Source organism: Lissotriton helveticus, chromosome 5_1, assembly GCF_964261635.1.
Source record: "Lissotriton helveticus chromosome 5_1, aLisHel1.1, whole genome shotgun sequence".
NCBI lineage: Eukaryota > Metazoa > Chordata > Amphibia > Caudata > Salamandridae > Lissotriton > Lissotriton helveticus.
In genome coordinates this window covers 53,308,050-53,877,412 of record NC_136065.1, presented here as the reverse complement: position 1 = coordinate 53,877,412, position 569,363 = coordinate 53,308,050, and the positions used below count along the sequence as shown (strand labels likewise).

At 50.1% G+C, this 569,363-nt stretch overlaps 2 protein-coding genes across 2 annotated transcripts; one reads left to right on the top strand and one right to left on the bottom strand.

Annotated features, from left to right (window-relative positions):
* Positions 1 to 17,675: 17,675 nt before the first annotated feature.
* On the bottom strand, positions 17,676 to 194,009 carry GNL1 (G protein nucleolar 1 (putative)). Its single transcript, XM_078641705.1, has 12 exons — positions 193,815 to 194,009; positions 138,873 to 139,041; positions 129,863 to 129,999; positions 122,345 to 122,496; positions 118,327 to 118,398; positions 93,749 to 93,956; positions 89,620 to 89,715; positions 78,880 to 79,065; positions 70,716 to 70,894; positions 58,321 to 58,495; positions 51,667 to 51,807; positions 17,676 to 18,171 (listed from the first exon to the last, which is right to left on the bottom strand). The coding sequence occupies exons 1-12, from the start codon at positions 193,885 to 193,887 to the stop codon at positions 17,894 to 17,896; spliced, it is 1,866 nt and encodes a 621-aa protein (XP_078497831.1). The 5' UTR covers positions 193,888 to 194,009; the 3' UTR covers positions 17,676 to 17,893.
* A 46,566-nt stretch (positions 194,010 to 240,575) lies between these two features.
* ABCF1 (ATP binding cassette subfamily F member 1) lies at positions 240,576 to 495,563 on the top strand. Its single transcript, XM_078641704.1, has 29 exons — positions 240,576 to 240,895; positions 269,460 to 269,506; positions 269,681 to 269,761; positions 269,859 to 269,970; positions 280,151 to 280,188; positions 287,296 to 287,403; positions 329,581 to 329,667; positions 329,933 to 329,989; positions 330,335 to 330,409; positions 331,218 to 331,313; positions 338,494 to 338,583; positions 356,025 to 356,120; positions 360,016 to 360,111; positions 361,762 to 361,884; positions 362,018 to 362,118; positions 362,700 to 362,785; positions 369,663 to 369,802; positions 388,970 to 389,118; positions 410,118 to 410,201; positions 410,283 to 410,407; positions 414,208 to 414,320; positions 423,650 to 423,821; positions 425,881 to 425,955; positions 454,590 to 454,660; positions 456,981 to 457,013; positions 461,921 to 462,089; positions 470,739 to 470,803; positions 492,074 to 492,146; positions 494,952 to 495,563. The coding sequence occupies exons 1-29, from the start codon at positions 240,796 to 240,798 to the stop codon at positions 495,116 to 495,118; spliced, it is 2,829 nt and encodes a 942-aa protein (XP_078497830.1). The 5' UTR covers positions 240,576 to 240,795; the 3' UTR covers positions 495,119 to 495,563.
* The last annotated feature ends 73,800 nt before the right edge of the window (positions 495,564 to 569,363 follow it).

Sequence of the window (569,363 nt, the reverse complement as noted above, 5' to 3'; positions counted from 1 at the left end):
CGTAAATGCACCGCTAGTGACATTCGTGGCGAGCAGAGGAGTAAAAAGATTTGGGCCACAGGAATCAGCGGGCAACTTTTAACAGTGAGACTCTTAGAGTGAATATAAAGGAACTTAAGAAAAAAGTGAATTTAATGGAAAATTGAAATGGGAGCTGAAAGTGAAATTAAAAGAAAGAATAATTCTTTAAAGTTAACACAGTGCAGTGACAATGAGTGGAATTGCATTCTTATAGTTGTTTAACATGGCAACGGGCAACATATACAATTTACCACCCCCACAATAATTTCTAACAGGTAAAGGGGAACCACAAATAAAGTGGGAGGAATGGCGAGAATTCTTTAATAATTATATAACAACATTTGAAAAGCCAGAAGAACCTTTACCAGCAAAGGAAAAGAAGATACTGCTGCACTGCTTAGGTGCTGGTGGACTGAAAGTGTACAATAGCATTACCAAGAAAGCACGAGGGGAAGAAGAGGGAGATGTGTTTGCTAATGCAATGGTAGACTTAGACAATTATTATAATCCCACTGTGTGTGTAGCGGTTAACAGGTATAAATTTTATAGGCGCAAGCAGGCAAAGGAAGAAAGTATAGAGGACTACGTCTCTGCTTTAAAAATTTGGCGCTGACGTGCACATTTGAAAACATGCATGATGACTTAATAAGGGACCAGATAGTAATGTGTGCAGCAAACCCCAACATTCAGGACACATTATGGGCCAAGGGGGAGAAACCACTCCAAGAAGTGATTGAAATTGTAAAGAAAAAAGAAATGACTGGTTGGTGCGCAAAAGCGGTGTTAAAAGAGGATAAGAATATACAGGAGGAACCTGGTGTGGTAGCTAAAATAGGCAGCAGAAAAAAAGAAGCACATGGTAAAAAAAAATAGAATTGAGGAAGAAAAAGAACACAAAGGTGGAACAAGGAATTACAATGATCTAAAATGTTTCCATTGTGGTAGCAACAGACATTTGGCAGATAACTGGAAATGTCAGGCAAGGAACAGTAAATGTACCCAATGTGGTCTGGTGGGTCATTTTCAAAAAGGTGTGTTACAGAAAAGCTAAGGGTAAAGTGAAATATGTAGAAGAAAGCGAAGAAAAAGAATCAGAATCATCGGATGAGTCAGAGTACAACCTATGTGTGCTCAACATAACGGATGGAGAAACCAAAGAAGAAGCGGGAGAAAATGAAAAGAAAAAACCTGAGTATCACCATTGGAGGAGTAAGCATAGATATAGTAGCTGATTCAGGGTCACCCTGTACTATTGTTAATAAGAAAGTATGGAAGAGAAAATTTGTAGAAAAACTTGGAAAAGAGTTGAATGAAGCTGACATTACACTAAAAACATACACTGGAGAAATCATTGTTTTGGTCGGTTGTAGAGAGCTGGAATTTGATTTCAAGGACAGAAGTACCAGGAGTAAATTATACGTATCAGCTAAAGGTCCTTCTGTACTAGGATGAAAAGACGAGGGAAAATTAGGTATTACTCTCAATCCCAACAGTTCAGAACCTGTAATGGTAATACAAATGGAAAAAAATACGATGTATCCAGAAAGTTTCCCTAAGGTGTTCAGTGGAACAATAGGAAAGTTGAAAGGATTCCAACATAAAATAAAACTGAAAGAGAACGCAATTCCTTGCATACACAAGGTGAGACACATTCCTATGTCTCTACGAGAAGAAGTGAAAAGACAGAATAATGATTTACAGGAAGCAGACATAATAGAACCCACGGAATCATCTGAGTGGGTTGCACCCATGGTCGTGGCACGAAAATCCAATGGCCAACTGAGGTTGTGCATGGACTTGCGCGACCTTAACAAAAATACCTTGGTTGATCAATACCCACTACCAAAAATAATCGAAATGTTGTCACTCACAAAAGGTATGAGGGTTTTCTCTACAATTGACCTGGCAGCCGCATACCACCAGGTACCCTTGCACCCGGACGGACAGTAGACATCTCACTAACTTCATTTCGCCTTTTGGGTGTTACTAATTCAAAAGAGTACCTTTTTGATTGGCGTCGGCTGCTGCGCTATTTCAGAGGCTCATGCATGAAGTGTTTAAAGGAATAAAAAAAGTACTCATATTTCAAGATGACATTCTTGTGATGGGAAAAGACCTAGAAGACCACGATCTCAAATTGGTGCGTGTACTTAACATACCGGAAAAGCTTGGGTTGACAGCAGAACTGAAGAAGTGCAAGTTTGCAGAGAAAAAAAGTGACACACCTGGGACATGAAATTACTCCAGAGGGAATAAAACCGAAGGAAGAATTACTCAAGGCAATTAAAGAAGCACCAATACCCAGTGATAAAGATGAACTCAAAGCATTTTTGGGATTGGTAGAGTTCTATTCAAAGTTTGTAAGGAACTTTTCGACTAAAACCTACAACATAAGACAACTGTTAAAATCAAAGAACAAATTTGAATGGTCTTTTGAATGTGAGGAAAGTTTCAACACACTCAAACTGGAGATATGCGAGGCTCTACCCCTACAAGGTTTCGATACAAGCCTTGACAGCAATGTTACAACTGATGCAAGTGGAAGAGGGATCGGAGCGGTACTCACACAGATTGATAAGGATGGAAAAGAAGAAACTATAACCTTTGCATCACGCTCACTTACTCCACCGGAGGAGAGGTACTCTGTTATTGAGAGCGAGGCATTGGCTTGTGTGTGGGGACTAGAACACTTTCTCCCACACACAGGGGCCCCCTCCCTCCCACACACAGGGGCCCCCTCCCTCCCACACACAGGGGCCCCCTCCCTCCCACACACAGGGGCCCCCTCCCTCCCACACACAAGGGCCCCCTCCCTCCCACACACAGGGGCCCCCTCCCTCCCACACACAGGGGCCCCCTCCCTCCCACACACAGGGGCCCCCTCCCTCCCACACACAGGGGCACACAAGGGCCCCCTCCCTCCCACACACAAGGGCCCCCTCCCTCCCACACACAGGGGCCCCCTCCCTCCCACACACAGGGGCCCCCTCCCTCCCACACACAGGGACCCCCTCCCTCCCACACACACGGGCCCCCTCCCTCCCACACACATGGGGCCCCCTCCCTCCCACACACATGGGGCCCCCTCCCTCCCACACGCAGGGGCCCCCTCCCTCCCACACGCAGGGGCCCCCTCCCTCCCACACACAGGGGCCCCCTCCCTCCCACACACAGGGGCCCCCTCCCTCCCACACACAAGGGCCCCCTCCCTCCCACACACAGGGACCCCCTCCCTCCCACACACAGGGGCCCCCTCCCTCCCACACACATGGGGCCCCCTCCCTCCCACACACATGGGGCCCCCTCCCTCCCACACGCAGGGGCCCCCTCCCTCCCACACGCAGGGGCCCCCTCCCTCCCACATTTTTATTTATTTATTTATTTATTTCATGCGTTTTTTATCTCGCGCGGACTTTACCCGAAGACGTCAGAGCACTTCACAGAAGGAACGGAAATGAAACATCATGAGAAAATTACACGTGAACAGATTACGAAAGCAAACGCTAAGTTACATGAGGCAAAAGAATACACTGGGAGGGCACTTCCATAGTCATGGAGAATAGAGGTTTCAGTGATGGGAGGTCTTCCTTCAGATAATAGAGAGGCCGTGAATTACTTTAGGAAGTGTCTCTGGAGGAGAACTTTGAGGTCCCTTTTGAAGGCCTGGGAGGAGGCGGTGGTCCGGAGCTGAGGCGGAAGTGAGTTCCAGATTCTCACCGCGTTGCCTGAAAAGGATTGGGCCATCGTTCTCTCCTTGAAAGTGGGAGGTTCAAGCAGTAGATTTTCCGCATTACCTGATGGTCTAGAGCTTTCAGAGAGTTTCAGTTTATTCACCAGGTAGCGGGGAGAGGAGGAGTGCAAGGCGTTGTGGGTGATACAGGCAGTCTTGTAGATAGCTCTAGCCTCGATGGGAAGCCAGCGGAGGGTGGATAACATCGGTGTGATGTGGTCGCTTCTTTTGGCCCCATAAATGAAACAAGCTGCTGAATGGAGAACTGACTTAAGGGGGGACAGGTGGGATTTGGGGAGGCCAGTAAGAAGAGAATTGCAGTAGTCCAGTCTGGAGAAGACCAGCGATTGGCCCAGGGTTTTAAGGTCATGCTCCGGGAAAAAGCGATGGATTCCCCAAAGAAGGCGCAGATGGTATCGAGCAGACTTTGCAATGGAATTGATGTGGGAAATTAGATTGAGTTTTGTAGAGTATGACACCAAGGGATTTTGCACTGTCGACAATGATGGGTTTATTGTTTAGTAGATTCATCTGATCCATCCATGATTGAACCGGGGGAGGAGAGATTGAAGAGGAAAAATTCGGTTTTGGAGGGATTCAGAATCAATTGATGAGTAAACATCCAGTTATGAATGGAGTCGAGAGTAGAGCTTAGGATAGAGAGATCGTGAGTGGAGGCGACCTTGAGGTAGATTTGAGTATCGTCAGCATAGAGATGATAGTGGATCCCGGATTTACTTAGGAGATTTCCCAGTAGTTCTCAATAGAGATTGAACAATGTGAGTGCAAGAATAGAGCCTCGAGGAACACCTTGACCCACCGCCGAAGGAGATGAAAGACTGTTCTCTATGTTGATCATTTGGGATCTATCGGAGAGAAAGGAAGCAAACCATTTAAGCACAGTGCCCTCCATGCCCATTATCTCTGTTGAGGCGGGTGTTGTGATTGACAGTGTCAAAGGCTGCAGAAAGGTCAAGGAGAATTAGAAGACAGGACCCCCCCGAATCGAGTATCCGCAGCGCATCATCAATCACTTGCAGTAGGGCTGTTTCAGTGCTGCAGTTTTGGATGAATCCGGACTGAAGATTGTCAAGAAGATCATTGTCCTTGATATGACGAGAGAGTTGTTTCGCAACACATCTTTCTGTGATCTTCGCAAGAAAGGGTAGGTTAGTGATGGGGCGGAAGTTGTTGAGGTTATTCGCATCCGCAGTGGGTTTTTTAAGCAGAGGGGTGACCTGCCCAATTTTGAAGGAGACAGGAAAGGAGCCTTGACAGAGGGAGAGGTTGACCAGAGTGGTCCAATAGGAGAGAGAACGGGTATAGAAGTCAAAGGCAATGGCACTGGGGATAGGGTCAAGAGAATGGTTGGAGGGCTTTGTTTCGCGGATGCATTTGAGAAGGGTATCTTCAGACATGAGGTCAAAGTTCTGCCAATTGGCTAAGGATTTGCGCTCCTCTGGAGGGGTAGGATGAGCGACCTGATCCACAAGTGATTTCACTTTTTCGTCAAAGAATACCGCAAAATCCGCTGCTTTCTTTGTAGAATCCTCCAACTTGGAGGTTGGGGGGAGAGCAGTTAGTATTCTTGATGAGATCAAATAGTTTTTTGGGTCTATTTTTGGTTGAGTCAAGGAGGGTTCTGAAGTGCGACGCTTTCCCAAGGAAGATGTGCTTGTGGTACTTGGATCTTGCTGAACAAAGCGTGGCCAAATTATCGGTGGTGGGCGCTAGCCTCCATCGTTTCTCCAGGAGTCTTAGGTACTTCCTTTCTTCATATAGGGATTTGCTGAACCAGGGTGCTGAGGGAATGGGCCTTTTCTTTTTGCTTTGGAGTGGAGCGACATTATTGATTTCGACTGCAAGGACTGGGAGGCATTGGGAGGTGAGTTCGTCAACATCTAGGTTCGGGTCTAGCCTTGGAAGTGATAACAAAGCTGATTCACAGAGGGAACCAACGTCAATATTTTTAGTGTCACGGAACCAGGAGGTAGCCCTCTTAGGTTGGCCAAGAGTTATAGAGTGTGAAAGGTGAAGAAAGAATGGGAGGAGGAGGTGGTCAGACCAGTGTACATGAATGGGGGTAGCGATAGAAAGCATGCCTGCTTTAGAAATAACAAGGTACAGGATTGAGCCCTTAGTGTGTGTTGATTCTGTGCAGTGCAGATCATAAACAAACACCCAGTGACCACTGGTGATCACTGTACTTAGCATAAGCCTGTAACAAAAACCTAATTCGGCACCAACCGCATTGTATGCCCATAATCTCAACAGAATGATATTGGACCCTAACCTCCTGAGAATCACTAACGTTAGGGGCATAAAGCACAGGGTGGAACAAAATCTCACTAGCATAACCAGAATACGCAAGACAAGCTCATCATCATAAAACCACCTTTAGAGGTACTCCGAACAGGGTGCATAATTCATACTATATGAAAAAAATGTCTGGGTGTTAAAGCTGTCGTGGATGTCTGCTATCTTGCGGTGGAAGAAGGTGGCGAGGGAGTCGCACAGGGCTTGCGACGGCAGGACGTAGCTGGTGTTGGAGCTGGGGTTGGAGAGTTCCTTCACGATGTTGAAGAGCTCCTTGCTATTGTGTGCACTGTTGTCGAGGCGGTCTTTGAAGGAGGTCCTCTTGGCCGCCCTGATGAGGTGGTGGTGATTGCGGATGACGTCCTTGTGTGTTGCGTGGCTGTCCGGAGTTTGTTCACTGTGCCATTTCTTCTCTAGTTTCCGGCAGGCTTGCTTGGAGGCTAGGAGTTCTGGGGTGAACCAGCAGGCCCTCTTCCTGGTGTCTATGTGAGGGGGGTTTCTTCAGCGGGCGACGGTGTTAGCGCAGTCTTGATTCAGCGTCTGAGGCTGTGGGCAGCATCGTCTGTGTTGGAGAGTTCGGTGGGTGGGCTGAGAGCGAGGTTTTCGTGTAGTTGGTCTTCTGTGATTTTGCTCTAGCAGCAGCGGGGGATCTGTTGGGTGCGGTGGTGGGTTTCTGGACGGTGGAGTGGATGGAGAGGTGGTCGGTCCAGAGGAGTTCGGTGAAGTGGCTGACAGACGTGCGGGCTTGAGGAGAAGACGGGGTTGAGCGTGTGGCCAGGGGAGTGGGTGGGCGTTGTGAAGAGTTGCTTCAGTCCGAGGTTGGCGAGGTTATCGATCAGGGTTGTGGAGTTGTTGTCGTTGTTGTTCTCAAGGGGAAAGTTCAGGTCTCCGAGGAGGATGCAGTCGGTGGAGGTCAGGGCGTGCGTGCTGATCAAGTCGGCGATGGAGTCGCTGAACTGGGGGCGGAGTCCGGGGTGTCGGTAGACGAGGGTGCCTCTGAGGGTGGAATTAGGGTCTGTGTGGATCTGGAAATGCATGTGTTCGGCGGTGCTGAGCGCATCGGCGGTGCTGAGCGCATCCTCGGTGCTAGTCGAGACCCTGATGCTGTTCTTGTGGACGATGGCAATTCCACCTCCGACTCCGTTGGTGCGGTCTCTGCGGGTGATCTTGTAGCCGTCTGGGATGGCGATGTCGGTTGCGGAGGAGTCGTTAAACCAGGTCTCTGTCAGGAAGGCGGCGTCCGGGGATGTTGTGTCGAGCAGGTCCCAGAGCTCGCGGCATGCTTGCGTGCGGAGCGGGTCTTCAGTCGTATACATCGAAGGTGGTTGGGGTCTTCATTGGCGGGTGGTTCGTCGGCTCTGAGGCTGGTGTAGCTGCAGTGCTGGCAGGTGAAGGGGCCGTGTGTGCGTTTCGGGCGGCCTCGAAGCAGGTGTGGCTCCGTCTGGAGTTGAGAGCGTGCAGAGTGCTGGCGTCGTAGTGGCGGCGGTCGTCACTGCGGGTGCGGGGGCCAGGGGTTCTGGTGCGGGGGCCAGGTGTTCTGGCGCTGGGCGCGGTCCAGGCGTGGACGGGTGCAGACGGGCCTGCCTTGGGCGCGCGCGGCCGCGCAGTGGCCGCCATATATGGGGAGGTAGGAGGGAGGAGCAGCTGGGAGGCAGGAGGCGGGGCAGCGAGTGGGTAGTCAGGGGGGGCAGGGCGGCAGGGGATGCAGAGGCGAGGGCAATGAGGGACAACAAAGGTAACAGAAGAAAAAAGGGGCACAGAAACAAGGGGAAAAAGAGTGGCACAGAGGGCGGAAGGGCACAAAAAAACGAGTGGAACAGAAGGCAAAAGGGGCACAAAAATGAGGGGGAAACGAGTGGCGCAGAAGGGCACAAAAAACAAGTGGAACAGAGGGCAGAAGGCCACAAAAAACGAGTGGAACAGAAGGCAAAAGGGGCACAAAAACGAGGGAAAAACGAGTGGCACAGAAGGCAGACGGGCACAAAAAACGAGTGGAACAGAAGGCAAAAGGGGCACAAAAACAAGGGAAAAACAAGTGCCTCAGAAGGCAAAAAGGGCACAGAAATACCGGAAAAACGATGGCACAGAGGCAAAATGCAGAATACAGAAATACAGGGGCAGCTAAGAACAGAAGGCAGAACGGGCAGAGAGGCACGGGGCAGCGAGGGGAACAGAAGGGAAAACCGGGCAGAGACACGGGGCAGCAAGGGTTACAGAAGGAAAGACCGGGCAGAGAGCACGGGGACAGGGAGGGGAACAGAGGGAAGAAAAAGGGGCACGGACCACGTACTGGCAGCAATGAAAATACAGGCAATAAAATAAAAGCAATAAAGCGGAGGAAGAACAAACCTACCTACGGCCTACCACTGGCCAGCAGGGATGAGGCGCAGGTGGTAGCCTGCGGGTGGTGGAGGGCCTCAAACTTCCTCAGCAGCGGCAGCTGGGGCAGGGAGACACAGGCGGAGCTGTGCGGAGAGGGAGCGACATACCTGGCGGGGTCAAGGGTCGCTCCTGGTCACAGAACAGAATCATCAGGTTCAGCCAGTAATACAGAATTCAGAATGTAGCACAAGGATAAACAGGGCGCATGCCAGGGTTTGACAAGCTGGGAAAGAGAGTATTAGAGATAGAAGAAAGTAGAAAGAAATATGCAAGAGCAACAAAAGAAATTTAACAACCTCTATTCATTTGAATATCAATCACGCCTCATCCATGGCCTCGATTTGGTCAATAAGCATCCGGAGTGAGCCGGCTGCTCAAATACCATTGTCCGAGGCCCAATTAATTCAATAGTAATCAGGTGAGGGACCAGAGATGTGGGACACGTTTCTAACTATACTAGACCGCTATATAGATCACATACGGGGGAAATATAGCCGCCATATTGGAAGGACAGACTTAATCGAAAAACAAACTATTAAGCCAAATCAAGCTAGTTAGGCAAGTCTTGGCATAGAAAAAATAATAAAAGAATAAATAAGAAGGTAAATCAGGGGGAGAGCTAATAAATGGAGCAGCATAAGCCATGAAAATATAAACAAGCACTGTGTCAAGTGAGGCGAGGATAGAAACGTATGACACAAATACATGGAGAAGAGTGCCATTTAGTGGTCAGAGATAGAAAAGCAGACCATTCATTCACAGAATAAGACGGCAGGAACTACAAACATACGTTCGCCTGAAGGGCACCAATGGGTAAAGGAGTTGACCCCGAAGGATTTTGAATTAAGTTCAAAAAGGGGGATAATTATGTTATGGCATTATCCCATGTAAGGAGTTCATGAGGCCAGAGGTAGCTGATTGCAAGGTAAAAATCCAAACGAATGATTTTCTTCCTCAGGCCATCAATGTTACTGTCTTTAAGATATCTGATCTTTTCCAAAATGATCCATTTAGGATCTTTCTCAGTATGTCTTTTCTGACACCAGTGTTCCACTAAGAGGGCTCCAACTAATTGTTTTTAACCTGGGTCTGGTGTCTCTGTGGACTAAAGCAGCCACTGCGGGGCCTGTGTCCGACCCCATGGTTACAGGTTCAAATCCCGGCGGGTCCACTCAGCCTTTCATCCATTTGAGGTCGATAAAATGAGTACCATTGAATTGGGTAACAATAAGCATCTGTTATTCAGCGCCAGGACACCTTCGGGTAATCGTGTGCTTTACAAATGCACCTGTTATGTTAATAGCAGATTTATGCTCACTAAATCTAACTCTAAGTGCTCAACTGGTTTCCCCCACATAGCCAAGGTTTCAAGGGCATTGAATCAAATATACAACGTCGGCTGTCCTGCAGTTGGGCATCTCTGTAAGTTTAAATTTCCTCTGTCCCCAAACCAGAATATTGGTAGTAAGGGCATGGTTACACGCATGGCAATTACCGCACTTATGATTACCCGTGATGGGAGATCCTGTGATAGATTTCTGAATTTACTCCCTCTCTTCTTTGTAAGTCGCTTTTACTAAGGACTTTCTAAGGTTCCCGTTAAGTCTAAAGGCAAAGACTGGTCTAGGGAGTTTGATGGATTCTTCTCTGGCATTAATGATGTGCCATTGAGACCCAATGATTTGTCTGATTTTATTATTGAGGTTTGAGTGCTGTGTAACACAAACCAACTTGTAGTCATAATTCTTGGATTTGTCTTGGAAAAGGGTATCCCTATTAAAATATTTGGCTCTTTTATGGGAGTCTTTTAGGATATCCTCTGGCAAGGAACTTATGATTGAGTTGTTAAGCGTGATAGTCGTAATCCTGGATATTTTAGAGCAGGTTCTGCGCAACCGTAGAAACAGACTAAATGGAATGCCGTCTCTCTGACACCTAGGGTGATAGCCGTCATAATGTAAGGTGTTCCTCGCTGTGGGTTTAGAATACAGGGATACTTGTATGGTATTATTTTCATTGATAATCCAGATATCTAGGAATCCGACATTGTCTTTACTAGTTTTGGGAATAAAATTCATGTGTGGATCGCACAGACGGACCCAAAGAAAAAGATTCTGGAAGTTGTTCTTACTCTCCTTTCCATATAAAAAAAAAAATATCATCAATGTATCTTTGCCATTGGTGACTGTTTTTAGCAAAAGGGGCTATTTCATTAAAAATGAATAGAAGTTTGCTACATTGGGGGCACATGCCGCCCCCATGCGAACTCCTTGAATCTGTTAGTAAATTGAGTTGTTGAATTCAAAGTAGTTCTCTTTGAGAACAATGGCCAGCCATTGTAGGATGAACATATGGTTGTCTTGAGTCTCAATTCTTTCTAGGGTCGCTTTGACTGCTTCAAATGCTTCTAGCTGGGGAATATTGGCGTATAAAGCCTCAATGTCAGTCGTGACCAGGATATCCACATTGCAGTTTAAGGATATTCCTTCTATTTTAGATATCATATGTCCTGTGTCTTTGACATAGGCTAGGAGGGCAGACACCAATGGTTTTAAGAAATTATCTAGATATTTAGAAAAAGGTTCTGTTGTGGATCCTATGGTAGACACAATGGGTATAAGGCAGGACTGATGGGATCTTTGTGGGTTTTAGAAACTCCGTATAACACAGGGGTTTTTGTGAAAGGTCTATTGAGAAACTCAAATTCCTGTTTACAAGTCGTGCCTCTGTTGAGGGCACTTTCTGTGATATGGAGAATTTTATTTTTGAACCTTTGTTCAGGAAAGGTGCTCATTTTAGAATAATGCTCAGGAATATTTAGCATCTTTTGAATCGGATTCTTATAGTCTTTGGTATCTAGAACAACAATACCCCCCCCCCCCACCTTTGTCACATGGTTTGATAGTAATGTTATGATTTTTACGCAGATGATTGAGGGCATTGTACTCATCAAGATTCAGATTATAAGGAGGATTAAGTAAACATTTTAGCATGGTTTGGTTTTTGGTAAAGACTGTTTTTTCAAAGATATTAACTTCTGGGCCTGACTCGTCAAGCGTTGTAGTAAAAGAAGATGGAAGCTTGGGTCCTGATCTGTTGTCTATGGTGGGCACATAGGAGTCTGAAGAACTTTAAGTATAATTTCGCAACATAATTCAAACTTATCAACATTAGAACTGGGAACAACCAATAGTCCTTTTGTAAGAAGCCTTAGCGAGTGCTCATCCAGTTCTACTTTTGACAAGTTGAACATAGGTACAGGGTTGATACGTGATGGGGAGTTTAGTCCCTCCAATATTGATTGCGTCTGGTTCGAAGAAATTGTGGGGGCTTGTCTGTATGTTGATGTCGTCCCCTCGTTTAATTTCTGAACCTCACTTTTGGTGTGCCCTGGTGGTTCCCTAAAAAACGGCTGTTCTTATTGGGTCCTTCAGGAGGTATTTTTCTATGTATCAAACACGTTGGAACCACCTTCTCACTCTTGATTCAGATGTATCTGAGTAAGTTCGAATTTTTTTTATTTGACCAGTGTTGGTAGTCAGACTGACTAACGTTATCTATGGGGATATTGTAATATTGAACTCCCAGATATAGATATACTCTTTCCTCAGAAAAATAGCAAATATCTTTTTTGAGATTAACTTCTTCTAGTCTCTTTTTAGCTTCATTTACTCTACCACTTCTCTTGCTGTTTCTATAATCAGGATCATAAGGTCTCTAGAACATCAATTTGCGTTGATAGACCACTTTTCCAGGAATTTTCTAATCTCTACAGAGAGTCCTTGAATGTTCCGAATTCTTAACCCGTTGGGTACGACTCCTGGCTTCAGGTATTCCAACATAAATTCAGCATGAGACTCTGATTTTGGCTTTCTTTACTAGGCTTAATAGTTTAAAACATTCATCATTGCTCCCTTTACTAATGGAGAAAGGTTTATTGGTAATGGTAGTCTGTCCTAGCAGTTTAGAGAATTCCTCAGCACTAAAGCCAAAGGTTTTTTTGCTTTCCATAGGATAACTGAATTGGCTGCCCATAGGAGAAACAGTTAGAAAGGGATGAAGGGGGAAATGAACAAAACAAAGGAAAGATAATGGTGCTAATGTGAAAGTTAACTTGCTAAAGAAAGAAAAATATATATAAAATAACACGGATATGCCTGAAAGAAGAGTAGAAAGACCATCTACAGAGAGACACTTAAGACACGTTTAACTGTGAAATAACCACCCGTACTCCTTGGTTAAAGAATGTTAAAAGTCGCTCAAATTACTTAACCAAGGAATCTGTGGGCTACACCTGACAAAGTTACCAAAGGTGAGAAGTTGCTATTAAATAAAAATTACTGGGAACATGACTTAACGAGAATCTGGGCTAAGCAAATGGAGAGGTCACTAACAGGGCAACTTCTACTTCTTAAATGCTCGCCTACCTTTGAGTTCTGTATGGATAGGATATATCCAGCAGGGGCCAAGCGAGTGTACACCCAGCTCAGTTTTGGTATCCCCCCCTAGGAAGCCTTACCTCGAGAGGGTGCAAAATGGACAGTGATTGGAGAGTTGCCCCTTCTGCCAGTTACTAAAGGAACGGGAGGTACATTTCCTGCTATTTTGTCCCAGATATTCCATCGTACGGAAAGAATGGATCATAGCATGGTGCAAACTTAAGGTTGTACGGCACGACTAGGAGGCAATGCAGATTTTGAAAAGAGACACAAAGGAGCCTTTAGTATTTGCGGGTGACATGTTTTATAAGGGGCCTGGGCAATACGCATGAAAAGTCAATTATCTGTGAACCTGTAATTATTACTGCTGCTATGTGTGTATATATAAGCATTGTTCTTTTTTTTCTTCACAAGCACATTATTACTAGTCCAACTCGTTTTTATGAATTGCTTTTAAGCGCGTCTTTTTCTGTTGGTTATTTTTATTACTTTTTGATATTTTTTTTATTTGTAGAATAGGTTATTTACAGTTGATGATAGTAAGAGTGGAACAGTTATGTTGATAGCGAATATGGTTTCCCCTGATGTCCCTCACAAGGCCCATCCCATGGATCATATCCTATTATAATGTTTCTATGCATTTTTTCATGTCATGATCTTTATTATGCGTTTTATTTTCATCATTATGATGTATTTGTTGTAAATGCACTTTCAGGTCTCTGTACCTAAATAAAGTATTTACTACTAATGGGAGACTAAGATATCACCTTCATGGTACCTGGCAACTCTCAAGGTGTTCCCAAAGAGAAGTAAATTCCACCTACCAGGTTCTTATCAAACAATAGTACTACTCTGTGCAGACACCAAAATATATGCTTGATTAATTGCCCATCATTTAGCCTCGGATTTCTATCTTAGTGAACAACACTATAGTATTAAGAAGGGCAGGGATGCCACACACCATGCCCGCTTTATATTTGCACTGATCCACTGGGTAGACACACATCAACAACCCACTACTATCATTGCGTCAGATGCAGAAAAGGCATTCGATTGGGTGGAATGGCCTTTTCTTTGATCCATTTTATCTCATCATGGATTCCCGGCCAGTTTATTGGGTGGTTCTAAGCCCTTTAACCAATCTATTCGGCTGGCAGTTTAGATCATTGGCCATTTCTCTGCCACATTTCTAATCTCTTAGGGCAAGGCTGCCCTCTCACTTTTCCTTCATTTTTATTTATTTGAGTTTTATATAGCGCTGGCTAGACCCGGAGGTATCGGAGCGCTTTACACGAGGATCTACAAAATTACATCAGTTACAAGTTACATCAGTTCCAAGAAAACATTTCAAGAGCATCAGAAGGCGAAGTAAAAGGAGCTTAAAAGGGTAAGTCGCACTCTCCACTGAGCCTTTTCAGACTCTTGTATCAGAGCAATGCCTTTCCCCATTCGACCAGCTAATGGGAAAAGTAAAGCTTTAGCACACGCAGGCGACACCCTCTTCAATCCATTCCTGTTGTAGACGGAGGAGCAGCTGCTTCAAAGAGCCACTGTGGGTATAAATGAAATATCGAGGAAACTCACCTGTTTAAAATCAGAGGAGCGCAAGGACATGAACAACGCTCAGTTGCCAAACTGAAAAACCCAATAGGACACCTGCCTTGAACTCTGTCAGGCTTTGCAAATATACATAAGATGGTGATCTTGTTAAAGCAATACAAAAAACAAAAAAGTTTTGTGCACTCCCAGTCCATGCCCACCAATCATTTGTTTGTCACTTAGATTCTGTTATATCTTTCTTGACATGGAATCAGAAAAGGCATGGACGTGCGTTCTGATTTCATCGTCTCGCAGTAGTGGTGTTAGGACTGGACAGCTCAAGGGATTCGGCAGGATAAACGGGTTGATGCTGTAAGTGAAGTACCATTAATGATAAACATGTCTTTTTTGCCTGCCCCGCATACTCAGCCCCCCCGGAGTAAATGGTTAAAACCTATCTGTAATAATATGAGAACATGGGTGGGGTTGGAGGCCTTACGGATTATGAGGGTTGACACAACAGATCTGGTGGTCATAGCCGTAGCAAAGTTTTTGGGTTGGACGTGGATAATTAGAGCTAAGCACCCAATAGATAGCTGATTAATTGTTTTAAATCTGCTTTTATATATACCTTAGAACGTCTCTAATTTTATTCATGTCTTACTTGTTGTAATATAATCCTACATGTATGATACTTTTTGTAGCTTTTCACAGATGTAAATCGTGTTGTAGGTTTTATTTTAAGTTAAATTTTTCATGTTTAATACTAATGTTATGCTGACTGATTTTAATAGAAATGGCAATTAGTGCTAAAGTATGTAGACTGAGCTATTTTTACGATTGTCTTTTATGATGAAATATTTCAAAATAAAGACGTATGAAATGAAATGATAAACTTATATTTCAAAATCGTATCTTCTTTTTTAGGTCTCGCCTGACACAGCCCATATGCCATCGCTTGCAAGATCTTTTGTTAAAAAGAAATCAAAAGAAGGCTCAGGGCACACCCATTACTTACCATTTGGGTCATTTTTCTTAAGGTCTCACTTGAGATCGCATACGTGCAATCGCTTGCGAGGATTTTATGTTACCTAAAAAAAAAAAGTGCTTTAGGACCATACATGACTTCCTACTGATTTGCATCAGTGTCACTCTTATTTTTTGCTTCTCATTGGTGAGCGTGTCCTCTTCAGTTTGTCTTGTGTTTGTCTCTTCCCTGGAGCATGGACCAACTACTGTCTGACTTCGTCTTCTGTGCTGCTTGCTCTGGGACTGTGGTACCTTTTGTTTGTGTTTTGCAAGGCAGCTTGCTTGCGGGCTGGTGGGAACTTATTAGGGTGCAAATTACTTAATATTGTAAAGCTATTTTTGCAAGTGTGCTGACAAGTAATAAATCACTTTAAGATAAATTATTTTTCATACTAAGATGTTGTCTCGGAGGCTTAAGCATTAAAACATAAACCTTCTGAAAACACTGCATGTCTGATTAAGAAGGGTGCGGAGCCAAAACAGTGTGTACTTAATTTGAAGAGATAGCGAGAAGTTTATTTCTCTGAATCTTCGTGGGACATAGGGGATTGTGTCTCAGGCTATCAGCACCTTCTTTGTACATCTCAGAAATAGTGTAGGAGATGTTAGATTAGTGCGGGAATTAGTGCTTTGATCCCCTTTCTCTTTTTTTGGTTATGTCTGATTATGAATAAAATACTTTCTAATAATAGCAGGTAATCCACAAACACCACATTTTGGCCACCTGATGCATTCACCTTGAAGCTATAAACATACTGCCTTCCTGTAAGACTGTTGCCGGACAGTATGTGTTTTATTAATCAACATTTGCCCATGTGGCACATTTACCTATTTATTGGTTACCTGTTTTGTAGTTTAGAGGATGCTTATTTCATCAAACATGATGTGTTTTCAAAAGGGCTATGTTTCACCCTTATCTGCATTTACCTCTACCCTCCTATGGACCCTAAAAACACCCTTACCTCTATCATCCCTCAACCCTAAAATGACCCTAAACGACCTTTAGCCCCTTTTGAACCCCAAGAACTACCTCAACGACCAGGGGACTCAAGAGTATCATGAGAGGAATACGGAGGCTTCCCAACTGGAACGCAGCGGCTTATAGGATTGGCAGAGGAATCTGCCTTCGCCTCTAGGGCCCTCATTAGGAGTGGCCTCTTCATTTCTGTGGGGCTGGTGATAGGAGGTACAGACCCCACAGGGATTATAGATCTTCTGTGGTTCTGTTTGAGCAGGTCCTCGTGCCAGCTCTCCTGTGCAGGTTGTACGCAGTCCTTACGCTCTGCTGCCCTCTGTTGTGCCCCCTCTACTCGTTTCTTGCCCCGTCTTGCTCATTTTTTACCCTGTTTTGCCTTCCTGCTTGTTTTTCTCCTCTGTTTTGCAGTTTCTGCCCATTTTTCTGCCCTGTTTTGCCTTTTCTGCCTTCTTTTGCCTTTCCTTCTCGTTCTTCTGTCCCGTTTTGACTTTTCTGCTCGCTCATTTTTCTGCCCTCTGTTTTGTCTTTTCCTGCTAGTTTCTTCCCTCTTCCCGCCGTTTCCTCAAGATCTGTCTCAGGGGGAGCTAGCACGACAAAGACCCCACATTCCGGAGCCCAGATACCCCCAGGGGTGGCAGTGCTGTACTTGACAAATGCGGATTGATTGTTTATTTTCACAAGGAGATTTCAGTTAAATACTAATCTTTACTGGGTGAATCAGATCCAGGATTACAGATTCCTCGAGTAAACCCCCCATTTATAAGAGGATTCTCTGGATCCAGCCTGTAAATAACTGGATGTTCTTCACTCCCCAGAGTTACCGATACCTCTGGTCCCAGAAATCCATGGGGTTGAGAAAATCCAGCACATTTTCCTGCCCACTTGTGATGAGGGCCTACCCGCGAATGGCTCGGAGATTAGACAGATATAGAGCTTCCCCTTCTAGAAGGCCACGCTTTAGATGTCAGAATAAGGGGGACAGAGAAACACCTACGGACCCGCAGTGCGAATCCATAGGAATGGGGAATAAGAAGGTGACATCATAACACCTACCACTTAAGGGGGTTCAGGGGCAGGGCTTGAGAACTAGGCACTCAATGGACAGGTTTGGAAGCAGCTGAGATGTGACCTCTCAGTGGACACCTTCGAAGGTGGGTGAAGATACAGCCACAGAGCAAAGGATACTGACTAAGGTCACGTTTGTGAAGACCGTTTTGATAAACAGCATGGAGTGGAGACCAGGTAAATAAAGCAGTCTTTATTCCTATACAGCACATACAGTCTAGAATGACATGGAATGGGTTCGACAATGCCGCCACGGCTCCACAGGTCCTACCCGATGCCCATGCAACGCATCGAACCTTCAGGCTGCGCCAGCAGCTTCAGCTCTGGTCCCAGGACCCTTCAAGTTCACCACAAAAGCCCCCCGCTCCCTCAGTTGTAGGGCAGGGGGAGCAGGAATTAGCACTCGTCCTCCCCCAGAAGCTCAAACAAGTTCTTGTGGGACAACTTGGCCTTCATGGGCTTCTTGGACGGACCAGCGTCTGACACCTCTGTGGTCGGACCATCTTCATCGGCCTCTTCTTCCTCATCAGCATCCCGGTCCTTCTCCTCATCTTCCTCTTCCCCAGAGCTGGAGATCTCTTCATCTTCCTCTTCTTCAGAGTCCGAGCTGTCCCTAAGCCGGCACATCTGCAGGGCCGCAATGTCTGCCGTCTCAGGGTGGTTTTCCCAATTCTCTGATGGCGGAAAGAAAAGAAAATATTAGAGGTAGGTCTAACCTTTGCAACATTTAGAAATCCATCTGAGCACGATTCTAGGTTATTAAACCGTATCCTGTTTTAGGTTTAAACCTATAACTGATAAAACACCACCAAAAGTGAAATAGCCCTCACCAGTTTAAACATATATACACACACACACTGAAAAAACACCTGCACAACCACAAACTAAATGCCATTCAAAGAAAGGAAAAGGAGAGTAAAAGAACAATTTGTTCCTTTAGGCACCAAGAAAATGTAGCTTTGTTATACAAGGTAGCAGCAAGAAAGACCAGGCTAACATTCTGTAGGAGTTTTGTTGTTTAGGGATATCGCTAAAATATTGCTTCTTTTTCTCCTTCATTTTGCTTTTGCAGTTTTGTGGCCTTTGGTATAAAAATACAGGGTTTAAAAGCGGGTTTTAGGTCTGATTTAATTATTTTATAAACTGTAGAGAATCAGGAAATATCAAAATCCTATTTGATATTTTGGCTACGTTTGATTATTTCACTGGTATGTAAAATGGTTGGTTTCATAAGAATCTTTCCCAATATTTACAATCACATTTACCCACAGAGAGTGGATGAAACCTCTGAATTTATCGGGGAGAAGAAATTGAGAAAACTTGAGTCCCGGTTTATAATTGAATGGAAATACGAGTTACTTACCTTCGGTAACGGTGTATCTGGTAGAGACAATTCTAGCCGCAGATTCCTTAACATAGTATTATCCCCTGGTGTGAGACTGGATCCGGAATTGTTTTGGCCACAGCATCCAGCGACTCCGCCCAGGCATAGCCCGCCTACGTGACATTAGCGAGGTCACATAAGTGCCACCCCGGCGCATCTACGTCAGTTTTCTTCGGAGAACTTTTCTGCGCCACAACGCGGAGCCACCAGACAAAACTGTGGGAGTATGGGAACAGTGTGCGAAAGAACAGGAAGAAGGAATGGTGATGAATAACACCAGAAAGAACAGTGCCAAGCACCGCAGTACCCAAAGGCAAGGAAAAAGAGAAAGAACAGAGCATAGCCCTGAGCAGCAACCCTGCCAGTACGGAGATAGCCCCCCTGGAGACAGGGAACGTATATACAACAAGCATTTGCAATGCAATAGGTCTCGCATTTACACGAGTTTGAGCTATTGACATTGTAAATGACAATGCCTTTTATTTTTGTTTTTAAAACATAAATAAAAGGCATTGTAATTTACAATGCTAATAGTGTAAACTTACGTAAATGCGAGACCTATTGCATTGCAAATGCTTGTTTTCAAAGTTGATGCCTGAGCAATTGCATAGTCACAATGAAAACATGAACAATCATCCACCAAAGCACATACTCAGGTCAGCTGTCAGATACTTCAGTCAGAGGCGTACAAAAAAAATGTTGGCAGGGTTTGCTAGTAGCAAGAGAGCAGAAATGCTTCGCTCACGTATCACTAAAGGGCTCACTCACTAAACATTTCTTGATTTGTGAACAATCTTCTCAGCAGACCTCGTTAAAACCTCAATGAACCAATCAGGGGTGAGTTCCCACACTTATTGTTTTTACCCTCGCGCTTCACACAAAGGTCAGCCGATGCCAGGGCTCTCTATTACAAGTTGGAATCTGGCACAGGGGAGAAACGCACACAGTACTCAGGTGCCTGGCCTGTCGTCGTCTCGACTGAGGGGCAAAACCAGCTTCTAGCTTTCCTTTTCAAAAACAAACATGAACCGAACGAGCAACGGGCCAGTCTTATATATAGCGCGGACTTTACCTGGGCTCCGACGTGCTGGTATCCGGGAGGCCGTCTCCCCCTGCGCTTAGCAATGCCTCCGCGGCCGACGACGCTCGGCTCCTCTCCACCGGCCACACGTAAAACGAAACTGAGCTGTATACGGTAGAAGCTCACACGCGCGACCCAAGGCGCATGGCAGAGTCGGATTCCGACGCGCGCGACCCAATCCCAAGCCGCACGTCGGAATCCGACTCTGCCATGCTTCTTAATGTGCGCGTGGCCATCTTCTGTTTCCAGTCATGGTCAGCTGAAGCGACATCTATAGGCTCTCAGCGAGAGCACGCTTTTCGCAGCGAGACCTAGAAAGGGCATGACAACATGAAGCAGGACTACAACCCCAACCAATAACAATGAAAGGGAACCAGTCCGGGACAACCAAGGAACGACCCCCCTCCAAGACAGTGGCATCACACAATGTGACAACCCCCATAAGGATCAAAGGGCAGAGGCACAGCCAAAGACCGCAACCTAGAGGATAGCAGAGGGGCCAGAACCCCGCAGTAAGAAGGGGAAGTGGTAGGGAAGGGGGCAAGGTTCAAGGCAGGCCAAATCTGGAACAACCAGCACAGAAGCACTTACAAACCCATCCTCCAATGTGTAAAAAGGGGAGGAATCGAGCAAAGAAACAGGACGAACATCCTGACAGAAAGAGCGATAGAACGCACTCACTGAAGACAGAGCCATCCACAGGAAGGCAAATGCAGAAGACCAAGCCAAAAGTCCTCCTAGAACGGGGAGGAAGGGAGGGCTGTTTAGGAATCTGCAGCTAGAATCGTCTCTACCAGAAACACCGTTACCGAAGGAAAGTAACTCGTACATCTGATAGATATTGCTAGCTGCAGATTCCTAAACATAGAATAGATACCCTAGCCATACCCAAGGGGAATGAGGGCCTGCAAGAGGACCCCACCAACCTGGACACAACAGAGGGTCCCAGACAGGGAGAAGAGCCCTGTCCCCCCAGGCAAGGGGAACCCTTACAGCCGGAAACCACCGTCCCCAAAGGGGACGCGGAAGAATAAAAGAAGAAGTAGCACGCTAACACCCAGCAGAGAAAACAAGGGCAAGCAAGAGGAGACCAAAGCACCCCATGCCCATACAGGGCAACAGAACCTCCATCCAAGGCCAAGGCGAGGAAGAAGATCAACCTAGAGACTCCAAGGAGACACGGTAGAAAGAAAGCAAGTCAACACACCCCATGAAGAGGGCAGGTGAGCCTACCATAGCTAGAAGGCAATAGACCAGACAGAACGGTGCCAACAGCAACAAAGCAGGCGGAGGTAGAAAGAGGAACCCGGGGCACCCAGGAAGAACTGTGCAGGCTACACCCGAAAGAGGAAGGACATAATCCATCTCAACCCTCAGGAAGGAGAGGCAGAGAGCAACACAGGACAATTCACTCAGGCAAGCCAGATGCCAACAGAGAGCAGGAAGGCGAAGAAGGACCCTGACCCGTGTCAGGGAGGAGGCCACACATGGGTCCCACAAAGAAGCGGAACCAGTGTCAAGACGTCGGCCCGCAGACATCAGGTCAGACCAGGCGAACAGCACAGCGACCCCAGTAAGGAACACAACGGGAAGCAACCCAAGGCATTCCAAGCAAACAATAAGAGAATTGCACCTGCAACGTACTGTAACTCCATGGAGAGCAGAGGGCCGAGGGCCACCACAGCTCCCAAGCAGAGAACACGCTATATAACAGCTACCATTACCCCACATAGGGTAAGTTAAGTCCCAAGATATGGGAACCCTCTTAGGAAGAAACTTCCGCTGCAGAGGACAACAGAAAGGGCCATGGGAAAAAACCAGCAGAAGGCTTGTCAAGCAGCCAAAGAGAAACCAGAAGGCCTAATCTCAGGGCCAACCTGGTGCATAAACTCAAGGCAAAAACACACAGCAAAGAAGGGCCGGCCAGCAGCCAACAGAACTCCAGTCCCCCTAAAGAGGACTCAAATGCGCATGAGCACACAAGTGGGGGCGACCCGCCCCAATGAAAGAACAACTCCTGAAAACCAGATCAACTTCACAGGTCACTGAGGGGGAGGAGGGGGAGGAGGAGGTGGAGGTGGCTGAAGCCCCGCCAAGAACCTCTGGAAGGCCTTGTCAGCAGGGCTGTGGAAAAAGGAAGTGCCATCGAAGGGAAGGTCTACCAGCCATTCCTGAACATTCTCTGGGAACACAAAGCCAAGCATGGCGGCGAAGGGCAACAGAAGAAGCCATGGCATCACCAACCACCTCCGAGATCAGAGCGAAGAATAAACGCCGCCAGGTCCCGGCCATCTAACGCATGGTGCCGCAAATCAACATCTACACCCTCCTGAAAGGCGTCAGACCCAAGGGACTCCGCTGAGTCCCACAAGCAAGAAGGGGCCCTAGCCAAGACACAGTGTTAAGGGCTCGCAGAGCTGCACTGGTCGAGGCCAACATATTGCGCCCCCAAGAGTCCAACCAGCGGGCCTCCCGTGACGGGGTAGACAACAGCAGTGGCAGGGTGGGAAAGTCAGTCTGCAAAAGGGGGCTTCTGGCAGAGGGGTGGAGGGAAAGACACACCGGGTCATGCGGTGCTGGCAGGTGACAGTGCAGAAGGTGTTGGGGCACCAGGTCCCCAGAGGCGGGACGACCCAAAGTCCCCAACAGAGAGGAATGGAGCGAACCCTCGAAGGGAAGCAACAGCTACCAACCACCAGAGCCCTGGTGGAGAACTTCCAGCAGATGATCTGCATGAAAATGGGCAGCTGGATCACCCATGTGCAGAATTCCCACAGCCGTGGAAACCTCGCGAACGAAGGCCTGCAAACGCCTCCATAGGACCCCGGAGTGGAGAAAGCAGCTCCTCGGTATGCGACGGCTGCAAAGTAAGACGGCCGTCCCCAAGCCAACCGGAGCGGGGAAGGGCCAGGTCAGGAAAGGAAGAAGAGGGAGTGGGGGACCTGTGGATCCACCGGCGAAGAACGGTGCAACGGCGAAGAGCAGTCTTTTGATGACGTCGGTGAAAAAGCCACGACACAGCAGCCCGTCTTCAGCGAGGACGACACCAGCAGGCGCCGAACCACCGGGGAAGAGGAGGTGTCCGAAGAAGAGTCCACGACCTGACATGTCTGGTGCCGTAGAGTCAGCAATCTGAGGCAGGACGTCGTAGTCATCCAGCGCCAGAGGAGACGCCGGACTGACCGCCACAGCACGCGGCGCAGGGGCCCGGGGTGGGGCTGTAGTCGGAACGGCGCCGATTCGACCTCCGACAAGGCAGCCGCCTGCGTGGAAGGACGAGGGGGACCCGGGGAGTGACAAGGAGTCCCCCACCAGCTGCGGCCCATGAGAGGATGAGAGGCCCGCCGACCCCCACGGCGGCGCCAGGGACGACTTGACCTCCATCGAAGCAGTCGCCTGCGTGGAGAGACGAGGAGTCCCCCGCCAGAGTCGACCCATGATGAGACGAGAGGGGTCCGCTGACCCCTATGGCGCTGCCCTGGCCAGCAGGTGCCGGCGCCATCTGGGCCAGCAGGTGCCGGCGCCGTGACGGTGTCACCTCGGCCTCAGACAAGATCGCCGCCTGTCCGAAGGGCAGAGAGAGGCTCGGGGATGCGACCTGAGCCCCGGCGACCTCCTGCGACACGACAGGGACTCCTGCAGGAGTTTGCGGCGAAGCAGAGGCGCTGTGGTCCGAAGGAGGGAACCCCGAAGGGCCGCACCCCAACAGCACCACATCCTCCTAGCCTGGATCCGAACAAGTTGGCGCTGGGGCCGGATCTGCTGGCAATGCGGAGGGCCCGCACAACGCAAGGGATCCACAGACGTCCCAGGGGAGGGAGGAGGAGAAGTCAAAGAAGCCTACAAAGCCGCCACATATGTCTCCATCTGGGCTCTCGACGCCCCCACACCGGGAAACGGTGGTGTCAGAGATTCTTGCTTGAAGTATCCAGAAAACTCAACAGGAACAGAATGATGAACTTTCCCCCAATGCCCTCTCGAGTTTCCCTCTACGCGCCAAATGTTAACCTAGCTGCGTGAAAGAACCCCCGCGGGGGAAGGGGATGGGACAGAGAAGAGACTGCTGGTCTTCTATCAGAAGTCTTCACAACTACCCTCTAGATCTTCTTGAGCGCTGTTCACACTGAAAAGACACAAACAGAATTAACTAACACCGCCCTAAGAACTTGCTCTTCTAACACCACTCCCTCACTCTCCCTAGGAAGTTATTACCTACCCAATGCTAGACCAGTTTTAGCCACGCCTCTATTTTGGATATAGTTGTTATATGTAGAAGTTTTCATGTTGAATATTAAGTAGTTCTATATCCTGTAATTAAATGCAATTATCATTAGGATTTGTAACTGTTCTAATATTTTTTCTAAAACTGCTTCTTTTATTAATACTGAGAAAAGTTACTTATTAACCTTTGTCTTTTCTTCTTTTGCTATTTTCTACAGGAAAAGAATTTTAGGACAGACTCATACAATGAGGCAAGTATAAGTCTTCGACTTAAAACTTTTATCACCATCCAAGAATCTTTCAGAGTCGGAAATAATTAGTAATTACTGTTTCTTCTTTTTTAACAGGAAAGAACAGATGCAGGTTTTTTCAGGAAGCCAGCAAGGTAATTAATCATTGCATTCTTAGACATTTAAATCCACTTTGAACTGACAAAATGGAGGTTTAACCAAACTTATTTTAAATGACTTCTTTTTGCTCTCTAGGTACTTGATTGACCAGAAAATGAGGAGAAACCGGAGCGGAGAAGACTGGTCAAAAAGACGCCTTAATGGACTTCTCACAGGAGCTTTCCTTTCAAGGAACCAACGCGTAGAGAGAAACTCACTACCGTCTGTAAGGATTCCACGTAATACGCCTGACTACACTCGAACACTACACGAACGCAGGTTGAAGTCTTCCGACCTCCATAACGGTCTTGGTGAAATGCGCGGGATCCAGAGCCAGCGTGAACCCTCAGCTGTGCTCGAGTCACACGCAAGTAACTAGAAGACTGCAGCGCTGCACCGCCACCTTGGACAGATATTTTCTGACCAAGGCAGACCAGCTCCCATGCCCTGGGGACAGGGGAAAAACTGTAGCCCCAACGGATTGTCCTCGCGGAGAATACATTTTCCTGGAAGTACCCCTCCGCAAGGGGTTTTCCCCAAGCCTTGCTTTGTGAGGGTTTTGATCATGAAAGGCTTTCACCAATCGGGGAGCATGGACATTAGAAGAGGGCTCCCATGATCTCTCTTCAGGACCATAACCCTTCCAATTGGCCAACTAGTATAGAGTCTTTTTCCTCCATTTAGAATCCAGGATTCTTTTAACTTCGAATTCTTCTCCATCTACTGTTTCGATTGGTTTTGGAATGATTCGAGACTCGCAAGTGTATGGGGAGTTTCAATCTATATGTCACTGGGCTTATTTTATTTTCTACTTCAAATGGACCTATGAATCGAGGCTGAAACTTCCGAGTCCCTTTTAGTCTCAAATTTCTGGTACTGAGCCAAACCTTGCTACCAATTGGATAATCCTCTCCTTTCCTTCTTTTTGTATTTGCTTTGCGCTTGTAAAGTTCCTTTGACTTCTCTAATTAATTTTTCTTTTGCTATCTCTTGGGTGTCTTAAGGACTGTACAAATTCTTGGGCTGCTGGAACTGAAACCTCACTACCATGTGTCATTAGATTTAGATGTCGACCTTATATTAAATAAAAAGGTGAATGACCTGTAGAACTGCTTTGGGAATTTTTATGTGCAAACTCTGTTTCCCAAAGAAGGTCTGACCAATCTCCCTCTTGATCTAGTAAGTACAAACGGAGGTATTGCTCTAGCTCTTGATTTGCCCTTTCGGTCTGTCCATCAGTCTCAGGATGATAGCTTGTGGAGAATCTGGTCTCAATGTGCAACCCTGTGGTGAAGGCCTTCCAAAAACGGGACAAAAATTGTGTACCACGGTCTGAGACCAGAATCTTGGGAATTCCATGTAACCTTACCACATGCCAAACAAACTGTGTAGCCAATTCTCTAGCACTAGGAGTGTCCTTTAAAGGGACGAAGTGAGCCATCTTGGTCAATGCATCTACAAATACCAGGACAAAGGTATAGCCCTTACTAACAGGTAGATCAACAATCAGATCCATGGTCACTGAATGCCACGGGCAGGGAGGTGTAGGCCTGAGTTGTAACAACCCTTGAGGTAATTGTCGTGTTGGTTTTCCCTGAGCACAGATCCCACACCCTAGCACATATTCTTTGATGTCTTTGGTCATCTTGGGCCACCAAAAATGCCTTTTGATTAGTTCCTAATTCTTATGTACTCCTTTATGACCAGCTAAAGGATGATCAAGGCAATCATAAAGGACTTGTTCTTGTATTTCCAAAGTGGGTATGTACAAGGCTCCATCATGATAGGACAATCCTTTCCGATTTTCACGAGATGGATCCATCAAAATCCACTGTTGAAGCTCTTCTTGCGTGACGCATTCCTGTACCTTCTCTTCTAGAGTTTCACTCAATACTGCTCCCACTATTTTTGATTCTAGAATGATCTTTTGGTCGTCTATTACCAGTTTTTGATCTTCGGCATCCAATCGGGACAAGGCATCCGCCTTGCCATTCTTGCTTCCTGGACAATCGGTAATCACGAAGTTGTAATCTGCAAAGTATAGAGACCATCTGATTTGACGCGGAGTTACACTTCTGGCAGACTTCAAGAATTTCAGGTTTTTATGATCTGTAAATACTGTAATAGTATGTTGCGCTCCCTTCAGATAGTGTCTCCATTCTTTAAGGCATCTTTTATAGCCAGGAGCTCTTTTTCTGTGATGGTGTAATTGATTTCAGCTGGAAGGAGTTTGCAGGAGTGATAGGCAACTGGATGCAATTGAACAGTTTCCTTGTGCCTCTGGGAAAGAACTCCGCCAATGGCTTGGTCCAAAGCATCAGTTTCCACGTAGAATAGCTCCGTGGGATTCGTATGAAGGACGATAGGTGCAGAAGTGAAACTCTCTTTTAAGGATTGGAAGGCCTCTTCTGCTTCTTTTGACAAGGAAAAAGGAGAATTTTTCCTTTACAGATGAGTTATTGAAACCATTCTCTGGGAAAAAACATGGATAAATCTTCTATAGAAATTTGTGAATCCAAGGAATCGTCGGATCTCCTTCAGTGTGGTAGGAGATGGCCAACCCAGTACTGCTCTAATCTTCTTGGGATCCATGGTAATTCCTTCAGGAGACAGAATGAAGCCTAGGAAATCCACTGAGTGGACATGGAACACACATTTTTCAAGTTTGACATAGAGACTGTTTTCTCGTAACTTTTCCAAGATTCCTTTGACATGTTCTTGGTGTTCTTCCTCAGACGCTGAGTAAATCAAAATATCGTCTATATATACTATAGCACATTTGTCTATATAGAAACTCAACACGTCATTAATAAAATACTGGAAGGCTGCTGGTGCATTACATAGGCCATAAGGCATAACCTGATATTCATATAGGCCGAACTTAGTCAGGAATGCAGTCTTCCATTCATCGCCTTCTCTGATCCGGATTAAATGGTAAGCTCCCCAAAGATCGAGTTTGGTGTAAATCTGAGCTCCCTTAACCTGATCCAGAAGCACCGAGATCAAAGGTAGTGGATACCTGTTCTGGACTGTGATCTTGTTCAGGGCGCGGTAGTCTATGCAAGATCGAAGTTCGCCTTCTTCCTTCTTAGGGACGAAAAATAACGGCGAAAAGACCAGTGACTGAGATGGTCGGATGAAACCATTGCTCAAGTAGGTCTGGATATATTCTTTTAAATGAGCATCCTCCTTTTCAGTCAAAGCGTAGATTGTTCTGCATGGAAGATTTGCGCCTGGTTCCAGCTCGATCTTACTATCATACGGTCTGTGAGGTGGTAACTTCTCTGCATTTGCTTCACTGAACACATCTTTATAGTCCCGATACATTTCAGGAATTTCTTCTGTACGAATTATGCACACCGTTGCTCCATTTCCACACAAACTAACAGCCAAGTTGGGCTCCTTCTCTTGCTCTTTGTCGTGAAAGCAGGACCCCAAACAGTATTCAGAATTCATCTTAATCGACCTCTTCTCCCAGTCAATTTGTGGATTGTGTTCCGTTAACCATGGGAGTCCAAGAATCAATTGAAATTGAGGTGCATCAATCAAGTTAAACTGTATGTGTTCTTGATGACCATCCGTTAGCACCAACTCCACCTCTTCGGTGTGACTAACAATTGGACAGGAACAGAGGTTAGTTTCGTCTACCGCTCTTACTGCTTCACTCTTGGTCTTCCGTATTGCTTGCAAACTTATACTGGAAGCGAACTTGATGTCACAGAGGTTTCCGGTAGCCCCGGAGTCAACCATTACTGAAATGCCCTTTTGAATTGAAGTTCTGTATTTCAGGGTCACCGATAAGTTTAAATGCGGAGTAGAAGACTGAAGTGTGTTAGCCAGCGAATGGGATTCTGGAGTTGTGTTTTCTTTAGCATCCACCAGCCCAACTCCTTCTACTGGTGGTGCCACAAGTTTTCCTTCGATGAAGTCTTTGGTTTCTTCGGTCATCCCTTAACGAAATGGCCGCATTTTGCACAATACATGCAAAGGTTATTAGCTCTCCTTTTTTCCTTTTCTTCTTTTGAAAGGGGTCCTCTTATGGCTCCAATCTGCATTGGCTCTGCCATCAGGATACTCTCTGTTTATCTAGCTCCTTCAGATCTGGCTCGATCAAACCGAGGTACATTCGAACGAAAATCTCTTATTTTTTCACCTTTCCGCTCTGACTGCCTATAATCCAATTCTAGGACTAAGACGATGAGGGCAGAAACCTCTGTGGGTCAATTAGGAATCTGGGACAGCCCGTCCTTCAATTCGTCTTTTAAACCTCGGTAAAAAAGAGCCACCCTTTTATTCTCTGGCCAATCAGTTTCCACAATTCGTTTATTAAATTGAGCCAGGTAGGCTACCAGTTATTTGTTTCCTTGTCTTGACTCTAATAACTCGATGTCCGTAGCTTGGGACACTCTTCTTCGATCAAAGATCCGCAAGAATTCCTTTTTAAATTCATCAAAATCGTATAAGACAGCAGAATCTTTTGTGACCAGTGGCAAGGACCATGCAGCTGCGTCACCACTTAAGTATGAAAGAACAAAGGCTACTTTGGACTGTGCGTCAGGGAAAATGGTGGGCTGACATGAAATGTAGGGAGCACTGCGTGAGTAAAATCTGTGCCGTTTGAGGGTCTCCACTGAATCGCTCTGGAGGAGCAAGCGGTATAACAGGGGACAAGGAATTAATGACTTGTGTAGTACTTTTGGGGTGTAGGAATGGGTAGGCATTACTAGCTTGAGTGTCTTGAGATAGAGTTCAAAAACTGGAGCTTGCGAAATACCCATCCATCCTACACGCTAAGTCTATGGTTTCTCTCCTGGAGGCTAATAAATCTCGTCTTAGCGCCTTGTTCTCTTCTCGAACTAATAATTATTTTTGTATAGCGTCTAGAACCCCTCCTAAACTCTTTAAGTCAATTCCTTCGGCCAATCTGCTCGGGGGAGTAACATTTTCGTGGGCACTTCACTCTGTCAGAGAGTCTTACTTGAAGTATCAAGAAAACTCCACAGGAACAGAATGACTAACTTTCCCCAATGCCCTCTTGAGTTTCCCTCCACGCGCCAAATGTTAACCTAGCTGCGTAAAAGAAACACCGCGGCGGAAAGGGGATGGAACAGAGAAGAGACTGCTGATTTTCTATCAGATGTCTACACAGCTACCCTCTATATCTTCTTGAGCGCTGTTCACACTGAAATGACACAAACAGAATTAACTAACACCGCCCTAAGAACTTGCTCTTCTAACACCACTCTCTCACTCTCTCTAGGAAGTTATTACCTACCCACTGCTAGACCAGTTTTAGCCACTCCTCTATTTTGGATATAGTTATTATATGTAAAAGTTTTCTTGTTGAATATTAAGTAGTTCTATATCATGTAATTAAATGCAATTATCATTAGGACTTGTAACTGTTCTAATTTTTTCTAAAACTGTTCTTTTATTAATACTGAGAAAAGTTACTTATTAACCTTTGTCTTTTCTGCTTTTGCTTTTTTCTACAGGAAAATAATTTTAGGGCAGACTCATACAATGAGGTAAGTATAAGTCTTGAACTTAATCACTTTTCACCAACCAAGAATCTTTCAGAGTTGGAAATAATTAGTAATTCTTCTTTTTTAACAGGAAAGAACAGATGCAGTTTTTTTCAGGAAGCCAGCAAGGTGATTAATCATTGCATTCTTAGACATTTAAATCTACTTTGAACTGAAAAAAATACAGATTTAACCAACCGTTTTTTAAAGGACTTCTTTTTGCCCTCTAGGTACTTGCGTGACCAGAAAATGCTAAGAAATCGGAGTGGAGAAGACTGCGGTCGAAAAGTCGCCTTAATGGACTTCTCACAGGAGCTTTTCTTTCAAGGAACCGACGCGTAGAGAAAAACGCACTACCATCGGTAAGGATTCCACGTAATACGCCTGACTACACTCGAACACTACAAGAACGAAGGCTGAAGTCTTCTGACCTCCATAATGGGCTTGGTGAAGTGCGCGGGACCCAGAGCCAGTGCGAGCCTCAGCTGTGCTCTTGAGTCACGCGCAAGTCACTAGAAGATTGCAGCGCTGACCTAGTGCTGCGCTGCCACCTTGAACAGATATTTTCTGACCAAGGCAGACCAGCTCCCATGCCCTGGGGACAGGGGAAAATCTGTAGCCCCAATGGATTGTCCTCGGGGAGAATTAATTTTCCTGACAGGTGGATAAGGGGATGAGACGCAGGGCCGCATCACCTGCGGAGAGCCCACGCCCCCAACAGGCTGCAAACCAGCCCTCTGGGACACACTGCGACACTTACAGACAGGTGAGCACCGCTCTTGCGGCTTAGGAGAAAGACAAGGTCGACGACGGCGGCGGCTTCGAAGACCTTCCGCAGAAGCTGATCCAGGTGATGAAGCCGATCTGGACAAGCGAGCCAAGAGAAGTTTCATCCGGCGCCAACTGCTGGCACGCCTCGCAAACAGTGGAGTTGTGATGTTCCCCCAAGCACCACATGCAAATGAGGTGAGGGTCCGGAGCCGACATCAGGCGCCCATCAGACTAGCACGTCTTAAAGCCTGAAGGCATCCGCACACTGTTCCCACAAACACACGCAATAGCGAAGGGAAAAAGCCTAAACCGGCCCGGAGCAAGAACCGGATCCGCGTTGCACGTGGAACAGGAAAAAACTGACGTACGCGCGCCGGGATGGGACTTGTGTGACCTCGCTGACGTCAGGTACGTGGACTACGCCTGGGCGGAGTCGCATGATGCCATCTCCCCCCCACCCCCGGCGCAGGGATGCTGTAGAACATTTTTTGCCGGATCCAGTCTCACGCCTGGGGATAATTCTACGTTAAGGAATCTGCGGCTAGTAGTCTCTACCAGATTTCAAGATACCTAGAAGGTGTGAACGCAGAAGATCTGTACACTCCTTTGGAGATATTAGAACAGTATATATGTTTTCTTGTAATATAGGCTGCAGAATGTAAAGATAAGGTTTTTAAATTCACGTAGGATAATTAAGTTATTCAGCCCCCTTTTCTAGTGAGTCAGTATTGATTGTAGGTGGATTGCCAAACACCCAGGCTTTAACCATTCAATGCAAGGTGTAATGACAGATGTATGTGTCACCAAGCACCTGGGATAGTGGTGATACATGTAACCAAGATTTTGGAAAACATGGAACGCAGTGTCATGAGGAATGCTGCTGCAAAAAGTTCTTACCAATTTAAACAAAGATCAGAAGTGATATTGTTTGTATGTGCAGTGATTCAGCTACGTTTATATAAATGTTGTGTGATGACTTGTCAACATAGATACTTGAGCTGAAGTGCTTCCCTTTAAGAGATCCTTGCCACTTGTTAGATGGTATGCTGAAAGCATCTTTGCAATCTTCAGAGTTAATGAAGAATGCTATTGAATTTTAGTCCATTCTGGTGCAGTGTTTTGTTATGCATTGGAACAAAAACAGAAATACTTCTCATTTTGTGCTCTGTGTGACATCAAAGAAAGAGTCATCCTAACTGTGTCATTTAGCTGGTGGTTCTCAGTCCTAGAGGCCGTGAATGCTATATTATCCACGTGGCAACCCTTTCCAGAATTTTTGCTGAAGTGATGATGCCAAAGGCAAGAAATTTGAGTATCTTCGGTTGCATATTGAAATTAATGTGAAAAAAGTACACTGTACTGCAATCTTAGATTCTTACAGGAAAACATGACTGCTGAAGTGGAAGTAATCAAAAAAGCTAGAGTCTGAAAACACGCTTGTCTACCAAGTGTTCAGTGTAATTGGTGTAGATTTGAAACATCTACTTGAGAGTAGGCTGGGAGACACTTTGAGCGACTTTGGCCCTGCAACATGTTCCATGTTAGACTGCGTGCCACTTGGTAAGCAAAGAATGATGAGGGGCAATTCAGTAAATGTTATTTTGCATTGTATGAGAATGGCTTGCAATGATGCATAGAAATGCCCCTTCACCAACCACGGCATTTGAAGTCAATGAAGCCTCGCTGTGGTACTCTGCACAATGTCTAGATCCCTTCCATATAGGGGAATTTTCAAAAGTGCTGCTTCATTTTTGAACGCTTCAATAACTCAGGAGGGCATATGCGCCCATTTCAACGCATTTGTTGCAGAATCTGTCCCAGAGAATTGCAATCTTCAGGTGCACCAGTATTGGCATGGAAAGCTACGTCAGTGGCCAGAGTTAGCAGATTCTGTCCTGGTTGTTTTGGCGTTGCCCGTCTCAAGTGCCAATGCTGAGAGGGCCTCATCACAGATATAATTTAACATGGGAAGGAAACTCACAGAAGAAGTTTGGTATGGGGTACTATAATAAATTTGATTTGTAAAAATGTATTTGGACCTCATATACACTCTACATATATGGTCTATATACCATGCAGAAAGCAATAATAAAAGCAAAACGTTCCATAAAAACCAGAAAAACACTGTTTTTAATTGTACGAAAATGTGTAACCACTGTTTTTTTAAGGTATTGAAATCACTTGAAAACACTGAAAAAATCCCACCAGAATTTCCCAAAAATAGAAACTGAAAACAGGAAAGCCTATCCATTCCCTTTCAGACATGGGTTTGTGACATGGTCTGGATTTCATATGCACTTCAAGAAAGACCACTCAAGGCAACTGGAACACCGTCAAGAGAACAGAGCAAGAGCTAGGAGGACTTTAGGGTCATGGGGTCATCCTAGAGGAATGGATCAAGAACTATTGTGTACTGAGGCGCTTAGACCGGCAAGGAGCCTCCTGCTGTGGTACCCAAGAGTCCCACTCCACAGAAAAAGGAGTGGGCTCCCCTCATATGGGACAGATTCAGTCTCTGAGAACCAAAAGATGGCAGTGCAGACTGCCCGGCAACTACCTCTGAAGGTTATCTTCCAATACCCTGAGCTTTTCATAAACGTGCTTAGTTACATAAACCATATATTAATTGTAAATAAGTCACAGTGGGGCGTGGCCAAGAGTGTTAAGATGGCGGTCGCACTCTAAGAGAGCTCCGGACCCCTCCGTCATCTGCTTGTGATCAGCCAACTCTCTGGCAGCGAGCCGCATAACAGTCAGACCGGGAGAAATAGGGCAACTTGTTCGGACCCTGGCGGTAGGAGCAGGAGACTCACTATACCTCTGTGACGACTGCTGAGACAGACCCGAACGGCACAGAGAGAAGATGACGGCACACTGACGAGACTCGCCCAGAAGACGCGATGACCCCTCGGCGAGTTTCCTCGAAGATCCGGAATGGTCGGATTAGTGGAGCGGTGTCCTGTGTTGCTGGCTCGAGGAGGGAAGGCAGCCTCTCGGCCCACGCATCGGCGGGGCGGCAGGCAGGCAGGTCCCCCCCACCCATAGGCCCGATCTGGTTGGCTGTACTCCCACTGCTGCGGAGCACGCCCGAGCCGGCTTGCATGGCGGTCTGTGACCACAGGGGTGACGGGCCTGGAGAGACCCACTGAGTCCTGCATGAGCCGGCGAGCGCAGGAGGGCCTGCGGTGCATCCAGCGTGTGCAAAATAGCTCTCCCTCTGCCGACGGCCTGGGCCCAGCAGCTAAGTTCAGGAGCCCTCCGGACAGGCTGAAAGGAGACAGCCCCACACACTGAACAGGAGTGGCCAGGTTAGTGGACTTGTAACCTGGATTGTTGGAGGGGGAGGGAAGAGGGCCACTCGGCCCACGTATCAGCGGGCGTGGTGCCCCCTGCAGAACTAGTCTGAGCAGCAGGGCTCACCCTGCCACAGGTCACATCTGACCTGGCCTACACTGCTGCCTGCGGGCCGGGGGAAAGACCGCGGATCCCCAGTGAAGTTTGCACAAGTCGGGGTATGGGGTCAGGCATGCAGAGCACCTGGCCTGTTCATAACATCGCTCCCTCCTCTAAGGGGCTGAGCCCGCTGGCTAAGTTGAAGAGCCATCAAACAAGTGGAAGAGAGGTGCCCCCGCCTGGAAATGGAGTAACCAGATCGGTGGAGCTGTCCCCTGACCTGGTGGCTGGGTAGGAGGGGGCACACTCGGCCCACGGATCGGTGGTGGGACACACGAGGCAACCCTGTGAAATCGGACTGATCTGTTGAACTCCCGTTGCCATACGCCACATCTGATCCGGCCTTCACTGCTGCCTCCATTCCGGTGGGGTGGAAAGGCTTAGAGAGGTCCACTGAAGGTTGCATGAACCGGGAATTTGGGAAGGCCTGTGGCACATCTGGAACGTTAATAGTATCTCCCCCTCCTCTATCAGGCTGGACCTATTGGTTCATTTGTAGGGGCCCCCATACCAGTGGAGGTGAGGCAGTCACAGGCCTTCAGCCCTTGCATTGCTACTATTGGAGGCGGCTCTCCCTCAGGCAGGCTGGAGGCGCAGTTGAACCAGACGCCGTACAGCGCCACCCTGTCCATCCTAGGGCCCTGAAGGATGAGAAAAGGCCAGGAGAGAATGAGGGAGGAGGTGTCCTTGACATCCTAACACTAGGCCTTGAGAAAGTCTCCAGGAAAGGTTCCCTCGGAGTAGCTGAGTTACCCTACCCCTGACACGGAGCACCCCCAGCTTCTACCTGATATGGGTAAGGCTAAATGGGCGAACCGCCCCAAACTCAAACCCGTATGGAACAGTATACCACTAGCAGAACCAGTGCCGGTGAGGACGCCCTAGTCGGGGCCCCCTCCTTGAAGGAGATCTTGCCACGAATCTGGAAGCTATACGATCTTTACAAGACTCTGTGGAGAATAAAATAGGGAAGTGCGAGTCGACATGGCCCTTATACGACAAAACCTCGGCAATGCTACAGCTGCATAATAGAAGCCAAATCCAGTCTTTCTACAGTGGAAGATGATGTACTCCACCTGAAAGAATAGGTCACATGACTCCTGGTTCACACGAAGGAACTACACAGATGCACTGAGGATGCAGAGAATCGTTCACATTGTAATAACCTCCGATTAGTAGGCATCCCTGAAGGACCGGAACCCACACAAGTAGCAGCCTTCGTGGAGACCTGGATCAGATCCTGGATGCCAGTTGACTGCCTCTCAGCATGGTTTGTCGTGGAGCGGACCATCAAGCTCTTGCACTCAAACCACCACCTGGAGCCCCACACAGGTCGATTATCGCCAACATTCGCAATATCAAGGATAGAGATACTATCCAGCAGGCAGCCCACTCCCAAGCAAACTTGACTTATCAGGGCAACAAAGTCCCAGACTATACCAGGGAAGTCCAGCTGCAGCAGAGATCATACATCGCGGTCAAGCAGACGCTGCGAGCCCTCAACCTTCAATACAGACTTATTTCTGGCTCGTCTCAGCGTGGTCTTGCAAAATAAAAATCACTTCTTTGACACCCCGGAAGCGGCATGGACTTGGGTGACCGAGGAGCGGCCTCTCTGTCCTTGCATGGCTGCCTCTCCTCCCGCACCCCACCCGGTATCTACAATAACAAAAGGTTCTAGACCCGATAGTCAGTGCACCAGCTCCCGCAGAAGACAACACCCCCTGGGTGGTATCCTCCTCACCCAATGACACCACACAAAGCTCCAACGGCCTGTCCAAGCTCCTCGAATCCTCGAGCCATTTGCAAGACTTAAACACTGAGGCTACATCATCTGGCAGGCAATCCCGCACGCCTCCGGTTATGGGGGTCTGAGGATACTGACCTCTCTTGGAGCCTGGCGATTTAATGAAGACTCGGTTGGTTGGGGGGGGGGGGGGTGTTGCAAACTCAAGTTCCTATCGTTGTTTAAGTTCTTACACTTAATTGCACCACTTGGCACGATACGTTTGGGTCCCACACAAGTCACCCCTTTGATACCATGATGCGCTCCCAGACATCCCCATGTCCTGGGAATCCCAGGCAGCTAACAAACACACATCTCACCTACACCCGACCAACATGTCTATATCATATGATGACGGGGAGCCCCTACGAGTCCTTTCCTGGAATGCCAATGGGCTCCTAGATAAGATTAAGCATGCAGCGGTCCTAAAATATTCACAAAAATCCACCCCAGATGTCCTCTTGCTCCATGAGAAACATGTCCTGGGAGACCACTGTACCTTTCTCGAGCGCCAGGGATATGACAGGCCACTTTATGTACTGTCCTCTCCTGGCCGGCTTAGTCTACCGTCCGTGCGGTGTTCCCTGCAGTCATTCCAAGCTCTGGGGCTGCTCCCCCTGCCATCCTCCCCCCCACCCAAGTTTTGCAAACACCAGCCAGGCTCGGCTGCTGCCCGTACCTTAACTGTGACCGGCTGGTGTGTCATCGGATCCCCTCGCTCCACTATCAGTGCTTGACCCCATTGGGGGTGCACAAGAGGTGAGATTCGAGGGGAGGTCCTGACCCCCAGTCCAGTCTCGTTTGGCCCAGGCTCAGTGGAGTGGCTTCCTGTAGGCAAACAGCGGTGGTCGGAGATAAGGTTCAGTGCAGGGGGGTGCCTGAACCCAGCTCGCCTCGTTCTAGCCAAAGACGAGGTAGTGCGCAAAAAGTGCTAGGAAAAGAGCCAAAAAGCTTTAAAACTGCACCCCCTTCAGCTAACCTCCAATTGACACCCCCTGGTCGACAGTGCAGTCAGCCATCGGCCTGACACCGGCTAACTAGCTTCCAACGCCAGAAGCAGCTAAGCGTCTAGCTTTCAGACCCCGGATAAGTCAGAGCCTGCAGACCCATTAGATCCACTAGAGATCTAATACATCACCACATTTTCAGATCTTCAACCTGCAAACAGCTCCGGCGGCGGCGTCTCTTTAGCCGCTTTAGTTACAACTCTCACTACAGCTCAAAATCGGTTCTAACAACCGTCCAAGCAATGAGATCCGGGAAAATACGAAAGTCTTTAACGGCACCTAAACGGCGGAAATCAAAACAGCAGGGTCTAAAAGACGAGCCCCTTCAGGGTAACCACAAGTCCGTCTTGGCCCATCAGGAAACAGCGATTAAAGCCTTGCCAGATGGTAGCTGTAACCTCAGCCCCAATAGCAAGAGTATGGACACGCCAACAGGCTTAAAACCCTCGAGTCTATTGGCCTATTTCAAAAAAATTCCATCAACGACCAATGGATTCTTAAAATCCCAGTTGCAGGAGTTAATTAACCCCGTATCCTCAGATCAGCTTGCCGAGATAAGTATGCATCCCCTGCAGCCGCTTTCTCCACTACAGTGGTCAATGAGAAATAAAGAGTTAGCGCAACCACCGGGAGTTTACATCTTTGGAGCAATAACGAACGACCTATCCCCGGTCTGGCAGGGGAGCCCAGATCCCAAACAAAACCTAACCATTCATCATTCAGAGCAGCCACCTGGACAACAATGCCCACGCACAGGAGCGACCAACCAAGGAGTACCCCCGCAGCAATCTCCTCCGGGGAGTTTACAACACCCTCCAGGCCTTCTGACAAATCATGCTCAGAAACCAGAATTAACAATAACCTCTACTCAACAAGTCCTAGATATGACAACAGAATCCACAATGATTCCCCATCGCCAACTAACCGTAGCACAAATACATGCGCAAAACTCGTTCGCGCATAACAATATTCTACAACTATCCCACTCACCTCCAAGTATAAGCTCACCAAAGGAGCATTTTGTTGCGTTGAGTCCTCGGCATACAGCTCTTTTATCACCGGTATCCTTATCGATCCCCCCCACAAAAATCGCCCAAAAACTCTGATCCAAACGACCAACTTTTAGCTGACCTCTCATTCTTCTTTAAAAATAACCAAAATCCAACCAACCCCACGCCAATCTTGAAGTCCAACCAAGAAGAGTCTACAGCTATAGGGGTTTGGCCGCAACTTCTTCAGACGATGCAACAAATAGTCAATGCGCTGAACTTTCATTCGGACAAACTGGATGTGCAGGTCGATCTTCTGAATACTCTGGCACTATTCACGGCGGGGATCGACAGCAAACTTGACAAACTGAACAATCTAATAATAGGAGCGCAAGCTTCAACTAAGCTCATACAGTCAGTCTGCTGCTGCTCCCCAATTATTGACTCACTCTCATCACTTCCAGGCTTTTTAACCAGTGTAATAAATGAAGTTAAGCTGCTGAAGGGAGGCAATCCCCACACAACTTCCTGTCAGCAACCACAAAGTATAGAAGATCTAGACAACCCATGGTCTATTGCAAACAAAGGCATTAAGTCAAGCTGGGGAACCACTCTCAGGCCAAACCTGCTCAGCGAACAGCTAAAAACCGGCAAATCCAACGCTTCACCAACGGGTCCTGCACCGTCCCAAACGATGACCGATAACACTGGGGCCCTCAGCGAGTGTACCATCCGTCCGGACCACCAAGTGACAGGGCAAACGGCCTGCTCAACGTCTTCAGACCTTATTAAAGTGGAAGGAGCATCAGCCCCCCTTCCACCCTGCAGTAAGAGAGAGCGTAAACGTTTGCGCAAACAGAGAAACAAAATAAGGGCAAAAGCAACAGACGCCCACCCAAAATTCTTTCCCCTTTTCGAAATGGTGGCCAACAAAAAAACCCTAAGTGAGACAGCTCCACCATCACCCCCAGCAAACCCTAGTGCCAACAATACTAAAGCAGCTCCACTAAAACCTACAATTCAATTAACTGAGGGGAACGCTCACGACCCAACCAAATCAGCTGTGATAACAGCAACTGTCGAGTCCAGCACAGCGATAGAACAACAAAGGACGATCACTGACGACCCATCTTTACCCGAGCCCATAGTGCCTCAAGAAAAATCTAAATTAGCAACAGGCACGACACAGCCCAGTGTAAACCCTAAAACAATGACAATGAATTTTACAAAAACTATTCATAATCAAAAAACAACTGCATCTAAAAACAATCAGCCTTTATGGAAGGCCCCTTTTCAGGCCACCACAACAGGATCAAGAATTGCACGCAGACCCCGCTCTGAATAACTTCAATAAGATGGCTCAGAGTGAAAATAATAAGGAGAACAACAACGACTCATCACACTCCCACATCCTATTGGTACCAGAATACAAATCAAAGGGACGGCAAGACATTCTCAACAGGTCGACTATAATAAAGTTAGCGGTTGGTATCCCGGGGCTCACAGGACTGGTATCAAAGGACATCGAAGCTATCGAATTCCTTCCACCAAGAGGCGCCCAACCTTCGGAAGCTACTTTGGTGTCTTTTAAATCAGCTTGCTGGGTCGGAGCATTTCTGGATCATAAGGACATCCTGCGGGACTGGGGCATCCGAGTGTATCCATACTCCATCCCAGGCTATCCTCCCGCTTTATTAAACCAGCCAATTACCTCTCGGAAAACAGGACCCATCAAATTGGAGGGTCACCCAAGACCCTACTCAATTTTAAAAAACGCATCGGGCCCAGACGATCAATACAAAAGCCCTCCAAGACTGGTCACCTACGCCGACACAACTCAAGATTGGGAGTGGCTTCCAGCCATTTTGTCAACTAAAAGTTCAGTATGACCGTCTGAAGTAGAGAGCAGGGGCCCCAAGCCAAAAACCCCGGCAAAGCCAATACCCTCAGTAACCCCACCAGCAACTGTGCCTAACTCACAAGCAGACTCCACTTTTTCAATATGTTCTTGGAACATAAGTGGCCTTCACCAGAAAACTGCGAATTCGGAAACACTTTCCTTTCTATGTGAGCATGCCGTAATAGCTATACAGGAATCCTGGGCACAACAAGGATGCCCCATTATTGGTTACACAGAAGTATGGAAACCAGCACTCAGAGCTAGCCGCTATGGCCACCCCAAAGGGGGCCTGTCAATATACATATCCAACAACCTAAAAGGCCCCCACTCACGATTACCTATAGATGAAGAATGGCTCCTCAGGGTCAAAATCAACTCTTGGCTGAATCAGCGCTCACTTTTCCTTTTAAACGCGTACATTAACCCAAGTACGCGAACAAAAAGAGATCACCTGGCACGTTTATCGGAAATTATGAGCGACATAGCTGCGGAACACCCCAACACTGACTGTATCGTCACAGGTGATTTTAATACCAACTTATTCCAATGTATCCCAGTAGACAACGAAGGGCCTTTCTTACCTTTGATCAACGAGCCTGTTACACAATCAACACCGCCCAATCAAGCCCATTGCGTACTGGGAGAACTCTGCGTGACACGATTCTATAGCGCTGGCTACCTGGTAATCAACGGAAGATCGGAGGGCGACATCCCCCCTAAATGGTCTTGGACAAATGGTAGCAAGCGCTCTTATTTGGACTACACTATCTGCAATACATCCTTGCTCCATTTTTTGGCAAGCTTCCACATCTATCCGCGAACCGAAAGTGATCATAGACCTCAGGTCATATCATTTAATATAAAACCAGCAACTCACAAACCTGCCTCCTCTACTTGCCGTGGAATATACACAGAGAACCTAAAGCGCCTCAGGTGGAGTGAAGACCTCAGCCAGAACATCTTGCGAGAAAGCATGAATGCAATAAGAGGCGGAATCAAACAAGAAGCCTCGCCGACAGCGACATGGTCAATGCTCTGCTCACAGCTGATTAACCTCTTTCCACCCAAACAGCAGTTCCACAGGCCATCCCAGCATTGCAAGTTCACAATGTCAACTCAGACAAAGTCACTTAAGAAAGCGAGAAACAACGCTTTGCGGTCACTCGCAAAATCTCCAGGGAACAGTGATTGTCTAATACATTATCAAGCTGTACAGAAGTCTTTCAGGCTGGCGATGACCAAAGACAAACAGCTGCATGAAACCCAATTCTGGTGTAAATTGGTGTGGGAGAGTAAGAGTAAAAACTCAAGAAAATTCTGGGCCTTAATTAACAATGTTAACCAGAGCACATTGAGCTTCGGAACAGCAAATATACAAGAATCGGACTGGGCAACATTTCTAACTGACCACTTTGGATCCTCTGAACATTCAGGACCAACAGGTCCCCATTCTCCAAGAGAGATCAATGGAGTACACTCTGCCAATGAGGTCTTGGAGGTGACTCAAGAAAAGGTGGCTATAGCAGTGACAAAAGCTAGATCAGACGGAGCACCCGGCCCAAACGGCCTGCCACAGAGCCTGTTCAAATCTGACCCACCCTTTTGGTCAGGAATTTTAACAAACCTCTTTAACTATGCCCTGAACACTGCAACAATCCCTGACTTGTGGCGGGGCGCCATAATCCACCCAATTTACAAATCAGGATCCCGCTCTCGCCGAATAATTACAGACTTATCGCCCTATTGGACATTGAGGCCAAGCATTACGCAGGCCTCCTCTTGCAGGACCTGAGGTTATGGGCAACAGAATGTAACTTGATCCCGCTGAACCAGACAGGGTTTGTGGCCAACTCAGGGACCATGACTAATTTATTAGCTGTATCAACCATAGTCGACAAGGCACTTTTAACATCTAGGCAAGTGTATTGTTGCTTTGTCGACTTCAAAGCAGCATTCGACAGGGTCCCCAGGGCAGATCTATGGGAAAAACTAAGAAAATGGGGGATACCAGACAAACTTTTGGAAGCAATCACCCAACTCCACTCCCGCACTTGGGTTAGGGTGAAATTGGGGTCCGGCACACACCTCTCGCGGAAAATTATGACAAACAGAGGCGTGAAGCAGGGATGTGTGCTGGCCCCTCTTCTTTTTAAATCAGATCTGTCAAGTATCCTGGACGACACAAACAGTCACCCCCCAAAGGTGGGAGGCATGGCCATAAACAACCTATTGTACGCCGATGACCTGGTTCTCTTTAGCTTTACCAGGGTCGGGCTGCAAAGGCTACACGATAAACTGTTCAGCTACACAATTTCTAATCATTTAGAGGTCAACCTTAAGAAAACACAAGTTGTCCCTTTTGGCAAAAAACGACACGCCGGGGGTGGGTGGCTATTTGACAAGACAAACATCGCTATAGGTCAGTCATATAAATACCTAGATGTCCACTTAGACTCCAGAGGTAACCATTTAAAACAACGCAATGAGATCGCAGCTAAAGCCACCTCCCTGGCAGTGTCACTAAGTAAGCTCTCCAAAAACCTATCAGGCCCAACACTGGCACCTCTCTTGGAAGTCATGAGAGCGAAAATTGGCCCCACTGTTTCTTACGGCATTGAGATACTCAGGGGAAAACTGAACACTGCCTTAAACCGGCACACAACTAGAATTTATAAAAGAGTTCTCCGTCTGCCAAAGACTGCATCCCCAGCGCAGATAAGACTGGAGATGGGGCTTTTGAACTATGAGGCTTTAAACGTGGGCACTTACCTAAAGCTTTGCCATAAATTAAGACAGGCGGACCCATGTACACTAGAAGCCTTAGTCTGGCTAGAAATCACTCAGATCAACCCATGTGGAACGTATGGTCGCCTCCTTAACCGCATGCGTGCGGGCGTAATTCCGCCTGTACGCTGAGATTTACTTATTCGCACTTTACATGACGAGCTGGGCTCGTCATGAGCGTGCGAGGAGGCTACCTCATGACGAGCCCAGCTCGTCATCAGCGTCGAAGGGGTTAAGGACGCCATTGATCAAATGTCAGTGAGTGATCTATGGGTCCTGAACCCCAGTCAGTCAGCTTTTAAAATTGCTATTAAAAAATGTGTCAGAATGAGATCACTAAATATGGACAAAGCATTTTTTGCAAAACGTAGCCACTCCTGGGCACTTATAAACTCATACAGACGGCTAGCCCCCGCAACGTATTTGTCGTGTACATACTCTCTGTATCTTAAACGTAGTCTTATAGCTATCAGAATGGGTGACTGGCGTTTCTTGCAAGACCAGCCCTCCTGGCAACGTACGGTGGAAGATACAACCTGCAGAGGATGTGGCAAAACGGGGGAAACTTTGCTGCATGTGGTCTGCCTCTGCCCTTTTTACAATTCTCAACGTAGGTGCAAACTAAAAGCTGAATGGAACAGGTTGGGTTCCCGGACCTGTAGGCAAGCCATCATTATGGCCTTGAACCCAGAAAACACAGTTTTAAATATAAGGCTAGCCATTTTTATACAGCAAGCATACCGTAATTTTAACCAATTGAGTCCACACTGAGTCTTGCCTAGATCTTTTCAACTACTAATATACCATACAACATCTATTAACTTCTAAGGAAGTAAAAATGAAACTATCATAAAATGTATTGTAAGAGCATTGGTCTGTTTTTATACATAAGATACTACTGGTTGTGTTCAGCTTATAATGTTATTTAATAAGAAGGATCAAGCTGTGGATAATTTCCACTTTTTATACGACCGTCAAATAATTAACCGCGTCTTTTTACTCTTTTTCAATACTTGAATTATAATGTGAATTTTGTATTCTTCTTTTAAAGATATCTGTGTTATATCTAAATAAAGACATTTGATTTGATTTGACAGGGTCTGTCACTCCGAGGCTCCCAATGGGAGGCGATTCTCCTGCGCCGCTCCTCCCTTCACAATTGCCTGTGAGATTAGAGACCCTCAAGCCTCACTTTATCTGCCTCCGGAAAAACTCAAGTACACCCTCTGAGACGTTGGAGACCTCTTGTCTTCCCTTCCACCGGGTCAGACTGTGCTTGGGGGTGACTTCAATGCGGTCCTCAATCCCACCACCGATGCAACCGGGATACAGACTGGGTGCTAAACGCCTTACAGACTGGAGATCCCGCCTAGGACTATTTGAGGGATGGCGAATATGGAATCCCAGAACGCTCCAGTACACCAACATCTCTGCCGCACATCACACACATTCCCGCTTTGACTTAATATTTATGCCTGCCCCTGACTGTCGCATAGTCACTGCTATTCAAATCCTTGCTCAGGGTATATTCGACCACTCTCCCCATCCACTTGGTATAGGAGGCCATACAGGCATTGCACACCATATTGCCTGGTTTCTCTAGGACACGGACTATAAACAGGCTGAAGAGGAAACACTCGAGCAATATTTCCAGTGCACTATGGGCGGCAGGCAAGGCGACGATAAGGGGCTACGCCAAATCCTACCATAAGCGCAAACGTATGAAACAAGAACAGCACCTTTCCCAATCTCCTTGAGAGTAGGCTGGGAGACACTTTGAGCGACTTTGGCCCTGCAACTCAAAGCTCTTCGCCTGGAGCAGAGGGCAGTCCTGGCGAACGACGAAGCTGACGGTCGTCATCTCGAACAACTACGAGAAGAAATAGGACACCTTTCACTGGGGAGAGGGGTTGGCCTAACGGCTAAGGCGCTCGACCTCGGGAACTTGGTTCGAGTCTCGGTAACGACGCCAAAAACCCCCTGTGATTCTGGGCAAATCACTTAATCTCCCCGTGCCTAAAATGAAAGTGTGTCCTCATGTAACGTAACTGGTGCTATGTAAAGCGCTCTGATAACTGATTCGGTTCGGTTCTAGTTCGCGCTATATAAAACTCTGCAAAAAAAAAAAAAAAAAAAAAAACAACTTGAGTCGGCTAATCAGATGTGAAGGTCCTCTATTGTGCTGGTCTCTGGGTTGGGCGCTAAGAATGGGAAGCTGCTTCACTGGTTGGCGTCTCGCCCTCTCGCTAATAGAATTGCCCCAGAGATTCTTGACATGGAAGGGCACACATATCGCACTGCGCAGCTATCACACAGGCCTTCGCTGGCTATTACACATCCCTTTATTCATTAGATCAACGACCGGACCTAGAATCCATGCACCAATTCCTACAAGACATTCCCCTTCTGCGACTGACTGATCCGGAGACACGCTGACAGGACAGGCAGTCACCTTACAGGAGGTTGCGGAGGCAGTCTCATCTATAGAGTTTGGAAAGACGGCAGGCCCAGACGGCTTCTCAGCGCAATATTAAACAGCATTTAGGGAGACTTTAGTGCTACGTCTCCATGCTGAGGAAGTGGTGGAGACAGGCACCTTCCCACCCGAAACAGATATGGCCACGGTAGTGGTCATCCCCAAAACACCCCCCCCCCTTCTGCATCATGTTCAGACTATCGTCCTATCTCTCTGATCACCACTGAAGTCAAAATCTACGCTACTATCCTAGCCGCACGCCTCAAACCAACACTCGCCAGTTTAATGCACCCCGACCAGCGTGGCTTCATGCCCCGCCGCAGCAAGAGGCATTGCTTGCGACGCTACATGTGGCCCTGGCCCATCACCACCTCCACTCCCCTTTATTGATCGATTTTGAAAAAGCCTTCAATACAGTTGATTGGCAGTACCTGGGGAGCGTGCTGAATGTAGCGGGATGTGGCCCATATTTCCAAAAACTGGTGCGAGTACTTTACTCCAACCATTCGGCTCGGGTCCTGATAAATGGTGCAGTCTCAGATGTTTTTCCGATTCGTCGGCGAATGAGACAGGGCTGCCCATTGTCTCCCCTCCCCTTTGCCCTGGCAATAGAACTGCTCGCCCGGCTCATCAAATGCGACGCACAACTGCAGGGCTGGCACTGGCAGGGATCATACGAGAACCGCATCGTATTATATGCAGACAACATCCTGCTTTTCCTTGCAGATCCGGTCCTGGTTGCCTCCAGATTCTGCAATTATATAGGGCGGCATCTGGCCTGCACCTAAATCCTGCCAAATGAACGCTAATACCCCTTCATGCATCACAAGACTGTGTGGACTGGCAAACAGATATCCCCATATGACGCCTCGCCTTTAAATACCTAGGAATCTGGGCGGTGCTCCCCCCAGAACTTATCTGGTCACTCAATCTCACCCCTCTGATCAAGAGAATGAAGGAAGACCTTCGCAGGTGGCACCCCCTACCCCTGAATCCTTTGGGGAAAATTGCCCTGTTCAAAATGATGGTGCTTCCTCAATTCATTTACATACTCCAAAACCCCCTGCTTCATTTCCCACGATGATGGGTCCAAGAGTTAGATACAATGACCACAGCTTTTCTTTGGGGAAACTCCAGACCACGTATGGCTCTTACAGACTGCCAACAAGCCCCATACGACAGAGAGATGGAGAGGACAAATCTCTTCTTGTATTACATTGCCACCCGTCTCCTGGTGATACATTGCTGGTTTCCTGGTGGTGGACCGACCCAGCTTACCGATTGGAGCTTGGAGAATTGGGGTTCTCACAGATCCAGGAGATGCTTTACGGTTCCCCAGTCCCTTCCGGAGGTGACTCGGGCGGTTCTGCTCGCGTGACGCACAGCACTACGTTTTACACAGTGGGATGCAAACCTTACACTGAAGACACCCCTGTGGCATTGCACCTGACTGGGAGAGGCGATGGGACTGGAACGGTTTTAAAGATGGGACCCGATTGGGATCAGACACTTGGGGGATGTGTGGTCGAGGGGACACCTACACGCGTTTCAGGACCTGGAGCACATTTACTCTCTGCGTCCCATTCAATTTAACAGGTATCTGTAACTTCATCACGCATCACCATCCATGTCCCCGCAGGCACCAGACCTCCAGAGTTCAGCCCAAATGGAAGCCAAAGCCTTATGGGTAATCTAGGGAAGGGAGGGATATCCCAAACCTATGGCTCCTTGGTGAATAACTCCCCCGCTGATGGGGGGAGCCCGAGGGACCTGTGGGGGCAGTGGCTAGTTCTCCTGGAGGAAGAGGATTGGAGAGGTGCCCTCATGGCCCCTCGAGTGATCACTATCTCTGCGAACAAATGGATGGTGGCAGTGGATAATTCGAACAGCCAGCACCTCCGTTCTGTTTGCATTACGGTTTAGATAATAACTCTCTCCTTCAAAGCGTGCTCTATGTCTTTATATACCGTGCCACCCACAGTACCACACAATATATGCAGAATTCTCCGCATAAATAACTGAAATTTAGAACATAGACCGAGCACAGCAAAAATAAGTAAACAGCTGACTTTCCACAATCAGCAAAAGTATATAATACAAAAAATCATGTAGGTAATTTGTTCAGCAAACGATCTTCATCACAGTTGTTCAGTTGTTACAACATTTGATACAGCTACAGCCGACGCGTGTTTCGTCGCCATTCGCGACTTATTCAAGGCTCCAGTGGCAAGTATAGTCAAAAAACGAACATCGCGTATGTTCAAGCAGATCAAATCGCACGAGGTCTGGATGAAGTTTGTCCAGATCAATCTAAAAGTCTTTCAAGTGTAGACTGGTACTGGAAAAACCAAATATGCGCGTTGGTTTTCTTCGTACTCCTACCATTGTGGTCATACTTCCGTGGCAGAACTGTGCACATGAAGCCTGGGTCAGCTTTTGTGTGGCAGCTCTTTTGAATGAGCAAGCCGTCCCAGATACTGTACGAGATGGAAACATCCAGTGAGGTTGCTTCAAGGAGTCGCAGAGAAAACAGACACCTTTTTCATTGGATTCTAATGACGCTTTGATGAGATATTGAGCATTGTGTCAACTGACCCTTACTAAACGGAAAGAGACTAAGGTAGCGCATAGATACCACATGGCTGTCACCTTCCTCGTCAGCGGGATGTTCCTCCTCAAAGAGTTCCCCTCCTCCCCACACGTCGTCCTCTTAGTCCAGGTGAAAGGGAGACCTAGCTGCATGCCAGCTCACCAGCTTTGATTTTACCAGTTGGAATTTTCAAATGTAAGCATGTTAACTAGTATTTAACGTAAGCATGTTAACTAGTATTCAACCCAGGCGTGTTAACCAGTATTCAACTAAAGCATGTTAACTAGTATTCAGAGTTACTGCCTGTGTGTCCGAGTGCAAGTAATGAGGTGGCAGAAACCCCACCGGGAGCAGCATCTCAGCCCGGGCACTCCACCGGACATTCACTGCACTTGACCTGGTCATCTGTACTCTGGAGACCGATGTCTTTACTGCTGGACAGACGGCTGGCTGGTGAGACGTCCTTGACCTGGTCAGCTGTACTCTGGAGAGCGGTGGCTCTTGCTTGGCTAGCATTCAGTAGTCAAAGATTTGGGAGATACTGGATTCAGACTTGCTGGACAAGGACATTTTTTACGGTAAAAGATCATAAGTGGACTTTCACACCCAAGTGACTCCACACTACAAACCACTCAGTGAAAAGGATTTCAGGATTGGCAGAGAAAGTGATAATGAGGACGTAAGAACACACAGTAGGGACTTTACTTCAGTGAAGGCTCCTCCTCTTCGAGGTTAAGGGACAATTCATTACTTTTCCTGAAGTTTAGAGGCACAGCCCCTGGAGTGCTCCTCACCAGGCGATGCCCCCACCGAGAGTAAAAGACAGACCATAGTTGGATGCTGCTAGGGAATCTGGCCGCCTGCCAAGGGACTGGAGACACGCTGAGATAGTGGTCTTCTGCAAACCGGGGAGACCCCCGGACCGCCATGAATCCTATCGCCCTATCTCGCTTCTGAATATCGAGGCTAAGATACTGGCCAAGGCCCTCGCTAACCGCCTCCTCCCATTAATTACCACCCTGGTCCATCCAGACCAGGCTGGCTTTATGCCACACAGAGCTACCAGGCATAATATTAGGTGGGCCCAAGCTGCTTTGGAAATGATGAGCGGTCGGAACCCAAGCGGCTCTTTTACTGGCAGATATAGATCGAGCATTTGACTCACTTGAGCTGGGTCTATCTGCAAGCGCTCCTGTCTCGCCTAAATCTTGGACCCCATTTTCTCTCCTACATTCGGCTGCTATATACCGACTTGACGGCATCGGTGCGGGTGGCGGGCGCGACCTCGGAGGCCTTCCCTATTGGGCGGGGCACCCGCCAGGGATGTTCCCTCTCGCCATATCTATTTGCTCTCGCCATGGAACCTCTGGCGGCGTGGGTAAGCATAGATGCGCAGATGAAGGGATTTGAGTGGGACTCTGGGCCGTCCGATAGGATTGCTCTCTACGCAGACGACGTGCTGTTCTTCCTCACCGACCTTAATAGGTCAGGCCCAAGAGTTCTTGAAATCCTGAGGGTATTTGGTGAAGTCTCTGGACTTCATCTCAATGTACAAAAATCTACTCTATGGACCCTGGGGTGGTGTGGCGCTGGGTGACTGGGCGTCGGCCCTACAGCAGGAGGTGGGGGGCCTTAAATACCTCGGAGTATTCTTGTCGGATATACCGGGAGTCTCGTGGGAACGTAACATCGTTCCGGTATGGGACAGGGTTCGGTCTGACATGAAGACATGGTTCCGCATGCCCCTCAATCTATATGGCCGCTCGGCCATATTTAAGATGGTGGCCCTCCCTCGTCTGCTCTATCAGTTACAAAACCACCCTTACCCTATCTCACCGCAGTGGTTTCGCCAGGTCAATTCGGCGCTGGGCCGCTTCTTCTGGGCTGGGGGTGCTGTCCGAGTAGCGCTTCGCACCTGCTTCCTAGCCACGTATTGTGGCGGCCTGGCGTCATCAGATATTTTATCTTACTACCAGGCTTCCCACCTGCTGGTTTTAAACGAGTGGTGGTGTGGTGATCGTAGCGACCCGGCCTATGCCCTGGAACGCTATTTGATGGAACCCAATACATTACATGAGCTACTGTACTCAGCAGGAAAGAGGAAGTAACTCCCAATGGTTACACAGGTGGTATTCCAAGTATGGTGTTGAGCGCTAGGCCGCATGGGATGGTGGAATACGCTGACGCAGGAGACCCCGCTGTGGCACAATGGCCGCTTACCGGCTCTGGCGGCCCTGCAGGGGTTTTGCGGCTGGGATGCGATAGGGATCTCAGCTCTGGGTCATGTCATGAAGGGGACAACCCTTAAATCGTTCCAGGCACTGAGGGACGAATATGACATGCCGAAAACCCAATTCTTGAAATATCTGCAGTTTAGACACGCTATCTCCCCCGCCCTTGCCGGAGTTCAGCCCTCTGGAAGCTAAGTTGTTTATGGGGGAACTAGAGGATAAGAAAATATCCCGCATCTATCAATCACTCGTGACCCACTGCTCCCCCTCCCTGGATAACTTACGATCTACTTGGCAGAGAGATGTAGGAGAATTTGATGAGGAGAGCTGGAGAGAGGCCCTAGCGGCCCCGAGGGAGACGGCCATCGTTGTGCGACTGCGTTTCATCCAATTTAAATACCTTCACAGGGCCTATTATACGAGAGAGAGATTGCATAGGGCTGGTCTGATTGCCTCCCCTGACTGTCTGAGATGTGGCCGAGAGGTGGGCGCGTTTGTACATACGGTGTACCTGCGGGGCATTGGAAAGATACTGGAAGCGAGTTTGGGATTGCTTAGATGAGGTGCTGGGTTGGACACTCCCCCGTACATCACAGCTGGGTCTTTTACATGTTCTGGAGCAAGTGGGGGGCAACATCTATAAAAGACACTTACTACTCCTGGGCCTAGTGGTGGCTAAACGGGATATGGCCCGTGCCTTGAAAAGCCCTCGAGCTCCCCCGATAGAGGCCTGGAAACAGGGCCTGGACTACTATATGGGTTGAGAACGTCCGGTGTTTGAGGCCCGGGGTTGCCCCAAAAAGCACTTAAAAATTTGGAAGAGGTGGGTGGACTATAGAGGGCTGTGGCTGGAGCCGCCGACGCAACATGATGTCACTAGTGAGCAAATGTTTGGTGAACCAGGGCGTGGGTAAGAGTGTATTGCCTTTTTCATACGGACTACTTTATCTGAGGTGGATGGACATCGTGAACGGGATTAGGTGGGACCCGGGAGGGGGGTAGTTCCTATTGGGTGGGGGGCTAGGGGTTATTCGACAATGTTGATTGGTCCTGATTTCTATTTGATTGCTTCTCTCTGTATTTTGATCTAATGCTCACGGCTCCTCCGGTGTTCGGAGTACCGTGGATTTTTTGCAATCTTCCCTAAGACAACAATAAAATTTGTTCTGAAAAAAAAAGACAGACCATGAACGTGTCCTCGGGGTGCAGTAAGATTAATGGCAACAGAAGCTGCCCACAAACATCTGCAAAGTACAGTCATTTTGCAATCCCGGCGTTCTCGAATAAGAGGCCCCTTCATTATCCAGTCTGGACATTTACCTTCACAAAGGGGACAACAGGAATGTAAGTCCTCAGAAGGCCTGACTGCTTGCAACCTGAGCGAGTGAGGAAATACAAACCAACCAGCCACAGCCTTGGCAACCCTCTAGTGTCAAACCTAGGCAGATATTCAATTAGACGTCTGAGGACCGGGCGGACACTTCCCATGTTTATAAGTCACATATCCTGCACCTACTGTTGGACCTGCGCTACAAGGAAAAGAACAGAGCCCCACACAGGGAAAGCTGCCAAGTGACCTTACCTTTCTGTGCCGTGTACCCCGGCGGCCTCATGCAGAGGCAGAGCCGTCCATCCACTGCCAGCCGGAGGATGCTGTTGGCCGCTCTATACACGTCATTTCTCGCAGCCTTCGCAGTCTTGTAACCTCTCTTTTCAGCCCAGGCTGCAACAATAACACAAAATAGAAACTGGAGTCAGAAAACGTCATTTCACTGGCACCCGCACGCAGGCACCCGCCAGAGGCCCCGCAGGCAGGCACACGCCAGAGGCCCCGCAGGCAGACACCCCTTAGAGGCCCCGCAGGCAGGCACACGCCAGAGGCCCCGCAGGCAGGCACACGCCAGAGGCCCCGCAGGCAGGCACACGCCAGAGGCCCCGCAGGCACCCGCCAGAGGCCCCGCAGGCAGGCACACGCCAGAGGCCCCGCAGGCAGGCACACGCCAGAGGCCCCGCAGGCAGGCACACGCCAGAGGCCCCGCAGGCAGGCACACGCCAGAGGCCCCGCAGGCAGGCACACGCCAGAGGCCCCGCAGGCAGGCACACGCCAGAGGCCCCGCAGGCACCCGCCAGAGGCCCCGCAGGCAGGCACACGCCAGAGGCCCCGCAGGCAGACACCCCTTAGAGGCCCCGCAGGCAGGCACACGCCAGAGGCCCCGCAGGCAGGCACACGCCAGAGGCCCCGCAGGCAGGCACACGCCAGAGGCCCCGCAGGCACCCGCCAGAGGCCCCGCAGGCAGGCACACGCCAGAGGCCCCGCAGGCACCCGCCAGAGGCCCCGCAGGCAGACACCCCTTAGAGGCCCCGCAGGCAGGCACACGCCAGAGGCCCCGCAGGCAGGCACACGCCAGAGGCCCCGCAGGCAGGCACACGCCAGAGGCCCCGCAGGCAGGCACACGCCAGAGGCCCCGCAGGCAGGCACACGCCAGAGGCCCCGCAGGCAGGCACACGCCAGAGGCCCCGCAGGCACCCGCCAGAGGCCCCGCAGGCAGGCACACGCCAGAGGCCCCGCAGGCAGACACCCCTTAGAGGCCCCGCAGGCAGGCACACGCCAGAGGCCCCGCAGGCAGGCACACGCCAGAGGCCCCGCAGGCAGGCACACGCCAGAGGCCCCGCAGGCAGGCACACGCCAGAGGCCCCGCAGGCAGGCACACGCCAGAGGCCCCGCAGGCAGGCACACGCCAGAGGCCCCGCAGGCAGGCACACGCCAGAGGCCCCGCAGGCAGACACCCCTTAGAGGCCCCGCAGGCAGGCACACGCCAGAGGCCCCGCAGGCAGGCACACGCCAGAGGCCCCGCAGGCAGGCACACGCCAGAGGCCCCGCAGGCACCCGCCAGAGGCCCCGCAGGCAGGCACACGCCAGAGGCCCCGCAGGCACCCGCCAGAGGCCCCGCAGGCAGACACCCCTTAGAGGCCCCGCAGGCAGGCACACGCCAGAGGCCCCGCAGGCAGGCACACGCCAGAGGCCCCGCAGGCAGGCACACGCCAGAGGCCCCGCAGGCAGGCACACGCCAGAGGCCCCGCAGGCAGGCACCCGCCAGAGGCCCCGCAGGCAGGCACACGCCAGAGGCCCCGCAGGCAGACACCCCTTAGAGGCCCCGCAGGCAGGCACACGCCAGAGGCCCCGCAGGCAGGCACACGCCAGAGGCCCCGCAGGCAGGCACACGCCAGAGGCCCCGCAGGCACACGCTAGAGGCCCCGCAGGCAGGCACACGCCAGAGGCCCCGCACTCAGGCACACGCCAGAGGCCCCGCAGGCAGGCACACGCCAGAGGCCCCGCAGGCACACGCTAGAGGCCCCGCAGGCAGGCACACGCCAGAGGCCCCGCACTCAGGCACACGCCAGAGGCCCCGCAGGCAGGCACACGCCAGAGGCCCCGCAGGCAGACACCCCTTAGAGGCCCCGCAGGCAGGCACACGCCAGAGGCCCCGCAGGCAGGCACACGCCAGAGGCCCCGCAGGCAGGCACACGCCAGAGGCCCCGCAGGCAGGCACACGCCAGAGGCCCCGCACTCAGGCACCCGCCAGAGGCCCCGCACTCAGGCACCCGCCAGAGGCCCCGCACTCAGGCACCCGCCAGAGGCCCTGCACTCAGGCACCCGCCAGAGGCCCTGCACTCAGGCACCCGCCAGAGGCCCTGCACTCAGGCACACGCCAGAGGCCCTGCACTCAGGCACACGCCAGAGGCCCTGCACTCAGGCACACGCCAGAGGCCCTGCACTCAGGCACACGCCAGAGGCCCTGCACTCAGGCACACGCCAGAGGCCCTGCACTCAGGCACACGCCAGAGGCCCTGCACTCAGGCACACGCCAGAGGCCCTGCACTCAGGCACACGCCAGAGGCCCTGCACTCAGGCACACGCCAGAGGCCCTGCACTCAGGCACCCTGCAACCTACAGGGTAACAGAGCTCACCTGGACATCAACACATACAATCCCCAGCCTGGAGTACTACCAGTGGATTTGTAAGGGTTTTGTCCAAGTGGATTGTGGGAATTGAAGTCTCACACTGTCAAGGACCCTTTTGGAGATTCAAGAACCTTGGGTTGACAGTTGGACACTTTGGGACCCGCAAGAAGTATTTCAGGAAAGCGGTCTGACAGGACCCCGCCTGCTGGAGGAGGCTGCACAAGGCTGGAGAGAGATTCTCCAGAACAATTGCTAAAGGTGAACGTGTCCCTGTCAGAGGCAGCGAAATGACCAAAAGGGGCACTGTTGGTTTCTAAGCACTAGAAAGTGACTCATCTTTAAACAATCATATCTCTGGTTCCCTACAGTGGACCTTTTTCGTTTTGGTGTCATTTAAAAGATAAACATATTCCCTATTTTTATAAATTGGTGTTGGATTTTTATTTTGTATTGTGTCTTAATTATTTACTGAATTGGTGTTTTTAAATGCTTTACATACCTGTCTTTGAAGTTAAGCCGGTCTGCTCGCAGCCACGCTACCAAGGGGTGAGCATGGGAATACTTTTCTAAGACATATTCTGAGCCCTATACTGTGCTAGTGGCCTAATTGCCAGTGGCAGATATAGATTTGCCCCTACGAATAATCCACTTTCCAACATACACCCACTCACATATCCACTCACACACATACATACAGTCACATGCTCACTCAGACACTGAGGCACTCACTCACATACCCATTCAGGTACCGATGCACCCACATACAGACTGACTCGGAGAGTGATGCATCTATGTACAGACCCACTCAGACTCACGCACCCACTTACATACCACTCACAGATCCACTGGGACACTCATCCACCCACTCACAGATCCACTGGGACACTCATCCACCCACTCACAGATCCACTGGGACACTCATCCACCCACTCACAGATCCACTGGGACACTCATCCACCCACTCACAGATCCACTGGGACACTCATCCACCCACTCACAGATCCACTGGGACACTCATCCACCCACTCACAGATCCACTGGGACACTCATCCACCCACTCACAGATCCACTGGGACACTCATCCACCCACTCACAGATCCACTGGGACACTCATCCACCCACTCACAGATCCACTGGGACACTCATCCACCCACTCACAGATCCACTGGGACACTCATCCACCCACTCACAGATCCACTGGGACACTCATCCACCCACTCACAGATGCACTGGGACACTCATCCACCACTCACAGATCCACTGGGACACTCATCCACCCACTCACAGATCCACTGGGACACTCATCCACCCACTCACAGATGCACTGGGACACTCATCCACCCACTCACAGATCCACTGGGACACTCATCCACCCACTCACAGATCCACTGGGACACTCATCCACCACTCACAGATCCACTGGGACACTCATCCACCCACTCACAGATCCACTGGGACACTCATCCACCCACTCACAGATCCACTGGGACACTCATCCACCCACTCACAGATGCACTGGGACACTCATCCACCACTCACAGATCCACTGGGACACTCATCCACCCACTCACAGATCCACTGGGACACTCATCCACCCACTCACAGATCCACTGGGACACTCATCCACCCACTCACAGATGCACTGGGACACTCATCCACCCACTCACAGATCCACTGGGACACTCATCCACCCACTCACAGATCCACTGGGACACTCATCCACCCACTCACAGATCCACTGGGACACTCATCCACCACTCACAGATCCACTGGGGCACTCATCCACCCACTCACAGATCCACTGGGGCACTCATCCACCCACTCACAGATCCACTGGGGCACTCATCCACCCACTCACAGATCCACTGGGGCACTCATCCACCCACTCACAGATCCACTGGGGCACTCATCCACCCACTCACAGACCCACTGAGACACTCATCCACCCACTCACAGACCCACTGAGACACTCATCCACCCACTCACAGACCCACTGGGGCACTCATCCACCACTCACAGATCCACTGGGACACTCATCCACCCACTCACAGATCCACTGGGACACTCATCCACCCACTCACAGATCCACTGGGACACTCATCCACCCACTCACAGATCCACTGGGACACTCATCCACCCACTCACAGATCCACTGGGACACTCATCCACCCACTCACAGATCCAGTCAAATAGTCATACTTACTTACAAACGTACAAAGGCACAAAGAAGTACGCAGCCAATCACAGACCCACTGTGACACTGATGCATACACTCAGACGCACTGAGCCAGTCACACATTTAGTTACAGAAGTATTGATAAGACTGATCATCATCTCACAGATCGTGTCAAACACTTATACATTGAACGAGACTTCGCGATACAGTGATGCACGCAGCCACAGATTACACTGAAAGCGTTATGCACGGTTTTATATGGATATTAAGGGAGCTGTGCATGCCGTTATACATTCACTTAACAGTAAAGCTCCCACCAAGCCACCGCAAACCGATATGCTTCGGGGACCAGCAACCCGGGACATAGCAGGAGCCGACCCTGTGGGATGGCAGTTCCCAGGGCCATCTATATTCTAGGGGGGGGGAATCTGCACGACCCCCCTCTTTTCTTGTTTGCACGGCCTTCCCAGGAGAGGTGATGGTCCCAGAGGCAGTCCACGAGCCCCCCCAATTACAAATTGATGATGGCCCCCGGGGATGTGGTGGTCCCCTGTGCCCAGTCCGAGAGCCCCTCCCAACAAAAAAAGGCATAAGCCCCGGGGAGGTGGTGGTCCCAGGGGAATGCATAAGCTGCAGGAGAGGGGGCCAGTGCCCTGCCTCTTTTGGCAAATGCCCTTGGGACCTGGCCCACCTATCGACTGATAAGTATACAAGCGCAGAAGCCCACTGCTCCCACCAAAATATATATTTTTTTTAGGTAACAGTTTTTTGCCCTGGGGTTTTCCTCAAGGCCCCCCCCCCCCCTCCCCCCATACCCCTCCCCAAGAGGCCTAGGGGTCAGAGTTTTCCTACCCGGCCCTCCTACTTTTTTTAAAACATTTTTTCAGGGACTCGGCTCAGAGTCCTAAGATGGCTGCCAACAATTCCTGGTTTGAAGTGATGGCAGCCAATCATATCTTGGCACGAGATTGGGAGGGTTAGCGGAGCCTTTGTGTCCCTCTATATATGCAATTTTGCATTGTACTTAATATTTCAAAAACTACTGAACAAATTTACGCCAATTTTAACAAAAAAGTCACTTTCTAGAGCACAAGCTAACTTTGTACCAAATTTTGTGAAATTTCGTTCAGCAGTTCGGGCTGTACTCATGTCTTAAATCTCTATAGGGATTAACATGAGGAAAAAGGCGTTTTGGGACCCCCTTTTTCTCGGCCCCTGCTTGATGGATACCCCGAAACGTTCAATAGAGCAGCTGGAGTGAGTGTTATACTAGTTTTGAAAAATTTGCGAGGATTCGTCAAACTACGGCAAAGTTATTGACAAATGAAATAACGATCTGCCTACGGAAGCTACATCTTAACTAAAACTACTGTGACCGCCAGTAGGATGGAGATATATATATATATATATATATATATATATATATATATATATATATATATATATATATATATATACGCGCACACACACACACACACACACACACACACACACTTAAACTTGTATGCGTGGTAGAGGCATATACGTTGTACAAACAATTGTAAAAAACCCGTAGTAAAGACTGTTTCTCGTCCGCGTCAGTCACCGACATTATGACGGTAAAGGATCGGTCACATGGAAGCTGGTAGAAAACCAATCCCACCCACCCTCCAAAAAAAGTGGGTGAAGGTAAAATGTCCCCCATCAGCCATTGTCTTTCTGGCTGGGTAGAGTGGACAGAAGTCGCCCTCAAAGGAAGGGGTGCTTCCTTGAGGTCAGAATGGATCTCTTCTGGTGCCTGGTATCAGGTGTACAACTGTCGCGCTCTGTGACGGAAATGCACACAGAACGGTCTGGAACATGCAGGAGGACACCGCAACACCGGTTTACAAAGCCAAACAGAGGACGTTTATCCCACATACCCATACCCAAGACTTTTCTATACCTCACACTATTCCAGAGAGAAATTCCAAACACCCCACTCATCCCTCATCCTCAAAGGCCTACATAATGCCAGAACCTGGGGTCGTCCTCGACAGAATGAGGAAAACAATACTATGGGAACTGATCTTGCAGCACCATCTCCCCTCAGCTCACTCTGCATCAGGGCTTCGTACCTTCACAGACATCCCAGGCGCACCACTGTGTCCTCTTCGGGCCCTCGGAGGTGCTCTCTTCCGCGTACGGATGCTTCAGCTTTAAGAGGGAGGGCACTGGTATCCGGACGGACAGGTAACCGACCGAGGAGTAAGGCTCTTGTATTTGGGCGATAGGATAGATTCCGGAAAGGATCTGCAAGAGAAACAGAAATTATATCAGAGGACCCATTGGTAACCAAACATGGTCTGAGAATCTCACTGCACCCCAATAAACCCCAACACAGAGGAATGTGAAATCCCCTGAACCCCAGCTCTGTTAGAGGGCCCCCCATGGAATCTCTGAACAGGAACATTAACAAAAAGTCCGATCACAGCCCCCCTAAACCCTAAACTACTAGATAACGTCCAGTAAACCCACTGAATACTAACATGAACAGTGTGTTGCAAACAACTCCGCTCCTCAGTCCTATCCACTGAAAGAGGGTCCCAAACCACTCTGCTCCTCAGTCTTAGCCACTATTAGAGGCTCCCAGACAACTCAGCTCCTCAGTCCTATCCTCTGTCAGTGGGCCCCAGAAGAACAAGTTACTTACCTCCGGTAAAAATGCATCCGGTAGAGACTCAGTCTAGCTGCAGATTCCTTAACTTGGGAATTCTCCCCACGGACAGACTAGTTCCGGAAACTTCTCAGCATTACCTCTGCGCGCCGGGGGAACGGCGCCGGATGGCTCCGCGCGACGTTGTCTCTGGATAGGTCGTCAACTGAACCATAAAAGTCCCCTCCGGCACGTCGACGTCGGCTTCTTCTGTGAAGCTTTGCACACAGAACACAGACGCATAGAAACCAGCTGTAGAAACAGTGCGAAAAAGAGGAAAGAACTTAAACAAAAATGGGAAAAGCATGGTATGATAATACCAGAGAAGACCCTCGAGGCAAAGGCCACAAAGTTGATGAAGCCCAAGTCACTTAGAACTGTGTGCAGAGGCGCGTGACACAGTACAGTACACCTCCTACTTCCAAAACCCTATTCCAGGAGGAAAGGGTGCAACTCTGACCATATACCAAGAGGAATGGGTGGAAGAGAACTCCATATAAGGTTAAAGAGACCAGACCAGCGGATCTGGCAAACTCCACCTAGACGTAAGCAGAATACGGAAAAAGGGAGGACCACTCCCACGCCAACCGTCAGTCAACCAGGGAGCGAGAGACTGAAGACCCCAAGACCAGACCTTAAAGTCAATCGCAGAGTGGGGAGGATGGGCGAGGCGTTCAGGAATCTGCGGCTAGACGATGTCTCTACCAGATGCATCATTATCCGAATAGAAGTAACTTGTTCATCTGATAGAAATATGTAGCCACAGATTCCCTAACTTGTGAATTAGATACCATAGCCATAAACTCTTGGGAGGAGGGTCTGCGAACCAATCCCACAAGAGGTCCAGGAAGACCAGTTGACCGAGAAACTCGGTCACAACTCAGTGGGAAAGGATAAGGAAGAGGGGACCTTTTCTAAAGGTGGTAAAGACCACAAAAACAACGCAAACACGGAATATGCACGAAGAGCAAGGAGCATGCTTCCTTAGGCATAGAAGAACCGACGTACAATGCCAGTGGTAACCCAACTCCAAGGAAAATAGACATGGAGCCAATTAAACTAAAGGCTACTTGGCCCCACCATAAAGTAGGTGGAAGACCACTGGGAGGGGCAGAGAACTCTCCAATGTGTATAATAAAGGACTGAGCCAACAGGTCGGCTAACCGGAGGATGGCATTCATCTTGAAAATGGCCACTAAAGGACCTAAAACAGGTCGTTAAGGGGAAAGAAGAGCCAAGGTATGAAGAAAACGTGCAATAGAATCCATCCAAGCACAAGAAAATTAATTAACTCTCCATCGCCAGGTGGGAAAAAAGATACATTGATACAGCGACACTGCCTTTGAGCACCGCGCCTGGTGCCAAGAAAAGAATCCGGAAAATCCGGCAAGGTAAAACCGAGCCTGGGGGGGAAAAAAGGGGGAGGGGGGTACAAAATTCCACACAAATCACCTGATGACAGTCAGGGTGCCAAATGTGAACCCCAAGTACACGAACGGGGACAGTCAACACCATAAGGCTCCTGCCTTGATGAGAGCAATTAGAAACCATAAGGCTCCTTCCCGGATAAGATCAATAGGAGGAGGCCCACCATACACTAACCCCCTTAACTCGAGTATGGTAAGGCCCTTGAACAACGAGACAGACATCAAACAAAGAAGACTACGAACATGGAGAACGTTTTATTCTCTATCCTCCTCCCCATTCTCCTACTTACTTGCTTAGTAGGTTAATTTTTTATTTTTAAAACAGAACGGATGGACATGACGTGGCTGAAAGCCTATGAAACACTAGACACTGGCTAAGTAGTACACCTATTCAGGTGATGCATGCCGCAGAGGCAACGCTCAAGGCACATTGACAACACCCCGACTGCCAATCATTGAAAGAGACAGGGGGGATTGGGGGGAGAGGTAGATCCTTCGTGAACAGAATAGGCCGGAGTGCAAGGCAACAATGCGTGCTGGAAGAATGTCCACAGGCATGTACTTACCAAGGGGAAAAACACGAAAGAATGCGCTTGTCCAAAGCACTTACCAATATTTAGACCGAGACAACAGGAATTATGTCAGCATATTCCTCCATCACCAAACAATACCCAAAAGAAAGACTCCCTCAAGACAGAGGAGAGGGAAATCCCAATAAGAAGGGCAACCATGAAATTGAAAGTACATATAGAACAGAAGTTCATACAAGGATCGATCAAAAGCCGTAAGGCAAGGGGAGCCCCCCTCACAACGGCCAAGAGGCAAGAACAACCGGTCCCACAATAACGTGTGGGAGAAAAGGTAGGTCACGGAATAGCCGTGGGGTTGGGCGGGAGGGAAAACAGGAAAAACTATCAGTTCTACAATCAAAACACCAACGCGACCGACCCCGCTGAGCGTCTGCTGGAGTGGGGACGGTCAATACCTGGGGATCCCGGATATTCCCCAACATCAGAGGAAGTCAAGTCCCCGGCTAGGGGAGCTGTGTACCCCCGAGGTTGGAGAGACAACCCCCTGACACTCTGCTACCGGTGGTGGGATTTGATGCCGTGCATGGGAGGGGCCAGCCACACTACAGGCCCATGACCACAAGGCGGCGCTTCCAAAACACAAGCTTCGGGAAAACAAGGTTCTGTGAAAGTCGCCCATCTTACCTACAGCTAAGAGAGATGGCGTAGCGCAACACAAGCGTGTGCGACGAAATCCACAAGGTGGATACAGCAACCAGGGGAAGTAAATGATACAACGTTGGTAATGCGTAAAAATTCCTTTGCAGAAAAAACATGCCGCCTTTGACACAATCGACGGACAGAAGGAGACAACTCCAATAGAGTGTAGAGCAAAGACTGCGCACCATGGATATGTGATAGAAACCCCAAGGGGGGAAAAAAAGGGGATGCGACCAAGTAACTGAACAAGGAACGCAATAAAAAGGGGCAATATCACACAATGCCAAAGGAAATTGCTTGATAAGGGATTTATGTAACGGAGGCATCCAAGGAACCCACCGTCCAGTGGAGTAGGGCCTTCGACATGGTCACAAACTAGAACCAAGGATCAGTAACACAATGATCTGGCGACCAACGCCACAGCGCTTATATGGCGTTGCAACAACAAGTAAGAATCGGAAAGGGGTAAGCTACAGGTCTGGCCCTCCTCGACTAGCCCGAAATCTACATAAGGCCGTATCTGCTTGGGCTCTAAAAAGATGGACCCCATCAAACGGCAATTCAAGCAAGACTGGCTGGACAGCGTCTAAAAACCCAGATGCCCAAAGCCAGGCATGGTGGCGCAATGCCACAGCGGACGCCATGGCTCGACCAATGGAATTGGTGGAGTCCACCCAACACCTGATGAGCAGTTCACTTGCCTGATGACCATCTGGCTTCCGAGGCAAGCTCAGGAGGCGATAACAGATGAAGCAGGGAGTGAATCTAGCCCGCTGGCTTCATCCAGCTCAGCAATCCAGCTGTCCAACATAGGAGGAGCCACAAGTATTTGCTGCTCCAAGGGGGTATTCTCACATTCTTTCCCCAATTGGTCTTGAGAACCCTCATAGAAACCATCAGCATCGGCATCGAAAATTCCTCCGTATCCGGAGTCAGACGGCGCCGTCCTGGCACCGTACCAACATACGCCTTTGAAGGGAGAAAACATTGGTGGATGTCGACTCCGATGTAAGAAGCTGATGCGAAGTCGACTCCACAAAGCGCATCATGCGTTCATGAACCGACTCCGGCTTGGAGACTTCCAGGGCCGTGGAAATCAGCACCGGTGAGGCAACCGACATCACGTCAGAGATGACAAACGTCCCTGGTGGTGGTCCTGAAAGACCATGCACCGACGTCTGTGTGCCAGAGACTGGAACTGCCACAGAGGGCAAACCCGTCGGCGATGGCGCAGTTACTGCACCTACGATCAGAGGGAGATGAGGGTGCAAAGACAAGATGAAGAGCCTGATAGTTCTATTGCATCGGATTCCAGGTCTTCCCGGCTCCAGAAAAGGGCGGGAGTGGCGCCGGAGAAGTAAGAGAATGACAGACCCCGTGAGTAAAATAAGTCACAGAGGCCCGGGACTTCGATTTCTTACAACAACACTTACCATGAGCAGTAGTCTGAGACTAGCAGCGCTGCAGTTGACCGCTTACCATGAGCAGTAGTCTGAGACTGGGACACCTGCCATTGACCACTGAAGAGCGGGGCTCACAGGAACAACCCCTGGATCGGGAGGACGATCGATGCCGCGAGGAGGTAGAGGTCCACACCAGACGCACCATCAGAAGTTTCATGCGCCGCTCCTGCAAGGCCTCCAGTTTCACCTACTGGCAGGAGTCACACTTTTCAGCGTTGTGACGCTCACCCAAGCTCCACATACAGATAGGATGTGGGTCCATACTCGACATATGGCGAGCACAGGACGCACAAGATTTAAACCCAGAGGGCATAAAGATTTTAGCAGATTGTCTTAGACAAGAAACAGCAGGCCGAAAACGGCTAGAGATAGGCTACTTCAGATCCGCGTACAGCGTGGAAAAAGATGCGGTCCGACGGGGAAGCAGAGTAGGTGTTCTGACGCGGCGTCCCCCAGTCCGAACAGTTTTTCGAAGGGAGACACCGCCCCACCCAGAGACCATGAAGTGCTAATTGGCACTTTTACAAATACACTGCGAAGAATAGAAATCGTAGGTATTTTCACGCATGCTTTTATTAGTAGCAGCGTCCATCTATCCTTTAAATATTGTTTTTTTCCTATTTAGGATTATAACAGGAGTGGCATACACAGGGCTGGTCCCTGTGTGGTCCTGAAGAAAAGCTAGGGGAAGCTTGAAACATTATTATTATTAACCGGGTTTTATAAAGCGCAAACAACCCGGAGGCCTCGTAGCGCTAAGTACCGTCATACTAAAGAGGGAGGAGGAGAATTAGATGAACAGATAAGTTTTCAGATTCTTCCGAAATTTTAAAAGGTTCGGTTCACTGCGAAGGAGAGTGGGCAAAGAATTCCATTCCCTAGCAGCATTCCAGGAAAAGGAGCGTCCACCCCATCTAGTACGTCGGATCTTATTGACAGTAGCTAGAAAGGCAGTGCTTGAACGCAGAGATCTGTGAGGGAGGTAGGGTTCCGCTAGAGAGCAGATCATAGTGGGGGCGGTCTTCCGCATGGCTTTGTGCATGAAACACAGGGATTTAAACAATACTCTGGCTTTTATAGGAAGCCAGTGCAGTTTCCTCAGGGCCATGGTACCTGATTGCCGTTTGTTGAGGCCTAATAGAAGGCGGGCTGCAGCATTTTGAGTCACCTGCAGCTTCCTTATTGTGGAGGTAGGAGCCCCTAAGTATAGGGAGTTCCCGTAGTCCAGGCGGGACAGAATAATGGATTGCACCATTATTCTGCGGGCTTCGAAAGGGAGAAGTGGTAACACCTTTCTCAGCATACGCATGAGCCCAAAGCATATGGCGGACAGGGTAGTAGCTTGCTGCAGGAAGTTAAGGTTAGTGTCCAGCCAAATGCCTAGGCTCTTTATATGGGGCTTGGGTTGTGGCGGGGGCCCCATACACAGGGGCCAATCCGTGAGAGGGCTGGGAATGGCTGAATTGCCTAACATCAGGAGCTCCGTTTTCTCGCCATTTAATTTTAAATGCGAGATAGCCATCCACTGAGCAACCGCTACTAGACAGTTGCTTAAGTTTGAGGAAGAGGAGTCCGCCTGATTCATAGATACGACTAATTGCGTATCATCGGCGTATGTCACTATGTTAAGGCCGAACGAATGCACTATATCAGCCAAAGGCTGCATATAAATATTAAAAAGTGTTGGGCTCAAGGCAGAGCCCTGGGGCACACCTTGATCCAAGGGCCAGCATTTTGAATGGGTAGTGCCCTCGACAACCTTAAATGAGCGGTTCTCCAGAAAAGACTGGAGCCAGTCCATGGCCTTCCCTGAGATTCCCATTTTATAGAGGCGGTGAAGGAGAATGCTGGTGTTGACAGTGTCGAAAGCGGCACTAAGGTCGAGCAGCATGATTGCTGTAGTGCCGCCTTGATCCATTTGTTTCCTGGCCAATTCAGTTACCGCCAAAAGAGCCGCCTCAGTTCCCAATTTGGGACGAAAGCCGGCTTGGGAGTCATGGAGAAGATGATAATCTTCTAAAAATTGGGTGATAGACGTGTTAATATGTCTTTCTAAAAGTTTACTGACCCACGGAAGGAGAGAAATAGGCCGGTAGTTAGCCATGTCCTCAGAGTCTAGGGTGGGCTTTTTCAGTAAAGCCTTAACTTGGGCACATTTCCACGCTGTGGGCACTAGGCCTGTGGTAATGGAAGCATTTAAAATATTGAGGCTAACTGGTTTGATGGTATTTTCAATTGTTATTAATTGGCAGGGGGGAGCAGGATCCGCAGGAGATCCGGATTTTATTTTTGACATGACCCCAAGTGAGTTAGTATCCAACAGTGGAAACTCTTCTAATTTTGGAGTGCTGGTGTTAGGTGAGTTGGTTCCTATGTCCTGACATAAGTTAGGTGGTTCAAAAGCAGAGGCAATTTTCTGTATTTTGCTGTGAAAGTATTCAGCTTGACTATCACAGCGAGCCTGAGCTTTACTAGGGTCAGGAGGGGTCAAAGGGGTATCCATCAGAAATTTAGCTATCCGAAAAATTTCTCTAGAAGAGTTGGAGGCGATTTTAATTTTTTCCTCAAAATATGATGTTTTAGTGCATCTAATTTCTGCTTTGTATTGTTTGATAGCTTCAAGATGCGTGGTTTTGTCTATATTGCTATGGGAGATCCTCCAATTTCTTTCAAGTTTCCTGCACACTCTCTTTAGTTCTTTAAGTTGGGGAGTATACCAAGGCGAATCCTTGGATTTAGTCTTTCCTCTGAGGGCTTTGATAGGTGCAATAGAGTCCAGGGCTGTACACAGCCAGTTGTTGTAGTTCTCATATTGCAATGCAGGGTCTGTCTCATTTGGAGGGGGAGCAGAGGAGAGCAAGTTGGCCCATTGATCAGAGGAAATTTTGGACCAGTCCCTCCCTTGTAGGATAGTACGGGGCGAGGGCTGAAATGGCATAGCTGGTGTCCACTGTATAGGTATTAGATAGTGGTCTGTCCATGTAAGAGGCAGCGGACTCCCTACTTCCAGTCTATGGTCATTGCTAAGTATCCCATCAAGGAGATGGCCCTTTTCATGAGTGGGTTCAAAGCCCTTCTGTATGATCTGAAGAGCTGCCAGATTGTCCAGAAATGCCCTGGCCGTAGAGTTGTTAGGGTCATCTAAATGAATATTTATGTCCCCTAATATCGAGAAATAGGGTCTACTAACCACTAAGTCGGCTATCTTAGATTGGAGTGAGTCAATAAATTCACCTATTTGGTTGGGGGGACGGTAAATAAGGGCACCAGAGAATGAGACAGTGGGTGAAAAGTCCAAAGTAAAGAACATACTTTCACAATTAGATATAGCGGCCGATGAAGTCCTACAGAGGTAGTGGTTTTTTAAAAGAATGGCTAAGCCACCTCCTCTGCCTTCTGGTCTATCTTGCCTTTGCAACGTGTATCCCATTTGTAAAATAGAGGTAATATCCATGTCAGAGGCATCTTTCAACCATGTCTCTGTTAAAAACATTACATCAGGATCATTCTCCTCTAACAGAAGGGACATTTGCAGGGCATGTTTGGTTAATGAGCGGCAATTTAAAAGAAACATTTTGTAGGTTTTAGCAGGGTGGAGTTGACCCTCCTGACTAGAAAGTGTAAATTTACAGTGGGAACAGATTCCCGTGGTGGAATTAGGATGAATGGAATGCCGGCAGGCATCACTAATGGGCCACATAAGACTTTTTAATGTGGCTGTATCATACCGTATCGGTTGACTGCCCTCAGGTCCACGCTGCACAGGGGGGGTGGCCCCTGGTCCCGTCCGGTCGCGGACGGGCGCAGACGGGCTTGCCTTTGGTGCGCCTTTCGCGCGCCCGCTGCGCCCGCCCGCTGCGCGGACGGGCGTGTCTGGTGTTTATATCCACTGTAAGGGGCGGGAGGAGGGTGGGATTGACGATCATCTAGACCGCGATCCTTCCCCTACCCAAGATGGCGCCAACATGTAGACCAAAACACTGATTCCATCTCCATTATAGGCTGGCATACAGTGTTCTACCCCATTTTTAAACCATACCAACCTAGGAGCAAGAATAAAATTGTTTAGGCCCACTAGCACGGTATTTTTAAATCACCTACACCCACTCCACCACACTTCGCACCACACATAGTGCTTCACAAATAAAAGTGCTCCTACGTAGTTGGCAAGTCGTAGAACGCCCCAGTTCTTAGAGAACTGGGATTTCCCCAATGATTAAGCATGTCACCGTGGGGCAACCCCGGTGACTGAGGGGACTCAAGAAAGAAAGGTCTCTTTTTCTTTGGGCTGCACCTGACCACATTGGCCGTGAGCCTTGTCACAAGCTAGGTCTCAGAACCAAACATCTTGGGCTCAGTTTTTCATAAAGATTTTAGCACATTGTCTCAGACAAGAAACAGCAGGCCGAAAACGGCTAGAGATAGGCTACTTCAGATCCCCGTACAGCGTGGAAAAAGATGAAACTAACGTCGGCATGTCAGAAGGGACTTTTAAGGTTCCGTTGAGCGCTGAACCATGCGGCATCGCCACCCCGGCAAGCAGAGGTACTGCTGAGAAAAGTTTCCGGATCCAGTCTGATGCCTGGGGAGAATTCACAAATTAAGGAATCTGCGGCTAGATGTCTATCGGATAACTCCACTCCTCAGTCCTATGCACTGTTACGGGTCCCAGACAATTCTGATCCTCAGTCCTATCTATTGTTAGCGGGTCCTAGAGAAGTCGGCTCCTCAGTACTATCCACTGTCAGAGGGTCTCTCATCACCACATGAAGACTGTGCCAGTGCCCCGTGCCAACACCCCGGTTACAACCCACCATCAACGAGCACCCAATGCTTCCTTTTCTATTATTAGGACTCAAGTTTATTAAGTCAAAAGGAGTTTTGTCTGGATTCCTGGACATCCTGTGTGTGCTTTTCATACTCACCACATCACTACTGTTGACGAATGATTGGTGAGTGCTGCAAAGTTAGAACCTGTCCCTGAGCATCAGAATACCATGACAAGATCCCGGCAACAGAGACTCCACAGGGAGAAGAAAGAACCCCAGAACCTGGAGACTCCTACCACCCACCGGCCAGGAGGAGACACTAAGAACAAAGACCACAGATTGAAGGTTATCAGGGACACCGAGCGGACGCGATGAATCCTGGGATGAATTGTGGTGAGCCCATACTAGCCCTGCCTGCTCATCCTCTTCCTCTCCAAGAGGAACCGTGGGGGTCTCACACCTTCACTTCCTTGGCCTGATCATTGCCACATCCTTTCCAAGAGGAACCGTGGGGGTCTCACACCTTCACTTCCTTGGCCTGATCGTTGCCTCATCCTTTCCAAGAGGAACCGTGGACGTCTCACAACTTCACTCCCCGGCCTGCTCTTTGCCCTCATCCTCTCCAACAGAAACCATGGGGGTCTCATATTACCACTCAATAGTTGTGTGGTCGCTTGGATTGCAGTACTTGCTGTTCCAGAAAGACTTTGTTTAAAGACATAGTTGGTCCCTATTCCCAGAGCTCAGTTCCAATATGAATATGGCAAAGATTTTTGGTCCAATCAGTAACCTCAACCTTGCGCCATGGTAAAGTCTTAGCCGTGGCCAGAGTTTCCTAGGTACAGGTATCTAGTTTGATATCCCTGCAGTTCGTGCTGACCTGCAGTTATACCGCTCCCCTGCAAGAATTAAAGGGAACTAAGGCAACTTCCAAGACTCCAGTAAGCCCTGCCTACCGGACTTTGGCCTACTAAATCACCCCTTCAATTCTTTTTGTGGCTTTTTTGGACTTTGGACTCATGCATCCATTCAGCAGAGGTCTACGAGTAAACTATCTTGTTTTCTGTTTAAACCTATAATAGCTGATAAAACCCCACCGAAAGGGAAATACCCAAACCATTGTAAACACAAAGACTGAGAAAAAACCTGCACAACCACAAACTAAATGCCATTCAAAGAAAGGACAAAGAGTGAAAGAGTAACGTTTATTTCTTCCTGAAGGGGCCAATACAATGTAACTTTGTTATACAAGGTAAGGGTAAGAAAGACTGGGCTGCCATTATCCTGCTTGAGTTTTATTATTTAGGGATGTTGCAACTAAAATATTGTTTCTTCTTCCTTTTGCTTTTTTCAGTTTGATGGTCTCTGGTCTAAAGATAAAGGGTGTAAAAGTATGTTTTAGGTCTTATTTAAAATATTTTATAAACTGAGGAGAACCAGGAAATATCAAAATCCTATTTGACATTTGATATTTTGGCTACGTTTGATTCTTTCACTGATAGGTGAAATGGCTGGTTTCATAAGAATCTTTCCCAATATGTCCCATCACACCTACAGACAGAGTGGGTGAAACCATTTGATACATCAGCCCCTTTTCTAGCACGTCAGTATTGACAGAAGGTGAACTGTCTAACACCCCAGATTTTAAAAGTCAATGTAAGGTGTAGTGATGGGTATGTGTGAAAAGAGTGCTGTCACCAAGCATCTGTGATAGTGGTAAAAACAAGACACCAAACATTTGGGAAAAATGGAACGCAGTGTCACTTGGAATGCTGCTGCAAAAACTTCTTACAAATGTCAACAAAGATTGGAATGATATTGTTTGTATTTGCAGTGGTTCAGCAGCGTATGTGAAAAAGTTGTGTCAAACTCAATACCTGAGCTGAAGAGCTTCCATGTAAGATATCTTTGTAACTTGCTGTATGGTATGCTGACAGCATTTTTACAATCTTCGGAGTTAATGAAGAATGCTATTGACTTTTTAGTCCATTCTTAGTTCCTGCGTTAAGCGCAGGAACTACAATGCAAACACGTCTCCTTTTGCGCTTTTTGTAACATCAAAGAAAGGGTATTCCCAACTGTGTCATTTAGCCGGTGCTTCTCCGGCCTAAAGGTTGTGAATTCCATATTATCCAGGTGGCGACCATCTACAGGATTTTTTATTAGTTATGATGCTAAAAGCAAGAAATGTAAAGCTCTTCGCTCACCTATTGATGGTGCTGTAAAAACAAGTATACTCTACTGCATTTTTAGATTAGCCCTCAGCCACCTCCCCTCTGGCTCTCAGTTAATGCCCCTTCACCCCCTCCCCTCCCCTCGGGCTCTCGGTTAATGTACTCAACCTCCTTCTCTCCCCTCTGGTTGTCAGCTTAATGTCACTCAGCTCCTTCCCCATGGGCCCTCAGCTTAGTGCCCCTCATCCCCCTCCCCTCGCGTTCTCGGCTTAATGCCCCTCAGTCCCCTCCTGCTCTCAGCTTAATACCCCTCAGCCTCCTCCCCTTGGATTCTCAGCTTAGTGCCCGTCATGCTCTCAGCTGAACGCCGCTCAGCCCCATCCTCTCCCCATGGGCACTCAGCTTAATGCCCTTCAGCCTCATCCCCTTAAGCTCTTATCTTAATGCCCCTCAGAGCTCCCCTTGTGTTCTCAGATTAATGCCCCTCAGCCCCATCTCTCCCCTCGGGCTCTCAGTTAATGCCCCTTAGCCCCTCCCCTCTGGCTCTCACCTAATGCCCCTCAGCCCCCTGCCCTCAGGCTCCCAGCTTAATGCCCTTCAGCCTCATCCCCTTAAGCTCTTATCTTAAGGCCCCTCAGACCTCCCCTTGTATTCTCAGATTAATGCCCCTTCGCCCCCTCCCCTCGGGCTCTCACCTAATGCCCCTCACCCCCTCCCTCTGCTTGGGTCTCCCTCAGTGCTCCCCTCCTCAGTACCTGCTGCTGTCGATCCACTAGGGAGGGGAAGATGAGTCCAGGGCAGTCGCACAGCTTGACTGTGGGCGTCAAGAAGTAAGTCTGGAAGTATTTGGTGTGTCCGGGGGTGCGAGACACGCTCACCACCTTCCTGCCCACCAGCCCATTGATCAGAGAGGACTTGCCCACATTTGGAAAACCTGCAGGTGAGAAATGGAGAGGTTGAAATGGCAAGAAGGGTTCAAATAGAAGCAAATCAGATAAGTGGAGCAAACACTGAGCGGTTACTACTGGCCCACCCTACTTCAACTCCTTAAAAAGCCCCCCAAGACTTCTCAGGGGTCATTTGTAGTGCGATGGACAGAGAGCTGCAGAAGCATCTGGTGGGTGGCTGACATCCCCAAAGACTGCAGTCAAGGGGCTGCTCACACAGACCCTCTGCCCGGCTAGGACTCATCGCCTCATAAGCACCTCGGTCTTCAGAGCATCTCAAAATCACTTACAAATCCCTTTCCCATGATCCAAACACCTCTGCGAGCAGGGACCTCTGCTTCCTCTCTGCTTCCTCTCTGAGAAGGGGTCTCCTCGGTCTTTAGTTCATACAACATAGGCTCTTGCCTCATCTGCGCTTTGATGGACCTGGTTAGTTACTTGTAATAATTCACCACAAGGACTTTAATTTCACAAGCTTTGCACTACTCCACCATCTAATGGTTGGGTCTGGAAATCTAGATTTAGTGAAAGCTTTCAGGTTTGACTTGAGAGCACAGCCGTCCCCAGATCATGTGATCTGCACAAAATGAGCTTCATGAAGCGCCACCGAGCTGGACTCTGGCGCAAATGTTGAATGTCTCGAGTACATATTTTGATTGGGCAGAAGCGCTGTTTCACTAAAAGCCAAGTACCTGTATTTCACTTTCTCCCCTGTGTGAAAGCTTATGCCCAATACAGCAGCACGGAGTTAGTTTTGGAGACAAGTCACTGGTCGGGTTTAAGGCCTCATCTGTTTATTATTAAATGTTACAAAGGCAGAAGGCCAGTCTTACCTGTTGTGGAAACCATGTTAATGCCCCTTTCCTTTAAAAGCGGATTACCATTAGTAAAGCTAGTAGACTGGTATTTAGCTGCATAGAATCTCACGATTAGGGTAGTAGTGACGGGTTGGTTTTGGTTACCCAGTCCCATACCTTCGTGGTGGAAGATCTGCACTTTGAGAATCCTTTCTATGCCGCTTTAGAAAGGGCTGAATATTGTTTTACCAACTACAACTAGGTACATACGTGTAATTCTAAGACTGTATACTGAGAGTTGCCTCGAGAGGAATCTTATGTGGTATCCAGTAGGCTTGAGTTAGGGATGGCGTCAAGCCAGTGATAAAAGCGATAGCCTTGATTGGTTCATAGGAACAGGTTATGTCCGAGGTCATAGGTGCAAACTTTCTATTAAGAAAATTTAAGATACAGTAGTTCTGACCTATTTATTGTGAAGATCATATGTTAAAGCCGGTAGTCCTTTCAGAGTGTATTGTTATTACACTGTGTTAAAACCCGTTGTCCTATCAGCGTGTATTGTTATTACATTGTGTCAAAGCCCGTTGTCCTTCCATGTTATTACATTATGAAGCTTGTCAACGGGTCTTGTGTTACACAGATTTACATAGATTACTGTAGTAGCCCCGGCTTGTAGTGTTGTGCTTCTTTCTCCGATAAGCCCTGCGAGTAGAAGATCTGCTCTACGACAATCCTGGTTAGACCTCTCAGGAGGGGATGAATATTGTTTTAACAACTGTAATTTTGTGTACATTTCTTATCTCACTTCACGCTTCAGGGCGGCCTTGAGGGAAATCTTCGGCAGAATTCAGTCGGGTGTGTTGGTTACGGTGACAAGCCAATGATAAAGGACACTGCTCTGATTGGTTCACGGGGAACATATGTCAGATGCAAGAGGTGTGATCTGTTCGTTATTGCAATTGAAGACAAAGGCAGTAGGCCTGACTTATGTTTTGTGGAAAGCATATACTAAAGCCAATAAGCCGCTAAGAGTGGATTGTCAATAAGTGAATTAAAGTCTGTAGATGGATATTTTGTTACGTTGGATTTCATAGATTACCGTAGTACGCAAGGGCTCTTGCGTTAGTTACTTTGCCTGACAATCACCTAGAGTTGATGGTTTACAAGGTGACACTTCTAATTATGTCCTTTCAGGGGGTGGGGTACTGTTTAGACAACTGTACTAGGTATGTTTTTATGATTTTATGGCTGGGTGCCGGATGCCTGCCAGTTATAGAAGACCTCGGATGGTTGTGGTGATACGACAATGATGGAAGTTATGGGCATGATTGTTTCAAGGGAAATGTTAGGCCTGGTATGTTTATTATGAGAAGTTACCACCGCAGCAGGCCAGACTGGTTTATTGTGAGAAGTGTTTGTTGATGCCGACAGCCCGTGAACGGTGGATTGTTATTACACTGTGTTGAAGGCCGTAAACTGGTCAAGTGGTACATGGAAGACACTTGTGTTGGTTGCCCCAGAGATAAACCATTAGTGTAGATGTCTTGCAGTTAGTATTAAAATATAAAATATCAATACATATATATATATGGAGCATAAGCTGCACTGCAATAACCCTTGGCTAGACCCTTTTAGGAGAGCATCAAATGTGAACACACATAGTCGGACATCTTTTTCTTCCCTTCTGTCCCCTTCACCAGGAATGAGAGGTGTAGGATGTGAATCTAGAAGAGCTCCAAGCTGCAAAACTACTGTTCTAGGAAAGTGTCCAGGCGCTTATGCAGCATGCACCCCTAATGGATTCACGGCTGCGTGCCTACATAGCTGTGTCCCTTCTACAGAAGTCTGTGTGATGGATGCAAAGTAATTACCAGAATGTCCCACTTGTGCTTCTTTTCGTGCTTGAATGTCTGCATCATAGTCTGTCCTAGAGCCCTTTCTGCTGGAGTTTAGCTTTTTAGAAAAACACAAACAGCTGGATGGTTCGATTAACGTGATTTATGTGCTGTATAATGTTTTCGGTGTTCTCCTGATTCCTTCTCTCCAAGTCTCTCTTGTGACACCACAGCCTGTGTGTGATGCATCTGTTGTAGCACAGAGAAGAGTTCTTTCAAGATGCTTTCGTTTTACATCATTTGAGCTCTCTTTGATCCTGGCTCATAAGAAGCACTAGATCACCACACTTCCCCTTGTCTTGTCCGAGCGGTCTCCTCAGCCTCTTCTGTAGCGTTTCGTAACCGAGCGTTTCTAGGGCTCTTTTCTCTAAATGCCCTTGGGCTTCCTTTGTGCGCGAGTCACTTTGAAGTTTTGTCTCTTCGGTGTGCAAGGTCTTGGCGCCATACAATATTCATGTTTGACAATATTTAATACCGATTCTCTCCAATGTTAAGGGAAATTTTGACATCCGCCCCTAACTGTCGTCATAGGTTGAGGAGGAAACCTAATGAAGCCACTCTGTCCATGCGTTTCCTCTGGTGGACGGACGTCTTCCTCTCAATCTGCCTCGAAAAGAGTGGCTTGCTTGCACTGCGAGGGCAGCTTAAAAGGTGCCTTGTAACTGTACTGACTGTTTGCGTGAAGAAGGGTCTATTGTTCCCATCTCCCTTCCAGCGAGTGTAAGTTGCTTTTGTTAGTAACTCCGGTGTCTGTTACCTTTGTCTTCTCTAATGCCTCATTGATGTTGCTAAAGGAGTTGTTAATTATTGGTGTTTATACCTTTGGCTTAGACCTAAAACTTCTCATCCATGCATGCTTACTTAGTGAAATGCTTGCCGACAGACGTGTACTGCTCTTTTCTGCGGACTCCAAAGGTGGTTTGAGGCATGGGTCCGTCGTGGTTTTACCCAAAGGTGGTTTGAGGCATGGGTCTGTGATGGTTTTACCCAAAGGTGGCTTGAGGCATGGGTCTGTGATGGTTTTACCCAAAGGTGGTTTGAGGCATGGGTCTGCGATGGTTTTACCCAAAGGTGGTTTGACGCATGGGTCTGCGATGGTTTTACCCTCTGCAGTTATTCTTTTTTGGAATTATCCAGGGAGACGTTGGATGATCTTTTGTATTTCGTCCTCTGTTCCTCCCACTGTACATCCCCGTATCTTGAGGAGTGCACTGGAGTTTGTATCAACTCTCCAACTTTCTACCCTCTTGGTAGTCCTTAACTGTCCTGTTGTGACGATACGGGAGTCCTGTTCTGAGCGCACTTTGGTCTATCTAGAATTCTTTTTCACACTGTGTTTGTGCCTGGTATGGGGCGGATACCTTTAAGTGCCTCTTTCTTTCCCCTTGGCAAGACTCTCTGAAGCATCAGGAGGTCGTGGCTCTACATTAGTTTACTAGTGTAGCGTCTCTAAGAGGAAGCATGATTCCCCTATCTGCAGCTCTTCATTACCACGTGACAGATGGATAAATCATCCAGTGGAGCTGGTCTATTTGAACCGGTCTCTACCTCTTCTTGTGGTTATTCTCCTATCAGAACCAAGAGGTTACAGTTCGACTCTTGTGTCTTCTTGATATAGGGCGTCTGTCTTCCTTTACATGCAGATGAAAATCTCATTCATGATTTTGTGGAATATCAATTTCTTCCTCCTCTACACCGGTCATGTGAAGAACGAGATGGCACATAACGATATGTGCCTGACAGCCTGTCTCCAACACACGTCTCAGCTGGGTGACTGCTACATGTTATGTATTCGCTCTTGGCGGCCACAAACACAGACAGGACCGGTGTGCCGGAGCACCCACCTACATACATCTGCAATCTGATGGCCTTGCCTGGGCAGGACGGAGGGGAGGGGCTAGCACTTCACTCGAATAGGTAGTGTCCAAACCCCACACAAAGGGCTGATTCATTGGGAAGAAAGGGGGAGCTGTGAAATCACCCCCACTTCAAAGGCACTTTGCGTAGAAGTACTGGATCTCTGACCCCCTAAAATCAGACACTTCTGGACTTGCAACTAAAGCTTTGCCAGAAGAACTGCTGTGCTGCTAAAAGGACTTAACTGTGCTGCTGATCTGGCTTTGTTTTGTTGCCCTGCTGCTTGCTGCCGCCTGCCTGCTGAAGGAGATATGGACTCTGCCTTCACTCCAAGTGATCTCCAAGGACTTGTCTCCAGTTATTCGAGACTCCAGTAAATCAAAGTCTCTACCCCTGCTCTTGTGCCTGGTTCCTTGGAAGTGTGCCCAGATACTAGCATTGCTAAATCAACGCATCTCCTGTCTGCTGGAAGCAGAACGGACGCATGGACTCTGTTGCAGGAGCAGCAATCAGTAGATCTCACTTGGGGCCCGAGCAGCACCACCGAGACCGCCGCATCGACAGGCGCTTTACCACCACCACAAGCGAATCCTTGCATCCCTTCAACAGGGTGGAGAAATTGGTGCTCCGATCAATGCACTGCCGAAATCACGACACTGCCGCCTCAGCAGTCTACGGAGATCAACGTATCCCTTGACTGCGTGGAGAAACCCGGTGCAATGACAGTATCCCAGCAGCTTCAACGCTGGTCTTTGGAAACAAACACATCGCCATCAAAGCATGTAAATCATACACGCATCCCTCAACGAATGGACTTCCACCAACGTCTCTACTGACATATCGACCGCCGCATCTCGCTGTTGCGACCAGAAAAGCACCTTTGTTCACCAGGACCCGTTCAGTCCTGTAGTCAGCCTGCACTCCCTCGAGGTTGCCCAAACTTTGATTTTGCCTCAGTCCAGCACGACCAGAAGTAACCTCAATATCAAGTTCTACACATTGGATGTTTGTTCTTTTGGTCTTGTGCTCAGAATATAATAACCTATTTTTCTAAACCTGTGTGGAGTCTTTTTCTGGTGTATTCATTGTGTTAATGTGTGAGTGTGTGTGTTGCACAAATACTTTATACATTGCCTCTTTAGGCTAGCCGGACTGCTCTGTCCCACGCTACCAGAGGGTGAGCACAGGCCATCTTTTAGTGTGTAACAGCCTGACTGCTCTGTGCCACGCTACCAGAGGGTGAGCACGGGCCATCTTTTAGTGTGTACCAGCCTGACTGCTCTGTGCCACGCTACTAGAGGGTGAGCACGGGCCATCTTTTAGTGTGTACCAGCCTGACTGCTCTGTGCCACGCTACCAGAGGGTGAGCACGGGCCATCTTTTAGTGTGTACCAGCCTGACTGCTCTGTGCCACGCTACCAAAGGGTGAGCCCAGGCCATCTTTTAGTATGTACCAGCCTGACTGCTCTGTGCCACGCTACCAGAGGGTGAGCCCAGGCCATCTTTTAGTGTGTACCAGCCTGACTGCTCTGTGCCACGCTACCAGAGGGTGAGCACGGGCCATCTTTTAGTGTGTACCAGCCTGACTGCTCTATGCCACGCTACCAGAGGGTGAGCACGGGCCATCTTTTAGTGTGTACCAGCCTACCATGGCTAAAGTGTCACTTCCTGTCTGGCCTGGGTGCATACCGCAACCAACCAGGAATTACATTTTTAACACCTGTTCAAAAAAACATTTGCCGAACCCAACAAACTCACAAACTACCACCCCATCCCACCCAAGTCCTCTGAAAGGGCATCACCCGCCAACTCAGACACCACCTGCGGACAACATTCTTCTAAATACCTCTCAATTTGGATTCCGCAACAACTACAGCATTGAAACCACCTTGATTGCAGTCACAGACGACATCCGATTTCTCCTTGCCTAGGGAAAATCAGCAGCCCTGATCATTCTCAACCTCTCAGCAGCATTCGATAAGGGATCCCACTATATACTCCTCAAATGGCTTCACCTCATTTTAATCCAAAGAGACGCCCTCAAATGGAAAACCTCCATCACTGAAAGAACCCACAGAATCTGCCTACCTCCCTCCACCTTGGAACATGTTGAATCCCTCAAGGTTCGGCCCTCAGCCCTACTCTATTCAACACTCACAGGAATCCCTTGGCCAACATCATCCGAGCACAAGGACTAAAACATCACGTCCTACGCCGACACCCAGCTCATCCTCTCGCTATCAGGCGACCCGCTCCAACGCGCTGACCAACGTCCACAGGTGCATGATGAGCATTGCCAAATGCATGAGACACAACTTCCTAAAACTCAACAAATATAAGGCAGAAAAGCTGATCTTCGGAACAACATGACCCAGTGGAATGACTCCTGGTGGCCTCCCAAACTAGGACCCTCACCCACTCCGACAAACCACGCCCACAACCTTGGCATCATCCTGGACAGCAAGCTCACCCTGAAAAGACAGATTAACAGTCTCATCCGCCTGCTTCCTCACCCTACGCATATCCTGTAAGATCTTCAAATGGCTCCCCATCGACACCAGACAGACCATCACCCAAGCTCTTGTCACCAGCCGACTGGACTACGGCCACGCACTCTACGTAGGAATCGCCTTGCATTTCCTCAAGAGACTGAAGACCATACAGAATTCAGCCGCCACTCATCCTAGACCTCCCAAAGCGGACCCACATCACCCCCACCTCAAGAGGCTCCACTGGCGCCCCATTCAGAAGAGATGGCCGTTCAAGACGTTGAGATACATCTTCACAGCCATTCACCATCCCTGGCCGCTCCGTGGACTAATGTGTCCACCATAGGGCCTATGTTCGACCTCATGGTCACAGGTTAAAATCATGGCAAGCCCACTCTGCCTTTCATCCTTCGGAGGTCAATAACATGAGTACCATTGAGTTGGGTAACCATAAACATCTGTTATTCAGCACCAGATACCCTTCTGGATGTGCGCGCGCGTACAAATACACGTTATGTTACCACCAAAGACCAGCATACATCAACCACCGCTAATATTTCCACCTACCCTCTAGAAGTGTTGTGGGCTTGGTGGAATCGGGGAGTGCTAAAAGATATTTCCCATAACGAGCCTTAAGCAGACGTTAATGATTTCAATAACAGTTTCAAATAAGACTCTTTTCAAGAGCGTGAATTTACGTACTTTCACCCTCCATCCTTAGCAGGTTTCCTAAGTGCAACTCCGATGTACACAGTCGGTGCTTTGGTCTCCAACTAATATGTGTTCGTTTTTAAACCCTTCATCAGGAGAAACACACGCAGACCAGACGCTTTCAGTGCATGCAATCCATGATGGACGCATCACCCAACAGGATGCTACACCGTTATAAGATCATCCACTGCACATACGCAACTACATCGACATATACACATACCCACGCAGCCTATTGTTAATATGCCGTCCTTGTACAGCTCTTCGCAGACGGCTCCTAACTCCATGGCCACATCGGTTTGGTGTTCCACCAAAACAGCCTCGTCCTCTTCCTCCTCATCAGAGACATCAGCCAGCTGTGCAGAAGTTGTGTCACGCTCAATCTTCTCTCTCCAGCTGTTGAGATCCACTACCCATCAATAGAATCCAGGGACGAAGCACGAGTAAACCAAGAGAGGAGAAAAACAAGGGTTAGACGGTAGACCTGTCACAATCTTATCTTCGAACGCTTATCACCAACCCATTCTGGAGACACCAGGAACGCAAGGCATTATAGCACTTGAATAAGGACAGTTACCAAATCCACAGACTCTTTTCAACCTTTGGAATCTTTGACACACTGGGAAAGGGTGGGAAAGTGCTTCATAAAACCTTTAAATAAGGTCACGTTAGAGCAATACCAGTACACAAACAAACATTGGTAGAACTCACAGATCTTCCAAGGAGAGGTTCCCTGCATGGAATATTAATGACAGATACCAAAAGCTATCCAGGGGTTTTATCGCCTAGGAAGTCAACTCACCAGTTTAATTAGTTTTCAGTGCAATACATTGTTCTAAAAAGGTATCTGTAGAAAGCATTCAGATGCTGAAGGCAGTACAATAATGACAGCATTTGGTAAGGGCAAAAAGAACAATTGATGGACAGAATGCAGAACAATGTCATACATTCACCCCAGTACAGAGATCTGGGCCTAAATCCATTGTTTTCTTGCTCACCATGCCATTCCAGTTTTTACCCAGCCATATGCAAATCAGTCTTGTCCCTGCGCCCCATGGTAACAGTCCAGCCCGAACTGCCAAGCCAGGACCTCCCTGGACTGGAAACAAGCATCCAAGGACCGGTTTCGGGCTTTCAGCCCTCATCAGCCAGGATAACTTGTTTCCGCAACTGCAAGTTTTGGAGCTATTGGCATTGTTAATGGCAATGCCTTTTAAAACAAGTTTAAGCTATTGGCCATGTAAATGAGAATACCTTTATGGTTTAAAAAAGAAAAACAAAAATAAAAGGCATTGTTATTTGCAATGTCAATAGCTCAAACTTGCGTAAATGCGAGACATATTGCATTGGAAATGCTTGTTAAAGGTTAGCAGTCATCATTAGAATTCCGCTTCTGAATAGTTCTTCCAGCAGGTTGGGTCAACCTACACAATGTTATGTGTCTCGCATTATTTGAGCGAGGTTTGAAGCGCAGGAATCCAGACCTGCAAAGCCTGCTATTCTGTTGTTAAAGTTTGACAAAGTAAAGCTGTAATGCGTCTCATTCCCACAGTGTGCGCCTCCTGCTCTTTCAGTACAGAGACCCCCAAACCGCTCTGCCTGTCACGATCGCGATCCGAAGGAACTACGATTCCCGGCACGCCCTGGGCCGAAAACTACCGTTCCCCTGATCCTTCGCGTTACAACGTGATCACACGAGTACTCATTTAAGACAGCCGGCGGCTGATGGCGGTGTCGGGAATTCTTCCAGAGTGATTATCGAGGCGTTGTGGAGTATTTGGAGTGTCTGGTGCGGTAAGGGTACCTGGCACCACAGCGCTATGCAGCGGGATCGCTGAGTACTTTGTTTGGTGTTCGTTCTGTTCGACTCGGTAACAGCTGTTACCGTGATTAGGTTTTGTGACCATTTGTGACTTTGGAATTGGCCCGGTTGGTATTGTCGGCCAACGGAGATTACCCTGAAGGGGTTTTGGGTGTGCAGGGCGCACATGAACTGCGGTGATCACTTACCCTCTCATACTTTGGATTATACCCTTGAACCCATCTAAGAGGCATTATTTGGGCTAGTAATTGAACTGAATTACCAAGGGTCTTCGCATGTTTCTTTTTAATTGAAATGGATAATACAAAAGGTGGCAGTGTGTAATTCATTGTGTATAGGTGCTAACTGTTGTATTTACCTCTTCCACTTTACAGGGGTATACTAGAGGTGTATGGTTACACTCTTCCCCTGTGATGCACTGTTAGAGGTATACTTAGTTACACCGCAACAATTCCTACTCTACCAGAAGTCTCTACACATCTAGAAGAGTTATATTTTCCTTTACAGATCTCCCTCCCTGCTGTCCCCTTCCTTTCCTTCCCTGATTCTTGCATCTTTTTTCCCCTTGCTTGATCCGCTCAATGCTCTGTGCCATTACGGCTATTCAGGCGTTGACTCGATCTAGAGGTGACAGACACTCTGTTCATCACCACCCCCTTTTCTGAATCGTTTTTGGCCACTATAGGTGTGGCAGGGTATACTCAGACATGAGTCCCTTTCTCACTGCTCCATCAGGATTCAAGCAAGCCGGGCCGAAGAGGCTGAAATGCCAGAAACCGGTCCCCGGTAGCTTGTCTCCTTTCTGGTGAAGAATTGGCTTGGTAGTTTGGTCTGCCCTGTTCCCATGATGCACTGGGCCAGGGACAGACTAATTTGCATATAGCCAGGTTCTGAGCTGGGATGGGGCAGTGAGATAAATAACGGTGATGGATCAAGCCCTGATCTTTGGACTGGGTAAGAGTGGTCTGCTTAATTCAGACACTCTGTTCATCACCACCCCCTTTTCTGAATCGTTTTTGGCCACTATAGGTGTGGCAGGGTATACTCAGACATGAGTCCCTTTCTCACTGCTCCATCAGGATTCAAGCAAGCCGGGCCGAAGAGGCTGAAATGCCAGAAACCGGTCCCCGGTAGCTTGTCTCCTTTCTGGTGAAGAATTGGCTTGGTAGTTTGGTCTGCCCTGTTCCCATGATGCACTGGGCCAGGGACAGACTAATTTGCATATAGCCAGGTTCTGAGCTGGGATGGGGCAGTGAGATAAATAACGGTGATGGATCAAGCCCTGATCTTTGGACTGGGTAAGAGTGGTCTGCTTAATTCAGACACTCTGTTCATCACCACCCCCTTTTCTGAATCGTTTTTGGCCACTATAGGTGTGGCAGGGTATACTCAGACATGAGTCCCTTTCTCACTGCTCCATCAGGATTCAAGCAAGCCGGGCCGAAGAGGCTGAAATGCCAGAAACCGGTCCCCGGTAGCTTGTCTCCTTTCTGGTGAAGAATTGGCTTGGTAGTTTGGTCTGCCCTGTTCCCATGATGCACTGGGCCAGGGACAGACTAATTTGCATATAGCCAGGTTCTGAGCTGGGATGGGGCAGTGAGATAAATAACGGTGATGGATCAAGCCCTGATCTTTGGACTGGGTAAGAGTGGTCTGCTTAATTCAGACACTCTGTTCATCACCACCCCCTTTTCTGAATCGTTTTTGGCCACTATAGGTGTGGCAGGGTATACTCAGACATGAGTCCCTTTCTCACTGCTCCATCAGGATTCAAGCAAGCCGGGCCGAAGAGGCTGAAATGCCAGAAACCGGTCCCCGGTAGCTTGTCTCCTTTCTGGTGAAGAATTGGCTTGGTAGTTTGGTCTGCCCTGTTCCCATGATGCACTGGGCCAGGGACAGACTAATTTGCATATAGCCAGGTTCTGAGCTGGGATGGGGCAGTGAGATAAATAACGGTGATGGATCAAGCCCTGATCTTTGGACTGGGTAAGAGTGGTCTGCTTAATTCAGACACTCTGTTCATCACCACCCCCTTTTCTGAATCGTTTTTGGCCACTATAGGTGTGGCAGGGTATACTCAGACATGAGTCCCTTTCTCACTGCTCCATCAGGATTCAAGCAAGCCGGGCCGAAGAGGCTGAAATGCCAGAAACCGGTCCCCGGTAGCTTGTCTCCTTTCTGGTGAAGAATTGGCTTGGTAGTTTGGTCTGCCCTGTTCCCATGATGCACTGGGCCAGGGACAGACTAATTTGCATATAGCCAGGTTCTGAGCTGGGATGGGGCAGTGAGATAAATAACGGTGATGGATCAAGCCCTGATCTTTGGACTGGGTAAGAGTGGTCTGCTTAATTCAGACACTCTGTTCATCACCACCCCCTTTTCTGAATCGTTTTTGGCCACTATAGGTGTGGCAGGGTATACTCAGACATGAGTCCCTTTCTCACTGCTCCATCAGGATTCAAGCAAGCCGGGCCGAAGAGGCTGAAATGCCAGAAACCGGTCCCCGGTAGCTTGTCTCCTTTCTGGTGAAGAATTGGCTTGGTAGTTTGGTCTGCCCTGTTCCCATGATGCACTGGGCCAGGGACAGACTAATTTGCATATAGCCAGGTTCTGAGCTGGGATGGGGCAGTGAGATAAATAACGGTGATGGATCAAGCCCTGATCTTTGGACTGGGTAAGAGTGGTCTGCTTAATTCAGACACTCTGTTCATCACCACCCCCTTTTCTGAATCGTTTTTGGCCACTATAGGTGTGGCAGGGTATACTCAGACATGAGTCCCTTTCTCACTGCTCCATCAGGATTCAAGCAAGCCGGGCCGAAGAGGCTGAAATGCCAGAAACCGGTCCCCGGTAGCTTGTCTCCTTTCTGGTGAAGAATTGGCTTGGTAGTTTGGTCTGCCCTGTTCCCATGATGCACTGGGCCAGGGACAGACTAATTTGCATATAGCCAGGTTCTGAGCTGGGATGGGGCAGTGAGATAAATAACGGTGATGGATCAAGCCCTGATCTTTGGACTGGGTAAGAGTGGTCTGCTTAATTCAGACACTCTGTTCATCACCACCCCCTTTTCTGAATCGTTTTTGGCCACTATAGGTGTGGCAGGGTATACTCAGACATGAGTCCCTTTCTCACTGCTCCATCAGGATTCAAGCAAGCCGGGCCGAAGAGGCTGAAATGCCAGAAACCGGTCCCCGGTAGCTTGTCTCCTTTCTGGTGAAGAATTGGCTTGGTAGTTTGGTCTGCCCTGTTCCCATGATGCACTGGGCCAGGGACAGACTAATTTGCATATAGCCAGGTTCTGAGCTGGGATGGGGCAGTGAGATAAATAACGGTGATGGATCAAGCCCTGATCTTTGGACTGGGTAAGAGTGGTCTGCTTAATTCAGACACTCTGTTCATCACCACCCCCTTTTCTGAATCGATCTAGAGGTGGGCATACTATTCCACAAACCGATCCTGAGGACGTTAGCATAACACTGCCATGGAGCCTCAGTAGTGCTCAGAAGCAGCTTCCGATGTTCCAGTACTGAGACCACACTGAGCGCTGCCCTCGCACCCAACGCTGTCCATTACACTATGACTTGACAGGCACCAGATCGCTCTCAATGCACCTCTATCCTAAACTTCAATCTTCAGCCTTGCCCGCCTCTCCTCTGTAGCTTCTGAGACAACATTGATTTACTGTGTACACTAAACAAACGCGCAGTCGTCCCTTCTTTCCGATCCCTTTAGCTCCAGACTTCAAATCCCTGTGTCCCCTTCCGCGAGCCCCATGCCCCCACCTCGTCGCGGCTGGCACCAGACCTTTTCTTTTACTGCTGCTGAATGCATTTGTTCAGCGAGGTTTGTTCACTGCCCATTGTTGTGGCATTTTAATGTTAAATAGGCAGTTTGGGAGGAAGCAGTGGGGGTAGATAAACCCACAATGCACTGCAGCCCGAGGCAGAGTGGAACGAGAGATTAGGAGTAGGGTCCTGTGGTGGGGGAGAAGAGACACCCTGGCCTGTCCCAGATAAAGTATATGGCAGCGCCTAGAAGCAGCACTTACTGGCCGTACATGGTAAAAGCGATCTTTCATAAGAGTGAAGAGATTTGTACATAGTAAATCATAAAGCCTCAGAATTAGGGCTTTTACGAGAAAGTTATAAAAACACGCCATTCAAGACCACAGGATGTTGAGGGGGTTTACCGAAACTATAACCCGGCCCACCGCTTTAGCCGTTAGGCCATATCCTATTGCTGTGGGTAGGCCCAGCAGGACACGTTAATCACAAGAGCTCATGCTGTATGTATCCATCCTAAACCACAACAAGGTCTTTGTAATCTATAAACTATAGCACTACGAAGCTGCGATGGGCATCTGGTGCTTTTACAAGGTCTCGGTAAAACATTTTCCAGTGGAATCCGCAGTAAGAAGCACCGTGTTAAAAACCTGCCCCATTCTTCCCCGCTTGGTGTGCAGCCAGCAAAGCGCCCAAAGGCTGCCCTCTTGGCGATTCTCACAGCCGCACAAGCTTTGCTCTTAATGCAGATGGAGGGTGCGGAGAGGGTGTGCATGACTCCGTGTGACTTTACCAGTGAATTCTACATTAAAATTTCCAAATGAGACTGGGGACGATGCAAATAAGTAATGTCACTGGTGTTTATTAATTATTTTTTGGGAGTTTTTTTATATAGCACGGATTTGACCAAAAGCATCTGAGCCCTTTACATGAGCACCAGTGGTGTTACAGACGGAACATTGATTTTGTTAGGCACAGGGAGATTAACTAGGAGCAATAACACATGCTCAAAGGTAAAGACAGCCCCACAGTCTGCTGGAATACCCCTGTCCTCCCCGTGACCCCTTACGCCCCTGAGCTCTGTGCCTGCCTGCCTCCAACCAATCACAGAGCCGACTGGTGCATGCTCTAGGCATGAAGGCAGCGTGGTTGCTGGAAGCCCGGAGCTGTCGTGAAGACTTTTCGTATCCACTTGTTAAATAAACAAGCAGATAAGAAAAGTCCTCACAACAGCCGTGAAGCAGGCGAGCCAGTCCGGGTGGGCCGGACAAAAAAGCGAAAAGTTGGCAATCCAGAAAGCTCATTTCGAATGGCAGGCCACCGTTTAGCATAAACGGTGACGCCAGCCAATGGACATAAGGGGCGGGGCTTCAAACTATTTTCTAAAACTCCTCATTAGAAATAAATCTCGCCGAGCGAGCTGCTCAAGTGCGCAGCGAAACTAGGCAAGACCTAAAAAAGCGAGAATTTTTCTGCACGTTTCTACTACACATTCCGAGCTACTGCAACTTTTTAAATAAAAAAGGACCTTTAATGAACGATTTCTAATACATTTTTGCAACAAATATCTAAAAGGTGTTTAATGCATTGAATATAGCACTGGAGGGTTTATTTTAATTTTTCATGTTTGCAAACATACTCTCTTTCATATGAAACAGCTACACACCAAGGGTTTAGTGGATTGAGGGAAGGGATATAGTGTGACCATGTATTATATGGGTTAAAGTACAGCAAGTCACCCCGGAGAGAAAGGCAGACAGTATCTTCAATGAAAATAGGCAGTTTTTGTGTATACTCAGTGTTAAAACGTTATCCACTCTGTCTCAGCTTTAACCAACTGACCCCTACGCCAGACACAATCTAAGGGGTGAAGTGCTTGTTCCATTTAGATTAGTTTTCTGTCCAACCAATTATTTTGCAATATTGATTGTTCATATTTCGCTTAGGTTGGAGACAAGCCATGTCCTTTACAATCTTAGTTCGCTGTTCATTATGGTGGTTTACCAACAGCGCAGGGTCTCCTGGCTCCGTTCACGTGTGTTCATGACAGCAGATAAACATTGCCTCAAGATTCCTCAAGTTACGGAGACGGTTTCAGACGGCTGCCTGGCAGAGAACCTCCTACCACTGTGAAAGATATCGGTCGTCGGTCTACGTAGCAGCACTCAGAGCACTCATTCTCCTAACACACAATATCAAGTGTACGCCTTTCTTTACAAGCAGGTACACAAACTGATAGGCTAGCATTGAAAGGAGTGCCGAGGATTAGTGTCGGGAACTGTTTGTTAAAATCATCCACAATTACTTTTTTCACTTTATTGGGCAGTAAATTGCTCAAATGCTCTGATAGGAGCGCACACACTGTCTTGGGGTAACCATGGCCGGGAGGGCCGGGGGGGGGGGGGGGGGGGCGGCGATAGCACAAATGTAAATTCCATTTTTCATGAGGTTTAACTGCAAACTCTATCTGGAGCGTTTCAAAGGAAGCCTGCATATCCATGTTTAATTTAAGACCTTTGAGAGACTGTTTAAAGATAACACATCAGCTACTTCCTCCCTTATCACCCTCTAAATGTGTTTACCAAGGGGAACCAGAGTGTTTAGCACGGATCTTCAATGCTCTTTAATCCAGGTTTTTTTTACACAGCTTAGATCTAGCTTCCCATCAACTAGCAAACTATAATTATGACGGCTGCTTCTTCACTGTTGAACTGGTATTAATCAAAACACGCAAGTGAAGAGTGGATGCTTGAATGAAGGTACGCCACTGTTAACTACTTCGGGCCACATTCCATTCCATTGCTATTCTGTCAACCAGTCCACCTCAGCCATGTGCCAATGAGTCTTGTCCCTGTGCCAATAGGAACAGCCGAGCCCCAACTCCAAGGCCAGCCCCCTCTGAATGGGAACACAACCATCCCAGAACCGGTCATGCCTATCTGATCCTCTTCAGTAGTGTGTACATGATACCAATGGCACAGCGAGCACTGGACCAACGCGTGGGCAAAGACCATGTACTTGGGGCATCTCGCTGAGAAAAACATGAAAGTGATGGACCTGGCAAGGATTAGAATCATTCTTAGCTGACTCGTTCGGTGCTAGGTCATTCAGTTGCAACGATTCGCATTACTGTAAGCGGACTTGTTTAGTGCTAGGGTGTTTAGTTACTTTTAAGTTATATCTGTCTTGTTGATTTTCTGGCAGCACCAGTTATGAGGCAAGGCACAGGTATCTTCTCGTAAAGCAGATGTGCAAGCGGGTAGTTTGCAGGGAGGGATGAACAATTCTCCCTGTGGCCCCTGTAGGATTATCCTGCAAGAGGGGGAAATGGAAGAAGGGCACGGTGACCGGATAGGGGAGGCAGGATTGCCTCTGATTTACTGAAGGAAAAGCTGGATATGGGAACGTGTAGAAAAAGAGGCCAGTAACATCTGAGGAGCGAAGGCAGGAGCTCATGGAGTTGGATGTGTGTACACGAGTTCCAAGCAAAAGTCCTCGATCCTTCGGAATCCTGACATTACAGCACCTGCTTTTGGTCCCTCGAACATGGGATCATGCAGGCATCCGTCTTGAGGGCTCAATCTGCAAAATTAAGTCATATGGGACCAGAAATGCGGTGGCGATAGAAGAACACTCATCACCTAGAATGAAGGTGCTTAAGTCCATTAACAAAAAATAAAGCAACATGGGTTTAAATGTCCTTAACCCATGGCCCATCTACAAAGTATTGTGGCGGGGTGCCCGAGATGACCACAGAGGACCATACGGCTCTTCAAAAGCAAACATCACGAGCTACAACGGAGAGTGGCTGCGTCACTGGAGGTCCCACAGCTTGAGATTGAGGGTACGTGACCACTGACTGCACGCTGCGAGCCACGCTCTGAGTGGAGCGAGGAGAAACAGTGGGGATCTGGAGATGTTCATTAAAAAGAGGATGGCTTATAATGGGGAGGCCCTTAAAACTCTTGAATTACCATTCTTATTACACCTCATACAGGTCGGAGGTCAGCACCAGCACCAAGAAAACTCTGAAAATAGCTTAATCCAAGCCGAAGAAAACAAGTGCATGAAACAAAAGGTACAGGGGTTGGTAGGGTTGGGGGTTTGAAGTCCATAGCGGTAGCTACCTTGACCCCATGCTCGCTTACAACCTCCAGGAACTGAGAATGCAGATACATTGGATGCGATGTAAGATGCTGTCAGACATATCAGAGACGCTGGAACACATAAAAGATACTCGATCTGCAGGTCTGAACCTCCTGCAGGACGACCACAAGACAACATCAGACTGAACCAGAAGATGAAGCCGGGTTCAATTGGGAGAGCTAATGAAGGGGATTCGATTTTGTGTATATAGAGAGCGGAGGGGCTCAGAAGGCCACTCGAGAAAACATACAGATATATCCCTCTGTAATTCGCCCACCTTATCCAAATTTTTAAGTGTTTCTGAGGGGCACCCCTTGCTTTGAAAACTGAGATGTCTACGCCCATACAAAAGTCTAAGCCCTTCCTCCATACACCAATCAGCGGCGGGGATTCATCCTTCCAGACCCGGGCAAAGTCTCTTTTCGCCAAAGTGAGGCCAAGAAACAAGAGGACGGTTGTACCTGTTCCCACCAGATCCTCCCTAATATGTAGCATGGCTAATTTCGAGGAGGATGAAACGTCCCATCCAAGAACCTCAGATAGACGTGTTAACACCTCGACAGTGTAGGTCAGGCCCACACTGTGTGCAGGAAAGTACCCTGTATAAACCCACATCGTAAACAATGTGGGATGCGATTAAACCAGCATGCCACAGTCTGTGCCTGGTGTAATAGGCTCTATGTAGATACTTAAACTGGATAAGGCGCTGGCAGGCCGCCATTATTGCACTACACGGGGATTCCAGAGCCTCTACCCAGGCACTCGCAGAAGTTTGAGACCGAATGACAAATGCTAGATTTGTTCCCTAGATCTCCTGATAAAGTAGGGATTATGCCTGCTTCTGCCTAAAATAAAGCAGAGGAAATGTGGTGGGGGCGGGGGGATGGAAGTTAAGAGGGCTGTGGTTGGCCTGGATGTTCAGTAAACCAGCAGATCAGAGTCATACGCTGCAGGTCGGACGTTGCTTCTCATCACGCAACTGTTATTTCCATGGCTCGCAAATGAAGATTCTAAGTATCTGTTACACTTTACATTGCAAAATGAACATTTAAGCATTCTGTTGAACGGACTATCATTCCTTTCCTTGATGAAAGCACAAGCCTGGCGCTCGAGGGCGTGAATCTCAGACTTTGAACAATATCGGATAAAGAGGCCCCTCCAGCCAAGCTTACTCGGACGCTGTCCGCATGTCCCACAGATGCCCCTCACATACCTTTTCCAGCTGTGATGACCTCACATGCCTGCAACAGCTGTTTGGGTCCCAAGGCTGTACAAAAGCCCTTCCTCCGCTTTCGCCTTTTCTTGAACACTGAAATGAAAAGGACCAACAGTGAAATATAGGTCCTAGATGATGGCACAGCGAGGTCAAGATCAAATCAATGCACAAAACGGTAGATTTCATCATAACGAAACATATGAAGCCAAGCGCACTCAATGTAAAGCAAACAAAAACACAAGCGGATTACAAACCATCATTCAGAGAGCAAAAATGACAATTTATTTATTTTGAAAGTTTTATATAGCGCGAACAAGATCCTTGCAGATATCAGAGCGCTTTACACAAACATGGGATCAGAAAAACAAGAGTGATTAACAAAGGTTTTGTGCAAAGAGGAGCAGAAGGTTATCAGTGGAGAGCAAAGTAAGGTAACACGGTACATAGTAGATCAGTCCAGACATGTAGTGAAAGGAAAGATGGAGAGTCTCGCGAGTTCCATAGCTTATATTCAGGTGAATTTAGCCATGAGGATCGATTTTACTTCTTTTTTGAAAGATGCCGTGGAGGAGATATGTCTGGTTTCTGGAGGGAGGGCATTCCAGATCCTGGGTACCATCCCTGAGAAGGAGCGTTTATACATTTTTTCCTTGTGGAATCTTTGTGGTTTCAGAAGAAGATTTTGTGTGCTTCTTGTGGCTCTTGAACCGCCTGAGATTGTCAATTTCTGAGTGAGGTAGCTGGGCGAGTTGTGGTGTACAGCCTTGTGTGTCATGCAAGCGATTTTCAGATGGATTCTAGCTTCATAAGGCAGCCAGTTCAGGGATTTTTAGTCAGGGGAAATGTGCGAGTGCTTTTTTGATCCAGTGATAAGTCTCGCTGCGGCGTTCATAGAGGCTCTTAGTGGTGCGGTTGTTGATACGGGGAGACCACAGAGGGCGACACTTCCATAGTATATCCGAGGAATAACTAGGGCTTGTACTGCGGTTTGGAAGTCCTTGGCTGGGAGGACGGGGTTTAAGATTCCTCAAAGTATTGATTTGGAAATTAGCTCCCTTAGTTGTCTTGCTGATATGATGTTGCATATTGAGATTGGCGTCAAGGGTTATGCCTAAAGATTTCGCTGAGTCCACGAGGGTAGGTTGGACGTTGAGTGCAATTAGGTGTTTAAGCCAGGACTGAGTGATGGGGATTTTAGTGGGAGGTGCTATTAGAAGGAATTCAGTTTTTAGAGTGTTAAGTTTGAGATGATTTTCGGCCAGCCATGTCTGTGTGTTCCTGAGCGTTGTGTTGAGTAGTTTGAGGTCTTCAGGGGATTGTATTTTGAGGTTGAGTTGGGTGTCGTCTGCGTACATGTGAAATTGTACTTCAGAAGCTTGCAGCAGTGCAGTGAGTGGCTCCATGACTAGATTGAACAATGTTGGGGATAGGGAGGATCCTTGAGGGACACCTAGTGTTACAGGAACGGGAGAGGACATCGTGTTGTTGATCTTGAATTTCTGGGTCCGGTTATGCAGAAAGGAGGTAAACCACTTAAGTACAGTCCCTGATAGACCCATTCTGATATTCAACAGCTCGAGTAAGTTCTCGTGTTTGACGGTGTCAAAGGCTGATGAGAGGTCGAGTAGAATGAGGAGGCAGGTATCGTTCTGTTCTAAGATTTGAAGTGCGTCATCAATTATGTGTGCCATGGCTGATTCCATGCTGTGTCCTGCTCGGAAGCATGATTGGTGTGAGTGGAGGAGGTCAAACTGATCGATGTGTTTTGTCAATTGGAGGTGTACACATTTTTCCAGCAATTTGGCCAGGGTAAGAATATTAGCTATAGGACGGTAGTTGTTTAGGTCCGTAGGGTCTGCTATGGGTTTCTTAAGTATGGGCGAAACTTGTCCCACTTTGAGGGAGTCGGGGATTAGTCCTTGGTGAAGTGAGCTGTTAATAATTTTGGTCCAAAGCGGGAGAAGCAGTGGGATGAAGTCCTTTACAGCGTTTGCAGGTAGGGGGTCCATGAGGTGATTAGAGGGTTTCAGGGTACTGAGCATTTTGACTATCGCTTCTTCTGTGTAGGTGTCAAAGGACGACCATGTAGCATTGTTTTTTGATTCAATGGGTGTTATGCTGAGGGGGCTGGAGTAAAGGCTTAGATCATTGAGCAGATCGTTCCTGATGTTATCTGTCTTTAGGTTAAAGAAAGTAGAGAATTCTTCACATGACGGCAGAGTGCTAGTCGTGTTATGTGATTGTTGAGGTTGTTCCTTGGATTGTGTTTTGATTAACTCAAACGTTTTTTTTGCCCGTTTTTTTGCTTGGTCAAGCTGGTGGCTAAAGAAATCTGCTTTCGTGCGTTTGATTTTCATAAAGTAGGCGTTTCTCTTTTTCTTAAGTGTTTTAAGGTGCAGAACCGAGGGGCTGATCTCCAATTGCGTTCTGCCAGTCTCTTGGCTCGCCTATCTTCGTTGAGTCTACCATCGTACCACGGTTTTAAGTTCTTAGCGGAGACTCTCTTAAGTTGCAGGGAGGCGACCTCATTGATTATTGAGGTCATTGAGTTGAGGTAGTGGTCGGTGAGAGCCTGAACGTCTGAGCCACCGGTAGGGGGTGGGAGAAGATTGTAGCTGGGGGAAGGTAATGAGTTGGGGTTGAGTTTCTTCAGGTCTCTTTTCCAGACCTTAAGTTTGGTGAATTGAACCGGGTTGAGTTTAACATTTTCGTTGATTAAGAATGTGATAATGTGGTGGTCAGACCAATCACAGGGTTGGATTCACCCAAGTTGGGTAGATTCCTCTTTGGAGATGAAGAGATCAAGGATAGAGCCTTCGTCATGAGTGGGGCTGTTGCAGATTTGGGGGAGGTCTAGAGCGTTGAGGAAGTTTTTGAGACTATTTACCATCGCGTCATTGTGATCATTCCAGTGGAGGTTGAAATCACCCAGGAATATTTGAGTGTTTTGACAACCGGCGTTAGTTGTGATCATGTCCATGAGTTGTTGTCCCCTGGTGGGTGGTAAATGGTATGTAGAATGCATACTGGTTTGCCCTCGCTAAAGACGTCGAGGCAAATGTGTTCACAAGAGGAGAATATATGAGAAGTGGCTCTAGTAACTGAGAGGTTGCTCCGATAAATGCATGCGATTCCACCACCGGTCTTGCCAGTCCTATCCAATCTGATGATGTGGTAGTTAGGGGGTTACTAGAATGTGAACGAGTGGCGATGAGGATTCTGTTAACCAGGTTTCAGTGAGAATGCTCAGGTCAAGTTCCAGTGTGTTGATGAGGTCAGCTATGTCAGAAGCATGTCTAGGGGCAGATCTGCAGTTGAGTAGTGTGCACTTGAGCCGCGAGGTGACGAGGGAGGAGGAGGGGGTCTGGAGTGAGGGAGACTTTTTTAAGGTTATTGGGGACGGTACCTCTATTGTTATGTGTGGGGGACCTATGTGGGTTGGAGTGGATAGTGGGGATGGGAAAGTGTGTGGTGGCTATTTGGGTTAGGAGACCGGGATCATAAGAGCGTAGGAGGGAGCGAATGTCGTACCCCGAGAGTGGATTGATGGTTCGTCGCAGGCGGGTGGCGGAATTACGGGCAGGGATTGAGGTCCAGTATGGGAGTTTTGTTTGAGAGGGTGTGTAGGATGGGTGGGGGACTTGTTCGGTGACCGGGTACTGGTGGGTGAGGGGTGTCTGGGTTGATTAGAGAACAACTCTATGAAAGTTTGAAAGTTCCTCTTTGATTTGGAGAAGGGTGGACATAATCTTGTCCAAAGTGGTGCTAGGAACGGTGGTGTTGGGGATGGGAGCATAGAGGGGTTGGCTGGAATCGGGGGGGGGGGGGGGGGGGGATTTTTGGAGATAAATGAAAAAAATAGTCCAATATTAATGGAGTCCTTGGTATAAAGTTGTTGATTTTATCCGGCCTGTATTCTTAAAAATCATCTCAATCTGCTTGAATTACAGTGAATTACTAATAAGCTGATCAGTAGACGCTCATGAAGTAATCAATGAAACGCTGACACTGGAGCCGCAATATGAACATGCAGCCTGCAGATGTAGGGGCAGCTGACCCCCTCCCCCCCCCTCTACCTGAACTCAGACAGGACAGGTGGCAGCAGACACTTCAAACGACCACTTACCTGTGCTGGGGTCGGCATCCTGCGTGCCTTGCTGGGGGAAGGAGGTGAAGCAGGCGATGTGCACCTCCGGGAACTTGAGCTGGAAGTAGTGCTTCCAGGCGACCACGAGAGCCGGCGGCGCCAGGTCGATCTTGTTCAGCACCAGAACGATGTTCTTCTTCATGTCGCGGGTCACAAAGTCATACAGCGCCGGCGAGAAGTGGATCACCTGGGGAGAAGGGTGGAAGTCAGACAGATGCACGACTCCGCACAGCTTCATTTACACCACTCTGGACTCCATCAGGGAACCCGGCCATACGTATTCAGTGGGGTCTGGGAAATACCAGGATACTCACCTTGGACAGAAACACGTGCACTCTTCATCAGCAAGGAATACGGACTCCTGATGAGCAGGCAGGTAAACCAGAGCCACAGGTGAGCGAGGAATACCACCACCTCGTGAGCAGGCACGTACACTGCGCCACAGGTGAGTGAGGAATACCACCACCTCGTGAGCAGGCACGTAAACCAGTGCCACAGTTGAGTGAGGAATACCACCACCTGATGAGCAGGCACGTACACTGCGCCACAGGTGAGCGAGGAATACCACCACCTCGTGAGCAGGCACGTACACTGCGCCACAGGTGAGCGAGGAATACCACCACCTCGTGAGCAGGCACGTACACTGCGCCACAGGTGAGCGAGGAATACCACCACCTCGTGAGCAGGCACGTACACTGCACCATAGGTGAGCGAGGAATACCACCACCTTGTGAGCAGGCATGTACACTGCGCCACAGGTGAGCGAAGAATACCACCACCTTGTGAGCAGGCATTTAAACTGTGCCACAGGTGAGCGAGGAATACCACCACCTTGTGAGCAGGCAGGTAAACCAGTGCCACAGGTGAGCGAGGAATACCACCACCTGATGAGCAGGCACGTACACTGCGCCACAGGTGAGGGAGGAATACCACCACCTCGGGAGCAGGCACGTGAACCTGTGCCACAGGTGAGGGAGGAATACCACCACCTCGTGAGCAGGCACGTACACTGCGCCACAGGTGAGCGAGGAATACCGCCACCTGATGAGCAGGCACGTACACTGCGCCACAGGTGAGGGAGGAATACCACCACCTCGGGAGCAGGCACGTGAACCTGTGCCACAGGTGAGGGAGGAATACCACCACCTCGTGAGCAGGCACGTACACTGCGCCACAGGTGAGTGAGGAATACCACCACCTGATGAGCAGGCAGGTACACTGCGCCACAGGTGAGCGAGGAATACCGCCACCTTGTGAGCAGGCACGTACACTGCGCCACAGGTGAGTGAGGAATACCACCACCTCGGGAGCAGGCACGTGAACCTGTGCCACAGGTGAGGGAGGAATATCAATCAATCAATCATAGCATTTGTATAGCGCACTACTCACCCGGAGGGTCTCAAGGCGCTGGAATACCGCCACCTGATGAGCAGGCACGTACACTGCGACACAGGTGAGGGAGGAATACCACCACCTCGGGAGCAGGCACGTGAACCTGTGCCACAGGTGAGGGAGGAATACCACCACCTCGGGAGCAGGCACGTGAACCTGTGCCACAGGTGAGGGAGGAATACCACCACCTCGTGAGCAGGCACGTACACTGCGCCACAGGTGAGTGAGGAATACCACCACCTGATGAGCAGGCAGGTACACTGCGCCACAGGTGAGCGAGGAATACCGCCACCTTGTGAGCAGGCACGTACACTGCGCCACAGGTGAGTGAGGAATACCACCACCTCGTGAGCAGGCACGTACACTGCGCCACAGGTGAGCGAGGAATACCACCACCTCGTGAGCAGGCACGTACACTGCGCCACAGGTGAGCGAGGAATACCACCACCTTGTGAGCAGGCATGTACACTGCGCCACAGGTGAGCGAGGAATACCACCACCTCGTGAGCAGGCAGGTAAACCAGAGCCACAGGTGAGCGAGGAATACCACCACCTCGTGAGCAGGCACGTACACTGCGCCACAGGTGAGCGAGGAATACCACCACCTTGGGAGCAGGCACGTACACTGCGCCACAGGTGAGTGAGGAATACCACCACCTCGTGAGCAGGCATGTACACTGCGCCACAGGTGAGCGAGGAATACCACCACCTCGTGAGCAGGCACGTACACTGCGCCACAGGTGAGTGAGGAATACCACCACCTCGTGAGCAGGCACGTACACTGCGCCACAGGTGAGTGAGGAATACCACCACCTCGTGAGCAGGCATGTACACTGCGCCACAGGTGAGCGAGGAATACCGCCACCTCGTGAGCAGGCATGTACACTGCGCCACAGGTGAGCGAGGAATACCGCCACCTCGTGAGCAGGCACGTACACTGCGCCACAGGTGAGTGAGGAATACCACCACCTCGTGAGCAGGCATGTACACTGCGCCACAGGTGAGCGAGGAATACCGCCACCTCGTGAGCAGGCATGTACACTGCGCCACAGGTGAGCGAGGAATACCGCCACCTCGTGAGCAGGCATGTACACTGTGCCACAGGTGACGAAGGAATGCAGTAGTTATCACCCTAAGAGTGAGGCAGAAAGTATACCTATGGGCCAATTTGTACGTCTGAGACGTAATTGTACCAGCCTCAAAGACTACTACTTTAGAGCAGTGGCTATGAAAGCCAAATTTATTAAATCAAGGCTATCAGAGAAGACTAGTCCAGGAAGTATATAAAAGGGCCAGTTTTTATGACAGGGACCATCTGTTGCAGACCACTTGCCCTGCAGAAAACTCCAAATTGGTCTGTGTCACAAGACATTCTGCCTTCAATGAGCAGATATGCCACTGGGTGTTTATAATTTGGCGTATCATCAATGTTAGTAGTGAACAAAGTGACATTTTACCTCATCCTATGTTTGCACATGGGACGTAACAAAAACCTAAAAGATCTCGTTGTACACACCAGAATGAAAACTAGTACTCCCTTTGTGCAAAAAAAACTAATGCAGCTATGGGTAATCATAAATGTTCCTATTGAAAAGCCTGTGATGGGGACATTGTCACTTATATCAGTAGCTGCAGTGTGTGCCACCTAACACCCCCAACCAAAAAAGTGGTCTTCAATAACATGACATGGGAACTGCGTAAATTTACGTATTGTAACACCTCAGGGGTCCTTTATATGATCACCTGCACTTGACACCTCCACTAGGTATGACCACTAGGAGGGTTAGTACCAGAAGAGTGAAACACCGTAGTAATATCAGGTGTAAGCGGGACACTACAAAAATGACGACACCTTTCACTGAGAATCAACACACCCCCAATGATCTCAGATGGGTAGTGTTGGAACACATCAAACATCCTGACAACCTGGAACACAGTCTGCTGGAAAAGGAACAACGCTGGGCTTTTAAGTTACGCACAGACACCCAAGGTCTGAATGATAACATCCCCTGGGGTCTAGGATAACAAACTTGATGAAGGCATGACAGGTGTACCTCTGTAGGCATTTCCTACCACAACTACCATACTATCATACGCATCAACCCTGACCTGCTGTTACAAATTCTACACATCACGAGAATTGTTTTTTCCAATATTATGTGCCTGGCCACTTCCATTCCTAAATGATCAGAATGCCATTGTTAAATACATTTAATATGCATGTGCATCGTCTCTCATACCCAAGTAACAACATATATAGAGACTGACATACATGTGGATTACGTGTTTGTCATTTGGCAAATTACATCCGCAGTTCCTCCTAACTATATATATTTTTTCTAATCTGACCATTCCTAATCTGGATTTGCCCCGTTTAATACTAACACAGTATCAAACACGCTAAAAATCATACACACAATATGGCCACCGATATTGCCATCTACCGGCGGCCATCTTAGTTCTGTACCGCTCCAGTCAACACAGCAATGGCTGGGCGGATGCATATTAGCTAGCACCCGAGGAGCGACGCGTTAATATGCGGTCTCCAGGGGAGCGAGTAGGTGTATTACCGGTGAGGCGCGCTCTGACAAAGTAGGTTCCTGCAACCTTTCCCTTTACAGCAGAGCTGCAACCGAGTGGTTTGGTGGCCACAAAGAGGCACTGGGCAAGCCCCGTTTTTAGGTCTCGTGGGCGTGGCAGGGCAGAGCCCTGCTCCGCCTCTGTGAGAGATCTTGTAAATACAAGATATGTAAAAGGGACTCTAAGCCCGCCCCTCTTTTCCATTGGGTAGCGTCAGCCTTTATGGTAAACGCTGGCTTCCCAATGGAAAGGAGTGTTTTTGGGTGCCACCCTGTCTTTTTGGGACAGCCCCTCCGGACACCATGGCCTGGTTTGTGGCTGTCGTAACTAACTTTCTTATCAGTGGAAGCGTGTTTAATTACTGCGTTTACTACTCCGGCCAGGCACGGAGCTCACAGGCGCAGGGGGGCACAAGGAGGACAGAAGGATCCCGGCAGAGTCTGTAGTCTTAAGAGAAGCAGAATTCCCTCCCTCCCCTCGCTACTCTACCTCCACCCCACTCTGCTGTTCCCCCCCTCCCTCGAGTGCTCTGTGGAGCGTGCTTGCATCTCAGACAGGTTTTAATTGAAACGGAATTCAACGTGTGTTTGGGCGCTACGGTGCCAAGCATGTGGAGGCGCAATAATGTGTCTTTGGATGAGCCAAGAATTAATGCTGCTCAAAAAGTGCGTGTTCAAGGCGCGCTGCGCAGGGAGGCGCCCAACACTTCCCTCAAGGCGTCGCCAGGTGCGGCCAGGCCAGTGCCAAGGGCGGCGTTGCCTCCTCCTCGCAAAGTCAGTCTGCACAGCGAGGTGAGCGCGGAGCCGGAAGCTGCAGCTTGTGCTGTGACGCGTGTTCATTTTTTTACATCACTTAAAGTTAACCCGCACGCTACCGTGCTTACTTCCCCCAGCTTCTTTGTTGCGCTTCATATGCCATATTCCAGGTGCTCTGCAAGCAAACAGCCAAACCGCGTACACTGCACATTTAGCAGGCACAGAGCTGAAAGGTGCAAGGGTTATACAGAGGACAGGGGGATTCTAGCAGACTGTGTGGTTTCTTGGAGCAGCGTGTTCATTTTTTTACATCACTTAAAGTTAAACCGCATGCTGCCGTGCTTACTCTCCCAGCTTCTTTGTTGTGCTTCATATGCCATATTCCAGGTGCTCGGCAAGCAAACAGCCAAACTGCGTATGCAAATTCTATCATAAACAGCGTGCATCATAGTAACAAACGCACAACACAATCGCCACAGTAAAATGCACAGTTTAGTGATCCTATTTTTCTTAAATAACATGGGCGCTTTTTACATATGCACAGGCACAGCCCTGCCAATGCTGTTCCTCGGCCCTCGCCCGCAGCTGCTCTGTAGGCAAAAAGGCATACGTACTACAAAGTAATACACATAGTACAAACACAGTACAATGCATACAAAATACCACACCATTCATCTGGTCGCACTACCCACCCCTCTTACTCGGTCACCCATCTACGCACAGTACCAACCCTCTTCACTTTATGGCAACGCGCTACTAAAAATACAAACCACTCACTACGCTATTCCTCTGCTGGCTGATATTATTAACCCCTATTCACTGAATGCTATTTTTCTACTCACTCTACCAACCCTTCACTGTAGACTATCACTTACAGTTAAGCCGCACGCTACCGTGCTTACTCTCCCAGATCCTTTGTTGTGCTTCATGTGTCATATTCCAGGTGCTCTGCAAGCAAACAGCCAAACTGCGTACACTGCACATTCTTAATAAATGCACATAACTACGCTGCAGCTTGCCGTCTCACAACGCACTGAACATATCAGAAGGTACACGTGAAAGCAAGAAAACGTGCTGCATACAATATAAATAAACAACCTGCAGCCACTCACTTATTAATCAATAAACACTGCAATATGTTCCTGGTATACAAAAATTACACTAGTTTGTCCTACTAAATATAGAACATAATAAGGAAACCATGAGAGCGGCATTGGCAATGCTGTTCCTCTGTTCCCTCCCCCAGTTGCGTTGCAGGGACAGGGGCACACTCGCATATATAGTACACAGCAGACTGGAGGCAGGCGGTTTAGGTAGAGGCTGGTCCGAGTCCTGAAACCCATTGAACATGTGATGTTACATGTGGACGGGGTGGGGGCAGTCCTGCTCTCTCCCTGGTGCATAAGTTATGCACTGTATCCACTACTATTTTTTCTCGTTTACCCTTCTTCGCAGGTTCTCTGCTAATATTCTCTCCCTCCTGCCTTCAACCCTCACACTGACGTTCCTTCTCTTATACCCGTCTCTGACGGAATGTCTAGTACTTTTGTGCGCTGACTCTTCTGCACTACCTCATGGTCTTTTAAACACTCCCCTACACGCTAGATCTGATTTTCTTTTGTACTTCTCACTGTTTATCCTCTGTTGCCGTCACACGCTCTCCTTTTCTTTCTCACACCTTCGGGTCTGCAATCTACTTGGAGGTTTTTTTATTCTCTTGACTTAATTCTCTTACACTCTTTCTCTCTCGCTCCAGCCTATAATTTCCCCTCTTGAATTTTCTCTATTTCACTCTCTTGTGGTCTTTCTTTCCTTTCTGTATTTTTGTTTCTTCCCCTCTTATCGTTCCTTCTTAGGTCTCATCTTTCTTCTTTCTTATTTTCTTTCTTCCCCGATGCTTCTTTCGTTCTCTTTCTTGTTCCTTCTTTCCTCTCTGCCTCACTATTGCTCTCTCTTTCTCTCTCTCTCCCACTCTTCCTCTCTCTCTCTCCCTCTCTCTCCCCCCCTCTCTCTCCCTCTCTCTCCCTCTCTCTCCCTCCCCCTCTCTCTCTCTCTCTCTCTCCCCCTCTCTCTCTCCCTTCATCTTTCTCTCTCTTTCCTCTATTCCTCTATATCATTTCCATATCTCCTTTCCTCTATAAGCACATACACGTTCAGGATAGTTACTCCATGACGGAGGGACACTATCTAAAAGGATAAATGAAGCAGCTCAAGGCTGTTAAGACACTCGTGTGTTCTTAATTTAAATGACAAAAGTGTTCCTTCTTTGGGGCTTCGCCAGACCCCTTGATATGTCGGCTTCCTTCCTTATCCTCACACCCCTTGAATTACTCTTTCTGGAGCCCAGTGAGTTTTGGTTGCTGTAAGTGGAGATCAGGATTGTGCTCCCACCAGAGTCTAATGATTTGGGGTCTTGAGAACATGTGGTTTACATCCAAAAGTACAAACGGTGCCAGTGCGTGGTCTCTGCCTAATATTTCGATGTATCTTTATTTCACCTTCGACCTTATTTTACAAGATCAAATGGCAGTAAAAAAAGAACGTCAGGCTTCAGCCAGGTTTGAACGGGGCCATCCAGACCCACAGCTTCGGTGCACCTGTGACTCAGTGTGCCTGCGTGTGAGATCACGTGCTTCGGTGCACCTGTGACTCAGTGTGCCCGCGTGTGTGATCACGTGCTTCGGTGCACCTGTGACTCAGTGTGCCCGCGTGTGTGATCACGTGCTTCGGTGCACCTGTGACTCACTGTGCCCGCGTGTGTGATCACGTGCTTCGGTGCACCTGTGACTCAGTGTGCCCGCGTGTGTGATCACGTGCTTCGGTGGCCTGTGACTCACTGTGCCTGCGTGTGTGATCACGTGCTTCGGTGCGCCTGTGACTCAGTGTGCCCGCGTGTGTGATCACGTGCTTCGGTGGCCTGTGACTCAGTGTGCCCGCGTGTGTGATCACGTGCTTCGGTGCACCTGTGACTCAGTGTGCCCGCGTGTGTGATCACGTGCTTCGGTGGCCTGTGACTCACTGTGCCCGCGTGTGTGATCACGTGCTTCGGTGGCCTGTGACTCAGTGCGCCTGCATGTGTGATCACGTGCTTCGGTGCGCCTGCGTGTGTGATCACGTGCTTCGGTGCGCCTGCGTGTGTGATCACGTGCTTCGGTGCACCTGTGTGCCTCTATGTATTAGTATGTGTCTCACAGGGTGCGTGTGTTTCTCAGTGCGTGCATGCATGCATGTGTGTCCGTTTGTAGTGCCGTTGCTATGTGTATCTGTTTGCGGGGGGTCAACCGGGTGTAAAAGACATTGTCATTTACGACGCCATTACTTGATTAATGCTTCACAAAGGGGGGAAAAAACTATACAATTTTCAATGCCAATAGCTCAAAACAATGTCATTGCGAGACCTATTGCGTTGTCAATGCTTGTTACAACATTTTCACAGCGTTTCCTTACAGGGCTAATATTAACCACACTCTGTTACCATTATTATTGCAGAGTTTGACTATGAGCCCCTCGACCCCTCCAGACCACGGGGCACATTTGAGCCTCATATAAGGTATGTGACTATATGTTCATGTTTGTTTTAGGTGTTGTATGTCGCGTGGTGTCTATGTTTATGTTAAATAGCACTATAATCACAATCTCCACTGGAGACATTGACCATATGTTGTTCCTCCTGCAAAGCAAGACAGAACACACGGTAGTTGACAAACTACATACACCACAGAGGAGCATAGATAGGAATCAGAATGACGCATAGATTTAGGATGCCTGCCAGGTGCTTGTTACTCTAACAATGTTCTGTTTTATCTCCTACAGATACTATGTACCAATGAGTAAAATTGTATGCATTAAACCAATAGTGCACGCACACTAGGTGTGGCACTTTAGATTTCACTAATTCTTCATTTACCTCACTTTTAGGTCACCTAGGAGTGGTACGCACAGGGCTGGCTCCTGTGTGGTCCTGAGGAAGAGCTTTGGGGAGGCTCGAAACATGTGGACTAATACTAGAGACGTCTAACTCAATACGGTGATGCTGTTTTCGTAATTACCCATTTTTAGGTCTCACCTGTCGATGCGCATGCGCATCGAGCAAGGCGAGAGTATTGGGACTTATCCGCTCTTTATCCACACTGCAAGGAATCGTGGCGATTCCTTGCAGTGCCCGTGACTTTTAAGCTCAATGCGCATGTGCATTGAGCTTAAAAGCGCGTGCACGTCCGTCTTTGTTTACCCGCTCCGCCCCCTCCCCGCCGTCTCGCATTTCCCCTGTCGCACTTCTCCTCCCCCCTCCCCTCTCTTCCCTCCGTCTTGTTTATCTTGTTTTCCTCTCCCCGCCTGTCTCTGCAGTCGCATGTATTCTTGTTTTCCTCTCCCCGCCGCCTCACTTTCTCCTCGCTCTCAACTCCGACACACACTCCCAGGATGATGCTGAATTTGAAAGTCCGGTTTTTATCTTGTTTTCCTCTCCCCGCCTGTCTCTGCAGTCGCATGTATTCTTGTTTTCCTCTCCCCGCCGCCTCACTTTCTCCTCGCTCTCAACTCCGACACACACTCCCAGGATGATGCTGAATTTGAAAGTCCGGTTTTTATCTTGTTTTCCTCTCCCCGCCTGTCTCTGCAGTCGCATGTATTCTTGTTTTCCTCTCCCCGCCGCCTCACTTTCTCCTCGCTCTCAACTCCGACACACACTCCCAGGATGATGCTGAATTTGAAAGACCGGTTTCTAGATGACACCCAGAAGATTGTTGCCAGCCTCGTTTAACCCATCACAATTTATTTGTGTTTAATACGTTTCTTCGGAACTTGGTTAGCTCATGCTTTATCAAAATGAATAGCGCTATCAGATTGTCTTATTTTATCATGCTCCATTACATAGCGCTTCATAGTGATTCATATAGCGCTTCCTATTAATGGCGAGGCGCCGAAGCGCGTTCGGAGGGCGAATAGCTTGATCAGATTGCCTTATTTGATCATCTTCAGTTACATAGCGCTTCGTAGTGCTTCATACAACTCTTCGCATCGAGGCACTGTAGCGCCTTCCATGGGCTGCTCCTCTTTTGAAATACACAATTGACTTTGCACATGCGAGGGATTACGTTGGGCGGCGGAAACATATTTAAGTGTCCCATCACAATTTATTTGTGTTTAATACGTTTCTTCGGAACTTGGTTAGCTCATGCTTTATCAAAATGAATAGCGCTATCAGATTGTCTTTTTTTAACATGCTCCATTACATAGCGCTTTACAGTGATTCATATAGAGCTTCCTATTACTGGCGAGGCGCCGAAGCGCGTTCGGAGGGCGAAGCGCGAAGCGCGTTTGGAGGGCGAATAGCTTGATCAGATTGCCTTATTTGATCATCTTCAGTTACATAGCGCTTCGTAGTGCTTCATACAACTCTTCGCATCGAGGCACTGTAGCGTCTTCCATGGGCTGCTCCTCTTTTGAAATACACTATTGACTTTGCACATGCGAGGGATTACGTTGGGCGGCGGAAACATATTTAAGTGTGCCTTCATCACTCTTGCCCTAATGCACTGCAGATGATTATGAAACAGAAGTACTCCTTACAGCGAAGCCATTCTTAATGCTTCTTCACAACATCGAGCCTCGAGCCCTCACTTTTGTGTCTAAATGCGAAATATTCCAGAGCGCAGAGAGCCTAGAAGAGCTCAGATGCTCTTTTTAATTGAGAGTTACAACAAGGAGGTCCTCACCTCACTCTGCATTTGCTGCACTTTCTCGTAGTGCATTTACGGGATTGTAGCATGTTTAGACATATTTGATTGTGTGTGGTGAAAACACTGCTTTTCACCCATTAAAAGTTGCATGGAATGGCCCACGCATTCTTTTTGCAGCTATATAAGTTGGTCAAACACACTGTCCCGGCATTAGTGCTCTCTCCTCCCCCCCCCCTCTCTGTTGGTGTCTCCTTGAATCTGTGTGCCACACCATTTGTTGTCTGAGCCTCGGCATCAAAGGGTCCGCTCCCCCGCCCCATCAGGACCCACCCCCCTCCCTCGGTGTCACCTCTCATTTGCAATGCAATCGCGGGCCGCGGCACTCGTGCTTTAGCTGTAAACATCTCAAGTTACAGCTCGGTGCCGCGATTGCATTCAAATGCTTGTTTCATGTACTTCCTTTCATGTTCCTATTCTTTTTCCCCTTCAGGCAACTTTTCCCTTTCTTCTTTCTTCACCTCTCGTCATCATCTTCCTTCCCTCGTAGTTCATTCCTTTTCTCCCCTTTCCTTCCCTTCTGAGTTGTCGCTTCTTCTCCCATCCTTTCCCTCTGCTTATGAATATCTAAGCTCTTCTTTCCCTCTCTCTCATTTTCCTGTTCCCCTGTGACCTTTCTCTTCGTCCTTCTTCTTCAAGATCATTTCTCCTTTCTTTTCCCCTTAATTCTGCTGTCCTTCTGAACCCCTTCGTCTTTCCACTCGCTCTCTTCCTATTGTCTTTCCTTTAGCTCTTTTCTCTTTCCTGTCTCTCTCTCGCTCCTTTCATCGCTCTTTCTTTTCTATACTCAGCAGCATTCCACCGGGGGCTGCTGCATCCCCCACATCTCTGCTGAGAATGCCAAGCAGACAAAGCTCGCCGTGTCTCTAAATATTAAACCACAAAATGTTTACCACACATTTTGGACCAGAAACAAAATACCTCTTTCTAAATATCTCTAGTTTTTTTTTTCAGACCGGGCTCCCATCCCTGTAATGCCAGTCACGGATTGGCTCTGGGTTACCCCGACCCTACATGCCTTCGGCGCTGCCCTCTTTTAAGCCTTGTTTTTTTCATGGCGTGTGATTTATTTTACAACTTGGCAGGGAATGTTTGCATCTGTACACTGCTTAAATCACATGTAATACATTTTTGCTAACACGAGCAATTGAAATTCGCATGCGGTTATAGAGTGTTATTTTTGTTGCTAACATGAACAATTAAAATTTCCATGCGGTTATACAGTGTAATTTTTGTTTGAAAAGTAGGGTACATATTTTTGTTTAGTTGATTGTGTGTGGTGAAAACGCAGCTTTTCACCCATTAAAAGTTGCGTGGAATGGCCCACGCGTTCTTCTCGCAGCTATATAAGTCGGTCAAACACAAACCCTGAGCACACCAACAAGAAAACAATGTACTTTAACACTAGAATGTTTGTTGAGCGGATGATTTTCCTTCATAAATTGTCATATGCAAAACCATGAGTTAACACAACTGTATAACTTAATAGGAAAACTATAACTCGGATTTCAAACTCATTTGCTCCTTTTGCCAGGGGTGTAGCTTGGTCTGTAAAAATTGGGGAGAGTGGGAGGGGATCAGCTTCACATTTCCCAACAATCACATTGGCATGCCTTTCTCCTTATTGCCGTTGCGCGTCGTTATTTTCCTTGCACCTTGCTTCTTTCAATTTTTATGTTTTTTTTTTAAACAAGCACGGCACAATTTCATTTTAGCAGCCGCGCACCTTCAGTTTCTTTTTTTCCAGCATTGCAGCTTGCTCCTCATTGTGTCCCGTGTCATTCCGCTCCAGCATCCATGCTTGTGGTTCCCTGATCTTTTGTGTGTCTCACTGTTTCTTGGGTCACTTTATATCACTGTCACAGCATTATTGCTCTCTCTTCCCCCCCCCCCCCTCTCTCTGTTGGTGTCTACTTGAATCTGTGTGTCTGAGTCTTAGTGTATGTGTCTTCCTGTGTGTTGGACAGGCCACATGAAGGGCCGCTCTCCCCCGGCCCAACCAGGCCCGAGCCCAGCCACGCAAGTACCACACACCACCATTGCACGTCCACCGTCCCCGCAGGGACCCCTACACTCGAACCTGTTGACCGCGTAGGCCGACCCACTACCGGCCTGCGCGCCCATCCTGGGCGCCATCTTGGACACTCCACCACGAGGCCGCCTGGCCCCCGATCGACCTCAACCCTGGGCCTGGCCAGGCCTCAGACATTCCGGCACCAACATCCACCCAGGAGGTGAGCGGGCTACTTGGTCAGTCAATGGGAGCAAGAGGTGTCGATGGCTCTCCCCCGCCAAGTGCCGCTCGCCCATCGCCTCCCCGGGCGCTGGCTCCACCCCCCTGCTGGGTGTCTGGACTCCCTCATCCCGGACCTCCCGACCTCCAAGTGCGAGGGTCCGGACATCAAAGCACACCAGCCCTATAACTGGGGCAGCTCCAGAGCAGGACGGGAGTTGTATCTTGGAGTCGAGAGACGCAAAGAAGAACTCATCCTTGACGGACTACTGGCGCTGCCGTAGCTCTGTCTTGTGCACCCTCGTCTTGCCTGCTGGCGCTGCCGCGGCTTTGGGAACCACCCTATCCTTCATTGTCGTCGGGACCTGCTGGCGTGGCCGCGGACCGTTTGTAACCACCACCTTCATCGGGACCTGCTGGCTCTGCCGCGGACCGTCGTCTTCCTTCATCCATCTCGGGACCTGCTGGCTCAGCCGCGGCCCGTTCATCTACACCACCGAGCTCGAGGATTGAGAGCTATTTCCATCTTTTTGGTAACAAGACTGTCCCGCTACCCTTTTCCCAAACAGAGACCAGAATAGAGGGGACCCCTGAGTCCAGACCTCCTTGTACCATTCTACCGTACTTGAAGAATTGCCTATAAAGTATCGTTGAACTTTATCCTTGTGTGGTGTCCGTCTGTGGGGGGGGGAAGTTACTTGTCTGTACGATTCACTGGAGACGGATCTCCCCGGAGACCTCTCCCCTTATCCTCGGCCGACCCTCCCGGTCCGTCTAACATTGGTGGCCAGCGGCGCGATCCGAATCACCGCATAAACCGTACAGAGAGTAGCTCACCCCACGGCGAATCACGATGTCAACTAAAGACAGCGGATCAACGGAGAAATTCCAGATGGAGAAATTGGATGAGTACAGCCATCGTGAACTTAAACAGTTCTGTATCGAATTAGGTATCGCTACCACCGGACTAAATACCAAAGATGACTTTAAGCAGGCCCTAGAATCTTGGGCAGAAACCGGGGCTGCCGGAACCCCCGATCAAAACATCGCAGCACAAACCCCCATGGCCCCTGAAGAGCGAAGAACGGGTCTCTCGCCAGACGAGATCCAGGAACGAGAAAGAACCCGACTACACGAGCTGGAAATGGCCCGGCTCAAAATGGACGTTGAACTGAAGTTGGCCGAACAGAAAATCAACTTAGAGCACCTGCGTCTCCGAGAAGAAAGAGAGGAGAAACAGAGACAAAGGGAGCTCGAGGAAAAGAAACTGGCATATGAACATGAGCGGAAACTAGCTGAAATCGACCTACGCAAACAGAATAAAGAAGCAGGGGTGTCCGAGCAACCCCACACTCCAGGGGCAACAGAGAAGAAGGTACACATCCCCAAGGATGTCGTTCGAGAATACTTCCGAGAGGACGACATCCAGCAATGGTTTAAGGCCTATGAAATCGCTATGACTGCACACCGGATCGATAGAAGCGATTGGGGGGCCGGTCTGTGGGGGAGATTCCTCAATGAGGGCCGCGACGCCCTGCTGCAACTCCCGGACCACCAGATGACCTCCTATGACCATATGAAAGCTGCACTCCTCACCCGCTATGGCCTCACACCCGAGATGTACCGTCAGAGGTTCCGAGACTGCACCCGCATCCCGGGTACAACTTGGGTGGACTATGTCAATTACTTTAGCCGAGCCTTCGAGGGCTGGATCAAAGGAAGCAAGGTCACAACCTACGAACAACTGTTCAATCTTATGGTATGGGAGCATCTGTCGAACAATTGCTTCATTGAACTTCGCCAGCACCTCCTCGACAGCAAGTTAACGGATCCCCGGCAGCTCGCAGCCGAAGCTGACCGGTGGGAGATCACCAGAGTGGGTCGAAATGGGTCCTACGAACAGAACCGGAACAACAATGGTCAGCACCGTCCCCGAGGAGGAGGCCAAGGACGCGGAAGAAGCAACGCTCCGGTCACCCCCACTACCAGCACCACCCCCCCGGCCAACCGGGGCAGCACCCCAGCGCGACCGGGATATCGAGCCAATGGTACCTGCCATCGATGCCAACGAGTCGGACACTATGCAAACGACCCAAACTGCCCCCAGTACTAGAGCCCAAGACCCCGCCAAGTAGCCGCTGCTGCTCTGGGGGAGGGACAGATCTCAGAGGAACAAGAAGAATATGAACAGGAACACCAAGAATGGGAGCCAGCCGCCATGGCTCTCGCCTGCCTAGGGGGGAGAGACATGGTCCCGCGGGTCCCCCTACCCGCTAATACCCAGAAGTACAGCCAATGGGTGGGCATCAATGGACGCCGGGCTGAAGCCCTTCGTGACACTGGGGCCAGTGTAACAGCCGTCCGCTGTCACCTGGTGACCCCCGAACAATACTTACCCAACATTCTCTGCCCTGTACGTTCAGCCGATAACTCAGAAAGTCTGTGTCGGATGGCCTGCGTCCCCTTCGAATGGGGAGGGGTCTCCGGCATGTTGAAGGTGACGGTCCGAGATGATGCCCCCGTAGACTGCCTCCTGGGTAATGACCTGGAAAGCTCTCCATGGGCAGCAGTCGAACGAAAAGAGCACCTGGGGATGTTGGGCGTCCCGGACTGGGCGTGCGTCACCACCCGGTCCATGACCGCCCGTGCCAACCCCCGCCCAGAGGAACCCGAATGGCCGGCGCCACCGCCTCCGGTCGCCCCCGCCGAAACCACCGACCGTGACGTCCCCCCCGAACCAGCTCAACCTCCAGACCTCGCTAACCCCGACCAGTGGCCTCAAGAGGGGGGGCCCACGCAAGAACAATTTCGCCAAGAACAAAAGACCTGTCCCTCCCTCGAGGGACTCCGCCAGCAAGCGCTAGCCCAAAGCGCAGGGGATACCTCCGGAACTCACTGGGTCTACTGGGACAATGATCTGCTGTACAGTGAGCAAAGAATCGCGGAGCTGGGGGCCAGCCGAGTCCTAGTGGTACCCCTCCGTTTTAGAGACTTTCTGCTAAACCTGGCCCACGATGTCCCCCTGGCAGGACACCTGGGTCAAGACAAAACCTATAGCCGCCTGGTGACCCACTTCTTCTGGCCCAAAATGAGGGACAATGTACACCAGCATTGCCGATCTTGCCCCACGTGCCAAGCCAGTGGAAAGAGCGGCCGCAAACTGAAAGCCCCCCTGCAACCTTTTCCCGTGGTCACCACCCCGTTCGAGAGGGTCGGAATCGATATCGTAGGGCCCCTGGACCCGCGCACAAAACAAGGCCATCGATTCATCCTGGTGCTAGTGGACCACGCCACCCGCTACCCGGAGGCTGTTCCCCTGCGGACTGTGACAGCCCCGGTAGTCGGCCGGGCTCTGATGGGGATCTTCTCCCGGGTGGGCTTCCCCCGGGAGGTCGTCAGTGACAGAGGCACGAACTTTATTTCGAAATATATGAAGTCTCTCTGGCAACAGTGCGGGGTTACCTACCGGTTCACGACCCCCTATCACCCTCAAGGAAACGGACTCGTTGAGCGGTTCAACCGCACGCTCAAAGGGATGATCGGGGGGTTGGAAGAGCCCCTCCGTCGCCAGTGGGATGTGCTGCTGCCGTGCCTCCTCTTCGCCTATCGAGAGGTTCCCCAGAAGTCCCTGGGCTTCAGCCCATTTGAACTGCTATATGGACACCCCGTGCGGGGGCCGCTCAGCCTAGTCAAGGAAGGCTGGGAGATGCCCCCTCTAAAGAACCCACCAGATGTTTTCCGCTACCTCCTAACCCTCCGCAACCAGACCCGGCGATTCCGAGAACTAGCAAAAGCCCACCTAGAGGCCAGTCAAGAGGACATGAAAAGGTGGTATGACCGGAATGCCTCCTCCATCGAATTTGAACCTGGGCAACAGGTATGGGTGATGTCCCCCACCGAACCCTGCGCCCTACAAGACAAGTGGACAGGGCCCTTCAAAGTGGTCGAGCGCAAGGGTCCGGCTACCTATCTCATCGACTTGGAATCTTCCCGGAACCCCCTCCGGGTCCTCCACGCTAACAGACTGAAACCGCACTTTGTACGGACAGAACTCAGCCTCCTGATGGCCACAGACAATGGGGCTGAAGAGGACTCCGAGCCCCTCCCTGACCTTCTACGAACTCGGGAGAAAGACGGCTCCGTAGATGGGGTCCGACTCTCAGAGGCCCTCACCCGAGAGCAACGCCAGGAGTGCCGAGTTCTCCTGTCACAATTCGCCAGCCTGTTCTCCCTCACCCCAGGTGTCACTTCCTGGTGTACGCACGATGTGGACACGGGGGACAGCCCCCCTATCCGCCACCGGGCCTACCGCGTGCCAGATCGGGTACGGGCCTGCATCCAGGAAGAAGTAGCCAAAATGCTCACGCTCGGGGTCATCGAGCCCTCAGACAGCCCCTGGGCCAGCCCTGTAGTACAGGTCCCCAAAGCAGCTGCCCCCGGCACCCCACCAGAACTCCGGTTCTGCGTCGACTACCGGGGCTTGAATGCGGTCACCAGGACAGACGCACATCCCATCCCCCGGGCAGATGAACTAATCGACCGCATGGGAGCTGCCCGCTACCTCAGTATCTTCGACCTGACGGCGGGCTACTGGCAAATCGGCCTCACACCCCGGGCACAAGAACGTTCTGCCTTTTCCACTCCCGATGGCCATTACCATTTCACAGTCATGCCCTTCGGCATGAAGAATGCCCCAGCAACATTCCAACGGCTCGTCAATCAGGTCCTGGCGGGGCTCGAAGGATTCAGCGCCGCCTACCTAGACGACATCGCTGTATACAGCAACCATTGGTCCGAGCACCTCCACCACCTCCGAGCAGTGCTGCAAGCCCTTCAGCGAGCTGGCCTCACGATCAAGGCCAGCAAGTGTCAAATTGGGCAAGGGTCTGTAACCTACCTCGGGCACCAGGTGGGAAGCGGCCTGGTGGCCCCTCTGCAGCTAAAAATTGCCGCCATCCAGTCCTGGCAGCCCCCCATCACCCAGACCGAGGTACGAGCCTTCCTGGGCCTCACGGGCTATTACCGAAGGTTCGTGAAAGACTATGGTACTATCGTGAGGCCCCTCACAGAACTCACGTCAAAAAATCAGCCCCAGAAAGTCAACTGGACCCCAGAGTGTCAAGCTGCATTTGAACAATTGAAAGCCGCCATGTGCTCCGCCCCTGTGCTCCAGGCCCCCGACTACAGCCGGGAGTTCATCGTCCAGACGGATGCCTCCGACCATGGCATTGGGGCAGTCCTGTCTCAAGTGAACACCGAAGGCCGTGATCAACCGGTGGCCTTCATCAGCCGGCGACTCCTACCACGGGAACAACGCTGGAGCACCATAGAGAGGGAGGCCTTCGCGGTGGTGTGGGCCCTCAAGAAGCTCCGGCCCTACCTTTTTGGCACACACTTTCGGGTACAGACCGACCACCGACCCCTGCAGTGGCTGATGCAGATGCGGGGGGAAAACCCGAAGTTACTACGCTGGTCCATCTCCCTACAAGGGATGGACTTCACAGTTGAACACCGGCCTGGGTCAGATCACGCCAACGCAGATGGCCTGTCCCGGTTCTTCCGCCTCGACGAGAAGAGTCCCCAAGAGGATGGGTAACTCTCCCCGCCTTCAGCTGGGGGGGACGCATGTTGGACAGGCCACATGAAGGGCCGCTCTCCCCGGGCCCAACCAGGCCCGAGCCCAGCCACGCAAGTACCACACACCACCATTGCACGTCCACCGTCCCCGCAGGGACCCCTACACTCGAACCTGTTGACCGCGTAGGCCGACCCACTACCGGCCTGCGCGCCCATCCTGGGCGCCATCTTGGACACTCCACCACGAGGCCGCCTGGCCCCCGATCGACCTCAACCCTGGGTTGGCCAGGCCTCAGACATTCCGGCACCAACATCCACCCAGGAGGTGAGCGGGCTACTTGGTCAGTCAATGGGAGCAAGAGGTGTCGATGGCTCTCCCCCGCCAAGTGCCGCTCGCCCATCGCCTCCCCGGGCGCTGGCTCCACCCCCCTGCTGGGTGTCTGGACTCCCTCATCCCGGACCTCCCGACCTCCAAGTGCGAGGGTCCGGACATCAAAGCACACCAGCCCTATAACTGGGGCAGCTCCAGAGCAGGACGGGAGTTGTATCTTGGAGTCGAGAGACGCAAAGAAGAACTCATCCTTGACGGACTACTGGCGCTGCCGTAGCTCTGTCTTGTGCACCCTCGTCTTGCCTGCTGGCGCTGCCGCGGCTTTGGGAACCACCCTATCCTTCATTGTCGTCGGGACCTGCTGGCGTGGCCGCGGACCGTTTGTAACCACCACCTTCATCGGGACCTGCTGGCTCTGCCGCGGACCGTCGTCTTCCTTCATCCATCTCGGGACCTGCTGGCTCAGCCGCGGCCCGTTCATCTACACCACCGAGCTCGAGGATTGAGAGCTATTTCCATCTTTTTGGTAACAAGACTGTCCCGCTACCCTTTTCCCAAACAGAGACCAGAATAGAGGGGACCCCTGAGTCCAGACCTCCTTGTACCATTCTACCGTACTTGAAGAATTGCCTATAAAGTATCGTTGAACTTTATCCTTGTGTGGTGTCCGTCTGTGGGGGGGGGGAAGTTACTTGTCTGTACGATTCACTGGAGACGGATCTCCCCGGAGACCTCTCCCCTTATCCTCGGCCGACCCTCCCGGTCCGTCTAACACTGTGCCAATGGCTCCCTGTCTCACTGTTGGTGTCTCAGTATTAATGTGTCCTACTCCATGTTGATATCGCCTACTCTGTGTCTCCCTATCTTCATATCAGTGTCTCCCTCTCCTATTACAGTTGGTGTCTTCCTATCTTAGTGTGTCCCTGTCTTCTTGTCTCAGTGTCCATATGTCCTTGTCTAGGTCTCCCTGCTCCAATGTCTGCTCTCGGTATCTCATCGTCTCAGAGTCTGTACCTTCCCTCTCTTTGCCAGTGTCTCCTTATCTCAATTTTTCCCTGTCTCAGCGTTGTTTTCTCCGTCTCAATGTTTTCTCCCTATCTCTATGTTGGTGTCTCCCTCTCTGTGCTGTTTTTCCCTGCCTCAGTGTCCGTGTCTCCCTGTCTTAATGTTGGTGTCTCCTTCTCTGTGTATTAGCGTCTCTCTGTCTCAATGTCAATGTCACCCTCAGTGTCTGTCTCCTTCGCTCTGTCAGTGTGTCTCTCTCTGTTTTCCCTTTGTGTTATTTTCTCCCTCTCTTTCTCAATGTCTCCCTGTTTCAGTGTTTGTGTCTCAGTGTCCGTGTCTCCCTGGCTCACTCAGCGCAACCACAGCATCACTCAGCGCAACCACAGCATCACTCAGCGCAACCACAGCATCACTCAGCGCAACCACAGCATCACTCAGCGCAAGCACAGCATCACTCAGCGCAAGCACTGCATCACTCAACGCAACCACAGCATCACTCAACGCAACCACAGCATCACTCAGCGCAACCACAGTATCACTCCGCACCACCACAGCATCACTGGTTCAAATATGTTCTTTCAATCTTTCAAGCTGTTTTCAAGCTTTCAAGCTTTATTACAAATCACAAAAAGATGTTAATATTTCACTTCTGTTCTTGGATTTTCGTCACAATAAAAAACACTGAACATAATCTTCACAAAAGTTATTTACAAAAGTTTAAGCTATTGACATTACAAATTAAATAAATTATTTAAGTATTAATTATGTAAAAAATTAAAAGCCATTGTATTTGTAATATCAATACATCTAAGTCACGTAAATACAAAACATGTAGCATTACAAATGCTATAGGTGTCACATTTGCGAAAGTTATAACTATTGGCATTGTAAATGATAAAGCTATTAATTTAGCTATTTTAAAAAACAACATAAAATAAAAAAAAATGTAATTTATAAGACCAATAGCTCAAACTTTCCTAATGCGAGACCTATTGCATTTCCAATGCTTGTTAAACATACCGACTAGGAGCCAGAATAAAATATTTTGCCCACTAGTTAGGTATTTTAAAAAAAATATTTTCCCACTCCACAACACTGCGCTATACATTTTCTCACATAAGTGCTGCTACGTAATTTTGCAAGTCGCAGCAGGCCTCAATCGCAGCGGATTGAGAGGACCCTATGATGAAGCAGGTCACCGAGGGGAAACCCTGGCGAGTGAGGGGACTCAAGGAAGCAATTCTTCTTTCTTGATCTGTAGACTTTCCCACTCCACTTGAGCGGGAAGTCTCATCACCCATAGCTAGGTTCTAATTCCGTTTTTTGTGTTCTCATTACTGAGTAAGTAGGGTGAACCTAGACTATAAACGTCTCCCCCCCCCCTCTTTTTTTGAGTGTCACGGTGACTAGGGACCATGCCCCGGGCTAATCTCCACCACGCATGACTGCAGTCCATGCACGGTGGTTTATGTACACATGGAGCTGGCAATGCACAAAAACTTCAGCTACAGAAACAAGCTGTGCTATAGGCCCCCGCTGCATATAATGTACCAGTCCACAAATTTAAACCGCCCATCACCAACTGGTAGGCATGGCATAACTGCAGAGACGTGCCAGACACCGCTGGCCACCGTAGGACTTTAGTTTAGTCCACTGTGGGTCCCAACAAGCTAAAGACTATGACCGGTCCGTGACATCTCACAATGACAATTAGATATGTGATGATATGAACAAAGGGCTTCCCAGCAGAGTTCCCGACGTCTCTGTCCAAGGTATGCCTGCTCAGGACCATAAACGTTTGAACAAAGTACACAACAGAGCCTTGTCCTGTCTGGTACTTACTGACAGTCTGGTCTGCCTGTTGTGATGCAGGGCCTGAAGCACTTCCTGGAGGTGGACATGGTGATCCTCCCAGGTGGAGCGGAGTACAGCTGTCATCGAGATAAGCTGCACTGACCTCTGGAAGGTGGCGTGGGCACTCTTCAACCCAAAGGGCATCACCTTAAACTGAAAGTGGCCATCAGACCTAGAAAACAGACCACTCCTTGACTCCTGGTGTGAGGGATATCGGCCAATAACCTGATGTCAGGTCAAAGGTCCTCCGATATTTGGCTGTCCCAAACTTATCAATGAGCTCATCAGCTCTTGGTATGAGGTGGGCATCAGTCTTCATGACTCCATGGATACTGAACCTCATCTCAGATCCCCCCCCCTCCCCCGTCTAAGGCTCGGGCACCAGTACCACTGGGCTGGTCCATGGACTACTGGAGGGGTCAACCACCCCCAACTCCAGCTTCTTAGCAACCTCAGCTTTGATGCTGGCCTTTACCTGGTCAGACAACCCACATATCTTGCTTTGACAGGTGAGCTGTCTCCGGTGACCACATCATGGTACTCCATGTTACACCATGTTGTCAGAACTGGGGTCAAAGTCCAGGAAACTGCCTCAGCACGGACGGCAGTCCCTTGGTTGATGCTCTGTTTGGGTGGAGGCGAGCAGTACTCTTTCCACACTTCCATCCTGGGCATTAGAGGTTAAGAGGTCAGGGAGAGGTTCGCTCTCTTTTCCCGTCCCTGCATTCAATTCATTTTTTGACATTTATTGTGTACCCAGCTATCTAGAAGGGGGCGTCCCGGCGCCGTCACCATCTGCATGGTGAGATCTACCCTGTCATGGTGCAACTTGAGCATTTCACATGGATGACCCTTTGAGGAGTCCTGGGGGTACCCAAGTCCACCAAGTACAGGACTTCCCCCTTTTTTTCTATGATGGGATATGGCCCAGTCCACTTGTCATGCAGTGCCCTGGGTGCCACAGGCTCCAAAGCCCACACCAACTGTCCTGGCCGGCATTCAACCACAGAGGACGTCTGCTCATCCCGGTGCTTCAGAAGCGCCTGACTGGCCTCTAAATCCTGAATCTCCTTCTGCATGTCCTCAGCCATCCTGGAGCGTAGGCCAAGCACGTGTCCTGCTTGGAATCCTTGAGGAGTCTCTTCCAAACCTCCTTATCCAAGCTTAGTGGACATCATACAGGGCGTCAAACAACAACTCAAAGGGACCAACGTCAACTCTTTTTTGGAGAACCTCCCTGTAAGCGAATAACCATCATGGGAGAAGGGCCTCCGATCCCCCTCCCGCGTTTCTCAGTCACCCCAGGATCATGCCCTTCAAGGTCTCATCTCACGTGGTTTGCAGACAGACAGACATGGAATGTTTGCCTCCATCAGAGCACCTCCGTAGAGAGCCGGACCCTGGTGAACACTCCAAGGAGGGCTCTAGCCACTGAGGGGGCAGGGACGGTCAAAGGGGAATAGCTCCAGGGTATCTGGTGGCATGGTCCACTACCACCAAGATCTATTCCCAACGCTGGGTCTAGGGGGCGAACAGTGTCACTCCCACTCGCTCAAAGGGAGCCCCCGCCACAGGTCGTGCTATCAGGGGAGTCTTTGGTTCTCCCTTCCTAGCCACTGGCTTGGAAGGTCACACAGGAGCAATAAAACTAAGACAACTGGGGCCACAACATATTGAAGCCTCACTTCTCTCTCTCTCTTCCTACCTCCTGCCCCCTTCATTCACCACGACATATTGAAGCAGCCCCTCTTCTCTTTTCCATCCCATCCCACTGCCCCCCCAGTTTCAGCCCACCTTCTCCTTTTATTCACCACAACACTCTGAAGCAGCCTCTTAGAAGTCCGTAGCTATTTACACATCACCAATGGATACCGGGCTGAGTCAACAGCAGCAGCAGACCGAGGGCAAAATGTCTTGTGGGACAACCCCTAAGAAACTATCAGTGACCTGCAGGATGTGGGAGACATGCAGTGTGGAGGCCACGCCCACGTGGACAACCCAACGAATCTACCAGTGACGTCCGCAGTGTGACCAAACACTCAACTAGAGCATGGACCCTCGGAGAGGGGCACTGAGCACAGACCTCCACTGACACATGGAGGCCACCTCCTCGTGTGGACACCCCAAAGAAACTACCAGTGACCTCCGCAGTGTGACCAAACACTCAACTAGAGCATGGACCCTCGGAGAGGGGCATTCAGCACAGACCTCCACGGTTTGTTCACTCGCCAGCTTTAGGGATAAAACAGGGAGGGGCAGCCTTTGGGCGTGATATCCTGCGCACATTTGGGAACAAGGGATAACAAGGTTGCAGAACAGTCGCAAGAAATAATACAGATATTTAGACAGGGGGGGGGCCTTAGAACGAGGGGCTGGGAGACAGCAGCTTCCCTATATTCCTTGTGAGATTGAGAACAACCTTTTAATACTGGCCACAACTAAATATATCCAGTACAAAAGTCAACTCCAAGGTCTCTGAAAAACCAAAAACTTCCAGAGCTGGAGAAAATAAAATAAAATAAAAAATACCTTCACTGCCTTCAATGAAGCCTACACTTGACAGGAGCAGCGATTCTTGTTCTAAGGGCTCAGACACAGGACCTGTACCCCACACAGGACCTGTACCCCACACAGGACCTGTACCCCACACAGGACCTGTACCCCACACAGGACCTGTACCCCACACAGGACCTGTACCCCACACAGGACCTGTACCCCACACAGGCCGGCGCCTCCACAGCATGAACCCCGGTCAACAGGCCCACATTGAACACTTGGTGCGCCCATGTCAATAATATGCGATTACTGAGCCGCTTGGCATACGAGGCCCACATACCCCCCTGCCCCCATAGCAGCCGATGCCACCACTGTGCCCCTTGGACGCTTCACTTGCAGCAGAACATCCCCCAGGTCCCTAGGACAGGACGGACCCCGCTCGCTCCCGGTCCTGAGCCGACATGCATCTCAGAACAGTCCTAGGATATTACGGACCACAATCTCCTGGCGTGTCTGGCATACATAAGCCCCAAGATATGATATGTCTGGCAGATCCCAAGATAGGACGTTACCCCTCAGCCCTGCGCCCGGCCTACCGGATGTCGGATGTCGGTGATGAGGAGAACAATGTCGGACATCTCGAGCACCCTCCAGAGCTGGCGCCATGTCTGCATCGGATAAAGAGGGGGCGGGAAAGAAAAACACAAACAGAGGTTAAATCTTACCGCCGACTGGATTCAACAAAACTGCAATCAGTACAAAAAAACAGCTACTACAGATACTAGTGTGCGCGCAGGACGTGTGAGCGTGCAGGACGTGTGAGCGTGCAGGCCGTGCGAGCGCACGAAGGATGTCCGTGCAGGACACCCGTGCAGGACGTGTGTGTGGGCAGGACGTGTGTGTGCGCAGGACGTGTGTGTGTGTGCGCAGGACGTGTGTGTGTGTGCGCAGGACGTGTGTGCGCGCAGGACGTGTGAGCGCGCAGGACGTGTGAGCGTGCAGGACGTGTGAGCGTGCAGGCCGTGCGAGCGCACGAAGGATGTCCGTGCAGGACACCCATGCAGGACGTGTGTGTGGGCAGGACGTGTGTGTGCGCAGGACGTGTGTGTGCGCGCAGGACGTGTGTGTGCGCAGGACGTGTGTGTGCGCAGGACGTGTGAGCGCGCAGGATGTGTGTGTGCGCAGGACGTGTGAGCGTGCAGGCCGTGCGAGCGCACGAAGGATGTCCGTGCAGGACACCCGTGCAGGACGTGTGTGTGGGCAGGACGTGTGTGTGCGCAGGACGTGTGTGTGTGCGCAGGACGTGTGTGTGTGTGCGCAGGACGTGTGTGTGTGCGCAGGACGTGTGTGTGTGCGCAGGACGTGTGAGCGCGCAGGATGTGTGTGTGCGCAGGACGTGTGAGCGTGCAGGATGTGTGTGCGCGCAGGACGTGTGAGCGTGCAGGACGTGTGAGCGTGCAGGATGTGCGAGCGCACGAATGATGTCCGTGCAGGACGTGTGAGCGTGCAGGACGTGTGAGTACGCAGGACGTGTGTGCGCGCAGGACGTGTGTGCGCGCAGGACGTGTGAGCGCGCAGGACGTGTGAGCGCGCAGGACGTGTGAGCGAGCAGGATGTGCGAGCGCACGAAGGATGTCCGTGCAGGACACCCGTGCAGGACGTGTGTGTGGGCAGGACGTGTGTGTGCGCAGGACGTGTGTGTGTGCGCAGGACGTGTGTGTGTGTGCGCAGGACGTGTGTGTGTGCGCAGGACGTGTGAGCGCGCAGGATGTGTGTGTGCGCAGGACGTGTGAGCGTGCAGGATGTGTGTGCGCGCAGGACGTGTGAGCGTGCAGGACGTGTGAGCGTGCAGGATGTGCGAGCGCACGAATGATGTCCGTGCAGGACGTGTGAGCGTGCAGGACGTGTGAGTACGCAGGATGTGTGTGCGCGCAGGACGTGTGTGCGCGCAGGACGTGTGTGCGCGCAGGACGTGTGAGCGCGCAGGACGTGTGAGCGCGCAGGACGTGTGAGCGAGCAGGATGTGCGAGCGCACGAAGGATGTCCGTGCAGGACACCCGTGCAGGACGTGTGTGTGGGCAGGACGTGTGTGCGCGCAGGACGTGTGTGTGTGCGCAGGACGTGTGTGTGGGCAGGCAGGCTCCACTAGAAAGCGTGCCGAGCACTCGAGCAGGGTAGAGCTCCTGCCTGTCCAGGTCCCGTGCAGCTGACGCGGCTCCAATTCAACTTTCGCACAAAGCACGGTCATAACTCACCTGTGAGCAACCCACACTTGGCGCCAATATCCTGTAAATCATACATGCTTCTACCCAACAGGATACTTTACCCACTGAACTGAAGCAAGCTGTAACAAGTCTCCTTAAGAAGAAAAGGAGCAGACCCATCTCCAACCTACTCTGGATTAAATCGAACTTAGAAAGCAAAGGTCGCTGGCCAAATTTAAGATTTTATCTAGTCCAGGAACCTGTTAAATGACTGACTCAGGAAGGTCACAGAATCCATCATCTCAGACTTCAGGAAAAACACTCGTCTTTCTCAATGTGGCACCCGCTGAAACTCTGATCCTACTCAACTTGCCAGTGACATACAACACATCGGATCCTTCTTCAATGACTAAGCATCGCGCCTTTCAATCCAACACCTGCAAATCAAATGGGCTCGTTGTCCTCGACCACAGGAAGCTACAGGGTACTCAACATTCTCCCCTACATTCGACTGCTTAACTTCGACACTAAACACTTGGCACAATCAGCTGAAATGAAATGAAAATGATTTTTGTAAAGCGCACGTAGCTGCCCTGAGGCGTCCAAGCGCTGAGATTAAAAGCGAGAGTGCAGTTGCCAAGGGTGATATAACCAGTAAAAATTCTATTTATTAAACAAGAACGTTTTCAGCTGCTTACGAAAGGAAGCGAGTTCTGGATTGGACCTTCGATATTGGGGGAGGGCATTCCACATCTTGGCCACATTAAAGGAGATCTCTTTATTTTGGGTACTGTGGCCAGAGTGGCATGGGTTGCGCGCAGCTGTCTGACAGGGTGGTACGGGGTGATAAGGGAGAGGTGGATTGCTGGACCCGTGGCCCAGAAGGCCTGGTGAGCGATACATAGGGATTTAAAACGGATTCTCTCCCTAACGGGGAGCCAGTGTAGGCTTTTTAGCCCAGACTTGACAGACGACCTGCGAGGGATTTGCAGTAGCGTCCGGGCAGCACAGTTTTGTATTATTTGTAATTTTCGCAGGGTAAAGTCAGGTGTACGACATAAATCCATCTCAAACTAAAACATGTCAGAGGATCCAAACTCAAGCAGTCAGAATCTGCCTCCGCTTAAACAAAATCGGACCACATCACTCAAGCTGTGAAACATCTCCACTGGCTCCCATTGGCACAGAGAATCACATTCAAGCTCCTGCACCCAGTTTCCAAACACAGAAAGGAAATACTTACAAAACCTTACCTTAACTTACACACCTACTCGGGTCCTTAAATCAAGCAACGAAACTGGTTTAAAGCAGAATCTCCTGGAAATACCAGGGTGGGCGCAGTGTACAAACTCTAGGGCCGTGGCTGGTAGACCAACGAAGCCCAGATCTCACATACCAGCCTAACCAGACACCCTTAGACAAAAACTAAAAACCAGTCTCTTCAAAGATGGCAACATGCTGACGGCTCACACATCCCTCTATTTCGAGGTCAGGGTACCTTGAAAAGCCTTCTGGTCAGCAGATGCTGCAATTACACTCAATTCTGAAGCTTAAACGCACTCCACCAACTGACACTACTGTTGAAGGTCACCCAACACGAAAGAGCCAGCGCTACGAAGTGATGACACGACGAGGCAGCGCTCTACATTTGAATAAAATAAATACTAATGGAGAGCGCGGTCTTGACTTCTGAGTAACTGAGTGGACTTGTGCATGCTACATATTACACAAGATGCTGTACGGTGCCGTGCAGGAAACACCCCTCACCTAATGCCCTCCTCCTGCGTGGGGACCGCTGCACACAACCATGTCCACGTGCTGTGGGAAAGAGGGGTGTGCACAACTTCTGCGGTCACCTACGTTGTGTGTACATGTATGTGTGCACATGTATGTGTGCCAAAGGACAAGGGTGCATTCACCTTTTCATGAACTTTCGTCTGGCCACAGGGTTTACACACTGTGTGGAAACACAGGCATGTGCATCTTTTATTGTCACCCACGTCCATATGTCCACCAACGAGTGTGCTCTGTGTGAAAGGACAGTCACATATTTGCACTTGCGTTCGTCTCTCTATTCAGGCGTGCACGGTGTAAGAGATTTGTCCTTGGCACCAACGCTTACTGGACGACCATTGGGTGTTACATGTGTAGAAAGACGCGTGTGTGCTTCCCTGACTGTCGCCTCATCTGTATGAATGCCAGCATGCGTGCTCTGTGTCGAAGGAACGGTGTCCAGTGATACATTCCCACGCCCTCCAGTTTGTCCCACTCCACCATCGGTCCCACTCCACCTGCACTGTGTGGGGGACAAGAATGCCAACCTCCTCCTGTCACCTGCATCTTCATCTTTCACCTGCGTCTGTGCCCCCCCTGGACAATCGCTATATATTTCGAGGAAGACGACACTCACCTCCAAGTTGTGATCGAAATAGCTGAGCTGTGTGGGGTTGAAGGTGCTGTAGATGTTCTCCAGATAGGCCAGGAAACTCTTCTCCTCCCGGGCCAGCAGGAGCTCTTTGGCCATTTGGTAGTTCCACGGTGGACGCTTGGGGAAGTCCAACACTAGCCAAAGAAGAAATGCATTTATCAACCAGATGCTACGGAAATATCCTACCAATCAGAGAAGAGGGAGGCAACAAAAGTATCCTACCAATCAGAGAGAAGCAACAAAAGTAACCTACCAATGAGAAGAGAGAGGCAACAAAAGTAACCTACCAATCACAGTGTGAGAAGTTGGCCTGGCATATGCTGTCCACTATTCTAGCGGGCACCTTGCACCAGTCTAATTGACCCTTATTGATGGTAGGTCAAAGACAACCTTTATTGAAAGCTATCCGAGTGGTAGCGGTGGAGAGCAGCCTTCAGGCTAAGTCTTGAAGGAATGTAAGTATATATATATATATAGGGGGTTTTACCCAAAATTAGTCACTGGGACCTGGGTTGAATAAGTACTGAGAGAGAGGGGTCCCAGTGTGAAAGCAGCAATGATTGTACAACATTCAAATAAAGATATTTACAAAAACACCAAATGAGTCCACATTGTTTTAATTCACAATGAGGATGAGTATAACAAATATACAGAGTATCGTAGGTTGTACGGTGCCCAAGGGGGGAAGGGGGAAGTGATTGAGTGAGGATGGTGTGGTATGGGAATTGTGACAGTAAAATCAACCTGAATAACAGAATTTCATTTGTATATTAATTCAAATACAAAAATAGGACCAATGGTTCAATGCGGCGATATATACATATGTCATACTCCAGAGGTACAAATAATGTCAAATTAGGTAGGGAGTTGACAAATGTCAGGACAGTTGTCGACGTTTCGACATAGACACGAGCGGGATTACATGGCTGATTCATTCGGCGCTTGATACCACGAAGTGAGACACCTTCCGTACTGATTGATGAGATACCGCATTACTTAGATACCTTGAAGTGATCCCCATCAGACTACCTTTGCCAAGCTACCGCGTTCTCTAGATTCTTCCAACCACGGACCGGTCTAGACCTCCATCGCTCTTTCTAAATCACAAATAACCAACATGACCTACGGCGACAAATGCCCCTCATAAGAAGAGCAATAACTATAACGGTTGCCTGCCCAGTTCCTCGTCCTGATGAAGACCCTGCTGTAAGGGCTGCACTAATCCCTGCGTTACTCCATCCTCACTCAATCACTTCCCCCTTCCCCCCCTTGGGCACCGTACAACCTACGATACTCTGTATATTTGTTATACTCATCCTCATTGTGAATTAAAACAATGTGGACTCATTTGGTGTTTTTGTAAATATCTTTATTTGAATGTTGTAAAATCATTGCTGCTTTCACACTGGGACCCCTCTCTCTCAGTACTTGAAGGAATGTAAAGCAGCTTGTTTTACCAGTCTATAATCTCGTGAATGACCAAATGAAAGGAGAACCACACCAGGTATATATAAAATATATATGTATTTATTCTAAACACATCCCTCTAGTCTCTTTATGAGGCTAGAGGCAAAAGTACAAACAGTAAACTTAAATAGCACACAGTAAATTAGCACAGTATACGTTTTGCCCTAGGGGCCTCACAAACCATATACTAAGAAAGTGGTATAAGTACCGCTGTGAACATATAGACAAGGCCTAGGGCCTGTAGAACCGCTGGGGCAACCAGGAACCACCCAAGGTAGGGACACAGGAGACCCACGGGGGACGCGTGCAGTGTCTAAACACAGCCGCGAATCACTATTGACTTCTATGGAGAAAGTTAATGTTAGATTTTTAAAGAATAAGGACACTTAGGAGTGGACTGCGAACAAACCCCTTCAGTACTGGACACTTCGAGAGTCAAGACCCACGGGAGCACCGAAGTACTCGTGTTACCTCACCCAGGGAAGCCGGGTGCATAACTGTCTTTTCGTGTCGGGTTTCGTCGTCGTTTCCTATGGAGAGCTGCAAAGAAGTGCTGCAGGCGACCAGGAGAAAAGTGTACGGATGGATCCAAGGGTGGATCAGAGATCTGAAGAACCTGAAAGCAGAGGGGACAGAGTCTGGTCACTAGCCAGTGTCCAGGGAGGCAACCAGAAGATGCCAGCAGATGTCGGTTGATTTCAGCTGACGGAGGTGAAGCTGGACTCTGCAGCCACGAGGACCAGGAGGCGTCGACGACGACCAGGAGCTGGATTTGAGCTGTCCCACGTCGGATGTCGAGTCCTGCGGTATCGGTATCCGGATTGGACCCAACAAGCCTTGGCAACAGCAACCCACGCAGAATGGAAAGATTGGCTTCGGTGCAGACTAGCAAGGTCTGAGGGGTTCACCCTTTGGCAGGGAGTCAGGGCACGTCTGGAGCAACCAGGAAAGCCCAAGAAACACCCCACAACAGACCCACCAGTCGACGGACAAGGGATGGAAAAAGAGCCTCGAGCTGGAATGCTAAAAGCGGGCCCACGGAACACGCGTGGAGCGTAGGCCCACAATCTTCAGTGCAAAAGGTGCTCATGGCTTGGGCGACAAATAGCCCAATGCACAACTTCGGGAAAGCTCGGGAAGTAGGTTCACTTGCAAATATGCAGTGTCCAGGAGTTCCGGTCCCACGTATCACGTGATGGCTGCGGGTCTCAGCTTTGCTGTGATCTCGTGTCGGCCTCAGATATCTGGAAGTACCAGTGTCCTTTCTTCGGGATCTGGCGGGAGCCTTGAAAATGCAGACCAATGCTTTTTTGGTGCCTGTTTGACCAGGGGAGTCACTCCTTGACCGCAAGGGAGATTTCTTCAGTCTTCTAGTTAAAGTAGAATGTCGAAGGTCCAAGATGTATGTTGCAGAATTTCGTCCAGGGTAATATAAAGTCCTAGGGACTGGGTTCCTATACTTATACAAAGTTTAGGGGATGGACTAACTCTAGGGTCCCTCCTATGGGAGGACCTGGGGAGAGGGTGGTTACACCCCTTCCTCTTTGTCCAGTTTCGCACCAGAGCTGGGGCTGAGAGCCCCAGCAACCGGTTTGAACTGCGGTATGCACAGGGACACCTTGTGTGCCCCAGGCAGTGTCTGGAAAACATTCACTGAATGCACCCACCCTGCCCCAATACACAAAAGCCTGTCTGGGGAGGTGCTGGCACCTTCCTGGACAGGAAACCTATTGTCCAGGCCTCCCCTGCCGGAGTTTACTCCAGCAACAGGAGGTCAAACTCGTGTCTGTGGCAGCAGCATCCATTTTGTGATGCTGGGGCTCTTTTAAACTCATACCGGTTAGACTAGTGTGTACATGCCTTCTCCCTCTAGAAGGGTGGAATGCTACCCCCGCCGCAAGGACTGGCGGGGGTAGTATTCCAAAGTGTTTGACACCTTACACGACATGTTTTGATGCAGCCATTCCAAAGTTGGCATTAACCGCGAAGATATAATGCACTTAAGAGTATATGGTATGGCTGTATCACAGAACAGCTACAGTGAAGTGATTCCGAAAGCTGCAGAGGGGCTCAGCTCATGTTTGGGCACCCTCTCACACAAAACCAAGCACTCTGCCTTCAGGATTGTCAAGGCCTGCTATAGGAGTGACTTATAGGTTTAGATGTGTCGGTTTTAAAAAGGTAGATATAGGTATTCTATATCTCAGTAAGAAGTGCTTACACCACCTTGCCCAGGAAGCAGTAGCAGAACTGTGGTGCCATTTTGGAAGGCTTCTCAGGGGTGGCATAACACATGCTTCAGTCCCTGGTAGGCCTCCGGGGTACCTATGCCATATACTAGGGACTCACAAGGGTAACCCAGTAACCAATCTGGAGTTTACCTAATGTATATGCATTCAATTTAGAGAGGAAGCAGCTAGGCTGGGGTCCTGAATAGCAGGATCCCAGCCAAACTAAGTAAAAAAACCATCAAAACACCAGGCAAAAAGTGGGGGTAACCATGCAGTCGGATTCTACCTTGTTACACAGAGAGACAACAAAAGTGTCCTATGAATCAGAGACGAGAGAGATAACAAAATGAACCTACCAATCAGAGAAGAGAGAGGCAACGAAAGTAACCTGCCAATCAGAGAAGAGGGAACAAAAGTAATTTACCAATCAGAGAAGGAGGCAACAAAAATAACCTGTGAAAAAGGGTGGAGGTCACAAGCACACCTGTTAGTCAGTTTCTCAAAATCACCTTCTAATGGAGGTATTTTAATCTATCTATTGCGTGCTTCTAGGTGTCAAAGGGCTGCCTGTCCCGAGGATGTCATAAACTGAAACAACCAGTTCAAGACAAACTGTCTAGAATCGACCAAGAACACAGCAGGGTTTGACTTTGTCAGACTAAAACAAAACATTGCCAGACGTTAAACTGATTAATACAAAGAAACACAAATACAACTACACATTCATTTGCTCAACAATACTTCATTGTTCAGAGCATCATCTGTAGTTGAACAATTTTCGGATTTATTCCATTAACCCAAGTCATTACTTCCGGACTCTATAAGTGCATCATTTTGTTGTTCATCAATACAATGTACAAAGCATCCCAGTGTTCATTGACGGGGATTGATGAAGATCAGCCCGATGCATTTCGGGACTATCAGTCCCTTCCTCAGGGGCCACTGTACGTCTATTGGAGCCCGACGCGGAAAAGACCACGCGGAGGCAAAAAAACGACAAAGTGATCTGAAAACTCAAGAATTGTACTCGCTAGTTGTAAGAATAAAGTTATCTGGGTAAGAAGGAGTCAAAACTGTATACCGGTGAATGCACTCTGACTGCCTCGCTAAACGTAAAATAACCTACCAATCAGAGAAAAAGGGAACGAAAGTAACCTATCAATCAGAGAAGAGAGGCAACAAAAGTAACCTACCAACCAGAGAAGAGAGGCAACGACAAATAACCAACCAGAGAAGAGATTTTCAACGAAAGTAACCTACCAATCAGAGAAGAGATTTTCAACAAAAGTAACCTACCAATCGGAGGAGGAGGCAACAAAAGTAGCCTACCAACTGAGAAGAGAGCGGGAACGAAAGTAACCTACCAATCAGAGGAGGAGGCAACAAGCTATTTAATTAGAGGACAATGAATTCAGCAACTATAAAAGAGCAATCAACCTATGCCATTTAAGCCAAATTACAAATGTATTTATTGTTTAAGCTTCCTAATGTAAGCCATACAATATTAAATTCATATTACAAAATTAATATCAATGCAAATTTTGTTACCTATCACATTTAATAAGAGTTTAATATTTTTCTTAAATGTATAAAAACAACTGAGAAATATAATAAAGGTCATCTAAGCTGGAAATAAAACCAACCATGAGAATTGCAAAACGTATCATTCAAGGAAAGAGAAAAACCAGACCACCATTCACCGAGGGCCAAGGTTGTTGACAGTTCAAGCAGGCGACAGACGTCATTCTCAGCAGAAACTCTCCCTTCCTGGACCCAGAGGCGCAGAAGGCCCATCCAACCCACTCCGCCTGCCCCACCCTTTCAACACCTAGTTGGATGGAAGTGGCAGGTTGGTAATTTTCAGAGCAGACTTGCTCTTGACCAAACATGTCAAACATCAGAGGGGGGAGCGGGGGTGACTGGAACGGGCGGCAGAGCCTCCAAATCAGGTCAAAGTGGAGGGGACATTTACAGCTAAAATACAAAGAGAAATTAGAGCGAATGTCTGAACGATCACAGAGTCCAGAAACAATCCTGTTGAAAGTAATTATTTTTTATTGTTTTTCATCCAATCTGTTTTTTTACCATCCTTAACCTGAACGGACGCTGAATCCCTACAGCTTCAACCCGCTCTTACCTCAGCCGGACCCTTACACTCTACAAGTGACTGCAGCCTCGTCCTTGGTACAAACCACTGTCAAACCCCTTTGATATTCAGCTTTATATTGTGCGATCTTGTTCCTGGTGCACTAGCGTCCTTTACAACAGAACCAGACAACATCACGCTTTTATTTTCCTTAAGGCACCTGGAGATTATTTGTTTATGTTAGGATGAGTTAACATAACCAATGAGTTATTATGCACTTGACTTAAAATTACCAAAACTCTTTCCAACTTGGCTGGAAGTCTGCAGGAGGGATACTACCAGGAGCCCTGCCTTACCTACATTCACTTGCATGATTAAGTAGTACTTTCATATAGGACACAAGAAGCCCAGGTATCCTGTTGTAGCGATTTCCTGGCGCATTAGGAAACATCATCTCTGTCGTCCTGAGAAAAGCGCAATCTGTAGAAAAAAATGTACAAAACTACATGTCCCAGCATCCTTAGGGTTGACATTAGTGAAGGAAGAAGGCGGTGCATTCTTAAGGGCCGCCCAGAGAACAGGAAAGTGCTTGTCAATTTTCCCTCGAGGTGTTGGAATGGCGGATGGTGCTCCCCGCCGGAGTTCAGCTTGAAGAAAGAAGAAAAGCTGTATTTCACTGTATGAATTCATCGAACTTTGTTTCCTGAAGGACTGCGGAAAAGACTCTGTTTTTGGTCAGGTATTCTTGTCAGTGGAAGCCTCACGAGGATAATTATCTTGTGCGAATATTTATTCACTTTGAACAAGCCCCCGAGTAGCAGCTGTACTTTTAAAGCATAGGCGCGTTTAAAAGGACATGCAAGATATTTGTGAAAGTGTTTATTTTAGAGGCGCGCCTGAAGCAAAGACGCCTTCTGTTCTAAAGCTTTCCTAGTGACAAGTTCTGTGAAGAAAAAAGAAAGACTGTTTTTCCCCGTGGCTGGCCTTTTTGGTTTATCTTCATCAGACTGTACCTGATAAAGACAAAGTTCGTGTCAGAAAAAAGCTTCAGCAACGCCGAGATTTGCTTAGTGTGGTATGAAGAAATACCATTGAAGAAGAAAAAAGTGCTGTTAGCTTCATGCACAGATGAAGGACTGTTAATGGTTGGAAATCATTAGAAGGGTTATGTTTCTGAAGGGATTGGATTCCGTGGACTCATCCTGCTCCTGAATACTTATATAAAGCAGAGAGTGTTATTACAGAGACAGCCTGTGGGCTCAGGGTGAGTAGGGAGATGAGCATAGAAGATATGTCAGTCTAGTTATTCTCTATGCATTATTGACACACATTCTTTGTCGTCCTCCTGTAGTGTGCACATCTTTTGGGGTCTGCGCTGGCGGCTGGCCGGGACCACGAGTGATACACCGAAGCCACAGCTACTTTATTATTTTTTCCCTTTCCCTTTTTTTCCCTGGGGGCACGGATTCACGCAGAGGTATTGATCTAGCCTCTGTGGGGGTTCGTGTTTCAGGGGACTAGGGGGGCTAACATCACACATCGTCCCCGTTTGGCGTCTGGAAGAGGTTAGTGGCTATTTTACTATTCTTGAGCTACAGCCAATCCTGATACCTGTCCACCGAGGCCAGCATGCGAGGGAGGTCTCGGGATGAGTACTCATCGCTGGGAAGGGAGGGAGTCAAGAGAGCGCTGGTGCCCACGTGACTTTAGACTCACCTGACCCCGGCTTGTAGATGTCGTCGATATCCACCTCCAGCTCCGTCTCCAGCACTGGTTCCAGGATCTTCTCCCGTGCAAGCTTCTTTCGCCGCTCAATCTCTTCCCGGCTCTCCTTTTCAAAGTGCAGCCGGTACCTGGGGGGATGAGAGGAGAGGGATCAGCAGCACGCAAGAGGCAGCTTCAGTCTAATTGATAGGTAATGACTTGACAGGACCTCTAACGTTCCATCCGTGACTGCGCCCCCAACACTGGCCCTCCCGACCGCGCACAGACACGGGCCCTCCCGACCGCGCCCCAACACGGGCCCTCCCGACCGCGCCCCAACACGGGCCCTCCCGAGCGCACCCCAAACACTGACCCTCCCGACCGCTCCCCGACACGGGCCCTCCCGACCGCGCCCCGACACGGGCCCTCCCGACCGCGCCCCAACACGGGCCCTCCCGACCGCGCCCCCAACACGGGCCCTCCCGACCGCGCCCCCAACACGGGCCCTCCCGACCGCGCCCCAACACGGGCCCTCCCGAGCGCGCACAGACACGGGCCCTCCCGACCGCGCCCCAACACGGGCCCTCCCGAGCGCACCCCAAACACTGACCCTCCCGACCGCTCCCCGACACGGGCCCTCCCGACCGCGCCCCCAACACGGGCCCTCCCGACCGCGCACAGACACGGGCCCTCCCGACCGCGCCCCAACACGGGCCCTCCCGACCGCGCCCCAACACGGGCCCTCCCGACCGCGCCCCAACACGGGCCCTCCCGAGCGCACCCCGACACTGACCCTCCCGACCGCGCCCCAACACGGGCCCTCCCGACCGCGCCCCCAACACGGGCCCTCCAGACCGCGCTCCAACACTGGCCCTCCCGAGCGCGCCCCGACACGGGCCTTCCCGAGCGCGCCCCGACACGGGCCCTCCCGAGCGCACCCCAAACACTGACCCTCCCGACCACGCCCCGACACGGGCCCTCCCGACCGCGCCCCAACACGGGCCCTCCCGACCGCGCCCCCAACACGGGCCCTCCCGACCGCGCCCCCAACACGGGCCCTCCCGACCGCGCCCCCAACACGGGCCCTCCCGACCGCGCCCCAACACGGGCCCTCCCGACCGCGCCCCAACACGGGCCCTCCCGACCGCGCCCCCAACACTGGCCCTCCCGACCGCGACCCCAACACGGGCCCTCCCGACCGCGCCCCCAACACGGGCCCTCCCGACCGCGCCCCAACACGGGCCCTCCCGACCGCGCCCCAACACGGGCCCTCCCGACCGCGCCCAGACACTGGCCCTCCAGACCGCGCCCAGACACTGGCCCTCCAGACCGCGCTCCAACACTGGCCCTCCTGACCCAGCCCCCAACACTGGCCCTCCTGACCCAGCCCCCAACACTGGCCCTCCTGACCCAGCCCCCAACACTGGCCCTCCTGACCCAGCCCCCAACACTGGCCCTCCCGACCGCGCCCCCAACACGGGCCCTCCCGACCGCGCCCCAACACGGGCCCTCCCGACCGCGCCCCAACACGGGCCCTCCCGACCGCGCCCAGACACTGGCCCTCCAGACCGCGCCCAGACACTGGCCCTCCAGACCGCGCTCCAACACTGGCCCTCCTGACCCAGCCCCCAACACTGGCCCTCCTGACCCAGCCCCCAACACTGGCCCTCCTGACCCAGCCCCCAACACTGGCCCTCCCGACCGCGCCCCCAACACGAGCCCTCCCGACCGCGCCCCAACACTGACCCTCCCGAGCGCGCCCCAACACGGGCCCTCCCGACCGCGCCCCAACACGGGCCCTCCCGACCGCGCCCCCAACACGGGCCCTCCCGACCGCGCCCCCAACACGGGCCCTCCCGACCGCGCCCCCAACACGGGCCCTCCCGACCGCGCCCCCAACACAGGCCCTCCCGACCGCGCCCCAACACGGGCCCTCCCGACCGCGCCCCAACACTGGCCCTCCCGACCGCGCCCAGACACTGGCCCTCCCGACCGCGCCCAGACACTGGCCCTCCAGACCGCGCCCAGACACTGGCCCTCCAGACCGCGCTCCAACACTGGCCCTCCTGACCCAGCCCCCAACACTGGCCCTCCTGACCCAGCCCCCAACACTGGCTCTCCTGACCCAGCCCCCAACACTGGCCCTCCTGACCCAGCCCCCAACACTGGCCCTCCTGACCCAGCCCCCAACAGTGGCCCTCCTGACCCGGCCCCCAACACTGGCCCTCCTGACCCGGCCCCCAACACTGGCCCTCCCGACCCGGCCCTCCTGACCCAGCCCCCCCAACACTGGCCCTCCTGACCCGGCCCCCAACACTGGCCCTCCTGACCCGGCCCCCAACACTGGCCCTCCAGACCCAGGCCCCAACACTGGCCCTCCTGACCCGGCCCTCCTGACCCGGCCCTCCTGACCCGGCCCCCCCAACACTGGCCCTCCTGACCCGGCCCTCCCGACCCGGCCCTCCTGACCCAGCCCCCCCAACACTGGCCCTCCTGACCCGGCCCCCAACACTGGCCCTCCTGACCCGGCCCCCAACACTGGCCCTCCAGACCCAGGCCCCAACACTGGCCCTCCTGACCCGGCCCTCCTGACCCGGCCCTCCTGACCCGACCGCGCCCCAACACGGGCCCTCCCGACCGCGCCCCAACACGGGCCCTCCCGACCGCGCCCCCAACACGGGCCCTCCCGACCGCGCCCCCAACACGGGCCCTCCCGACCGCGCCCCCAACACGGGCCCTCCCGACCGCGCCCCCAACACGGGCCCTCCCGACCGCGCCCCAACACGGGCCCTCCCGACCGTGCCCCAACACGGGCCCTCCCGACCGCGCCCCCAACACTGGCCCTCCCGACCGCGACCCCAACACGGGCCCTCCCGACCGCGCCCCCAACACGGGCCCTCCCGACCGCGCCCCAACACGGGCCCTCCCGACCGCGCCCCAACACGGGCCCTCCCGACCGCGCCCAGACACTGGCCTTCCAGACCGCGCCCAGACACTGGCCCTCCAGACCGCGCTCCAACACTGGCCCTCCTGACCCAGCCCCCAACACTGGCCCTCCTGACCCAGCCCCCAACACTGGCCCTCCTGACCCAGCCCCCAACACTGGCCCTCCTGACCCAGCCCCCAACACTGGCCCTCCCGACCGCGCCCCCAACACGGGCCCTCCCGACCGCGCCCCAACACGGGCCCTCCCGACCGCGCCCCAACACGGGCCCTCCCGACCGCGCCCAGACACTGGCCCTCCAGACCGCGCCCAGACACTGGCCCTCCAGACCGCGCTCCAACACTGGCCCTCCTGACCCAGCCCCCAACACTGGCCCTCCTGACCCAGCCCCCAACACTGGCCCTCCTGACCCAGCCCCCAACACTGGCCCTCCCGACCGCGCCCCCAACACGAGCCCTCCCGACCGCGCCCCAACACTGACCCTCCCGAGCGCGCCCCAACACGGGCCCTCCCGACCGCGCCCCAACACGGGCCCTCCCGACCGCGCCCCCAACACGGGCCCTCCCGACCGCGCCCCCAACACGGGCCCTCCCGACCGCGCCCCCAACACGGGCCCTCCCGACCGCGCCCCCAACACAGGCCCTCCCGACCGCGCCCCAACACGGGCCCTCCCGACCGCGCCCCAACACTGGCCCTCCCGACCGCGCCCAGACACTGGCCCTCCCGACCGCGCCCAGACACTGGCCCTCCAGACCGCGCCCAGACACTGGCCCTCCAGACCGCGCTCCAACACTGGCCCTCCTGACCCAGCCCCCAACACTGGCCCTCCTGACCCAGCCCCCAACACTGGCTCTCCTGACCCAGCCCCCAACACTGGCCCTCCTGACCCAGCCCCCAACACTGGCCCTCCTGACCCAGCCCCCAACAGTGGCCCTCCTGACCCGGCCCCCAACACTGGCCCTCCTGACCCGGCCCCCAACACTGGCCCTCCCGACCCGGCCCTCCTGACCCAGCCCCCCCAACACTGGCCCTCCTGACCCGGCCCCCAACACTGGCCCTCCTGACCCGGCCCCCAACACTGGCCCTCCAGACCCAGGCCCCAACACTGGCCCTCCTGACCCGGCCCTCCTGACCCGGCCCTCCTGACCCGGCCCCCCCAACACTGGCCCTCCTGACCATGCCCCCAACACTGGCCCTCCTGACCCAGCCCCCAACACTGGTCCTCCTGACCATGCCCCCAACACTGGCCCTCCTGACCCGGCCCCCAACACTGGCCCTCCCGACCCGGCCCGCCTGACCCAGCCCCCCCAACACTGGCCCTCCTGACCCAGCCCCCCCCGACACTGGACCTCCTGACCCAGCCCCCCCAACACTGGCCCTCCTGACCCAGCCCCCTCCGACACTGGCCCTCCTGACCGCGCCCCCACACTGGCATCCCTCACCGCGTCCAAACACTCGCCCTCCTGACCGCGCCCCACCATACACCCATCCAGACCGTGCCCCAACACTCGCCCTCCTGACCGCGCCCCAACACTCGCCCTCCTGACCGCGCCCCAACACTCGCCCTCCTGACCGCGCCCCAACACTCGCCCTCCTGACCGCGCCCCAACACTCGCCCTCCTGACCGTGCCCCAACACTGGCCCTCCTGACCGCGCCCCAACACTGGCCCTCCTGATCGCGCCCCAACACTGGCCCTCCTGATCACGCCCCAACACTCGCCCTCCTGACCGCGCCCCAACACTGGCCCTCCTGATCGCGCCCCAACACTGGCCCTCCTGACCGCGCCCCAACACTGGCCCTCCTGACCGCGCCCCAACACTGGCCCTCCTGACCGCGCCCCAACACTGGCCCTCCTGACCCAGCCCCCAACACTGGCCCTCCTGACCCAGCCCCCAACACTGGCTCTCCTGACCCAGCCCCCAACACTGGCCCTCCTGACCCAGCCCCCAACACTGGCCCTCCTGACCCAGCCCACAACACTGGCCCTCCTGACCCAGCCCACAACACTGGCCCTCCTGACCCAGCCCACAACACTGGCCCTCCTGACCCAGCCCCCAACAGTGGCCCTCCCGACCGCGCCCCAACAGTGGCCCTCCCGACCGCGCCCCAACACGGGCCCTCCCGACCGCGCCCCAACACTGGCCCTCCTGACCGCGCCCCAACACTGGCCCTCCTGACCGCGCCCCAACACTGGCCCTCCTGACCGCGCCCCAACACTCGCCCTCCTGACGGCGCCTGCCAGGCAATAGAAACTCCACAGTCTAACACCATCAGGCCATTGGATATTAAGACCTCACACAATCTGGCAAAGACATCTAAATCTCTGGTCAGGAGACAACGGACTGTGTTATGGATTCAGTGAAGGTAATTCTGTGTTTGTGTCTATTTGTAGAGAATGAACCTAGTCACGCATAAGAGAGCACTTTAGAAGGGCACAGACCAAGGACTTGATGCAGGATTTATTATACAGTGGATTGAGTGAGTGTTTTGGGAGGAGAGAGATGCCGCTGAACCGGTAAGGCAGCAGCCAGAATCGTAGCCCGCCCCTCGGCACATCTTAAAATCATTACCCGCCACCGCTCAGTCTCCTTCCCCCCCCTTATTTTTTGGAATTGCAGCCCTCCCCGGTGAGGCTTCAGTACCTGTTGGAATCGTAGCCCTTCTCCCCACTCAGGCTTCAGTACCTGTTGGAATCGCAGCCCTTCTCCCCACTCAGGCTTCAGTACCTGTTGGAATTGCAGCCCTCCCCACTCAGGCTTCAGTACCTGTTGGAATTGCAGCCCTCCCCACTCAGGCTTCAGTACCTGTTGGAATTGCAGCCCTCCCCGGTGAGGCTTCAGTACCTATTGGAATCGTAGCCCTTCTCCCCACTCAGGCTTCAGTACCTGTTGGAATTGCAGCTCTCCCCGGTGAGGCTTCAGTACCTGTTGGAATCGTAGCCCTTCTCCCCACTCAGGCTTCAGTACCTGTTGGAATCGTAGCCCTCCCCGGTGAGGCTTCAGTACCTGTTGGAATCGTAGCCCTCCCCGGTGAGGCTTCAGTACCTGTTGGAATCGTAGCCCTCCCCGGTGAGGCTTCAGTACCTGTTGGAATCGTAGCCCTCCCCGGTGAGGCTTCAGTACCTTTTGGAATCGTAGCCCTTCTCCCCACTCAGGCTTCAGTACCTGTTGGAATCGCAGCCCTTCTCCCTACTCAGGCTTCAGTACCTGTTGGAATCGCAGCCCTTCTCCCCACTCAGGCTTCAGTACCTGTTGGAATCGTAGCCCTCCCCGGTGAGGCTTCAGTACCTGTTGGAATCATAGCCCTCCCCGGTGAGGCTTCAGTACCTGTTGGAATCGTAGCCCTCCCCGGTGAGGCTTCAGTACCTATTGGAATCGTAGCCCTTCTCCCCACTCAGGCTTCAGTACCTGTTGGAATCGCAGCCCTTCTCCCCACTCAGGCTTCAGTACCTGTTGGAATCGCAGCCCTTCTCCCCACACATGCTTCAGTACCTGTTGGAATCGCAGCCCTCCCCACTCAGGCTTCAGTACCTATTGGAATCGTAGCCCTTCTCCCCACTCAGGCTTCAGTACCTGTTGGAATCGCAGCCCTTCTCCCCACTCAGGCTTCAGTACCTGTTGGAATCGCAGCCCTCCCCACTCAGGCTTCAGTACCTATTGGAATCGTAGCCCTTCTCCCCACTCAGGCTTCAGTACCTGTTGGAATCGCAGCCCTTCTCCCCACTCAGGCTTCAGTACCTGTTGGAATCGCAGCCCTTCTCCCCACACAGGCTTCAGTACCTGTTGGAATCGCAGCCCTCCCCACTCAGGCTTCAGTACCTATTGGAATCGTAGCCCTTCTGCCCACTCATGCTTCAGTACCTGTTGGAATCGCAGCCCTTCTCCCCACTCAGGCTTCAGTACCTGTTGGAATCGCAGCCCTCCCCACTCAGGCTTCAGTACCTATTGGAATCGTAGCCCTTCTCCCCACTCAGGTTTCAGTACCTGTTGGAATCGCAGCCCTTCTCCCCACTCAGGCTTCAGTACCTGTTGGAATCGTAGCCCTCCCCACTCAGGCTTCAGTACCTGTTGGAATTGCAGCCCTCCCCGGTGAGGCTTCAGTACCTGTTGGAATCGTAGCCCTCCCCGGTGAGGCTTCAGTACCTGTTGGAATCGTAGCCCTCCCCGGTGAGGCTTCAGTACCTGTTGGAATCGTAGCCCTCCCCACTCAGGCTTCAGTACCTGTTGGAATCGTAGCCCTCCCCGGTGAGGCTTCAGTACCTGTTGGAATCGTAGCCCTCCCCGGTGAGGCTTCAGTACCTATTGGAATCGTAGCCCTTCTCCCCACTCAGGCTTCAGTACCTGTTGGAATCGCAGCCCTTCTCCCCACTCAGGCTTCAGTACATGTTGGAATCGCAGCCCTTCTCCCCACACAGGCTTCAGTACCTGTTGGAATCGCAGCCCTCCCCACTCAGGCTTCAGTACCTATTGGAATCGTAGCCCTTCTCCCCACTCAGGCTTCAGTACCTGTTGGAATCGCAGCCCTTCTCCCCACTCAGGCTTCAGTACCTGTTGGAATCGCAGCCCTCCCCACTCAGGCTTCAGTACCTATTGGAATCGTAGCCATTCTCCCCACTCAGGTTTCAGTACCTGTTGGAATCGCAGCCCTTCTCCCCACTCAGGCTTCAGTACCTGTTGGAATCGTAGCCCTCCCCACTCAGGCTTCAGTACCTGTTGGAATTGCAGCCCTCCCCGGTGAGGCTTCAGTACCTGTTGGAATCGTAGCCCTCCCCGGTGAGGCTTCAGTACCTGTTGGAATCGTAGCCCTCCCCGGTGAGGCTTCAGTACCTGTTGGAATCGTAGCCCTCCCCGGTGAGGCTTCAGTACCTTTTGGAATCGTAGCCCTTCTCCCCACTCAGGCTTCAGTACCTGTTGGAATCGCAGCCCTTCTCCCCACTCAGGCTTCAGTACCTGTTGGAATCGCAGCCCTTCTCCCCACTCAGGCTTCAGTACCTGTTGGAATCGCAGCCCTTCTCCCCACTCAGGCTTCAGTACCTATTGGAATCGTAGCCCTTCTCCCCACTCAGGCTTCAGTACCTGTTGGAATCGTAGCCCTCCCCACTCAGGCTTCAGTACCTGTTGGAATTGCAGCCCTCCCCGGTGAGGCTTCAGTACCTGTTGGAATCGTAGCCCTCCCCGGTGAGGCTTCACTACCTATTGGAATCGTAGCCCTTCTCCCCACTCAGGCTTCAGTACCTATTGGAATCGTAGCCCTTCTCCCCACTCAGGCTTCAGTACCTGTTGGAATCGCAGCCCTTCTCCCCACTCAGGCTTCAGTACCTGTTGGAATCGCAGCCCTTCTCCCCACTCAGGCTTCAGTACCTGTTGGAATCGCAGCCCTCCCCACTCAGGCTTCAGTACCTATTGGAATCGTAGCCCTTCTCCCCACTCAGGCTTCAGTACCTGTTGGAATCGCAGCCCTCCCCACTCAGGCTTCAGTACCTGTTGGAATTGCAGCCCTCCCCACTCAGGCTTCAGTACCTGTTGGAATCGTAGCCCTCCCCGGTGAGGCTTCAGTACCTGTTGGAATCGTAGCCCTCCCCGGTGAGGCTTCAGTACCTGTTGGAATCGTAGCCCTCCCCGGTGAGGCTTCAGTACCTGTTGGAATCGTAGCCCTCCCCGGTGAGGCTTCAGTACCTATTGGAATCGTAGCCCTTCTCCCCACTCAGGCTTCAGTACCTGTTGGAATCGTAGCCCTCCCCGGTGAGGCTTCAGTACCTATTGGAATCGTAGCCCTTCTCCCCACTCAGGCTTCAGTACCTGTTGGAATCGCAGCCCTTCTCCCCACTCAGGCTTCAGTACCTGTTGGAATTGCAGCCCTCCCCGGTGAGGCTTCAGTACCTGTTGGAATCGTAGCCCTTCTCCCCACTCAGGCTTCAGTACTTGTTGGAATCGTAGCCCTCCCCACTCAGGCTTCAGTACCTGTTGGAATCGTAGCCCTCCCCGGTGAGGCTTCAGTACCTGTTGGAATCGTAGCCCTCCCCGGTGAGGCTTCAGTACCTGTTGGAATCGTAGCCCTCCCCGGTGAGGCTTCAGTACCTGTTGGAATCGTAGCCCTTCTCCCCAGGCCGGCGGATCTGCGGCTGCTGGTTGATCCTGCGCACCTGCATGGATAGGGACTCGCTGTCGGAGGTGTCCGTATGATCCTGCCGCCTGTCATGGCTTCCACTGCGGCTATTTGAGCTTGATCGCATGCCCTCGGGAACACCTAGCATAATCGAGAGGGAAGCCAATGGAAAGGGAGATGTTACAGCAGGGTAAAGAAGGGTGGAGAGAAGCACAATGGGTGGAAGGGGCAAGGCAGGTGGGGGGTAGGAAGCTGGCTCTTTATAAAGTGGGCCAAAGAGGTACACTGTGTAAAGAATCCAGGCAAACCCCAATTGGTTTACAGAAGCACAAATGATATTCCGCTCATTTCTGGTGGTGTGGGCAAGCAGTATCAGAGGGCGGTGCTAAGCATTTGTTGTACTCAGAGGCAATAAATGAGACACACAAGAATAAACGCAAAAACATTTTAGCAAAATAAGCCGGATTTTTATGTACATTTTGATACCAAGAACGCAAGTATTTTTTAAAATATGGATTTTAACAGATAAGTAAATTGTTCACTTGAATGCGTCTTTACACAGCAATGCTTCCCAATGGGAGAAAAGGAATATGCTGCAGACAGTTCTTTGCAATTGGTTTCTGGGGGTCTCCTGAGGGTTGTAGGAGCCAAGGCCCAAAGAACCATCAGCAGTTACTCATAACCTGCCCTGGGGCGCAGGGTGCAGAAGTGCTGGTCGGGTTGGTAGCTGTGCGAGCTACGCTAGTAGAAAGGGGGGCCCCACCTGAAAACAGGCTGCAGAGGGAGACTTGGAGATAAGTCTGGGAGTTCCCAACAGGGGGCTTGGATCACAAGGGAGCAGAGTTGGTTTGTTGGTACCTGGGCTGGGGTGCAGAGTGAAAAGGTCGGCTGGGCTCTGTGCGTCCTGTGGGTCTTGCGGGTGTCGGTCTTCGCCAATTAAGGACAGCTGGGACACTCCAAAAGTGGGTCTCTGCAGTGCAGACTTCTCTCAATGGCTGCTCGGTCTCATTGGAGTCTGGACTGGACTCTCACTGTCTTTGTTTGCTGCAATGGGTCAAGTACCCTGAATGTTGGGCCTGTGAAGCTCTCCGCACACTTGGTGGGGGGGGTGGGACAGATCTAACCTTCGGGAGAACAGGTACCGCATTCTGGGGGGGCTGAGGTGCTGGCCAGTGGGCGGCAAATCAGTGAACTGGACTTACTCTTCTGTACCTTCTGAGGGGAGTAACTCCGTTACTCGAAGGGAGATTGCTGGAAATGTGCAAAGGCTGGCAGTCTACCGGGGTTCTAGGAAGCTGTTCAGCTGGAAAACTAGTCACTGGTCATGACTGTTGAGACTTGGTGCAATCCGGCTGGGTTTTGCAAAAAAAAGTCCACATCAGACTTCAGTCCTCACTTTTCTTGCAGCTCTTCGTTGTCCTCTTCTTCTTGATCAGTCGAATCTGAGTTCATGGCATGAGGGGTTCCTCCTAAATACTAAATTTAGTGGCGTTATGTGGAGTGACAGGTAGTAGCCATTGGGCTACTTACCTTTATGATAACTACACCATTTATATGACCGCTTCCTGTGGGAAGGGGCATAACCCTGAACCCGAAAGCCTAATTCCACCACAACCAAGATGGAGGAATTCTACATTTCATATCACAGATCACAGGGGCATATCTGCTCATGAAGATATGACCACACACGTGGCTTGGTGCACCCTGCCTTAGGGCTATAAGGCATGCAGTAGGTGTGGCTTACCTATACTGCATGCAGTGTATGCAGGCATGGCACACAAGAGGCTTGGCACACAAGAGGCGGTCTTGTGCCTTCAGTTTTCTCTGGACCAAGACACGCAGCCTGCAATGGCAGATTGCATGATGGTGCCGAGGGGTCCCTTAGGGTGGCACAATGCGTGCTGTAGACCTTAGGGACCCTCTTTAGCCTCCTCGCCCTAGGTACCAGGGGTACCGTTTACTAGGGACTTACAGGGGTCTAATAGTATTGCCAATTGGGGAGCAATTGTACAGTTTAGATCGGACCCTGGGGACCTGGATAGCACAACCCAATGCCCTTCTGTCAAAATGTATGAAAAAAGAAGGACCCGGTCACTGTTTTGATCTGCCACTTTTTTATTTTAAGCAGAAATAAAAAAGTGGCAGATCAAAACAGTGACCGGGTCCTTCTTTTTTCATAAATTTAGACGTTGTCCTACCCGGCCACAGTGCAGGACACAACCCCTTTTTCAGTGAAACTTCGGTCAAAATGGCATCAGTTACCAGGCAAAAAGTGGGGGTGACCAAGTCAACCAGCATTTGCAATGCAAAACGTCTCGCATTTACGCGAGTTTGAGCTATTGGCTACATAAATGACAATGCCTTTGAATTATGTTTTGGTTTTTAAAACACAAATAAACAAGCATTGGCATAGCCAATTGGTCTCGCTTTTGGGACCTTCCAAGTATTTAGTTATGCAGCACAATGTCCTTGGTGCAACAACATCAACTGTTGCGTGGCTAAACAAATGATTGTTTTATACATGGTGCAGTGCAACCGGCAAAAAGCCATTCAGTAGGAGCCACACAGAACAAAAGGCAGCATACCTGGTTAACCAATGTTCCAGGCTAAAACCACACCGGAAGCAATCATCCAATGCATGTGGTTCTAGAGACCTCTGCAGACATCTAAAGAACGAAATCTTTTTTTACTTTCACAAAAACATCAGTAATTCAAAACTGAAAGTACTACTATATTACACCTTTGTAATAGAATAGTTTTGCAGGCGAGATCATCCCGCTGGCAGATGCGTGCTGCAGATAACGAGCACAAGAACCTGTCAGATAATTGTCCCTGCATGAGCCCTGAGCTCATAATCCCCGCATAAATCAGCAGAAGGAACACGCATTACCGTTTTGTTTAACCAGGTCAGATGAAGATGGCTAAATAATACAGTATCAGACTCTGCATAATCAATCAACAGCAAAACAAGATGATCAACGACCTCCCCAAGAATAGGGAAATGCATTGCGAGAGGCAGGCGGGCGAAGCAAAACCATTTATAAATGGAAGGATTGATGCCAGCTCACTGCAAATGACAGACGATAATTTAGATAGACTTCAGAATATTTGCATTCATGAGCTTGAAGGGTTGCCATCATTAGAAAATGCAAAAAGTACGAAATCTGGTCAACTCAAATTAGCAAATAATAGTACGGTGACAACTATAGAAATCGGTGACAGGGGTGTGCAGATTCTGAAAGTTCAATGAGTTGTGAAGTGGCAAATAACACAAACTCTGCCACTTTTTAGGGGAATTGAAAAGAACGTGGTTGGTAGAACTGAGAACTTGGTAATGGGAAAAAATTTGCAAGTAATGGAAACCAAATGTACAGAGGAAAGACGGGGGTCACTTACTGCAGGCATGCATCAACCTTTTAGCTATATGTGCTGTTTATAGTCACTACTTTGGTCCTAAAAATCCCTGTATGTGTGTGGTCGTGTCAATCACCCTTCTTACATCATATTCCCTCTATGTGCCCTTCTATCTGGAAAAAAGGGGGAGGGGGGTTGGCAATGCCTCACGGGAGTAACACCCAGGGGAGGATCTGACAGACTGGTACTCGCCTGAATCCTCACTTATCATCATCAGCTACTGCCAACCATGAAAGAAAAGGGGAATAAAACTTGTGCAGTGTGAACAAAAATGTGCAGTTGCTATTAAGTGACCCTTTATAGGTGTAATAGAACCTGTGAATTCCAGTTCTATACTACCTAGTGGTTTAAAAAGAACAGAGCAAAACTGGCATTTTCGTGTTTATTCTGTGCTGTTTGCTCATTCTGTTAAAAACAACAACCAACATGTTTCATCACCTATCTATATATTACCGGTGATTTCGTCAGGGTTTTCCGGGTCAGCGTGAGTTTTGCACTGCTGAATTCTCCCTTTATTGTACCTGTGGTGAAAACAGGGCGAAAAACACACACACACACATACAATGCTTTCATTATGTCTCGGTTAGATATATTCCAAGTTAAAAACACAGTTTTACTCAAGCCCCAAATGTCTCCACTCATATGGCAAATGCGAGTATTTAGTTCTTTATACATTACCAGGTGGCCTTTGTTTGTTGAGCCTACCCGGCCCCCGTGGAAGAATCTGGTATACACCACAGTGCTGTTGGCGTACTCCGGTATCCGCCTACTGGTCAGATTTCTATAACAGCAATATGCAGAGAACTGAGCAGACTGTTTTAGACTATTGCGGTGTCATCATTTTCCCAATAGTCCTATCCCTTCTGGCTATTCACATATCTCTGTGACCGGTTTGGTCTACCGTTCTGCCTTCTCGCTGTTGCTCGGGCGTTGCCTTCTCTGCCGCGCCCCCTGCGTATAGGGGCTTGAGGTGACACACCACGAATTTTCCCACCCCCTTCAATTACCGTCAAAACTGCTTTTCAGCCTTCCTAATCTAGTTAGCAAGGTCCCGGCGGGACCCGTTGGCATTCAGTTTAACGATTTCTTACCGGTCTTGGGCTATAATGTGGCTTCCGCTCACCCCGTTGCACCTACGCGTTGCTCTCGCTGTTCCTTATGACTCGAAATAGTTCCGGTCACGTGGTGCGCGTTCATGCGCCTACGTGGACCCTACGTGCACGCCCTCCCCTTGATGTTCATGGCGGCCATCTTTGAATGGGTTATCCCGCTATAGGAGGTGGTGGGGCATCCTAGCTAGATGTCAGTTTTCTTATTCTATTGGACATTTGGGCAGGAGACAGGGCATTATTCTCCAACACAGTTTGTTATTCAGTATAATGCCTAAAAGACCTGTCCTCCCAGCGCAAGATATCTTGGTTGCTGATTATAAATTACTTTTTATGTTGTTGATATCCTATTCCATTCAATGGAATCGTTAAGGCCCGTGTGGTCTGTGCCCTCCTCAAATATCCAACGTGCCTCTCTCTTATGTAACCTGATGTTCATGTTATGTACATCGCCTTTTACTGTTTCAACCACTACCCAGCGTAGATCTCGGGGTTTATGTTGAAATTCTCTAAAGTGTTGAACCAGTTTAGTGGTTAATTTCGCTGCTTTTAGTGTACTCAGATGTTCTTGTATTCTTATTTTTATTTTTCTGCTTGTTAGTCCAATGTAGTGCATCCCACATGGACATGTCAATCTGTAGATGACATTACACGTGTTGCAGTTACTGAAACTGTTCAGGTACCAGATCTTGCCATTTGTGCGATGAACATGCTTAGTTTTGGTGGTAAGTGCACAGATTGTACACCCCCCGCAGGGGTAGTGGCCCGGGGGAATGTTAGAGGCATCCTCCCTTGTTTGAGGACGTGAATGAACAAGTCGATCCCTTAGACTGGATGATCGCTTAAAAGCGAAACGTGGTTGTGGCATGGTCATCGTATTTGTGTTCAGAATATGCCAATGTTTACGTATTATCTGGCGAATCTTTGTTGAGTGTGGTCCAAAAGTAGTTACCACCGGGATACATTCCTGTTGCTCTTTGCTCCTTTGTTCTAGCAGAGCTTCCCTTGGGGTATTTAAAGCTCGCTTCCTTGCCTGTCTGACAATCTTACGTGGGTATGCTCTGGCAACCAATTTATTGGATAGCTCTTCTGTTTGCTCCATATAGCTGGATGTTGATGAGCAATTCCTGCGATACCTCATGAATTGCCCCACCGGCAGGTTGTCCCGCAGAGCCCTGGGATGGAATGACTCGTAATGTAGCAGCGAGTTCTTATCTGTCGGTTTTTGGTGGACCGTTGTTGTAAGTTTGCCACCCTCAGCTTGTATGTCTAGGTCCAAATATGTCGCTTTGTGCCGATCTACAGTCCATGTAAACTTCAGGCAAGGGTCCAGGTTGTTCAACCATTCAAGAAATTGGTCCAATGTCTCTGTGGGCCCCTTCCAAATGCATAGAATGTCATCTATGTATCTCTTCCAGAGGACAATGTTCCTCTGGAAGAGATTCGATGCATGGTAGATGTAGTTTGCCTCGAACTGGCCGACATAGATGCATGCCAGGCTTGGGGCAAATGTTGCCCCCATCGATGTCCCAGATGTTTGGAGGTAAAGTTGTTCTTTATAGGCAAAAAAATTACGTGTCAGTGCAATTTCAATGCACTGCAGTACAAAGGTCAATGCAGTGTCATAAAACCACTCACATTCCCCCAGGGAGCGAGCTGCTGCCACCAGCGTTGCTTCCTGGGGTATGTTTGTGTACAGTGACTCAATATCTATAGTCACTAAACACTGTTCACCTGGGTCATATTCCACTGTCTGCAGGTGTTTCAGGATATCCGTAGTGTCTTGCACAAAGGAAGGCTGTGTGACAACACATTCACGCAAGAAAAAGTCAGCGAATTGAGAGAGTGGCTCTAAAATAGAGTTAATGCCCGAGACTATCGGCCTTCCAGGAGGGGGCCGTTGTGTCTTGTGTATCTTGGGCACAATATAGAATGCTGGCACTCTAGGAGATGGATTTATCAAAAACTCGGCTTCTTTTGCTGTTAACCATTTCTTTTCGCGTGCTGTGGCTACCATGCTTTGTATAGTGGTTTGCAATTCTTCTGTTGGGTCCCTAGCCAGTCGCTGATAATGTTCCCTGACCCCTAGGAGTCTGTGTATTTCAGCCTCGTAGTCGCTGGTGTTCATCACCACCACCGCCCCGCCCTTGTCGGCCGGTTTGATGGTGATCGATCCGTTCTCTTGTAGGGATTTCACAGCCGCCCAGTCGGTTTTTGACATATTGTTGTTTCTCCGTGGTTGGTCTTTTTCCAGTTTACCGATGTCTAGCAAGACTTTTTGTTCAAACACCGCCACTTCTGGGCCCACTTGTTGGTTTAGTGGAGTGAAAGTGGAAGGGCGTCGTAGGTCTGTGCTAAACATCTTGTCTGTGGATGTTTGCTCTTTACCCGCGAAAAATTTACATAGTTTAATTTTCCTCATGACACCGTTGAGTTCCCCTCTTAACTGGAAACTGTCATGCTTGGGAGTGGGGACATACCCTAATCCCTTATTCAACACCGCTTCTTCGCTAATCGTGAGTGGGTAATCTGAGAGATTAACCACGATATTGTCATTGCCGTTTATATTTGCGTTCGACCCCTGCTGCGGGTTATTCTGGGGGAGTATGACTGTTGGTTTGGGTGGGAGAACTGACGTGCTCGTCCCCTGCCCCTCCCTCTCGTGTTCGCCCCTCTTTGGTCCGATTGATGTTGACCTAAAAAAGCCCGGAACAGAGCCCCTAGATCTTGGTCAGAGCTTCCCTGGGTATTGAACCTAACTCTGGTATTTCCCTGTGGGTGTTGTGCAGTAGGTTCTTCATCCTCACTACTGGTGTTCTCAAACGCCCAGTTATTCGGAGTTCTCCTAGCTGGTTGTCTTCCTCCCCTCCCTCGTGTGGGTGCCTGGTTGGTGTTACCCGGTTGTTGGTAATATTGGTCCTCTGTATAGGGAAATGCCCATGCATGGCTAAATCTATCCAGGTTACGTTTTAGGCCCTTGATCTTTTGATTTACCATGTAGGCTTGATATTCACCCAGGTCAATTTGGATTTTGGATAACTGTTCTTTGGTGTCCATTATGGTGGTATCGTTTTTTATACTGGTTTCCAATTCTAGTATTTCTGTGAGTAACTCCTCACTTAGTCGTTTGGCGGTGTTAATAATGAGGATCAACCAGTCCCGGGTGCACTTGTTCGCTATGTAGCTCCAGTCCACCCGGAACTGCTTGTCCTCCAAAAAGATCTTTGGTTCCAATCTTACCAGTAGACTGGCTGGTGCCGCCCCCGCTCGGAGGTACTCAGTCATTAGTGCTCCATGTAGGGCTATTCTGATTTGTCGTTTTTTAAGTGTGGATAGTTTTTCCCACTCATCCCGGGTCGTGTTCGTATTGCCTAATGGTGTATCTGGCAATAGCGATGGACCAGCTAGAATAGACGATATATGCTCGTCGGTGAACGCTAAGCAAAACTGTGCCGTGATGTGTGCCCCAATGTGAATTTACTGGGCCAAACCGAGCTTCCCAAAATAAAGGCTGTAAAATACACCGTGTAGGGCGATTGCTCCTAAGACACAGTGTGTTCCTATATGAACCTAGTAGTATATCAAACAGGGCCCTCACGGCTAGGCTGCCGTACTCAAACACAATCTCAACTGGAGCCCCAGGGGAATTATAGGGAAAGACCGTCCCCCACTCATACCATTTTCAACAATAATGGCCTTCCCTTTTAACTTCTGAGGTCATTGACCCAAACTTTAATTTCTTTTGTTTTCTATATGCTACAGGCATGCATCAACCTTTTAGCTATATGTGCTGTTTATAGTCACTACTTTGGTCCTAAAAATCCCTGTATGTGTGTGGTCGTGTCAATCACCCTTCTTACATCATATTCCCTCTATGTGCCCTTCTATCTGGAAAAAAGGGGGAGGGGGGTTGGCAATGCCTCACGGGAGTAACACCCAGGGGAGGATCTGACAGACTGGTACTCGCCTGAATCCTCACTTATCATCATCAGCTACTGCCAACCATGAAAGAAAAGGGGAATAAAACTTGTGCAGTGTGAACAAAAATGTGCAGTTGCTATTAAGTGACCCTTTATAGGTGTAATAGAACCTGTGAATTCCAGTTCTATACTACCTAGTGGTTTAAAAAGAACAGAGCAAAACTGGCATTTTCGTGTTTATTCTGTGCTGTTTGCTCATTCTGTTAAAAACAACAACCAACATGTTTCATCACCTATCTATATATTACCGGTGATTTCGTCAGGGTTTTCCGGGTCAGCGTGAGTTTTGCACTGCTGAATTCTCCCTTTATTGTACCTGTGGTGAAAACAGGGCGAAAAACACACACACACACATACAATGCTTTCATTATGTCTCGGTTAGATATATTCCAAGTTAAAAACACAGTTTTACTCAAGCCCCAAATGTCTCCACTCATATGGCAAATGCGAGTATTTAGTTCTTTATACATTACCAGGTGGCCTTTGTTTGTTGAGCCTACCCGGCCCCCGTGGAAGAATCTGGTATACACCACAGTGCTGTTGGCGTACTCCGGTATCCGCCTACTGGTCAGATTTCTATAACAGCAATATGCAGAGAACTGAGCAGACTGTTTTAGACTATTGCGGTGTCATCATTTTCCCAATAGTCCTATCCCTTCTGGCTATTCACATATCTCTGTGACCGGTTTGGTCTACCGTTCTGCCTTCTCGCTGTTGCTCGGGCGTTGCCTTCTCTGCCGCGCCCCCTGCGTATAGGGGCTTGAGGTGACACACCACGAATTTTCCCACCCCCTTCAATTACCGTCAAAACTGCTTTTCAGCCTTCCTAATCTAGTTAGCAAGGTCCCGGCGGGACCCGTTGGCATTCAGTTTAACGATTTCTTACCGGTCTTGGGCTATAATGTGGCTTCCGCTCACCCCGTTGCACCTACGCGTTGCTCTCGCTGTTCCTTATGACTCGAAATAGTTCCGGTCACGTGGTGCGCGTTCATGCGCCTACGTGGACCCTACGTGCACGCCCTCCCCTTGATGTTCATGGCGGCCATCTTTGAATGGGTTATCCCGCTATAGGAGGTGGTGGGGCATCCTAGCTAGATGTCAGTTTTCTTATTCTATTGGACATTTGGGCAGGAGACAGGGCATTATTCTCCAACACAGTTTGTTATTCAGTATAATGCCTAAAAGACCTGTCCTCCCAGCGCAAGATATCTTGGTTGCTGATTATAAATTACTTTTTATGTTGTTGATATCCTATTCCATTCAATGGAATCGTTAAGGCCCGTGTGGTCTGTGCCCTCCTCAAATATCCAACGTGCCTCTCTCTTATGTAACCTGATGTTCATGTTATGTACATCGCCTTTTACTGTTTCAACCACTACCCAGCGTAGATCTCGGGGTTTATGTTGAAATTCTCTAAAGTGTTGAACCAGTTTAGTGGTTAATTTCGCTGCTTTTAGTGTACTCAGATGTTCTTGTATTCTTATTTTTATTTTTCTGCTTGTTAGTCCAATGTAGTGCATCCCACATGGACATGTCAATCTGTAGATGACATTACACGTGTTGCAGTTACTGAAACTGTTCAGGTACCAGATCTTGCCATTTGTGCGATGAACATGCTTAGTTTTGGTGGTAAGTGCACAGATTGTACACCCCCCGCAGGGGTAGTGGCCCGGGGGAATGTTAGAGGCATCCTCCCTTGTTTGAGGACGTGAATGAACAAGTCGATCCCTTAGACTGGATGATCGCTTAAAAGCGAAACGTGGTTGTGGCATGGTCATCGTATTTGTGTTCAGAATATGCCAATGTTTACGTATTATCTGGCGAATCTTTGTTGAGTGTGGTCCAAAAGTAGTTACCACCGGGATACATTCCTGTTGCTCTTTGCTCCTTTGTTCTAGCAGAGCTTCCCTTGGGGTATTTAAAGCTCGCTTCCTTGCCTGTCTGACAATCTTACGTGGGTATGCTCTGGCAACCAATTTATTGGATAGCTCTTCTGTTTGCTCCATATAGCTGGATGTTGATGAGCAATTCCTGCGATACCTCATGAATTGCCCCACCGGCAGGTTGTCCCGCAGAGCCCTGGGATGGAATGACTCGTAATGTAGCAGCGAGTTCTTATCTGTCGGTTTTTGGTGGACCGTTGTTGTAAGTTTGCCACCCTCAGCTTGTACAACATCCAGCTATATGGAGCAAACAGAAGAGCTATCCAATAAATTGGTTGCCAGAGCATACCCACGTAAGATTGTCAGACAGGCAAGGAAGCGAGCTTTAAATACCCCAAGGGAAGCTCTGCTAGAACAAAGGAGCAAAGAGCAACAGGAATGTATCCCGGTGGTAACTACTTTTGGACCACACTCAACAAAGATTCGCCAGATAATACGTAAACATTGGCATATTCTGAACACAAATACGATGACCATGCCACAACCACGTTTCGCTTTTAAGCGATCATCCAGTCTAAGGGATCGACTTGTTCATTCACGTCCTCAAACAAGGGAGGATGCCTCTAACATTCCCCCGGGCCACTACCCCTGCGGGGGGTGTACAATCTGTGCACTTACCACCAAAACTAAGCATGTTCATCGCACAAATGGCAAGATCTGGTACCTGAACAGTTTCAGTAACTGCAACACGTGTAATGTCATCTACAGATTGACATGTCCATGTGGGATGCACTACATTGGACTAACAAGCAGAAAAATAAAAATAAGAATACAAGAACATCTGAGTACACTAAAAGCAGCGAAATTAACCACTAAACTGGTTCAACACTTTAGAGAATTTCAACATAAACCCCGAGATCTACGCTGGGTAGTGGTTGAAACAGTAAAAGGCGATGTACATAACATGAACATCAGGTTACATAAGAGAGAGGCACGTTGGATATTTGAGGAGGGCACAGACCACACGGGCCTTAACGATTCCATTGAATGGAATAGGATATCAACAACATAAAAAGTAATTTATAATCAGCAACCAAGATATCTTGCGCTGGGAGGACAGGTCTTTTAGGCATTATACTGAATAACAAACTGTGTTGGAGAATAATGCCCTGTCTCCTGCCCAAATGTCCAATAGAATAAGAAAACTGACATCTAGCTAGGATGCCCCACCACCTCCTATAGCGGGATAACCCATTCAAAGATGGCCGCCATGAACATCAAGGGGAGGGCGTGCACGTAGGGTCCACGTAGGCGCATGAACGCGCACCACGTGACCGGAACTATTTCGAGTCATAAGGAACAGCGAGAGCAACGCGTAGGTGCAACGGGGTGAGCGGAAGCCACATTATAGCCCAAGACCGGTAAGAAATCGTTAAACTGAATGCCAACGGGTCCCGCCGGGACCTTGCTAACTAGATTAGGAAGGCTGAAAAGCAGTTTTGACGGTAATTGAAGGGGGTGGGAAAATTCGTGGTGTGTCACCTCAAGCCCCTATACGCAGGGGGCGCGGCAGAGAAGGCAACGCCCGAGCAACAGCGAGAAGGCAGAACGGTAGACCAAACCGGTCACAGAGATATGTGAATAGCCAGAAGGGATAGGACTATTGGGAAAATGATGACACCGCAATAGTCTAAAACAGTCTGCTCAGTTCTCTGCATATTGCTGTTATAGAAATCTGACCAGTAGGCGGATACCGGAGTACGCCAACAGCACTGTGGTGTATACCAGATTCTTCCACGGGGGCCGGGTAGGCTCAACAAACAAAGGCCACCTGGTAATGTATAAAGAACTAAATACTCGCATTTGCCATATGAGTGGAGACATTTGGGGCTTGAGTAAAACTGTGTTTTTAACTTGGAATATATCTAACCGAGACATAATGAAAGCATTGTATGTGTGTGTGTGTGTTTTTCGCCCTGTTTTCACCACAGGTACAATAAAGGGAGAATTCAGCAGTGCAAAACTCACGCTGACCCGGAAAACCCTGACGAAATCACCGGTAATATATAGATAGGTGATGAAACATGTTGGTTGTTGTTTTTAACAGAATGAGCAAACAGCACAGAATAAACACGAAAATGCCAGTTTTGCTCTGTTCTTTTTAAACCACTAGGTAGTATAGAACTGGAATTCACAGGTTCTATTACACCTATAAAGGGTCACTTAATAGCAACTGCACATTTTTGTTCACACTGCACAAGTTTTATTCCCCTTTTCTTTCATGGTTGGCAGTAGCTGATGATGATAAGTGAGGATTCAGGCGAGTACCAGTCTGTCAGATCCTCCCCTGGGTGTTACTCCCGTGAGGCATTGCCAACCCCCCTCCCCCTTTTTTCCAGATAGAAGGGCACATAGAGGGAATATGATGTAAGAAGGGTGATTGACACGACCACACACATACAGGGATTTTTAGGACCAAAGTAGTGACTATAAACAGCACATATAGCTAAAAGGTTGATGCATGCCTGTAGCATATAGAAAACAAAAGAAATTAAAGTTTGGGTCAATGACCTCAGAAGTTAAAAGGGAAGGCCATTATTGTTGAAAATGGTATGAGTGGGGGACGGTCTTTCCCTATAATTCCCCTGGGGCTCCAGTTGAGATTGTGTTTGAGTACGGCAGCCTAGCCGTGAGGGCCCTGTTTGATATACTACTAGGTTCATATAGGAACACACTGTGTCTTAGGAGCAATCGCCCTACACGGTGTATTTTACAGCCTTTATTTTGGGAAGCTCGGTTTGGCCCAGTAAATTCACATTGGGGCACACATCCTGGCACAGTTTTGCTTAGCGTTCACCGACGAGCATATATCGTCTATTCTAGCTGGTCCATCGCTATTGCCAGATACACCATTAGGCAATACGAACACGACCCGGGATGAGTGGGAAAAACTATCCACACTTAAAAAACGACAAATCAGAATAGCCCTACATGGAGCACTAATGACTGAGTACCTCCGAGCGGGGGCGGCACCAGCCAGTCTACTGGTAAGATTGGAACCAAAGATCTTTTTGGAGGACAAGCAGTTCCGGGTGGACTGGAGCTACATAGCGAACAAGTGCACCCGGGACTGGTTGATCCTCATTATTAACACCGCCAAACGACTAAGTGAGGAGTTACTCACAGAAATACTAGAATTGGAAACCAGTATAAAAAACGATACCACCATAATGGACACCAAAGAACAGTTATCCAAAATCCAAATTGACCTGGGTGAATATCAAGCCTACATGGTAAATCAAAAGATCAAGGGCCTAAAACGTAACCTGGATAGATTTAGCCATGCATGGGCATTTCCCTATACAGAGGACCAATATTACCAACAACCGGGTAACACCAACCAGGCACCCACACGAGGGAGGGGAGGAAGACAACCAGCTAGGAGAACTCCGAATAACTGGGCGTTTGAGAACACCAGTAGTGAGGATGAAGAACCTACTGCACAACACCCACAGGGAAATACCAGAGTTAGGTTCAATACCCAGGGAAGCTCTGACCAAGATCTAGGGGCTCTGTTCCGGGCTTTTTTAGGTCAACATCAATCGGACCAAAGAGGGGCGAACACGAGAGGGAGGGGCAGGGGACGAGCACGTCAGTTCTCCCACCCAAACCAACAGTCATACTCCCCCAGAATAACCCGCAGCAGGGGTCGAACGCAAATATAAACGGCAATGACAATATCGTGGTTAATCTCTCAGATTACCCACTCACGATTAGCGAAGAAGCGGTGTTGAATAAGGGATTAGGGTATGTCCCCACTCCCAAGCATGACAGTTTCCAGTTAAGAGGGGAACTCAACGGTGTCATGAGGAAAATTAAACTATGTAAATTTTTCGCGGGTAAAGAGCAAACATCCACAGACAAGATGTTTAGCACAGACCTACGACGCCCTTCCACTTTCACTCCACTAAACCAACAAGTGGGCCCAGAAGTGGCGGTGTTTGAACAAAAAGTCTTGCTAGACATCGGTAAACTGGAAAAAGACCAACCACGGAGAAACAACAATATGTCAAAAACCGACTGGGCGGCTGTGAAATCCCTACAAGAGAACGGATCGATCACCATCAAACCGGCCGACAAGGGCGGGGCGGTGGTGGTGATGAACACCAGCGACTACGAGGCTGAAATACACAGACTCCTAGGGGTCAGGGAACATTATCAGCGACTGGCTAGGGACCCAACAGAAGAATTGCAAACCACTATACAAAGCATGGTAGCCACAGCACGCGAAAAGAAATGGTTAACAGCAAAAGAAGCCGAGTTTTTGATAAATCCATCTCCTAGAGTGCCAGCATTCTATATTGTGCCCAAGATACACAAGACACAACGGCCCCCTCCTGGAAGGCCGATAGTCTCGGGCATTAACTCTATTTTAGAGCCACTCTCTCAATTCGCTGACTTTTTCTTGCGTGAATGTGTTGTCACACAGCCTTCCTTTGTGCAAGACACTACGGATATCCTGAAACACCTGCAGACAGTGGAATATGACCCAGGTGAACAGTGTTTAGTGACTATAGATATTGAGTCACTGTACACAAACATACCCCAGGAAGCAACGCTGGTGGCAGCAGCTCGCTCCCTGGGGGAATGTGAGTGGTTTTATGACACTGCATTGACCTTTGTACTGCAGTGCATTGAAATTGCACTGACACGTAATTTTTTTGCCTATAAAGAACAACTTTACCTCCAAACATCTGGGACATCGATGGGGGCAACATTTGCCCCAAGCCTGGCATGCATCTATGTCGGCCAGTTCGAGGCAAACTACATCTACCATGCATCGAATCTCTTCCAGAGGAACATTGTCCTCTGGAAGAGATACATAGATGACATTCTATGCATTTGGAAGGGGCCCACAGAGACATTGGACCAATTTCTTGAATGGTTGAACAACCTGGACCCTTGCCTGAAGTTTACATGGACTGTAGATCGGCACAAAGCGACATATTTGGACCTAGACATACAAGCTGAGGGTGGCAAACTTACAACAACGGTCCACCAAAAACCGACAGATAAGAACTCGCTGCTACATTACGAGTCATTCCATCCCAGGGCTCTGCGGGACAACCTGCCGGTGGGGCAATTCATGAGGTATCGCAGGAATTGCTCATCAACATCCAGCTATATGGAGCAAACAGAAGAGCTATCCAATAAATTGGTTGCCAGAGCATACCCACGTAAGATTGTCAGACAGGCAAGGAAGCGAGCTTTAAATACCCCAAGGGAAGCTCTGCTAGAACAAAGGAGCAAAGAGCAACAGGAATGTATCCCGGTGGTAACTACTTTTGGACCACACTCAACAAAGATTCGCCAGATAATACGTAAACATTGGCATATTCTGAACACAAATACGATGACCATGCCACAACCACGTTTCGCTTTTAAGCGATCATCCAGTCTAAGGGATCGACTTGTTCATTCACGTCCTCAAACAAGGGAGGATGCCTCTAACATTCCCCCGGGCCACTACCCCTGCGGGGGGTGTACAATCTGTGCACTTACCACCAAAACTAAGCATGTTCATCGCACAAATGGCAAGATCTGGTACCTGAACAGTTTCAGTAACTGCAACACGTGTAATGTCATCTACAGATTGACATGTCCATGTGGGATGCACTACATTGGACTAACAAGCAGAAAAATAAAAATAAGAATACAAGAACATCTGAGTACACTAAAAGCAGCGAAATTAACCACTAAACTGGTTCAACACTTTAGAGAATTTCAACATAAACCCCGAGATCTACGCTGGGTAGTGGTTGAAACAGTAAAAGGCGATGTACATAACATGAACATCAGGTTACATAAGAGAGAGGCACGTTGGATATTTGAGGAGGGCACAGACCACACGGGCCTTAACGATTCCATTGAATGGAATAGGATATCAACAACATAAAAAGTAATTTATAATCAGCAACCAAGATATCTTGCGCTGGGAGGACAGGTCTTTTAGGCATTATACTGAATAACAAACTGTGTTGGAGAATAATGCCCTGTCTCCTGCCCAAATGTCCAATAGAATAAGAAAACTGACATCTAGCTAGGATGCCCCACCACCTCCTATAGCGGGATAACCCATTCAAAGATGGCCGCCATGAACATCAAGGGGAGGGCGTGCACGTAGGGTCCACGTAGGCGCATGAACGCGCACCACGTGACCGGAACTATTTCGAGTCATAAGGAACAGCGAGAGCAACGCGTAGGTGCAACGGGGTGAGCGGAAGCCACATTATAGCCCAAGACCGGTAAGAAATCGTTAAACTGAATGCCAACGGGTCCCGCCGGGACCTTGCTAACTAGATTAGGAAGGCTGAAAAGCAGTTTTGACGGTAATTGAAGGGGGTGGGAAAATTCGTGGTGTGTCACCTCAAGCCCCTATACGCAGGGGGCGCGGCAGAGAAGGCAACGCCCGAGCAACAGCGAGAAGGCAGAACGGTAGACCAAACCGGTCACAGAGATATGTGAATAGCCAGAAGGGATAGGACTATTGGGAAAATGATGACACCGCAATAGTCTAAAACAGTCTGCTCAGTTCTCTGCATATTGCTGTTATAGAAATCTGACCAGTAGGCGGATACCGGAGTACGCCAACAGCACTGTGGTGTATACCAGATTCTTCCACGGGGGCCGGGTAGGCTCAACAAACAAAGGCCACCTGGTAATGTATAAAGAACTAAATACTCGCATTTGCCATATGAGTGGAGACATTTGGGGCTTGAGTAAAACTGTGTTTTTAACTTGGAATATATCTAACCGAGACATAATGAAAGCATTGTATGTGTGTGTGTGTGTTTTTCGCCCTGTTTTCACCACAGGTACAATAAAGGGAGAATTCAGCAGTGCAAAACTCACGCTGACCCGGAAAACCCTGACGAAATCACCGGTAATATATAGATAGGTGATGAAACATGTTGGTTGTTGTTTTTAACAGAATGAGCAAACAGCACAGAATAAACACGAAAATGCCAGTTTTGCTCTGTTCTTTTTAAACCACTAGGTAGTATAGAACTGGAATTCACAGGTTCTATTACACCTATAAAGGGTCACTTAATAGCAACTGCACATTTTTGTTCACACTGCACAAGTTTTATTCCCCTTTTCTTTCATGGTTGGCAGTAGCTGATGATGATAAGTGAGGATTCAGGCGAGTACCAGTCTGTCAGATCCTCCCCTGGGTGTTACTCCCGTGAGGCATTGCCAACCCCCCTCCCCCTTTTTTCCAGATAGAAGGGCACATAGAGGGAATATGATGTAAGAAGGGTGATTGACACGACCACACACATACAGGGATTTTTAGGACCAAAGTAGTGACTATAAACAGCACATATAGCTAAAAGGTTGATGCATGCCTGTAGCATATAGAAAACAAAAGAAATTAAAGTTTGGGTCAATGACCTCAGAAGTTAAAAGGGAAGGCCATTATTGTTGAAAATGGTATGAGTGGGGGACGGTCTTTCCCTATAATTCCCCTGGGGCTCCAGTTGAGATTGTGTCACTTACTGCAGCACAAGGAATCAATATGGAAAGACGCAGGGTGAACAAGTAACCTGAGACGAGAATGCAGACGTGCGGCCGCAAACACGAGTTGTGTGCGCGAGCGAAAGTGGGAGGCAAAAGTGAAACTATGGACAGAAGCAGGGTGAACAAGTAACCGGAGACGAGAATGCAGACGTCCGGCCGCGAACGGGAGTTGTGTGCGTGCGCACTAAAGTGAAACTGATCGCGGTCCAGATGGCGCCTCGGACTGTGAAAGCTGGCAACTGCGCGGCGCACACGCGTGTAATGGCAAGCGCTAGGCCATCAAAAGCACGGGGTAGCACTTTGAAAAACCCGCTTACTAAATGTCTTGCAGAGCAGAGGATGCGCTGGCTCAGGCGAGACCTAAAAAAGGCATTGCCATTTACAATGCCATAACTTAAACTCCTATTGTATTGCAAATGCTTGTTTTAAGGAGGCCTCGAAATAGGTCTCTCTAAGGCTCGGTTTTGTGCCCTGGTACAGGCGGTCCGTTTTTAGGTCTCGCTACGAACGCAGCGCATGCGCTGTTTCGCCAGCGAGACTATTGTTGCTGCTTTGGTGCTGGAAGGGAGACAGGAGGTGGAATGGGCGGACAGGAGATGTGCACTCCGTACGCGTGCACATCTCCTGTCCGCGCATGCCAACTCCTGTCTCCCTTCAGCAGAAACCGGCGGCGAATCGCGCACTTTCACTTTCCCGCCCTCCCCTTCAAGAACCTGGACATTCCACCATTTCCTTTGAGAAGGCTTCGTTTTGTAGTTTTAAAAAGGAAATTATTTTACGAGTAACTCAAAGGGCGCTGAGGAATCTTAAAATAAACACTTCTCACTCGCACAGCTCGCTGGACATGTGCGCGCCTGGACGAGCATTTCACATTTAACGTGGCTCTCGGCTACTGGGATTCATTTTAACTGAGCACTTCCCACAAGTGTCTGTGTTTATTGTGACTGGAGAGCAGATGTACTCACAAGCAGCACTGGCATTCGTGGTCAACAGGAAACACACGCATGACTCCGCCCAGTACCGTCCGACCGCCTCCGGACCCCCATGGCAGGCCCCACAAGGAGTGTGAGGTGACGGGAGCCTGGCTGCCTGGGCCTCTGCTCCATCCTGGAGAGGGGCCAGAGGCCATGGCGCTAATCAGGGGGTGCTGTTTGACAGATCTAAGTGCTGGTGAATGGGGGCTTTCTCTAAGCCAGGAGTGCGAGCGAAGAGGGAGTGCAGGGTGCCAGGACCATGGGATGCTTGGTGACTGTGCTGTATGAAACAGAAGGCTGGATGCTGTGAGATGGACGGGTGCTGTATTACAGCGCGCAGAGAGACACAAGGGTCCAGAGAGGCAGCGCGGGGGTGAAAGTGAGGAAGGCTCGCATTCCTGCGCCCCTCCCTCCAGCCCCCTGCACGTCAGGCCATTCTCGGTTCCATAGATATTTAAAATATCCCCTTGGAAGAAGGGCTCCGGCAGCACAGGGTCGTCCTCTGCCACTGCCATGGCAACAGCATCAAACACTCCCATGTCAACAGGGGCCATCCGCGCTGAGCTGGAAACTTGGCCAAGGCCTGGGATTCCGCCAGCACCGGCGTGTGGGAAAGAGCAGCGTTTAATTAAAAGTGGAACTGGACAGGGCCATAACACAGGCCCCTGCAGTCCCTGTGCTCTGGGGAGCAGCATTTCTGTTATGCCACTGGAACTGGGATCTTCTGGTGTAGAGGGGTCTCCCGGCAAGACTCGGGACCGCTGCATGTTTCAGCGGCGAGTGCTTCAACAAACTGCATTAATGCCTGCCAGCATGGGTAGGCTGTCGTTGGCTGCCCAGGCGAGGGTACACTGTATACATGCTGAGGATGAGTACACAGGCCGGCTCTGCTTACAGAGCGGGTGTGCACAAGTTAGAGCAGGGTGGCTGGCTCCACCGACCAGCTCGGGGTACCGTGGGGTGGTACACAGACCTGCTCGTGGTACCGTGGCAGTGGTACACAGACCAGTTTGGGTACTGTGGCGTTGGTACACCGACCAGTTCTGGTACCGTGAACTGTTCACCTTTCTGTCATTTATTGGTATATTTAGGTATTAAACTGCTACTAATAAGGTGCAACCAAAGCCCATACAGTGTTATCAAGTTTTAAAAAATTATGAAATAATAACTTAATACTATTACAAACTGCGCGCATTATGCCGCATAAATCGTCTTTTGTTGCCGCATATTTTGCTCAATCCTGCCCCATAATTTGACGCACAATTCCAGTGGCCTTGCCTACTGCTGCCAATCTATTTGGGGGTCACTTCACAGAGGTGCCAGGACACTAAAGCCCAGCTCTCTTCCCTGTGAGCTTGTCATGGGTCTGACTGTCAGTAGTGCAGCACGAGCAGTGGCACCGTGCCCCAGGTTGCCAGAGGCCTTTAGCGCCACAACTAGGTCTATATTTTACCACAAAGCTGCGGCAGGGGAGGCCCTTTGTCTGCTGGATGTAGGAGTCGGGTGACCCTCATTCTTGCCTTTCATACTCCTTTTGCTAGGCTGGTGCATTTAGTAGTTTGACTAGCAATTGCACAGGTTAGATTACAGATATATATTTGGTTCACCTGTGCGTAACTGTACGGCGTAAATTACTTAACGCGCTTTCGCCGATGACATATTGGTGACAGGACGGCGTGTTTTGTCGCGTGCCACGCTGGAGGGCTGCGTGCTGTGTGTCGCGTAGCGTGCTGTGCAGATGCCACTCTGCCTCGGACGTGCTGCATCGTGCTGAATGCGTGCTCTCTCACCCCAGCTCGGTCCAGAGCTGGGCCTGGGCAGTGTTCGTCGCACTCTCAACCAGAGGGGGATGGGATCATTAACAAATACAGAATGGGAAAATCCTTTTTCACTCTCCACCCACGTGGGATGCCGCAGCACCTTACCTGAGAGAAGTAAATCTCTTCAGTAATTTAAATAAAGAATGCATTTATAGTGGACCCTTTTTAGGTCTCGCCTGTCGATGCGCATGCGCATCGAGCAAGCGAGACTATAGGGGCTCATCCAGACTTTATCTAACTTTCAAGGAATCGTGGCGATTCCTTGCAGTGCCCGTGACTTTTAAGCTCAATGCGCATGTGCATTGAGCTTAAAAGCGCGTGCACAGCCGCCCGCATTCCTCCGACACCTTTGAAGTGAAACTTAGCTTCACTTCAAAGGCCCGGCTTGTTCACACCCACATGCCGCTCTGCCCCGCTCCGCCCCCTCCCCTGAGTCATCCTGCCTGCCCCTTCCCGCCGTGTCGCATTTCTCCTCCCCCCTCCCCTCTCCCCTCTCCCCTCTCTTCCCTCCGTCTTGTTTTCTTTGATGCTGGTATTGCTGGCAGCGGCATTGCGCTTGGAGGGACAGCAACAACATAAAACTGACCATGAAGTTAATCACAGGACCCTGCAGCCGAAGGCTTCGTGCACTGAGCCCTCCCGGCATACACATAATTTTATCGCTCTCTTTCTCTCGCGCTCTCCCTACATCTATAGCTCCCCCTCCCTCTCTCCTGTCTTCCTCTGTCTCACTCTAACTGTGTTCCTCCCTCTGTCTCACTCCCCCTCTCTTTTTCCTCCTCTCTCCCTCCCTCTCCGTCTCGCAGCTTAGATTCACGTTTCTGCCTGTTTCACTCTCTCTTCCAACTCTCACCCCCCTCTCCATTTACTTACACAAATCTCGCAGATACCCCAAGCAGCGGTGCACGCAGTACCAATCCTTCTGTTATGCCACATCTCGCAGCTTAGATTCTTTCGCTCTTTCTTTTAACTCTCCACGTTTCTGCCTGTTTCACTCTCTCTTTTAACTCTCACCCCCCTCTCCATTTACTTACACAAATCTCGCAGATACCCCAAGCAGCGGTGCACGCAGTACCAATCCTTCTGTTATGCCACATCTCGCAGCTTAGATTCATTCGCTCTTTCTTTTAACTCTCCACGTTTCTTCCTGTTTCACTCTCTCTTTTAACTCTCACCCCCCTCTCCATTTACTTACACATATCTCGCAGATACCCCAAGCAGCGGTGCACGCAGTACCAATCCTTCTGTTATGCCACATCTCGCAGCTTAGATTCATTCCCTCTTTCTTTTAACTCCCCACGTTTCTGCCTGTTTCACTCTCTCTTCCAACTCTCACCCCCCTCTCCATTTACTTACACAAATCTCGCAGATACCCCAAGCAGCGGTGCACGCAGTACCAATCCTTCTGTTATGCCACATCTCGCAGCTTAGATTCATTTGCTTTTTTTTTAACTCTCCACGTTTCTGCCTGTTTCACTCTCTCTTTTAACTCTCACCCCCCTCTCCATTTACGTTTCTGCCTGTTTCACTCAGCCACGCAACGCCACTCAGGCACGCAACGCCACTCAGCCACGCAACGCCACTCAGCCACGCAACGCCACTCAGCCACGCAACGCCACTCAGCCACGCAACGCCACTCAGCCACGCAACGCCACTCACCCACGCAACGCCACTCATGCACGCCACTCACACACGCAACGCCACGCACACATGCAACGCCACTCAGCCACGCAACGCCACTCAGCCACGCAACGCCACTCAGCCACGCAACGCCACTCAGCCACGCAACGCCACTCAGCCACGCAACGCCACTCACCCACGCAACGCCACTCACCCACGCAACGCCACTCACCCACGCAACGCCACTCACCCACGCAACGCCACTCAGCCACGCAACGCCACTCAGCCACGCAACGCCACTCAGCCACGCAACGCCACTCAGCCACGCAACGCCACTCAGCCACGCAACGCCACTCAGCCACGCAACGCCACTCAGCCACGCAACGCCACTCAGCCACGCAACGCCACTCACCCACGCAACGCCACTCACCCACGCAACGCCACTCACCCACGCAACGCCACTCACCCACGCAACGCCACTCACCCACGCAACGCCACTCACCCACGCAACGCCACTCAGCCACGCAACGCCACTCAGCCACGCAACGCCACTCAGCCACGCAACGCCACTCAGCCACGCAACGCCACTCAGCCACGCAACGCCACTCACCCACGCAACGCCACTCACCCACGCAACGCCACTCACCCACGCAACGCCACTCACCCACGCAACGCCACTCTGGCACGCAACGCCACTCTGGCACGCAACGCCACTCTGGCACGCAACGCCACTCTGGCACGCAACGCCACTCCCCCACGCAACGCCACTCCCCCACGCAACGCCACTCCCCCACGCAACGCCACTCAGCCACGCAACGCCACTCAGCCACGCAACGCCACTCAGCCACGCAACGCCACTCAGCCACGCAACGCCACTCAGCCACGCAACGCCACTCAGCCACGCAACGCCACTCACCCACGCAACGCCACTCACCCACTCAACGCCACTCACCCACGCAACGCCACTCTGGCACGCAACGCCACTCTGGCACGCAACGCCACTCTGGCACGCAACGCCACTCACCCACGCAACGCCACTCAGCCACGCAACGCCACTCAGCCACGCAACGCCACTCAGCCACGCAACGCCACTCACACACGCAACGCCACTCACACACGCAACGCCACTCACCCACGCAACGCCACTCCGCCACGCAACGCCACTCAGCCACGCAACGCCACTCACCCACGCAACGCCACTCACCCACGCAACGCCACTCACCCACGCAACGCCACTCACGCAACGCCACTCACGCAACGCCACTCAGCCACGCAACGCCACTCAGCCACGCAACGCCACTCACCCACGCAACGCCACTCACCCACGCAACGCCACTCAGCCACGCAACGCCACTCACACACGCAACGCCACTCACTCACGCAACGCCACTCACCCACGCAACGCCACTCACCCACGCAACGCCACTCAGCCACGCAACGCCACTCACACACGCCACTCACACACGCAACGCCACGCACACATGCAACGCCACTCAGCCACGCAACGCCACTCAGCCACGCAACGCCACTCAGCCACGCAACGCCACTCAGCCACGCAACGCCACTCACACACGCAACGCCACTCACACACGCAACGCCACTCACACACGCAACGCCACTCACCCACGCAACGCCACTCACCCACGCAACGCCACTCACCCACGCAACGCCACTCACCCACGCAACGCCACTCTGGCACGCAACGCCACTCACCCACGCAACGCCACTCACCCACGCAACGCCACTCACCCACACAACGCCACTCACCCACGCAACGCCACTCACCCACGCAACGCCACTCACCCACGCAACGCCACTCAGCCACGCAACGCCACTCAGCCACGCAACGCCACTCACCCACGCAACGCCACTCACACACGCAACGCCACTCACACACGCAACGCCACTCACCCACGCAACGCCACTCACCCACGCAACGCCACTCAGCCACGCAACGCCACTCAGCCACGCAACGCCACTCACCCACGCAACGCCACTCACCCACGCAACGCCACTCAGCCACGCAACGCCACTCAGCCACGCAACGCCACTCAGCCACGCAACGCCACTCAGCCACGCAACGCCACTCAGCCACGCAACGCCACTCACCCACGCAACGCCACTCACCCACGCAACGCCACTCACCCACGCAACGCCACTCACCCACGCAATGCCACTCACCCACGCAACGCCACTCAGCCACGCAACGCCACTCACACACGCCACTCACACACGCAACGACGCAGCAACAAACACGGAGGAATAACACACCTTTACCGCACGAACATTCACATCAATTTGGAAAAAGCCCCGTTGACGCATGTCAAATGCAACGCTACGTCACACAACGTAGAGCTGCGATTGGCTAAAAATTACGTAACGCTCATAATTACATCACCATCAATTAAAAAATAGAACGCTAACATCCCTTACGTAACAAACGTAAAGGGAATACATTGCGTAATACCCTTTACTAGAACAGAAAAAAAAAAACTTTTAATTACATACACTAAATAATTTTAGAAACGTATACACAAGCCAAGTGCGACCAAAAAACACGTACGGCAAAACGGAACACAATCCATGGCAACAAATACACCGAAATAGCAGCCATTGATAAAATAAAAATCAAATGCAAGAAGCCAGGCAGAAAGTACATGCGAGCAGAGAGACCTAATAAAATAATTACATTAGCTTTACAATAAGCAAATCAATAAACAAAAGTATAAAAGTCACAAAGACACGCTTCAATATTATGCAAATTAATTTGTCATTACCTGTCCATCGTAGCAGCTCATTCCCTGAAATAAAGAAAATATAAAAAAGAAAACACACAAAGAGAACATACACAGTGCATACATAAAACTTTTCACTACAACAATAAACAAACAAAAAAAAAAACTGTGCACGCACTACCAATCCTTCCGTTATGCCAGATCTCACAATCTTCCATCACACACGGAGCTGCTCCAGCACAGGCAACGGCAATGCAAGCTTCACTCAAACACGGAGCAGGTACAGCACAGGCAACAGCATTCCCTTACACATGGAACAGGTACAGCACCGAGAGCTGCAGTGCAATCTTCCCTCACACATACATCAGGTACAGCACAGCCGGCAGCAGTGCAAGCTTCCCTCACACACAGAGCAGGTACAGCACAGGCAGCAGCAGTGCAAGCTTCCCTCACACATAGATCAGGTACAGCACAGGCGGCAGCAGTGCAAGCTTCTCTTACACATGCAACAGGTACAGCACCGACAGCAGCAGTGCAAGCTTCCATCACACACGGAGCAGGTATAGCACAGGCAACGGCAATGCAAGCTTCACTCAAACACGGAGCAGGTACAGCACAGCCAACAGCAGTGCAAGCTTCCCTTACACATGGAACAGGTACAGCACCGACAGCAGCAGTGCAAGCTTCCCTCACACATACATCAGGTACAGCACAGGCAGCTGCAGTGCAAGCTTCCATCACACACGGAGCAGGTATAGCACAGGCAACGGCAATGCAAGCTTCACTCAAACACGGAGCAGGTACAGCACAGGCAACAGCAGTGCAAGCTTCCCTTACACATGGAACAGGTACAGCACCGACAGCAGCAGTGCAAGCTTCCCTCACACATACATCAGGTACAGCACAGGCAGCTGCAGTGCAAGCTTCCATCACACACGGAGCAGGTACTGCACAGGCAACGGCAATGCAAGCTTCACTCAAACACGGAGCAGGTACAGCACAGCCAACAGCAGTGCAAGCTTCCCTTACACATGGAACAGGTACAGCACCGACAGCAGCAGTGCAAGCTTTCATCACACATACATCAGGTACAGCACAGGCGGCAACAGTGCAAGCTTCCCTCACACACGGAGCAGGTACAGCACAGCATACCCTCAGACCCTCACCCTCAACACCTCACCCTCACTAACTTCACCCTTATCACCTCACCCACAATTCCACACCCTCACTCACCCTCACCATCACTCACCCTCACTCACACTCAACACATCACCCTCATCTACACTCAACATCACCATCACTCACCCTCAACATCTCATCCTTAACACCTCACTCTTAACACCTCACTCACCCTCACTCATCCTCAACAAGTCACACTCACTCACCCTTAACACCTCACCCTCACCCTCAATACCATTCAACACCTCACCCTCACCTTCACTCAACATCACCCTCACTCACCCTCAACGACTCACCCTCAGTTACACACACTAACACTCAAAAACGCAACAGCACTCTGCCTCTCCATCATTCACACTCTATCCATCATTCACACACTATCCATCTTTCAGAAACTCTGCATCATTCACCCACTCACCATCATTCACCCAATCTCCATCATTCACCCAATCTCCATCATTCACCCAATCTCCATCATTCACCCAATCTCCATCATTCACCCAATCTACAGCATTCACCCAATCTACAGCATTCACCCAATCTACAGCATTCACCCAATCTACAGCATTCACCCAATCTACAGCATTCACCCAATCTACAGCATTCACCCAATCTACAGCATTCACCCAATCTACAGCATTCACCCAATAGACAGCATTCACCCAATAGACAGCATTCACCCAATCTGCAGCATTCACCCACTCTGCAGCATTCACCCACTCTGCAGCATTCACCCACTCTGCAGCATTCACCCACTCTGCAGCATTCACCCACTCTGCAGCATTCACCCACTCTGCAGCATTCACCCACTCTGCAGCATTCACCCACTCTGCAGCATTCACCCACTCTGCAGCATTCACCCACTCTGCAGCATTCACCCACTCTGCAGCATTCACCCACTCTGCAGCATTCACCCACTCTGCAGCATTCACCCACTCTGCAGCATTCACCCACTCTGCAGCATTCACCCACTCTGCAGCATTCACCCACTCTGCAGCATTCACCCACTCTGCAGCATTCACCCACTCTGCAGCATTCACCCACTCTGCAGCATTCACCCACTCTGCAGCATTCACCCACTCTGCAGCATTCACCCACTCTGCAGCATTCACCCACTCTGCAGCATTCACCCACTCTGCAGCATTCACCCACTCTGCAGCATTCACCCACTCTGCAGCATTCACCCACTCTGCAGCATTCACCCACTCTGCAGCATTCACCCACTCTGCAGCATTCACCCACTCTGCAGCATTCACCCACTCTGCAGCATTCACCCACTCTGCAGCATTCACCCACTCTGCAGCATTCACCCACTCTGCAGCATTCACCCACTCTGCAGCATTCACCCACTCTGCAATTTGAGGAATGTTAGGCCATTTTCTTACACATAAAGAAATTTCAGGACGGAAAACAAGGGGGTCGACGGAGTATAGCATCAGATACGTTAGACACAAAAAAAACTTAACATCATTGACCTAAAAGGATGCAAGGATGTTAATCAGTCTTCGGGCCAAAAAGTAAATTTAATTCGTACGATATTACAACAATATTACACAAAGGAAACAAATACAAATATGTGGCAGGAAGCGAGGACGAGGAGATACAAAGACACAAGTGAAACAGGCAACTTTTTCGCCGGGCAATAAACAAGCACTATTCATCCGGAGAATGGGACGGTTTAAAGACAGTAGTCAACAGTTACACAAAAAACCGGACGCATACAACAATAGCACTTCTTCTCACGGAATTCCGTCTAATATAAAGCAAATATGACGAAATAAACAAAAATTCAGAAACAATCAAATTTTTCAGAGGGAAATAAACAAGAACGATTCATCCGGAAAATGGGACGCATTGAATACAATAGTCGAGATTTACACAAAAAAAGAAACGCTTAACACAATAGCATTTATCCAGACGGAATTAGTTCAAATACAATAAAACATATTACGAACATAGAAAGAGTCAGTCACAAAAATCTAACGAAAAATACATTAGTTCACTGTACATGTCGTTCATACATTGCTAAAAATACTACAGTCAGCAAAGACACAAAGTTTCATTTCATACTTCAAGTACGTCAATAACAAATTATCCGACTACTTCAGCATCACACAAAAAAATAATAAAAAAACAACTTACATCAATATATTACAACACATTTACCACTTCGAAATGAAACAAACCCCTTTTGTATGTCAAATTACCAAAAAAAGGACATTAATACATTACATTACAGTTTAACAAAACATATGCATTACACATCGCCAATAAAAAACACTACTTTATGTTACATTACAAACATTTACAAATATTACGAGTCAATTAAATAAATTTAGCAAGTATTTAAATTTTACATAGTATATATACTACATTACATTACATTAAAATAAACTTAGGAATACATTCTTACCTGTCAAACGACGCAGCAACACCACCGGGACAAGAACACGCCTTCCGCGCACCAACATTCTCGATCAATGGGGAATTCAACGGTTGACGTATGCAAATCGGAACGCTACGTCAAAAACGTCGCGCTCCGATTGGCTAGAAAAATACGTAAACAAAAAACACACACAACTCAAAAATAAACTAGACCGCTAAACATAGCAGACGTCGACGTGACGCTATACGTCGGCCATTTTAAAAAAAAAATTAAAACGAGACTACACAAACATGTTACAAAACATACACATAGTTAGTACAATACATACACATTTAAAATTACATACTAATATACACATAAGACTGAAGTAATACAAAGGGGACACCTTTAGTTACAAACAACACATTACTTAATTATTATTAACATATACACACACTCTTAACATCACCCTCACACAACAAAACTATCACACTCTTTCACACACGCTCAGTAACGCTAAAACAACCACGCAACGCCACTCAGGCACGCAACGCCACTCACGCACGCAACGCCACTCAGCCACGCAACGCCACTCAGCCACGCAACGCCACTCACCCACGCAACGCCACTCACCCACGCAACGCCACTCACCCACGCAACGCCACTCATGCACGCCACTCACACACGCAACGCCACGCACACATGCAACACCACTCAGCCACTCACAGCCACGCAACGCCACTCAGCCACGCAACGCCACTCAGCCACGCAACGCCACTCAGCCACGCAACGCCACTCAGCCACGCAACGCCACTCAGCCACGCAACGCCACTCAGCCACGCAACGCCACTCAGCCACGCAACGCCACTCAGCCACGCAACGCCACTCAGCCACGCAACGCCACTCAGCCACGCAACGCCACTCAGCCACGCAACGCCACTCAGCCACGCAACGCCACTCAGCCACGCAACGCCACTCAGCCACGCAACGCCACTCAGCCACGCAACGCCACTCAGCCACGCAACGCCACTCAGCCACGCAACGCCACTCACCCACGCAACGCCACTCACCCACGCAACGCCACTCACCCACGCAACGCCACTCACCCACGCAACGCCACTCAGCCACGCAACGCCACTCAGCCACGCAACGCCACTCAGCCACGCAACGCCACTCACCCACGCAACGCCACTCACCCACGCAACGCCACTCACCCACGCAACGCCACTCTGGCACGCAACGCCACTCTGGCACGCAACGCCACTCTGGCACGCAACGCCACTCTGGCACCATCAACATCTCACCCTCACTCACCCACAAAACATCAGCCTCAACACCTCACCCTCAATCACTCACCCTCAACAATTCACCCACACTCACCCTCCCTCACCCTCAATTCCTCACCCACACCCTCAACACTTCACCCTAAACACGTCACTCATCCTCAACGCCTCCCCCTCCCCCTCACTCACCCTCACCCTCACTCACCCTCAACACCTCACCCTCACTCACCCTCAACACCTCACCATCACTAACACTCAACACCTCACCCTCACTAACTCACACTCAATCACCCTCAACACCTCACCCTCAACACCTCACCCTCAACACCTCACCCTCAACACCTCACCCTCAACACCTCACCCTCAACACCTCACCCTCACTCACTCTCACTCACCCTCACTCACCCTCACTCACCCTCACTCACCCTCACTCACCCTCACTCACCCTCACTCACCCTCACTCACCCTCACTCACCCTCACTCACCCTCACTCACCCTCACTCACCCTCACTCACCCTCACTCACCCTCACTCATCCTCAACACCTCACCCTCACCATCACCCACCCTCAACCCCTCATCCTAACTCGCAATAACCCTCCCTCACCCTCACCCTCACTCACTCTCACTCTCACTCACCCTCAACACCTCACTCACCCTCAACACCTCACTCACCCTCAACACCTCACTCATCCCCACCCTCACTCACCCTCAACACCTCACCCTCACACAGTGCAATAGGTCTCGTAGGATTTTTAGTTACAGCTTTTACAATTGTTTATTGCTTTTTTGATTTGTAATTCTTTAGCATTGGCAAAAAAAAATAAAAATGCAAAAGATTTACAACAAAAAACCCATAAACAATTCTAAATGCACTAACTCTAATGCTGCGAGACCTATTGCATTTCCAATGCTTGTTATTTTTGCTAACAGTAAACATAGTATTTGAAAAAATTCTGCAGAAAGCATAAATGTGCTTGAAGCCCCTTGGAGACATTGAGAGCCATCTATGCTGATTTAAAACTCAGCGTCGAGGCTCCCTCATCATGAAGACACTCTACGATGGCGACGGAGTTGCGGCTGGAGCTGTGAACATTTGAATTTGTAGTTGTACCCCGATGAGGGACCAATGAGGGTTGTGAAGGGAGGGATGGAAGGGGCTGTGGTAAAGGCAGCCCCTAACCCCGCCTCATCTGGCGCTCTAGCCTAGTTCCAGAGCAGCAGTGTCCTAAGGGTCACGCAGGGCACAGTTGTTGCTTTCCGTGTTGTGAATAGGTTGCACTGTGCTTGTGGCACTTCCTTATATTTATATGGGAGCGGAGCTTTTAGAATTGTCAGGAGGGCGCTGGAGCAGTTATTATGTTAGTTGTGCCAAAACCTGCTTGCAATGGTGATTACCAAATTAACAAAAAAATGACCAATCAACCCAGCAGCCAATGTAGAGTACTAGATGACGCTGTTGATTGGCTGTAGCAGCCAGGTAACCAAGTAATCAATTGTGGAGGGAGAAGGAGGATGTGATCCATTCAGCTTCCTTTAATTCTTAGATTCAAAAAATCAAGTAGGGAAGGATCACTTGTCCTACATAACCTGGGTATGCAGGTCGCGTACCGATATGTCCCAAATAAAAAATCCTCATGCACGTGTTTGATTGGCGAAAAAGAGGTATATCTTGATTCTCCGCTGGTTGGACACGTGTTCGCATAATCATAGGGTTAGTAGTTATGCATCCTCCAGCCGGAGGTTTACCCCTGGTTAAAAGTAGTAGTGATCAGTGATGTGTAGGGTATTTCAAATTAAAAGTCCTCGTTTAGCCAGAAATGTTTCTTTATTGGATCTGGATTGGAGAGAGTTCAAAAAGTTTGCAACATGTGTCGGAGAGTGGTTAGGGCTCCCACACACGGTGATCAGTAATTAAAAGAGGTCGACATGTTTCAGCCCTTTGTTGCCTGGAAGGTCAAGTGGGCTTTCTTCAGGACCAAAGTGAAGGGTGTATTGAGACCAAGGGCGTCTCAGTGAGTGTGGTCTCCTATAAAAGAAATTGTCTATTCATATGGAGAAGTGAGAGGAGGGATCTATTAGTCCTTCTCTTGGATTAGGTCTCAAGGTACCTTCAGTGGTTACATTTCGTGCCTCAACGGGTTCCCAGTGAGTCGAGGAGGCCTACTACGGTCTCGCTCCAGTCACGACTTGTGCGGACTCCACCACTCTGGGCCCGGGAGTGGTTGAGTACCTTGAGACCTAATCCATCCCTCGGTCTCAATACACCCTTCACTTTGGTCCTGAAGAAAGCCCCCTGATTCCGGGAAAATCACTTATTTTGCCCGGGCCTACACAAAATTCTGACCTTGTGTAATGTAAACTGGTGCTGAGGCAAAGAGCTACGATGCATTTAGGACAAGTTAAAATGGGGCAGTCACAGTAATTCACATGCAATAAGTCATCCGACTGGTTTATTTTGCTAGGTACGGAAATACGTGCGCGCAGACCGCAGTTCACATATTGCATTTCCAGTTTATACGAGAGCTCACGGCTAGATGAAGCCGGAGAAGTCTGCCATAAAAGTGGAGTAAGTAACATCTGTATTTTTTGTTTCCCCACAGAACAAAATCCGGTTTAATTTGCTGGCGAAAAATAAAACCCAAGGCATCGTGATTAGTGCCTATCCTTCAAGTACACCCCAGTCACAGCCTATGGCCACTTCTCTTCTAACCGCAGGGATGTTTGCTTCAATTACAGGTCACCGGTTCTACTCCTAGTAAGACAGCTCGGTTGGTTAATGTGTGTGCTACAGAGACCTTCCTGTTAATAGCCGCCTATGGGTTGCTATATTTAGCAAGCTAGTTTCTAAGACTCCTCCCACCTGTTATACAGTTCTGATCTGTGTATAATCTGCGGTTTTCCTATTCCGATCCCGGCATGTCCGCCTTTCCATGTTCAAAGGTCAATAAAACTGAACCCCCACAGACATTCCATTTAACAGTAATAGCACCTAATAACAGCCCAGTTTGTGGTTCGCGCTGTGTAGGCTGTGCTCAGTAGTAGTATGGGGTACATTCCTGTAGGCAAACATCACATTTTACGGGCACTCACCATTTTTCAATGGCGACCTTGAGCTCTGCGCAGGGGGTCTCGGGCGCTTCCGGTGCTTCCTGGGTGGCCTGCGGCATGTGGGTCTCGCTGTCAGACATGCTGGAAAGTGCTTCAGTTTCATGCTAGGTCTTTATGCTTTTCTGTGTCACCTGTTTACTCTCCGCCGTCTGTCCGTCCACTGCCTCCTCCCTCCGCTGGCCAAGGCCTTCCTCGCATGCTCCGGCTCTCCACTGGACTGAGGGGAATCGTTCTGGCACCGGGCTCGGCACAGATCCTGCCGACATGCTAGCATATGCGAAGGTCACAGAACTGGTGCTGGCGACCCTCTAGAGCCACGCGGACACCGAAGATGGGCCCGGATGCCAGGGGAATGACACCCAACTATTCCGGGGCGCCTCAGATAGATTCCTGGCCCCAGTGATCGGATCAACGTTCGGAGCGGATCAGTGAGAACACGAAGGAGCCACCCTGGAACCGATGAAGGGCCACTAGGGCGGACTGATACCCAAAACTATGCAGACACTCGGGTGGACTCATGGCCCCAGTAATGATAACCGGTGCCCTGCTGAGTTCCCAACAAAATTACAGTTCTGCTGACTGGAAAAACAAGTCATAGTTGCTGCTTAATTATCTTATGCAACTAACAACCATTGACAAAGCCAATAGTCCCGACTTGTAGGGATGTTACTTGTTGTATTGTTGCAACAAAGAGTGATCCCAAGGGGTCTCTGTGGTGTACTCAGTGAAGGACGTGAGTGCTGTTGGTCTTTGTTTTTCATTTTGATTCCTTTGAGCGAAATAATTAGTCAAGTATCTGGCTTCGTTCTGAGAGGCTTCTTTTTCGCTTTCTCTGAAAATATAGCTGGAAACGTGTGTGTATTCTGGTTGTCACAACCGTGCTGGAGCTGTGCCGGTTCTTCCGCTAGCTGTGTCAGGAAGAAGACATTCAGGATAGCTCACGCACGATGCGTGAGATACGGCATCGCAAACCACGGAAATGACTACACGTCCCAGGGAGCTTAGCGCGAGTCGCGCTCGAACCCCAGGTGGACACAATCAAGGCGTCGCACACACACACCCAAGGGCTATAAGAAGGCAGGGACGCTGGGGGGGCGCTAGAGGGCGCACTGCGGGATGGCTGGCTAGCGAGTCAGCTCCGCCGGACGGTCGCGTGATTGGCGGCCTTTAACCCCTTGGATCCCCAGCTCCAGTGGCGACGAACAGCGTTCTGGACATCGGAAGTGGACGCCGTCATTGTCCCGAGTTACTGAAGCGGAATATGGGCAGGACGAGCCTGGCCGAGTCGAATTAGCGGCTGCTGCTCGTCCACACCACAAAATGGCCGCCCACGGTGACCGGTAACCCGGCGATTATGAAGTAGCCTGGCAGATACGGAAGAAGATCACCCCCGGCATTGCGAGACCCAAGTACGCAGACCCGCATCAGGGACATCGCGGGGATCAAGAGTGGCACTGGACCGGTGACTGAAGAGTGCGGCGGTGCGTTCCACTGAAAGCAAGATGGCGGCGCTGGTGGAACGCACAGGACTGACAGGGAAAAACGCTTGCGAGTCGCCGCTGAAAGGAACGGTGGTCTCCGTGCTGAGCTGGCGAACGACTGCGGCGTGGTGAGTTGGAGGAGAGGAGAGGCACTCAGAAGCAGCTGCTCATAGCGCCGTGTACCACACTGAATGAATGCGACTTATACCAGTGCCACCGCGAGAGTCATGAGGCGGACTGCGCAATGCCCAGGAGGTGAGGGGTATGCATGGAGCATGCACATATGAGGAACGGACCCCATAAATCTGCCACGCACGTCAGGTCTGCACACCTGCTCTGAGGGGAGGCCCCCCAACGCATTGCAGCCACTATAATAGCGCCGTTTGGAGCCCTGAGAAGACGGCCCTGCACGAAGACGATCGGCCATATTTCCAAAGCACATGGCTGGCTAATGACTGCACGTAAAGCTCGGTGGGGGGCTGCAGCGAAAACACACCGCGTCAACTCCGCGGCCGGTGGGACAACGGCTAGCAGCCCCAGATTGTCATCGGCACAAACTACGCCAAAGCAGCAGATTGACATGGGGAAACCAGACAGACAACAAACTAAGCTTCAATTTGAAGCGCGGAAGCAAGATAAAATGGCCACGACAGACCCAGAGGCGGAAGGGGGCCAGGAACAATCGGGCGCCACGGGCATGGAATCGGTGCTAAGGGCGATTCAGAAGAGCCTGCAGGAAATGAATGGAAAACTGGACAACGTGGTGCAAAGAGTGGACAACATGACGGCGAAAATTGAACAGCACGACGGGCGTATAACGGAAGCCGAACAACGAATCTCGCAAGTGGAGGATGATCATCAGGCCATGTCCAGGTCCTGCGGAGGCCTGGAAAAGACAGTGGAAAGCTTGCGCGCCAAGGTGGAGGACCAGGAAGCCAGGTCCAGGCGCAACAACGTCCGGATTTCGGGCTTGCCGGAATCCACAAACACAGGGAAGATGGAGACTTATATAGAATCGTTGGTGAAAGAGGTATTTGGTTCTGAGAAACTGTCTTCCGTGTTCCTGGTTGAACGAGCACACCGTTCACTTGCGCCTGTGCCGAAACCTGGTGCCGCCCCACGCATGGTCATAGCCCGCTTACTCAACTACCGAGACCGCGACACGATACTTAGGTTGGCCAGAGAAATGGGTAAGGTCACTCATCAAGGTAACACGCTGGAGTTCTATCCAGATCATACCATGGCGGTGCAACTGGCTCGGAAGGAATTCGCTCCAGTTAAAAAGAAGCTGAGAGAACTCGGACAAGAATATGCAATGTTATACCCGGCGAAACTCAAAATCTTCACTGGCGGGAAACCGGTCATACTACCAACAGTACAGGCGGCGCAGGAATACGTTAGGCAACAACTGAAACGGCGCAAGCAGCAAGATCGAAGTGCGGACACGAGCGATGTGGAATGACTGACCCAAACTGTGGACGCACGGTACTGAATTTCGGGGCCCACCTGTGCGGCGCAGGCGATGGACACTGCATTCGTGGGCGAATGTTCACACACGCCTAGGCATTTGTGACTGTAGCGGATGGTGACCTGGCGTGGCACTTACGAACTCACTGTAAGTATGGACCTTGATGGGGATGTGCCGCGGCAGAGTCAACATGACTGTGAGTATCAATGGAGTAGAGGGCATAGGGGTTTCTTGTTATTTGCTACTCAGCTATGAAGATTGCGTGGTCATGGCCTGGTGCCTGTCACCCTGGCAAAAAGTATGGCTTACATAGCTCAACTGACAGAAGACACATTGTCCATACCATGGCTCAGTCTAGTGGCTACGCAGATGTAACTAATAGCGGGGAAATTGGCGAACTGACATCATACCACTTTGGCGGCCCTGCTTATGCTGGAGGAGGTGAGGGGTTGGGGGAACTAGAGCACGTATATTACATTACAGCGTGGACTTGCGACCGTCCACGTCCACTATGTGGATGGTGACGTGTGAACCTGGTGATACCCCCGAGTGGGTGTACCCCACTAAGAATTTGACATTACAGTTAAAGGTTGTTAAGGGATGGCTTTGGCAAAGTTCGGGGGCTAAAGTGGGTGGGGGGAGGGCGGGAATTTCTGAATATTTCAAACTGCAATTTCTGTGTCTGAGACGCATGGCGAACTCCTTAGTTGTGTATTATGATGTGAGAGATGTCTATGTACAGAGCATACCAACATCGATGCCGGTCACTGTAAAATGTTTACGTCAGTACGCACTGAACAGACAGAGTTATAAATGTAAGGTATACACCATTGATATCCAAGTTTACACCCATGACAGGTACTAACACGCTCAAATTTCTAACGTGGAATGTAAGGGGGCTAGGCGACCCGAAAAAGATCAGGCGACTCTTTGCTTACTTTGACAGGGTACAAGTTAGCATTGTGTTTTTACAGGAAACGCACTTAGCGCGAGACAGTACTTCCACACTAGGCGCTAAATGGGCTGAGTCTGTCACCAACTCGAACTTCTCGTCATACTCTAGAGGGGTGAGCATATTGATCAGAAAGGGAACGGGTTTTGAGATCACGAGCATACACAGGGACACAGAAGGGAGGAGCGTCATAATAGCTGGAGTGGTAAGGCGGCAGAAGATACTATTAGTAAACACATATGGGCCTAATGTGGATGACCCTGAATTTTTCAGACAGGTGTGGCACACTATCGTCGATATGCAGACAACTCACGTAATATGGGGTGGGGATTTCAATGTCACCCTACAGGATACTCTGGATAGGGCAACACATACGCTGGAACAGCACGGCAAAGCGCGGTTGATGCTGCGGGACACCATGGAAGACCTAAACATGGTAGATTTATGGAGGACACGCAACCCAGTAACGACTATAGCGACACATATAAATGCAGCAAACAATAGTTGGTCTAGGCTAGACTACTGGCTGGGCACGCAGGAGATACTTTCATGGGTTAGGGACATAACTCACCTACAACGAACACTTTCGGATCATGGTCCAGTACTATTAGACATCGCTATACCATACTATGACCCACCACCTTTTACTTGGCGTTTCAACGCGGCTGCACTTCAAGACCCCATATATGTTGAAACCATACACAAGGCTATAGTAGATTACTTCGATCTCAACGCCCCAACTACTGAAGACCCTGGTCTGCTATGGGAGGCCTTTAAGGCCACGATACGGGGGATCTGTATCAGCACCACCTCAGGCATCCTCAAGGATATAAGACGACAACTGCACACACGAGAACAGGCTATACAAACCTTGGAACAAACGTACGCCCAGACGGGCGACGCTGCTGTTTTGGGGGAAATTAAAGCGCTACTAACTGAATACGATGAGTTCGCGACGGACGAACTGAAGTATGTGTCAAAGCGTGCGACAGCGAGGAGGTATGGGGAAGGAGGTAGGCCTGGTAGGGAATTGGCCGCAAAAATATGCGCGGGTAGAGCCCCACAAAACATAACGTCCATTAGCACAGACTCAGGGGAGGTGATCACGGACACCAAGGGGATATTAACTGAATTTATGAATACTTACGAGACACTTTACACAGCACGTCCATCACCGACACAGGGTGATTTACTACACTACATGGAAGATATAGAGCTGGCATGGCTCGCTGACGGGCACAGGAAATATCTAGAACGCCCGGTTACAGTGGAAGAAGTGACTGACACCATTCGGAGATTACCAAATAACAAAGCACCTGGGCCGGACGGCTTTGCCACGGAATTCTATAAAAAATACGCTGATACACTTGCACCATACTTGGTGCGGCTGTACGGGGCGGCGCATGAAGCTCAGACGCTACCAGCGTCCATGAGAGAAGCACTGCTCGTGGCATTGTTGAAACCAGGTAAAGAGGTAGATAAATGTGACTCATATCGCCCTCTTTCATTATTGAATGTGGACACTAAAATCATAGCTAGTTTGCTAGCGGACAGGTTGAAACCCCTTATGCCTTTGCTGATCAGGCCAGACCAATCTGGTTTTATCCCCGACAGAGCGACTACACATAACACTCGTACATTGTTCGCATTGGCCCATTATTTAACACCGGAAACGAAGGCGGTGGCTGTGTTACTGGACGCAGCTAAAGCATTTGACACAATCGGCTGGCCCTTTATCCATGCAGTACTGGTGCGTATGGGGTTTCCGCAAATTTTTCTGGGTTGGATAACGATGTTATATTCAAACTTGACAGCACGCATCAGATTGAACAGGTACATATCAGAGCCCATTCCAATATGCAGAGGTACTCGACAGGGGTGCCCGCTCTCGCCGATGCTATTCGCGTTGGTGCTGGAGCCGCTGGCATGTAAGATCCGGCAGCATCACCACTATTCAGCGATTCAAATGCCCTCCAGACCCATACATATCTCACTGTACGCAGACGACATGGTGCTGTATGTTAAGAATCCCGAACAACACCTTAATCCACTCCTGAGAGAGTACATTAGGTTTGGCCTACAATCCGGGTTGCAGATTAACTGGGATAAATCCCTAGTTCTGTCCTTAACGGACAGCACCTGCCCGACCAAACTAGACTATCCTTTAAAATGGCAAGAGGAACCTACGAAATATTTAGGTATATGGTTCCACAGAGACCCGGAATTGGTGGTAAGGACGAACTACGGGCGAACCATATCGTCACTAGAGGACAAGGTTAAGAGATGGAACAGACTTCCCCTATCGTTGGCAGACAGGGCGGCCATTGTAAAAATGGTGCTTCTACCGAAGTTCCTGTACTTGTTTAATAATATCCCAATCAAACCGCCCGCAGCCGTATTCCGTAATATTAACACACTGGTCCTTAATTTGTTGTGGGCGGGGAAACGAGCGAGGATGGAATTACGTACCATGACGCTGCCATATACTAAGGGGGGCTTCAGGGTGCCGGACTTTTATTTATATTACTTATGCGCGCAAGCGCAATACGCGCATTACTGGTTCCACGAGGTGCCCTTCTTGACACATGTGACCGTAGAGGCGGGTGACGCTGACCCTATCCCACTAGCCAACATATTGACACATAAACGCACTAAACTACATGAACGTGACATAAATCCAGTTAATACCACGGCTGAGGCATGGCGGCTGATAGGCAAGGCAACGCACAGCTTACCACTGTATGCACCGACACTTCCTCTGGCACATCACCCAGCTCTTTCGGTAACGCAGGAGCAGGTCGGCATGGATCTGTTCAAGCGGGCGGGACTAGACACTCTTGGGGACCTATACGATGGCGGGGTCTTCCTAACACTGGACAAGCTGAACTACATCACAAACCCGACTCCATTGTTCAGTTTCAACTACTATAGACTACAAAGGGCGCTTAGGGAACACTACCCGACACATCCGGAGGAACCTCCCACACTCGCGCCCCTACAACTACTCATAACTACACCGACAGCGTCTCATCTAGTATCCAAACTGTATGCAACTGTACAAGAGGCGGTGGGGGCGAATACACACAAGGCTAGATACAGATGGAGCGCTGGACTAGCAGAACCTCTCACTGACTTGGAATGGGATTCCTCCTGTGCGCTCACTGGTATGTTGACCCCTAACGGGAACTTGAAAATAATACACTACAAGTATTTGCATCAGGTATACCACACGCCTCAGAGATTACAAAAATATGGTTTGCGAGATGATTCTCAATGTTGTAGGTGTAAGCAAGAAGATGCGGACTTCATGCATCTAGCGTGGCACTGCCGCAAAGTGGCGGGGTTTTGGGAATGCGTCATGCAGGTCCTGAACGAGATGCTGGGGACCTCTATGCTGTGTGATGCGAAAATCTGTTTGTTGGGCATTATCCCGCAACTTAGAGCATTGAAGCGCAAATTTTGTGCTATAGGGCTTTTACTGGCTAAGAGAAGGGTGTCTATGCACTGGAATGGCAGAAGGGCCCCTGAGGTGAAGCACTGGATGAGAGATATGGTGTATTGTCGAGACACACTCGCAACGTATGAGGAAGAGCTGCCAGGTGGCTCTAGGCCCAAGGATTATTGGGGGTACTTGCGGGTGTATTTACTGGCTGATGGTTCTGGATCGGAGACGGAGATAGAGGGACCTACAGATACGACACTGACAACTCGGAGTGAACAAGTTTCGTAATAATGGCACTGAGGAGGGAGGATGCTGTGACACAGAAGGATTATAGCAGAAGGGGAACTAAAAGTTGGGGACTACATTGTTTGGTTTGTTTCAGTTACGGTACAAGATAAGAAAAAAACTTTGCAAATGTAAGATTACTGATTTATAAGTGGGCGAATACAGCACTGATATACATGTGGGTGCTATCAGACATTACGCCGCCGGTCCGTTGGATGTCGGCTGATGGGCCGTGTAACACTAATGCCAATGATTTTGATTTTGAGTGCGGGTAGCCGGCCATTTATGGATGTAGGCATATGCACTGTATATGTTTACCCTTTTTTTTTCTGTCTGTAAGCAACATGAAGTGCATCGAACCTCTTACCTCAATAAACAAATAATAAATAAATAAGAAGGCAGGGACGCTAGGAGCGCTGCCGATAATTGTTTCATCGTGCCGAGGGTCCACAGCGGCGAATCCAAAGTTCCCAGCACAACTCTGTGAAGAGAAGAGACCGCTGTTCTGAGGAATCCGGAACAGGCTCCAGCTTCTATCTTCGTCTAGGTCAGGTAACAGGAGGCATTCAGGTATTCTCCTCTGTTGGCTGAGACGCATTTCGGCGTACTCGTGCAGAGGAGGAGTGCGCACCTAGTGGCGCTTAGGCAGTTGTTCTCTCTGTTGGAGGAGACCGGCCGGTCTCATGCAGAGAGGTTAAAACGCCTGCATTCTCCTCTGTTGGAGGAGTCGCCTTTTACGGCGAACTCGTGCAGAGGAGGAGTGCGCACATAGTGGCGCTTGGGAGGTTGTTCTCTCTGTTGGAGGAGACAGGCAGTCTCGTGCAGAGAGGGTAAAACACCCTATTACCTAGCCTATCGTCTTCACTTCGCTTTCTGTTCTAATTTTGAATTAATTTGACTATTGTGTACTAAGGCTTATTAGTGGCACAGAACATACCCTTATTGACTTTGCTGCATATATTGGGAGAACCTTGCTGAGGGGTCCTGCTGTTAAAGGATTCCTGGATATTATTTAGGGACAACGTGCATTACCAGGATTGTAATAGCCACAAGTCAAACTCATTGGATTTCTTTCCTATAGACAGTGGTCAAGAGATATTGAACTCAATGCTTGATTCTATCTCTGATGATGGCTAACTGATATACAGAGATAACGTAATTTCCAGCAGGTAATAGAACAGAACAAATCTTATAGCGAGTGAGCTAATAGAAGAGGGAAGATTCAGGTGTTGATCTTTGGTTGTTTGCTTTTGTCTCCTTTGCAGGTCAACATCCCCGCAGTCCCCTTCCCTGGTTCCTGTTTTTCCCCCGCTCAATCGCGCCCAAAAGTCTGTGCTTGTTGCAAACCGGACTTGGGTCGATTCAGAGGTGGGCCCCCATATAGCATCACACAACCCTGAGGAAAGGATAACGGACGGCCTCGACACTGGTAATTGGGGGCAGCGGGTCTCGACGAGCCCGGTGTATTGATAATTGTGCAGTTTCCAGGGTGGGCTTGTGAAAAGACCGGGCCTAATAACTCCTGCTCCTGAAGCATGAAGGGGAGGGGGGCTTGCTCGTTTCGTGCTCGGGGCATTGATGGACAGAAGACGCATATACGGCTACCATGTCTTTTCTAGCTAAGCGCGTGCCCGGTGCATTAGCAGGGTTCCCATTACACGGGTGCGCGCGGAATACTCATACTTAAATTTCAACAGTGACAATCCGGCAGCTATTAGAACAAGAACAGTGCGTCTGCTAGTGGCCGTAGTAAAATCAACAGGGGTGGGGGCTTGGGAGGATTAGCATTCCAGTGTGGGAGGTGCACATGGTAGCGCAGCATGACCACCGCAAATTAAAAGTATTACTAAACCAGAAAAGAAAAACAAAACGCTCAAAACTCAGCAGAAAAGAGATGCCGCTTCCGCAACGACGGTGCCAGCAGTAATAGTTATTCAAAATTAGCGCAGTTCCTCGGCACCCCACGTCATGCAGTTTTTCCTACTGCTGCTGTGACCTTGCGCCCTCTACCATTGTTCCCGGTGGACTGAAAAGTGCCCTAATGCAAGAAAAACAAGCCGTAAGCGTGCACATCCTGGAACCGGAAGTTCGGGAGCGTCATGCCTGTCGTGGGGCGGGACTTCCGTCTTCTGCAGGAAGCCCGTGCCCACGGAGTGGCTGGCCCAGAGGAGCAGTGGTGACGCGGGGCTCCCATGCCTGAGGGAGAGCCCCGTGGAGGCTGCAGAAGATAGAAGTGGCGCAGATGCAGTAAGTGGGGCTTTATTAGTACTGGGGGTGGCGGGGGTGTGTGGTGTGTGTCTCTGTATGTGTGCGCTAGAGTGTGTGTGTGTGTGTGTGCGCGCGTGTGTGTACGCTTGTGTGTGTGTGCGCAGGGAGGGGTGTGGCTGTGTGTGTTGGCCGTTACTGCATGCGAGAAGTGCATGAGGCTTTCAAGGAAGACCGGAGATGGGCAAGCGCGCGCGACCTGATCCGATTCCGGCATGCTGCGCGTGCCCATCTCCTGTCTCATTGAAAGCGTAGCCGGTGACTATAGGTCTCGCAGGCGAGACAGCGCGTCGCGCTGTCTTTGCCAGGTGCGAGACCTAAAAAGGCATAAACAGGAAAAGACATAGTACAAATGAAATAAGGCACAAAAGTATTATTCAAACACAGTTATGGTCAGACAAAACACAGGTTGCAGCGCTGGCTCAACATTCTCAGACTTTGTTCAGATATTTGTTGTTGGGCCCGAACTTCCCACCTGACTTTAAAACAGCACACTGTGCCTGGGCTTTCAGCACCACTGACCATGCAAGAAACGAGCTGCTTACTTCAAAAGATATTATATATTCCTCATAGTTTTAACAAGGGGAGTCCTCCAAAGCAGCAGAGGGGACCATGGGTGAGATAATTAAGCTTTGAGGGAATCCTGCTTTGATGTATAGTTTTGAACAAAAATGGAGGCGCATGCATGATCTTTATTCTACGTCTATGCTGCTATAACAACTTATGCTATGTCATATTTCTACACTGCAACGGATGTGCATGTTTAGCATTTAAGTCTCTAATGCCTGTTCATGGCCTTAACTATTCGTCTACAGGTTGGTTTCATCTGAGGAGCGTGTGCGTGCGTACACTATACAATTGCTTCTTCAGGGGGGGAAATGCACAGAATGCTTGCGCCTGATTGCGGAATTAAGTTGTGCACTTTTCGCCAGATAATACAAGCAAGTGGATCAGAGGTCGGAAAGGGGTAAAACATGCACAACTCTTGTGCAGTCACCCTGATTCTGTACCATATTTATGTTTCAGCTCACCACATCTACAAATTGTGGAGGAGGGGTTGTTAGTGGTGGGGTGCAGGGGAAACAGACAATATTGGTTCTGGAAAAAAAGCGCAGACCAATTTGTCTCAGGGCAGAATTACTCACAATTTAGAAGGTTGGCTCAAGTCTTTGCCATAACGTTATCATAATAAATACTGCATGCACTCGTACCTCGATGCTTAGATAGCTTCAGCGTAATAGAGTTCAGTAAAGAAAAGCCCAACACGGTACCTCCGTAGTTAGCCTGAAACATGAAGCCAGGATCCCACGCTGCACACACATTAACGGGTTCAACAGAGCAAACTAAGGAGATTATAATAACAATTTTTTTAAGCATTCTTTGCAAAACAGATGGTTTACCGATACAAATGAAAGTTACTAGCAACATTTACTGTTTAATCTTTTTTAATTGCCTTTTTAGGTTTCGCCTGGGCCGTAGCACTGCGAAGCAGTGCTCCGCCCAGGCAAAAACTTTTGTTTACAGTATGGGGGACTTGAATCCGCCCCTTCTTCCACTGGCTAGCTCCATAAATGGAGGCTAGCGATTGGAAGACAGAGGCGTCCATCATTCACCGAGGCGATTCGTGGGCGTTCCTGGGATGTTTTTCTCATCCAGCCCCTTTTAGGACGTCAGTGCGGCGGTGGGCGGGGTTTATTTTTTTTGGGGCGTCCAGGTTTGTTTTGGCCATTCCGCGGCCGACCGCTGCCGGAGGCAGTCCAGGTGAGTTGCTTTCAGCCTCCATTCCCGTAACGTAATGCACTGCATAAAACGAGACATCGTAATTAAAATCGGGTCAGCTCGGTTAAGATTACCCTGCGAAGTCGATTTTTTTTTTTTTAACAAAAGCGCTCTCTCAAAGTCGAGTGTTCCCGTCGGTCGCTTGAGCAAAGAGGTTAGCGGACTGCGTATACCAGTCGTTCGTGATGCCCATAGGTACTTAGTAAGCGGACTGATCTTAATAGACGATCAAAGGGCGAGTTTCAATCACATAGTTAAATGGACCATGCAGCAGGGCACGCCGGAATCTGCTCCTGAATTTGCAGGTACACGGGTTTGCAAGCTTGAACGGAAGGATGCACGGCTGAGTGGAGCACATACGTTACATGACGCACATTTCATATCTTACACGCCACAGGCTGTAGCGGTACACCTGTTGCATTAGTACCCCATTTATTACGTAAACCGTTGTTCGGAACTAACCTATATAGAGAAGAGAAGTAATCCCCACATCCTCCCTCGTGCCCCGCCTGCATGTCTTTCTGGTAGAACGCACGTGCCAGGAGGCGAGCTGCTTTCCGTCTGCCCCCACCCTCTGTACTGAGTCAGTGCCAGCATCCTGGGCAACAGAACAAGCTGTACCGTCCCACGCCACCACAAAAGGCTCTCACAGCAGCGCACCTGGGAGGGGCGTGCGGTGGCAGGGGTACGTGGGCGATGCCCTAGCTTTGTTCGCCCACTGCCGTTAAACCAAGGCAGACAATTACGCAGGAAGCAGACAGCGACAGCCGTACTTGTGATAGTAGCGGGCATCAATCACCTTTGTCGTGCCAAACTAGCCGCACACGGCTTTGGATGGCTTGGCACGCACCTTTTTTTTTTAATCAATCATTAACCCTCGAAGTCCCCACTCCACACAGTCCAGTATAAGATCGTCCGTATGCCCCATAACCCCCTCCCCCCCCCATCAGATAAAAGTTGTTCCCCTTCTCTACTCTTGTGGGTGTAAACCTGTACAGTTAATGATCAACTAAAACGTCCCTCCATCCTGTCACAAGTACTGAAAAAATCCAGTCATCCATGACTTGTCCCCATCCACCCGACACCCCTCGAAATTATCACCCAATTAACAGCGCCTCCTTTATGTGATGGGAGCGGTGAGGAAGCGGTTTTGCGCCACTCGATGACTTACCTGTATGAACAGCACCACAAGCGTCGAGTTCTTTAAAACAAATACTATTCACTATAATTTGGATGGTTTTTTATGTTTAACAGGCAAACAACTACGCGGCACACGCAGAGTCCCTTGGCAGCGCTGCTGCATGAAGCATACTGTGGAGTAGTGTGGCTCACTGGTTAGAGGCGGCAGACCCGGGAGCAGAAGTCGGCCCGGGATGAGGGTTCAATTCCCGACGCGGCAGGGTCGTGGACTTGGGTCAGCGGACTTGATAATTCTCGCTTCGGTGCTTACTCTAATCAGGGGTTCCACTCGGCAACTCTGGGCATTAGCTTGCCTAATCTCCACAACGGCCCCATCAATTCCAGGGATGCCTGGCTCCACCTTGGGGACTCCCAGCAGGGACCATCCCACAGGGAAAGCCAGGACGGGTTCCCCAGAGTTATACAGCGCCAGGAAACCTATGGACGGGTAGCAGTGCGCTTTACAAGCTCAAATACATTTACATACATTTTAAATGACAATGCCATTTATTTATCTGTTTTCAAAACCAACACATAAATAAAAAAGTTTGTCATTTACAATGCCAATAGCTCTAACTTTTCCGAAGGCAAAACCATTGCATTGTAAATGCTTGTTTTCCAATGTAACAGAGTGCCCTTTAAGCTTAAACAGTACATTATGAAAACACGGACAGAAACATAGGAAATTTGTTAGGAAAGCACCCACCAACTGAAAGAGTTTTGTTGAGAAAGCTCGCTCAGTGCAATTTCACTCAGCTTTTATCCCTGAAGTTTAATAGCACTTCGACAATCCTTGTTGAACTGTTGATGGGTGAACACGTTTGGATCAAAAAGCAAACACCAAGTCCACACAGGAAGAAAAGCCAACATAATGAAAACACAGACCGAATAAAAACAAGCCCTCATACGTCACCGAAACAAACATGGCATTGGGCAGTCGAAATAGGCCATCCTAAAAGTGGACAAGGCGGAAACAAAAATCTCCAATTGCCAATCACGCGCCGTCTAACAAACGACGACGCGAGCCAACCGTACTGAAGGGCGTGCCTTAAAGCCTCCTTCTGAAATCGTATCGATTCCAAAAGGCATCATGGGAATGTAGGGAAGAGGGCAGCAAAAGTGTGTGGCAAGAGACAGGGGTAAAGGAGGAGGGCCATAAGAGATACAAACAAGCATTTGCAATGCAATAGGTCTCGCATTATGAAAGTTTGAGCTATTGGTATTGTAAAGGACAAATTTTGTATTTATGTGTTGGTTTTGAAAATAGCTAAATTAATAGCTTCGTCATTTGCAATGCAAATAGTTTTAACTTTCGCAAATGTGACACCTATATCATTTATAATGCAATATGTGTTGTATTTATGTGAGTTAGATGTATTGATATTACAAATAACAATGGCTTTTATTTTTTTTTATAATTAATACTTAAATAAAAAGTTATTGTAATTTATAATGGCAATAGCTTAAACTTTTGTAAATAACTTTTGTGAAGATTAGCAACGGTGGTAGGCGGTGCCAACTGGATCAATAATACCTAGCACTGCCCTCGAGGGTGGAATCTAGTATGGTTAATACAGATGCCTGCGCGAAGGTCCTAGCCAGACCAACAATAAATACTGAGCACTGCACAGGAGGCAACAGCTGGTAAAAATACAAACTTCTGCTCTTCCAGATGCCAACCAAAGCAGCAATACCGAACCCGTGTCCTGCAGGGTGGTAGACAGTGCAGTAATACCAATCCTGTCCTGCAGAATGCCAGCCTGTGAAGTAATACGGAGCCCTGCTCTGGAAGGTGCCAGCTGCTAAAAACAACACTGACTCCTTCCTCAAGGGTGGAAGCAGCTGCAAAATATACTAAGTCGAGTCACGCATGGTAAAGCTGGTGCAATAATACCAAGCCCTGACTAGTCTAGATTGCCAGTGATGCCATGTGTGTATACAATATTTCTATATTGCGAAACTAGCCGAAAGGACAAAAACCACGTGAAGCCAATTGAGTTGGCATTCGGTGAACGATGGGGTTCGAAGCAGCTAAGCTTCATGTCCTTAAACCAGGTTTATAACGTTTCTTGTTCTTGGAAAATTATAGCAATTCGGTTTTGGTTGGGTGGAGCTTCGGGGAGGCGCTGGACATCTGTCTGGATGATGGGCAAGCCGTGTTTGAGATGTCTGAAGCAGAGGAGACTCTCAGGTAGACTGGTGTATCATCATTATATCGGTGACTCTTGATGCTGGTGTCTGTGAGTAGAGCACCAAGCGGCTCCATGAAACGGATGAAGAAGACAGGACAGTAAGGTCGTTGGGCCCAAGCCAACTGTCCCCTCATATGCCACATGGACTACAAACATTTGGACGTAGCCAACCGTTCCAAAGTGCTTCTTTGCCAGAGGTGATGCGGAGGTCAAAGTGCCTCAGCACTCTCATTATGTCAGACGGTCTATAGTGTTCACTTTGACTGTTGCCTGGAGACAGACAACCTGTACCTTCTAGTCGATGACCAGAGTCCTCTGCTCAAGTGTTTCATCTCTCAGGTCATAGGCTGACCTGCTGGGGCCGGCTTCATTGAGAGAATGAGGACAAAGAAGGTCTTTCTGTTCAATTCAACGTATGGTAATCCAACCCTAGAAACATAATGTTTACTAAACAATGTCCGCATGGTGGTGGGGGAACAGCAACCTTCGAAGTATCTTCTATAAAAACAATATAGATTCTGGCGCACTGTTAAATCTCCTGACTAAATTCTTAGACACAAAACTTTTTTTTTTTTTTTAAATCGCAATGAACTCTCAACACCAATTCTCTTACCCCAGAGGCAAGATGCAAAAGACTCTACTTAAAATGTGGGGAGGCACCAACTCACCTATACTTCCACGAACCTTTTGCACCAAACACCTGCATTAACACCATGATGACATAAGCACACTAGCGTCACCACGTATGCATGCACATGACCCGTCCAGATTTTTTATATACCAATTTTGGAACAAGTGTTTCGTCTATTGGTAATAGCCAAAGACTTCATCAGGGCTAAGACAAACAAATGTATAGCTCGATTATAATCCAAAACGTCAATATTCAACTAAATCAAAGCAAGTCTCCACCAGAATAGAGATAAGATACCATACACCCCGTGAACAGCCTTTCATCTAATAGAGGTAAGATACCATACACCCCGTGAACAGCCTTTCATCTAATAGAGGTAAGCTACCATACACCCCGTGAACAGCCTTTCATCTAATAGAGGTAAGATACCATACACCCCGTGAACAGCCTTTCATCTAATAGAGGTAAGCTACCATACACCCCGTGAACAGCCTTTCATCTCTTAGAGGCAAAAGATACAACCAAGGGGAAGATCAGGGGGAAACTGGAAGATGACCCAAGATGGTGACCAGCGTGGACATTTCACTTTCCAAGTAAGAAGGCGGAAAATCATGGAGGGCCCTGTAAGATGTGGATTTTTAAAGAATCATTTTCCTAACCGAAGCTTTTATAGATTCGCTTTTGGAGATATCTGACAAAAGACATGAAGCTGAATTCGGTATAGTTTGCAAGCGGGAAAGGATGCAGACAGGCATGTCTACGTGAAGGCATTTCTGGAATAGTTTAACATCATACATGCTCGAATATTGGTCTTCCTAGTGTTGAGGGGGAGAAGAGGAAACAGTTTGCGTAAAGTTCACACAAGGACAAAACCACTCAACTGAAATCAATCCAGACCCCTCTTTCTGAGTTGCAGTTCCCCACTGAGGCAACAGTCGCATAGAAATAGGCAGCTCTTTCGGATCTGGATTTCACAACAACACTAACTTCTTCCAAATTGTCTAACTTGTGACTCACCACAAAAGAAGCCCAGTAAAACCAAGAGAATCACCAACGAGTCAGACTTCATCATGCTCAAAATTTACAAACTCACAAAAGGCGTCTTCACACGAAGATCTGTGCTGCGGTGTCGATTTGTTATCAGCCATCGCCAGGAGCTACAGTCTGATGATTAGCTGGACTAGCGGGGGTGCTGCTGTGTTGCAAGCCTGTGCCTGTGGGTCCTGGAAGGTTACTGGCCTGGCTCATGCTAAGCCTGCATCAGGGACAAGTATTTCTACACCGGCCCTTCTTAGGCTACAACTACCTGCACCAGCCACTGATGGGTTATAAGTCTCATGCTACACGAATTCTGCGCCGGCCATGTTGGGCTACACCTACTCAGCTATCCATCGGTGGTCTGGAAGCAGGGCGCAATAATAGATTCACTGAGCAGCACCCAGCTCCTCACTCAAGAGGACGTGTGCACTGCAGATGGAGGCTGCACCCAGCATCCCCTGAGCAACCCAGGAAGCACACCAAGAGCAGACATTTCCATCTGCCGTCAGGACCAAGGCAGCTGTGCCTTCTTCACCTGCGCCCTGCTGTGGGCGTCTACATTAGACTAAGTCGCCCCGTGAGTTAGAGCATGAACAAATGGGGATGGGCAAGGTGCCCACAGGGGAAGCGTGACCAGGGATATTAGACTGTACACCTCCACTGGACTGTGTAGTACCACAGGGGGATTAAAAGTACTTTCTTAAAGGCCCTATCCCCCATTACTTCGAATATATTTACACTGCTGGCGGGTTTTCTGCTTTTTGTTTGCTATCATAGGAGCATGTATGACTGTACGGCATCGATTTATTTTATTTCTCTTTGTTGTAAAATGGACCTTCTTGGATCCTTGTTCTCATAGTCTAAGTTTCCACATGTGTTCTATCCTGGACGCTCTTCAGACCTTGATTGTCTTTTTCTGTAATGTATTGCTCTATTTCTGACGTGTTTAGCGGCCGGCCTGACTGGTTGAAGGCCCATGTTTGTATTTCCTTGCTGAAACAATAAAGGTCCAATAAAAAAATAAAAATAAAAAAAAGTACTCTCTTTTCCCAAAAGGACAAGCACTAGGCTGGGAATGGAGAGAATGTGTTGGTTGATCGGAGTGTTGACCTCAAGGACCTCACACCAGCGCCCAGAGAAGCCTCACACTGCCCGGCCTCCCTATCCGGAGAGAACGAGTGGTACCTAGCTCAGTTTGTAGAACTGAAGCTGGGCAGAACCCTGGACATCAGAGGCAAACAACCTCAACCACCACTGCTGGGGCCCGTCTCAGGAGAGACGGGTGCTGCGCCATTACTTGCCTGTATTTTTGGTGATGCAGGCCTTGGTGCAGCGGAGCACATGCCGGTGGTGTGTATTTACCGTGGCCCTGGCTTCTATTACTGTGAGGATTTAAATGCACCAGTCAGTGCTTCTAAGGGGCAAATAACACGTATGTGTATCAATAAGTAATGCTAGGGGGTGCTGGCCTGTGTCCGTGTGGGTCTTTACATGTATGTGGATCAGTCAGTGCTTCTAAGGGGTGCTGGCCTGTGTCCGTGTGGGGCTTTACATGTATGTGGATCAGTCAGTGCTTCTAAGGGGTGCTGGCCTGTGTCAGTGTGGGGCTTTACATGTATGTGGATCAGTCAGTGCTGCTTAGGGGTGCTGGCCTGTGTCAGTGTGGAGCTTTACATGTATGTGGATCAGTCAGTGCTGCTTAGGGGTGCTGGCCTGTGTCAGTGTGGGGCTTTACATGTATGTGGATCAGTCAGTGCTTCTAAGGGGTGCTGGCCTGTGTCCGTGTGGGGCTTTACATGTATGTGGATCAGTCAGTGCTGCTTAGGGGTGCTGGCCTGTGTCAGTGTGGGGCTTTACATGTATGTGGCTCAGTCAGTGCTGCTTAGGGGTGCTGGCCTGTATCAGTGTGGGGCTTTACATGTATGAGGATCAGTCCGTGCTTCTAAGGGGCGCTGGCCTGTGTCAGTGTGGGTCTTTACATGTATGTGTATCAGTGAGTGACGCCTAGGGGTGCTGGCCTGTGTCAGTGTGGGGCTTTACATGTATGTGGATCCAGTCAGTGCTGCTTAGGAGTGCTGGCCTGTCTCAGTGTGGGGCTTTACATGTATGTGGATCAGTCAGTGCTTCTAAGGGGCGCTGGCCTGTGTCAGTGTGGGTCTTTACATGTATGTGTATCAGTGAGTGACGCCTAGGGGTGCTGGCCTGTGTCAGTGTGGGGCTTTACATGTATGTGGATCAGTCAGTGCTGCTTAAGGTTGGTGACTGTCAGCGCGAGAAATAACATGCATGTGTATCAGTAAGTAATGCTAGGGGGTGCTGGCCTGTGTCAGTGTGGGGCTTTACATGTAAGTGGATCCAGTCAGTGCTGCTTAGGGGTGCTGGCCTGTGTCAGTGTGGGGCTTTACATGTAAGTGGATCCAGTCAGTGCTGCTTAGGGGTGCTGGCCTGTCTCAGTGTGGGGCTTTACAGGTATGTGGATCAGTCAGTGCTGCTTAAGGTTGGTGACTGTCAGCGCGAGAAATAACACGCATGTGTATCAGCAAGTTATGCTAGGGGCTGCTGGCCTGTGTCAGTGTGGGGATTTACATGTATGTGTATCTTCCAGTGCTGCTTAGGGGTGCTGGCCTGTGTCAGTGTGGAGCTTTACATGTATGTGTATCAGTGAGTAATGCAAAGGGGTGCTGGCCAGTGTTAGTGTGGGTCTTTACATGTATGTGTAACAGTGAGTGATGCAAAGGGGTGCTGGCCTGTGTCAGTGTGGGGCTTTACATGTATGTGGATCAGTCAGTGCTGCTTAGGGGTGCTGGCCTGTGTCAGCGTGGGAAATAACACGTATGTGTATCAGTAAGTAATGCTAGGGGGTGCTGGCCTGTGTCAGTGTGGGGCTTTACATGTAAGTGGATCCAGTCAGTGCTGCTTAGGGGTGCTGGCCTGTCTCAGTGTGGGGCTTTACATGTATGTGGATCAGTCAGTGCTGCTTAAGGTTGGTGACTGTCAGCGCGAGAAATAACACGCATGTGTATCAGCAAGTTATGCTAGGGGCTGCTGGCCTGTGTCAGTGTGGGGATTTACATGTATGTTTCAGTGAGTGATGCTATGTGGTACGGGCCTGTGTTAGTGTGGGCTTTACATGTATGTGTATCAGTGAGTGATGCAAAGGGGTGCTGGCATGTGTCAGTGTAGGGCTTTACATATATGTATAACAGTGAGTGATACTAAGCGGGGCTGGCATGTGATTGGCCAGCATCAGAGGGTTGGTGCCCTCTCACTGGTCTCCATAGAGCAGTGCTCAGATAGGAGTCTGTATCAAGGGTTGCTGGTCAGTCATAGGCTGGGTCAAGGGGCACTGCCACCTGGTTGGTCAGTATGGGGGTGCTGGCCTCTCATTGGTCTAGCATCAGAGGAGTGTATAGGTGTGCTGGTCTCTCATTGGTCTAGCATCAGCAGAGTGTATGGGGGTGCTGGCCTCTCATTGGTCTAGCACCAGCAGAGTGTATAGGGGTAATGGACTCTCATTGATCAGCATCGCAGGGTTTTCGAGGGGTGCTGGCCTCTCATTGGCCAGCTTAGGAAGAGGTGTGGTGCCGCGGCCAGGGCGACTGACTCCGGAATCTGGGGATCACGGTTTGATCCCCGGCACCGGCGGCAGATTAGCCCAGCACCATGTGACTCTGGGCAATAGCTTGCTTAATCTTCCCGACGGCCCCCAGCGCCTGGAGACCCTTACGGGTGATTGTGCGCTTTACAAATGTGGATTTACTATTTACTTTACTTCTGCAGTGTATAGGGGTTCTGGCCTCTCATTGGTCTAGCATCGGCAGAGTGTATAGGGGTGCTGGCCTCTGGAGTGCTTGGCTCTCATTGGTCAGCATCAGCATACTGTAGAGGGGTGCTGGCCTCTCATTGGTCAGTATCGGCAGAGTGTATAGGAGTGCTGGCCTCTCATTGGTCTAGCATCGGCAGTGTGTATAGGGGTGCTGGCCTCTCGGTCTAGCATCAGCAGAGTGTATAGGGGTGCTGGCCTCTCATTGGTCTAGCATCGGCAGTGTGCATAGCGGTGCTGGCCTCTCATTGGTCAGTATCGGCAGAGTGTATAGGGGTGCTAGCCTCTCATTGGTCAGTATCGGCAGAGTGTATATGGGTGCTGGCCTCTCATTGGTCAGCATCAGAGTGTATAGGGGTGCTGGCCTCTCATTGGTAAGTATTGGCAGAGTGTATAGTGGTGCTGGCCTCTCATTGGTCAACATCAGAGTGTATAGGGGTGCTGGCCTCTCATTGGTCAGTATCGGCAGTGTGTGTAGGGGTGCTGGCCTCTCATTAGTCAGCATCGGCAGAGTGTATAGGGGTGCTGGCCTCTCATTGGTCAGTATCGGCAGTGTTCCTGGGGTGCTGGCCTCTCTTTGGTCAGTACTGGCAGAGTGTATAGGGGTGCTGGCCTCTCATTGGTCAGTATCAGCAGAGTGTATAGGGGTGCTGGCCTCATTGGTCAGCATCAGCAGAGTGTATAGGGGTGCTGGCCTCATTGGTCAGCATCAGCAGAGTGTATAGGGGTGCTGGCCTCTCATTGGTCATTATCGGCAGTGTTCCAGGGGTGCTGGCCTTTCTTGGTAAGCATCAGCAGAGTGTATAGGGGTGCTGGCCTCTCATTGGTCAGTATTGGTAGAGTGTATGGGGGTGCTGGCCTCCAATTGGTCAGTATTGACAGAGTGTATAGGGGTGCTGGCCTCTCATTGGTCAGTATCCGCAGTATTCCAGGGGTGCTGGCCTTTCTTGGTAAGCATCAGCAGAGTGTATAGGGGTGCTGGCCTCTCATTGGTCAGTATTGGTAGAGTGTATGGGGTGCTGGCCTCTCATTGGTCAGTATTGACAGACTGTATAGGGGTGCTGGCCTCTCATTGGTCAGTATCCGCAGTATTCCAGGGGTGCTGGCCTTTCTTGGTCAGCATCAGCAGGGTGTATGGGGGTGCTGGCCTCTCATTGGTCAGTATTGGCAAAGTGTATAGGGGTGCTGGCCTCTCATTGGTCAGTATTGGCAGTGTGTATGGGGGTGCTGGCCTCTCATTGGTCTATCATCCAGGGGTGCTGGCCTCTCATTGGTCAGTATCGGCAGTGCTCCAGGGGTGCTCTCCTGCAGTTGGCCGGTCACTCACCTCTCTTGCGCTCGCGCTTGTCCTGCAGCTGCTTCTTCTTCTGCTTGACACTGAAGGGCTTCTTGCGCGGCATGTCTGCGGCCTGCGCTCCGGCCCCGCCACGCACCGCTGCTGCTCCGAGCGCTGGCCCTGGCGCGGGCGATGAGCTCCGGCCTCCCACTCAACCGCAACAGCCGCACCAATCACAGGGCCCGCTGCCACCAGACCCCGGCCGCCAACCAATGAGGGAACGCCTACGTCAACAGACGTCATGACTCATTCGACCAATCGCCGCTAACCCCCAGCCAACATGCGTTTTTATTTTCACAGAGTGAGTTTCTACCCTCGATGACAGCGCATTACTCAGGTCGGATTGGGTTCGAAAACGAGGTTTGAACAGCAAGCGTCCTTTGATTGGCTAACAGCTTTACAGCAAAGGTATGACCGGTGGCTTCCTTCTGAGAGTGCGCAAACGGTCCCGCTGGGCAGAAAACGTGACGTTTGTTACAAGCCCAACACGCACTAAAAAACAAGCATTGGCAACGCCAATAGGCCTGCTAAAACAAGCACTGGCAAAGCCAATAGGTCTTCTAAAACAAGCATTGGCATAGCCAACAGGTCTCGCCTTTGGGACCTTATAAGTGTTTAGCCAGCACCAAGGATATTGTGCTGCAGAACTAAATACTTATAAGGTCCCAAAAGCGCGACCTATTGGCTGTGCCAATGCTTGTTTTTTTGTGTTTTTTTTAGGGGATAGTGAAATGCAGCTATCATGGCTTACTGTCCAAGGTTGCTGCAGGGGTAGAACATCTACCACAAGCCATGCAGGTATCTCTCTCAATAGCTTACAGGGTCCAAGCAGCCGTGTTCTTTTTTTACAAAAGAGTATAAAGCTTTTCTTACAATAAACAAACATATGCAGTAACTAGAGACGTTCTACAGCATTAAAGACATGGAGTTCTCACAGTTCTACTACCTTGTATGCTGAGCAGAGGAGGGAGGCTCAAGGGAATGACATTTACACAGATGTTGCCTTGAATGTATCCATACACTCAGTCTCTAGTTGCACAGCTTCGTGCACATTTTACTAATGGATCTGGGGGGGTAGAAGCTTCTCTATGTTTGGGACCCACCAGTTCTTTGAGGCAAGGGAGCAGAGGAGGGCAGCTCCCAGTCCGGTAGTAGTGGAATGCTGAACGGACTGGATCCGTCGGCCTGTGCCAGTGTGAGGGCTCACGCTCATGCTGGACAAGTGGTGCCGGAGGATTGCTGGGGCAAAGTGTGCCGAACATTGACAGGTGTACTGGCTTTAGTGACGATCGTGGGTGTGTAGCGGATACATCCTCTTTGGTGCAGCTTGGCGTTGACTCTTTGTACAACTGCAGGTTCTCGCGTTCTTTGGATTAGGTGTCATGGAGTTCACTAGTGGATGCAAAAGCTTACAACAGTGAATAAGCATCCCCCTTGGGGTGCCTTTAAATATCAACTGTGAATCAATGAATGAATGAGTAGGATTTTATTTAGCGCACGGCTACTCGCTGCATGTCCTGGCTCTCGGCAACAGACACAGGTGAGGAGAGGCAGATTCCATTAGGTGTGAAAAATCCCTCAAAGTTTAAGAAGATACGTCTTTCTGAAGGTTGAATTGATCTCAGATGACCAGGCATCTGGTTCCACATGCTTGCCGCCCTGATAGTCAAAGAGCACCCCCTCTCCATTGTTTTTAAAATGGGTGATTAACAAGCCCGCAGCTCCCTTCCTGGTCTTTACTCCTTGATGCCCGCTTTTAAGTATGCGGGACCCCTGTTGTGGAGGCCTTGGAGCGCCATTGGCAGAGTTTTAAACATTATGCGCTAGCTCACTGGAAGCCAGAGGATCTTCTCACAGAAATAAGATACTGAGGTGTGTTTAGGTAGCTTGTACATTAGACGTGCTGCCATGCTCTGTGCTACTTGTAACACTGGACTAGATAGTCCGGGAGACGCAGGTACAAAACATTGACATAGTCCAGCCTAGATAAGATCAGTGCCTTGATAGCGAGGATTTTGGTAACACAGGCAAATGTGGGCTCTCAGCGGCAACAGCTCCTCAGCTGCGGCGGCCCACAATAGCGATAACGATGACTTTGGTAACACAGGCAAGTGCGGGCTCTCAGCAGCAACAGCTCCTCAGCTGCGGCAGCCCACAGTAGCGATAACGATGACTTTGGTAACACAGGCAAGTGCGGGCTCTCAGCAGCAACAGCTCCTCAGCTGCGGCGGCCCACAGTAGCAATAACGATGACTTTGGTAACACAGGCAAGTGCGGGCTCTCAGCAGCAACAGCTCCTCAGCTGCGGCAGCCCACAGTAGCGATAACGATGACTTTGGTAACACAGGCAAGTGCGGGCTCTCAGCAGCAACAGCTCCTCAGCTGCGGCGGCCCACAGTAGCAATAACGATGACTTTGGTAACACAGGCAAGTGCGGGCTCTCAGCAGCAACAGCTCCTCAGCTGCGGCAGCCCACAGTAGCGATAACTATGACTTTGGTAACACAGGCAAGTGTGGGCTCTCAGCAGCAACAGCTCCTCAGCTGCGGCAGCCCACAGTAGCGATAACGATGACTTTGGTAACACAGGCAAGTGCGGGCTCTCAGCAGCAACAGCTCCTCAGCTGCGGCGGCCCACAGTAGCAATAACGATGACTTTGGTAACACAGGCAAGTGCGGGCTCTCAGCAGCAACAGCTCCTCAGCTGCGGCAGCCCACAGTAGCGATAACGATGACTTTGGTAACACAGGCAAGTGCGGGCTCTCAGCAGCAACAGCTCCTCAGCTGCGGCGGCCCACAGTAGCAATAACGATGACTTTGGTAACACAGGCAAGTGCGGGCTCTCAGCAGCAACAGCTCCTCAGCTGCGGCAGCCCACAGTAGCGATAACTATGACTTTGGTAACACAGGCAAGTGTGGGCTCTCAGCAGCAACAGCTCCTCAGCTGCGGCGGCCCACAGTAGCGATAACGATGACTTTGGTAACACAGGCAAGTGCGGGCTCTCAGCAGCAACAGCTCCTCAGCTGCGGCGGCCCACAGTAGCAATAACGATGACTTTGGTAACACAGGCAAGTGCGGGCTCTCAGCAGCAACAGCTCCTTAGCTGCGGCAGCCCACAGTAGCGATAACGATGACTTTGGTAACACAGGCAAGTGCGGGCTCTCAGCGGCAACAGCTCCTCAGCTGCTGCGGCCCTCAATAGCGATAACAATGACTTTGGTAACACAGGCAAATGCGGGTTCTTAGCGGCAACAGCTCCTCAGCTGCAGCGACCCACAATAGCGATGCGATGTCTTTCAGCCCGCGTTCCCCGCAGTAGAACCAGAGGCTCAGGAATTCTCAACAGAGGCTTCACCTGCGAGTAGAGTCCCCCTCAAATAGGAATCCGAACGGCTGATGGCTGACGTCTAATGTCCCAGAGACTTCGGCAGGAAGCAAGCTTAAATCAGGCCCTTGGGTAGTTGCTTCAGCAAGATGGATGAAAGTTTCAAAGTCCTATCCCTCTAGTTACATGGACAGAGGTTCGTCTTGGTATTGGTACTCGCCTGAGGCGGAAAGCCGGGGGATTAGGGTCGGAATTCGAGCTAATGTTTATTTGATGTTTGGATTGCACGATTTTAAATGTATTTCATTTTAACTATTCTGTTTGCACTATCGGTTTTAATCTAAACTGCATTTACCACTTTAGCTCCTTGTAAAAACGCTGGCTGGTGGCTCCGGTCCTATCTACTGTTTGGGTACCATCTCCCGACCCCCCGCACAGCCGATTAGGCGCTGACGCGGAAGGGGGCACAGGGAACCACCATCTTGGAGGTAGGGGAAGGTCTGCGGACTAGTTGTCGCAGCCTCACGCCCTCCTTCCGCTTCATAAAATGGCCATAGGACCTCGCCCGAGCAGCGGGCGGGCGCAGCGGGCGCACCGGCGGCGCGCCAAAGGCAAGCCCGTCTGCGCCCGTCTGCGCCGGGCCCGCGCTTAGCGCCACAACCCCTGGACGGTTTTCTCCAGATCCTCCTAGGAGGCGCACTTATAACAGAGCGCAGCTGTGGAACCTGGGGGGGGATATGAGAGGACTGGTTGCCCAATGATGGCTCCTGATAAAGATCTACAGGTAGGACTGCAACATTGCCCTTCATGTAAAACGAACTTCCCTCCTATTATTGGGGGTAAAACCAAGGCCTTTACTCGCACTTCCACTACTAAGGAAAGACGAGGAGACCAAATTATCAACTGCATTTTGATTAATGCCAGATCCCTGGTAAAGCATAGCTTGGAGTGTGCTGAGCTGATTCTGGACATGAATGCCCAAATAGCCTTTATCACGAGACCTGGATGGATGCTGCATCTGGTCCCGATCTGGTAAAGGCTACTCCACCGAATTATCTTAATTGTGTTCTTGACAGACCAAGGAAGAAGGGCGGAGGTCTGGCTATCATCTATCAGGCGTCCATTCAAGGACTCTTCTTTCCAGTTACCTCCGTGGCATGTGAGGCCCTGGGGTTTAAGCTGGAACTCTCCAATCATCAATCTTTTAAGGGTTACCTCTTATACAGACCTCCTGGGACGAAGTCCCTTTTTCTTGATACAGTTGGTAGCATTTTGGAAGGAAGCCCTTTGTGCCAACTCCTTCACCGTCCTTGGCGATTTTAATTTTTATTTAGAAGACACTTCTGATGCTGACACCATGGCCTTAGCTGATGTGATGTCTGCAGCGGGTCTGACCCAGATGGTAGTTGGGCCAACGCACCAGGCCGGCCACACATTAGATGGGATATTTTCCAGCAATCCTGATCTGGTATTTTCTAAAACTGAACCCTTGCCCTGGACAGACCATGGGGTGGTGCTGTTTTCCATCTTCAGCCCACGGGTTAAGACAACTCTGTGTGAGGGGCAAACAATTAGGATGTTCAGGGCTTGAAAAAACATCAATGGCAGAGCCTTGGAGGAGTTGCTAACGGCCTCTGGGTCGGCCTTGTCTGCAGACGTAAACACAGCTACCACCGAGTACACGGAGTGGATTGACAGGGCCTGTTATAAGTTAGCCCCTCCTAAGAGATGTCGGCCCACTAGGTCGGTTCCATCAGCTTCATGGTACTCTGAAGCGCTCAGAGAAGCCAAAGCAGTATGCAAAAAATTAGAACGGATCTGGCGAGTTAACTACAACGAGCTAGATAAAGAGAGACTAAAAGTTAGTCAGAGGGTTCATAAAGATAGCATTAGAAAAGCTAAGAGTGTCTACTATACGGACCGCATTGAGAAGTCCAAGAACTCAGCAAATGAACTTTTCGAGACAGTGGCCAGTCTGACCTCTCCTAAATCTGTGACTGTGCCACCTAATATCGAACTTTGTGAATCATTAGCAAATTTCTTTCTGAACAAAGTTCAATTAATTTTTACCTCTCTTGAACCTATGGTGGCCCAGAGTCTCTCGGAGAAGTCCCACGGGAATCTTCCGGCCGGACCCCCGGGGGCAACATTTTTGACCTTCGAGCCAGTTAATGCTGTCGATGTGCTAAAACTTCTGATGGCAACCAAATCAGGCTCACCCCAAGATCCCTGCCCTACATCAATTGCAAAGCTGGCAGCCGTTCCCATTGCAGATTCCTTGGCCTGCATATTCAATCTGATGTTTGAGAAGGGTGACTTCCCTAAACTTTGGAAGCGGGCTTCGATCTGCCCACTTCTCAAAAAACCCTCGCTTGATACCACGGACCCCAATAGCTATAGGCCAATAGCCAGGCTGCCGCTGCCGGCTAAGCTGATTGAGAAAATCATGAACTCCCAGCTCTGTTCATTTCTGCGTAACTCGAAGGGTCTAGACCCGCCCCAACATGGGTTTAGGGAAGGTCACAGCACCGAGACCGCTCTTATTAAATCCACAGAGGAGGTCCGGAAGGTGCTTGATGAAGGGGGCCAGCCAGTGCTGATCCTTTTGGACCTGTCTGCGGCCTTCGACACGGTCCACCATGCTTTGCTGGTGGATCGGTTGGAGGGCTGCGGGGTCCAGGGTCAAGCACTTAACATTCTGAAAGCCTTCTTAACAGACCGGGTACAAGTAGTGGCTATGGGGGATTTCGAATCAAGACCTTTTGAACTCCCCGGGGGGGTCCCGCAGGGATCCTCCCTAAGCCCCACTTTATTCAATATCTATGTATCCTCTCTTGCCCCGGTGATCCGATCCTTTGGGTTCGAGCTAACATCCTACGCAGACGACACCCAGATTGTGGTCTCGGTGCTCCCGGGGACAGAGGTGGGTGTGGCAGCTAGGTTCCAGGACTGCATGTCAGCAGTCAGTTCCTGGATGGCAAAACGCTGCTTAAAATTGAACTCCTCCAAGACTGAGGTGCTTATCTTTGGGTCAAACACCAACCTTTGGATCCAACTGGTGGCCTATTGATATGGGACCTCAGCCCTCTCCGGTTTCAAAGGTGAAGAATCTTGGTGTCATTATTGACAACCAACTCTCCTTTAAACCCCAAGTTAAGGCGTTGACTTCCTCCATACACTGGACCCTGAGAATTATTAGGAAGGTTCTCTCCTTCCTACCGGAGGGAAGTAGAAAGACGGTGGTGACGGTGATGAAGCAAAGCTTCGCATATTTTGCGGCTTGCCGAAATCAAGAACCTCGTTTATGTATAACAAGGTAATAAATGTACGTCTTACTAACATTTATATTAAGTTTGAGTAAAGGTTTAAGACGCTTGCCTATGTGTATTTCTAATGAATTTAATCTGCGTCCTCTAAAATGGCCGCCGCTTGTATTTTAGTTACTGCGCATGCGTCAGCCACACTCACGTGTCCTGACGCGTCTGCAGAAGTGGAGGGAAAGTTATGCGCATGCGTAATTCATAGCTGTGCTTATCATGTGGTACCGCTCGTGCCACTGCTCTTGTGTCTATGTCAATGTAGCTAACATTTAATGCAATTAAGTTTATTTCTTGATGATGAGTTAAAAGTACAAACCCTGTGATGTGTTTTCCTAATGACATTATTATGTATTAATTTGTTTTCGCTTACTTTTCATGTACCGCGGGAAATGGGGGTCTGAGTGAGAGGAGAGCCATATTGGAGGTCCCTTCTGCGCCTGTGCGACATTCGGCAGCACGAGGGACCTTGGCTGATGGGACATAGCCAGCTGGCAGTGATGGGCGAGATGCTCCTGAGAAAGTCACCTCTGCCCTGCGAGAACAGCGAATGTGGCTCTTATATGATACATTGTATTGTTGCGCTACTGTTAGCTCATGGGAACCCCAAACCTGCTAGGCGGTACCCAAATATGTTAATGAAGGCTTCAAGTCTTGTATTGTGATTGGTGTGTTACCCAAATCCTACCTTAGGACCAATCCAAATTGAGGGATTTTGACACTTTGCAACATTGGGGGGTGGTACACTGTCCCCAAACTGTATATCTACCCTGGGTTCACCTAGTGAACCGTCCGACTTGTCTGGTTTAGCTGACCTGTCACTGACCCAACGCACTCAATAGGTGACTGAAGATACAGGGCGCTGCGGAGCACTCTGTCCGAATTTGACCATAGACTAAGGTTTTACTGAACCTTAAAGTGCTGGCAAGGCACTTAGCTGGGAGTTCGCTGACCCAATCGGGGTCTTGATCGATAACTGCAGAGCGGGTGGAGCGCAGGCGTTGCTTCCGAACTGTGGGTTCCGGTCCTGTCCTGAAGAGGGTCCTGTTCTGAGGGTTTGCTGTCCTGTCCTGAGGGTCCTGTCCTGATTCCTATTCCGAGGGTATCCTGTCCTATCCTGGGTGTCCATTCTGCACCTGCTGTCCTTTGAGGGGTATCCTTCCTTGAGGGTTCCTGTCCTTAACTGACCCGTGGCCAGGGTTTGGTTTCCACACCTTTTCTAGGTAAATATTATTCTGAACCTCTTGAAATTCTTGCACCTTCTGAATTTCTAACTTTTGCTTAAATAAAGATCAACATTGCACATGTTATATTTCCATGCCTTTCCGCAACTATTGAACAGTCATTTATAATTTTGCAAAGTTATTCCTATGTCTTCTCATTTGTTAGAAATCATATTTTGCATAGCAGTGTGTCATTTTCTGATATGGTCTAGAACTTCGTTGCCTAGGTTGTTCAAAGGCCCCTTCACCTTAAGTGAAGCGTGTTATTCATTATAAGCTCTTCTATAGTCACACACACTTAGTCTATCCCTGTCTAGATAATACTGACTTTACATAGTATTTCTTGTTACCATTTATTAGTACTTTGATGATTACTCTGTCATTATTTCTTTCTGCCTATGTGATTTACGTTATCTTGGTTATTGATTGCCTTATTTTACTGTACCTCATGCAAGAAAATATTGAACTTTAGATAAACATTTTAAAACTTCCAGTTGTCCGTGGTCATTTAAAACAGTATTTTGAATGTTATTGGTTGGGTTTGTATTTTGTTGCCTTTCCTTTACAGCTAGCTCCCTGATTCATTGTGGTTATTAGGCACCCGCATCGGTGGATGGTAAGTCGGGTGCACCGAAATTTGGTAGCAGGGAACACACAAACACCAACTTGATAGAGCTCGTGAAGTCACCTGATCGATGTATATGGTGATTTGAAAAGTATATGGGCCCTGACGCCGGAAACGGCGAAAACTGTTGGTCGGGTGGCCTCGCGCGCTCTATCAGTTTTCTGGTAGATCAGAGGATGGTTAGGGACTAGCTAAAGGTTAGGTAGGATTAGTTGGACTAGTTAAGTCGGAAGCTGCTATTATATTAATGCTGCTATAAGAGCGGCTGTTCTGAGGGAACTGATCACTCTCTTGTGAATACGCTGCTGAAATTCATGAACTGCTGTATTGTTATTATTCTTGTTCTTATATTGTTATATGTACTAATCCATGCATTTGTAAATCGAAGCGTTAAGTGTTGTCCGAACTCCCCGGGGAATTGAAAGGGCAAGTGGTGAATAGAATCCATTGTCCTGAGGTCACAGGTTCGAGGAAAGTTAGGTGCAGGTTAGGATAACCGGGAAGCACTAACTAGGGTTTTCTGAATACATGTGTGAATAAATGACAGTAACGAGGTTCATTGGCAAAATTCCCATAGTGGCGTAACCTAGTAAGGGTCACATCGGAAGAGTAGCAGGGTCCTCGGAGCTAGCGTGAAAGCAGAGGGGTCCGCTGAGAAACCTTAAACTCGGAATATATCCCGGAAAGAAGTGGATGAGTTTAGGGGAATAACAGGTTCACCGATGCTAGAGTGAAGGGTAGGCGGAAGAGATCTGCCCGCAGCGAGTGAAAAGTAAATGGAAGTAGTTTACTTGCTGTAAAAGAAATTCTTTCTCTGTCTAGACACTTGAGCACTGTGGCGAATGTGTATTTGTTGTAAAATAATCAAGCACTGAGCACTTTAAAAGAAAGAAAGTTTCCGTTACCTTGTGAAGGGAGGGAGTCAGTTGCGAAGCGCCTCTGACGTCACTCTGTGCCGCGCTGGGATTGGTGGACGCAGCGGGCGGGTAGCGGAGCTGAAATTGTAAAGGAGGGGTGAGCGCCGGAGCGTGGGAACTGTCTCACGAAGGGGCCGCGCACCCATTGGCGGAGCTTATTTTGTGTCGCGCACCCATTGGTTGCACGAATTTTCTGAAGCGCGTTCTGATTGGAGGTAGTTTGTAAACAAAGTTAGCACAGAAGTCGTATGTGGCACTCGCGGACTACAGAGACGCGACCTGATCCAAGGCATCTAGGGTTTGAAAGGGATCAGTGGAAGGCTAACAGATACGATATTATGTACGGAACCAAGAGAAAAATGTCCCTTGTAAGTAAGGTGAAAAATTATTTTAAAACGGACAAACCGATTAAATCTAGGGAAGGTGTTCTTGTCCCAGCACCCAATACTCCCGCCTCATTCATGATGTTTGACCGAGGGTACAATACCTGTGTGTGGCTGGAGAATTGGGTGAAGTACACAAAAGATGACGGAGTATTGGCTTTTCCGTTAGATGGTACTTTCAATGGTAGGATCTTATTTAATTTAAGAACCCGAATGAATGAACTGCATCCCAGACCGAGACTAACGCAGTATGAGGCATTAGAGGAATGGGAGATTGAGGCTTTTGAAAGAGAAAGACCCCGAATGGACAAGGGTTTGACCAAGTGGTACCCCAGGCAGAAACAGGAATCCAGGGATAAAAGGATGAAACAGTGGAGGCAGAGCATGATTGTTGAGGGTCTGTTTCCCATGATGCCGGCATGTCATAACATTGGAGCGGGTGAGAAAAGTACTGAAAAATGTAAGCATTGGGGGGCCCTGGGGGATTCAGATGATGAACTAATAGATGACATCTGTACCAGAAGTCCGCCACCTTACAATGAGGGAACCCGACCTTCCAGTGTAGGAGATGTTCCCCGACGCCACTTCCTAAAGGAAGAAGACAGGTCCCTGGGACTGGGAGGGGGTGGTCAAGTATTACCCTATCCTGAGAAACCCGAACTGGCGGAAACAAGGGATATATATCCCAAAGTGCCCGCAAGTCAGGAAGAAAAATATTCACGTACGAAAACCTTTTTTCCCAGACCCTTGTATGAAAGCGAAGAGAAACCCTCGAATTCAGGACTGCCTTTTGTTCAACCTCCATATGGGGAAGAGCGCAGGTCCTTTAATACTGGAACTTTATTCCCGAAACCAAATTATGGGGGAGGACCAAGTGAAACGCATCCCACTGCCCCGAGTTTTACTCCTCCATTGACCCCACAGATATTACATGACACAACTTTAAGAAGGGTACTAGTGGAAAAGGAGCAAGAGGCTCTAGCTAGACAAAGAACAGAAATAATTCAGAAAATTTCTCAGTTAAATACCAGTCCTGAGGCATTGACTATTCCAGTAACTATTGGACCGGTGGTCCCGTTATACGGAAATGGTAAGGGAAATCCGATTACTCCAGTCATGACCCCAGTCATAGCAACACCGAGACAGGAACCAATCATCATAGATGATCAGTCCAGTGAGTGCGAGTCTGAAGTTGCGTTCTTGGAATTGCCAAACAAACAGACTGGAAAGGGAATACAGCAGAGGTATAACCCTTTTAATACAAAAGAAATTAAATTAGAGACAGCAACAGGTACTAGGAATGTCTCTCTGGTAACTCCGGATGAAATTGAGAGTTGGAGTCGTGAATTAGAGAAGCAGACTCCGCAAACAAAGCCTTTAGACCTCTACAAGCTGAGGGTTGAAATAGAAGAATTAATGGCAGGAAATGTGGGGTTAGATCGATTGAATACCTACTCTGAGGAAGAATTGTCGTTCATATGTAAAAGCTTTACAAGGAACACCAGAGTGCTCCACGAAAAACTGACCGAAACAGCAGTTAGTATGGGGGTAGATATCTCAAAATCCAAGCCCTTACAGAAACCGTACAGAGCAGACTTCTCAGACAAAGATATAGAACACCTGAATGTGGCAGGGAAGAAGTTGCAGATTAAAGAATTAATGGGGGTACTGCAGAAATGGGGAGATGTGGAAAAATGGAGAAGCAGGTGGGCGAAAAAGAGAGAAGAGGTTCGCTCCCGACAAATGACTCCCGAGTTTGCTTTAAGAGAGGTAGAAAAACCTGAGCAGTTATGCCCCATGCGCGAAGTTCCAGGGGGAAAATATGTGCATGTCCCCTGGTCTAGGCAGGATATTGTGTCCTTCACGAACGATTTTCCAAAATTACGAGAGAAACCAGTTGACTGGTACCGGCAGGTGGAGAGGTTCGTGAAGGTACAGAAATGTCTGTGGAAAGACCTGGATGGGTTTTTCGACATTGTGGTTCCAGTAGATTTATGGACCCAGTGTAAAATAAACATAGATTGGCCCAGTGAAGAGTATCCCAGAAACAAGGAAACAGGGGAGCCATCAAAGGAAGTCATGCGAAAATATGAGCAGGTAATTCAGCACTTGAAAGAAAAGGTGCCCGCTAAAGAAACTGATTGGACAAAAATAGATAGAACAACACAGGAAAGGGATGAGACAGTGCACTCTTTCTATGAGAGGTTATTGCAGGTATTTAAAACATACAGCGGTATTGACAACATCGACCTGAAGGATATGACGCACTTTATTTACAGGTTTGTAAATGGTTTAAGACCTGAAATTTGTCAGTGGATAAAAGATAATAAAATCTGTTGGCATACTAAGAAAATGGATGAGGTCCTGCGGTACGCTAAGTACTGCGAGGACGAGATGGCAGAAAAGAAAAAGGCCCTTAAGGAGAAGGTTATGTGGGCTCAGGTGAAGCTCGCAGAACAACAGGAAAAACAATTGAGTAACATGGTTAAAAATGCTGAGAACAAAAGTCCTGGGGGAGGGGGTGGAGGAAAGCCCCGGCCCAAATTTAGCAGGGAAGAGGCTATGAAAAAATTTCCCTGCCATCAGTGCGGCGAAATTGGACACTGGCGAAACGAGTGTCCCCAACTAGTCGATGTTAATGAGAAAACTCCTGATTTAATTCCACAGACGCAGAAAGAAAGACCAAGAAAGACTCAACCCCAGGTAAAAACAGTTCAGGTGCCTCGAGCACCCAAACAGGTATACAGGGGAAGACAGGCAGAAAATGAAGAGATAGAGGTTTGGGAAAGCGGGGAGAACAGAAATACAGCAACTTCGCAGTATCTGCTGAATGATACCTTCCTTTGTAATGATCAGGACTGACGGGGCCTGAGAGGGGAGGACGAGGAGTGCGTACTTGGCGCTTCCTTGCCGGTAGACCAGTCTGGACCATATATTGAAGGAAAGGTTGACGGAAATGATGTCACCTTTCTGTTGGACACTGGCGCTACCCGTTCTACTGTAAGAACAGTGGACGTTCCAAACCTACCCCTCTCGGGAGAAAATATCCAAGTAGTAGGTGTATCTAATCAATTGATTAGTACTCCTGTTACCGAACCAATGGAGATTTCAATTGGAAATTTTAAACAGATGCATAGATTTGTCGTCTGTGACACCAGTCCAGTGAATCTACTGGGACGTGATTTGCTGTGCAAAATGAACTGTACCATCTTTTGCACACCAAAGGGTGTTGAAATACAGACCCCAGATGAAGACGGCATTTATAAATTATTGTTGCTTAGACCTGACTCAGAAATTAAAAGATTGACCCTGCAGGACTTGCCCCAAGAACTCCAGGAAGCCGTAAAGCCAGAAGTGTGGGATTTCACTGGAAAAGATGTGGGTTTGATGAAAGATGTGGACCCCATACAAATAGCCATCAAGGACAATGCAGTATATCCTAACACTAGGCCCTACCGAATGAATGCTGAAGTGAAAGCAGGTGTCACTCTGGAAATACAAAAATTATTGGAAGGAAACATCATACAGGAAGTGATGAGCAGCCCATGCAACTCACCGATTATGGGCATCAAAAAGCCTAGTGGCAAGTATAGGGTAGTGCAGGACCTGAGAAAGGTTAACAAAATTGTAGTTCCTTGCTGCCCTATTGTCCCGAACCCTGCAGTAATTCTGTACCAAATTCCTTGGGATGCTGAGTGGTTCACTGTGATTGATTTGTGTCATGCATTCTTTTCGATACCCCTGCACCCCGACAGCAAATTTCTTTTCTCATTTGCTTTCGAGGGTCACGTGTATTGTTGGAACAGGGTCCCTCAAGGGTATACAGAGAGTCCCTCTATCTTTAATCAGATCTTGAAAAAATGTCTAGAGACTCTGACCTTACCTGGGAACTCTGTGTTAGTGCAGTACATAGACGACCTTCTACTGGCGTCTAAAAGTCACAGGGACTGTGTAGTTGACACCATTGCCCTCCTAAATCATCTGTGTGAGAAAGGGCATAAAGTGGCCCCTGACAAACTACAGTTCTGTGCAAAATCAGTGAAATATCTAGGACACCAGATAGAAAAGGGTGTCAGAAAAGTCACATCAGAAAGAGTGAGAATAATTCAAAAAATGCAGTTGCCCCGTACTCAAAAAGAAGTCAGAATGTTCCTGGGTGTATTAGGGTACTGCAGGCAGTGGATTCTGGGATTTGCAGCCTTAGCCAGGCCCTTGATAAAAATGACCACAAGAGGAATGCCAGATGTTGTAGAGTGGGACGATGAAAGTCTAATGGCTTTCACAAGATTGAAAAACTGTCTGTGTACAGCCCCTGCGTTGGGAATGCCAGATTATTCCAAAGAGTTTGCACTATTCTGTGACACTCGCGATAATTGCGCATTGTCAGTCCTGACTCAAGAACATGGCACGACCAGGAGGCCTGTGGCCTATTTCTCTGCCACACTGGACCCAGTAGCCGCTGGGTTACCAGGCTGTCTGAAAGCAGTAGCTGCTACCTGTGCAAGTTTGGAGCAGAGTGAGTCCATTGTCATGGGACATCCTGTGACCGTGTATGTTTCACATGGAGTGGTAATTCTATTGACCAGAACTAAAACACAGTATCTCACCCCTAGTCGGCTGACTAAATACGAGAGGATTCTTGTGGGTGCAGCAAATGTGAGCATTGTTAGGTGCGGTATTCTGAACCCTGCCACCTTACTCCCCGACCCCTTGGAAATGGAAGGTGGGGATGATGATGAACATGATTGTATTGATCTGACAGAGTTCAGTACCAAGCCACGCCCAGACATAAAGGAAGTACCATTGCCTGAACATGATAAAGAACTATTTGTGGATGGTTCCTGCCTAAGACATGAATTAGGAGGCTTGAGTGCTGCTTATGCAGTAGTGTCTTTCACAAAAATTGAACAAGCAGGTTACCTATATAACATCAAGTCTGCACAAGTAGCCGAATTGATAGCCATGATAATGGCTTGCAAAATTGGGAAGGACTTACGCATAACAGTGTATACTGACAGTCAGTACTGTTATGGCGTTGTGCATGACTTTGGCCAATTATGGCTGCAGAGGGAATTCATGACTTCCTCAGGTACTCCCATTCGGAATGCAAAAGTTGTTCATGACCTTTTAGAGGCCATCCAGTTACCCAAAGAACTGGCAGTGGTAAAATGTACTGCTCATCAAAGGAGCATGGACAGAGTATCTCTGGGAAACGATTATGCTGATCGAGTGGCTCAATGGTGTGCCAAAGATCGGTATATTGTAAATCCAAAACGAGGGGGGCCAGGAACCAGCTGCCAGCTTCAGGTGTTTGAGGAAGTGCCTACATGGGATGAGGTGAGAGAGTGGCAGGAGTCGGCTCCTTGGCAAGAAAGAGAGAAATGGAAGGAGGATGGATGTAGACCGAGACGTGTGGATGGTGTCATCATAGGTCCAACTGGTATGCCTGTGTTACCCCGACACTTGCTTGGCACAATGGCAAGATTAATACATGAAGGATCACACATTGGTAGGGATGCCATGATTCTGGTATTTCAACAGACTTGGTACAGTAAAAAGTTCAGGAAGGTAGCAGAGTCCCTCTGCCAGAGGTGCCTGTCATGTCAACAGATGAACCCAGGCAAGAGGACAATGGTTGAACTGAGCAAGATTGGGAGGTCAGGGGGTCCCTTTATAAAAATACAGATTGATTTCATCACCATGCCCCATTGTGAAGGAAAGCGATATGTCCTTGTCATTGTGTGCGTATTTTCGAAATGGGTAGAAGCTTACCCTACTCCCAAAAGTGACGCACTGACAGTAGCGAAGTGTTTACTAAAAGAACTGATACCTAGGTTCGGAATACCATGCATTATTGAATCAGATAAGGGTGGACATTTCCAGAATGACATACTGGCTGAACTCTGTAAGGCCTTTGGAATAAGGCAGAAACTCCATTGTGCATACCACCCAGAGGCTTCTGGAATAGTGGAACAAGTAAATGGAACTATCAAAAACAGACTAGCAAAGCTGACAGATGCTACTGGCATGAACTGGGTGAAGGCCCTGCCCCTGGTCCTGATGGGACTGAGAAGTGTTCCAGACCGCAAGACAGGCCTAAGTCCCCATGAAATCATTATGGGAAGAGTGATGAGACAAGCATGGGTGCCAGGAAGCAAACTGTTGAGTATTACTGATGATTTGGTGCTTGAATACTGCAGAAGATTGGGTGACCAAGTGCGTTCTATCTCTCGCCAGATTGGAGACGACGGCATCCTCAATCCAACGACTCCTCTCCACAACTTGGTTCCAGGAGACTGGGTCAAAATAAAGAAGCACACTCGATCAAGCTGTCTGGCACCAAGGTGGGGAAAGAAACGCCAAGTAATCCTGGTGACAACCACTGCAGTGAAAGTCGCAGGTGTTCCCCAGTGGATCCACGCCGGACACACTCAGAAGGTATTGCCAGACAAAGGATTTGAAGAACCAGGGCAATCAGCAGAGGACCCTGAAGAAGCCAGACCAGTAGCAACTGACAACGAGCAGCCCAGCACCAGTCAGGTTGCAGGAACAGCAGACGTTGGCCCAGGAGTAGTTGACTGCGAACTGCCAAGAAACCAGCCTGCTGAAGAGGTCCAGGAAACTGAGCCAGGAGTAGCTGAAGACGAGCTGCCAAGCATATGGCCAGAAGAATGGATACCGATGATTGATCTGACCGAAGATCCTATCAGAACAAGAGAACGACTTAGTGAAGGTAGAGAGTGGACTAGTCAGGAAAAGCAAGGCACAGGCGAAGATCCTCAGCCGCTTGAGATTCAAATCAAAACTGAGGAAGGAGAAGGTCAGACAGGGACAGAGCACGTGATTGATACAGATCAAGTGAATAAGACTGAACAAATACCCGATACTGAACAAGTACCCGATACTGAACAAGTGCAGGATACAGAGCAAGTGTTTGATACTCCTCCGCTAACTCCTGATGTGGATAAGGGACAGACTAGACATAGAGTAATAGTTCGAGCAGAAGAAAATCAAGAGATCGAAGTGCTTGAACAGGATCAGATAGGGTTAGAAAAACGGGTTCAGGAAACAGAAACAGAAACAGAGACAATTGAAAGCCAAAAACAAAATATTCCTGAACAAGGCCAGATTAGTAACCAGGCAGAAAAATTTGATGCTAGCCCTGGAACTAGTCAGATAAGGGAAGTAGAAGAAGAAAGTGGAGAAGAATTACCACAAGATAAAGAGAACAAGAGAAGAAGAAAAGAAAGTGAAGTCCAAGTACCGACTAAGAGACTAAAGAAAAGAAACAACCTTGAGCCTAGGTTTGTAAAAAGATTGAGACTAAGGATAAAGACAGTGGAAGAAAAACGTGCAGAAGCAAGAAGAAGTGCTCGGATAGCAGAGCAAGAAGAAGACTCTTCCAAAAGAAGGAGTGAACGAATAAAAAGACAAAACAAAAAGTACAAGTCTCCTGAATGGACACTGGTTTTGGAAGAACTTGAAGATCTTGATATAACTGACGTAAGCGACGGAGAACCTGTCCCAGAGTATTCAGCTGAAGAGGAAGACGAGCCACCGTGAATTTGCACAAAGTAAGCTAGTTGTGTAAAAAGTAAAAAAGAGGGGTGAGAACACTCCTACTGAGCTAAAATGTCTGATTCAACAGTGAATGGTAGTCCTAGTTGCAGCCGTTTTAAGACGTGTTGCAAGGTGTGTATATGTAGTGTAGTAGTACTGATAGTTATCTGGATAGGATTAACAATTTTCATTCCCTTTGCTGTAAGTAAAGATACTAACATTGTCCCTACTGAAGTTGTAAATACTGACAATGAGGAGCTGACAACACAGAGTGTAGAAAGACATGAGAGAGCATTGAGACAAACTAAACGAGACTTAGAAGCATCAGATGAGAAAGGACTACATTACCACGGAATGAAAAACAGGACACATTTAAATGTTTTCGCAAACTTGTTAATACACTATGTAGAAACTATGGAAATTGAAGATTGCTATGTCTGCATGAAGCTACCTACTTCGGTGGCTGAAGGCGTGACATACCATCATCTGCCATTAACATATGGAATTTCCTGTAGCATTTTAGCTAGTTTATTTTACAAAAGGGGACCGTTACAGTATTATTACTCTAACAATGACGTGATCTTTTCTGAACTTCCTATACGTGGGAACCTGAATCCTGTACATACCAAAACTGACACCATAAGATATATGGGAGACTACTTTCTGACTATAGGGAACATTGACATAGCAGACGCACACAGAGATAACTTGACTTGTTCTTTGCGTGAGCAGGAAAAGATGTTCCTGAACATGGCAGAGAAAAGGAGAATTAAAATTCAGAAGAAGGCTAATGACGAAAGTCAGAAAAAGCCAAAGTGGGCAGAAAACATGGAAGGCACCTCATCTGGTGGAGCGGGTCCTGCTCTGTTGCTGGATTTTGAAAAGAAAGGCAAGCTATGTCTTCACCGCGAGAAGACTAGCTATTATAATAATGTTTTCATTGGTTCCAGTGAATGCGAACATAATTACAAGGTAATTGGAGGTTGGGGTTTCAAAAATGGGTCAGAGCCTGTGTTTCCTGGAATTTATTATATTTGTGGGGACAAGGCTTATTTCAAATTGCCGGATCACTGGTATGGAAGCTGCTACTTTGGCATTGTTTTCCCGAAAATATACCATGTGAATGGAAAAGCTGGAAGCAATGAAGATACTAACGGCTTAGTGCGTAGTAAAAGAGAAAGTATAGGTGAAATTATGGGTAGTATTTTCAGTGCACTGATACCTGGAGTGGGAGTGGTTCTGAACACTCACAGAATTTGCAAATTGTCTACTATAGTAGATGTGCTGTCTACTGAAACAGCTCATGGATTTCTGCTGGTCAATACTGAAATGGTTGCGATCAGATCAATGGTTTTACAAAATCGACTTGCTCTTGACACCTTATTAGCGAAAGAGGGCGGAGTCTGCCGGATGTTGAAGGCGCAACATTGTTGCACTTATATTCCGGACAAAAGTGTACAGATCAAAAGATATGTGAAAAACATTACTAATTTGGCAAAGGAACTCAAACCACTCGAGGTTGATAGTGCCTGGAAGAAACTGGTAGATGGTCTCTCAAATGTAGGTCGTTGGCTTGCTAGCATAGGTAAAAGCTTATTATTCAAAATTCTGATGCCAATTGGTATTATAGGTCTTATTATACTTTCCATTTTCTTATGCTGTAAATACCGCAAGCGCACCAAAAAGCACGAGGTAAATGCAAGAGGAGTGAAACGAAGTGTGGATGAGATTGAATTAGAGGAAGTGAATGATCAGATATACAAAAAGGTGAAAACTTCTCACCCTGCTAAAACTGAAAGAGAAAAGTTAGAACGGTTGCTGGAAGAAATAGAACTTTATAAAGTGTGAAAGAAAGTTGGCATCTGGTTCCATTATAATTTGTGATGATAGTAAATATCATCAAAGAGGGGATTGATGAAGCAAAGCTTCGCATATTTTGCGGCTTGCCGAAATCAAGAACCTCGTTTATGTATAACAAGGTAATAAATGTACGTCTTACTAACATTTATATTAAGTTTGAGTAAAGGTTTAAGACGCTTGCCTATGTGTATTTCTAATGAATTTAATCTGCGTCCTCTAAAATGGCCGCCGCTTGTATTTTAGTTACTGCGCATGCGTCAGCCACACTCACGTGTCCTGACGCGTCTGCAGAAGTGGAGGGAAAGTTATGCGCATGCGTAATTCATAGCTGTGCTTATCATGTGGTACCGCTCGTGCCACTGCTCTTGTGTCTATGTCAATGTAGCTAACATTTAATGCAATTAAGTTTATTTCTTGATGATGAGTTAAAAGTACAAACCCTGTGATGTGTTTTCCTAATGACATTATTATGTATTAATTTGTTTTCGCTTACTTTTCATGTACCGCGGGAAATGGGGGTCTGAGTGAGAGGAGAGCCATATTGGAGGTCCCTTCTGCGCCTGTGCGACATTCGGCAGCACGAGGGACCTTGGCTGATGGGACATAGCCAGCTGGCAGTGATGGGCGAGATGCTCCTGAGAAAGTCACCTCTGCCCTGCGAGAACAGCGAATGTGGCTCTTATATGATACATTGTATTGTTGCGCTACTGTTAGCTCATGGGAACCCCAAACCTGCTAGGCGGTACCCAAATATGTTAATGAAGGCTTCAAGTCTTGTATTGTGATTGGTGTGTTACCCAAATCCTACCTTAGGACCAATCCAAATTGAGGGATTTTGACACTTTGCAACATTGGGGGGTGGTACACTGTCCCCAAACTGTATATCTACCCTGGGTTCACCTAGTGAACCGTCCGACTTGTCTGGTTTAGCTGACCTGTCACTGACCCAACGCACTCAATAGGTGACTGAAGATACAGGGCGCTGCGGAGCACTCTGTCCGAATTTGACCATAGACTAAGGTTTTACTGAACCTTAAAGTGCTGGCAAGGCACTTAGCTGGGAGTTCGCTGACCCAATCGGGGTCTTGATCGATAACTGCAGAGCGGGTGGAGCGCAGGCGTTGCTTCCGAACTGTGGGTTCCGGTCCTGTCCTGAAGAGGGTCCTGTTCTGAGGGTTTGCTGTCCTGTCCTGAGGGTCCTGTCCTGATTCCTATTCCGAGGGTATCCTGTCCTATCCTGGGTGTCCATTCTGCACCTGCTGTCCTTTGAGGGGTATCCTTCCTTGAGGGTTCCTGTCCTTAACTGACCCGTGGCCAGGGTTTGGTTTCCACACCTTTTCTAGGTAAATATTATTCTGAACCTCTTGAAATTCTTGCACCTTCTGAATTTCTAACTTTTGCTTAAATAAAGATCAACATTGCACATGTTATATTTCCATGCCTTTCCGCAACTATTGAACAGTCATTTATAATTTTGCAAAGTTATTCCTATGTCTTCTCATTTGTTAGAAATCATATTTTGCATAGCAGTGTGTCATTTTCTGATATGGTCTAGAACTTCGTTGCCTAGGTTGTTCAAAGGCCCCTTCACCTTAAGTGAAGCGTGTTATTCATTATAAGCTCTTCTATAGTCACACACACTTAGTCTATCCCTGTCTAGATAATACTGACTTTACATAGTATTTCTTGTTACCATTTATTAGTACTTTGATGATTACTCTGTCATTATTTCTTTCTGCCTATGTGATTTACGTTATCTTGGTTATTGATTGCCTTATTTTACTGTACCTCATGCAAGAAAATATTGAACTTTAGATAAACATTTTAAAACTTCCAGTTGTCCGTGGTCATTTAAAACAGTATTTTGAATGTTATTGGTTGGGTTTGTATTTTGTTGCCTTTCCTTTACAGCTAGCTCCCTGATTCATTGTGGTTATTAGGCACCCGCATCGGTGGATGGTAAGTCGGGTGCACCGAAATTTGGTAGCAGGGAACACACAAACACCAACTTGATAGAGCTCGTGAAGTCACCTGATCGATGTATATGGTGATTTGAAAAGTATATGGGCCCTGACGCCGGAAACGGCGAAAACTGTTGGTCGGGTGGCCTCGCGCGCTCTATCAACGGCCCTGGTACTTTCACGCCTCGATTACTGTAATAGTCTTTTTTTGGAGGCACAACAGGGGGTGCTCAACGAACTTCAGGTCCTACAAAATGTGGCTGCCCGCCTTATTGGGGGATTGCCCAAGTTTTCTTCAGTCACCAAGGAACTGGAGAAGCTGCACTGGCTCCCGGTGCGGAAGCGGATTCTGTTCAAGGCCCTCTGTATTGTCTTTAAGGCGCTACATGGTCTTGGCCCTTTGTTCCTTCAGGATCATTTTCAATGGTAAAAAAAAAAGATAAAAAGTCCACATTTGTAAAGCGCACAATCACCCGTAAGGGTCTCTAGGCGCTGGGGGCCATCGGGAAGATTAAGCGAGCTATTGCCCCGAGTCACATGGTGCTGGGCTAACCTGCCGCCGGAGCCGGGGATCGAACCGTGGTCCCCAGATTCCAGCGTCAGTCGCCCTGGCCGCGGCGCCACACCTCTTCCTCAATGGTACAGACCAGAGAGACAACTTAGGTCGGCCAGTTTGGGGCTGATTAAAACAGCCCGCATCAGGAAGGAGCGCTGGGGCGGCAGGAGTTTTGTTAGGGGAGCAGCAATGGCGTGGAACTCCCTTCCTCTTACCCTTAAACAAAACGAGAATCTGTTGGCATTCAGGAAAGATCTGAAAACATGGCTCTTTTCCCTCTAGTTTCCGAAGGCCCATTCTTAGGGAGTTACCACTTCAGCGCCAGGACACCGATTGGTATTAGCGCGCTTTATAAGTGTTATAAATAAATAAATAAATCCAGAAGTAACACACCGTGACAGGTTTCATTCGCCCTGCTTGGCAACTCGGCACTGCTTTCAGCGCTGCGTGCGAAGCGCGCTTGGTTTTTAATCACCCGTTTTACTATTTGTGTTATTTTTGTTTGTATTGCCCCTTTTTAAGTGAGGTAGCTGTCCCCTCACCTGCATATAATTGCATTGCTCACTGCTGCTTTAGCGGGCCCGGTTCTGGGGGTTTTGGGAGCTCAGCCTCGATTACTGTTTGGGCGCCATCTTGGGAGGGGTAGTGACGCTTTCTCAGCGCCATATTGAGCGTCCTAGTGGGGCGGTTCTCACCTCACCTGGCGGCCCTACTTAAGGCGGTCTGTTCCGCTGTTCTGCCCTGACAGGTTTCATTCGCCCTGCTTGGCAGCTCGGCACTGCTTTCAGCGCTGCGTGCGAAGCGTGCTTGGTTTTTAATCACCCGTTTTACTATTTGTGTTATTTTTGTCTGTATTGCCCCTGTTTTTAGTGAGGTAGCTGTCCCCTCACCTGCATATAATTGCATTGCTCACCGCTGCTTTAGCGGGCCTGGTTCTGGGGGTTTTGGGAGCTCAGCCTCGATTACTGTTTGGTCGCCATCTTGGGAGGGGTAGTGACGCTTTCTCAGCGCCATATTGAGCGTCCTAGTGGGGCGGTTCTCACCTCACCTGGCGGCCCTACTTAAACCAGTTCTCCTTGCGCAGCAGGATCGCGCAACAGGTGCGCCCTCGCTGTGCCTGAGTCTTGCCAGAGTCCTGCCCGTCTGCGCCCGTCAGCGTCCCGGAGGCGTCGGAGCGGCGGGTGGGGTGGCCTTATAGGATTATAAGCGGTTGTCGTTAAGATGGTATACTACTCGTCGCTGGAATTGCGCTCTTTGCAAAAGGTATCTTGCGCATGTCATACAGTTTTTCCAGGTCGTTTTAGGGGTAAGAGGCATTGCCCTGGTTGCGGTTGGTCACCAGGTAATGTCCCGGTTACTCAATTGAATAGTGGAGTGGGCAACGTGAAGCATCTCTGCCTGCTTTTAAATACCAGATCAGTGCGCAGACATGCTCAGGAGATCTTTGATCTCCTTGTTACGGAAAACCACTTTGTCTGATGCTGACATAGACATGGCTAGGGGATCTGTCTAACCCTGATATCGCCACAGCAATCCCTCCTGAATATAATATTTTCAGGCAAGATAGATTGGAGGGGAGGGGTGGAGGGGAGGCACTTGTAGTGAATAAACTTGCCGCCTGTTCCATTATCCCTATGGATGCTATTACAGGTTCGGAATCCCTTGCCTTCTCTGTCGCATTGGCCCCCCATCAAGCTCTGAAAGGGCTGTTGGTTTATAGACCCCCCAGACCAGCTGGATCCTTCTTTGAGGAGTTGCAGTCAGCTATCTCGATGCTGGCCTTGAGAGCTGAGCATTGTGTGTTGGCTGGAGATTTCAACTTCCATATGGATGAGGGAGAGGACCCAGGTGCGATTAAATTGATCGATATCACGGCCCCCCTTGGCCTTGTCCCTTACCTCTCCGGTCCAACACACGATAGGGGTCACACCCTGGATCAGGTCTTCTCTACGCTCCCCTTAGAGGGGTTAGATCTTCTACCGGTGCTCTGGTCTGATCATAGGATGGCCAAATTTTATGTGCCAGGCTCTGAGAAACCATCTAGCACTATTCTCAGACAGCAGGGACTAGGATCTAGGGCATTTCATCGGGTGACTCCAGAGATGCTAGCTCAGGCCTCCCTTGACCATCCCTGCCCCCTTTCGGGCGACCTGGATCGGGATCTAGAGTCTCTGCAGGCGTGGCTGACGGACAGGCTGAATGACCTAGCCCCTGTGAGGGCACCCCGAGTAACATCGAAGCGGGTTTCTGCCCCTTGGTTTACGGAAGCACTGTCAGCCTCTCGCCGGCAGTGCAAGGTGGCCGAGAGGGCGTGGCGCTCACAGTATGATCCGGCGGCCAGGCTGGTCTATAGGACCGCGATTAAAATATACCATCGCGACATCCTCCTTGAGAAAAAAGGTTACTTTGCCAGGGGGATAGAGGCTGCCTCTAATTCATGCAAGGAGATCTTCACCATTGTGAGGGAGTTTACGGCCCCACGGTCTAATTTAACCCAGGCCGCTCCTACTGAGTCGTGGGTCTCTGCTCTTGCCAACTTTTTCACGGCCAAGATAAAGTTGATTCAGGACTCCTTTCCCTCGAGGATGGTTGAAGTGTGTCCCAGCTTCGTGGACGGGTCAGTTCCATCGGTTCCCTTGGAGTCCATCCTGGCCGACTTTCCGCCTATTTCAGCTTCGTCGTCATTGGTACTTATGGCTAACCTTAAATCTGGGTCGCCTCTTGACCCATGCCCGGCCAAATTCCTGGCGAAAATGGCGGCGGTTGTAAATCCGTTGGCAAATCCACTTTTGAATCGCTCTCTGAGTGAGGGGGTGGTCCCGCAGGCTTGGAAGCAGGCGATGGTGATTCCCCTCCTTAAGAAGCCTGGCCTAGATCCAGAGGCGTTGGCCAATTATAGGCCTATCTCTCTCCTTCCTGCGCTGGCCAAAATTGTGGAGAAGCACGTGCATATCATGCTCTCTGGTTTTCTGGAAACCAACGATCTGCTTCATTCCACTCAATCCGGCTTCCGCCCCAATTTAAGCACCGAGACGGCGCTCTTGGAGGTGTCTGAAGCCATTAAGGAGGTACTGGATTCAGGAGGCAAAGCTATGCTTGTCATGCTTGATTTGTCGGCGGCCTTTGACACCGTCCCCCACGAGGGTCTCCTCGTCAGACTTCATGAGATCGGTCTGAGGGGGACGGTGCTCAGCTGGTTTAGATCATTCTTAGCTGGCCGTCGACAAACGGTCTGGGCCTCTCCAGGCTCTGCCGTGATGCCGCCTTTGGAAGTCGGAGTCCCCCAGGGCTCTGTGCTGAGTCCGACTCTTTTCAACATCTTTATGACTCCCTTGGCGGCACTGGCGGAGTCTCTGGGGGCCCAGATCGTATCCTATGCCGACGATACCCAGCTCCTCTTTACGTGTGGGAAAGGAGAGGATTTTGACGGAGAGAGTATTTGTGAGTGCCTTGGGGCTGTTTTTAATGGTTCCAGCTGAACAGCCTCAAATGTAACTCAGACAAGTCTGACGTACTCTTTTTCGGTTGCACTTCTGATCCTGACTGGCAGGAATGGTGGCCGATTAATATGTTTCCTCCAGCACATTCGTCCCAGCTGGCAAAAAATCTGGGAATCAAGATCGATAATGGTCTGACGATGAGATCTCAGATCCTCGGTCTTACGGGAACATGTTTTGGCCTCCTTAAGATGCTCCGGAAGTTTCTTCCTTTGCTCTCAGAAGAGCACAGGAGGATTACGGTGCAGGCCTTAATTGGCTCCAGATTGGACTATTCCAACGTCCTATATCTGGGCCTACCGGAGTATCTCTTACAGCGCCTGCAGGTGGTGCAGAACTCGGCCGCACGGGCTATTTTCGGCCTTCACAGGCGAACCAGAGTATCCAGCCTCTTGCAGTCGCTTCATTGGCTGCCTATCCGGAAGCAGATAGTTTTTAAGGCGCTAACTTTGGCTCATAAGGCTCTCTATGCCTCGGGTGCGAAATATCTGCAACGGAGGCTTGCCTTTTATCGCCCGGCTCGATCTCTGCGATCTGAATCTCTGTTCCTTGCGGTGGTCCCTCGAGTAAAAAGGGCCCGCATAGGGGGCCGCTCCTTTAGGCTGAAGGCACCGCAGCTTTGGAATGCTCTGCCATTGGCATTACGTAGCATTTCTAATTTGCTGACATTTAGGAAGGGCCTTAAAACCTGGCTTTTCGCCCTCTAGTATGTTCCCTCCTCTGTTTGCTGTTTTTCTTTTATTTTACAGTGTTATGTTTCTCTGCTTACGAGCTGCCAATAAAAGCGCCGGGACACTCCTACGGAGTAGCCGTGCGCTATAGAAATCAAAAACCACTGACCACGCCCACTTTAGGCCACACCCCCCCCCCCCGCCTGCCTATAACAACGCTGAAAACTGGCGTCTCTCACAATTTCCAGTCCCACTCCTGAGGCCGAAAGCCGGGAGCTGGTGGTACGAGTGATTTTGCATTTCCTTGATTTTAAAAACCTTTGTGTGGTGTCACTTACTTTGTACTTTTAAAAGCTGTTCTGTCAACAGTAAAACTTGTTCCAGCGCACAGCCGATCTGAACGCTGTCGCGCTCTCCACCCTCTTGAGCGGCCGCCATCAGCCCAGGCGTGCTCGCTGACCACGCCCACTTTAGGCCACACCCCCCTCAGATAAAAATGTGCATGCACAGGAAGCGCAGCGGACGAGCGCAGCGGACGAGCGCAGCGGGAGCGCCGTTTGCGCGCCGAAGGCGTGCTTAAGGCAAGCCCGTCTGCGCCCGTCCGCGCCAAGACCGCGACAGGTGCAGGAAACTCTGCCCAAATCACCACGCACATCAGGTACCTTCCTAGCGACCTCCACCGACTATGTGGTAAGAACAATTGCTCCTGCAAACTTGATATGTCGAACCTTACCGGCTCGTTCAGCTGTAAACTCTGCCGTTGGTCTTCCATCAAAACTCCAGCCCATTCGCCCTCCCCCATATCCCTCCCCAGGGCTAGCAAGCCGCCCTTTAAAGGTGGGCTAATAAATGCACGCTCTATGTGTAAACATAGCCAAGACATACGAGACCTCATCCTCGATTCTGACCTTGACTGCCTCCTGATAACTGAAACCTGGCTAACGGAAGACAGCAATCCGGACTTAGCCATTGCCCTCCCCCAGGGTTTTTCCATATTCAGACATGACAGACAGAAAGGGAGAGGCGGAGGAGTTGCAATAATACTGAAAAATAGTTACACCTGTCACATTTTTAACTTGGACCCCTTAAAAAACACCGAAGGCCTTGGTTTCTCAATCAAACTCAACGAATCCTCGTCCTTCTCAGGTGGCCTGATCTATCGCCCACCCGGTAATGCTTCCAGGTTCCTAGACACATTGAGCGTCTCTCTGGGTCATCTTTTACTCAGATACCCACACTTCACCCTACTCGGGGATTTTAACCTACATCTGGAGTCCAAATCCGACCCACAGACCAACAACTTTCTACAGACCCTAGAAATCTTCAACCTTCAGCAAAGTGTCACATTGCCCACTCATTCCCTAGGGCATACACTCGACGGTGTTTGCTCCAACTTTCCCCTTCTAACTACCCTACCCCCTGTCCCTCAAATTTGGTTGGATCACAGCCTGATCCTGTTCCACATCAAAACTTTACGCTCACAAACATCCAGTAAGCCCAATCCACATTTTGACAATTCCGTCAACTGGAAAAAGGTTCAAGAAATTCTTGCACTTAATCCTATCCCCCAATCCCAGGCCCCCTCTTTCACCGGCGACGTTGAACACGACGCAAATCTTTTTCACATCTGGATCTCTCAAGAAATCAGAACTCGGAACCCTCCTAATCGCCCCCCACAGAACAGATAAAAATCCCAAAACCAATGCCCCCTGGTTCACCCCCGAACTTGTCACATCCCACCTATTGTGTAGGAAAGCCGAACGTAAATGGCGTAGAACGTATGACAATGCTGATCGTTTTTCATATATCCAACTAAGAAAAATTTACCACTCCAACATTAAATCTGCCAAAAAAATCTTCTACGTCAACGCCATTAAGGAGTCCAATCAGAAACAAAAAACTCTTTTCTCAATAGTGAAATCATTCACTCAGCCCAAAGCGTTACAACCCGAAATCCCCCATCACAAGATCTTTGTAACAAAATAGCTAACTACTTTGAGGAAAAAATTGACGCCATTCAAAAAAAATTTCCCCCCCCGCAAACAATTCAAGACTCGCGCAATTCGCCTCAGAAAGAATCTCCAGGCGGTAGTCTTAAAAGTTTCTCTCCTGTTACCTTAGATCAAACCAGAGAAGTCATCCTGGCGTGCAAATCGGGTTCTCCTTCCGACCCCTGCCCACCCAAAATTCTCCACCAACTCATCGACGTGGTGAATCCAATCATTAATCTTATCGTTAACTCATCGCTTCGCACTGGATCTGTCCCTCGCCTGTGGAAACAGGGAATAGTTAAACCCCTTATGAAAAAAGCCAACAAATCCACGTCCGACCTCACCAATCTTCGTCCAATTTCTCTCCTCCCAGCCCTGGGGAAAATCACCGAACAAATGGTTTACAGAGAACTCAAACGATACCTTGAAGCTCACAATGTACTCCATCCGCAACAATCTGGTTTTCGCCCCAATCATTCTACCGAAACAGCACTGATCGAACTTTCAGACTCAATAAAGATGCTACAAGACCAGAAGAAGAATGCCATCCTCATTCTTCTCGACCTTACTGCGGCGTTCGATACTATCTCCCACTCCATCCTGATTAGTAGACTGACGGACATAGGGATTTCTGAAGTGGCCCTATCTTGGATAAAATCCTTTTTAACAGACAGATCCCAAACTGTCGCTCTTGGTCCTTACCATTCCAAAGAGAAGAGGGTCTCCTCTGGTGTCCCCAAGGGCTCCATCCTGAGCCCCCTCCTCTTTAACATTTACCTTATCCCACTCATATCCCTGATTGAGTCATTCGGCATACCGGTAACAACGTATGCCGATGACACGCAACTCATCGTACCCCTAGAGGATAACTCGACCAAGGCAGAGCTCAACCTCAAAAACTGTCTGAAGGCTGTCTTCCAATCGATGGATACTAACCATCTCAAATGCAACTCCAGCAAAACGGAGATCCTCCCCATTGGAAGAAAGACCATCTTCTCCCCAGCCCTCTGGTGGCCGGAAGACTCAGCTGCCCCCCCCCCCCAGACAGTAACAACTGCAAGGAATCTTGGTGTCCTGTTCGATACGGACTTATCCTTCGACCAACACGTCAGGTCTGTAGCGGGCCGATGCTTCGGAATTATAAAATCTCTAAAAAAATTCTTCGACTTTCTATCGCTCGACTCCAGGAAAACCGTTACAGTGGCCCTAATAATCTCACGCTTGGACTACTGTAATGGTCTCCTTGCTGGAGCTAAAAAGGCTACACTCAATAAGCTCCAAAGTGTACTTCACACCGCAGCCCGACTGGTTCTAAAGCTACCCAGAAAATCATCAATATCCGCAGCCCTAAGATCCTTGCACTGGCTCCCACTTCACAAAAGAATATTTTTTAAGATGCTGATTGTTGCCTTCCGGGCTTTCAATAAATCCGGCCCTAAATACCTTACCCGACGCTTCCCCCACTACAACCCGAGTAGATCCCTCCGTTCCTCCCATGACAACCTCATCTTACCAGTCTGGTTTAACATGAAGACAAAAGGTGGAAAAACCCTTAGCTTCTTAGCCACAAAAGCCTGGAACCTCATGCCCAAAAATCTCAGACACCAAACTCAAGAAAAACCCTTCAGAAAACTGCCTTCCGGATGACTACACCAAGGCAGCCATCTAATTCCCACAGCCACTACGAAATGTTTCGATCCCCTACCTGGAAATCCAGCGCCATGATGCTCCTTCCGGAGCGAACGCTGCGCTTTATAAATACCCCCACAAATCACAAATCACAAACATAACATAACATAACCGTGTAGGGGTTTTTGCACAGATCTTTATACCCCAAAAGTTTTTGTTCTCAAAAAGTCACATATCACTGATCCCAGCCAGAACCAGTTTGGTGTCGTCCTGGAGCACTTTGTTTACAAGGCTGCATCCCGCCTTTCAGGAAGAGGGGGTCTGCCATCAGATGCACAGTGGGAGGCGGAGCCATCATTCACCTTGCCAGGCACAGCCCTGCTCAGATCAAAGGGTCACCCCTCCCCATACTCCAGCTGCAGATCTGTCTATTCAATCCAGGTCGGTCTCAGCCTGTCCTGACCCTCCAAAACCAGACAGCCACTACACATACCAGCAGAGGGCATGGGAAGGTTCGGCAAGAAAATACCTACTTCCTAAAAGTGATATTTTCAATCACAGAATATAAAAATTATCGTCACTAAAAGATGCACTTTAATATTCGGAGCTCAAGCATACTAAATTTGACTTTCCTGTCATGTTCCCTGGTTCAATTAGGGTTATAACAATTCATACAGTCAATTTACAATAGGGAGCATTCGTGCTGTGGCACTGAATGGCAGTGGCACAGTGCCCAGAGCCTCTAACACCAGCAAACACAGAGGAGACACAAGCAAAAAATGGAAGGGAGACCAACGCCAATGGTGCCAGGTCTAACAGCAAGCATGACCGGTGGAAACACAAAGCATGGTACACTAACCAAACTGTAGAAAACTCCATACTTACAAAAAAAGACTCCATCTCAGATCAACCAGAACTTAAAATTCCCAAGGTAAAAAAAGCATGAATGGGCGTGAACTCTTTTCGCTACCTCGCAGCAAAAAACTGGAATGCTCTGCCTTGTCTCTCCGTTCGGAGTCATCTGAGAACCTTTTTCGGAAAAGGTTAAAAGCTGGCTTTTCCAGCTCTGAGCTTCTGGCAGCCTTTCTCACATGCCCCAGACTCTTTCTGCTTCCTCCTTTTTTCTTTCCCCTTTTTTGTCTGAAAGAGTGGTCTCAGTGCAGGGACACACCAGTTGGTGTAACCAGGCTCTTTATAAGTGATATTATTATTATTATGTACGAAACTGAAAATGTGTGAACACAGAGAAGAAAAGGGTGTAACACACGCAACCAAACTTTCCCAACAAAGGGAAAAATAATGTAACGTGTAACAACAGGTGTCACGCACACCAATCCACCTTCCCTAGATACGAGCATTAAATGTAAAATGTAAAGTGTAGCGAAGGGTGACTAGCAACCCATCCAAACTTTTCTCTAGAAATGGCATGTAACATTCAGTGTTGATATGGGGGACAACCACCCATATAAACATCCCTCCTGTAAGGGCGTGTAACGTCTAACATAGAAATGGGTGACTCCCTCCCACTTACCAATCCCTCATGTAAGGGCCTGTAACATATAATGTAGAAATGGGCGACTCCCACCCACTTACCAATCCCTCATGTAAGGGCCTGTAACATATAATGTAGAAATGGGCGACTCCCACCCACTTACCAATCCCTCATGTATGGGCCTGTAACATATAATGTAGAAATGGGTGACTTCCACCCATTCAGCCATGCCTCATGTAAGGGCATCTAAGCTTAAATGTGAAAATGTAGCAATACCACCTAGCATACCAATTAGTGGCAACACCAATGTAAAAGAAACTCTCACAGTAGGAAAAGACACCTACACTGTAGGTAGATCAACATAGCAGGTGCACAGCCAGGATACCCACGCACTGTGGACCAAGCGCAACAGGAGGGATTTCAACCTACACAGAAACATAGCATTCATGAGGACAATGGACAACTGAGCATACTGACAAGGAAAACAATGAAATATGAATCAGCCAGCACATAGAAATAGTATGTAATGTGCTCGTTACATGTAGTGGGTATAGCACTGAGCAGCTTTATGGGTTTGAAAAAGACAACTAGAAACTGAAGAAAGAAATCATGCATACAATATAACAGCATTTACTGAAACCCAACAATACCGCAAACCAGCAATGTAAGAATCAAAATAACAAGAGCGACATAACATGTGCAAGCAGCAGATTTGAAGAGTACATTATGGAAAGCATCCTGGTACAACAAAGACATGGAACGTAAAGCCTACACTTGAAATGAGGAAGAATAACCTCATGGCTTCAGACTCAGGATGATGTCACTGGTGAGGGACATCTCACCGCAAACTGCACATAACATCCCACATCTCCTGGAGTGAGGCTGGCGCTCCTCCCTGGCCCAAGACAATAGGAAAATATAGTTACTTGCGAAAACCCCATCAGGATCCACACAATGTGAGCCCGATCCAAGGTCCACACGTCACACTCACAGCAAAAGTGTGAATTTGTCCGTTGCCATGACGAAACACCGCAGAGAAGTGGCAGCACAATGAATGTTTTGCAAAGCCCAGAACTTAGCATGAATGTGAAACTCTGGTATGCAAAGCAGAATCAAGAAACAAAGGTGGAGGCAGGTAGGTAGGAACAGTGCCTGGTGGCTTCAGGTGCATGCGTGCACCAAACATTGTTGCAGCGCGCGCCAGCGTCACTGGTCCTCTGCTGCCTCTTCTCATGCCCCCAAGGTGACGGTAAGGGGAAGCGCGTGCCATGGCTCCAATCACCTGGTGGCATCCGCGTGGGTATTCTGAAGCAGGTAAGCCGCGTGCATGCCATGGCTCCAATCACCTGGTGGCATCCGCGTGGGTATTCTGAAGCAGGTAAGCCTCGCGCATGTATTGCGCTGCAGCAATGGTGCGTTTTTCAAAGTTCAAACAACTGAGCCCAAGGAATGAAAATCAAAGCAATGTCCTCAGAGTGACCCAGCAGCAAACAGTGTTAAACCCTCGCACACTAATGGGGTTTAGCTGTAGCTTTGAGAGAATCGCCACACATACAGATGGGACCACTAGATCATTCCGTGTCATGTAACACCAGTGTAAACCTGACAAAATCAGCAATCGTGTGAAAGTGGGAACCGCTGGTGGATAATCGCAGACAGAATACTTGGCGCTGCTCAAACGCCAAAATAAACAGAGTCTTCTCCCAATACAACGCTGTGGCTGTGAGTTGAAGGATGAGACAGGATACTTATCCCTGACAGACAACCCAGGTTCCTTAAACAAAACACAGCATGGCTGGTGACGCCCAGCACGCCAAAGATTGTGTTGGACCCGGCCTCGTGGCGTGGTCCTCATTGACCCGTAGTGATCCCTCCTAACCCGTGCAGCTCCCCATGGCCCTGAATCACCCGACCATTCCCTCCATGACCCACATCCCCGACACTGGGCTTCCCTGTCCTCTTCCTCCATTTCCCTTGTACCCGAGGCCGATGCCAATGTCCCTGCACCTAAGATGGCCGCCCCGGCCCCAGCCCGACCTCGGCCTTCGGCGCCATACCCGGCCAGGGGGTAGAGCGCTCCCCGTGAGCGAGAGAGGGAGGAGTAGCTCGATCACACCTCCCACCTCCCCTTGTGAGATGAGTTTCGATCACCCATCCCTGAGGGCTGGCTCCAGGCCTGCTGAGTGTCTGGGATCCCTCCAGACCCCCCTTGAAAGGATGAAAGGAGCCGCCGAGGCAGAACCCACAACAACCGACCCCCAGGTGCTAAGACCTCCGCCTGCGAGGACTCCGGACATCAAAGGCGAGGAGTCCTATATCAAGGGTTGCTCTGGATGACCAAGCCAGTTGTATCCTGGACTACGTGAGCCCTGCTGACCTCGTCGCGGCTCCTACTGAGCAGAGAAGAACTTCTACTGGATGACCTCCTGAGCCCTGCTGATGCTGTCGCGGCTCTCCTGCAGCCTGAAGAACCACCTGAGCCCTGCTGACGCTGTCGCGGCTCCCCTGCAACCTTGAGAACCTCCTGAACCCTGCTGATTCGATCGCGGCTCCCTACAAACCATAAGAACTACCACATCCTTACTCGAGCCCTGCTGATTCGATCGCGGCTCAGAGTCTATCCTGGTCCGGCTGGACCCAAGATCACCCCGTATCCCCCGGCTCGAGGATTGAGAGCTGTGCGCCGGATACGCACCCGCAAGTGACTTTGAACCTTGAGACTGTCCCGCTACCCTACCCCTACCGAGACTCTTTGAGCTCTTGCTCGCCTGTACATAAGAATCCGCGGATCATAAAGATCCATTCTTGCTTAAAGATAAAGAATACGTTCTCTTAATACTACAGTGTGGTGTTCCTTTGTCGAGTGGTGCTAGTGCAGCGCGTACGATCCTAGATTCGAGGTCCTCCCCCTGAGGATCTCCCGCCATTACTCGGCTGTGTTCCCAGGAGAGGTGGGTCACAGGGTGGTCAGGTGTGAGTCTGCCCTCCCCTGAGGTCGCCCCTCTAACAGATTGCCACCTCACAAATGGAACCCAAATCCTGCAAGAAGAGAAGCATGCCCTGGCTGGGGCTGTCCAATGTAGACCACACTGGTGGGGCTGCAGGGCATTCTGTTACTGACTTGGCTTGCATTTCTTAGCTTTCTTCAGTTCCTTAGTGGTTGAATCCTCAATTTCTTGTAGAAATCTTTACTGCTTACTTCACATTACATGCATGACTATGTCTCCAAATCGTTACCAAAAATGTTGTAATCAAAGTCTGGTAGCCGAGAGTCCTTTAAGTTGATTTATTCAGATTTAGTTGCAGGTTGGTACATCCATGGGGAGCAGCCCCACCAGGAGCAGCCTGCCTGCTGCTCAGCCCAGACTCCAACAGTCACTCCTCACCTCACATGCACACCAACCATTCCATTCATCATCAACACTCCACGCAGCACATTCACACTGGCTGAACAGATAGTGGCAACGCAACAAGGGAGATGCATAAATACCCAAACAAGATATAACAGTCTTCTACTGCTAGAGTGGGCTCCCTGCTAGCTCGGGGCCTGCTCTGACTCTCCAGCTTGTGGTGAGTCCTTTGGACCCTGTTGATCCCAACATTGCTCCTTCTTTGCTTTTCACGCCTGTTGCAGTTGCCAAGGCTTGCTGGTGCCCATGCTGGACACCGACCCTCTGGTTCTCGACTCCTGACGTGGGGCAGCTCGTGCATGGCTCCGGGTCTTCCTCAGCATCACCTGGTCCTCACAGCTGCAGCGGCAAGGCCACCGTCATCACTTCTGATCCGTCCATCCTCACTGGACATTGTTCTTCCGTGCCTCCTGGCTACCCCCGAGTGGCATAGACACTGTCCCCTCTGCTTACCGGTTCCTCACTTCAAGAATCTACCCTTGGATTCCTTTTTTTTAATTTCTTTTTTTATTATGCAGTTCATAGCATGATCAAAGCAAATACAAAAAAGCATATACATTAATACTATTCAAAAATACATATATATCATAAGCAAGAGAGTAAACAAATATTACAGCCTAACTTGGGCTATCATTAGCTAAAAGATCAATCATAGAATGCCAGATCCTATACCCCAGTTGTTTTTTCTTCAATGATCTAATACGATATAAATTAAATTCTAAATTAAATATGTTATAAAACTTTGCCCGCCACATCTCATATGACGGTGCCTCAGCTTTCAACCACATAGAAGCGATACATAATCGAGCAACTGACATAGCCATGAACAAGAAATACCGATTTTGATAATGGCATACTGGCCATGTCTTTGCAGAGTCCAAACATCATCATTTCTCTAGATATCAACACATCAAAATTTAAAATAGTTGACAGAAATTGGGCAATAGATGTGAAAAAAGAGTTCAAAACTCTGCAATCAAAAAATATATGTACAATGTCCGCCTTATCAGCTTGGCACTGATAACATTTCCCATTATACATATTGCCCCACTTCATCATCTTGGCCGGTGTATGATATAGAATAAATAAAATGTTATAGTGCTGAGAGCATAAATTAGCTGTCAGCGTAATCTTTGCAGCCATGTCAATAGATACTTGAACCAACTGGTCAGGAATGCCCAATCTAATATTCCATTTCCCCTTTTGTATATCATATCATCGCTTTGTTAACTCAGCAAGCTGTTATATAAACAGAGAAGTGTGGCTCACCGATTAGAGCGGCAGACCCTGAGGCAGAGCTCTGGCCTGGGACCATGGTTCAATTCCCGACGCGGCAGGATCTTGGGCTCAATGTCCACGGACTTGATAATTCTCGCCTCGGTGCCTACTCTAATCATGGGTCCCACTCTGCAACTCTGGGCAATAGCTTGCTTAATCTCCACAACGCCCCCGAAAGCGGTAGGATGCCTGGCTTCATCTTGGGAGTGCCCAGTAGGGGGCATCTCACAGGGAAAGCCAGGATGGGTTCCACGGCGGTATACAGCGCCAGGATGCCTGAAAGGTGATAGTTATGTTATGTTATAAGCTGTTTTGTAACGCGCTCAATTACTACCGGAGTATCCTGGCGCGGTATACCGCTGGGGAACCCGTCCTGGCTTTCCCTGTGGGATGGTCCCTACTGGGAGTCCCCAAGGTGGAGCCAGGTATCCCCGGCGTTGATGGGGCCGTTGTGGAGATTAGGCAAGCTAATGCCCAGAGTTGCCGAGTGGGACCCCTGGTTAGAGTAGGCAACGAGGCGAGAATTATCGAGTCCGCTGACCCTGGTCCACGACCCTGCCGCGTCGGGAATTGAACCCTGGTCCCGGGCCGACTCCTGCTTCCGGGTCTGCCGCCTCTAACCAGTGAGCCACACCACTCCACTCCATAGTGCACTTTACAAGTATACATACATACATTACATTACATTACATAAAATCCCTATCATAGCCGGTTTATTCAAAACTTCTAGCAGGGCATTAGTCCCATTAGATAGCGTATGCCGATGTTTTAAAATGAAATCTCGCAATTGTAAGTATTTAAAGAAATCACTCTGAGGAATCCCATATTTTACATTTAGATCATCAAATGTAACCATAGTACCAGCATAAATCATATTGTCTAAGCACCTGATACCTTTATCCGCCCACGTCCTCATCTTACTGTCCCAAAATATAGCAGGTAGTAATTCTGTTGAATCGCAAGGTGTATAGAGATTAATGTGATTAAGAGGAATTATTTTACGAACCGCCCTCCAACCTTTAAATGCTGCTAATATAGTCTTAAATCTTGTTCTTTTATAATAACTTGGCTCAAGAAAGCGTAGCAGCATTTGTCGAGATTGACAACCTAATAGCATTGAATAAATGCTAGGGCTATCAAATACCAGTGTCTCGCCCCCACAAATCAAAAATGTCATGTTTTGCAAGAGGCAAGCTAAATAATAAAGAACAAAATTCGGGACTCGACAACCACCTTTTGAGAGCGGCAATGTCATGAATTTGGACGCTCGACGAGGGGATTTCCAACTCCATAGAAATCTATCGGTTATAGATTGAAGCTTCATTAATTGTGGACGTGGCAACTCAAGCGGTACGGTCCGGAAATAATACAGTACCCTGGGTAAAATACACATTTTTAAACATTTCGCCGCCCCACTAGCGTTAAATGTAAACATTCAAACCTCTCCAACTGGCGCTTAACTGACTGTAAGATATCAGTCCAATTCACAGTGACTAATTCTAGGAGCGCCATCCTAATTTTGATTCCAAGATACTTTGATTCAGTAGTAACACGCATGTCACTCCAAGCAAAGTACCCTTGGATTCCACCGGACTCTTGCACAGTCTTCTCCAGTAGCTTCTTTCCTGAAGTCCTCCATTGGGTTCTGTAGCGGTTTTCAATGTCACTTTGAACCAATGCACTCAGCTTCCCTGGTAAAACAAGCTGCTTAACACTCCTTCAAGATAAGACTGAAGGCTGTGCTCCACAGCTACCACTTTGAGAGCTTTCATAGGTTATCAAAGACCACTAAAATCACCATAAGGGTTGCCTGGATTAGTGCAAGGTGCTTCACTTAAATTAGAGTGCACCATATACTCAGCCAACACCCTACAGACGTGATTCAGTTAGATTGCCTGTGCTTCAATATATCAGTGTGGAAAATACATCATCCACACTAATATTTTGGAATCTCTTACTTGCCTGCTCTAAAATGTTGGCATGTATGGGATGCATACATACCAACATTTCAATCAAGCCAAGTGGGAGATTATTGAAAAATAATCAGAATGTATTTCCCCCCATTGACTTCTATTGAAGCAGAGGCAATTTCAGTAAGGAGACAGCCAAAATATAGCCATTTTTGTCTTCAAAAATCAGAATTCTCCTGCCTGAATTGGGACTTTTGGGCTTTATGTGTGTTATATGTTGACAGGGGAGTCAGGATATTATCCAAGAGGAAGGTTAGTTTTATTGGAATGGGCATTGTGGAGTGGTGTGGCTCACTGGTTAGAGGCGGCAGACCCGTAAGCAGAGAACGGCCCAGGACCAGGGTTGAATTCCCGACGCGGCAGGGTCGTGGACCAGGGTCAACGGACTCGACAATTCTCGCCTCGGTGCCTACTCTAACCAGGGAACACACTCGGCAACTCTGGGCATTAAGCTTGCCTCATCTCTACAACGGCCCCCCACAGACGCCGGGGATGCCTGGTTTCACCTTGGAGATACCCAGAAAGGGCCCATCTCACAGGGAAAACCAGGACGGGTTCCCCAGCGGTCTTCAGTGCCAGGATACTCCATGGAGTCGCAGTGCGCTTTACAAGTACACCCACATTTACATTAACATTTACATTGTTATTGTTTGTCCGGCATTAGAGAGTCAAGAGGAAGTTCTTCCACTTGCAAGTCTTTCATTAGTCTGCCTGGACTAACTGCTCATGCATGTATGTGGAAAGCCTGGCAGCTGTGCTGTTTCTTGTGAAAGAACAGAATGCCCTCACTTGTAAAGTTGGGCGCTAGGCCCGCATGCTGGTAAAGAACTTGTGACACAGACACAGTAAGGTACTGGGTGAACTGGCCCAGAGCACGTGCGCTTGGCCACTTTTATTCTTACTGCGTCACCTGACCAGTGACGTCAGTGGTGGGTGGATGCACAGTGTAGGGCATACATAGAAACACTGGTGTGCTGACTGCACATCACTACATCCCTTCCAAACTTGGTGGAAAATCAAAACCCTGGGAAAAGTCCAAAAACCTGTGGGAGGAAAATGAAACACAAAATTCAATAGCTGAAACTTCCGCTAAGTCCCTTCGGCTTGGCTCTGTAACTGGACGTTGCTCTGCAGTCATGCTCATCCTGCTCTTGTGGTGACAACCATCAGTTGGAGAGACGGTGGATGTCTAGGTGTTGCTTTCTGCCGTTCAGTCCTGGTTCTTGCCGTGTCTTCGGGCATGCTTCAAAGTGTCCCTTGGCAAATGAAAAGAGTAGGTCCAAACATCCCTCTCACTAGGATGTCCCTCTCGCCGGTGTTCCTCTCTCACAGGATGGCCGGGAGGCCCTCTTTGCCAGGCTTCCACGGGACTGGTGCTTTCGGTCGTGTTGCTCCAGCATAGCCCTCGGGCCGTGAGTGGGACGCGCTACGAGCCTCACCGTTCTGTCCTTCGTTCCACCTGAAGGGTGTTGTGGTGGGGTTGATGAAGGGGCACGGAGACAGGTGCGAGGGAGGTAAGGAGGGGTGAAGGCAATAAAGGAGAAAGAGGTTATTTACACTATTTACACAGCGTCGCCTCGCCTTCGCAACCAGCTCGACACACGCTGACGTACCTGGCTGAGCCACACTCCTCCGTGAGTGTGGCTGGGCGCTTCGCGGTACCGTTGGCCTCCAGGCACAGCTTCCTCCGTCCTCGTCTCCTCTGGTTTCGGTCTTCTCCTCCTAGCTCTGTCCTCCTCGTCCTCAGCTCGCTCTCCCGTATCCACTCCACTCGCCTCTGTATCGTAACACACCGGTGTAGGAAGGTGGATATCTGACTATGGTTACCCCAAAACTTTTTGCCTGGTGTTTAGCTGGTTTTTGACATAGTTGGCCTGGGTTCCTGCTATTCAGGGCCCCAGGCTAATTGCTCTCTCCTTAAAATGGACTCCATGTACCTTAGGTGCATAACGAAATTGGAACTGGTTCACCTTATTGGCCCCTGTAACAGTGTACCCAGGTACCCAGGGCATAGGTGCTTCCAAGGCCTACCAGGGGCTGCAGCACGTATTGTGCCACCCCTGGCCTGGCCTCCATATTTGACACAACTGGCTGATCACTCAGCTGGGGTAAGTCGGTGTAACCACCCCTTACTTAGGTGTAGTATGCCTATACCTAACCTAAAATGGACACATATGTTCCTATCAGTCACTCCTATGGAAGGCCTCATCAATCCTGGAGGCAGAGTGCTTGGAAATATGTGAGATGGTGCTCTAGCATGAGCTGAGCCTGTCTGCAGCTTTCGGAACCATGTCCTTTAGCTGTTTCATGATACTGCCATACCATATACTCTTAAGTGCATTATAATCCTCGCGGTTAAATGCTATCTTAGGTTTGGCTTTATCAAAACATGTCGAGTAAGGTGTCATACGAATTGGAATACTACCCCCTCGCCAATTCTGGCGACGGGGGTAGCATTCCACCCTTCTAGAGGGACACGACATGTACCTAACCTGAACCCCGGTTAAAGTTAAACAGAGCCTCAGCATCACAAAATGGATGCTGCCACCGCAGACACAAGTCTGACCTCCTGTTGCTGGGAGTCCTTCCAGCGAGGGCAACTTTGGACAAAGGGTTTCCTGCCTTGGGAGGTGCTAGCACCACCCCAGACAGGATTTTGTGTATTGGGTAGGACAGGGCTGAATAGAATCAGACATGCCTGGGGCACACAAGGTGTCCCTGTGCATAGGCCAGTTCAAACCGGTGCTGGGGCCTTCCAGCCCAGTCCTGGCGCGAAACTGGACAAAGGAAAGGGGGTGTAACCACTCCCCTTCCTGGTCCCACCCAGAGGAGGGACCTAGTAGGTGATCCGGCCCCCCAGATTCGAATAAGAGTGGGAGCTGTGTCCTGAGACTTCAGATCATCCTGAATCAACTTGAAACTAAGAAGACGACTGGACTTCAACATTCTGCTGCACAGAAGACTGAAGAGCATCTCCCTTGTGGCCTAGGAGTGGCCACCCTGTGAACACAGGCACCATCCAGCAACTCGACGTCTGCTTTGCCGCCGCCTCCCGCCGGAGCCCGAGCCCAGAGCCTGACAAGACCCAGACTCCCAGACTTCTCACAGCCCGATCCACAGTCCCTGCAAAGAAGGGACCCGTGGAGGCACCGAGAGGCGTGGGACTGGACCTCTTGAAAGACCCCCGAGAAGCTGACTGCGCAGCACCCGAGGCACCCTCGATGCTGTGCTTTGGGGTTTGAGAAGCCCCAACCTCGAGCAGCCCTTGCACCAAAGATCAGCCCCCCAGCATCTCCACGATCTGCGTGGGGCCCTTTTGCACCGTGCCACTCGACGCGCCATCCCGGCCACTTGCCACGTGGCTAGCGGCCATCTTGACGCCGAAAACGTCAAACTACACCGCTGGTCTGGTTGCTCCAGACTGGCCCTTGCTCCCCTAAAAAGGAGCACCCGCTCTGACCTTGCTGGTCCGAGTGAGAAGCTTGAATCACTTCCTGCGTGGCTTGCTTTAGCCAAGGCCTGTTTGCTCCAATCAAGTTGCCGACACCGCCAACAGCGAGAGCCTATGTAGGACAGCTCGTGACCGACTCCTGGACGTCCTTGACCTCTTCGTGTCCACGTGGCTGCAGAGACAATCTTCACGACATCACCTGGTTGCACCCGACATCGCCTGGTTCCTGCCTGGTGCCACGGTAGTCACTGGCTAGTGACTTTGAACATTGTCCCCTCTGCTTTCAGGTCTTCACCTCTTCAGATCCACCCTTGGATCCACCGGAACTCTTCACATCGAGCTGCCTGCAGCATCTTCAGCTCCAAGCACCATCGACCTGCATGACGAAACCCGACACTTCTTCGACCCTGTGCACCCGCTTCCTGTGGGTGAGGTAACTCAGCAACGCCGGTGTTCCCACACTGGTACACACCTCTAGTGTCTGTGTCTAAAGTTTCATCCTTCTAGGTCACTCGGAAGGTTCCTTAATAACTAACTTTGTAACTTTTACGCACCATTGACATTGCATTGGTATTGGGGGCACTTTCCGCACTGCACCCGAGTCCCGCGGGCCTTTCCCGACTTCTTCACTGCTAGTCCCGAACAGCTCCAGCGATTCCCCAGGCCCTAGGCCTCTTCACTTTCCCCATAGTGGTTCTTATACCACTATTTTTGTATATGGTTTAGGTGGCCCCTAGGGCTCATCCATATTCGTGCAACTTTTGTATATTTAAACTGTGTTTTGTTTTAACGCATTTGCTTCTGTGCTCATAAAGAGTATAGGGGATATTTGTAGAAATAAATCTATATATATTTTCAATATATATCTGTGTGGTGTCCTTTCATTTGGTATTCAAGGGATTGTGTATGGTAAAACAGCTTGCTTCACATGCCTTTACAGAGTTTAGCCTAAGACTGCTTAGTCTATGCTACCCCTAGGATAGCTTGTCTATAAGGTTGACTTTACAACCTGCACCAAGGGGGTTGCTTGGCATGGTACAAGGTGATCACTAGAACTAGTGAGCATCATATACCAGGCCAACTTCTCACAACCGGACATTGCTCTTCCGGTCTTTTGGCCAATCCGCAATGCAGTGCGTCATAGGGGGGCATGTCCTCGTCTTCGTTGTAGGCCCAGTTAAAGGAGCCGTCCTCTTTTCCACTAGGTTGCTGGTTCCACCATTCCTCGGACTCGGTCTCCCAAGTGCCCTGATACGGTGGGAGAGAGGGGATGGAACGCAGGTCAGTGGACCACCAGTCTGTACATACGTTTGTGCCCTCTTCCTGCCCAGCCCCACGGCTACAGGGGTGTTTGTAGCTCCTGTCATTGCATGTGAGGTCTTCACTCTTCTGGGACCTGCAGATGTGCGGCTGTGGATCTATCTCTCGTCCGGGATCTTCTGATGCCAGAGTCCCTTGAGGCCTCTGCCCCTTGGGTTTCCTCGGGCTGGTGTGGAGTGGTCAGTTCCTTCATTTCCGGATGTCTGAGCACTCTCGCCATATAATCTTCCACTCAACCCCAGAGGTAGGTGTTGCTAATAGTCCAGCCGGCTCCCACCTGCGATCGCCTTGGGGATGGAGTCCTCGTCGGTAGACATCTTTGCTCTGTGCCGCTGATATTCTTCACAGGCCTTGTGCTCCAATGCACTCTGATGTTCCAGCGCATGTCACCTTCCTCTTCTGGTGTGTGTTGACTTGGCACACCTATTTTCTTCTCTTTGGGCGTTGTTATTTCTGGTGGCGACATGCCCCTCAATTCCCTTCTTTTCTTTCTTCTTCCGTTTGTGACGTGGTCAGTCTGTTGTTATTTCTGGTGGCGACATGCCACTCAATTTCCTTCTTTTCTTTCTTCTTCCTTTTGCGACGTGGTCGGTCCCTTTCCTCTTATCTTCATCATCCAGGCCATCTCCATGCGGCGTGCACTCCACATGTGTCTCCCTGGTTGTGTCCTACCCCTAGGACAACGCTTGCTTGTCTTCTCCTGACCGGACCAGGCGTCGCATCTTTCTTCATGTCGATATCATCAGACTCTTTCTTGGTCCTGTCCATAGACCTCTTTACACGTTCCCAGTTGGTCTTCCTCCTTCTTTCCTTTTCCTTTTCCGCTGCGAAGTAACCTGGGGCGATCTTCTTTCATCTTCTCTGGCCGGACTTCCTCGTGCAGCGCACGCACTCCGCACTTGTCTTGCTGGTCTTGTCCTAGTCCTAGGACACTGTCTTCTTATCTCTCGAACCGCCAAAGTTCGCATTGCGACCTTCCCTTCACTTTCAGTTTTGTTCTGTAAGCTTGTGATGTCGAAGTTCGTTGGTCCCTGTTCGCGGACCACGTCTTAGTTGAACTTCTTGAACCTCTTGCCAGTCCACTCTGCCGATCTGTGGCAGGCTACCTTCAGTCCACGTGTCGGACTTCTTGTTATGTGGATTCTCGCTGACCTCTGCTTCAGTCACCTCCTGTCGCAATCTTCCCATGGGTTGGCTTCTTTGCTTAGGCGACCATCTGGCTGGTCGGTTTCTTTGCTTGGGCGACCATCTGGCTGGTCGGCTTCTTTGCTTGGGGCGACCATCTGGCTGGTCGGCTTCTTGGCTTGGGCGACCATCTGGCTGGTCGGCTTCTTTGCTTGGGGCGACCATCTGGCTGGTCGGCTTCTTGGCTTGGGCGGCTTCTGGCGGTGACTTTCTTGCAAGTCATCTTCGCTGTGACCTTCTGACAGGTCTCCCAGCGTCTCTCCATCATGGTGACGTGGTTCTTTCTTTGCTGCCTTTTCCAGGCTACCTTGGCAGGGTGAATTACATTGTATGACTACCTGTGTCCTTTTGCTTGTCGGTCGCAAGTTTGTGCTTTACTTCATACTGTCTGTGGTGCACCTTCAGTGTAGCGTTGCTACTTGCGCTGTGTGCTTCTTTACATTCGCTGGTGTCGTCGCGCTAGTCAACGTGCGTGCGGCACTTCCTCAAGAGCTCACTGCATTTCCATTTGGTTGCCCTTAAACCTTGCGGTAGACGATCTTGAATCCCCACTGCTGTGCTTCGTGATGCTGTTCTCTTCACTGCGGTTGCGGTGAGCTCCTGTGGCCACCAGGCGTCACCACACTTCTCCTCAGCAGTGAGTGTGGGTCGCAGTCTCCGTCTGCGTCGCTGCGGGCTTGCTTTCCTTTTGTTTGCAATCCTCCTTGAAGGCAGCCCCCTTGCCGGCAGGGTGGCTCCCTGCAGGTTAACTCTTCTCTATGGGTCACAAATAGCCTAGGAATTGTTTCTGAGCAGCCTCTGTGCTCTTCTTTGGCAGCTCGGGCAGAGTACAATAAGCTCCATACCAGTGTGCTTTCCAGTGAGAGTTGCTGATGCTGTATTGCAGAACAGCCAGTAGATGGCGGTGTCCACACTACCGTTGAAGGTTCTGTGGCCTCGGCGGCTTCTCCTTCTCTATTGCCGGTTCTGTGCTTTCACTTTTGGTCCGACAGTGCACCAGGCTCTTGCAGGCTTGTCCCCGGACTCCTGAGGGTCTCACATCCGCTACACCATGAGGGGGCACACCCTTGTGCGGCCGCCCTGCTGCAGGACTTTCTCCATTCTCACGGTGAGTCTTTTGTCATTTATGTTATCCCAGGCCTTTCAGGGGGGCTCAATGCATGTTTAATGTTTGGGGAAGGGGGCCTCTTCTCTCCCGGGCTGTGCAGTGGATGCGGGGGCTCTGCAGTGTGTGTCTGGGCGAGGATGCGCCCTCACTGTCCCTTGTGGCACTCTGCTTGTCTCTACCGGCGCTCCGTTACTCCGTGTGGGCCCTCACAGGACCCGAAGTTTGTCACGCTGCTGCTGGCCTCTCACGGCCGTTCCGGCCATCACTGCAGCCGCGCGGGCCTCGCGCTGCGTCTTCCCCTTTCACTACTGTCACTTAGGAGGTGGGGGCTTCAGCGTATGCTGGCCTTTTCACTTTGCGGGCTGCGCAGGCGGGTGCCGGTGCCGCTCTCGTCAGCCGCGGGCCAGACGCTGTCTTCTCCTTCTTGCTCTCCCCGCCCGCAGCAGCTTCTCAGGTCACACGCTGCTCGGGGCAGGGGAGGGTCGGCGCTGCTGCCCGAGGCTGCTTTCTCTCTCTTCTCACCCCCTCTCCCACCGCGGCAGCCTCACTCAGCTGCGCGCACGAAGGAAGGGGGGGGGGCTGTGGCCGTGCTTGCTCCTTGACGGGGCAGAGTTCCTTCTCTCCACGGGTGGGCTCCGCTTGGTTCACTCACTCCCCTGGGCCGTGTTCTGTCGGTCATATAAACGGGGTGGACTCCTGCTGGCCTTACTTCGCTTGGGGCCGCTTCTCGCGAACAAGCTCACCTCCGGCCTGTGGGCCTCCTCCTTTCACGCGGGTGGGCTCCGCTCGGATTGTCGCCTTTGTGGGGGCATCCAGTTCTGGCTCAGTGGCAGTCGATGCGGGTGGGCTCCGCTCTGTCCGCTCTTCTCCTGGAGGGGCCACGCTGTTGCGGCAGACACGGGTGGGCTCCGGTCAGTTTGTTCTTGTCCACGCAGGCTCGAGAGGTGCGGGTCGGCTTCCGGTCACCCTCTCAGTACCATGCAGGCCAGGGGCTCGTCACGTGCCCCGTGGGCCTCTCGGCGCGTTGCGCCGTTCACGCAGGAGCGGGTGTCTTCTGGACAGGCAGCTCTCTCTCCCCCTTTCCACGATGTTTTTTTTTTTTTTTTAGCTGTGGCACGCGTGGGCACAGCTTCCCTCGTCGCCAGTGTAAAGTCGGGCGCTAGGCCCGCATGCTGGTAAAGAACTTGTGACACAGACACAGTAAGGTACTGGGTGAACTGGCCCAGAGCACGTGCGCTCGGCCACTTTTATTCTTACTGCGTCACCTGACCAGTGACGTCAGTGGTGGGTGGATGCACAGTGTAGGGCATACATAGAAACACTGGTGTGCTGACTGCACATCACTACATCACTCACTGTGAAGTTAGCCTCTGCCTGGCCCCCTGTCCCCAAGATGCACTCTGGAGAGGGAAGACAACTGTGAATGACACCACAGACCCATAGCTGCCAGGGTTTCAGGTTCCATTTGAGCGACATTCCCATCATTTGTGTATATGCAGCATGCGTGACGTTGCAATACGTAGGAAGTGACACTTTATCTCAGTTATGCTCATGTAATGTAACATATTTTGGAACACAAAGCAATGGCCTTTTTGCACCGTGTAGCCAGAAGATGCTCCAGCCATAAATAAAGTCATAGAAAGGAAGCTGCCGCTCAACAACCTCTCACCTCACAACAAACAATGACGCCCCCCTCAAGGATTTCCATGACACAGAGCCTGTGCTCGTGATTGCTCAGTGTTCCCTGCTCCTCCCAGCACTGGTTTCCGTTTATGAAAATGACAATATTCCACTGTAAAAGACGAGGACACCGATTACAGGGCCGGAGAGGGGGCCCCCGGGTCTTCAGTTGCCAGCACACACAACCTGACACCTATCCAAGATGGCGCACACACACACAACCTGACACCTATCCAAGATGGCGCCCGCGCGCACACACGGCTGTCAGTGTCTCTTCTCTATGTCTATGTCCACAGTGACTGGAGTCTGACACTTCGCACCGCGCTGCGCATGCTCATAGTACTGTTCAGCCGCCGCGCCTGCGCACTCGTCTGGCCGAGGGGCATGGTGGGAGATACCCGGCGCTGGGTGTGCACGTGAACTCCTTTGGCCTCGCGCACTCGCAGCCGGTAGCAGGAGGAGAGCGCTCGCGGCCCGTGACGTCAGCAGTTTGAGCAGAGCGCGAGCCCCCTCTTGACGTCAGAGCCGAGGTTGGCGCGGGCCGTGACGTCAGCAGGGGCCACCATGCCGAAGGCGGCGAAGCAGCAGCAGCGGCCGGAGGAGCCGGAGGAGTGGGAGGGAGAGGACGAGGCGCCGGCCGGGGGCCCCAAGGCCGCCAAGGAGGGTGAGTGAGGGGGCCTGGGGGGCCCCAGGGACATGGAGGGGCCACAGGGACACCAAGGAGGGTGAGTGAGGGGGCCACAGGGGCCACAGGGACGTGGAGGGGCCCCACCAGAGAAATGGAGGGGCCCCAGGTACATGGAGGGGCCCCAGGGACATGGAGGGTGAGTGAGGGGGCCCCAGGGGCGTGGAGGGGGTCCAGGGACACGGAGGGGCCCCACCAGAGACATGGAGGGGCCCCAGGGACATGGAGGGGCCCCAGGGACATGGAGGGGCCCCACCAGGGACATGGAGGGGCCCCAGGGACATGGAGGGGCCCCACCAGGGACATGGAGGGGCCCCAGGGACATGGAGGGGCCCCAGGGACATGGAGGGGCCCCACCAGAGACATGGAGGGGCCCCAGGGACATGGAGGGGCCCCACCAGAGACATGGAGGGGCCCCAGGGACATGGAGGGGCCCCACCAGAGACATGGAGGGGGTCCAGGGACATGGAGGGGCCCCACCAGAGACATGGAGGGGCCCCACCAGAGACATGGAGGGGCCCCACCAGAGACATGGAGGGGCCCCACCAGAGACATGGAGGGGCCCCACCAGAGACATGGAGGGGCCCCACCAGAGACATGGAGGGGCCCTAGGGACATGGAGGGGCCCCACCAGAGACATGGAGGGGCCCCACCAGAGACATGGAGGGGCCCCACCAGAGACATGGAGGGGCCCCACCAGAGACATGGAGGGGCCCCACCAGAGACATGGAGGGGCCCCACCAGAGACATGGAGGGGCCCCACCAGAGACATGGAGGGGCCCTAGGGACATGGAGGGGCCCCACCAGAGACATGGAGGGGCCCCACCAGAGACATGGAGGGGCCCCACCAGAGACATGGAGGGGCCCTAGGGACATGGAGGGGCCCCACCAGAGACATGGAGGGGCCCCAGGGACATGGAGGGGCCCCACCAGAGACATGGAGGGGCCCCACCAGAGACATGGAGGGGCCCCACCAGAGACATGGAGGGGCCCCACCAGAGACATGGAGGGGCCCCACCAGAGACATGGAGGGGCCCCACCAGAGACATGGAGGGGCCCCACCAGAGACATGGAGGGGCCCCACCAGAGACATGGAGGGGCCCCACCAGAGACATGGAGGGGCCCCACCAGAGACATGGAGGGGCCCCACCAGAGACATGGAGGGGCCCCACCAGAGACATGGAGGGGCCCCACCAGAGACATGGAGGGGCCCCACCAGAGACATGGAGGGGCCCCACCAGAGACATGGAGGGGCCCCACCAGAGACATGGAGGGGCCCCACCAGAGACATGGAGGGGCCCCACCAGAGACATGGAGGGGCCCCACCAGAGACATGGAGGGGCCCCACCAGAGACATGGAGGGGCCCCACCAGAGACATGGAGGGGCCCCACCAGAGACATGGAGGGGCCCCACCAGAGACATGGAGGGGCCCCACCAGAGACATGGAGGGGCCCCACCAGAGACATGGAGGGGCCCCACCAGAGACATGGAGGGGCCCCACCAGAGACATGGAGGGGCCCCACCAGAGACATGGAGGGGCCCCACCAGAGACATGGAGGGGCCCCACCAGGGACATGGAGGGGCCCCACCAGAGACATGGAGGGGCCCCACCAGAGACATGGAGGGGCCCCACCAGGGACATGGAGGGGCCCCACCAGAGACATGGAGGGGGTCCAGGGACATGGAGGGGCCCCACCAGAGACATGGAGGGGCACCAGGGACATGGAGGGGCCCCAGGGACATGGAGGGGGTCCAGGGACATGGAGGGGGTCCAGGGACATGGAGGGTGAGTGAGGGGGCCCCAGGGGCGTGGAGGGGGTCCAGGGACATGGAGGGGCCCCAGGGACATGGAGGGGCCCCACCAGAGACATGGAGGGGCCCCAGGGACATGGAGGGGCCCCACCAGAGACATGGAGGGGGTCCAGGGACATGGAGGGGCCCCACCAGAGACATGGAGGGGCCCCAGGGACATGGAGGGGCCCCAGGGACATGGAGCGGCCCAGAGTGTAAGGGTGCATTGAGGGTAGATAAAGAGGGTCATTGAAAGACAGATGGGGCTGGGATAGAAGAGTGTGAGGGGTGAAGGGTTATTATTGAGAGACAGATGGGGCTGGGATAGAAGAGTGTGAGGGGTTATTATTGAGAGACAGATGGGGCTGGGATAGAAGAGTGTGAGGGGTTATTATTGAGAGACAGATGGGGCTGGGATAGAAGAGTGTGAGGGGTGAAGGGTTATTATTGAGAGACAGATGGGGCTGGGATAGAAGAGTGTGAGGGGTTATTATTGAGAGACAGATGGGGCTGGGATAGAAGAGTGTGAGGGGTGAAGGGTTATTATTGAGACAGATGGGGCTGGGATAGAAGAGTGTGAGGGGTTATTATTGAGAGAGATGGGGCTGGGATAGAAGAGTGTGAGGGGTTATTATTGAGAGACAGATGGGGCTGGGATAGAAGGGGGTGAGGGGTTATTATTGAGAGACAGATGGGGCTGGGATAGAAGAGTGTGAGGGGTTATTATTGAGAGACAGATGGGGCTGGGATAGAAGAGTGTGAGGGGTTATTATTGAGAGACAGATGGGGCTGGGATAGAAGAGTGTGAGGGGTGAGGGGTTATTATTGAGAGACAGATGGGGCTGGGATAGAAGAGTGTGAGGGGTGAGGGGTTATTATTGAGAGACAGATGGGGCTGGGATAGAAGAGTGTGAGGGGTTATTATTGAGAGACAGATGGGGCTGGGATAGAAGAGTGTGAGGGGTTATTATTGAGAGACAGATGGGGCTGGGATAGAAGAGTGTGAGGGGTTATTATTGAGAGACAGATGGGGCTGGGATAGAAGAGTGTGAGGGGTTATTATTGAGAGACAGATGGGGCTGGGATAGAAGAGTGTGAGGGGTGAGGGGTTATTATTGAGAGACAAATGGGGCTGGGATAGAAGAGTGTGAGGGGTGAGGGGTTATTATTGAGAGACAGATGGGGCTGGGATAGAAGAGTGTGAGGGGTTATTATTGAGAGACATATGGGGCTGGGATAGAAGAGTGTGAGGGGTGAGGGGTTATTATTGAGAGACAGATGGGGCTGGGATAGAAGAGTGTGAGGGGTGAAGGGTTATTATTGAGAGACAGATGGGGCTGGGATGGAAGAGTGTGAGGGGTTATTATTGAGAGACAGATGGGGCTGGGATAGAAGAATGTGAGGGGTGAGGGGTTATTATTGAGAGACAGATGGGGCTGGGATAGAAGAGTGTGAGGGGTTATTATTGAGAGACAGGTGGGGCTGGGATAGAAGAGTGTGAGGGGTGAAGGGTTATTATTGAGAGACAGATAGGGCTGGGATAGAAGAGTGTGAGGTGTGAGGGGTTATTATTGAGAGACAGATGGGGCTGGGATAGAAGAGTGTGAGGGGTGAGGGGTTATTATTGAGAGACAGATGGGGCTGGGATAGAAGAGTGTGAGGGGTGAGGGGTTATTATTGAGAGACAGATGGGGCTGGGATAGAAGAGTGTGAGGGGTGAGGGGTTATTATTGAGAGACAGATGGGGCTGGGATAGAAGAGTGTGAGGGGTGAGGGGTTATTATTGAGAGACATATGGGGCTGGGATAGAAGAGTGTGAGGGGTGAGGGGTTATTATTGAGAGACAGATGGGGCTGGGATAGAAGAGTGTGAGGGGTGAGGGGTTATTATTGAGAGACAGATGGGGCTGGGATAGAAGAGTGTGAGGGGTTATTATTGAGAGACAGATGGGGCTGGGATAGAAGAGTGTGAGGGGTTATTATTGAGAGACAGATGGGGCTGGGATAGAAGAGTGTGAGGGGTTATTATTGAGAGACAGATGGGGCTGGGATAGAAGAGTGTGAGGGGTTATTATTGAGAGACAGATGGGGCTGGGATAGAAGAGTGTGAGGGGTTATTATTGAGAGACAGATGGGGCTGGGATAGAAGAGTGTGAGGGGTGAGGGGTTATTATTGAGAGACAGATGGGGCTGGCATAGAAGAGTGTGAGGGGTGAAGGGTTATTATTGAGAGACAGATGTGGCTGGGATAGAAGAGTGTGAGGGGTGAGGGGTTATTATTGAGAGACAGATGGGGCTGGGATAGAAGAGTGTGAGGGGTTATTATTGAGAGACAGATGGGGCTGGGATAGAAGAGTGTGAGGGGTGAGGGGTTATTATTGAGAGATAGATGGGGCTGGGATAGAAGAGTGTGAGGGGTTATTATTGAGAGACAGATGGGGCTGGGATAGAAGAGTGTGAGGGGTGAGGGGTTATTATTGAGAGACAGATGGGGCTGGGATAGAAGAGTGTGAGGGGTGAAGGGTTATTATTGAGGGACCGATGGGGCTGGGATAGAAGAGTGTGAGGGGTGAGGGGTTATTATTGAGAGACAGATGGGGCTGGGATAGAAGAGGGTGAGGGGTGAGGGGTTATTATTGAGAGACAGATGGGGCTGGGATAGAAGAGTGTGAGGGGGGAAGGGTTATTATTGAGAGACAGATGGGGCTGGGATAGAAGAGTGTGAGGGGTTATTATTGAGAGACAGATGGGGCTGGGATAGAAGAGTGTGAGGGGTGAGGGGTTATTATTGAGAGACAGATGGGGCTGGGATAGAAGAGTGTGAGGGGTGAGGGGTTATTATTGAGAGACAGATGGGGCTGGGATAGAAGAGTGTGAGGGGTGAAGGGTTATTATTGAGAGACAGATAGGGCTGGGATAGAAGAGTGTGAGGTGTGAGGGGTTATTATTGAGAGACAGATGGGGCTGGGATAGAAGAGTGTGAGGGGTTATTATTGAGAGACAGATGGGGCTGGGATAGAAGAGTGTGAGGGGTGAGGGGTTATTATTGAGAGACAGATGGGGCTGGGATAGAAGAGTGTGAGGGGTGAGGGGTTATTATTGAGAGACAGATGGGGCTGGGATAGAAGAGTGTGAGGGGTGAGGGGTTATTATTGAGAGACAGATGGGGCTGGGATAGAAGAGTGAGGGGTTATTATTGAGAGACAGATGGGGCTGGGATAGAAGAATGTGAGGGGTGAGGGGTTATTATTGAGAGACAGATGGGGCTGGGATAGAAGAGTGTGAGGGGTGAGGGGTTATTATTGAGAGACAGATGGGGCTGGGATAGAAGAGTGTGAGGGGTTATTATTGAGAGACAGATGGGGCTGGGATAGAAGAGTGTGAGGGGTTATTATTGAGAGACAGATGGGGCTGGGATAGAAGAGTGAGGGGTTATTATTGAGAGAGATGGGGCTGGGATAGAAGAGTGTGAGGGGTGAGGGGTTATTATTGAGAGACAGATGGGGCTGGGATAGAAGAGTGTGAGGGGTGAGGGGTTATTATTGAGAGACAGATGGGGCTGGGATAGAAGAGTGTGAGGGGTGAGGGGTTATTATTGAGAGACAGATGGGGCTGGGATAGAAGAGTGTGAGGGGTGAAGGGTTATTATTGAGAGACAGATGTGGCTGGGATAGAAGAGTGAGGGGTTATTATTGAGAGACAGATGGGGCTGGGATAGAAGAGTGTGAGGGGTTATTATTGAGAGACAGATGGGGCTGGGATAGAAGAGTGTGAGGGGTGAGGGGTTATTATTGAGAGATAGATGGGGCTGGGATAGAAGAGTGTGAGGGGTTATTATTGAGAGACAGATGGGGCTGGGATAGAAGAGTGTGAGGGGTGAGGGGTTATTATTGAGACAGATGGGGCTGGGATAGAAGAGTGTGAGGGGTGAAGGGTTATTATTGAGAGACAGATGGGGCTGGGATAGAAGAGGGTGAGGGGTTATTATTGAGAGACAGATGGGGCTGGGATAGAAGAGTGTGAGGGTTGAGGGGTTATTATTGAGAGACAGATGGGGCTGGGATAGAAGAGTGTGAGGGGTTATTATTGAGAGACAGATAGGGCTGGGATAGAAGAGTGTGAGGGGTGAGGGGTTATTATTGAGAGACAGATGGGGCTGGGATAGAGGAGTGTGAGGGGTGAGGGGTTATTATTGAGAGACAGATGGGGCTGGGATAGAAGAGTGTGAGGGGTGAGGGGTTATTATTGAGAGACAGATGGGGCTGGGATAGAAGAGTGTGAGGGGTGATGGGTTATTATTGAGAGACAGATGGGGCTGGGATAGAAGAGTGTGAGGGGTGAGGGGTTATTATTGAGAGACAGATGGGGCTGGGATAGAAGAGTGTGAGGGGTGAGGGGTTATTATTGAGAGACAGATGGGGCTGGGATAGAAGAGTGTGAGGGGTTATTATTGAGAGACAGATGGGGCTGGGATAGAAGAGTGTGAGGGGTTATTATTGAGAGACAGATGGGGCTGGGATAGAAGAGTGTGAGGGGTTAATATTGAGAGACAGATGGGGCTGGGATAGAAGAGTGTGAGGGGTGAGGGGTTATTATTGAGAGACAGATGGGGCTGGGATAGAAGAGTGTGAGGGGTGAAGGGTTATTATTGAGAGATAGATGGGGCTGGGATAGAAGAGTGTGAGGGGTGAGGGGTTATTATTGAGAGACAGATGGGGCTGGGATAGAAGAGTGTGAGTGGTGAGGGGTTATTATTGAGAGACAGATGGGGCTGGGATAGAAGAGTGTGAGGGGTGAGGGGTTATTATTGAGAGAAAGATGGGGCTGGGATAGAAGAGTGTGAGGGGTGAAGGGTTATTATTGAGAGACAGATGGGGCTGGGATAGAAGAGTGTGAGGGGTTATTATTGAGAGACAGATGGGGCTGGGATAGAAGAGTGTGAGGGGTGAAGGGTTATTATTGAGAGACAGATGGGGCTGGGATAGAAAAGTGTGAGGGGTTATTATTGAGAGACAGATGGGGCTGGGATAGAAGAGTGTGAGGGGTGAGGGGTTATTATTGAGAGACAGATGGGGCTGGGATAGAAGAGTGTGAGGGGTGAGGGGTTATTATTGAGAGACAGATGGGGCTGGGATAGAAGAGTGTGAGGGGTGAAGGGTTATTATTGAGAGACAGATGGGGCTGGGATAGAAGAGTGTGAGGGGTGAAGGGTTATTATTTAGAGACAGATGGGGCTGGGATAGAAGAGTGTGAGGGGTGAAGGGTTATTATTGAGAGACAGATGGGGCTGGGATAGAAGAGTGTGAAGGGTTATTATTGAGAGACAGATGGGGCTGGGATAGAAGAGTGTGAGGGGTTATTATTGAGAGACAGATGGGGCTGGGATAGAAGAGTGTGAGGGGTTATTATTGAGAGACAGATGGGGCTGGGATAGAAGAGTGTGAGGGGTTTTTATTGAGAGACCGATGGGGCTGGGATAGAAGAGTGTGAGGGGTGAGGGGTTATTATTGAGAGACAGATGGGGCTGGGATAGAAGAGTGTGAGGGGTGAAGGGTTATTATTGAGAGACAGATGGGGCTGGGATAGAAGAGTGTGAGGGGTGAAGGGTTATTATTGAGAGACAGATAGGGCTGGGATAGAAGAGTGTGAGGGGTGAGGGGTTATTATTGAGAGACAGATGGGGCTGGGATAGAAGAGTGTGAGGGGTGAAGGGTTATTATTGAGAGATAGATGGGGCTGGGATAGAAGAGTGTGAGGGGTGAGGGGTTATTATTGAGAGACAGATGGGGCTGGGATAGAAGAGTGTGAGTGGTGAGGGGTTATTATTGAGAGACAGATGGGGCTGGGATAGAAGAGTGTGAGGGGTGAAGGGTTATTATTGAGAGACAGATGGGGCTGGGATAGAAGAGTGTGAGGGGTGAAGGGTTATTATTGAGAGACAGATGGGGCTGGGATAGAAGAGTGTGAGGGGTTATTATTGAGAGACAGATGGGGCTGGGATAGAAGAGTGTGAGGGGTGAGGGGTTATTATTGAGAGGCAGATGGGGCTGGTATAGAAGAGTGTGAGGGGTGAAGGGTTATTATTGATAGACAGATGGGGCTGGGATAGAAGAGTGTGAGGGGTGAAGGGTTATTATTGAGAGACAGATGGGGCTGGGATAGAAGAGTGTGAGGGGTTATTATTGAGAGATAGATGGGGCTGGGATAGAAGAGTGTGAGGGGTGAAGGGTTATTATTGAGAGACAGATGGGGAAGGGGTAGAAGAGTGTGAGGGGTTATTATTGAGAGACAGATGGGGTTGGGATAGAAGAGTGTGAGGGGTGAGGGGTTATTATTGAGTGATAGATGGGGCTGGGATAGAAGAGTGTGAGGGGTGAAGGGTTATTATTGAGAGACAGATGGGGCTGGGATAGAAGAGTGTGAGGGGTTATTATTGAGAGACAGATGGGGCTGGGATAGAAGAGTGTGAGGGGTGAAGGTTTATTATTGAGAGACAGAGGGGGCTGGGATAGAAGAGTGTGAGGGGTGAAGGGTTATTATTGAGAGACAGATGGGGCTGGGATAGAAGAGTGTGAGGGGTGAAGGGTTATTATTGAGAGACAGATGGGGCTGGGATAGAAGAGTGTGAGGGGTGAAGGGTTATTATTGAGAGACAGATGGGGCTGGGATAGAAGAGTGTGAGGGGTGAAGGGTTATTATTGAGAGCCAGATGGGGCTGGGATAGAAGAGTGTGAGGGGTGAAGGGTTATTATTGAGAGATAGATGGGGCTGGGATAGAAGAGTGTGAGGGGTGAAGGGTTATTATTGAGAGACAGATGGGGCTGGGATAGAAGAGTGTGAGGGGTTATTATTGAGAGACAGATGGGGCTGGGATAGAAGAGTGTGAGGGGTGAAGGGTTATTATTGAGAGACAGATGGGGCTGGGATAGAAGAGTGTGAGGGGTGAGGGGTTATTATTGAGAGATAGATGGGGCTGGGATAGAAGAGTATTATTATTATTATTATTATTATTCTGAGTTTTGTATAGCGCCTGGTTACCAAATAGGCATCCCAGCGCTCGCCAGATAATAACACTACCAAAGAATAATGCAGGGTTTAAGCAGAAAACAGAAACGTCTTTAAAAGTTTGCGGAACCGGAGAAGACTAGCTTCCGAACGAAGTTGTAGGGGCAGTGAATTCCACAAAGTGGCCACATTTATCGAAAACCTTCTGCCACCAGTTCTAGCCCTCTTCACCCTCCCGACCTGAAGAAGATGTTGATGGTCGGAGCGAAGAGAGCGAGGAGCCTTGTAAGGCTGGACCATCTCCCCCAGAATAGGTGGGCCTACCCCATGCAGAACTTTATGGGCTATACAGAGTGATTTGAATTTCACCCTGTCCCTAACAGGGAGCCAATGCAGAGCCCTCAGCGCCGGGCGAGCAGACTGACGCCTGGGGAGACCCGTCAAGAGCCTGGCGGCAGCATTCTGCACTTGCTGCAGTTTGTTCAGGGTAGATTCAGGTGCACCCAGGAATAACGCGTTGCTGAAATCCAGCCGCGAGATGATCAATCCCTGGATGAGAAGCCTCCTAGTGGACGCTGGGAGCAAAGGTAAGATCTTCCGGGCTGAGCGGAGCAGGCCAAAACACACGCCAGCAGTCTTTTTAGCATGCGTTTTAAACGAAAGGCCCCGCTCCAGCCACACCCCCAAGCTCTTGATCTCCTGCTTGGGGGTGGGTACCGGTCCCAGACAGTCAGGCCAGCTGCTGGGGGACAAAGATGGAGAGGAGTTCCCCAGCAACATGAGTTCCGTCTTGGAGCCGTTCAACTTTAGCGCTGAGCTGCACATCCACGTGTAGATCTTCTCCAGACACGAGTGCAGCCGGTCGGGATGATGCGCCGACTGGGAAAGGCCAACCACCAGCTGAGTATCATCAGCGTAGCTGATGATTTTAATACCCAGCGGCAGTACCACACTCTCCAGGGGGGCCATGTAAATGTTGAATAAGGTAGGGCTCAATGAAGAGCCCTGTGGCACCCCACACTGGAGAGGGATTGTAGATGATTTTTCATGGCCTTCCCACACCTCAAATGTCCGACCTTCCAAGAAGGAAGCAAACCATTTGAGAGCCACACCGGTGACCCCCACCCCCGACAGCCGTTGGAGAAGCACCTGATGGTCCACGGTGTCAAAAGCAGCACTGAGGTCCAGGAGGATCACTGCCACTGATCCCCCCGAATCCAAAATGCTCCTTGCATTCTCCACGACCGCCAACAGGGCGGTGTCAGTCCCCTGACCGGGACGAAAACCCGTTTGGGAATCGCCCAGGAGGGAGTTAGCTTCCAGGAAGTCCGACAGGCGACTGTTTACCAACTTCTCAGCCACCTTACTAATACCCGGCAGCAAGGAGATCGGCCTAAAGTTGGCGAGGTCGGCGGGATCCAGGTTAGGCTTTTTCAAAAGAGCCTTAACCACCGCCCCTTTCCAACTGGGGGGGACTATCCCTTGAGTGAGGGACAAGTTTATAAGGTCCGTCACTGGGCCGCCGATGGTAGAAGCCACCTGTTTAAGATATTTAATAGGTGCTGGGTCTTTCGGGGAACCACTCTTCATGGTCCTCAAAACCGAGAGAGCTTCCTCCGTAGTGACCGGACCGAGAGAGGCCAGCTCCACTGATCGCATCCTAAGTTGGGAACTGAAGTTATCATCCAACGAAGAAGCCTCCCCCTGGCGGGGAAGGGAAGCCAGTATGTTGTCGATTTTGGATTTAAAAAAGGAGGCCAATTCTATGCATTTTTTGCGTGGGTCCTCGTGGATGACCTGAGGTTCGGGGATATTCAGTAGTTCCTTTATGACCCTGAACGACTCTTTGGAAGAGTTGGCCGCAGAGCCTATTCTCTCTTCAAAGAATCCCGATTTTGCCACCCGAATAGCAGATTTATAACTGCTCAGAGCCGCACGATATTGTTTCCGGCTCGTTTCACTCCAGTCTCTTCTCCAGGACCGCTCTAGCCTCTTGCATCCCTTCCTCAGGGTCCTCAATTCAGACGAATACCAAGGCGCCGAACCCACTCTCTTCCCCCTCGTAAGTTGTTTCTTTTTTGGAAGGAGGGTGTCCAACGAGTCCGAGAGCCAGATGTAAAAATTGGCATCAGCACTGATCGGGTTGACTCCCCGAGGGGGTAGCGTAGCCTCCAGGTGTGCCGCCCAGGAATCAACTATGAGCCTCGACCAGGCTCTTTCCAAGATTTGAACCCTTGGGGCCACCGCTACTGGACTATCAAATTGCCACTTTGCGGACACCAAAAAATGGTCTGTCCAAGGCAGGGCAAGAGCCGGAGATGAATTGAGATAGTCCAGATTTGAAAGTATGGGATCTAGCAAGTGGCCCTTCTCATGGGTCGCGCCCGAGTTGGCCAAATTGATTCCAAAAGATTTGAGGTCCTCGAGAAGATCTACACCCACGACATTGGTGGGGTCATCAAGATGGATATTGAGGTCCCCGAGAAGGACAAAATTGGCAGATGAGGAAGCAAGAAGTGCGGTAGTTTCTAGGAGAGAGTTAGGGAAATTTCCCAAGGGTCCAGGAGGGCGATAAATCAGCAAGCCTGCCAAGGACACTGTAGGTGAAAGACGAAGGGAAAACTGACAGCTCTCACAATCAGTCACCCCTCCGATCTGAATCTTACAAGCCAGCGTGTCTCTGAAAAGGATAGCAATGCCTCCTCCCCTCCCTATAGGTCTATCAAGGTGGGATATAAGAAAACCTGGAGGGAGTGCTCTGACCATATCAGGGCCGGAGCTGGATGAGAGCCAAGTCTCGGTAAGAAACAACACATCGAGCTCGTGATCCAAGATGAGTGAATTAATTTCAATGGCATGACTCGGCAAGGACCGGCAGTTTAATAGAGCCATGGAAAGGGCGGATTTCCCCGCCACTAAATTCTGGCCGGACAGACAGGCTCTACACGGTAGGAAAGGAAAGGTTCCCTCCTGTGCAAAACAACAACTGGTAGGGTGGGGCGAACGATAGGAGATAAGAACATCCCTCCCATATCGTAACCTGTTGGTAGGAGGCGCCAGAGGAACGGGCATGATGACAGGCCCTAGGCCCGTCTGGGCCCGGACGGGCACAGACGGGCTGAACTCTGGCGTAACTCCGGCGTCAATTCGGCGTCCCCGCTGCGCGTGACCGCTGCGCGTTGACAGGGCTACCTATATACTGAACCAGCAAGGTAGAGAAAGGACTGATGCACGCTGCTCCCACTCACCAAAGATGGCCGCCTCGAGACAGGGCGAAGGACCCGCAAAGAGCGGTGAGTTGTACCAATTAGGGTGCAAGTAGAGATGACAGAGATGAGGGTATGTGGGCCAGGCAATTTTAAAATCAAGGAATAAGTGCCCAAAATTAAAATAAACTCAAATACAAAAACGGGAGAGTAAAAACGAACAGACTGCTACTGCACACACCCTACTCGTAAATAGCGCCACACGCTGGTCAAGTATGAGGGGTGAAGGGTTATTATTGAGAGACAGATGGGGCTGGGATAGAAGAGTGTGAGGGGTTATTATTGAGAGACAGATGGGGCTGGGATAGAAGAGTGTGAGGGGTGAGGGGTTATTATTGAGAGACAGATGGGGCTGGGATAGAAGAGTGTGAGGGGTGAGGGGTTATTATTGAGAGATAGATGGGGCTGGGATAGAAGAGTGTGAGGGGTGAAGGGTTATTATTGAGAGACATGGGGCTGGGATAGAAGAGTGTGAGGGGTGAAGGGTTATTATTGAGAGACAGATGGGGCTGGGATAGAAGAGTGTGAGGGGTGAGGGGTTATTATTGAGAGATAGATGGGGATGGGATATAAGAGTGTGAGGGGTGAAGGGTTATTATTGAGAGACAGATGGGGCTGGGATAGAAGAGTGTGAGGGGTGAAGGGTTATTATTGAGAGACAGATGGGGCTGGTATGGAGGAGCGAGGGTAGATAAAGAGGGTCATTGAGAGACAGATGGGGCTGGGATAGAGGAGTGTGAGGGGTTATTATTGAGAGACAGATGGGGCTGGGATAGAAGAGGGTGAAGGGTGAAGGGTTATTATTGAGAGACAGATGGGGCTGGTATGGAGGAGCGAGGGTAGATAAAGAGGGTCATTGAGAGACAGATGGGGCTGGGATAGAGGAGTGGGAGGGGTTATTATTGAGAGACAGATGGGGCTGGGATAGAAGAGTGTGAGGGGTGAAGGGTTATTATTGAGAGACAGATGGGGCTGGTATGGAGGAGCGAGGGTAGGTAAAGAGGGTCATTGAGAGACAGATGGGGCTGGGATAGAAGAGTGTGAGGGTAGATGCTGAGGGTCAGTATTGAGAGACAGATGGGGCTGGGATGGAAGAGTGTGAGGAGTGAGGGGTTATTATTGAGAGACCAATGGGGCTGGTATGGAAGGGTGAGGGTAGATGCTGAGGGTCAGTATTGTGGGGCCTGGTATGGAAGAGTGTCAGGTGAGTGTCTGAGCAAGTACCGCTATGGGTCTGTGAATGGGTTTGTATATTGTGTGGGAGTGGGTGTATGAAAGGTTCTATGGGGGTGTGAGTGGATGCATCAGTGATTCTGTGGATGATGTCATCAGTGATGCCTATTGAGATGTCATCAGTGATGTCACTGACCACGTCATGCGTGATTTAATATGTGAGGTCATAAGCAGTGCAATGTACCGGCGTGAGTTATAGTTGTCTCAGCTAAGTGTAACTGCTCATTTCACTGGTTTTGGATGAGTGAAATCTGAGCCAAACTATAACGTCCCTGTAGGTTTTTCAGTACATTTCTAAAGTTATTTTACAATTCTATTTCCTAACTAGAACGTACCTGTAACCTTCTTCTTTTTTTTTTTTTTTTTCTTTTTCCTCTCATTGAATTGCTACGTTTTTTTAACGTTTTTTCCTAACTGTAACGTTGTTGTAACCTTTTTGGTTTGTTGTGGATGGAGTGGCGCTTCCTTCTCAATAATCCTTACCTGTTAAAGACTCTTGACTGGAATGCTTTATATTTGTTAGATCCAATTGGTCTTTTTTCAGCAATGTGTCCAAGGTCCGCCCAAAAGTGAAAATCCTTCCTTCTTCATAGTCTTCTTTATCCCTTTGGAATTTTGTTTGGTTTCTTAGTTTGACGACTTCTTCATGTTTTTCAATTCTTATAGATATTTCCTCTTTCAGTTTTTTTCAAATCTGCCGACAACTTGTTTTTCTATTTCGTTTTCCAATTCTTTTAGTTGTTGTAGTTCATTCAGCGCCTTTTCTTTGTGTTTAATTAAAAGAACTACTAAACCTAGTGATTCACCCAAAATCTGTTCACCCCATTCTTGGAATCGTTCTCCACTGGTGTCTTGATGGCTTGGCATTAGTGAGGTGCACAATCCTTGTGGTATCTTTTGCAGCTCCACATTTCTTTTTAGGATTAGCACTTCTCACCACTTTATCTCTTTTTTTTGTGTGATAATTTCTCCCATTCTCATAGCTTGCTTTTGGCATCCTTAGTTTTACTTCATTGTCTGGTATCACCTGATTTGATTTGTGAGCAATTGGTAACCTACCTGATAAAGCATTGTTGGTTCTGTCTGTGCTTCATTTGGCCTCTCTTGAGTCCATAATTTTTTAGGCCTGGGCGGTGTACTTCGCTCCGTTTCGGAGTTTTCTGCCCTTCGCACTCCACGGAGTGCAGAAAACTCCACTTTGCGATGTGCAGCAGTGTTTTTTCCCCGCTTGTGAACGCTAAGTTCACGAACGCTAAGTTCACGAGCTGCCGCTTGGGTAGAATTTCTTGTAGCCTGAAGATGACACCTTGTGACGCAAGCCAATGTGATGGGTGTGGACCCCATATAAATGGCAGCTAGTGCGGAGAGGCTCGCTGTTCAGTCTGCGGGATATACCAGGGGATTCCTCTGTCCACCCACCAACTTCCCCCCCACAACCATTCTAGTTATAAATGATGCAGACCGACCTGTGCATAGGAGAAGAGCTGGACGTGTTTGACGGGCCGTAGTGCCAACAGAGCACCATACCAGTGAATCCTGGTCCATCTTTCCCCTCAAACAATCTAGTGGATGGGCTGGCTGTGTAGCCTTCTGTTCTATTTTTTGTGTGCTCACAAAATACCGCACTCCGATTCTATTCCCCAGCTGAACATAGTCCAGAGCACCTGGTTTAAAGACTACCCTAGGGGTTGAAAGGCAAGAGACATTCTACTTTGGTGTAATGAAGAGTGAAAAGTGGTGGGAACAGGGGTGGCATTTAAAACACACACAACACTGGTTTGAAGGGAGGAGAGCAGGGCTGTTTGTCCAGTTTGTTTACAGTGCGGTTTACTGTTGATCATTTGGATCAAATGTAGATCCGTATCTGTTGGACAGTGTTGGCAGGAAGGGACGGCCTGATGTCAAGCCATGAGGAAAGGGACAAATACCCCACATTATGCCGCAGGGAGCCCTGTGACTGAGTGTCCATCTACATACTTGTGACACAAGAACGGCCCTAGGAAGGTAACTCTGCAAAGTGGGGCCTAGTGTTGGTTTCCTGAGACATGCTGCTGAACATAATAGATGGGCCCCTGTAGATCTCTTATTGGTTCTGGAGGCCGGCATGAAAACTGTTTGCACATCACTGTCTCACAACGTACTACAACAATGCAAAAATCCACACACACACAGAGGTAACCTGGGAATAGCAGGTATTCCAGAGGAAGCTGAGGGCAAGCGATCCCAAACCTTTGTGGAGAAATGCATCTGCGCCTCCCCACTGCTGACAAATTCACTCTTTGATTTGGGATTAAAAGAGCCCCTTGAGTGTTGATTCAGCAGAATCCTTGAGGCGCCCTTCAAGTCTGACAATGTCTACATTCCTTAGCTATAAGGACAGTCGAACAATATTAAGAATGATACATAGCATCAGCTTTTTGACGTTTCAGGCATCAAATACCTTGTTTTTTCTGGATTACACCACACTGGTTTGGAGACAGCGTAAATCTTTTGACGAGGCTAAGAAAAAGAAGTAATGTAGTCATTCTTTTTCGGTGCCCAAAGGAGGTCTGAGACCTGGTAGCAGAACTTATGAAGACGACAAGACCAAAGAACTTCTAAAAAATGTGCAGAATGCCCTAACAGAACCAGCTATTAGACGCAACTTAAGAGGCGACGAACGAGGTAGGACAGTGAGTCATCTCACCTGCAGTAGAAAACGTGACTAAGGGAGACACTGCGAAATGTGCCTGGATCTGTGACCGTGGATCGTAACTCAACCATGACCTGAGGGAGGCCCGTGCTGATGGCTCTCAGGACACAGGCTAAGGGTGCAGGTGAAGTTGTAACTAAGGATTATTAGCTTCCAGTGTGACCTAAGATGGATTTCATTGGGTGCAAGGAGGTAGCAACAAGCTCTGTGGGTGATTTATGCTCTACACACTCAGTAGGAGGTGACAAGTTCAGTTGAGTGTTTCTTGCGTCTCAGTCAATGCCTGGACGCAGGGGGCAGTGAAAGATCATTTGTACCTTTGGTTGCGGATAGTTGGAAATCTGTACGGAGGAGTGAGGCTGAGGGATTCAGGAGTTTTATCGTTGGTTATGTATAATGACTGCATTACGTTCAACTTGTTAAACATATGCATATCTGGGGCAGAGGAAGGGGGGAGAAATGCAAGAGCTTGTTTAGGGGGAGACCTGGAAATGTAGTGCAGAGTTAACCACAACACACCCTAGTCATGAGCTTGAACATAGGTGAGAAATCCCTGATTAAAATATTAACGTATAACATAAATGACTGGAGGGATAAAATCAGAAAGCTGGGGGGGTGAGGGGTAGCAGAACAATACCTTGAAAGTATGGGACCTGACCCTGATTTGACCTTCCTCCAGACATCCTCCCATGTGGGCTCAAGTTGCGCATTCTGGTGTCTAACCGCTATCTCACTATGCTCGCGAAGGCTTTTTCTGTTGCGTTGCTGTTCTGGTAAGGAAGTCGACCTCCTTTAATGTTTTATGAGTTATCGGTGATCCCAGATGCAACGCACATATGGTTGGGGGAAACTGTGCAGATCGATGCGCACCATCTTTAGCTTGCATATGTCCCCAATGTCTCAAAAATACATTTTAGTCAAATTGAGTCCATATTTAGTTTATGAACAGATGTCAGTTTACAGGAAATTCGTGATACGAATTGGGGGACGCCCCTCTATCGCAGAGGACAGCGCTATCTGCATATTCTATATCCTCACTCTCAAGAGGATCAACCCACTCGCACCACCTACCATTTTATATGAGCATAATCATTCTAACAAAGGACGAGTGCGTGTGACGACTATCCTAGTATTTCCCCCCCCCGACGAAACTGCCACTCTTTACGAGAGCCCTATGGCTCACAGACTTCACCCTCGTCCGTGACAGCGCTCCTGTTTGTCAGATGCGGGCGAGTGCTCTTCTATCCTAGGCCTCATTTTTTTTTTACCCTACTGAGATCTCAAATGTAGACATTAGAATCTGTTGTGCTGCTGGAAGGGCTTGCATGGGAACTGAATATGTGGCAATGAAAGCCAAACGCACACGGTGTATACTCTGGCGGAGCCACACACAGGAAATAAAACTGCATGACCCTTGAGGGATGAGGGGAGTATGTGGGTGGAAGGTTTTGTAAATTACTCTGAGGCTTCTGTTGACAAGAGAAATATCGCCTTTGCAGATGACAATAAAAAACTGCACAGGGCCTGTTGATTAAAAAGTGAGACCCAGATGGCGATCTTCTTTGAAGCGTTGGAAATCCCAGTAGTGATGATCTGGAGGGGGGACATTACTTAAAGGAAATTACAGAGGCAGTCACACAGCGTCAAAACGGGACGGTGCCAGAAGCGAGTTTTCAGTGTGCAATTATTTAAAATCTCTCAGCATCTCACGAGGGTCATCACCTACTTCATATGTATAGAGAGGATAGAAAAGAATGATGGCCATCGCCTGATTTAAAACATGCCATAATTGTACATGAAGAGGTCACAACAAAACGTTCCTCCTGTGGATCAATATCGCTTATCAATGTTGAGGGTAAAGTACTGGCGAAGGTATTGACTAAAAGGGTCTTCAAAGTTGTAATCGCCTGATACTTGTAGACCAGTCGGGCTGTGTGCCTCGATGGTTCATTAGGTTAAACATAAGTAGACTCTGTAATTAGCTGCACAATAGGTCTTTTGACACTGAAAAGCTGTTTGATTTAATTTTCAGAAATTTTCTGCTATGAGTACTTGAATGCATTTGGTTTGGTGCTGAATTCTTGCCATTGGCTCTATACAAAGCCCACAGCAGTGGACGGAGTAAATCAGTGTTATCCCTGCTGTTCGAGGAGGGAGCGGCTTTCGCCCTGGTTGTTGAGCCGTTGGCGCGCTGGGTTAGTACCTGCTGTTCGAGTAGGGAGCAGTGTTAGCCCTGGTTGTTGAGCCGTTGGCGCGCTGTGTTAGTACCTGCTGTTCGAGGAGGGAGCGGCTTTCGCCCTGGTTGTTGAGCCGTTGGCGCGCTGGGTTAGTACCTGCTTTTCGAGGAGGGAGCGGCTTTCGCCCTGGTTGTTGAGCCGTTGGCGCGCTGGGTTAGTACCTGCTGTTCGAGGAGGGAGCGGCTTTCGCCCTGGTTGTTGAGCCGTTGGCGCGCTGGGTTAGTACCTGCTGTTCGAGTAGGGAGCAGTGTTAGCCCTGGTTGTTGAGCCGTTGGCGCGCTGGTTAGTACCTGCTGTTCGAGGAGGGAGCGGCTTTCGCCCTGGTTGTTGAGCCGTTGGCGCGCTGGGTTAGTACCTGCTGTTCGAGGAGGGAGCGGCTTTCGCCCTGGTTGTTGAGCCGTTGGCGCGCTGGGTTAGTACCTGCTGTTCGAGGAGGGAGCGGCTTTCGCCCTGGTTGTTGAGCCGTTGGCGCGCTGGGTTAGTACCTGCTGTTCGAGGAGGGAGCAGTGTTAGCCCTGGTTGTTGAGCCGTTGGCGCGCTGGGTTAGTACCTGCTGTTCGAGTAGGGAGCGGCTTTCGCCCTGGTTGTTGAGCCGTTGGCGCGCTGGGTTAGTACCTGCTGTTCGAGGAGGGAGCGGCTTTCGCCCTGGTTGTTGAGCCGTTGGCGCGCTGGGTTAGTACCTGCTGTTCGAGGAGGGAGCGGCTTTCGCCCTGGTTGTTGAGCCGTTGGCGCGCTGGGTTAGTACCTGCTGTTAGAGGAGGGAGCGGCTTTCGCCCTGGTTGTTGAGCCGTTGGCGTGCTGGGTTAGTACCTGCTGTTCGAGGAGGGAGCGGCTTTCGCCCTGGTTGTTGAGCCGTTGGCGCGCTGGGTTAGTACCTGCTGTTCGAGGAGGGAGTGGCTTTCGCCCTGGTTGTTGAGCCGTTGGCGCGCTGGGTTAGTACCTGCTGTTCGAGGAGGGAGCGGCTTTAGCCCTGGTTGTTGGGCCTTTGGTGCGCTGGGTTAGTACCGCAGCAAGAGGGCCTAGATTTGAGCTTGAAGGAGTAGTAGATAAAACGTCACTGTATGCTGAGGACGTCGTCTGTTTGGTAAACCCTGTACATGGCTTCCTACACTGTTCATGGAATACAGAGAAGTCTTAGCTTCATGTAACCTTTCGGTAATTGTGCAGTCCACAAAAAACCTTAAATAATAAATCAGTACTCTGGAGATAAGGTTCAGGTTAAAGTCCATTATGCTGGCAATAAACACCTGTATTGGTGCTGCTGCATGGGTAGGGACAGACTAACGGAAAAAAATCAAGTGCTCGTGTACAGAAGAAGCTTGGTCTGCAACCACAGCTTAAATGTAGCTCTGACAGCCGTTCTGGAAGACGTGAAGCAAAGGTAAAAACTGCTGCTTAACATGATGAGGTGGGGGCAGCCATCTTCAGCATAATCTCCTTGTCCATATACGTTCTGTAAACATCCTGTATGTTGTGTCTGAGGCCTTCTTTAAAAAGTTAAACTGAAAGCTGAGATCCCTGATCTGGGATGGTGAATCTCCGCTTATTGTTGTGGTCTCGTTTTCTACGACTTACTTTAATGGAGAAATAGGGCTTCAAATATTTAACAATGTCACTGGGCCTGTCCACTCTCCTGGTGCTGAATCACCGCACTACTCAATCTTGAAGACCGTTCAACTCCGTTACAGAAATCAACCATTACTGCCTACTGATACTGGAGCAGTGGGCACTTGGAAGGATAAAATCACAAAGGTGCCCCTGATCGGCAGACAGTTGTTGAAGGAAGCTGCAACTCTAAACGGTTTTAGGGCCCCCGCCCCTTGGGGTTACACATCTGCACTGCAAAGGCGGCTTCTCCTTTGAAGCCTGCCTTTTGGGGCTAACACACAAGTGGCTTCCCCCAGGAGGGAGGTGACACCTCTGTGGCCTGCAATCCCTCATTGGTCTCTTTACCGAGAGTCATTGGCTCTTCTCTCCAGGAGGATAGAAGGCTGTCTCATGGAACAGGCTTCATGTGTATCCGTTAAGGCACAGAAGTTTTAAAGGCAACAAAGCGGCAGCTTTGCTGAAGCTGCACACTGCAACAAGTTACATTAATTTTGACTTGAGATAAAAGTTGAGCTTAATGTAATGAGTTGTTTGATACCTTGGAGTGCCCACATTGGTCTCACCGTTTAGGAGTTGGCACAGCTGAGGACTTAAGCAAACTGCAGAGGCAGAAAAGTACCATTCCTTCTGAAATTCCCACCCAGTCCCTTAGAAATCTCTAGTGAATGACTTGGGCATAAATACCGTCTGTACTGACAATCTTGTTCTCAGTTTGGCCTAATTTGTTCAGGCGGTGCATCTCTGCCACTCAAATATGTGGTTAAAGTGATATTGTAACAAAAGCTTCTAAAGTTGCCAACAGTGGAGTTGTTGATGGTCTCCTGATGTTGAATTCAGAAATGCTTTCTAAAGTGTGTAGGTTGGATTGCAGATCAGAGTGAGCATACTTAAGAGTGGTTAGTGTTGGAGGCTGCTTTCTATGTGTTTATCTAGTCCCATCAGTCCACGTTCACTGCCTTTATCCTTGTTCATGCCATTAACCTGATGGTATTCTGCCTAAGTCCTGGCTGCGACATGTAGCCTTTATCCTGGTTGCATGTCACTGCCTTTGCTGCATTTTGTCCTGGTCCGCATCCCACCGCCTTTGCTGCCTTGTCCTGGTCGCATCCCACCACCTTTGCTGCCTTGTCCTGGTCGCATCCCACCGCCTTTGCTGCCTTTTGTCCTGGTCGCATCCCACCGCCTTTGCTGCCTTTTGTCCTGGTCGCATCCCACCGCCTTTGCTGCCTTTTGTCCTGGTCGTATCCCACCGCCTTTGCTGCCTTTTGTCCTGGTCGTATCCCACCGCCTTTGCTGCCTTTTGTCCTGGTCGCTTCCCACCGCCTTTGATGCCTTTTGTCCTGGTCGCTTCCCACCGCCTTTGAAGCCTTGTGTCCTGGTCACATCCCACCGCCTTTAAAGCCTTGTGTCCTGGTCACATCCCACCGCCTTTGCTGCCTTTTGTCCTGGTCACATCCCACCACCTTTGATGCCTTTTGTCCTCTTCGCATCCCACCACCTTTAATGCCTTTTGTCCTCTTCGCATCCCACCACCTTTGATGCCTTTTGTCCTCTTCGCATCCCACCACCTTTGATGCCTTTTGTCCTCTTCGCATCCCACCGCCTTTGCTGTCTTTTGCCCTGGTCGCATCCCACCGCCTTTGCTGCCTTTTGTCCTGGTCGCATCCCACCGCCTTTGATGCCTTTGTCTGAGTCACCTTGTCCTGACTGTAGTCTGTCTCAGTCGTGTTCTGGTTGCATCTCAGAATGGTGTTTTGTGTGCTCGGTCTCAGTTTTGCACTTCTTAAGGGCTTATCTCCCCTCCAGCCCATCCCTTATATGGTCTTACCCTGTTGATTCTGGACATTTCGGGGCCAGATTTCTGTCCAGAAGTGATCCATCATTGTTCATGCCCACAACTTCTCGAAGTCTGCACCTGCCCTGTTCCTTCCCGCACCTTCTTACGTCTACTCCTGCCCTCTTCCTACATGCACCATCTCAAGGTCTACTCCTCCCATTTCCAGCATGCACTGGCTTAAGGTCTGCTACTTCCCTGTTCCTACCTTTACCGTTTCGAGTTCTGCTCCTGCCCTTTCCCAATATGTACCGTCTCAAGGTCTTCACCTGCCCTGTTCTTACATGCACCATCTCATGGTCTGCTCTTACCCTGTTTCTACCCGCACCTTCTTTAGGTCGGCTCCTGCCCTGTTCCCACCCGCACCTTCTCAAGGTCTGCTCCTGCCCTGTCCCTGCCCTGCATGCACCTTCTTGAGGTCTGCTCTTTCCTTGTTTTTACCCGCACCTTGTTAAGGTCTGCTCCTGGCCTTTTTCTATCCGCCCTTTCTCGAGGTGTGCTCCTGCCCTGTATGCACCTTCTCGAGGTGTGCTCCTGCCCTGTGTGCACCTTCTCGAGGTCTGCTCCTGCCCTGTAATTACCCAGACCATGTCGAGATCTGCACCTAGCCTCTACTTAACTGTACATCCTTGAGGTCTGCTCCTGTCCTGTTCTTACCTGCACCTTCCCACGGTATGCTTCAGCCCTGTTTTTACGCGCACCTTATCAAGGACTGCTCCTCGTCTGTCCTACCTGCACCTTTTCGTGGTCTGCTCCTGCCCTGTTTTTACTCGCACCTTCTCAAGGTTTACACCTGCCCTGTTCGCACCGTGTTGAGGTCTTCACCTGCTCTGTTTTTACCCGCACCTTTTCAAGGATTGATCTTGGCCTATTTCTGTCCACACCTTCTCGAGGTCTGCTCCTGGCCTCTTTTTAGCCTCACCTTTTTGAGGTCTGTTTCCCTGTTCCTACTTGCACCTTCTCGAGGTCTGCACCTGCCCTGTCTGCACCATGCTGAGGTGTGCTTCGGCCTGTCTTTACCTGCGCCTTCTCGGTCTGCTCCTGCGGTGTTCCTGCCCGCACCTTCTTGAGGTCTGCTTCTAATCTGTTCTTAACTGCACCATCTCAAGGTCTGCTCCTCCCCTGTTTCTACCTGCCCCTTCTCGAGGTATGCTCCTGCTCTATCCTACATGCACCTTCTCGATGTATGCTCTTGGCTTGTGTAGGAGAGTAGGGTCTGCTATTCTACGGTCACCCCAATTTTTGCTTTTTGCTTCACTGGCTTTCGACTTAATGTGACTGTGGCCTGCTAATCAGACCCACAGGTTGCTGTTCTCTCTAAATTCACATACATGTACTATAGGTACACCACCAATTTGGTACTGGACACCTTGTCAGCACCTGTACTATGCAATGTAAATGTAAATGTTTGTATTTTATATAGCGCACTTCTACCCGGAGGCCTCGTAGCGCTGTATTCATACCGCTGCGGAACCCATCCTGGCTTTCCTGTGAAATGTCCACTCCTGGGCACCCCCAAGGTGAAGCCAGGCATCCACAGCGCTGCTGGGGCCGTTGTGGAGATTAAGCAAGCTATTGCCCAGAGTCACAGAGTGGGACCCATGATTAGACTAGGCACCGAGGCGAGAATTATCAGGTCCTGGGAAATTGAGCCCAAGACCCGCCGAGGCGGGAATCGAACCCTGGTCCCGGGCCAGACCTCTGCATCAGGGTCTGCCGCTCTAACCATTGAGCCACACTTCTCCACATATAGGTGCTCCGGGCATAGGTGCATCCAAGGCCTACCAGGGGCTGCAGCATATCTTTTGCCACCCCTGGCTGGTACTTAAATTGACACAACTGGCTGATCACTCAGCTGGGGCAAGGTGGTGTAATCACCCCTTGCTTAGATATAGTATACCTATATCTAAACCTATATCTGGACACATATATACCTATCAGTCACTCCTATGGCAGGCCTTAACAATCCTGGAGGCAGAGTGCTTGGTTGTATGTGAGATGGTGCTCTAGCATGAGCTGAGCCTGTCTGCAGTGATACTGCCATACCATATACTCTTAAGTGCATTTTAATCCTCGCGGTTATTGCTAACTTTGGTTTGGCTTTATCAAAACATGTCGTGTTTGGTATCATACACTTTGGAATACTACCCCCTCGCCAGTTCTGGCGACGGGGGTAGCATTCTACCCTTCTAGAGGGAGAAGACATGTTACTTTGCTTTAAACGCAGTTAATCCTAACCAGAGCCTCCGCATCACAAAATGGATGCTGCTGCCCCAACACAAGTCTGACCTCCTGCTGCTGACCGAAACTTGGCAGGGGAGGCCTGGACAAAGGGTTTCCTGTCACAGGGAGGTGTTACACCACCCCAGACAGGAGATAGTGTATTGGGGCAGGGTGGGTTGAAAGAAACTAGACACTGTCTGGAGCGCACAAGGTGTCCCAGGCAAAATCCAGTCGAACCAGTTCTGGGGCACTCCAGCCCCAGTCCTGGTGCGAAACTGGACAAAGGGAAAGGGGTGTAACCACCCCCTTCCTGGGTCCCATCCATAAGAGGGACCTAGCAGGTAATCCAGCCCCTTGATTTGGATTAAAGGTAGGAGCTGTGCAGATGCACATCAGATTATCCTGACTGAAACTTATGAAACGAAACTCTGGACCCTTCGACATCCCACTCGACGTGGAAGACTGAAGAATCTCCCTTGTGGTCAAGGAGTGACCACCCTGTGCAAACAGGCACCATCCAGCACCTCGACGTTTGCTTTGTTGCAGTTCCCGCCGGAACTCGAGCGACCGAGATCGACAAGAGCCAGCGTTCCTGCCTTCCAACAGCCCGATCCACATTCTATGCAAAGCTGAGACCCGTGGAGGCGACCTGAAGCGTGGGGCCGGCCATCTTGGAAAAACTACGAAGCGCTGACCGTGCAGCTCCCGAGGCTCCCTCGAAGCTGTGCATTGGAGTTTACGAAGCTCCAGCCCCGAGCAGCTTTTGCACCGAAGCTCACCCCTCCACACTCATCGAGTGCTGCATGGGACCCTTTTGCATTTTCCTGCTCGGCGCGTTGGTCCGGTCGCTTGCCCGTTGGCTAGCGGCCCCAGTACCGACGAACCTTTGAATTTAATCTGCTAGTCTGGTTGCTCCAGACTGGCCCTCGCTCCCCTGAAAAGGAGCTCCCGCTCAGACCTTGCTGGTCTGAGTAAGAAGCGATCTTCGAATCCTGCGTGGGTTGCACTTGCCAAGGCTTGTTAACTCCGATCCGGAAGCCGACACCGCCGACAGCGAGAGCCTTCGTGGGACAGCTCGTGATCCACTCCAGGACATCCTCGGTGCCCCAGAGTCCACGTTGCAGCGGAAACAAGCTTCACGACAACTACCTGATTGCGCCCGACATCGCCTGGTTCCTTCCTGGTCACTGGCTAGTGACCCAGACTCTGTCCCCTCTGCTTTCAGGTACTCTACATCTTCGATCCAGCCTTGGATCGCACCGGACACTTCTCTTCTGGACGCCTGCAGCATCTTCATCTCCAGGCACCCTAGATCTTCGTGACGAAACCCGACACACCTTTGCACCTGTGCACCCGCTTCCTGTGGGTGAGGTAATTCTTGAACGCCGGTGCTCCTGTAGTGGTTTACACCTCTAGTGTCTAAGTCTAAAGTTTTGTTCTTCTAGTCCAGTCGGAAGACTCTTAACACTGTAACTCGATAACTTTTACGCACCGTTGACTTTGCATTGGTGCATGCGTGCGCTTTAAGCGCTGAACCCGAATCCCGCGGGCTACTCCCGTCCTAACTCCTGTTAGTCCAGTGTAGTCCCAGCGATTCCCAAGGCCTTAGCACTGATCGATTAGTGATTCTTATACAACTTCTTTGATATATGGTTTGAGAGGCCACCGGCCTCATCCATAATTGTGCACTTTCATATGTTATATTGTGCTTTTGTTTAAACGCTTGTGCTTCTTTACTCATAAAGAGTATTGGGGATTATTCTGAGAATAAATACATATATTTTTATAATATATAACTTGTGTGGTGTCCTTTCATTTGATATTACAGGATTGCATATGGTAAAACAGCTAGCTTCACATGCCCTCTTGAGTTAAGCCTTTAAGGCTGCTTAGTCCATGCTACCCCTAGGATAGCTTGTCTATAACGTTGACTTACAACCACCATAAGGGATTGTTTGGACTGATACAAGGTGCCCACAGAACTGTGGACATCATACATCAGGCCAACTTCTCACAGCTTGTTTTTGCCCACACCTTCTTGAGGTCTGTTCCTGCACTGTTCTACATGGATCTTCTCAAGGTCTGCACCTGGCACGTGTTTACCCGCACCTCAAGGTCTGCTCATGCCCTGTTCTGCATGCACCTTCTCGAGGTTTCCTCCTGCGCCGTTTCTTACGGCACCATGTTGAGGTCTGCTCCTGCCCTGTTCTACATGGAGGACCTTCTTAGGTCTGCACCTGGCCTGTGTTTACCCGTACCTCAAGGACTGCTCATGCCCTGTTCTTGTATGCACCTTTTCGAGGTTTGCTCCTGTACTAATGCTTCCTGCACCTTGTTGAGGTCTGGTCCTGCCTTGTTTCGTCCTCCACCTTGTTGAGGTCTGCTCCTACCTGTTCTACATGGACCTTCTCGAGTTCTGCTCCTAGCCAGTGTTTACCCACACATTCTTACGGTCTGCTCCTGCCCAGTGTGGGAGCGCAAGTTTGATATACAAGCGAGGAGGCTGTATGTATTTGCGAACAGGTTGAGTTTAATTTTTAGGAGAAACAAATGTTTGTGCGTCACAAAAATCTTCTTCAGGTGAATCTTCCTCTTTTAATGGTGGTGTGGAGGGCAATGTTTCCAGCTCCTCATCTTTGGAGTCCAAGGGGTTTCCCCGGAGGATCATAAAAGAGGAAAAAGAAGGGGCCGTCAGAACACTAGTTTCCTGAGTAGCTAAAGGGTTAACCCATCACCACACCTTGAAGTGTTCCAGCAATTGAACAAAATGAAGTTTCTTAGGGTAAGTAGGTCGTGAAGTAAGGATTAGTGTGCCGAGGGGACAAGACTAAGTGAAGGAAACACCAAAAAAACTATAACCGGAGTTGAAACAAAGGTAATATCTCCGTTAACAATCAAAGTACAGTACGAAGTCTTTAGGCGGTAACATGTGTCGGGGTACTCCGGGTCACGGTTGACCTATAGGCTGTCTGGTAGATACCCCACCCGGAACTGTAGAATACTCAACCAGCACTTTGTGTTCAATTTCACCCCTCCCGCACCCCTCGGTGACCTACCCGCCTCCCTGGTTCATCCCTCCAATTCCCGCGGTACACCCTCACTTACCGGCCCTGCCACAACTCTCCAGAATTGCGGCCGCTCTTCAGCATCCTCCGAAGGACTCCACCACTCCTCACACCAAGGCTCGTCCGGTTCCTCGTCCGTGGCATCTCCTCTCCTTGGTTCCTTTGCGTGGCCTCTCCGCAGGGATTCTTCACTTCCACCTCTCCTCCAGACGTCTGCTCTCCGTTTCCAACTCCACACGAGTGAACGCCTTCCTCCTCGCGGTCCTCTTCTTTCATTGGTCTCGCCCGATCACTTTTGGTGTCACTCCCATCCCCTTCAGGGTCCTGGCTGCCGGCTCTCTGTAGAGAGACGGAAAAACGGCATGGATCTGTTTTTTTCTGGATCGGGAGTTCTCCGGCCGTCATAAGTCCCGTGATTACCAGGCTGACCACGGAGAACCTCTGCCCATGGGTACACACCGGTGAGTCCCTCCTCACACCCTGTTCTTACATGCACGTTCTTAAGGTCTGCTCCTGCCCTGTTCTTACATGCACTGTCTCAATGTTTGCTCCTGCCCTGTTCTTACTCAGACCTTCTCGAGGTCTGCTCTTGCCACGTTTCTTCCTGCACAGTGTTGAGATCTTTCCCATCGCTTTTCCTACCCACACCTTGTCGAAGTCTGTTCCTGCATTTTCCTACCCTTGTCGAGGTCTTCTGGGGCCCTATTTGTTTCTCCTCTGCCATGTTTAATTTCCTGACTGGATCAAGTTCCTGCCTAATTTCTGTCCCCAATTGTTATTGTTTTTGATCATTCCTCATTATACGTTATGCCTTATGTAGAGGTCTGATCTTGCTTCATTCTTACATTCCTAGCCACTCACTCCCCTCCCCCTTCCCAAAATAAGCTTTGTTATGCTTCTTCTCCCCTTTTCACATCCCATACAGCTTAGTTCTCTTGTAGAACCTAGGAATGAGCAACTATTCTACATAAATGATGGAATTTTATTTTTGTCGAAGATGGAAAGTGTTTGGGCGCTGTGTTGATGTGGTAGCTTTCTCCCACGCAGGAATGCTGTGAGGTAGGATAATGAAGCAAAGCAGGATGTTAGAGCGGTTTTGCAGTTTTCTCATTGTAAAGTTCCCGCTGCCTCATCTCCCACCAAACCCCCCGCATACTGTTCAGTGCAGGGATGGTTCGGTGGGAGGAGGTGGCTGGTCTTTGTTCTGCTGTTTGCTGAATCGGCAGGGCTACAGCCAGCTCTGAATGTGTGGATGGTGCCCTCAGAAGGGAAGGGGACCTGGGCCTGCTGTCATTCAATGAGGGTGGGGCACATGTGTCTTCATGAGTTGTTAGTGCTAAGTGGAGAAAATAGCCCTTTATTGTAAGAAACCCGGGGTCTTCTGCAGGTTAATATTGCTCCTGTTGCAGAGAGAATATGCTGCCTGGAGTTTTTGCATATGACGTGGTGGCCTAGGTAAATATTTCCTTTGCCTCATATTTGTTTGAAATTAGCTTGACTAACAACATAGTTTGAGTATATCATCAAGTTATTACTGTGCGACTAGTGTAGTTTTTAGCGTCACCTTATTCGATTCTTTCTTTTTGCAGAAAAGGTGATTAAGAAAGGGAAGAAGGACAAAAAGCTGAAGAAATCGGTAAGACCTCAGATGTTACTGTGTGTCCTTGCATGCAAAGGGTTGGCCACTGGTGGTTCATGGGTAGGAGCAGTAAGCAGCAAGAAGTGAATGTGTGCCTGAGTGTTTTTCCTGGTTGACTTATGACAGAATGTTGTGTCTGTGGTGTCTGACTATTGTTTTTTCCCCCGATAGTTTTTTGAAGAGTTGGCCGCTGATGATAAGCAAGTCATAGTGGAGGAGACGGCTGCGAAAGAGAAGGAGCAGCAGGTGCAGGTAAGTTGGGCCTGGCTTTGGCCTCAGCCATGTCTCTTTTGACTACCTCTTGGGTGGCCTTCTGTCAAAGACTCTGTTATGGTTTTCTTCTCAACAGCAGAAAAAGAAGCGTGACAAACGGAAAGGCAAGAAGAAAGACGAGGATGAGGAGGAGCAGCTGGTGGTGGATCGGATGAAGAAGCTTTCCGTCCAGGCCAGCGATGAAGAAGGTGAGTATTCAAAAGTGTCTATTATTGATCAATGTGTGCACTCAGAAGGATTTGATGATTCTGTGGGAGTTACTGATCTGCCTGAGCTTTGCACGCCTTAGGCTGGTGCAGATAGATTGCTTCTGCATTTTAAAATAAAATGCAAACCTCTTATTGGCATTTTTAATCCGTAGACCAATCGTTGCTCCACAATCTGATACCATTACATGAAGCATTTAAACACGTATTTATGGAGGACTTAGGACTGAAAATTAATGATCTTAAGTCCTATACTATGACAGTTGGCTCGACAAAGAATAAGAAATCAAAAGCACACTGTGTCGAGGATCATTGTTTCATTGTTTAGGAAAAGTGGACAGGTTTTGTTACCTTGGTATTCTGTTGGACACCAACTGACTTGGGGGCCACTGATTAAAGCACATATGCAATCCCTTAATAGGGTCGCTCATGGGATACTTTCCTTTAGTAGAAGTTTAGGACACAGTCATATTAAATCTGTTTTACATCTTTAGAATGTGAAATCTGGTGTGGAAATCTGGGGATATAAACCTTGCCGTTTAATTCAAGTTGCTGAAAACTAAATTTTTAGAACGCTAATAAGAATTCCCCAGCGTGTCCCTGTCAGGTACCCCACAAGACTCACCTGGGCTTGTGAGGCAATCCCGCAGAGACGACAGAAACCACCGCCCCTGATCCCAACAAACCCCCGCGGGGAATAACGCCCGACAAGGATGAGATGGATCCAGGGAAGGGGGCCAAAAGGAACCAAGGAAGTGGCTTTGGTGGTAGGGACGTAGGGAAGGGTCTTGGCACAGCTGAGGGAACAAGAAACACCAGATTAGGGCTAGGTACTACGCTCGTGCTGGATAACACCCCACAAGACACATGCAGACAGGAGCCCCTGTTTCTGACACTCACCACAAATTGTTGTTCGGGTTGACTCAATGAAGAGGTCAGTGAAGTGTCGTCCAGGAGCCTCACGTCCGTGGCAAGGAAAACGTAAAATGAGGCGCTTCTGCGCCAGGACCACCAAAGAACCAAAAGAACTCAAAGGAAGGCGCTTCTGCGCTGAAAAGGAGGCAAGAACAAGAACTCCAGGGTAAGCGCTATAGCGCGGCCCAAATGTGCAATGCTCCTACGCTTTCTGCGTGTAGGAGCCAAGCAGTAGCGCTCCTGCGCCACCACCAAAGCAAAGGTATGTCCAAATTATAATGTTATAGCACTCCGGCGCCTCGGGCAAAACAACGGAGGAACCAGGAGTTAAAGTGCACCTGCACTTCGTAATACAAACAAGCAGTAACGCTCCTGCGCCACTGCCAACAAAAGGAACTAAGGCTGGAAAGTAGCAGCGTGCCTTTGCAGCTGCTTTGTGAATGAGTTATAAGCTGCGCTCCTGCGCGGCTAACATCCAAAGGTACAGACGGCAAGCAGTCACGTAACGTGTGAGGATTTGCAGCGTTACCGTTACCGTGACCTGAAGAAACCTTCGGCGTCTGCTGGGCTCAAGCGCGTCTGTCGGGGAGAATCAGAAGCACCGATCCGGCGGCTTCACGCAATTTAAACGTGTTGGCCCGGAAGTGCTTGTTGCGGTGGAGGACTAGACCGGGACACCACTTCCGGACGGAAGTGAGTATCCCGATGTCTGCATGCATCCTGTGGCGCCCGGGACCGCGGAAAGCCGCCACATGACAGTACCCCCCCCTCAAAACAGAACCCCCCCCCCTGGGGAGTCAGAGAAAGGAAGCAGGGCGCGGGCTCAGAGGGTGACTCAGATGGAAAGCTCGGACCAGAACAGGGGCATGACGAACATGGGATCGGGGTTCCCAGGACCGTTCCTCAGGACCGTAACCCTTCCAGTCAATGAGGTAGAACAACCGCCCCCTGGTACGACGGGAACCCAGAATGGCCCTGACCTCGTACTCCACATGGTCTTCCACTACCACTGGAGAAGGAGGAGAGGAGACGGTGCAGTCAGGATGGACCGCACGCTAAAGAGAGACATGGAAGGCCGGGTGCATCATCATGTGTGCCGGGAGCGACAGTCTCAAGGCCACGGGGTTGATCACCTTTTCAATGACAAAAGGACCTACGAACCTAGGCAGCAGCTTCTTGGGACCATGAACGTTGAGATGTCGAATGGAGAGCCACACCTTGTCGCCGGTGCGATACTCGGGTTCCGGCTGCCTGTGAGCGTCACCATGGGTTTTGTAGGTGTCCTTTGCTTTGGCTAGCTCGAACCTGGCCCGTTGCCAGAGCTGACACAGTGTCTTTTGATAAGCCCGAACCGTGGGTAGAGGACTCTCCGCTGGAACGTCCCACGCCGAGGTGCGGGGGTGTTTCCCTTGTAGGCAGAAATAAGGCGACATCCCGATGGCGGAGTGTTTGCCGTTGTTGTAAGCGTACTCCGCCATCCATAGCACATCGGACCACTCCCTCTCGACCGTGAGCAACAAACAGCGCAGGTATTGTTCCATGGTGTGGTTGGTTCTTTCCGCCTGCCCGTCTGTCTGGGGATGGTAAGCGGAAGAGAGACGAACTTCCATCTCCATGAGTCTGCACACTGCCTTCCAAAAACGGGACACGAATTGCGACCCCCGATCCGTTATCACCACCTCAGGAACACCATGGAGGCGAACCACGTTGTTCACGAACACCAATGCCAGTTCCGCCGCCTTGGGGATCTTGGGCAGTGGTATGAAATGAGCCATCTTGGTGAGGTGGTCCACCACGGTCAGTACTGTGGTATGCCCGGTTTTGGTCAGCGGAAGCTCCACCACGAAATCCATAGAAATGGTGTGCCAAGGATAGGGTGGCACCGGGATGGGACGGAGATGGCCCACTGGGGGCTCAGATCTGTTCTTGCCTAGCAGGCATATGGTACAACGGGAGACATGGTTTCTTGTGTCGGTTTCTACTGTTGGCCACCAGAACTGTCGTATCAGATCAAGCGTTTTGTGGTATCCCGGATGGCCAGCGATGATATGGTCATGACACATCCGGATCGCTCGTTGTTGACAGGGTTCCCTCGGTAGGTACAACTTGTTCCCTTTGACCAGGAATCCGTTTTCACGAACCACGCCTTTGTGTCCCTGCACTAGAGCTGCTGGATCTATTCCGTCCGTGTCCTTCCGTAACTGGGTCATGAAGTCCGTGGAGGCCACTACTCCCTGGAAGTGGTCATCCGAGATAACGGGAATTGGTTCTGTGTCTTCGGTGGCGTCCTCTGACTCGTCCAATCTTGAGAGAGCATCTGCCTTGGCGTTGTCCTTTCCGGGTCGGTAGGTGATGGTGAAGTTGTATTCATTAAAGAACAGGGTCCATCGTAACTGTCGGGCGGTCAGGGCGCGTGCTGAGCGTAAGAACTGCAAGTTCCTGTGGTCCGTGTAGATGGTGACCGTATGTTTTGCGTCCTTCAGGTAATGACGCCATTCCTCGAACGCCGTCTTGATGGCCAGGAGCTCCCTGTCTGACACCGTGTAGTTCTTTTCTGCTGGCTGTAGTTTCTTGGAATAAAAGGCCACCGGATGTAGCTGTCCGGTGCTGGCATCCCTCTGTGACAACACGCCTCCCAAGGAGTCTTTCGAGGCGTCTGCCTCTACCACGAAAGGCTGTTCGGCGTCTGGATGTATCGGCACCGGTGCTGTAGTGAACCGCCTCTTCAGTTCCTGGAACGCGTCGTCTGCTTTCTGGTCCCAACAAAAACGCTGTCCTTTGCGCAATAAGCGCGAGATAGGCGCCACCATCCCGGAGAATCCAGTGATAAAACGGCGGTAGTAGTTGGCAAACCCCAAGAACCGCTGCACCCCTTTCACGGAGTCCGGCGTGGGCCAAAGAAGGATGGCCTCTACTTTCTTGTTATCCATCTGAATACCGGTGGGGGTGATGACATGACCCAGGAATTCCACGGAGGTCACGTGGAATACGCTTTTCTCCAGTTTCACGTATAGTCTGTGTTTCCCTAGTTGTCGTAGGACCGAACGTACGTGTTGTACTTGCTCGGTGATGGTCTGGGAGAAGATCAAGATATTGTCTATGTACACGATACAGAAGACGTCGAGGAACTCCCTCAATACCTCATCAATGAAGTACTGGAACGCGGCGGGGGCGTTGCAGAGTCCGAAAGGCATGACCTGGTACTCGAAGAGGCCGAATTTGGTCCGGAAGGCGGTCTTCCATTCGTCACCCTTCCGGACCCTGACCAGATGGTAGGCACCCCGCAGATCCAGTTTGGTATACACTGAGGCGTTCTTGACTTGGTCCAGGAGGTTGGAGATGAGCGGAAGCGGGTATTGTTTTATTATCGTAATGGTGTTAATCGCCCTAAAGTCGATGCAGGTCCTCAGGTCCCCTTCCTTCTTCGAAACGAAGAAAAGGGGAGATGACACCGGGGACCTGGAATGGCGGATGAACCCGTTTTCCAAGTACTCATCCAGATAGGAACGTAGATGGACGTTCTCCTTTTCGGTAAGTGAATAGATCTGGCTACAGGGCAATGTAGAGCCGGGTATCAGATCTATCCGACAATCGAAGGAACGATGCGGTGGTAAGGTGTTGGCTCCCTTTTTATCGAACACTTCTGCCAGATCCTGATAGTCCTCCGGTACTTTGGCCTGAGACACCATCCCCATGCCTTGTCCTGGTAGCGACCGTGCTTGTATGGAACGGATACCATGCATGTTGTCCTCTTCGTAGCAAGTGCTACAGCAGTGGTCAGAATCCAAATTGATCACCCGAGTTACCCAGTCGATTCGGGGATTGTGGTTTACCAGCCATGGCAGTCCCAGGATGACCTTGAACTGAGGTGCGTCTATGACGTCAAAGCTGATGGCTTCAGCATGCTTGTTCGTGAAGCACATAGTCATGGCTTCGGTCTGATGCCTGATGAGACCGGAGGTCAGATCCGTACCATCGACGGCTTTTACAGTTTCAGGTTGTTTTTTTAGGCACCGTGCTCATTCCCAGGGTTTGTGAATAGACGGTGTCGAAGTTGCCGGTGGCTCCGGAGTCGAGCATCGCGATGATATTGCAAGAGGAGCCTGTTTGGTTCCGCAAGGTCACTTCCATGCCTGTGATGGTTGCCATCGAAGATTGCAGGGATCGCTGTAGTGCAGGAAGAAAAACCCAGAGGACGGACCCCCATGTCTACTGGGTTGTCTCGTTTCCCGCCTTGTTTCCTTTGTCGATGGGCAAGGCGAAAGGCCGTTTGTTCTGTGTGCGGCTGGGTTTCACCGGGCACTCCCTGACGAAGTGACCGCTCTTACCGCAATAGAGGCACTGGTTCTGTTTCCTCCTTCTTTCTCTCTCTTGGCTGGTTAGGGCCCCTCTGACGCTGCCTATCTGCATCGGTTCCTGGGGGTCGCTAGACGAGGGGGCATCCTCCTTGCCTTTGTCGGAGGCCTTTTCTGTGATTGGGAGGAAACGGTTGTCGCTGTGTTTCCCTTTTTCGGTTTTCCTCTCTTGCAACTGGAAGTTCATCTTGACCACCATGTCAATGAACGGCCCTATCATGTCTGGAGGGTCGGGGTGTTGGGCGATAAGGTCCTTCAAGTCGTCCTGCAATCCTCGGTAAAACACCGACACCTTTTTGTCCTCAGGCCATTGTGCCTCGATAACCAGGCGACTGAAGGTCGTGATATAGTGAAGCAGGTCACTGTTTCCTTGCTTTAAACCAAGCAGTTGGTTGTCGGCGGCTTGTACAAACGTATGTCGAGCGAACATCCGTCGCATGGTCTCTTTGAACGTTGGCAAGTGGTTTAGCATGGGGTCGTTGTTTTCAACCAGCGAGATGGACCACTGCGCTGCGTCCCCGCCCATGTAGGCCAGTATGAATGCCACTTTTGATGCATCGTCAGGGAAGGCCGCTGTTCTGGCCATGAAATGCAAATGGCATTGGTGGATAAAGACAACATACTTGGTGCTGTCGCCATAGAAGCGTTCGGGTGGGGCCAGTTGCACCGGGTGGGGCGTGATGACCTGGATAGCCGTATCCTGACCGGTGGCAGAGGAGGACCCTCCAAAGGAGAATGTAGGCTGTCTAAGCAACCCCTCTGTTCGGGTTCTGGGACTAGGAGTGGTTCCCCATGGGTTGGTGAAGCCCGCCGCCACTTGGCCCTGTAGGGCCGTCATATCTTGGCGTAAGCTGAGGTTCTCTGCCTGCATGCCAGCCAGCAAGGCTGCTATGTCCTGCAGGGTTACCTCCGGTTCTCCCATGTCGTCTGGGCAAGTTGTATGAACGTGGGCTTCTGATTCTGTCAGGTACCCCACAAGACTCACCTGGGCTTGTGAGGCAATCCCGCAGAGACGACAGAAACCACCGCCCCTGATCCCAACAAACCCCCGCGGGGAATAACGCCCGACAAGGATGAGATGGATCCAGGGATGGGGGCCAAAAGGAACCAAGGAAGTGGCTTTGGTGGTAGGGACGTAGGGAAGGGTCTTGGCACAGCTGAGGGAACAAGAAACACCAGATTAGGGCTAGGTACTACGCTTGTGCTGGATAACACCCCACAAGACACATGCAAACAGGAGCCCCTGTTTCTGACACTCACCACAAATTGTTGTTCGGGTTGACTCAATGAAGAGGTCAGTGAAGTGTCGTCCAGGAGCCTCACGTCCGTGGCAAGGAAAATGTAAAATGAGGCGCTTCTGCGCCAGGACCACCAAAGAACCAAAAGAACTCAAAGGAAGGCGCTTCTGCGCTGAAAAGGAGGCAAGAACAAGAACTCCAGGGTAAGCGCTATAGCGCGGCCCAAATGTGCAATGCTCCTACGCTTTCTGCGTGTAGGAGCCAAGCAGTAGCGCTCCTGCGCCACCACTAAAGCAAAGGTATGTCTAAATTATAATGTTAAAGCGCTCCGGCGCCTCGGGCAAAACAACGGAGGAACCAGGAGTTAAAGTGCACCTGCACTTCGTAATACAAACAAGCAGTAACGCTCCTGCGCCACTGCCAACAAAACCAACTAAGGCTGGAAAGTAGCAGCGTGCCTTTGCAGCTGCTTCGTGAATGAGTTATCAGCAGCGCTCCTGCGCGGCTGACATCCAAAGGTACAGACGGCAAGCAGTCACGTAACGCGTGAGGATTTGCAGCGTTACAGTGACCTGAAGAAACGTTCGGTGTCTGCTGGGCTCAAGCGCGTCTGTCAGGAAGAATCAGAAGCACCGATCCGGCGGCTTCACGCACTTTAAACGTGTTGGCCCGGAAGTGCTTGTTGCGGTGGAGGACTAGACCGGGACACCACTTCCGGCCGGAAGTGAGTATCCCGATGTCTGCATGCATCCTGTGGCGCCTGGGACCGCGGAAAGCCGCCACATGACAGTCCCAGAGGAAATAGTTTATGAAGAAATGAGAGCAGATTTTATAACTGATTCTGTTCGACTCCGCCTAATACTTTTTTGGCTTTCTATATGGCTTAAGAGGGAACTGGAATTTAACAGAAGGATTGTGATTGTTTGCATGAATTTGGAATGAAGTCATCACATTTCATGGTTAAGTTACGTTAAAACAACTTGGGGGTGTTGTGTAAACCTCCGTTGTTCAGTACCCAGAACTGATTAGTAAATCAGACATAGATTGGGCGAAAGAGGCTTTTAGATTAACTACTCGTGAAACTAGGCTACTAGTATCTTAATCCAAAGATAGTTTATGATGGTGAAATCCATGAATAAAATGTAAATGTATTTAACCCTGGACATGGTCGCTCCTCTTAAAAGATTGCTAACTTTTGTTTAAATCGGTTTCCACGGCTGTTATGGGGTGGCATAAGCCCTTAGACTGTCTTTTTTGCACAAGTTACATGAATTCTGCACTAGACGCTTGGCATATTGTTTTTATTTACCCCAACTGGTCAGCCTTAAGATGAAAGTACATTCGCCTCCTTTTTGCTCCTGGATTTTTATCAAGGGAGGCCTGCTTTAACTTTACTGGCAACTTCTCCATTCACCAAAAACCTGTTGCTTTGTATCTCTGATTTTGGCAGGGATGTATTTTGCTAACCAACGAAATTAAATGTGACAGTGAGCTGTTTTATAATGTACTGTTCATGTACACTGGTTAAACTGTGATTAGATCGATGGTTTGAGGCGGCCCTATTATTCCTGCTTACTTGGCGGACCCTTATATGGAGATTTTTGTTCGGTTTTATTAAGATGAGCCCTGGCGCCCTTTTATATAGTATTTGTTAAAATGTCCTTTGCTGTATTTGTTTTTTTTGTAATGTATTTTTATCTTATCAAAGGTTGCACTTTAAACAGTTGCTGTATTTTATTTTAATTTAGATATGTCTGAGAGTGTAATTTTGACACTAGACCAATTGTGGATGTTTTATTTTTTATGCCCCTGATAAAGAAACCTGGTATTGACCCACATGATTTGACTAATTATATATAGGCCGATTTCCCTCTTGCCCTACCTATCCAAAATCTTGGAAGCCCATGTCTCTTGTTGCCTGTCGAATTTCATCGAAAATTCGGCATATTTTGAGCCGAACCAGGCAGGCTTCCGTCCTTGTCATTCTACAGAGACCGTGATTCTTGCAGTTCAAAACACTCTTAGATCTAATGCGGATAACGATGTCCATCAGGCCCTTGTGCTCCTGGACCTGTCGGCCGCGTTCGACACGGTTGACTATTCCATTCTTGTCAACCGTGTCGAGCAGGCCAGCCTCAGAGGTTCCGCTTTGAGTTGGCTAACCTCCTTTATTACTGGGCGCACGCAATCAGTGAGACTGGGGACCTTCACGGCTCCCAGAACCCCGTCCACTTGCGGGGTCCCGCAAGGATCCTCTCTGTTCCCTTTATTGTTTAATTTATACTTGCGTCCATTATTATATTCTTTAAAAAAACTACAAAGTCAATATTTTTAATTACGCGAACGATCTTCAACTTGTCTTCCCTCTAAACTCCGCAGACTCTGTGACTGAATTTCAGAACACCATGGTTCACATTCAGAGGTGGATGAACCTGAACCATCTCAAACTGAACCCGGGCAAGACAGAACTGATCTTGCCCGGGAAAAGTGAACTCAGCTGGGGCATCTACTTTTGGCCACCTGACATGGGGGTTCCACCCATCAAATCCCTCACGGTCAAGAGCCTAGGGGTGACGCTTAATGAAGATCTGTCACTCAAAGGTCGGGTAGGGGCGGTGGTAGCCTCAAGTTTCTTTCAACTTGGAAAGATAAAAAAAATTGCTCACCTATTGACATACTCTGCACTTATTCAGGTAATCATTGCCCTTGTTCTGTCCCGACTGGATTTCTCAAACAGTCGTTACTTGGGACTCCCAGCGGGTCAGCTTAAACGTTTGCCACTCGTTCAGAACCAGGCGGCCAGACTTATTTGTAAACAACCTAAATGGCAGTCTGTCAGACCTGGCCTACAAAAATTACACTGGCTGCCTGTGGCTCAAAGGCTCGAGTTTAAGGCAGGTTGCATTATCTTTAAGGCTCTCCAGAGTAAGGGTCCCAAATTCATTAGGAAAATGGTACTTAAGTATGCCCCATCACGTAACCTTCGTTCCGCTCACAAAGATCTGTTAGTTGTTCCTCTGTTTAAGAAGAAACGGCAGGGCGGGAGCTGTTTCCACTTTCTAGCTGCTACCTTCTGGAACTCTCTACCGCTGCCTTTAAGACAGTGTGAAGACCTTCTTACTTTTAGATGTTCTCTCAAGACGTGGTTATTCAGACAGGCTTACCCATAGAGTAGTGTGTTGGGTGTCCTATAGATCATTGTGTTGTGTTTTCCACCCCGATAGCGCCATGAAGCCCACGGGCGTACGAGCGCTTAAGAAATAAATATTAACATAACATAACATGTGCCTTTATAGCCATTGAGGCTGAATAAAGAATTTGATTGATTAAACATGTACATAATTGTAAATTAATCATTCGTGGAGGCCGTCCCAAACCTTTTGGGACTTGAATTGTCAGATTATAATTGTTGGCCACTAGAAAAGACAAAAGAAGAAAGAATTGAAACGCAAGTCTGAGAGTAGCAATGGATGCAGAGGGGAAAATGTTTGCCACGCCTTGTTGGGTGGAGTGGGGTGGGGTGGGGGTTGGGGGTGCTGCGACGGAGGAGAAGACCGTGCCTCAATGAGTGGTTGGAAATTGCAGTGTGTTTGGCTCAATAATTGGTCTGTTTGTTATCCATCCTCACTTCTTCCTCCCTTTGTGTATTTTCAGACGCGGCTCCACTTCCTAAAGCTGGAAAGAAAAAGAAGGTACAGGTGTTTCTTGTCAGTGGTGGGCAATCTTACTCCATGCATACAAGTGCGGTCTTTGGTGGGAATTCTCCACGCAGCGCTTGTGGGTCTAGAGATGTTGCAGGTTTCTGTATGCGCCTCCCTAAAAGTACCATTCATGTAAACACACAGTTACCCTCCACCTGTAGACTCTCACAGGCTGGGAGGGCAGACGGAGGGTCAGTTCGCTTGCACAATAGCAAAAACAATGGAAAGTGGGGGGCGTTCCTGCTTAATAGGTCAGGACACAGTTGGAGCGTGATGCGATTCAATCCTATCTGGATGATTGAAAACGCCCATTTTCACACCCTGCTGCGTATATAACAGGAGAGACGTTGCCCGCATGGGATGCTGGGCTCACCTACATTTACGTAGCGAGGTTCATCACCAAGTGTGGTCCCAACCATGGATTGCATCCATAGAGAGCGTCACAAATACATTGGAGCAATGATGAATGGTCTAAGTGTATCGACACTTAATGGGGTCGATTAGGATTAAACTGTGTAGTGGTTGAAGGGGGTTTTATTCAAGATGCTCCCCGTGCCAAGATTAAAAGCTGTAGTTCTACCTGAAAAGGGTGACTATGGTCCTTTGTGGTCAAAAGACTAAACATGCTTCTGCTCTTCCACAAAAGTAGCATAAAAGTAATCTGGGGAATGGAAAGACTCCTACATTGTGTGAAACGACTGTCCTGTGCCAGTCTGTGTATGAATCGCAACTTACTAGGTTGGTTATTTGCTTTGCACTGATCTAATGACCTGTAGTAAAAGTTAAAAAAAAGACATTGCCATAGGTAGAATAAGACTATTATTTGGGTTGCAGTCCACTAAAGCAGAAGAAACAATCCTATTTCATTATATGCTGTAACTTAGAAGGTTCTGTCGGACCGAAATACACAGTAGTATAGTATTTCAATTGTATTATTTGAAAACTTAGTCCCTATGTAGGGTACACAGACAGTGGTACCTATACCAGTATAACCAAACACACTGACCACAAAGAAAAATTCAAGTAAAGTTTTACTCATATACTTTCATATTCTCTGTATTGCATTCAAATATTAGTTTTGCTGTCCAAAAAACAAACCTAAAACATATAAAACACATACATTCTGTGCAAGACTGATACACATTTAAAACAACATATAAAAATGTCAATTCACAGACTTATTGGCGAAGACAACTATATATACAATAATCCACTAGGTACATCAATAAACTCTTGGGTCCTAGGGGATTTTGTATAGTTGGTACATAAAAGAAGGAAATGCGTCGACGTTTCGACCCTGGGGGGCGATGCAATGATTTTGCGCATCAGAAGCGGGTCTTCATCAGGACTGTGCAGTTGTAGGACAGCCTATTGGACATAATGAACATGTTTTAGGGGTAGGTCAGTGGTACTGTGCATAAAAGGTGGGGGCAATGTCAATGATCACCTTTTAAGAACCTTGGCTCCTCATGGAAACCTGGTCCTTATTAAGTGGTTGGTCAGCTGACTCAGCCACTATGGTATAGTTCCTTGTATCTATAATCATATTTTGATGATTATTACTCATTAGCTTGTCATATATTAGAAACTCTGTATTAGCACAAGCTTCCACATGGTAATACATACCTCTGTAAAGATTAGTTATACAGGTGGTGAGATGAAAAAGGCGTTGTTTCTTTGTTCTAAAAAATGGATTTGAGAAATTCCATTAGTTAAAGGGTTAGTCTGAGGCGTGGCTTCCTTATTTTGTGAGTGCTTGTGGCGCCCCTAATGCGGTTAGGCAAGGTGAGGTGGAGCCATGCTTATTGTGATATTGTGCCTTACATTTCTCTTCTCGGGTTTCCCTTGCTCCCCTTCCCATGGAGTCTTGTCCCTCTCCTCATTCTCCACCTCGTCTCTCCTTTCCTCCCATCTACTTAGGTTTACATTTCTCTTCTCGTGTTTCCCTTTGCTGTGAAGCTCCAAAGGACTCATCAATTAAAGTATACACTGACTCGCAAGCAGCCTTTATACTTTGCTGATTTACCAATTGCACACATTTATATTTGTTTCTAGTAGCTGGCACCCTGGCACAAGCTAATCGCCAGAGAAATAAATTACCCCCCACCTCCCAAACCATATCCTGAATGGCGGTAAGTGAGCAAGTCTCAACCTACGTAGGAGACTACATGGGTCAATACAAATCGTGATGCACATCGTATGCCTTACATCGATGAGGTCTTGTGAACGTGCTTCTATCCCTCCCCCCCCACCAGACAGCACTTCAAATGCTATAGGTGTCACGTTCGCGAAAATTATGACTATTGGCATTGTAAATGACAAAGCTATCAATTTAGCTATTTTAAAAACCAACACATAAATAAAATAATTGTCATTTACAAGACCAATAGCTATAACTTTTCTAATGCGAGACCTATTGCATTTCCAATGCTCTACCTGCTTACTGACATCAGTGATAGCAGTTGAGTGTAGATGAAGAATCACGTTCGTGCGTGGTGCACGGACATAGCGCAGGTTAAATAGCAGCTCTGATCAGAGCAGATCGGCATTCCCGCTTTTTAATGAGAAGGAGTCAGACGCATACGGCTTCTATCAAGTAAGTGCAGACCGAATACACTGAGCCCCTCGATATTAATAAAGATAGGAAGGTTCTGTTAAGAATACCCACCAGTTTGGTTAAATATGTCCGGGTGGGGCGCTGGTTGGTACTAAGTAATTCACATGCAATGCAGGTTACCGTTTTTTAACTATTCACAATCAATCACATTGGACCACCAGGTTGGTTCTTCCTCAGGTGGCTGATGACTATTAAAATGATACCGACTCGACCACGCACGCAATTCTCCATAGTGCCCCAGCAGTTTGACTAGCCCAACAGGACCCGTTATTATACGTAGACAAAGCCGTTATAGGCACACAGGAGGCACAATATCACAATAAGCATGGCTCCACCTCACCTTGCCTAACCGCATTAGGGGCACCACAAGCACTCACAAAATAAGGAAGCCACGTCTCAGACTAACCCTTTAACTAATGGAATTTCTCGAATCCATTTTTTAGATCAAAGAAACAACGCCTTTTTCATCTCACTGTGGAAAAGCAGCTATTCCAGGTTACCTTTCTACACACTGCTTTGGCGTTAGTCGCCTCTAAACCACTTCGACGATTATCAAATAAAGAGTCAGGCGCTGGAAACTGGAAAGCGGGAAAGAGAGTTTAATTCGCTCCGAAGCAGAACACGTCAAATTAGACAAGAGGGTATCTTCGTATCTTCTCGAGGTGCTCTAACAACATCTATGAGGCCTGGCCTCTTACACACAGGTTTATGGCTTTATTGTATACAACATATCCTTGACAATGCTTTGATGTACGGAAAAGGCATCCCCGGAATCCCCGCTCCAGGCCCGTTCCCACACATATCTACAGTAGAGGTTCCCACCCCAATCTCTGCATGTGACGGCTATCGCGCAGCTGGACATTCCGCTGGGAACGGGAATGTGTGTGATTGGTCGGATCTTGCGGTGTGAAAGCATTAATTAACCTCCGTTCCTTTGAAGAGGGGCGAGTTCCTACTGTAGGGGGCAATAAACCACATCTGCAGGGCTAGGTGATGGCCTGGGATCAGCTCGGACAATCGGGCACAGAGGAAGGGGGTTATCAAAGGACTCGTTTGTGTGAATGAGATGAAAGGGTATGTGGGTCCCGCACGGGATGCGGCTCTGGGATTGGGCCGCGCTGAAGTTGTTTTATGGCTCCGACAGATGCTTGGGGGTTGCCAGCGCGCTGGGGTGATCGCAAGGCCGGGGAGACGTGCAAGCGATCGGCAATGTTACGAGAGTGGCCATAGTTTCTAAAATGGCTGCCGCTTACGTGCTCGCTATGGTCTGAAATGGGACAAAATGGCGCTGGTAATGTTCAGTCTACGATCTAATATTCAACATCACCACCTGTATAACTAATCTTTACAGAGGTATGTATTACCATGTGGAATCTCGTGCTAATACAGAGTTTCTAATATATGAGAAGCTAATGAGTAATAATCATCAAAATTTGATTATAGATACAAGGAACTATACCATAGTGGCTGAGTCAGCTGACCAACCACTTAATAAGGACCAGGTTTCCATGAGGAGCCAAGGTTCTTAAAAGGTGAGCATTGACATTGCCCCCACCTTTTATGCACAGTACCACTGACCTACCCCTAAAACATGTTCATTATGTCCAATAGGCTGTCCTACAACTGCACAGTCCTGATGAAGACCCGCTTCTGATGCGCAAAATCATCGCATCGCCCCCCAGGGTCGAAACGTCGACGCATTTCCTTCTTTTATGAACCAACTATACAAAATCCCCTAGGACCCAAGAGTTTATTGATGTACCTAGTGGATTATTGTATATATAGTGGTCTTCGCCAATAAGTCCGTGAATTGACATTTTTATATGTTGTTTTAAATGTGTATCAGTCTTGCACAGAATTTGTGTTTTATATGTTTTATGTTTGTTTTTTGGACAGCAAAACTAATAATTGAATACAATACAGAGAATATGAAAGTATATGAGTAAAACTTTACTTGAATTTTTCTTTGTGGTCAGTGTGTTTTGTTATACTGGTATAAGTACCACTGTCTGTGTACCCTACATAGGGACTACGTTTTCAAATAATACAATTGTGGAGAAGTGTGGCTCACTGGTTAGAGGAGGTAGACCTGGAAGCAGAGGTCAGCCCGGGACCAGGGTTCAATTCCCGGCTCGGCGGGGTCTTGAGTCCTAAAATGTCCATGGACTTGACAATTCTCGCTCCGGTGCCTAATCGTTCATGGGGTCACACTCTGCGACTCTGGGCAATAGATTGCTTAATCTCCACAACGGCCCCTCGCGGCGGGATGCCTGGCTTTCACCTTGCGGATACCCTGCCGGGGTTATCTCACAGGGGAATACCAGGACGGGTTCCCTAAGCAAGCGCTTAGAAACCAGTGGTGATTTGCGCTATACAAATCCATTTACATTTACAATTGAAATACTATACTACTGTGTATTTCGGTCCGACAGAACCATTATTATCAATTTCATTACCCACCCAGGTTCTGAGGGTTAAAGGGTCACCCCATTATATGTAATGGTAACTTAGAAGGTGGCAATTATCGCAGACACTCATATATAGTAGACACAAAAGCGTACAGCCTTGCTGAATAGTAGCCACTTTTTTGTGAGAGTGTCTGAGAAGGCATATATCTTTTTTGTTGCATAAACGTTTACTGGGAGTGCACTGCACTGCGCAGGTTACGAGGAAAGTTTATTGGGAAACATTGCTGGCAGATAGGTTTCTGCATATATATATTTTCGATGTTGTGGGTGTGTTAAGGTACTACTAGACAATACCAACCAAGCAATTCTTCAACTGGCTAGTTTGCAGAGGCACTGCACCCACGAAGCAGACTGTAGCTAAGTGGATAGTTTGTTGTTGAGTAATATGTTGCCAGGAGGCAAATAAACCTAACTCCTTTCCCGCCAGAGGAAAAACTTCTTCTGCTGCTTTCGTAGACATGGTCTCATTCTAAATAGAATGGCTGCCGGACCAAAAGCATGCTTTCGTTTAACATTTTGAATTGAATTATATCGAAAAATAAAATGTTACATTAAATTAGGCATATGGTTTGGCCTTTTATAGAGTAGCTAAAACGTAATACTCATCACCACACCTTAAATTAAATACATTTTTAACTCTGACACTAATATCTAATCATAAGAGTTAACCATGTACCCGTAAAACCATTAACCATATACCCAAAACCCTGCACTTACTAACCCACGCCTTTCATTGGAAGACTATGCCAGTGAGGCGATGGGCTCTGGCAATCCATTGCACCCGGATCTTTCACTTTTTGGTCATCTGGTTGACTTTTTGACGGCTGACCCACCCACGGTAAACGGAATACTCATGGTTACCGCCTGTGTCTGCCATTTTTAAATAAGTCAGAAACCGAGCCGGAAGCATCTGCTAGTCTCCCCTCCCCTATAATATAAGAATTAAACGGTCATCCACTTAAGCAGAAAATCAGAAGCCAGAGAAGTGAATAGGGTTGGCCATTGGTGAAACATGTAAATTAAACAGCAGTTGCCTGAGTGCCGAGTCTTGGGGCACACCGGAGGGGCAGAAGTTGCCATGGGAAACAGTCTGGGAATGATGAGAAAGAAAAGTTCAACCAGTTGCATAAGAGTTCCTTGACTGCAATGCCCAACAGCTGATTTAGCAGAATGCCACGGACAGTGTCAAAAGCCGCCTACAAATAAAGAATTAACACAGCAGCGCGTGTCCAGAATCACGCAGATGCCGTTAATGACCATTGCAGCTATGGTTTCAGTGCTCAGATTGCTTTGCACACCAAAAGTAAAAAGTGATGGCCTTCAGGGTACGAAGACAGTTGAACATTATCAACGTGTTCATTGAGTTGAGCTGTCGATATAGGAGCCTGCAGATGAGATGAAGACTCAAAAGACTCGTAAAATAATGAACAAGGGTTCAAAAATGTTGACTCCTCTGGGCATATTTTCTTTATCGTTTGTTTTTTCTCCTAATGGTAAAAAGTACCACTTGAAAGGGTGTTGAAGGAATACCGCAGGTCCCCAGAAACATTCTATTGCTTATGTAGACAGAGCAGACACCTATGATGGAGAACTCCGATGACCGGAAAGAAGCATTTTTAGGTTTATGATCTGGAACTCAACTAAGATGAGCTATGTCTAAATCTTGCCAGTGTGCTTTTCACTCTGTTTGGTAGAACATTGTGCGCGGACAGCGTTATGGATGAGGTCTTGGACCAGCGAGACCTGGGATCTGATACTGGCCTCTGCACTTACGCATTGTATGATCTCTCGGAGAATCGCCGCCTCTCCGTGCTCTCCATTGTAGATGCAACTGTCCAGCATGTTGTCTTGCGTCGTATGTGTCCTGTAGTTTTGCTCTGCATACGTATTCTATGCCTCTGCTTCAACCATGGTTACTGTAAACTGCTCCATTGATTCTTGGAATGATGTCCATGCTACATGAAATGCCAACAAAGCTGCTGCTTGATTTAATTTCACTGACCTTCCTCTTAGGGAGGTAACATCTTTGCTGCCCTGAGCCAGAGTCAGAGTGAGGAAGAAGATGACGAGGACACAGAGGAGAGAAAGCCTGCCAAAGTTGACAAAAATAAAAAGGAAAAGGTGAGTCTGTACATGTTGGAGTGAAGGAGCATTACCAGGGGTGGTGGAGGCACGAAAGGGGAGTTTCTATACCACGCAGCGCAGAGGGTGCTAATAATGGACAAAACGTTTAAAATAAAAAATTAGAATCAGATACTTGATCAAAAGGAGTAAAACGCAGTTTCCCTTTTATGGTATTTATTGTTCATTTCTATTCGTACTCAATTGTTGCCTCCACACACCCATCTACTTGCGACATGTGTTTAGAAATCTTGGTTTGTTATTCAGTCATTCAATTCTTTTCGTATACTTAACTTTATATCAATGTACAATGCAGTGCACCCTGACATGGTTAATTTTCAAATATTCTGTGTGCCTCACAGTGTCTCTTTCCATCATACTATGAATACTGACGCCTTAATTACATTATTGCATCATCTGACATCTGTAAAACAAATTGACAAACTGTGTCTGCCTCTTGAGTGAGTTCAACTCCAATGTCCTGATCGGTGTTATGGTCTGTGGAAAGCTGCTCATGTCCTTTTGGTGCATGCACGTGTCCCCTTTGGAATGCGCCTAGTGAAACGGCTGTCTGGTAGCTATCGAGGCACTTGGTTGATGCCACTGTTCCCTGGAGTGATGAGCTCAGCCAGCACATGCAGCAGCATTGGGCACACAGTTATAGGGCGACGCGGATCTTACGTTTAACTGCCATTAATCCATAATGTTGTTGCTGTTGTGATTCAAATGTTTTATTAAACTGTGTCCCCACTAACAACTTTTTTACTCGCTGAGGGTGGCAAATAGTCTGACCTTTAACACACTCGTCACAACTGTTAGGGCTGCGTTACAACCAGTGTTCCACTTCTGTACATGGCAGACCAGAGTTGAAGGAACTCTCTCGGTCATGACCATTCTTGTATCCTTTCTCATGTCCGTAAATGAACTTCTCAGCTCGAGCCTTTGCATAACAATGAACTGGAACTGTTTGCACAGGCTTAGTGGTGTGTGTCATGCACTGTATGTGCAAGTTTTATTAAAAATATGCGTGTGAATTTTTGCCGAGAGTGCTGGCCTGGCACCTGCTTTTTCATCTCTTCTACACTGCACTGTGTCACTCCACTGCTGTGGTGGCAATCCATCAATCAATCATTTAATTTGTATAGCGCACTACTCACCCGGAAGGGTCTCAAGGCGCTTGGGGGAAGGGTCCGCTATTGCTCGAACAGCCAGGTCTTGAGTTATCTCCTGAAGGCGAGATGGTCCTGGGTCAGCCGAAGGTGGATGGGGAGGGAGTTCCATGTCTTGGCCGCCAGGTAGGAGAAGGATCTTCCTTCGGCGGTGGCTCTTCGGATGCGTGGTACGGCGGCGAGGGCGAGGCTTGTAGAACGTAGCTGGCGGGTGGGCGTGTAGAAGGTCAGGCGGTCGTTGAGGTACTTGGGGCCCAGGTCGTGGAGAGACTTGTGTGCGTGGGTGAGGAGCCTGAACGTGATCCTCTTGCTGACGGGGAGCCAGTGTAGGTCCCTCAGGTGGCCAGAGATGTGGCTGCGTCGGGGGATGTCCAGGATGAGTCGGGCGGAGGCGTTCTGGATGCGCTGGAGTTTTTTCTGTAGCTTGGCTGTGGTTCCGGCGTAGAGGGTGTTTCTGTAGTCCAGTCGGCTGGTGACTAGTGCCTGGGTGACCGTCTTCCTGGTTCCGGTCGGGATCCATCGGAAGATCTTGCGGAGCATGAGTAGGGTGTTGAAGCATGATGAGGAGACGGCGTTGACTTGTCTGGTCATCGAGAGGGAGGAGTCCAGGATGAAGCCCAGGTTGCGTGCGTGGTCTGTTGGCTTGGGCGTGGTGCCTAGGGCGGGGGGCCACCAGGAGTCGTTCCAGGCGGAGGGCGATGGTCCCAGAATGAGGACTTCTGTTTTTTCTGAGTTCAGTTTCAGGCGGCTGTTCTTCATCCACTCGGCGACGTCTTTCATCCCTTCGTGTAGGCTGGTCCTGGCGGTGGCGGGGTCTCTGGTGAAGGAGAGGATCAGTTGGGTGTCGTCGTCGTAGGAGATGATGTTGAGGTTGTTGGCGTGCGATGGCTGCAAGAGGTCTCATGTAGACGTTGAAGAGGGTGGGGCTGAGTGATGATCCTTGCGGTACGCCGCAGATGACTTTGGTGGCCTCGGATCGAAACGGGGGGAGGCGGACTCTCTGTTCTTCCGGCGAGGACGAGATGATCCACTCTAGTGCCTTCTCTTGGATGCCGTTGTTGCTGAGGCGTTGAACTAGGGTGCGGGGGCAGACCGTGTCGAACGCTGCAGAGAGGTCCAGGAGGATGAGGGCCGCTGTTTCCCCGTTGTCGAGCAGGGTTCTGATGTCGTCGGTGGCTGCGATGAGGGCCGTCTCGGTGCTGTGGTTGGCTCGGAAACCGGACTGCGAGGGGTCGAGGGATCCGTTCGTCTCGAGGAAGGCGGCAAGCTGTCTGTTGACGGTCTTCTCGATGACCTTGGCAGGAAAAGGGAGGAGCGAGATGGGGCGGAAGTTCTTGAGGTCGGTGGGGTCCGCTGTCTGTTTCTTCAGTAGGGCGCTGAGCTCGGCATGCTTCCAGCTCTTTGGGAAGGTGACGGTGTTGAAGGAGGTGTTGATGATGTTCCGGAGATGTGGTGCGATGGTGGAGTCGGCCTTGTTGAAGACGTGGTGGGGGCAGGGGTCGGTTGGAGATCCGGAGTGGATGGTGTTCATCGTGCGGGTTGTGTCTTTGGTGGTCACCGTGGTCCAGGTGCGGAGGGTGGCCGTGGGGGGCGTTGGTTCGACGGTTGGGTGCGTGGATGGTGCGCCGAAGCTGTTGTGGATGTCGGCGATCTTGCGGTAGAAGAATGAGGCGAGAGAGTCGCAGAGCTCTTGTGAAGGAGTGATGTTGTTGTTGCCGGTGCTGGGGTTGGAGAACTCCTTGACGATGCTGAAGATTTCCTTGCTGTCGTGGGCGTTGTTGTCCAGTCGTTCCTTCAGTGATTTCTTCTTGGTGGTGCGGATAAGCTGGTGGTGCTTGCGGGTGGCTTGTTTGAGGGCGGTCATGTTGTCTGTGGTCTGGTTGAGGAGCCAGGTTTTCTCGAGGGTGCGGCAGTTCTTCTTGGAGTCCTTGAGTTCGTCGGTGAACCAGGGGGCTTTCTTGCTTCTGGGTCTGCTGGGAGGGTTCTTCAGTGGTGCGAGGTCGACGGCGCAGGCGGTCAGCCACTGCGTGAAGTTGCGGGCTGCTTCGTTGGGGTCCGTTGTGCTGGCGGGTGGGTTCTGGCTGAGGGAGGTGGTGAGCTGCTCGGCGGTGATCTTGCTCCAGCTCCGGTGGGGAACCTGTTGCGGGCGGTGGTGGGTCGTGGTTCTTCTGAAGCTGAAGTGGACGCAGCTGTGGTCGGTCCAGTGAAGTCCGGTGGAGTGGCTGAAGGTGATGTGCTTGCTGGATGAGAAGACGGGGTCAAGCGTGTGGCCGGCGTAGTGGGTGGGGGTGTTGACCAGTTGCTTGAGTCCGAGGTTGGCGAGGTTGTCCAGCAGGGCGGCGGTGTTGCGGTCCTTGTTGTTTTCCAGGTGGAAGTTGAGGTCCCCTAGGAGGATGTAGTCCGCGGAGGGGAGGGCGTGCGGGCTGATGAAGTCTGCGATGTCTTCGCTGAATTGTGTGCTTGGTCCTGAGGGTCTGTAGACGAGGGTGCCTCTGAGGGTGGTCTTGGGGTCGGTGTGTATCTGGAAGTGCAGGTGTTCGGCGGCTGTGAAGGTGTCGTCGGAGTTGGTCGTGATGCGGATGGTGTTCTTGTGGACGATGGCGATGCCTCCTCCGGTCTGGTTGACGCGGTCTCTCCGGGTGATCTTGTATCTGTCTGGGATGGCGATGGCGATGTCGGGCGCTGAGGAGGCGTTCATCCATGTTTCCGTGAGGAAGGCGACGTCTGGTGATGTGGAGTCGAGCAGGCTCCATAGTTCCACGGCGTGTCTGTGGACGGAGCGGGTGTTGAGCAGGATGCACTTCAGGTGGTTGCTGCTGGTGTTTGGCCTGGCGGGTCCAGTGCAGGTCCGGAGGCAGGAGAACTTGCAGGATTGGCAGGCGAAGGGTCCGTGGGTGTGTCCTGGGGTGGCACGGTGGCAGCTGGGGGTTTGGCCGGTGTTGAGTGCGTTGAGGGTGGCGGTGTCGTACATCCGGAGGGTGGGTTGGCGGCTGCGGGGCCCAGGGGGTCTGGCGCTGGGCGCGGTCCGGGCGCAGACGGGCTTGCCTTCAGCGCACAATCGGCGCCCCCGCTGCGCATCAACGCTGCGCTTACGCATGCACTCAGCCATAAGTGGAGAGTGGGGAGGCGGAGCAGCTGGGAGGCGGGAGCGGGGGGGATCGGTGCGGAGATGCTGGAGGGAGCGGGGGTGGGGGCGCGGGGGAGCAGCGGCAGGGAGCGACAAGGGGGCACAACAGAACCAGACACGAGGGAACGGCAACGATACTATTACAAATCAGATACAAATACTGTAGTAGAAAATGAAAATAAAAACGAAGCACAGAGGGACAATTAGGTGCAGGGGCACAACACTTAACTTGGCAGCGGGAGGAGATCAGGCACACTCTGGGTGGGCCACGCGGCAGGAGGAGCGACCGGACCGACCGGGTCAGGTCGGGTCAGGTCACCACAACCTTTGTGTGCCAGGATTCAGTTATCTTTTAAAAATGCTTTATTTGTTTCTTCTGTAGTATGCAACACTGTAGATGATGAGGGTGGCGAGATAAAGCATGTAATATATGATGATTGTGTGTTCTTTTGTAATGTAAAATAGCCCCCGATGCGTGTCACTGCAGGTGGTGAGCAGGCAGAGCTCCGCTCGGGGGCGCAAGTACCCATTTTATATCACCCACTGGCAGTTACTAATGGTAGTTGGGTCAGCATTTCCACAGGAAATGCCTTTTTGATTTGCTAACAACTTCAACGCTGTTTGATGAATCTTCACGACAGGTTCATATTAACGGAACGAAAGAACTGCCAGTCCATTGTAGCATCACTTGTTGGTGGAGGCACAAGACTGGCAGCTCCTGATGCATCTTCACAGAAGATGGCTTTTGGGCGCTGGTGCAAGAACAAGCCCACATAAGTCTAAAACCTTTGCGGATAGAGCAGTGGATTAAGCAATACTGGAATCCGTACAACCGGTGCTGTCAGGAGGGCCCTGGAGGTTTGGCGTCTCCAGACTTACCTATCCCTCATAGGCAGATAAAGCCACCATAGCATAGGGTGACCAGATACTCTAAACAACAAGCATTTACAATGCAATGGTCTTGTCTTTGTTAAAGTTAGAGCTATTGGCATTGCAAATGTCATTTTTTTCATTTAGTTTTTTTTTTTAAACCGATAAATATATGGTATTGTCATTTACAATGGCACTAGGTAAACATTAGAGAGTATTAGCAGTGATTAATAGTTAGTAGAGAGTAACTAGTTGATTAATAGAGTATACCTGTGTAGAGTAGGAGTGAGTTGTAGGCAATAGTAATTAGTGAGTAGTGTAGATTAGTGGAGAGTACTATAGAGTGAGTAGTAGATAGTGTGTAGAGAGCGTGTAGGAGTTAGCAAGTAGTAGAGACAGAGTAGTGAGTAATGAAAAGTACTAGATAGAAATAGATGTAGTGTAGTGAGTTATAGATAGTATATGGCGTAGCATATCTATTTAGTAGTGAGTAGCGAATGACTTTTAAAATAAGTATATATTAGATAGCAGTAGTTAGTTAGTTCTTTTTAGTATTAGAGTGTAGTAGAGTAGTAGAGAGTGAGTATAAAATTGTGGATAGTGTAATTTAGTGAGTTGTGAGGAGTGTGACTTGTATGCAGTAAAGAGTAGTTAGAGGGTGTATTAGTGTGATTAGTTGTCAGTAGTAGAGTGTGAATTGAGAGTATTAGAGAGCAGTAGAGATTGAGTAAAGTGTGAGTAGCTTACAGTAGTAGTAGAGTGAGTAGTTAGTAAAGTGTAGTAGAATATTAGATGGTTATAATACAGAGTATTCTAGTGAATAGTAATGAGTAGTATTTTGTAGATATGGTTATTAGAATAGTTTGAGTAGGGTATTATAAACTGAGTATTAGAGCGTTAGTAGTAGAGAGTGAGTTGTAGAGTGAGTAATAGTGAGTAGTAGATCTATATAGTGTGTAGTAGAGTAGTAGTAAGTACTATAGAGTAATAGGTATTACAATTGTAGAAAGTTAGTAGTATAATTATTTTGAGTAGTAGGGAGTGTGTAGTAGTGAATTATTAGTGAGTAGAGTAGTAGAGAGTATTAGGATATTATAGAGTATTTGAGTGAGTAGTATAGAGTATTTGAGGTGTGGCGAGTGAGTAGTATATTGTAGATATAGTTATTAGTGTAGTGTGAGTAGGGTATTATAAACTGAGTAGTAGAGTACAATTCAACGGTCTCCCCTTTGCAAAAGTTAGAGCTATTGGCATTGTGAATGACAACATTTTTATTTATATGTTTTTGAAAACAGATAAATAAAAGGCAATGCCAATCAATAGCATAAACTTGCCTAAATGCAAGACCTATTGCATTGCATTGCAAATGCTTGTTAAACTGAGCAATTGTTTTGTCTTTGCTTCAGGGAGAAGGGAAGATAAAAACAGTGTGGGCGCCAGAGAAAGACCGAGAGTGAAGTAACGTGGAGATGAAAATGAAAGAGAGGGCCAAGGAAGAGTGGCAAGGGAGAAAATAGAATAGAAAAAGAGGATAAGTAAAAAAGAAAAAAGGCAAAGAGGAAAAAATAACAGGGAAAGTGAGATCGAGAGAAAGAAAGAAGATGAGAGAGGGTTAGTAAGAAATATGGCAAGTGTAATTGTTATGCAGCCACACACAGCCACACACAGCCACACGGAGCCACTCTGAGCCACACACACACAATAATTCCAAGAACCAATGTAGTTAAAACAAGAGACAGCACATCGTACAGTGTGCGCTACTCACGTCTTGAATATCAACAGTAGGTCATCAGCTCCTAAAATAGACTAGTGGGTCAAGTGACCGCTGCAGAGCTTCGTGTGCAACACGTAGGGCTGCTCAGCTTTTCATCATTCAGAGGTTCCAATGGCATTAAGTGACCCTGAAGAAGGTCCTCTTCATGCTTGGCACCAGCACTAACTAAGGAGCGAGCTCACACCAATCAGCTGCCAGGGTTTTAATCTGACCGGACATTGCAGGCAGCTGCTACATCTCATCAGTTCCTGTGATAGACTAGCGGGTCAAGTCACCGCTGATCAAATACCCCTTTCGGATGACCAAACCCCTTCCTCGCAGCTCGACATGTTGGCATCTAGATAGAAGTGCAGTAACACCGGATACAAAAATGTAAAACTATTCAAACTGTCGTATGCATTGCGACATTGGGATAAAACCATAAAAATGAGACGCTCTCAAGACCTGTATCTAGCAGGATGGGGGGGGGGGGCGGCAGCGAACCAGCATAGCTGCAGTGAGAGAATATAAAGAGAGGCCTAGCGGTCCTCAAAGGCCACTCCTTAACACTTAGCATAAAACTTAAAGACGACTAAGCGCCCGCAACACAACAGGCTCCCTTACAGGTGTCGACATGGACGAAGGACTAAAACAGCTCACTGAACGTCTGAACCGCGCCTTTCTCAGCTGTGGCTAGTGCAACATCTGCAAAAAAAGGGGACCCAAAATGGCCCCTTGCGCATTTCCAACTGCATTGAACCCATTGCGCTGCCTTCTTAAATACCAGTTTTTCGCAAAAGGATAAACCGTGGGAGCGAACTTATATAAAGTCAGAGGGGGGTTGCACCACTACTGGAAGGGTGGAGGGGGGGGGGGGGGGTTGAATGACAAGCAGCGACAGACCTACTGCTGAAAACCAGCCAAGCATCCGAACGACGAGAAGTGAGTGGAAGCCCCTCCTGCAGGGGTTTATTGTGCTCAGGTCAGAGGCCGGATACCTGCTCCATAAAGAGGCAGTTTAAGAGATCCCGGGGAAGGGGTCGCGCTCTCTGAATCCGTGGCCCCATACAGAATGTGGAGAGGGGCCCGGATACTCCCACATGTCCCAGGTGTCCTTCACAGGCCTTGGAAGGCATGAGCCCCAGCCCCATGAAATGGAGGAACACTTGCACTGCAGTGGCAGCATAACGCCCCTGCTAGGAGTATCCATGGATAATTCTGGTTAAAACTGTAATGAAACGCTCGGGTGTATGTGATTAGTAAAGTTACGATTTAGCCATTATAACTTTAGCTTTGAGTAAATTACCTACTTTACTGAGTGCGGGATTTGTTTGGTTGTTGATATAAATGAAAATCTGTTAGGAATCAGTTTTGACAATTAGTTTGCCGGTTACATTTAAAAATAAATACATTGTCTGATGAGCTAGGCCGCGAAAAGGCAGCAGGCCCCAAGTCTCGACCTCACAGGAGCTCGAGTATAACCTCGCTCTGCTAAATGCCGACGGGCGGGCCGTTGTGAGGGGCATCAGACCTCGCGGACGGGGGTGGAGAGCAGGTCAAGACCTCTAGAGGGCAAGGTTTACACACTCAAGATTCAAAATACACTCATACAACTAATATTCAAAGTCTTCGTAAGGCTAGCACTCTAGCTTAGTCGGGGCAAGAGCCCAAGTCCAATCCCTGGAATCCTAACTGACCAGCGTTTTCCCCCGTTCCCAGCCGCGACAGTGCCCAGCAAACTAAAGTGCCGACATGGGGAGCCTATTCTGCACAGGATGACATAAACGGGAGGCAATTAGGGGACCTAACGATTGAGGTACGGCTCCGGGAGCGAACACAAGGAGGAGTTTGTGGCGGAGCAACCTGGTGCCATTTTCTAGATTCTTGGCCGGGGGCGCGGAGATACAGCACATCAGTAAACGAAATGCCGGGACCGTGATGGCAGTGAGCCGCTGGCAATAACGGTGTGGCGGCACCTCGCTTTCCCCTGATGCTCCCCGGCCCCACCTTACTTGTGAATCGTGCGGCCTTGCTTTGTAGCTCCGGAGCCAGCTACTCGCACCCCTCGCCTTCCAGAACACGGGTGGGGACAGGACCTGTCTGCCAACATCAGCGGCGCCCACCCGGGCTTGCGGGGGCGCGAGCTAGAGTGTGAAGGTTGGGCAGTAGGAGCTACGAAGAAACATGGGCAGTGCGGGCGCTGTAAGGGAGTAGGGCTGCGGGGCACGCTGCGCTGCTCGGTCTGGGAGAACGACTCCGTGCCCACACAGAGCCCTGCAAAATGAAGCTTGCATCACTGCGGGCCGGTCCGGACTGCCCCCTGTGGGGAGAGCCTGGGTGCCTAATACGTGGGACGCAATCCCAGTCTCGTAGCCCTTCGACTGATGTAGTCAACGCATGTCGACAGGGACGAAGGGGACAAAGAGAAGCGCAGACCATTGGAGTATCGAAGGAGGAGGACTGCGCTAAGGGGTTCCTCATTCAAAGCCCCGTCCTTTGCAGACTGGGGGGCGTGTTTTTCTTTATCCCCTCTTCTCCATTGGCTGGAATGTAAACAACGGACGTGTTTTTGACTTTTTTACCATTCTAGCCAATAGAGAAGAGGGTAGAACAAACTTAAAAAACACGCCCCCAATCCGAAATGGACGGGGCTTACAGCAAGAGAATGACGTCACTGAGACCTCTTCTGCAATGGCTGACTGCCGTTCAAGAGGCCAGCTAATGGAGAACAGGGGCGGGGTTAACCCTCGCTACTGTCATTAATTCTCGCCAGCGAGACTGCGCATGTGCGCAGCCCACGCTAGCCGAGACCTAAAAAACCGGGACAGTTCATAGACATAGAAGTAGGACTATAGGTTTCATTAACCACCAACATTGAAGTAGGACTATTTGACAGCTGTCAAAGAAAAAGGACAACAATGACAGCCGTTTTGTGTGTGTATATGTATAATATATTAAAAACCTGCCCCTCCGAAGGAAATAGGACAGACGCAGCACGGATTCCCATCGCAGCTCTTAATTCAAGTGACATGGGTTGCAGGTATTGCGTTTCGGCCGTGACACTGGCCTTGTTCACACAACGGGCACCATTACAACTTACTTCACATTTGTATGCCCTGCAGCACTGCACGTGACAAATGGACCTAAAAGAGTAATACTTGTGTAGCTGTCCTTCCTATACATGTGAATAAAGAATAAATGTCATTGGCCATTGTAGTATTACAGTAAAAATAGAACATTGTGCTAGTGTATATAGAACCAGTGTCTCACTTGTGAAAAATCCAGAAAATTAGGACATCCGGTAAGATACCAAACACCATTGCCTGATCCTTGACTCTGAACCTCTGCACAGGCAAAGTAACTGAGTAAAGCCCACATACAATGCTAAATTTTCAAGGTAAAAAAAAAAAATACTTTTAGAAAAACTGGACATTTTTTCTTTCACTGACACTGAAATGGCAGTCCCTCGTAATAGCACAATCTCCCGGCGCTTTGAAAACACTTCCAGAGGGAGGAGAAAAGCATTGATATTTGGAGAGTTGCATCCTGCAAAGTTTGTGGATTTCATTTGTCATGATGCACTTGAACACCTGACCCTTTTAGTGCTTATGAATTCCCATTGAGCATCTGTTACCCAATATAGTGCCGGTTAAACAGAGAAATGTCCCGGTTTTTAAATAGTGTCTAGGAAGGAGAACTGGACATTTCTCTGTTTAACCCAGGCACTGCACAAAAACTGCGACATTTCGGTAATTTGGAGTAAAGTATCGGGACACTGGGACACTGCTCCGAAAACGCGGACTGTCCGGGGAAAACCGGGACGTCTGGTCACCCTACCCTAGCAGTATACACAGGACGAGGATGGCTGATTTAGACTGGTGTGCGTGAGGGATGCGCACCTAGCAAAACAATTCGAAACCGCAGAAACACACACATTGAACGGTTATGTCATTTAATCGATGGCCGCAATAATTGACTGAGTACAGTGCTAGAAAGCATAGGTGGTATAGTCTAGCAGTTGCGATGTATAGGCTTTAACATGATCGTTCTGGTTTGCGCTAAACTCGGGTGAGGTGGCAGTTTGACCACGTGAAGCAGATTTTCAAGTTCCTTGTGTGACTAATGCATATCCCAATATGTTCTCCCCCTGTCTTGTGAAACCAGTGTAGTACCATTACCAAACTTCCTAACAAAGACTTCACCCGGGATGCATCTGCTCTTGTCTTGTCAGGGTGCTTTGTCCCTCCAGGAAATGGACCTAACCTTCGTTGACTAAACAGGGAAAGGAAATCCTTTCTAGCTTTCCAAGCCGTTGCACCATATAAGCAGGGCATTCACGATATCAACAGTCTACACATTTGCACTCACTAATCAACTACGCTAAGTAAAGCCTTGCGTAACGTTGAGATTATTGCACAAACCGAACCTTTCCTACTACTATGGCTCATACTTAACCCAAGTGTTAGCTTGGACCCAGCCAGAGCGCCAGCAGCCGAGGGTCTGTCCCTGACAAACATCTTTTCAGACCGGAGTTAAGGGATCACATCAATCTTGAGACGATGGATGAATTACTGAGTCTGGGGGAGAGTTTTTATCCAAAAATAAGCTTAGTTTAACATGTAAAATAGTCTCCTAGTCGGAGCTCAGGGATGTGGAATTCCTAGAGCCCGACGCCCGGGACATAGTGTTTGGGGTCAAGGGCAACACGTTTTAATGTGCATTTTGTCTTTGGGACAAGTAGGCCCAACTCCCTGCAGCACAAACCCTTTGGCTGCCAGTTTGCAGTGGCACATTATGGACCAGGGAAGGGCTTTGCCTACAGTTGAGGTAATATTTGTGTCCGTGTGTTAATGCTGTTCAAACTTGCATTTATGGGTCATTAATGCAAAGCCTTTTTTATTAGGGTGAGCGCTCTAAGTAAATGTTGTAAGCTCAGACTGCACTACTGACGGTGGTTCCAGTATGAAATGTGTACACATGTCTTAATGATAAGCAATAGGAGGCTATGTATACTGCTCCCAGAATGCTCTCTGATCGGATGCAAATATTTGCAGAAGCTTGAAAGCAAGATTGATGATTCTATTCTTTCAAAGAGAATTTTTCACAAAACAATTAAAAAACATATTGTAAACAACTGCAAAATGTTAGGTACCAGTTCTTTGCAGAATCATTTAGTAAAATGTGTTCATGTATGCCAGTATTTCCCAAAAATATTCATAATAGAAAAACAGTGTAACGAGTTTCAACAAGATTATGGGAAACATACAAATAAACCAGCATTGGTAAAGCCTGTGGTTCTGAAATTGTTGGTCAGCATTTTGGTTTGTCAATGTGTGACTTGTTTTGGCATGGTTTTTGTAAAACCTTATTGGTGTGGGAGTTGCTGGGCCCTCACCATTTTAACAAACATTTGCAAAAGCAAAAATTGTTTTGGTTTCAAAAAGCACACAATGCCACAGTAGTTCCTGGCAGTGAACAAAACAACTGTCGATATGCTGCCACTCACAGTGAACTATTACAAGAGACCATGGTCCCTGAGCAAAGAAAAAGTACAGAGAAACAATGAGTATAGACCCAATCGGTACTATATTATTACAGCTATCCAGCCGGACACGGGTCATTTAATATTCAATATGTGCAATAAACATAAGAAAGGCTAACCCACAAAATCGATACAGTGGGGCACAAGCCTGCGTCCTAGAGCTCACATAACATAAAGGAAACCGAGGCTCCGGCAGCGCAAAGTTGTTTGTATAAGGAAATCATGATATAGCAAATGAAAGAAGAGCCACCTTTACACATACTCAATCTTAAATAATAAGGTAGGCACAAGTCGACTGCGTTTCGATCCTCTACAGAAAGATATAGGATCCTCATCAGGACATTATCAATGTGATGCCTGTAATCATTTGCCTGTGGTGGCTATATAGTAGAGAATTGACATGGGCAACAGTCCGTACATACACACTAATCATGCTGAAGCTCAAGAAGACTACAAACTATGGCAGTAGTTAATAGTTAGTTCTAAGGCTCAGGTAGGACCGTTTAATGTTTACGCATAATGGGCACGCAATGGGGAATAAAATCAGTGAAGTGAGTATTTTTTTAAAAAAAGGTAGCGAAAGTGGCAGTGATGTTTAAAATGCCACAGCCAATGAGTCCATGGTGCAAAAATCAAAGATTGGTGAAGGAGTACCTTAATACTATTAACAATAAAACGGTAATGGCACAAGAACTAGCGCGAAGCGCATTAGAATGGTGAAGGAGTAATGTAGTACTATCTAAAATACAGTGGTGAGCGAAATAAGCACAGTGGTGAGAAGGAAAAGAAAGGCCAAAATACCTAGGGTCATCCCGGCCAGGGCGAACTGCCGCTGGGACCGGATGCGCGGGACGTGGATATGAAATCCACACGGAGCAGTCAGGACACAATGGACATGGATGTGAAGGGTGAACAGGTCAAAGGAGGTCTGGGGGCGTGTGGCACACTAATAATGGAGGCAGAGGCAAGCTTACCTATTTGGGACGCTGTGTGTGGCAGCTGGTAGTAACGGACATCAGTTGTAGAGTTAGGCGGGATGGAGCCGCAAGCCGCTGGGTTGGCCGGGTCAGTAATAGAAAACGGTAATACAATTGGGAGTTGTGAGCCGTGAGTGCGGTCTCAGGAATCCAGGGACGCGTATGGAGCAGTTCTAAATGGAAGAGTAAGGGAGCATTTAGGAAGGCCTGGAGGCGGTATGCACTCTTTGTGGGAGGTCTAATAGCTACATGGGGGCACTTTCCGATAATCTGCAGCTTACAAAGGTCGGTGCTTCCATTTGCATTCGAGGGAAGTGCAAGATGTGGGCGAGCCACGGGCTAAATAGTGGAAGGAATAATGGTCGAGGGGGTCTTGTGACCTACTAATGAGAGAGCAAAGGCGGTGGCCATCTTAGAGTGGTGAAAAGAGATTAGAAAAGTGAAAATTGTTTTGGCCTCAAAAGGCACACATTGAAACTGTAGATCCTGGCCGTGAACAAAACAACTGTGTCGATATGCTTATTTTCAAAGAACAGAATGCTGTCACTCACACTGAAGCTAGCCGATAGACCGAGGGAGAGAGACAGAATTTTAATAAACACAAAAAGTCTTGGTTAACGCTAGGCCAAATTAGGGGCCCAATTATTAAATAAAGTCTCTAAAGTGCACCCTTGGTATATGTCCTTGCATTAAGTGCAGGTATATGGCTTTAGTGAATTCACACGACTTTACAGAAGTAGGCCAAGAAATAATACTAGAAAATGTTTGAACTGCATTTTAGCATGAGCAAACACGCATGTGTAGATTTGCTCATGTGAAAATCTGAGTGTTTCCAAGTTCACTTTCCTCCAACCACTTTTTTCCCCAACCCTAGAAGAAGTTTTACATCTGCCATTGCCAGGAGTAAATTTTCAACCTTTCTCAGTATGAAAAAAGTTTAGAGAAGAGTTGATGAAAACCCTTAAAACATGCAAGTTAGTAGGTTTGCAGAGACTCAAAAGGGCATTCCAACCCTGGAACTATTGCTTACCATTTCCTTCAGCCCCAGTATGTAGATCTGTAGAAATGTGGCAATATAATGGAATTGCTAGTATTCAAGACCTACTGGACAAGTAGGTATTTTATTGAATTCCACACCCCGGAGATTTAAGTGCACGTTGTTTTTGTCCATGATTGTCACGGACCCCTCGTACCCTTATTTGCAGGTCAGGCTAGTTAAACCTTCTGTGTGAGAGTAAATGACAGCAGACAAGTGGTAGACAGCAGCTTCATAGTAAACAGTTGAAAAAGGAAGAAAGTGCAACTAGTTTCAGAGCAAACTGCAAAAGGAGAAAATAATCACCGCTTCATTGTACAGACGAGGGGTGATATCCGAGCTTCAGAGTAAACTATAGCCAGTAGGGGAAGGAGTCGGGCGTCTGGTTGCGACCTCTGGCCAGCACTTCTCTCTAACAGTATTAATATATCTGGATGATATGGGCAAACCTACAGAGATGTAACCTTCTTGCTTCACTGAACTCTGGGGCAGGCAGCAGTATTAAGCAGGGTTAGACGCCAAAACCAACTCGGCTGTTTGAAGGTTGCATAGAATCTATCTAGTAATACATGAAATGGAGATTGTGCAACAAACAAAAAAGAACATCAGGTACAAAAACTTTTAAACTAAATTTTTAGGTAAGAGTCTCTGAGCTTTGTCCAAAATTACATCAAGATGGTTCAGACTTTAAGGTATGCTACCAGATCAGTGTAACAACAACGCCAATATTCTGTAGGCAATCTTCTCATACACACAAATATTGTCAAAAAGAAACATTTCATGGGAGATGTGGATCATGTTCTGACTTTCACACTGCACAGCATGTTAAATCCATTTGTTTTTCATGGGGCTTGAGCTGTTCTTTATCATCTCCTCTTTAGTTGGACAGGTGATGTTGAAACCACGATAGTTTTATATTTAGCAGATCTTGACCTTGATGCATTTCCTATAAACGATAGCTGGTCCTCTTGTTTATTGCCATTGTGTGTTCCTGGATAAGTTTTGTATACATGATAGCTGGTGCCCTTGTTGTTCATTGCCTTGGTGTGTTCCTTGATGCGTTTCCTGTGAAGGATAGCTGGTGCCCTTGTTGTTCATTGACTTGGTGTGTTCCTTGATGCGTTTCCTGTGAAGGATAGCTGGTGCCCTTGTTGTTCATTGCCTTGGTGTGTTCCTTGATGCGTTTCCTGTGAAGGATAGCTGGTGCCCTTGTTGTTCATTGCCTTGGTGTGTTCCTTGATGCGTTTCCTGTGAAGGATAGCTGGTGCCCTTGTTGTTCATTGCCTTGGTGTGTTCTTTTTAAAAAAAAACAAAAAACTTTTTATTAAAGAAAAAGAAATTATACACAAGGCAATAAAATTGTACATTCGGACATGTGCTCCAAAGGGGGGAAAAACCACAGTACAATATAATGCAGAAATCATTGATGAAAGGGGGGGCGGGGGGTGCAGTGAGGAAACAAGAGCAATAATCGCATAAGTTACACAAGACGTGGAATGTCGGATCAGGGAGAAAGGGGAACCTCTGGAGTCTCAACGAATGGAGGCGTACATATGTTTCCACGGTAAGAGTTCCACTGGCTCCAAATTTTATTCCACTTCCTAGGTCTGCCCCTAGCCACATACACAGTCTTCTCTCTAAACATGCACCAGTCCATGTTCTCCTTCCATACCGATACCGTGGGCGGCCGCTGGGAACCCCACAACTGTGCGATGTCTCTCTTAGCAATCATATTCCCAAGGGTCGCCCACTGCTTCTGTGCCACATCATAATCATTCGGCTCCCAGACATTCAACAGGCAGCGCCTGGCCTCGGGCAATAAGGCCACTCCCGTGACCCTTTCCATCACAATATGGACATGATTCCAATACACCACTGCCTCCGGACACTCCCAAATTATATGGAGGAAGGTTCCGACCAGTCTACATCCACGCTTACATAACCCATCCGAGGAATAACCCATACGAATCAAGCGCGGGCCAGTGACATATACACGATGTAGGATTTTGAGCTGCACGAGTCGGAGACGGGCCGGAATTGCGACCTCCTTAGGCGAGGATAGCGCAGATTGCCAGTCCTCGTCGTCCAACTCTAAGCCGTCACTGGTACAAACCTCCCTGAGACGCACCAACAATTCCGACCGATCATTAATCAATTTCTTGTATATCAAAGAAATAGTGCTGTCGGGCACGTAGCCGTCAAGCACCTGATCTTCGAGTGGGGAAGATTCGGGGATGTTAGTGCCCCCAGGAAAAACCAAACTCAATGGGTGGTGAATCTGTACATAACGAAAGAATTCCCTGTCACTCAACTCATACTCTGTCTTCAGTGCCCCGAAGGTCTTGATTTTACCCTTGACCCAAAGATCACTCACCCTACTGATACCAATCATATCCCACTTTTCAAATCCTTTCGTCTTCCAAAGGCATCCCAGTCTTTCAGATGCATACAACTGAGTCGCTCGGGTCAGTCGATCCCTCCATCCCATTGCCGCATTCGCGTCGTGCCACACTCGTACCGCAATCTTGGTGGGTCCCGATAGTTCCCTTCCCGCTGCTTTGGAATAAAGCGCCCTATTGTAGTTCCCGCCCGGTAACAAATATTTATCCATCTCAAATGCAGGGTTAGAGGCCGGCGCGTACGTTCCATGATTAATCGCTCCCAGCTGAGAGGCCCAGTAATATCGCCTGATATCCGGAAGTGCTATACCCCCGTCATACCAGGGGAGTGTAAGCTTAGGAAGGGCAATACGCGGGCGTCCATCCCAGATCAGTTGCCTCTACAGACTCTCCACCTCTCGAGAGTAACTTGCCGGAATAATATCAAGTGTATTCTGGAGAGCGTATAAAACACACGCTGTAGGGACATCATCTTAAAAAGAGCTGCGCGCCCGAGTGGCGAAAGCGGTAGCTTGCGCCAACGCACAACGTCCAGTTTTAACCTCTGAAGATTACGTTCATAGCGAGCCACTGGATCCAAAGATATAAAAATCCCCAAGTACTTAAATCCGGTTTGCAAGACCTGGACGGGGCACCCGCGCGACAGGGAGGGGGCACCACCCAAAAGCACATACACACAGGACTTGACCCAATTGATCACTAGGCCAGAATTTCTACCAAACGAGGTGAGCACATCAATCAAAACATTCAACGATTTTCGAGGGGATGTAAGGGACAACAGAATGTTGTCTGCGTAGAGCGATATGCGATCTTCGAATTCCGGGGTCCATTGAATACCCTTCATCGAAGGCTTCCATCGCAACCAGGCGGCCAGAGGTTCCAGGGCCAGGACAAAAAAGTGGGGACAACGGACAGCCCTGCGCGTGCCCCTCCCGAGGACAAAGGGTCCAGACACTCAACCATTCACTACCACCTGCGCCAATGGCTCCTCATACAAAAGTTTCACCCAGCCAATGAACCCGGGACCAAAGCCGAATTTCGCAAGAGCGGCCCAGAGATATGGCCATTCCAGTGTATCGAAGGCCATCGTAGCGTCCAAGGAAGCCAAAATGGCCGGCTCGCGCAGAAACGCGGCCCTCGCGAGAACACCGTGCAGACGCCTCAGGTTGAGTGCAGTATTGCGGTGTGGGATAAAACCAGACTGATCCGGGTGAATCAAGTCACTAATTACTTTTATCAAGCGGTTTGCCAACAACTTGGCAAGAATTTTAGGTTTGGCGTTTAAAAGCGAAATGGGCCTGTAGGACGCACAGCGATCCCTCAGTTTCCCCTACTTATGGATCACCACGATGGTGGCGAGACGCTGATCACGAGGGAGGGAGCCGATGTCCCGCGACTCTAGAAACATGTCGCGGAGGTACGGCGCCATTTTATCAGGACGCAACTTGTATAGCTCGATGGGCAGACCGTTAGGACCCATGGCTTTGCCCGAACGCACGGAGCGACTAGCAATGGCCACCTCTTCCGCTGAGAGTGCTGCGTCCATTAGGTCCCTGTCCGCTTCAGACAGGTGGGGCAATGCAATGTCACGCAGCAACAGATGAGTCTTCCTCAGGTCTATCAGAAACTGGGGAGTATACAGTTTGGAAATGGTCCGCGAAACACACAATGATCTCAGTCGGATCAGTCACACACACTCCATCAGCTTTCTCAATCACTGGAACCACACGACTTGCCCTCTCTTTTTTTAGCTAGCCAGGCAATCAATTTCCCTGCCTTATCTCCCACATCATACAGTCTGCCCTGTTGCTCTCTACTCGCAGCATCCGTAACCAGGGCTTTGTAGTCTAGTCGTTTGAGGCTGAGTGTATGAAGCTTATCACGAGTCACTCCCAGTTCCAATTCCCTTTCAAGCTCAGCTATTTCAGTCCCTAAACGGACCACCTCCTCATTTTTACTTTTCTTGGCACCAGCGATTAAAGATAGTGCCTATCCACGGATGACCGTCTTAAATGCCTCCCACAGTGATACAGAAGAGGACACGGACCCCTCATTCTCAGCAAAATACAGATCCGGGGACTTGATCAACTCTGCACGGGTTTTGGGATTGCGAAGATACCAGGGATTGATCGGAGCAACCCGACCCACGTTACCCATACTAGTGTTTATTTGGAGCCACAGTGGGGAGTGATCTGATATGCCCCGGGGCAGGTGTCTAATCTCCGTTAGAGGAGGCCTGTGCCGACGGCATCAAAACATAGTCAAGTCTAGAAAGACTGCTGTGGGCCCCAGAGTGGAAAGAGTATTGTATCTGGTCCGGGTGCATCAGCCTCCAGCAATCTACCAGCCCCAGTGTATCCAAGAACCCACTCAACCAGGATTGCGACCTAGTGAGATCTCTGTGGGGGTAGGGATCTGGGGTACCGGAGACAACCGAGTTGAAATCTCCGCCTATTATCAGGATGCCCTCTGGAAGCCCCAACACCACATGCCCAAGATCTGCAAAGGTCGAGGTCTGTAGACCGGGCGGGACATATACAGAGATCAGCGAAACGGTCCTCCCCTCCCATCTCCCGGTGAGAGCGGCATAGCGCCCCCTATCATCAAGAATCCCCTCGTCTATTTCCAGGGGGAGAGAGGTCTTGACTAGGATCTGGTCACTGTCAAGACAAAGTCTCTTCCGGTTCTCCTCGCGACTGTTGCCCTCCCTCGGCCCTTCGGGAAGCTTTCACTTCCTGCTCTGAACCCCCCCTGGCCCTCTTAAACAACTCTTTGGCCACCGGGGAGGTCCCCTGTTCTTTTAAACAGGCCGAGGTGGTCGCCATCTTGAAAAAACCTTCGGCAGACCCCTCCATCATGAGCAACTATCGCCCCATATCCCTTCTCCCTTTCCTTAGCAAAGTCTTGGAGTCGCATGTAACCCACACCCTCAGCACTTTCGTCGAAGACTCATGCGTCCTGGACTCCCAGCAGGCCGGGTTCAGACCTGCGCACTCTACAGAGGCAGTCATCCTCTCCGTGATGGATGAATTGCGCAGAGGTGCCGACGCCAACATCCGTCAGGCCCTGGTCCTCTTGGATTGATCAGCCGCCTTTGACACGGTCGACCATGGTATTTTGGTCGACCGTGTCAGAGAGGCTGGTATCCATGGTACCGCCCTGGACTGGGTTCAGTCTTTCTTGACTGAACGCCGACAAGCCGTCAGGTTGTCCCAGTTCTCGGCTACCCAGGTCGGACTGACCTGTGGTGTCCCGCAGGGCTCCTCTTTGTCTCCCCTCCTTTTCAATTTGTACCTGGCCCCTCTGCTTCGTTCCCTTCGTGGGTTGAGTGTCACCGCGTTTAATTACGCGGATGACATTCAACTGGTCTTTGTATAAGCAATTGACACTCTGCACTCCTGTTTGTCAAGAGTCTATTACACTTAAATCCTTGCTGTTTTTGTGGGGTGCTGTCGCCTAACCTGACGGGCTCACGTCAGTAACAAACCATGAACACAAACAGATACTGTTTGAAAGCGACGCACTATTCACATGCCCCCGCAGGGTGCTCTATATGCCATGGTAATACGTATTTTATCAAAGGTTTAAAAACATATCTCAAAACAGCTCTATATCAAATTCATTCATCATGAAATGATACACCAGAAGAGTATCAACAAATCAAATGAAAAACATTGAATGTTTTAATTGAAATTTTCTTGTGTTCTTATTTTCTTTAATGTTCTTCAGTCAGAAAATACATTTCTTCATGTATATCCCATCCTCTGGTTCAGTTACTCCCAATGCATTTCGGTATGTCTATACCTTCATCAGGGGAATACTATAATTCAAATGAATACAATAACGATAATCAGACTTAGAAATTAGGGAGCCCCAAACTCCACCCTGTGTACATTTTGACTATAGTGCAAGTTTGTCAAAACTGGTACCAGCTTAGCTCAACCCTCACCTCCGTGCAAAACAAAAACATGCCAACACTGCACTAGTTGTGTGGTCATGCACAGTGTAATCACATGTACACGTGTACCTCATTCTGCGCACTGGACGGCTTATCCTCTCAAAAAGATGATTGTCCTGAATAAATAAAGTACGGAAAAAATGACTGCCTGTCCAAACCATTCTCAAAAAGAATTCTAACACAACACATGGGGACCCACCGCCGCCTACCTTAGTCTCTGCGTGTTCTCTCGAGAAATACAATGTAGCCCTGCTCCGCTTTCTCAATGTCTGCGGGAAACACAAGAATCACTGTGAGTCCTCCGCTGCTTAAATTCCTGCTGGAACCTAACGCCTCCCCGCCTAGTGTCTAACCCTTCCTCTACCGCGTACCTGTTCGTAAGGAACTCCTCTCCTCTGCTCGTCGTCTTGCGTTCACAAGCCCCTGCCCTTCCGCCTGCATTAAATGAATCCTGACGTGTTCCCATGAACATCGAAAACGGACTATATAACCCTGTATCTCTCTGGGCGCCATTGTTAGCTAGTCATTAGATCCGATCGTGTGGTGTGCTAACTCCTCTATAAACAATAAAAAATCAAAAACGAAACCTCCATAACTTTAAAGAATACTGTCCCTATAAACTAAGTAGGTGCTGGTTGTGACAAAGTTGCTAACAATATTGCCAGAATAAAAACATCCACAACAATAACAGATATTGATTTCAATACAAATCGGTATTTACAAGAAACAAATTAAATCAATTTTGTCATTAAGCCCATCGGGTTCAAGCGTATTCAAATGGCGAATCCAGTATGTTTCCCTTTGTGCTAATTGGCGGTTGGTGTCAGCATGTACCTCTTGATTAATGCTTTCTAGCACTGTGAACCGTAATTGTGGGATTGTGTGGTGTCTATCTTTCCAGTGCATAGCTAGATTGGACTTTGGGTTGCTGGTTCTTATCAAGCTCTTATGCTCTGTTACACGAACCTTAACCTTTCTAGTGGTCTTCCCAACATAAACCAACCCGCAGGGGCATTTAATGGCATAGACTACCATGCTTGTATTGCAATCCGACGTGTGTCTCAACTGTATGTGTTTGCCTGTCTTGGGATGTGTAAAAACATCCCCTACCATTACATTTCCACAATGTCCACAATTATGACACTTGACCATACCTCTATGCCGGACATCAGTCCTTTTTGTCTGAGATTGTTTTAATATCTCCTTAATGTTTTTCGACCTTGTGTGTGCAAACATAGGTTTATCAAAAAACACTTCTTTAAAATCATTTTCTTGTTCGATGACTTCCCATCGTGTCAGAATACTGTTTTTAATGTATCTACTTGATGTAGAGTGTTTGATTACAAATACCTCCCTCTTCAGTGGTGGTCTAACTGTTTTTTCAAGCAGATGTTGTCTGTCTTTATGGCTCGCCTTCTCTTTAGCCTGCTGTAATACTGTTTCTGGATATCCTCTCTCTCTATATGCCTGCACCATAACATCCATCTCATGTATACCTTGTTCTTCCTGCGAGCAGATTCTCCTGGCACGTAGAAACTGTGAATAAGGTAGGTGGTTTTTCAAAGAAAAGGTGTGAAAACTGCTGTAATACAATGCGCTGTTACGGTCAGTGTTTTTTTTGTACAGACTTGTGTGTAAACCTTCTCCCTTATTTTCTATCAGTATATCTAGATAGTTAATGGATGTGTGATCAATAGAATATGTGATCTTGATTTGATCATGACAGCTGTTTAATTCTGTTAGCTGGTTCACTAATGCTTTCTACGTGCCAGGAGAATCTGCTCGCAGGAAGAACAAGGTATACATGAGATGGATGTTATGGTGCAGGCATATAGAGAGAGAGGATATCCAGAAACAGTATTACAGCAGGCTAAAGAGAAGGCGAGCCATAAAGACAGACAACATCTGCTTGAAAAAACAGTTAGACCACCACTGAAGAGGGAGGTATTTGTAATCAAACACTCTACATCAAGTAGATACATTAAAAACAGTATTCTGACACGATGGGAAGTCATTGAACAAGAAAATGATTTTAAAGAAGTGTTTTTTGATAAACCTATGTTTGCACACACAAGGTCGAAAAACATTAAGGAGATATTAAAACAATCTCAGACAAAAAGGACTGATGTCCGGCATAGAGGTATGGTCAAGTGTCATAATTTTGGACATTGTGGAAATGTAATGGTAGGGGATGTTTTTACACATCCCAAGACAGGCAAACACATACAGTTGAGACACACGTCGGATTGCAATACAAGCATGGTAGTCTATGCCATTAAATGCCCCTGCGGGTTGGTTTATGTTGGGAAGACCACTAGAAAGGTTAAGGTTCGTGTAACAGAGCATAAGAGCTTGATAAGAACCAGCAACCCAAAGTCCAATCTAGCTATGCACTGGAAAGATAGACACCACACAATCCCACAATTACGGTTCACAGTGCTAGAAAGCATTAATCAAGAGGTACATGCTGACACCAACCGCCAATTAGCACAAAGGGAAACATACTGGATTCGCCATTTGAATACGCTTGAACCCGATGGGCTTAATGACAAAATTGATTTAATTTGTTTCTTGTAAATACCGATTTGTATTGAAATCAATATCTGTTATTGTTGTGGATGTTTTTATTCTGGCAATATTGTTAGCAACTTTGTCACAACCAGCACCTACTTAGTTTATAGGGACAGTATTCTTTAAAGTTATGGAGGTTTCGTTTTTGATTTTTTATTGTTTATAGAGGAGTTAGCACACCACACGATCGGATCTAATGACTAGCTAACAATGGCGCCCAGAGAGATACAGGGTTATATAGTCCGTTTTCGATGTTCATGGGAACACGTCAGGATTCATTTAATGCAGGCGGAAGGGCAGCGGCTTGTGAACGCAAGACGACGAGCAGAGGAGAGGAGTTCCTTACGAACAGGTACGCGGTAGAGGAAGGGTTAGACACTAGGCGGGGAGGCGTTAGGTTCCAGCAGGAATTTAAGCAGCGGAGGACTCAGTGATTCTTGTGTTTCCCGCAGACATTGAGAAAGCGGAGCAGGGCTACATTGTATTTCTCGAGAGAACACGCAGAGACTAAGGTAGGCGGCGGTGGGTCCCCATGTGTTGTGTTAGAATTCTTTTTGAGAATGGTTTGGACAGGCAGTCATTTTTTCCGTACTTTATTTATTCAGGACAATCATCTTTTTGAGAGGATAAGCCGTCCAGTGCGCAGAATGAGGTACACGTGTACATGTGATTACACTGTGCATGACCACACAACTAGTGCAGTGTTGGCATGTTTTTGTTTTGCACGGAGGTGAGGGTTGAGCTAAGCTGGTACCAGTTTTGACAAACTTGCACTATAGTCAAAATGTACACAGGGTGGAGTTTGGGGCTCCCTAATTTCTAAGTCTGATTATCGTTATTGTATTCATTTGAATTATAGTATTCCCCTGATGAAGGTATAGACATACCGAAATGCATTGGGAGTAACTGAACCAGAGGATGGGATATACATGAAGAAATGTATTTTCTGACTGAAGAACATTAAAGAAAATAAGAACACAAGAAAATTTCAATTAAAACATTCAATGTTTTTCATTTGATTTGTTGATACTCTTCTGGTGTATCATTTCATGATGAATGAATTTGATATAGAGCTGTTTTGAGATATGTTTTTAAACCTTTGATAAAATACGTATTACCATGGCATATAGAGCACCCTGCGGGGGCATGTGAATAGTGCGTCGCTTTCAAACAGTATCTGTTTGTGTTCATGATTCAACTGGTCTTTACCATCGATTCCTCTGATGATTCCATCACTACCTTCCAAAATACGCTCTGCTTTATCAGCAGTTGGATGAGCTCAAACCATCTGAAGCTCAACCCCGACAAGACCGAACTGATTCTTGTCGGGGGACCCTCCAATCCTTGGCAGCCTTCCTTTTGGCCTGCAAGTCTGGGTAGTCCTCCTCCCCCAGTTAATTCAGCCAAAAGCCTGGGTGTTGTCATTAGCAACGATCTCTCTATGACACCCCAGATCAGCGCAGTAGTATCCGTGAGCCATTTTCAACTCAGGAAAATCCGAAAAATCTCTCGCCTACTCACCACCGAAGCTCTTACTTTGGCTCTGCTTGCGTTAGTCATTTCGAGGCTTGACTACGCAAATGCACTGTATGTAGGCATCCCTGATTACCAACTGAAGAGACTCCAGTTGATCCAAAATCAAGCTGCTCGCCTGATTTACCACCAACCCAGAGATCAACATGTCCGTCCTCTCCTAAAAAGTCTCCACTGGCTCCCGGTATCTGCTCGCTGTAAGTTTAAGCTAGGCTGCATTATCTCAAAATCCCTTGCAGGCCAAGGTCCTCTTTTTATCTCCTCTCTTCTCCACCCGTATGTTCCTCCTCGTAATCTCCGGTCATCCCAGATGGCCTTGCTATCAGTCCCTAGATTTAAGAGGAAGAAACATGGTGGCCTCAGGTTTTCATTTTTAGCTCCATCTTTTTGGAATTCCCTCCCCCCTTCTCTTAGGTTGTCTTCTTCATACCCCGGGTTCAGATCACTCCTTAAAACCCTCCTCTTCACTGAGTCCTATATTTAGACCCTGTTTCACGTTTTCTTCACCGCTCGCCCAGCATAAGCGCCAAGAAACCTAATGGTGTTAGTCGCGCTCAATAAATTTTTTTAACATAACAGGATGCCCACGCCGCTAGAGCCAGAGGTGAACCCAGAGTGTACAGCGAGACGGTATCCTCGCTGATTCATGGCGTGACAAGTATTTCCAATCAAGTGCGTCTCCTGCAACAACACAACATCAGGGGAGAGGCGTGTAGCACTACGCCCCGCTTTATCCTATGCCCCAACCCATTGACATTCCAACACAATAGTTTCAACCCACTACCCCCCATCCTGGAAATGAATGCAGAATCCACCCCATCGCGAACACAGTGACCAGATCCAAGAAGTAAACAATACGTTGCCTTGAGAAAAGATAAAACACACCCAAACACTCCCCTTCACCCCCCAACTTTAACCCGTTACAATACCCCCACCCTGCACCCCTGCGTTAGACTCAAAAGCCACCCCAATTTGCAGTGTGCCTGTTGCCCTGACATTAAACTAGTCTACAAAAAGAAACCCGGAGGAGGAAGAGTCCCACTCCCCCGTCACCCTCGGGTATGCAACAATAAATCGGATTAGTACGAAAGTCATCGAACCCAGCTGTACAGTATGTTAATTGTTCGGAAGTCGGGAACCATATTGTCGTTCTTGTTCCGACACGCCACCCTCCGCTCCACCCGAGTGCTCCGTTCGGTCGCTCCGCTTTGGTAATGTATCTAGCCAGTCACTCACTTTCTCGGGACAATCAAAGAAAAACGTCAGGTCCTCATATTCGACACGAAGCCTGGTTGGAAATAGCATTGCATATTTTAAGTCCATGTCTCTCAACCTTCGCTTCACCCCTTGGAACCCCTTCCTTTGCCTCTGAACGAACTGGGTGAAGTCCGGGTAAAAGCTCACCGTTGTGTTTTCGAACTTCACGGGGCCGCCCACCCTCGATGCCTGCAGGATAGCGTCTCTATCTCGGAAGTAAAAAATTCTGGCGATGATCGGCCTCTGAGGGGCACCTGGCTTCGGCTTCCCACCCGACACTCGGTGCGCACGCTCCACAGCAAAGAATTTACTCAGTCCTGTGGGGGCGAGATGATTTAGGATGAGGTCCTCCACAAGGAGATCTGCAGTAGGATTTTCCGAGTTTTCAAGGACCCCGATAATACGTACGTTATTGCGTCGGGCCCTATTTTCAAACTCTTCCAGTCGACGAGCCATGAGATCATTGGAGGATCGCAGGTTGCTGACCTCCGTCTGCAAGTCTGACACATCAGTCGTGAGGCTGGAGGTCTTCAGATCTAAAAATTTGACCTTCTCATTAGTCTTCGATAAGTCCGCTCTATTCAAAGTGACATCAATGGCTACCGTGTTGAGTTTAAGGGCGAGAGCCTCCTATTGCTGGCCAATGGAGGTCTTCATATTGGCAATGGCGCCCATGACATCCTGTAGAGTCAAGTCGATCGGCGCAGCTGGGACTTCCTTAGCCTCTTCCAGGGTCCTACTCGTACCTCCGGGGGACCCCTTGGGAAGGGTATATCGATCCATGACACTTGTGTGGACAGTTGCCCCCGAAGAGGCGTGTTGGTTTTCCGCTTCTCGTTGTCGGGCCTGCCCGCCATGTTGGACAGTGTGCCCCCGAGGGGCCCGTGAGACCTGGTGAAAATGGCCGTTCGCGGTCACCCGCCAGAGTTTTCACAAACGGGTGGCAGTAGCGGCAGCGTAGCTCGGCACACAGACACTCTCGATCAGTGGCACACGATGGACCTGCTGAGTTCGGCTAGACCTCGGGCAATCGGGTCAGTCTGGCGATCGAATGAGGCCAAAGACACACAAAACAAAACCGAAAGTTAACTCCAAGGCAATGAGCAGAACCCCTTGGGCCGTTGTTGTTCAACTACTTCCCGGGCGTCTCAGTGACTCGAGCCCCAGGTGTCGCCGTAGGGTGGGCCTCAAAAGTTCAAATCGTTGTCGTGACGGTTCCCGAAGTCCAAATCGATTTTTGAAAGCAACTAAGATATCAGCTGAGTTTCATCTCCAATAACCCGTCTTCATAATCAGGATATCTTACAGGATATATGCGGAGGGCGGCGAGGGTCTCAGGAGCCCTGTGCTCACGCGGCCATCTCGGATGCGCGCGAAGCTCCTCCCCTCCTTGGTGTGTTCCTTGATGCGTTTCCTGTGAAGGATAGCTGGTGCCCTTGTTGTTCATTGCCTTGGTGTGTTCCTTGATGCATTTCCTGTGGAGGATAGCTGGTGCCCTTGTTGTTCATTGCCTTGGTGTGTTCCTTGATGCGTTTCCTGTGGAGGATAGCTGGTGCCTTTGTTGTTCATTGCCTTGTTGTGTTCCTTGACGCGTTTCCTGTGAAGGATAGCTGGTGCCCTTGTTGTTCATTGCCTTGGTGTGTTCCTTGATGCGTTTCCTGTGAAGGATAGCTGGTGCCCTTGTTGTTCATTGCCTTGGTGTGTTCCTTGATGCGTTTCCTGTGGAGGATAGCTGGTGCCCTTTTTAGGTTTTGCCTCGGCAATGCGTACGAAGTACGCATGCGCTAGCAAAATCTAATGTGTTGCAGTGGGGAACAGGGACTCGCCCCCTCCTCCCATTGGCTAGCTCCATAAATGGAGGCTAGCCATTGGGAGACGGCTCTGTCCGTCAATCCCGTACCAGATTCGGGGGCGTTCCCGAGAATTTTTCCCTTTTGGTGACGTCAGCCGAAAGCCTGTTCTCGGGAACGCCCCCGAATCTGTTCCGGCATTGACGGCACCCGGAAGAAGTCCAGGTGAGTGCTTGCTTTTATTTTTGGGCCATTCCCACCCGCTCTCCGTGTCTCCGGCCCCGTTCCCGCCCCCCTCCCGCTGCCTCTCACGCTTTCCGTGTCTAGTTAAGCATATCCTACTGAAACTGCCTTGAGAACTGCCACCGAGGCCCTGGACCATTTACATTTCATCTAAGACAGTGTTCTGCTGCCCATCGCCCCTGAGATCTATCTGACTCCACTGACGAGGGCGCTCTGTACAGAAGTACACTTCATCTGAGATGTTTGCAAGTCCAACAGCAGCACACTGACTCTCAGATACCTTCACTAGCTCCCACGAGTCTCACGCTGTCAGCTGATCGCCAACTAAGACCTCCAGTGGGGTGTGCACACCCTGCAGCAGCTGCAGTATTACACCGCTGGGACAAGGGAGATGATGGAAAGAGAAGACAAGATGCCGGGCATTCTCTTCCTGGGTTCATAGTATCTCGAATGCCATTCCAAGGCGTATCTGCCAGAGTCAACCTTTACAATGAGATGAAAAATCATATCTTTAGGCAACACTTCCCCCAGGGCAGCCCCCTAGATGCCAGAGCAGCTCCCAGTGCCGCTCCACCCCACCTCACTCCTTTCCCTTCCCACCTAGGACTCGGACCCTCCTTCATGGCTCAAACCTCCGTGCGAGCCTCTCCCCAGGACAATCTCTGTCTTCACTGCTAACCCCTACTTTGGATGTTCCCTCCAGCGACGCGCCTGCGTCTGAACCAACTGGTATAAAACGACCACAGCGCTGCTTTGTACCGAGGTCCCAGCATTAGCCAAACTTAAAGCGAGATAAACACCGCGGAAGGAATGAAATGTGAAACTCAGTGAAACAGAGAGAAAGGAAGAGGGAGGGAGAGCGACACACACACACACACACACAGAGAGAGAGAGAGAGAGAGAGAGAGAGAGAGAGAGAGACACGGAGAGAGAGAGAGAGAGAGAGAGAGAGACACCGTGACTCCTCGTATGAGTTACCGAGATGAGGACGGGGTAGCGAGTGGGCGTGACAGGGACAGGTAAAGAAAGAGAGAGAGATGCAAGGAGGACTCAAAGGGAGGAGAACGAGCCAAAGAAGGAGAAAGAGCGCGGGCGAGAGGGGAAAGGAAGACAGTCACAGTAAAATACAACCGGAAGAGGGAGGGAGAGAGAGGGAGAGAGGCGCAGACATAGACGCAGAGAGAGACAGGGAGGAGTGAGCTGTTATACAATGCAGAGGTAGCCTGGGGAGAGAAGGTGTGCCGTTTGTTCTTTGTGATGTTTAGAACTAAATACAATATTAAAGGTAACACGCGTTAGCAGGCAGCACTATCTTAGGTAAATGCATCACATTTATGCGGCATTATTCATATGTACCCCTTCTTCTCCTTGATGCCCCTAATATTCAGAAAGGGGTCGGTCCTCTTTGACAGATCAAACTATTTGTATATCAGATGCAGTTATGCCTCGCTAAAGCTGCTCTGATTTGAGTTGTCATGGCAATATAGTTCAACTCAAAGGCATCGACAAAGAATCCGGCGAGGGATGCCGCGGGAGCGCGAGAGGCAGGCGGCGCGCGCCCAGAAGAGTGTGGAGGCGCGAGAGGACCACAAGCTGCCTGGGCAGGGAGTGGACTTGCACTGCGTGCCCAAGACTGCCCGGGCGCAGCTGAGACCTCAAGGTCCGGGCAGGCACCCCACCTTGTTCATACTCTTCTCCCGCTCTGTGAGAAAAGGCCACGTGTGCACGGAACTCACCAAGAGAGTCTATGGAGTGAGCCCGCGGTGTGCGCTCCAACCCTCCGGCTCACACTGGGCTCAGTGTGGGCGGCATCTCTTTCAAGAATATACCTCCCGCACTGCCACCTTTTACATAACTCACTGAGCGGGCTCCAGGGTTGAAGGATACATTCCGCACAGGTGGTCACTGAGTGGTGTAAAGAGCAAGTCCTGTTGCAATTAACTCACTGAATATGGTGTAAGGGTCGAAAATAGCCTCTTATGACACAGGACTCACTGAAAGTGCTCTAAAGGTAGACAATACTTTCATATGCACGCTGGACACCAGTGACTGCATAGTGTGGACTGTGCATAACGTAACAGTTATCTAGGACTCGATGAGGGTAGCCTATACTATGACAATGCCATCTCACTGATACTTGACTCACTGAGTGCCAGTTACTCAGGGCTCTCTGAGTGCGGTGTGTGGGCGTAAAGTGTTCTTTCTGCACGAGTCTAGCAGTTTGTTTATATTACTATCCCATCACAATGGACGCTTTCCATATGGTCTGGGGTCTTTTTTGTATTCTGCATCCAGTCCCAGTGGCACTGACCCTACGTGCATGCAGTGAATCAATAAAACTGTGAAGAGCACAAAGTCGAGTTACATAGTGATAGCCATGTGGTAAATAGTGTGGAATCTTCTTTTCAAGACACACTGACATAGAATTAAATAAATAAATACACACAGACACATCGGTGAGAAAGGTTGCTTTTATTTAAAGTTACAATTCGTGTCTCCCTGTTGCCTGCTTGTGCCTCCGTTTTCGTGTCTCCCTGTTGCCTGCTTGTGCCTCCGTTTTCGTGCCTGTGCAGGCTGTGAGTGCAGGCTGTGAGTGCAGGCTGACGGACTGTGCGTACCTGTGTGTGCAGCTATGTGTACAAGAGCTAAGTCATGCTGTGTATGTGTGTGTGATGCTATATGTGTATTATGCTATGTGTGGGTCTGTAGCTGTGTATGTGTGCAGATGTGTCCAGGAGCTGAGTGATGCTGTCTGTGTGTAATGCTATGTATGTGTGATGCTATGTATGTATAATACTGTGTGTGTGTAACTGTGTCTGTCTGTATAACTGTGCATGTCTGTAGCTGTGTGTGTATGTAGCTGTGTATACAAAGCCTGTCAATGTGTGTAGAGGAGGAGCTCTGTGTGTGTGTGTGTGTATAGCTGTGTACATATACCTATGTGTGTATAAGTGCAAATGCAATAGGTCTCACATTTCGTAACCATAAAGCGATTTACTAGTAAACGACAAAGCCATTTGTTTATCTGTTTTACAAAAAAAAACATAGGTGAAAATGTTGACATTGACAATGCCAATAGCTCTAATTTTGTCAAAGGCAAAACCATTGCATTGTAAATGCTGCTTGTTCATTGCCTTGGTGTGTTCCTTGATGCGTTTCCTGTGAAGGATAGCTGGTGCCTTTGTTGTTCATTGCCTTGGTGTGTTCCTTGATGCGTTTCCTGTGAAGGATAGCTGCCCTTGTTGTTCATTGCCTTGGTGTGTTCCTTGATGCGTTTCCTGTGAAGGATAGCTGGTGCCCTTGTTGTTCATTGCCTTGGTGTGTTCCTTGATGCGTTTCCTGTGGAGGATAGCTGGTGCCCTTGTTGTTCATTGCCTTGGTGTGTTCCTTGATGAGCGTCCTGTGAAGGATAGCTGGTGCCCTTGTTGTTCATTGCCTTGGTGTGTTCCTTGATGCGTTTCCTGTGAAGGATAGCTGGTGCCTTTGTTGTTCATTGCCTTGGTGTGTTACTTGATGCGTTTCCTGTGGAGGATAGCTGGTGCCCTTGTTGTTCATTGCCTTGGTGTGCTCCTTGATGCGTTTCCTGTGAAGGATAGCTGGTGCCGTTGTTCATTGCCTTGGTGTGTTCCTTGATGCGTTTCCTGTGAAGGATAGCTGGTGCCCTTGTTGTTCATTGCCTTGGTGTGTTCCTTGATGCGTTTCCTGTGAAGGATAGCTGGTGCCCCTGTTGTTCATTGCCTTGGTGTGTTCCTTGATGTGTTTCCTGTGAAGGATAGCTGGTGCCCTTGTTGTTCATTGCCTTGGTGTGTTCCTTGATGCGTTTCCTGTGAAGGATAGCTGGTGCCCCTGTTGTTCATTGCCTTGGTGTGTTCCTTGATGTGTTTCCTGTGAAGGATAGCTGGTGCCCTTGTTGTTCATTGCCTTGGTGTGTTCCTTGATGCGTTTCCTGTGAAGGATAGCTGGTGCCCTTGTTTATTGCCATTGTGTGTTCCTGGATAAGTTTTGTATACATGATAGCTGGTGCCCTTGTTGTTCATTGCCTTGGTGTGTTCCTTGATGTGTTTCCTGTGAAGGATAGCTGGTGCCCTTGTTGTTTATTGCCTTGGTGTGTTCCTTGATGCTTTTCATGTAAAGGATAGCTGGTGCCCTTGTTGTTCATTGCCTTGGTGTGTTCCTTGATGCGTTTCCTGTGGAGGATAGCTGGTGCCCTTGTTGTTCATTGCCTTGGTGTGTTCCTTGATGCGTTTCCTGTGAAGGATAGCTGGTGCCCTTGTTTATTGCCATTGTGTGTTCCTGGATAAGTTTTGTATACATGATAGCTGGTGCCCTTGTTGTTCATTGCCTTGGTGTGTTCCTTGATGCGTTTCCTGTGAAGGATAGCTGGTGCCCTTTTTAGATCTCGCCTGTCGATGCGCATGCGCATCGAGCTTGCGAGACTATGGGGGCTTAAACGGTCTTTAACCAACTTGCAAGGAATCGTGGCGATTCCTTGCAGTGCCCGTGAAATTCAAGCTCAATGCGCATGCGCATTGAGCTTAAAAGCGCGTGCACATGCCCCCAGCCGCCTGCCTTGCATGTATTTTCCCTCAGGCGCACTCCTCCCACACCCCCGCTCCGCCCCCTCCCCTGCCTGCCGTGTCGCATTTCTTCAGTTCCCTCAGCCGCACTCCAGGCCCCTGCTGCTTTCACACCCTCTCCCCGCTCTGCCCCCTCCCCTGCCCGCCGCGTCGCATTTCTCCTCCCCCCTCCCCTTCTCTGCCTTCCCTCCGTCTTGTCTCTTTTGGTCTTATTCTTGTTTTAACTTTTTTTTCATCTTGGTTTGCCTTTCTTCACTTTCTACTGCAGTAACACACTTAGTTTGTCCCTTCACGCGACAGCATCTCTCAAATTGCAGTAAGTCTACAGCGGGTTCTTTTTGATGCTCTACTTCGTTGCAGTTTGTATTTTAAATTTGCACACTTTTGATGCGGCCGCTGCTTTCACTTTCGCGTGCACAGGGACGAGTCCTCTTCACATCCACCCCCTACAAGTGGTGCCTCCCGCTCACGTGCTACTGGGTGGCTCTTGTTTACCCCACACTACCCAACCCCCCATCTTCGGGCCACTGCACTGTCTCGCCCGCCAGATTTGCATTTTGCCTAGCACCCTCGCCTTCAGTTCTCGTTGACAGTAAATAATAAAGCGTTTCCGCTATGCCGGCTCTGCAGTGCAGGGCCATGAACCATGTATGATAACATCACCCAAAGTCGCCATTCACATACCGTCTATACTACCGACTTTCAAAGGCCCTCATGCTTGTCTGGCTCCTCCCTAAGTGAAGCAATCCAGAAGTACAACTCTGAATCAAAGACTCTCTGCCTCATCACCATTTGCCAGCATGCGGAGACTTCAAAGACTTCAAGCTGTGGCCATAATCAGGCCCCCTGCTTGCCATAACCCCTCCCTTTTCCCCCTCCCTCCTGGACAGCCTCGCTCTCCCAAGCACCTCGCTTAGGCACATACATACACCACTCACGTGCTCCCCACCCCCCTCCTCCCCCGATCACTTTCACGTCCGTCCGTCTCCCTAGATATAACACAATTACACGCAAAACTGAAAATGTACAGCTCAGCTGTTGATCTCCCAACTCAATGCCGTATGTGCGACATCAAAGATTTTAAATACCTATATTCCAAGTGCTACTGTTAATGCAGGTTAAGTGAAACTACTAGTTGTTTTGAAACTGGCATAATAAAATCATGTTTTAAAAATATTATTTTAATCTGTGCCAATTGATTGTAGTTTGCACTCGCCACAGGCAGCACAGTCACACACCCAATGCCACTCACACACGCAACGCCACTCACACACGCAACGCCACTCACACACGCAACGCCACTCACACACGCAACGCCACTCACACACGCAACTCATCCACGCAACCCCACTCACACAGGCAACCCCACTCACACAGGCAACCCCACTCACACAGGCAACGCCACTCACACAGGCAACGCCACTCACACAGGCAGCGCCACTCATCCACGCAGCGCCACTCACCCACGCAGCGCCACTCACCCACGCAGCGCCACTCACCCACGCAGCGCCACTCACCCACGCAGCGCCACTCACCCACGCAGCGCCACTCACCCACGCAGCGCCACTCACCCACGCAACGCCACTCATCCATTTGCAAAACCAAAAGGTCAAACTCTTCTATTGCGAGACCTATTGCACTTTCAATGCTTGTTGTTCATTTCCTTGGTGTGTTCCTTGATGCGTTTCCTGTGAAGGATAGATGGTGCCCTTGTTGTTCATTGCCTTGGTGTGTTCCTTGATGCGTTTCCTGTGAAGGATAGCTGGTGCCCTTGTTGTTCATTGCCTTGGTGTGCTCCTTGATGCGTTTCCTGTGAAGGATAGCTGGTGCCCTTGTTGTTCATTGCCTTGGTGTGTTCCTTGATGCGTTTCCTGTGAAGGATAGCTGGTGCCCTTGTTGTTCATTGCCTTGGTGTGTTCCTTGATGTGTTTCCTGTGAAGGATAGCTGGTGCCCTTGTTGTTCATTGCCTTGGTGTGTTCCTTGATGCGTTTCCTGTGAAGGATAGCTGGTGCCCTTGTTGTTCATTGCCTTGGTGTGTTCCTTGATGCGTTTCCTGTGAAGGATAGCTGGTGCCCTTGTTGTTCATTGCCTTGGTGTGTTCCTTGATGCGTTTCCTGTGAAGGATAGCTGGTGCCCTTGTTGTTCATTGCCTTGGTGTGTTCCCTGATGTGTTTCCTGTGAAGGATAGCTGGTGCCCTTGTTGTTCATTGCCTTGATTAATTGCCTGTCAAGATCTGGGTTGAATCCATCATCGTTCTTTAGCTCACTTCGCCTCCCCAGTTCAGACACAGCTGTAGGAGAGTGGGGTCTGCAATCCCATGGCCACCCCAGATTTTTGCTTTTTGCTTCACTGATTTACGACTTTCCCTGGCTGTGGGCCTGCTAATCAGACCCACAGCCTAGCTGTTCTCTCTCTAAATTGACAAGCATGTACCTTAGGTGCATTTACCAATTGGTACTGGGCCACCTTATCAGTCCCTGTACAGTATACCTTAGGTATCCAGGGCATAGGTGTACCCAGGGCCTACCAGGGGCTGCAGCATGTATTATGCCACCCCTGGCTGGCCACCCAAATCTGACACAACTGGCTGCACGACAGCTGGGGCAAGGTGGTGTAATCACCCTTTGCTTTAGATATAGATCCCTATATCTAAACCTAAAATGGACACATATATTCCTATCAGTCACTCCTATGGAAGGCCTTAACAGTCCTGAAGGCAGAGTGCTTGGAATTATGTGAGATGGTGCTCTGGCATGAGCTGAGCCCGTTTGCAGCTTGCGGAACCAAGTCCTTATAGCTGTTCCATGATAACGCTATACCATATACTCATAAGTGCATTATAATCCTCGCGGTTAAATGCTAACTTTGGCATAGCATTATCAAAACATGTCGAGTAAGGTGTCATACGAATTGGAATACTAACCCCTCGCCAATTCTGGGGACGGGGTTAGCATTCCACCCTTCTAGAGGGACACGACATGTATGTAACTGTAAACCCCGGTTAAAGTTAACTCAAGCCTCAGCATCACAAAATGGATGCTGCCACCACAGACACAAGTCTGACCTCCTGCTGCTGGGAGTCCTTCCAGCGAGGGAAGCTCAGACAAAGGGTTTCCTGCCTTGGGAGGTGCTAGCACCACCCCAGACAGGATTTTGTGTATTAGGTAGGCTCAGGCTGAAAAGAATGAGACATGCCTGGGGCACACAAGGTGCCCTGTGCATACACCGGTTCCAACCAGTTGCTGGGGCAGTCCAGCCCCAGCTCTGGCGGGAAACTGTACAAAGGATAGGGGGTGTAACCACCCCCCTTCCTGGTCCCACCCAGGGGAGGGACCTATTTCTATTTCTATTTAGGGGGTTTTATAAAGCGCATGGTGACGCAACAACGGCGTGTCCCCGCGCTGAGGAGCTACTTTATTACTGGACCATACAGAAGCGGCACACCTATTAAGCGAATAGAGCAGTTTTGAGCTTAGCTCTAAAAATTGATTCAGATGGCTCTAGTCGTAACGCCATGGGCAGCTTGTTCCATCTAGCGGCTGCAAGGCATCTGAAGGACCTTCCCCCCCATCCGTGCTCTGGATACCTTAGGGACAACCAGGAGTCCAGAGACGGAAGATCTCAGAGAACGGGGAGGCTCATAAGGTGTCAAAAGTCCTTGTAGAGGGAGAGGGGATCTCCTATTAATGATCCGATGGCACGTGCAAAGTGCTTTAAATTCTACCCTGCTTCTGACCGGGAGCCAGTGCAAGGACCGGAGAGCCGCTGCAGAAGCAGCTCTTCTGGGTAGTCTAAGCACCAATCGGGCAGCGGCGTTCTGTAGGACCTGTAAGCGGCTGAGATTCTTCTCCAGGGTGCCTAAATAGAGAAGGTTGCCATAGTCCATCCTCGATGTGACTAGTGCATGTACCAAGGTCTGTCGGGCTCTCACAGGCAAGAACTTCAGTGTCTTCCTGAGGCTTTTAAGGGTCCCAAAGCATAGTCCGACCACCTGGTTAATCTGAGGGCCAAAGGTGAGGGCGGCATCAAACCAAATGCCCAGATTCCTCGCTTTTTGGCACGGAATGGGTGTTGGGCCCAGGGAAGATGGCCACCATGCCGACGTCCACGCAGACTGGCAGCCCCCCACGACCAGCACCTCGGTCTTGCCCCCGTTGAGCTTGAGGCAATTGGCGGACATCCAGGCAGCAAGGTCTTGCATGCATGCTCTGAAGATGTCCGCCGAAAGACCGGGTGCGTGCGATAGGGAGATGACCAACTGCGTGTCGTCGGCATACGACACCAAGCTGAGGCCGTGACTCTCTACTAAGGTGGCAATCGGAGCGACATAAAGATTGAAGAGTGTTGGACTCAGGGACGAGCCCTGCGGCACCCCCTGGTCCAAAGGAATTCGCTCCGAGTAGTAGTCACCCTGCCTCACTTGGAAACCCCGGCCAGTGATAAATGAATAAATCCATTTCAACGCTGCCCCTTTCACCCCAACCTTGTCCAGACACTGTAGCAAGATGGAATGTGCTACAGTGTCGAACGCGGCGCTAAGGTCTAATAAAATTAGCGCCATTGTTTGTCCCTCGTCGGCACCCTGCCTGAGGGCTTCGGTAGCCCTCAGAAGGGCGGACTCCGTCGAGTGACGGGGCCGAAACCCGAATTGGGTAGGATGAAGATGGTTGCCTTCCTCCACATATGTCATTAGCTGTTTATTTGCCACCTTCTCCGCTACCTTGGAGAGATAAGGCAGCAAGGAGATGGGGCGTAAATTGTCCAAGTTCTCGAAGCTAATGTTGGGCTTCTTGCGGAGGGGAAGCACCACAGCCTGTTTCCAATCCTCAGGTATTGAACTGGATCGGAAGGAGACATCTAGCACATGCCTGATGTAGGGTTCCAGGGTCTCCAAACTGTCACTCAATCTTTTAGGGGGTGCGGGATCTCGAGGAGAGCCAGATTTAACAGACCTACAGATTTTAATTAGCTCTTCCGGTGAAGGGGTGATAAAGTTAAGTAACCGATTACGATCATCTTCCTCTGCTGCTAGGTCTATTGGCTCTTCCGCTGCATGAGGTATTTCGGGGAAAGCAGCGTAAATTTTAGACACTTTATCTCCGAAATAAGTAGCGATGCGGTTGCATGCTGCTACTGATGGCTAGAGACTTGTATATGCTAAACAGTTCCTTGGCGGAATTCTCTGCCCTCTGGATTCTGTCTGCATAGTATGTAGCTTTCTCAATACGGATTCTATTATGATAGATGCGTCTCTTGATATGATAGACTTCTTTCATCGAGTCATCATATGCCACTCTCCATTGTCTCTCTGCCCGCTTGCAGTCCCTTTTGGCGAGACGCAATGCCTCGCCAAACCAGGGAGCAGTTGTCTGTCTGTGGGCACCTTTTTTTGGCCGACCCAATGGGGCTGTACAGTCCAGAGCGGCTATGATGCGGTCATTAAGCAATTTGTTTGCTGTTGTCACATCCTTGCCTCCTGGAGGCCCTTCCGCAATGAGAGCCCTATTAAACTCTGGTAGAGAAAATGTTGCCCATCTTCGACGAGGGTAATTGAGAGGGGCGGAAGCATGAGCTTTGTACTTAGGCAGGTGAATGACAAACGGGACAAGGAAGTGATCTGTCCAGGGCAGGGGCTCTGGGGGTGCAGCCAGGACATCCTCCCAGTTAGCAAATATGGGATCTAACAGATGCCCGCGGTTATGTGTGGGAAGCTGACCCTTAAGCTCTAGCTGTAGGGTATTCAATTCCTCACAGAGCTCCATCGCTCCTTTGTCTAGTGGATCTTCTAGATGTGTATTTAAGTCACCTAGCAGCAAAAACTTATCACTTCTTAACGCTGTTTCAGTGATACACTCTAGCAGATTGCCTTTGAATCTGGACATAGGACCTGGTTGGCGGTAAACTAGCAAGCCTTTTAGAGTTATATTACCGTCAATTGTTATGGTGAAAAAGCCCGCCTCACAACTTGCCAAACAGATAGATTCAAGTTTACAGGCCCAATGTTGTTTAAAGGCGATCGCAATTCCACCTCCTCTGCCTTTCGGTCTGTCCAGGCGGACCATCTGATAATTCTCTGGTAAGACCTAGTCGTAGTGCAGCCCCCTTTAGCTGAATAAAGGTATGAGCTGGTCCCATTCCAAATTAGATTAATCTTGACAACCTTCCACGAAGAAACTCTTGACCTTCGACCTCCTGATCCATCAGAAGACTGAAGAGTCTCCCCTATGGTCAGGGAGTGACCATCCTGCTTCGCAGGCACCATCAAGCTCCTGTGCGGTTTGCTGCAGAGTCCTTCCATCCCGGAATCCGACGACCCAGCTCGACAAGACCCGGACCTCCAGACCTCTCTGACCTCTACCCACATCCACAGCACAGCTGGGACCCGTGGGTGCGACGAGCAACGTGGAGACGGCCATCTTGAAGAAACCTGCACAGCGCTTCCAGCACGACCACCGAGGGACCCTCGAGTTAGTGCATTGGGGATTGAGAAGCCCCACACCGACGCAGCTCCTGCACCAAAGACCAGCCCCCCAGCATCCCCGTGATCTGCGTGGGGCCCTTTTGCCTGGTTGCTGCCCTTCCTGTTGTCTGGTCACTTGCCGGCTGGCTAGTGCCCTCTGAGACGACGACCCGAAGAAATCGACACTGCTAGTCTGGTCCCCCACACTGGCCCTTGCTTCCTTGTGAAAGAGAAGCACCCCGGACCCTCCTGGTCCACTCTAGACGCCATCTTTGTTCCACCGCGTGGCTTGCATTAGCCAAGGCCTGTTGTCCAGATCAACGATCCGACACCGCCGACAGCAGCAGACTACGTGGGACAGCTCGTGCCTCCAGCCTGGTCATGAAGAGAAGCTCCTGGTCCGCGCAGCTACAGAGAGAAGCGACCCTTCCATCACCTGACTGCGGCGACAGCATCTGGTTCCCTCCTGGTTCCAGCACCGTCACTGGCTAGTGACCAAGACTCTGTCCCCTTCCCTTTCAGGACTTCTTCCTTCCAGTTCCATCCTTGGAACCACCGGACTCCTCCATCTGGCTGCCTGCAAGCAACTCCTTGTTTCAGGCATCACCGGGATCAACGCAGCAAACCCGACGCAACTTCAGCCCTATGCACCCGCAGCCTGTGGGTTAGGTAACTAAAGCTTCTAGGTGCTGAAGTCTGTGTCCACTATCCTAGTGTCCAACTCCACTGTTGTTTTCCCTCCATCCAGCCGGGTTCGTCCGGAATCCGTAACTTTCCAAACTGTAAGATCCATAGACGTTGGTACGCATCCCGCGTGAGAGTTCCCACTCTGCACGTGAGTCCCGTGGGCCTCCTGCTCCTTACTTGCCTAGTTGGTAGCGTAGTCCCAGCGATCCTCCAGCCTCTAGATCTCCTTACAGTACTTTCTTTCCTCGCATTCCATTGTTTTGAGTATATGGTTTTATCGTGCCCCTAAGGCACTTGTGTAAATATTGTGCGAACTCGTATTTCCTTTTTAGTATTGTCATGTGCTTAGCCCTCTGATCTCATAAAGAGTTCAGAGGTGTTGTTATTAATAAATAGATTGTTTATTTTCATAACAACCTGTGTGGTGTCCTTTCATCTGGTATTCAAGGGGTTATATTGTGGTAAAAACAGCTGGCTTCACATGCCAAAAGAGATTAGCCTAAAAGACTGCTTTTGTCCACGCTACTAGGATAGCTGGTCTATACGGTTGACTTTACAACCAATCACCATAACGGTTGTTTGGACTTATACAAGGTGATCACTAGAACTAGTGAACATCATATATCAGGCCAACTTCTCACAACAGCTATATGCAAATCAGTCTTGACCCTGTGCCTCATGGGAACAGTCCAGCCCGAACTGCCATGCCAGGTCTTCCCTGGAGGGGAAACCAGCATCATGGGACTGGTTTCGGGCTAACATCCCTCATCATATTTAACAACAAGGGGTGGTGATGGACAGAGTCTCTGAATTAAGCAGAATACTCTCACCCAGTCAAGAGATCAGGGCTAGATCCAACACCGTTTTTTAGCTCACTGCACCATCCCAGTTCAGAACCCGGCTATATGCAAATTAGTCTGTTCCTGTCCCAGTGCATGATGGGAACAGGGCAAACCAAACTACCAAGCCAATTCTTACACTGGGAAGGAAACAAGCTTCCGGGGACCGGTTTCTGGCATTTCAGCCGTCGTCGGCCCGGCTTGCTTGAATCCTGATGGTGCAATGAGCAAGGGACTCACATCTGAGTATACCCTTCCACGCTTAGGGTGGACACCTACTCTGTCCATCACCACCCCCTTTTTGAAATATTTTGGCCACCACAAGTGTGGAAGGGTATGCTCAGACATGAGTCCCTTGCTCACTGCACCATCAGGATTCAAGCAAGCCGGGCCGAAGACGGCTGTAATGCCAGAAACCGGTCCCCGGAAGCTTGTTTCCTTTCCAGTGAAGAATTGGTTTGGTAGTTTGGTCTGCCCTGTTCCCATTATGCACTGGGCCAGGGACAGACTAATTTGCATATAGCCAGGTTCTGAACTGGGATGGTGCAGTGAGCTAAAAAACTGTGATGGATCAAGCCCTGATCTGTTGACTGGGTAGGAGTGTTCTGATTGCCTCAGATACTCTGTCCATCACCACCCCCTTTTTGAAATATTTTGGCCACAATTGTGGAAGGGTTTGCTCAGACATGAGTCCCTTGCTCACTGCACCATCAGGATTCAAGCAAGCCGGGCCGAAGACGGCTGTAATGCCAGAAACCGGTCCCCGGAAGCTTGTTTCCTTTCCAGTGAAGAATTGGCTTGGTAGTTTGGTCTGCCCTGTTCCCATGATGCACTGGGCCAGGGACAGACTAATTTGCATATAGCCAGGTTCTGAACTGGGATGGTGCAGTGAGCTAAAAAACGGTGATGGATCAAGCCCTGATCTGTTGACTGGGTAGGAGTGTTCTGATTAACTCAGATACTCTGTCCATCACCACCCCCTTTTTGTAACATCCCTCATCAGCCAGGCTTCTTACAGTACTAGGGTCTGATAAAAGGAACATCTTACTGCATCAGACAGTGTTCGAGGGGGCTTTCTTGCAGTACCAGTGTGTGGTACTCAAAGAAGTCCCCTCTGCCAGTGTCTGGTAGTGTAAGAAGTTCCTTCTGTTGGTGTGTTCCGTGGCGTGAGTTCCCTCTTCAGTGTTTCGAAGTTGCTGTTTTTTTAAGTATTTTTAGTCATGAAACATGGCAACTCCATAAAAAATCATCACCTACCAGACGTGCCCTTCCCGAGTGTCTGTGCCCAGCCAGGGTCCCGCCCATCGGGTGCTCTCATCTCCCTGGCTGCTGGTTTTATTGGGCACCACTTTTATCTTCTCTAAGTGAACTAATCTCCTTTCCACAGGCTTCTGTCTCTGATGATGAGGACGATCTGGGCAAGAAACTGAATAAGAAGAACAAGAAGCCGGAGAAGCCCAAAGTGACTCCCAAGGTGAGAGATATTCACTGGTGCTGGCCAAGTCCAGGCGCAGCCGCCTAAGCCTGCCCTCTGCGCGGCCAGTCTGCGCCGCCCCCCGCATGACAGGTCTGCCTGCCCCCTTACATTATTGAGGTATGGGTTTATGTTTATACTTACGTATAAACATAAACCCGTACCTCAATAATTTGCTTGGTGCCGGAGGTTGTGCTTCTATATACAATTGGGTTTCACCCTCGGATATCTCGTATGACGTGTGTATCTGCTTTTACTCCGATAGGATTCTACTGAGGAGAAAACGAATGTCAAGAAGAATGATTCTGGCAAAGGCAAGAAGGTGAGCGCATCTGGTCATTGATCTTAGATGGGAGAAGCGTCAACCTCCCTGTCGCGGTGTGCTCTATATCTGAACATGGGTGGAAGGCTCAAATGCAGAAAGCTTTGCAAATGGGTTAATTCCAAAAGAACAAGTACGTAGGATACTTGCAGAAGGTAAATCGAGCAACGAAGCGCTGTACAAACGTGGGAGATGGAAGAAGGGACATGGGTGAAGTCACTCATTCAGTGTCTACCATGATACTTCAAGAGCTGATGAACCTTGTGCTAAATTTGACATGCATAATCCAGCATTTTATCAGTGTCACTCCAGCTACCAGTAACGTGCTGTACTTTCTCCTCACAGGGCGGGAAGACCGTTTCAATCTCTGATGAATGCTCGAGTGAAGAAGAGATGCCCAAAGAGAAGAGCAAAGGCAAGGTGAGTGCCATCTTCCTCCCTCTCTGTGAACCGAAAACCCTTTTGCTTGCTTGCAGGAAGCTTAGGGTGTGTGAGATGTTTTGTTCCACAGCTTCTTTGTTTCCACACATACCAGAATCTGTTTAAGTGTCATGTCCGTCTAAGCTGGCATTAAAAACCTTAATTTGTGGAAAAGAGTTATATTTGGGCTTTCTTAATATTGATCAGTGACCGAACTTTTACAAACTGTCCACTGCCTGTCCCTGTTGGACAGCAATTCGAGGTGCTGGGCCCAGGTTTGTTGTATTGCTCCTGAGCCTGGAACTCCTAGCAGATTGTCTTTGGCTCAGATGCTAGAGGTCTTTACCCCTACAGCCTATTTCTTCTTCTGCGGCTGTATGCGTCGAGAGAAATGCTGGGGAGGGGATAAAGCTCAAGTGAGAGGGGCCCCTTATCGATGTCAGTAAGGCCAGTGTAAGGGCCTTGGCGTTGAGAGGAACGCTGAGGTGAGGGGCCTTGGCAGTGCTTTGTTTATGGGACGAGAGAGCTCCTCAGTCTTGAGTAGTGAAAAGGTGAGTACCCTTGTCACCGGTGGGATACTGCTTGGGCAGTGCAGGTACGCACCAGAGCATCTCCGGGTGAAGACCTTTGATGTTGCAGCAGTATCACTGCATTGGAATGCTGAGCATTGCTCCAGACCGAGCATGGACCGTTTGTAGTGTTTGACGAGCCGTAGAAGCCCAGAATTAGGTGGGCTTGCAGGCCACTTGCTGCGCGCCCTTTTCTGCATCTCTTGCATGCCTCTCATTTGGGTCTCTCTCGATTTCAGAAAGCTGCTAACAAGACTGTGACGAAGCCGCTGCCGCCTCAAGGCTCTGATGACGAGAAAGAAGGAAAGAAGGCCAAAGGCAAGAAGACTAAAGAGGTAGATCAGAAAGGAGGCTGAAGCAGCACTGGAGTATTTCTGAGACCGAGGGGGATCGAGGTGCAGTCTAAAAGATCTCAGATGGATGACTTGAGTACTGTGTGAAAATTCTGCTGAGAGCTGCGTTTTGTAAAGGAGAGAGAGTGCAGTGCAGCAGGGAGAGTGGTGAATACAGTATAATGAGAGCTCTAAGGCCAGTAAGGTGACTCTCTTGGCACTGGCAGGGCAGGCCTGTGCTGCGGAATCATGCGTTGGGCACTGAAAACACACCGGCCTGTGTTACCAACGAGTGTGACCATTGGAAAGTTGAACCAACTTTTAAAAATGTGCAATTTTGTTTTGAAAAATCTTCTGTTTCATACGATTCTCTTAGGACATGTATTTAGGAAAGCACTGGTAACGGAAGCATTCTCAAAGACAGTTGCGGGATCGTAGGGGTTACGTGGTGATGCGCTGGTGTGGCAGGAGTGTCTGCACTTGGTGCGAGTCCAGGACGGAGTTTGTAGGTTTGGATCAGCTGGCTGAGCTGCAAGGTGTGAAAGTAGCTCAGGTGGTTGGGAGGGGTCACAGAATCAGATGTTTTCTTGCCCTTTAGAAAGAGCGAAGGCAGCACCATGATGTGGGCATAAATCAGTCAGTAATCGCATTACTATGGCAATGTACCGAGGTCTTTGTATGCCCATGTGTTAAGATCTTTGCTGCCTTACAGTGGCCATATGCCACGTCGTAAAACAGAGGTCGGTCTTCACATCCTGCTGGAATTGTTAAACTTCGTTGCTGACTGAAATGTGCCCACAAGTCGCATACAAAAGAAAGTTGATCTGCTTAAGTCCGTGACTCCCATGAGACTGTTCCCTCAGACCCTAAAGTAAGAACCATTGAGCACCTAACAAATCTCCCTTTCAGAGAAGGCAAAGATTTAGAATTTCTTGTACTCCCCGGGCAAATCTCCGAGTTACCTTTACAGCTGTAGGATCAAAGGAGCTGGTGAGCAAAAGAAATCTCATAATCCATCAGAAAAAAACAGTTTCACGAGTTTTGTTCAGCAAATGACACTGGTGCCGCTGTACAACATGGCTTAAATCATTGACAAGTGTTCTTTTTTCTTCTTCATTCGGGTGTCCACTAGTAGGCAAGTCTCTCTCCACTGCCCACGACTCCCCCCCAAAGCTCCTGTGCTTGATTGCCATCTTCAGATTCTTTCTGCCGTTTCGTCTGTAGCCAAGGTCCATAACTCCTGGTCAAGAGCACCAAAGGTTTTGCGGACGGTGGATGAGTCTGGCTGCAGAGTTCTGTTTGGTTTGGAGTCTGTGTAGAAGTGTTCTGTTGATTCCGTCGTTTGGGCGTTGCCGTAGTCAAGTCTGCTGGTTATGAGTGCGTGGATGACGGTCCTTCTGCAGTTGGGGGCGATCCATTTGAATATAATTGAAGGGACCATTGTTGACCAAGGAGATCAGGAGTCAGACGTCAAACATACAACACCGATAGTATGCCTTCCTCTGTGTCCTCCCTGTGTAAACACAAGACTCTAGTGATACCTACCGAGACCCTCTGGTCGTAATCACAAAGAACATCCTCGATGCGGACACAGAAGTTACTCGAAGGCAGAGTAAAAAGAACACCATTGACCTAGGATAAAGGACACTGCCGAGGGCACACCTTCTCAACCAGACTCGCTGCTGAAAAGCAGGTACAGCTGGGCAAAGGACTAGGAGCTGAAGAAGGCCCTCTAGACCTCAAAAGGGAGGGTAGAACGAATGCTCAATCCCGAAAAATAGAGCTCGACATAGAAAAGAAAGCGCACAAGCTATAAGCCAGAATCGTGCTTCTACAGAGAAAAACAACTTTGATGGATTCCTTAAGGGATTTCTAATTCCACAAAAACCAATGAGTGAGAAATAATGAACAGCAGCAGCAAAAGCTTGAACCCCCTGTAATGCTGGAAGGAGGTAGAGGCACAGGAGAAGTGTTACAAGGATCTTTGTTGCCGACACAACACAGTAGCTAGACACAGACTCCCCAGAGGAAGGATGCCATTCCTATCCCTCTCTGCCTTCACCACTAGAGGGCCTCTCCGTGTATAATGGTCTAGAAAGAGAGCAGCTCCTGTAGAGTCAAGCTACAGGCAGAAGCACGTCTCTTACTAGAGACATTACTACCAGCACAGAGAGAGAGAATGTTTCTACGCTTCCTATCCAGTATCCTCTAAGCTGGTAAGAGTAAACAAAAAGTATAAACCATCCAACCAAGACCCAATGTACATTGATTCTAGTACGCCAGCAGACTCTGTTTCCAGGGCCAGGAAAAAGTCACATCCTTGCTCTTCCGCAGGCCAAGGAGAGAAAATGATTTGATTCAGAGGCAAATAAAATAGGGAGATCTCTGGTGACACAGTGGAGGATTGCAAATTGAAACGATCTCCTAAACCGCTACAGACACCAACAGTGGAAGGAAATGGAACTGATGCAGCACCTCCCAGGTCATGAGGTCCTACCGGAGGGCAAAACAATCGCAAACACATGCGTCCGATCTGCTCAGGAAGCTCCAGAAACCACAAGCAGACAGGTGTGCGCAGGCCCCATGCTCTTGACAGGAGTGAGCTTGTTCGGGCCGGTTGTGGACAAGTAGCTCCAACAAATGGCGAACAGGGACACAGCCAAAGCTATGTCCGTCTTGCAGTTCAAGGTACCTAGTTACTGGGCTCACTAGGAGGCCAAATGACTTGGATCCTTCCACACTTTGCCAGCAAAATGCAAACCATGCAAATCGCCTTGGGCCACAGGTCTGGCACATTAGGGCAGTTTAAATAGCAGTAAAGGGAGAACAAGAGGCAGGAGTCCGATCCCCAGAGAGTCAACATTGACCTCAAAATAAATGTGCACAAGGGGTCCCACAACAACTAACATCGACTGGGCGCAAACGAAGAGGTTTCCTACATGAGTGGATAAAGATCTCCTCGGATAAATAGATAATTTAATAGAATACGTTATTGCATAGAATTGGGATACAAAACACAAATCGTACAAAGGAACAGAACTCTAGCTCCTACAGCACAAGTAGAGGAACTGCTACAAAAGCAGACCTTACAGGGAGTCACACCTATGGGGAGAGGAGTTGGCCTAACGGCTAGGGCGCTCGACCTCGGACCTGGGGATCTGGGTTCGAGTCTCTGTAATGACGCCAGAACCTCCTGTGATTCTGGGCAAATCACTTAATCTCCCCGTGCTTAAAATGAATGTGTGTCCTCATGTAACGTATTTGGTGATATGTAAAGCGCTCTGATACCTGATTCGGTTCAGGTTTAGTTCGCGCTATATAAAACTCTACAAAAAAAATACAAATTTTTGGGATGCATCAAAAGGACGTACGTCTTTTATTTCTTGGCCCCAAGGCAAAGCCAAAACCTGAGGCCAATCCGAGATCTGAGACTCCTCAACAAATATGTAAAGACCCGAAAGCTCAGAATGACCACGCTCCAAGAGGTGATACCCATACCAGCATAAGGGCGCTACAAGGCAACCATGGAAGTCAACGATGCCTATTGTCATATTGCGATGAACAATCACAGGAAATCTCAGGTTTGTGGTAAACAACCCGCATTATTAGTTCAAAGTATTATCCTTGTTTTAAAGTCGGCACCAAGGCTGTTTATAAAATGCCTTATGCTGGTGGCATTTTACTTAAGAAGGGGGAAACCCCTACCTAGAGAACTGAACGTGAAAGGTGAGCTCCATACATATGTGCAGGGGCAGCAGAAGGGAGTAATACACACCTTTTTAAGGGGTTGTTCTTTGTGCTAAATATGGAGATATCATCCACAAACCCTAAGAAACCGAAGAGTTTCCTCGGGCCAGTCTTTGGCTCTAAAAATGGGAGAGCTTTTCCAGTGCAGCAGAGGATAACTGTACCAACAGAACAAGCTCACCTCTACCAGAAAGTACAGTCTCCGAGAGTGAGAATAGGGACACTGGATAAACAAATTCAAGACACCTGGGCTATGATCCCGATATTTCAGCCTCTGACGTGGGTCTCTGTAGGAGCAGCGGTGAGGCTTCTTGGCCTTGATAGTTCAGCTTCTGTTGTTGGTCGCTGTAGGAGCAGCATTGCGGTTTCTTGTCCTTGCATCCTGCATTATGCTTGTGGAATACGCCATATACAGACTCTGCAGTGGGATCGGTAGTTACAGTGGACTTCCCATCAAGAAAACCTGTCTCACTCCTTCCAGGTTTCGAAGGAGAATGCGACAGACCTGCAATGGTGGCAGCGCAACCACAATTGGACCGCTATAAACCACTCTTGGCTCACTAAATCTTGCATAGAATCCATTTACCAACAGTAGTGCACTTACTGACCCTTCTCACCAGACTGTTGGTATATGTTCGGGGCACGTGTGGCTGTAGATGGACATGCTTTGCATACTTCTGCTATCTAGTGTTGGGTTCGGATGTGTGCAAGCTGGTCATCTTTGAATAAGTGTTTCGAGTCACGAGGTAAGGTGACTCCTCATCTTGGTAATAGTGGGCATGGGCATCGACTCCATTGTTAGATATTTCTCTTTCCGCCATTGGGTTCAGATGTGTATTATGGTGCCCCGGTTCTCTGACCATTTTTGGGATCCTTTTGCTGCATAATCCACTCTATCCTTGTCGGTATTGTTTCAAACGTGTTTTCCTCCCTTGCGTATTAAAATTCGGAAGAATCTCATTCGTCGGGTTGGAACGTTCCTATCTCGGCTTCTGACCTCTCCTGTGTAGGCGACCTTACTCTGATTCGACTCCATTGATGCTACTCTGCTGATGGACTGACTCAGTTGTATTCTGCCCCCAGTGCCATTCTAAGTACCCACAGAATGACCTTCATAAGGTCTGCAATCTGTGCTTATTCCCGGAGCACAGAGAAGAAAATGGTGAGGCCTGTCTGTCGTTTTGATCGAAACCTCGCAGGTTTCCACCCGAATAATTTGAAAAAGAAATGAACATAAGTAACGAAGCCCTAAGGATAGGCCTGGTCACCAAGAGTTAAAAATAATCTGAGGATGGCAGCCACGCTTTGGATCTTCAGGGTCCCGTCAGATGTCATGGGAAGGTGTAGACCACGCACTATACTGATGGACACCCGAGAGGCAAAACAGACTTTACCAATCCAACTGCTAGGTGGCTGAATAATGCACAGCATGTCTCTTCATACTGCAGAACTACTCTGCCACTTAAGCAACCATTTAGTTTCTCTGCAAAATTTTTTCTCCTCCTTGATAAGTCCTTCCTCCCCTCCACCCTTTCTTCCCCTGTTAACTGGTTCATTATTTGCCTTCTCTATTTCTTCCTGACAAGACTCCTTAACATGGCACTGGGGAATGACTTGTGTTTCGGAGACGTTCATTTTATTTGTAAGGTTCCCTCTCCCTTCTCAATGGGTCCTTCATCACTATCTCTCTTGTGCTCTCAGGAGTTTAGGTTTGTTTAGACCCAAAAATCTTTACAAAAATAAAGCAACTTATTCTAAAGACAGTAAAGTAAGCAAGTAAAGTGATCTGTTTAGAGTTTGAGCAACTCCACACCGGAGGCTTGTGTTGTTGTGGCTGCTGTGTACTAGAGCCACTGGCAGCACGAAGAAAGGCGTTCCGTGTCTTTTGATGCCAGCCATCAGTTGTCCCTGCTGCTCTGACCAATAATAACTTAGAAAGTTGGGAACTCAGTTGGGGCGTTCCCACATGTTCTATATGTACAGTCTTAATCCGGAGAGTGAAATATTAAGGAATGGTCTCGCCATTTGTTTTAAGTAACAACATTCTTTCTCAGTCTCTTGCCTCCTGTTAATTAAAATGACCATGGTCCCACCTCTGTAGGTCGGTTCTTCAACCAAGTTCCTTATCTCAGTGGGTACCTGGGGGAGTGGTTATCTGCACAGTTTAGCAGGTTATACCCACCAAAATCTTCTATGCATCCCTGTGTTAAACTGGATTTTTGTTGCATTTTTTATTTCGTTTTTTAAATAAAACAAAACATGAAACAAAGCATGAATACACAATACACATTGCTTAGCTTTCCACCTTGGCCATGCAGGGCAATTATAGACAGAATGTCTATCGCAATTGAATCTGCAAATAGATTTGAGCGGCCTGGGCGCAAAGACAAATCAGGAGCACTGTTACAGCTCTCATGGTTACACATACTTGGAACAAACAGAACATCTTTCAAGGCTCTTCCCCGGTCCTTCGAGCGACGGACTCCCAAACTCTGCTTCTCCCTCCACCACAAGACAGTAATATTTTTTCCATGGGGCCCATATTTTCCAGAACTTCATAGAAAGCCCCTGTCCACTATTGAGTTATTGATATATCACAAAAAGAGCCAGCCCCCTACAATCCCTAGAATATATAAATCCAAAGCTGGAGGCAGGGCCGCCTCCTCTGTGGTACCTAAACTGTGGAATGTGCTTCGGACTATCTGCGGAACATGTCCTCCGATGCTATGTCAACGCCCATCTAAAAACTCATCTTTTACAAGAATTGTGAATTTTATCTCTGCGCCTTTTAGGATGGAATGGCTAGTCGTTCCTCTTTCTTGTACAAGCAACTAGCGCCGGGCGCTCTTGGTGCAGCAGCTGTTTGCACTTCGTACATTTCCCCCTTTCATTCACTGATAGCTGGGCCAGTTGCACCCTGAAGCTGGGTGTTGACCTTATCTGCAAGAGTCTGTTGTTGCTGTTCCTAGCTGCGAATTAGCGTTGCATTGTTGATGCCAGTGTTTGCAGAACGTAGCACCGGTTTGAGTTTAAGTATCAGAAGGTGAGCAGAGTACTCGCTGAGAAACCTGCAGGAGTCCGATATACATCCTAGCCGAGCCCACAAAGCGTTTCGCACTACAGAGAACGCTGAATTGAATACCGTAATGAATACCCTTGTGCTGGGTGTTTTCATTTTAGTCTAAAAATAAAACTACAAAACAGAAGTGTCCATTATATAGATTTCACATTGTCGAACATGTTAGTGCAGCAGATGCTCTTCAGAGCAGGCGATGTATGGGGTTGTCCGCTATGAGGCATGTGAGGAGCAAGGGAAGCAGAGCACAGAGTAGAGCGCAGGCTGCTGACCGCAGTAGATGGGAGCTCGAGGAGGGTCGTGGTGACTAGGCACTGCAGGACTTGGCCGACACCTCTTCATTTCTCCTTCTCGTTACAGAAACCTGTGAATAAGCCAGTGGAGCCTCCAGATTCGGAGGATGAAAGTGAAGCAAAGAAGAGCAAAGGACAAAAGAAGACGACTGCTCAGGTAACGAGGGGAAGGGAGTGTTGAGGACAAGACTCTGGGCATGTGAGGCAGTGATTAGATTGGTGATTAGAGGTGCACAAGAGTGGGTGGTGGAGATGCTGTGAATGAAGCATAGAATACTTCATTGAGAGCTACAATTATGCAGCACATGTGGAGTGAGGAGTCTCTTTGCATCCTGGCCGGTAAGATTGTATTGGAGGTTTCCTGTTTGAGTGCTGTTATTACTTGTGTCCTCTGGGCCAGGGCTTTGGGCATTATTGCATTGCATTTTTTTTACCCCCTTTGAGTGCTTAATTTTCTAAATGTAAAGGTCAGCAGGTTAGGTTAGAAGCCCAGTAAATAACCAGCAGTAAAAGTGATTGTGTGGTCAAAGTAACTACTTCCCTCAATACATCTTTATAAGCAGGTAAAATGCAGTAATTAAAAAAATTGAATTCTCCATCATGGGATGCTTCTCTTTGATAAAACACCAGAGTAATACACACATCTGCCAAATCCCACAACACCTTTGAACAAACCAAGGTAGAGCGCAGCCTCTGTGACATGGTCTCGCTCCCGGCAGCATCTCCTGCCTCCTGTATCTCTTCCGCCTCCTTTTACTTTTACATCCTTTCCCAAACCTGATAAACTGTCCTCCTGCGCCGTACCCAACTGCTGGGATTCCATATCTTACACAGTATTCTTGGGGGGATTCATGTATAAACTGTCATCACAGTATAGTATATTTCTTGTATTTGACTACTTGTTTACTTTGGTTATGTATTTCGAATAACTCTATAAAACATTTGAAGTCAGACGTTTGGCATGGGAAAAGGTGAGCAGCCCGTAGATGAGACTCCAACCTAGAAAATGAATGGCATCCCACCTTATCCTCGTTCTCGACACAAACTGTGCTGCTGGCGCCCCAGCAGGGCTTCCGGAGTTGGCTGCTACCTTCCCACTTCCCTCCGTTTCAGAATTGTTTCGTCTTTGACCTCTGTTGTTGTCAAAAGTCCTTCAGTCGCAGGGAATGCTGATTTTAATCAAGACGTTCCTACTTGACCCTGAATAGCTCATATGAAAAGATTGCAGGTCTTCCAGATCAGAGTCTCCAGGCTTTGTAGCCTTTAACCACTTCAGTAGCCATCACTGGAGCGCATGAGATGCTACTTGAGCCTCATCCTCATCCTCATACTTTGTGTTTGGCCTACACTCTCTAGAAGCTTGCTTGGGTTGTGTCCTGCAAAAGAAAGTGTTTATCCAATACAAAAGCTCAAAATGCCACCTAGAGCACTCTCAAGCGTCTTCTGAGGCACCATTACTGATTTGATGTTGCATTTCAACTATATTAGATGTGTTGTATGATTTGCAATTTGTGGATATGGCTTCCTTTGCCCTCGCAGCACGTTGGTGCCATTTTGGCAAAAGGGTTTGCATCTGTAGAGCATGTACTGCGTATTGGAGCCCAAATGCAAACTACATTTCCCATGAATCCGTGGAAGTTGTGTTCTGTTGAAATGGCAGTGGCCAATTTAAAGTTTTTCCATACAAGTTTCCTCGTGGTTCACAGCGTTCTCGCTAGGCCATCAAGATGCTTGGTTGCTGATGCCAAGACCTTACAAGTAGAACTTGTGAAAACCTTGGGGATTGTTTCTTCCCCTTGTGAAAGTGTCTAAAAGTTAAAGCTGAAAACAGATGCAAGTTCTAAGGATCTAACTTTATTAGTTTGAAAGGAGCTTGAAGAAATCTAGGATTTTTGTTGCATGTTTTTACATTCTATGTTGCATGAAGAAACATAAAGTATCTGCTTCACCTAAAAAGTCTAGAAATATTTACAGTGTGTATTTTGTTTTAAAGGTAATAGTGGTGTTAAGGGAAACAATTTCTAGTAGTATGAATAGGCTTTCCTGTTATCAGTTTCTATTTTTGGTAAATTCTGGTGGGATTTTTTTCAGTGTTTTTTACTGATTTCAATACCTGCCCACTGCCTCTTCAGGAGGACCTTCTGTCGCAGCAGCAGGGCACGGTCCTCCACCCTAACCTGTCCGCCTCCACCTCCATGCGTGGAGATTGAGCGGCGGCAGTTGATGCCATTTGACTTGCCTCCCCAAGTCTGTGATGTCATTCTGGTAGCCAGGCGTCCCTCCACAAAATCGGTATACGCCTGCAGGTGGAACAAATTTGTGGCATGGTGCACAGCAAAGGCTGTGGATCCCCTTTCCGCCCCACTTTCTGAGGTTTTCCTCTTTCTTCTTTCCTTAAACCAGCAGGGCTCTGCTCTGGGCACCATTAAGGGATTTCTTTCTGCTATTTAAGCCTTCTTGAGGCTTCCTGATCAGCCTTCTCTCTTTAAGTCCCCGGTTGTAAATAGGTTCTTGAAAGGCATTACTAGCATGTTTCCTCCTGTTCCTTTCGTAATGCCTCAGTGGGACTTGAATCTGGTATTAACCTATCTGATGTGTGCTCCGTTTGAGCCACTCCACAACTGTCCTCTTCGTCTTCTGACTCTCAAAACTGCTTTCCTGGTTGCCATCACCTCAGTCAGAAGAGTGAGTGAGCTCCAGGCTCTTTCCTCTAAGCCTCCTTTCCTCTCTGTCCATCCGGACAAAGTTGTTCTGAGGACTCGTCCTTCTTTCCTACCCAAGGTGGTTACTGCCTTTCACATGGGGCAGGCCATTACCTTGCCCACCTTCTTTCCGCCTCCGCATCCCTCGAAAAAGGAAGAGAGGCTCCACCATCTGGACCCAAAACGTGCGCTTGCTTTTTACCTGAACCGCACACAACAGTTCTGGGTGGACGACCAACTTTTTGTTGGCTATATGGGTGCTACGAAGGGACGGGCGGTGCACAAACGGACCATCTCTCGGTGGGTCTTTTTATGCATCAAGGTCTGCTATTCCTTGGCTAAAAAGGATCCTTCTGAGGGGTTGCGCGCCTATTCCACTCGGGCCATGGCGGCTTCTACTCCCCTGATACGGGGAGTCCCTTTGCAGGACATTTGTCAGGCAGCTACGTGGGCCTCGCTACACACGTTTGCTAAGCACTACTGTCTCGACAGCCAAGTCCGGAGGAATGGCTTCTTTGGCCTTTCGGTTCGCCAGGACTTCCTGGTGTGATCTTGGTTCGCAGACCCACCACCGGGGTTTGTATTGCTGTGGTATCTATTCTAAGGTAAGGAATCTAACTAACGTGTTTCTTTCAGATGCTCAAGTTACTTACCTTTGGTAACAATATATCTATAAGAAACATTAGTTAGATTCCTTACCGCCCCACCAATCCTCCCTGTGCTGCGAACCGATATCTAGGGTTAAGGTCATCCCTTTCAGGGCCCTAGTTTAATGGCGCCAGTGTCTGTTTCTTGCCTGGCTCTGCGTTCCTGGCGCGGAAAGCCTTGTACAGAACTGATGCCAGGGCGGCGTCTAAGTACTCTGACGTCACCAGGGCGATCATGACGCTGACGACAGACGCGGAGCCGCAGACGACTCCTACCGACGCCCAGGGGTACTGCTGATGAAAAGTTTCCGGATCCAGTCTGAAGCCTGGGGGTTATTCTAATGTAAGGAATCTAACTAACTAATGTTTCTTACAGATATATCGTTACCGAAGGTAAGTAACTTGTGCGTCAGGTCATCACACATCGTTTTGATATACGTAGCTGAATCACTGCAAATACAAATAATATCACTCCAATCTTTGTTGAACTTGGTAAGAACTTTTTACAGAAGCATTTTAAGTGATACTGTGTTCCATGTTTTCAACACTATCCCAGATGCTTGGTAACAGCTCTTTTTTCGCATATACCTGTCACTACACCTTGCATTGAATGTTTTAAGCCTCGGGTGTTTGGAAATTCATCTACTAACTACACTGACTTGCTATAAAAGGAGGCTGATGTAACAAAGGGTTTCACCCATCCTTTGTCTGTGGGTAAATGTAATGCTACATATTGGGAAAGATTCGTATGAAACCATCCATATTACTTTTCAGTGGAAGAATCAAACATAGCCAAAATATTAAATAAGATTTTTATATTTCCTGATTCTGTACAGTTTATAAATTAATTAAATAAGACATCAAACATGCTTCTAAACTCTGCATCTCTAGACCAAAGACCACAAAACTGAAACATTTAAAAGGAAGAAGAAACAATATGTTAGCCCAGTATTTCTTGCTGCTATATTGTATAACAAAGTTACATTGTATTGGCCCTTCAGGAAGAAATAAGAATGACTTTCACTCTCCTTTTCTTTTCTTTGAATGGCATTCAGTCTGTGGTTGTGCAGGTGTTTTTTCAGTGCTTATGTTTTTACTGGTGTAGGCTATTTTCATTTTGGTAGGGTTTTATCAGTTATAATAGGTTTAAACCTAAAACAGGATAGCCTAAATATGAACTGTATAATTTTGATGAATGTTAATGACACAGTTTAAAGAAAAGACAAACTTGAATGTGTCTTGCTACTACATAGTATGACGATACGTCCCAAAAGTACTGTTCAAGATCTGGGATCACTGTTGTACAACATTATCCTGTCCCAGCTCATCCCCGGACGACTCCTAATTCTTCAGCAAACCTAGAGTTCACTAAAATATTCTGTTTAACAAAAAACCTGTGAAGGACCACCATCTTGATCAGCACGATGGGCCCACCTTTGATAATGGAAGTTTACCTATTTTCCAATCATGTCCTGCAGCCCAGCAATCATCGGACCATAATTATCCGGAAGCACAATCTTTAGCTCTCCGCATATTTTAATCCCCAAGGAGTGTTCCACATTTTTCCTCCAGTGAAATCGAAAATTAACTTATTTCACTGAGAGTTTCTCAGAGCACCAGCATTTAGTTCTGGGTTAGTGGTTGTCTGCTGCATAAAGGAACACCTGATAACCCGGTCTACCCAGCTGTAGGCCTAAATGCAATGGGGACAGCGGACACCTCCCTGCATCACTGCAGTGCAGAGGAGGCTTCCATTTACTCATACTCCCTGCCCTGGGTGAGGAATATATATCCCCACTCCCTCACCCCCTTGATCACACCTTTACAAGGGAGGTGAACGGTGTGTTCATTACAGCTTTTTCTGCGTCCAAGATCGATCAATCAATCATAGCATTTGTATAGCGCGTTACTCACCCGGAAGGGTCTCAAGGCGCTTGGGGGAGGGGGTCCGCTACTGCTCTAACAGCCAGGTCTTGAGTTGTTTCCTGAAGGCGAGATGGTCCTGTGTCAGCCGGAGGTGGATGGGGAGGGAGTTCCATGTCTTGGCTGCCAGGTAGGAGAAGGATCTTCCTCCGGCGGTGGCTCTTCGGATGTGTGGTACGGCGGCGAGGGCGAGGCTTGTAGAATGTAGCTGGCGGGTGGGTGTGTAGAAGGTCAGGTGGTCGTTGAGGTACTTGGGGCCCAGATCGTGGAGAGACTTGTGTGCGTGGGTAAGGAGCCTGAACGTGATCCTTTTGCTGACGGGGAGCCAGTGCAGGTCCCTCAGGTGGCCGGAGATGTGGCTGCGTCGGGGGACATCCAGGATGAGTCGGGCGGAGGCGTTTTGTATGCGCTGGAGTCTTTTCTGTAGTTTGGCTGTGGTTCCCGCGTAGAGCGTGTTCCCGTAGTCCAGTCGGCTGGTGACGAGTGCCTGGGTGACCGTCTTCCTGATTTCGGTCGGGATCCAGCGGAAGATCTTTCGGAGCATGCGCAGGGTGTGGAAGCACGACGAGGAGACGGCGTTGACTTGTCTGGTCATCGAGAGGGAAGAGTCCAGGATGAAGTCCAGGTTGCGTGCGTGGTCTCTTGGCTTGGGAGCGGTGCCCAGGGCGGGAACCCACCAGGAGTCGTCCCAGGCGGAGGGCGATGGTCCCAGGATGAGGACTTCCGTCTTGTCTGAGTTCAGTCTCAGGCGGCTGTTCTTCATCCACTCGGCGACGTCTTTCATCCCTTCGTGTAGGCTCGTTCTGGCGGTGGCGGGGTCATTGGTGAGGGAGAGGATCAGCTGGGTGTCGTCGGCGTCGGAGATGATGTTGAGGTTGTGTTGGCGTGCGATGGCTGAGAGAGGGCTCATGTAGACGTTGAAGAGGGTCGGGCTGAGAGAGGATCCTTGCGGTACGCCGCAGATGACTTCGGTGGCCTCGGATCGGAACGGGGGGAGGCGGACTCTTTGTGTTCTTCCGGCGAGGAACGAGATGATCCACTCCAGTGCCTTTTCTTGGATACCGATGTTGCTGAGGCGTTGAACTAGGGTGCGGTGGCAGACAGTGTCGAACGCTGCAGAGAGGTCCAGGAGGATGAGGGCCGCTGTTTCCCCATTGTCAAGCAAGGCTCGGATGTCGTCGGTGGCTGCGATGAGGGCGGTCTCGGTGCTGTGGTTGGCTCGGAAACCGGACTGTGATGGGTCGAGGGATCCGTTCGTCTCTAGGAAGGCTGCAAGCTGTCTGACTGTCTTCTCGATGACTTTGGCAGGAAAAGGGAGGAGCGAGATGGGGCGGAAGTTCTTGAGGTCGGTGGGGTCTGCAGTAGGTTTTTTCAGTAGGGCGTTGAGGTCGGCATGCTTCCAGCTCTCCGGGAAGGTGGCGGTGTTGAACGAGGAGTTGATGACGTCCCGGAGTTGGGGTGCGATGATGGAGTCAGCCTTGTTGAAGACGTGGTGGGGGCATGGGTCGGTCGGAGATCCGGAGTGGATGGTGTTCATCGTGCGGGCTGTGTCTTCGGTGGTCACTGTGGTCCAGGTGCGGAGGATGGCGGTGGGGGGCGTTGGTTCGACGGTCGGGTGCGTGGATGGTGCGCAGAAGCTGTTGTGGATGTCGGCGATCTTGCGGTGGAAGTACGAGGCGAGAGAGTCGCAGAGATCTTGTGAAGGAGTGATGTCGTTGTTGCCGGTGCTGGGTTTGGGGAACTCCTTGACGATGCTTGTTGGAAATGGGATCCCTGGCTGGCCAGGGCTTTCGCCAAAGTCAGTCAGAGACCACCACTACCAAGTCAGGGCAAGGGAGTTACACGCCAAGATAACCACTACTCGACCCTCTAGGTAACGTGGCGCGAGCAGAAAGGCTAAACTTGGAGGCGATGTAGGCTAAGTATTTGCGCACGCACCCCAGCAACAACAACCAAAGGCCCACCACAAAGGAAAACTCCACACAAGGTTATATAAAAATAGCCTTTGTATTATAATAAATATACATCAGATAAAACACACATCTTGTTACACTGTGCCAACAGGCACGGGCGGAATTTACAAGGGATATTGCACAGGACAGGGCCACTTGGACCACTGTCAGGGGTATCAGCACTTTTAGAACTTGTAGAAAGTAAAATCAGTGTAGCACACAATATAAAAATAGAGCACACAACCAGTAATCACTGGTAACAGGACCTCACTAGCACCACCTGTACTAGGGAGAAAACAACCACCTACATGTCACAATACCTGTAGGGGTGTAAAGACAAAACACATGATGCATTAACATTCAGAGGTGTAGCAATAACATTGCGCAAAACTTAGATCAGTCACCACCTGTGACAGTCCCTGTGTCCCAATGTTAGGGCCTAAACGTAGCAGTTGCCCACAAAGTGCTGGGCAACTGGTGCAGGGAAAGTTAGGGCAACGTTGGAGCCTCTCTGGGCTCAAGAACCACCACTGTGGCACTGCGGAGCCTCTCTGGGCTCCAGAACGAGGGAATGGCACCCTCAGAGCCTCTCTGAGCTCGCAGACAACGGACTCTGCCTCACTGGGCAGGGGGGGTCCCTCACGGGGGACCCTGGCACAACTGGAGAGCCTCTCTGGCTCGTAAATCACAAATTGTCCCCAGAGCCTGGTGGCTCTAAACTACTATGGCCGTCGGTGGAGTCCCCTCTCTAGGGACTCCGAATCACCAGGTGCCCCACGAGCCTCTCCTGGCTCGACAGAGAATGCGGACGTTATGGTGGAGTCCCCTCTCTGAGGACTCAGGAAGACAAATGGCAGCAAGAGCCTCTCTGGGCTCTAACATAAGTGGGGCTGAGAGCCTCTCTGGCTCCGGTTGGAGTCCCCCTCTTGGGGACTCGCATTGCACAGAAATGCCCCCTTTCGCTGGAGTCCCTCTCGGGGGACTCGGGAGATACTGGCCGCCTAGAGCCTCTCAGGCTCTCAACAACTACAGGCGCGAGGTCGCGCTACGGGGGAGGGGCGGACACCGACAATGTGTCCCGACGCCCCTCTCCCTTCTCTGCCACTCACCGGGTGTCTTCGCCGCAGCGCGGGACTCCTCTCCCCTCGGGGACGGCGGGGCTCTTTCCTTCGCGTCTCTCCCTCGCGTCCCGGGGCTCTCCTCTCCACTCGGGGAACCTCGGGGACCCGGCCGGCAGCTTCTCCCTTCCCGGCTCGGCTGAGGAGGCGGGACTTCCGGTCGGCCTTTCCTGGGCCGCGCTGTGATTGGCCGGGCCTCCTCACCACTTCCGGGTCGCCGCGGGCAGCGCGGCGGCTCGCTTTTAGGCAGGCAGGCGGGCTCCCATGTGATCCCAATAAATCACAGACCTGGGCAATGCCGGGTGGGCACCGGCCTCCTATGAAATCCTCAAAGCGGGCAAAAATGCAGCGCTCTCAAGCGCCACGGACAGGAGAGCAGCGCTCTCAGCGCGACGAGCAAAATCACAGCGCTCGAAGCGCTAGCAGCGAGAGAAAGGCGCTCCCCAGCGCCAGGGGAAAAGATCAAGCGCTCACAGCGCTGTGGGCCAAATAAAGCGCTCTCAAGCGCTAGGCAAGGGATCCCAGCGCTCCCCAGCGCTGAAGGGCAGAGAGCAGCGCTCTCAGGGCTGCAGGCACAGCACCAGCTCCAGCAGGGGCTGGAGGCAGGCAGGGGGGCAAGGCTGGGCCAGAGCCAGCACACTGGGTCTCCAGGCAGGGAGACAGCCCAAGTGGCGGTCCTCCTGGCCCCAGCAGCAGCAACAGCCCCCTCTGGCAGGATCCAAAAGCAGAACACATTCATGGGGACACAGCCCCTTCTTTATACTGTAAAATCCTTTGTTTCAAGGTGCAGGGTGGGGGGAAAACCAGTTGCAGCTGGCTCTGGAGCACTCTTGATGGCCCAACCACCCATTTCTTTCACTGGGGAGGCTAGGGTCGTTAGACACACCACAGGGGGGCGGAGCCAGCATTGTGTGGGGAAAACCCAGCCCATCCAGGACACAGGTACACTCCTCCCACACATCACTCATGCTAATCTCCCATTCACCACCGGGCAGACCCATCAAGACTTCCTGGAGCCTGGCATGCCAGCCAGCTCCAGCCAATCACGCTCCAGCACCCTCATAGCACACGCACACATATCTCAATGTCCAGAAGTAGCACTTCCCTTCTAGACACATACATGCCGTAGACACCATTTCGCAGCATTCACTCTCACGAGTTTACACATACTAAACTCGAGCCTGCACTCCCCACGCATCAGGAACTACCAGGGACACACACATTCCCCATGCATTCCTATGGGAGGGCAGGCCAGCCATGCTACACGCACGCACTTTCACTCTGGGACCCAGGGGAAAGTGCGCAGAGACCCAAAAATCACTGACACAGGGTCACACATAAGGCAACAAGTCTAGGGGTGAACCAGCCCTAAAGGCCCGGGTCCAACACAACCCCCTTCCAGCCAAAACGCAGGGTAGACCGATCACCACCGTGATGGGCTTCCCTGCTTTGGGCGAAAGAACACGGACACGGGCCCGCCACTGCCGGGACACCGTCCTGTTCCACGCCACTGTGAACCCCTAGGGTTCCTTCTAAAGCTACGGTAAGGACCAGCTGGGCTACCCCACTGGTACTCCTCAGCTGTCCGCGGCCAGGACCAGGCCCTAGGCCACCCAGGTGCCACTGGTTCCTGCCTACTCCCGAAGTGGGGGGTAGTAACCCCTGGCACATAGTAGCCACTCTCCACTCCTCCTGTCTGCAAGACAGGGCTAGACTGCCACTGGTTCTCCAGCCTAGGGTCTACAACCTCAGGTGGACCAGGAGTCTCAGGGAAGGCTCTCCTCCCCTTACCTCTTCTTTTAGGGTTCCTCCTCCCCGTGCGAGGGGGACACCTAGAACGCCATTCCAACCTAGGGTTTAACCCCTCAGGTTGCACCGGGGTCAGAGGTGGGCTCTCCCAACCTCTGCACCCCCTTCCAGAGGTCTGCCCTCTCCCACCTGGAGAAGTTCCTCTGGAAGAAGAACCGGTCAGGACACTGGTTACAGTCGTCCTACCCTTCAGGTCAGGCTGATCCTGAACCTGGCCTTCCAACCTCTGGTCTAAAACCTTCGGTGGAACAATTGCCTGGCACTCCAGGACTTCTGGGGACTCACACACAATCCCCCTGAGGCTAACAAATGACACATCTGTTGTGTGACTGTCTGTCTGGCGCAGATCTCCCGCCCTCTGTCCACCTGACAGTGCGTGACGATCCCCCAGACCAGAAGTGGCACCACCCGGGTCCCCCCAAGAAGATCTAGCCCAACTGGCTAGTCTCTGGTCCACTGGTGCATCCACTGGGAAACTCATCCCCCAATCACTCCTCACGCTGGACTCCTGTACCCTCCCTACCGGAGCGGTACTGCCAGCCTCTAGAACCACAGGAGCTCTAGTTACAGACGCTCCAGGTCCTCTACTCACTAGGAGATCCTCCTCAAGTGTACTACCAGGACAGCCTAGGTCCCCAACCTGGTGCTCCCTCAAGAAACCACCCAGGTTCTGAGACAGGGCTTCGGGCCTCTGGGGGCTCTCAGCCACCCACTGACTCCTGCTCCACTGAGCCAGTTAGTCAGCCCCTACACCCTTCTCACTATACTGGGACCTAGCTGGGCTACACTGAGCCTCTTCCACCACTCTGGGCTGGAAGATCCCTGACCCACTACTTTTGGAGTCACTCCCTAATGACTCTACAGAACCTCTGGCCCTTTCCCAGCGGTCTGCTTCCTCAGCAAGTAACTCTGGATCAGTAAATCCAACTTGCAACAGGTGTTGGCACAACTCTGGCGAACAACCACTGAGCACCTGCTCTTTGACAATAAGATCAAACAAGACTTCAAAATCAGAGTCAGTGTGAACCTCTACCCAAGCCCACAGTGCTCCATGACATTCATCCTCAAACTTCTCCCACGACTGGTGAGGCAGCTTCCTACTGCCTCTGAATTTCACCCTTAACTCCTCTTCTGGGGAAACAGGTACCAGACTGGGGGAACTGGGACTGGGATTCCCTATACTGGAATCTAAATAGCTGCCACCACTGGACTCAACCCTCCCTGGGGGATCCAGAAAATTATGACTGCGGTCAGGGGATAACCTACACTCTAGGGCTATCTTCTCCCTGGCCAAGGCCCTCTCAGCCTCTGCAGTCCGCTCATTCACACCTAGCTGCGCCATCTCTCTGGCATACTCTAACCGGAGCTTCTCCATGGCCAGCTGGTGCTCCCTCTCTTCTCTCCTATCCACCCACTCCTCTGGGGACAGGGAAAGGGATGGGGTGCTACATCTGACACTGGACCCAGCAAGGGACTCCCTATCTAGAGGGTACTCGCTCTCTGCTGGCGCCCATCCACTGTCAAACTCACTCTCCACATCAGACTCTTCAGGGCTCCCTTCAGACCCACCACCCTCATGGTGTGCGGCCCGGGCCCTCTCCCTCTCACTGTGCTCACGCTCCCAGTCATTCTTCTGCCACGGGATCATGTTATCCCTAAGCTTGGACTGGGTGTCTGACTCACTCACTGGGATGTCTCTCTCCTTACATAACCGTACCAACTCATGCACACTGTACTTAAACAGGCCACAAAGGTTAAAAGGAGATTCCATCTTGACAGGATGCTCACAGACACGTGCAACACAAGGGACCTTGCAATCTGAAGTAAGAGTACACAATTCCAAAACTTCCACACTCTCCTTAAAAAAAGAACTCACTCATGCGTCCAGGGAAACACACCATTCCTCCACACACACCCTCCCCTCGGATCGGTAAGGCAGTTTCTACCACCCCTGACTTCTCAACCTGACCAAAAGTGACACAGGTACCAAACTCTGGAAGCAGGGCGGGGGACAAATGTACAGGACACAATTATCAAATGACACTCTTCAGGAGAAGAAACAATGGAATTTTACCAAAAACAATAATCCCCAAAATGTGGTTATCTAACATGTAGAGCTTTGAAGTGCGGCCAGCCGCTACTGTGGTACCACGCAAACACAAATCCTTATCCCACCGCTTGCCGCCAATGTTGGAAATGGGATCCCTGGCTGGCCAGGGCTCTCGCCAAAGTCAGTCAGAGACCACCACTACCAAGTCAGGGCAAGGGAGTTGCACGCCAAGATAACCCCTACTCGCCCTCTAGGTAATGTGGCGCGAGCAGCAAGGCTAAACTTGGAGGCGATGTAGGCTAAGTATTTGCGCACGCACCCCAGCAACAACAACCAAAGGCCCACCACAAAGGAAAACTCCACACAAGGTTATATAAAAATAGCCTTTGTATTATAATAAATATACATCAGATAAAACACACATCTTGTTACACTGTGCCAACAGGCACGGGCGGAATTTACAAGGGATATTGCACAGGACAGGGTCACTTGGACCACTGTCAGGGGTATCAGCACTTTTAGAACTTGTAGAAAGTAAAATCAGTGTAGCACACAATATAAAAATAGAGCACACAACCAGTAATCACTGGTAACAGGACCTCACTAGCACCACCTGTACTAGGGAGAAAACAACCACCTACATGTCACAATACCTGTAGGGGTGTAAAGACAAAACACATGATGCATTAACATTCAGAGGTGTAGCAATAACATTGCGCAAAACTTAGATCAGTCACCACCTGTGACAGTCCCTGTGTCCCAATGTCAGGGCCTAAACGTAGCAGTTGCCCACAAAGTGCTGGGCAACTGGTGCAGGGAAAGTTAGGGCAACGTTGGAGCCTCTCTGGGCTCAAGAACCACCACTGTGGCACTGCAGAGCCTCTCTGGGCTCCAGAACGAGGGAATGGCACCCTCAGAGCCTCTCTGAGCTCGCAGACAACGGACTCTGCCTCACTGGGCAGGGGGGGGTCCCTCACGGGGGACCCTGGCACAACTGGAGAGCCTCTCTGGCTCGTAAATCACAAATTGCCCCCAGAGCCTGGTGGCTCTAAACCACTATGGCCGTCGGTGGAGTCCCCTCTCTAGGGACTCCGAATCACCAGGTGCCCCACGAGCCTCTCCTGGCTCGACAGAGAATGCGGCCGTTATGGTGGAGTCCCCTCTCTGGGGACTCAGGAAGACAAATGGCAGCAAGAGCCTCTCTGGGCTCTAACATAAGTGGGGCTGAGAGCCTCTCTGGCTCGGGTTGGAGTCCCTTGGGGACTCGAATTGCACAGAAATGCCCCCTTTCGCTGGAGTCCCTCTCGGGGGACTCGGGAGATACTGGCCGCCTAGAGCCTCTCAGGCTCTCAACAACTACAGGCGCGAGGTCGCGCTACGGGGGAGGGGCGGACACCGACAATGTGTCCCGACGCCCCTCTCCCTTCTCTGCCACTCACCTGGTGTCTTCGCCGCAGCGCGGGACTCCTCTCCCCTCGGGGACGGCGGGGCTCTTTCCTTCGCGTCTCTCCCTCGCGTCCCGGGGCTCTCCTCTCCACTCGGGGAGCCTCGGGGACCCGGCCGGCAGCTTCTCCCTTCCCGGCTCGGCTGAGGAGGCGGGACTTCCGGTCGGCCTTTCCTGGGCCGCGCTGTGATTGGCCGGGCCTCCTCACCACTTCCGGGTCGCCGCGGGCAGCGCGGCGGCTCGCTTTTAGGCAGGCAGGCGGGCTCCCATGTGATCCCAATAAATCACGGACCTGGGCAATGCCGGGTGGGCACCGGCCTCCTATGAAATCCTCAAAGCGGGCAAAAATGCAGCGCTCTGAAGCGCCACGGACAGGAGAGCAGCGCTCTCAGCGCGACGAGCAAAATCACAGCGCTCGAAGCGCTAGCAGCGAGAGAAAGGCGCTCCCCAGCGCCAGGGGAAAAGATCAAGCGCTCACAGCGCTGTGGGCCAAATAAAGCGCTCTCAAGCGCTAGGCAAGGGATCCCAGCGCTCCCCAGCGCTGAAGGGCAGAGCAGCGCTCTCAGGGCTGCAGGCACAGCACCAGCTCCAGCAGGGGCTGGAGGCAGGCAGGGGGGCAAGGCTGGGCCAGAGCCAGCACACTGGGTCTCCAGGCAGGAAGACAGCCCAAGTGGCGGTCCTCCTGGCCCCAGCAGCAGCAACAGCCCCCTCTGGCAGGATCCAAAAGCAGAACACATTCATGGGGACACAGCCCCTTCTTTATACTGTAAAATCCTTTGTTTCAAGGTGCAGGGTGGGGGGAAAACCAGTTGCAGCTGGCTCTGGAGCACTCTTGATGGCCCAACCACCCATTTCATTCAGAGGGGAGGCTAGGGTCGTTAGACACACCACTGGGGGGTGGAGCCAGCATTGTGGGGGGAAAACCCAGCCCATCCAGGACACAGGTACACTCCTCCCACACATCACTCATGCTGATCTCACACTCACCACCGGGCAGACCCATCCAGACTTCCTGGAGCCTGGCATGCCAGCCAGCTCCAGCCAATCACGCTCCAGCACCCTCATAGCACACGCACACATATCTCAATGTCCAGAAGTAGCACTTCCCTTCTAGACACATACATGCCGTAGACACCATCTCGCAGCATTCACTCTCCCGAGTTTACACATACTAAACTCTAGCCTGCACTCCCCACGCATCAGGAACTACCAGGGACACAAACATTCCCCATGCATTCCTATGGGAGGGCAGGCCAGCCATGCTACACGCACGCACTTTCACTCTGGGACCCAGGGGAAAGTGCGCAGAGACCCAAAAATCACTGACACAGGGTCACACATAAGGCAAAAAGTCTAGGGGTGAACCAGCCCTAAGGCCCGGGTCCAACAATGCTGAAGAGTTCCTTGCTGTCGTGGGCGTTGTTGTACAGTCGTTCCTTCAGTGATTTCTTCTTGGTGGTGCGGATGAGCTGGTGGTGCTTGCGGGTGGCGTCTTTGAGGGCGGTCATGTTGTCTGTGGTCTGGTCGAGGAGCCAGGCTTTCTCGAGGGGTGCGGCAATTCTTCTTAGAGTCCTTGAGTTCGTCGGTGAACCAGGACGCTTTCTTGTTTCTGGGCCTGCTGGGCGGGTTCTTTAGTGGCGCGAGGTCGTCGGCGCAGGCGGTCAGCCACTGCGTGAGGTTGCGTGCTGCTTCGTTGGGGTCCATTACCCGAGCATCCTGTTCAGCATCAGGCTGCATGGCCAGGTGTTAGGACTGCGAGACGAGTGGCTCCATGGCCAGGTGTTAGGGTAGCGAGACGAGTGGCTGCATGACCAGGTGTTAGGGTAGCGAGGCGAGTGGCTGCATGACCAGGTGTTAGGGTAGCGAGACGAGTGGCTGCATGACCAGGTGTTAGGGTTGCGAGACGAGTGTCTGCACGGCCAGGTGTTAGGACGGCGAGACGAGTGGCTGCATGACCAGGTGTTAGGGTTGCGAGACGAGTGGCTGCACGGCCAGGTGTTAGGACGGCGGCGAGACGAGTGGCTGCATGACCAGGTGTTAGGGTAGCGGGACGAGTGGCTGCATGACCAGGTGTTTGGGTAGCGAGGCGTGTGGGTGCATGACCAAGTGTTAGGGTAGCGTGACGAGTGGCTGCATGGCCAGGTGTTAGGACGGCGAGACGAGTGGCTGCATGGCCAGGTGTTAGGACGGCGAGACGAGTGGCTGCATGGCCAGGTGTTAGGACTGCGAGACGAGTGGCTGCATGACCAGGTGTTAGGATAGCGAGACGAGTGGCTGCATGGCCAGGTGTTAGGACTGCGAGACGAGTGGCTTCATGACCAGGTGTTAGGGTAGCGTGACGAGTGGCTGCATGACCAGGTGTTAGGAGTGCGAGACGAGTGGCTGCATGGCCAGGTGTCAGGACTGCGAGACGAGTGGCTGCATGACCAGGTGTTAGGCCTGCGAGACGAGTGGCTGCATGACCAGGTGTTAGGCCTGCGAGACGAGTGGCTTCATGACCAGGTGTTAGGGTAGCGTGACGAGTGGCTGCATGACCAGGTGTTAGGACAGCGAGACGAGTGGCTGCATGACCAGGTGTTAGGGTAGCGTGACGAGTGGCTGCATGGCCAGGTGTTAGGACGGCGAGACGAGTGGCTGCATGGCCAGGTGTTAGGGTAGCGTGACGAGTGGCTGCATGGCCAGGTGTTAGGACGGCGAGACGAGTGGCTGCATGGCCAGGTGTCAGGACTGCGAGACGAGTGGCTGCATGACCAGGTGTTAGGACTGCGAGACGAGTGGCTGCATGACCAGGTGTTAGGCCTGCGAGACGAGTGGCTGCATGACCAGGTGTTAGGCCTGCGAGACGAGTGGCTTCATGACCAGGTGTTAGGGTAGCGTGACGAGTGGCTGCATGGCCAGGTGTTAGGACGGCGAGACGAGTGGCTGCATGGCCAGGTGTTAGGACGGCGAGACGAGTGGCTGCATGGCCAGGTGTTAGGACTGCGAGACGAGTGGCTGCATGACCAGGTGTTAGGATAGCGAGACGAGTGGCTGCATGACCAGGTGTTAGGGGAGCGAGACGAGTGGCTGCATGACCAGGTGTTAGGAGTGCGAGACGAGTGGCTGCATGACCAGGTGTCAGGACTGCGAGACGAGTGGCTGCATGACCAGGTGTTAGGCCTGCGAGACGAGTGGCTGCATGACCAGGTGTTAGGTCTGCGAGACGAGTGGCTTCATGACCAGGTGTTAGGGTAGCGTGACGAGTGGCTGCATGGTCAGGTGTTAGGACGGCGAGACGAGTGGCTGCATGGCCAGGTGTCAGGACTGCGAGACGAGTGGCTGCATGACCAGGTGTTAGGACTGCGAGACGAGTGGCTGCATGACCAGGTGTTAGGCCTGCGAGACGAGTGGCTTCATGACCAGGTGTTAGGACAGCGAGGCGAGTGGCTGCATTGCCAGGTGTTAGGACTGCGAGACGAGTGGCTGCATGACCAGGTGTTAGGACAGTGAGGCGAGTGGCTGCATGACCAGGTGTTAGGACAGCGAGGCGAGTGGCTGCATTGCCAGGTGTTAGGACTGAGAGACGAGTGGCTGCATGACCAGGTGTTAGGACTGCGAGACGAGTGGCTGCATGACCAGGTGTTAGGACAGCGAGACGAGTGGCTGCATGACCAGATGTTAGGACTGCGAGACGAGTGGCTGCATGACCAGGTGTTAGGACAGCGAGGCGAGTGGCTGCATGACCAGGTGTTAGGACAGCGAGGCGAGTGGCTGCATTGCCTGGTGTTAGGACTGCGAGACGAGTCGCTGCATGACCAGGTGTTAGGACTGCGAGGCGAGTAGGGGCCTGATTTTTGTAACAACCAGATAATGATGTCACACGATTTGGAGTTGGTATTTCTAGCCATGCATGTTAAAGTGAGATGTTCTAGCACTGCTAGTCTGTATACTCATTGATGTTGTCTTCACTTCAGAGTAAATATGCTCCATCTGAGGAGGACGACGACGATGTGGACATGGAGGAAGACGATGAGGATGGAGCAACAAAAAAGACAAAGTCTGGAGACATGGTAAGAGGGCGTACAGTGCTTCCTGCGGAAAGTGGCCTCAGTGCAGCAGGAAGTGGCCTCAGTGCAGCAGGAAGTGGCCTCAGTGCAGCAGGAAGTGGCCTCAGTGCAGCAGGAAGTGGCCTCAGTGCAGCAGGAAGTGGACTCAGTGCAGCAGAAAGTGGCCTCAGTGTAGCAGCTCAGTGTAGTAGGAAGTGGCCTCAGTGTAGCAGGAAGTGGCCTCAGTGCAGCAGGAAGTGGCCTCAGTATAGCAGGACCCCATGTAAAGATCCGGTGTAAGTGTCCTCCTCCTGAGGGTTTGTGCAGCTCCATAGAGTTACCAGTGGGTTCTCTGCTTCCCACAGAGTGGGTGGATCGGAATGACTTTTTTGTTTCTGGGCGTTGTGCACCAGAGTCCGAGATGTGCTCAGACTATGCACTTGTCTGTGAAAGTTTTTTGGCACAGAGTGCTAGATAGTCCTTTATTGGTATCAGCCCTGTATTAGATTTCTCTGAGCGACGCATGTTTGTGAGGAAGAGCGATCTCTGCTGGACATTCACCGCAGCATGAGTCTTCTCGTTCAGCTGCTGGGTAGGTGGGACGGTCACAGTTGTGGAATGCAAGGGTGTCCGTCATTTAGACGCGTTTCTCCACGGGCGCTCTTATTTGCTGCTAAAGCCTTCCAGGAAGCAAGGCCCGTCTTCCAGACACTATTTTGGTTGAGAGTAAATGAATAAAATGTGTTTGTTAATTACTGTTTAAAATCATTGTACTGGATTGAACGAAGGTGCTTTCAAAGGAATGAGACAGTGCACTACAGGCACTGAGATACATGTAGTGTGATTTCTAAGAAGGAAATATTTGCCTTAACCACCCCCAAAACAAATCTCAGAACGTGCTGAGTAATCAGCTCAGAGAAATGCCTGAATCCGAAGGTGCCGAGCAGTCTGAGGCTTTTGTTTCGGGGTCAAGATTTCACAGGTGGACACTTTCCTTGGCGTGAGCTGCTGTTACTTCTAGTGTCCCAAGAGCACCGATACTGCGACTGAAAGCAAGTATCTCCCGTGGGGTGTTTTACTGTCCAGGGCCACATCAGTCTAAGCCTCCTTTAGGGGGTGAGGTGTGGAGACATACACAGTTTCACATATTAAATAACACTCACTCTCCAGGGTAGTAAAGGAGAGCAGTCTAAGCCTGCTGGAGGCGGCGGGGTGAGGAACTTGCACAGCGGTGGGGTGAGGGACATACAGAGACAGCGGTGGAGGCGGTGGGGTGAAGAACTTACACAGCCGTGGGGTGAAGAACTTACACAGCCGTGGGGTGAGGGACATACAGACACAGCGGTGGAGGCGGTGGGGTGAGGGACATGCTGCACACTCTCCAGTGTAGTAAACTACAGCAGTCTAAGCTCATTTGAAGAGGTGGTTGGAAGGAGAAATTTACATATTAAATAACACTCAGTAAAATCCCTGTCCAGGAGGAGTAAAGTGGAGAAGTTGATGCCTAAAGTGTAAAACAAGAGCTGGCTGTGAGAGGCACTTGTTAGCGCAATGCATCATGGGTATGGGGAGCTCAGGGAATCTTGGAGAGGATTCCTCTTCACAGCTTTCGGTGCAAGCCTATCAGGACTCTCCTTTTCTTGCATGTTGGCAGGGTTTAAGCTGTTTTGCTCCTCGGATGCTGCAGTGCAGACTCCGTTTTTTTTTTTTCTAGACCTCTGGGTCGAGAGCTTGCCGCTCTTGGGTTGTGAAAACAAAACACATTGTGGGCAGAGGTGCCAAGCCTCCTACCCCAGGATGGGCAGGGTTCACAAATGAGAAGCTTCAAAGGCATGCCGCCTTTGAGCTGACCCAACCATTTGCTGCTTTCAGCAACAAGCCTCCGCCGGTTCTGACCCGCACTTAGGGCCGGAGAATCAGCGGAAAAACTAAGATAGGAGGAGAGGTGTTCCCACCTTTGCCAACGCCACCCCAGAGGTGGGGGAGGCGAGGTGAAGCACAACTCGCTCCCCACCATCTTGAAGATGTGGGGGACCCAGACAACCAGAGTGAGGCTTATTTGCTCTACCCACTGGAGGGTGGCATAATAGGGGTTTACCCATCCCAAGGAAGGGAGCCATTGGTCCCAACCTGTACCTACCTGAAACGCCCCTAAATTTAGTATTTAGGGCCAACCCTGAACCTTGCCCCCTAAGACAAGCAAGAAGGACCGAAGAGCTGTACTGCAGGACGAAGAGGACGCCGCCAACTGACTTGGTCCCAGCCCTACTAGCCTGTCCCAACCTCAACCTGATCCAGTAAAGCTTTGGCGTGTCCAGCAGCCCCAAGAAACCCGGCGGACCTGCCCTGCCTCACCCTATCAAGACTGTCTCCCTTGAGCACCGGATTTGCTCACCAAACAGACTCTGGTTCCAGCCAGGTTCTCGAGTCTGCACTACTCTGCACCCTATGCCCATGGCCAGAGTTCGAGGGGCCCAACACCAAGAGGAGGTCTCCCCGGCGAGCCTGACCTGGGATCCAGTGACCCCCGACCTGCCTCCAGCCGACTCCTGCAGCCTCGATCTGGAGGCTGAACTCCCCCCCTCCCCCCTAATTAATGATGTCCAGGCAACCCCCAGCATCCCACCTTAACTCCCCAACCGGTAGTCGCCTCCAGAAAGGCTTCGTGCCAGAGCCTGCAGTGTTTGTTGTGACCGGAGAATCCCCATTGAAAACAGGGCACCCGACTCCAAAACAGCAACCTGCTGCCCCTGTGTCGTTCTGGGTGCACCTTGTGTGTTAACTCGGATCCCCTTTGACCTGAGCTTAACCCCAGGAGCTTTGCTCCTACATCCAAGTGGCGTCCCCGTGAGCAGCCACCAACCGGAGGCCCCCTCTCCTCATTGGATAACACTGAGCCTCAGAACGCTGCACCCGGCCGCCCTAGTGCCTCTGAGGGTGTTCTCTGAGTGCATCCTTGACCCTGGGGGAGCCCTTGTTCTAACCCCAGAACCCCAAGTCCCAAAAGCAAGTACTTACCTTTAATCAGAACTTAGTTTTCTCCTATATGCAGTTACTGCTTTTCTGTGAAAATAGTTATAAGTGTGGAGTTGGAAATAATATGAAAACTCAAACAAGTGTGTTTCAATAATAAATTGCATTACTTACCTCTTTCAAGGAGTAAGAAAAGTAATCTGAAAAGTAATATAACAAATACTCACAAAGTACTTCCAAAGTACCTGTACAGTTATTTCAACTGTTTCTGAACATTTAACCTACCTGTAACCAAACAAGTTGCATTCAACTGCATTATTCTTGAAAGTACTATTTCACTTACCTGTGCCAGGCCTGCTTGGTTCTAGAAATAAAATGTAACCAATTCGTGTGACATCATTTCTTGTCTGAGTGTGCAAGAAATGCTGAAAACTACCCTCTGCTAAAGCCTTACTTCTCGCCCACACTACCACAAATCGAGAGTAGGCATTATCTACTTTTACCACTTACCTTTGGGGATCCACTGGACTCTGTGCACACTATACCTCACTTTGGTATAGTATATACAGAGCCAGCTTCCTATAGGGAGCACTTGTGCTTGGAGTTGCTAAGTGGCTGAGCAGTTTCGAAAGAGTGGAATTTTGTGTAGACCATGTATGCAGAACCACGTAGCTTCAGAGGTTGAACGTCTGGATGTGGCTGTGCAGGGATCAGCAGTGTAGAACCAGGAGTGAGCCAGCTGTAGCAAAGCAGCAATCTGATTAGCCAAGCTCCTTCTGGAACAGTATGGGTTCTACTGATGACCGTGCATCAGATAGCCGCAACGGTGAATGCTGTAGACGTGGCTCATTGTATGTTGGCCTTGGATGGATTGTCTCTAGATTTCCCCATGTTCTTCTTTTATCTAGTTTTGGTCGCCTGATTATTGTGTTTGTTTCCTTGGCAGTCTGATGATGATGATGGGGAAAGAGACGACAAAAAGGAGGAAGATGATCCTTATGCCAACCTGAGCAAGAAGGAGAAAAAGAAGATTAAGAAGCAGGTGAGTTTCGGGACTTGGCCTTCGTACTAGCACTGGCGGTGAAGCGAAGAGATGCAGAGTTACAGGCAGCTGTTACGTGCACGCCAGAAGGCTGGTTCAAGGAACAGTACATGTGAGGTTGAAGTGCACGGTTACGGGTAACATTAGTGGTCTTTAGCGCAGGGAAGGTGAAAGTGGTGGAAGAGACACTGTGTCCTTTCAAGCTCTATCATGACTCATACAGGGCATGAACTCGATGCCATTCGTGAAGAAACCCTCTGTCTGCCCTTGTTGCACCCGTTCTGGTTCATTCGTCTCTTCAACAGGAGAGGGTGTATGATCTGAAATGGCTGCCGATTGTAGGGTGCCTGTGGCTGGCCTCTGTGGCTGGTCACTGCTTCCCTCCAATCGACAGTCTGCGATCTCTCCATTTGAGAATATTTGTAGGTGAATTGATGAACACAGCTGGTACTCTGTAAAGTGTTGAGCTTCTTTGCTGAGTGAGAGCTGCAAAGGTGTCAGTTAAGACGTCTGCTCTCTGCTCCTGAATTCTCCTTTATGTAAACAAATGCTCTGATTCAAGGCTCGGTTAGACTCTCCATATGATGCACTGTACACTCGTCAAAGTCTCTCCATATGATGCACTGTACACGCGTCAAAGTCTCTCCATATGATGCACTGTACACGCGTCAGTCTCTCCATATGATGCACTGTACACGCGTCAAAGTCTCTCCGTGTGATGCACTGTACACGCGTCAAAGTCTCTCCGTGTGATGCACTGTACACGCGTCAAAGTCTCTCCGTATGATGTACTGTACACACGTCAAAGTCTCTCCACATGATGCACTGTACACTCGTCAAAGTCTCTCCATATGATGCACTGTACACGCGTCAAAGTCTCTCCATATGATGCACTGTACACTCAAAGTCTCTCCATATAATGCACTGTACACTCAAAGTCTCTCCATATGATGCACTGTACACTCGTCAAAGTCTCTCCATATGATGCACTGTACACTCGTCAAAGTCTCTCCATATGATGCACTGTACACGCGTCAGTCTCTCCGTATGATGCACTGTACACACGTCAAAGTTTCTCCATATGATGCACTGTACACGCGTCAGTCTCTCCGTATGATGCACTGTACACTCGTCTCCATATGATGGACTGTACACTCGTCAAAGTCTCTCCATATGATGCACTGTACACTCGTCAAAGTCTCTCCATATGATGCACTGTACACTCGTCAAAGTCTCTCCATATGATGCACTGTACACTCGTCAAAGTCTCTCCATATGATGCACTGTACACGCGTCAAAGTCTCTCCATATGATGCACTGTACACGCGTCAGTCTCTCCATATGATGCACTGTACACGCGTCAAAGTCTCTCCATATGATGCACTGTACACGCGTCAGTCTCTCCGTATGATGCACTGTACACGCGTCAAAGTCTCCGTATGATGTATTGTACACGCGTCAAAGTCTCTCCATATGATGCACTGTACACGCGTCAGTCTCTCCGTATGATGCACTGTACACTCGTCAGTCTCCATATGATGGACTGTACACTCGTCAAAGTCTCTCCATATGATGCACTGTACACTCGTCAAAGTCTCTCCATATGATGCACTGTACACTCGTCAAAGTCTCATCATATTTCCATTACAGATTGATTATGAGAAACAGGTGGCAATGATGAAGCAAGCCACTGCAGAGGAGAATGACTTTTCAGTGTCTCAAGCGGAGCTATCCTCCCGACAGGCCATGCTGGAGAACGCCTCTGACATAAAGGTAAGCCAGGACCCTCCCTCCTTTTTTGCCTGAAAGAAAGCGTTTTCTTTGCCCCATTGGCATCCCCTGCACCAAATGATACTGCTTCCCTTTATTCACGCCATGCACTGCTGATCGTCCTTTTGTCTTCCAGCTTGAGAAGTTCAGCATCTCGGCTCACGGCAAGGAGCTGTTTGTGAACTCTGACCTGTATGTGGTTGCTGGCCGCAGATATGGTCTTGTGGGGCCAAATGGGTATGTTCTGCCTGCTCCATAGTTCTTATCCCTCTGCCCGCAGTAGAGTAGGACCTCCACCCCTCTATGGCTATAAACCTTCCCCTGTAGATAGCTTATAGATCTTGTACTGTTGTTTGCATGTCGGCTTGTAGTGTGCGCCCTCGATGGCTCATAACGCTCATCCTCGTTGCAATGAATTAATACTGGATTTTACCCCCATACTTAACTGGAGTTCTGAGATTCTAAAACTCAAACTTGCTACACATGTCGCAGTTGTGTTTCTCTTTTTCTTCTCTTTCGCTCTTCTTGTACCCCCGAAGTATAAAAATAAAAACAAAAAGTAATCCTTGAACTTGCTTCTGAATCATCGCATCACTGAGCACTCCTGGCCAGTGTATGATGCTTTGTGCCTTCTGAGCACTGGCCATGAGTTCCAAGAGTGACGGTTCCAACACTGATCGTGAACTGACAATGATCTCCCAAAATGACATTCCCAACTATGTTTGAGCACTGGCCGCCGTCTCCCAGAGCAGTTCAGAGCACTGGGATGTGTCCTGTCTGATGACATCTGAACACTGACCTCTTTTTTTGTCTCGCAGCAAAGGGAAAACCACCCTCTTGAAACACATTGCGAACCGTGCACTGAACATCCCGCCAAACATTGATGTGCTGCTGTGTGAGCAAGGTGAGTGCGGGCTTGGAACCGCCAGGGGCTTCAGAAGGGTCTGACTGAGATGCTGGGGAGCTGCCAGATGATCAGACACGGGTCCGAGCTCTGTGTGAATCCTACCTGAAGGCAGGTGCTGTATGGATCGATGTGGCCTCGATAAATGCCACATGTAATGTTTGCGGGAGCTGCGATGTCTTGGGTCCTAAGGAGGTGCGACAGGTCTCGTGAGCAAATGGGGTCTTGTTGACGTAGTTGCTCTTGGGTGCTGAAGGTGATTTCTTAGCAATCATTGTCTCTGGGGCCCAAGGATGTGAGACTTGTAACAGCTGATAACCAGATATTCTGACTGGTTCCCCGTAAATTATGTTCGAGGCATGTGGGCTGCTGAATTCATATCTATTGCATAGATTGCCGCCTAGTGTTTGGTCCGGATGATTGCACATTGTTTTCCTGGAAGACTCTTCGAAGTATCACGAGATAGGTGGCTCCTCCCCTGGACTAAAGTGCGCATGGGCATCGACTCCATCCCCAGATTGTTTTTTTTCCGCCATTGGGTTCGGATGCATATTTGATCACTCAAGTTCGGAATCCATAGAAACTTTTCTTTTGGCCCTAAGGCCTTTAATTATCGTCGGTATTGTCTTGCGATCGGTGCCCAGTTCTGTTCCGGCTCAGTTCCCGAGTCGGACATCCAGAGGAGTTGCGTGACTCTTCGGCGCTCAAGGCCCGGTCGACGATAGAGACATTCTACGACGAAACATCATGGAACGGAGCCCGTTCAAGAGGTGCCCCGTGTGCAACTTGAAAGTACCCTCACATCGATGTCCACCCGGTGTGCAACAAGTGCCTGTCGCCGGATCACGATGAGGCAAGCTGTATGGCTTGTTCTCGTTTCCGCTCCAAGAAGACGATTCGACTTTGGCGCGCCAGGAGGCCCAGCAGACGGCACCTGACCCGGTGAACATTTTCGATACCGAGGGAGAAGAGGCAGACGAGCAGGAAGATCAAGAGCCGATGTCCAATCCAGCTGCGGAAATAGACTCCAACTACGATGCAGACGTAGAAATGCTCGATGCTGAAGACGTCGTCGACGAGGTAGGAGACGACGATGGGGCCTATGGGGCCATGGAAGATAGCTCAAGCGAGGAGCTATGCCCCGTGGAATCAATTCATACGGCTCAGGTCGAGGGATCGCCGCATGGCCTTACCCAAGATCTTACACTGGGTTCTACAGTCTCGCCTCCGGGCCCGGCTATGGACACTTCTCATGAGCCACAAATGGTGAAATCGAAACCGAAAGTGAAAGCTTCGGTGCCTTCACAACCGAAGGCAATAGAGGCGCCATCGACGCCAAAAGTGCGTGTTGCCTTGGTCGGCTCGAAGTCTTCTAACCTATCTGCGCCGACAAAGTCTACAAGGGTTATCGACCCGGTGAAGGCCGTCAAGGGTGTCGACCCGAAGACTGGGACACCGAAGACGCTTGTCAAGGTCATCGACCCGAAGAAGACGAAGGCCGTCCACACAGACAAAGGGCTCGGCGCTACAAAGGTCGTCGACCCGGTGCCTCGGACGGACACGGCCAAAAGCGATTCGGCCCTCGAGCCCGCACCTGGGGGCTCAAAGGGACCTGTCAAGTCGACGCAACCGTCCGCCTCCTTCGCAAAGAAAGTGTCGGAGTCGTTAAAACGCATTAAGGACAAGGCTGTCGGACCGGAGGATACTTCCACGCCGAAGACTGCCTCCAAACCTCAAAAGTCACCTGCGCCAATTCAGTTTACACTGCCACCGAAAGTGGTGCCGAAGGCCTTCGCACCTAAACCGGTCGTCGAGGCCCCCATGAAGGAATCCACGGGGCCGAAGCCTACACCTAAGGTTGTGAGGCCGGAGCATCGTCAACCCCTGCTTGAGGAGCAGTCAGAACAATTCATCGACGCCCACACAGGGAAACTTTCAATTTACAAGCGAAAGATTGCCCCAGCACAGCCTATGGAGTCCTACACAATTCCTTTAAAAAAGGATTCAACGGATTCCCTCGTTCTTGTAGAACTGATAGCTCCACGTGGACAGGACACTGCTCCTATCTCTCCCACTTACTCAGATGTGGAGGCTGGGGAAGGCGACTATGAGGAGTACAACTACCCTGCAGACACATGGGCAGATGCTGCTGACCCAGGGGATCAACAAACTGCCCCGGACACTCAAGTGTATAATGTGAAAACATCACCAACTGAGGACTCAGCGGCATTTAATTCGCTTATTGAAAGGGCAGCCAAAAATCATGATGTCCAGCTCCATGCTGACCCTATTGAGGTGGATTTTTTGTTTGACACCTTTTCCACCTCTGAGAGAACCGTGAAGACTCTGCCAATGCTGAAGGGTGTCTTGAAACATGCTGCAGACATTTTTAAAGAACCCACAAGGGCAAGGGTTATAAACCCCAGGATTGAGAAGAAGTACAAGCCGGCGCCTGGGGACCGTACCTACATCAAGGGGCAGTTGCCGTTGGACTCTAGTTGTTTCCAATGCCCGGAAGAGGCGAATTCACAAACTACTGGTGATGCTCCTCCTCCTCCCCCCCCCCCCCCCCCCCCCTGACAAGGAATCGAAAGTGCTAGAAGCATCAGGGAGGAGGGTGGTGGCTCAAGCGGCCAATATCTGGCGCATTTCAAACACTCAGGCACTCTTAGCCAGATATGACAGGGCACATTACGATACACTTGAGACCCTGTTACAACACTTGCCAGATGAATATAAAGAGGCAGCTGAGATGTTCATACAGGAAGGGAAACTCATCTCAAATGCTTCTATTAAGTGTGCACTGGACGCAGCAGACACCGCGGCCAGGGCCATTAACACCAGTGTGATGTTGCGGTGACAAGCCTGGCTCAGAATCTCCGGATTCAAGCCGGAGATACAAACCACCATCCTAAATCAGCCTGTAAACCCTGATCACTTATTTGGGCCTGAGGTAGACACCACCCTGGAAAAAATCAAAAAGGACACAGACTGCTAAGTCTATGGGGGCTCTCCAGTCGCAGCAGTTCAGGGGTGGTTCTTTTCGTCGCTCAGGCAATAGAGGTGTTTCCAGAGGCCAGCTGTCCCAGCAAACACAGTACAATAAAGGAGGCACGCAAACCACATACAACAAACAAAATAGCGGTGGATATCGCGGAAACAGCGCCAAGGGCAGAGGTCGTGGAAACAACAACCCCCGATCCTCCGCCACCAACAAACAGTGACGCCTTGTCACTGCCCCCCGACCATACAACACCTGTCGGGGGGAGACTCCAACAGTTCCTGCCTGTCTGGAGATCCATCACCACAGACAGGTGGGTCAGGAAGCTTATCCAGTACGGTTATTGTCTGGAGTTAACATCCACTCCACCCAACATACCACCAAAGCACCGTCCTATGTCCACAGAGCATTTGCACTTATTGCAGCAGGAGGTACTCGTCCTGCTGCAAAAAGGGGCAATCGAGCTCGTGCCGGTGGAGGAAAGAGGCACGGGAGTGTACTCCCTGTACTTCTTAATCCCAAAAAAGGACGGGTCCCTCAGACCCATACTGGACCTCAGACCCCTAAACCAGTACATTCTATCAGAACACTTTCACATGCTAACACTGCAGCAGGTTATTCCGTTGCTCAATCAAGGAGATTTCCTCGCCACATTAGACTTAAAGGATGCATATTTTCACATTCCGCTCCATCCGTCACACAGAAAATACCTCAGATTCACCATTCAAAATCAGCATTACCAATTCAAAGTCCTCCCTTTCGGAGTGACTACGGCACCCAGGGTGTTCACAAAGTGCCTGGCGACAGTGGCCGCACACCTCCGGAGACAAAACATTCACGTCTACCCTTATCTGGACGACTGGCTTGTCCAAGCGAAGTCAGCCCAGCAGTGCGCAGCCGACATGTCCCACACCATTCACCTTCTTCACGATCTGGGATTCTCACTAAATTACCCAAAATCACAACTCCAGCCCGCCCATATACGGCAGTATCTGGGCGCAACGATAAACACTCTGGCAGCCACAGCACAGCCAAATCCAGTGAGGATCAACAGCATTCAATTGCTGATACAGAAATTCAGACCGCAACACTCTCTTCCAGCACGAGTGTTCATGCAGTTGATAGGCATGATGGCCTCCTGCATCTCCATAGTCCCGTATGCGAGACTACATATGCGTCCGCTTCAGGAGTGCTTAGCACATCAGTGGACTCAGGCTCACGGACAGTTGAAAGACCTAGTGTTGGTAACCGGTCGTGCATACAACTCTCTGCATTGGTGGAATCCATACAACCTTTGCAAGGGACGACCGTTCCAGGAGCCTGTGCCACAAATCATCCTAACGACGGACGCATCTCTCCTAGGATGGGGAGCTCATGTACTCCAATACACGGTGCAGGGACTATGGACGACACAGCAAAAGAGGATGCACATCAACCTCCTAGAGCTGATGGCAATCTTCATGGCGATGAAGGCATTCAAGGTACATCTGTGCAACAAAGTTGTGTTGATCCGGACAGACAACATGACAGCAATGTACTACATTCAGAAGCAGGGAGGTACACACTCTCCACAGTTGTCTCATCTGGCTCAGAGCATGTGGAAGTGGGCCATTCGGCGGAACATCTTTCTCATGGCGGAACACCTCCCGGGCAAGGACAACCAGATGGCAGACATGCTCAGCAGGTACAGCCACCAAATGCACGAGTGGGAGATACATCCATCAGTACTCCACCCGTACTTCCAGCAGTGGGGTCATCCAGAGATAGACCTGTTCGCCACAAGGGAAAACGCCAAATGCCAAAGCTTTGCCGCAAGGTTCCCGCACCCACAGTCGCAGGGCAATGCGATATGGATGAACTGGTCAGGCAAATTTGCGTACGCTTTTCCCCCAGCACCTCTAATACTGCTGGTGGCACGCAAACTGAAGCAACACTCGATGACGCTCATCCTGGTTGCTCCAACGTGGGCACGCCAACCATGGTACACCACGTTTCTAGAACTATCCGTGGTACAGCATCAAAGGCTGCGCCTCACTCCCAGGCTTTTGACGCAGAGCCATGGCGACATTCAGCACCCAGATCCGCAACAGCTCAACCTGGCGATCTGGCTCCTGAGGTCTTAGAATTTGGCTACCTTAACTTGCCTCCCGACTGCATGGATATCATACGGGAGGCAAGAGCATGCTATGCAGCAAAATGGAAGCGGTTTGTCATTTACCGTACGGAACACATCAACCCGCTAGATGCGTCTACTCGCAACATCTTTTGTTATTTGTTACATCTTTACAAATGCAATCTAGCATATGCTTCCATTCGGATACATTTATCCGCCATAGCGGCTTATCTCCAAAACAGGCAGCATCTCTCAGTTTTCAGGGTGCCTGCCATTAAGGACTTTCTGGAAGGACTGAAACGAGTCATTCCTCCCAGGACCCCGCCAGCTCCTGAATGGAACCTTAATATGGTCCTCACCAGACTGATGGGTCCACCTTTTGAGCCTCTACATTCCTGCGAGATTCAGTTCTTAACATGGAAAGTGGCTTTCCTGATAGCGATTACATCGATGCGACGTGTTATTGAACTCCAGGCACTAACTATCCAAGAGCCATTCATACAAATTCACTCCAACCGGGTTGTGCTGCGCACTAACCCTAAATTTCTTCCGAAGGTGGTTTCACAGTTCCATATCAATCAGACTATTGAACTGCCTGTGTTCTTCCAAAATCCTGAGTCGGTGGCGGAGAGAATGCTCCACACTCTTGATGTCAAAAGAGCTCTAATGTATTACATTGATAGGACCAAAGACTTTAGGAAGACAAAACAACTCTTTGTTGCCTTTTCCGCACAACACAAGGGCAACCCCATTTCCAAAGCTGGAATAGCCAGGTGGATCGTTAAGTGTATTCAAATTTGCTATCAGAAAGCAAAGCGCACTTTGACAATCCCCCCCCCCCCCCCCAAGGGCCCACTCCACGCGAAAGTTGGGGGCCTCCATGGCTTTCCTTGGTAATATCCCTTTGGAAGACATTTGTAGAGCAGCCGCATGGTCTACACCACACACATTTACCAAACACTACTGTGTAGATGTGCACTCCAAACAGCAGGCAGCTGTAGGGCAGGCTGTTCTCAAAACACTTTTTCACACGTCTGCAGCTGGCACGGGCAGCCGCCGCTAGTGGAGGGGCTGCTATTTATTCTATGCTATAGATATGAATTCAGCAGCCCACATGCCTTGAACGGAATATGCTACTTAACAGTATGCATCTGTTCTTGGCATGTAGGGCTGCTGACATTCATATCGCCCGCCCTCCTCCCCGGTGCCTGTCGCAGCTGCAGCATTCACTCTTTGCATGGACAGCTCTTACTGTACTACACTCCATCTCTGCCACAATGGCGAAAAACAATCTGAGGATGGAGTCGATGCCCATGCGCACTGTAGTCCAGGGGAGGAGCCACCTATCTCGTGATACTTCGAAGACTCTTCCAGGACAACAATGTGCAATCATCCGGACCCAACACTAGGCGGCGATCTATGCTATAGATAGGAATGTCAGCAGCCCTACATGCCAAGAACAGATGCATACTGGTAAGTAGCATATTCGCTCTCTGCACCGTACTGCCTTTCTCTTGGGTCTCTACCCCGCCTTCCTGGTGCAGTCATTTACTGAGTCAGCAAAGTCCTGCATAAACAGACCTCTCAGCTTGGCTTTGCCATAGTTCCGTTGTATTCTTACAACCACATTTTAGTTTTGGAAGTTTACTTTTGCCCTGTGTGATAAATTATACTGGCATCTGCATGTTCTACTGCCAGTGCTTCATATGTCTCCATGTCAACTCAATATTCAGGCCTCTCTGCATATTTCTTTTTTTTCCCAGAGGTGATTGCTGATGATACACCAGCTGTCCAGTCTGTTCTGAAGGCAGACACCAAACGCCTGAAATTATTAGAACAGGAGAAGCGTCTCCAAGCCCGCCTGGAGAAGGGCGACGACAGTGCAGGAGATCGGCTGGAGAAGGTGGGTGGCGCTAGAGCAGGAGAAGTGTTTCCAGGCACGCCTGGAGAAGGAGGGTGGCAGTGCAGGAGATCTGATGGAGAAGGAAGATGGCATATCTGAAAGAAACAGGTTAGTATTAGATTCCTTACCTTAGAATATCCCCAGGCGTCAGTCTGGATCCGGAAACTTTTGCGTAGCAGTACCCCTGCGCGTCGGTAGGCGTCGTCTGCAGGCGTCCCCTGCGGCTCCGCGTCGTCGGCGTCGTGCGCCGTGATGACGTCGCTGGAGTATATAGACGCCGCCTCCGCGCGCTGACGTCAGTTCTTCTTTTTTCCGCGCCAGTTAGCGCAGATCCGAAGAGCAGTACTCCGGTCTTTGACCAAGTTTTTTGTTAACTGATTGATCTTTACGGTGCCGGTAGGATGCCCGGTTTCAAGAGTTGTGACGAGTGCGACCGCATGATGTCGGTCACCGACCACCATCGACTCTGCCTCCGGTGTCTGGGCGCGGACCACGACGTGGAGTCCTGCGTCGACTGTCGGGCCTTGACTGGAAAAGCTAGGCGGGAGCGGTCCCGCAAGCTTCTCGAGCTCCGGTTGTCGGCCCCGCGTCGAGAGCGGTCCCGGTCCGGTCGGAGGTCGAGGGAACGGTCGCGGAGCCGCCATGGGCGCTCCGGGAGTCGCCACCATTCCTCCGGCTCGTCAGGTAAGCACAAGAAGTCGGGGCGTCGCCATCGCACCCCCGACTCCCCCCGACGCCCGCGTGCTGCGGCCGGGGGCTCGGGTGACCCCACCCCCGCGGTCCCGCATGGGTCGCCGACGCCGTCTACCCCACACCTGTCGGTCCCTGGGGAAGGCGCGTCGCGTGAGGAGATCGAGGCCTTCCTCATTGCTATGAGGGCGAGGTCTTCTCCGGCGGGGCCTTCGGCGCCTGCGGGCCCGTCGGTCCCGTCTGGGGGCCCGAGCGGTTCGGGTGCTCCTGCCCCGGCGCCGCCGGTGGCTCCGGCCCCGGCGCCGCTGGTTCCCTCTGGTTCGTCGCCGGCTGGTCTCCCGGCCTCTCCGGCGTCGGTTCCTGTGGGCCAACCCGTGGTACCGCCCCCGCGTGGTGCAGCGACTCCGCCGTCGGCTCCGGCCGGCGTCGGGTCCCCGGCACCGACGCCGCGCGGCGCCACCCCCCTTTCCTCCCCGACTCCGGACTCGGAGCCGGACCGGCGTCGGCCGACGCCGGACCCGACGCCGATGGGGCCCGTTGACCCCGATGTCTATATCGTCGACCCAGAATATGGGTATGACGAGGAGGAGTATGGAGAGGGTTGGGAGGGGTCTGAGGACCCTCTATCCCGTACCTGCCAGTACGATGTGGACTGGGTAGGTGATCTGGGTGATGCCAGTGGCCTGGACGAGTCGCCCAACCCTGGGTTTGTCTCTCCGTCCCCTGTGGCGTCCGAGGCGGGTGCTGCCTATTCGGTGGTCCTGATGAGGGCTGCCAAGGCCTTACACCTTGAGCTCCCCGTCGCGAAGGTCAAACCGAATATTCTGACGGAAGTTTTTAAACCGCAGTCATGCCCCCAGGAGCCTCTGCTGCCGTTTAATGAGGCCCTGACGGATGTCCTTCTGGGCACCTGGTCCAGGCCCGCTTCTGGTGCGCCGGTTGACCGGAACGTTGCCAGGCGTCACCGTCCCTGCTCGGACGACCCTGCCTTCCTGTCCACCCATCCCTCCCCGGAGAGTCTGGTGATCCAGGCCTCCACTTCACAGTCCGCATTTCCGTCGGCTCCGCCCGACCGGGAATCAAAGAGGTACGACCAATTTGGAAAAAAAGTGTTTTCCTCTTTGAGCGCTGGACTGCGGTCTTGTAACACCGCGTGCCTCTTGGGCCGCTACACCCACTCCCTGTGGGATACGGTCGAGGAGTGTTTGCCGCAATGCCCCCAGGAAGTGCGGGACAAGCTCACCCGGGCCTTTGTTGAAGGCCGGGATGCGGCGCGGTACTCGATCCGTTGTGGTCTGGACACCACGGACTCACTGGGACGGGCCATGTCCACTACGGTGGCGATTCGTCGCCATGCCTGGCTGAGATCTGCCAACTTCTCACCAGACGTCCAAAATACACTTATGGACATGCCATTTGATGGCAGTCGCCTATTTGGTGACAAAGCGGACCACGCGCTGGAGCGCTTCAAGGACTCCAGGGTCACGGCCAAGTCCTTGGGTCTCTCGACCCAGCGCCAGCAGACGGGTTCGTTTCGGCCCTTTCGTGGCCAAGGGAGGGGAGGTCCCACACGTGCTGCCAGCCACGCGGCGCAGAGCGCTCCCCAGCGCGGTGGCGCCCGTGGTTTCCGCCGTGGTGGCGGTAGAGGCCAGCGTCGTGGTCAGTCCACGCCTCCCTCCGCTGCGGCATCCAAGCCTTCCTAGTCCGAGCTTTCGGGCTCACGTGACGCCAGTGGGTGGCAGGGTTCGCCATCACCACTCCCGCTGGCGCGCGATAACATCGGACAGGTGGGTGCTGCAGCTTGTCCGAAGGGGCTATGCCCTCCCCTTCGAGTCCACTCCTCCAGCCATGCCACCGCAGAACCACCGTGTGTCGGGGGACCACTTGACACTTCTGCAGGAGGAAGTTACGGCCCTCTTGGCCAAGGGGGCCATCGAGCGCGTTCCTGGGCCAGAAGTAGGGTGTGGTTGCTACTCCCACTACTTTCTGGTACCCAAGAAGGACAAGGGAGGCCTGCGTCCTATCTTGGATCTACGGAACGTCAACGGCTTCCTCCGGAAGGAGAAGTTCAAGATGTTGACTTTGGCTCAGGTCTTGGCTGCTCTAGACCCACAAGACTGGATGGTAGCGTTGGACTTGCAGGATGCGTACTTTCACATCCCCGTCCTGCCGGCCCACCGGCGTTACCTGCGGTTCACGGTAGGCCACGAGCACTTTCAGTTTATCGTGCTCCCATTCGGCCTTACCAGCGCCCCACGGGTGTTCACGAAAGTGATGGCGGTGGTCGCAGCTCATCTGCGCCGGTTAGGGGTTTCAGTCTTCCCCTACCTCGACGACTGGCTGTTGAAGGCGGGCTCGCCCCAGACAGTCGTCCACCACCTTCAGATGACGGCAGACCTCCTGCACGAGCTGGGGTTTTCCATCAATGTGCCGAAATCACACCTGTGTCCCTCTCAAAAGCTCCTTTTCATCGGAGCGGTTCTCGACTCGGCGCAGTTTCGGGTTTATCCTCCGGAACGGCGGGTCCGGGATATTCAGGCTCTGATTCCCATCTTTCAGCCGTTATCCCGGGTTTCGGTCAGGTTGACGCTGCGGCTTCTGGGGCTGATGGCCTCCTGCATCCTTCTGGTGCATCACGCCAGATGGCGGATGCGGGCTCTGCAGTGGGACCTGAAGTTTCAGTGGGCCCAGCATCAGGGCAACCTATCCGACCATGTCCTGATCTCGGAGGGCACTGCGAGACAGTTGCAGTGGTGGCTTACGGACCGCGATTGGGTCAGGGGCAGATCCCTCTCCCTTCCCCAACCGGAGCACGTGGTTGTGACGGACGCGTCCCTCCAAGGCTGGGGTGGCCACTTGGGAGAGGCGGAGATCAGAGGCCTCTGGTCTCCGGCGGAGTCCCGGCTCCATATCAACATGTTGGAGCTGCGGGCGATCCGCCTAGCACTGAAGGCATTCCTCCCCTTTGTCGACGGGAGTGTAGTGCAGGTGTTCACGGACAACACCACCGCCATGTGGTACTGCAACAAACAGGGCGGTGTGGGGTCGTGGACCCTTTGCCAAGAGGCTCTGCGCCTCTGGCAATGGCTGGAACGTCAGGGCGTGACTCTGACGGTTCAACACCTGGCAGGTTCTCTGAACGCCAGGGCGGACGAACTCAGCCGTCGGTGCTCGGTGGATCACGAATGGCGTCTGAACTCGGATGTGGCGAGAGGCCTCTTTCAGCAATGGGGAGAGCCTTGGTTAGATCTATTCGCCACAGAAGAGAACGCGCAATGTCATCAGTTCTGCGCGTTGGAGTTTCCAAGACGGCACTCGCTCGGCGACGCCTTTCGGCGCGAGTGGAGTTGCGGTCTGTTGTACGCCTTTCCGCCTATACCACTTCTGCCCAGAGTGCTGAAGAAGATCAGGCGCGACCGGGCCCAAGTTATCCTTGTGGCTCCGGACTGGGCTCGAAGATACTGGTATCCCGAGCTACTCAGCATGACAGTCGGTCCCTCGATCCGCCTGCCCCTTCAGGAGGACCTTCTGTCGCAGCAGCAGGGGACGGTCCTCCACCCGAACCTGTCCAGTCTCCACCTCCATGCGTGGAGATTGAGCGGCGACAGTTGAGGCCATTTGACTTGCCTCCTGAAGTCTGTGATGTTATTCTGGCAGCCAGGCGTCCCTCCACAAAGTCGGTATACGCCTGCCGGTGGAACAGATTTGTGGCATGGTGCACAGCAAAGGCTGTGGATCCCCTTTCTGCCCCTCTGTCTGAGGTTCTCCTCTTCCTCCTTTCCCTTGCCCAGCAGGGCTCTGCTCTGGGCACTATCAAGGGCTATCTTTCTGCCCTTTCCGCCTTCTTGAGGCTACCTGATCAGCCATCTTTGTTCAAGTCCCCTATTGTGTTAAGATTCTTGAAGGGCATCACGCACATGTATCCTCCAACTCCGTTCGTGATGCCTCAGTGGGACTTGAACTTGGTTTTGACTTTCCTGATGTGCGCTCCCTTTGAGCCCCTTCATTCCTGTCCTCTCCGTCTTCTCACCTTAAAGACGGCCTTCCTGGTAGCCATCACCTCTGCCAGGAGAGTGAGTGAGCTCCAGGCTCTTTCTATTCAACCTCCTTTCTTGTCTGTTCATCCTGATAAGGTGGTTCTTCGGACTAGACCTTCTTTCCTGCCCAAGGTAGTCTCTGCTTTTCACATTGGGCAGTCCATCACCTTGCCCTCCTTCTTCCCGCCTCCGCATCCTTCAAAGGATGAAGAGCGGCTCCATCGTCTGGACCCAAAACGTGCGCTTTCATTTTATATGGATCGCACACGCCAGTTCCGGGTGGATGACCAACTGTTTGTTGGCTACGTGGGTGAGAAGAAGGGAAGGGCGGTACAGAAACGGACCATCTCTCGGTGGGTCGTCCTGTGCATCAAAGCATGCTACTCTTTGGCTCGGAAGGAGCCTCCTGTTGGGCTGAGGGCCCATTCCACTCGGGCTACGGCGGCTACTACTGCCCTGGGCCGGGGAGTCCCTTTGCAGGACATTTGCCAGGCGGCTACGTGGGCCTCGCTGCACACCTTTGCGAGGCACTACTGCCTGGACAGTCAAGTCCGGAGGGATGGCTTCTTTGGCCGTTCGGTCCTCCAGGACTTTCTGGTGTAGGTTGTATTGGTTCGCAGACCCACCACCGGGGTTGGTATTGCTGGGGTATCTATTCTAAGGTAAGGAATCTAATACTAACCTGTTTCTTTCAGATGAACAAGTTACTTACCTTCGGTAACGATATATCTGTAAGAAACAGTAGTTAGTATTAGATTCCTTACCGCCCCACCCGTCCTCCCCGTTCTGCGAACTGATACCTAGGGTTAAGGACATCCCTTTCAGGGCCCTAGTTTCAAATGGCACCAGTGTTGGTTCTCACATGGCTCTGCGTGTTCTGGCGCGGAAAAGCTGTGTGCAAAGAACTGACGTCAGCGCGCGGAGGCGGCGTCTATATACTCCAGCGACGTCATCACGGCGCACGACGCCGACGACGCGGAGCCGCAGGGGACGCCTGCAGACGACGCCTACCGACGCGCAGGGGTACTGCTACGCAAAAGTTTCCGGATCCAGACTGACGCCTGGGGATATTCTAAGGTAAGGAATCTAATACTAACTACTGTTTCTTACAGATATATCGTTACCGAAGGTAAGTAACTTGTTCATCTAGTTCCTGTCTAGAGAAATCAGCAGAAAATGTGGTGTTGCGTCCACTGGGAGCATTAGGAAGACACAAGGGTGTGCTTGTATGCTAGCCAGAATGGTGTTCTAGTTGAGACTAAGCAAGCAGTTTACTTTAAGAAGTGAAGGATGTGGTCAGAAATGAAACCCCTTGTTTGTAGTATGTGTAGCTGTAGTTACGAATACTCTACATATTCCTGCATCTCGTGTTGGGCTCAGCCTGTTACACCTTCTTTTTTTTTATTTAGAAGTGTTTTGCACTACCAAGGTCACAGTGGCTCTGTGTGTGAAAGGACATGGGTATCGACTCCAGTGTTAGATTGTGTTTCTCTGCCTTCTGGCGTGAACGTGCATTAATGTTGCTTCAGGTATTGACGTGTTTGACACTGGCTGTCGCTACCCTGGAGCTTGTTGCCTTTCATTCCCTTAGACTTTTTGACGCGCCTATCATTCCTTCGGCCTCCTCTGCTTAAACAGCCCAGGACGTTATCACAAAGTAACCTGGTCTCCTTGCCCTCGGGGCTCCTGCTGTTCAAGGCAACACGTCTTCCTTGCCAACCCCAAAGAATGAGGATGCACAGAAGGTAATGAAACCAACGCCGTGCCACTCAAACTAGCTCTGGGCTGACCCGGTCTGTGAACTGTGCCTCAAAAGATGCCCTTAGTGCCACTCAAACTAGCTCTGGGCTGACCCTGTCTGTGAGCTGTGTCTCAAAAGATGCCCTCGGTGCCACTCAAACTAGCTCTGGGCTGACCCTGTCTGTGAGCTGTGCCTTATAAGAGGCCTCGGTGCCACTCAAACTAGCTCTGGGCTGACCCTGTCTATGAGCTGTGCCTTATAAGAGGCCTCTGTGCCACTCAAACTAGCTCTGGGCTGACCCTGTCTGTGAGCTGTGCCTTATAAGAGGCCTCGGTGCCACTCAAACTAGCTCTGGGCTGACCCGGTCTGTGAGCTGTGCCTTATAAGAGGCCTCGGTGCCACTCAAACTAGCTCTGGGCTGACCCCGTCTGTGAGCTGTGCCTTATAAGAGGCCTTGGTGCCACTCAAACTAGCTCTGTGCTGACCCCCACGCTGTCTGTGAGCTGTGCCTTATAAGAGGCCTCGGTGCCACTCAAACTAGCTCTGGGCTGACCCGGTCTGTGAGCTGTGCCTTATAAGAGGCCTTAGTGCCACTCAAACTAGCTCTGGGCTGACCCTGTCTGTGACCTGTGCCTTATAAGAGGCCTCGGTGCCACTCAAACTAGCTCTGGGCTGACCCTGTCTGTGAGCTGTGCCTTATAAGAGGCCTCGGTGCCACTCAAACTAGCTCTGGGCTGACCCCGTCTGTGAGCTGTGCCTTATAAGAGGCCTTGGTGCCACTCAAACTAGCTCTGGGCTGACCCGGTCTATGAGCTGTGCCTTATAAGAGGCCTTAGTGCCACTCAAACTAGCTCTGGGCTGACCCCGTCTGTGAGCTGTGCCTTATAAGAGGCCTCGGTGCCACTCAAACTAGCTCTGGGCTGACCCGGTCTATGAGCTGTGCCTTTTAAGAGGCCTTAGTGCCACTCAAACTAGCTCTGGGCTGACCCTGTCTGTGAACTGTGCCTGAAAAGATGCCCTCGGTGCCACTCAAACTAGCTCTGGGCTGACCGCCACGCTGTCTGTGAACTGTGCCTCTCCAAAGCACGATTAGATCCCATGTGACTCTTTCTTGGCCTTTAGGAGCAAAAAGACCCTTTGGCGGTGTTAAGACAAGCGTTGGGCCCACAATAAAATGTATCATTCATCCTCGGAGATGCCGGACATCTTCGGCGAGGCAGATCTCCTCACCGCTGAAGATCTTCCAGCCCATCGACCCAATAATGAAATCATCAGTCCGGGCTCCTCGGTGTGAGGAAGGGCCTCTTTTGCATGCCTAGCCCCCATTTTGTGCCTGGTTTGATGTGGTTTCGATTGTAGTGCACAGGGCCCCTGCCAACCAGGTCCCCTGTGCCAGTTTTTCTTCCCAAAAACATATCCACAATTGACACTTCTTCTCCCTGTAAGTCCCTAGTAAGCGGTGCCCTGGATACCTAGGGCCCGGAGCTGAAGAGGGTCTCCCGGAGCCCCCCTCACTAGAACCAAGCCACTGCCCTTGCAGCTTGCATGCGTCTGTGAAGTAAACGACGAGTCGACATGGCACCCTGTCTGGGTGCCATGCCAGCCAGCACTGCCTGGAGTTATAGATGAGCCACCCCTCTAGCAGGCCCTACAGCTCTAAGGCAGGGGCGCTCTACCACCGGTGAGGGCGTATCTGCATGAGTAGATAAACCAGGCCCTACAGCTCGAAGGCAGGGGCGCTCTACCACCGGTGAGGGCGTATCTGCATCAGTAGATAAACCCTTACAATACTTATGTCAATTCTGAAATATTGTAAATGCCAGGGAAGCCATGAGAAGTACATGGGCTGGAAACTCAACAACTCGAGTCCTACAGCACCGTGACGGCTTCACTGAAACCAAGAGTGTTTGGTACCAAACAAATCCTTGTAATAAATCCACATTGATGCCAGTTTGAGATGTATTACCTCGTATGCAGTGGGCACCTCAGAGGGGCCCCCTGAAAACCTACCGCCCCTGGTGTGGGCGCTGCCTGGCTTTCGGCAGCCTGACGCACAAAGGCCGGTTTCTGGACTCCTAGGTAGAGCGCCTCTGCTCTCTCGACCAGAAACAATGCAGATCCTGGGCAGAAGGGTCGCCGCCTCCTCCCCCAGGATGGTCCCAACGCTTGAAGGGGATGCTTCAAAGGCCTGCCACCTTTGCAATGCGACCCCCAGCTGCTGCTGCTAGCAGGAGAAGGCAACCCCCAGTTTACACTTCCACTCTGGGCAGGAAAACCGGCGGGAAAACTCAGGAAGACTAGGTGTGCAGCCTCTGCCAACTCAGCCCCTCAGGTGGAGGAGGCAAAATGAAAGCCTATTTTCAGTCCCCTCCATTTTGAAGATGAGGGAACTCTTCCAATCAGGGCTAGGATTATCCCCCTCCTCCCACAGAAGGGTGGCTTAACTGAGGATGTAGTCACCCCAGGTAAGGTGCCCATTATCCCTACCTACCACTCCCCTATAACAACCCATACATTTAGTATATAGGAGGCTCCCTCAGACCTAGAATCTAGATCTGCAGTGACCTAAGAAGAAAAAAGACATCCCTGAAGCCAACCCTGCAGAAAAGCCTGAATACGACTTCCTTGGCCCCAGGCCTACCGGTCCGTCTCCAACATCGAAGAGCCTGCAACTGAAAGCGACCAGTCTTCAGCCAGCAACCTCTGAAAACCCTGAGAGGACCTCTGCCTTTGAAAAAGACTCCAGTCTTCCGTGGACAGCGGACCTGTCCAGAAGAAATCCACTCCATGGACTCCTGCGCCATTTGAAACCGCGAGTCCTGACCACTCTGCACCCGACGCCTGCGGTCCTTGTCCAGTTAGCCCACCGACCCAGGGAAAGTCCCCCAGCGATCCTTACCTAATCTAGCGCCGCCTGACCTTCCCCGACAACACCTGCAGTGTGAATTTGAATGGTCCCGCCATCCGCTAGCAGCCAGATAAGAAGAAATTCAATGTCTAAAGGCACCCCTGCACCCTCAGCTCTGGGTTTTGGGAAGCTTGACCAGCAGTGCCCCTGTGACCCCCAACTTCCCAACTTACCTGTGCTGTCACAGTTTTTCTGCATGCACACTCCAGTTCGATACCTACAGCCTGTTTCCTAAAGGACGCAACTTCGTAGGATCGCACTGTTCACCCGATGCTGAAATTGCACCTTCACCTGGCCGCCCCTGTGCCACTAGTGGTGTATGTTTGGTGTTGCTTTGTGGCCCCCTCCCCCGCTGTTGGTCCTAACCCCCAAAGCTTGGCCCCTACAACCAATCTACTTACCTGCGAGCAGTGTGGCTTAGAGAACCCTTACTCCACCCTTGAAACGCGTGGGTCTGAACTCCAGTTTTGACCTTTGCACTCAGTCGCCTCTGTACCGCTGGTGGTGAAGTTTTGATACTCACCTGACCCTTGCTGACCTTTGGTACGAAGACTGGAACTGTAAGTTGCGTACTTACCTGGTTAATCCATTATTGTTTTCCTCAATAGGATAACCTTGTATTGTTCAAAAATTGCACCGTCGACTTATGAAAGTGAAAAGTATTTTTAATTAAAAATGTTCTTACCTTATTGCGAAGTTCTTGGTCTTAACATAAAGTACAAACAAAGCTTATTTTTCTAACTTGGCGCGGATTCCCTTTTTGAGTCGTGTGTCCATTATTGGTCAATTTTGTGTAATAAATGTCTTAATCCTCTGTTAGGCCTAAGGCTGCTTTCCCACACCACCACTAATAGGGGTGACATTGATCCCTGTACACTTTTGAAAAACCTCTGGACTCAGCGTTCGTTATAACCACCTAGTGGCTTACCCTATACAGAGCCAGCTTCCTACACTTAGAGTCCAAGAAAGTAGTAGTTCAGGAGGAAGAGATGCCTGAGGACATCCCATCTCCTTCTGTTGACCCCGGACTTGGACCACGCTGAGACTTACCAGTAAGGTCAACACCCCAAAACATCTTCTAAGACAGATATGCGGCTACATGTTGTAGCTAAGCACTGCCTCTCCAGGAACCGGCATGCATACGCCACCGTACTCTCTGGAGTTTTACTGTCCTCAAGCTCTGGTAGACCCTAAACAAGCTGACAGTGTTGAGATAGGGTTCAGCCAAGAATCTCAACCCACAGCTACCCACGAGTCCGAGACCAAATGCTGGTGCCAAAGTTTCAAAAGAGACTCCTCCATCGAGGCAAACACAGTTCTCTCTGAGGCTGTTAACAGCCAACTTTGAAGAGATTCCTATCCTAGAAAATCTCAACAGGCAGGGACTGGGAACACAAAGCAACTCACGCAATTTTGTCAGACCAATTCTGCGGTGTGTTTCCAGGCAAAAAAACTTTTGGGGGGACTACGCCGCAGGATTATAGATTGAGTCAGCCATCAATTTGTGACTTCATTTATAAAACCAGCACGTGTGTCTGTGGATAACGTAGAGATAGAGGTTGTAATTGATTCACCTTATACAAGGGATATCCAACAAACAAAACACCAGATCAGATTGGTTGAATTAAAGGAATTTGTATATGAAGCCCTGAAGAGGTCTTCGTGCCGAAACGCGTTGGCTGCATTTGAATTGAATTAAAGAAGAAAAAAATTATTTTATCCAAACTAGGAAGATAAACATAAGAATAAAGACATTTCTACCGAACAAATCTATGGAGTCTGTGCATCGTGTTAAAGAACGGAGAGGAATGTGGGAAATTGTATCATTTGTACACTGAAATGTTGTGCTGGCCCACAGAAGTTTTATAATCTCATATAGAGAGTCAGCTTCCTACAGTATTGAAGAATGAATGCAAGGCTCAGTTGGTGGTGGGAGAATTTAACAAATGGTTGAATGGACAGGTTTATGAATCGGCTGGCGTGATGAGAAGACAGACAAATAGAAAGACACAGAAGCAGGTATACGTGGCAGCTAACCGGAAGACAGGTAGACACACTAACAGGTAGCGATGCATACAGACTAGTCAATAAGCAATCCATCAGACCTGCAGACAGATGGGCAGGCGCGCATTGGTTAGCATTAAAATGGAGTATGAAATGTTATGGTGCGCACCTTTGCAACATTACCAACATGCAGTAATAGGCAAACTTGCTCTAGAAAACATTGGTATTCTGTGAGCGGTGGGTATTGGTGATGAGAGGGTTTCAGTATGAGTAACGAGGGTTTGTGATGAAAGGGGGTCTTGCCCCGGTTCACCACCAGCATATTCTGAAATGACAAGCAGGCACATGATGAGAGTAAGCTGCATTCCTCTCACTTTGAAATCAGACTAAAGCAAAATAAACAAAAGGCTCCATCGAAGACACAGCTTGACATTTGACCTTGGTCTTTGAATGCCCAGAAAATGTCACAAGTAAGAACAAGATTTAAAAGCCTGTTTATTACAGAACATGATTTGTTGGGAAAATACAGTAAATGCAGCATTGGCATTGGGAGGGAGGAGCTGAACCTGGACAGCCTAAAGCAAATAAAGCCAACAAATTAAAAAGAAGAAAACGTGAGTTACAAACTACGAAGCCATTTGTAGCAGCAGGCGGAATTCTCCAGTATTAGGGGTGTCTTTCATAGATTCACATGCCTGAATCATTCCCCGTCGTCGGAGTAGGAGTCCCACGGTACATACAAAAGCAGTAATATGCCATTTGTACATAGCAAATAACAGTTATACTAAACCAGGAAGTAAAGTAGCCCCAGCTACCAAGGAAAAAACTTCCACATTAGTGACTATCTAAGTCATTATGTTAGACCAAACTGCAGCCAATCAGGCCACAGCTCCCACCAGAATACTCTCCCCAGAGACCCAGGCTGTCAGATTTTTTACCGCACGTCGTGTGATAGGGAGTCTCTCTGAGCTCTGCTCAGTTTTTTCTCTATTTTTGAAAGTTCTCACTTTCAAACATGTCTAAATCAAAGTCCTTATTCAGGGCCTGTGAATCCTGTGGCAAGGCAAGGCTGTTCGAAGAGGATCCGCATACTCTCTGCATCTACTGCTTGTATCCTGATCATCAAGCAAAGGAGTGCAAGATTTGTTGCACTTTTCCTGCTAAAACCCTCAGGGACTGAGAGGGTCGCCTACTGCTGTGGATACAGAGGATTAAGGACAAGGATTTGCCACTCTCTGAGGTAGGAAGTTTGGCCTCAGTGTCTTCTATGGGCTCTAGGAAAAGGATGGCTGAGGGTAAGGTGACTACTCCTAAGGCGAAGGTGGCGAGGCAGGCCCAGCTCTCTCAGGACGCTGATGAGCCTTCTACCTCAAAACTGAGGAAATCCTCTGAAAAATCTGTGAGGCCACCAGAAACTAAAAAGACTGTGTCTTTAATGTCACCTCAGAGGCCCATAACCAAGGCAGCAACTTCTCTGCCGGTTTCCTGTCAAACAGCCACTGCAGTAACTTCTACCATGACTTTTTCCTCACCAAAACCCTCTTTGGTGATGTCCTCAGCGTCCTCTCCTACCTTTGTTCATGTACAGATTCGTCCCATCTCGTCGACGAAGAAAATTTCACCCCCCGTCGACGAGCCCCCGTCGACGAAGCACATATCAGCGTCGACAAACAGCTTGCCGTCGACGACAGCCTTACCGTCGACGAAGAAGACCGTACCGTCGACGACGACGCCCTCGACGAAGCAGCCGTCGACGATCCCATCGACGACTAGGAAGACCCCGTCGACGGCCCCGTCGACGATCCCTTCGTCGACGAGGAAGACCCCGTCGACTATCTCGTCGACGAAGTCGTCGTCGACGGTCTCGTCGACGAAGAAAATGGTCCCGTCGACGACAAAATCCTCATCGATGAACTCTAACTAGCCGCAGTCGTCAACGGAGCGATCATCGTCGAAGAGTGCATCGTGCACAGCGAAGTCTAAGCCACAAAACTTGCCAGTGCCTCAGGAAACTCCAATAACACCAAAGCTGTCATCCTGCACAGATATCCAAGTCTGGTCAGCAAGAAGCGATGTGATATCGCTGCCATCTCCAGCCACCACTGCGGCGCTATTACAAAAGCACCCATCTCAGTCTGCATCTATGTCGCCACTGACGCTGCCAGACAGGCTCTTGGATTCTGAGGAAGAGGACTCTGGTGATGAATTATTTCAAGCAGCCAAGAGTCCATCTGACTTGCTTATACTGGTAAAAGATCAGGAAGAAGAGGAGCAAGTGACGCAACCGCCAAGGTTGGATACTACACCAACACCAGGAATGCATATGCCTATGGAACTTTTCCACAATTTACAGTACATGTTGAGCGATTACTATCGCCGTTTTCCGCCTTCAGAGTCTGGCGAATCTCAAATCTCTTCCCCACAGCCTCAAGTGACCCCGAATTCAATGCCTACTAGGCCAGAAGAAACGGGGCATAACCCATCCATACCGGTGCCTTAAAACCAAACGGAGGATGAGAACACTGAGGAGGAGGCTCAGGAAGAAGGTGAATTAGATAAATCGGATTCGTCGGAGTATGAGGATTATCAAGCTGACACACCGTCTCCGGATGAACAACCAAAGGCTGAGTCACCACCGGTGGATATTGCGAATTTCCATAGGATTATGGACAATGCAACCAAGAGATTTCTCATTACCATGGAGACTAAACAGGACGAATGTTTCCTGTACGACTTTAAGAGTTTGTCTCAGAGGCAAAGCTGGTCTATTCCTATTATAGACTTTATTTGGAAAGAAGGTCCCAAGATTATGGCTGCGCCGAATTCTTTACCTGCGGTTTTACCGCGAGTGGATAAGAAATACAGAGCACCAGCATCTTCACCTGCTTGCCTGATTGGCCAGGCCAAGACGGAGTCAGTCATTTCACAAGCAGCTCAAAAGAGAGCAAAGAACCCGTCGTCTCAAATCTCCACTCCAACGGACAGAGATGGGAGACGACTCGATACCATTGGAAAAAAGGTATCAACGATTGCAGCGACCACAGTTAGGGTTGCTAATTCTATGGCAATTCTAGGCAGGTATGATAGGCAAATGTGGTCAGACATATCGCCATATATTAAAAAACTGCCTGGACCGGACCGAAGCCATGAAAATCCTGCAGGAAGAGGAATGTGCTTCGTCGGAGATCATTGATGCTGCAGTGGATGTAGCAGCTACAGGATTCAGTTGGCAGGAGCCGCTGTCCTTAGAAGAGAGGGATGGTTGAAATCTACGTCCTTTAGGCAGGAGGTGCAAGCCAAGGTGTTAAACATGGCTTATGATGGCGAGTACCTATTCGGCTCGCATGTGGATGAGGCTTTACAGGCCATCAAAAAGGATACAGAGACTGCACGATCGTTGGGTACTTTGCAGTATCGGAAATCTTCCTTTCGTGGTGCTAGAGGAAGAGGAACCTTCACAAATAGAGGAGGATATTACCAACAGCGTTCCTATACGAACACCCAAAATACCCAGAGGTACCAGCCATATAAACAACAACCTTATGGCCAGAGAAGAAATAATTATTCACAGCCCCGAGGGAAAACAACATATCGGGGTAGAGACAACACCAGCAAAAAGTGAGAATCATTTCCTGCCGCCACTTTGTCCCAGCCAGAAAAAAATTGGAGGAAGAATATCCCTACATTGCTCAAAATGGTCAAATATTACCACAGACAAATGGGTGCTGGATGTGGTTTCCAAGGGCCACATATTAGAATTTGTAAAAACCCCTCCAAATCACCCCCAAAAGGGCCGCCCCCGGCACATCTCAAGGAGCTATTCATCCAAATCAATACAATGATTCGGAAGGGGCAATCGAGAGAGTACCTCAACATCAGAGAGGAAAAGGCTTTTACTCTCGTTTTTTCTTGATACGCAAAAAATCAGGGGAATGGCGCCCAATCCTCGATTTGCGGGCCCTCAACAAATACATCAAAAAATTAACGTTCAGAATGTTAACACTCCAAGAGATCCTCCAGTTCTTGGCAGAAGGAGACCAGTTGGCAACACTCGACCTTCAGGATGCTTACTTCCATGTACCCATTTTCCCCAGACACAGGAAGTTCCTAAGGTTCAGAGTGGCTGGCAGGGATTTCCAATTCAAGGTGCTTCCCTTTGGACTACGTTCAGCCCCAAGGGTGTTCACAAAGATGTTGGCACCTGTAGTGGCCCACTTGCGATTACAGGGTATTAAAAAATATAGCCGTATCTGGACGATTGCCTTATCAAGGCCAATTCCTACGCCACAACAAGCAGACATGTCCAGAAATGCCTTTGCCTGATTCAAAGCCTGGGTTTCTCAGTGAACTTCGAGAAATCAGATCTGATACCATCACAAAGGAAGTCTTTCCTAGGAGCAACACTGGACTCCAGGCTCGCTCAGGTCTTCATTTCAAGCGAAAGACAGGAAACGATCCAAAAAATGGCGACTACACTCCTCAGAAAAGAGTGCGTTTCTGTTCGGAAATTCAAATCTTTCCTAGGGATGATCTCATCGTGCATTCCTCTCACTCCAAACTGTCGTCCGAGGATGAGACCATTACAAGAGGAACTCAGTCACCAATGGGTGCAAGTATCAGGTTCCTTCGAGGATATCATCACCTTAACACCTCGAATGAAGAATACAATCCTGTGGTGGAGTCAGAAACACAACCTGCAAGTGGGTTGTTCTTTCCTCGCAGAAGTCCCCAGATTCATAGTAACCACAGATGCATCGCTAGAAGGTTGGGGCGCGCACCTTCAAGGGATGACGATCAGTGGCAAATGGGACAGTCAACAAAAGAAATGGCACATCAATCTATTGGAATTAAGGGACATTTTCCTCGCCATGAAATCTTTTCAGGCGATTCTGGAAGGCTCGACAGTGTTAATTCGAACAGACAACACAACGAGCATGCAGTACCTGAACAAGCAGGGGGGCACAAGATCAGCCCGGTTGTCCCAGCAGGCTCAAGAGATCTGGACTTGGGCTCTGGCTCACGACATCAACTTGTCAGCGGTGCATGTTCCAGGAGTAGTCAATGTGCTGGCAGACTCATTGAGCAGATCCAAGAGCAGCACTCACGAGTGGGAACTGCATCAGCCAGCGCTGGATCGGATCTTCCAAAGATGGGGTCACCCCGATCTGGACCTTTTCGCAACGTATCACAACAAAAAATGTACACACTTTGCGAGCTGGATTCCCCACAGAGAATCTTGCGGGGATGCGCTGTCAATGAATTGGGAGCGGATATTTGCCTACGCTTTCCCGCCAATTCCTTTAATTCCCAAGGTCATCAAGAAAATGAGGAGACAGCTGTGTCGAATTATTCTGATTGCTCCACGGTGGCCACGACAGTATTGGTTCACACAGCTTCTTCTTCTATCAGAACGCGAACCAGTCCAACTGCCTCAAATTCCGAATCTTCTGACAATTCAAGAAGGCAGGGTGTATCATCCAGATCCTCATTCTCTGAAATTATCGGCTTGGCTCCTCAACACCATGAGTTTGCGCACTTGAACATTCCGCATGACTGTCAAGAAGTCCTGGCCAATGCTAGAGCGCCTTCAACAAACAAAACTTATAAACTTAAATGGAAGCGCTTTTGTGTTTGGTGCCAAACTATGAATTTACATCCCATGAATGCGGAACCGGAAAAGATCTTACCCTTCTTTCTACAGTTGGCTAAATCAGGTTTGGCGCACTCAACACTTAAAGTGTTTTTAGCGGCCATATCCCGATACCGTCAGGATGGTACGAATTCTCTATATTCCTCAAGAATAATCCAACAATTCTTTAAAGGTTTATTTCGTATGTTTCCTCCAATACGTTGGCCACCCCCATCCTGGCACTTGAATATAGTACTAGCTCAGCTCATGCGCCATCCCTTTGAGACAATCCATAAAGTTGATCTCAAGTTTATCACTTGGAAGGTTGCATTACTACTGGCATTAACATCAGCCAGAAGGGTGAGTGACATGCAGGCGTTCACGTCTAAGCCGCCTATCTTGCAATTCACAAACGACTCTGTGATACTACGCACCAACCCGAAGTACATGCCCAAGGTGCCATCGGATTTTCATTTAAATGAGCCAGTGATACTTAAGACATTCTTTCCCAATCCGCAGTCACCAGCTGAGCGGACTTTACACACATTAGACATTAAGAGATGCCTTAAGTTTTATCTTTCAAGGACAGCTGCCATCAGAAAGACGGATCAGCTATTTGTAGCGCATGGCAGACCGAGACAAGGCTGTGCAGTGACAAAACAGACTATCGCCAGGTGGGTCTCATCCACGATAGGGCTCTGCCATCAGCAAGCAGGTAAACCCTTACAGACCTTACCTAGAGCACATTCTACGAGAGCAGTCTCCTCTTCAACTGCTTTGTTTGCTGGTGTGCCTCTCCTGCAGATTTGCAGAGCTGCAACCTTGTCCAGCAGGCACACATTCATGAGGCATTACTGTCTGGATTCTTCAAGTGATACCGATGCCTCGGTGGGGAGAGCAGTCCTGCGCAATCTTTTTCAATAAGGTGAGCCTCTGATGATCTCTCCCACCTCCTATTGCTCTTTTGACGCTTTCATATGTTATTGCATTACTTTATTTTCATGCATGAAAACTGTTACTTGGCGTCTAAGAGCGACATATGGTATTACTGCTAACTACTCGGATTCAGGCATGTGAATCTATGAAAGACACCCCTAATACTGGAGAAGAACAATAGTTACTTACCTGTAATCTGTGGTTCTCCAGTATTGGTGTCTTTCATAGATTCACATGCACCCACCCACCTCCCCTCAGAGTCTCACCCAGATTGTTCAGATATATCTATATACACTTGGTACACTCCGGTGCTACAAAAATCTGACAGCCTGGGTCTCTGGGGAGAGTATTCTGGTGGGAGCTGTGGCCTGATTGGCTGCAGTTTGGTCTAACATAATGACTTAGATAGTCACTAATGTGGAAGTTTTTTCCTTGGTAGCTGGGGCTACTTTACTTCCTGGTTTAGTATAACTGTTATTTGCTATGTACAAATGGCATATTACTGCTTTTTTATGTACCGTGGGACTCCTACTCCGACGACGGGGAATGATTCAGGCATGTGAATCTATGAAAGACACCAATACTGGAGAACCACAGATTACAGGTAAGTAACTATTGTTCTTAACCACTTCAGCGCTAATGACAAGGGTAACTCGTCATGGACTTTCCATTGATTTCAATGGAAAGTCAATGGAAGATCATCAGGTGCCTTAGCAGCCAAGTGGTTAATTCCCAGGTCAACTTTCTGAAACTCCCCAGGATGTCTTTAGCATTACCAGACAGGTAAGCTACCATTGGCTACAGGTAGGCTACGATTTAAAAAGGGAAGATTAGGTTTTGCCATTGCTTTAAGTGGCAGAGTCAAATCAGCAGTTTAAAACTGCCCTTCCAGTCCGCAGTAGCAAACTGGGAGCCATGTTTTACCTTGTCCTACTAGTCCTGCAGTCCAGGGGGTGACCCTCTAACTTACATAACTGAGTAGCATATACTAGAGACTTACAAGTAAGTTGGCTTATGCCAGTTTGATATAAGCCAATCAAACATACAGTTTTAAGATCAGGACATATTCCCCGAGGTCTGGCTAGGACGCCTCCGTGCACTCTGAGTCGAAAAACCAGCAGCATCAATCCTAAACTTGGGGCGACCATACAAAAAGAGGCATTTCCATAAAATGACAGAACTATATGTGGTACAAAATATCATCTTCATGATTCTCTTTCAGGTCTACGAGGAGCTACGCGCAACGGGTGCTGCCTCTGCCGAAGCCAAAGCCCGCCGTATCCTTGCTGGTTTGGGATTCAACCCAGAAATGCAGAATCGCCCAACAAAGAAGTTCTCTGGGGGCTGGAGGATGAGAGTCTCTCTAGCGCGGTATGTTGCATATGGCATCTAACCTGTCCGTTCCTGACCGTCGTTGCTGATCTGCCCCGCATATACACCTTGCTCGGTTAACAAAGTTTTATTGTCAACATGCATTTGTTTAGGAAATTCGTGATTAATAATTCTACCTGCAGGTTCCTCACCTGTTGAATATCCCCTGGTGACGGACTTGATCTGCAAACTTTCAATGCTAGTAGGTGGCTCTGCTCGATCTTCATGCCGGAATCAACACCGCAGTAGTTAGCAACTCCAGCTCCTTGCGACCCTCATTGATTGATTGAATGACACTGATGTCATTGGAGCCATAAAACATTAGCGTTCTGTCCCTTATTTCCACATGAATCCAGAGCTTCTCTCCTTGAATATTTTTCACATTACTGTATTTTTCAAAGAGAATGTTGCTCTTCAAATTTTTCCCAATGCAGAACTAAGATAATGTCGCCTGCCAAGAAGCTGTAACTGTAATGTGTATGTTTTAGGAAGAGGCTATTCGAGCCACCAGGTGTCGTCCCATGCGGAGGGGGTGCAGCCGAAGATGAGGACTTCTGTTTACTATGAGTTGAGTTTCAGACAGCTGTTCTTCATCCAGGTTGTGAAACACCCCACACTTATAGCGGTCACTAAAAAATGATATAGAAAAGAACGCTCTGCTTCCAACCTGTTCATCATCTGATTTTTCTCGAACCCCTTCGATGCGCAATCCTCTACCCTCGATGGTATTGTCTTTCGATTGTGGTTTCCCATTCGACACGTATCGCTTAAACTGAGAAAACCTTCGATTGGGAACTTCGCGGCATGCTGTCAGGCCTACCCGTGCCCAACCACGCCAGCAGTCGATTGACCGGACTCCATTTAAGGACCCAGGTGTCGTGCTAAATTTCCACACACCGACTTGCACGAGATATGCAACCTCTGCTTATCCCCGAAACACTACAAAAAGGACTGTGAAATGTGTCGATCGTTCTGATCGAAGAAGAACTTTTGTGATTGTCGGGCTCGACGCCTCGAGATGAAACGCGGGAGCGGCTCCAATACGGACATCTTCGGCGAAGATTCAGATTTCCATCGTCCAGCTGCAGAAGCAGAGGATGAAGTACTGGTCTTAGTGTCCGAAGCCGACATGGAAGAAGAACTGAACATCACTCCGGGTTAACGTGCCGCGAGTACAGATTCCCATGTGCCCACTCAACCAAAATCTAAGGCTCCAGTATCACCTTCGCCCTCGGGCTCAGGTCGGCACAGAGAAAAAGTTTCAGATGCCCCGCCCTCCAGCCCGGCTATGAAACACAAACACAAGCCTTCTGGCTTGGGCTTGAGCCAGCCCCATTCCGGCGCTGAACCGACACCCTCGGCACGTAACATAAGATGAAACACTTGCCAGTCTCCATACCGCCGGCACCGAAGACGCCTAAGACAGCGAAGGCCTCGGAGCTGAAATGCTCCAAATCTAAAGATTCGGAGACGAAATCCTTGACACCTCAAGGCTCGGAGCCGAGATCCTCTGGGCCGAAAAGTTTGGAGCCAACACCTTTCACTTCAAAAGCTTCAGAGCCCAAACTGGCTAAAATCAAGCCCTCGGATTCAAAACATTTGATGCCCAAATCTCCGACGCTGAAATCAACTCCTAAAGAAAAAGGTACTCCATCCAAAGAGCCTCGGTCCGAGGACCCATCTTTGGATCCAACCCAAAAGAGACTAAGTATTGACCCTAAAACTGTACCTCTCCTGGCCACTCTTCCTAAACAAACGGAAGCTGGATCTCTCAGAGGGTTGCCATATACCTCTGAAGAAAAAGGACATGTTTACTAATCCTTCTCCCCCTTACATACCTCCCTCTCCTCCTCCTAACCCAAATGTAATCATTACAACATTAAATTCACCACCACCTCCACTATCACCTGACCCACAGGATGAAGATAATGTGGATGGAGAATAAGAGCAGGATATGCCACAAGATCAGGACATACCACAGGGCACTGATCCCTGGGAGAATTATCACAGGGAACCAGATCAAGACCATGATCCCGACCTGTAGCCCTCCAGACCCTCTCCACCTGACGACAGCATTGGCTGTGTTAAGCTTATCACCAGGGCTGCTCAATATCACGGGGTGGAGCTTCATACAGACCCTCTAAAAGAGGATTTCCTTGTTGAGACCCTAACGCACTCACAAAGGTCAACTAATACCTTACCAGTGCTCAAGGGCATGTTGAAACACACGGATGAGGTATTCAAAGACCCCGTTAGATCCAGAATACTCAGACCTAGAGTAGTAGATAAAAAATACAAGCCGCTCCTACAGACCCTGTATATATAAAAGGTCAGTTGCCCTCCTACTCCCTTGTATCTGACGCCCACAAGATAGCGAACTCTCAAAGCACAGGCGACGCCCCTCCTCCTGATAAGGAGTCTAAACTCATTGATGCCTCCGGCAAAAGAGTAGCTTCGCGGGCGGCTAACCATTGGCGTATTGCCAATGCTCAGGCTCCCTTAGCAAGCTACGATGGGCTCACTACGACGAGTTGGAAAAACTCATGCAACACGTGCCAGATGAGTATAAAACCACAGCGAACGGCCTCATTCAAGAAGGGAAGCTCATCACCAACACTTTCATCAAATGCGCACTAGGGGCCAGATGTAGGTATCCAAATACCGGTCGGTAACGGCCGAAAATACCGGTTTTCGGCCGTTACCGACCGGTATTTGGATATGGAGATGTAGGGCTTCAAAAAACTTATTCGGTAAATTTACCGATTCGGTAAATGAAATGTAGGAAGCACTGTAAACAGTGCTTCAGGGCGTTAAGGATTCGTTATTTACCACCAACTATTAGTTGGTGGTAAATAACGAATTCCTATGTAAATGCAAATATGTGCATTTACATCTGTGCCATGTGACAGACATAGGGCATGTATGTGTGCCACATGGCACACAAGCACTAATCAGGGGTGCAACAGGGGTCAAAGTGACACCCTACCACCCTTGACTATTTCACAATTTTACCGAATCGGTAATTGACATTCATTCCTATGGGCTTCCAGGTCCATAGGAATGAATGTATGTAAAAAAATACCAAATTATTACCTACATCTCATTTACCGATTCCAAAATACTGAATCGGTAAAATTCAGTATTTTAGAATCGGTAAAGAAGATTTACCTACATCTGGCCCTAGATGCGGCAGACACAGCATTTCGTGCCATCAACACCAGCATACTATTGCGCAGACACGCTGACTTACAAGCTCTGGATTCAAGCAGGAGGTACAGTCCTCTATACTCCATCAGCCTTTTGATGAGGAGCATCTTTTCGGGCCAGCTGTCGATACTTCCCTAGAAAAGATGAAGAAAGACACGGAAACTGCAAAGTCCAGGGGGGCCTTACAATTACGAGGAGGATACAGAGGAAATAATAAGGGAGAGGCAGAGGTAACTATACCCACACTTCCCCTGGCAGCAAACAGTGACTTCCCTCCGCCACACCTCGATCATTCCACTCCTGTCGGGGGACGTCCCTCACAGTTCCGACCTGTCTGGAATTCAGTCACCACAGACAAGTGGGTGTTACAAATTATCCAGTATGGTTATTGCCTGGAACGTACCTGCACTCCCCCCAACCATTCTTCCAAGAGAACGTGCAATGTCACCAGAACATCTCACCCTTTTAAAACAAGAGGTTCTCTCTCTGTTACAAAAACACGCCGTAGAACCAGTCCCACTACATCATCAAGGGATCGGAGTGTACTCCCTGTATTTCTTAACTTCCAAAAAAGGATGGCTCTCTCAGGCCTGTACTAGACCTCAGACAGCGGCATAGTCGGAATACTCCCACATGGTCACACTACAACAGGTGCTCCCATTGCTTCAGGAAGGCGACTTTCTATCCACCCTAGATTTAAAGGACGCCTACTTCCATATTCCCATTCATCCCGCTCACAGGAAATATCTCGGGTTCGTGGTGGACGGACAGCATTACTGTAAGAAAGAGTCCAAGGGTCTCCAGAGGTTTGGCAGAGGCTAAAGTTAGATAGAACCTTACTCTCTAAAATGGTAGCTTGGTCGAGCAGTAAGGCAGCATCAGAGGGCAGTGTAAAGCATTTAATTTACACACTCAGTCAGCAAATGAGTTCTAACACTCAAGCCCTGAGCTCTAGGCCAATGGTTTTGTATAAAAAAATATACTGTTTTATTTCTAGAACCAAGCAAGCATAAGAATACTTTTCAGCTACAAGATGCGGTTGAATACTACCGGAAGATAGTAGGACTTTGTACCAATTCGAGTTTACGGGTGTTGCAATGCACAAACACAGTAGACTCAATACATAGGAAACAATAGGCTTTTTCAGTAAAAATGCAATTATTTACTTTTCGGATTACACTAACACCGTACTGGGTCCTAGATTCAGCACTGGGGTATTTCCTGAGAACAGGTGAATAAATATGCTTTAGTTGGAGGTACGGTTTTTAAAGAATATTATTGCATTTCAAAAGTTGACACTTAGAAACTTTTTCCCATAGAATCATAAATGTTATCCTATGGGAGGAAATTCACTTAGCAGGTAAGTTAGGTTACCATTGCTTTTTCTCACTCAGTGCTGGATACCTAGATTCGGCACTGGGCCTGACAATAGTTGAGAAAATGTGTTTTGGGTAATCGAATGATTTTTAAGGAATATTCTCCGTTTTCAAAAGTCGACACTTTGACACTTTTTCTCCCAAAAAGTTTCAATGTTATTCTATGAGGAAAAAGTGGTTAGCAGTTTCCAGGTAAGTAATCCGTCTTTTGAGTTAGGGCCCTGGGGTTAGACTCGGGGTCTCCCAGGGTCAGTGATGCACTGTTGTTGCACCCTCACCAACACTCGGGCGGCCGGGTGCAGAGTGTTGAGGCCCAATGTTATCCTTTGGAGGATAGGGGGACTCCGGTTGGTGGCGGCTGGCAAGCAAGCCACGGGGTTGTGGGAGCAAAGCTCCTAGGGTTAAGCTCAGGGCAAGTTGGGAACCAAGTTAGCCTCAGCAGCACTAGGGCGGCCGAGTGCAGGGTGCTGTTTTGAGGTCGGGTGCCCTGTTGATTTCAATGGAATTTCTCCGGGACAAAGAAACACTGCAGGCTCGGGGACGAGGATCTTTCAGGAGCGACCACCACTTTGAGGGGTGAGTTGGGATGTAGAGGGATGGTTAGGCACCGCTGGGTTGGGCACACAAGGCCGTGGGGCGTCGGGTGCTGGGGTGCCCTGGGACGTCTGATTTTCTTACCCGCTCTGGTCGCGTTAGGAGGGGTCCTCTAGATTAAGGTTGCTGTAGGCGTCGTCTGGAGGGTTGAGGCAGGTCAGGGGTCGCCGGATCTTTGGTCTGGATCATCGGGGGGACCTCCTTGTTGTGTTTTTCCACTCAAGCTCGGGCTGGATTTGCGGATCCTGACTAGCCCCAGAAGCTGAAGTTCAAACACGTCCGGTGTTCATGTGAGAAACGGCTTGGAAAGTGAAGGCCGGCAGGTCCTCCGGGGTTTTTGAGTTTGCTGGCCGCTTGACATGCCGGGGTTTTGCGGGAGCAGGTTCGAGGGGAGACAGGCCAGTAGGGCTGGGGCCAAGTCAGTGGGCGTTGTCCTCTTGTTAGCTCTGTACGTCTTCTCGTCCTTCTCTTCTTTTCTTGTTAATGCTGGATCTGAGTAAGGAAGGTTCAGGGTGTCCTTAAATACTAAATTTAGGGGCGTTACGGGTAGGTAAGGGCAGGGACCAATGGATCCCTTCCCTGGGGTGGGTACACCCCCTATTCTGCCACTGCAGTGGGATGGGGCAGGAGCCTGTCCCTGGTTGGTTGGGTCCCCCATCCTCAAGATGGCAGGCACTCGAGGTTGTGCTTCACCTCTCCTCCCCCACCTGAGGGGTGGAGTTGGCAGAGGAGGGCACACCTCTCTTCCTCACTTGTTTTTCCTACCGGTTCTCCCGCCAAAAGGGGGGGGGGGGTAGAACCAGTGGGGACCAGTTGCTGAGTACAGCAAATGGTCTGGAGAGGCTCACAAAGGCTGCATGCCTCTGAAGCTTCTCCTTCGTGAACCCTGCCCATCCTGGGGAGGAGGCTTGGCACCTCTTCCCAGGATGTGCATTGTTTCAGGCCCCCGAGAGCGGCAAGCTCTGGACCCAGGGGTCCACAAACATTGTCTGGTAGTGGCAACCTAGGCAGCTACTCAGTCAGGTCACTGGAGGTTGGTCGAGTTTCAGGGGGCATCTCTAAGATGCCCTCTGTGGTGCGTTTTACATTAAATCCCACACTGGCATCAGTGTGGGTTTAATGTGCTGAGAAGTTTGATACCAAACTTCTGAGCCTTCAGTGTGACCATTATCGTGCTGTGGAGTCCAGCACCATATACTCTTAATGGCATCACTGCCCAGGAATGGACCTCGGTACTGTAGGGGTACAGGGCTCATGCACCTGTACCCTCACCACTGGCATAGGGCACCCAGCTAGAGGGGTGACTGACTGTATGCCAGGGCAGTGGTTTGTGGGCATGGCACACAGGGATGTGTGCCATGTCGCAGCTAGAGGGGTGACTGACTGTATGCCAGGGCAGTGGTTTGTGGGCATGGCACACAGGGATGTGTGCCATGTCGACTTTGTTTTTTTCTGCACCAAGACACGCAGCCTGCAAAGGCAGTGTGTGTGTGTGTGTCAGAGCACAGGGCCTCTAAGGGTGGCACAATAAGTGCTCCAGCCCTTAGGGGCCTTCTCCGGGCACAGTGGGTACCCAGGGTACCATTTACCTGGGGCTGACTTGTGGCCAGAGATGCCAATTGGGCTTAGGCTTCAATGCAGGTTTAGGGAGGAACACAGGCCCTGGGCACCTGATTGGCAGGAGCCCAGGGCACACTCCGTCAAATCACATCAGCAATTCAGCAAAAAGTGGGGGCAACCATGCAGAAAGAGGGCACTTTCTCACAATTGCCAATTCAAAGTTCTCCTGTTCGGGGTAATTACAGCACCCAGAGTCTTCACCAAGTGTCTGGCAGTAGTCGCAGCTCATTTAAGAAGACAACACATTCACATCTTCCCTTTCCTGGACGACTGGCTAATAACAGCCAGATCACAACAGAGATGCATACACCACACAAAACAGTTCAGCTGCTTCACAACTTGGGATTCACTGTAAACCGCACAAAGTCTCACCTCCAGGCGTCCAACACGCTAGCGTACCTCGGAGCCCCAATAGACACTTGCTAGGCTCTAGCATACCGCAACCCTGTCCGTATATACTACGTACAAACTCTGATATCACAATTTCAGCCTCAACACTCATTACCAGCCCGAGTGTTCATGAAACTCATCGGAATGATGGCATCTTGCATTCTAATCGTTCCTTACACAAGACTCCAAATGCGCCCCCTACAGGAATGCTTAGCACATCAGTGAAATCGTGCTCAAGGTCAGCTAATCGATCTGGTGATGGTGGACAGCCGCACACATCGCTCTATGCAGTGGTGGAATACACAAAACCTTTCCAAGGGGCGGCCATTTATCGACCCGGTTCCACAGATGGTGCTAACAGCAGACGCCTCGCTCACTGGTTGGGGAGCTCATCTTCAAAAACATACCATTCAGGGCATGTGGACCCACAATAAAAACAAATCCACATAGACCATCTGGAGCGACTAGCAATTTTTCTAGCATTGAAAGATTTTCAACTGCATTTCGTAGGCAAAGCTGTCCTAGTTCGTATAGACATGACAGCGATGTACTATATACAAAAACCGGGGGAGGGGGGCACAAACTCTACAGCTTTCACCACTAGCTCAAAGCATATGGAGATGGGCTATACCTCTAAACATATATCTCCTTGCGGAACACCTCCCAGGAGTAAACTGAATTGCAGATCTGCTCAGTCGTCAATGTCAGCAGATCCACAAATGGGAATTACATCCTCAAGTTCGCCTCCCATTCTTCCAAATGTGGGGTGTGAGAAGTTGGCCTGATATATGATGCTCACTAGTTCTAGTGATCACCTTGTATCAGTCCAAACAACCCTTATGGTGATTGGTTGTAAAGTCAACCTTATAGACCAGCTATCCTAGTAGCGTGGACAAAAGCAGTCTTTAGGCTAAACTCTGAATGGCATGTGAAGCCAGCTGTTTTACCACAATATAACCCCTTGAATACCAAATGAAAGGACACCACACAGGTTGTTATGAAAATAAAAGGATATTTATTAACTAACATACACCTCTGGACTCTTTGAGGTCAGAGGGCTAAGCACATGACAATACTACAAAAGAAATACGAGTTCGCATAATATTTACACGTGTGCCTTAGGGGCACGACAAACCATATACTCAAAACAATGGAATGCGAGAAAAGAAAGTACTGTTGGTATGGTGCACTCCCTTGTGCACCTTGCTCCGGCATATCACTACTGTTCACCCACCCCCGCGCTACACTGCTACCATACCAACATGGAGCTCTTCGGCAAACACACATATAAAATAAACTACCCTTCCGCGCTCACCAAAAAAGCTACTAAACGCTTTAAACACGACTTCCTTAGGTCCCACCCAGAAACACCCTTTGCCGACACCTACTTCTCATCGGTCAATGGACCCTTGAACACCGACATCATTTTCCACACCACACGCAGAGCGCAATGGAAAAAAGTGTTCCTCACCCTATTCACCGTCTCCACCACCAGGAAATCCGCACATGGCCTAACACTCCATCACATCGTCCCAACTCCTCCCAGGCAGAACCACCATCACTATTTACAACAACGGGATTGTCTTAATTCAAGCGATAGACAGGAACCTGGAACTACTGGACAACATGTTCCCCTCTCTCAAAGAGCACCTTTCCAATCCTCGGACTCACACGCATATCACCCCCTGTCCTACCTCCCCTAACGTCACAGCTCCCACCCTTAACTCTCCTAACACAGTTCAGCAGCAAGAAGACACACACCTCACCTTCACACCCTGCTCCACAGTCAATCACCTGCCCGTCGCAGCTACCCCTCCCCGCCCCTCATTCACAGACATAGACCTGGTCCCTCCACACACCACTCGCTTTCCCAGCCCCCCTACTAACCTTCGTACCTCCGCTCATCCTCCTGTCTCCCCCTCCACACTTTGCACTCCCGTACCTTCCCCCGAACATTTTTTCTCAGAGCACCCCTCCTCCCCCAATGACACCCCACACAACATGACTCTCTCTCCGACTTCCGCCCCCCCCACACTTAGCACTCCCGCCACGCCTAGCCTGCACCCCTCCTTCAACCTCCCACCCCCCTCGCTCACTCCTCAATATCCCTCCTCCTCCCCACAACAGCCAGCCTTCACTTCGCCCCCTTTTTCCCCTCCCCCCCCTAGCACGGATGCGCTTCCCAACACCTACCCTCTCGCTAACGCCCCCAACACCCTCATCAGTTCCGCCTCTCCACCCGGACTGCCCCCTGTCAACGTATGCGCCGGTTCAGCGCCAGTACCCCCCCCCCCCCCAACACCGCGCCCATCACCTTGGACACTATTATGTCTACCCTCCTCCAATTGAAAGAAGAAATACACTCCATTAAAGAGTTGCTCTTCACACACCCCAGACACCCCCCCCATCACCACCCTTACCGCACCTAACACCACGTCCCCCTCACCTCCTACTCGCCCTACCACACAACACTCCACACACCGGACCTCTATTCCCCCTCCAATACCAACAATCGCAATAACAATTGCAATCTTATCACTACCAAGCGCAATACTCCCCCTTTTACACCTAACCACACTTCCTCCTCTCCTCCTACTCGCCTCATCACACATCTTTCCCCACATTGGACTTCTACCCCCTCTTGCAATACCACCAATCGCCCCAGACGCACTTCCAACACGATCTCTGACCATGACGTACACACCCTTCTCCACTCGTACGACCCGGCTCCCCAAAAGCCACTAGCTACCAACAACATGTCCATCCCAACGATTATATCTAACCCCCTCAGGCACCAAAAGGATAACAACAGAGGCGCTGTCCCCAACAACCTCACTAATGTCCCCCTCATTACGGAATCGTCCTCCACCCTTTGCACCCCGAGCCTTAAATGCATACTTCTCAACTGCAGATCGGCCCAAAGACATTCCACGGAGGTCGCCGACCTCATCATGTCCCTGGAACTGGACCTAGCCATTCTGACTGAAACATGGCTGTCTGATTCCTCTACACCTATACTGGATATCCTAGTCCCTCCCAACTACTGTATCATTAGACTTGACAGGGCCATAAAGATAGGCGGTGGAATTGCCTGCATCTACAGAAGCAACCTCTCAGTCTCCAAAGTGGCCGTCCCCTCTCTTACTTCCTGTGAATACCTCTGCCTCGATATCATCAGTGAAAGCAAACCGGTATGCTCACTACACATTATATACCACCCACCTGGGGACAATCTCTCCTTCGTCCAACAACTCATGGATACAATATCAGCCAACTCAGGACGGCAGCACACCCAAATTTTCCTTGGCGACTACAATCTCCACTGGAATGACAGCAGTGACACAGCGGTAAACAGCCTCAAAAGCTTTCTCAACGCACTTGATCTCAACCAAATATGCAATAGCCCGACCCATAAGAGAGGTTCTACCCTTGACCTTATCATCTCCAAAGAGGGCGCTATTCAACTGGAGTCAATCCAACCTTGTGACTGGTCAGATCACTACATTGTCTCCTTCCTCATCAAGGAAAAAATCAGACTTAACTCAGTTCAACCCCCTAAGCACAAAGTGTGGAAAAGAGACTTGAAGAAACTCAATCCAAACTCCCTACCGCCTAACAGCTGCAATCGCCTACTTCCCCCTCCCGGCGTTACAGACGTTCAACTTCTGACTGACTACTATCTCAATACTATGTCCACAATAATCAATGAGGCGGCGCCCATGCAACTGAAAAGAGTCTCGTCCAAAACTTCCAACCAATGGTATGACGGTAGCCTCAATGAGGATAGACGGGCCATGCGAATGGCAGAGCGCACCTGGAGGTCAGCCCCTTCTGCAGTGCACCTAAAAAGTCTAAAGATACAGAGAAACGCCTACTTCAGGAAAATAAAACGCTCAAAAAGAGACTTCTTCAGCCTCCAACTCGCACAAGCTAAAAACCGTCCAAGAAAACTGTTTGAGTTAGTCAGAACACAATCCAAAGAGCAACCCCAGACACTCAGCTCCATGGACGTTACTCCTTCCTGCGAAGACTTCTCTGCCTTCTTTATCCAAAAAACTGAGAGAATAAGAAGCGATCTCCTCAATGACGCTATCCTGTACTCCAACCCCCGACACACAGCAGTGCCTCAACCAAAGAACAATGCTACTTGGTCAGCCTTTGACACCTACTCCGAAGAAGAAATTGGCAGACTGCTCAACACCTTGAAACCTTCCAATCACCTCTCTGACCCCCTTCCTGCTAACGCTGTAAAAGACTTTTCCCCTTGGCTTCTCCCACTCTGGTCTAAGATTATCAATAGCTCTCTTCAACAAGGATCCATCCCCAACACCCTCAAAGTAGGGCAAGTCACACCGCTACTGAAAAAACCAACAGCAGACCCCACTGATCTAAACAATTACCTCCCTATTACAAACATTCCCACTCTCGCTAAACTGTTGGACAAATGCGTACAACTACAACTGACTAAACACATAGATAAGTTTGATCTCCTAAACGCTCATCAGTCAGGCTTCCGAGCAGGGCACAGTACCGAAACTGCCATGACTCACATAGTGGACGATGCCCTCCAAATCCTAGACCAAAACGATACCTGCCTCCTCATCCTTCTGGATCTCTCCTCAGCATTCGATACAGTTAAACATGAGAACTTACTCGAACTGTTAAACACAAGAATGGGCATATCTGGGACTGTTCTAAAGTGGTTCACCTCATTTCTACACAACCGGACACAAAGAATCAAAAGCAACAACCTGCTGTCCTCTCCGGTACCTGTATCGCTAGGCGTCCCTCAAGGATCCTCCCTCTCCCCAACACTGTTCAACCTAGTTATGGAACCTCTCACCACGTTGCTACAGGCATCTAATGTGCACTTTCACATGTATGCCGACGACACCCAACTTTATCTCAAAATACAGTCTCCCAAGGACATCATGCTTCTGAACACCACGATCAGAAACACCCAATCCTGGCTTGCTGAGAATCACCTCAAACTCAATGCTCTGAAGACCGAGTTCCTCCTGATCTCACCTCCCGCTAAAATATCCACGGCTCAAACATGGCTTAAGCACCTAACGGCGCTAAATGTACAGCCCATCGTAGTAGACTCAGCAAAATCTTTAGGCATAACACTTGACACCAATCTCAACATGCATCAGCACATCAGCAAGGCAACCAAAGGAGCGAACTTCCAAATCAATACCCTGAGAAAACTTAAACCCTTCCTTCCTGCCAAAGACTTCCAAACTGCAGTACAATCTATAGTCATCCCGCACATAGAATACGGTAGCACCGCCCTCTGCGGGCTCCCCCTAACTACAACGGCACCCCTAAGAGCGTCCCTTAACGCCGCAGCGAGACTCGTCACAGGCTCAAAAAAACACTCGCATATCTCCCCGGACCTTAAATCACTGAACTGGCTACCTTTTGAAGCCAGAATACAACTGAAAATCGCATGCATGACACACAAGGCTGTGCACCTGAATTCACCCGCCTACCTCACTCAAAAGCTGACAATTTCGGGTGGCTCCCGAACTACTAGAAGCACAAACAATCTTTTGCTGAAACCTAGAAGATTTCGGAAGGAAAAAACTTATAAACGCTCCTTTTCAGGAATGGCACCCAGGATCTGGAACTCACTCCCTCCGGAAACAAGGCTCATCTCCTCCAACACAATCTTTAAGAAGGAAGTTAAAGCGATCCTCATGGCAAAATACACATGATCTATTATTCCGTATCACTCATGAATCTGCTCTGTAAGTCCTGCCCGACCCTGGTCTATTGTGCCACCCGTATTATCGAATTACTTAACTGTATACGCTCACTCTTTGTATTTTGTTATAATGTTTGATGCACCTGGTTGATTATGTATATTGCTTATTATTGACGCACCTGGTTGACTGTGCACACTTTACCCTCTCCACCTCAACGTTCCTTACTTCCCTACTACTGTCGCACCTGTGGGACTATACACCCTGCTCACACCCACCTCAACTGTGCCCACCTTTAAACTCTAAATATTCTAAACACGCTTAAGCAAGTATATGCTCCTTATTATTGCACTTTATACTATTGACGCAATTGTTTGTCTATACACTGTGTACCGACACTACCTCACCTGTGACCTACCTCATGTCCTTTGACCCACCTATGTAACTAGCACCTTGTACCTAACTACCTCATATATTACTTTGTATATACGCTTTATTACTTTGTATTTTTATCCCCATGCCCTTGTAAAGCGCTCTGATATCTGCAAAGATCTTGTTCGCGCTATATAAAACTTTCAAAATAAAATAAATACTGTAAGGAGATCCAGAGGCTGGAGGATCGCTGGGACTACGCTACGAACTAGGTAAGTACGGAGCAGGAGGCCCACGGGACTCACGTGCAGAGTGGAAACTCACGCGGGATGCGTTCCAACGTCTATGGATGCTACAGTTTACAAAGTTACGGATTCCGGACGAACCCGGCTGGATAGAGGGAAAACAACAGTGGACCTGAACACTAGGATAGTAAACACAGTCTTCAGCACCTAGAAGCTTTAGTTACCTAACCCACAGGCTGCGGGTGCATAGGGCTGAAATGGTGTCGTGTTTGCTGCGTTGATCCCGGTGATGCCTGAAACAAGAAGATGCTGGCAGGCAGCTCGATGGAGGAGTCCGGTGGTTCCAAGGATGGAACTAGGAAGAAGGAAGTCCTGAAAGGGAAGGGGACAGAGTCTCGGTCACTAGCCAGTGACGGTGCTGGAACCAGGAGGGAACCAGGAGCTGTCGCTGCGTTCAGGTGAAGGAGGGGTCGCTTCTCTTCGTAGCTGCGAGGACCAGGAGCTGCTCTTCACGACCAGGCTGGAGGCACGAGCTGTCCCACGTAGTCTGCTGCTGTTGGCGGTGTCGGATCGTCGATCTGGACAACAGGCCTTGGCTAATGCAAGCCACGCGGTGGAACAAAGATGGCGTCTGGTGCGGACCAGGAGGGTCCGGGGTGCTTCTCTTTCACAAGGAAGCAAGGGCCAGTCTGGGGGACCAGACTAGCAGAGTCGAATTCTTCAGGTCGTCGTCTCAGAGGTCACTAGCCAGCCGGCAAGTGACCAGACAACAGGAAAAGCAGCAACCTGGCAAAAGGGCCCCACGCAGATCTCGTGGAGGCTGGGGGGCTGATCTTTGATGCAGGTGCTGTGTCGATGTGGGGCTTCTCAGTCCCCGATGCACTCACTCGAGGGTCCCTCGGTGGTCGTGCTGTAAGCGCTGTGCAGGTTTCTTCAAGATGGCAGTCTCCACGTTGCTCGTCGCACCCACTGGTCCCAGCTGCGCTGTGGATGTGGGTAGAGGTCAGAGAGGTCTGGAGGTCCGGGTCTCGTTGAGCTGGGTCGTCGGATTCCTGGAAGGAAGGACTTACAGCAAACCGCACAGAAGCTTGATGGTGCCTGCGAAGCAGGATGGTCACTCCCTGACCATAGGGGAGATTCTTCAGTCTTCTGAGGTTCAGGAGGTCGAAGGTCAAGAGTTTCTTCGTGGAAGTTGTCAAGATTATTCTAACTGGGAATGGGACCAGCTCCTACCTTTATTCAGCTAAAGGGGGCTGCACTACGACTAGGTCCCTCCCCTGGGTGGGACAAGGAAGGGGGGTGGTTACACCCCCTATCCTTTGTCCAGTTTCCCGCCAGAGCTGGGGCTGGAGTGCCCCAGCAACTGGTTGGAACCGGTGTATGCACAGGGCACCTTGTGTGCCCCAGGCATGTCTCATTCCTTTCAGCCTGGGCCTACCTAATACACAAAATCCTGTCTGGGGTGGTGCTAGCACCTCCCAAGGCAGGAAACCCTTTGTCCAAGCCTCCCTCGCTGGAAGGTCTCCCAGCAGCAGGAGGTCAGACTTGTGTCTGTGGTGGCAGCATCCATTTTGTGATGCCAAGGCTCGAGTTAACTTTAACCGGGGTTCACAGTTACATACATGTCGTGTCCCTCTAGAAGGGTGGAATGCTACCCCCGTCGCCAGAATTGGCGAGGGGGTAGTATTCCAATTCGTATGACCCCTTACTCGACATGTTTTGATAATGTTATACCAGAGTTAGCATTTAACCGCGAGGATTATAATGCACTTAAGAGTATATGGTAAAGCGTTATCATGGAACAGCTATTAGGACTTGGTTCGGCAAGCTGCAAACGGGCTCAGCTCATGCCAGAGCACCATCTCACATAATTCCAAGCACTCTGCCTTCAGGATTGATAAGGCCTTCCATAGGAGTGACTGATAGGAATATATGTGTCCATTGTTAGGTTTAGATATAGGTATACTATATCTACAGCAAAGGGTGATTACACCACCTTGCCCCAGCTGTCTTGCAGCCAGTTGTGTCAGTTTTGGATGGTCAGCCAGGGGTGGCATAATACATGCTTCAGCCCCTGGTAGGCCCTGGGTACACCTATGCCCTGGATACCTAAGGCATACTGTACAGGGACTGATAAGGTGACTCAGTATCCAATTAGATATGTACCTAGGGTACATGGAGTCCATTTTAACAGAGAGCAGGAATCCTGGGGTCCTGAATAGCAGGATCCCAGGCCAACCAAGTCAAAAACCAGTAAAACACTAGGCAAAAAGTTGGGGGTAACCATAGTCAGATATCCACCTTCCTACATGGGGCTTCCCACAGATAGATCTGTTCGCCACACACCTTCAACGCAAAATGCCCAAGCTTAGCGTCCAGGTATCCACACCCATTGTCCAAAGGCAATGCGCTATGAATTAATTGGTCAGAGATATTAGCTTATGCTTTTCCACCTCTTCCACTCATTCCACTAGTGGTTCGGAAGCTCAGACAGCAGACCCTGACACTAATCCTAGTTGCTCCTACATGGGCCCGACAACCCTGGTTCACAACCCTGTTGGAACTATCAGTAGTTCCTCATCAAAAACTACAGCTCTCCCCCAAACTTCTCACTCAGAACCATGGAGGGAGGAGGCATCCAGATCCCAGTCAACTCAACCATACAATATGGCACCTGAAATCATAGGGTTTGGCTACCTTAATCTCCAGCCAGACTGTATGAACGTTATTAGAGGCTAGACGTCCTACAACAAGTGCATGCTACGCAGCAAAGTGGAAAAGGTTTGTCATTCACTGTAACAACAATCAAATCAATCCGCTAGATGCTTCAATTCAAAACCTCATTTGCTACTTACTATATCTACAGCGTTCCAATTTAGCGTACACATCTATACGCTTACATCTTGCTGCAACAGCTGCGTATCTACAAAACAGACAGCATTTGTCTCTCTTTAGAGTGCCTACTGTTAAAGCGTTTATGGAAGGACTTAGAGTCCTTCCACCCAGACTTCCACCTGCTCCAGTATGGAATCTCAACATCGTCCTTACCAGACTCATGGATCCACCCTTTGAGCCATTGCACAAGTGTGAACAACAATTTCTCACTTGGAAGGTAGCTTTCCTCATAGCCATCACATCTCGGAGAAGAGTGGGCGAGCTTCAGGCACTAAACCTAGAAGAGCCATTTTTACAAATACAGCAACACCAAGTGGTTCTTAGGACTACCCCAAATTTTTACCTAAAGTCATTTCTGCCTTTCATATGAACCAATCTGTTGAGTTGCCTGTGTTCTTCCCTCAACCAGACTGTGGCAGGACGTGCCCTTCACACATTAGATGTCAAAGGAGCAAACGAACATGACCCGAATCGGGTATCCGGGCGCTTTACCTAGCACCAGTTACGTTACTTGAGGACACACATTAATTTTAGTTAGGCACGGAGAGATGAAGTGATTTTCCCAGAATCACAGGATGTTTAGCGTCGTTACCGAGACTCAAACCCAGATTCCGAGGTCGAGCGTCCTTGCCGTTAGGCCAACTCCTCTCCCCTTTGGTAGGTAACTGCTATGTAGTCTATGCACAGCATATAATCTACAGCTCACATGCCTCGAACGGAAAATGCTACTTACCCAGTATGCATCTGTTGGCATATAGAGAGGCTGTAGAGCCATATGCACCCACCCGCCTCCCCGGGTACCTTTATCTGTTGCATTAACATCTTACTTAGATACATTTTAAAAGGACATCTTTTTCTACTCTTACTATCTCCACCATCACCCTTACGGCATAACAGTCTGGGGATGGAGTCGATTCCCATGCGCACTATCGCCAAAAGGAGTCACCAGCTACTTCGTGACTGCAAAGACTTCTTCGAACAAAAACAAAGTGCAAACATCTGGACCCAACACTAGATGGCGATCTATGCTAAAGCATATCTCTACAGCTCTATATGCCAAGAACAGATGCATACTGGGTATGTAGCATTTTCCTTTAACTTTGTTTTAATATCGGCCAAATCTTATGTTCAGTGTAAGGGTCATGATGCATTTTCAACAACTTATGAAAATCTGAAATCCCCCCCTTGTGCCCCCTTTCGCACCGCACCTCTCTCCATGTACCCCTATTGCACCGCATCTCCCTCTGACCCTGTCACCAGGCAGGTCGCTCCCCCCATCCTTTCCCGCCGTCTTTCTCCCGCCGTTTTTTCCCCGGCTCTCACTCGCCGCTGAGCCCCTGCCGCCCCGCCCCCTTCTCTCCCATTGGCCGCCCCGCTTCCACCTCCCAGCTGCTCCTCCCTCCCTCTGCCCTCATATGGAGGCCGCGCAGCGTGCGCGCCGCTGGCGCGCCTAAACCAAGCCCATCTGCGCCCGTCCGCACCTGGACTGCACCCAGCGCCAGGACCCCTACCCCCGACGATGCCAGCCCCCACGACGAACTTACGACGCCGCCACCCTCCACGCATTACTCGCTGGCCGGAACCCCACCTGCTACCGAGCCACCCCGAAACGCACCCACGGACCCTTCACCTGCCAAGCCTGCAAATTCACCTCCCTCAAAACCTGCACCGCTCCCGCCAATCCAGACACCAGCAACACTCACCTCAAGTGCATCCTGTTCAACACCCGCTCCGTCCACAGACACGCCGTCTAACTCTGGAACCTTCTCGACACAACATCACCAGACGTCGCCTTCCTCACAGAAACCTGGATGAACGCCTCCTCAGCCCCCGACATCGCCATAGCCATCCCGAAGGGCTACAAGATCACCCGGAAGGACCGCGTCAACCAAACCGGAGGAGGCATAGCCATCGTCCACAGAAATACTATCCGAATCTCGACCAACTCAGACGACACCATCACCGCCGCCGAGCACCTCCACTTCCAGATACACACCGACCCCAAGACCACCCTCAGAGGCACTCTCATCTACAGACCCCCGGGACCACGCACACAATTCAGCGAAACCATTGCAGACTTCATCAGCCTTCACGCCCTTACCTCCTCAGACTACATCCTCCTAGGGGACCTCAACTTCCACCTGGAGAACAACAATGACAGCAACACCGCCGCCCTCCTGGACAACCTCGCCAACCTCGGACTCGAGCAACTGGAGAACACCCCCACCCACTACGCCGGTCACACGCTTGACCCCATCTTCTCCTCCAGCAAGCACATCTCCTTCAGCCACTCCACCGGACTTCACTGGACAGATCACAGCTGCGTCCACTTCAACTTCAGGAGAACCACGACCCACCACCACCCACAACAGGTTCCCTGCAGAATCTGGAGCAAGATCACCGCCGACCATCTCACCACCATCTCAGAACCCTCCCACCAACACGAGGGACCCCAACGAAGCAGCCCGCAACCTCACACAGTGGCTCACCAACTGCGCCGATGACCTCGCGCCACTGAAGAACCCTCCCAGCAGACCCGGCAGCAAGAAAGCTTCGTGGTTCACCAACGACCTCAAAAACTCCAAGAAAACCTGCCGCACCCTCGAGAAAGCCTGGCGCCAAGACCAGACGACAGAACATGACAGCCCTCAAGAACGCCACCCGCAAACACCACCAGCTGATCCGCACCACCCTAAGGACAACATTCAAAGAACGTCTGGACAACAACACCCACAACAGCAAGGAACTCTTCAGCATCGTTAAATAGCTCTCCAACCCCAGCACCTGCAACGACGACATCACACCCTCGCAAGACCTCTGCGATTCACTCGCCTCGTACTTTCACCGCAAGATCGCCGACATACACAACAGCTTCAGCGCACAGACCACGCACCCAACCACCGAACCAGCACCCCTCACCACCACCCTCTGCAACTGGACCTCGGTCAGCACCGAAGACACCACCCGCACGATGAACACCATCCACTCCGGCTCCCCAACCAACCACTGTCCTCACCACATCTTCAACAAAGCCGACTCCGTCATCGCACCGTAACTCCGGGACATCATTAACAGCTCCTTCGCATCCGCCACCTTCCCGGAGAGCTGGAAACCTGCCGAGCTCAGCGCCCTCCTGAAGAAACCCACCGCAGACCCCACGGACCTCAAGAACTTCCGCCCCATCTCGCTCCTCCCCTTTCCTGCCAAAGTCATCGAGAAGATCGTCAACAAACAACTCTCCGCCTTCCTCGAGACAAAGTGATCCCTCGACCCCTCGCAGTCCGGTTTCCAAACAAACCACAGCACCGAGACCGCCCTCATCGCAGCTACCGACGACATCAGGTCCCTGCTTGACAACGGGGAAACAGCGGCACTCATCCTCCTGGACCTCTCAGCAGCCTTCGACACCGTATGCCACCGCACCCTGATACAACGCCTCAGGAACACAGGAATCCAAGGAACGGCCTTGGAGTGGATCATCTCGTTCCTCGCCGGAAGAACCCAGAGAGTCCGCCTCCCCCGTTCCGATCCGCGGCCACCGAAGTCATCTGCGGTGTTCCGCAAGGATCCTCGCTCAGCCACACCCTCTTCAATGTCTACATGAGCCCCCTCGCAGCCATCGCTCGCCAACACAACCTACACATCATCTCCTACGCCGACGACACCCAGCTAATCCTCTCCCTCTCCAACGACCCGCCACCTTTGATTTACCACAAACCACTATACCCTTCCACCCTTGATTTACCACAAACCACTATACCGTTCCACCCTTGATTTACCACAAACCACTATACCCTTCCAACCTTGATGTACCACAAACCACTATACCCTTCCACCATTAACTTACCACAAAACACTATACCCTTCCACAATTGATTTACCACAAACCACTATACCTTTCCACCATTGATTTACCACAAACATTGATGTCTTTAAAGACCAATGTAATCCATGGCTAAACACTTATAAGATTCCAAATGCGGACCCGATTGGCTATTAAAATTAACATACTACCAACATAATAGCACAAACAAGTACACATAGTAACAGTGACTTTACTTCTCTCTCTTTTACTATCTCACACCCCTTTCTATCACTCTTACACACACTACTAACATCTCCAGCATATAGAGTTAACAAACAACCACTACAAATATACTAACACAACTACAAACACACCACTACACAGAAAACCTTGAGTAGAAAATAATTTACGTTACACCACTAATGCCTCTTTTAATGCAAGACATATTGGCATTGCCAATGCTTGTGTAAATCTGCTTGTGGCCCTTAATTAGGCTATAACAAAATGTCCACATCTGCTGTGCGGATGTACTAGAGAATCTTGGGATTATGGGTAGTTCGTGGCGTACGGGGCTCGTGAGGATGGAAGCTAACCATCCAGACTATGTTGTCGTTGCAGGATTTCCAACTATAGCTAACTGTAGTCGATCACAAAATCTTGTGGATTTACGTAGCATTGTGTGTCCTCCTACTGCGAAATGGAAAAAATAAACATTTTACCTAGCCCGGATGCTGGGTGAGTCTCCGCCCTCCCACCAATCATTGCAGGTGTGTTTTTGTCTCCTCAGAGCCCTCTTCATGGAGCCCACGCTGCTGATGCTGGATGAGCCCACCAACCACCTGGACCTAAACGCTGTCATCTGGTTAAACAAGTGAGTCGACCCGTCGCACATTATTGTTTGAAGAAGCTAGCTGCTATGAAAGTAGATTTCATTGACTCTCTCTCTTCGCAGCTATCTGCAGGGATGGAAGAAGACGCTCCTGATCGTCTCCCACGACCAAGGATTCTTGGATGACGTTTGTACCGACATCATCCATCTCGATACCCAGAAGCTGTTCTACTACAGAGGAAACTACAGTAAGAATTGATCACCAGAGCATCCGGGAGGATGGGGGAGGAGCATAGGAAAGGGAAGTCCCGCTGAGTTTGGGAACTTGATCTCATGTCCAGCTTCCTTAAGACCTTTGTATAGGACATTCATTTGTTGCATTGTAGGATGTTCAGTCGTTGCGTTATAGGACGTTCAGTCGTTGCATTGTAGGACGTTCAGTCGTTGCATTGTAGGACGTTCAGTCGTTGCATTGTAGGACTTTCAGTCGTTGCATTGTAGGATGTTCAGTCGATTGTGCTTCAGAGGCGTTCACGTCTTCAGTTATGCACTGCCATTTTGTGCCATTTACTTTGTGCAGAACTTTTCCTATTGTCATCCTCTTTTTCCTTACTCCCTCGTGTCAGTTTGTGTGACCTTAGTCCACAGGCCTTTTTTCTGACCCTAGTGTCTGATACTATGAATGTCTGTCTGCAGGGCTCTCTTTCCGTGCATCTTTCTGTCTGCAGGGCTCTTTCCGTGCATCTTTCTGTCTGCAGGCCTCTCTTTCCGTGCATCTTTCTGTCTGCAGGGCTCTCTTTCCGTGCATCTTTCTGTCTGCAGGCCTCTCTTTCCGTGCATCTTTCTGTCTGCAGGGCTCTCTTTCCGTGCATCTTTCGGTCTGCAGGGCTCTTTCCGTGCATCTTTCTGTCTGCAGGGCTCTTTCCGTGCATCTTTCTGTCTGCAGGGCTCTTTCCGTGCATCTTTCTGTCTGCAGGGCTCTTTCTTCCGACCCTAGTGTCTGGTACTATGGATGTCTGTCTGCAGGGCTCTCTTTCCGTGCATCTTTCTGTCTGCAGGGCTCTTTCCGTGCATCTTTCTGTCTGCAGGGCTCTTTCCGTGCATCTTTCTGTCTGCAGGGCGCTCTTTCTGTGCATCTTTCGGTCTGCAGGGCTCTCTTTCCGTGCATCTTTCTGTCTGCAGGGCGCTCTTTCTGTGCATCTTTCGGTCTGCAGGGCTCTCTTTCCGTGCATCTTTCGGTCTGCAGGGCTCTATTCGTGCATCTTTCGGTCTGCAGGGCTCTATTCGTGCATCTTTCGGTCTGCAGGGCTCTCTTTCCGTGCATCTTTCTGCCTGCAGGGCTCTTTCCGTGAATCTTTCTGCCTGCAGGGCTCTTTCCGTGCATCTTTCTGCCTGCAGGGCTCTCTTTCTGTGCATCTTTCTGTCTGCAGGGCTCTTTTATGCATCTTTCTGTCTGCAGGGCTCTTTTATGCATCTTTCTGTCTGCAGGGCTCTCTATCCGTGCATCTTTCTGTCTGCAGGGCTCTCTATCCGTGCATCTTGCTGTCTGCAGGGCTCTTTCCGTGCATCTTTCTGTCTGCAGGGCTCTCTATCCGTGCATCTTTCTGTCTGCAGGGCTCTTTCCGTGCATCTTTCTGTCTCCATGGCTCTCTTTCCGTGCATCTTTCTGTCTGCATGGCTCTCTTTCCGTGCATCTTTCTGTCTGCAGGGCTCTCTTTCCGTGCATCTTTCTGTCTGCAGGGCTCTCTTTCCGTGCATCTTTCTGTCTGCAGGGCTCTCTTTCTGTGCATCTTTCTGTCTGCAGGGCTCTTTTATGCATCTTTCTGTCTGCAGGGCTCTTTCCGTGCATCTTTCGGTCTGCAGGGCTCTCTATCCGTGCATCTTTCTGTCTGCAGGGCTCTCTATCCGTCCATCTTTCTGTCTGCAGGGCTCTCTATCCGTGCATCTTTCTGTCTGCAGGGCTCTTTCCGTGCATCTTTCTGTCTGCAGGGCTCTTTCTGTGCATCTTTCTGTCTGCAGGGCTCTATTCGTGCATCTTTCGGTCTGCAGGGCTCTTTCCGTGCATCTTTCTGTCTGCAGGGCTCTTTCCGTGCATCTTTCTGTCTGCAGGGCTCTCTTTCCGTGCATCTTTCTGTCTGCAGGGCTCTCTTTCCGTGCATCTTTCTGTCTGCAGGGCTCTTTCCGTGCATCTTTCTGTCTGCAGGGCTCTCTTTCCGTGCATCTTTCGGTCTGCAGGGCTCTCTATCCGTGCATCTTTCTGTCTGCAGGGCTCTTTCCGTGCATCTTTCTGTCTGCAGGGCTCTTTCCGTGCATCTTTCTGTCTGCAGGGCTCTTTCCGTGCATCTTTCTGTCTGCAGGGCTCTCTTTCCGTGCATCTTCGGTCTGCAGGGCTCTCTTTCCGTGCATCTTTCGGTCTGCAGGGCTCTTTCCGTGCATCTTTCGGTCTGCAGGGCTCTTTCCGTGCATCTTTCGGTCTGCAGGGCTCTCTTTCCGTGCATCTTTCAATCTGCAGGGCTCTTTCCGTGCATCTTTCTGTCTGCAGGGCGCTCTTTCTGTGCATCTTTCGGTCTGCAGGGCTCTATTCGTGCATCTTTCGGTCTGCAGGGCTCTATTCGTGCATCTTTCGGTCTGCAGGGCTCTCTTTCCGTGCATCTTTCTGTCTGCAGGGCTCTTTTATGCATCTTTCTGTCTGCAGGGCTCTCTATCCGTGCATCTTTATGTCTGCAGGGCTCTCTATCCGTGCATCTTGCTGTCTGCAGGGCTCTCTATCCGTGCATCTTTATGTCTGCAGGGCTCTCTATCCGTGCATCTTGCTGTCTGCAGGGCTCTCTATCCGTGCATCTTGCTGTCTGCAGGGCTCTCTATCCGTGCATCTTTCTGTCTGCAGGGCTCTTTCCGTGCATCTTTCTGTCTCCATGGCTTTTTCCGTGCATCTTTCTGTCTGCATGGCTCTCTTTCCGTGCATCTTTCTCTCTGCAGGGCTCTTTCTGTGCATCTTTCTGTCTGCAGGGCTCTCTTTCTGTGCATCTTTCTGTCTGCAGGGCTCTCTTTCTGTGCATCTTTCTGTCTGCAGGGCTCTTTTATGCATCTTTCTGTCTGCAGGGCTCTTTTATGCATCTTTCTATCTGCAGGGCTCTCTATCCGTGCATCTTTGTCTGCAGGGCTCTCTATCCGTGCATCTTTCTGTCTGCAGGGCTCTCTATCCGTGCATCTTTCTGTCTGCAGGGCTCTCTTTCTGTGCATCTTTCTGTCTGCAGGGCTCTTTTATGCACCTTTCTGTCTGCAGGGCACTTTTATGCATCTTTCTGTCTGCAGGGCTCTCTATCCGTGCATCTTTGTCTGCAGGGCTCTCTATCCGTGCATCTTTGTCTGCAGGGCTCTCTATCCGTGCATCTTGCTGTCTGCAGGGCTCTTTCCGTGCATCTTTCTGTCTGCAGGGCTCTCTATCCATGCATCTTTCTGTCTGCAGGGCTCTCTATCCGTGCATCTTTCTGTCTGCAGGGCTCTTTCCGTGCATCTTTCTGTCTGCATGGCTCTCTTTCCGTGCATCTTTCTGTCTGCATGGCTCTCTTTCCGTGCATCTTTCTCTCCGCAGGGCTCTTTCCGTGCATCTTTCTGTCTGCAGGGCTCTCTTTCCGTGCATCTTTCTGTCTGCAGGGCTCTCTTTCCGTGCATCTTTCTGTCTGCAGGGCTCTCTTTCCATGCATCTTTCTGTCTGCAGGGCTCTTTCCATTTCCTAATGTCGTTCTGTATTATGCCTTATGCAGACCTATTTCTCCTTATCCCTGGTGTCTAGTCGTAGGACTCTAGGGGTTCCTCTGTACAAATGCCAATTCATTATATGTGTTTTTTAAACATGGCTGGCTCTAAAGCCTATTTCCTCCTTACTCTGCCGGTTTCCGTGCATGCCTTGTCATGAGTTCTGTAATGCCCGTTGCATGAGACCATCTATAGGTCACTTTCCAGTCACCTAGGGAGTGACTCTGGTGGTTTGTGTCCCTCCGTACACACCTTCCTACGTCCCCTAAAACCTTCTTTTGAATTCCAGACACCTTTAAGAAGATGTACCAGCAGAAGCAAAAGGAGCAGCAGAAACTGTATGACAAGCAGGAGAAGAAGCTGAAGGACCTGAAGGCGGGGGGCAAATCATCGAAGCAGGCGGTGAGTAGCGGAGATGGTGGAATAGTGCACGGGGCATAGAGAGGCGAAAGACCTACAAAGCAGGCAGTAAGTAGCAGAGCAGGTAAATGAGTGCACAGGGTATAGAGGGAAGAAAGACCCTCAAAGCAAGCGGTGAGTAGCAGAGGTGGTAAATTAATGCTCAGGGTATAGAGAGGAGAAAGACCCTTGAAGCAGGCCATGAGTGGCAGAGGTGGTGAATTAGTGCACAGGGTCCAAAGAGTAAAAAGACCCTCTAGCAGGCAGTGAGTAGCGGAGATGGTGGAATAGTGCAAGGGGTATAGAGAGGAGAAAGACCTACAAAGCAGGCAGGAAGTAGCAGAGCAGGTAAACGAGTGCACAGGGTATAGAGGGAAGAAAGACCTTCAAGGCAGGCGGTGAGTAGCAGAAGTAGTGAATTAATGCGCAGGGTACAGAGAGGAGAAAGACCTACAAAGCAGGCAGGAAGTAGCAGAGGTGGTGAATTATTCTGCAGGGTATAGAGGGGAGAAAGACCTTCAAGGCAAGCAGTGAGTAGCTGAGGTGGTGAATCAATGCACAGGGTATAGAGAGGAGAAAGACCCTCTAGTAGGCCGGTGAGTAGCAGAGGTGGTGAATTAGTGCACAGGGTATAGAGGGGAGAAAGACCCTCAAAGCAACCGGTGAGTAGCAGAGGTGGTGAATTAGTGCACAGGGTATAGAGAGGAGAAAGACCCTCTAGCAGGCGGTGAGTAGCAGAGGTGGTGCATTAATGCGCAGGGTATAGAGAGGAGAAAGACCTACAAAGCAGGCAGGAAGTAGTAGAGGTGGTGAATTAATGCGCAGGGTTAGAGAGTTGAAAGATGCTCTAAGCAGGCGGTGAGTAGTCGAGGTGGTGAATTAATGCGCAGGGTTAGAGAGTTGAAAGATGCTATAAGCAGGCGGTGAGTAGTAGAGGTGGTGAATTAATGCGCAGGGTATAGAGAGGAGAAAGACCCTCTAAGCAGGTGGTGGGTAGCAGAGGTGGTGAATTATTCTGCAGGTATAGAGAGGAGAAAGACCCTCTAGCAGGCGGTGAGTAGCAGAGGTGGTGAATTGGTGCACAGGGTATAGAGGGGAGAAAGATCCTCAAAGCAACCGGTGAGTAGCAGAGGTGGTGAATTAGTGCATAGGGTATAGAGGGGAGAAAGACCCTCTGAGCAGGCGGTGAGTAGCAGAGGTGGTGAATTGGTGCACAGGGTATAGAGGGGAGAAAGACCCTCTAGCAGGCGGTGAGTAGCAGAGGTGGTGAATTAGTGCGCAGGGTATAGAGAGGAGAAAGACCCTCTAAGCAGTCAGTGAGTAGCAGAGTTGTAATTCACAGGTCCTGCAGAGGGAGACGATACTGTAGGCAAGCAGTATTGAGCTGGTACAAGGCATTACTTTACAGGTCATAAAAGGGTGGCAGCGATGCACATAGGCCTGGCCTTACTAATGGAGTTACAGAAAGGGGGAAGCTTTTGCTCTGTGCAGGTGCTATAGTGCATAGGACACGACACGCCTTACTAGACGGGCTATGGGTGGCGGGCTGAGCGGGTCACTCGACTGTGCCTAATCCTACTGCACAGGTTCTAGATGGCCGATGGGCACTCAAAGGAAGCTTGGAGATGGCCTGACCGGTTACAGAAGGGGTTGCCAACAAGAGGTGAGAGTGCCTGAAGGCTCGAGCCAGATGCCTGGCTCTCGGCCAGCTCGAGGTCCTCTTCGACCTAGAGCCAGAACGAGCCTGCTTTCTCATGATTTCTGCCCAGCTCGATCTCAAGCTCATACTCCCCTGCCCCAGAGAAGGTGCTTCCCAGCGCTGCTCTTTGATCAGGCCGTCTGAACTGCTTCTGCCCCAGGAGAAAAACTCAAGTCTGGCCCTGCTGAGCTGTGTGTGAACATGCCTCTGAGCTGTGCCCGGCACTTCACTTGTGTAGATGCCAAGACCGTAACGTTCTGGTTTCTCCTAGACCTTTGTTTTGAAATTGCATGCAGTTGGCTTTCCTGAAACCTCCTTAAATTAGTTGCTTTCTATGTCCGGCGAAGCTGGAAAACATTCAAATGGTATACTCCATTTTACATTAACTTTGTATTATTTTTTCAAGAAGCACTTTTTTGTCAGCTTCTAAAGTGTTGGTGTAGGCCAATAGCCCACCCTTGCACTAAATCCACAGTGTGTCTATCAGCCACTGGCTGACTCTGGAGAGGTATATAAAGACCCCTCTGGTGTTCTGCACTAGAGTGTCCTTTACATCATTTTTATTGTATGGCACTATTTGAATTGAACACACGTTTCTTTGGGGAATTGCCTGTTGCTTGTGCAAAAGCTATGAGGGAGTTTTTCTTAAAACTGTGCTGGGAAATAACTAGATTGTCTTTATATTTTTTGTAGTAGTACCCCTTTCTGAACTAATAACCTAGTTACTGAAAGTTGCCCCATACTTCTAGGCGACTTTTGGAGCACTTCTTTTGTTATGTTATGAGCATTTGTAACGCGCACAGCTGCTCCAGCGAAGGAGCGTCCTGGCGCCCATCAAGGAACCAACATAACACAACTAGATAAAAAGAACAAAGGAAGACAATTTAGGGAAATAAAAAGGTCTTAACCGCCCTACGAAACGCGAGCAGCTCACCGAGGGTACGTATCTCTACAGGAAGGGAGTTCCACAAAGCTGCAGCACGTACTCGAAATGAACGGCCACCAGCATGGCTGCGCTTAAACCGGGGGACTACTGCAAGTTCAAGGTCCGAAGAACGCAGGCATCGGGCAGAAACATAAAAGGACAAAAGATTCAAAAGAATCTGAGCAGGGGATCCCTTGAGGATCTTATGAGACATGCAAAGCACTTTGAATTGAAGCCTCTGCTTAATCGGCAGCCAATTGAGAGAGCGCAAGGTGCTCGCAGCTGAACAGTACCTAGGTAGCCCCACTACTGCTCTGGCAGCCGCATTTTGCACACGTTGAAGACGAGTGATTTCGGCCTGATTTAACCCTACCAAAAGGGAGCTGGCATAATCAAGCCGAGAGATCACCGTTGCCTGCACAATGAGCTGCCTGGTCGAAGCATAAAATTTTTTAACACAGGTCTTAAGCTGCGCAAAACACCAAAGCAGCAGGCAGCAGTGCGCTTAGTGTGGCAGACAAAGCTGAGAGTGGGGTCTAACCACACCCCGAGGTTTTTTATCTCCGAGACCGGAGTTGGGGTGGGACCAAGCTCAGAAGGCCACCACGCATCTCCCCAGAGTTCCGCTTGCTTACCGAAGATCATGATCTCCGTATTTGTTGCGTTCAGCTGGAGACAGTTGGACGTCATCCAGCTGGCAACCGCCCGTAGTCCATTCTGGAATCTTGGGGCATCCAGCGCTGAATCCCCGCTGAGCGTAACCGCTAGCTGGGTGTCATCAGCGTATGACACCATGGTCATACCCCACTGCTTGACCACCTCAGCCAGCGGTCTCACGTACAGATTAAATAGCGTGGGGCTCAGCGAGGAACCCTGAGGCACACCAAGATCCAGGGGATAGAATTTAGACTGATGAGGCGGGACGGCCACGCAAAAAGATCAGTCCGCAAGAAAAGAGCGGAACCACTGGAAAGCAGTACCAACGATACCAGCATCCTCCAGGCGTTGCAGAAGAATCCCGTGCGAGACGGTGTCAAAGGCGGCGCTAAGATCTAATAAAACAAGTGCCGCCGTTTGACCCGCATCGAGCACAGAGCGCAGGTGTTCCACCATAAAAAGGAGGGCAGTCTCTGTGCTATGACCCGCTCGGAATCCATTCTGCGTCACGTCCAAGATGTTAGCACGCGAAAGATGGTCAGAGAGGGCAGTATTAACGTGCGCCTCTGCTACTTTTGCTGGCCAAGGGAGGAGTGATATCGGGCGTTAACTCTCAGGCTTGCTGGCATCCAAGGACGGCTTCTTAAAAATGGGCATAACCACTGCCTGTTTCCACTTGGCAGGAACCGACCCGGATTGGAGCGAGATATTAATCAGGGAGCATATCGGCGACTGCTCAGAGGATGCCATGTCTCTAAACAACGTTGGCCGTAACGGTTCGGCCGGAGACCCGGACTTAACTTGCAGGGCTAGATTTTTAAAGCTTTCAGGAGTTAAGCAAGGAAAGGAGTGTAACACCTCCTGCACCGGGGGGCTGGAGAACCTGGCCGCCGAGGGCATAACCGAAGGAAAAGCTCGGTATATAGCTTGGACTTTGCCCAAGAAAAAGGCCGCTAAGGTTTCACAATGTGAACTGGAGCAAGATTCATTCGCAGAGGCCTTTTTTGCCACCAGATCCTTGAGGGCCTTAAAGATAGCTTTAGATTAATTAGTGCTGTTGCGGAATTCGAGGGCATAGAATGCTGCACGTGCTCTACAAACAGCTCGATGGTAACACTTGACAGAGGACAGGTACACCGCTTTTTTACTGATCTCATATTTTTTTCGCCAGTCTCTCTCAGTGCGCCTACACATACTTTTAAGCGCCCGCAGAGAACCATCATACCAAGGACTAGGGTCCCTTGGTCCACGTTTTCTCAAGGTCATCGGTATGAGGGAATCAAGGGCCCTGGTAACCTGCCTCTGTATTCCATATGTGGTACCTGGGTGTCTACTGCGGCAGTGTCCGTGTGGTGGTTACGTCTAAGCAACATGAAGGACAACGTCCAGCAGCAACCACAAACCCGGTCTGTGTGAGGCACAAATCCACCCTAAATGAATCTGTGCTCAACCCTCTGGTAACTTGGCAAAGAGCAGTCTAGCTTAACTTGGATGCAATGTGTGAAGTATTTGTGTGACACTAAAGACCGTAATAAAGTGAAAATACCAGAGAAAAGGATCCCACACCAAGTTTAGAAAAAATAGCACTTTCTTCAATAATTAAAGAAGACGAAAACAACAAAAATGCAATCGGTAGAACTGTAGATATGCAATGTTAAAGATTATAGTGAAAATAGCGCTAAATAGCACAAAATAAACCGCCAGCTGTGGGTTTCTGGTTGCTCCTGACCAGGGTAAAGTGACCAGTTCAGGCCGACCACGTTGAACCACTGGCCGGATACAGGGACCCTGTTAGGGCTGTTGAAGAGAGTTCCTTAAATCCTGGGTGTGGAGTGTTGCGAGGGTCTGCGGCAGACCTGCATGGTACAGCCAAAGCACTGCGTCCGTTCCGAGGTGCGAGCGGGACTGCGATGCAAGGGCCTGTGTCGTTATCGAAGATGCTGTCACAGGACTTGTGATGTGAAGTCCGGTGTCGAGGATGCGATGCACAGTTGAGGTAATGTGTCGGTTCCGAGGAGCTGCGAGGCTGCGATGTGGAGCCCAGCATCATCGTCGAGGCCTGTTGATGAGCGATGTGAGGGCCGTGCGCTGAGGATGTCTTGCGCAGTAGTGGTTCCAATGGGTTGCGAAGGGGATGTAGGTCTTTGCGACAGGTCCCAGTGCTGATGCTTTGGTTTAGTTGGAGTTGTGCCACGCTGCAGAGGAGATGCTTTGGTTCTGCTGAGTCCACAGAGGCTGGCAGAGCACCTCAAGCCCGCTTCCAAGGGTCCAGACTTACAGGTCACCTATGCCCAGATTGACTCATTCCAGTGGTGACGCCATGGAGTCCGGTCATGCCTACTGTAACTCCATCTGATCAAGATGGAAGGCCTATCGATGCTCTGGGCAGAGAGCGAGTTCATTTGCAGCAATGTCTATTAAAGCGGCAAAAGCTCTGGTGACACAAGGCTGTTATGATGGACGAATTTGGAGTGACACCACCTGCATATGGAACTCCTGACGGAGGAAAAGAGCACGTCAGCAAAGGTGATCATACGAGAACACAACAACGCATCCGCTACTCTGATGCAGGCATCTATGGAAGGCGCTAAGGTGCTCTATCGCCAGCTATGAGGAGTTGCGGTCCTTTGGAGTCAAGAGTGCAAAAAGATTTTTTTTTTTACAGTGGGTACAAGGAAGAGTGACCAGGTCAGGAGTCAATGTATTGTAACTATCCAAAACGACTCATTAATATCAGTGCTAACCGTAGGAAACTGGATCTTCTTTGCAGTAGACCCCTCCACCCCCACAGCTTTCCTGGTATTAGATGCAACTTTGACTAATGTGCACTGGTTAGTGCTAACCAGGTCCCCAGGGCCCGTGCTCTGTCCCCAAAACAGGACAATTGGTCAGTTGATCCCCAAGTGACCAGGCCTTTAGCACCCCTGTATGTCCCTTGTAAGTTGTACCTCTGGTACCTCTGTCCTGAGGCGCTAAGGAGGGTCCCTGAGAGCTGCAGCATATCTTGTGACACTTGAAGGGACCCACCACCAAACTCGTACAGACTGCCACTGCAGGCTGCGTGACAAGGTGCTCTAAAAAGTGTAAAACACAACATAGTACACACTGGTGTGCCATGTCCTCTAACATTGCATGTAATATTTGTAGGTCAATCCTACACAGGCTTTATAGCCCTAAGTCAGGGTGCATTATATTACGTGTGAGGACATACCTGCATGAGCAGATATGCCCCTGAGCTGGTCAGTTCAATTACTGACAGTACAAGTGAACAGGGAAGCCATCTTAAGTTGTTTTCCGAGCTACATAATGGCTTCAATGCAAGCTATAGTGTTTGGTATCAAACACCTCTGGTTAATAAACCTGCACTGAGTCCGTGATGGATTTATTATTACATACACTCAGAGGGTGCCTTAGACCCCCCCCCCCCCCCCCCCTGAAACCTACCAGCCCTCTAGTGTGCTGGCTCACTGGTCCAGCCGAGCCTGCCACCGCAGAGGAGTTTGACCCTCTGGGAGGTGAGAGCCCTGCTCTCAAAGGACAGAAATAATGCCTTCTCTGGAGAGCGGTGTCATCACCTCCTCCTCTAGGAAGGCTGCGAAATCAGCATATCAAGGCAGGAGGCTTCAAAAGCCTGTGCCACCTTTGATATACGACGCAAGGGGTCTCTAGACTAGGGAGGTACCACCCCCTGCCCTGGACCAATCTGGTCCCAGGAAAGGCAGGTGAATTAGTATGCAGGACACATGTTGCACTGCCAGGCTGGACACACTTCTACGGGGACCAGACCAAAGTGAACATGAAATTAGGAATTCCACCATCTTGTGTGTAGTGAAATTTGGAATTCTGGGACAGGGTGATGTTTACTCCCCAAAGGAAGTTATCATCTGGGGGGTGTAGTGACCCCAGGGGTAAGTAGCCCATTGGCTGCTACCCTTCACTCCCCTTAATGTACCATAAACTGAATATTATGGGGACCCTCTGATACCAGGACCTCAGATGCCTTCTGCATCTGACACCCATGGAGCAACTAAATCATCCTGCCACTGTGCAGACTCCCGAAGAAACCCGAAGGGCTGACAGTGCTTCGCCAATTGCCAAAGAAACTCCCTTGTAGCAATGAAGCTACTCCCCTGCAATCTCGGGCACCAGAAAAGCAAGATTTGTACACCGACCTGCTGCTCACCGGGACTACCGACGCAGCCACTGCTCAGGAAGAGGTAACCGTGCTCTTACAGGTCAGATCCGCCCTCTCTCCAAGTGTGTGGTCACCAGGATCAACCAGAGCTGCACAACACCTGGGGTACTGGACCCCTTGCAGCAGCCAAGGTTTGATATGTCTAGACCGGACACCAACGCAGAGGAGGACCGACGTGCGCATCGAGGGACTTCAAGGACCCTGGGACCCAACTGCTTTGTTTACCCCCCTCTGCAGAAACCGAAGACCAAGAGTGAGTCCCCGACCACCGCCACCTTAAAGTGCCTCGGCACCCGCACCCCACAGCCAGAGTCCGAGGGAGGTGACGGTGCCCACAGGGTCCTGAGACTCACTAGAGCCGTGCCCATCGTTCGGTCTGACCAGACTGGACTGCCATTCGCCTCCTGCGTCCTCTTTCTGCAGGCCCCTCTCCAACCCCGAACGACTGAGCCCGACGCCAAAAGACACCACTGCACCCGAGCCTCACAGCCCAAGGAGAAGCGGACCAATGGTTTCCCCACGTGCCCGAGCTTCTCGAGAATTGAGCCCCCCAGTCCCAGCTTGCAGTCTGTCTGATCGGACCGTTCCCCATTGAAGTGAATGGGCACCCGAGACCGTAACACACCTCTGCACCCAGATGCCCCAGAGCCTTCCAAGGTGACCTGTTGCTGTGGCCTTGGAACTTGTCCCGTTCTCACCTTAAGTCCAGAAGAACAGTCCCATAAGTCACTGTAATGTTCTTGAATACAGTATGGTTTTCCCCCCAGGATAACACTACCGCTCCCAAAAATTGCACTGTAAACTTTTTAACACTGTAAAAAAAAAAAAAGTAAAAACTCAAAGTACTTTCCTGATTCCTGTGATCTTGGTATCTAAATTCATGTAAAAGTGTGATTTTAATAAATTTGTTTTAGATTTATTTATGGAGTGTCTCGCTACTGCCTTTGTGCATACAATAAATGCTTAGCACTACCATCTGATGTGCCTAATTGCTCGCCCACTCTAACCCTAAAGAGAGCATTTGGTGTGTCATTTGTGCCTCTGTAATTTCTTTGGGGTTTGCCTGGACTTAACACGGTGTACCTCTTTTTGGTCCATTATATAAAGAGCCCGCTTCCTACACTTACTTTGAAGAATAATGCAGTCGAGTGTCAGGAATATGTGTTACCGGTTCAGTCTGGCATAGAGGGGTTCTGTCCACGTTCGTTCCAGGGGCTTTGTCATGAGCAGCGTCCTAATGAACAATGAACAATGAAGAGTGGACAATACTATAAGTACATGCGTACCGACCGTGAACACGGTCTGTGAGCGGAGGTCTATACTATAGAACACGGTCTGTGAGTGGACTATGCTATACTGTAAATACATATGTACGGACAGTGAACACAGTCTGTGCGAGAATGACTGGTGCTTGTCAGTCTTCACTCCTTGTATTTGAATGTGACTGAATAACATTGTGCACTGGTAGTTTGAAATGTCATTCCTTTTTTCCCCATTTTAAAGTTCGTTAATTTGCTGGATTTTATAGTCTTGCATCCATTCGTCTGCTACACCTCTTCTGTATGTTCCCAGTTTGTTAGTTGTACTCAACCACCGTCTATTGTTGATGCAGTTGTACTCTTTAGTGCAATATCATGAAGATGAATCAGCTGTCATCATTACTTTCTGATGTCTAAACGTTTCATTTAATGTTTTTTGAATTGTTTCGAAAGGTTCTTTATTATTAGAGGTTCCTACAAGCGCATCCGCTGGTCTTTGTCATTGTTTCATTGGTGTTGAACATTCAGGTTACTTTATATGAGATGAGGCGCGTACTATGGCAGCTCCGAGACTTCTTATGTATGTTCCATCCACAGGAGAAGCAGACAAAAGAAGCTCTGACGCGGAAACAGCAGAAAGGCCGAAAGAAGAACCCAGACGAAGAGGCGAATGAGCCTGCAGAGCTGCTGAAGCGCCCGAGAGAGTACACCGTGAAATTCACCTTCCCCAACCCTCCGCCTCTGAGCCCTCCCATATTGGGACTGCATGGTACGAGTAAACCTTGGCTTCAGACATGCAGATACAGGCACTTACCGACATTCACACACAAACACACTTAACAAATCCACTGAATTCTCACCTTCGTGGCCTCATTCATACATGTGGTACACCACGTGTCCAAACGCACCTCGCGTGTACAATCGCACCTCGCGTGTCCAATCGCACCTCGCGTGTCCAATCGCACCCCGCGTGTCCAAACGCACCTCGCGTGTACAATCGCACCTCGCGTGTCCAATCGCACCTCGCGTGTCCAATCGCACCTCGCGTGTCCAATCGCACCTCGCGTGTCCAATCGCACCTCGCGTGTCCAATCGCACCTCGCGTGTCCAATCGCACCTCGCGTGTCCAATCGCACCTCGCGTGTCCAATCGCACCTCGCATGTCCAATCGCACCTCGCGTGTCCAATCGCACCTCGCGTGTCCAATCGCACCCCGCGTGTCCAAACGCACCTCGCGTGTACAATCGCACCTCGCGTGTCCAATCGCACCTCGCGTGTCCAATCGCACCTCGCGTGTCCAATCGCACCTCGCGTGTCCAATCGCACCTCGCGTGTCCAATCGCACCTCGCGTGTCCAATCGCACCTCGCGTGTCCAATCGCACCTCGCGTGTCCAATCGCACCTCGCGTGTCCAATCGCACCTCGCGTGTCCAATCGCACCTCGCGTGTCCAATCGCACCTCGCGTGTCCAATCGCACCTCGCGTGTCCAATCGCACCTCGCGTGTCCAATCGCACCTCGCGTGTCCAATCGCACCTCACGTGTCCAAACGCACCTCGCGTGTACAAACGCACCTCACGTGTACAAACGCACCTCGCGTGTACGGTGACCACCTCGCTCCAGGTAATTACAACACGGTCTCCAGCCCCAAATGTTTCACCTGCCAATGATTGGTTTCAGGTGTTAGTCTCATTGGTTCAGTGGAGTACAAACAAGACTAAAATACCCAGAATGCGTTAAACTATCGCACAAATCCATAATGACCTTGAGAGAGGCGTACACCCGTCATCCATGTACTTTCACAGCCCACAAATATGCATCCCTTCTTCCATGTACACAGTCGCAGCCCAAACAGATCCAACTTTGAATCCTTCCATCCTGGGCCTTGTGGTACGAGTATGATTTGGCTCCAGACACGCACCCTAGCCCCCTCCCCCCCCCCTCCCTCCCTTTAATATTTTCACTGAACTTTCACATTTCGGCCCGATTTAGAATTAATCCCACACGCAGTCCCTGTGTAATAAATGCACTGTGTCAAGGATTCATTTTGATTATCCCTTCCAGGCTGTCCAAGGTGTTATCGGTAAAATCACAAACATTCATGTTTGCTTCATTATTCCTTTCTTTTCCTCCACCTAAAACAAAAAAATGCTAACTACCCGCTTCTTTTCTGCCCTCAAAAATGTGTTCTTCCACCCTCCTCCAGCTCATGTACTGTTTTGAAATCTATTCAAAAGGTGAAGAATCTGCTGATAGAAGTGTCCCCGAGAAGAAAAGATTTCTTTCCTTTTGTAATTCTGTTGGATACTCTATTCGGTCTCCAGATGCCCCACTGATCCCACCCGCCTCCCCATCTTGAAGGATGGTCATTAACCTTGGTAGTCCGGTTCCATATGGTCTTGCTGCACTGCACGCCTTTATTTGTCTTTCTCGTCCTCCTTCCTCGTTGACGTAGAAACAATGGTTGGAGAAACTGATAGCAGGATGTGGGTTCAGTAACATCACAGGGGCACTGTTTCCAGCTCTGATGTGGGGCCAGCGCCCCTTCCCTATATCGAAGACACTTGGGGAAAAGGTTCCGGAGCCAGTTAAGTGACTAGGACATTTAAAAGGGGAATAATTCGAGCTTTAGGTAGAGTATCACCCGAAACTAGCTTTACTAAAGGTAATTTACTATTTCTGTTTTCCCTCCCCAATGAACATCCGACGCACAGATCTTGTACTGAGGTTATGAACTTACTCTTGCCTTGTTTTGCCCTGAAGATGTAATATTTCTCCTCAGTTATGATTGTCTGCATTTTTTGAAAAACCTCTTTTCCTCTTTGACAGGTGTTGACTTTGCCTACGAGAGTCAGAAGTTACTTTTCAAGAATTTGGAATTCGGTATAGACATGGAGTCTAGAAGTGAGTACCTTTCTCTGTCTGTTTGAAGTGAAGGTATGTGAAGGCAGAAACATCCTCTGTGGTATAGTGGAAGAGCCTTGAGAGAGTATGATCCTATGTGGTTGAGTTACCCATTAGGGGCCCTCCTGAAGATTTACCAGGCAAAATGTATCTTAAAGGTTAGATACTGGAGCGAGATATGGGGTCACACCGAGCTTGGGGCCCTGCAGAGCACTGAACTCATTCTTGCGAAGAGTTCTCTCTGTCCTGCAAGGTATGCCATCGTATGCTGTCCTTGAGGAGTTGGGGATGTCTTTTCTTGCTGGTGATTTGGACTTCCTCCGTTTGACTCAAGATTGGGTCTAAGCAACAGAATACACTTAGTAAAGATGTGATATGGGATTGTCTTTCTCTTGATCATGCCTTGCATATTCGCTGGCTCCAGTACATAGGAGTTGGCCTCGCCAGGCTATGAAGAGCAGATCTTTACACGAACCCTGAGGGAATTCAAAAAAGGGACCGTGTTTGGGCCAAGGAGGTTTATTTACGAACACATCATTGTGATAGAGAGGGTAAAGAGCTGTGTAAACCTAGTACGCGAAAGTATGCCGTGCTGAAAACTGTGCCCTCTACTGAGCCTTACCTTTTAGGGCTTAAAAGTATTCACGACTGTTTCTTACTGACAAGGTTTCGGCTCGACCTCTTTCACTACCCAATGTTCCTATAGAGCCCAGTGCCTCATGCCCTGTGGCTGTAACGGAGAGTCTCCTCAGGACATGTTGCACTTTTTAATGTTTTGTACTTTTTATATTGTACCCGGAAAGTTATTTATTATTCCAATTGTTTTTTACAAAAATGGGTTTTAGGAGGGTGAGACCAGCTTTTATCTTTTTACAACTTCTCACTAGCGATACCCTTTTGTACACTCTTAATTGTTTAGGGTCACCATTAGACTTCGGACAAGCAAGGCCACCTCCCCAAACCTCTCGCTCCTCTGCCCCTAGTACCTTCTCTTTTCAAGTCACAAGTCTTCAGCAGTTCGAGCTGTGAGGTGTCGCAGCCCAGTTTTAGCTGCTGGTCCTTCTTTTGATTCTGACTGACTCAATCAATCAAGGATTTATGAAGTGCGGCAAATCACCCACAATACTCTCGTTGCTGGCTTCTGTGGTGTTGATTCCGGCCTGAAGATAGAGCAGAGCCACCTACTAGCGTGGTAAAGCTATGGAAAAGATTACAGATCCAGTCCGGCACCACGAGATATTCAACAGGTGAGGAACCTGTAAGTAGAAATATTCAGTTCGAGGCATGTGGGCTGCTAAATTCATATCTTAGCATTAGATCGCCGCCTAGTGTTGGGCTCGGATGATTGCACATTGTTGTCCTGGAAGAGTCTTCGAAGTATCCTGAGATAGGTGGCTCCTCCCCTGGACTACAGTGCGCATGGGCATCGGCTCCATCCCCAGATTGTTTTTTTCCGCCATTGGGTTCGGATGTGGTTTCGACGTCTTACTGTCGGAACCAAGTAAAACTATCTTTTACCGGCCAAAAGGCCTCGATTTTCTTGCGTCGGTATTGTCTGCGCTCGGTCTCGAGTCTTCCGTCTCTTGAAGCCGGAATAAGCGGAGTTTTCTTCGCTTTCTAAACTTTGAGGCCTTCTCATCGCGACACGACAGCAAGCCTTTACGGACATGGAGCGGAGCCCGTTCAAGTACTGCCCGCTCTGTGGGTCTAAGTACCCACACATCGATCTACACCCTGTGTGTAACAAGTGCCTTTCACCGGACCACGACGACGGCAAGTGCAAGGCCTGTGCACAGTTCCGCTCCAAGAAAACTCTCAAGCTTCGGCGCGCGGTGCGCTTGGAAGCTAGGCAAGCGGCCCCGGATCCGGAGAACATCTTCGGCGACCCGGAAGAAGAGGTCCAGGGTCACCTTCTACAAATCTCCCCCTCACGGTCGGAGGTCGAGGCGGATCCGGGAGACGACGACGGAGTCGCGGGTCAGGTCCTCGAATACGTCGAAGAGGTAGGAGACGACGATGAAATTTATGGGGCCGCGGCGGACAGCTCTGCGGACGAGCTCTGCCCCGAAAGTTTCGAGGACGACCGGGACACGGGATCGCCTGTCGGCCTTACCCTGGACCCGTTGCCGCAAGCCACAGCCCCGCCTTCGGGCCCGGCTTCGGACTCACTTGCTGGGCACGTTGTTTCGAAACCGAAACTGAAACCGTCGGGGTCGTCAACACCTAAAATGGCCGACCCGAAATCGAAACTGAAACCAAAGGACTCGAGTGTTCCTAAAATGGCTGCCGTGCCTGTGAAGAAGTCGGTGCCCGTCACCCCGTCGGCTCCGTCGACCTCCGGTCCGCAGAAGCCGAGGAAGTCGGTCGATTCCGATGCTCCGAAATCGAAGCCGACGCCCGAGGAAAGGGCCCCCAAGAAAGATGGTCGGCTCGGATCAACGGCTCCGGCGCCGTCCAAGCCCGCCAAGGTCGGCTCCAAAGAGGCTACGCCCAAGAAGTCGGCGCCCCGGCCTCAAGATTCGGAGGACCCGAAGAAGGTTTCCGCGCCCAAACCGCACAAGGCCCGCGAGGACGTCGGATCCGAGGGACCGCTCAAAGCATCCTTGTCGGCGACGAAACCCGCTGGCAGTGTACCGTCCCCCATTGCGGAGTCACTGCAGAGAATCAGGGAAAAGGCCCTTGCTCCATCGGCTCCGATGCCATCACCGCAGCCGCAAAAGGACGCTCCGGCTAAGCCTTCGGGGAAACTCCTTTTTCTCTTGCCACCTAAGGAGGCGCCGAAAGCGTTTTCGACGAAATCGGCTCCGAAGCAGGTTTCCTCACTGCCAGACCCTCTTCCACGTCGTGTACTCGACTCGGTGGACGATTCAGAGCATTTCATCGATGCTGCCACCGGCAAGCTGACCCTCTATAAACGGAAGATCACTTCGGAGCCGGTGGACCCCTACGTCATCCCGTTGAAGAAGAAGAGGGTGCCCCTTGACTTAGGCCTCACGGAGCCGATTCAGCCTCCTCCTAGACGGAGCCCTACTCCCTCCCCAGAACACTCTGTGGGTGAGGAAGATGATGAGGATGAACAGTACAATTTCCCCATCGATGACCCTGATGTACAACCAGATTCATACGACGACTCTGGTGACCAAAACACCCAGGGTGCGGGCCAAGACCCGCAAACCTTTAATGCACGTGCATCCCCGACTGAGGACTCAGCAGGATTTCATGCACTAATTGAACGGGCGGCGGCCAATCATGATGTGGACATGCATGCCGACCCGGTTGAGGAAGACTTCCTTTTTGACACCTTTGCCATATCTGAGAGGACAGTAAAGACACTTCCTATGCTGAAAGGTGTTCTCAAACATGCTGGAGACATTTTTAAGGAGCCTACGAGGGCTAGAGTGGTCAACCCTCGCATTGAAAAGAAGTACAGGCCTGCTCCTGCGGACCCCGTCTACATCCGGGGACAGTTGCCACTGGACTCTCTTGTGGTTGCCAATGCCAGGAAACGTGCCAACTCCCAGACAACGGGTGAAGCTCCTCCCCCGGACAAGGAGTCCAAAGTGCTTGAGGCAGGAGGCAAAAGAGTGGCTGCACAGGCGGCAAACTTTTGGCGCATCGCAAATACACAGGCGCTCCTGGCGCGTTATGATAGGGCGCACTACGACACCCTAGAACAGGTTATACAACACCTGCCCCCACAGTTCCAAGAAGGCACCAAGATGCTTATTGAGGAAGGAAAGCTAATATCAAACGCAGCCATCAAGTGTGCACTTGACGCTGCGGACACAGCTGCTAGGGCTATTAACACTAGCGTTATGCTGAGAAGACAAGCCTGGCTCCGCATCTCAGGGTTCAAGCAGGATATTCAGACGACAATTCTGAATCAGCCAGTCAATCCTGATAGTCTGTTTGGTCCGGATGTTGACACCACCTTAGAGAAGATAAAGAAGGACACGGAAACTGCTAAATCTATGGGGGCCCTGCAGTCCCAACAGTTTCGTGGCGGCAATTTTCGTCGCTCAGGTGCACGTGGAGTCACCAGAGGACAGATGGGTCAACAATCCCAGTTCTCCAAAGGTGGGGCGCAAGCCTCGTTCACTAAGCAGAACAAGGGAGGTTATAGGAACAACAGCAACAGAGGTCGCGGCAGAGGAAACAACAGCTCCCGCACCTCTACTCCAAGCAAACAGTGACTCTCTGTCACTGCCCCCCGACCACCTAACACCTGTCGGGGGGAGACTGCAGCAGTTCCTGCCCGTCTGGAGAAACATCACCACAGACAGGTGGGTGCGACAATTAGTTCAGTATGGTTATTGCCTAGAGTTGAAATCCACTCCACCCAACATCCCACCAAGGCAAAGGCCTATGTCCGCAGAGCACTTGCACTTATTGCAGCAGGAAGTAGTGGCGATGCTGCAAAAAGGCGCAATCGAGCTCGTGCCGGTGGGGGAGGAAGGCACAGGGGTATATTCCCTGTACTTCCTTATTCCAAAGAAGGACGGTTCTCTCAGGCCCATTCTCGATCTACGTCCCCTCAACCTGTACATACTATCGGAACATTTCCACATGCTTACACTGCAGCAGATTCTTCCCTTGCTAAACCAGGGAGACTTCTTAGCAACCTTAGATCTCAAGGATGCTTATTTCCATATTCCACTACACCCGTCACACCGGAAATATCTCAGGTTCACTATTCAAGGCAGGCACTACCAGTTCAAAGTCCTACCCTTCGGAGTCACAACAGCCCCGAGGGTGTTCACCAAGTGTCTAGCGACAGTGGCGGCGCACCTCAGGAGGCAGAATATCCATGTCTACCCCTACCTAGACGACTGGCTCGTACAAGCCAAGTCGGAGCAACAGTGCGCCGCAGACATGTCGACTACAATTCGCCTGCTTCACGATCTGGGTTTCTCCCTGAACTACCCGAAATCGCATCTTCAGCCGGCACATGTCCGGCAGTTCCTGGGTGCTACGATCAACACCCTGACAGCCATGGCTCAGCCAAACCAAGTCAGAATCGACAGCATTCAGTCGCTGATCCAACGATTCAGACCACGACACTCCCTGCCAGCGAGAGTGTTCATGCAGTTGATAGGCATGATGGCCTCCTGCATCTTCATAGTCCCTCACGCACGGTTGCATATGCGCCCGCTCCAGGAGTGCTTAGCGAATCAGTGGACACAGGCTCGTGGGCAATTGACAGACCTAGTGTTGGTTACCAGTCGGGCATACGACTCTCTGCATTGGTGGACTCCACACAACCTTTGCAAGGGCCGACTGTTCCAAGAGCCTGTGCCGCAGATTATCCTGACAACGGACGCGTCTCTCCAGGGATGGGGAGCTCATGTGCTCACTTACACAGTGCAGGGACTATGGACGACGCAGCAACAGAAGATGCACATCAACTATCTGGAACTGATGGCAATCTTCATGGCGCTCAAGTCCTTCATTGTACATCTGAGCAACAAGGTCGTGCTAGTCCGGACGGACAACATGACCGCGATGTACTACATTCAAAAGCAGGGAGGCACCCACTCGCCACAGCTGTCTCATCTGGCTCAGAGCATGTGGAAGTGGGCCATTCAGAGGAACATCTTCCTCATGGCAGAACACCTCCCGGGCAAGGACAATCAGATGGCGGATCTGCTCAGCAGATACAGCCATCAGATGCACGAGTGGGAGATACACCCTTCTGTTCTCCACCCGTTCTTCCAACAGTGGGGTCATCCGGAGATAGACCTGTTCGCAACAAAGGAGAACGCAAAATGCCGACTCTTTGCCGCCAGGTTCCCTCACCCACAGTCGCAGGGGAATGCGATATGGATGAACTGGTCAGGCAAATTTGCATACGCTTTTCCGCCAGCCCCTCTAATACCGCTGGTCGCAAGAAAGCTAAGGCAGCACTCCATGACACTCGTCCTGGTTGCTCCAACGTGGGCGCGCCAGGCTTGGTACACCACGTTCCTCGAACTCTCGGTGGTGCCGCATCAAAGACTGCGCCTCACACCCAGTCTTTTGACGCAGAACCATGGAGACATTCAGCATCCAGATCCACGACAGCTCAACCTGGCGATCTGGCTCCTGAAGTCCTAGAGTTTGGATACCTTAACCTACCTCCAGAATGCATGAGTATCATCAAGGAGGCGAGGAAACCTACTACTAGAGCATGCTATGCTGCTAAGTGGAAGCGTTTTGTCATCTACTGTACGTCCAATGACATCAACCCGCTAGATGCATCTATTCCCAACATCATCTGTTATCTGTTACATCTCTACAAGTGCAATCTGGCGTACACTTCCATTAGGATACATCTCTCAGCCATAGCGGCTTATCTTCAGAACAGGCAGCACCTCTCTGTCTTCAGGGTGCCCGCCATTAAAGCCTTCCTTGAAGGTCTGAAGAGAGTCATTCCCCCAAGAACTCCACCAGCTCCGGTGTGGAACCTCAACGTCGTTCTCACCAGACTGATGGGGCCACCATTTGAGCCACTGCACTCGTGTGAGCTCCAATTCCTTACGTGGAAAGTGGCCTTTCTGATAGCTATTACGTCTCTGAGGCGTGTCAGTGAGCTGCAAGCGCTCACCATACAAGAGCCGTTCATTCAAATTCACCCAAATAGGGTGGTGCTACGCACTAACCCTAAATTCCTTCCTAAGGTGGTGTCACAGTTTCATCTTAATCAAACTATTGACTTGCCAGCATTCTTTCAAAACCCGCAAACGGTGGCGGAAAGAATGCTCCATACCTTAGATGTACGGAGGGCGTTGATGTACTACATAGACAGAACACAACCCTTTAGAAAGACGAAACAACTCTTTGTTGCCTTCGCACCACAACACAAAGGCAACCCAATTTCCAAAGCTGGGATAGCCAGGTGGATTGTTAAGTGCATCCAGATATGTTATCAAAAAGCCAAGCGCACTTTAACAATACCCCCCAGAGCGCACTCCACACGCAAACTGGGGGCATCCATGGCTTTCCTAGGGAACATTCCTTTAGAGGATATTTGCAGAGCAGCCACGTGGGTCACACCACATACCTTCACAAAACACTACTGTGTTGATGTGCATTCCAAGCAGCAAGCAGCTGTAGGACAGGCTGTTCTAAAGACACTTTTTCAGGTTTCTGCAGCTGGCACGGGCAACCGCCGCTGATGGAGGGACTGCTATGTATTCTATGCTAAGATATGAATTTAGCAGCCCACATGCCTCGAACTGAATATGCTACTTACCAGTATGCATCTGTTCTTGGCATGTAGGGCTGCTAGCATTCATATCGCCCGCCCTCCTCCCCGGTGCCTGTCGCAGCTGCAGATATACTATTGTATTTATTCATTAGCATGGACATCCTTTACACTTTCACTCCATCTCCTGCCACAATGGCGAAAAACAATCTGGGGATGGAGCCGATGCCCATGCGCACTGTAGTCCAGGGGAGGAGCCACCTATCTCAGGATACTTCGAAGACTCTTCCAGGACAACAATGTGCAATCATCCGAGCCCAACACTAGGCGGCGATCTAATGCTAAGATATGAATGCTAGCAGCCCTACATGCCAAGAACAGATGCATACTGGTAAGTAGCATATTCATCACACATTCCATAAACAAGTGCATGTTGACAATAAAACTTTGTTAACCGAGCCAGGTGTATATGCGGGGCAGAGCAGCACCGACGGTCGGGAACGGACAGGTTAGATGCCATATGCAACATACCGCGCTAGAGAGACTCATCCTCCAGCCCCCGGAAAACTTCTTTGTTGGGCGATTCTGCATTTCTGAGTTGAACCCCAAACCGGCCCAGATACAGCAGGCTGACGCTTCAGCAGAGGCAGCGCCCGTTGCTCGTAGCGCCTCATAGACCTTCTCCAGCTGTCTGCCATTCCGATGTCTTACTGCAGTCTACATCTGCCGACCAATTGCAAACATAGCCATCACTGCAACCAACGTATTCTTCCGTTTGTGACATAGTCGGCCTTTTGACGTTTCCAGCAAATGGTAGCCTCTCTTTAAGTTCCTTTCTCCTTAGATGCTTGGGCTGCGAAGTCTGGTCACTTCCCTCACGGCTGAGTTGCCTTTCTATATAAATCCCTGATTGATTAATTGATAGATTTAACCTCTGGAGTATCACCGGGCCCATTGTCAGACATAGTGGAGAGCTGCGGGTTGACCCTTTCTTTCTACGCTGATGACACCGACATTATCATCTTTCATCTGTACAGGATCATGGACCATCTGATCTTAACCTGGGCTTGAGTCGAGTAGCGACTTGGATGAGTGATAACTCTCTCATGCTCACCAGCGATACGACCGAGGTCATGGTCCTGGGTAGGAACCCCCAACTTTGGGGCCCCCATCATTGGCCGGACGCCCTAGGATCTCTTTCTGTTCTGTGCCCCAAGGTTAGAACTTGAGCTTTCTTTTGAGCGAGAATCTCTCCATGAAGACTGAGGTGTCTAAGGTCCCCTCCACCTGCTTGGAGGTGCTCAAATGGATGAAGGTGATTGTGTACGATCTCCCAATCTGCCCAAAGGACTGTGATCCAATCTCTGATCTTATCCACAGACAACGGCAACATCTTGTATTTGGGAATAGATCAGGCGTCTATTCGACGCCTACAAATGGTTTAAAACTCAGGAGCTTGACTGCTGTTCCGGCTTCTGAATCATGATTCAGTTTCACATCTTTTTTTAAGCTTCATTGGCTTACTGTCACGAAACGTACTCAATTTAAGGTTCTGTGCTCCATGTTGAAGGATAAAGCCAGGATAGGCCCACAGTATATTCAGGACCCAGTGAACCTCTGACCCCCTGCACGCAGTCGTAGATCTGCGAACCTGGCTTTATTCACTGTGCCTGGGTTCCAAGTGGCCCGGATGGGAGGGCGTTCATTTGCAGCACTAGGTGCAAAACTGTGGAGCTCCCTTCCCGAGTCACTAAAACTGGACTTCCCTTTTGTCTTTCCGCAAATGTTTGAAGACTTTGTTGTACTTAGTGGGTATTCTGGCTACGATTTGTCTAGCGCTGGCAAACCCCACTAGATCGGTCTGTATTAGGCTGGTCTCTCTTCCTATGCTTAGTGCCGGGAAGCCCTTTTTGGTAAGCTGTGCACTTTATAAGACTAGAAATACTAATTTCTGATGGATACATCTGCCTGTGGATTCCTCACCCGCCAGGAATCCACAGGCGGATACTGTATCCACCGGAAAAAGCGTTAACGAGGGTAAGTACCTTGTCCATCACGACCCAGCCTCTTGACCCCTGATCTAGGATTTGGATCATTGAGCATCTCTCTAGCTGTAGAAAGATCTACAAGCAGCCAGAACAGTTCCCACAGTTAAGACTTCTTCCTTAAAGTGGAAGAGATTTAGCTTTTGGGCTTCGGCAAACACCAATCCCCTCTTCAGGTGTCTGCATGACAAGTGGTCTTCCTAGTTTTAACTGAGATGCGCAGTGCACACCGTGCTGTCTCATTCAGCCCCATCTGCACCGTTCATGCTCCACCACAGTGGTGAGGGAGTTCTTGCGAGGTCTCTTTCGTACGGATCTACTCCGGCCTGGGAGCTAAATTCAGCAAAAGGTCAACTGATCAGGGCACCATAAAAAAGCATACAGAAAGCACCCCTTCAGATACTGTCGTGAATGAGTGCTCTTGTATCAGCCATAACTTCAGCAGTGAGTGTCCGAGAGATTCAACCCTTCTCAGTGAAACCACCTACATAAAGTTTGAATGAAATACAATGTTCAAAGTTCAAAAAACAACTTTATTTAGATTCATAACGAATCATAAAAAGCACATAGACACAAAATGCATAATTACGGGATGCAGTTACTAAAAATAGATGTCACAGTTTAAGATAGAACAATTAAAATATTTACAAATTAAAAAAAAAAAAAAAAATACAGCAATTTTCCAATAGTTCCATAAGGTGTCGCCAATACTGTTATATTATCAATTTCCAGAACGTGTTTTGAGGCGAAAGGCAGCTACCAAAAAGTTTGCGACACTGAACATTGTTACCGGTGAATCTAACTTAAAAAAAAAAATAGAGCAGGCTTAGCTTGGACAAACCCCTTGTCTTTAAGCAATGGAACAATGTACTTTTTCCTAGGCAGGGCATATGTACTGCAAAAGAACATAAAATGAATAGTGTCCTGCAGAGAAGAACTATCACATTTGCAGACCGCTAAGTCCTCGGGCTTAGCCCACACCTTAGAGTCATTCAGCAGGAAGTGGAGCTGGTTAAGTCTTAGTTTGGTTAATAACCAGCGATGTAACGGAATTGACACTACCGTTAAATAGGGTTCAATGGCCAGTGTGGTTTTAGAAGTATAATGATCCCTCACAGTGGGTTTCACAAGCTCACAACTCTCCCGCTCCATTTCTCTCATTTTGATAAAAGTCGCTTTGAACCATTCCAGGTCTTCTTTAACAATGCAGTCCGGTTTGTAGAAGAGATCTGGGCGGCCCAGAGAAGTTAGAATTTTTTTAATGTATGCAAGCCACGGGATGTTTTTCATATTGTCCAAGAGTAAGCAGTCCCTCATAATTGTGTGGTTCAGGGTTAAGTTAGAGTTCAGCCACATTTTTAACCACATCAGAATTGGGGACTGTTTGATGATGTCACTTATATACCCCTGGCCTAATTCCATATGAACGGAAAAAGTAGCTGTAGATTGAGGCAGGCCTAAGAGCATGCGCAAAAATTTGTTTTCTTCCACCTGTATTGCTTCTACATTGTTGGTATAACCCCAGATGGAAGCCCCGTACCTTGCTACTGAGATTGATTTCGCTCTGTAAAGTGCCAGCATTGCTTCTGTGGGTTTTCCTCCCAGACGTTTTGAAAAACCAACAATGGCGGCTGCTGATCTTTTCATGGCGTTGATTTTAACAGTTATTTGAGGTGCCCACGTGCCCTCGTCATCGTAAACTACCCCCAGATCGGTAAAAGTTCTGACGCTAGAAATTGGTGTATTGGCGCAAAAAAAGGTCTTCAAATCCTTGTTTTTTCTCCTACCCACAGCCATAACGTGAGACTTGTCTGTGTTAATTTTTAAATCAAGGGAGGTCATAAAGACATCAAAGGCTGCCAGTAGTCTTTGTAGCCCAAGGGGAGTGCGTGCCACGAGCACGGCGTCATCCGCGTAAAGGAGGACCGGGGTGGACAGTCCTCCAAAGCGCGGGACGTCTAGAGTTGCCGACTCCAGTGTGGATTCAAGGTGGTTAATATATAGTGTGAATAACATTGGGGCGAGGATGCACCCCTGTCGCACCCCTCTAGTGGACTTGAAGCCAGCTGTGCAGGCTCCTTCCTGTGTCATCCTGATTGAGGCTTCTAGGTCCCGGTGTGCCTCGGCCAGAAAGTGAACCAAAGAATGGTCCATCCCCAGGTTCAGGAGGATTTCCCACAGCCTAGACCTATTCAGGTGTTCAATACTTAGTCGCCTTGACTATTGTAACGCCCTGCTTCTTGAGTCTCCAGTCACGCTGATGGATCGACTTCAAAGAATTCAATCTGCCGCTGCCAAGCTGGCTCTTGGTTGGACGAGAAGGTCTTCGGCCACAGCAGCCCTGGCCGAGCTACATTGGCTACCCTTAAAGCAGCGTGTGGCATTCAAGTCCCTCTGCATTGTCTTTAAGGCTCTGCATGGACTCGGGCCCAGACCCCTGCAAGCTTTGTTTCTGTGGTACATTCCCACCAGAGACTTACGATCATCCTCAGCCTGTCTGGTAAAGGTGCCCAGATTCAACAAAGCTAGAACCGGGGGCAGATCCTTCAGGGTCGCAGCGGCTAAGTTATGGAACAGCTTGCCCATCGACATACGCCAGATCTCACAACTTCTTCCATTCAGGAAGCGCATCAAGACCTGGCTTTTCCCCTAAACTTCCACCCGCCTGCTAGTTACTCCGGTCTACCCTCAGCAGAGTATTCTCCAGCGCCAGGAAGCCTGCAAGGTATCAGCCGCGCTTTATAAATATTCAAAATAAATAAATATTCACTAGGTCGAAGGCTGTGGACAAATCCATGAACCCTAGGTAGATTGATCCACTGGATGCCACTGTATATTTACCTAGGATCAGATGTAAGTTGAGGCACTGGTCCTCCGTCCCTCTTCCCCTTCGGAACCCATATTGGGCGTTTGATAAGATGGTTCGAGGCATGTGGGCTGCTAAATTCATATCTTAGCATTAGATCGCCGCCTAGTGTTGGGTCCGGATGATCGCACATTGTTGTCCTGGAAGAGTCTTCGAAGTATCCTGAGATAGGTGGCTCCTCCCCTGGACTACAGTGCGCATGGGCATCGGCTCCATCCCCAGATTGTTTTTTTCCGCCATTGGGTTTGGATGCGGTCTCGACGTCTCTCTGTCGGAACCGAGAAAAACTAACTTTTTCAGGCCAAAAGGCCTTGTTTTCATAGCGTCGGTATTGTTTGCGTACGGTCTCGAGTTCTTCCGTCTCTTTGAGTCGGAATCAGCGGTGTATTTTCACTCTTCGGACATCGAGGCCTTCTCATCGCGACACGACCGCAACTTTCCAGCATGGAGCGGAGTCCGTTTAAGTACTGCCCGCTCTGTGGGTCCAAATACCCACATATAGACGTCCACCCGGTCTGTAACAAATGCCTTTCACCAGACCATAACGAGGACAACTGCATGGCCTGCGCAAGATTCAGGTCCAAGAAGACACTCAAGCTTCGGCGCGCGGTGCGCCTGGAGGCCAGGCAAGCGGCCCCGGATCCAGAAAACATCTTCGGCGACCAAGAAGAAGAGGACCAGAGCCGTCATCTTCAAATCTCCCCGCCCGAGACGGAGGTCGAGGCAGATCCGGAACACGACGATGGAGTCGGGGGTCAAGGCCTTGAATACGTCGAAGAGGTAGGGGACGACGAAGAGGTTTATGGGGCCGCGGAAGATAGCTCAGCGGACGAGCTATGCCCCGAAGGTTACGAAGATCAAGATCGGGTCACGGGATCGCCTGTCGGCCTTACCCTAGACCCCGTACCGCAAGCCACGGCCCGCCTTCCGGCCCGGCCACGTACAAACTTGCTGGGCAGGCGGTATCGAAACCGAAACCAACGGTATCGACTACACCTAAAATGGCCGACCCAAAATCGAAACCGAAACTTATGGAGCCGAGCACACCTAAGATGGCGGCCGTACCACAGAAAACGTCCAAAACCGCTGTTCCATCGACTCCGTCGACCTCCGGTCCTCAGAAGTCGAAGAAATCTGTCGATTCCACTGTGTCAAAATCGACGCCGGAGGAGGGATCCTCTAAAAAGGGTGGTCGGCACGGCTCAACGGCTGCGGCGCCGTCAAAGCCCGCAAAAGCCAGCGAAGCGGCTCCGGTTCCGACTGGGACTCCGTTAGTCGGTCGCGTGGTGGAGACGGAGCCGACAAAGTCACACGGATCGAAGGCTGGTACATCTGCGCATCGGTCCAAAGACTCTGGGTCGGCGGCTGCGGCATCATCGTCAAAGACTCAGAAGGGACACCAGGACGTCGGATCCGAGGGCAAGGTCAAGGCCTCCTCGTCGGCGCCAAAGCCCACTGCAAGTGACACGTCCCCCATCGCCTCTTCGCTGCAGAGGATCAGGGAGAAAGCCTTGGCTACGTCGGCTCCGATGCCATCGCCACAGAAGCCGATGGACATTCCGGTGAAGCCTGCAAGTAAGCTTCTCTTCCTTCTGCCGCCAAAAGAGGCGCCGAAGGCCTTTTCAACGAAATCGACGCCAAAAAAGTCGGATTCTTCCACGGGGGGGGGGCACTTTCAAGTCGGGTACTCGACTCAGAAGAGGATTCGGAGCGTTTTATCGACGCAGACACGGGCAAATTGACCCTTTACAAAAGGAGGATCACTTCACAGCCAGTGGACTCCTATGTCATCCCCCTCAAGAAGAAAAGGCTTCCTCAGGACGCTTCAGGCCTCATGGAACCCATCCAACCTCCTCCAAGAAGAAGCCCAACTCCTTCCCCAGAACAATCTGAGGGTGAAGGATATAATGAGGATGACCAGTACACTTTCCCCATCAATGAACCAGATGCACAGCCGGATTCATATGATGACGTTGGGGACCAAGGCACCCAGGATGTGGGGCAAGACCCACAGCCTGACCCACAGCCTTTCAGTGCACGTGCTTCCCCGACTGAAGATTCAGCAGGTTTTCATGCACTCCTGGAAAGGGCAGCTGCTAATCATGATGTAGACATGCATGCTGACCCAGTGGAAGAGGACTTTCTATTTGACACTTTTTCAGTTTCTGAAAGGACTGTAAAGACACTGCCTATGCTCAAGGGGGTCCTCAAACATGCTGCGGACATCTTCAAAGAACCTACCAGGGCGAGAGTGGTCAATCCACGTATTGAAAAAAAGTACAGACCAGCACCTGCGGACCCTGCATACATTCGGGGACAGTTGCCGCTGGACTCCCTGGTGGTCGAAAATGCCCGCAAAAGGGCCAACTCCCAAACAACGGGTGAAGCTCCTCCCCCGGATAAGGAGTCCAAAGTGCTAGAGGCAGGGGGCAAAAGAGTTGCTGCACAGGCTGCCAACTTTTGGCGTATTGCAAATACACAGGCACTCTTGGCACGTTATGATAGGGCGCATTACGACACCCTAGAGCGAGTTTTAGAACACCTGCCTTCGCAGTTTCAAGAGGGCACCAAACTGCTTATAGAACGGCCTCCTCATATCAGCAAATGAGGAGGCGTTAAACCGTTTGCAGGTGGTCCAAAATACTGCGGCCAGACTAGTTCTAAATGCTCCTGCAAGGACCCCGTCCAAACCTCTGCTAAGTCACCTCCATTGGTTACCTATACGACAACGTATTACATTTAAAATCTGCTGCTTATTGCACAAATGTCTTTATGGGCAAGGCCCCAGATATCTGGCACAAAAATTTCAGATATACAAACCTGAACGTTTATTACGTTCTAGTAACCAATGTCTATTGGAAATCCCCTCTGTAAAAAGAGTCAGACAAGGAGGACGTGCCCTATCATTTATAGGCCCAACCATGTGGAATAAACTTCCATCTGACCTAAGACACAATGACAACCACCTATGTTTTAGGAAGGCCTTAAAAACCTTTTTGTTTCAGGCAGCATAACCTTCCCTGTGGTATTCCGCAGAGACAATATATTTTAGAACTTTTGCGAGCAAAGCGCGGAGATACCTCATGGGTCGATTCTGGCGCGATACAAGCAATTAAAATAAAATAAATAAATAAGAGGGAAAACTGATCTCCAATGCGGCCATAAAGTGCGCACTTGATGCCGCAGACACAGCAGCTAGGGCCATTAACACTAGCGTCATGCTGAGGCGACAGGCGTGGCTCCGCATATCGGGGTTTAAGCCTGACATACAAACAACCATACTAAATCAGCCCGTCAATCCTGATAGACTGTTTGGTCCAGATGTTGACACCACCCTTGAAAAGATTAAAAAAGACACCGAAACTGCTAAGTCTATGGGGGCACTGCAGTCACAACAGTTTTGGGGCAATAATTTTCGTCGCTCAGGTGCACGTGGAGTCACCAGAGGACAGATGGGTCAACAGTCACAGTTCTCTAGAGGTGGAGCACAATCCTCGTACCCCAAACAGAACAAGGGGGGTTACCGAGGAAACAGCACCAGAGGACGCGGCAGAGGGAACAACAACTCCCGCTCCTCTACCCCAAGCAAACAGTGACTCTCTGTCGCTGCCCCCCGACCACTTAACACCTGTCGGGGGGAGACTGCAGCAGTTCCTGCCCGTCTGGAGAAACATCACCACAGACAGGTGGGTGCTACAACTTGTACAGTACGGTTATTGTCTAGAGTTAACATCCACTCCACCCAACATTCCACCAAGGCAACGGCCTATGTCCGCAGAGCACTTGCACTTATTGCAGCAAGAGGTAGTGGTGATGCTGCAAAAAGGCGCAATCGAGCTCGTGCCAGTGGAGGAGGAAGGCACAGGGGTGTATTCCCTGTACTTCCTTATTCCAAAAAAGGACGGATCTCTCAGACCCATTCTGGATCTACGTCCCCTCAACCTGTATATACTGTCAGAACATTTCCATATGCTCACACTGCAACAGATTCTTCCCTTGTTAAACCAGGGGGACTTCTTAGCAACCTTAGACCTCAAGGATGCTTATTTCCACATACCACTACACCCATCCCACAGAAAATACCTCAGGTTCACTATCCAAGGCAAACATTATCAGTTCAAAGTCCTACCCTTCGGAGTCACCACAGCCCCAAGAGTGTTTACCAAGTGTCTGGCGACAGTAGCGGCGCACCTCAGGAGGCACGGCATCCATGTCTACCCCTACCTGGACGACTGGCTCGTTCAAGCCAAGTCAGAACAACAGTGCGCCGCGGACATGTCGACCACCATTCACCTCCTTCACGATCTAGGTTTCTCGTTGAACTACCCAAAGTCGCACCTTCAGCCGGCACATGTCCGGCAGTTTCTAGGCGCGACGATCAATACCCTGACGGCCGTGGCTCAACCAAACCAAGGCAGGATAGACAGCATGCAGTCTCTAATCCAGAAATTCAGACCACAACACTCACTTCCAGCGAGAGTGTTCATGCAGTTGATAGGCATGATGGCCTCCTGCATCTTCATAGTCCCTCACGCACGGCTACACATGCGCCCGCTCCAGGAGTGCTTAGCAAATCAGTGGACACAGGCTCAGGGACAATTAACAGACCTAGTGTTGGTTACCAGTCGGGCATACGACTCTCTGCATTGGTGGACTCCACACAACCTTTGCAAGGGCCGACTGTTCCAGGAGCCAGTGCCACAGATTACCCTGACAACGGACGCATCTCTCCAGGGATGGGGAGCTCATCTGCTCACTTACACAGTGCAGGGACTATGGACGACGCAGCAACAGAAGATGCACATCAACTATCTGGAACTGATGGCGATCTTCATGGCACTCAAATCCTTCATTGTACATCTGTGCAACAAGGTAGAGTTAGTCCGGACGGACAACATGACCGCGATGTACTACATTCAAAAGCAGGGGGGCACCCACTCGCCACAGCTGTCTCATCTGGCTCAGAGCATGTGGAAGTGGGCCATTCAGAGGAACATCTTCCTCATGGCAGAACACCTCCCGGGCAAGGACAATCTGATGGCGGATCTGCTCAGCAGACACAGCCATCAAATGCACGAGTGGGAGTTACACCCATCGGTACTCCACCCGTACTTCCAGCGGTGGGGTCATCCGGAGATAGACCTGTTTGCAACAAAGGAAAACGCAAAATGCCAACACTTTGCCGCCAGGTTCCCTCACCCACAGTCGCAGGGGAATGCGATATGGATGAACTGGTCAGGCAAATTTGCGTACGCTTTTCCGCCAGCCCCTCTGATACCGCTGGTGGCAAGAAAGCTAAGGCAGCACGCGATGACTCTCATCCTGGTTGCTCCAACGTGGGCGCGCCAAGCATGGTACACCACGTTCCTCGAACTCTCAGTGGTGCCGCATCAAAGACTGCGCCTCACGCCCAGACTTTTGACGCAGAACCATGGAGAAATTCAGCATCCAGATCCGCAACAGCTCAACCTGGCGATCTGGCTCCTGAAGTCCTAGAGTTCGGATACCTTAACCTACCTCCAGAATGCATGAACATCATCAAGGAGGCAAGGAAGCCAACTACCAGAGCATGCTATGCTGCTAAATGGAAGCGTTTTGTCATTTACTGTACAGCCAATGACATCAACCCGCTAGATGCATCTATCCCTAACATCATTTGTTATCTGCTACATCTGTACAAGTGCAATCTAGCGTTCACTTCTATTCGGATACACCTATCCGCCATCGCAGCGTATCTTCAGAATAGGCAGCATCTCTCTGTCTTCAGGGTGCCTGCCATTAAAGCTTTCCTTGAAGGTCTGAAACGAGTCATTCCCCCAAGAACACCGCCAGCTCCGGTGTGGAACCTCAATGTGGTCCTCACCAGACTAATGGGACCACCATTTGAACCACTGCACTCGTGTGAACTCCAGTTCCTAACGTGGAAAGTGGCTTTCCTAGTCGCCATTACGTCGCTAAGGCGTGTTAGTGAGCTGCAAGCGCTCACAATCCAAGAGCCATTCATTCAGATTCATCCAAATAGGGTAGTGCTACGTACTAACCCCAAATTCCTTCCGAAGGTGGTGTCACAGTTTCATCTCAACCAAACTATTGACTTACCAGCATTCTTCCAAAACCCACAAACGGTGGCAGAAAGAATGCTCCATACGTTAGACGTACGGAGGGCGTTGATGTACTACATTGACAGAACACAACACTTTAGGAAAACAAAACAACTTTTTGTTGCCTTCTCACCACAACACAAAGGCAACCCTATTTCCAAAGCAGGAATAGCCAGGTGGATCGTTAAGTGCATCCAAATATGTTATCAAAAAGCCAAGCGCACTTTAACGATACCCCCAAGGGCGCACTCCACACGCAAATTGGGGGCATCCATGGCTTTCCTAGGGAACATTCCTTTAGAGGATATTTGCAGAGCAGCCACGTGGGTTACACCACATACCTTTACAAAACACTATTGTGTTGATGTACATTCCAAGCAGCAAGCTGCTGTAGGACAGGCTGTTCTCAAGACACTTTTTCAGGTTTCTGCAGCTGGCACGGGCAACCGCCGCTGATGGAGGGACTGCTATGTATTCTATGCTAAGATATGAATTTAGCAGCCCACATGCCTCGAACTGAATATGCTACTTACCAGTATGCATCTGTTCTTGGCATGTAGGGCTGCTAACATTCATATCGCCCACCCTCCTCCCCGGTGCCTGTCGCAGCTGCAGATATACTATTGTATTTATTCATTAGCATGGACATCCTTTACACTTTTCACTCCATCTTCTGCCACAATGGCGAAAAACAATCTGGGGATGGAGCCGATGCCCATGCGCACTGTAGTCCAGGGGAGGAGCCACCTATCTCAGGATACTTCGAAGACTCTTCCAGGACAACAATGTGCGATCATCCGGACCCAACACTAGGCGGCGATCTAATGCTAAGATATGAATGTTAGCAGCCCTACATGCCAAGAACAGATGCATACTGGTAAGTAGCATATTCATTATTACTGGCGGCCCACTCATCGATCCTTGCCAGTATCACTTTCCCCAGAATTTTGAACGATGAGTCAATGAGTGAAATGGGGCGGTAACACCTCGGGTCTCCCCTTTGGCCTTTCTTGAAGATAGGTATAATGGTGGCATGAGACCAGGAGACAGGCAGGCTGTGTTTCGCGGCGGCATTGAAGACGTTGGTCAAGATGTTAGCCCAAAAGGGAGTATTGGCCTTGAACATATCGGCTGGGACGCCATCTGGGCCTGGCGCTTTCTTCCCTACAGTGTTGTTTATGGCCTTCTCTACTTCTCCCATACTGAAGGAGAGTGCTGGCTTGGGGGAGTTGGTTTTGAGGAGAGTAGGTGTTTCACATGCTTGGTCACTCCCATAGATGGTTTTAAAATGAGCTAACCAGTCATCCTCACTAATATTGGCCTCCAAATTATCATTGGCTTCTCCAGAAAAAAGGGGATTGTTTATAATGGCCCAGAAACTGGCACTGTCCCTTAATCAGACCCTCCAGCTTTTCGCGATTTCGCGATTCACGAAAAAATCGCGAAATTAGCTGAGAAGCGCGATGGCCGCGATATTTACCATTTCGGCCGCGAAAAAAGGTGTCCCAGCTGCAATTTAAAAAAAATGGTGGCTTCTCATTGGATGTACACAAACACGTCACTACGTGTTTCCGTACAGCATTGCGATATGGGCAGAGTGAAAGGTACACGAGTAGCAGGCGATTTGGCACATGGGGTCCACAAACATCAATGGAGAAAGGAGGGGGAAGTGTAGTCCTGCACAGACTGAAAACAACACGGCGCGCGCTGTGAGCTTGTCTTCGGAGAAAAAGCATTTCCTGAATTACAGTCTCGTTGTAGAAACCCGGCTCGGCTGTAAATTCGCTGCCTACCTGTGTGGTGAAAAACATCCGATTAGTGGCTGAGGGCCACAGGTCCCCTGTGAGTGCAACTCGATCACAACTATGTCTCCGGCGTTAGATTACAATGGTTCTCCTGGGAAAAGCGACGGATATTGGAATGGCACAATTGTGTGAGCGGGTGCATATTTTCTTCAACTTTTGCAAAGGTTAACATATCTTTTTATTCAGCAGTTACAAAATGTAAATTCATGTTAGTTATTTTTTTTTACCATTGTAAACTATATCAGCAATTTGCTGTGCCTTCATTAGCGAACTCTGAATTGGTGAATTCAAATGCTGTTCAGTATATGTTGTCCAGCATATTATAACTGTGTGCAATCGATGCCAGCGGAAACCCTTCCATACTTTAATTTTGACTCGGTGACTGCGAAAATGAAATGAAAGGTAGCATCTATTGCTGTTTTTAATTTTAATTATCGTTTCTTTTGCCCTCTGCAACTGATCTCTGGCTGTGTGTGTGGCAATCCTGCTAATCAATTAGCAGGCAGGTCAGACATTTTAGGCATGTCACTTTGGCTTTCACTTAAGTGACCTTTGAAATCCCAGGCCCCCTCTCCTCTGCTCCTTTTCTGTAGGTAGAGGGGCCAGTGAGGAGAGGTGCTGGAGAGGCGAGGGGAGCTGTGAAGGGAGGTGCTGGAGAGGCGAGGGGCCAGTGAGGAGAGGTGCTGGAGAGGCGAGGGGCCAGTGAGGAGAGGTGCTGGAGAGGAGCTGTGAAGGGAGGTGTTGGAGAGGCGAGGGGCCAGTGAGGAGAGGTGCTGGAGAGTCGAGGGGAGCTGTGAAGGGAGGTGCAGGAGAGGCGAGGGGAGCTGTGAAGGGAGGTGCAGGAGAGGCGAGGGGAGCTGTGAAGGGAGGTGCAGGAGAGGCAAGGGGAGCTGTGAAGGGAGGTGCAGGAGAGGCGAGGGGAGCTGTGAAGGGAGGTGCAGGAGAGGCGAGGGGAGCTGTGAATGGAGGTGCTGTAGAGGAGAGGGGAGCTGTGAAGGGAGGTGTTGGAGAGGCGAGGGGAGCTGTGAAGGGAGGTGCAGGAGAGGCAAGGGGAGCTGTGAAGGGAGGTGCAGGAAAGGGGAGCTGTGAAGGGAGGTGCAGGAGAGGCGAGGGGAGCTGTGAAGGGAGGTGCAGGAGAGGCGAGGGGAGCTGTGAAGGGAGGTGCTGGAGAGGCGAGGGGAGCTGTGAAGGGAGGTGCAGGAGAGGGGAGCTGGAGAGGGGAGCTGTGAATGGAGGTGCTGGAGAGGAGAGGCGAGCTGGAGAGGCGAGGGGAGCTGTGAAGGGAGGTGCAGGAGAGGCGAGGGGAGCTGTGAAGGGAGGTGCAGGAGAGGCGAGGGGAGCTGTGAAGGGAGGTGCAGAAGAGGCGAGGGGAGCTGTGAAGGGAGGTGCAGGAGAGGCGAGGGGAGCTGTGAATGGAGGTGCTGTAGAGGAGAGGGGAGCTGTGAAGGGAGGTGTTGGAGAGGCGAGGGGAGCTGTGAAGGGAGGTGTTGGAGAGGCGAGGGGAGCTGTGAAGGGAGGTGCAGGAGAGGCGAGGGGAGCTGTGAATGGAGGTGCTGTAGAGGAGAGGGGAGCTGTGAAGGGAGGTGTTGGAGAGGCAAGGGGAGCTGTGAAGGGAGGTGCAGGAGAGGCAAGGAGAGCTGTGAAGGGAGGTGCAGGAAAGGGGAGCTGTGAAGGGAGGTGCAGGAGAGGCGAGGGGAGCTGTGAAGGGAGGTGCAGGAGAGGCGAGGGGAGCTGTGAATGGAGGTGCTGTAGAGGCGAGGGGAGCTGTGAAGGGAGGTGCTGGAGAGGCGAGGGGAGCTGTGAAGGGAGGTGCAGGAGAGGAGAGCTGGAGAGGGGAGCTGTGAATGGAGGTGCTGGAGAGGAGAGGCGAGCTGGAGAGGAGGGGGAGCTGTAAAGGGAGGTGCTGGAGAGGAGAGCTGGTGAGGGGAGCTGTGAAGACAGGGCCTGGTGTGAGAGGGGGACCAGTAGATAAGGAGGTGAGTGAGAAGGAGAGATGCAATAAAAGGGACTGTGAAAGAGAGAGATGCGGCTTCTACAGGAGGGGTGAGGTAGTGAGTGGAGACAGGTGGGGAGCTGAGGTGGAGCGAAGGTGATGGCAGAGGAGGAAGTGGAGGTAGTGCCCAGGGTGACGGAGGAGATGGGGCAGGTAGAAGGTCTGGCAGGTAGATGAGCCTAGTAAAGGGAAAGGTCACCAAGAGAGGCTTTCTACTGCTGGGCGTGAGAGGCACAGCCTGTGCTTCAGATACAGTCACTCCGGGCCTTTTTAGTCGCTGACTGCAGTATTTAGGTGCCGAACTGATAGTATTAAGATGACACCTTTGCCCGGAGAGTGTTTAAAATGTAAAAATTACAAAACTACTGTCACAAAATGTCACACATTACGCCACATATTTTGCTTTTGTTGATGAATAATTTAGACAATGCACCTGCTTAATTTGTGCCTACCTCGCGAATAATTCCAGTGCCCTTGCATAAAATGGACGAGCTACCTCTTAACTTTTGAGGTAAATATACACAGTGAGCCTGAAAGTATCTAAGTACTGTATGAAACTGCATTTCGGCAACTTAATGAAGTTGTGCAGGATATGTAAGGCTTACTGAGAGCCGTCCATTCTCCTTCGACTCCTGAGGGCGTTTTCCAAGAAACACCTTCAAAAAGAAAGCTATCAAGCCAGGTATGTGCATTTATTATAAGACTATCAAGTGATGGAGAACAGTTTCTACTGTGTTGTTAAAAACCAATTGAGGTATATTTTTTTGAAATAGAAAGTTGGGTACCATCATGTGTAGAAGTGGAATAGTTACCTCCATACACAATATGAGGGGGCTCTGTATGATTAATTACACAACAATTTAAAAAGCACTTACAAATTATTATATTTTTATTTAATTCTTTAATACCACTATTCTTTCTAACCCTTTACGTGTTCTTGCCATTTTTAACCCACTTACATATTCGACAAAGTGGGGTAACCCAGCCCCCCCGCAGTGGATGGGGGGGGCAACCTCCGGGAGCTAAAGCAAATGGAGAATTGCATTTCCATGGGATAACAGCCTTCACCTGTGGGCTGCTTCCTCTGTTCCATATTCCAGGTTGCCTTGCCTATTTCAAAGTGGAATACTCTGCTAAAACAGTTTCCATTGATTTAAGGCTGGAAATGAATGATTATGAGTAAAATAAAGTGCCGCAAAAATGCCGCTAAATTTCCCTATTTGTGCCGCTAAATTTCCATATTTGTGCCGCTAAATTTCCATATTTGTGCCGCTAAATTTGCGAATCCATGCCGCTATATCCTGGGGGGTCTGCTTAATGTGGCCTTTTCCATTAGTGAGGCCCAGGCATCCTTTTTGAGAGCGTCTTTGCGTGCATGAATGATGTTATAGTATTCTTTTCTTAGTCTAGCAACTTCCCCTCTGTCCCTTGGTGATTTTTTTTAATTCTTCCAGGAGTCAACTGTGTGCTTTTGAGCAAGCTTTATCAAACCAGCCCTTGGTCGGTCGTACCTTCTTTCTGGAATTGACTGTTAGTTCATCAGAAATTAAAGCACACATAGAGGCAAAGGCGGTGATTACTTCCTCCCCCTGTCTTGAATTATCTTGGCAAGTATCTAATTCATTGCGGGCTTTACAAGTTAAATTGTTAAACTCGGCTGGAACTACTTTGGCCCACTTCAGCCTTCTACCTTGGTCCATGGACCGCACAGCTGACTCGGGCGTTTTGATTGTTCCCTCCTTGAGTAAACCGACAGAGCTAACGAGCTCAAGAATGACTGGGTTGTGGTCACTAAACGCAGCCACAGCAGCGTTGTAAAAGAAGACCAAACTTAATAAGCCAGGAGAAACAAAAATATAATCAATTATGGATTCGGAGTTTCTAGCGCTATAAGTCATGACCCGTTCACTATGGTCATTGAACCCCGGTTCGTAAAGATCCACGCTTGCTAAAATATTTTCTAGTGCCTGGCCTTTAGGATTGTGTTCGAAATGTTGGTAGTGGGCTGGAATGGGGCAATCAGTATCTTCAATGTGACAAGAAAGCCTACAAAGAGGAATATTAAAATCCCCCATAATTATAGTGTGCAAAAAAGTGGTTTGGCGTTCTTTATAATTAATCAGAAAAGACTGTAGAGAGCAGAGATGCTCAGTAGAGTGTCCGTTTGCTACAGAATTATAAAAGTTAATAAGAATGAGTTTGTGGCCATTGGCTAAACTGATCTCTAAACATAAGAAATTGGGGGAGCCAGTGGTTAATTGTTTAGCGGTTCCTGCCAGATGGACAGTAATCAGGATCATAAGGCCCCCTTTGTCCCTACCACAGGGGGAACTGGTAGCTGGGACGAAATAGGATGTGAACCCAGGAACCCAGAAGTTGCAGTTACTGTCCCAGGTTTCTTGCAGGGCTATGATGTCATGTTGGTTCAGAAGATTCAGCCATGCACTATCCTCCCTTTTTGATCGGAGACCGGCTATATTCCAGCTTATGATTTTGGGCCTTCTACTGGGTGTTCCTAAAGGGGGGCTGTCCCCTGTGGTTTGTGTAAGCAAAGGGTCATTGATTGCTGGGCGTCAATTTTGTTCAACCGCCTGAACCAGAGGCGTGAATCTATTATACAGGGATATAGGTCTGTTAGAGGGCATTGGTGTATGTGTGCCCGGCTTTTTGTTACTCATCCTATTAATCGTGGACCAACTATAATCAGGTTCCAGGCGAATGTTGGCGGGATGGGAGGGCAAGCTAGAAGTCCTATCATATCCCTTGCCTTGGTCATGACCCATGTTTGAGAATGGATGAGATTTAGGTTTGGGATAGAAAAAGCCCAATGATACGGCGCGGGGCCCAGCATCTAAGCCCTCAAGGGGTGAAGCATCCCAGAGTAATCTGCGAACCTCTCCGGGATTATTAAAATTAATTATCAGGCAGTCACCCTCTGTTGTTTTGGTTGTTCGCCCAATCCAGCCCACCCGCCGGACAGAAAGGATGGCATTAGAAACTTCATTATCACCCGAACAGGTCAAATTTGCCCATGTCTTGGCCCTGGCTAGCAGTTGGAATGGTTGTTCATATTCTCCTGGCTTAAGTGGGGGAACATTTACTAGAATGGCTACAAAGGGAGCCTCCTCAGGGGGTAGATTAATGAAAGGTTGACGGACGGGTTTGGGTAAAATGGGTAGATTCTGTTGGCCTGTAATTACAGGTATAGCAGACCTATTTGTATCTCCTGTTAATCTGGGGACGACTGTCGGTGTGGTTGTTGGGCCAGAGGACAAGATGGGAACCACGCTCCTGGCTACTGGGGAATCTTCCCTTGGTCTTTTACTGCCACTGCCACTGTTTGGTTGAGTGCATAAAGGACCTAATTCCACCGATGTATTCCCTTTAAAAACAAAAGTGGCAGGTTCAGCGGATTTAAGGCATACATTCAGGCGCTCACATTTCCTTAAGATACCATCGACCCACTGATGTAGAACGTCAATGATGTCTGAGGCTATTTTTGTGAGTGTGGGCTCTCTTATCTGTAATTACTCTTTCCACCATATCTCTGATGGCCTTTTCCAGTGAGCCCACTGTGCCCTTTCCTCCCTTGGGTTTGTGTGTGTTCCTTTTTTTGTATTGTCTTTTCGTTTGCTTTGAGCATATAGCTCTATTTACTCCAGCTGAACTAAGGAGTTTAGAAGTTGCCCCATTAGAGTCATCAGTAGTAAGAGTGGAAGGTAACGCAGACTCCTGGGGCGGTGCTATAACAATTGTTGGTTCAAGGGGAATAGGTGTAGTACCAGTTTGCGGTGGGCTTATGCTCTCCTTGCTAGTCAACGATGGTTCTAACCCCAGTTTGCGTTCAGTTCTTGCAATTTCAGTGGTCAACTTCCCCACCTCCGAGGTCAAAAAGGAGAGAATGCTGTTGGATTTCCTGGGGGCCTTATCCTTGGGTTTACCGCCAGCAGTAGGGGAGGGTAACTTTCTCTTACCCATCTTGAGCTTGAGTCCTGGATCCTGGAGCGTAAGGGGAGTGGCCCGTCCCGTCCCTCGACTGCCACGGACGGCCCGCCCTCTGCCCGCCCTCTGCCCGGGCTCCGCCCGGCGCCGTCCGGGCGCGTCCGAGACGCGGAGGGAGCTGTTCCCTTTTGTGCGCCTCCTGGCGCTTACGGCAGGAAGAGGAAGCGGTGTGGGTGCAGGGCAAGCTGGGAGCTGTAGTCCAATCACAGCGTCAGGAACCCAGCGGCGCTGCGAGGTTTTGCCTGTCAGGTCAGTTCAGCAAGCAGCGGAGCGCTGTGACCCCTCCTAGGGCCGGTGTGCGCTTGGCGATGTCGATGTTTTTCGACCTATCCAAAATGTATCCTAAAGGTTCCCACTGCCTTCTTTTCATCCGAACTAGAAAATCCATTTGCCAACTTTTGTCTATCCACTTTCAACTGCTGCTGACTTTACGTGCAGTAGTCATCGACGCGTTTAAAGATAACCATAGATCACACAAAAGACTTTTAAAAGACTGATCATGTTCTTGTTTCTTATAGAAATGCACAATAGCCGCTGCCCTTTGTCAAAACAGGGCACATCACGGCGGATCACGTCCTGCATCTCATTTTGCCACGTCCGAGCCGGAGAACGTTTGCAACACTAGGTCACAGCACATTCAACAAGGGTGTGGTGGCAACTGTAGCAGTCTTTGCTAGAGTGCCCCTACTGGACATTTTCAGAGCGCGACATGGTCTTCAACCCATACCTTTGCCGGGCACTTCTGTCTAGATGTCCAGACATCAGCCAAAACCGTGGACAGGGGGTGCTATGCGACCGTTCCTAAACACAAGGACTCCTTTCTGCCCATATTACAAAGGTGCTCTATTGGTGATTGCTGTTCAGGTGTGTGAATCTAGGAAAGGTCTAGTACTGTGGTAGCAAAGGTGACTTACCCGCAGCTACGGGTCTGCAGGACGAGCATTGTTCATCGATTTGAGGGTGCTGCCCTCTTCCCCCTTCATGAAACTCTTGCAAGTCTGGAAATATGAGAGTTGGCGTCTGTAGGAGGGTTGAAACCCTGAGCACCTCCACCTGATTGACTAGACCTTGAAGTGTTTGGAATATCTCTGGTCTATAAATGTTTATCTGTGTGTATTGAACGTCAAATGCTGTATTGAAATACTGATATGTTAACATAGACTACAGAGGGTTCCCTGTCTGACGTTGGGAATAATTCAAGCATGCGAATCTACAAAATAGATTCATGTTGAAAAACAGTAGGTACAGGTAAGTATATTTTGTCTTTCTTGATCAGAATTTCTTCATTAAATTAAATGAGCTCTGGAACATGTTCATACTTATTGGTGCTGTTGTTTGGTGTTGAGATTCGAGTACCAAGATACCATGCACTCGATTGTTTCGACTCTGAGGAGCTCAGCCACAGATCATCGCGTGATTGAGTCCCTTCCAACCCTCCTTTCTGGATCCCTTTGTACCTGCCGGGAGGTTCTCCAACAAGCAGTTGTCGCATCCTAGCAGCCCCCGTCAGTGACTTAGTTGCAGCTTCCCCCTTCTATCCAATCCGTTGGCACAGGATGCCTTTTCCTCCTCCTTACCATTAGTACATTTTGCCCCCCCCCCTTCCCCCCGCCCTCCTCCTTTCCTTCAGAAGTGTCTGCTCATTTCCCTCTGTCCATTGGGTACAGCCTGCTTGTTCGTTGTCTGTACCTGTAGAACAGCTTGCTTGTTCGTTGTCTATGCCTGTAGTACAGCCTGCTTGTTCACTCTCTGTGCCTGCAGAACAGCCTGCTCTTTTGCCTTCCCTGCCTTTTGCTGTGCCCGCTCGCTGATGGCTCCTGCTTTTCACCCGTGTGTGCTTCGTACAGCGTGCTTGTTTCCCTTCATGACTTCGGTCTGCTTTCCACACCTGCCTCTGTGCCTTTGGTACAGTGTGCTTGCCCATTCCCCCTCCAGTCGCCTCCTTGTATGCTTGCTCCACATCTCTGTACTCTGTGCCTTGTATGTATCCTGCTCTTTTGCTTCCTTAGTTTACCGCCTTCTCCTCCCTTTAACCCCCCCCTTTCCCTCTGTGTTTTCTGTGCAACCCTTTTGTCCCCAAATGCTTCACGGAGAGTCTGCTAGACTCCTCTCACTCTAGGCCTTTAGTACAGTCTCATCCCCGCCCCGTGCCTTGCGTAGCGCCTACTAGCCAAACCCTGTGTGCTTTCGGACAGCCTTCCCCCTCTTACATCAGTCACAGCTTGGAGTCTGCACGTATCCCTCTCTCTGCCATTCTATATAGTTTGCTTTTATGTCCCCCATACCGGAGGTTACAGACCCCACCCTTACGTCCTCATTCTGTATTGACTACAGAATGCTTGTATAATCCCCACACACATTCCCCAGGTTTTATCCCCCCCCACACACTTCCTCCTGCTGCCTTGAGTACATCATGTTTGAATAAGCCTCGCACACATGCCCCAGGTTATAGCTGCCCTCCCCCAATCATGCCTGGTGCTTTGGGGGCAGCGTGTTTGTATATCCCTCACACACATATGCCCCGCTTGCACCTACTCCTTCCCGTCAGACTTGGGGTTGTATTGATGGAGAACTAGGATTACAAGCAAGTAACGATTCCTTCTCTGTGTCCTGCTCATCCTATTTTGTTTCTCTTTCAGTCTGTATTGTGGGACCCAATGGTGTGGGGAAGAGTACCTTACTGCTCCTGTTAACAGGCAAGCTGAACCCGGTGAGTCCTCGTGGCAGACCCAAGACCGCTCTTGTATCCTCCCGGTGTACATAGCAAGACAGACATGGATGTAGTTCAGACGAAGGCATGCACCAATGCTGTTCAGTCACGCACACGTACAAAAACATGCAAGAATGCAGTTCTCTCATGCAGGCACATGAAGGCTTACACATGTACCAAAAACTGCATCCATGTTCTGCACGCATTTCAAGGCATGCCGCAATGCAGTTCAGTAATGCCGACATACCAAGACATATATCTGTTATTCACAAGCATGCATGAATTCCAACGCATGTACTTACGCTTTTCACAATGATGTGCGTGTACTAAGACATACTAACTTGTGCATACTCCTAGATTTCACTCCGGACTGCAGAGAGCAAATCTTGCACACTGCCATGCAAACACTGTGTATTCCCTTGTGATTACACTAAGCCAAGGCCTGCCTGCTGTGTATATTTGGTGTACATGTGACAGCACAAATGGGGTCAAAAGTTCCTCAAGGGGAGTATGCCTAAATAAAGGATGCTCCAAAAGAAAAGTTAACGAAATGAAAATAAGTATGAGTGCATTTGAATAGCTCTTACTCAGGACTTACAGGTGGTGTTGTGAAAGATGTGTGAGGTGAGGTGAATGCGCCTCCTTGGTAACCTAGTGCCCTCGGACAACCTTACGGTCGCCCTAGATCATCATTGGGCGTTGCTCCTCGTGTGGGTGGCGCTGCAGTCCCTCGCGGACCCCGCAAAGGGGCTCTTTGGCGGAGTTCTTTTTTCGGAGATGCCGCAGTTGTGCATGGGAGTCTGGGGGCCTAGTAAAAAAAATATAATAACTAGTGAGTGTGAGGAAGTTAAAATAACCATTCAGTAACCTCAAAGTAGTTTATTCAGGGGTCTGAAAGGTTAATTAAAAGGGGTGGACCCTGGAGTCGCCCTATAAAGATAAATAATAAGGGTGGTTGTGTAACTAAACACTACTCTCAGGGTGGGTGCTCAAGTGGGGGTGAACAAAGTATCTGGGTACACACCGTTCCAATAGGTACGCAAAACACGAGGTTCTGACATAATATACAGGATCTTTGCGCTCAGTATGCAGACAGATGAGTGCAAAGCAGGGTCTTTGCGCTTGGTATGCAGACAGGTGTGTCCAAAGCCAGGTCTTTGCGCTCGGTATGCAGACAGATGTGTCTAACGCCAGGTCTTTGCGCTCAGTATGCAGACAGATGAGTCCAAAGCCAGGTCTTTGCGCTCGGTATGCAGACAGATGTGTCCAACGCCAGGTCTTTGCGCTCAGTATGCAGACAGATGAGTCCAAAGCAGGGTCTTTGCGCTCAGTATGCAGACAGGTGTGTCCAAAGCCAGGTCTTTGCGCTCGGTATGCAGACAGATGTGTCCAACGCCATGTCTTTGCGCTCAGTATGCAGACAGATGTGTCCAAAGCCATGTCTTTGCGCTCAGTATGCAGACAGGTGTGTCCAAAGCCAGGTCTTTGCGCTCAGTATGCAGACAGATGTGTCCAATGCCAGGTCTTTGCGCTCCGTATGCAGACAGATGTGTCCAACGCCAGGTCTTTGCGCTCAGTGTGCAGACAGATGTGTCCAATGCCAGGTCTTTGCGCTCAGTATGCAGACAGATGTGTCCAACGCCAGGTCTTTGCGCTCAGTGTGCAGACAGATGTGTCCAATGCCAGGTCTTTGCGCTCAGTATGCAGACCGATGTGTCCAAAGCCAGGTCTTTGCGCTCAGTATGCAGACCGATGTGTCCAAAGCCAGGTCTTTGCGCTCAGTATGCAGACAGATGTGTCCAAAGCCAGGTGTTCGCGCTCAGTATGCAGACCGATGTGTCCAAAGCCAGGTCTTTGCGCTCAGTATGCAGACCGATGTGTCCAAAGCCAGGTCTTTGCGCTCAGTATGCAGACCGATGTGTCCAAAGCCAGGTCTTTGCGCTCAGTATGCAGACAGATGTGTCCAAAGCCAGGTCTTTGCGTTCAGTATGCAGACAGATGTGTCCAAAGCCAGGTCTTTGCGCTCAGTATGCACTGTGCACACACCAAGCCATGTGCACACAAAGCAAAGCATTTTAAACGATGTTTGCACTCCAGATTGACAAAACCAGGCTTGTGGTACCTTATCAATGCAACTTGTGCCTTTCCGCATGGGGTGCTCTTGTTAGCCACCGCTACGCCGCCGATACACCGAGCACGCCAAGTACTAACACGCAGGAAGCTTTACTAACACATTCAGTAATACTAACTTGGGACTGTTCATGCAAGCGATGATGGCAACCTGTCCTTATAACACAGATTTTTTCCACTTTCTTTCTAGACAAAAGGAGAAATGAGGAAGAACCACAGACTCGTAAGTTTCTCTAGATTCTCTGTTTATACCTCTGCCCCTCCCCCTAAATTAGCATAAAGCTCCTACTGTCTGATGTCTCATTATTGGTTTTCATAGTGCCTTCATTGAAATTCTGGAATGTTAAACACCTCTACCTAAATGCAAAGAAGCTAGGTCACTCGATGAAGAAACATGTTTGCTGCATGTGTAGCTGGAGAGCACATCCTGTGTGCACCCCTTACATCGGATCTTAGCCTCGTGACACTACCCTGAAACCCGCAATCCCTCAAGCTATAGACTGCATCTTGTGGTCATCTCGTATGTGTTTAAGCTGCGATGTTGATGCTGCGCATCTGTTAAACTTTTTGATGCTCGAAACTGGGAAAACATTGAGCAAGGAATTGACTACTACAAGAACTAGGACTGCCTCGGAACCAAGCGATCAAATGAAGCAGAGGATTGACCTCAATAGAAGGCACACGTAAGAACTGTGACTATCTCGGAACAGAGCAATCTGATGAATCGAAAGATTCACCTCTATAGGCGTCACATTTAAGAACTGTGACTGCCTCAGAACTAAGCGATCGGATGAAGCGGAGGATTGACCTCCATAGAAGCCACACTTAAAAACTGTGACTGCTCAGAACTGAGCGATGCGCTGAACTGGAGGATTGACCTCCATAGACGGCACGCCTCCATACCAAGGAACAGCTTAGAAATGTTACCTTGCACCGTTGCTGAAAACCACCTCCGCATTTAAACCTGACAACTATAGTTAGGACCACTCGATGCCCAACATCATCTTTGACAACTATTGAATATCGAAGTCAAGACACTTTGTTACCAAAACCGGCTTCTACGCTGAAAAGCAATCTCCACTCCATTCACTGATCCAACATAAAAAAGACTCTGACCCTGATATCTTACCTCAGCCAGACACTCTATCAAGAATAACATTTACTTTCAAGCCATGTGTTCTGTAGATACACATGCTTTGCATATTCCTGCCATCTAGTGTTGGGTCCGGATGTTTGCAAGTTGTTTTTCTTCGAGGCAGTCTTTCTTAGTCGCGAGGTAAGGTGACTCCTCCTTTCGGTGATAGTGCGCATGGTCATCGACTCCATCCTCAGATGGGTTTTTTCCGCCATCGGGTTCGGAAGAATATTGCTACGCTCCGGTTCGAAACCGTTTCTCTTGTTCCCTTCGACGCGCAATCTTCTCTACCTAGACAGTATTGTTTTCGTGCACGTTCCCACTTCTCTGCGTATTGTTTCAGCATCGGAATCTCTCTTCTATCGGAAAGCTTTGTGGATGGCCTTCGAGGCCTAACCGTGCTCGGTCAGCTCTCCATTGATGTAGCTAAACCTCTACATACTGTCAGAACGTTTTCACATGGTAACACTTCAACAAGTGCTCCCACTTTTGCTCCCTCTTTTGCAAATAGCAGACTATGTCTACCCTGGATTAAAAGACGCATATTTTTATGTTAGATTCATCCAGCTCATCACAAATACCCAAGATTTAAGATAGCAGGCAAGCACTACCAATTCAAAGCACTTCCCTTCGGAGTAAGTACAGCGCCCAATGTCTTTACCAAATGCCTAGCAGTGGTCGCTGCTCATCACAAAAGACGACAAATTCACGTCTTCCCTTATCTAGACGACTGGCACGTCAAAGCCAGCTCTTACCAGCACTGTCTGCAACACACACAGATCACAATAGATCTACTTCATCAACTGGCTTCACCATCAATGCGCAAAAATCTCACCTGCAGCAGTCTTATCTAGGAGCCACTCTAGACACAGTCAAAGCTCTAGCTTCTCCCAATTAGCCAGAATACACAACATGTAAGCATCTCTAACAGGTTGGGGGGCTCATCTGAAAAGTTACACAAAACAAGATATTGGAGCAACAAACTCCCCACATCAACTATCTAGAGCTCTTAGCTGTTTTCCTAGCACTAAAAGCTTTCCACACTCTCCTCATAGCCAAGACTGTCCTAGTCCGGACGGACAATATGACCGCAAAGTACTATGTGCAGAAGCAAGGCGGAACACACTCTCCAACTGTCAACACTTGCTCGAGCCATTTGGAAATCAGCGATTCACCACAAGATTTATCTTCTGGCAGAGCATCTCCTTGCGGTAAACAATCGAATTGCAGATCTTCTCAGCAGGAGAAGACGACAAATCCAAGAGTGGAAACTTCTCCACCAAGTTCTCCTTCTGTACTTCCAAAAGTGGGCGTTTCCACAAATAGACCTATTTGCCGCAGCCGAAAATACAAAATGACCATACTTCGTCTCCAGGTACCCACACCCGTTATCAAAGGGCAAGGCCCTATGGATGAACTGGTTTATTTATTTATTTATTTATTTATTTATTTGTAAGATTTTATATAGCGCTGGCTAGACCCGGAGGTATCAGAGCGCTTTAGAGGAGCAGTCAAAAAAAGCAATAGTTTAGAGCAAAAAAAACCATTAAAGAGCAAGCACATCTTTCTTTAAGTGAAGGGCGGCAGAATTCTGGATGATTCACAGGTTATAAACATTCAAATAATAACATGGAGGGAACGACTCGGAGCAGAATAGAGTATCAACAGGAAGAACAAATTGTAGAGGCAGGGGTAGGGGGGTAGAGAGCAAAAGATAATTAAACATTTTTTAAAAAGGGAGAGTGCCCACAGACCGCTAAACAGTAGTTGGAGCTGCTATGATAACAGCGCAACTGGGAGAGCTAAGGTTGCGGTACACAGAAGGAAGAGTAAAAGGGAGAGCGAAAGGAGAACCAGGTAAGCAGAAAGCTGCGGTAGGAGGGGTTTCAGCGCAGGTCCCTCGGGAGGGCATTCCAGATGTTCGGAGCATTTCCAGAGAAGGAGCGAGTTTGGGTGGATTCTTTTTTAGTAACGGAGGGACGAAGAGGAGCGCAGTGGAGCTTCTCATCAGTCTGGAGCTGCACGCTTTTTTGAGTTTTTTTGTTAGGTCCTCCGGGGATTGTTGGTGGAAAGCTTTGTGCGTGATGCAGACAGTCTTATAAAAGCATTTTCCTTCGATGGGCAGCCAATTTAGGGATTTGAGGGCAGGCGTGATGTGGTCAAATCGTTTACAGTCAGTAATGAGCCTGGCCGCCATATTGAGCACAGCTCTAAGGGGGGCTAGGTGGACTTTAGGGGTTCCAGTGAGGATGGCATTGCCATAGTCCAGTTTAGAGAGGACTAGTGATTGTACGACCCATTTGAAGTCATCTACAGGGATGAAGGGTTTGATTTTCTTGAGGTGTCAGAGTGAAAAGTGCTCCTTTGGCTGAGGTATTTATATGGTCCTTCAAAGCCAAATTTTTGTCAAGAATGAAACCTAGGGATTTCGCTCGAACGGATAATGTTACTTACCCAGTGAGCATCTGTTCTTGACCTGTAGAGCTGTAGATTCACATGCGCCCACCCGTGTCCCTGTAGTTGTTGAAGTTCTTAACCATATACTCATACGCATGGACATCTCTATACTACACTTACTTAGTCCATTCTCACCCTCTTACTGGTAAACATTCTGAAGATGGAGTCGATGCCCATACGCACTATCACCGAAAGGAGGAGTCACCTTACCTCATAACTAGGACCGACTTCTTCGAAGAAAAACAATTTGCATACATCCTGACCCAACACTAGATGGCAGGAGTGTGCACAGCCTGTGAATCTACAGCTCTACATGTCAAGAGCAGATGCTTACTGGGTAAGTAACATTATTCTTTTAGAGCCCAGCCAAAGCCAAAAGACTCCCTGGGTCAGTGAGCTGGCATCCTCTTCACAGCACAGGGACACAAAAGCTGAGAAGCCCGCTGCGCCAAGTTGGTGACCCAAAATCATCAGCCAGCCCCGTGCAGCACCAGTGACCAGGACCCGATGCAGAAAGCTGCACCCAAGTTCACTGGCCCTGAGGGTGTCATAGAAATGCAGCTGGGATCCACAGAGGATGAGTTATTGACCCAGGAAGGATTGGCCTGTGAACTCAGTACTGGGCCACCGGTAGTCCAGTGGCGACTGGGCTTCTGCCAACACCAAGAGGAATTCATTGGACTTTGAGTCTCTGACCAGGACCGGTTCACCCCCTTCGTTGACCGAGGAATAGCCCCAGCTAAACCCCTGTTTGCTGCATCGCATCCTCAGTATCATTTGAACATCTTCAGCATCCTGTGTCCCTCGCATCAGGACCGCTCCATAGGAACGCTCTGCAATGGATAAAAGTGCCTGAAACTGACAGAGGACTGCTCCCCCTGCTGAAGTAACTGTTTCTGAGGACCTGGCTGATCCCCCTCTCTGGCCCCCTGTTTGAGTTAGTTGTCTAAAGTGGCTCTAAGCAGTGGCATTACAACTAGCCTAAACTTTGATGAAAAGTTTGGTTGAATTTGCCAGTGGTTGTTCACAGTCAGCTAAAAAAAAACTTGATTACTATATCTCCGGAAACTTTCTGCATATCTTTTTCGTTGTGTCTTAAAATGTATAAGAATACAGTCTATTATTATAAAGTGTTGTCGATTTCTTTAATTGTTTTGATGCGGTTTAAATGCTTTACTCTTGGCCCTTTGCATAGGTCTTGCTGCTCAGAGCCACAGCTACCCAGAGTTGAGTTAAGGTTAATAAACAAAACATACTGGTCCTAAAGGGGTTGGTGGTGTATTACATGGCGAGGTCGCACAACCACGCCATTTTGTGCACCCCATGACCTCACAGCAGCATACAGCTCTGACCCAAACCTTGATTCTCTTTGGTGATTGCTGTCCGACAACAGCATACACCTCCAAAATCCAGATTAATGGCCTCGAGAGATGCACCGAGCGCAGCATAACGTTTCCAGATTCTATTCCCCATGATGCATTCTAGGCTCGTTAACCTCCACAAAACAAAGTAATGTTTTGTTTCTCCTCCTCCTTCAGAAAATTGGCTTCTTCAACCAGCAGTACGCGGACCAGCTAAGTATGGAAGAGACGGCCACGGAGTATTTGCAAAGGAACTTCAACCTTCCCTATCAAGATGCACGCAAGTGCCTAGGGCGCTTCGGACTGGAGAGCCATGCACACACTATCCAGATCTGCAAGCTATCAGGTACAAGCTGAAAACGTATAAGTCTCCTCCCTTAATATAAGTGATTTTGATGAATATCCATGGGCTTCGCCTACTGCTACTCACAAGGTAGATTCTTACGAGTAGGTACTTTTACAGACTGATGCGCAAGTCGACTCGAAGTGCTAGGACAAGCAGAGTACAGTCTAGAAGGGCAGCCCTGGGTATCCCGCTAGCAGGCCATCAAGAAAAAAATATTCTGTCAGGGTTATGATACTTACTATGGGCTTTGTTTACAGTCCAATTCGCTCAACTGACCCTCCCGTGAAAGTTCCATTTAATAAAAAAAAACTTGACGTGGGGCCACTGATCCCAAAGTCCATGTTCACTGGGGTGTTGGACATAATCTGAGCTCCGTCTGTTTTAGGGAGATCCATATGCTGTGAATGTGTGGCTGCTGTCAAATGTTCAAGTGGTTGAAGCACCAATGGGGCCTGGTGTAAGAACGAAGGTACCGTGCAGCTTAGATTTAGGGTTATATTTCGTTATCTATAATACTTTGAGGTTAAAAGACACTCTTTAACCTGGCCTGCAATCACAATCATCATCCTTATCAAAGGGAACACTATCCTCAGATGGAGGGTGAAAAATAAACTTAGCATTCTTCTCCAGCTGAACCACGGTGGCCTACGGCAGGTCAAGGTGGTGCAAGCTCATCGTATCTGTCGTGCAGTGTCTCCTGAAGCGTTCACTCTTGTTTCTGTGAGGTATAGAGAGGCTGAAAGATGGGAGGGAGGCTGGAGACCTCAATACCTATTATAACAATGTGGGCGCCTTGTGTTTGCTTCCCATGGTTCTGATCAATCAACTTTTAATCGTTTCACTGCTTGACCTCCCTGATCCGCCCCCACTCCGGTCTAAGCCTTTTTGGGGCTATTTGGGGTATTTCGTGCTTAGGCCTCCATAACATTTTGTGCGCATAAGATATCCACTCCAAATATGCGTCCTTTTTTCAAACATCCTGGGGATTCAAAAGGTTCCCATGGTTTGTGAATTCTCATGGAGGGACCAAGAAAATGGCCAAAATATTGATTCTTTTTGAGTTTTGGGGTGGGAAAATTGGAAAGAAATGCTCTGGATAAGTGTTTTTTTTTTTTTTTTGCCATAACAAATTGCATCTCCAAACGGTTTGCTGAGCTAAAGGCACCATCTTCCCATCTTTCAGGAACATGCCGAGCTGAATCCAGAAACTTAAGTTCTTTCCACAGTGTTGCCATTTTTCAAAGAAGTAGCCCTTTTGGAGATTATTTTGTGCTTTCAACCTTCTACCAGTTTGTTATGGAAACCAGTGTGAAACCCAGGAAAAATGTACATATTTCTGAAAAGTAGACTAAATTCCTAATTGAGCATGGGGGTCATGTGTGTAGATCCCTCTGGGTTTTACCTAAAAAACAAACTGTTGAAATAAAGAAATATGGGAAACTAGTAGGTGCAAACATTGCTTCCATCTGTAACTCTTCATCACAATGGCCGATTTACAAAAGCAGTGTAGCGTTATGTTGGCTCCACCCCTTGGGTTGTAGATATGTAGGGTCTTCAAAGACCCGAGGTACCCAGAGCCAACAGCTGAGCTGTCCTGTACAATGGTTTTTGTGTCGTGAGAATGGACCAATTCATATGGTGAAAAATAGGTATAACGGTAATCTGTCTTTCTGCAATGAGCACAAGATATAGAGTTTAGGAGCCGTGGTTATTTGTACATCTCTGAATTTGAGGGTACTCTACCCGCACTCGCATACGATTAAGAGGGTATTTTTCAAAATGTTTTTTTTCTCAGTCTGGATTACATTTGGAAGGCACAAATGCATTGAAATCCAAATAGTAGAAAAAAAAAATCCTACTATTCTATGCTCCCAAAATGTCTTCTGATAAAAAATGGTACCTCGCTTGTGTGGGTACGAATTGTGCCCGCAAAAGGAAATGGCTAAAAACACAACATGAATGCATCACATTCAAAACTGGCCCATTTTCTTTTCAAAGTGGGTAGCTGTGGATTTTGGACCCTAACTCAGCTGGCAATCCTGTACATTTTTCAAAACTAGACACCTAGGGGAATCCAGAATGGGGTGACTTGGGGAGCCACAAACTTCCCAGCATTTTCTTAATTCTTCGGATTAAAAATGGTACCTCTCCTCTGTGCGTAGGCCTCTTGCCCGTGACATAAAAAGCTGCAAATACGATGTGAAACCCTCAACATTTCCTGTCACAAAAATGATCTGAATTGGCAATGGGGGTAGCAGTGTTTTTATGGCCAGGGAGTGACAGCCACCCAGGGAAACCTACGAAACCTAGATATTTCTGAAAACTAGAAACCCAGGGGCGTCCAGGGTGGTATGCCTCACATGTATCCCTACCCACAGTGCCCTGCAAACTTTACCTACAAATGTACATTTTCCTTGCATTTCTATGATGTAAGCTTCCAGATTCAGCAGGAATCCACAAGATTCCTAGCACCCACGTTCTCCCACTTCTTCTCACATGTGGCTGGGCCTAGTGCTCGTGACGGGCAAGCAGCGATCCATGGTCAGTGGGAGTCTTGCGGAGTGCCTCTCATTGACCCTAGTTTCTCCTGACTCTAGATTAAACTGATTTGAGAGGATCACAGCCAGATCAGATGTTGGGGGGAAATAGCACTGTCACAGCACTGCAATGGCAAGGAAGATCACACACTATAAAATGATCTCCTGGAATGTTTGCGGTCTGAGCAACAAGAGACACAGTTCATGCTTACCTCAAGCAGAGGGGAATCCTTCTGCACCGATACAGGAGACGCATCTGACGCCTGCTGAAGGCACTGATATAGGAGGCGCAGCCGACTCCTGCTGAAGACACCGATACAGGAGACGCAGCCGACTCCTGCTGAAGACACCGATACAGGAGACGCAACTGACTGCTGCTGAAGGCACCGATACAGGAGACTCAACTGACTGCTGCTGAAGGCACCGATACAGGAGACGCAACGGACTCCTGCTGAAGGCACCGATGCAGGAGACACAGAGGAGACGCATCTGACTGCTGCTGAAGGCACCGATGCAGGAGACGCATCTGACTCCTGCTGAAGGCACCGATGCAGGAGACACAGAGGAGACGCATCTGACTGCTGCTGAAGGCACCGATGCAGGAGACGCATCTGACTGCTGCTGAAGGCACCGATGCAGGAGACGCATCTGACTCCTGCTGAAGGCACCGATACAGGAGACGCATCTGACTGCTGCTGAAGGCACTGATACAGGAGACGCATCTGACTCCTGCTGAAGACACCGATACAGGAGACGCATCTGACTGCTGCTGAAGGCACCGATACAGGAGACGCATCTGACTCCTGCTGAAGGCACCGATACAGGAGATGCATCTGACTGCTGCTGAAGGCACCGATACAGGAGACGCATCTGACTGCTGCTGAAGGCACCGATACAGGAGACGCATCTGACTGCTGCTGAAGGCACCGATACAGGAGACGCATCTGACTGCTGCTGAAGGCACCGATACAGGAGACGCATCTGACTCCTGCTAAAGGCAGTGATGCAGGAGACGCATCGGACTCCTGCTGAAGGCACCGATGCAGGAGACACAGAGGAGACGCATCTGACTGCTGCTGAAGGCACCGATACAGGAGACGCATCTGACTGCTGCTGAAGGCACCGATACAGGAGACGCATCTGACTGCTGCTGAAGGCACCGATACAGGAGACGCAACTGACTGCTGCTGAAGGCACCGATACAGGAGACTCAACTGACTGCTGCTGAAGGCACCGATACAGGAGACGCAACTGACTGCTGCTGAAGGCACCGATACAGGAGACGCAACTGACTGCTGCTGAAGGCACCGATACAGGAGACGCAACTGACTGCTGCTGAAGGCACCGATACAGGAGACGCAACTGACTGCTGCTGAAGGCACCGATACAGGAGACGCAACTGACTGCTGCTGAAGGCACCGATACAGGAGACGCATCTGACTGCTGCTGAAGGCACCGCTACAGGAGACGCATCTTACTCCTTCTGAAGGCACCGATACAGGAGACGCATCTGACTGCTGCTGAAGGCACCGATACAGGAGATGCATCTTACTCCTTCAGAAGACACCGATACAGGAGACACATCTGACTGCTGCTGAAGGATTTTCCCTTCATGAACGCTGATGGGGTCAAACATATTATACAGCATACTCTGTGTTCCCAACACTGACCAGGCCTGGTTCTTGGATGACCTCTCCTAGGTGATTGCACCACATATGCCTCATGCGGATCTCACTGGGGGGATTTCAACAGAGTTGCGGATCCCCAAATGAAGCGCTTGCATCTTCTGTCTCCAGGTGCTCTGACGGAATGCCTGGTAAGGAACGTCCGTGATTGGCAGTGGCACTGGAGAATCGAGGACACTTTTAATGATTACTCACCCCCACTCCTGCGATTACTCCAAGTGCTGCACAAACTACATGTTCGTCTAGGCTCCTTCCTATGCATGGGTTTGATGAAAAGGAGGTGCACTCAATAACTGTTCAGCAGAGCCAGTTAAGGCCATAAATTCTTCTTTATTCAAAATTAGTATAAATCACTTGAAGCACAGCCAAACCGTTTGGTTCATGTGTGCCAAGGAACTTCGTCAGGGCTTCAATTAAGGTGCAAGAATGTATAGGCATTTATACAATGATGAGAAGTGGCATCATTAGTCCGTAATTGAAAAAGCAAAATAAGGGTAGATGGAATAATTCAATCCTTAGAGATGGATTTTACACAATGAAGTCATCCAAGGAGCGGCAAAATAACCAGCAAATCACCTATGCATGCCTGATATTCAAGCTACGGCTGTTAATTCTGAATACTTTGCTAGAACAATATCTGATCAGAATCCTATTGTTCGGGCTCTTGCCTGAGTCGAGACACGCACTACAATTCCTAGTTGAATGTTCAGGGTCGAAAACCTGGAGGACCCAGCCTTCCACCACACTAAAGAGGAGGGAACCCAGAACAATTTTACAGAACATGAGGCACTGCCACATCATCACTGTTGGAATGGGATGTTTTTAAGGTGGTGATTAGGGGGCAGTGTATTGCGACCGTAGTGGGAGTTCGCCCCACATTGGTGGCTGACATTAACGTCCAGGAGGCAATACTATGGGAAAGGGAGGAAGACGGACCTGGCAGACCGGACAGACAGACCACGTTCCTGAAGGGAAAAGAGAAACTGGCAGAACTGGTCGAGAGCCTCAGGTTCTTCAATTACAAAGAGTGTGTGGTGAAAATGCATGCCGAAAGACCAATCAGGGGCACTGTTGGCATGGGTAGCTAACCCCTAAAAGAGTTTCACAATACTAGAAATGGAGAATCCTGAGGGAGTCTGGCTATACAGGCAGGGCGACATAAATAATGTATTTCAACACTACTAAATGAAAGTGTATGCCAGAGCTGATCACAATGACCTCCTTACACACAAGACCTTTTTACAGCCATTGCCAACACTCACTCTTGAGCAAGGGGATCTGGTAGCGACATCATTCCACAAGAAATCACTGCAGCAGTCAAGAACATAACCCAGAGGAAGGTACCCATGGCCAGCGGTCTCCCAGTGGAGTTCTATGCTACCTGCGTTGAACAAATAGTCCAGCGGCTAGATGGGGTCTGCAGAGAAGCAAGGCAAAGCGGGTCTTTACCTGTATCCACTACGAAGGTGTTGACCGTTCTGTTAAACCCTGTCGAACACTATGATGTTAAGGTATACAGACCTCTATAAATGTTAAACATTGACTGCAAACTGTTGAGCACAGTTCTGGCGTTCCGCCTGTTGCCCTATATGCATTGACTTACACATTCAGACCAAGCAGGATTCACATTCAGCCGGAACACCGTGCTAAACATACTGCGACTTATAGTCTTCTTACTAGGTGCACCAAATATCGCTACAGACGCGCTAATCATTTAAGTTGACATCGAGAAGGCACCGGATAGCCTAGACTGGAATTATCTCCGTCATGATGAAGAAAATCCTTAGGATTAGATCCAGGGTTTATTAAAGGGACGCAGTTACTATATTCCAACTCCACAGCACGAGTCAAAATCGGGGGAGTGGTCTCTGACACCCAGTAGAGAAGGGCACCTGGCCGGAAGGCCCGTTGTCCCCCACTGCTGTTTGCAAAAGCGGTCGAACCGTTAGCGTGTGGAGCATGGATGGGCTCTCACTACAAGGGTGTGAACAGCCTTGGTAGGCTACACCATATTGCGCTCTATGCAGAAGACACGCTGCTCTTATTGATAAATGCTCAGACATCAGCAAGGCCATACAACTCCTCGATCGCTTTGGGACCCTGTCTGGCCTGCGAGGTAACTGGCAGAAAATCAGCCTGTTATCAATCCGGCTGTCCTACGAGGACACTCTCCACCCCCTCCTCCTAATATAAAGAGTATCATGGGAACCCGAGACGATAAAATACCTCTCAGTTCGCATATATAGGACAATACCAGTTATTATAGAGGGCAACATTGGCGTTCAACATTGGCGTGGCCATACCTTCCCGACGAGCGTCTGTGACCTTCTGGAAAACCCTCCCTCGATCAGTAGCAGTTGCCAAAGTGATTGCAGCTCCCAGGCTCCTATACTTTTGGTTGCAGTCCCTGGAACAAACTTTGAGAACTAAACTCATTATTGATTTAATATGGAACGCTGGTGGACAGAGGGTGGCACTTGCTAAACTCCAACACCCGATGACGGAGGGTGGGTTAGCGGCACCGGATTTGGAAACCTATTATTTGGCGATGCAACTGCAATGGGTGACAAAGTGGATGCTTGCTGGTAAAGTAGTAGTGTAACGGTGCAACCCTAATGCGCCCTCCCCCGTGGCATTGGCCAGTGCAATTGATACCAGCACCCCACTGCGCAGCTATGGAGCCATGTAAACTACAGTTACCAAATATTGCTGAACCTGCTGCCTACAAAAGACCAAAAGGGGAACCCCTACTAACCCAGTATACTGTTACAGTGGCTGTCCACCCTTATCCCAGTGATTCATCTGCCCAGATTAGATACATGTGTGGAGCGAGGTTTGGGGGAGAACTACTATCCGTTGATTAGCTGATGGACGACTTTGACATACCAGCAGCTCACTACCTATTATATCGGGCAATAGTGGCAGCTATTCAAGGCAGATGGCCATGAGAACATGGAGAACCCACACTACATCAGGGCTGTCACCTTGTCTTTACCACCTCAGGAGACATCGAGGCCTTCATTGGCCTCGATCGTACCTTTAGAACTTCAATCGATGCGCCTCTAGATGCGTTGAAAGAGAAATGGGAGGGGGATTGTGGGACCACCCGTCACAGACGGAGACTGGGGAAAATATTCTACATAAAACATACTAAAGATCACCAGGTAGACGCTTGACTCTTTGTGGGGTTCGCTGAAGCAGAAAAGGGGAAGGCTGTGCAGAAGAGAATCCTCTCCCACTGGAGTTTGCTCTGCATTATGATCTGCCACACATTGGCTAAAGAGCAGCCTCCGGAAGGACAGCGTGCTCCGTCTACCAGGGCCAAAGCTGCTACCCAGAGTCCCCATCCCGAACATTTGCCAGGCGACTATGTGGGCGTCCCGCCATACATTCTCAAAGCACTTTTGTCTGGACAGTCATATTTTGCGAGAGGGGCACTTTGCCAGCTCGGTCCAGCAGGACTTTCTGGTTTGAGTCCATTCAAAGACCCTCCTACAAATAGTTTCAGCTTTGGTATCTATTCCAACGCTGAGGACTCTAGAAGTCTCTATCAAAAGAACTAGTTACTTACCTTTGTTAACACCCTTTCTGGAAGTGTCTCCCTCGAGCTGCAGATTTCTCACCCACCCCCTGCCGTGCTCCCTGTTCTGTGATTAGACTCTATCCATTAATAACATCAAGAACTCTGGATAGTGGTCACACCACTTTGCTTTTGTGGACACAGACAGTTTCCAAAGCAACTGACTTCCACAGCGGTAAATGCACCTGTATAGGCCCTACAAGTCCTTAAAGAAGTGTAACTGCATCAATGCGGAGCCGCGCGGGGACACCTACCTGGGTATTGAGATACTACTGAAAAGTTTCAGGATTCAGTCTGTCGCATGAGAAATCCGCGGCTAGATAGACCAGGCAGAGGGTTACTGAAGGTAAGTAAGTTTGTGGCTGGAGGTTGTGCTGTCTAGTATTTCTCGTCCATGGTTGTGGCTGGAGTATGTGACGTGTGGGTTTAATGTCAAAGGGATCCTGTGCATGTCTGTGCCTAGAGTATGTTGACGCTGTTGGTTATGAACAAGATTTCCCCCTATAGTTTGGGTGCTGTTTTTGGTTGGTGTTTTGCTGTCAAGGGGTTGCCTTTGTGTGTTGTATATACAATATTGTGGTGTAAAGTCAAGTGTCTTGTGCATATGAATAGTAGACATAAAGGTGAGGTGCTGTTGCAAAATGATCATTGTTCATAGCTGGGGCTGTCTCTCTAGGGGTAGTATTGTGTCGATGGTTTTCCCCCGTGGTTGGGGGTTCTCAGTTTGAGGTTGTTGGTTTCCTGTACACTGCTAGGTTCAGTTACAAAGGAGGTTCCATCGATGGATGAGGGTTGTGTTGCCAGGGGCTGCCTGTACACTTTGATTAAACTTTTGAAAACTTTTTAGGTGGACAGAAGGCCCGTGTGGTGTTTGCAGAGCTCTCGTGCCGACAGCCAGATGTCCTGATTTTGGTGAGTACCAGAAATCCTCCACCCATTGATTAGGGATGTGTTGGTATTGACAAGACTCATGATGCTCTAGTCTCCTTCAGTATCTCCGCTTCATGATGTCCTGGATACAATAAGATAGGATCCCAGACTTGTGAGCTGGAGAGAGCTCCTTCCTAGGGGCAATGATCAGTTGTTGCTTGCCATAGTGCTACAGATACAGGACAGTGCTACCTTTTTACAAGCTCTAGTCAGCCCCGACCATGCCCCCCCCCTGATCCCCCACCCCCTGACCAACACCCAAGCAGTCACCACAAAACCTCTTTAATGTGCCCTCAGAAGCCCAGGATCTCCCTGTATGAGGTTGTGCCACCTTTCACCTTCTCGAATAGCAGGGCATCACTTGTGATCTTTGGGTGCTACAGATCATGGAAAATAGAAGTTCTCTGTGCTCCCCTTTGCCCCTACTAGTGCACATCAAGTGTTCGCCAAGGCGCAGCCCTTCTGCAGAGGCTGTGAACCCTCAACAAATTGTCTACTGAAGGCAAAATCGCCTCAGTCATGAGCCACCTCACGACGACGTGCCAAAGTCACACTTCACTCTTTCACAGCAGCTCCCCTTCATCGAAGCTAGCCTGGATATTGTATTCTCCTGAGAATTCAGTCTGCCTAAGAGTCCAGGACATTCGAGCTGTGGTGCTGGAATTTCAAACCTTGACCTGAGTCTCAGTGATAGAGGTCTGAGGTCTCGTGGTCGCCTGCAGACTCTGCAGTGGGATCTGAATTCTCAGTGAGCTCAGCACCAACGGGACTTCTCAGAGTACATACAGGTGTTCGAGACTGCAAAAGCTCTGCAGTGGCTGCTGCTCTACTGCCGTTGGACTGGCGGCATACCCCTCTGCCTACCTCGCCCAGAACTAATGGTCATAATGGAAACATTGTTGCTAGGTTAAAGAGGTATATCCTGGAGAGGTGGAGGTCAGAAGACTTTTCTACATCAACCTACCTATTTTGTGAGCAATTTGATTGGCACCGAAAGTGGTTCTTCCGACTATCCAAGAGGAACGGATCCAGGTTTCTACGGACAACACACCTGTCATGTGGTATTGCAACACATTCAGCAGGATGGAGTTGTGGGTCCTATGGAAGGAGGCTCCGTGTCTCTGGAAGTGGCTAAATTCCCAGGGCATCTCCTTGGTCACCGAACACTTGGTGGGAATCTTTAAACGTCGGAGCGGCCAAATTCGGCCGCTATTGGCTAGCGGATACACTCAGAGGTGGGCCAAGCTGTCTGACCGCATCGGTTGGGTGAGCTCTGTGGCCTGATCGTTTTGCCACCACAGAGAGCACACAGCGTCAAAGCTTTTGTGTGTTCCTAAGGCAGTTCTCCCTGGGAGACAGCTTTCCTCTGATCTGGGTGTTGGGACTCCTGTATGCCTTTCTGCTCATGCCCAGAGTACTGAAAAGAATCCGGAGCGACCGGGGCCCAAGTCATTCAGACTGCACAAGCAGAGTGTGGTATCCGGAACCTCTGGTCAGAAGCATACGTCCTCCAGTCTTGCTGCCCCTTCAGGAGGACCCCTGTCGCAGCAGACCCTGGGCCCTGCACCTGAACCTATGCCTCCACGTGTGCAAATGGCATGGTGACTGCTGCTGTCTTTCGATTTTACTTCTGAAGTGGTTGATGTCATCTTGGCAGCCAGGCATCCATTCTCAAAGAACTGTACATGCAGGACACTGGAAGAAGTTTTTTGTCTGGTGTTCATTTCTTGACATCCAACCCTTGAATGCTAAGTTGCTTAACTTCCTCTTGTTTGTCTTTCTCTGGCCCAGCAAGGCCTTCCTTTGTCCACAGTAAAATGCTTTTCGGTCTTTCTATGATTACCAAATAAGCAATCCCTTTTCAAATCACCAGTGATGCATTTCTTAAAAGGGCTAATCCACTTGTTCTCGCCATCACCTTTTGTGATGCTGCTGTGGGACTTTAATTTACTTCTCGCCTTCCTGACATGGATTCCATTCGACCTGTTGTACAGTTGTTCTCTCCCTCCTCTATCAAAATGGTGTTCCTCTTCACCATAACATCGGCCCAGCGAGTTGAGCGAATGTAAGACCTAGCTTGTGCAGCAACCATATATTCCTTCTTCCTAGACAAGAGGCAATGCTGTCACAGGTAGTCACGCCTTTCTACAGATCGCAATCCATCACCTTTCTGGGGTTCGATGCTCCACAAGTTCGAGGCATGTGGGCTGCTAAATTCATATCTTAGCATTAGATCGCCGCCTAGTGTTGGGTCCGGATGATCGCACATTGTTGTCCTGGAAGAGTCTTCGAAGTATCCTGAGATAGGTGGCTCCTCCCCTGGACTACAGTGCGCATGGGCATCGGCTCCATCCCCAGATTGTTTTTTTCCGCCATTGGGTTCGGATGCGGTCTCGACGTCTCTCTGTCGGAACCGAGAAAAACTAACTTTTTAAGGCCAAAAGGCTTTGTTTTCATAGCGTCGGTATTGTTTGCGCACGGTCTCGAGTTCTTCCGTCTCTTGGAGTCGGAATCAGCGGAGTGCTTACGCTCTTCGGACATCGAGGCCTTCTCATCGCGACACGACTGCAACTTTACAGCATGGAGCGGAGTCCGTTTCAACTCTGTCCACTCTGTGGGTCCAAGTACCCACATATAGATCTACACCCGGTCTGTAACAAATGCCTTTCGCCAGACCATGACGACGGCAACTGCAGGGCCTGCGCGCAGTTCAGGTCCAAGAAAACACTCAAGATTCGGCGCGCGGTGCGCCTTGAAGCCAGACAAGCGGCCCCAGATCCAGAAAACATCTTCGGCGACCAAGAAGACGAAGACCAGAGTCATCATCTTCAAATCTCCCCGCCCGAGACGGAGGTCGAGGCGGATCCGGAAGACGGCGACGGAGTCGCGGGTCAAGGCCTTGAATACCTCGAAGAGGTAGGGGACGTCGAAGAGGTAAGATCGAGATCGGGTCACTGGATCGCCTGTCGGCCTTACCCTAGACCCCGTACCGCAAGCCACGGCCCCGCCTTCCGGCCCGGCCACGGACAAACTTGCTGGGCAGGCCGTACCGAAACCGAAACCTACGGTATCGACTACACCTAAAATGGCCGACCCAAAATCGAAACCGAAACTTACGGATTCGAGCACACCTAAGATGGTGGCCGTACCAACGAAACCGACCAAACCCGCTGCTTCATCGACTCCGTCGACCTCCGGTCCACAGAAGTCGAAGAAATCTGTCGATTCCACCGTGTCAAAATCGACGCCGGTGGAGGGATCCTCTAAGAAGGGTGGTCGGCGCGGGTCAACCGCTGCGGCGCCGTCAAAGCCCGCAAAAGCCAGCGAAACGGCTCCGGTTCCGGCTGGGACTCCGTTAGTCGGACGCGTGGTGGAGACGGAGCCGACAAAGTCACACGGATCGAAGGCTGGTACATCTGCGCATCGGTCCAAGGACTCTCGGTCGGCGGCTGCGGCATCTTCGTCAAAGACTCAGAAGGGCCACCAGGACGTCGGATCCGAGGGCAAGGTCAAGACCTCCTCGTCAGCGCCAAAGGCCACTGAAAGTGACACGTCCCTCATCGCCTCTTCACTGCAGAGAATCAGGGAGAAGGCCTCTGCTACGTCGGCTCCGATTCCATCGCCACAGAAGCCGATGGACATTCCGGTGAAGCCTGCGGGTAAACTTCTCTTCCTTCTGCCGCCAAAAGAGGCGCCGAAGGCCTTTTCAACGAAATAGACGCCAAAGAAGTCGGATTCTTCAACGGCAGGGGCACTTTCAAGTCGGGTACTCGACTCAGATGAGGATTCGGATCGTTTTATCGACGCAGACACGGGCAAATTGACCCTTTACAAGAGGAGGATCACTTCACAGCCAGTGGACTCCTATGTAATCCCCCTCAAGAAGAAAAGGCTTCCTCAGGACGCTTCAGGCCTCATGGAACCTATCCAGCCTCCTCCAAGAAGGAGCCCAACTCCTTCCCCAGAACAATCTGAGGGGGAGGGATATGATGAAGATGACCAGTACAATTTCCCCATCAATGAACCAGATGCACAGCCGGATTCATATGATGACATTGGTGACCAAGGCACCCAGGATGTGGGCCAAGACCCACAGCCTGACCCACAGCCTTTCAGTGCACGTGCATCCCCAACTGAAGATTCTGCAGGTTTTCATGCACTCCTTGAAAGGGCAGCTGCTAATCATGATGTGGACATGCATGCTGACCCAGTAGAAGAAGACTTTCTATTTGACACTTTTTCAGTCTCTGAAAGGACAGTAAAGACACTGCCTATGCTCAAAGGGGTCCTCAAACATGCTGCGGACATCTTTAAAGAACCTACCAGGGCGAGAGTGGTCAATCCACGTATTGAAAAAAAGTACAGACCAGCACCTGCAGACCCTGCATACATTCGGGGACAGTTGCCGCTGGACTCCCTGGTGGTCGCAAATGCCCGCAAACGGGCCAACTCCCAAACTACGGGTGAAGCTCCTCCCCCGGATAAGGAGTCAAAAGTGCTAGAGGCTGGAGGCAAAAGAGTAGCTGCACAGGCTGCCAACTTTTGGCGTATTGCAAATACACAGGCACTCTTGGCACGTTATGATAGGGCGCAATACGACACCCTAGAGCAAGTTTTACAACACCTGCCTCCGCAGTTCCAAGAGGGCACCAAACTGCTTATAGAGGAGGGAAAACTGATCTCCAACGCAGCCATAAAGTGTGCACTTGATGCCGCAGACACAGCAGCTAGGGCCATTAACACTAGCGTCATGCTGAGACAGGCGTGGCTCCGCATATCGGGGTTTAAACCTGACATACAAACAACCATACTTAATCAGCCAGTCAATCCTGATAGACTGTTTGGTCCAGATGTTGACACCACCCTTGAAAAGATTAAAAAAGACACCGAAACTGCTAAGTCTATGGGGGCCCTACAATCACAACAGTTTCGTGGCAATAATTTTCGTCGCTCAGGTGCACGTGGAGTCACCAGAGGACAGATGGGTCAACAGTCACAATTCTCTAGAGGTAGAGCACAATCCTCGTACCCCAAACAGAACAAGGGGGGTTACCGAGGAAACAGCACCAGAGGACGCGGCAGAGAGAACAACAACTCCCGCTCCTCTGCCCCAAGCAAACAGTGACTCTCTGTCGCTGCCCCCCGACCACTTAACACCTGTCGGGGGGAGACTGCAGCAGTTCCTGCCCGTCTGGAAAAACATCACCACAGACAGGTGGGTGCGACAACTTGTACAGTACGGTTATTGTCTAGAGTTAAGATCCACTCCACCCAACATTCCACCAAGGCAACGGCTTATGTCCGCAGAGCACTTGCACTTATTGCAGCAGGAGGTAGTGGTGATGCTGCAAAAAGGCGCAATCGAGCTCGTGCCGGTGGAGGAGGAAGGCACAGGGGTGTACTCCCTGTACTTCCTTATTCCAAAGAAGGACGGATCTCTCAGACCCATTCTAGATCTACATCCCCTCAACCTGTATATACTGTCAGAACATTTCCATATGCTCACACTGCAACAGATTCTTCCCTTGTTAAACCAGGGGGACTTCTTAGCAACCTTGGACCTCAAGGATGCGTATTTCCACATACCACTACACCCGTTCCACAGAAAATACCTCAGGTTCACTATCCAAGGCAAACACTATCAGTTCAAGGTCCTACCCTTCGGAGTCACCACAGCCCCAAGAGTGTTTACCAAGTGTCTGGCGACAGTAGCGGCGCACCTCAGGAGGCAGAGCATCCATGTCTACCCCTACCTGGACGACTGGCTCGTTCAAGCCCAGTCTCTTGACGCAGAACCATGGAGAAATTCAGCATCCAGATGCGCAACAGCTCAACCTGGCAATCTGGCTCCTGAAGTCCTAGAGTTCGGATACCTTAACCTACCTCCAGAATGCATGAACATCATCAAGGAGGCAAGGAAGCCAACTACCAGAGCATGTTATGCTGCAAAATGGAAGCGTTTTGTCATTTACTGTACAGCAAATTACATCAACCCACTAGATGCATCTATCCCTAACATCATTTGCTATCTGTTACATCTTTACAAGTGCAATCTAGCGTACACTTCCATTCGGATACATCTATCCGCCATCGCAGCATATCTTCAGAATAGGCAGCATCTCTCTGTCTTCAGGGTGCCTGCCATTAAAGCTTTCCTTGAAGGTCTGAAACGAGTCATTCCCCCAAGAACACCGCCAGCTCCGGTGTGGAACCTCAATGTGGTCCTCACCAGGCTGATGGGACCACCATTTGAACCACTGCACTCGTGTGAACTCCAGTTCCTAACGTGGAAAGTAGCTTTCCTAATTGCTATTACGTCACTGAGGCGTGTTAGTGAGGTGCAAGCGCTCACAATCCAAGAGCCATTCATTCAGATTCATCCAAATAGGGTAGTGCTACGTACTAACCCCAAATTCCTTCCGAAGGTGGTGTCACAGTTTCATCTCAACCAAACTATTGACTTGCCGGCATTCTTCCAAAACCCACAAACGGTGGCGGAGAGAATGCTCCATACGTTAGACGTATGGAGGGCGTTGATGTACTACATAGACAGGACACAACACTTTAGGAAAACAAAACAACTTTTTGTTGCCTTCTCACCACAACACAAAGGCAACCCTATTTCCAAAGCAGGAATAGCCAGGTGGATTAAGTGCATCCAAATATGTTATCAAAAGGCCAAGCGCACTTTGACGATACCCCCAAGGGCGCACTCCACACGCAAATTGGGGGCATCCATGGCTTTCCTAGGGAACATTCCTTTAGAGGACATTTGCAGAGCAGCCACGTGGGTTACACCACATACCTTTACAAAACACTACTGTGTTGATGTGCATTCCAAGCAGCAAGCTGCTGTTGGACAGGCTGTTCTCAAAACACTTTTTCAGGTTTCTGCAGCTGGCACGGGCAACCGCCGCTAATGGAGGGACTGCTATGTATTCTATGCTAAGATATGAATTTAGCAGCCCACATGCCTCGAACTGAATATGCTACTTACCAGTATGCATCTGTTCTTGGCATGTAGGGCTGCTAACATTCATATCGCCCACCCTCCTCCCCGGTGCCTGTCGCAGCTGCAGATATACTATTGTATTCAATCATTAGCATGGACATCCTTTACACTTTTCACTCCATCTTCTGCCACAATGGCGAAAAACAATCTGGGGATGGAGCCGATGCCCATGCGCACTGTAGTCCAGGGGAGGAGCCACCTATCTCAGGATACTTCGAAGACTCTTCCAGGACAACAATGTGCGATCATCCGGACCCAACACTAGGCGGCGATCTAATGCTAAGATATGAATGTTAGCAGCCCTACATGCCAAGAACAGATGCATACTGGTAAGTAGCATATTCATTAACACGCAGGGGTGCGTTCCTCAGTCTCAAGGGAAGTGAGACCTCGAACAGGTGGATCAGTTGGTCCTGTCTGAGGGATCCAGGAGAGGGGATACGAGTGATCAGATCAAAGTGCCCTCAGAAACTCGAGGGGGTGCCATGCTTCATCATCTCCTCATCATGCCGGAGCTGCACTGCCCGACGGGCCCCTCAGTGAGGGCTCTTTGGCGGAGATCTTTTGATCTTAGCTGTATGAGGAGTGCCTCGAGGCCCGGCGATCGGCTCTAGTACCAGTGGACATCTTCGTCAATGAGGAAGCGGACGAGCAACAGGTCCATCTTCAGGTTTCGCCTCCTTCGGTGGTCGTCGAGTCCGACTATGAAGCGGACGCCGAGGGCCAAGACGTGGAGGAACTAGTCGAGGAGGTAGGGGACGACGAAGAGGCCTACGGGGCCATGGAAGATAGCTCGGAGGAAGAGCTATACCCCGTTAGAACATTTAATAAGGCTCGGGTCGAAGGATCGCCACATGGCCTTACCATAGACCCTACTCCAATGTCCACGGCCCCGCCTTCTGGCCCGGCCACGGACGCTTCGGCAGAGCCGCCATTAACTAAATCTAAACCGAAACTTTCGGTGTCAACAACTAAAATGGCCGACACACCATCGAAACCGAAGACGTCTGCTCCACCCCCGTCGTCTTCGGAGGTCTCAAAGCCGAAGAAAAGTGTCGCACCCTCGATGGCGACGAAAGTGGTCAAGGAACCAAGCTCACAAAAGACCGTAGATTTGGCGTTGAGCACGGCGGTCGAGCCGAGGCCCAAGAAGACGAGCACAGCGGTCGACCCGAAGCCCAAGAAGACGGGTGAGGCCGTTCACGCCAAGGCCGTCGAGCCGAAATCCAAGAGGCCAGTCGACACAACGGCTGCCAAGGGCGCGGAGTCGAAGTCTGGCGCGACGACGCCAAGGGTCAAGGTTGTCGAGGCGAAGTCGTCGGCGTCCACGTCCGCTACTGTGGTCGGGGATCGCAGTGCTCCGCAGACGGATGCTCCGGCACCTCGCTCGGACACGCAGAAGGGGCCGATGCCCGAGTCTTCCTCTGGGGGTGGCCCGAGGACATCGGTCGGATCGACGAAGCCGTCAGCTTCTTTCACGAAGCAGGTCTCGGACTCACTAAAACGTATTAAGGACAGAGCTTCCGCGTCGGAACCGAAAGTCCCTTCCGCAGCGAAGAAGGCTGTCCCAACGCCACAAGCTTCCACACCAATCCTTTTCACGCTACCACCTAAGGTGGCGCCGAAGGCCTTTGCACCGCGGTCGGTGCCCAAGGACCCAGAGAGGTCGAAGGCGGCTCCCCCGGCTGGGGGTCTAACGCGTCAACAACTCTTTGTCGGAGCAGTCGGAGCAGTTCATCGACGCCGACACCGGGAAGCTGACGCTTCTAAAGCGGAAGATTACGGCGTCAAAGCCCTTGGAGTCCTTTAGGATTCCCCTGAAACGCAGAAGGCCTGCGGAGGACACTCCTGTACTGGTTGAACCCAGGATTCAACACCCTGCAAGGGGGGCAACACCATCGCCCACCTATTCGGATGGAGAAGATGGGGAACAGCAGGATGAGGAATATAATTTCCCAACCCACACTGAGCCTGATGAGCAACAAGACTCTTGGGTGGACACTGGGGATCAAGGGGATCAGCAGGCGACCCTTGACCCACAGGTCTTTAACGTCAAAACATCTCCCACCGAGGATTCAACGGCGTTTCATGCTTTGATAGAGAGGGCAGCTAAGAACCATGACGTTTATATGCACGCTGACCCTGTGGAAGCAGACTTCCTTTTTGACACTTTTTCCACGGCAGAAAAATCTGTAAAAACTCTTCCCATGTTAAAGGGGGTACTACGGCATGCTGCGGACATTTTTAAGGAGCCCACAAGATCAAGGGTTGTTAACCCTAGAATTGAGAAGAAATACAGACCGGCACCTGGCGATCCAACACACAGAAGGGGCCAATTGCCACTGGACTCTTTAGTGGTCTCTAATGCTCGCAAACGAGCTAACTCTCAAACCACGGGTGAAGCTCCTCCCCTGGACAAAGAGTCAAAAGTGCTGGAGGCGTCGGGGAAGAGGGTGGCAGCACAGGCGGCAAACATCTGGCGCATTTCAAACACACAGGCGCTGTTGGCCAGATACGACAGGGCACATTATGACACCCTAGAGACCCTGTTGCAACACCTGCCAGAGCAGTACAAGGAGGGGGCTGAGATGCTGGTACAAGAGGGCAAACTCATTTCCAACGCTGCTATCAAGTGCGCCCTTGACGTTGCGGATACAGCGGCAAGGGCGATCAATACTAGCGTGATGTTGAGGAGGCAGGCTTGGCTCCGAATCTCCGGCTTCAAGCCCGAGATACAGACAACCATCCTCAACCAACCGGTCAACCCAGACAGGCTGTTTGGTCCTGAGGTCGACACCACACTGGAGAAAATTAAAAAGGATACTGAGACCGCCAAGTCCATGGGGGCTCTACAGTCACAGCAGTTTCGTGGGAACACTTTTCGTCGCTCAGGCAATTGAGGTGTTACCAGGGGACAAATGTCACAGCAGACGCAGTTCAACAAAAGCGGGGCGCAGTCATCCTACCCCAAACAGAGTAGAGGAGGATACCGGGGCAACAGCTCCAAGGGCAGAGGCAGAGGCAACAACAGTTCCCATTTTTTTGCCACCAACAAGCAGTGACTCCCGGTCACTGCCCCCCGACCACACAACACCGGTCGGGGGGAGACTCCAGCGGTTCCTGTCAGTGTGGAAGTCCATCACCACAGACAGGTGGGTCAAGCAACTTATCCAGTTCGGCTATTGTTTAGAGCTGACAGACACTCCACCCAACATGCCCCCAAAACACCGTCCTATGTCACGAGAGCATTTGCACTTATTGCAGCAGGGAGTTCTGGCCATGCTGCAAAAAGGCTCGTGCCAGTGGAGGAAGAAGGCACAGGGGTATATTCCCTGTACTTCTTGATTCCAAAAAAGGACGGCACGCTCAGACCGATTCTAGACCTACGGCCCTTGAATCGGTACATCCTCTCAGAGCATTTCCACATGTTGACACTGCAACAAGTTCTTCCTTTGCTGAACCAGGGAGATTTTCTCGCAACCTTGGACCTCAAGGATGCATACTTTCACATCCCACTCCACCCCTCCCACAGGAAATACCTCAGGTTCACCATCCAAAACAAGCATTACCAATTCAAAGTCCTTCCTTTCGGGGTGACCACTGCCCCCAGAGTGTTTACAAAATGTCTGGCGACAGTGGCGGCGCACCTCCGGAGACAGAACGTCCATGTCTACCCTTACCTGGACGACTGGCTTGTTCAAGCAAAGTCGGCCCAGCAGTGCGCGGCCGACATGTCCCACACCATTCACCTTCTGCACAGTCTGGGGTTTTCGCTCAACTATCCAAAGTCGCACCTTCAGCCAGCCCACGTGCGGCAGTATTTGGGCGCGACGATAGACACTTTGGCGGCTACGGCTCAGCCAAATCCAGTGAGGATAAGCAACATGCAGTCGCTGATCCTAAAGTTCAGACCACAACACTCACTTCCTACCAGAGTGTTCATGCAGTTGATAAGCATGATGGCCTCCTGCATCTTCATAGTCCCGCACGCGAGACTTCATATGCGTCCGCTCCAAGAGTGCTTGGCACGTCAGTGGAATCCGGCTCACGGGCAATTGAAAGACCTTGTGTTGGTGACCGGTCGGGCATCCAGCTCTCTGCATTGGTGGAATCCACACAACCTTTTCAAGGGCCGACCGTTTCAAGAGCCGGTGCCACAGATTATCCTGACGACGGACGCATCTCTCCAAGGGTGGGGAGCTCATGTGCTCCACTACACAGTGCAGGGACTATGGACGACACAGCAACAGAAGATGCACATCAACTACTAGAACTGATGGCAATCTTCTTGGCATTGAAGTCCTTCAAAGTTCATCTGTGCAACAAAGTCGTGTTGATCCGGACGGACAACATGACAGCCATGTACTACATCCAGAAGCAGGGAGGTACACACTCTCCACAGTTGTCTCATCTGGCTCAGAGCATGTGGAAGTGGGCCATTCAGAGGAACATCTTCCTCATGGCGGAACACCTCCCGGGCAAGGACAATCAGATGGCGGATCTGCTCAGCAGATACAGCCACCAAATGCACGAGTGGGAGTTACATCCATCAGTACTCCGCCCGTACTTCCAGCAGTGGGGTCATCCAGAGATAGACCTGTTTGCCACAAAGGAAAACGCAAAATGCCAAAACTTTGCCGCCAGGTTCCCTCATCCACAGTCGCAAGGCAATGCGATATGGATGAACTGGTCAGGCAGATTTGCGTACGCTTTTCCCCCAGCACCTCTAATCCCGCTGGTGGCAAGAAAGCTCCAGCAACACTCGATGACGCTCATCCTGGTTGCTCCAACGTGGGCACGCCAACCATGGTACACCACGTTTCTAGAACTCTCCGTGGTACCGCATCAAAGACTGCGCCTCACACCCAGGCTCTTGACGCAGAACCATGGCGACATTCAGCATCCAGACCCGCAACAGCTCAACCTGGCGATCTGGCTCCTGAAGTCTTAGAGTTTGGCTACCTTCACCTGCCTCCAGAATGCATGGACATCATCCGGGAGGCACGAAAGCCCACTACCCGAGCTTGCTATGCAGCGAAATGGAAGCGGTTTGTCATTTACTGTACTGTACTGACCACAATATCAAACCGCTAGATGCATCCATTCCTGATATCATCTGCTATTTGTTACATCTTTACAAATGCAATCTAGCGTATGCTTCCATTCGGATACACTTATCCGCCATAGCGGCTTATCTTCAAAACAGGCAGCATCTCTCTGTCTGGAGTGCCTGCCATTAAAGCCTTCCTGGAAGGCCTGAAGCGCGTCATCCCTCCCAGGACCCCGCCAGCTCCTGTATGGAACCTCAACTTGGTCCTCACCAGGTTGATGGGCCCGCCTTTTGAGCCTCTCCATTCCTGTGAGATTCAATTCTTAACATGGAAAGTGGCTTTTCTCATTGCCATTACTTCTCTGCGGAGAGTCAGTGAGCTGCAGGCGCTCACTGTACAAGAGCCATTTATTCAGATTCATTCCAACAGGGTGGTGCTGCGCACTAACCATAAGTTTCTTCCAAAGGTGGTGTCGCAGTTTCATATCAACCAAACCATAGAACTGCCCGCATTCTTTCCAAACCCTGAAACAGTAGCGGAAAGAATGCTCCACACTCTTGATGTCAAGAGCGTTGATGTACTACATTGACAGAACAAAAGATTTCAGAAAGACACAACAGCTCTTTGATGCCTTCTCAGCCCAGCACAAAGGCAACCCCATTTCCAAAGCAGGAATTGCCAGATGGATCGTTAAGTGCATTCAAATTTGCTATCACAAAGCTAAGCTTACTTTAACGGTCCCCCCCCCCCAGAGCCCACTCCACCCGCAAGTTGGGGGCCTCCATGGCGTTCCTAGGCAATATTCCTTTGGAAGACATATGTAGAGCAGCCACATGGTCTACACCACATACGTTCACTAAGCATTACTGTGTAGACGTACATTCCAAGCAGCAGGCAGCTGTAGGGCAGGCTGTTCTTAGAACACTTTTTCAAGCTTCTGCAACTGGCACAGGCAGCCGCCGTTAATGGAGGGACTGCTATGTATTCTATGCTATAGATATGAATTCAGCAGCCCACATGCCTCGAACTGAATATGCTACTTACCAGTATGCATCTGTTCTTGGCATGTAGGACTGCTGACATTCATATCGCCCGCCCTCCTCCCCGGCGCCTGTAGCGGTTGCAGACTTCTTCTTCTTACACTTACTCTTAGACATGGTCATCGTTTACACTATTGCACGCCATCTTTGCCACAATGGCTAAAAACAATGTAAGGATGGAGTCGATGCCCATGCGCACTGTAGTCCAGGGGAGGAGCCACCTATCTCGTGATACTTCGAAGACTCTTCCAGGACAACCAGGTGCAATCATCCGGACCCAACACTAGGCGGCGATCTATGCTATAGATATGAATGTCAGCAGCCCTACATGCCAAGAACAGATGCATACTGGTAAGTAGCATATTCATTAACGGCTTACCTGTGGGTGGGTCCAGAGATTCGTTGTGTGACAAGATTCAGATCAGACACCACTTTTTCTACTACCGTCTGGGCACTCTGGACTTCGTTTGGGTTCGACTGTGTCTCCCTTCCAGTCTGCTGCATCTTCTATGCCTGTGCATCATACAGGAACCTTCCAAGGCTCCGGTGCCTCGGGCCTATAGGTCCATTTGAGGGTCACCTTTGCTTCTCTTCTGCTCCCCTGATTGCTTGGGGCCTGCCCTGACTCCCCTGCTTGTGGCGATTTCCCTGGATCTTGCTAGTCCCAACATCGCACCTTCGACTTCTGCATGTGTTGCATTTGCAAAGGCTTGTTGGTGCTCCTGCCGAACACCGACCCCTCTGCACTCGAAATCCGATGTGGGACAGCTCGTCCACGGCTCCTGGTCTTCCTCAGTGTCGCCTGGTCCTCACAGCTGCAGTGTTAAGGTAATCATTATCTCCCCTGCAACACCTGACATCGGAGGGCATTTGTATTCCAAGTCTCCTGGTCACTCCTGAGTGGCATAGACTGTCCCCTCTGGTTGCAGGTACCTCATCTAGAATCCACATTTGATTCCACCGGACACTTTCTCCTTCAGCAGCAGCATTTTCCTGAAATCCTGCATTGGGTTTGATGGCGGTTTCCGACACCTTCACACCTATGCACCCGGCTTCCCTGGGATAGGTAACTCCTGTACTTCGGTATCCATGGGTGGGGTGACTCTCCAATCTTCTATCTTCCATGGCGTTTCTTCAGGGTCGACTGGGAAAGGTCCTAAATCTTTAAAAATCGAACCACGACTTACACACAGACTTGTTTGGAGCACGCGGTCGTGTTCCCACACTGCACATGCTCTCCATGGGGTCCCTATCTACTTACATTGGGGGGTTCTGTGGGTCCCCAGCACTTCAACGTCCTCTTGACATTGTCCTGACCCGAGTCATGGTTCTTATACCACTTTCTTAGTATATGGTTTTCCCCCTCCCCCAGGGGCCCACTGTGTATTCTGTGCTATTTACTGTTTCTTTGCAAAGTATTATGTTAATCTCTGAATAAGAGATATCGAAGCGTGTTAGAGAGTATTATATAATAAATATATATGTTCGAGGCATGTGGGCCGCTGAATTCATATCTGTGCATAGATCGCCGCCTAGTGTTGGGTCCGGATGATTGCACCTTGTTGTCCTGGAAGAGTCTTCGAAGTATCACGAGATAGGTGACTCCTCCCCTGGACTATAGTGCGCATGGGCATCTTCTCCATCTTCAGATTGTTTTTTTCCGCCATTGGGTTTGGATGTTATTCCTATACTCCAACTTCGGAATCGAAACTAAACTTTTCTAAAGGCCAAAAGGCCTTCGACTTTGACGGTATTGTTCTCGCTCTGTACTTCTTGACTCGATCAAGCTTTCCATCTCGACTTGGTCGTCGACGCGGGCCATTGGGCCTTTTCGACGCCACGTGGGCCTGCTGTCGATGGAAAGGATCTCGTTCAAAAGGTGCCCACAATGCCACTCCAAGTTCCCGCATACTGACAGACACACAGTATGCAACAAGTGCCTATCACCAGACCACACGGAAGAAACCTGCCTGTGCCCAATTCCGTTCGAAGAAAACGATCCGGATTCGACGGGCCGCTAGGCAAGAGATGCAGCGACAGGCACCGGAACCAGGCAACATCTTCGAGGATGAACAGGAACTTCCAGAAGGGGAAGATTCGGATCTAGAGATAGTCACCGTCGAGGACCACTCGGACTCCGATGACGAAGTCCCACCGGGGCAAACCGTGAGTACATTGCCCCCGACACCAATTACCCCGTTACCGAAGGCTCCGATCGAGGCATCGCCTAAAGGCCTTAGCCTCGATCCAAAACATCATTCGGCAGCCCCGCCATCCGGCTCGGCTTCGAAGATTAAACCTTCAGACACCCCAGGTCCAAGTAACGTTATCCCAAAGAAGGTTCTAGAACCCAAAAAGGTAGTCGACCCGAAGGGCGTCGAACTGAAGAAGGCCGTACAGCCTAAGGGAGTCGACCCGAAGAAGGCCATCGACCTAAAGAAGACCGCTGCGCAAAAAGTCGTCGAACCGAAGGTCTCCGTCACAGAGGGCGTCGTACCGAAGCCTGTGGCCCAGCCGAAAAAGGTTATTGAGCCAAACAAAGGCACCGACCCAAAGACAAGTGCTCCTAAAAAAGCGGTCGATCCGAGAAAAACCCTCGACTCGACAAAAGACAGTCAACCTAAAAAATCTGTCGAGCACAGAAAGCGCATCGAACTTTAAGATCCGGTCGATCCGCAATCAGTCGTCGAGCCGGACAAAGAGGCCGAGCCGAAGAAGAGCAATAAGGCACCGAAAGTCGTCGAACCAAAACAGGTTGTCGACCCGAAGGCAACGGTGGATCCAAAAAAAACTGAGCCAAAAAAGTCAGACACAGCCACGGACAGTGGAAGAAGAACTCTTCCACCCAGAGCCATCAGAGGATCAGGCAAAAATATATATCAACCCTGAGACTGGTAAAGTCACTATTTTACACAGGAAAAAGAGGACATTGGAAAATGACCCTCATTCCCCCATTCCTCTAAGGAAAAAGGACTTTGGGACTTCTCCCTCTAGACCCTTCATTCCTTTCTATTCCACTATGCCTACTACGCCTTTTGCTCCTTACTCTCCTACGCACTCTGGGGACTATGAGGGCGACACAGGGGAAGATCCTCAATATAATATTAACTATACAGAGGATCCTAACCCTCAAAATGAACAATGAGTAGAGCCCACTGATCCATAGGACACGCATCCCATCCCTGACACCACCTCATACCCAACAGGGCCATCACCTACTGACGACACCATTGTCTTCAACCAGCTAATAGATAGGGCAGCGCAGTACCACAACGTAGACATGCACAATGAACCTTTAGATGAGGACTTTTTATTTGACACATTCCCTACCTCTGAGAAGAATGTCAGAAGACTTCCTATGTTGAAAGGGGTCCTAAAACACGCGCCAGATATATTTAAAGATACAGCCAGAGCACGTGTAATCAATCCCAGGATTGAAAAGCAATATAGAGCGGCCCCTACAGACCCTACTTATATCAGAGGTCAGTTGCCATTAGATTCACTAGTGGTGGCCAACGCACGCAAACGGGCCAACTCACAGACAACAGGAGAAGCTCCACCTCCTGATAAAGAGTCCAAAATACTAGAGGCCTCGGGTAAGAGAGTAGCATCCTATGCCTCCAATTCATGGAGAATTGCAAATACACAAGCTCTACTGGCTCGTTACGACAGAGCACACTACGACCAGCTTGAAAGTTTGATGCAACACCTGCCTGAGCCTTTCAAGGCACAAGCTACTGACCTCATACAGGAGGGGAAATTTTATTACAAACGCCTCCATTAAATGTGCGCTTGACGCGGCTGACACTGCAGCCAGGTCCATTAACACTAGCGTCTTATTACGAAGACATGCATGGCTACGCATTTCTGACTTTAAGAACGAGGTGCAATCCACCATTCTTAACCAACCAGTCAATCAAGACTTCCTTTTCGGCTCTGCAGTCGACACCATTTTAGACAAAATGAAAAAGGATACGGAAACCGCAAAATCAATGGGTGCATTTCAGTTTCAACAACACAGAGGTTCCTTTCGACGCTCCTCATACAGAGCAGCTACACGGGGCAATACTTCACAGACCTCATCTACATACAAAGGGAACATCCATGGTTCCTTTAACAAGAACTCCAACAGAGGAGGTTATAGGGGCAACAATAATAAGGGACGAGGACGTGGAGGCAATAACACCAGAGCCTCCACTGCCACAAAACAGTGACTTCATCACACTACCTCCAGACCACCTAACACCGGTCGGAAGCAGACTCAAACAGTTCCTACCTGTCTGGAACGCAATTACCACGGACAGGTGGGTGAGACAAATTATCCAGTATGGTTATTGCCTGGAACTCACTTCTACCCCACCAAACATACCACCCAGACACCGTCCTATGTCCAAAGAACACATCACCCTGCTGCAACAAGAGGTGAGATGCATGCTGGAAAAGGGGGCCATAGAGCCAGTCCCTTTCCAACACCAAGGGACAGGAGTATACTCCCTATACTTCCTTATTCCCAAGAAGGACGGTTCACTCAGACCAATATTGGACCTCAGACCCCTAATTCAATACATACTGTCGGAGCACTTCCATATGGTCACACTACAGCAAGTGCTCCCGTTGCTACAGCAAGGAGACTTCCTAGCAACACTGGACGTCAAAGATGCGTACTTTCACATACCCATCTATCCAGCTCACAGAAAATACCTCAGGTTCACAATAGAAGGGCAGCACTACCAGTTCAAGGTTCTCCCCTTCGGGGTAACCCCGGCTCCACGAGTGTTTACAAAATGCTTAGCGACAGTAGCTGCACATCTCAGGAGGCAACACATCCATGTGTTCCCATACCCAGACGATTGGCTAATACAAGCAAAATCATATGAACAGTGTGCAAGAGACACGTCTCAAACACTTCAGCTGCTACACAGCCTAGGGATTTCAATAAACCACCCAAAATCGCATCTACAACAATCCCACACACAACAATATCTGGGAGCTACTATAGACACCTCAGTGGCAAAGGCATACCCAAACTCAGCAAGGATAGCCAGCATGCAGATGCTCATTCTCAATTTTCAGCCACAACACTCTCTGCCAGCTCAAGTCATCATGCAGCTCATAGGCATGATGGCCTCTTGCATATTCATTGTCCCCCATGCCCGCTGCGAGGCCTCCGGGTAGTTTGCGCTATACAAGTGTAATTTTTCATTTCATTTCACTTCAAAATGCGTCCATTGCAAGAATACCTAGCACGGCAGTGGAACCAAGCTCAAGGACAACTAAAAGACCTAGTGTTGGTAGACAGTCGCGCTTACAACTCTCTGCAGTGGTGGAACCCACAAAACCTTTCCAAGGGGCGACTGTTCCAAGAGCAGGTTCCACAACTAGTACTTACAGCGGACGCATCACTGACAGGCTGGGGAGTCCATCTCCTTCAGTACACAGTACAAGGGCTCTGGACAGTCAAACAAAAGAAACTGCATATCAACCAACTAGAGCTGCTAGCAATATTCCTAGCCCTAAAGCATTCCAAAAATACCTGTACAGCAAGACTGTGTTGATCCGGATGGACAACATGACAGCCATGTACTATATCCAGAAGCAGGGAGGAACACACTCCCCACAGCAGTCCCACTTAGCACAGAGCATATGGAAGTGGGCAATTCCAAAAGACATCTTTCTCCTAGCAGAACACCTCCCAGGGAAAGACGATCAGATAGCGGATCTACTCAGCAGACACAGCCAACATCACGAATGGGAGATTCACCCCCAAGTTTTCCAGCCATTCTTCGAACAGTGGGGGCACCCAGAAATAGACCTGTTTGCCACAAACAAAAACTCAAAATGCTGGTTCTTTGCCGCCAGATTCCCACATCCTCTGTCACAGGGCAATGTGATATGGATGAACTGGTCAGGCAGACTTGCGTACGCTTTTCCCCCAGCACCACTGATTCCGCTGGTGGCACGCAAACTGCGGCAACAGTCACTCACACTCATCCTAGTTGCTCCCACATGGGCGAGACAGCCATGGTACACAAGGTTCCTGGAGCTTTCAGTAGTTCCTCATCAAAGGCTGCGCCTCGCACCCCATCTTCTAACTCAGAACCATGGAGAAATCAGACACCCAGATCCCAATCAGATGAACCTAACGATCTGGCTCCTGAAGTCTTAGAATTTGGATACCTCAACTTACCTCCACACTGAATGAACATCATTAAGGAGGCAAGACGACTGACTACTAGAGCATGCTATGCAGCTAAATGGAAGAGATGTGTTATTAACTGCAACAATAACCAAATCAACCCATTAGATGCTTCCATTCAGAACATTATATGTTACCTACTGCATCTTCAAAGATGTAACTTAGCATACTCTTCGATAAGACTACACCTCGCTGCTATAGCAGCATACCTTCAAAACAGGCAACACCTTTCACTGTTTAGAGTCCCAGCAATCAAGGCTTTTATGGAGGGTCTTAAAAGGGTGATTCCTCCAAGACACCCCCCGTTCCCCTGTCTGGAACCTAAATATAGCACTTACCAGACTTATGGGTCCTCCTTTCGAACCTCTACACTCATGCCAAAAGTCGTATCAACTTTCCATATTAATCAGTCAATAGAACTGCCAGTGTTCTTCCAAAATCCACAGTCGGTAGCGGAAAGAGCCCTACACACACTAGATGTATAGAGAGCTCTGCTTTATGTGGACAGAACAAAATCATTTAGGAAAACAAAGCAATTTTTTGTTGCTTTTTCACCACAACACAAAGGGAATCCCATATCAAAGTCAGGAATAGCCAGATGGATAGTTAAATGCATTCAAATTTGTTATCAAAAAGCAAAACTCATTTTAACCGTCCCCCCAAGAGCACACACTACGAGAAAAGTGGGGGCATCCATGGCTTTCCTAGGAAATAGCCCTCTTGAGGACATATGTAGAGCAGCCACATGGACCACCATACACACTTTCACTAAACACTACTGTGTAGATGTGAAAGCAAAGCAGCAAGCTGATGTAGGCCAGGCTGTCCTCAAAACTCTCCTGCCTCTGACCAGACCCAAGTCATCACAGTGGCTCTGGATTGGGTGAGGAGACAGAATTACACGCAACTTCTGGCCATGATCATCTGTCCTGCGATCCAACTGCCCCTTCGGGAGGATCTTCTGTCACAGCAGCAGGGACGGTACTAAACCCGCACAATCTACATCTCCATGCGTGGAGGTTTAGTGGCGACAGTTGATGGCTGTCACTCTCCCCACCCTCCCAAAGTGGTTGGTGTCATCTTGGCAGACAGGAATCCCTCCACCAAAACCGTTTCTGTTCTGTTCAGCAGGTGAGGAATCTGCTTTTAGAAGTATCCATCACAAGAAAAAGTTACATTACCTTTGGTAACGACGTTCTTTTTGGTGGATGCTCGATCTAACCATCAATTCCCCACCGACCCATCTTCCTCCCCATTCCGTGGAATGAACTCACCTGGTCCATTCGAATGAGATTCCATTCTAGGAATCCTCACACTGGCACAATTTTAATTCTAAGGGATCCTTGTCTGACGGCGCAGACAACGAGCAGAAAGAAACCAAGGTCCGGGCACGGAGGTGACGGCTATGTAGAGGCGCGACAACGCTTTCAGAGTGGAATGGACTGGATGCGGAGCTGCATGGCATCACCTACAGACGTGCAAGGGAATAGCTTAGAAAAGTGCACAGATCCTGACTGGCACCTTGCTGTTTTTACAAAATGAATCCCAAACTCACAGCAGGGCCCGTGGGTGTGTGTGTATAAGCGTGCAGTCCTCTTTAGGGTTCATCAATATCAGTGCAGGTTCCTCGCATTCAGACAGCACGTTTTGGGAGGCTTCTGGATAAACTATTTGCTGGGGTATATCTTGGAAAGCTGACTCAGTCAGATACTGGTGTACTGCAGATTGGCAGTCACATATGGCTTTCTCTTGTATTTCACACCTCCTGCATAAGGCAGAGGGCAGTGGTCGTGAGTTAGTGTAATACAGCCTGTATGACCAGCATTCGAAGACTTGAGGGATGTTGAGGCCTTCCAGTGAATCATGTATGTGCAGTCGTGTGAGAGATGATAGACCTTCTTTAGTACATATGTAAACTAGGGAGTTGTTCACTGTTCTTTTTCTCTTCTCTAGGATGAACCCACGAATAATTTGGATATTGAGTCTATTGATGCCTTGGCAGAGGCTGTAAACGAATATAAAGGAGGTGAGTGTCCCGTTAAGTGACTAGTATAAAGTGTATTTTATCCACCCAGAGAAATCCGACTGTAGTGTAGATTACTACTTATACAAACTGTTTTTATTTGTGTGGTGTTTTAGAAAATATTTCAGATATTATGAGAATGTTACTCAATATAAATATTTAAATAATTTCCTGATCCTGTACAGTTCGGGCTGGACTGTTCCTATGAGGCACAGGGTCAGACTGATTTGCATATGGCCATGTCTGAACTGGGGTGGCAGAGTGGGCTAAAGAACGGTGATGGATTTAACCCAGATCTTTTGACTGGGTGTGAGTGTTTGATTGGTTCAGATGCTGCGTTCATCACCACCCCCTTTTGTACCGCTTTGTTCGCCATAAGTGTGGCAGGGTATGCTCAGACGTGAGTCCCTTGTTCACTTTGCCACTGGATTCAAGCAAGCCGGGCTGAAGACGGCTGAAATGCCAGAAACCGGTCCTCTGAAGCTTGTTTCCGGTCCAGGGAAGGCATGGCTTGGCAGTTCGGGCTGGACTGTTCCCATGAGGCACAGGGTCAGACTGATTTGCATATGGCCATGTCTGAACTGGGGTGGCTGAGTGAGCTAAAGAACGGTGATGGATTAAACCCAGGTCTGTTGACTGGGTGTGAGTGTTTGATTGATTCAGATGTTCCGTCCATCACCACCCCCTTTTGTACCGCTGATCCTGCTACTGTACATGGAGTGTAATTTATGCACGGCTCGCCACGAAAGTGTGGGGGAATATGTGGTTAGAAGTATTCATCAGAAGAATGGGTTACTTGTCTTCAGTAATCCTCTGACTGCGTATTTGTCACCACCGCCCTCCTCTCCATTCTGTGGAGTGGACTTTGAAGATTTTATTAGGTTCCCAGTTAGATTTTACGCACTGCCCTTTTTCTAATCCGCTGGTGACATTTAGGGACGCACAGAAATGGATGTCCACATACAGGGCTGACTCCTGAATGGGGTTCGTGTTGTCACACCTGCGATGGATGGCGTCTCAACTGAGGCCTATGATGCCACCTACAGGCGCACACACGCTGTTTTCTTGCCTTTGGCTCGCCAGCAGCACACCCACGCTCGTGTGCACACTAACGAGGAGGAGGTAGGAGAGGGCCCAGCCACTTCTAGACCACTAGAACAGGCAAATGTGGAAGCGGAGCTCTGACTGAGTCAGTCGCCATGACATGTCTGCTCGATCTGGTTACAAATTAAGTTCAGCCACAGAACCCATTTTAGAGAGGTTTGGACAACTTACATCTCAGCCCCCCTTAACCCCTTCGATGCACATGACGAGCTCAGCTTGTCATGCACTACACTGCTCGTGTGCTCATGACGAGCTGAGCTCGTCATGACCACTCCCGTTTCTATTGACCCTCAGCACAGAGGGAGAATAGCTCAAGCAATGATGTGGTTAAAGTGACTCATTGGCTAGCACAAACTGTAAAGGAAATTTCAAATTCAGCCAACAGTGACCGTTTCAAAATTATTTAAAACAATAAGAATCTCAGCCTCTCGTAGGGATTGCAATGTCTGACATAGAAAAGCGCTAAGTGCAGAGGTAAGGTGTGCTTACTAAAAAAAGAGGTTACTGGCATGCTGAACTCTGCATGACCTGTTCCAGCTCATAAAATAGGAAGGACATCAGCAAAAGTGTGAATATTTCATGGCAGTTTTGGGGACATTTCAGTCTCGTACAGCATGAACCTAGGCTACCTGTGAATCCATAATTACCTATTTGACCGGTGAATCGACAGCACATGCAGATTTATTTTCCCACTCCCTGCCTTTAGCATTCCCCCTCACATTATGGGTTCTTGACAGACGTTTCACCAGGGACAGAGGCGCTCCAGGTGCAGTCTTCACTCGGGGGCATAGGTAAACGTGCTATACACCTCAACAACAAATCAGTCTGTAATTCACTGGGTTATGTAAGGGTCACATTCTTTTGTCAGAGGGTATATTCTCTGCCCTGTGTCGTGACTTCGATTGATGTACCTTTAATTGTCACAATCCTCGTTAAAGAGAAGTGATAGATTGAAAAAATACAACCTCCACGAATCGAGCACACGGGTGGCATATTGGATGCAGGCACACTTAATGTGCCCAGCATGTGACCACGCATCCCAGATTCCCTACTCCATAGTCTGGTCACATCGAGTCAAGTAGGTAATCAAGGACATTAAGATGTCGTGTTCAGTAAGTAGAAAGTAAGGCAGTGCCGCTTCTAAGTTGACGGAAAACACTACGTGAAGAGACAAATGTAAGTCTCTAGAACTTTGCGTTGAAAGTAGGCAGTTCTGATCACGTGGCTCTTGATCGCCTTTCCTCCAGCCATGACTAGCCAGCCACCTCTGACCACAAGCTTATCAAGCGCAGCCAAGTTTCCCAGTTTCTAGTTTCTCATGCCATCCTCATGACCTCTCTGAGATGTAGAGGTGTATCTTCCCGGTGCCCAGATCTTCATATGAGCGGCTTGGCACAAGGAGAAACTAGAAACCAATAGTTTGAGTCTTGAGGCATTGCTGAGTGAGAGTGTACATCGTAGATGCCTCCCCGTCTGACCCTACTTTGCGTTTAGAAATGACTATTCCTTCTTTCAAGCGTTAAATAGCTTCCTAATGTGCATCTGTGTAATGTGAATCTATTAAATAACTGCCTAATGTGAATCTAAGAGATCCATCCTGGAGAACTGCTGGGAGATGAGTAATCTATTCCTCCAGTCTTGCTGCTCTGCTTCATCCTTTCTAGCCCTGGCTGCAGCTTTCACTGTTTGCCTCTTTCCTTCTAGCGGTGATCGTGGTCAGCCATGATGCCCGGCTGATCACAGAAACCAACTGCCAGCTCTGGGTGGTGGAAGACCAGTCGGCCAACCAGATTGAGGGCGACTTTGAAGACTACAAGAGGGAGGTGCTGGATTCCCTAGGAGAAGTGATTGTCAACAAGCCAAAGGAGTGATTGTTCACAATGTGCAAACTGGCGGAGATGAGAGGGACAAGAACTGCCTCCTGCGGGGGCGAAGAGAGCTAAGCATACCCAACCAACATGGCAGACATGACTGCTGCTTCGCAGCCATTGCCTGGCATCTGCTGCATTCACACTAGTGGATTGTGCAAGTGAAGGAGGCTAAGCTGGGTGGGGGGAGCAACACGGGTTTATTTTTAACCTAATTCTGCAATGAAATAACAAGAAAGGGCAGGTAAATATATATTTATAAAGTGTTTTGTATCCGACTGCAGAGCTGTGTTTGGGTCTTGGCAAAGATTACCATGTGCTCAGCGACCCCACTAACGCTGAAATATTGGACTTCCATCATGTCAAGTATTAAAAGATGCGATTAAAAAATAAATATAACATGGAATGTCTGTTTTATTGAGAAATTAAAATATTCTCCACAGCTGCACCTTCTCGGTCAGTGTTTTTCTTCACATTTCTTTCAGCCACCTTCAATATCCTTGATCACCGAACTTTTGATTTATCGGGTGAGTTAAATAGAGATAGGGGGAATGGCACATTCTCAGATTTCATCCTTTATTGCAGCCAGCTAATTCTACTGCTTCTCATCCAGGGGATACTCATCAATAGTCATAATCTATGAATAATCCCCGCCCATGTGCGGGATCTCATAGATTATAACTTTGATGAGTATACCCCTGGATGAGAACTAGGATTACAGGTGAGTAACTAATCCATCCTCATATCTCAGAAACCAGAACATTTGTTCAGGGTACTCCCCCCCCCCCCCCCCCCCCTCCCTTCTTCAAGTTTATTTAGCTTGCACCTTAGGCCTCTAGCACCTCTGTTTCATGAGTTTCGAGCTACCAAGTGTGTGTGTGTACATATATATTCACCTAAAAAACCAACAGTTACAGGGACGTTTATATTTAGAATCAGATTTCACTTACACAAAACCATAGGAATTCAGCAGTTGTAGTTACCTGGGTTAACCATAACTTGCGCGACGCAATACACTTCTTATGACCTCACATATTACATGACTCGTGACATCTAAGAGTTATATGAGAATTAAACATATAGACTAACCTACAAGAGTTAAATTAGTATAGTAGGTGTACTACCAATGAATGATATTTTTAACATGCAATCTGTGTGGCTGTGTCTGTCTGTATCAGTGTGTGAGTGGGCGTTTGAGTGGCTATATGGGTGTGAGTGGGTGCACGAGAGGCTGGGAGAGTGTGGGTTTCTGAGAAGCAATGTGATGTGGGTGTCAGTTGTGTGTGGTATAGGTTTGTACGTGGGTCTGTAAATGTTTGTATAGGTGTGTCCGTGGTTGAATGGGTGTGTGAGTGGTTGTGTGAGTGGGTTTGTAAGTGGTTGTATGTGTTTGTAAATGGTTGTATGGGTTTCTACGTGGGTGTATGGATCTGTGAGGGTGTATGGGTAGGAGTGGCTGTGTGGGTGGTTACATGGGTATGTTACTGGATGTGTGAGTAGTATGGGTTTGTAAGTGGGTGTGTCAGCAGTTGTATGGGTGAGTGTGTGGGTGTGCGAGTGCCTGTATGGATAAGTGAGTGGTTGAGTCAGTGGTTGTATGGGTGAGTGTGTGTGTGTGTGTGTGTGTGTGCCTGTATGGGCGAGTGACTGCATGCATTTGTGGCTTTATAGGTGTATAAGCCTGTGTGTTAGTGGCTGTGTGACTGGGTGGGTGCATGAGTAGCTGTATGGATGAGTGGGTGTATGAGCAGTTGTATGGGTCTATGAATGGGTATGCGAGTGCTTGTGTGGACATAAGATTGGGTGTATGAGGCTGCATAGGGAAGTGAGTGGGTTTGTCAATGTCATCATTGATGTCACTAACCACGTCACGAGTGATATCAATCAATCATTTGTAAAGCGCACTACATACCTGCGAGGGTCTCAAGGCGCGGAGGGGGTGGGGCACTACTGATCGAACAGCCAGGTCTTGAGTATCCTCCTGAAGGTCAGCAGGTCTTGGGTCGGTTGTAAGCTCAGTAGGAGGGTGTTCCATGTCTTGGTGGCAAGGTGGGAGAAGGATCTCCCACCGGTGGTTGTTCTTCAGATGCGTGGGACGGAGGTGAGTGAGAGGTCGGCGGAGCGTAGCTGGCGGTTGGGGATGTAGGAGAGCCGTCTGTTGAGGTAGGCTGGGCCATTCTTGTGGAGTGCCTTGTGTGCGTGGTTGAGGAGCTTGAAGGATATCCTCTTGTTGACGGGGAGCCAGTGCAGGTTTCTCAGGTGTGGGGGGGGGGGGGTGTTGGAAACCGGCTATTTCGGGTAGGCTAAGGCTGACGCCAAAGCCAGGCCGAAACCACCATTCCAGTCAGGGCAAGGAAGTCACACGCCAAGATAACCCCTGCTCACCCTCTAGGTAGCATGGCGCGAGCAGTCTAGGCTAAACTCGGAGGCGATGTGTAAAGCATTTGCGTCAGCGCACATCAGCAACAACATACTAGGTACACCACAAAAGAGACTCCACACAAGGTTATATTAAAATAACTTTTGTATTGTCAAAACATATCAGATAGAAATCACACATGTACATTGTGCCAACTGGCACGGCAATATTCACAAGGGATTATTTACACAGGACAGGGCCACATGGGCCACTGTCTGAATCAACACTTTGCAGATATAGAAATACTTGTCAGAATTTAGAATAAAAGTATATAAACTTCACTGTAACACAAAGTAACAGTTATAGATCACATCCAGTAACTACTGGGAACAGGTAAGTACCACCTACGCAACCCTAAACCCTTAGGAGACTGTCATGCGGGGGACCAGGACCTCACTAGGACCGCCTGTACTAAAAAGAACAACCACCTAAGTATCACACAGCATTTAGGGGTCTGAGAAAGAACACATTACCCATGATGTATGAAACACATTCAGAGGAGTAGTAAAGGAAAACCACCTAAGTATCACACAGCATTTAGGGGTCTAAGAGAGAACACATTACCCATGATGCATAGATATACATTCAGAGGAGTAGTAAAGAGAAACACATAATGTATAAACCTACACATTCAGCGGTGTTAAGAATAAAGCACATGATGCAATAAAATTACATTCAGAGGTACCAGAATAATACAGTAGCGCAAGAGTCACATGATGTCTAAAAACATTCAGAGGTGCAGGAATAAGACATGATGCAAGACATCACATTCAGAGGTGCAAGAACCATACAATTGCGCAAAACCTACATAAGCCACCACCCGTGGCAGTCCCTAGGCCAACTGGCCTTGTTGGGGCTAGAACGCCCTGAGTCTCAATGTCAGGGCCTAAACGATGCAGGGGCCCACTACTTGCTGGGCCCCTGGAAACTCTCACAAGGGCCTAAACGCTGCAGCTGGCACTAAGTGCTGCGCAGCTGTGAAGGTCGGGCACCGCTGTGCCCTCGCTGTCCCACGCAGGGACTCTCCTGAAATTGCGCCTAAACGGTGCAGCTGCCCACTAATTGCTGGGCAGCTGGAGATTCAAAACTGCGCCGGGGCCCTCACTGGCCCTAGAACGAACTGCGCAAAAGGTTGGAGCCACACAGGCTCTGACAATAAACTTCGCAACTCCGTTGGAGCCACACAGGCTCTGTCCACAGAAATGCCCCCTGAGCCTAGCAGGCTCTTAAAACAACTGTGGGGGTCGTTGGAGCCCTCCTCTGGGCTCGATCTCTGAAAAATGGCCCAGAGCCTCTCGGGTCTCTAAACAAACAAATGCGGCCATCGTGGGAGTCCCTCTCTGGGGGCTCAAACTCTCTGCAATACCCCCGGAGCCTAACAGGCTCTAAAAACAACTTGGCCCCGTCGTTGGAGCCAAACAGGCTCTTAAACAAAATATGGCCCCTCCGCGCTTCTCCGGGCTCACGCACGTTGGGGCGACCCACTGCCCACTGGGCCCACCCTAAATGCGCCAAAGTCCAGTATGCCCGTACGAGCCCCTTGAGCCTCTCTGGGCTCACAAAGCGTTGGGGTGACCCACTGCCATCTGGGGCCGCCCTTGAAGCCCTCGTGGCTTCGCACTGGCCACAGTCACCGTGCCCCGGCGCCCCTCCTGTCCTCTGTCCCCCTCTGCCCAGACTCACCGGCAGCCCATCGCGGGCGGGGCGGGGACACGTCTCTGCTGCCTCGAGGCTCTCCCTCCATGCGGGGAGCCTCGCGCCGGCCCTCCATCTTCCTCGCCGGGGCTCCCTCCGCGCACGGGAGCCCCGGGTGGCCGACCACGAGTCTTCTCCTCTGCAGGGTTCCCTCGGCACACGGGCGCCCTGCCAGCCGGCCGCCTCGTCTCCTTGGGGCTCCCTCAGCCGAGAGGAGCCCCGTCCACCGCCGCCATCTCCCGCGCCTTCCTTCTTCTTCTCCTTCCCGCCGACTGCGGGGGCGGGACTTCCGGCCGGCCGCGACAGGATTGGCCGGCCGGTCAGTCACTTCCGGGTCCGATCCAGGCAGGCGGGCGGCGATCACAGGGAATGACGAAGCGAGGTGGGCTCTCGTAAATCAAATAAATACGGGCCAGACACCTCAGCGCGTCCCGCGCTATCACCAGGCATAAGGCGCTCCTAAGCGCTAGAGAGTCCAGACAGAGCGCTCTCAAGCGCTGGGGTGACATGAAGCGCTCCCAAGCGCTAGAACACAGGCAGAGCGCTCCCAGGCGCTCAGGGGGAAGCTCAGCGCCTCCAGGCACTAGGAATACAGTTCCAGCGCTCTCCCCATGAAAATGCAGCTTCTCCATGCTGCCAAGGGTCCCAGAGCTTCCAGGGGTAAAGCCAAGTCCCCCCCTCAGCCCAGGCAGGGCAGAGGGGTCCCCCCAGGAGTCCAGGCATCCAGGGGCTGGGCAGCGCCCACCCCTGCTAGATTCAAGTCCAGAAAACACGAACAAGACAAGAACATTTTGGAAGGGGCAGAGCCCCTTCTTATACACAGAAAAGGCTTTGAAGTCTTTGTGTAAGCGAGCCCTAAGCTCTGGGTGTATCTGGTTTCCCTCTCCTGTCAGCCTCAGGTCAGAGGTGACAGGGGGCCATCAGGAGGGAGAGCCATCAAGGGTGGGCCCACAGGCACAGCCTGGCTCCACCAGACGCTCTTTCCTCCCCTCCCTAACAGCAGATGGGGGCCTTTCATCTACGGCTGACTCAGACCCCCTCCTCCAGGGCCTGGCAGACCCCATCCTACTCAAACAGACAGTCCATCCACCAGCAGGCCCAGGCTCATCAGCCAATCACGTGCCAGCAGACTCACTACACAATTATGCCAACTTCTAAAAGTGGCGCTTCAAGACTAGACACAGCCATGCAGCATACACCATTCTGCAGCATTCATTCTCACGAGTTCATACATATCAAACTCGCCCCTGCACTCCCCACGCATCAGGAATCTACCATGGGCACACATATTCCCCATTCATTCCTATGGGAGGGCAGGTCGCACACCATCCATACACAGAGAGCACACACTCTTTACACTGTACCACAGTGAAAAAGTGCGCAGAGGCCTACAATCACCAATCCAGGTTCCAAAAACAGGCTAGGAAAAAGCAAAAAGTCACGGGGTAAACCTGCCCAAAGGACCGGGTCCAACAGGGGTGATGTGGCCGTGACATGGTACGTCGAGGATCAGTCATGCTGAGGCGTTTTGGATGCGTTGTAGTCGTTTGATGAGCTTGGTCGGGCTCCCGCATAGAGGGTGTTTCCTTGTCCAGTCTGCTGCTGACGAGGGCCTGGGTGACTGTCTTTCTTGTATCTGTCGGGATCCATCTGTAGATCTTGCGGAGCATGCAGAGGGTGTTGAAGCAGGAGGAGACGGCGTTGACTTGTTTGGTCATTGAGGGCATTGAGTCGAGGATGATTCCCAGGTTCCGTGTGTGGTCGGTGGGTGTCTGGCTGTCCCCAGTGTCATCGGCCACCAGGAGTCGTCCCAGGCTGAAGGTTTGGAGCCAAGATGACGACCTCCGTCTTGTCAGAGTTCAGCTTCAGACGGCTGGTCTTCATCCAGTCGGCGACAGCCTTCATTCCTTCATGGAGGTTGACTTTGGCGGTGATGGAGTCCTTGGTGAGAGAGAGGATCAGCTGAGTCTCGTTAGCGTAGGAGATTATATTGAGGTCGTGCTGTCGGGCTACGTGTGCAAGCGGGGCCATGTAAATGTTGAACAGCGTCGAGCTGAGGGAGGATCCCTGGGGTACGCCGCAGATCTCGGAGGCTTTGGAACGGAATGGGGGGAGGCAGATGCTCTGGGTTCTGCCGGAGAGGAATGAGGTGGTCCAATCCAGAGCTTTGTCTCGGATCCCTGTGACGTGGAGGCATGCGCGTAGTGTGCGGTGGCAGACTGTGTCCAAGGCGGCAGAGAGGTTTAGGAGGATGAGTGCTGCAGTCTCGCCGTTGTCCAGCAGGGTCTTGAGGGCAGTCTCGGTGCTGTGGTTGCTGCGGAACCCTGACTGGGAAGGGTCCAGGATTCTGTTTTCTTAGAGGTATCGGGTTAGCTGTCTGTTGACGGTTTTCTCGATGACCTTGGCCGGGAAGGGGAGCAGAGAGATGGGCTGGAAGTTCTTGAGGTCTCTTGGGTCTGCCTTAGATTTTTTGGGTAGGGCGTTGATCTCTGTGTGTTTCCAGATTTCTGAGAAGGTCGCGGTCTCGAGGGAGCGATTGATGACGTTGTGCAGGTGGGTTGCGATGGAGCCGCTTGTTCTGTTGAAGACTTGGTGCGGGAATGGGTCTGACGGAGAGCCGGAGTGGATTGTGCTCATGGTCTTGATGGTGTCATCGACACTCACGCTGGTCTAGGCTAGCAGGGGGTTGTAGTCGATGGTGTGTGGAGGTTCTGTTGTGTTTCTGTCTGTTGGGGCTGTCTGGGTGTTGAAGCTGTCGTGGATGTCTGCTATCTTGCGGTGGAAGAAGGTGGCGAGGGAGTCGCACAGGGCTTGCGACGGCGGGATGTCGGTGTTGGAGCTGGGGTTGGAGAGTTCCTTCACGATGTTGAAGAGCTCCTTGCTATTGTATGCATTGTTGTCGAGGCGGTCTTTGAAGGAGGTCCTCTTGGCCGCCCTGATTAGGTGATGGTTGCGGATGCCGTCCTTGTGTGCTGCGCGACTGTTCGGAGTTTGTTCACTGTGCCATTTCTTCTCTAGTTTCTGGCAGGCTTGCTTGGAGGCTAGGAGTTCTGGGGTGAACCAGCTGGCTCTCTTGCTTGTGTCTCTGTGGGGGGTTTCTTCAGCACGGCGAGGGTGTTGGCGCAGTCCTTGATCCAGCGTCTGAGGCTGTGGGCAGCGTTGTCGGTGTTGGAGGGTTCGGTGGGTGGGCTGACAGCGAGGGTTGCGTGTACTTGGTCTTCGGTAATTTTGCTCCAGCAGCGGCGGGTGATCTGTTGAGTGCGGTGGTGTGTGGTGGGTTTCTGGATGGTGAAGTGGATGCAGCAGTGGTCGGTCCAGAGGAGTTCAGTGGTATGGCTGACGGAGACGTGCAGGCTTGAAGAGAAGAGTGGGTCGAGCGTGTGGGTGGGCGTTGTGACGAGTGGCTTCAGTCTGAGGTTGGCGGGGTTATCGATCAGGGTTGTGGAGTTGTTGTTAAGGTGAAAGTTCAGGTCTCCGAGGAGGATGTAGTCGGTGGAGGTCAGGGCATGCGTGCTGATCAAGTGGGCGATGGAGTCGCTGAACTGGGGGTGGGGGGCGGTAGACGAGGGTGCCTCTGAAGGAGGAGTTAGGGTCTTTGCGGATATGGAAATACAGGTGTTCAGCGGTGAAAAACGAGTGGTGCCGAAGGGCACAAAAAAATTAGTGGAGCAGAAGGGCACAAAAAACAATTGGAACAGAAGGCAAAAGGGGCACAAAAACGAGTGGCACAGAGGGCAGAAGGGCACAAAAAACGAGTTGAACAAAGCAGAAGGGTATGAAAAACGAGTGCCACAAAGGGCACAAAAAAACGAGTGGAACAGAAGGCAAGAGGCACAAAAACGAGGGAAAAACGAGCGGCACAGAGGGCAGAAGGGCAAAAAAAGAGGGAAAACGAGTGGCACAACGGGCAGAAGGGCACGAAAAAACGTGTGGAACAAAAGGCAAAAGAGGCACAAATTAGGGAAAAACTAGTTTCACAGAGGGCAGAAGGGCACAAAAAACAAGTGGAACAGAAGGCAAAAGGGGCACAAAAACAAGGGGAAAACGAGTGGCACAGGGCACAAAAAAACGAGTGGAACAGAGTGTGAGAAGTTCGCCTGGTATATGATCACTATTCTAGTGAACACCTTGCACCAGTCCAAACAACCCTTATGGTGATGGTTGTAAGTCAACCTTATAGACCAGCTATCCTAATGGTAGCGTGGACATAAGTCTTAGGCTAAAAGACTCTTGAGGGCGTGTAAAGCCAGCTGTTTTACCATATGCAACCCCTTGAATATCAAATGAAAGGACACCACACAGGATATATATAAAATATATATATGTATTTATTTACTAACACACTCCTGTGAACTCTTTGAGATCAGAGGCCAAAGCACATAACAAGTTACTCTTAGAAACACTTTAAATAGCACAATTTACAGTTCGGCCCTAGGGGCGCGTAAAACCATATACTAAGTAAGTGGTATAAGAACCACGGCTCTGGGAAAGGAAAGGCCTAGAGGACCGCTGGGGCTACACTATCTGACCCTTAGGTTAGGAGTAGGAGGCCCACAGGCGGCGGCTCGTGCAGTGTCAGTACACTCACGCGAGAGTCAATAGAAAGTCAATGGGAACTTAAAAGGTAAGTAGTTGAAGATTTAGGACACTTCCGGTCTAACTAGGAATATACAACTAATAAAACTAGACACTAGGATAGTCAATCCCTACAGGAGCACCGAAGTACTCTCGTTACCTCACCCACGGGCTGCGGGTGCATAGGTGTCAAAGTGTCTGGTTTTCTCGTTGATTCCTATGGAGCCTTGGAAGAAGATGCTGCAGGCGACCAGGAGGAAGATGTCCGGGTGGATCGAAGATGAAGAAGACCTGAAAGCAGAGGGGACAGAGTCTGGGTCACTAGCCAGTGACCGGGTGGAACCAGGAAGGAACAAGACGTTGTCGAGGAGCAATCGGGTGCTGTCGTGAAGCTTATCGTTGCAGCCACGCGGACCAGGAGGTGTCGAGGACGACCAGGTGCTGGAGAGGAGCTGTCCCACGAAGGTTCTTGCAGATGGAGGGGTCGACTTCAAGATCGGCACCAACAAGCCTAAGCAAAGGCAACCCACGCAGGATACACAAAGAGCTTCTGGTGCAGACCAGGAGGGTCTGAGGTACTTCACCTTTAAAGGGAAGCAAGTGCCAGTCTGGAGCGAGCAGAACAGCGATGGATTTTCAAAGGATCGTCGTCACAGGGCTACTAGCCAACTGTCCAGCAACCAGGACCACGCGTCGAGCAGAACACAAGCAGAAGGGCCCCACGCAGATCTCTTGGAGTGTGGAGGGCTGGTCTTCGGTGCAGGTGGAGCTCGGTGTCGGGGTGTCTCAGTCCCCAGTGCACAGCTTCGAGAATGCCTCAGGAGCTGCACTGTTAGCAAGTTGAAGACTTTCCAAGTTGCCTGGTTCCACGGGTTCCAACGCCTTCCACGGGGCTCAGCTGTGCTGGAGTCGTGCAGTGGGGTCAGAGAGGTCCAGGAGTCGAGGTCTTGTCAGGCTCTGTGCTCGGGTTCCGGCGGGAACGGGGATAAAGCGAGCCGTCGAGTTGCTGGATGGAGCCTGGTTGCCCAGGGTGGTCACTCCTTGGCCACAAGGGAGATTCTTCAGTCTTCAGCTCAGGTGAGTGTCGAAGGGTCCAGAGTTTCGTTTCAAGTCTATTCCAGGATTAATCTAAAGTCTCCTGGGTCAGCTCCTACCTTTATACAACTAAAGGGGGCTGGTTTACTCACTAGGTCCCTCCTATGGGTGGGACCAGGAAGGGGAGTGGTTACACCCCCTTTCCTTTGTCCAGTTTTGCGCCAGAGCTGGGGCTGGAGTGCCCCAGCAACCGGTTTGAACTGGGCTGTGCATGAAGCACCTAGTGTGCCTCAGGCAGTGTGTGAGAAGTTGGCCTGATATATAGTGCTCACTATTCTAGTGATCACTTTGTATCATACCAAACAACCCTTATTGATTGGTTGTAAGTCAACCTGATAGACCAGCTATCCTAGTAGCATGGACAAGAGCAGTCTTTAGGCTAAACTCTAGAGGGCGTGTTAAGCCAGCTGTTTTACCATCACATTTACCCCTTGAACACCAAGTGAAAGGACACCACACAAGTTATGAAAATAAAGTATATTTATTTATAACAAGACTACCCTGAACTCTTTGAGTCAGGGAGCTAAGCACAATACAAAACTCTTAAGAAAATACTTTAAGTTGCACAATTTACACAAATGCCCGAGGGGCACGAAAAACCATATACTACGAAAGTGGAATGCGAAATACTAGCAGGTAAGTAACAAGATCCAGAGGCTTCAGGATCGCTAGGACTACACTACTGAACCCTAAGGTTAGGAGCAGGAGGCCTAGGGAGATCGGGGACAGAGTGTGCACTCTCACGCGGGATGCGGGAAGAAGTCTATGGATGATAGCGTTTCTAAAGTTACTGTTTCCGGACGAATCCGGCTAGATAGACTTAAAACGAAAAAGGATCTGGACACTTGGATAGTGAACCTGTGCTGGAGCACCGAAATACTCAAGTTACCTAGCCCAGGCGCTGCGGCTGCATAGGGTTCAAAAGACGTCGGGATTCCTCGTTGAAGTCTATGGAGCCTGAAAGAAGTTGTTGTTGGCAGGCGACCAGTGAAGAAGTTCGAGGTGATCCAAGCCTGGATCGGAGGTGAAGACGACCTGAAAGCAGAGGGGACTTAGTTCTTAATCACTAGCCAGTGATTATGTGGGCACCAGGATGGCACTGGACGGAGTCACCTAAGTCAGGTGAGTAGGCAACGCTGGACTTGGTAGCCACACAGGCCAGGAGGCGTTGTCGGCGACCAGGCTGGAGGTGCGAGCTGTCCCATGAAGGTGTCGGCTGTCGGCGATGCTGGATCCAAGATTGGAGCAACAAGCCTTGGCAAAGGCAAGCCCATGCGGTGGAGTCAAGATGGCGTCTGGAGTGGGCCAGGAGGGTCCGGGGTGCTCCTCTTTTGGAAGGGAGCAAGGGCCAGTCTGGAGCAACCAGACCAGCAGTGTGGAACGTCGGGGTGCGTTGTTAGGAGGGCCACTAGCCAACGGGCAAGTGACTGGACAACGCGGTTAGCAGCAAAGAGCAGAAGGGCCCCACGCAGATCTCGTGGATGCTGGGGGGCTGGACTTCGGTGCTGGAGCTGCTCAGGGTTGGGGCTTCTCAAACCCCAGGGCACTCACTCGAGGATCCCTCGGCGGTCGTGCTGGATAAGCGTCGTGCAGGTCTTGATGATAGCCGGTCCCTCAGGTCTCGTCACACCCACAAATCTCAGCTGAGCTGTGGAGGCAGGTAGAGGTCAGAGATGGCGGGGAATCCGGGTCTCGTCGAGTTGGGCAGTCTTGATCCGGAGGATAGACGTGCAACAGACTGCAAGCGCTTAGGTGGTGCCTGCTGGTGCAGGGTGGCTACTCCTTAGCCACAAGGGAGAGTCTTCAGAAAAGTCAAGAGTTCCTTTCGTGGAAAGTAGTTCAAGATTTAGAATGATCTAATTTGGGAAGGGGGCCTGCTCCTACCTTTATCCTAAGAAAAGGGTCTGGCACGCGACTAGGTCCTGCCCATGGGTGGGACCAGGAGGGGGGTGGTTACACCCCTCTCCTTTGTCCGGTCTCTCCCCAGCTCCGGGGCTGGTGTGCCCCTGGAACTGGTTTGAGCCGGCATATGCACAGTGAGCACCGGGGTGCCACTTGCAGTCACCTTCCTTTCAGCCCTGCCTACCTGGGATACACAAAATCCTGTCTGGGATGGTGCTGGCACCGCCCCTGACAGGAAACCCTTTGTCCAGGCCTCCCTTGCTGGAAGGGCTCCCAGCAGCAGGAGGGCAGACTTGTGTCTCGGTGGCAGCATCCATTTTGTGGAGCTGAGGCTGTGTTCAACTTTAACCGGGGTTACAGCTACCAACATGTCTTCTCCCTCTAGAGGGGTGGAATGCTACCCCCGTCGCCAGAACTGGCGAGGGGGTAGTATTCCAAAGCGTATGACACCTTACACGACATGTTTAGATAATGTCAGACCAAAGTTACCATAACCGCGAGGATTATAAGGCACTTAAGAGTATATGGTCTGACGCTATCATGGAAACGGCTAAGGGATAGATCCCGAAGGCCGCAGACAGGCTCAGCTCATGCCAGAGCACTATCTCACACGATTCCAAGCACTCTGCCTCCAGGATTGTTAAGGCCTGCCATAGGAGTTACGGATAGGAGATCTGTGTGCCCATTTTAGGGTTAGATATAGGTATACTATATCTAAAGCAAAGGGTGATTACACCACCTTGCCCCAGCTGTCAAGCAGCTAGTTGTGTCAGTTTTGGATGGCCAGCCAGGGGTGGCATAATACATGCTTCAGCCCCTAGTAGGCCCTGGGTACACCTATGCCCTGGATACCTAAGGTATACTGTACAGGGACTGATAAGGTGACTCAGTATCCAATCAGATATGTACCTAGGGTACATGGAATCCATTTTAACAGAGAGAGCAGTGGGCCTGGGGTCCTGAATAGCAGGGCCCCAGGTCAACTAAGTCAGAAAACCAGCAAAACACCAGGCAAAAAGTTGGGGGCAACCATAGTCAGGGATCTACCTTCCTACACAGTGTCTCAATCTATTCAGCCCTCCTTGTCCCAATACACAAAGTCCTGTCTGGGGTGGTGCTCGCACCTCTCCAGGCGGAAAACCTATTGTCCAAGCCTCACTGACTGGAAGGACTCGCAGCAGCAGGAGGTCAGACTTGTGTCTGTGGCAGCAGCATCCATTTTGTGATGCTGGGGCTCTGATTAACTTTAACCGGGTTAGTCAGCACTAACATGTCTTCTCCCTCTAGAAGGGTGGAATGCTACCCCCGTCACCAGAATTGGTGAGGGGGGTTTATTCCAAAGCGTATGACACCTTACACAACATGTTTAGATAAAGTCAAACCAAAGTTAGCATTTAACCGCAAGGTTCATAATGCACTTAAGAGTATATGGTACGGCAATATCACAGAACAGCTATAAGGACATGGTTGCGAAAGCTGCAAACAGGCTCAGCTCATGCTAGAGCACCATCTCACACATAACCAAGCACTCTGCCTCCAGGATTGTTAAGGCCTGCCATAGGAGTGATTTATAGGTTACTGTATGTCTATATATAAGGGTAGATGTAATCAATCAATCAATCACGGCATTTATATAGCGCGCTGCTCACCCGGGAGGGTCTCAAGGCGCTGGGGGAAAGGGGTGTGTTACTGCTCGAACAGCCAGGTCTTGAGTTGCTTCCTGAAGGAGAGATGGTCTTGGGTACGTCGAAGGTGAGTGGGGAGGGAGTTCCAGGTCTTGGCTGCCAGGTAGGAGAAGGATCTTCCGGCGGTGGTTCTGCGGATGCGAGGTACGGTGGCGAGTGCGTGGCTGGTAGATCGTAGCTGGCGCGTGGGCGTGTAGAAGGTCATTCGGTCGTTGAGGTACTTGGGTCCCAGGTCGTGTAGGGCCTTGTGGGTGAGGAGTCTGAACGTGATTCTCTTGCTGACAGGGAGCCAGTGCAGTTCTCTCAGGTGTCCGGTGATGTGGCTGTGTCGGGGGATGTCCAGGATGAGTCGTGCGGAGGCGTTCTGGATTCGTTGGAGTCTTCTCTGGAGTTTGGCTGTAGTTCCGGCGTAGAGGGCATTCCCGTAGTCCAGTTGGCTGGTGACGAGTGCCTGGGTGACGGTCTTCCTGGTTTCAGTGGGGATCCATCTGAAGATCTTACGGAGCATGCGCAGGGTGTTGAAGCACGAGGAAGAAACGGCGTTGATTTGTCTGGTCATTGACAGGGAGGAGTCCAGGATGAAGCCCAGGTTGCGTACTTGGTCTGTAGGTTTGGGGGCGGTGCCCAGGGCCGGGGGCCACCAGGAGTCGTCCCAGGCGGAGGGTGATGATCCCAGGATGAGGACTTCCGTCTTGTCTGAGTTCAGTTTAAGACGGCTGTTTCTCATCCAGTCGGCGACGTCTTTCATCCCTTCGTGTAGGTTGGCTCTGGCGGTGGTGGGATCGTTGGTGAGGGAGAGGATCAACTGGGTGTCGTCTGCGTAGGAGATGATGTTGAGGTTGTGTTGGCGTGCGATGGCTGCGAGGGGGCTCATGTAGACGTTGAAGAGGGTCGGGCTGAGAGAAGATCCTTGTGGTACGCCGCAGATGACTTCTGTGGCCTCGGATCTGAACGGAGGGAGGCGGACTCTCTGGGTTCTTCCGGTGAGGAACGAGATGATCCATTCCAGCGCTTTCTCTCGGATTCCGATGTTGCTGAGGCGTTTCACTAGGGTTCGGTGGCAGACTGTGTCGAACGCTGCGGAGAGGTCCAGGAGGATGAGGGCCGCTGTTTCGCCGTTGTCGATCAGGGTTCTGATGTCGTCCGTGGCTGCGATCAGGGCGGTCTCGGTGCTGTGGTTGGCCCGAAATCCGGACTGCGAGTGGTCGAGGGATCCGTTTGTTTCGAGGAAGGCGGCAAGCTGTATGTTGACGGTCTTCTCGATGACTTTGGCCGGGAAAGGAAGGAGCGAGATGGGACGGTAGTTCTTGAGGTCGGTGGGGTCCGCTGTTGGTTTCTTCAGGAGGGCGGTCAGCTCGGCGTGCTTCCAGCTCTCCGGGAAGGTGGCGGTGTGGAAGGAGGCATTGATGGTGTCTCGGAGATGGGGTGCGATGGTGGCGGCGGCTTTGTTGAAGACGTGGTGTGGGCAGGGGTCGGTTGGTGATCCGGAGTGGATTGAGTTCATCGTGCGGGTGGTGTCTTCGGTGCTGATCGGGGTCCAGTTGCAGAGGGTGGTGGTGGTGGGCGTTGGTTCGGTGGTAGGGTGCGTGGTCTGTGAGTCGAAGCTGTTGTGTATGTCGGCGATCTTGCGGTGGAAGAACGAGGCGAGGGAGTCGCAGAGGTCTTGCGTGGGAGTGATGTCGCTGGTTCCGGCGCTGGGGTTGGAGAACTCTTTGACAGTGCTGAAGAGTTCTTTGCTGTCGTGGGCGTTGTTGTCCAGTCGTTCTTTGAGTGCCGTCTTCTTGGTGGCGCGGATCAGTTGATGGTGTTTGCGGGTGGCGTGCTTGAGGGCAGTCCAGTTGTCTGTGGTGCGGTTGAGCCGCCAGGCTTTCTCGAGGGTGCGGCAGTTCTTCTTGGATTCCTTGAGTTCGTCGGTGAACCAGGGGGTTTTCTTGCTGCCGGGTCTGCTGGGAGGGTTCTTGAGTGGTGCGAGGTCATCGGCGCAGGCGGTCAGCCACTGTGTGAGGAGTACTATACCTAAGCAAGGGGTGATTACACGACCTTGCCCCAGCTGAGTGATCAGCCAGGGGTGGTGTAGGAAGGTTGATCCCTGACTATGGTTGCCCCCAACTTTTTGCCTGGTGTTTTGCTGGTTTTCTGACTTAGTTGACCTGGGACCCTGCTATTCAGGGCCCCAGGCCTACTGCTCTCTCTGTAAAATGGATTCCATGTACCTTAGGTACATATCTAAATTGGATACTGAGTCACCTTATCAGTCCCTGTACAGTGTACCTTAGGTACCCAGGGCATAGGTGTACCCAGGGCCTACCAGGGGCTGCAGCATGTATTATGCCACCCCTGGATGGCCATCCAAATCTGACACAACTGGCTGCTTGACAGCTGGGGCAAGGTGGTGTAATCACCCTTTGCTTTAGATATAGTATACCTATATCTAACCCTAAAAATGGACACACAGATCTCCTATCAGTCACTCCTATGGCAGGCCTTAACAATCCTGAAGGCAGAGTGCTTGGAATCGTGTGAGATGGTGCTCTGGCATGAGCTGAGCCTGTCTGCGGCTTTCGGGATCCATCCCTTAGCCGTTTCCATGATATCGCATACCATATACTCTTAAGTGCATTATAATCCTCGCGGTTATGTGCCAACTCTGGTATCGCTTTATCAAAACATGTCGAGTAAGGTGTCATACGAATTGGAATACTAACCCCTCGCCAATTCTGGCGACGGGGTTAGCATTCCACCCTTCTAGAGGGACACGACATGTATGTAACCCCTAACCCCGGTTAAAGTCAGACAGAGCCTTAGCATCCACAAAATGGATGCTGCCACCGAGACACAAGTCTGCCCTCCTGCTGCTGGGAGTCCTCCCAGAGCAGGAGATAAGGACAAAGGGTTTCCTGCCAGGGGCGGTGCCAGCACCGTCCCAGACAGGGTTTTGTGTATTGTAGGTAGGCAGGGCTTTAGAGGAAGGTGACTGCACGTGGCACCCCGGTGCTCACTGTGCATAGGCTGGCTGGAACCAGTTCCAGGGTCACTCCAGACCCTGTGCTGGGGAAAAGCCCGCCAAGGAAGTGGGTGTAACCACCCCCTCCCAGTCCCACCCATAGGGCAGGACTTAGTCGCGTGCCAGCCCCTTTTTACAGGATAAAGGTAGACTGGCCCCCTTCCAAATCAGATCATCTTTGAATCCTGAAACTACTTTCTGCGAAAGGAACTCAAGACTTCTTCCTAAGATTTCTCCCTTGTGACTAAGGAGTAGTCACCCTGCACCCGCAGGCACCATCTAAGAACACTGCGGTCTGCTGCAAGTCCTTCCTCCGGAATCCGACTGCCCAGCTCGACGAGAACCGGCTTCCCTGGCACCTCTGACCTCTACCTGCATCATCAGTCACGCTGAGATTCGTGGGTGTGACGAGACCTCGAGGGACCGGCCATCTTCAAGACTGCACGACTTCTTTCCAGCAAGCCCGCCGAGTGAATTCCTGGTGAGTGCTTTGGGGTCCGAGAAGCCCCCACCCTGAGCAGCTCCAGCACCGAAGAGCAGCCCCCCAGCATCTCCACGATCTGCGTGGGGCCCTTCTGCTTTTTGCTGCTCACCGCGTTGTTTGGCTACTAGCCCGCTGGCTTGTGGCCTTCCTGACGACGCCCAACGACATTTCTGCTGCTGGTCTGGTTGCTCCAGACTGGCCCTTGCTTCCCTCCATCGGAGAAGTACCCTGGACCCTCCTGGTCCACTCGACGCCATTTTAGGTCCACCGCGTGGGCCTTGCATTTGCCAAGACTTGTTGCCCAATCCTGGGTCCAGCGACGTCGACAGCAAGAACCTTCGTGGGACAGCTCGCACCTCCATCCTGGTCGCCGACAACGCCTCCTGGTCCGAGAGACTGCAGAGCCCAGCAGCGCCCACTCACCTGACTGCGGTGACTTCGCCCGGTGCCATCCTGGTGCCCACTTAATCACTGGCTAGTGATTCAAGAACTTGGTCCCCTCTGCTTTCAGGTTTCTTCTTCCTTGATCCAGGCTTGGATCCATCGAACTTTTCTTCACTGGTCGCCTGCCAGCAACTTCTTCCTTCCAGGCTCCTGGTCCGGCAACGAGATCCCCGACGTCTTTTCAGACCTATGCAGCTGCAGCCCCTGGGCTAGGTAACTTCGGCACTCCGGTGTCCCAGCATAGCCTCACTATCCAAGGGTCAGGATCCACTGTCGTTTTCTCCCTACCAGGTCGGGTTCGCCCGTGAACACTAACTTTGTGAATTCTAGCTTCCATAGACTTTGTCCCGCATCCCGCGTGAGAGTGCACACTCTGCACCCGAGTCCCCTGGGCCTCCTAGTAGTAATCTAACGATTCCCTAGTCCAGTCCTAGCGATTCCAAAGCCTATTAGAACTGTTACTTACCTGCTAGTAATTCGCATTCCACTTTTAGCGTATATGGTTTTTCGTGCCCCTCGGGCATTTGTGTAACGTGCTAACTTAAAAGTATTTTCGTAAGAGTTTTGTTGTGTGCTTAGCTCCCTGTCTCATAAAGAGCCAGGGTAGTCTTGTTATAAATAAATACACTGTTTATTTTCATAACAACTTGTGTGGTGTCCTTTCACTGGGTGTTCAAGGGGTAATGTGATGGTAAAACAGCTGGCTTAACACGCCCTCTAGAGTCTTAGCCTTAGACTGCTCGTATTCATGCTACTAGGATAGCTGGTCTATAAGGTTGACTTACAACCAATCATCAATAAGGGTTGTTTGGACTGATATATAGTGATCACTAGAATAGTGAGCACTGCACATCAGGCCAACTTCCCACATTGGTGAGCAGCGGTTGGGATTTGAGCTTGCTGTTGTTTTACCACACATATCCTAAGAATATCTTGTGAAAGATCACATAAGTACTAAAGGTACATATAACTTAGCTTAGAATACTCTGAGTTCTACTGAACCAGCTGTTGTAGCTCCTAGGGCCTAGCACACCCTAAACTACAACTCTAGCAAGGGATCAGTAGGCAAACATATAGTGTAGGTAAGTGCACCACTTACACCTCACTAGAAAAGCATGTCGACTCAGGGGGACTCTACTGAGACTCCCCTGGTCAGTGTTGACCCTCCACAGGTCACTTCAAGATATGCAGCTCTCAGTTTCCATGAGATGAGACAGATCTGTGTCTCCAGAAAACTGAAGCAGGGGTCTAACCCCACCACTTCCTTTCTGATAGGTCTCTTAGAGACATATGATGCCAGAAAGCTTTCTCAGTTACATGAGAATATGCCAGCCTTAGAGGGAACCTCTGGGGATCCAGATCTCCACAACACTGATTCAGCAGTTGAGGAGGAGGATCAAGAGGAACTCTCTGGGGATGAGGTAGACAAAGGTCTTGAGGTAGTCAGAAGGCTAACTAGGACCAACTTAGACTTACTTGGGCTAGGATCTGGGGGCCCCCCAGTACTGACCCGAAGTGGGCCTAACCTTGGAGTTAGGAGAGATAGATCTCTTTCTAGGGACTCCAATAGATCTCTGCACTCTAATGCCTCTTCTCAGGGGAGAAGGAATCCTCCACAGAGGAGATTTACTTCCCCTCAGAGAAAGGAGCATGAAGCTAGGATGAGACAAGCTGAACTGAGGATTGAAAGGGAAGAAATTGCCCTGGCCAAAGAGAAGCTTGCCCTGGCAAGAGAGCAGCAGATAAGTGGGCTAGCTCCCACTGGTGGCAGCAATCTCCCAAGAGATAGAGAGAAGGGTTTAGATACTAAACACCTGACTAAAATAGTGCCCCCCTTTAAGCAAGGGGATGATATCCAGAAATGGATGGCTGCTCTGGAGAGGGCCTGCACTGTGCAGTGCATTCCCCAGAGTCAGTGGGCAGCTATACTGTGGCTCTCCTTTGATGGTAAAGGTAGAGATAAGCTCCTCACTACTAGAGTTGAGGATGCTAACAATTACCAGGTCCTGAAAAGTGCACTGGTTGATGGGTTTGGTTTAACCACTGAGCAGTACAGGTTGCTGTTCAGAGACACCCAGAAAACTCAGTCTCAGGACTGGTCTGACTTTGTTGATTGTGCCACTAAGGCTTTGGAAGGCTGGCTACTGGGTAGCAAGGTTACTGACTTCACAGGATTATATAATCTTATTATGAGAGAGCAAGTCTTAAATAATTGTCAGAACCAGTTATTACACCAGCACCTGGTAGACTCTGATCTGACCTCTCCACAAGAATTGGGTAAGAGGGCAGACAAGTGGGTCAGAACCAGGATTAGGCCCAAGAACCAAGGTGGTGACCAGAAAAAGGAATCAACCAAGCCTCAAGAGAAGGGTGGGAATAAATCTACAGATCAAACCACATCAGGGCCCCAAAAATCCTCTGAGGGGGGTGGGTCCCAGAATCCTTCCAACAACCAGAAGAAACCTTATTGTTATCCCTGTAAACAGGTGGGTCATTTAAAAACTGACAGCAGTTGCCCAAAGAATAACAATAAGGAAAAGATACCCCCAAGTAACATTCCCAAACCTCCTGTTACTACTAGTAGTAATCCCCCAGGTGGTGGGAGTGCCCCCAAGAATTTGGGTGCATTTACTTTGGGAGTTCCTGGGGACTCTGGCCTAACCAGGTCCCCTGACTTAGATACTCTTGTCTGTGAGACTGGCATGGGGTTTGCCAACTTCACAACTTGTCCCAACACTTTGGGCAAGTACAGACAGGAGCCCCTCATCAATGGTATAAAAGTTGAGGCCTATAGAGATACAGGGGCTAGCATCACTATGGTGACTGAGAGTCTAGTCCCCTCAAGGCAACTTTTACCTGGTGCCACATACCAGGTGACCAATATTGATGGAGTGCAGAGAGATCATCCCATGGCAGTGGTCAATCTCAGCTGGGGAGGTGTCACTGGCCACAAGAGAGTGGCAGTGTCACCAAACTTGCCTGTAGATTGCCTACTGGGGAATGATTTAGAGCTCTCAGCCTGGGCTGAAGTAGAGCAAGAAACCCATTCTAGAATGGTGAACATCCATGGTAAGGTTAGTGGGGCAGTGGTAGCCACAGCCCCAGTCCAAGATATCCTCCCTGAACAGGTCCGGAGGGTTGTGCCAGTCACAACCCAATCTCAGACAACTTCCTTCCCAGAACAGGTTGTCAAGGCTGTGATGGTCACAGCCCACACCCAAACTGAGCCCCCTCCTGAAAAGGTTGGGAGAGTTGTGATGGCCACAGCTCAAACTCAGACAGATGACAGTGTTGTGAAGCCTGAAACTATGGATCACTCCACTCAGACAGAGAGTATTGAGGAGGAAGAGAAATCTCCCTCCCACCAGACTTTAGGAAAGGATCAGCCTCCTCAGGGAACTGATCTGACCCCTTGTGAAGAAACTGCCACAGAGGTAGTCAGGCCTAGCCTGGCAGAACCCCTGATGTCAGTGGACCCTTCCAAGGTGGGACCCAGTCTGGAGCAGGTAACCTGCCCCTCTCTACCCTGCCTCAGTCAGCCCAGGGCTGTAGAGGTCAGGGAGGCCAGTGGTGGACCCCAAAGGGCCCCCTGTCCAAAAGAATTTCCCAATCAGCAGATTAAGGGCACTGAAGCTAGTAGTCCTAGCCCAGTGAAAATAAAACATACTCCTGAGGGATCCCCCTTAAAATTAGTTAGGGACCTCCCACAGATGGACACTGCTGGGCACAGCCAAACTTGGGACCTGAGGGCCCCAGACCTGACCTGTCCCTCCAGTAAACCAAACAGAGGGACCCAACCTCCAGCTGTAGGTAGCCAGAGGTTGACCCTGAGAGCCCAAAACAACTCAGTCTTGGAAAGAAAGGCCTCTATGGTGGAAAATGATTGGAGGAAGCTGAGCCCAAAATTAGTGGAGCCTCACTTCAGTACTCCATTTCAGCACCAGCCTTTTTCTTTGACAAAACACACCACAGGTAGAGATTCCCTATGGTGGAGACCCTCAGACACCCTTAGGGTGAGGGATTGCTTAGTGGACCATGAAGTTGGGGGTAACCATGCCAGGGCTGGTACTTCCTTAAATGGCCACTTAGGCAATATAGGCTTACCTGGACAAGGATAGCCTTATCTCCTTTCGTTTGGGGGGGGGTTATGTAGGAAGGTTGATCCCTGACTATGGTTGCCCCCAACTTTTTGCCTGGTGTTTTGCTGGTTTTCTGACTTAGTTGACCTGGGACCCTGCTATTCAGGGCCCCAGGCCTACTGCTCTCTCTGTAAAATGGATTCCATGTACCTTAGGTACATATCTAAATTGGATACTGAGTCACCTTATCAGTCCCTGTACAGTGTACCTTAGGTACCCAGGGCATAGGTGTACCCAGGGCCTACCAGGGGCTGCAGCATGTATTATGCCACCCCTGGATGGCCATCCAAATCTGACACAACTGGCTGCTTGACAGCTGGGGCAAGGTGGTGTAATCACCCTTTGCTTTAGATATAGTATACCTATATCTAACCCTAAAAATGGACACACAGATCTCCTATCAGTCACTCCTATGGCAGGCCTTAACAATCCTGAAGGCAGAGTGCTTGGAATCGTGTGAGATGGTGCTCTGGCATGAGCTGAGCCTGTCTGCGGCTTTCGGGATCCATCCCTTAGCCGTTTCCATGATATCGCATACCATATACTCTTAAGTGCATTATAATCCTCGCGGTTATGTGCCAACTCTGGTATCGCTTTATCAAAACATGTCGAGTAAGGTGTCATACGAATTGGAATACTAACCCCTCGCCAATTCTGGCGACGGGGTTAGCATTCCACCCTTCTAGAGGGACACGACATGTATGTAACCCCTAACCCCGGTTAAAGTCAGACAGAGCCTTAGCATCCACAAAATGGATGCTGCCACCGAGACACAAGTCTGCCCTCCTGCTGCTGGGAGTCCTCCCAGAGCAGGAGATAAGGACAAAGGGTTTCCTGCCAGGGGCGGTGCCAGCACCGTCCCAGACAGGGTTTTGTGTATTGTAGGTAGGCAGGGCTTTAGAGGAAGGTGACTGCACGTGGCACCCCGGTGCTCACTGTGCATAGGCTGGCTGGAACCAGTTCCAGGGTCACTCCAGACCCTGTGCTGGGGAAAAGCCCGCCAAGGAAGTGGGTGTAACCACCCCCTCCCAGTCCCACCCATAGGGCAGGACTTAGTCGCGTGCCAGCCCCTTTTTACAGGATAAAGGTAGAGACTGGCCCCCTTCCAAATCAGATCATCTTTGAATCCTGAAACTACTTTCTGCGAAAGGAACTCAAGACTTCTTCCTAAGATTTCTCCCTTGTGACTAAGGAGTAGTCACCCTGCACCCGCAGGCACCATCTAAGAACACTGCGGTCTGCTGCAAGTCCTTCCTCCGGAATCCGACTGCCCAGCTCGACGAGAACCGGCTTCCCTGGCACCTCTGACCTCTACCTGCATCATCAGTCACGCTGAGATTCGTGGGTGTGACGAGACCTCGAGGGACCGGCCATCTTCAAGACTGCACGACTTCTTTCCAGCAAGCCCGCCGAGTGAATTCCTGGTGAGTGCTTTGGGGTCCGAGAAGCCCCCACCCTGAGCTGCTCCAGCACCGAAGAGCAGCCCCCCAGCATCTCCACGATCTGCGTGGGGCCCTTCTGCTTTTTGCTGCTCACCGCGTTGTTTGGCTACTAGCCCGCTGGCTTGTGGCCTTCCTGACGACGCCCAACGACATTTCTGCTGCTGGTCTGGTTGCTCCAGACTGGCCCTTGCTTCCCTCCATCGGAGAAGTACCCTGGACCCTCCTGGTCCACTCAAGACGCCATTTTAGGTCCACCGCGTGGGCCTTGCATTTGCCAAGACTTGTTGCCCAATCCTGGGTCCAGCGACGTCGACAGCAAGAACCTTCGTGGGACAGCTCGCACCTCCATCCTGGTCGCCGACAACGCCTCCTGGTCCGAGAGACTGCAGAGCCCAGCAGCGCCCACTCACCTGACTGCGGTGACTTCGCCCGGTGCCATCCTGGTGCCCACTTAATCACTGGCTAGTGATTCAAGAACTTGGTCCCCTCTGCTTTCAGGTTTCTTCTTCCTTGATCCAGGCTTGGATCCATCGAACTTTTCTTCACTGGTCGCCTGCCAGCAACTTCTTCCTTCCAGGCTCCTGGTCCGGCAACGAGATCCCCGACGTCTTTTCAGACCTATGCAGCTGCAGCCCCTGGGCTAGGTAACTTCGGCACTCCGGTGTCCCAGCATAGCCTCACTATCCAAGGGTCAGGATCCACTGTCGTTTTCTCCCTACCAGGTCGGGTTCGCCCGTGAACACTAACTTTGTGAATTCTAGCTTCCATAGACTTTGTCCCGCATCCCGCGTGAGAGTGCACACTCTGCACCCGAGTCCCCTGGGCCTCCTAGTAGTAATCTAACGATTCCCTAGTCCAGTCCTAGCGATTCCAAAGCCTATTAGAACTGTTACTTACCTGCTAGTAATTCGCATTCCACTTTTAGCGTATATGGTTTTTCGTGCCCCTCGGGCATTTGTGTAACGTGCTAACTTAAAAGTATTTTCGTAAGAGTTTTGTTGTGTGCTTAGCTCCCTGTCTCATAAAGAGCCAGGGTAGTCTTGTTATAAATAAATACACTGTTTATTTTCATAACAACTTGTGTGGTGTCCTTTCACTGGGTGTTCAAGGGGTAATGTGATGGTAAAACAGCTGGCTTAACACGCCCTCTAGAGTCTTAGCCTTAGACTGCTCGTATTCATGCTACTAGGATAGCTGGTCTATAAGGTTGACTTACAACCAATCATCAATAAGGGTTGTTTGGACTGATATATAGTGATCACTAGAATAGTGAGCACTGCACATCAGGCCAACTTCCCACAGGTGGCATAATGCATGCTGCAGCCCCTGGTAGGCCTTGGATGCACATATGCCCTGGGTACCTATAGTACACTGTACAGGGGCTCATAAGGTGACCCAATTCAAAATTGGAGATGTACTTAAGGTACATGGAGTCCATTTTACAGAGAGAGTAGATAGCCTGGGGTCCTGAATAGCAGGGCCCCAGGCCAACTAAGTCGAAAACCAGCTAAACACTAGGAAAAAATCTGGGGTAACCATAGTCTGGTATCCCCCTTCCGACACAGACGGCAGAAGGGCACAAAAAACGAGTGGCACAGAGGGCAAAACGGCACAAAAAACAAGTGGAACATGGCAGAAGGGCACAAAAAAACGAGTGAAACAGAAGGCAAAAGAGGCACAAAAATGAGGGAAAAAAGAGTGGCACAGAAGGCAAAAAAGGCACAGAAATACCGGAAAAGCTAGTGGCACAGAGGCAGAATACAGAAATACAGGGGCAGCTAAGAACAGAAGGCAGAACGGGCAGGGAGGCACGGGGGCAGCGAGGGGAACAGAAGGGAAAAACGGGCAGGGACACTGGGGCAGCGAGGGGTATAGAAGGAAAGACCGGGCAGAGAGCACGGGGACAGTGAGGGGAACAGAGGGAAGAAAAAGGGGCAGCGGGGGAAGACAGACCACAGCAGTCACAGACACAACAATGAAAATACAGGCAATACAATTAAAGCAATAAAGTGGAGGATGAACAAACCTACCTATGGCCTACCACTGGCCACCAGGGATGAGGCGCAGGTGGTAGCCTGCGGGTGGTGGAGGGCCTCGAACATCCTCGGCAGCGGCAGCTGGGGCAGGAAGGCACAGGCGGTGCTATGCGAAGGGGGAGCGACACACCTGGTAATATCTAATATGTTAGGTCATACTTGTAAGAAAAACCACTTAGGAAACTGGTAAATCAATAAACCATCAAGATTGTATATAAACCCAGATTCTTGTTCTTTATCCAAAATATTTAATAATACAAAAAGAACAATAGATCCATTTGAACACATCTTCGTCTGTACTAACTCACTCTGAGTGAATTATTTCTATCGTGTATATTCTCTGAAGTCTCTAAAAAAAGATGTGTTCATTTATACTCCAACATTCATGCAATATTTAATCTTTGAAGTCATTAAAGGACAGGATCCTACTCTGAAACTTCCTCTTCTAGGTACATGAGTCACTCAACTTGTTCTTTCATACATGGTGTACATTCAATACAGGTTCAACATTGCGAGACCTCACTGATGAGGAATCTCTACTGCATTTTATGATACATCCAAGTGGAGTCAGAACAACATTATATATAGTATTTTTGGATGGAGAATTACATGAAGGAAAAACACATCATTCTCATGGCTGAACAGGTTGTGTCCTACGCACTTTTCAGCTATGAGCCTTCATCAGGAATCCATGAATTGGTTGATACGTAAAATGTGCTAAACAGCTGAGTTATAATCTGTATGTCCTACTTTAACTTCTGGCTAAAGCAGGGTATGCAATAAAACTTGAAAATGTGTCACATAACAATTATATTTTTATCAAAGATGCTTGCTACCCAAGGGTGGGTGAAAAAGCCCCAAATCCACCGGAATTGTGCTTGACATAAATAAAAGTTAATTGAGTGAGGTGTGGACAGAGGGGACTGGCTTTAGAACATTTATTTATTTATTTATTTTAACGACTTGTAGAGCGCCTGGTGACCCGAAGGCATCCCCGCGCTGTAATGATTTTGATATCCAGATGAGATGGAGGAGAAAAAAGGAAGAAAAAAAAGGGGGGGGACAAAAAAAGGGGGGGGGGAACGTTATTTCGGAAATAGAAGTGTTTTCAATTTTTTTCTAAAAATAAGATAGCTGGGTTCCAGTCTGAGGGTACGGGGGAGTGAGTTCCATCTGGTGGAAGCTTTCACAGAGAAGCGTCGGCCACCAGTGCGTGTCTTTTTAAATTTGGGGATGATGGCTAGATGTTCATTCTCGGACCGCAGGGATCTGGGAGCTATATAAGGCGTTACCAGGTCGCTGAGAATCGGGGGGCCAGCTCCATTAATCAGTTTGTAAGCCGTGCACATGGCTTTGAATTCCACCCTTTGACGCACCGGGAGCCAGTGCAGGGCTTTGAGGGCAGGTTTAGCTGACACTTTGGAGGGAAGGTTCATGAGTAGTCGGGCTGCAGCGTTCTGTGTTCGTTGTATTTTAGCCAAGGTGGCCTCAGGGGCACCCAGGTAAACCATGTTACTGTAGTCCAGCCGTGACAGTATTAGCCCTTGGACTAGGAGTTTTCTGGAGGTGGGCGGGAGTAGGGGAAGAATCTTGCGGGTGGTGCGCATAAGCCCAAAACAGGTTCCTGCAGTTTTGGCCGCTTGTGTTTTCATTGATAGCTCGGGTTCTAGCCAGACTCCTAGGGTCTTAATTTCTTTTTTCGGGGTGGGAATTTCCCCGAACACGTCTGGCCAGGCTGATGGGGGGATGGACACCCATTGCTTTCCCATGAGCATCACTTCGGTCTTCGACCCGTTTAATTTGAGTGAAGATTCACACATCCAGCTATAGATTTTCGTAAGGCAATTTGCCAAATTGTCTGGGTGATCGTCTAGTTGGGATAGGGAGACGACCAGCTGTGTGTCATCCGCGTAACTCACAATTTTGATGCCGAAGGGTGTCACCACGTCTTCAAGGGGGGCCATATAAGCATTAAAAAGCGTAGGGCTTAGAGATGATCCCTGGGGGACTCCGCTCGTGAGGGGGAGGGTGGACGAGTGGTGATTGCTGTCCCATACCTGGAACGTGCGCCCGGCAAGGAAGGACTCTATCCACCTGAGCGCCATCCCGGTGAGCCCTTGGAAGGTAGATCCCTGACTATGGTTGCCCCCAACTTTTTGCCTGGTGTTTTGCTGGTTTTCTGACTTAGTTGACCTGAGGCCCTGCTATTCAGGACCTCAGGCCCACTGCTCTCTCTGTAAAATGGATTCCATGTACCTTAGGTACATATCTAAATTGGATACTGAGCCACCTTATCAGTCCCTGTACAGTGTACCTTAGGTACCCAGGGCATAGGTGTACCCAGGGCCTACCAGGGGCTGCAGCATGTATTATGCCACCCCTGGCTGGCCATCCAAATCTGACACAACTGGCTGCACGACAGCTGGGGCAAGGTGGTGTAATCACCCTTTGCTTTAGATATAGTATACCTATATCTAACCCTAAAATGGACACACAGATCTCCTATCAGTCACTCCTATGGCAGGCCTTAACAATCCTGGAGGCAGAGTGCTTGGAATCGTGTGAGATGGTGCTCTGGCATGAGCTGAGCCTGTCTGCGGCTTTCGGGATCTATCCCTTAGCCGTTTCCATGATATCGCATACCATATACTCTTAAGTGCATTATAATCCTCGCGGTTATATGCCAACTCTGGTATCGCTTTATCAAAACATGTCGAGTAAGGTGTCATACGAATTGGAATACTAACCCCTCGCCAATTCTGGCGACGGGGTTAGCATTCCACCCTTCTAGAGGGACACGACATGTATGTAACCTGTAACCCCGGTTAAAGTCAGACAGAGCCTTAGCATCCACAAAATGGATGCTGCCACCGAGACACAAGTCTGCCCTCCTGCTGCTGGGAGTCCTCCCAGAGCAGGAGGCAAGGACAAAGGGTTTCCTGCCAGGGGCGGTGCCAGCACCGTCCCAGACAGGGTTTTGTGTATTGTAGGTAGGCAGGGCTTCAGAGGAAGGTGACTGCACGTGGCACCCCGGTGCTCACTGTGCATAGGCTGGCTTAAACCAGTTCCAGGGACACTCCAGACCCTGTGCTTGGGAAAAGCCCGCCAAGGAAGTGGGTGTAACCACCCCCCTCCTGGTCCCACCCCTAGGGCAGGACTTAGTCGCGTGCCAGCCCCCTTTTCCAAGATAAAGGTAGGGACTGGCCCCCTTCCAAATCAGATCATCTTTGAATCCTGAAACTACTTTCCACGAAAGGAACTCAAGACTTCTTCCTAAGATTTCTCCCTTGTGACTAAGGAGTAGTCACCCTGCATCCGCAGGCACCATCTAAAGAACACTGCGGTCTGCTGCAAGTCCTTCCTCCGGAATCCGACTGCCCAGCTCGACGAGAACCGGCTTCCCTGGCACCTCTGACCTCTACCTACATCATCAGTCACGCTGAGATTCGTGGGTGTGACGAGACCTCGAGGGACCGGCCATCTTCAAGACTGCACGACTTCTGAACAGCAAGCCCGCCAAGTGAATTCCTGGTGAGTGCTTTGGGGTCCGAGAAGCCCCCACCCTGAGCAGCTCCAGCACCGAAGAGCAGCCCCCCAGCATCTCCACGATCTGCGTGGGGCCCTTCTGCTTTTTACTGCTCACCGCGTTGTTTGGCTACTAGCCCGCTGGCTTGTGGCCTTCCTGACGACGCCCGACGACATTTCTGCTGCTAGTCTGGTTGCTCCAGACTGGCCCTTGCTTCCCTCCATCGGAGAAGTACCCTGGACCCTCCTGGTCCGCCCAAGACGCCATTTTAGGTCCACCGCGTGGGCCTTGCATTTGCCAAGACTTGTTGCCCAATCCTGGGTCCAGCGACGTCGACAGCAAGAACCTTCGTGGGACAGCTCGCACCTCCATCCTGGTCGCCGACAACGCCTCCTGGTCCGAGAGACTGCAGAGCCCAGCAGCGCCCACTCACCTGACTGCGGTGACTTCGCCCGGTGCCATCCTGGTGCCCACTTAATCACTGGCTAGTGATTCAAGAACTTGGTCCCCTCTGCTTTCAGGTTTTCTTCTTCCTTGATCCAGGCTTGGATCCATCGAACTTTCCTTCACTGGTCGCCTGCCAGCAACTTCTTCCTTCCAGGCTCCTGGTCCGGCAACGAGATTCCCGACGTCTTTTCAGACCTATGCAGCTGCAGCCCCTGGGCTAGGTAACTTCGGCACTTCGGTGTCCCAGCATAGCCTCACTATCCTAGGGTCAGGATCCACTGTCGTTTTCTCCCTACCAGGTCGGGTTCGCCCGTGAACACTAACTTTGCCTTTACTAGCTTCCATAGACTTTGTCCCGCATCCCGCGTGAGAGTGCACACTCTGCACCCGAGTCCCCTGGGCCTCCTAGAAGTAATCTAACGATTCCATAGTCAAGTCCTAGCGATTCCAAAGCCTATTAGTACTGTACTTACCTGCTAGTAATTTCGCATTCCACTTTTAGAATATATGGTTTTTCGTGCCCCTCGGGCATTTGTGTATAACGTGCTAACTTAAGTATTTTCATAAGAGTTTTGTTGTGTGCTTAGCACCCTGTCCTCATAAAGAGTACAGGGTTGTTGTGATTCTAATAAATACATTGTTTATTTTCATAACACTTGTGTGGTGTCCTTTCACTGGGTGTTCAAGGGGTAATGTGATGGTAAAACAGCTGGCTTAACACGCCCTCTAGAGTCTTAGCCTTAGACTGCTCGTATCCATGCTACTAGGATAGCTGGTCTATAAGGTTGACTTACAACCAATCATCAATAAGGGTTGTTTGGACTGATATATAGTGATCACTAGAATAGTGAACACTGCACATCAGGCCAACTTCTCACATTGGTGAGCAGCGGTTGGGATTTGAGCTTGCTGTTGTTTTACCACACATGCCCTAAGAATATCTTGTGAAAGATCACATAAGTACTAAAGGTACATATAACTTAGCTTAGAATACTCTGAGTTCTACTGAACCAGCTGTTGTAGCTCCTAGGGCCTAGCACACCCTAAACTACAACTCTAGCAAGGGATCAGTAGGCAAACATATAGTGTAGGTAAGTGCACCACTTACACCTCACTAGAAAAGCATGTCTACCCAGGGAGAATCTACTGAGACTCCCCTGGTCAGTGTTGACCCTCCACAGGTCACTTCAAGATATGCAGCTCTCAGCTTCCAGGAGATGAGACAGATCTGTGTCTCCAGGAAACTGAAGCAGGGGTCTAACCCCACCATTCCCTTTCTGATAGGTCTCTTAGAGACATATGATGCCAGAAAGATTTCTCAGTTACATGAGAATATGCCAGCCTTAGAGGGAACCTCTGGGGATCCAGACCTCCCCAACACTGCTACTGCAGTTGAGGAGGAGGATCAAGAGGAACTCTCTGGGGATGAGGTAGACAAAGGTCTTGAGGTAGTCAGAAGGCTAACCAGGGCCAACTTAGACTTACTTGGGCTAGGATCTGGGGGACCCCCAGTACTAACCCTAAGTGGGCCTAACCTTGGAGTTAGGAGAGATAGATCTCTTTCTAGGGACTCCCTTAGATCTCTGCACTCTAATGCCTCTTCTCAGGGGAGAAGGAACTCTCCCCAGAGGAGATTGACTTCCCCTCAGAGAAGAGAGCATGAAGCAAGGATGAGACAAGCTAGACTGAGGATTGAAAGGGAAGAACTTGCCCTGGCCAAAGAAAAGCTTGCATTTGCTAGAGAGCAGCAGATGAGTGGGTTAGCTCCCACTGGTGGCAGCAATCTCCCAAGAGAAAAAGAGAAGGGTTTAGATACTAAACACCTGACTAAGATAGTGCCCCCCTTTAAACAAGGGGATGACATCCAGAAATGGATGGCTGCTTTGGAGAGGGCCTGCACTGTGCAGTGCATTCCCCAGAGTCAGTGGGCAGCTATACTGTGGCTCTCCTTTGATGGCAAAGGTAGAGATAAGCTCCTCACTACAAGAGTGGAGGATGCTAATGATTACCAGGTCCTGAAAAATGCACTGGTTGATGGGTTTGGCTTAACCACTGAGCAGTACAGGTTGCTGTTCAGAGACACCCAGAAAACTCAGTCTCAGGACTGGTCAGACTTTGTTGATTGTGCCACTAAGGCTTTGGAAGGCTGGCTACTGGGTAGTAAGGTTACTGATTTCAAGGGATTGTATAATCTAATTATGAGAGAGCAAGTCTTAAATAATTGTCAGAACCAGTTATTACACCAGCACCTGCTAGACTCTGATCTGACCTCTCCACAAGAATTGGGTAAGAGGGCAGACAAATGGGTCAGAACCAGGATTAGGCCCAAGAACCAAGGTGGTGACCAGAAAAAGGAATCAACCAAGCCTCAAGAGAAGGGTGGGAATAAATCTTCAGATCAAACCACATCAGGGCCCCAAAAATCCTCTGAGGGGGGTGGGTCCCAGAATCCTTCCAATAACCAAAAGAAACCTTATTGTTATCCCTGTAAACAGGTGGGTCATTTAAAAACTGACAGCAGTTGTCCAAAGAATAACAATAAGGAGAACATACCCCCAAGTAACATTCCCAAACCTCCTGTTACTACTAGTAGTAATCCCCCAGGTGGTGGGAGTGCCCCCAAGAATTTGGGTGCATTTACTTTGGGAGTTCCTGGGGACTCTGGCCTAACCAGGTCCCCAAACTTAGATACTCTTGTCTGTGAGACTGGCATGGGGTTTGCCAACTTCACAACTTGTCCCAACACTTTGGGCAAGTACAGACAGGAGCCCCTCATCAATGGTATAAAAGTTGAGGCCTATAGAGATACAGGGGCTAGCATCACTATGGTGACTGAGAGTCTAGTCCCCTCCAGGCAACATTTACCTGGTGCCACATACCAGGTGACCAATATTGATGGAGTACAGAGAGATCATCCCATGGCAGTGGTCAATCTCAGCTGGGGAGGTGTCACTGGCCACAAGAGAGTGGCAGTGTCACCAAACTTGCCTGTAGATTGCCTACTGGGGAATGATTTAGAGCTCTCAGCCTGGGCTGAAGTAGAGCAAGAAACCCATTCTAGAATGGTGAACATCCATGGTAAGGTTAGTGGGGCAGTGGTAGCCACAGCCCCAGTCCAAGATATCCTCCCTGAACATGTCAGGAGGATTGTGCCAGTCACAACCCAATCTCAGACAACTTCCTTCCCAGAACAGGTTGTCAAGGCTGTGATGGTCACAGCCCACACCCAAACTGAGCCCCCTCCTGAAAAGGTTGGGAGAGTTGTGATGGCCACAGCTCAAACTCAGACAGATGACAGTGTTGTGAAGCCTGAAACTATGGATCACTCCACTCAGACAGAGAGTATTGAGGAGGAAGAGAAATCTCCCTCCCACCAGACTTTAGGAAAGGATCAGCCTCCCCAGGGAACTGATCTGACCCCTTGTGAAGAAACTGCCACAGAGGTAGTCAGGCCTAGCCTGGCAGAGCCTCTGATGTCAGTGGACCCTTCCAAGGTGGGACCCAGTCTGGAGCAGGTAACCTGCCCCTCTCTACCCTGCCTCAGTCAGCCCAGGGCTGTAGAGGTCAGGGAGGCCAGTGTTGGACCCCAAAGGGCCCCCTGTCCAAAAGAATTCCCCAATCAGCAGATTAAGGGCACTGAAGCTAGTAGACCTAGCCAAGTGAAAATAAGACACACTCCTGAGGGATCCCCCTTAAAATTAGTTAGGGACCTCCCACAGATGGACACTGTTGGGCACAGCCAAACTTGGGACCTGAGGGCCCCAGACCTGACCTGTCCCTCCAGTAAGCCAAACAGCGGGACCCAACCTCCAGCTGTAGGTAGCCAGAGGTTGACCCTGAGAGCCCAAAACAACTCAGTCTTGGAAAGAAAGGCCTCTATGGTGGATGATGATTGGAGGAAGCTGAGCCCAAAGTTAGTGGAGCCTCACTTCAGTACTCCATTTCAGCACCAGCCTTTTTCTTTGACAAAACACACCACAGGTAGAGATTCCCTATGGTGGAGACCCTCGGACACCCTTAGGGTGAGGGATTGCTTAGTGGACCATGACATAGGGGGTAACCATGCCAGTGCTGGTACTTCCTTAAATGGCCACTTAGGCAATATAGGCTTACCTGGACAAGGATAGCCTTATCTCCTTTCGTTTGGGGGGGGGTTATGTAGGAAGGTAGATCCCTGACTATGGTTGCCCCCAACTTTTTGCCTGGTGTTTTGCTGGTTTTCTGACTTAGTTGACCTGAGGCCCTGCTATTCAGGACCTCAGGCCCACTGCTCTCTCTGTAAAATGGATTCCATGTACCTTAGGTACATATCTAAATTGGATACTGAGCCACCTTATCAGTCCCTGTACAGTGTACCTTAGGTACCCAGGGCATAGGTGTACCCAGGGCCTACCAGGGGCTGCAGCATGTATTATGCCACCCCTGGCTGGCCATCCAAATCTGACACAACTGGCTGCACGACAGCTGGGGCAAGGTGGTGTAATCACCCTTTGCTTTAGATATAGTATACCTATATCTAACCCTAAAATGGACACACAGATCTCCTATCAGTCACTCCTATGGCAGGCCTTAACAATCCTGGAGGCAGAGTGCTTGGAATCGTGTGAGATGGTGCTCTGGCATGAGCTGAGCCTGTCTGCGGCTTTCGGGATCTATCCCTTAGCCGTTTCCATGATATCGCATACCATATACTCTTAAGTGCATTATAATCCTCGCGGTTATATGCCAACTCTGGTATCGCTTTATCAAAACATGTCGAGTAAGGTGTCATACGAATTGGAATACTAACCCCTCGCCAATTCTGGCGACGGGGTTAGCATTCCACCCTTCTAGAGGGACACGACATGTATGTAACCTGTAACCCCGGTTAAAGTCAGACAGAGCCTTAGCATCCACAAAATGGATGCTGCCACCGAGACACAAGTCTGCCCTCCTGCTGCTGGGAGTCCTCCCAGAGCAGGAGGCAAGGACAAAGGGTTTCCTGCCAGGGGCGGTGCCAGCACCGTCCCAGACAGGGTTTTGTGTATTGTAGGTAGGCAGGGCTTCAGAGGAAGGTGACTGCACGTGGCACCCCGGTGCTCACTGTGCATAGGCTGGCTTAAACCAGTTCCAGGGACACTCCAGACCCTGTGCTTGGGAAAAGCCCGCCAAGGAAGTGGGTGTAACCACCCCCCTCCTGGTCCCACCCCTAGGGCAGGACTTAGTCGCGTGCCAGCCCCCTTTTCCAAGATAAAGGTAGAGACTGGCCCCCTTCCAAATCAGATCATCTTTGAATCCTGAAACTACTTTCTGCGAAAGGAACTCAAGACTTCTTCCTAAGATTTCTCCCTTGTGACTAAGGAGTAGTCACCCTGCATCCGCAGGCACCATCTAAAGAACACTGCGGTCTGCTGCAAGTCCTTCCTCTGGAATCCGACTGCCCAGCTCGACGAGAACCGGCTTCCCTGGCACCTCTGACCTCTACCTACATCATCAGTCACGCTGAGATTCGTGGGTGTGACGAGACCTCGAGGGACCGGCCATCTTCAAGACTGCACGACTTCTGAACAGCAAGCCCGCCAAGTGAATTCCTGGTGAGTGCTTTGGGGTCCGAGAAGCCCCCACCCTGAGCAGCTCCAGCACCGAAGAGCAGCCCCCCAGCATCTCCACGATCTGCGTGGGGCCCTTCTGCTTTTTACTGCTCACCGCGTTGTTTGGCTACTAGCCCGCTGGCTTGTGGCCTTCCTGACGACGCCCGACGACATTTCTGCTGCTAGTTTGGTTGCTCCAGACTACTGGCCCTTGCTTCCCTCCATCGGAGAAGTACCCTGGACCCTCCTGGTCCGCCCAAGACGCCATTTTAGGTCCACCGCGTGGGCCTTGCATTTGCCAAGACTTGTTGCCCAATCCTGGGTCCAGCGACGTCGACAGCAAGAACCTTCGTGGGACAGCTCGCACCTCCATCCTGGTCGCCGACAACGCCTCCTGGTCCGAGAGACTGCAGAGCCCAGCAGCGCCCACTCACCTGACTGCGGTGACTTCGCCCGGTGCCATCCTGGTGCCCACTTAATCACTGGCTAGTGATTCAAGAACTTGGTCCCCTCTGCTTTCAGGTTTCCTTCTTCCTTGATCCAGGCTTGGATCCATCGAACTTTCCTTCACTGGTCGCCTGCCAGCAACTTCTTCCTTCCAGGCTCCTGGTCCGGCAACGAGATTCCCGACGTCTTTTCAGACCTATGCAGCTGCAGCCCCTGGGCTAGGTAACTTCGGCACTTCGGTGTCCCAGCATAGCCTCACTATCCTAGGGTCAGGATCCACTGTCGTTTTCTCCCTACCAGGTCGGGTTCGCCCGTGAACACTAACTTTGCCTTTACTAGCTTCCATAGACTTTGTCCCGCATCCCGCGTGAGAGTGCACACTCTGCACCCGAGTCCCCTAGGTCTCCTAGAAGTAATCTAACGATTCCCTAGTCAAGTCCTAGCGATTCCAAAGCCTATTAGTACTGTACTTACCTGCTAGTAATTTCGCATTCCACTTTTAGAATATATGGTTTTTCGTGCCCCTCGGGCATTTGTGTATAACGTGCTAACTTAAGTATTTTCATAAGAGTTTTGTTGTGTGCTTAGCACCCTGTCCTCATAAAGAGTACAGGGTTGTTGTGATTCTAATAAATACATTGTTTATTTTCATAACACTTGTGTGGTGTCCTTTCACTGGGTGTTCAAGGGGTAATGTGATGGTAAAACAGCTGGCTTAACACGCCCTCTAGAGTCTTAGCCTTAGACTGCTCGTATCCATGCTACTAGGATAGCTGGTCTATAAGGTTGACTTACAACCAATCATCAATAAGGGTTGTTTGGACTGATATATAGTGATCACTAGAATAGTGAACACTGCACATCAGGCCAACTTCTCACAGCCCTGCTGCCGCCAGCCGTTTGAGGAGGACACGATGGTTGACTGTGTCGAAGGCTGCACTAAGATCCAGGAGGATCACTGCCACTGACCCTCCTGAATCCAAAATGCGCCTTGCCTCCTCGATAACGGTCAGAAGGGCGGTGTCAGTGCCATGACCCGGGCAAAACCCAGTTTGGGATTGCCGTAAGATGTTATTTGCCTCGAGAAACTGAGACAATTGTCCGTTGACCAATTTCTCAGCTACCTTGCTGATGCCAGGGAGGAGTGAGATTGGCCGGTAGTTTGCCATGTCTGCTGGGTCTAGCTGGGGTTTTTTAAGGAGTGCTTTCACGACTGCGCTCTTCCAGCTATCGGGGACAGATCCTTGGGCAAGCGAGCTGTTAATAAGCTCTGTGATCGTGGGAACTATGACAGGGGCTACGGTTTTGAGGAATCTAATTGGTGCTGGATCCAGAGGTGATCCGCTTTTCATTTTGGCCAAGGTTGCATCTACCTCGTTGCAGGTTACTGCCCTAAATGTAGCTAGTTGGGGGCGCATGCTGCTTCCTGGTTGGCTGGAGGGTGATTCATTGTCCGTGTGACTAGAGGGACAGGGGGGGGGAAGGGATGTTAAGATTCGGGCAATTTTGTCATTAAAGTAGGTGGCTAATTCGTTGCTTCGGTCAACAGGGGGGGCGTTGGAGGAAGGAGTGGTTGGTACTTTCAGTAGCTCTTTTACGATTAGGAAGGATTCCCTAGCTAAGTTGGTAGATTCTCTTATCCGAGTGTCGTAGTGGGAGGCTTTAGAGTGCTTAATGGAGGCTTTGTAAAATCTAACAGAGTTCTGGTAGGCTTCCTTGCTGGCGTGCTGCCAGTCTTTCCTCCATAGCCGTTCGGCTTTCTTGCATTTTTTACGTAGTAATCGAAGTTCCGGGGTATACCACGGGGCGGAACCTGGTTTCCCGTTTTTGTCCTCCCGGGTTCTAAATGGGAGTACGGAATCCAGGGAGGTAGTAATCCAGTCTCTGAATTTACTATCGGCGATAGCCGGGTCTTCTGCATGGGCGGGGATAGTTGACTCTAGTGTCCTGGCCCAGTCTTCGGTGGGGAGCTTGGACCAGGCCCTGTCCCTGGTGTAAGAGGAAGGTTTTTGAGATTTCCTGAAAGGTCCTAGTAGTTGGAAAGAGACTAAAAAGTGGTCCGTCCAGGGGAGGGGGAGGGACTCGTTGAATTGCATGGTGGGGGTGCTTGTAAACACCGGGTCCAGCAAGTGACCTTTGTTGTGTGTAGCTCCGGAGTTTAGGAGGTGGAGGTCGAGAGCCGCTAGATCGGTGATCAAGTCGGCTGCCCCAGTATCTAAAGGGTCATCGAAATGAATGTTCAGGTCTCCTAGTATCATGAAGTTGGTGATGGAGTGGGCCTGAGTTGCTACCGTGTCCAGGAGAGAACTAGAAAAGGAACCAGGGTGACCGGGGGGGCGGTACAGTAGGATGCCTGTGAGAGAGTTAGTCGGGTCTAACTTAATTGTGAACTGTAGGCTTTCAGAGTCGGGAACCTGCACGTCGTTGAATTTGCAGGGGAGATAGTCCCGGTGAATAATGGCGACCCCACCACCTCTGCCTAAAGGGCGAGGTAGGGACTGAATGAGGAAGCCCGGAGGGGTAGCTAGAACCATGTCTGATGCCGAGTGTGGGGAAAGCCACGTTTCCGTCAAAAATAGAACGTCGATCTCATGGTCTTCTATAAGATGGTTAATAAGCGTCGCATGTTTAGGGAGAGAACGACAGTTCAGAGACGCAAGTTTGAGGGCTGAGGGTTTGTAGGGTTGGATAGGGAGTTTGAGTAGGACTGGGTGGCAGTAAGTGCAGCTGATAAATGGTCCCTCTAGATCGTGAACAAACTCACAAGAGGAGGCGATGGGGGGTCTGAGACTTAGGAGGTCCCGACGAGAGTAGGTTATCTTAGGGGCAGTTTTATCCGACAGGGGTTCTGGTCCTAGGCCCGGCCGTGCGCAGACGGGTTTGCCTTAGGCGCGTCTCCGGCGCGCAAACGGTGCTCCCGCTGCGCTCGTCCGCTGCGCTGGTATGGCCTGCACATTTGTAGTGAGTGTTATGGGCGTGGCCTCGCAGTGGGTGTGGCTCCTCCTTGGGTCCGCGCTGGCGGTGTGGGCGTTTTCCCCTGTGTCAGCGCTGGAAGTCGCTGTGTCAGGGGGGGTCTGGGAGGGTTGCTTTAGCGCGTACAAGTTGGCGCTTCAGTGTAGGAAAGCTCAATGCTATTTAGATCAAACACAGAGAAAATGACAGTTTTTTAAAATCAGTTTGCTGCTTTTGCGCGTGAGAGTCAGCGCTTCAGTGCTAATATGCTCAATGCTTTTTTAAATCAAGCACAGAGAAAATGACAATTTTTAAACTCCGCGTCACGATAAAATAGCATATCTGACATGATATCAAAATGAGAGCAAGATAAGTATAAAACAATATAGATGTGATAGCGTATGATAGGTAGAGTAGATTAATAAATCGGATAAGAATAGCAGTTATACATAATGACGTAAAATAGTAAATAACACAATGAACATTCCAAATAGCGATGAAAAGAATTAGGAGGCGTCACAATACAGTAGCATATCTAACACGATAACAAAATGAGAGTAAAATAGGTATAAGACAATATAGATAAAATGCGATAGATATATGATAGGTAGAATTTGATTAATAAATAGGATAAAAATAGTAGTTAGTTCACTGCGTGTGAGGAGTATAGATAGGAGAGAATTGAAATAGAAAAGAGTGACAGGGAGTAGTAAGATGTAAAGCGGAGTAAGAGTGATAGTGGGGGTCATAGATAAAATATTTAAGGTGATGGGGAATAAACAACGGTGATTATTGAATAAAATCAAAGGCATCTCAGATAGTCCTCTGTTTGTTTCTATGATTATAGATAGTAGGGGAGAAGAATAAGGTAGTCCTCTGTTTGTTTCCTGATCCTGGGCCGGTTAGGATAGTCGAGTTTCTAGCTTTCTGAGTGACTGAGTGGGGAGTACAAGTCCTATTTCTATTTTGATGTAGCTTATAGCCAGTGGGATTGTTATTCAGGCTTGTGTGTGCCTGGTAGAAGATGAAGGCAGTTTATTGCTGTATTTTATGGCCCCGGCCATTTTGGGCCATAGTTTTCCGGTTGAATGGGCAAAAGGAATACGAAAATACAAAAATAGAGAGAGAGAAAGGAGCAGGAAAAGTACTTTGAGAAATTAATGAGGAGTAGTCATGATGATGTCATCCGTTTGTACAGTGTATTCAACGGTGCCGACTTCGGAGTTCCCAGGACTCCAGCTCAGCGGGTCAGGCGTTACGGGTCAGGCATTGTATCGATCACCCATACAGATCCAGATTCTGTTAGGCCCCTCAGCACAGCTTTACTTAATCAGGTGAGCACCAGTGGGTACACCTTGTCTTTGGTCAGGGCCTCAGAGTCAGCACTCAGCCTCCGGCTTGCATTCCTCGTCACGAAACGTCACAATTGTCGGCCATTTTGAGGTCAGGCAATTTAGATGATAGACAGCCTGCCAGTTCTGTGCGCTATGTAGCCAACCCCTAATCGTTATTATTAGTCACACAACCCCATTGCTGTTTGCCCACATAGGAACAATCCCTCTCAGGGTATGGGGTCGTATTTAGATCGGCAGAGCCCCGCCGGTATTTTTATTTAGCAGGAGTTTCCCCTCATCAGCGTGCGCATATGAGCGCTATTTCAGGGTTACAGGACATGCCCCATATCGCATAAGCGCTTGAGTCTCTTCTGTGAGCTGCGCTTGGATGAGCGAGTGCCGGCAGCCTTCTGTGTGGGTTTACGGTATCGGGCTGGGATAAAGTGCGGCGGCCGCCATTTTAAATCAGAGGAGCGCGGTACCTTAAATCGTTTGTCCAGCGCTAGTCACCACCTCTGCACACGAAGTGAAGATCAGACTCCTGGTCCGCAACGCCCATCCAGCTTGCGGTTGGTGCGCTTCTCCACAGCTACCCCGAAGCAAGTGTAGTCTTCTTCGCCGTGGACTGGGCGGAGTCCCGTAAAGTGCTAGTGCTAGTGCTAGCTGTGAGACTCCTATGTTATGCATCCCTTTGGTGACAGTGGTCCTGTCCAAAGGTGCTGATCATCAAACACCCAAGTTAAACCTAGCATGCTTCAAACATCCTATGTGTAGTTACCGTGCAGTTGCATAAGGTGCTGAATAGCTACAGGCATGTGATCCGTTATTATAATTCCTGCATGTCCTGGAACCAAACACATGCATAGTTATGTCGTTCTTAGTCTCTCTGTAGCAAGGATAGAGATATAGTTCCTGTCCAGAGACGGGTTGCTTAGGTAATGGTGTCAGGACAGATGGAGCTCGCAGGGGATAAAGGCAAACTCGATATTCCCCTAAAGAAGGCCAACATGAGATCCGGGTTCAGCTATAGGATGTCAGCTGCGTATATATGTATATCCCTGCTCTCCTGCCTGTGTTTATCTAGGTAAGGCTCTTATCTTTTGTTTGCCGACACAGCATCATGTACCGAAGGACTCTCCTCTGGGCAGTAGCTCGATATGGTGTATCCTCTGTGGCGCTGCAATTCTCAACGAGCTGCCACACCCTCAGGTGTGTCCCCGTTTCCAGGCTCACTAAGGTTTAGATACTGTAAATATGCAGCATTCGGGCTATTCGCAGAATGGTTTGGCGATTGCCCGGCAATTGGTACTATTCACTCGCCGGGAGGGCCGGCCCGATGTTACATGCACCTAAGGTGCCGCAGAGAAGTCGGACTTTTACATTTGAATTGAGTTCCGGTTGCTAGGTGGTACTCTACCTCGTTTCAACATCCGGGTGACGTGTGTGTAGCGGAAAAGCGGCCATGTTGAGGTTGCTGAAAAGCATGGCTTTAAATCCTTCTTATGCATATTAGGATGTGGGTGTCGTGCTATAGACATGGGTGGCCACCTTGCAGTGGCAGGGTTGTTGGTCGGTCGTGTTATTCTTAACCCCCTGTAATTCAGTTTTTTTGCATGTGTTATAGGTAGCTTCCATTTATTTTAACTCTTATGAAAATGTGTACTTCATTTGGCGGCATCTATCGAAACTTTTCTGATGTGTAATACAACCACCCTGATAATGATGTTGGATTAAATCTGAGTCTAGGTTTATGTGCAGATAAAATGGCGATGGTAAATCGATGGGTCCATTATGCATTGTTAGATTATCTTCCATATTGATGAGAACCTATTATTCTTATTTTGTAGATCTGATAGAGACTACGAGCCACAGATTCCTTAACGTAGAATTATCCCCAGGTGTGAGACTGGATCCGGAATTTTTTTTGCCACTGCAAAACCGCGCGCCAGGGGCACCGCATCATGCGACTCCGCCCTGGCGTAGTCCGCTTACGTGACGTCAGCGAGGTCATACAAGTCCCACCCGGCGCGCCTATGTCAGTTTTTTCCTTTTTCATGTGCAACGTGGATCCGGATGGTGCTCCGGGCCTGTTCAGGCCTTTCCCTTTCGCTTATTGTGTGTGTGGGAACAGTGTGCGGATGCCTTCGTGCTTTAAGACGTGCTCGTCTTGTGGACGCCTGATGTCAGCGACGGACCCTCATCCATCTGCATGTGGTGCTTGGGGGAACACCACGACTCCACTGATTGTGAGGCGTGCCAGCAGATGAAGCCTAAGTCCCGGCGGGAGCGCCAGATGAAACTTCTCTCAGCTCGCATGTCCAGGTGGCTTCGTCACCTCGCCCAGCTCCTGCGGAGGGTTTTCAAAGCCGCTGCCTCCGTCATCGTCCCTCTCCTAGGCCGCAAGAGCGTTGTTCACCTGTCGGTAAGTGTCACAGTTTGTCCCAGAGGGCCGGTCCCCGGCCTTTTGGGGGCATGGGCTCTCCGCGGGTGATGCAGCCCTGTGTGTCGTCCCCCCTATCTGCCGTGTCCCGGTTTGGGGGCGACTAGAGCCCAGGTGGAGACATATGCGGTGGCTTTGCAGCTCTCGCTGGCTTCTCCTTTCCCTTCTGGGACGTCAGCTGATCCCTTGCAGTGTGGGGACCCTCCGCGGCATCGCCGACTGCTCCGGCGCCGACTAGTTGGGATCCAGGTTCGGAGGTTGGGGTGCGGCCCTTTGGGGTTCTCTCCTTCGGAGTCCCTGTGGTGTCGCTGGAGGTCGCCTGGGCTCGGGACACATCCCCGAGCCCCTCTCAGCCCTCTGGACAGGCGGCGATCTTGTCTGAGGCCGAAGTGACGCCTCTACGGTGCTAGTGGCTGCTGGCTTTGGCGGCGCCACAGGGGTCGGCGAGGGGCCCCTCATCCCGTTATGGCTCGAGGATGGCGGGGGACTCCTCCTCCCGCCCTGGGTCCCTCTCGTCCCTCCACGCAGGCGGTTGCCTCGTTGGAGGTCGAGACGGCGCTGTTCCTTCGCCGCTCCGGCCCAGCCCTGGTCTCTTGCGCTGTGGCAGAGCCCAGCCTGGCGTCGGGTTGTTGACTCTTCTTCGGATGCCTCCTCTTCTCCAGAGGTTCGGTGCTTGCTGGTGTCCTCACGGGAGATGGGCTGCCGCATCGTGGCTTTTTCCCCCGACGTGGTCTAAGGACTGCTCCTCGCCGTGGTCTGTGCCGGAGGAGCCGCAGGTCCCCCAGGTCCCCCACTCCTTAGTCCCTCTTATTCATTTCCGGACCTGGCCCTTCCCTACTCCAGTTGGCTTGGGGGACGGCCGCCTTAGCTTGCAGCCGTCGCCTAATGAGGAGCTGCTTTCCCCACAGCGGGGCCCTACAGAGGCGAGTGCGGCCTTCGCTCGCACAGTTTCCTCAGCTGTGGGAATTTTGTGCATGGGTGATCCAGCTGCCAATTTCCCCGCAGATCATCTTCTGGAAGTACTCCACCAGGGCTTTGGTGGTAGGGAGCTGCTGTCCCCTTCGAGGGTTCGCTTCACTCTTCTCTGTTGGGGACTTGGGGGTGTCCTGCCACGGGGGACTTGGTGCCCCAACATCTTTTGCACTGGCACCGTGTGACTCGGTGTGTGTCTCCCTCCACCCCTCCGCCAGAGGCTCCCTTTTGCAGACTGCTTTTCCCTCCCTGCCGCCGCTGCTGTTGTCTCCCCCATCACGGGAGGCCCGCTGGCTGCACTCTAGGGGGCGCAATATGTTTGCTTCAACCAGTGCGGCTCTGCGGGCCCTTAAAACCCTGTGTGTTTTGGCTAGGTCCACTTCTTGCTTGTGGGACTCTGTGGATTCCCTGGGGTCTGAAGCTTCTCAGGAGGGTGCTTGTGTTGACTTGCGGCACTATGCGTTAGAATGCTGGGAGCTGGCGGCGTTTATTCTTCGCTCTGCTCTGGACATCTCGGAGGTCCTTGGTCGTGCCATGGCTTCTTCGGTTGCCCTTCGCCGCCATGCTTGGCTTCGGCACTGTGTGTTCCCAGAGAATGTTCGGAAACGGTTGGTGGATCTTCTCTTCGATGGCGCTCTTTTGTTCCATGCCTCTGCAGACTCGGCCATCCAGAGGTTCTGGGTGGGGCTTCGGCCTCCTCCTCCTTCTCCTCCTCAGTGACCTGTGAGTTGATCTGGTTTTTCAGAGATGTTCTTCCTTTGGGGTGGGTCTCCCCAGTGTGTGCTTGGTGTGCTTCATGTGCATTCGAGTCCTCTTTGTTGGGACTGCTGGCCGGCCCTTCTTGACTGTGTGTTTTTGCTTTGGGTTTTCCCCTGAGATTAGGCCTTCTGTTTTTTCTCTTTGGCTGCTTGACAAGCCTTCTGCTGGTTTTTTCCCGCTGATCTTTTTGTTGTCCTCTCCTGCGGAAGTTTCTTCCTAAGAGGGTTCCCATGTCCTGGAACTTGACATACCCTATGTAGGGTTGTGGTTGCTGTTCTATAGCTTGTTATATGCTTGGGAGCTGTGGTCGCTTTGGGGCCTCTGCTCTCCATGGCGTTACGGTACGGTTATTGCTGGCTTGAAATGCCTTGGTTGCGCCCCGGGGTGTCCTTCTCCGGGGTCGCTACGCTGTTCGCCTGGTCTGGCTTGCTGTTTGCGGTATGATGTCATGGCTCTGGTTTCGCTTCTTATGAGTCGTGTGGGCGGACTCTTCCCTGGGCGTGTCTGGGCCCTTCTTCGCCTTCCTGCCCTCTGTCTTCTTGCTCTCTGTCTTCGGCTGGAGTCTGGCTTGCCCTGAGTGCATTGTCCCGTGGTGTCCGGTGCCGGCATATTGTTTTTCTGCTTCTTGGCTCTTTAGTGGGTCAGCCATTCTTGACTTGTCCACTTCTTCCAATTGGCCCTGTACTCAGTTCTCTCTCTCCTCCCTAAGGGCTGAGATGGATTTTGTGTTCCTCCCTCTTTTGGGCACAGCCTGCCTGGTTCTTCCTGGGTGACCCCGGACTACTCTTTTTGCTTCCGGCTGCTTTATTTCTGTTGGCGCCGTTCTGTCTGGTCTGTTGCCTTCTGGCTGTGATAGGCTTGGCTGCCCTCTTCACGGGGTGTGTTCCCGGTCGGGGGGACTTGCCTTCGTTCTACCTCTTTTCCTTGGAGTCTTTAGGTTGATCTTCTGCCTCTGTGCTCCTTTTCCTTGCCTTGGAGGGAGGTTCTGTTGCCTTGTATGGGCGTGGGATGCTTCGGCCTCTTTTCGCTTTGCCCTTGTTTCTTCTGCTGAGTGTGAACGGGCTGCCTCTTCTTTTTTCTTCCCGCATCCCCCTTGGGGTTGGTGGTCTTCTGCCTGTAGGGGTTCACCTTACCTGGGGGGGACTGAGCTCCTCGCCCTGTCCGTCGGACTCGTCCCCTGTGGGACCCTCTGTTACGTCCAGGCTGGTGGGGTCCTCTTGCAGATCCTCCTTCCCCGTGGGTATGGCTAGGGTATCTATTCTACATTAAGGAATCTGCAGCTAGTAGTCTCTATCGGATTTACGAGTTACTTACCTTTGCTAACGATTTATATGGTAGAGACGATTCTAGGCGCAGATTCCTTTACGGCCAGACCTTCCGCCCCGTTCAGCGAGGACCTTGGCTAGGTCTTCTGCACTCGCCTTCCTGTGGGTGTCTGTCCTTTGTGAGTGCATTCTTTCGCTCTTTCTGACAGGATGTTTGTCCTGTTTATTTGTTCCTTTCTTCCCCTTTTGGCACATTGGAGGATGGGTTTGTAGGTACTTCTGTGCCCTTCTGCTTTGATTTCTCCAGGTTGGGGCCTACCTTCAACCTCTCCCCCTCCCCTCCTCCCCTCCCTCTCCCCTTATTACTAAGGGTTCTGGCCCTTCTGCTATTCTCTAGGTTGGGGTCTTTTGGCTTTGCCTCTGCCCTTTGTTCCTTATGGGGGTGGTCACACTCTGTGATGGGGCTGTCTTGGAGATTTGTAGTTCCTGGTTTGTCCTGGACTGGTTCCCCTTCATTGTTATTGGTTGGGGTTTTTATTCCTGCAGCATGTTATCATGACATTTTACATACAGTCCTTGCCTCCAGGGGGGGGTCTACCTCCGTACTGGCAGGGTTGATGCTCAGGGCTGTGCTTTACTTTTTTTCCCTTCCTTTTGGTGCTGCAGTGTTTGGCACTGCTCCTTGTGGTGTTTTTTATCACCATCCCTTTTTCTGCTCTTTCGCAGAAGAAAACTGACGTCAGCGTGCCGGGGTGGGACTTATGTGACCTCGCTGACATCACGTGTGCGGACTACGCCAGGGCGGAGTCGCGTGACGCTGTCCCCCCGGTGCGCTAGGTTGCTGTGGCAAAAAAAAAATCCGGATCCAGTCTCACGCCAGGGTATAATTGTACGTTAAGGAATCTGCGGCTAGAATCGTCTCTACCAGATGCATCGTTTCCGAAGGTAAGTAACTCGTACATATAGTGGCATAAACATTAGTGGTCCGATTCTTTTAACCCCATGTCATTGGTAAGGGTGTCTGGACATGTTGCTGAAATGAGGGTGGGACCGACAGAACCCGAGACCAGAGGCCTTTGTGATTTATTGGAATTTTCCTTCTCAATATTATGCTTTTTGTACTTGATGACCTGGTCCCATAATATCTCAGTGGTCATCCCATTTTTTGTTGGTGTCTAGTGTGAAAATCCGTAGACCTCTCTCTGTTTCCGTGCAGTTGCATAAGGTGCTGAATAGCTACAGGCATGTGATCCGTTATTATAATTCCTGCATGTCCTGGAACCAAACGCATGCATAGTTATGTCGTTCTTAGTCTCTCTGTAGCAAGGATAGAGATATAGTTCCTGTCCAGAGACGGGTTGCTTAGGTAATGGTGTCAGGACAGATGGAGCTCGCAGGGGATAAAGGCAAACTCGATATTCCCCTAAAGAAGGCCAACATGAGATCCGGGTTCAGCTATAGGATGTCAGCTGCGTATATATGTGTATCCCTGCTCTCCTGGCTGTGTTTATCTAGGTAAGGCTCTTATCTTTTGTTTGCCGACACAGCATCATGTACCGAAGGACTCTCCTCTGGGCAGTAGCTCGATATGGTGTATCCTCTGTGGCGCTGCAATTCTCAACGAGCTGCCACACCCTCAGGTGTGTCCCCGTTTCCAGGCTCACTAAGGTTTAGATACTGTAAATATGCAGCATTCGGGCTATTCGCAGAATGGTTTGGCGATTGCCCGGCAATTGGTACTATTCACTCGCCGGGAGGGCCGGCCCGATGTTACATGCACCTAAGGTGCCGCAGAGAAGTCGGACTTTTACATTTGAATTGAGTTCCGGTTGCTAGGTGGTACTCTACCTCGTTTCAACATCCGGGTGACGTGTGTGTAGCGGAAAAGCAGCCATGTTGAGGTTGCTGAAAAGCTTTGCTTTATATCCTTCTTATGCACATTAGGATGTGGGTGTTGTGCTATAGACATCGGTGGCCACCTTGCAGTGGCAGGGTTGTTGGTCGGTCGTGTTATTCTTAACCCCCTGTAATTCAGTTTTTTTGCATGTGTTATAGGTAGCTTCCATTTATTTTAACTCTTATGAAAATGTGTACTTCATTTGGCGGCATCTATCGAAACTTTTCTGATGTGTAATACAACCACCCTGATAATGATGTTGGATTAAATCTGAGTCTAGGTTTATGTGCAGATAAAATGGCGATGGTAAATCGATGGGTCCATTATGCATTGTTAGATTATCTTCCATATTGATGAGAACCTATTATTCTTATTTTGTAGATCTGATAGAGACTACGAGCCACAGATTCCTTAACGTAGAATTATCCCCAGGTGTGAGACTGGATCCGGAATTTTTTTTGCCACTGCAAAACCGCGCGCCAGGGGCACCGCATCATGCGACTCCGCCCTGGCGTAGTCCGCTTACGTGACGTCAGCGAGGTCATACAAGTCCCACCCGGCGCGCCTATGTCAGTTTTTTCCTTTTTCATGTGCAACGTGGATCCGGATGGTGCTCCGGGCCTGTTCAGGCCTTTCCCTTTCGCTTATTGTGTGTGTGGGAACAGTGTGCGGATGCCTTCGTGCTTTAAGACGTGCTCGTCTTGTGGACGCCTGATGTCAGCGACGGACCCTCATCCATCTGCATGTGGTGCTTGGGGGAACACCACGACTCCACTGATTGTGAGGCGTGCCAGCAGATGAAGCCTAAGTCCCGGCGGGAGCGCCAGATGAAACTTCTCTCAGCTCGCATGTCCAGGTGGCTTCGTCACCTCGCCCAGCTCCTGCGGAGGGTTTTCAAAGCCGCTGCCTCCGTCATCGTCCCTCTCCTAGGCCGCAAGAGCGTTGTTCACCTGTCGGTAAGTGTCACAGTTTGTCCCAGAGGGCCGGTCCCCGGCCTTTTGGGGGCATGGGCTCTCCGCGGGTGATGCAGCCCTGTGTGTCGTCCCCCCTATCTGCCGTGTCCCGGTTTGGGGGCGACTAGAGCCCAGGTGGAGACATATGCGGTGGCTTTGCAGCTCTCGCTGGCTTCTCCTTTCCCTTCTGGGACGTCAGCTGATCCCTTGCAGTGTGGGGACCCTCCGCGGCATCGCCGACTGCTCCGGCGCCGACTAGTTGGGATCCAGGTTCGGAGGTTGGGGTGCGGCCCTTTGGGGTTCTCTCCTTCGGAGTCCCAGTGGGGTCGTGGACCCTTTGCCAGGAGGCCCTGCGTCTCTGGCAATGGCTGGAACGTCAGGGCGTGACTCTGACGGTTCAACACCTGGCAGGTTCTCTGAACGCCAGGGCGGACGAACTCAGCCGTCGGTGCTCGGTGGATCACGAATGGCGTCTGAACTCTGACGTGGCGAAAGGCCTCTTTCTGCAATGGGGAGAGCCTTGGTTAGATATATTCGCCACAGAAGAGAACGCGCAATGTCATCAGTTCTGCGCGTTGGAGTTTCCAAGACGGCACTCGCACGGCGACGCCTTTCGGCGCGAGTGGAGTTGCGGTCTGTTGTACGCCTTTCCGCCTATACCACTTCTGCCCAGAGTGCTGAAGAAGATCAGGCGCGACCGGGCCCAAGTTATCCTTGTGGCTCCGGACTGGGCTTGAAGGTACTGGTATCCCGAGCTACTCAGCATGTCAGTCGGTCCCTCGATCCGCCTGCCCCTTCAGGAGGACCTTCTGTCGCAGCAGCAGGGGACGGTCCTCCACCCGAACCTGTCCAGTCTCCACCTCCATGCGTGGAGATTGAGCGGCGACAGTTGAGGCCATTTGACTTGCCTCCTGAAGTCTGTGATGTGATTCTGGCAGCCAGGCGTCCCTCCACAAAGTCGGTATACGCCTGCCGGTGGAACAGATTTGTGGCATAGTGCACAGCAAAGGCTGTGGATCCCCTTTCTGCCCCTCTCTCCGAGGTTCTCCTCTTTCTTCTCTCTCTTGCCCAGCAGGGCTCTGCTCTGGGCACTATCAAGGGCTACCTTTCTGCCCTTTCCGCCTTCTTAAGGCTACCTGATCAGCCATCTTTGTTCAAGTCCCCTATTGTAACGAGATTCTTGAAGGGCATCACGCACATGTATCCACCTGTTCCGTTCGTGATGCCTCAGTGGGACTTGAACCTGGTTCTGACTTTCTTGATGTGCGCTCCCTTTGAGCCGCTTCATTCCTGTCCTCTCCGTCTCCTCACTTTAAAGACGGCCTTCCTGGTTGCCATCACCTCTGCCAGGAGAGTGAGTGAGCTCCAGGCTCTTTCTGTCAAACCTCCTTTCCTGTCCATTCATCCAGACAAGGTGGTTCTGAGAACTAGACCTTCTTTCCTGCCCAAAGTAGTTTCTGCTTTTCACATCGGGCAGTCCATCACCTTACCCTCCTTCTTCCCGCCTCTGCATCCTTCAAAGGATGAGGAGCGGCTCCATCGTCTGGACCCAAAACATGCGCTTTCATTTTATATATATCGCACACGCCAGTTCCGGGTGGATGACCAACTGTTTGTTGGCTACGTGGGTGAGAAGAAGGGAAGGGCGGTACAGAAACGGACCATCTCTCGGTGGGTCGTCCTGTGCATCAAAGCGTGCTACTCTTTGGCTCGGAAGGAGCCTCCTGTTGGGCTGAGAGCCCATTCCACTCGGGCCACGGCGGCTACTACTGCCCTGGGCCGGGGAGTCCCTTTGCAGGACATTTGCCAGGCGGCTACGTGGGCCTCGCTGCACACCTTTGCGAGGCACTACTGCCTGGACAGTCAAGTCCGGAGGGATGGCTTCTTTGGCCGTTCGGTCCTCCAGGACTTTCTGGTGTAGGATTGTATTGGTTCGCAGACCCACCACCGGGATTGGTATTGCTGGGGTATCTATTCTAAGGTAAGGAATCTAATACTAACCTGTTTCTTTCAGATGAACAAGTTACTTACCTTCGGTAACGATATATCTGTAAGAAACAGTAGTTAGTATTAGATTCCTTACCGCCCCACCCATCCTCCCCGTTCTGCGAACTGATACCTAGGGTTAAGGACATCCCTTTCAGGGCCCTAGTTTCAAATGGCACCAGTGTTGGTTCTCACATGGCTCTGCGTGTTCTGGCGCGGAAAAGCTGTGTGCAAAGAACTGACGTCAGCGCGCGGAGGCGGCGTCTATATACTCCAGCGACGTCATCACGGCGCACGATGCCGACGACGGACGCGGAGCCGCAGGGGACGCCTGCAGACAACGCCTACCGACGCGCAGGGGTACTGCTACGCAAAAGTTTCCGGATCCAGACTGACGCCTGGGGATATTCTAAGGTAAGGAATCTAATACTAACTACTGTTTCTTACAGATATATCGTTACCGAAGGTAAGTAACTTGTTCTTTTTGCAGTGAATGTGTAATTTGTTTTAATTCTCTTTCCCAGCTATAACGTCCCAATAACCTTTGTTCGAGGCATGTGAGCTGTAGATCGCATGCCTCGAACAAACAAAGGGATGTTTTGCCCTCCAAACCGGACCCAAAACAGAAAACTGTACATTCATTCAAAAACTAGACATATTGCAACCAAATTGCCACTCAAACGCAAACCTGAAGAAGCGTACCACATTAAAGAGGAAGCTTGTGGGTACTAATCCTTCTCCTCCCATCACCTACTTCCCCTGAGTCACAACCATTGTTAATTTCATCTGCTGACTCACCACCACCACCACCATATACACCGTATGATCAGGATGATGGGGATGAAGACAATAATCCAACACCTACAGACCCCTGGAGAGATCACAACACTAATTCTCCCACAGGTAACAATCCTGATCTTTACCCTACTAAGCCTTCTCTACCAGACGACAATGTAGGCTATATAGAATTATTGAGCAGAGCTGCTAATTACCATGGGTCAAATTACATAAGGGATCCCTAGAAGATGTCCTTTTTGAAACACTTAGAAGTTCCCCAAGATCCAGTCTCACACTCCCTCTGCTCTTGGGTATGCGAAGTAAAAAGGGGAAGGAGGCGCACACCTATTTCAATTTGTTGACCAATTAGTCTAATTGTGTGAACAATGGTGCAACAGTGTAACGCTTGCTGTCTGTACAAGTGACTTGTATCGAAGAAAAGAGTTCCTAACCAATGTGGTAGTATACACTGTGCACTGGATTACTGACGAACCCTATTCATTAATGCAAAATTTCAACAATACGATGAATAAAATAAAACAAGTATGTTAGAACAGTTATTAAGTTATATCTTCTTATACAGGATTGTACATCATAGTCACATCAGAAAAATCTAATAGTTTCACACATATACATCCAATCATTTAAGAAATCATAACGTGTAGTCATTACATCATGAATAACACATGAAATAATATACACAAAACGATTAAAAGAAAGCCCGATGCATTTCTAGACTGGGGCGTCCCTTCGTCAGGGGTAACCTGGGAATAAAAATATCAATCTTACAATAACAAATGGACTTACTAACTGATTCTTAGAGACCACACAAGGGTGTCATTACCTAAACTCATAAAGATATATTTGTGCAGGAATGTCCATCAATGATAAACTGGTATGTGATTGATTCTTGTCCCCCGAGGGGGGGGGGGCGTGGCTAACTGCCAAGCATGGCGGACGTGAGCTAGGAAAACTCTGTGCCAAACCTGACACGTTGCCAAACTATCCTGTTAGAATGGGGCACTTTTGAACTATGAACACCTGCAAGTTGTAGCGGAGCAGCTACAGGGCGACGGACTGCACACGGAGACCTAAGACGGCCCCCTTCCTGTGCGAAACGAGTCAGACCGCCACTGTGTGGTGAGCCCGGAGGAGAGTGCAGACGGGATCCCCGGAGCGCAGACGGATCCCCGGAGGAGAGTGCAGACGGGATCCCCGGAGTGCAGACGGGATCCCCGGAGTGCAGACGGGATCCCTGGAGTGTAGACGGGATCCCCGGAGCGCAGACGGGATCCCCGGAGTGCAGACGGGATCCCCGGAGCGCAGACGGGATCCCCGGAGCACAGACGGGATCCCCGGAGGAGAGTGCAGACGGGATCCCCGGAGCGCAGACGGGATCCCCGGAGCGCAGACGGGATCCCCGGAGCGCAGACGGGATCCCCGGAGGAGAGTGCAGACGGGATCCCCGGAGTGCAGACGGGATCCCCGGAGTGCAGACGGGATCCCCGGAGTGCAGACGGGATCCCCGGAGCGCAGACGGGATCCCTGGAGTGCAGACGGGATCCCCGGAGCGCAGACGGGATCCCCGGAGGAGAGTGCAGACGGGATCCCCGGAGCGCAGACGGGATCCCCGGAGCGCAGACGGGATCCCCGGAGCGCAGACGGGATGAGTGCAGACAGGATCCCCGGAGGAGAGTGCAGACGGGATCCCTGGAGTGCAGACGGGATCCCCGGAGGAGAGTGCAGACGGGATCCCCGGAGGAGAGTGCAGACGGGATCCCCGGAGCGCAGACGGGATCCCCGGAGCGCAGACGGGATCCCCGGAGGAGAGTGCAGACGGGATCCCCGGAGCGCAGACGGGATCCCCGGAGCGCAGACGGGATCCCCGGAGCGCAGACGGGATCCCCGGAGCGCAGACGGGATGAGTGCAGACAGGATCCCCGGAGGAGAGTGCAGACGGGATCCCCGGAGTGCAGACGGGATCCCCGGAGGAGAGTGCAGACGGGATCCCCGGAGGAGAGTGCAGACGGGATCCCCGGAGGAGAGTGCAGACGGGATCCCCGGAGCGCAGACGGGATCCCCGGAGCGCAGACGGGATCCCCGGAGCGCAGACGGGATCCCCGGAGCGCAGACGGGATCCCCGGAGGAGAGTGCATACGGGATCCCTGGAGCGCAGACGAGATCCCCGGAGCGCAGACGGGATCCCCGGAGCGCAGACGGGATCCCCGGAGGAGAGTGCAGACGGGATCCCCGGAGCGCAGACGGGATCCCCGGAGCGCAGACGGGATCCCCGGAGCGCAGACATCCCCGGAGCGCAGACGGGATCCCCGGAGCGCAGACGGGATCCCCGGAGCGCAGACGGGATCCCCGGAGCGCAGACGGGATCCCCGGAGCACAGACGGGATCCCCGGAGGAGAGTGCAGACGGGATCCCCGGAGGAGAGTGCAGACGGGATCCCCGGAGCGCAGACGGGATCCCCAGAGGAGAGTGCAGACGGGATCCCCGGAGGAGAGTGCAGACGGGATCCCCGGAGCGCAGACGGGATCCCCGGAGCGCAGACGGGATCCCCGGAGGAGAGTGCAGACGGGATCCCGGAGTGCAGACGGGATCCCCGGAGCGCAGACGGGATCCCCGGAGCGCAGACGGGATCCCCGGAGCGCAGACGGGATCCCCGGAGCGCAGACGGGATCCCCGGAGGAGAGTGCAGACGGGATCCCCGGAGCGCAGACGGGATCCCCGGAGCGCAGACGGGATCCCCGGAGCGCAGACGGGATGAGTGCAGACAGGATCCCCGGAGGAGAGTGCAGACGGGATCCCCGGAGTGCAGACGGGATCCCCGGAGGAGAGTGCAGACGGGATCCCCGGAGGAGAGTGCAGACGGGATCCCCGGAGCGCAGACGGGATCCCCGGAGGAGAGTGCAGACGGGATCCCCGGAGCGCAGACGGGATCCCCGGAGCGCAGACGGGATCCCCGGAGCGCAGACGGGATGAGTGCAGACAGGATCCCCGGAGGAGAGTGCAGACGGGATCCCCGGAGTGCAGACGGGATCCCCGGAGGAGAGTGCAGGGGGTGCTTGGGTCTGTAGTGGGTGTGTGAGTGAGGGGCTGCTTGGGTCTGTAGTGGGTGTGTGAGTGAGGGGCTGCTTGGGTCTGTAGTGGGTGTGTGAGTGAGGGGCTGCTTGGGTCTGTAGTGGGTGTGTGAGTGAGGGGCTGCTTGGGTCTGTAGTGGGTGTGTGAGTGAGGGGCTGCTTGGGTCTGTAGTGGGTGTGTGAGTGAGTGGCTGCTTGGGTCTGTAGTGGGTGTGTGAGTGAGTGGCTGCTTGGGTCTGTGGTGGGTGTGTGAGTGAGGGGCTGCTTGGGTCTGTAGTGGGTGTGTGAGTGAGGGGCTGCTTGGGTCTGTAGTGGGTGTGTGAGTGAGGGGCTGCTTGGGTCTGTAGTGGGTGTGTGAGTGAGGGGCTGCTTGGGTCTGTAGTGGGTGTGTGAGTGAGGGGCTGCTTGGGTCTGTAGTGGGTGTGTGAGTGAGGGGCTGCTTGGGTCTGTAGTGGGTGTGTGAGTGAGGGGCTGCTTGGGTCTGTAGTGGGTGTGTGAGTGAGGGGCTGCTTGGGTCTGTAGTGGGTGTGTGAGTGAGGGGCTGCTTGGGTCTGTAGTGGGTGTGTGAGTGAGGGGCTGCTTGGGTCTGTAGTGGGTGTGTGAGTGAGGGGCTGCTTGGGTCTGTAGTGGGTGTGTGAGTGAGGGGCTGCTTGGGTCTGTAGTGGGTGTGTGAGTGAGGGGCTGCTTGGGTCTGTAGTGGGTGTGCTGAGTGGCTGCTTGGGTCTGTAGTGGGTGTGTGAGTGAGGGGCTGCTTGGGTCTGTAGTGGGTGTGTGAGTGAGGGGCTGCTTGGGTCTGTAGTGGGTGTGTGAGTCAGTGGCTGCTTGGGTCTGTAGTGGGTGTGTGAGTGAGGGGCTGCTTGGGTCTGTAGTGGGTGTGTGAGTGAGGGGCTGCTTGGGTCTGTAGTGGGTGTGTGAGTGAGGGGCTGCTTGGGTCTGTAGTGGGTGTGTGAGTGAGTGGCTGCTTGGGTCTGTAGTGGGTGTGCTGAGTGGCTGCTTGGGTCTGTAGTGGGTGTGTGAGTGAGGGGCTGCTTGGGTCTGTAGTGGGTGTGTGAGTGAGTGGCTGCTTGGGTCTGTAGTGGGTGTGTGAGTGAGTGGCTGCTTGGGTCTGTAGTGGGTGTGTGAGTGAGGGGCTGCTTGGGTCTGTAGTGGGTGTGTGAGTGAGGGGCTGCTTGGGTCTGTAGTGGGTGTGTGAGTGAGGGGCTGCTTGGGTCTGTAGTGGGTGTGTGAGTGAGGGGCTGCTTGGGTCTGTAGTGGGTGTGTGAGTGAGGGGCTGCTTGGGTCTGTAGTGGGTGTGTGAGTGAGGGGCTGCTTGGGTCTGTAGTGGGTGTGTGAGTGAGTGGCTGCTTGGGTCTGTAGTGGGTGTGTGAGTGAGTGGCTGCTTGGGTCTGTAGTGGGTGTGCTGAGTGGCTGCTTGGGTCTGTAGTGGGTGTGTGAGTGAGGGGCTGCTTGGGTCTGTAGTGGGTGTGTGAGTGAGGGGCTGCTTGGGTCTGTAGTGGGTGTGTGAGTGAGGGGCTGCTTGGGTCTGTAGTGGGTGTGTGAGTGAGGGGCTCCTTGGGTCTGTAGTGGGTGTGTGAGTGAGGGGCTGCTTGGGTCTGTAGTGGGTGTGTGAGTGAGGGGCTGCTTGGGTCTGTAGTGGGTGTGTGAGTGAGGGGCTGCTTGGGTCTGTAGTGGGTGTGTGAGTGAGGGGCTGCTTGGGTCTGTAGTGGGTGTGTGAGTGAGGGGCTGCTTGGGTCTGTAGTGGGTGTGTGAGTGAGGGGCTCCTTGGGTCTGTAGTGGGTGTGTGAGTGAGGGGCTCCTTGGGTCTGTAGTGGGTGTGTGAGTGAGGGGCTGCTTGGGTCTGTAGTGGGTGTGTGAGTGAGGGGCTGCTTGGGTCTGTAGTGGGTGTGTGAGTGAGGGGCTGCTTGGGTCTGTAGTGGGTGTGTGAGTGAGGGGCTGCTTGGGTCTGTAGTGGGTGTGTGAGTGAGGGGCTGCTTGGGTCTGTAGTGGGTGTGTGAGTGAGGGGCTGCTTGGGTCTGTAGTGGGTGTGTGAGTGAGGGGCTGCTTGGGTCTGTAGTGGGTGTGTGAGTGAGGGGCTGCTTGGGTCTGTAGTGGGTGTGTGAGTGAGGGGCTGCTTGGGTCTGTAGTGGGTGTGTGAGTGAGGGCCTGTGTGTCTGAGAGGTGCTATGGTTTATGGGCATTAGCAAAATGGGTCTCTCGATTGAATTCTATTTGATTTCGGTTTTCTATAGTTATTTCTGGCTGTGGCCACCTGGGTCTAAGCCCAATTGGATAGTGGAGAATTGTTGCAATCCCCAATTAATTGTATAGAGGACGAGCCACGCTGGGATGTGTCTCAGGAAAGGTATAAATTACCATCCAGAAGACCACCGCACGGACGGGCTACACTGGGACCAATAATCATTGGAAACCCCGCTTCTCAAGATGGGAATTTATACCTTTCCTGAGACACATCACAGCGTGGCTCGTCCTCTATACAATTAATTGGGGATTGCAACAATTCTCCACTATCCAATTGGGCTTAGACCCAGGTGGCCACAGCCAGAAATAACTATAGAAAACCGAAATCAATCGAGAGTCTCTGGATAAAGACACCAATCAAGGCTTCGTCCAGCCTTACTAAAAGTATCAACTTGTACATACAGAATTCCTGAGGAAGGCTAACCGCCGAAACGCGTTGAAGGGGAATTAATTCTGTATTATTTGAAATAATTTATCTGGAATTTGTTTTGGATTGTAAAGCACTAATTTGTATTATACACATGTAAATAATTTTTCAGCCTGATATCAATTGCTTCAAATATGGGAATAAAGTACATAATCATGATAAAAGAAAAGAAAAATACTTTCATACAAAATTCAATTAGGCATTGACTTTATTTGTTAGCGTTCACTAGTGTGATGTAAATATGTGCACATAACCCGGTGCTAATCTCCTCTTTATAAACAAGTTTAGTTTCCTTGCTAGGGTTTATCCTTTTAGGCAGGGGCCCCTGTTTTTTCACAAAAATGAAACTCTGGACTTAGACGTTCTGCTCCACAGAAGACTGAAGAAATCTCCCTTGTGGGCAAGGAGTGTCCACCCTGCAACTGCAGGCACCATCAAGCGTCCAGCGGCTTCACTTTGTCGTCTTCCCTCGAGGATCCAGACTTCAGAGCCCGACGAGACCCGGATTCCCAGACCCCTCCGACCTCAACCTACATCTGCAGCAAAGCTGAGACCCGTGGGTGCGACGAGACACGTGGGACCGGCCATCTTGAACGAACCTGCACTTCGCTTCCAGCACGACTCCCGAGGTAAACTCGACCAAGTGCTTTGGGGATTGAGAAGCCCCAGCCCCGAGCAGCTCCTGCACCGAAGATCAGCCCTCCAGCCTCCACGAGATCTGCGTGGGGCCCTTCTGCTTGTTTGCTGCTCGACGCGTTGTCTGGTCACTTGCCGGCTGGCTAGTGGCCTCCTAGACGACGAACCTTTGAATCTTCACTGCTGGTCTGGTTGCTCCATACTGGCCCATGCTCCCTTCCAAAAGAGGGGCACCCCGGACTCTCCCAGTCCGCACCAGATGCTTTCTCCATTCACCGCGTGGGTTGCCTTTGCCAAGGCCTGTTGACGCCGATTCCGGATCCAATACCGCCGACAGCGAGAGCCTGCGTGGGACAGCTCGTGCCTCCATCCTGGTCGTCGAAGACACCTCATGGTCCACGTGGCTGCAGAGTCAAGCGTCCACTCTTCACCTGATCGCGACGACAGCACCTGATTCCTTCCTGGTTCCACACCGGTCACTGGCTAGTGACTTTGAACACTGTCCCCTCTGCTTTCAGGTCCTCTTCTTCACCGATCCACCCTTGGATCGCACCGGACATCTTCCTCCTGGTCGCCTGCAGCATCTTTTCTTCCAGGCTCCATAGACTTCAATGCCGGAACCCGACACGACTTTGCACCTATGCACCCGCAGCCCGTGGGTGAGGTAACAAGAGCATTTCGGTGCTCAAGGGTAGATTGACTCTCCTAGTGTCCAGTTCCACAGTCGTTTTAGTCCTAACTAGTCAGGATTGTCCGTACTCACCTTTTTCTTGAACTGTACTGTCCATAGACGTTGTTTCGCATCTCGCGTGTGAGTTCACACTCTGCACACGCATCCCGTGGGCCTCCTATTACTTACCTAGTGTTAGTGTAGCGTGGTCCCAACGATCCTACAGCCTCTGGACAGCTCCATTCCTTTTATCGACTTTCACATTCCACTTACTTAGTATATGGTTTGTCGTGCCCCTAGGGCACCATTGTAATTTTGTGCAACTTGTTGTATTTTTCTTAAGAGATTGTCATGTGCTTAGCTCTCTGACCTCATAAAGAGTTCAGAGGTGTTGTTATTAATAAATATAGTGTTTATTTTTATAACAACCTGTGTGGTGTCCTTTCATCTGGTATTCAATGGGTTATATTGTGGTAAAACAGCTGGCTTCACATGCCAAAAGAGTTTAGCCTAAGACTGCTTTGTCCATGCTACCATTAGGATAGCTAGTCTATAAGGTTGACTTACAACCAATCACCATAAGGGTTGTTTGGACTGATACAAGGTGATCACTAGAACTAGTGAGCATCATATATCAGGCCAACTTCTCACATTGGTGTGCAGCGGTTGGGATTTGAGCTTGCGGTTTTTACCAAATATAATCTTGAAATATCACATAAGGTACTCTAGGTACATATAACAAGCTTAGAAATACTCTGAGTTCTACTGAACCAGCTGTTGTAGTAGAAAGGGCCTAGCACACCCGGACTACAACTCTTAGCAAGGGATCAGTCGGAAAACCCATAGTGTAGGTAGGTGCATCACTTACACCTCACTAGAAACAATGTCTACCCACGGAGAGTACACAGAGACTCCCCTAGTGGTTAGTGACCCTCCACAGGTCCTTTCCAGATATGCAGCTCTCAGTTTCCAGGAGATGAGACAATTGTGTACCTCCAGGAAATTGAAACAGGGTTCTAACCCTACCACTCCTTTTCTGTTAGGTCTCTTAGAGACATATGATGCCAGAAGCGCTGCTAACACAGACCGCTCTAATCCAGATAGGAGCATGCCCCCCTTAGAAGGTACTTGTGGTGATCCAGATCTCCCTGAAACAGAGGATGTAGAGGAGGAGGAAGATGAGGAACCATCTGGGGATGAGGCAGACAAAGGTTCTGTGATAGTCAGCAGACTCACAAGGGCCAGCTTAGACCTTCATAGGGAAGGATCTGGGGGACCCCCAGTGCCATCCACTAGCAGGCCTAACTTTGGGGTTAGAAGAGATAGATCTCATTCTAGGGACTCCAATAGATCTGTGCACTCTCATGCCTCTTCTCAGAGGAGAATGACTTCCCCTCAGAGAAGAGAGCACGAGGCAAAGATGAAGGAGGCTAATCTGAGGATCCAAAGGGAAGAACTTGCCCTGGCCAAAGAGAAGCTTGCCTTTGCTAGAGAGCAACAGTTGAGTGGGGTAGTCCCCACTGGTGGCAGCAATATCCCTAGGGATAGGGACAGGAGTTTCGATAACAGAAACCCGAGCAAAATAGTGCCCTCCTATAAGACAGGAGATGATATCCACAAGTGGATAACTGCTTTGGAGAGAGCCTGCAAAGTGCAGCAGGTACCCCAGAGTCAGTGGGCAGCTATATTGTGGCTCTCCTTTGAAGGTAAAGGTAGAGATAAGCTCCTCACTGTTAGAGATGAGGATGCTAATGATTACCAAGTCTTGAAAAATTCACTGATTGATGTGTTTGGCTTAACCACTGAACAGTACAGGTTAATGTTCAGAGACACCCAGAAAACTCAGGCTCAAGATTGGACTGACTTTGTTGATTGTGCCACTAAGGCTTTAGAAGGCTGGTTACTGGGAAGTAAAGTTACTGATTACACAGTATTGTATAATCTAATTATGAGAGAACAAATCTTAAATAATTGTCAGAACCAGTTGTTGCAGCAGCACTTGATTGACTCAGATCTGACCTCTCCCCAAGAATTGGGAAAGAAGGCAGACAGATGGGTCAAGCAGCAGCACCAGAACCAGGGTGGTGGCCAGAAGAAAGCAGACCAGAAGGGTAATGAGAATAAGCAAAATGACCAGAAGTCTTCAACAGGGCCCCAACAACCTAAGGAGGGTGAGTCCCAAACTTCCCAAAAGAAGAAGAATGATGGTCCTAAGAAACCATGGTGCCAATACTGTAAAAGTAAGACTCACTGGTTTAGTGAGTGCACCAAGAAAGGCCAAACTCCTACCACTACTGTCCCTAAGACACCTGCACCCCCTACTACAGTTAGTAGTGGTAGTGTACCTCCCAAGGCTATAGTTGGGTTAACCCTGGGAACTGAGGTGGATTCTGACTTAGTGAGAATACCTACTCAAGCAGTTCTTGTTTGTACTGGGGACATGGATATGACCCCTACTATAAGTCCTAGTACTCTGGGCAAATACAGACAAACGCCTTTAATCAATGGAAAGATGGCTCAGGCCTACAGGGACACGTGCCAGTGTCACTATGGTGACACCAACATTTGTGGACCCTGACCAGATCATGCTAGGTTCAGATTACCTAGTGACCAATGGTAGCAATGTCACTACCAATCACAGTATGGCAGTTGTTAATTTCTCCTGGGGATGGGGTAACTGGCCTCAAAAGGGTTGTAGTTAGTTCAGACCTCCCAGTAGATTGTCTTTTGGGCAATGATTTGGAATCCTCACTGTGGTCAGATGTGGAGTACAGGCCTCATGTAGAAATGCTAGGTCTCTCCTCACATGTCCTTGCTGTGACCAGGTCACAGGCCAAGAAATGCCCAGCTGAACTAGTGCTGGATCCTGGAAGAATGGACCAGACACTACCCAAGAGGAAGAGCAGTAGGGGTAAGGCTGAGCCTTCCCCCCTGTCTCAGGTTGAGGATCAGCCCTCACAGGAGGCTGACCCCAAGACCCCAGAAGGAACTGTCCTAGAAGAGCTTGAACCTGAACAGGTTGAGTTTCTTGGGACAGGGGGACCTTCCAGGGCAGACTTGAGACAGGCCCAGTTAGACTGTTCCTCCCTTGAACCCCTCAGACAGCAGGCTGCTGCTGAGGCTGCAGGGAATGCTACAGGTGCCCATAAAGTATATTGGGATGATGGACTCCTATACTCTGAGGCAAGAGACCCCAAGCCTGGTGCTACCAGGAGGCTGGTCATCCCCTTGTCTCTTAGAGGTTTCCTTCTCACCTTAGCCCATGAGATTCCCCTTGCAGGTCACTTAGGCCAGAACAAGACTTGGGACAGGCTTGCCCCACACTTTCACTGGCCTCATATGTCTGAGAACACTAAAGAGTTTTGTCGCTCATGTATCACCTGCCAAGCCAGTGGCAAATCAGGTGGCACAACAAAGGCCCCCCTTATACCACTACCTGTGGTGGGGGTTCCCTTTGAAAGAGTGGGGATTGACATTGTTGGACCAATGAACCCCCCCCCCCCCCAACAGCATCTGGGCACAGATTTATACTGGCGGTAGTGGATCATGCCACCAGGTATCCAGAAGCTATTCCCCTTAGGACCACTACAGCTCCTGTTGTGGCCAGGGCCCTACTTGGAGTCTTCTCCAGAGAGGGGTTTCCTAAGGAGGTTGTCTCTGACAGAGGTGCAAACTTCATGTCAGGATACTTGACTGCAATGTGGAAGGAGTGTGGTGTAAATTACAAATTTACCACACCCTATCACCCACAGTGCAATGGGCTTGTTGAGAGATTCAACAAGACCCTCAAAGGGATGATAAAAGGGTTACCTGAAAAGCTTAGTGAAGATGGGACATCCTTTTACCCTGCCTCCTGTTTGCTTACAGAGAGGTCCCACAGAAGGGGGTTGGTTACAGCCCTTTTGAGCTTCTGTTTGGGCATCCTGTAAGAGGACCCCTATGTCTTGTGAAGGAAGGATGGGAGTTACCTCTCAAAAAGCCTAAGCATGACATAGTGGACTATGTACTTGGTCTCCGCTCCAGGATGGCAGAGTACATGGAGAAGGCATCTAAAAACCTTGAGGCCAGCCAAGAACTTTAAAAAGCTTGGCATGACCAAAAGGCTGTCCTAACTGTTTACCATGCAGGACAGAAGGTGTGGGTGTTGGAGCCAGTGGCCCCAGCAGCTCTCCAAGACAAATGGTCTGGACCCCATACCATCATTGAGCAAAAGGGAGAAGTCACCTACTTGGTGGACATGGGAACTCCCAGGAGCTCTCACAGAGTACTTCATGTGAATAGGCTCAAAGCATTTGTCAACAGGGAGGACATGGGCTAGCTCATGGCCACAGATGAGGGGCAGGAGGAAGAGAGTGACCCTCTCCCAGACCTACTCACTCAGAACCCTGATGATGGGTCAGTAGATGGTGTAGTCTTTTCTGACAGCCTCTCTGAACATCAACAAGAGGATTGTAAACAGGTTCTCAATCCTTCAGACAAATGTTTTCTCTGACCCCCAGTCAGACAAACTGGTGCACCCATGAGGTGGACACTGGAGACAGTCTGCCTATAAAGAGTAAAATCTACAGGCAACCTGACCACGTCAGGGACTGCATAAAGAAAGTACAAAAGATGTTGGAATTGGGAGTCTTGAACCCTCAGAGAGCCCTTGGGCTAGTCCTGTAGTTCTAGTGCCAAAACCTCACACCCAGGATGGTAAGAGAGAAATGAGGTTTTGTGTAGACTACAGGGGTCTCAATGCTGTCACTAAGATAGATGCCCATCCAATACCTAGGGCAGATGAACTGATAGACAAGTTGGCTTCTGCAACTTTCTTAAGTACATTTGACCAAACAGCTGGTTATTGGCAGATCAGGTTAGCTGAGGATGCCAAGGCCAAGACAGCATTTTCTACCCCAGGAGGTCATTACCAATTTGTGTTGATGCCCTTTGGTTTGAAAAATGCACCTGCCACTTTTCAAAGGTTGGGGAACCAAGTTCTTACTGGGTTGGATGACTTCTGTGCAGCATATCTAGATGATATTGCTGTCTTTAGCTCCACCTGGGAGGATCACCTGATGAAAGTTTTGGAGGCCCTGCAAAAGGCAGGCCTCACTATCAAGGCCACCAAGTGCCAGATAGGGCAGTCAGGTTGTGTACCTGGGCCACCTTGTGGGTGGAGGCCAGGTTCAACCCTTGGAGAGCAAGATACGGGCCATAAAGGACTGGGCTCCTCCAACCACCCAGACACAGGTCAGAGCTTTCTTGGGCCTGTCTGGTTGCTATAGGAAGTTTGTCAAGAATTATGGGTCCATTGTGACACCACTTAATGACCTGACAAGCAAGAAAAAGCCAAAGAAAGTTCAGTGGACAGTTAGCTGTCAAAAGGCATTTGATGACCTAAAGCAGGCCATGTGTACTGCACCTATTCTCAAGAGTCCTGACTACTCCAAAACCTTCATTGTCCAAACAGATGCATCTGAGTTGGGTGTGGGAGCTGTTCTATCTCAACTGAATATTGATGGTCATGACCAGCCCATTGCTTTTATAAGCAGAAGGCTGACCCCTAGAGAGAAACGTTGGTCAGCTATTGAGAGGGAGGCCTTTGCTGTGGTGTGGGCCCTGAAGAAGGTGAGGCCATACTTGTTTGGAACTCACTTCAAGATTCAGACCGACCATAAGCCCCTCTTATGGCTAAATCAGATGAAGGGTGAAAACCCCAAACTTCTTAGGTGGTCCATTTCCCTACAGGGGATGGACTTTACAGTGGAGCACAGACCAGGGACTGACCATGGCAATGCAGATGGTCTCTCCAGGTATTTCCACTTAGAACAGGAAGACTCACCTGGTCAAGGTTAGTTTAATGTCCCTAAGTTTGGGGGGGGGGGTTATGTAGGAGAGTGGGGTCTGCAATCCTATGGTCACCCCAGATTTTTGCATTTTGCTTCACTGGTTTACGACTTTCCCTGGCTGTGGGCCTGCTAATCAGACCCACAGCCTAGCTGTTCTCTCTCTAAATTGACAACCATGTACTTTAGGTGCATTTACCAATTGGTACTGGGCCACCTTATCAGTCCCTGTACAGCATACCTTAGGTATCCAGGGCATAGGTGTACCCAGGGCCTACCAGGGGCTGAAGCATGTATTATGCCACCCCTGGCTGGCCATCTAAAACTGACATAACTGGCTGCATGACAGCTAGGGCAAGGTGGTGTAATCACCCTTTGCTATAGATATAGTATACCTATATCTAACCCTAAAATGGACACATATATTCCTATCAGTCACTCCTATGGCAGGCCTTATCAATCCTGAAGGCAGAGTGCTTGGAATTATGTGAGATGGTGCTCTGGCATGAGCTGAGCCCGTCTGCAGCTTGCGGAACCAAGTCCTAATAGCTGTTCCATGATAACGCTATACCATATACGTCCAGCAACTTCACTTTGTCGTCTTCCCTCGAGGATCCAGACTTCAGAGCCTGACGAGACCCGGATTCCCAGACCCCTCTGACCTCAACCTACATCTGCAGCAAAGCTGAGACCCGTGGGTGCGACGAGACACGTGGGACCGGCCATCTTGAACGAACCTGCACTTCGCTTCCAGCACGACTCCCGAGGTAAACTCGACCAAGTGCTTTGGGGATTGAGAAGCCCCAGCCCCGAGCAGCTCCTGCACCAAATATCAGCCCTCCAGCCTCCACGAGATCTGCGTGGGGCCCTTCTGCTTGTTTGCTGCTCGACGCGTTGTCTGGTCACTTGCCGGCTGGCTAGTGGCCTCCTAGACGACGAACCTTTGAATCTTCACTTCTGGTCTGGCTGCTCCAGACTGGCCCTTGCTCCCTTCCAAAAGAGGGGCACCCCGGACTCTCCTAGTCCGCACCAGACGCTTTCTCCACTCACCGCGTGGGTTGCCTTTGCCAAGGCCTGCTGACGCCGATTCCGGATCCAACACCGCCGACAGCGAGAGCCTGCGTGGGACAGCTCGTGCCTCCATCCTGGTGGTCGAAGACACCTCCTGGTCCACGTGGCTGCAGAGTCAAGTGTCCACTCTTCACCTGATCGCGACGACAGCACCTGGTTCCTTCCTGGTTCCACACCGGTCACTGGCTAGTGACTTTGAACACTGTCCCCTCTGCTTTCAGGTCCTCTTCTTCACCGATCCACCCTTGGATCGCACCGGACATCTCCCTCCTGGTCGCCTGCAGCATCTTTTCTTCCAGGCTCCATAGACTTCAACGCCGGAACCCGACACGACTTTGCACCTATGCACCCGCAGCCCGTGGGTGAGGTAACAAGAGCATTTCAGTGCTCAAGGATAGATTGACTCTCCTAGTGTCCAGTTCCAATAGTTTTAGTCCTAACTAGTCAGGATTGTCCGTACTCACCTTTTTCTTGAACTGTACTGTCCATAGACGTTGTTACGCATCTCGCGTGTGAGTTCACACTCTGCACACACGTTCCGTGGGCCTCCTATTACTTACCTAGTGGTAGTGTAGCGTGGTCCCAACGATCCTACAGCCTCTGGACAGCTCCATTCCTTTTAATCGACTTTCACATCCCACTGACTTAGTGTATGGTTTGTCGTGCCCCTAGGGCACCATTGTAATTTTGTGCAACTTATTTTTCTTAAGAGATTGTCATGTGCTTAGCCCTCTGACCTCATAAAGAGTTCAGAGGTGTTATTATTAATAAATATACTGTTTATTTTCATAACAACCTGTGTGGTGTCCTTTCATCTGGTATTCAAGGGGTTATATTGTGGTAAAACAGCTGGCTTCACATGCCAAAAGAGTTTAGCCTAAGACTGCTTTGTCCATGCTACCATTAGGATAGCTGGTCTATAAGGTTGACTTACAACCAATCACCATAAGGGTTGTTTGGACTGATACAAGGTGATCACTAGAACTAGTGAGCATCATATATCAGGCCAATTTCTCACAATGCCCTTCAGAAAACGATTTACAATAGGGGACTTGAATAAAGAAGGTTGATCAGGCAGCCTTAGAAAGGCTGAAAGGGCAGAAAGGTAGCCCTTGATAGTGCCCAGAGCAGAGCCCTGCTGGGCAAGAGAGAGAAGGAAGAGAAGAACCTCAGAAAGAGGGGCAGGAAGTGGATCCACAGCCTTTGCTGTGCACCATGCCACAAATTTATTCCACCTGCAGGCGTATACCGATTTTGTGGAGGGACGCCTGGCTGCCAGAATGATATTACAGACTTCAGTAGGCAAGTCAAATGGCCTCAACTGTCGCCGCTCAATCTCCAAGCATGGAGGTGGAGACTGGACAGGTTCAGGTGGAGGACCGTCCCCTGCTGCAGCAACAGAAGGTCCTCCTGAAGAGGCAGACGAACCCGGGGGATCGACTGACATACTGAGTAGCTCTGGATACCAGTACCTTCATGCCCAGTTCGGAGCCACAAGGATGACTTGGGCCTGGTCGCGCTGGATCTTCTTCAGCACTCAGGGCAGAAGTGGTATAGGCGGAAAGGCGTACAACAGACCGCAACTCCACTCGCGACGAAAAGCGTCTCCGAGCGAGTGCCACCTTGGAAATTTCAACGCGCAGAACTGATGACATTGCGCGTTCTCTTCTGTGGAGAATAGATCTAACCAAGGCTCTCCCCACTGCTGAAAGAGGCCTTGTGCCACGTCCGAGTTCAGACGCCATTCGCGATCCATCATGCACCGACGGCTGAGCTTGTACGCCCTGGCGTTCAGAGAACCTGCCAGGTGTTGAACCACCAGGGTCACGCCCTGATGTTCCAGCCACTGCCAGAGGCGTAGAGCCTCCTGGCAAAGGGTCCACGACCCCACCCCGTCCTGTTTGTTGCAGTACCACATGGCGGTGGTGTTGTCTGTGAACACCTGCACTACACTCCCCCGAACAGAGGGGAGGAATGCCTTGAGTGCTAGACGAATCGCCCGTAGCTCCAAAAGGTTGATATGGAGCCGGGACTCCACCGGAGACCAGAGGCCTCTGATCTCCGCCTCTCCCATGTGGCCTTCCCAGCCCTGGAAGGACGCGTCCGTCACAACTACGTGCTCCGGTTAGGGAAGGGAGAGGGATCTCCCGCTGACCCAATCGCGGTCCGTGAGACACCACTGCAGCTGTCTCGCAGTGCCCTCCGAGATCAGGACATTGAGAGGTTGCCCTGATGCTGGGCCCACTGAAACTTCAGGTCCCACTGTAGAGCCCGCATCCACCACCGGGCGTGATGCACCAGAAGGATGCAGGAGGCCATCAGCCCCAGAAGCCGCAGCGTCAACCTGACCGAGATCGGGGATAAAGGCTGAGAGTGGAATCAGAGCCTGAATATCCCGAACCCGCCGTTCGGGTGGATAAACCCGAAACTGCGCAGAGTCGAGAACCGCTCCGATGAAGAGGAGCTTCCGAGAGGGGCACAGGTGTGACTTCGGCACATTGATGGAGAATCCCAGCTGGTGCAGGAGGTCTGCCGTTGTCTGGAGGTGGCTGACGACTGTCTGGGGCGAGCCCGCCTTCAACAACCAGTCGTCGAGGTAGGGGAAGACAAACCCCTAACCTGCGCAGATGAGCTGCGACCACCGCCATCACCTTTGTGAACACCCATGGGGTGCTGGTAAGGCTGAAGGGGAGCACGGTAAACTGAAAGTGCTCGTGGTCAACCGTGAACCGCAGGTAGTGCCGGTGGGCCGGCAGGACGGGGATGTGGAAATAAGCGTCCTGCAAGTCCAACGCTACCATCCAGTCTCCTGGGTCCAGGGCAGCTAAGACCTGAGCCAGTGTCAGCATTTTGAACTTCTCCTTCCGGAGGAAGCCGTTGACGATCCGGAGGTCCAAGATAGGGCGTAGGCCCCCTTTGCCCTTCTTGGGTACCAGAAAGTAGTGGGAATAGCAACCACACCCTACTTCTGGCCCAGGAACGGGCTAGATGGCCTCCTTGGCCAAGAGGGCCGTAACTTCCTCCTGCAGAAGTCGCAAATGATCCCCCGATACACGGTGGTTCTGCGGTGGCATGGCTGGAGTCGTCGCCTTGAAGGGGAGGGAGTAGCCCCTTCGGACGATTTGAAGCACCCACCTGTCTGACGTGATTGTGCGCCAGTGTAGGAGGTGATGGCGAACCCTGCCCCCCATTGGCGACCAATGGGCCTGAAAGCACGGACTAGGAGGGTTTTGAGGCAGATGCTGCGGGGGAAGGTGTGGACTGTCCTCGCCGTTGTCCTCGACTGCCGCCACGGTGGTTTCCACGGCCCCCACCGCGTTGGGTATTACTCTGCGGTGCGTGGTTAGAAACGTGTGGGTACACCCCTTCCTTGGCCACAAAAGGAGCGAAAAGCACCCGACTGCTGGCGCGGGGCCGAGAGGCTAAAGGACTTGGCCGTAGCCCTGGAGTCCTTGAAGCGCTCAAGCACATGGTCTGCCTTGTCGCCAAAAAGGTGACGGCCATCAAACGGCATGTCCATGAGTGTGTTCTGGACATCAGCCAAGAAATTGGCGGACCTTAAATAGGCGTGGCGACGAACCGCCACCATCGTTGCCATCGCTCTGCCCAGTGAGTCGGTGGTATCCAGTCCACACCGGATAGAATAACGTGCCGCATCTCGGCCTTCCACAAGGGCTTGGCCGAGTTTAGCTTGTACCTCCAACGGGCATTCTGGCAGCACGTCTGCGACCGTATCCCACAGAGAGAGGTTGTAACGGCCCAAGAGGCATGCAGTGTTGGAAGACCGCAGTCCCAGACTCAGGGAGAACACCTTCTTGCCGTATTGCTCATACCTCTTGGATTCCCTGTCAGGCGGAGCCAACGGGAATGCGGTCTGGGAATTGAAGTCCTGGATCACCAGGGTCTCAGGGGTGGGGTGGGTGGACAGGAAACAAGGGTCGTCCGGGGCCGGGCGGTGGCGTCTGGCCACGTTCCTATCTACCGGCGAACCTGTAGCGGGCCTGGACCAAGTACCCAAAAGAACGTCGGTCAAGGCCTCATTAAACGGCAGCAGAAGCTCAGCCGAGCTTGACTGCAGTTTAATGACCTCAGTGAGGAGGTTAGTCCTCACGGCCGCGACGGGGAGTTCAAGGCCCAAGACCTTGGGCGCCCGCGTCAGCACCACACTGTAGGTTGCCTGAGACAAAACCAGTGTCTGGTGAGGTGTCCAGACCACTGGCTTCCCCAAGTTCACCTGTCCAGTCCTCCTGGGACTGACACTCCCTTGTCAGAGGGTCCTCAGACCCCTCCCAATACTCCTCATCACCCATCTCCTGGTACTCAGGGGTGTCAAATGATGGGGCCGGCTCATGGGAGATAAACTCTCCAAACGGCGTCGAGAGCGGCGCCGCTCTGGCACCGGAACCGGAGCGAGGGAGGTATCGGAGACTGCGCCGCCCGAAGACGGCGCCGGAGGTGACACCTGAGGGACCGGCGCCGGTGAGGTCGTCAAGTCAACCGGCGATGACCTGGATCCAGAAGCGGATCCAGTGGGGCCCTGCGGCGCCAGGCCCGAAGGCGCCGGCGGCATCGGGGCCGAAGCCCCGACCCGCTAGGGCCCCCAGACGGGTCCGCTGGGCCCTAAGGCGCCGCGGAGCCCGTCGGAGGGGTGAGGGACCTCATGGCCATGAGGAAGCGCTCGATCTCCTCCGGCGTCGCGCAGTGACCGGAGGGTGTGGGGCTGGACGTGACGCCTTCGACGGAGCTGCGTGGGCGGTGTCACCCGAACCTCCAGCCGCGTCGTGCAAGCGTCGGGGGGAGTCGGAAGAGCGATGACGTCTCTTCGACTTCTTGTGCTTACCTGACGACTTCGACCCTGAGGAGTGATGTCGACTCCCGGAGCTATGGTGGCTCCGCTCCTGCCACTGATCCCTCGACCTCCGTCCGGACCGGGACCTCTCATGGCGCGGGCCGACTGCCGGAGCTTGAGTCGCTTGCGGGACCGCTCCCGCCTAGCTTTCGAGGTTAGGGTCTGGCAGTCGGAGCAGGTTTTGTCGTCATGATAGACGCCGAGACAGTGGAGACACAGACGATGAGGGTCCGTGACCGACATCAGTCGGTCGCAATCCTTACAAGGCTTAAAACCTGGCATCCCTACCGGCACCATTCGGAGTCGAAGACTCGAAGGAAAGATCAAAAAGGATCTGCGCTGCTGGCGCAGAAAAAAGAAGAACTGACGTCAGCACGCGGAGGCGGCGTCTAAGTACTCCGACGACGTCATCACGGCGCCCACGACGGACGCGGAGCCGCATACAACGCCTACCGACGCGCATGGGGACTGCTACGCAAAAATTTCCGGATCCAGTCTGACGCCTGGGGATATTCTAAGGTAAGGAATCTATCAATAACGTGTCTCTTTCAGATTGGCATATTTAACTTACCTATACGTTCTAGGTATATGGTACCAAGTGCACCTAGGGCTAGCAAGTTAAATGTCACTAATGAACCTGCAGCATAAATTGTGCCACTGCTATAGTGATAATGTAAAATGTGGCTCCAAGTCTGCCCCTGCAGCGTGGGGGACAGTTTTTAGACTACCATTTTGACTGGTCAAAATAACCTTTTTGAATGGCATAAACCATCCCTTTTTAATATTAACGAGTCACCCTAATGCAGGCCGTACAAGCCCTAAGACAAAATACACCGTATTTAAAAGAACAACACATAGAAATCTAAGGTTACATAATGTCCTTACTGCAAAAAATGCCGTAAAACCTATACCCACCTACACAAGGCTGGCTGTGCATAGGAAAGCACTGGGATACTTTATTCCATACAAGACTAATTTTCGATTGGTAACAGCTAGGAAAACACTTCAAGGACTCCTTTTAAAAATATATATTTTTTTTAAATCAGATTTTCCCATCAAGTTGGATTTTGTTTAACTCTTACAGAAAAGGCACAATCAGCAGCTCATCTGGTCTCCCGCCTAAAGCTTCTAGAGACCTTTCTGTTAAGTATTCATCTGCCACCGGACTGTTGATGGCTTCTCTGTATGGAGTGGTCCATTGCTCCCAGGACAGTGACAGTAGGCGTTGGGAAGAGGTTGACCATCCCTCGATAGGATGGCCTAGGGGCTCCTCCCAAGCCCCTTACATATCTTCTAAGGATGCCTACCATGTCACTGGCAGATATAGCTCACACCTGCGTTTTCTTCCCTTTTATCTTCCTAGCCAGGCTGGGTCCAAAACCAGTGGGAGAGCTGCGCCAGAACTGTTTTAGAGTGACCTTGGGGAGAGTTTACACCCATTGCCACGGCCACTCCTCTAGGTGGGCACAGGGAGCTCTGTACGGAGGAAGAAAGGTTTTGGTAGAGAAGCCAGTGTGGGATTGTTTGATGGCAAATAGGAACTGCTTTAAATGTAGGAAGGGTTATACCTGGTAAATTGTTCTTTATTGGTTAAGGAGGGGCCAGGAATCACCATAGCCACAGGCTAGTACCAGGCGTAAATGTGGCACCCCTGGTTACCCGTTTCATAACACTACAGAACCTGTGGAAAATGGAAATAAATAATAATAAATTAAGTTTATAACGTGCTCGGCTACCTCCAACGGAAGTGTCCTGGCACTGGGAAGCAGATTCACAGTGAGGAAAATCAGGTGGATGAAGCTACAGAAGGTTAAAAAGCCACATTTTTATTGCTTTCCTGAAGGCCAGTTCTGGCTCAGTCGTGCAGAGATGGAGGGGCATAGCATACCAGAGTTTCGCTGCTCTCACCGCAAATGCTCTGCCACCTATCCTGGAAGCGAGGAACCCTGAGCAGTTTCAGATGGTTTGATCTCATGACCTGGTCTTGATGGTAACGTTGCAAACTCTGCCTCAGACAGCCCGGGCCCGATCTCTGGTGGCTCTGTATGCCAGAGCGCGCGACTTGAACTTGATCCTCCTATTGACTGGCAGCCAATGGAGGTGCCGCAAATGCGGGCTGATGCGATGGCGGAATGGCACATTCCTAATTAGGGCGTTTAGTATTATCTGTAGCCTGTGGACCAGGCAGCTGGGAGCCCTAGATATAGACTGGTCGAATAGTCTAGCCGGGAAGTGGCTTCCAGAAGCAAGAAGGGGAGACATGGCAAACCTGGGTCTCGGATGAGAGGTCGTTGCCAAATTTAAACCCCAGATTTCTGGCCGAATCCACTGGGATCGGTGGGGAGGTTCAGCTCTGAGGGCCACCAGAGCTTAGAATGTGGAGGTGCTGGCTGGTTGAAGAATAAGGCATCTGTTTTCTCTGCGTTAAGCTTTAAGCAAGGACTACGTTGAGAGACCTATAGGAGCCGGGCCTGTTCCGACTTGCATCCAGACCAAATAGGTGAACTCTAAGGGTCAGGTTGGCCTGTTAAGCAACAGGGACACAAGAGATGCAAGAAGCCCCTCCGCCCTTGAGGAGCCCAGCTGACCAGTTTCCACTGGGACTGCCCTGGACCCTGGTGGTGGCTACTGTGGAGTGAGTCCTGTCCCTCAAGTACTGTTCTTGAGGTCTTGGAATCCTTGCCTGGTGCTAAAGTATACTCCTGTCTAAACCCTAAAAACGTGGGTCTTGAAAACTTTTGTTTGTAGAACAGATGGACACAGACCAACCTGCCAACTGACCCACTGAGGGTGCATCGCCAGTGGACCTGGCGTCGCTGTAGCACATGCTACATTTTCCGCTGGATGCCAGAATCCATTGCCACCGAGGCCACTTCAACTCCGCCCCTCAAAGAGGACCAGGTCGATGCTGAAGATCTCCAGGGTGTGAAACTCAGAACTTCTGCCACTGGAATTTTTCTTGCCTAAACCAACGGTTTTGCATAGGCTTTATCTCAAAGCCAGCTCACTATCTGCTTTCCCTGAAGGCCGGAGACATCGGAAGGTAACATTTCCACCAGTATTAACCTGGTCCTTGTATCTACAAGTTGCACTGGAAATAGGTGAGACCATCTCATACAGAATCTCAGGCGATAATCTGGGAGAAGGACCTCTCCTGACAAGTATTCGGCCTTATATACTAAACCTTACGAGAAATGGGAATTTCTGATATGTTTAGGAATGTCAGACATAGATTATGTGCATCAAGTTATGCGTCCTAGAAGTTTAAGGGAAAAGGATATTAATTCAGACTACACTGTTTTGGTTCTGTGTCGGTATGTGTTCTTAATCAACCATGATATGGTGGAAAGTAGACATCTAACCCAGACAAATGTTGAATTGATGGTTACGTCTGTGTCATCGATCTAAGTGTTTGATGCTTTCACAGTTTTTAAAAAAGATCCAGAGAGGGGACATCTGCATATAGTAGTAGACATGACAATGATTCTGTATGAATCGAGAAAGATGACGACTTGCATTGTTTGAAGGAAGAAGGTGGCCTCCATTAGTCCAGATGAGTCGAGGCCTACATAAGATGAGTCGGACCTCAGGGACTCTGTCAAGGAATAGTAACATTATTACTTGTAGTGGGGGGGGGGGGGAGTCTTTGTTTAGGTGCTCACTTGGATTCAAATACTATGACGCACACTCTCGGGCTTTTATCCAAGCCACCCTGAGAACCCTGCCTCTTGTCGAAGCCACCCCGAGATCCCTGCCTCTTGTCAAAGCCACCCCGAGATCCCTGCCTCTTGTCAAAGCCACCCCGAGATCCCTGCCTCTTGTCGAAGCCACCCCGAGATCCCTGCCTCCTGTCGAAGCCACCCCGAGATCCCTGCCTCTAGTCGAAGCCACCCCGAGATCCCTGCCTCTTGTCGAAGCCACCCCGAGATCCCTGCCTCTAGTCGAAGCCACCCCGAGATCCCTGCCTCTTGTCGAAGCCACCCTGAGATCCCTGCCTCTTGTCGAAGCCACCCCGAGATCCCTGCTTCTTGTCGAAGCCACCCCGAGATTCCTGCCTCTTGTCTAAGCCACTCGACAGCCCTGCCTCTTGTCAAAGCCACCCGAGATCCCTGCCTCCTGTCGAAGCCACCTGAGATCCCTGCCTCCTGTCGAGCCACCCCGAGATCCCTGCCTCTTGTCGAAGCCACTCGAGATCCCTGCCTCTTGTCGAAGCCACCCCGAGATCCCTGCCTCCTGTCGAAGCCACCCCGAGATCCCTGCCTCCTGTCGAAGCCACCCCGAGATCCCTGCCTCTTGTCGAAGCCACCCCGAGATCCCTGCCTCTTGTCGAAGCCACCCCGAGATCCCTGCCTCTTGTCGAAGCCACCCCGAGATCCCTGCCTCTTGTCGAAGCCACCCTGAGATCCCTGCCTCTTGTCGAAGCCACCCCCGAGATCCCTGCCTCTTGTCGAAGCCACCCCCGAGATCCCTGCCTCTTGTCGAAGCCACCCCCGAGATCCCTGCCTCTTGTCGAAGCCACCCGACATCCCTGCCTCTTGTCGAAGCCACCCCGAGATCCCTGCCTCTAGTCGAAGCCACCCCGAGATCCCTGCCTCTTGTCGAAGCCACCCTGAGATCCCTGCCTCTTGTCGAAGCCACCCCGAGATCCCTGCTTCTTGTCGAAGCCACCCCGAGATTCCTGCCTCTTGTCTAAGCCACTCGAGAGCCCTGCCTCTTGTCAAAGCCACCCGAGATCCCTGCCTCCTGTCGAAGCCACCCGAGATCCCTGCCTCCTGTCGAGCCACCCCGAGATCCCTGCCTCTTGTCGAAGCCACTCGAGATCCCTGCCTCTTGTCGAAGCCACCCCGAGATCCCTGCCTCCTGTCGAAGCCACCCCGAGATCCCTGCCTCCTGTCGAAGCCACCCCGAGATCCCTGCCTCTTGTCGAAGCCACCCCGAGATCCCTGCCTCTTGTCGAAGCCACCCAGGGATCCCTGCCTCTTGTCGAAGCCACTCGAGATCCCTGCCTCTTGTCGAAGCCACTCGAGATCCCTGCCTCTTGTCGAAGCCACTCGAGATCCCTGCCTCGTCGAAGCCACCCAGAGATCCCTGCCTCTTGTCGAAGCCACCCCGAGATCCCTGCCTCCTGTCGAAGCCACCCCGAGATCCCTGCCTCCTGTCGAAGCCACCCCGAGATCCCTGCCTCCTGTCGAAGC

Bases quoted from the DNA above. Each gene is read 5' to 3' on its own strand.
- GNL1 (XM_078641705.1), bottom strand. From the start codon at position 193,887: ATGCCGCGCAAGAAGCCCTTCAGTGTCAAGCAGAAGAAGAAGCAGCTG. The intron at 139,042-193,814 runs GTGAGTGACCGG...CGATTATGCTAG, and splicing joins CAAGCGCGAGCGCAAGAGAG to GTGTTCCCGAGGGCATGCGA. The intron at 18,172-51,666 runs GTAAGGTCACTT...TTCCGCCATCAG, and splicing joins GGGGTACACGGCACAGAAAG to AGAATTGGGAAAACCACCCT.
- ABCF1 (XM_078641704.1), top strand. From the start codon at position 240,796: ATGCCGAAGGCGGCGAAGCAGCAGCAGCGGCCGGAGGAGCCGGAGGAG. The intron at 362,786-369,662 runs GTGAGTGCGGGC...TTTTTTTCCCAG, and splicing joins TGTGCTGCTGTGTGAGCAAG to AGGTGATTGCTGATGATACA. The intron at 492,147-494,951 runs GTGAGTGTCCCG...CTTTCCTTCTAG, and splicing joins TGTAAACGAATATAAAGGAG to CGGTGATCGTGGTCAGCCAT.